The sequence below is a fragment of the Lichenostomus cassidix genome, chromosome 2 (genome assembly GCF_008360975.1).
Source record: "Lichenostomus cassidix isolate B80296 chromosome 2, HeHo_3.0, whole genome shotgun sequence".
Taxonomy (NCBI): domain Eukaryota; kingdom Metazoa; phylum Chordata; class Aves; order Passeriformes; family Meliphagidae; genus Lichenostomus; species Lichenostomus cassidix.
In genome coordinates, this window is record NC_139482.1 from 110,800,526 (window position 1) to 111,377,241 (window position 576,716).

Here is a 576,716-nt window from a genome sequence, read left to right on the forward strand (position 1 = left end):
CAGAAGAGACAAGTAGCAAAAATAGAGATTATTGAGAAGGCTGAAGTGTCTGGCAAACTCTTGTCTATTAGAGATATTCCAGAGCTTTAAAATTCAAAAGTCTCAGTCTTTTGAGAGAGTGTGAGACAAACTGAAAATGGTACAGGACAGATTTGTACTCATGACAACAGTGTAATGGAAATGGAAAAGGAAATTAACCCATTATTCTCATGAAGTGAAGATTGAATCAGAGGAATAACTTCTAAATGCTGAAGCTTTTAAGCAAACCAAATTTAACTGGAAAGGGAAGCAAGGTGATTATGCATTTGTTTATAAGTTTCATGCATTCTTTTTGAGACCAGCATGACATTTATGGTATGTTTTTTTGCAACAGTTAATGGCATGCTATTTTTAATATGCTGTTCTTTTCATCATAATTATAGCAATTGGACAAACCTCTAATGAATGTTTTTTCCATTTCCATAAGTAGTTCACCAAAATGGCTTTCTTAGGGTTATACTCCTACCCAGTTGTGTTATTCCTTACACTACAGGTGTCCCCACTATTTGCCCTCTAACAGATAGAATCTGCCCTGTAACTATTTTGTACTGATGAAGTGAGATACTAAAATTTGATTTCCATCCTTCTTGCATAATCGGTTCTCCAGGTCCCATTTTATAGCACCAATATTTTTTCTACCACTCATTTCTACTAGATATCAAAGCTTCTTTTTAATTTACTGATCCTAGCTTAAATTTCTCTTTTTTCTTGTTTTTGTTGTTGTTTCTAATGAGCTTGATGCCACTAAGATTAAAAGGGGCTTAAAAAAAAGAGCTGTAAAGAGCTTTGATCTCCTAAGGTGAAGCATATTTTTGTGCAAGACTTTTTCCTCTGAGGCATGTTAACAGTTGAACTGATCTGGAGGGAAAAGAAAAAAGAAAAACAGGTGGGTGAGAAAATGAAGAGGAAGAAAATGCATGAACCTTTAATGAAAATTAGATCTGCTTACTTTTGGCTTGTGTTACCAGCTCTTTCTTACATTTTATTTAAAACTTATAAAGAATTCAGGACTCCATTGTTCTAAATTCATTGAAGAAAAGAAGCTAATTTCTTGAGAAATGGAATAAGAGTTTGGCATGCCAAAGCTTTTTTTTTTCCTCACTAATATATGAAAATGTTCCTTTAATTGGGCTATTCTCAAGATTGCATATTAATTAAAAACTAAAAGAAAGGAAAGAAATCTACATTGGATACAATCCAATACATTGGATAGAGATTCAAATAATTTCCTGGTTTGTTAGAGACTAGTTAAAAACTTTAAATTGTTAAAAAAGTCTTAACACCACATAGCAAGATTAAATCTAAGAATGGAACAAGCCATTCTAGAGATTGTGTACAAAAGGACTAAGATTAGTTTCTATCCTAAAGAGTTTGCTACCAAAATTTAGCTGAGAACCAGAAGGCAACGTCAAACAAAAACTCCTGAGTGATAAACTGGCAAGGTCAGTGAACTACAAGGTTTGGTATAAGGAGTAGCATGAGTCACAACATGCCAGTTTCCAAGTCATTGTCAGTTGCTATGTTTTTGATTTTGGGAAAAACAAGATTTGAGAAACAGGTTTTAAAAAGTCAGTTTGCTTTTCCTAAGGACTCTGGGGATGAGGGATTTTTGGGTTCTTTGCTTACTTGTTTGCTTTGCATTCTCAGAAATTCTTCTCCTGTATGAATGACAACAACATTTATATGCTTAAAAGCACAGAAATTCATGGGATTATGTTCATCATTTATCACAGTTTTACTTTCATTGTTGATAGCAATTATTTATATAGACATAAATAGAATTAGGCATCTGACTGTTCTTTATGCCATTGAAAATCTCACCCTCAGTATATAATTTTGTGCATACCAATTAATATTTCTCTGTCTGGTTTGGACTTTATACTTGGTTATATCTTTTGGTTTAGACACAAAATTGCTTTAGGAGGAAAGGATTGTTAATTTTCTGATGATTTTCCTTTTTTGTCAGAGATTAAAATAATATATTTAATTTCTTAGGATAAATATAGATTTTTATTTTAGTTCTGTGGCAAATAGTGCTGTGTTAGTATAACAGCATCGCATTTCCCCCCTTGAGGTGAATCTAGGTGTTCCTTGCAAAACTTGGACCTGGCAAGTTAACAAAATATCAGTGTATCTCAGAATGAAAGGGGAATCCACTCAAAGACTCTACTTAGAGCAGGTAACTAATAGGGTTTGGGTTTCTCTCATTGTCACTTGGAGGGCAGAGTTTTCCTGCTTTATTCACATGGCACAGTCCTTGTCAAGTTTCAACATCCTCTAAACTTAGACTGGGAAATTGTGCAAGCTTGACCAACTCTGATGATTCATAATATTGCTCATATTGTAATAAAATAAGTTCTGATACATTTACAGAAAGAAAAAATCAATGACAGAGACTTAAATCAATGTACAATTATGTTATCGGCCTTTGTGGTTGTAGAGCCTAAAAACAAACCTGAAAACCAAGAAAAGTTCTCCTCTGAAATGTAGCAGTCGCTCTTGCAGAGCTATCTGCTCGAGGCACAGCACCAGGGGCTGAGGCACCAGAAGAGACTTGGGAGCTGGATGAGCTCTAAGTTGTGGTGACTCTGTGAGTCGCTCCCAAGTTCCCCTCGGACGGTGCTCATGAACATGCACCAGAGTTGTACCTGGTTGGCTCCCTACAACACCTCCCCTTCCTCCCCTATATGGTTGGCTTCTAGAGTGTTCTTCTTTGTTCTGCCATTAAGTTGCTCCTTATTGGTTCAGTTTAATATCCCTCCCTCCTAAGTTAAGTTTATTGGTTGTGAGTTCTGTTCATCTGACTGTACGGTGTTCCTATTGGCACGCCCCCTATAACCCCCTGCACAGCCTTGCTCGAGGCTCTCCTGCGGATGCTTCCAGCTTGCTACCTCCCTCCTGTCACCTTCCTTCCTTCCCTCTAATAAATCCACTGGAATCCTCACTCGAGGGTCTGCATCTCTGTTAGTAGCACACACGCCTATCTCTGCCACGCTTCTCCGAGAAGCTCCGCACTGCCTGTTACAGGCACACTGCCTGATAGGCAAAGGCAAGGTCTGCGAACTCAGGGATTGCTCGCCACACTGAAAGTCATCCCTTCTTAAAATTCCAGGTCTCAGGAGCCTAACTCATGACACTCAAATGCCCAGAACTGATGTTGATGAATTGCTCATTGACCTCAGGGACCTCTCAATGCCCTCAGATGAGGCAAGGGAAGAGGAGGCAGATGAATGACAAGGACCATCATCTATTACTGCACATGCATGGAGGAAATCTCACCATTTGTCAGGAAGATCTGTAACTGAAAAAGTTGGATCCCTGTGTGTACTACTCACGGCAAGGGCAATAAAGACCCTTGCTTTTCCTTTCCTATGGAGAACTACAGAGGTCTCAGAAAATTTCTTTGTTTGGAGAAGCTGCTGACCAGAACCATTTGTCAGTGTAGTGTTCAGCTTGACTCATGCCATCTCTGTTTCCCTAATTAAAAGAAGCTTGTTATGAACAGACAATTTAAAAATGTGAAAGCCAAGTTGAAGAAAGAATCAGACAACTTATTAGAGATGACAATACAGATCCAGGTTATGTCAGAGGCTGAGGGATCTTCACATGTAAAATTCTGCAAATGTGATGCTTTGCTGAGATTGCCTTATCTGAGAAATGCTCATTTATCAGAGAGGTATGCAGAGATGTTTTAGCTCTATAGCTGAATAAGCATTTGTTTATCTCTCCCAATTCAAACAAAAGCATAACTTAAAGATGAATCAAGCAAGTACATAGAGGAGCTTTTATGCAACTGCCAAACAGCAATTTAATTTTATAACAACCAGCAGAGAGCAGTGCTACTTTGCAGTCCAAATGTGATCATATTACAATCTTGAAAGCTTTTTCAGCAGAAACCCAGCAACATTCTATCTAGTCTTTTTTAATTGTCTGTCTTTGTACAAGTTATGATCTTATGTCAGTTATGAATTTCTAGTAGTTTTCCTCTGAAATTAATCAGGAGTAACTGGAAACATTCTCACAAATAGGGAAAAGAAATTTAATTTCTGTTCCTATAATTCTTTTTGCGTAATCAATACATTCACATTTTCTCCTTATTCATTTCAATGTTGTATTAAATTGCGGTAGGAAGCTTAAAAAAAGCCAGAATTCTCAACTGTCAATTTAAATTAAGCAGTAAATAAGTACAACTGCTCTCATACCTGCTTTGCAGCACTCCTAGTGCTGGAAATTTCTAAATGCCCCCACTGTTTGGATGCAGTGAGAATGTCTGAAGCTACATCAGGAAATGGGGAGATTTATAACAGGTGGGAGACAAAAAAATGGCTTTCTTAAAAAAAGAGAGATAATTCATGGCAAACTTTTTTCCTTCATTCTTACATCTCCTTGTGGTGAAGGCAGATATGATTGATAAGACATCCATGTAACAGCATAGCTTTTCTGAGATATGTTTGTCCAGAAAGTTATGGATTATCTGGACAAAATTGTAAAAGGTGAAGACCAGCAGGTGTGGTCTTCACAGAATCCTGCATACAAAATCTAAATTTAAAGTAGTACCCTAATTCTAACCTATACAAATGGGCATGAATAATAGGTTGCCAAATTAATCTGCCTGAACAGTTTTAAAACACTGTGTACTTAACCAAATAGCAAGTAGTAGTATTAATCACGTCTACTTCTTGGGAGGTAAAACTCCCAACTGAACACTGGAAACTTATTATTTCTTCTTCTTTTTTTTTTTTTTTTGTTTTATTTCTCTTCTGAAAAACTTGAAGCAGATTATATTTTTTGAAGAGTGGATTGGAATTTTTTTCATTTTTCTAAGAATACTTTTGAAGCATTTGTATGATCATTGACTTGCCATCACATGTTATGATTCCTAGGAATGTTTAACTGTTGTGCTCTCTTACTTTCTTCTTGGGCCATCCTGAGATATTTAGGAGACTTTTCATCCTAAAACAGTATCTAAGAATGCCATGAATATTTTTATACATTCTTAGTGACAATGTAATTGATAAAGAAAAAATGAAATATCAAGCTCGTGTTACAGCTCTTAATCTGACTCCTGACTGTGAATGAGCAATGGAAAATCCTTTAGTCACAAAGGGAGGTACTCTAAGTAGGCTGAAATCATCTTTACCACTTTTCACATTCAAATCTGTGTGACTTCAGCACTCACGTCAGTGCTGTGAGCATACCGGGAATCCGATGATTTATCACTCTTTAGCTTGTCCTTAAAATAATATAGTGTATTTGGTAATTCGTGGCATCCAGGGCACCAAAAGGGAATATGCAGATGACTACATAGACATAGTCCCAAAGGATTATGACACTAGAAATAAACTAGGTGGCATCCTCACTGTAAAAGGAATGCTAACTGAAGGGTAAACTATAACTCATGCCTCTTATTGGCTTAGCTAATAGAGACTTGAAGATCTTTAAATTCAGGTCAGAAGTCTTTTTATGTACCTGGCTGTAAGTTAACTCTTCAGCAAAGGCATGATTTCACAGCTGAATCTTGCAGGCTATAAATGCATGGTTACAGCATATTTGCCATTACTAATGGATGCAGAGCTAGGTTCTTTGGGGCTACTTACATACACAAAGGACCTTTGTATGAATTATTATCAAGCCTGTAACATTTTGCTTTTATATTATTGTGTGGTTGCCAGTAAATCTTAATATCTTATTAAGCATAAAGCTTCCTTAAGAATTGAAAAGTGCTTCAGGGATGTGCATGTTTCCATGTAATAGTAGCAGCTTTTTTGTCCTCTTGATTTGGTACAGAGAACTGAATAATGAAGACTGGCAAACTGAAAAAAAGAATTGCATTTGTAAGCACATAACGAGTATGTATTTTATATAAAATGTGCTAATACGCTTTAAATGGTCAATGGGCAAACATGGTATTTCTGTAGTATAGATGATTCTTTAAAACTATCAATGGTAGAGATTTGGCAACAGTTAAAAAAACATGATAGTGAGCTACTTAAAAGAGAAAACATGCATCATTTGGGTTAGATGTCTATTGCCTGTATGTGATGTGCAGCTAGAGACATCAAAGCTCTGAATAGAGGAACTGTTAAATCATCTGCCATGTGATCTGTCCTGTGAATGGACTGGCTGATACAAAGTTGTGTAATTCTCCTTTTCTATTTTAAATTATCTCTGATACATTGATGCCTTTTTTATTTTTGTGAATATATATATATATATATAATGCAATTCTGAATTACACTATGAAATGAAAAATAAATAATGATAGCAGCAGGAACACAATGGTGCAGAGACAGGGTAAGCCAAGGTCAGTTGCTGTCACTGCCCTGCAGCTGCAAACCTTTTCAGAAAGGGAATGGATCAAGCAAGATGATGAGTCATAAAGCTGTAAGGAAAGAGAGGAAAAAAGAAAGGAAAAAAAACCATCCTCGGGTATATAGCTTGCTGCTACAAGCTTATCAGTGAAACTTAAACTGCATTCTGAGCCTGACCTGGGTGTTAGATTGGATTCCACTCTTTGCCAACAAAGTGGGCATGAAGGCCTTACAGATGCCTTTTTCAGCTGTTCAAAATGTTCTGCAGACATAAAACAAATATTTGTCCTCATGACACAGCTGCTGTAACCATGAGTCTATAGTTCTGATGATCCTTCTTTCGTTGTAAAAAAAAAAAAAAATCACAGCAAGATTATTAACTTAATCATGTCTGAGAACCTGAAATGTGACAATTTCTATTTAAGCTGATCAGAGAAACGTGTTCCACTTTTCTGTAATATCTGTGATGCTGCTATACTGCAGAAGGGCAGCTGCACAGCAGAAGGTGTTTGGTTTCCCAGAAGTTGTTTGGCCTTGTGGTCATTTAATTAAGATTCAAAATTTAAGTTATTTTAACACTCCTGACACTTTGTTATGACCATATCTGTAATCTCAGTGTAAAGAACTGTATTTTTAAGATTTCTCTGGTGTAGTAAGGCAAGAAAGGTCTGTAGTAAGTCAGAAATGGCTTTGTGTGAGTGTGTCCTACATCGTAGAATCCATTTTTGTGTTTAACTGCTTTGTATCTCTGGGGAAATCTTTTTATTTGGATGTAAAGGACTTCTGGAAAATTCTACCATAAGCATCCTTTTAATGGCTACTGTTGCTCAGTCATAACTCAATCAGCTCCTCAGTGAAAGTGAATGATCACATTCCCTAGGAACCATTGGAGAAGGTAAATGAAATCAGAAGTTGGCTGAAAAAAATAAACTGGAAGATGATTTCCTCAGATTCATTGACAGACAATCTGAGGGCACCTTATCCCTCTGATTCAGTTATTCTGCGATACCATGTGTTGACAAATAAATAGCAAGGCAGAAAATAATTTGATAGTGATGGTGGTGAAGAAGCAAAGTTTTTCTAATTTTAAATTTTTGAATCAAATTTTAAGACTTGGCTTCTCCAGAATTGTTCTATGAGATGGGAATTGATTTTCTGAAGAACTTTGACCCTGCAAGTATTAAACTTCACAGAAAGTCTCTTACATGTCCGCAGCAATTTCAGTCCACGCATTCCAGGGTGACAAAAGGATATGTAGCTTTGCTACACCTTTTTCTTGCTATTCACATTAAAATTACCCAAATCCTTGCAACTTTGCAATTTTTTTCTCTCTAGCCTTCTCTTTTCCAGAATTCTGTGCTCTTCTTTAAATTATCTGCTGGGCCTGGAAATTCTCATACCTAAATCTGAATGTTTTTGAAAACAGAAGAATTGATTAGGTCAAATGCAATGGGAAAAAATGTTTTCTTCAGAATAAACCAAGCCTTCTGAAAAGGATTAAGATGCTAATGGAAGTGGCTCTCATGGAGTGCTGGAAGTGAAAAGGGTTTAAGTGTTTTGAGCCAAATCGAAACAATCTGAATCAGTTCTTCACAGCAACCAGCTGCATTTTTTGTTTTTCTCTACTGTGGAATGATAGTTTTCCAGCAAAAGAAAATTGCATCAGGAATTATATGACAACTGTCTGGACTCACCCCCCTCTCAAATTTAGCTGTCTAAACTGGATGTATCTAGACTGAGCCTAGTTAGTTGCCTTAGTTACTTATTTAGTCAAATGAAATATGTATACTCTTTCAGAGGGCAGTTCCTCTGGTGTGTGTGAGGAAATCAGGTGAATGGTTTAGACTGGATTTCTACTGTTTAGATATCTCAAGTTTGGCTAAGTAAATTCAGCCATTATTTTATACAATGATGAACAGAGATGGAGAGCAGGAGGCCTAATCCTTTAGCTCAAGGCATTCAGAGTTTGATGGGGAGTGAGGTGCATAAGTTAGGCTGAAAATCCAAAACCATCAAACCACTGATTATGATATAGGTCCCTGAGGAGTGATTATTCCTTTATTGTGGTTTTTTCCTTTTTCTTATACACAAAAACAACTCTTGCAGAGGCGCAGTAAAAGGTACATTTATGCACAGTCAATGTTTTATAAATAAATAAAAAAAATTACAGGGCTGAGTTCTGCACACCCAAGTGGCTTAACTGTTTTTATAGCTTTCTCACATAGAAAGTTTTGGGGTTGGCTTTAATGCCTTATAGTGGCCAGGCAGACTAATCATCTTGAACATACACAGGTGTGGTACAGGGCACAGGTATACTCATAATCAGACTTTCTAGCTACCCAGAAGAGTATTAATATGCACGAAAGTGTTCTATTGGATCCTTTCTCATGAATCTGTTATGAATGTCACTTACACAACTCCAGATGCAAACACCATGTACCTATACATTCCGAATGCTGGAGGCCCAAACTTAAGGTTCTTCAACCCCTTCCTGCCATCCTGAATGCAGAGACACTTACTCCATATGAAAATTCTTGCAAAAAGCTAATAGTGAAAAAAAAAAAACAACCAAACAACACAGAAGTTAAAGAGCAGGAAGTGACCCATAGCCTAAATAGTAGAAAAGCAGAATTCCTACAATAGCTGAGCTTTTCTCCAAGTAACAAATAGTTACTTCTTTCTCAATATAATTTTGATTATGGCAATGTGAACATAAAATTCTGCCTTGAAATACGAAGCTGTAACTGAACCCAAAAAACCACTCATATCACTCCTTCCTCTCTTATTCTGAACAGCATTTGAACACACAACTTGAACAGTAAATTTTTACAAGTGATACTTGCTTACAAAGCAGTTTTCCTTAAGGCTTGGGCTGACTTCTTAAAACAGTATTTAACTCATAGTTAAAATGGTTTAAAGCTAAACATTTCTTATTAAAATGATAAAAATAAAACATTTCTAATTAATTATATTTGAAAGTTCCTATGGGATGCAATTTTAGTTGTTAACTTTTGATCTAATTCAAGTCAGAGTAGGTGTAAATATTTTTTCTATACTGTATAACTCTCCTATCTAGTTCTATCCATATCTTTATATTAATGGGTGAAGTTCTTTTATCAATTAAACTGTCATCATTGTGTAGTGCAGTAGGTAAAGCGTATTAGGTATTGTACGTAGGTAGTGAAAATGAAATGCTTTAAGTGATTTTGTAGGTTCATTCCATTAGTAAATTGAATACTAAAAAAAATGCCAATATTTAAACCACATATCACTGCCTAGAGCTGTCCACTGATTGTGTCCTTTGAACACAGTATGAATTCAGAACAGCTTGTTACATTGAGAACGAATATTTTGTATTTTGCATAAACTCAATCTGCTTGGAACCAAGTAACTTTTAGTATAAATGCCTGTATCTAATTATGTGGACATGTATTGCAATTCAACCTTTTTAAAATTGGTTTCTCTCTTGCTTACATATTTTTCTTACTTGAATTGTCTATAATTAATTTCCCAATTCATCTAAAGGTTCAGCTATTCTGTGATACAATGGTAATTGAAATTACTCCCTACCATATTGCTTGCGTGGACTGCTGGTGCTCATTTTATATTTATGAAAGGGCTCCTGACACCCCCCCCCCACATTCTTGTGTATATCTTATTTGTTGATGGCTTAATAATGATACATTATTGTAAGAGGCAAACTGACTATCTGTGGATCTGGCTCAATATGTGCTCATGCTGTGGAAGAAGCACTTGGTTTGGGGAGATTTGGTCTGTTCTTTTCAGAGTCACCGAAAAATTAAAGTTAAAAGAGGAGAGGTACACAGATGACGTTTACTTATTAAGATACTTCAGAGTTGGTGTCCATGTGAGGGTGCAGGAGAGAATCCAGGAGACCTGTGCTAGTACCAGTGACTTGGGGAAGTGTATGAGGGATGCTCTGGGTGGCTGTTTGAGCTGCCTAATAGAAGTTCAAAGTTAGAATTTTTATGATGGCCTTCTCTAAAATGCTACCAGCTCCAGGGCATGAGGCACGGCAGGCAGGCAAGGATCCAGACTTGTGGTACATGGATAAGACCACAGTGTAGCAATGACTGGAATTTCAGTACTTGAGGAACTGAGAGACTTCTTGAGACAGAAGGAACCCATACAGGAAGGACAGAATTTATTTTGATCAAGGTGGAGACAGATTGCTGAATCTGAAAGTTAAGAAGGTCATGCAAGATTATGTAAACTAGGAACTGGAAAAATGTTGACAAGCATGGAGAAGCACCTCATTCAGATTGATTCAATTTGGCAGTATAACCTGACTGATATGCATCATACCTCTAAAAAGGCCAGAAGGGAAATAAACAGAAATAGAGAAGGCAAGTCAGTTTCCCTAAAATGTCTGCTAACTAGTTTGGGAAAGCTAAACCAAGGGCAAAACTAACAAAAGCTGTCTTCTACAACAGTTCTAGAAGCCTTTAATACATTTTTTTGCCAATAAAAAACAACCCTGACAAAATAGACATCACAGAGACCTGGTAAAAGGATAATTAACAGGATACAGTGTTGCCAGGCTACAAGCTTGGAAGGAAGACAGAATGAAATGTACAGGTGAAGGCAATTTATGTGAAGAAAACTACGAAGTTTAACAGTACAAAAATATTGTGGGAAAAGAGAAACACTAAGGAATTCTGTGTGGAAATCTGATACTCTAATACTAATAGTAATAAAAGCAGTAGTACTAGAATCATAGTTTGGGCTTTTTGATCTGGAGGATAATAGTGCTTAGGTAATACTGCAAATTTAAAATGGGTTGCAATGGGATGAGATTTTCACTATACGTATACAGATTGTATCACTGCTGCCTCAGGACAAGAGGTACAGATGAGACTGTTGTATGCAGTAAATGTCCACTTCCTAGAAAAACTAATCTTAGCACTCTTATGAAAAGCTGCCATTTGGGCTTTGGTCCTGAGTAATGCACAGGACCTAATTCAAATGGTATTAGTTGAAGAGCACTCTATAACAGCAATCAGTATAAAATTAGGCTTAATATTGCAGTAGGAAAGAACAAGCCAAACAAATCCTGCGCACAGAAATTCAATTTCAGGAAAAGGAATTACATACAAATGAGGCTATTAGCAAAAATACCCCCAAAATGAATACTCCAAAAAGCCTGCAAGCAGCCCTGAAGCTGTTTGAAAATACTGTATTGGAAGCCTGGGCAAACTGCTCAGAAAAAGAAAACGTAATGGCTCAGTAAAAGCCCTGTATAGCTAAACAGAAAACTCAAAAGCTACTGTGTAGAAATGATTGACTTAAAAACCAGAGAGTTGTCCAAAAGAGGAGAGCAGCAAAATCATGGCGTATAATATGTACACAGGAATTTACAGAAAACATAAATGAGTTTGCAAAGATACTCAGATGGATAATAAAAAGTTGTCTAAATACCTCAGAAGCTGAAAGCCAGCTCATGAAACAGCAGACCATATAATGACACAGTATGTTAAAGTGGCATCTGAAGATAAGGTCACAGCAGAAAATATAAGATTTATTTTTTGTATAATTTTTTTTTGCTGGTAAAGATGTTTGGAAGTCTCCAACATATACTGCATTTTTTTTAGCAGATTGGTTAGGGTAGCTTTATCAATTTGAGCTACGTATACAGGAAGTATCTGGCCACATAGAATAATAGATTACACCAAGTCACCACAATCAGCAACCATTCACCCAAGAGCTATGAAGGAACTCAAATGTAAAATTGCAGAGCTGCCAGCCAAAATGTATAACCTTTCATTACAAGCAGTCACTGAGTCAGGGGCCTGGAATAACGCCATTGTGAGCCCCATCTACACAGAGGACTCCAGATAGGCTGACTGAGTCTGTCTTTCATCTGTGGAAATGGAAAGGCCAATATTAAGGTATGAGATTACTGAGCACTTTGATAAATACAGACAGTAAAGAGAGAATCAGCATGGCCTCTGCGAAGGGAAATCCTGCCTTGCTAGCTCGTTCTCAGAACCTGATACATGGAGGCAGCTGTCAGGAAGGGAGTCAGTGCTGCCCTGACCTGAAAAAATCCAGGTCCAGGTTATGGGAAAAAGGCAGAGGCTGTTAAAGAAACAGCAGAAAAAATGTGCAGGACTGACAGGATCACAATGAGTTCATCTTGCCTGATGTCAAGGATGCACAGCAGACCTGCCCACCTTCACCCCTGCTCTGACACCCTTGCCTTGCACCTTGTGTAGGGTTTGTTTGCAGAGGTGTTGATGCCCAGGTAGAGCTGCGTGCCTGTGCCCTGCTAGATGGTGAGTATGAGAATGAGCTCACTTGTCCTGAGCCACCAGGTCAGACTTCTTGACCTGCTTGCTCAGTGAAAGAGACCATCAAGTTGATGACTTAACAGGCTTTTACATCCATTGCTCCATGGGTTTTCATGCAGCTTTGTAAAAACAGATCTTCTCCCACTAGAGAAGAAAAAGATAACAGGTCAAGAGGCAGCCTTGAAACTCTCACTAATGGAAGTCAACAGTCTTGTTCCAAGATCCTGAAGAACTTTACCAAGATTTCTGCTGTAGTTCATAGTGCATCAACTGACTCCCACATAGCAGGGATTAATATCAATGTACAGGAATCCCTATAGTACAGCTATGATGTCCATGTCAAGTGCTTTCTTCTTATTGAGTTTTTGACCACATAGGGTTATCAAAGGTGCTCTGTCCCAGGATCACATAGGCCCCATGAGATTGAATCACGTCCTCCAGCATGGATACCAATTGCAGAAGGTGAACTTCACTAGCCTTGTGCTGTGGAGAGAACCTGGAAATTTGTGCCTCAGTTCTCCCACAACAGGACAACTGTGACCCTCCTACACAATAAAGGGAGCACCCTACACATTGAGAATTCATGCCAGAGGTTGGCATAGTCCAGGCCAAAATTTTCTCAGAACACATCCAGGTCAAACTTGTCCCAGAGCACACAACAAAATCCTGCAGACAAAATTCTGCAACAAAATTCTCTCTGTGCATAGAGAAAAGCAACAAAGAGCTTCTGAGAACATGACCAGAGTGCATGTAAGCTCCCACTGGTCCTGGTTATTCTCACTGGCCTTTGGGAGCCCATTCTACAGGTTGTGATAACCAACACAAACAATGGCATCTGTAGAGGAGAAGCCCGGACTAAAGGTCAACCCTCTCCCATTCATCCTCTCCAAATCCATAAAAGTGCAGTGTCCTCTGCCAAGAAGCAACAATGTGTTCTTTGGCATGTCTCTTCTTCTCTGAAGTTTAAAAGGGCCTGCCAAGATCTTTGTCTGAGAAGAAATGGATAACGGAGCACATGACAGTATTCTACATCCAGACGTATTTCAGGGTCCAGAATTTGTTCCACTTCTCCTGGTGTTCACTGAGGGGATATGGATTGTTGCAAAGTGAAGCCAGTCACCTCTCCAGTTCTCTAAATCCTTGTTTAAACAACTCAGCTGTTTAATCACCATGCCCTTCTGCTGAGGGAATCTTCTGGTTACCCATCTATAGCTGCAGCACAAGAGATTGGCATTTTCCTCCCCTTTCTGCATCTCTAGGTTCAAGTGACTTGGGAGACATCCCCACATTCCCAAGGAGTTCTCCACTCCCCGAAAAATGTGAGTTTTTTTCTTTTGATTTTGTGATATCAGTTCTCTGTCATCTTTTTAGGTAGGCTGTTGCCAAACAGTGGACATACTATTTGTCTATTTTGAACAATGTGATGCAGTGAGACAGATTCCCCAGTAATCCAGTCCTTTTGTTAACTGTGCCATTGGATGAAAAGAGCTTTGATATTACACAGTTATCTTGAAATCCATATTAATTTCAGTCAGATAAAGTAAATTCAAATGAGAGTATTTATTTATATCGTCCACAAGTGGCAGTATCATGAAAAGCAATTATGAAATACAAGAATAAATATATTTAAAAACCCAAACACATTAATCTATTACATTAAATAAATTTAAAATATCTCTCACTCTCTCTCTCCTCCTCTTTTCCCCCCTTTTTTTCATTTTTTTCTCCCTTCAGGTGATTTGTCCTCATTTTCTGCTAAGACCACCCTATTAGTTCTTAACTTTCCTTAACCAAAGAGAAAACTTTTCCCACTTTTCCTAACAAGATGATGTTCAATAAGATGCATGAGCAACCTGAAAGCCTGCTGAGAAGAAAAAAGCAGACTTTTCCTCCTTGAATCCTTATCCAGTAGTGTGAGTGCACATTTTTGGCTCATGTCCAGCTTGTCCTCCATCAACATCCTCAAGTCCTTCTCAGCAGGACTGGTTTCAATTTGTCATCCCCCATCCTGTGTTGATACTGGGGATTGTCCCCACCCAGATGCACGACCTTGGAGGTGGCCTTAGCCTTGTTGAACTGTGTGAACTTCCCATGGACCCACTTCTTGAGCATGTCCAGGTCCCTCTGGATGGCAGCCTGTCCCTCAGGTGTGACAACCAATGCACTCAGCATGGTTCAGAGATCACTATGTTCCCATAAATTAGGCCTATTTCTGAAAGTCAGTGCCAGCAGACACACAACAGGCATAATAAAGCAATCACTCGTCTGTCCAAAAACTGATTTTGAAATTACTGGATTTTAAAAGAATAAGAATTAATTGGATATTGATGCCTTTCCAAGACATAGAGAACATAAGTGATGAAACAGTATTCAAAAGAATTAAATTTTCCTGGGTACCCATTTCGACTCTCACTGGCATCTGATGTCTTGACATGGTGAACACTGCCAGGGGCAGAGATTCTGGGATAAGCCACACAATTCTCATGAATCATCCAGAAAAGTAATTGTTAGGAGAAAGACCCTATAAAATGGGATTTCAGAACAATGAAATTAAATTAAATTAAAATTGGATAAATGTACTGTGCGAGAAACAACTTATCCTTGATACTATTAGAATTTAAGGGTCTCTCTTTTTATTATAAATATAACAACAGGACAGGAGGTGGTGACACTGTTCCCAGTAAAATGAAGCTTGAAAAATAAATACTATGTGCAGACAATCAAAAAGAATGAGTTGCCCAGCATCATTTTCCTGACTTTGTTTATAGGCTTGAGCTTATAAAATTCCATAACTGAGCATAAAATTCTGTAAGTTCTGTTTAAATGGGATCACTATTAAATTGGCAGTAAATCAGAAGCAATACAGAAGCAAGTGAAAATAAATATAATAGTTTTATGTATATAATATGCTGGGAATCCACATACTCCATGGAGGGGAGCTAGAGATGTGTCTGAAGAATAGTCAGCAACACAAATATAAAGGTACTAAGGAAGGAGATACAGAGATGTACAGGTGACTAAATCAGAGGTTAGACATGTGGGCAAATCTAAGTATTTCTTAACCACAACTGGAGGTAAACAAAAATGCAGGAAAGAATTCAAGAAGAAAAATCTCTTTAGATAACATCCCAGTTTGGCTGAGTGGACATCTTCGTTTCTTTAACTGATGAAATGGAAGCATTTTAAAACTGCTACCAAAATGGCTAACCAGTCTTCTGGGAGAGGAAAAAAAAAAAAGAGTTTATAAATGCAGATGAAGAAAGAACAGGAAATACATTCAAAAGCTGTCATTTACTTTGTTGCCTGGAGACACTGTGAATCATCAGAAAACTTGGAGATAGGCTTACGGGGGTAGTACACTGTAAAGCACTTATCCTTTATTCACGTTCAAAACTTATATAAGTGGGCGCCTTTAAATTCTTTTTCTAGTATAGTTATTTAAAGATTTAGCTGCAGCTGCAAATAAGATGCAACTGCCTTAATGAAGTTCCTTTTCAGCATGGATTTAGAATATGAATAGCTACAGAATTTACACATCTTTGCAGGGTTCTACTGTTAATTTCTATGTTGTTCAGGATTGTAAGCATTATGCGTTTTGTTTGTAGTGAATATGAACTATTCTCAAATGACTTACAGTTAGTTATTCCTCTAAAAAATTTGGTGGCTACCCTCTAGTAATGAGTGCATTAAACATCTTAGGCAATAAAACCCCTTAATGTAAACACATGATAAATATTTTAACCAGTTACATTGTTATAATACACAATTTTTAGCAACATTGCAAAACTTCCTTTCATTGGTAGTGGTAATGGACTCACACCATAATATCTGCCTTGCTGGCCTTCCCCCTGATTTTTATCCATGAACACTGACCCCTGTCTTCACCATCATCAAGCCCTAGACAACTGAAACCTTCACGAATATGCATGGCCACCCCACTGCCTTTCCTTCCTCTCCTATCCCTGCTGAAGGGTTTATAGCCAGTGATTTAGTCATTAGTTTATAGCTAGTTTATAGTCAGTAATTTCTAACTTGTGTGATAAAAACAATGATCTCATAAGCTGCATCTTCATCTTCAAGTGCACTATATCACATTGATAGGTAAGCAGAAAAAAGGGTGTATGTCCACAAAGTCTTGTTGGGATTTTTTAAAAAATCTCTGGAAATGACAAGAACTCATGAATGTTAAGTCTACGTACTTTTGTGAGAAAAGTGTAGCAGGTTTTTCAAATTGTTTTGAGGCTGCTTTAGTAACTCAGATAGACAATCAATAAAGGTTTATTCCTGAGTAGAAGGTCAGTTGGAGTAGGATATTTCAGGTCAGCCATCTGCCCACTATGACAAAGGAAAATGGTTTGAGCAGCACTCACATATCTTTTTCCCAGTGCCGAGGCTGTAGGACCAGATTTGTATTTACATCCAGGTCAAGTAATATGAAGAAGTGCAGAGTCAGATTTATGCCCTGAGGGCAATGATATTGTATTTTATCCACCCTGAAGAAAGGAAAAACAGAAGAGGATTGTATAAATCAAATGCCAAGTTTTAATGGCACAATGCTACAGGTGCCCAACTCACACACTTTGTAAGTTACTCTACACAATACAGGTGATCAACCTGCATTTACTGATGAATGAATTGTCATTAATGTCAGGACCAGGGGCTCACATTTTGCCGTGGGGATGCTTTCACAAGGTAGATCTTCCTGGCTAAGAAAAATAGTAAATCTACTATTCTTAGAATGGTTGTCAAAATATCAATTTACATTCACTTAACCGCAACTAAATTAATTTATATGTTAATTTTAACTGTCAGTTCAAGGAAGCATACCCTGGAATGAAAAGAACATGTGCCACAGAGTCAGTACCATTTTATGCTTTCTGAATGGTGTCATTCTTAGAACTAAAAATTGGAAACTAGAATGCAGTTTTGATTATCACTATCCTCCAAAAGGAGCAGGAAGGTGTTAGGGATGGAACCAAGGTATGGAGCCCTGAAACTCCTGATACTCCTATTCACCTATCATGTGATAGTATTGATAAATCATTAAATATCTCCTGCTTTTATTTGGCATTATGTCTTCATGGAGTGATATCCTGTAGCAGTGTGCTCTGGCCTGGCTGAATATATTTCATTTCCTTTGCACATGTCTTGCTGCCATGGAAGATAATAGAAAAATATAACTGCCAGAGTTCTACCTCCTGCCAGTTTTGATAGTATTTAGGAAAAAAAATAACAGAACTTAATCTTAAACATTTTCATTATGTTCTTTCAGCATGATGTAAAGTGAAGCAATTTATCCATCAAACAGTTCATTTTAATGCAATGCTAATTATGCTTCACCAAAAACCCCCTTAAATCTTACATTGGCATTAGAATGTAGTCAGTGTTTTAATATTGCTATGACCTTTGAAAACTTTGATCAGGAGAGCTAGAAGTATTTTGAGAAATAACAGTTGAATGCCAGGCTTAGATCAACAGGAGGTGTTCACAGGCAGGAAAGAAGGGTAGTAAGGAGGACAAAGCTGAGATAGGTGGAAAAAATTTTAATGAAATTTGGTAGATTTGGCTTCTGTTTTCCATTTAGAAAACCTCATAATTATAAGATTTTGCATTAGATGATCTCTCAAAGTTTTTGAGTTCTAATATCCAGGAGTTTTATTTGTAAGTATACAGGTGAAGTAAAATGAACTACAACAATATGTTCTTCTGTCATTAGCAGTGTGTGTACTGTGCTTTGGAAATACACAGTAGCTTTGTACATACCAAAGTACAAATATGTCAGATATTTTACAATGGAATTGAAAATAAAAAAAGGTGAAAGCAAATCTTCTAATTATGAATAATTATATAAATGTAAGCCCTGAAATATTTGACTTGCATTTTAACAGAGAGTCAAAAATTTGGTTTGACTTTTATTTTTGTTAACTGCCATTTTCTGCCAGTTACAATTTCTGATGATTTCAGTCTCTTGGCTTTTCCTCTTCCTTCTTTGCCAGCTCTTGGAACGAATGAGTAGGTTTGGGAAAGAGCCTTGTGGATTAGAGAAGGCTGAAAATAGTGCATTTCAATTTGCAGAAAAGTATCAATGTGAGAAACAGAACTGTAGAAACACAGATATTTTACACACACTTTTTTTGTACTTATCAGCAGTGACTGTTTCCCTGCCCCCTCCTCCTTTTTAAATTATTATTCATTGGCATCCATTGCTGGAAAAAAAGTCTTTTCCTAAACTTGTCATCTCTTTGCTATTTTTCTGTTAGAGACAGACCTCATAGAGTTCTGCAATGACAAGCAGCTCACAGAAATATATCCACTTTTGCTTTAAATATACAGAAAAGATGAAGTCTGACAACTTGGAATCTGCAGTCCACCAGGTAAATGACATCAATTACTTAAATAACTATGAGGGGAGTTAGTGTGTAGTCTGGTTCATAAAATCATAGAGCATCAGGCTATGCCCTCTCTTTTCAATTGCCTAGCAAACCTGACAGATTTCACAGAATGTGACAGAATAATTATTAATCCATATTAATCCACTTTTATAATTCTTACTGGATGAAAGTTTTGAAGATAAAATGTAAGGATGAAAAAGGTCTACATATCCCACCTAGTAGGTATGATTAATCCTTAAACTGTATAGATTCTTGGCATTTACAGAGAAAAATTCATTATTTTTTTTGTTCCAGTCTTTCTAATATATGTAAATCTTGGATCTAAGCTCAAGGATTTTAATGGCTTGTTTGACTTTCCTCTTAAGTAAGGATAAGAGACAATATTTTTTTCCCCTCATGCTTATGCAAGTTTCTGGGGATTTCCATTACCTGTATCATCATACAGTGTGGAACTCAAGAATATAAACTTCCTTAAAAATAATAATAATAACCAAACCTTAAATATATTTTCCACATGTACCAATCATGGAACTTCTCTCAATATAAGAAGAAGATTCTCATGCCTCTAGAATCTTAAATCTTTGACAGCTTTCCTAACTTACCTCTCTACCTTCATTATCCTTTCACTATCCTTTCACAGTAACCACACCCACAGAGAAGGAAACTCTGTCATGCTGCTGTTCACTCAGCATCTGCTGGTTTAGCTTTCCAACTCTCAGTCAGAGTCTGTGTACTCTTCCTATTTTGTAAACTGGCTGTCACAGGAGACTCCCTTCTGCATTGGCTCTTTGGCTTTATTGCAGTTTTGAATACCATTAATAACTGACTAATGACATGTCTGCCATAGACCATTAAAATCCATTGATGTGTACATGAAAAATCTTGAGTGCAGCCAGTCACAAGTCACATGACTTTATTATTTCATCACTCTCAAAGGTGAAAATCTTCCTTTTGTGTATAACCATAACTGATAAAATTCTTAGTATATCACTGACTCCATGAAACACTGATATTAATATAAAAAACTTGAATTGGCAATGATTTCATCTTCACCATAGGAATAGAACCAATAATTCAATAGCTTTAATTATTACTGAAAATGGTGCAACAATTTCTCTCTGCACAATTCAGCCTGGGCCAGCCATCATTTTCAGATCTCTTCTTGTATTTACACAGTTATACACTCACATCTGTGTTTAACAGGCAAAGGCAAACCAACAAAGAACTATGCAAATGCCAAATGCTATTCCTGTGTGCACTCAGTTTCCTAAGCATAGATCTAGCCCTAAGTGGAGCAGTAAAATCAGCCTTTTGCTGAGGCTGAGGTGCCCAACACTTGGGTGATGTCAAGCAGAAAGTTGCTGAGGGATCAATATTGGGGTAGTGCTGTGCTCTCCTTGGCATTCCTTTTGTAGTTGCAGTGTCCCTGGAGCTCTAGGCTTTTTGGTTTTCTCAAACTTAACCCTAAGCAGAGCAGTAAGATCAGACTTTTGGGGATGCTGAGGTCCCCTGCATGTGGGTGGTGCCAAGGAGACCACCAACCCACACCCAACAACCCAACACAAAACAACACACCCCCCAAAAAGGAGGGAAGGGAGCAATGTTGGGGCAGTGCTGTGCTCTCCTTGGCATTCCTTTTGTAGTTGCAGTGTCCCTGGAGTTCTAGGCTTTGTGTTCTTCTCAAGCCTAACCCTAAGGGGAGCAGCATAAGCAGCATTTTGGTTGGCTGGGGATTCCCAGCACCTGGGCTGTGCCAAGGAGCAAGATGCTGAGAGAGGAATGCTAGGCCGGTGCCATGCTCCCCTCAGCATTCTTTTTGTAGTTGCAATGTCCTTGGTGCCCCAGGCTTTGTGGTTTTTTCAAGCCTTATCCCAAACTGACCAGTAAAACAAGCAACTAGAAAAAACTCCCCAACCTCAGCAAAAGCCTGAATCACAGATAAGTACATTACTGTGAAAACCACAAAGAAGTATGCCTTTGTTCCAAAGAGATATACCCACATTCATGGTTCTCCTCCACAGAATGTAAGACACTTGAACATAGAATACTTGAACATAAAAATGTATTAAAACACAAGCCCCTATAAAATGACAGGAGATGATTGACAGAGTAAAGCAAAGGACATTCTGGCACAATATATTAAAAGACTGTCATTGGGCTCTTTCCAGGTCAGTCTGTATCACTTTCTGTTGTACAGAATAGCAATATTTTGCCAAAAATTAAAGATGCTCATGTAGTAACCTGCAGCAGATCTGATTGCCAACCAGAAGGAAAGCAAAATTCAGTCCCTATATTGAAGATTTGCAGCATGAAGGCTCAGAGAAAGAATACATCAAAGACTCAAAAAATGTGCAGCTAAGAAACTATATGGTCCTCCATCAGGAAGTTATCAGACTATTTTGATGTGTTGTATTAGATTTGGAATAATTCCCCACTCTAGCACAGAAAGATGGATAATCTAGAACCAACTCAGTATATGAGAAGGAGAGGAATGATGTAAACACAAAGCCAGTTTCTGTTTAGCAAGGACAAGCAAAAAACTTAGGAAAAAGAAAGGCTTCGGTTGATGATATTTCTAATTCTATATTTCCTATTCGGATACATTAGAGTGGTGGTTCATTTTTTGCTGATTAGGTGCAGTAATATTAGCAGGAGTTAAAGCTCCTGCATAATACAGAAGACTTAGACAGTGACCTACAATGCTACTTCATCACCTGGGTTGAATCATCTCAGCCAATATTAGCCACCTAAAAATTTTCTGCCTTATCTATGCTAGTGATGTGGATTCCTTCAATGGAGATAAATGAACCTCTTCAGTGCTACTATTCTCATCCCTAGGTAGGGATTCACAGTGCATAAGATGAATTGTCCTTTGGAGATGCCTTACTCTTTGTGAATTTATCTACATGATTATGATAGATCAGGTACCTACATGTTAGGTGGGTAAAGCTGGATATGATAAAATTCATGCTTATGCATTTGATAGTAATGGCATTTCTTCCTTTGATAGCACAAATCCATGAGGGCATATCTTACTATCTTACTAAAAGATACCTTGGGAACCAAGGCAGAGAAATTTGTGAGGAATAATTTTGCCTAAGAAGACTGATTTGCTCCAGAGGAGAAGCTAAGCAGCCAGTGATACAAAAATCTCTCCATACTTGCTGCAAGTCACAGCAGTTATAAAAGAATGAGAGCAATACTACCATCGGGGAGGTTTAACATCATCAAAAGATCATCTATGCAAAAGTTATAATATAAAAGCATAATGTAGAAGACTGGCAATATCTAGGGAAGCTCATCTTATTATTACTGTTCTTTTATCTCCACTCTTGAAAAAATAGGGACTCAAAATTCTTAGAGCAATATCTTATTCCTGTGTGGCATGAACTGTCATTTTTCATTTGATTAACAATCCTAACTTAACTTTTGCAATAATAATTTACAGACAGTAAATTAAATACAGTATAAAAGTATACCCTTTGCACAAACATGAAATGCCAGTTTTGCCCAGTTGCACGTGGAATTAAAAATTGTTTCTTTTCCCCCTTCCAACAATTCAGAATTGTTTTTTCAAAAGTGGTGGTGTTTACTCTGTGCACTTACATGCACATTGAATCTAGGGGACTTTATCCCTCTCACTTAAAACATAAAGCAGTAGATTAGTTTTTAAGAAAGCTGTTTAAGTCAATACTGATATTAGATAATAAGAATGTCACGGTAATGTAGGAATGGAATACATTGCACGAAGCTAATAGAAAAAGAAAGCTGTGGATATTGTTTTTTCTGCAGCATAAGAGAAAGAAGAAACATTTGTTAAAATCATGCATGAAGTTTCTCTTAAGCTTTTAAGAAAAATTGATATAAGGAATGATATGTAACAAAATGTAGGACACAGAGAGTAATTTTAAAATGAGTGACCGTTACAAGCATTTGGAAGATATACAACTTTGATTAAATTATATGTCAGTGTGACATGAGCAAAAATTCCTTTAAAGCATTTTTTTAGTGTTGCTGTTTAAAGAACTTTTGAAAAATCTCTTGTGATTGAAAGTTCATTTGAAAGGTTATTTTCCTCTCTATTATCTGCTCTGTGGTGTTTTGGCAGATCTTGCATGCTTAGGTGTACAACAGACTAAAACAAAGCTGTAATTTTGTAAAGTAATAAGATAAGCAAATACTATTCAGATTAAAAGGAAAATAAAATTTAAGCAGTGCTAAGGGTGAGGAGAGATCAGTTTATTTCAAAGAACATGTTTTATAATGCACAATTTCAAACAGAAATGCAGCATTATTATGGAATTTAGTCCACTTTTTCACATATTTTCAGAGAATTACATGTGATTGGCATTAGGATCTTTTGGGTTTTGCTTTCTTTTATAATGTGATTCCATTTATTCCTGTTTCTAGAAAGGAAAAGGTGCATTTTTAGAAATGAAAAAGGTGATTTGGACAACAATGTGATTTTTAAAGTACTCTTACAATTTAACTTTGAATTCTGTGGTAGTCCTGAAGTTACTTTGAATAACCTGATACATTCTGAGGTCATGCATCATTCAGGAAGCATCTATTTCAGGGAATTAATTTAAAAGTTGGCCTTGGAAGAACTATGATTAGTGTTTTTACTTTGTCAGTATACTTTTGATGAACATTAGTGAATAATAGGCACAGTTTTAAAAACGTTTCTATATAGACAAGCTGTTATAGGACAGAAGACAATAGAGTAACAACATTGCAATAGAGTCATAGAATCACGTAGGTTAGAAAAGACCTTTGAGCTCATTAAGTGCAGCCATTAACCCAGCACTGCCAAGTCCACCCCTAAACCATGTCCCCAGGTGCCACACCTGCACATCTTTTAAACACCTCCTGGGATGGTGACTCAATTGCTTCCCTGGCTAGGATGTTCCAATTCTTGTTCCTAATGACTGGGCAAAAGAATACTCACTGTATGACATTTGTTCCTCATCTGGCATGACCCTGAAGCATTTTCAGAACTAAGACTCATTAGTCATTAATCTCATCTGCAGGTTACTAAGTGTCACAGTTGCCAGAACTCATGATGATCAAAACATTTTCAAATGAGGAGAGGAGGGAGCAAGAGAGGGTTTTTGAACTGCTATGCTTGGCAATGACTTAAAGGTCTTTAAAAATGGATTTAATTCTTGGAACAAACTCTTTTGGTAAACTTGGAAAATGCGTTTCCTGTCTGTCCTAAAAGGAACACAAGAAATAGTAGCAGGTATGCCTAGAAAATTAGGCAGCTGCTGTGGCTGTCCTTAAAGGCATGAACACCTTACCCCAAAGGGAACAGTTTTTATGTCAGTCATGGCTCAGGGGTAGGCTGTGATGAATTTTAAGTTTTGAACCCCTGGTTCAAGAGAACACTCTAATTTATGACAGGGCTTGAATTTATGCACTTGTGTGACAATTTGTTCTGAGCTGGACTGAAGGAAATTAAGTGATAGACTGTTATACACAGAAGAGATACTCACTTTAACAGATGTTTAAACTACAATTACTTGATATTTAATTCCTCATTGTGCCATCCAAACCCTGATGCTTCTGAAGAATTTGTGATGTTAATAGATTTTTACAGTGGAAATTCCAAATGTATCTCCAAGATTTTAATAAACATTTACAAGTGGTATGTTTGCAACTTGGTGCAGAACATGCAGCATTCAGCACTCTAATGAACTTTAATGCTTGGCTGAAAATCTGGGAATAATTCAAAATTTAAATGTCTAAAATAAATATCCTCTGAGGGGACTTTTACACCAAAGCTTTTTGACAGAGTAGCAGAAGTGTAGCTCTTTATTTGTTACTTTGTATACACCCACACTGTTCTCAAATTGAAATTTAATTCCCTTACAAAAATGCAGTGTTTTTTATGAGGTAATGTACTGGATGTAATTACCATCACAGGAGCTTTGTTCAAAGTATTGCAATTTTTTTAATGCCATCCTCTTCATCATTTAAGCAGACAGATAAAATACATATTTATATAATCATCAATATTTAGTTAAGCAAAAGATTCTTCTTTCTCTATTGGAGCTTGAAAATAAGGAAGCTCTAAGAAGATGCTTTGCTTTCCTTCTTGATATCCTGAAGTCCACAAATGGCTGCTTTCTTATTTTGCAGGATGTCACAGCTCTTCCTTTTTCCCATGAAAGTAATTTTTTTCAGTAGTAAAATGTGACTATGACATCCAGACATATATCATGGCATTCTGACTTCAAGTCCCCAAATACTTGATTTCTCACAGGATTATATCTGTAGGACAAAGGAAGGTTGAGGAGAGTAAGATTAACAACCATATTCAATTTCAGCAATTTACTTTCATGGACTTATTCCTGTAACAGAATTAGAAATCAGGTCCCATAGACACAGAATATGGCAGGCATTATGTGGAAATTTCCTGTTCTTGACCATTTAATTAATTCAATGGAGCTGATAATTCTAATTAATTTCTTCTCAGGTTTTCTGAATATTCTGCTTTACCCTTGGAAAGAAGAGATGATCTCTTTTTGCATCAATCCTGGGAATACTATTTGTTACTTTTAACTGTGGATTTATTGCTAGATAGCGACACAAATTTGGAAGCCTTTCTCATTTTGAAATTTCACCTCTGTTCTTCATTTCAGCCTGTCACCCAGTAAATTTATCAGTGTCATTTATGTCTTGTAGTTGTGAATTTTTATCAAAGCCTCAGGCATTGCCATAAAGAGTCCAATTAAAATATGTTCAACAGACTTTGAAAAGTTGAGTTTGCTGCAGTTAAAAGCATGACTTACACTGACTCACCTGAAGCATTTAATAATTCATGCTTTAAAAGGGGTTGTTGATGCACTCTATTGAGTTTGACGCTAATGAATTTGATAAAAAATCATTTTGAGAATAGGGCTTAAGTTTTAAAATAAATTTAGTGGAAGGTATATAAATTAAGTGGAAGTGGCTGGATAGGTTAGTCAAGAACTCACATCTCTGAGCTGCAGCTATTCCATTCCTGTGATAATCAGGACAAACCATCCAAAGGCATCCCCATATAATCTGAGACTAACAATTGAACAAAACAAAAGCAAAACGAAAACAGCCATATATATTTCAAAACATGGGATGCAACTCAAACTTGGAAATATTGCTTAGAATATAGTGGGTTTTAGGAGTTATACTGCATTATTGGGCATTAAGGTGAATCATGCATAGTGAGATAAAACGACAGGATGCTTGAGGGTCTCATTTAAGCCTCCCTTCCAATGAAAGGTTGAATCAGATGGTCTTTTGAGGTCCCTTCCAACCTGGACTGTCCAATTATTCCATGAGTAGCAGACTCAAAGAGGTAGCTGCAGACTTCAGGAAACTCCAGTGACAGTCATGATGGACTCTACACCTCTGCCAGATAATAGGATAGAATTGGGGTCTAAAATCATGATATTACAAATAGTGTGTGTATGGTCACCTTGGGGGATCAAATACTAGGAGCAATTTATGTTATTAAAATTTCATAATATTTGCATTAATACAGAGTTTGAACAGGAATAAAAATATATTCGACAGCCGCATAGAGACACTTTAATAAAACCAAAATTTTTGAGGAAAATTATTCAATGGCCTGGATCCTGAAGATACATTATTCCAGTCATAGTGAAATCTGTGGAACAGGAAAGTCTATATAAAAAGTAAAACACTCTTTGAAAAGAACACTTAAGTCTACTTGGGGTTCTTCAGCCTAGTATGTATATCCTGCTCAGAAATAAAGGGAAGGAAAACCAATATATTCTTTATTAGTGGCAATAGTACTAGTATTATTAGTAGTACTACTACTGATATAATAAGTACTATAATGATATAATTATTATACACAATATATTATTACCACTTTTATTAGTTAAAAGCATGAATTATACTGACTCACCTGAAGCATTTAATAATTTCTGTTTTAAATCATCATCCTTATCATCATCATCATCATTGTCATTATCATTATCATTTAACATAATATCTTTAAGAGACAGAGCTGTAAAATACATTGGTTTGTGGTCTAAATAATGAGTTACAGAGCTACTGATAATACTTTTACCATGGCCACTGGGGCATACTGTGAATTATCTTTTGAAGTCACATCCTAAAGAGAATGCATACCCAGATGTCTTCCTCAGGAACAGATCCTCAGTCAGCTATGTGGACTGCGAGTTGACTTGAACTACGAAAAGCTTGGCAAAGGGTCCTCTGGGAACTTCAAGAGCTGCCACTGCCATCCTAAGACACACTTTTCTTTATTTGTGTTGGCTATTTTTTTTTGAATCTGAAATATGCCAAACAATGTAAGGTCTGTGCTACCTTCTAAAACAGAGAGGTGCTCATGCTGTGAACCAGGAGCAGGGAGGACTGCAGGGATGCAAAGACCACTGGCACCATGTGGGAGGACAGAGTAGAGCCACAGCATTTGAACTTCAGTCATTTGTTTTCTACACCCCCAAGAGGAAAGTACTTTCTCAAAAAAACATGCCTGGTCTTTGTTTTGGTAGGAACTCTTGCTTCATACGCAAACAGAGCTTGGGAGTCAGCTAATGCTCATGTATCAGGACTGGGACCTAAAAACAAGTGCTGGAGAGATAAGCAAATTACAGTGTGCAAATACCTTAGGCTGCTGGAAGCAGTCGAGATGATACAGAATGTGTCTTTTCTCACTTGTATACTGATATAAATTTCTGCTTAAAAATACCAAGAGGGAACTATTGCAGAACTCTATTTTGTAACAATACAAAGAACCTTGGAAGAAGACCACATCTCAGTTATTAGTCCCTCCAGAGTTCTTAGGCTCTGATATTCTGGCAAATTAATGGTGTCCTGGTTTTGGCTAGGATAGAGTTAATTTTCTTCTCAGTAGCTGCCACAGTGCTGTGTTTCGGATTTAATATGAGAATAATTCTGATAAGACAATGAAGTTTTAGTTGTTGCTAAGTGCTGCTTGAATCAAGGACTTTTCAGTCTCTTACTCTGCCAGTGAAATGGTGCACAATGAGCTGGGAGGGAACATGGCCAGGACAGCTGATCTTAATTGGACAAAGGGATTTTCCATACCATAGACTGTCATGCTCAGTATATAAACTGAGGGAAGCTTGCTGGGGGATGATTGGTGTTGGGGACAGGCTGGGCATGGGGCAGCAGACAGCAAGAGATTTCATTGTGAAACACTTGTCCCTTTTGGCTCTTTTTCTTCTTTCTCTCTCCTTTTCATTGTTGTTGTTATTATGGTTGCTATTATTATTGTTCTTCTTATTATTATTACGTTATTTGGTTTGTTTATTATTATTGTTATTAGGTTTATTATTTTCTCCAAGGAGAAAAAATAAGCAGGAAAATATAAATAGGTGATAAGTAAATAAACAAATAAGAAACATAGGCATAAAATGAGGTATGTGATGTCTTATTAGTGCTCATGTTTGATTTTTGCTTATCTGGACTATTCCTAAGTACTGACTTATCATTATTTCAGATTTTCATTCTATGGTATTTTCAGCTACACATTACCTTACTTCATCTTCTCATCCAGATTGGCTCTCATTCTTGATATATATACACATCTTGCCTACCACAGCATATTCATATTACAATTCTTCAGAAAGTACTTTAATTCTGCCATTTCCTCCATCCTTTCTACACACAAAAGCTCTTCTTGCCTTTCCTGGATAATCTGACTTTGTGCTAAAATTAAGACCAATGAGTCAAACTCTTTCCTGTTTGCTTGCTTGTAGAAGTCAAACTTTCTAATCAATCTGTTTGCTTAAGACTATTTCTGGGACACCTATTACCTTCATATCGACACTCTTTTATCTGAGCATCTACACACAGCAATAGATCAGATCCATCCTCGTAAATAGGATTTCAAAATCCTCATATGATGGGAATGCAAAAAAGATATGTGACAAGCATGCATAAATGTTTCTGGAAAAAAGCACTGTTTTCCAAAATTTGAGTTTTTGTTTAATTGCTTGGAAGGCCACGGTAAATAGGAGCTATTTGCATTGTTAGCAGACAGTAACATGGAATGTTACACAGATGATCACAATGAAATTGAATTTTCCAACAGTTAGCACATAAAATGTAACTGAGAATGCTACAAAAATAGAAGGAAAAATCCAAGGAAGAGATATTTTTATGGTGTAACAGAGGCTGGCAAGCATTCATGTTCTAAAGCCTTTGGTACAAGGACAATCACCATAATGTTACCAGAAAAAGATACGTAAGTTACCACAAGTATTTGCTTGTTGTACCTATAGGGGTTTCCTATGAAGGACCCTGTGGTATTTCACACCGTTTCATTCAATGCTTTCATTCTGGAAAACAATGATATTCTGTGTGCAACCCAGATGCTTTAGCTAGATACAATACCCCACACCAGGATAACACATCTTGCACAGGGACTCATTACCTTGACAGTTTAAAACTGCCTGTAAAATTACTGAGTGACGCAGAGAATGGGCCATAACCTACACTATGCTCAGATGCTGCCTTCTACACCTCAGTGCTGCCAGGACCATTTCATCTTTCTTTGTGAAAGCCAGTACCAGCTTGAGATATATTCATCCTAACCTCCTTGGTGACTGTGTGGGCTCCTGGGCACAGAGGGGATCGTGGGCAGAAGCGAGATGAGAGCACCTGCATCCTGCAGACTGCCTTCCACCCTGGCAGCCACATGCCACACTGAGCACCCATTATCACCAGAATAGCTGGATTGCTGGAGTAGGACAGGTGTAGCACAACACTGTTATGCCTTTTGTAGTCCTAATTGCTAGTTTCTGGAAGGAAGAAAAAAGATTCTTATAGCTAAATAAATATGTATGGAAATCCCTTTACAGCTTTAGATGAGAAACTGAATACAATTCTTTTCCACAGATCAGTAATATCCATAGATACAAGCTAGAATTTTATTTTTCAGCATAATTGTCATGGGACTGAGTCTGTTGTTTCTAACATCTCGATGAACTGGTTTCTTATACCTGAATGAAAGTAACTGTGCATTCACAACCCTCTCTTTTCATCGTTGTCAAGGGAAAAATGAAGATGACTTGGTTTTGAATTTGCTAAGTGCTTTATTTTTACAAAGTGTCAGTTCATCAGATCACCTCATATTACATTCCCATCATGTCCAAAATTTTCCAGATTTGAGCTCACATTTCAGTTCTGAGAAAGCCCCTCAGTATATTCAGCCATTTCTCAATGATGGTTACCCTTTGCAATGCAGGACATCATATATTATGTCTTGTACTAAGGTTTTTCACATCATTAGGCAATTTGAAAAACAAAATTTTTTCTCATGCTTTCAATTTTGGAAACTCAGAACAAGTTTTTCTGCTTAACTTTATTTGCTTGTCCTTCCAAGGGGGATATTCAAGGACTTTGTTTAAAAATCACTGGTTATGTTTAATAGCATAATTTATTTTTGTTCCCTTCTTAATATGAGCCCAGAGCAAAGAAATGGGAGGTGGACTTCTATGATCTAAGGAGTAGTAATGTCATTTCTATTTGTGAAAACAGATATTCAAATCTTGCATGGATAATAGATACATTGTTAACAGAGTCTACTGCTGAGATATTTTGCTTTCAAGATTTGATTTGCAAAATGCAGCTGCAGTTGAAAATAATCTGGCTTTTACTGTCAAGTAATTATTGCTCACCTAACCCTCTCACCATTTTTGAGAAATAATATTATCTCCTAAATTTTTAATGGAATATTTTTTTCCAACCTAATAAAGTTCTTACTGGTCTTGGTATCAACCTCTGATATGATCTGCTAGCTATATATATAGTGCAAAATTTAAAAAGTGGTTGGCAAGATTGTTGCTGTAATGAATGTTTTTTCCCATTGTAGGCACCTGCGAATACTTAATACAATTTTTTGCATGTATTTTTGGGTTTACTACATACCAGAAATTCCAGGGAGTAAATGTGAAATAATTATATTCTATTTTGAAATTGAATCATTTGGTATCTTAAATGAGACTCTTTCTGCTGTCAATTTGCCTTTTTTACTAGAAGTAAAACAGCCCTTGTAGCTCCAAATCTACAAATTCTGGTTGTTTTTCTTACCTTAATGATGTAAGCAACCATGGTTCAGAAGTGCTGTCACATGTATCTAAAATTGTCTGTTGAGATGGACTTGTAGGATTGTATCTTTAAGGTCTTGGTAAGTCTTCATAATAATCTACAGGAGGAGAATACTATGCGAAGGCATATCTTTTCATTCCAAAGACAATTATAGTTTCCCATCCACCTCACTCCACTTGGTAGCTGGCATCCAATTATTTCTTCCACCCTTGTTGCAAAGAAGCTTATAGATATTTCTGACTAACAACATCTGCTTCTCTTTGGGCTTGTTGGCTGCTCAGCATCTGCAGAGAAACTTAGCTCCCTGTCTTGAAGTTGAATTCTTAATGACTCATTTATCTGACAGTTCTGGTGTTGGCTGTAATACAACTATTGACAAAGCCCCAAGGAAGAAACATACCATTCGTGTTCTTACTTCCACCATCATTTTCCCAGAGGCAATGGATTCAAATCAAATCTTCTTTTTTCTTCCTTTACCTTTAATACAAAACACTCTCAAGGTGAGGATGACTGTACAGGGATCAGAATCATGATACAGCAGTCATTTGCTGGGTTCTAATTATTAACAATTTTCACAGCTGTCCTACAGTATCTCAGTTTTAATTGGTTGTACTAATAAAAGGAGCATTTCTGTGCACTGAGACACAGACTATCCTCATACAATTTAGACAGCCTGCCATAAGCAGCCTTATGGGTAAGTATTTAGAGACTGCTACTTACTACAAAAGGCTTCCCCAAAATTAAAATAGTGCATTTGAAATTAAAATAGTGAATATGTTACATTAATAAAGTCATAAGCCATGCTCAGCCAAGCTGCTCTGTGTCACTGGAGGAGTTTTAATCAATCAGATTGTGCTCTCTTTTTAACAGTGTTCCATTTGAAATTGTTCAGAGACCTGTCCTGAAACAGAAGATCATAATTTATTTTCTTAATTCTTGAGCATGAGTTGTCACAGCAGTTGAAGATTTTGCATAACAATAAAGTAATAAAAAGATCTTGTCTGCATTTAACATTTACTCCTATTTGATTATTTGATTACCTAACAAAGATGGAAGGAGGTAGTAGCATGGTAGCTTGAGATCCCAGTGTGTCAGTTACCAAATCAGGTCAAAAAAGATATTAATTATAACAAGTACTGTTTATAATGATGTGGCCTAAATCTAGAAAAAATGTTGCATTGGTTGGGAGTTATCTTAACTTTCAAGTATTAATTATCTATCTAGACAGAAGCATGTAAGTTCTGACGAAAGCATATATATTACTGGGATTTGGAAACCCTGAAAATAAATTATTTTTGGCAATTTCTAACAGATTAAGCAACATTACAGACTATTCTGAACACCAGTGGGATTTGAAACTAGATCAATTACTAATTGTCATTCAGCAATGAGCCTATCAACCCCTCTGTTTGCTGTATGAAAATTAACATTGTGTTAGTAAGAACAACATTTTAATGGAACAGATGTCCATTTGAAATTTGTACTCTGATGAAACTGAAATGCATTTTGTCCATATGACTTATATATTCCAAATTTCTGCCTGGATTTTTTCCAAGTCCAAGCTTGAGCTTGTTGTAAATGATCAAAATCAAAAGAGCTACTGAAATAATATAAAATGTAATATATATGGTATAAAAAAATACAGATCTTGGTCTTAAGCTACTCTGATGATTCTCAGAGCATAAGGAAATTTACGTTGCTTTTGGTTTAGTCTAAGTATTCTTTTTTTCAGTTAAACATTTTCATTTTATGTCTTCTAGTCTGACTCCTACTGTCATATGGAGAACCCGAGATAGGTATTTGCTTGAAAAATTCCCAGTGACTCCAGTGGGTATAAGGGGATTCTCCAAGAATATATTTGCTCAGTAGGAGCCCAGATGAAATCAGAGACAGACTTGGAAGTGCACCATTACCTTCTCTCACTCCCCTATGTCCTCATCTCCAGGGGTAAGAAGGAGAGGGTGGGGGATCAGGCCAGGGGGAGCAGCATCACATCTGTGATCAGTGTTGGAGGGTTGGGACTCCAGGCATGCAAGGATGCTCATCTGCTGTGCTGTCCAGACATAGCCTAAGTGCACTTGCTACAGCACTCTGAGAGCACTACTGGAGAGACATTTTTCTTTCTTTAAAAAAATAGAGCCAGTAAAACCTTGTAAATGCAACATCCCTTTTACGAGGTTAAACAAAAAGGCAATAAAAGAAAGAGTCAAAGGGTTTGGTTCATCTCATTTTCTCTCAGTGTAACTTCAGGATAATTCAGACATCTTCTAGGAATAATGGTATGTTGAATATCTTTTTTCAAGGACCAGAAAGGTTTTTATATACATTAACATGGAATTCATAGATTTTTTTTCCACCTATGTGCATGAAAATTATGTGTAGAGCTTCACTCATGTATGTCTGTGTGTGACTTGAATGGCTTTTATAATGATAGACATCAATATTATTCATTAGAAAAAGAATGTGTCCTGATAGGACACATATTGCTTAAAGCTGTGGGCAAAATGCATAATGAAAAAAAAGCACATTTTTCTCCTGGTGATATTATTTATTTATTGTTCCTATTGCATCTTCTAAAGATACGGAATAATTTGTTTCATTATCTCTTTGTGCTTTCCAAAACACAAAATCCTTATCTACAGAGAGACTTCAATCGTATTCAAATTCTTTCTAAAAAGACTTGGAACATATTGGTTTTCCTCTCATTTGTTGGACAACAGATATCACTGCTGACATCTGAATTAAATCTACCCTTTTAGGCAAAACAGCAGGACAACATTAATTTTGTTAATATTTTGAAGAAAGGAGATAAAAAATTGGAAACATTTAATAATGTATTAAACAGAACATGAAAATATTATTTTAGAGTATTCTGCATGTACAATTCCTTTATTTAAGGGATGACCATTGCCACTATCACTCTTACAGGTTTTGAAATGGAATAACAAAGCAGTTGTGACTGTTACTACCTCAATGCTAGTAGCCATTCTTCAATTTCCTGCTATAGATATTTGCATTCCTTCCTCTGTGCCTGTCAAATATCAAATTAATAAAAGCACAGTGATCATCATTAATAAGAAACTGGTACTTACTGTATTTCCAGTACTCACAAAGTGAGCACCTTATCTTCTAAGCATAAGGAATTGCTGCAGTTATTAGCTTATGTGCCAAAAACTAGCAGGTAGTCTACCAGTAGCATTCACCACTGCAGGTGACGCAGTTTATGTATGTGTGCATTGCTAAGACATACAAATATCTTTCAGTCCCTGAGGAATGAAGAGAGTTACAGATTGTTACACATCTGTCTGTAACCCCAAGATACCTATCAGTGTTCCTCACACAGAAGTCAGTGAACCAGGCCTTTAAATTACAGGAATGGTTATAGCAGCTACCAGCCTGGCTGGAGGATCACCAGTGTTGACCCCTTCTGAAAGAAGAAAGTTACTCATGCCTTTCAGAAGCAGTTCCAAAGCAGAGCTGGATAATATTTTGCTTTGCTTTACAGTGTTTTCAGTAGAATTTTTAGGAAATAACATTGGGAACTAGGAGGCTTCCAGGTCTTCATGCTTTGCCACTGGACAGAGATAAAATCTTATTTATATATTTAGTACATTTTCCTAGAAGAAAAAATATTCAGTCCCCACCCAACACCTGTTTTTGTTTTGTATTATCTTTCCCCATTATCTCAGCACTTGTTGGCAGGAGAACTTGGACAGTGATGTTTTACTGCTCTAGCTAGTAACTCAGTAGTCTGATCTAGGTCACTGATGCACAGGGCTCTCCATTTTCATTTTTGTCCTCTGCTCATGGGAAACACATAAAGAGATTAAAGGGATAATGAGTCTGATCCAAAGCCCTCTGTGGGTAACAGCATAACTGACAACAATTCTGTTTCACAGCAACTTCTGAGGTTTGGGGATTTGTTTTCATCCACTTCATAACAAGTGGATATTTCTGCTAATTGAAATTCTTTTTGAAATGTTCATTTTGACTATAAAATGGGACCTTCTTGAAACAGGAGGAAGCCTGTTGCTTGGTAGTCAGAGAAATGGCGAGGGTTTCATATTAAGCCCCTCTTATATATAATGTGGGATAATGTGCAACCAGGTCTTTCACCCTCAAACTAAATAGATAATAAAACTAATACTTTCTTCATCCAGACCTCCAGGCAATTATGTATAAGCAGACAATAGTTTCCATTGACTCTAGTAGTCTTTAAATCAAAATCATAGAAACAAATATGAGTTTCTCTCTTAATTTTTAGCATGTGAAGAAAATATGAATCCAGCAATTTCTCAATATTCATAGAGCAAAGTTTCTTTTCTGTACTCAGTCTTAAATATTGTTATGCTAAAACCACATTGTGTATTGTTTCTTATAATACTGTTTTTACTACAGGCAACTCTAATTGACTTTTTTGTAAAATTTCCAATTGATAAAAGTCTTTTCATAGAACTGACTCAGAGAAACAGCAGCAATTTTAATTTCTCAGGTTTTTTTCTTTGATGGACTTAGTGGGATTAATTTATGAACTCACAGTAATTATGTTGAGTTGTAATCCCAAACAAATATCCAGTTTGTAATTACAAAGAATTAAATGTCATCTAAGACACATCTATATGGAACTACATCAGTGTCACACATGATGACCAGATATTGCTTTTAAAAGTAATTTTATAAATATAAACCATATGTTAGAAGCACTAAAAAAGTTATAATTTGAAGTTTTAAAAGAATAAGTGGTCTTGTCACCTTTTCTTTTCTTTTTTTTTTTTTTTAGATTTTGCTAATACTTTGACAAGTTTCAGTCCTAAGATTATGCAATAAATTTTATTATTATATTTATATATCTATCACAATCATCATCATTGGCAAAGACTGTGCCCATAAGAGTCATCAGCCTAATATCTTTTATTTTTTACTATTTTTAGACAACATTTTAATCACAATTCCATGTATTCTCAACATTTCCAACTTGATTCCAAACTTGCCGCTACACAGCATTTTCATATTTTGGAAGATATTTGTGCATAGATTTACAATACATAGATTATATAATTTGATGGTTGTGCTGTCAGCATTGAAACACTTACTAAATCCTTTATTCAGATATCATTGTATATTTACGCTTCATGTTGTGTTAATTCTTTTAAGAAGTAATGGTTTTATTTATTATTTACATGTGAATTGAAGACACCAGTGAGAACAATGCTAACAGTTTAGCAATCAGCACTTCAGAGACCTTTTACAACTACAGTATTCTGCTGTCTTCAGAATAGTAGATGCATGATTGCTGATTTTCAGGGACCTGTACTGTATATGTGCATGCATGCACACAGCTCCCCATGACCCTCTCCATCTGCCATTAAAAAATTACCATCATTATTCCCAGTTCTGAGAAGAGCTCTCTATTGGACTATTGCTCTTTCCTTCTTGGCGTCTTAGACACAGCTGGATAGAATGTGTAAATAAATGTTCATGTTTTCACACTCTGAATGAGCAACAGTGGACAGGAGAGATTCACTGACTACAATATCAAAAGAAATTAGCCTAAAGGCAGCATCTGAGCTGTTACTATTTGAGCAGCATGCAGCTTAGTGAAGCCTCTAACATGGCAATAGCTCAGGGTTAAAACACCTTGAGTTTTAAGCCCCATTATCTAAGAACTAGTGATATTGAGGAGGCTTGGGGGGGATGCAGTTTCAGGAAAGATCTTGGATTATTGCCCAGGCCAGAGCATCAAGTTCAGGAGGGTCGATGTGAATAAATCTGAGTTTTCCAGGCAGATGTAAGAGGTTTTCTAAGATTCTTTTTAACTCCAAATGTCAGCCTTCAGAGTCTCTCCATGGAATCTTCATGTCTGGGTTGTAGTTTTAATAGAGTACTTAATCACAAGAGACTGTGGAGTATCTCCTAAGTGATTCTCCTCTGTGATCCAGAAGCATTAAACCATTTCGTGACCAGAGGAAGCCATAAGCAAAACCCATAATTTAGACAAGAGAAACATAAAAGCCAGACAGAGCTTTTTGCCTGATGCATCAGGAAAAAAATTATGAAAAGGCTACATATATGTCAGTTCCTTGAACCCCTCTCTTTTTATCAGAAATAAGCTTTATAATGACAATCGCCACATTTCAGCTTTGACTCCTTTTTTTCCCTCAGTATTTCAATTTGTCAAAAAGTGTCTCTCTATGAAATGGCTTCAGGTGAATAATCTTTTCTCAGAGCAGAGAGGGAGTCAGTATGCAAATGTAAAGCCTCTAAAACTAATCAGCACAGGTGTTGAAAGCAAATTATTTGGCTGTTGGCAACTGTACATCAAGTCCTGTATGGGAGCTGCTGCATGAGATTGTTCCAGCCTTCAGTTTGATACAAGAGCACAGAGAGGCTTTGATACAGAACAACACCCATCAATACTATCTTGGTTTCAGATGTCAGTCAATCAAAACACCTTGCATGAGCAGTACATAAACTGGTACATCGTTTTTTCTATGAACAGAATTAGTCCATTTTTTCCTTTGGGGTGGGGGGTTTGGGTAGTTTGTTTGTCTGTTTTGACAGAATGCTTCTGTTGCAGAAAAGCCAATTTATCAAATTTATCATTTATCCCATTTATAAATTTATCATTTGTCATTTTGGTGGGGAGCCACAGTGACACCAAGTCAGACTGACAGAATTGTGTTTTGAGGTAAGCATCAGAGCAAAAGGTTATTATCAGACCAGAAATTTTTTTTTCATCTGGTTAGGAATTGCTTCTATACTTCCCTATAGCGAATTAAAGAAGAAAACATTATAAACTTTCTCATTGATGTTAAGGGAGATGTTAAGGCAGATTTTCTGAAATTTTTATTTCTCTGGAAAGTTTTGAGATATTTTATCAACACCACAGCATTTCCTATCAAATAAAAATGAACTTTCTCCCCATTTCTTGCCCTATATAACTCAAATTCCACAAATATTCAGTTTCTTAAATCCATGCATTGTATATATTTAAAACTCTGCTACCTTTTTATCAAACTTCATGCAAATTCTGTGGTTTTGTTTCTTTTATAAGCTATTAATCAAAAATGGGAAACAAATGCTAAACCCAAATGTTAACTCAGTAATTTCTTTCAAAATTACGTGAAAGACAGAGTTACCATTTCTTTAAATCATTCATAATAGTGTTGGCACAGAAATCCAACTTATTGACTACTGCCACTTTGAAAAAAGGGAGAGGAATTCGTATTTATTTCATAACCATGCAAACCTACCCAGGATGGGTTTTCCTAAGGATTTATTAGCTTTGTGATAGATCTGTGACCCATTTATACTTAGTCTCTAAGCAAAATGTGCAGTGAAAAATAAGATGCTTTGAGATGCATGCCTACGCCTTTCTTTTTTTTCAAAGTTGAGACCCATATTGAAGGCTAATTAACCTATAAAAACTACAGTGCTCAGCTATTACAAGTGGTTTGTTTTCATCCTGAACAAGCTGCAATTAATATTTGAGTACATATTAAATTATGGCTATTTTCATCACATCTGCAGATAATACCAGATCATTTTTGAGAGGTATTACCAAGGGAGAAACAAATTCAGAATATATTTAAGCAGAAATTTACTCCTCTGAAACAAATAAATAATTTAATTCAGTTTATTTAAGTAACACTTAGATTTTTTTTCTCAGTCAAACTTTCATTATGATAACACAGTCTAATAAAATAATTAAATATGTACAGAAGAGAATAAATTAATTGTTTTTACACACATATTTGTAGCAAAAGAAAGGTGTCTTTATGAGCTAATGAATAGCTTGTGGGCGCAAAATAGGAAAATTTGCAAAAGTCAGCAATTGAGATACAGAGAGAAGTTGATCATCTGAAAAAGTTCCATGTCACCAAGGACAGAAAATAGGATATATGTGGTTTCTAGAGAAAATGGATTAGTAAATGCAGTATCAAGATTTTAAGGCTATAATTCTGCAATATTTTTTGCAATTATTTTTTATTTTTCCATTTATTTTTCTTCCTTTTATTAAGGAATTGATAAGTGATTGATTAAATATATATATATATACTAATTTTGTTTCTTTCCTGCCTGCAAGTGTGACTAAAGCTTTCCCACAATTGCCTGGATCAGGGAGGTTTCCTCCAGGAAAGGGGAGGATAACACAGGCAGCAAGACCAGAGCACTGATATGGGACTCAGAGGATGCAGATGCCATTCTTAGTTTTAGCAGATCTCATCTATAACTTGACAAAACCCACCACATTTATTCCATCCCTTATTCTATTTCTGTGAAAAAAATGATTAAAAATATATAATACTTACAGAGCGGTTTTACTTGGAAGACAGATTATTACTGTGAAATACAAGTAGATGTGGATAATCCAAATTCATTCCTAGGTTTCAGTGCTGCTGAATGCCTCTCAGTAGGACACTTCAAAGGTACCATGACAAAATGTTCTTCCCTGTATAAAAATTAGAAAAATGTTGTGCGTTTCTTATACTAATTAAAAAAAACCCTGTTCATGACTTCTGAATGAGAGGCTGTGGGTAGTTTATCTGTGAGCAAAACAGTGCTGGAATTGCATGAGGGCTTGCTTTGCCTTGAAATCAACAGCTCTTGGGAAATGATGTATCAGAGCTGAAGCTTCAGCCTGGCACCTTCATGTTTTTGTAATGAGAGATAATCTGGCACACACATCTACAGAACAGAAAACCTTTGCGATAGGGATGTCTGGGAGTAGGTTTACTTCAGAATTAAAGAGGTGCAGTACATGTGAGCTGTATTTTCTATTTAAATCATCCACATGGGCCTTGAGGGCACTGGACCCTGATCTGTGAGTCTTTTTTCCCAGCTTGACCTTGAACCAGACTTTGTCACTAGCCCAGTCCCTCAGGACCATTGACCTTGACACCCTGCAGGAAGGTGTATGTCCTATAAATCCCTCAGTGAAAATTCTGGGGCAGTGCATTGAGGCAGAGGAGTCCCCAAGTGTGCTTCTTCCAAGGAATGGACAAGGGACCTATAGAAAGCTCTGCTAGTTACATAATTTGTGTCAGACTGAAGCAGGGAAGTTGCAGACAACATTAGGTGTTGTCAGACATCACCAAAGGTCTAGATAAGTTTATTGTGACTAAAAGTAAAATGCTTAAAAAGAAAAACAACCTGTATTAGTTTGAAAACAAACCAGTGGGAGATGGCAAGTCAGGATTAAAATTTAACAGGAAAATTTTAAAATAAGTGTAATAATACAAGGAAAAGCACCGACAAAGTCAGATACAATCTGACACCCTCTTAGTGTGGTGGTAACAGGCCAAATGAAGTAGATCAGTTGAAGCAGTGATCCTGTGGAAGGTCTGGTCTCTAGCTGAAGGTCCAGTGGTAGCTCTTGTCCTCTGGGAACCCAGTAGACAGGGTTAGCTCAGGCAGTTCCAAGGCCAGGTTAAATCCAGGTGGGAATGCTTGGCTCCTCCCTCCTGGGTGGAGCATCTCACAATGGGATGAGATAAGTCCATGAGTCACGAGGTGGTTTCTTGATGGCCCATTGTCTATTATCAGGGGTGAGTCATAGCAGGAGATGACAGCTAATGGACCACAGCTGGTGGAAATAGAATACTAAATACATCTATATTGTAACCTAGGACACAACCAAACCAAAAGTATGTTTTTAATTGCATTTCTACTATTGTCCTTTATCTCCATTTTGGTCCCCGGAAACCATGGAAAAACAGCCAGGTGGCAAACATCTTTTCTGACAGGCAGCTAACCAAGACAGCCTAAAGGCAGGGACAGGCTGTGCTGAGAAGAAAGGGCTGTGCCACATGAGATGGGGGCTGAGCAAAGACCAGAGTCACAGCACTCTACAAAACTGAACTACTGGGAGCTGTGTGAGTAAGAACCATGTCCATGTTCAGCAGATGGCATCAAGAGTGGTGGGAGAAACACACAGTGATGTTGGGAACTATTTCACAGCTGTTGAGCTGTTAATCCGTGAATAGGAGAGGTGGGAAAGCCCTCAAAACTTCAAGACTGATGGAAAAGCAATTCCTATTTATTCAGCTGCATAGGATCTGGAGTATTTGACTCATTCATGCAGTGAGTCACATAGTTCTGAGGTGGAGTTAGTTTCTGCAAGAAACAACAGAATATGGTGCAGCTACTACTGCCCAGATGGTTTCCCTAGGGTTAGGTGCAGGTCATGCATGCAACCCTCATGCATTGTGACAGAAAGCCACTTAGCTTTTACAGGACAGTCCAAGTAGGCCAGGTTCTTACTTTTCATACACACCGAGTATCGGCACACAGTGTTCAGCAAACATACACTAGCATGTTCCCCACACCAAGAGACACCTACATCCCTGTCTCTGCAGTACAGCTACCATTTCTTGCATTGACAGCTAACACTGAATTCATTCACAGAGCAGCACTCTGCTACTGTCGAACTGAGGAGAAAAATCTGAGCTGAAGCAGCTGTCCTTTCAACTGAAGGTTTGGAGGGATGCTGTGGTGGCTCCAGGGGGGAAGGCTTGTCTCATTCATCCATAGGCGGAACCACCCCTCCATTTCTTTGGCAGCCGTGGAAGCAGCTTCTTTTTATCACTTCTCCCTGGGAGCTACAAATGTGAAAAAACCTGAGCCATCTGAAAGCATTTACTGATTAAATAGTCGCTGCTCTCTTCATCCTCCCACAGGCACACTGTTGGGCAAGGCTGGAGATGCTGGGCAGACCATGTCCTAATACCCCTCTTCAAGGGATCATCTGTAACAGGTGAAATTGTGTACCTAAACAACATTTTGCAAAGTGGCTTCAGCTCTGGGGCAGAGACTTCCATCCACAAAAATTGCCTCAGATATATACAAATGATGTTTAATGCCATGAACATAACAATCATTTTAATAAACTACAGCTGTACCCACATATATGCCAAAATGTTTTTAACAATTAAATTATCTGAAGATCACATCCCACATTTGAAATATACTGTCTCATCTTTTAACTACCACTTCAAAAATTGTGAAGGTAACAGAAACAAATTCTTTTCCATCCTTAGTAATCTTTTATATTTTAGTTTTCTTATGCAGATTTATAAGCCCTAAAGAATGTAGGTTAGTTATTTTCAAATGATATTTTTATGAGTTATTTTTGTTCCAAATGGAAGAAACCCCCAGTTTCAAGCTTTGCAATGTGTACAACTGATTTTTAAATGCACACAGGAAAATTTTATCTTCTAATGGTGAAGAAATAGGATAATTGTGATAATGCAAAGACAATTTTTTTTGGTTGAGAATAATACAAAAAAAAATCAATAATTTTCTTAGATGCTACCATCTACAGCCTATGATTTGTTACTTTTCCCTTCTAATTTGTGATATTTGATTTTAATAAATTAATTGCTAAGGCAGATAATGCTGATAATTTCCTTGAAAGTAGTTACAATCCTTTGTTACAATTTTATCCAAACTCTCTTCTAAGTTAAAAATACCCATTAAAGAGATGCAAGCCAGTTATAGACTACCATAAATAATAACAGCAATGAATATGATATACAGGCTGAATGTAAAATTTGGGATTAAGGAATGATATCAAGACTATGAATTTCCCAGTTTCACTTGAGATTCTCTGCTGTTAGGTTTCAATCTATATGGGTTTAAATTCTCCAAGCCTTGAGCTGATTTGAAAAGCCCAGAATTTCAAAGTAAAAATTCATGTAGAATTTATGGAATTGCTAATATCCTGTTTACATGTGAAAAGAGGGATTTTGATGTGTAAGTACATTTGGCTACAGTTTGAACAAACCCCCATGTCTCTCTTTGGGCCTATGTGAGTGAGAGTTTTAAGAGGATTGACAAGAGCTCTTGACAAACAAATCACGGCAGCAAGGAATATTATGGAATATAACTGCAGAATTTTTTGGCCACCTACAGACTGTAAAAGGCTATTTTGGTCTCCATCATTTCCCCAGTCATATTTTCAGATTACGAGCCATGGTGACAAATGACACATTATTTTATATAAGAATGCCAGATACTGGTAAATGGAGTATTTTTGTGAAGCTTAGTTTAGACTAATTGTTGGGAAGCAAGAGGGAATATGTGCATAGACTTTTTTGGACATAGTTGTGTGGATTATTACCACTCTGTGAATGGAAATCGAAAAACGAAAATCGAAAAACGAAAGGATATCATCAGAAATTGGGAATGTGCTCCTCATTTGTACCTCAATATAGGAAGTACCAAGGTGCTTATAGATGATCTTGTGATCTACTTTCTAGAAAGTGTGACACCTGTCATTGATGGTGGTACATTTGCTACTCTGACTGCTATCTTTTACAAAAGTGGATACTGAAAAGAGATTAATTCTATTCTCACAGAATCAATTAATAACCCATCAGTCATGATGTGTTCCCAGAGGTGATAGAAGCTGCTACATGAATGGAAAATCTAATGTGGCAGTGATGTTGGACAAAAAACACTCACTATTTCCCAAAGCATCTTAACATCTTTCTTATATATTCATCTTACTGGTCCACTACTACTGGTAGTTTCTTTTCCCACGCACTTTTTCAAAGCCTGAGTTCTCAGCTCTTTATCTCCCAGCACTTTCATACTGCAGTTTATGTGTAACAGACCTATGCACCAGTGTTTGGCTGCCAGGTGTCAGAATCCCTGCCCACAAAGTCAGCTATACTTTCGGTAGTAAATAAAAAGATATTGGACATTGTAGTAATTTTGCTAAGAGAAGATAAATGATCTCTTGTGGATAGGTAGTCGATACAGTTTTACAAAGGATGTCACTTGCTTGGTGGGTGACATTCTTCCTTTCATTCTCATATTTTTTAAACAATGCCATTTTATCTTCATGCTTAGCCTCTATTTCTTCCATGTTTAATGCTGTTCCTTCCTTGTCAGTCCATCCTTATTGGTGACTTGAGTGGTGCCAGGCTGCTGAAGCTGCAGAATCTAAAACAAGCCAATCTACCATCAGCCCATTATGTAAAATATCTTAATTAACATTCTCCATACTATACAAAAACAATTCTTGCTCACACACTCTGACTATGAATGCTGGTTCATGCTGTTGACTACATCTTACCTGATCTCTGATTTCTGTATAAGTAAAAATCTTACGTTGTGTTCGTGCTGCCTGCAGCAAAAATATAACACAAATGTAGCTTTCTAATTGTGTGTAAAAGTGAAAGTCACACTTATTTCATACAATCATGTGTTTGATAATTATAAAAAATAATGCATAGTTTTTTCACCTGTTTTGGTAGACTTTATCTTCAGCATAGTATTAGTGATAATGAAACTTGCAACACACATGTATTTTAATAAATATAGGAATAGTTTGAAAGATACGGCACCAAAATATAACAGCTCCCTCTTGTAAAATCAAACTTTCTTTCTTGATTGAGCTATCCTACTCTTCATCATCACACAAAGAAAAAAGCAAGAGGTCTCCATGAAAGATGACATCTCTTCAACAGATGGGGGAACAGGCTATGTACTGATTCATCTATACCAGGTTTAAGAGCAGTACGTGAAGGTGACTTCGACACTGAAAACTGAGGAGGTTGTCCCTGTTGGAATCTGAGGCTCTAGACAAAGTAATTAAAAGATCATAAAATATTATTTGTTTCCACTTTGTTTAAACCGCTCTCTAGGGTGGAGTGTTGACATTCTCAGCAGGGCATGAGCAAAGAAGGTTATAGTTCCAGTTCAGTTCTGTGTTTGATTAGTTTATGGTTCATTACATTTCACTTATTTCAATTCTCAGACATGTATTTCAATCATCCCAGCCCTAATATAAGTATAGTTTAAATAATTTATTTTTTCAGTCTTGCCAGGAGAACTGTCAGTTCAAACCATTCAATCTTTCAGCAGAACCACAACAGCACAGATAGCTCGGTTCGTTTGTAGCTATCAAGAGCTCTGTTGACATCAATTCAATATTAAGAAACAAGGAAAGATAAAGACCTGTATCTCAAGATGAGAACTGAAGTACAAATCTGTTCAATTAGGCATGAAACCCATCACTGCATTTTCTAATGCATTTATCAACTCACAGTTGATAACAAGTTACCTTTATTCTTCACCAAAGCTCTATTACCTTTGCATTTAGCCTGCAATGAAGCTGTCTTTTTAAATCCTTTCCCCCCCTCAACAGCTCACTGCCCATTACTGAAGGTAATATTTATAAAAGGAGGGCATAAGGAACAGAAGCATTTTTGTTTGTACCAGTTTTATTGAAGAAAAACCACTTAACTGTAAGACACCCGTGAAATCCACTTTCAATTACCACAAGCCTAAACAAGTTGAAGGGAAAAGGATTGCCGGAGAAGCTACTTTTAACTGTGACCACCCTCCCTACATGCTCAGCTTAACAGCAGAGAAACATTCCCAAGAGCTGGAAGGGGCCCCAGAGGATGCGGGTGAGGCCACGGCTGCTCCCGCCACCTCCAGTTTAGCCAAAGCCCCACGACGGCCGGGCTCTCCCGCACGCCAAGGAGGCTCAGAGGCTCGGCGGGATTCCCTGCCCGCAGCTCCCCGCATTGCCGGCTGGCGGCGAGCCCGGCTGCCTGCACCCTCCGCAGGGAGCCCGCGGCCAGCCCGGGGGAGCGCTGTGCCGAGCGGTGCCGCCGGCGGCTCCCCTCGGGCTCTCTCCCGCTGCTTTTCCCTGCCGCGTTAATTCTCCTCCTGCCCTCTGCCTTCGCTGACGCAGGTGGATTTCTGGCGGCCCCGTCCCGCGGGGAGATGCGGCTTCCCCGCGGCGGCCGCCTGTGCGTGTGGGGGTGTGTTCATACATGTACATACATATATATGTGTTGTATAGATGGGTGTGCCTGTGTAAGTGACTGATAGCTGCGTTATAGCGTGTCACTGCAGCGCTGTCCGACGGGGAGGGCGATGCCTGCGGGGGAGCCCCGGCAGGGCGCCATGTGCGCTGCCGGAAGCCACGAGCGTGCGGAGCAGGACGGCCACGACCACGCAGGGCTCTTGGGAGGCACAGGGGAGCTTGTCCTCACCCCTTTTGCTCCCTTTGGATCCCCTCCTTGTCCGAGGCAGCACGGCAGAGCAGCGCTGGCTGTGTGCCGGTGGGCACCGCAGAGCCGTGCTCCGGCTTAGAGACTGGGAGACGGGCCGGGGAGAAGGCAGCACCGCTGCCGCGCCAAGCCAGCCTGGCAAAGTGGTAGAACGGGCACCAAATTTCTTCCCAACACGAGGGTGACGATATACGTTCCTTCTGGCGAGCGGCCAGCCGAGACCCAGTCCCACAGCCGGCAGCTGAACAGAAGCGGAGGCTCAGTGAGGCGGGAGCGTTGCGGATAACTTTCCTGCCGGGGCACGCGGTGAGCGGGCAGCCTAAGCTCCCCAGGACCGGGGAGAGCCCTGCGGGCTCCCGGCGAGCGAGTTATCCCGCTGCCCGGGGGAACACCGCCTCCCCCCGGCGGCCCGGCAGCTCCGGCGCTGCGCTGTCCCTGCGCACCGGGGGTCGCGCCCACCCGGTGGTCCCAGCTCACCCTCCCGCTGCCCGTGGGAAACGGCGCCCGCCTCGCCGCCCGCTCGCCCCTCTCCGGCACGGGGGCGGCCCGGGGGAGGGCCGCGCGTCACCGGATCTGGTGGCGCCGGCAGCGGGGCGGCGTTACGGAGCGCCCCGGGAGCGGCGGGGGGGCGGGCGGGGGTCCCGGGCGGGGCCGGCATCGCCGCGCCTGGCTGCGGCCGCGGTGGCGGCGCCGCGCCGCCTCGCCTCCCCTCGCCTCGCCGCGCCGCGCCTCGCCTGGCCGCTCGCCGCCGCGGAGGGGCGGCGCTGCTCCCCGCACGCCCCCGCCCGGCGCCCCCGCTCCGTCTCCGGGAAGGGCGCGGGGAGCCCCACGCTCCCCCTGAGCGCGGCGCGGAGTTCGAGCCGGCGGCGGCGGCCGGGGTGCGATGCCGTGTTAGCCGGCGGCCCGCCCCGAGGTAGCGCCGGCGGGAAGGAGCGCGACTTGCCGGGGCTGTGGCTGACACCATGGGCACCGGGCGGGGGGGCGAGGCGGCCGGGCTCCCTGCGCTCCTCGGCTGAGCCCGGGGATGTGCCGGCGCCCGGAGGAATTATTTTGGAACTAGCACGGAGCGGTGGGAGGAGGACGCGCGGCACAGCGTTTCACCAGCTGCGAGGAGGTCGTCCGGCGGTGCTGTATAGGCAAGTAAGCCCCTTGCTTCCTTTTCGCTGCGTTCCCTTCGTCTCGAATGACTTTTTTTTTTTTTTGGGAGCTGCTGGTCGCTCGCTCCCGGTTCGGAGGCAGGATGGTCGGCGGCGCCAGCGGCAGTTCTCGGGGGTTGAGGAGCGGGAGGTTGGTGGCCGGGATTGCAGGGGAGCCCTGCTCCAACTCCGCCGGAGTCCGCCGCGGGCATCCCGCTGCTGCGGTGCTCCGGCACATAGCTGGGAAGGAAGCTCCGTGTCCCAGCGCTTCCCACTTCTGCAACTGTAAGAGATGATGCCTTCTTACAGGATTTCATAATATAAAATGCCTTCTCTTTGCTGAGCTGTAACTAAATTGTAGGAGTCTCTTAATTGCTTTCCATCAGTGCTTCTTATGGGAGAGAAGCACGATGTGTGTTAGCCTTTCATACTCACGGATGCAGATAGTGAACCTAGAGTTTTGATTTTTATGCCTTTAACTTTCTTGTGCCCTGCCTGGTGATTTTCTTTGAGATGCTCTTGCTGTAAGGTTAAGATTTGTCCAGCCTCGTTTGTTTGCTTACTTTTAGCCTGTGGATATTTATTGCTATACTTGACATGGCAATGAAACGAAAAGTTGACTGTAATTTATTTCCGTGTATGGAGGACAGGTTGGAGGCAAGGGACTAATTCTGCTCTCAGAGAAACTCCACTTCAAAGGAAGAGGCCCATGGGGCTGTAATCTCTAGCTAAAAACTCAGAGAGCTCAGAGCAGACCTGTCACACTGCAAAAAATGAATTCTGTTCACCTTTCAGCAGTGATAGTGTTTAAGCTAAGCTGCCTGCCTTCCACTACCTATGAAAAGACCTGACTGAAATGCAGGGAATGGAGATGTGAATTCTGGGCAGGTTTGGGAGAAGGCAGAACTTTAGACGCTGTTTAATTAAGTTTGCTCTTATTGATTTCCTCAGTGTCTCCTCTATGAGCTTGAAAACTGCAATCTGTTACAGTGACCTTGATGTATGTTATATTCTAACATGAAAGTAGCACAGAATAAAAGTATTTACACAGATTTATAGCTGAGCTCTGATGTTTCACTAGGAGCTCAGTCAGTTTCAGTGGATGTAGTAGTTTCAGCAGGGGCACTGGCCATGGTATGGGTGTAGGAGATAACTTGGGAAAATAACTTGCTAATAGTGGTGAAAGTAAAAGTTGCAGTGTTGGAAACATATGTTTCTGCAGAAATACCACTGTGTGTGAAATGTCTGTGGACTTTTGGATATTTCCTTTTCTAATCAGTGAGATCTCCACTGAAAGGAGTGTGTGAGTATGTGTGGCAATCTCAAGGCTTCCCAGGTTAATGCACTTTGAGTTGTCAGCAGCAAGAGATCTTTTTATGCACTGAAATACACATTTTTACGTAGATGCAAGATTGACATGATAAGATTAAAAAATGTTGCGATGTCAGTATGGCGAACATGTAACTCATTCAAGTTTATAGCTGAAAGATAAACTAATCCTTTCCTGTAATGGTGGATGGAGATTACTGAGGGTAAACTGGCTGAGGGGAGTGTAATTTGTTTCAGTGCAGTTTATGGAGAGTGTTCCTGTGGTTTGTTCAGATTTCTGATTCTCTGAAGATGCTGTGAAACACAATTAGAATAACTGCTGCCAGACAGTGGGATGCAAACCTATCCGTTACTTAAAACACTCAGCTTATTCTGTCTCATATCAAAAAAAGTATAGTTTTTGGCAAAGTCTGCCTATGGTTCTGTTGTAGTAATTCCTTCCTCTGTTGCAGAGTGGCAGGCTTTCACTAGGCATGTGCAAGGGAGATCATCAAACACTGAAGCATGCACTGATCTGGAATTCATTTGGGCTATGTATTACATTCGAGGTTTCCACAATTAACTTAAGTGAGTGCTTATGCCTGATTATATAAATAAATGGGGTTTAAAAATTGTATTAGCTTTGTCACTTCTGATGCATATTGCAGAGCCCTGTTCTTCCTTTTTAGTCCTTCAAACTAATCTAATGCTATATTCACTCTTTGCCTGGAGAGGAAGAAAACATAATTTAATGATTTTTCATTTGGCTTTTGTGGTGTCTTGTCCCATAGCTATGAGATAATCTAATAAAGGTCCCCATCACTGAATTAAAGAACATAGTGCTCTAGACTTTCACTTACAGTCAGATTTTCCCTCTTTTATGTGGCTAAAGAACCAAGTTTTCAAAAGGTCTAAGAGAAAAAAATAAACTTTGCTTTTTCTGTTAAAAACTTGAAGAGAAATGGGACAGCAAGACGAGGTCTTTAAAGACATCATTAAAAACATCCACTTCTAAGATATTAATCAACCCCCTTTATATTTACACATTATCTTTTACTTGGTACTTGTCAGAAAGCCTTCCTGCATGTTTATACTTTATTTTACAATGTATCTAGTTCTTAATTTTAAAAATTCAGGAGTGGCCAATACACAGTTCACTGTAAGGCTATTCTAGAATCTTGTTTAATGTTCTGTATCCCACTTGGCTTTTATCTTTTGAATTGGAGATTTCCAAAGTACACTGTATTCAACTTCATAGCATGCATTTCTGTTTTAATTCTGTGCAATTTTCTTTAATAAAGAAGATTGTTGACCTTGATTTAGAAATTTCAGGGCAAGATCAGAAATTATTTTTCTTTCCTAATTTTGTTTTGTGTTTGCTCAGACATGCTTTTTGGCTTGTTTGGCAGAGCTTTCATGAACTGAAAGACCTGTAATCAAAATTAAAACCACCAACAGTTAAACATGAATTTTCTAGTCAGTCCAACCCAGTTGAATGTGTCATTTCTATTTATTCATCTTAGATTGAATATTAACACAAAAATCCAAGCTGCTCTCAGTTCTTCCCTCTGAAGTGCTCAAATAAGTACTGTTTCTTCATGCTTGTAATTTAGCAGTGGTCCTTGTGCCCAAGCTGTCAGTGTTTTTTTCTGGTAGTCATCACCAGGTCTGCTTGCATGTATTGTTAAAAAGCTAAAGAGGTGTGGTGAATGATGAGAAATGTCAAATGTATTTAATGTGTCATGTTTCTTGGTGCTTCTCATGGCTGTGCTTTCGGTTTGGGTTTCCAGAGAGAGGCCTGAATGTGGTTGGGTTGAATCCCAATCTGAGTCTGCTACATCAACGTGTACCTCTGGCAGTGTGCTGTGACACTGGCTCAGCATGATTACACAGATGAACTTCTTTATTTGCCCAGAGTTTTATCTGCCATAAGTGGAAGAATCAGAAAGCCTTACTGCCGTTGTGGCCAACCGAGATTTTCTGCGTTCCTGTTGCAAATCAGAGGAAAGAGAGAAAGAATACATTAAAAAACCAGAAAAACCCCAAACTCGAAACAGGTCGTGTCTCAAAGATACAGCTAAAATCAACACCAGGGAATGCAGTGGAGACACAGCCAGGGAAATTCACACATATATTTAATTATCCAAGGAGGAAATTATTATTCATCTTGGGAGATTCATTTAGTCTTGAGAGATTGATTTAGTACGTGATGCGTCTACCCCTTATGAAGAAGAGGAGCTATATGTTACGGAAACAAAGCTTTTTTCCACTGCACTCTTCAGTTATGGCTGTCACTGTCATTTGGGACTCTAAGCCTTATCTTCAGTAATTACTTCGAATTGGCCAAAAGAGGTGGAACTCTCAGTTGTGTGATGAATCTGGTGGTACAGCAGCCAAGGTCTGGGTTGTTTCCTGGGGACTTGCTCTCTTCAATTTATTAAAGTAATGAGTAGAGAAAAACTAATCAAGAAGAGTGTTTGGGATGAGATTAATTTTATGATTTGTTCTCCAGTTTATTTTGGGCAACGTTGGACAAAACCGTAAAAGTTCTTCACTGTGATACTTACATGAGAGTAGCAATAGTTTCGACTTATATCTATAAATATATGTTATTGTTTTATTTATTTATTTAACATAAATAAATGTTCTGAAAAATTGAATTAAAGTTTTGCATGTGAGATCAGAACATAGATAAATGATACAGCTGGACACAGTTTGCTGTGCCATTCAGGCATTTCAGAGATAAGGAATGGATGGTTCATGAAAGGCTGTGTTGCTTGTTCCACTGTGAAAAGCAGGAGGTTCCCCATGCCAGGAGCTGAGCACAGCTGGAACAGTCATGCCCTGAGGGTGGAAGTAGATGTTCCTGGTGTGGAATAAAACTTGGAGTGGATGTCCCACTCTGGTTCTCACAGGGTACTTTTCAACAGCCACTGAAATTTCTGTGTGAGATGTGGTTGAGGTGAAAGCACTGATGTTTAACTGCTTTAGTACTGGCATAGATGCTGAGTTGGTGGGGGAACTCATGGCTTAGACATGCTGGTGGTGCACTTGATCATTTGCTCAATTCTACAGGTGGTTATCATGTGGAACAGTGATGAATTGTTAATTTTTTTCCATGAAGTTTTTTTTATTGCTCTTAGATTTGGGTGTTCCTTCCTTGGTTGGATGAGATTTTAATTCAAAGGTGTGCTTTTAAACATCAAGCACTTCTGAAGTGCTCATTTCTGGGGTCTTCTGAGATGACATAGAGGAGGAATAGTTTGTTCATAGTATTATTTTAAAGTTTGGCTTTGTTTTATTTTTTGTTCATTCTCAATGTGGTTTTTTTTCAAATAGGGAACAGTGTACTTGGTTTGATGTTGAAGATGTTAGAAATGATATTTTAAGTAAATTTTATATTGCCTTTGGTCAAGTGATTCAAATAGGCTCAGATTTAAGTGTGAGTAATGGCTGTTTGAGTAAAACAAAACACATGCCTTTTTGCCCTCCACTTTTGGTATTAAATTTATTTTAAAATATAGCTCACCATAAAGAAGTGAGAATGGGAGTGCTGTTTATGACATTCATATTTCTTCCACTTTCTGTCAAAAACTAAAGGGAATTTCATCGTCTTGTACAAATGACAGAGTATCATAAGTGATAGTAATACTACTCTCTGATTCTTTCTTGGTGTAAAGACTATTTTGCTATTTTTATTGAATTTAATGTAAAAATGTCACTGATTTCAACAGGTACAATACTAAGAACTTGGAAATATTTCAAAATATTTTAAAAGTTTGATATTAATACATAATGCAGCTGTTAATACTTGCCTTAATATAAAGCACTGATTCTTAATTACAGAATTGTTTCTAAAATGCTTTGCTATTTTACATTTGCTACGCTAAATATATCTTTATTCATAATTATGTGAGATAGCTTTTTCGAGTTTCTCTATATGGCAAAGTGTTTTGATTTACTCTTTTAACAGTTGTGAATAATGAACTGTCTGCTTCAGCTTCAACAACACAAATGGACATTGATTTTCTCTGACTTGCTTTTGACCCCTAAAGAAGTAAAGTCATTAGAATTATGCTTGAAAGAGAACACTTTGCTCTCTCTCCTGTCATTTCATATATATTATAAACAGCCTTTGAGAACTAATCTATGCTAATCAGATTTTTTTTCAAGTGAAAAAGGAGGGGGAAATCATCAGCTCTACAGTTGTGTTGCAGCTCTAGGTTTCATCATGTGCAGCTGTTTGCCTGAATCCATTACCAGTTGGTATCGCAGCTGTATGTCCCTGAATACAGCAGAATTCACAAACAGCTCTTCTCACAACTGTTTTAATTGGTTATTAAATGCAAACATTTATGTGACAGCATAAGGGTTTGGTCAGTGCAATGCAGTTGTTTTCAAATTACAAAACACACACTCATGCATGTGTAGAGTTCCTCGCTGAAGATAGCTTTTGAGTAAAAGTCAGCATCAGATCTGTGTCTCTACAGGTTTTAATGTCTGGAGTGCATTCATTCTCACTCTATGAGTTATGTGTTTTACTTTTTTTATGAAACAGCTTTATGGACACAGAATGCAAAGGTAAAATGTAAAAGGTAAAAAGGGAAAATGTAAAAGTAGTCTTTTCAAAATCAGCTGGAGAAATGGATGCAAGAGCAAATTGGGGTTACACTGCTGAGGAGCTGGTGTGGTTGACATGTTATGAATGGGGCAAGAGAGGGACCTGCCAGGAGGGCAGTTCCTGGCAGGGCTCCCTGTGCCCAAACTAAGCAACTCCATTAACCTAAATGCAAAAACAGCCACTCTGCTGCTTTTTCAGCTGGAGCAACTTCTCTGTCAAATACAGTGACACTTCTGAAGGAGTTTTTTTGGAGGAAACACATTGCAGCTGTGCTAGAGACATTTCCAAGCAAAGTGTATAGAAATTATGACAGCATCTGATGATGATCACCTCTCATTTTATTTTAGCTCACTGAGATAAGAAGGGACCTTCCTGGATAATTGAATGCACAAGTAGATAATTTCTTTTACACCGTGTCATTAGTCTTTCAGCTAGTTAATACTTAGGCATTTGTAGTAATAGTTCATCATATGCTTCTTTTCACCACTTACTGTCTTATGTAGTTGTGACATTTTCTGGGCTGTTTCATTGGGATATCTTAATTAAAATTGCTTAGATTCAGTTTGTTAATCTGTTTTATTCATCAGCTTACATTTTCACTACGTTAAATAACCTATTTAACCTCCAAAGGGAGAGCTGATCTTACTGATCAGTGATTGTATATTCTAAATCTTGTATTTTTCTCCATATTCTCAATGCTATTTATGTTTGCAGAGTTTTCTTGTTAATTTAGAAAAGCCCTAAACCTTCTGATTTTGGTAGGTGGAGCAAAGAGTATTCATTGCATGCTTTGATCAGTGGAGAAATCCAGTTGTTAACAGCAATTTGATATTGCCATTTGTCACTACAATCCTGCATGATGTGCCCTTTTCATGTACCTCTTACTGCCCTTTTTTAACCTCTTCATGGTGCTACAATACTTCTTTCTGAAACGAAAATCTCAAGGTTAATCTCAAGCATTATTACCTCATGTAATGCATCTTATATCCAATTGATTGTGTTCTCAGGTCTGAGATTCCATAGTTTTTTGTGCTGTGCTTCCACATGTCTGTGTACAACTCTTTATTGAGATTAATATATAATTCTTCATAAACCCTCTGTTTACAGGACTGAGTCCACAACTTTTTCTCCTTGAAATGAGACTTGATTTTTGCTTTTATAGCTAACTCTTTGCTATTATATTTTAGCTGTATTTGCTTAACTGCAGCAAAGGCATTTTTTGTGTGGAAAAAAACAAATTTTGGAAATAAAAAGTAAAATATTTGGGGATCAGTTCCCTTTTGGAAAATTCCAAGGACATTATCCAGCATCTTTTTTTTTTTAATCTCAGGGGCATAAAAAGACATAACACTTCCCTGCCAGGTACTGCATGATAGTACTGACCACTCTGTATACAGCTGTATGCCTTCTATACTGGTTTTTGATGGCTGCAGAGCTGTGAGCCTGAGATCACAGGTGGCTGGAGTCATAAAGATCTGGCCAGACTGCTTAAAAGGAGGCAGTAAAATATAGTGGGTTTGCTGTTTCATTCTCTATGCTGTGGTAGAAAGAGAATATATATGACCCCTGAAAAGAAGAAAAGGTGAATAGTTGCATTTCTAGACAAAGCAGAGAGAGAACTGCAAGAAGGACAGAAGCAAGATATTAGATGAGAGAGCTTCTGTCCATGTTTTTGAGGGGAAAAGTGGTGCTTTCCAAGGCTGCGGTTGTTCGTTAATCTTCAGGATTGCATCCTTGAAATACAGACCTGCTGCTTATGAAGAGTTCTGCCAGAAACATGTTCCCTTTTCATATGACAAATGTCTGGGTAAGGCTGTATTCGTGTAATTGTTGTCCAAAAGTTCCATGAATTCTCCATATTTAAAGCAGGAACTCACGTACAAGAGTGCAGTTGCATCCGTAGATGGACTGCTCCCTTCTGCAGGTACATCTGTGGATGTAGTTGAGATGCTCTGGTTTTCTGGGCTGAGGTTGGCCTCAAAGTGCACAAGAAGCAATAAGGAAATTGTTGAGGTTCTTGAGTTATTTCATGTAAGGAGAGACGCAAAAGTGGCATCATCAAGATTTCTCATTCTTTTTGCCCTGCAACACATAAGCATACATGTATCTGTCTTTAGAAGAATTCTGTGATAAATTTGCCTTCCTACACATGCCTGTTTTTGTAACAGACTCTACAGTGTTCAGAACTCTGTGGAGACTATGTGAAGATACGAACCTAATTTCAAAATTCTAATTTCTCTGGGAGAGTTGTCAGGGCACCTTTCTTTCCAGCGAGTAGATCTGGAAAAAAACAGCTGGAACCACCTCTAGAAGCAACTTTAAAAATGTGAAGATTGTGAGCTTTTTGAATAGTAATTCTGCTTCAGAGTAAGTTGATGAGAAGGAGGCTGCTTTCATACCTCAAGTGTCAATATTACTTCAGTTACAAAGCAATACACAAGCTTAACTTACATTCCTCATTTATGGCAGCAGAACTGTCTTTTCTGGATGGCAAGAAGTATCTTAGATATTCCTACATATAATATCTCTCTGGAGGCATTTAAAGTGCTGAAAAAACCTCTGCACAAAAGCTCACAAAAACTGTGAAGTACTTTGAAGTTCTGCAATTACAGCTAAATGTCACTTTCTGCAGGTTTATGGCATATAAATAGCTGGAGATGCTACGGTGGGAAAAGCTAGTCCTTCATCTTTAAAAAAATACACATCACAGCAGTAACCTGTATTTATGAGTGTATAAACTGTCCTGCTATGTGTTCAAAACCTGCGGTCAAGACCCATCTGTTTTTCAAAGCTTTTTGTTAGCTTAAAAAGGTCTAATTACATAAATACCATCTTTTATTTGAAAGACTTTCTTACATCTGAAATACGCTCTTGTATTTAGAAATCATGGTAAACTACCTGAAAACATTCTTTTAAATACTGCAGTGTAATGCTAGACATCAAAATTGTGGTCTCTAATACAAGCCAGTTGTTTTCACAGTACTGGGGCCCATTTGGGGTGAAGATTAGGGGCAGTGTTTGACTTTTTAGTTTCAGAGTATGCAAATTTATCCACCATAGTGAGTGCTCTAGGTTGGGAAAAACTGTATGTATCAATGGCATCTATTTAGGCAGGATGAGGGTTCCTCTGAGGGTTCCTCCATCCATCAATTTAGGACGAGGGTTCTGCTGACATCTGCAAATCAAATCTTCAGAATGATGTTTAAAACTCTAAAATAATGGAAAATAAAAATCCATGAAGCAGTATTTTATAAAAATAACTTAATGTATTACATGCAGCAGACATCTAAAGTGAAGGGTTCTTCATAATCAGAAGGCTTCTCAGTCGTGTAGCTGCTGGAAAGGAAACACTGTGTTGTATTCTGTGCAGAGAAGTTGTTCTTGGGATAATCCTCATGGCAGTTGTATTGCTGATTTCCATAGCAGCCTCCCTACAAGTTACTTGGAAGAAGAGAGCAGGTGTTTTGCAAGAGCAGGACAGGCATGATGTGTGACTGAATCAGCTCCTTCCTCAGCCATGGGGAAGATGTTCTACCACATGCTCAGTTTTCATCAGTTTGGGAAGCCTTTGATTTACTGAAATATTCAAGGCAGCTTCTGAAGTGTGAAATTACTTATATGATGGCACCTTCTGTATGAGTAGCTACCCAGTGTGTGGGGCCTTGCTGAAGAGCTCCTACTTAAAGCCTGGACGTGATATTTCTGCTGCAGGTGAGTGAATGTGCTACAGGTGATTGCTTGTGGCAAACCCCACATTTAGGGTGGATGTTTTGCCCCAAAAAGCTTGGGCTTTGTTTCTCCTCACAGCCATTAGCGATGTTTGTTCCTGTCTCCCATGCTCCACGTTGTGGCCCATAATGCCAGTAGCTCCTGTGTTTGCAATGTGCCAGCATCAGGAAGGCTCTGCATTAGGGTTTTCCTGGCCATCTTCTTGGTTGGTATCTTGGAGGACAGCATGTGATTAGTCCTGGTTATTTATGATATTCATAGTTCTGAGGTTTACTTTCTGGAAGCCTGTAAGATCTTCAGCATAATAATCCTATAATGGTGTGATACAGTGATATAAAATACATCATTCAGGGAAGAAGTGGTAGGTAGGGAATATTTGTATGTACAGAAGTGAGCACAGATGGCACCTCTTTGAGATAAAGGTGGCATCATGATAGAAGTGACTTAGGTTACAAAGAGCTATCAACTCATCTGTAAAACTTTAAGAATAACATTTGTTTCTATTTCTGGTTAGTGATACGTACATACAGAGAATATATTTCTTTTAAATTGCCATGAGGCATGATTTTTGCTTTTCAGCCAGTTTTTCCCTGAAGGGAAGACAAAATTGTTAATTTGAGAACAGCTCGTTCTGATACTTCTGAGGATGGTCCTTAGTTAGAGCTTCACACTTAGGATTTCCCCCACATGGTATTTCTGTTGTATCCTTTACTGGCTTACAGCTCGACAAGTATATGTTTTACACATATTTGTGTGTATACGTGTGCTCATAGTAGATAAATGTCTGTAGCCGATAAATATCATATGTGTATCAAATATGATATACTGTGTGCTTTTCAGCCTTGATAGCTCTGGAATTTGGAAATTTGTAATAAAACCATGTTTGATCATGAGAGCAGCCATGTTACATGGCTGGATGTTCTTGTGTCTTCTGTTACACCTATGTAAAGTACAGAGTAACCTGTGCTTGTACAGGGATTGACCCTCTTTCAGATAATCTTGCCCAGTATGCATCCTCTTCTCAAATCTATTCATTAGTAGAAGGGAGGATCATCTTCCTGGCCTGTTAAATCTCCTCTTTACATGCCTCTGCTAGTTCTTCCTCACTCACAGCAAGCTGAACCTCTCGTTTGTTTTCAAGGGCTTTGTTTAGTAAAGCCAAGCATTAGGCACTGTGTTTAGCAGCTTACTGAGGTTTTTGTTCTTACCACCGGCCCATCACTGTCTGAATTGCCTGAAATATCCACAATGCATGTTTTTTGAAAGTAAAAATGCTCTACTTGAAAATCTGCCTTTTTAACTTTCTGTTGTCATCTTAACTTCTACTAGGAAGCTTGCAGATGGTTTCCATCTGGAACTGATTGCAAGCCTAAATGAGAAGTTTTTTTCAGTGGTTCATTTTCAATAGTTTTGTGGGAATAGAATTATATAATCAGTGAGATCTTAATGCCTGTTTTTTTAATAATGCAAATTTTTCCTTTTTTCACATTTTTTTCCTGTTAATCCAATAATAGTATCTACTGATTGTATACTGCTGTGTACAGCATACATCCTGACTCAGGGCATGAAAAAAGTGTTTCTTGTTTCAATAACTACACTTGACTACTTAATTTTAAACTATTTAATATACATTTCTTTGGTGAAATTGCAGATGCTTGATGTGAATGTTTTTAGACATCTGCCTTTAGGCAATACATAACAGACAAGGGCAGAATACCTGGAAATTTACTTTCAGCTTGATATAATATCCCTGTTTTCTTCATGGAGGAATCTTCAGCATTTGATGGCAATTAGTGCAGTGGTAGGTGTTAGGTTCCTTGGACTTAGATCAGTTTCCATTTGTTCAGCAACAGAAAATTCAAAGTGTCAAGAATTTAATTTAAAAATAGAGGAAAAAGACTTAAGAATGAAAGGCTTGATCAAGAGACATTACATGTGTCGGTTTGAATGTATCGTGAATTAAAAAATGCAGTGAATTAGTGAAGAGATGTCTTGCTCTTGAACCCAGACTGTGAAGATGTGAAGTGTAGGGAGACCCAAAAAGAAGTCATGGATTCTGGAGTTCACTGGCTCCTCTCTGAGTCACCATCACACTCACTTTGGAGTGAAAAATGAGCATTCCAACGAGTGGGCAGTGCTGGATGACTGCATAGCTGACTTACCTTCTCCCTTGCAAAACAGATCCTGGTCTATTGTTATGCCACATACTCTCTTCCTCAGAGTTTGTAGTCCAAAAATAACATAGCAAACAACTGTAGTGCTGAAAGAAAGGAGTCTGAACTAAAGAGAGGTGAGTGGGTGCAGTTTTTAGGGTGGTCAGAAGCTGTGTGAACAACTGGTTGTTAAACTGGTCTGTTGGGATTTTTTTTCAAATTGCCTTATCTATAATGTAGAATTTTACCTCAAGCTTTTTTCTGTGTAATATCTTTGTAACTGACGTTGAGGAAAATTTCAAAACTGCTAGTTTGAATTTAACCCTACTTATTTCAGTTTGGCAATGTCAAATGTACAGAAGAGAGCAGGGTCTCAACTGTGAACTGGAGCTCTGAATTGGATTTACTCTGTGACCATCACGTAGACTTGTGCAAGTCATTTTGCAAGTTTTTGTTCATTTATCTCATTTAGCCTAAATTCATACTTTGTGGACACATGGGTTAGTACTTTGAGACTTCATTAATGAATGGTTACATAAAGGTTTATTTCTAGTAAACCTATATGCAGTGGATGCATATAGTGTGTTATATATTGATTTACATGCGGTTTCTCCAAATACTTTTCATGATCTCATAGCAAATTTCTGAATACTTGGTCACTATTTTCTCTGATGTATTAGTTTTTGGAAGAGCATTACACAAACCTGGAAAATAATTTGATTTGTTGTAGGAGCTTTTAAAATGGATTTGCTTAAATGTATTCTTGACATCAGTTAAATTTATTATAAAGTCATATTTGCTCATTTTCCAGTCTCTGTCTTAACTGATATGTTGTAAGGAAGCACACTTGGAAATCTTAGAATTCATATAGTGTAATAAACACTTGAAGGCATCTCTCTGCAACCATTCTCTGTGAACAGAGCCACAACTGCTAAATAAATGTTTTATTTTTCTACTATAACACTGTAAAAGGAAATACAGGACTATTATTTAGAGAGCTATAAATTCGCAAAATAAATTGCATTTTTTCTTGTTTTAAAAAAAACCAGATTAACAGATGGGAAAGTAGCCTATGCCGCTTCTCAAATTCTGACTTAAAAAAAATCCTTTTCCTACATTAGTATTTAATTTGAAAACTGCTATGTGGGCAAATGGGCAGATCTGGATATGGATTTGATATGACATTACATTTTTCCTGTTATCAAAATAATTAAAATAAAACTGAAATATAGGAATAATTTGAATGAAAATGGAAAGATAACCTAGTAGGAAGACAGCTAGAAAACACTGTCAAACCAGTTATTAACATTTGCTTTAGCTTTTCTCTAGGCAAGCTTGTGGTAGCACAGGTCTCTGGCTTCAGCATTAGCCAGAACAGAGACTTTAGACTCACACACACTTGCGCAACATAAACTCTTGAATTCCTGCTTTGCTATTTGCATCTGTACTTTGGTTTTTGGGTTTTTTTTTTTTTTTTGTTGAGGTATGAGGTTTTGAGGGAATGATACTGGATTGCAGAAATGAAATGGTTGTTCGTGAGAGTCAGATGCTTTGGTAAGAAACCAGAAGAGGGTTGATGACTTCACCATCTTACTAAATACTCATGTTATGGTAAGGCCGCTAATGTATGAGGCGTGTGCATGTAGGATTAATGGAAAGTACTGTGTAAATAGCAGAGTAGTGACAGTCTGAGAGAGTTATCCCTTTAAAACAGAGAGAGGAGAACTGCCCGTAGTGATTCTGTCTGTCCCACAGCACCTTGTCAGCAACTCATTCTGTAAATGAATCAGCAAGCAAGTGTATTAATTGCTGATATGAGACATCGAACCACTTACAATTTATGATTTGCTATCCTTGCATAAAACAGATGCCCATTAGGAAGGATTTGTCTTTGCTTTACTTTGAGGTGGTAGGTTATCTATCTAGAATAAAAGCTCACATCCCTGGTGGATGTGTTAATTGCCAGTTGGATTAATAATGGAGGCTGTCTTATCCAGCTACGTGTTTGCACAAAACCTTTAGGAAGTTTTATTGTCAGTACAGCTCCTTGTGTGACACATTTATCTGCAATTGAGTGTGGGGAAGAGACTGCAGACATGTAAAGACTACAGACATGCAAGTGTTCCCTGCCCTTCACCTTTCATATATGTGCAGCATAACAGAAACTTCATTTTCCTAGGCAATCAAATTAAACAATAATCACCTCTATGCCAACATGTGCTCTGGTTTTCCGTTACTCTCTGGATGTTTGGCCTACTGTGTTGTATTTCAGAATACAATTGTGTGTTTATAGAAAATGTATTGTGAGTCCTAGTTAAAGCTTATTGTGGCCAAATTGGTAATTATGATACAACTGGGAAAGGCAGTTCATTAGCATGGATGGGGATGTGAGACATAGGCTTCCATTAATTTGTCTGAGTACTTTTTAAATTATGGCTGGGGGACTGTGAAATTTACTTTAGTGTCCAACAAATGGGCTAAGAGAAACAGTGATCAGTGGCAGAAGGCATTTTGCAAAGAAAGTGGATGGATGAAAGGCTTCTGCTGCATAGTTCCAGGCTCTGCAGTTCATCATTATTCAATCACAAAGATTAAAGTGAATTAGAGCTTAGAAGCTATGAACCAAGAGCTGCCCAACAAAATGTCCAAAGGCACAGGGGAACCCTGCAAACTGATTCAAATGCTCAGGGATAAATTCCAGAACCCTATTTGTGTTTAAATATTTATTACTATTTTAAATTTTTATTTTCCTGTGACACATGTGTCTTTCCCATGCCAGATGTCCCGTCTTTGAAAGAATAGTAAACGTTTCTCTCTGTTGCAAAAAGAAGAGTCGCTTTGTACTCACTTAATCCTGTGGCAGTAACAGGGGATTGTACAATGAAGTATTTTACTTACTGATTAGAACTGAGTATTTTTTTTCACTGATGAGTTTTTATTGTTTGGGTTTGTTTCTTTTTCCCCTTTTTTTTGACACATAATGCTACAAGGAACTTTATTACAAAGTTTATTTATTCCTCCTGTATCTTTGAGGAGCAGCAGTTCCTAGAGTTACTCAGGTCCTCCCATATCCGTGTAGTGCTTTTGAAAATTGAATGTATCATTCAGACCTGCATTTTTCAACTGTGTTAAACAAATTACCCTTAGAAGTGAGGGGAAAAAAATCTCATTGCTAGCAAAATTGGCACAATTTGTTAGCTGACTTTATGCTTCTGTTGGTTTCTGTTTGAATGAAAAGGTGTAAAATGTTTTGTCTGAGTGTATTTTCTATAAAAAGACTAAAATTTCACAGTGATAAATTCTACTAAAATTTTGCACCTGGCAAAATATTAGTGCACGCATGCTATGGATCCCCAGGAAACTGAACTTTATGCTGAATCAGACTTGGGAATATTGAAAAACATTTATTCACAGGCATTTTTGGAAGTGCCAAACCATCTGTGTCAGTATTGTATGTGCTTCAGAGGCTTTTCATATCCTACAAAGAAGGGAAATACCTTCATATATGTTACAGGTTGGGGTAAAGAGCGAAAAAGAAATCTGACAGATATGTAATTCACTCTGGCTGTTTAAGTGCTGTGTAAGAACTGAATGCAAATCTGTAGCAGAATGAGATGAGGAATGTGGTCACATGCCCTCTTTTCATACATTCTAAGACTGCTAATCTGAAAGGCTAGCTCTGAACAAATCAGTATGCAGAAAATCTTGTAAGCACATCCATGTAATTTAAAAAATAATTTCTTTTTCTAGCAAGAATTTTTTTTTATTCATGTGCAGTACTAAAACACAGTGGTGGATTTACATCTCTTTTATGTCTTCACATGAGTAACTTGGTTTGCTGATCATATTGTTTATCTTTCTTACATTTTTTGTCCTCTTCTAGTGGATGTGTGGTTTGTATTCAGTATACTCAGTGTGCTTTATATTCAACTAGACAAAAAAAAAAAAAATGTTTATCTGGTGGCATCAACCAAGTAGAGAGCTGTTGTGCTAAAGCTACTTTCATTTACCAGAGGTTTACAAGTCACTACTCTAGAGCTGGGAGACAAGTCAAACAAGTGTATATCACAAATGAAAATAGTGAGGTATGTCTAATACATTTGAAACTCAATGAAAAAAGATAAACTGAGTTCATTGGTTCTGAAGCCAAGAGCATTGCTACAGGGAGTGTATAATGCGCTGTGATATAATTTCCAGTGGTAGCTTTATGAATAAGAGGATAGAACATATTAACACTTATGCCGATGGCGAAGACTAAATTGAATTATAACTGCATTAACTTTAGTAACAGTTTCACCCTCTTCCTTGCAATTATTACTAAATTATTTTCTTTGAAAAGAAAACAAAGCACATTTTTACAAAGCAAGCGCATTGTTCAATCTTTGACTATAATGAGCATTCATTGGTTGATGTGGGTAATAACCTTTTTGAAAAATACAGATTTATTCAGTGAAATCTGGCTTAGGGTGTAACACAGCTGAAATGGAAATACAAAGCTGAGCAACAATAATCTTGGTAATTTAAAAAAAAATCCACACTAAAAGAGATTAAGGTTGATCAAAACCTTATTGTTTGATTTTTTGTCTTCAGCTGGAGGAATTTACTAGGATTCCTCTTATGACTTCCTGACCATTAATTATTACAGAAGACTATGCCTTTAATAAGACTATGCCTAAGACATCACACAGAAATTGTGCTGCTCAGTTTGTGCCCATAATGTCAGATGTGCTGCTCTGCACTATGGACCATTAGGATCTGAGCACAATCAGAATTGTATACAAGAGCAGAGCATCACAGAATCATGGAAGGTTGGGAGCAACCTTAAAGGACAATCTGGTCCAGCTTTTCAGGAAGTCACAATCAATTCTATCCCTGCCGTCAGTTTCCATATAGGGACTAATAAAATATATTCTTGATAGATCTCATGATTGATGAGGTTGAGTAAGCTTCTGTAATTGAAGAATGAAGCTTTAAGTATGGAAATATCAGCTAAAATACTGGAACAAGTTGTATGGTTGAGCTGAAGTTGCTTCCTACAGTGAAAACAGAACTTTCACTCTTAATGCTAAACTCTGAAAGGGTTTTTCCACCTGACCAGTACTTTCTGAACTGGAATCTTACCAGCATGTGAAATAATTCCTGATTAGTTTCTGATGTCCTTGAGTACTTACATTTTAATTGACCATATTTTTTAAAGAAAAAGATTATTTTTTAAATTCTAGTAATGCTTAAATTGTCACAATTTTGAGTCACTAATTTTTCCTCTTGTGGTGGTAATTTTATTCAACAATACCTAATTGATCTATACTTAACTATCTTTGCAAACACATTGCTTACATACACTTTAAAGACTATCTTCAACTTTATGTTTTTCTCACCTCTCCCCATCTTCCATAGGTATCTTACTATTTTTTTGCCAAAATTCTCTTTGCTGTTACCGGTGTAGCTGGTTTTATTTGCTTGTATTTCTTCCTTATAATAATTTCTTGCAACTTAACATTGTTTCTCTCTCTTATTTCAATTTGTTTTTCTTCTCAGATGTTTGCAGCCTCAGAAATGGCCGTGGCTGAAAAAAGATTCTTTGGTATGTTGTGGTATGGCAATGTTTCAGATGTGTTTTCACAGATGTAACTGTGAAATAGTGAGCAGCCAAGCTCTTTGAAGAGCTTCATCTCATCAAAGATTGTTAAATGGCTGCTTTCAGCCTGACCAGACAGGAAAACAGGACTACTCAGCCAGTAAAAGTTTATGTGTAGTGGGCACTATTGTTATGGGTGAAAGAAAAAGACAGTGAATAGTAGAAGCTCATGTGTGATGGATGGGCTTCCACTGTTCAGAGATCCCCTTGATCATAGTTCCTGTTTCTTTTCCTTTTTGGTGAATGTCTGGTGGTCTTTTGGAAGCTGGCAAAGATTTTTCTGGCACACTGAGTGAATACTGCCATCCAGGAAATTCTTCTTTTATTGCCTGCAGCCTTAGTAAGCTTTTCTTCATTTTTTTTTTTTTTTAATCACAGAGATGTACTTCACTTGCTTAATGAAAACTGAAACTTGAAGGGAAGGGCCTTAGAACACTTTGGACAGCACTGTGGAAGAAATTCTCCTTGCCACAGCTAATGACCAGATGGTCTTCTCCTACAGATCTTCTGCTTTGATAAACATTACATCTCGGCGTATAAGGTGCCTGTGAGCCTTAAAAACTGGGGTTTTTTTTGTTTTTATTTTACATTCTCATGCAATATGTCCCCAAGAAGGGCTTCTGCCCTATTTAATCAGTTCCCTTAATTACAGTATTTTTTAACTGATTTGATGTTGTTGACTTACGTAGTCACAAAGGGTCAGAGCAAGTGTTAGCTGCGGCAAGGGAAGCGGGATGTGAAGCTGACACCAGGAAGGCAGTACTTTAGGAAGGGGCTGGTATGTGGAGGAGGTGTTGGTGGTGGCTGTGTTGCTCTGAGTTTGCAGGTGGCAGGAGCAGTGACACCAGGAGAGCAGCACTGCCGTGCTGCCTCCCAGCCACACCATGGGAATGAGAGGGAAGCCATCTGGGGGGAGCTGTGCTGGGACACCAGGCCTGTTGGTGGCTCTGCTGTGGCTCTGCTGGCTGTGGCACCCTCCACATCCAGCCAGCTTGGGCACAGCTGGGAAGTGACAGGGCACATCGCTGGTCCCAGCTCCACTGCTGCCTGCCTGGCTTTCTTCCTCACCAAGGTGGCTGAACGTAAGGATTTAATCCTGCATACATCTGTGTGCACCAGTAATTGTTAAGGGGAAGTGTTTGGGTATAAATCAGTGGCAGTCGTGAGATCTCTTTGCACGTTAAGCTAACATTGTCCTTAACTCACAATTAACAGTTCCTTTCTTGTGCTCTTATCTTATTCTTTATATTTCCTGGTTATTACTGTAAGTGGTCCTTTCGAAACTGCTTGTCAACCCAACTAAAACACAGATGATAAGTTGTCTAATGTCTTTTTGTGTACTAGTTGACATTCTGTTCTTGTAAATAATTTATTAGCAGAGAAATTGCAATGAAAGTGTGACTCTGGCTTCTTTCAGATGTTCATCTTGACAATTTATGATCTTTCAGAAAATATTTATCTTATGTCCAAGAACAAAAATGAACCGAGAGACAGATTTGACATTGCATCTGTGGGTTCATTCCACTTTTACATGTTTTTCAGTAAAAGAGATTTGAATCCCAGCTAATCAAAGTTGAATCAACTCAGATGAAATGTTAGGAAGCCTTAAGCTGTGAGGGCAGCATGAAAGAGCTGGAGTGCAGAGTCAGTGAAGGAGGTTACCATTGAAGCTGCCTGGAAACTCAGTTTGTTACAAACACTATGCAGTGTAACCTGTTTCATGTTTGTCCCTGATACTTCATTGTCACAATCAGAACTCCCTACAGCCCATTTTGAAGGAAGTGTTAAGTCTTTATCAGATGCTTTGAACATTTTCACGGTTATTTTGGTTTCTACAAAGCAATGTGAAAAGAGTAAGTTGTGATTTATCTGAGAGATATTTTGGGATAGTTTATTTCCATGTTGCAAATAGGAATTCAGATTCTGCAGGGTGACAAAGAGGCAAATTATCCTCCCAACCACCTTTACATTACTTTGGCTTTACATATAATACACATCAATAACAATTCTTGTCTTTTTTTCTTTTTTTTTTTTTTTTAATCCAACTCTTAAACTGAATTTTCAGTCTGTGGTTTGACTTCATCAAGATCAGGAGCTTGCTTTTGGAATTGCTGCGTTTCCTGGTTTCAGACCTAAAAGGAAAAACCAGAAGTTGATTCTGCACGTAACTCACACCCGCTGAAATAGGTGGTTCAACACTGCATTCCTTAAGCTGAATCAAAGTTGTCTCTTGTGTTATATAGCAGTGTAGTGGTGATGAGCACACTGAATGACTCTTAAGCTGCCTTGTCTGCAGAAGGCTGTCAGCGCAGGAATAAGTGTTATTCTTAAGAGAGGTTTTAGACTAGTGCAGCCTTGGTGTCAGGTTGGCCTTTATTCTCAGGTACTTTGCTTTTGAAGTAGTAGTAGTTTATCCCTCTGCTAAGCAGAGCATCATTTGCTGCCTCTCAGAGTGCTGTCACGCTGCACTGGTGGCAGTGACACATCACTTCAGCCAACAGAGGTTAAAATAGATTCTCTTCCCTATATTAGCCAGTGAGTGAATGTGTAAGTTAAGGTAACACCTCATAGCTTTAGCCTGGAAATTCCTCTGAAACTCCAACACTGACTGGAATGATAACCTTGCCTGGATGTAGCATAAGATCATGGATGATCCGATTGATACTGATAAGCTCAGCAGCAAGTTGTTGAATCAGTACACCCAGCTCTGCTGCCTTAGTAATACCACTGCTGTTTTACTTGCTGTACTGGGCATATGCAGAGTGGCAATTTGACCCAGGGAGTTTTCATTGCTCTGCTGTTCCAGATCTCCTTAGTGTGCTGTCTTTAGACTCCCTCTCCCCAGCTCTTGCTCTGCTCACACAGTGCAAGAACAGGCTGAATTTTGAATGCATTGCTCAGCCAGAGAAAATGTGCCCAAGACCTATTCAAGGAGTGTTCCTGCTTGTCCTTTATGACAGAGCGTTTTGTGATGTGTCAGTTTGTGTAGCATAGAAGATAAGGTAAAGCACCTTTGAAAAATGGAGACTTTTAAAAAATGGAAACTCTGTTAGCTTCGACAACGACCAAGCAGAATATAAGGAAATGTTTGCAGTTTCTGGAAACTCAGATAACTTCAGGAATGAAATGAAATGTTGAAATTATTTTTCCTGCACATATGTTTTGGCATATCAAGTGGTTTCTTTCTCAACATAAAACCTGTACCTGGACACACTCTTAGGCATTTTGTATTTCCAGTTTTCCGCCTTTTAAGTTTGTACCTATATCTTGGCAACCATACTCTATTTTTAAACAAAATGTGCTTTATTGTCATTTTCCCAAAAGTTTTACTGAACTTAGCCATCTGTAGTTCTCCTGTCCATGCCTTGTCACAGGATGCCATTCCTGTCCCTGCAGAGAAATCACACTCTGAGTTTTGTGTTAAAGATAAACTTTATTCTTCCATGAGCAGTCTTTCCCTGGTTGCTCCCTGAAGCTGATTGCCATGCCTGTTCCCTTCGAAGACTTTTCCTTCAACATTCAGTGGTGACATTGCAAAGAAAGAAATGCTAGGAGTAACACTGAAGGAGATGCAACAGCTGCCAGTGCAGGAAATCTTGCCAATATTAATAAACCAAGCTCTTTATAAATGTCCACTCTTTTGAGCAATTAATGCCAGCACAAGATATATATCAAGGCAAAAAAACAAACCAAAAAAACCAAAATAGTACACCCCTCCACTTCCCCCAAGCCCTTTATAGGTCCACAATTTTCCTCTGTTTCTATGCCAGGTGGCTTAATTTGACTATCTTCAGATCCTGGAGTTTTTCTTCCGGAAGAATTAGTTTATTAGTCCAGTTTACAGGTAGGATTTTTGAAGTTCTTCATTCTGTTTCTATTCGTAGCCAAGAATAAGTTCCCAGGTTTTTTGTTCAGTTATCCACGTTTACACAGCATTGCTCTACACAGTTTGTGGTGTGGCTCAAACTCAGTTCGTCTCCAGGCAAGAAGTCCATGGAGCAAAGCAGTGTGTCTCTGGCATCTTGTGGGACCACATTCCAGTAATCACAAGAGACAGGTTCTCTGTGCACATAAATCATGTGTGTTCAACAAGAAAATTACTATTACATTTCAGTTTCCAGGTAAGTCTTCCCAATAATATTATAATGTACTTGTATTTTCCACAGCATAGTGAGTTTGTGGCTTTTTAAGCTTTGAAGCTCAGCATTAAGAATAAACCTTGAAATTATATACATTCCTATTTGTTTTCAGTAATGTTTCCATAGGGAAAGGGTAGAGTGTGTTCTGTATAAGCATTTATTGCTTTGATTTTTGATCCTTTGCTTGTAAATAATGAGTATTCATCTGAGTACAGTAAAAGAAAGGAGACAAATATTGAAAAAAAGACTTTTAGCTTTTTTTCACTGTAAGACTTTGAAGAGAAATAAAAATAATCTTTCATGCTAATATGAAAACCTCAAGACATTTTTTGTGTTTGTTGAAAATTTCTTCAAATGTACTGCATGGTCATACTTATGAATTTACTTTTCTTTAGTTTTTGAAAGATTAAAATTTTTGAAACCTTGTATCTATCTTTTGGGTGAGACTTAGCTCTACTGATGACAGCAGCATTTTTCAGCTCATCTTTTTTCCTGTTTATGTAGGCATTTTTATGTTTATCCAACCATGAAATGTATATTAGCAGTGCTTCAGACACCTAGGAAGTTAGATTATGCTTTCTGACTGGTAGGAAAAAGCAAATAAAAATTATGGTTCTTGTTCACAACCCTCTCCCAGAAAGTGCAATGCCCATTCCATTTTCTTTTGTCTACGTACCAGGAATAAGGTTTGCTGAAGGAAAAGTTTTGGTTACCTTTCTTGTATTACCATTTGCCAGAAATAAGGATGTGTGTGATTTCCTTTGTGGATGGACTTTGACAATACATCTGGGTTCATGTACCCTCTACATTAGTTGTTGAAGGATTTGGATAGGGCAAGAAATGGTTTATCTGCTTTACTTTTGGTTGGTGAGGTTTTTTTCTCATTCTCCCTCTTTTTTTTTTTTAAGATGAAATTGGTAAGATTGCAACTTCAAGTGTTAAAACCAGTTAATGTACATGTTCTTCAGCTTGTCCTTACGTGTCACAAGACAGTACAATAACATGACAGTACACCTGTGTTCCACTGGGTGTTGCAGCATTCTATGAATAGGATGAAAGGTAATGACAAATGAGTTGGGATTCTCATATATTTACAATATGATGAGTTGCAGTATTGCTTGTGACTACTCTAATAAGGCACAGAGCCACAGGGTTAATGGAACAGTGAAAAGAAATGGTGAACCTGCACAAATACTGATCTGAATGTCTTGTGGTGAAAAAGTAACATTTGACTTTTGAATTCTAAAATAGATTTGAGTTACCTTTACTTGTGTGACATTTGCATACAAAATGTGGTTGTATCTTAGGGACCTGTTTTAGAAACACATGTTTTCATTTGGTTTGATATGGGACATAAAGTTGACTTCTTAATAAGTGGCTGACATTGGTATGCTTCTTGTACACTTTTTAAAGGGAATGGAGCAGTTCAGATAAATGCCTCTTATTAAAGAAAATGAGTTTGACCTGATTCATGCCAAAACTTTATTTTGATAGTTTTACCATCTAGAAACTATAAGTACAACTTATGATATCTGAAATGAGTTCTACATTCTGAACTGCTGTTTTAATCCTTTATTTAACAGGTGGACAGTTTTGCTGGTCTGTCCTCATTTTACTAGGTTATGGACAAATTTTCAGTGTGAGAGCGAAATGTCTTTTCTTGCTTTTTCAGGTATTTTTAGAAAACACCTGATAGTATCTGGTACTGGGAAGCAGACAATTTAGGATTAAAGAGTCATGAACTCTGTATGCACTATTGCCTTATAACCAAACGATAGGACATGTGCTGTAGAATTTCTGGTATGTAAAGATGCATACTGCAGTAAGCACTATCTTCCTTAAAGTATTGGAGCAAGCTGAAAATGCCAGACTGAAAGAAAAATACACTAGAACACCTAATGGAATCTAAGGTAATAAATACCTGGGAAGAGACAAACGTGAACTGGAATCTGAAAGCAGGTTATGGTGAGGTGGGTGTTGGTCTTTTCACCAGTGTAATAAGAGGACAAAAGGAAACAGCCTCAGATGCACCAGGGGAGGTTTAGATTGAATATTAGGAAAAAATTTCTTTACTGAAAGGTTTGCAAGTACTGGAACAGGCTGCCCAGGGAAGCTGGTGAGTCACCATCTCTGGAGGTATTTATATGATGTGTAGATGTTGTGCTCAGGGACATGATTTAGTGGTGGACTTGACAGTGTTAGGTTTATGGTTGGACTTGATGACCTTTAAGGTCTTTTCCAACATAAATGATCCTAAGATTCTGTATTTCTATGGTTTAATATACTACAAATCTGAAGTATAACTTGAGTACTCTGGGAACTTTCATTGTCTGAACAGGATGAGCTAAGTCTGTGTCAGATTGTCTGACTAAGACAAATAGGAGAGCTAAAACATGTCTGAGTAATCCTTTATTACTACATGAACAGTTTCTAATTTTCCTTTTTAATTACTATTTTTTGTGGATGAATCAACTTTGTTCAGGAGGCCTTTTCTACCTTTGCTATTTTCTTCTGAATATTGGAGCTAAACATTGTATTTGTCAATGCTAGGTTAACTTCAGATATTCTCTTCTTCCCTCAGCTTCCCCATCTTCTGTTTACACAGAAAACACCCTGAAAGAGCATAAAGCCCAGGTTTGGTTGCTGAAACTTGGCAAAAATAGGCAGACAAGCTAGAAACAAAAGTGGAAAATCTGGGCAGAGCGGGTCAGTATCTGGAGAATAAAGGGCTAAGAGATAGACACCATGAGGAAGGATCCTGCAGAGGGGCTGAGCTGGGGAGAGCCAGGACAGGTCTGGCAGAGCTCAGCAGGCAGGAGGACTAAACTGGGATCTAGCATCCACATGTGTGTTCCCAGTTGTGAGGGAAGGGAACCAGGTTTTTGCAATTAACAGAGGGATTTAATAGTTAATCTGCCTCAGCTCCTTCTTCTCTAAGATACTGACAGGTACTTTTAATTATCTCACACAAGTAGTAATTAGTCTGTATTTCAGTGTTAGTTCCTGAGGTATTTACTGCATGTGATATATTGTAGTCAGGTGAATTAAAAATGTGGATGCTCTGTTTTGCTGTGGAATAGATGAGTTTGTATCTATATTTAGTTCAGTGTATGCTTTCTATTTGAAACATTTCTATACTTAAATTCTCCTAATTAGTCTCTATTTCAATGTTGGTTCCTGAGGTATTTACTGCATGTGATATATTGTAGTCAGGTAAATTAAATACGTGGATGCTCTGTTTTGCTGTGGCATAGATGGGTTTGTATCTATATTTAGTTCAGTGTATACTATTTCAAACATATTTCTATACTTAAATTCTCATAATAAAAGCTGAAAACTAGGGTTTTTTGAAAGTTAACGGAACCACACACTTACAGTAGCTTTTTCCCTGTTATCATTCTGAAATCAAAGCTTTGAAAAAACTAAAATCATTCTGGAATTGAGCTTTATAGGGAACAATGGCCTAATGTCCATTTAGAAGAGCTTTGACTTACAGTAAATGACTAAAGCTGGAGCTTGACTCATTTCAGGTTGGTAGATGGAGACTAGCAAGCTTGCACAGAGATTCCCTTGGAAGTAATATGCCAATTCAGGAAATAGAAATTAAATACATCTATTCACCATCGGAGTTCTTCATAGTCATGAATTGATTTTAATGTCAGTTCCAATTTGTTGTGAAATTTTTGAGGCATTTCCCAACAGATGGGGCTTCAGTGATTTAGTTTTTATTGTGAATTGAAGTGCTCAGTTTTTCCTGGGTAGCACTTATTCACTGCTCTTGAGATTTGTTTCCTGCTGTTATGAAGCATGTCATGTCTTTTGCTTTGGCTGGGAAGGTTGCTCAGTTGAGTGGTGATTTTCAGTGGGAAAAATGTAAGGAGGGAGTAGTGTAGGATGGACTTCCTGAAGTCTTACAAACCTGTGGCACAGACATCTGCATGAAGGCTCTTAGTGACCAGAGGAAGCTTTCTCTGCATGAAATATTGTTGTGTACAAGTAGGTTTTACAGCGGACTTTACTAATTAGTCTGCAGAAATTTCCTTCTTGAGTCACAGTTGTTCTTTTGCTTCCAGTAAAACTTAACCTGCCCAGAAATAATTGTACTTCTTGACATATTTGTAATACTTGATTAACTAAATATTCAGAAGCTATAACAAATACTTACATTTCTATGCCTTCATAGGTTATTTGTTTGATATTTTTAAAATGTAGCTTAACCTTCTCTGTTGAAAATTGAATATGTAGGTCTTTGCTTCTGCAATTTAGTCTGTAGCCCTTAGCTTTTGCATCAGAGTATTATTTTCTTCCATCTCCTTCATTAAATAATGGTTGGGAACCATCAGTTTATAGAGATTCAATTAAGTAATTTGTTTCTCATAATTAAATAATGAACCATACCAGCCAACCAAGTAAACACCCTCAGAAATTATGTCTGAAATATATTTCCATAAATCTGACACCAATCCCATGGCTGTATCTCAGGTAATAAAACTGATTTATTGTATTAGATAATTTGATCAGTCCTACCCAGTCAAGGATGGCTATGATTGCTGCTAAAAGGGCTTAATTATGATGGCATATGTTGTCATTAAGGCTTTGTTGGTCAACCATGGTTACTAAAAACACTATTTTTCTTTACGCTATTGATTTCTTTATTGCAATGGTATTCTGCAGAATGGCAGTACAATAAATTGGCCTTCTACTTCCATGCAATGAAATAGAAACTTAATATTTATTTCAGGAAGGAGAGAAGAAAGAACGACCTCAGTTGCCATCTGAATGACTTCGTGTTGCCTGCCGCCCATGCTTAGTTAATCCTGAATATGTTTCCAGTGAAGTAGCTAACTGATTTCAGCTTTGTGTGAACACACAAACATGCTCATGCCCATCACTAAATGGAATAAATTGAATATCTAAGTTTTCTCTGTGAGAATTAGCAGGAGAAAGGCCACGTAGTTCAGACTGAAAATTTTTACTCATCATTGGAGTGCTTCGCGCATTCCTGTAATACAAAAGGCTGTTTTTGCCTCTCCTCCCAGATCTCAGTTGTTCTGCTCCAGCATAGTGGAGCAGGTGATCTTCCCTGTTACAAGCAAGTGCTCTTGTTGCTTCACCACTGAATGGCATTTCACTTGCATTTTTTTATTTCATGAGGATTTTGGAAAGAGGAGAGGTGGAGCCATGACCTTCATTCTGCAAAGCTTCTCTGGTTAGGAAAGGAAATGGGACCTGTGATGCATGAAAATGGGTGTTAATTTGCTGCCTTACAGACTGGCCCATATCCATATTGCTTTGCTTAGTCCCTGAAACAAGGATAGGGAGAAGCTCAGTCTGGCCTTTTGCTATATTCATTTCTTTCACGTGCTTTGCAATAGCTCTGTACATCACCGTGTTTATTTGAAGGGCTTACATCTTCAAACCATTTCCTTTTCTTCTTGACTTTGCAAATGAGCTTCCAAAGATGTAGAAACTGTCTGCAGCTTGTACACAGTAACTGCTTCCTATCCCATTCTACCCTCCACAACAGCAGAATTACTGAAAGATGAGCATTATGTTCAAGCATAGCTTTACTGGTTTGGCACACAGCTGTTTCAAAAGTGCATTATACGTCAAAGGAGCATAATATTACTTGAAATGTGTGTTGCAAAATAGAGATGAAGCAAAACCTAACGTTTTCTGCATATTAAAGGAATATGATGCCTCTAACTACCAAAAAATGTTGAGGCTGGATTGTAATGCAGAAAGTCTGAGAGTCTTTAGGGAGATGTTTTGATGTTGCAGAATGTGAGGAATATCCATCAAGGACAAGTTTATACAGAAGCATTTACATCAATCAGTGTGTACTTCTCTAGGAAAAAACCACAGTGATTCAAGGGTGATGAAACACCCGTGAGACCATTGATGAGATTATGCTATGAATGGAGATTTTGGCAATGTTTCAGTTTGTAACTGGGTTATGTTGCACGATTCCATGATATATCAATAAAATCTTTAAGGAAAGCTGCAACATTCATACCTTCTCCAAAAGGACATACATAAGGATGATAAAATGCCATTAGAGTAGGTGAATGTGCTTTTTCTTTTATTTACTATCATCTATGCAATGATGCCACAAAGAGATAAATAAGATTTTTAAGTCATATGTGAAAGATTTACCTGCAGTGTTTTGTGACAAAATTTGGAGTGTGAACTCTCACAAAGAGAGGACACTTTGCTCCATGTTTCTGCAGATAGTACTCTATGAATGGTGAATGAATTTATTAAGGTTAATTTAGATACAGGGTGGAGTTGTATGATTATTGATTTTTGACTGTTATTAACACAGTATGGTTCTAAAATTCTCTGTTTCTGCAGATGAAAGATTATTTTGGGTTTTGATTAGATCTGAAAACCTTTCTGAAATTTTTGCTGACTCATCCACTCTATATGAAAACCTGTTGTATACCTCAAATGTTTAGTGAAATATTATTTTCTTCCAAAAAGAAAAATATTTTGAAATAAATAATACATACAAAAGTGGTTTACAGACTGTCTTAAAAAGCCTTAAATCTGATTTTAAAATAATCCTGGTGGAATAGTATTTTTCTTGTCATGTTTGTTGAGAGTAAGATGATAACTGATATTTATTATTCAGTAGGACTGACAAATAACAATCAATCTGTGATTTCCTTTGATAGATTTTTATTATGTTCAGAACAAGAATCTTGCTCAGTGGCTGTAGCTACAATTTAATCAGTGGAGAATATAAATTTGCTGCTTTGACAGCCTAATGATGTAGAAAACTCTGAGGAAGAAGTAGTCAATAAAGAGGTAGATGCTTACTGATCATACCCTTCTTCAAAGGAAAATGTTACCTGTACTGTGCTAGTTAGGTTTTGATTTTAATAGTGCAACAGATACCTTAAATGCTAAGTAATACAACTTGTCTATTAAAATAATAAACCACAGTTTAATCATGTAAGCAAATTTTTACTTTCTATTATATATGTAATGGAAGGGATTGTCCATGCCCTTGAACTATCAGTGATGTAGTTGAAATGCTGTATTAATCATTAGTGCAATTTATGTTGTGAACAATAGAGGTTTACAGTAAAGATACTACTATATTTTTCATTCTTTTTTTCTTAAATATGTATGTAAAACTTCTTTTCCCTGGCCTTTTCCTAAAAGGGCTAATATTCTTCCAGCTAACTTTGGCTGCATTCAACTGCATCAGAGGCCTGTAGTTTTGTTTTTTTTTTTAATAAAACTGCCTTACTGATTTTACTGAATCTGTTCAATATTTTGGGGGTCTTGGTATTAGATTTTCTTGGATTTAAAAGTGGGCTTTGTGTTGGGCTTTTTTTTCCCCCCTTTTTCATGCACAGTAGAAATCCTTTCAGGCTTTAATTACATTCCAGTACTGATGAATAGTTAATTTGCCCACTCAAACTGTAAGAGGAGCATGGTGAATACTTCATCTCATGTGGTGGTTTTTTAGAAAGTATTCAGTTCTGCCCCAAACAGAACTGGAAAGACTTTGGCTTCCAGTTTGTCAGAGTCCTTTTTTCATCCTCTTTCCATTTGGAGACAATGGAGTGTCATTTTGAGAATTACAATGTTATTGCTAGCATGAGGTCAAGCAGAAATAAATAAAAAGCTTGTGAGAGGTCACTACCTCCTGTCAGTGTAATAATAGGAACTTGGAAATTTGCAGATGCTGTAAGTAACTGGTAAGCTCTGAATCCCGTAAGTCTTAGCAGAGACTAGCTAGGAATACAGTTGCAAACAGCAGTCACTTGGCTGAAAGGTTAAATCGATGAACAATATTATCAGTGCCCTTTTTGTTGGCTTATCAAGAAACATGCACTCTACAAGCTGTTACTGTGTCAAATACAAAACCCAAAACATATTTGTAGGCATTTTGTTAGGCACCATCTAGACTATATGCGATTTTAGGATTCCATTTGCACAGTACTTGGGGTTTTACAACTTCAGGGTGATGAAAATCTAATCCACAATTTAAGGTAAGGCAGGAAAGAGGCCTTTTCTGTTTCAGAAGCAGCATAATTTATTGGTTATCCCTTAGATAAATTTGATCTTACTTCAGGAATTGTACAGTTCCTACCACAAGTACTTTTGTTTATAGTATTAAATGTATAAACTTGAAAACATGCTTTTTATAACATGACTTATTGTGACTTTGGGGGTTATTTAGATGTCTAGATCAAGACCTCCTCTTGGACTCAGTGTTATGGTAACTGTAGATTTCTGCAGCAATTCAGAGCACCTAAATTAGACTCATCCTTAATAAGCTCTGAAGAAATCTCTCTGTATCTGTTGCTTTTGTAAAGAAGCTTACAGTCTGTAATGATCCTACTTAAGCATTTAGTATGCTTAATGTTTGGTGATGTGAATACTCTTGTATTTTTTCTTGCAATGCTGCTTAGCTGATCCAACATATCAGATTAGGGTTTGATACCTGAAAATAAATTTGGATCGTGAGTAGGCTAGAAAGATACCTGTTCACCTCATTTGGAAAGGTTGTCCCATAATAAGCACTTCTTTAAAGCACATTGCGATTTCATGTCCCAACAATTTGGCAATTTTATATGAGGATAAAGTAAGTGTCATTACAACTGTGATTTGACAGATTGTCTGTAAAATCAATAAATGCTGTATTAGAAAGGGTATAATAATTTAAAAAAGGTGAAAAACACAGAACAAAAAGTGAGAAAACCGTATTTTCTTCCCTGTTTGAAAATCAATGTATTCATACTTACAGCAAGTTTAAAATGTTTTATAAACAAGTCAGTTTTTAATACAACTGAAGAAGAATGGCACCAGGAGCAAATGGACATTTGAGCCAGAATAGAAGAAAGAATGGAAACCTGCAAGTGTGGAGGACACACTGATGGGGTTGGTTAAGTAACCAGTTGCTGGGTATCATCATGTCAAGTAAAACCCACTAGGCAGTGTTCTAATCTAATCTGTCAGCCTACAAACAGGTTCCTTGCAGGAATTGTACAGTATAATTAAAGTTTAGGAAAGATGTTTCAATCTGTGTCTCTTTAAATAGGGATAATTCTAATTTGGGAAGATACTTAACCCTCAAATTTGAATGCATGCATTTTTTCAAGACAACAGTAAGTTCAATTAAAAACCATAAAACTAAAAAAAACCAAGTCGCAAACAATGCTTTTTTTTAAGTTTGCATGAACACCCATATATATGCATGACAGGTTCAATTTGATTGTGCCAAATTGTCGCTGTTGAGCAGCTAGCAGAGTAATGAAAGCACTAGTTCTCAGTGGCAAGAAGGAATGACCTTTATTGTTTTGATTTCATCACATATATAGAGTTCTCAAAAGTCACCCAGATTGGTCAGTCAGAAGCCTTCCCCCAGGCCTGACTGGCCAGGCCTGCACTGTCCAAGTTCTGGGACACTGTTCCAATAACATCCAAACTTTATCTTTATTTATAAAACACAGGAAGAATTCTCATGGGAAAAACCTGTGCTAGCCACACCAAATGATGATAGCATGGCTACTACCACTGGGGAAAAGTAGAACTCTGTTCTGTCTACCTGTCTTGTAAATTGCTCACTCCCTAGTAATGCCAGGGACATTTCTGGTGCTACTATAGGAAGAAATTAAATTTCCTGAAATATTTTCATGACAGAAGACCTAACTTCTCTGAACTTCATTACCTCTGAAAATCTGCTGCCTGTGTTTTGCACACAGTACCTCAGGAAGAAACCCTTGCTGTGTGCATGATCATGTTGATTGCTGGAAGAATATTGTCATAAACACGGTGCTGAAGGACTTCCCATGCTTCCTCTGCGGCATTTCTCCTATAGTGGGCATGGTAAGGGATATGACAATTTAAAATCAAATATGGATTGCTTCCTGATAATGCATAACAGAAGACTGTTCACACTGGTATTTTTTAGCTCCTTGAACATGTGATTGGCTCAGCAGAATCAGGCTAGGCTATCTAAGCAAATTGAGTCTGCTAGTCTCCTTCCTGCTGGATTCAGTTACTTTGGCAAAGTCCATGTGTGTCATGTCCTTTCATGTATTTGCCAGGAGTAATTCATCAGTTTTATGTGCTCCAGTCTATGGGAATAAGTTATGTAGTGTATCCTCTCATACCTGCCAACTGCCATTCAATTTTGTGGGCACAAGTGTTCCCAAATGTTTATATGGTTGATCATTGCTCCGCCCAGACTGCTGTTTGGGCCACCTGTCCCTTCTTGGCAAATATATTCCAGGGAAATTGGAGCAACTGACTCCTGGGGGATGTCTTTAGTCTGTGGAGTTTTTACTAAAGGTTAGCAGCTGGAAATAAGGAAGCAAAACCCAGCAGGATAATTTTACCTATCAGTGAAGTATGAAGAAATTTATAGATCACATGGTCTTGGCTCACCATGCAAGGAAACCTCTTACCGTTTCCCAGCAGTGTAATTTCTTTTAATGTTCTATTCTACATACCCAGGTGAAAAAAGGAAACCAGAGATCCTGTGCTCATGCCATCCAGAGATTTTGTAATGAGTAGAAAAAGTTCTTGCCTTCAGAGATATTCAGGGCCAAGACTGGAGTAGCCAAGTTGGTGAGGTGCTGCTGTGAGACAGGCAAGGCTGTGAGATGTATCCAGGGTCGCTCAGCCTGCCCTGTTCCCACCACAACATGTGCTAGCAGTAGCCTCTCTGGGGTTGAGGTGCCAGCTGACCAGAGTTTTGTCACCTAGCTGAAACTGCTATTGGAGCCAGACCTGGTTTTGGACTGGGAATCTGTTCTGGGAGGTGGTGGACTGTTTTCAACATGAAACTTTGCTAAATGTTAGGAACTAAGATCTTTCTTACCAAGTGGGCCTACAGGATGCTTTTAAGAAATTGTTCTGATTAATTAATTACCTGGCTTTTGGTGAGGTTTTCCAAAGAAAGTCCTTTGAAGTTCAGTTGAAGATTGAGATATGTACTCAGCCTTAAATGTGAAAAAACTCCTACTGATTTATTGATTGATAACTTCAATCATTATTGATCGGTTGCTGAGATCTTAACAAAAGATAGGTTTATGAAAAGGCTGTGCTCACACTCAGAAGAAGCCTGTATTTGTAAAATATTATTAAATATTAATTAAACTAATAAAATAATTATTGAATTCTAACATCAGTCAATATTAAATAATAGATGCATAAATAATACGTCTTCTGTTGTTACTTCTTTTTTTCATTTAATACATGGGGATTGTGTATGTAGCTAAGTGTGTTTGCAGTGACCTGAAATGGTATCTTCTAAAGATGCTCACTTGAGTTTGTGGGTTCATTGTGTTGGTGGTTTAAGTTAGACTGTTATGTTCATCAGGGTGGTAGGAGGACATGGAGAAAAAAAGATTGTTTTGTAAAAACTTGTAAAATAAGTTCTGAGTGACAAAACTGATTTGGAGTGGGAGGACTCAAGGAAATGAGACTGGAAGAGAAGAGCATTTCTTCTTTTCAATTAAGGCTCCAAGGGCAATTTTCCTAGAACCCAGCCAACCAAGAAACAAAAAATGTCATACTAACTCCCACATTTCCATAAGGGAAGCCTTACAAGCCCATGTAGATTTATTTATATTTGTATACTGATTTTCTGGAGTTTGATAAGTAGATTTAAATATACTCTAGAAATTATGATCAGTCCGTTATGATGTAGAGATTACTGCATTTATAGTTTCTTTTATTTATCTAGATTTATTTTTTATTACGTTGACTAGTTGTCAGTGTAATTTTGTACAAGTGATTTGATATCCATGTTCCTCACTTTCTTAACTGATTTCAGTTTAGAAAAATTTTATTTTCCTGTTTTACAAGCCATTCAGTGTTAAATACTTCAAGGAATGCAACAGATTTAATTCTTGAGGTTATAGTGTTCATACACATAACTTGTTATAGCTATGCTCCGCAGGAAAATAAGAGAATATTTTGGTATTTCCTCTATTCTGAATTGGAAAATAATGCAGGTTCTGCATTATTATGGTAATGGAAATTGACATAATACTTAGTTTTATGTGTTAGGCATCTCTACTTAATGCCATTGCTTGACTGTCTCAGAAAAGCAGAATTTGCAGCAGAAGCCATAGAGAAGTTTCTGCAGTGTTGACAGTAGGTCTAGTATTTTTGTTCAACCCTGTGTTTGCTTAATAAAGATATATTTGTGCATGCACTTCTCTGTATATAGATGCATCTATAAATACAATTAAAAAATGTATCAAAATATGTATTTGCAAGTAAAATTCTATCACAATAAAAATATTTAAAGATAATTAACCTGCATTCCTATAAATGAAAATATGCTAAATTTTACAGCAAGTACCGAGTAGTAATAATTTACAAATTTCTGTGCTCTTTGCATTTTAAGAAACATTTTTCCTATAAAGTTCCTTTTTAGGTTTTTTCATGGTCTAGAATTGTAGATCAGTTCTATGTTACATTTAGGTTTCCTTGTTCTTGGATCTCACTTTTATGTAAGAAAGCAACTGTGTCAACTTAGGTTCACTGAGCCTTAGTCTTTATTAAATATTGCCATTACTGAGGAATAGCTTGCTTTCCCATCAGTGTTTGAAATACAGGTTCAAACTTTTGCATTGTAATCCAAGATTAGATTCAGCAAAATAGGCTATAAGTACCTTTCATATTTTTGATTTAATTTGCTTTTCTACGAACAGATTTAATTTTGGGGTTTTTTGGGGGTTGTTTGGTTATTTTTTTTCCCCCAGCATATTCTAGGTCTTTGGCACACAGCCGAAGCCTGTAGCTTGTGGGCTTGGAGGTTTTTCACTGAAGCCCATCATAGCTAACTTGTGGTAGCCTCATCACTTCAGGTTTGAAGTTTCCTGCCCTCTGAGAGTACTTCTTTAGTTTGCAATCTACTGGAGAAAACTGGTTTTGTTCTCTGGAATTCGACTCTACATTTTTAACAGAAAACCCATGTTAAGGGATTAGTCTTTGGACTGATCTCAAGTGACCCATTCAAGCAGAGTAGTTTATTCCATGTTTGTTTTTAAGTGTAGAGGAAACCTCGAGTGAAACCTTGGTTGGTGGTTGTAATTTCTTTGTAGCTCAAATTAAAATGGTAGGTCAGAAGGTCTCACTTACTGTTACTAGGTTTGACTTGTTGTCATCTCTCTTGGTTCCAACCAGTCTCATTCATCTTGGAAATTGTAGAGTCCTTAAAGGAAATCAGTGGCTGAATAAAGATATATGTTAAAAGAGAAAGTGTCTTTCAAAAAAACAGTGATTTAATCTGGGGGTAAAAGTACTAAAATCCTGTTAAAAATAAGGCTGTTACTGATGGATGAAGCACAAGGTAACATTAAAGTTTTTCACATGCCTGTTGCACCCTTTAGAAGCACTCTGAGTAGCTATTTGCAATCATTTGGTGAATCATTATCATTACCTATTCACAATACTTGCAAGGTTCTCAGTCATAACCATGGTGGATATCATGAGACCGTGATGAAGCTGTTAGAGTTAAAATGATAGATCTACACATTTTGTTAACCTTCGGTCTCAGATTTAAATCTGCTCAGTTAGTATTCGCTAGGCATGCTCAGAGCTGTAACAGAGACATCAGTATATGTTCTCTCCTATACTAATATTAAATAAATATTTGCAAAGTCACTCCTACATTGGTAAACTTCTTCTATGAGCTCCCTTCTGGTCTTTTGGCAGTGGTACAGCAGCTATTCATCACTCTGTTTAGGATTTCCATTTTTATTCTACCGACATGTATTAACATTGTGTTATGATATCCAGCAATTTTAGGTGTTGGCAGTGTTTCTAAATTTATATGTTCCTGTTTTCTTTGCGATATCTGGACTTGTAGAAACATCATGTACAGTGATTGCCTAGCAAGTAGTCAGGGTGAATATTTAATTTAGAGATTTAGCCATTAAATTTGCATAATTTAATAATTTAAGTATTTGGTTTATTGCTAAAAAACTGTGAATTCATAAATTACTTTTCATAGATGCCATTTATAATCCAGTAATAATTCAAATATTTGTATTAAATAATGCCTCTATTTAGGTATATTATTACTTTTCAGTAATAACTTATTCAGTAGCTTCAGTGCTTGTGGTGTATGTGGTGTCTGGACTGAGTTTAGATCACAGCCAGCTATGCTTTGGTGACCAAATTTGCTTAAATATTTTCAGGTAAAAATGCTTTCGCTGAAAATGTAATTTTCAAAATTTTTAAAATTGAAATATTTTTGGAAGAATTCAGCAAAACTGTTTTTGCAATCCCCAGAAACTGTGAGAACATTATATTCTGTAAGAGAAAAAATCACTAAAGGTTTTCAATATAAATTGAGTATGATAATGTATGTAAGATACATAGTCTATAAATCTGTAGATTTTTTAAAACAGAAATCCCATGGTCTGTAAATATAAACAGCTTCAAAATCATTTTTCTGGGTTTTTTTTCTGCTTTGTCTTTGAAATATTTTGTTTGTTCTTAATACTAGCTATTCATCAACTCTTTTAGCCCTTGATCTAACCTCACCGCTGTGTGTATTTGCAAGGTGTGCAGAAGTCAGTGACATCCACACAAATGACACATGTACATTGTTAAATTATTTGGAGACAAGCTGTACATATCTTGTATTTTGTAAAGTCTCTTTAACATGGCTGTAATGCATGCATATGCTCATAAATTCTACTGCAATGTAAATAAATAAAAATGGATAAGAATTATGGGTTTGTTTTCACTCTGATTCTTTTTTTCTTAATTATTAGTAACATGAATAAATCTCCTCATAATCAGTTCTTTGAAAGTTTGGAGATGTGTTTTTTGCAAGTAATCTCAGAAAAAGTATCAGAATTTACTCAGAAAAAGTATCAGAAATAGAAACCAAAGATATACTTCTTTTTCTTGAAAGATAAATGCAGCAAATCATGGGTTAGGTTCTAAAAAGACAGAAGGGGCCTCAGAACCCCAGTTTTTTAGGGTACATCAGTATTTCAGAAATTGCAGGAGTTTTAAACTGTCGTGGAAAAAATGATCTAACTGGTGTAACAGACCTCTGATACCAACTTTTGAGTTTTTGTTGAAGCTTCGTGAATCTGCAACACAAAAGCTATCGCACATTGCTGCCTAGGTATTATCAGCACATCAGCCATCAATTACAGTCATCCACTGAGGGCAAAAGCACATGAGCACTTTGTAGCTTTCAGAAGAATGTTTCCTGAGGATGAGTTGGTTTCATGAGTAATGATACTGCTAATGGGATGGAACAGCATTATCGCAGAATGAATCCTTTTAGGTATTAATCATTAGCCTCTTGCACATATTGTGCTACTAAATTCTGTAGTAAAAAGAGTCTTCGTTTGTGATTACGCACTGGATTGAAATATTGCCATATTATTTTGGTTGAACTGAGTGTTTAAATGCCTGTTTTTAACCTCAGAATTAACTCTCTTTTTTTTTTTTGTGCAAAACACATAAACAAGATCTCACTGTGAGTAGGTTTCAATCCTGTTGTGTTCTGCAGCATTTCAGAGGAAACTTGTGCTATTTCCAACCCAGTAGTAGAAAGGGTAGTAGTCTTTTCAATAGTAGATTTCAAAAGTACAAAGTAATATATAACTTTAAAGGCCATTTAGTTTAAAATAAGCAAGGGACATCTTTACTATTTTTTATGCAGATTAATCCGTCTGAAAACTAGATGCAAAGCTATATGAGAATTTTGATCTTTTGAAAAACAGCTCTGGGAAGTATTGAAAACAACTACAATCTAAAAGAATAATGAAGAAAACCCATTTTATATAATTACTGTAATATGCAATTTATATTAAGAAATAATTCCAAAGATTTGTGAAGATTCAGCAAATTAAACCTATAATAGGCAATATTGTAGGGTATTTCCAGACATAAATACCCTGTATGATTTGCAAATTCATGAGTTAGGAGCGCACATGGCACATCATTTTATAAAGTGTTAAAAAGAAGTTCTGTATGGAATTAGATCTGCTATGTAAATAGTTTTCATTATGTATTAGGTGGAGCATCTGGTCAAAGAGCTTTGAGAGCAACATAACAGGGTGAAGAGAGGTCTGTGATGAAGACAAATATCATCCAAAGTCACCTGCCTGAAGCTAGCTTTTAATCAGCTCTCAGGTTTTTTATAGATCATGTAGCCTTTTAGTACTGTGAACTTCTTTGAGAAAAAAACAACCAAACATACATGTCTTTGTTATGGAGAAAAAATTTCTTCAAGATAGTTAGGTTCTGGAACTGAGTAAAACCAAATATTGATGCACACTTCTCAGAGAAAAACAATATTAAAGAACATAAGCACACATCTTGAAAACTACAATAAAAGCTTATAGAGACTATTTGATAAATACAGAAAGGATTATTCAAACACAGTTACTAACAAGTGATTAATTAGTGGAGTGTGTACAGCCGATGCGGATGTACACTTCAGATAATCACCTTTATAGACAGATGTTGACATTCTAATCAGTTAATGCTGGTAAGAGTAACTGATAATTACAAAATTTAGAAGGTGACTTTGCCACCAGAATTTGTCTGTCAACTGTGAAGGGCCAGGTCCTGCTCTTGGGTCACAACAACCCCATGCAGCCCTATAGGATTGGGGCAGAGTGGCTGGAAAGCTGCCCAGCAGAAAGGGACCTGGGGATGCTGTTCATCAGCAGCTGAACATGAGCCAGCTGTGCCCAGGTGGCCAAGAAGGGCAATGGCATCCTAGTTTGCCTCAGAAATAGTGTGGCCAGCAGGATCAGGCCAGTGACTGTCCACCTGTACTCAGCACTGGTGAGGCCACACCTTGAATCCTGTGTGCAGTTCTGGGCCACTCGCTACAAGAGAGACATTGAGGTGCTGGAGCGTGTCTAGGTAAGGGCAACAGGGCTGGGGAAGGGTCTGGAGCACAGATCTGATGAGCAGCAGCTGAAGGAGCTGGGGATGTTTAGCCTGGAGATGAGAAGGATTGGGGTGACCTTATCACTCTTTTCAACTTCCTGAAAGGAGTCTGTAGCCAGGTGAGGGTCAGTGTTCTAAGTAACGAGTGATAGGATGAGATGAAATGTCCTCAAGTTGCATGAATGGGGTTTAGATACTAGGAAAACTTTCTTCACCAAAAAGTTTGTGAAGCATTGGAGCAGGCTGCCCAGGGAAGTGGAATCTGTGGATGTAGTCAGAAGGCACATGGACATTACACTTGGAGATACAGTTTAGTGGTGAACACAGTGCTGTTAGGTTTATGGTTGGACTCCATGATCTTCAAGATCTTTTCCAGCCTTAACAATCCTAGGGTTCTAACTGTTGCTGGGTTTCTCAGGGCTAAGTGTTGATTCTGTCATGGGAGATGTAATAAGTAGGACAGTCACACTTCGCAGGAACTCATGCGAACATCTTTTACTTAAGATGGGAAAATATTGTCTCTACTGTGTTATGATTTCTCTAACTGTACGATGAGTTTTATTGACACGTAATAGGAAAAAGCTTTGTTAGAAGTATACTAGAATATATCAAAGAACAATTTAAAAGTGCTATTGAGCAGGAAAAAGAGAATGAAGAACTTGATGGAGATTTGTTCTTTTTTATCCATTACTGAGATAATGTCTTAAAAAGAAAAAAGACAAATATATTTGAAGTGTTGTTAATTTGCATTCAATGTACAAATATATAAAAGTAGCTACTATACATCTAACAAGATATTGCATCAATATTTGCTAAAAATATGTGGTTCTTCTTGTCTGTAAATTTAACTGATTATCTGTGATCAAATAAAAATCACTTTTAAGACATGCATTCAACACAATACCCATCCAAGTGTGAGAGGCTATTTTAGATACACTTGTACACTTTGGAAGGGTTTATATTTTCTTGTAGCAAAGCTTGATAATATTTAATAAATTTTTCTTTTAAAATGTAAATGACCCTCATTTCTGGGTGGCACACTTTGTATTCAATTCTATTTGATCTTTTAAAATAGTCTTGATTTTTCTGTGTATTTTCCCTTGTGCTAATTAACAGCTAATTCATTTGCTCAATTGTGAATTTCTCTCATGATTTGTTTTCAACAAGGTCTGCCTTGCACATCACACTAATACATGCATTTAAAAAAAAATACTCTGAGTTCCAAGTGTAAACTGCACATAAAAGCCTTTTCAATTACTTTGCAAACAGATTCTGTTTCTGTAAATATGTTTACCAAGCTGTACTGAAGTATGTTGGGAGCTGCCTATTCTTAGTTGTAATAACCGGAATACTGTTTGCAGTGGAAAATTTGTGGTTTATGTCTTGTGTGTATGTGTGGGAAAAAGAAGGGCTTGCTTTTCCCTTTGCACTCTTAAAAAGTCATGCATGTTTCTGTGTCAAGAAAGAAGGATTAGTTTAGGATTTTTTTTCTGAAATTGACAGATTGCAGCAAGTCATTGCTTTATCAGATCCAATATTGTGTTTATGAAAGTTGTCAGTGCCACAGGGTTGAGGTATGGTTGCAAAACATTAAAGTCACATAAACATAGTTCAGCTTCCATAATCAAGTGTTGTCCTTAAAATATTTGTTTGGTTTTTAATCTTTTTTTTTAAGTTAGCTAATAACATTTTTATTTAGAATTACAGAAATGTGTCACTATATTTGCACTTAAAACAACCCAGTTTGTACAGAGATGATTATATGTTTTAAACCAGTTTTAAACTGGTTGATGCCTCAAAAAAGGTTGTTTTTGTGGCTCCTTTGTAATACCATAGTACATTTCTGAGAATAATTGCTTCTCTCTGCTTTTGTCTTGCCTATTTCCAAGTGGAAAATTTTTACTTTTTTTAGAATTATACAAATCCTGTAATAACTTTTACTCTGGATCACGGTGTTGAAAGGTTTAATACGAAGTTCCCATACTAGGTAGAACAGTTAAGATGCTATTTAGTGGCTGTTATGCTGGGGATGATTTCAGATTCTGTGATATATGTCTGTCCAATAACAGGGCAGGAGCTGGATGAGGATCTCGTTGTGGTTCCTCAAGCGTGCCTGGAGTCCTCATATTGCCCTTGATGAGCACTGACAGATGGGGATGGCTGGCTCTGAACTCCATCATATCCCTTAGGCTACATCTCCCCCTTCTTTTCTCCCGTGTTGCTGATCCTCCCCTCTCCTCTTGTGCCTACTGGAAGCTATTCACTATTCAAGGTCTGAGAGGAGATACTGAAACTTCCATTGCTGGTCCTGCGCTTGGTGGGGCTTCTCCTTCCAGGTCTGTCCCCAGCACAAATGAAACAGAGCATGCAGGGGACAGCTGCTACAACTGATCAAAGCAATGTGGTGAAACATGTTGGTGCCAACTGAGGGAGGCATGATGAGTTGTTCAGGAAACTTGGACACAGTGGGAAGTCCCTTAGAGAAAATGTGTTTTCCTGTAGCGGCAAATTTAGAGTGTCTGTAAGTGTCTATGTATATAACTTACATGCATTACTATTTTGCATAGTCTAATTAATTTGTGATTTCTAACTATTTAAAGGAGTGGCAAACAGACTTTCGTGGAATGTAGGTAGAATTAAAAGGGGCTAAGGAGTATGACAGCTTTCTTGGAGTCAGTTTTTAAAAGAAGAATAGCACATCATATAACTTTCTATTTTAGCTGTATGGAATAATGAGAAAAGTCTAGGTGGGAAGACAGCTCTGAAGATCATATGGTCCAACTTTCTGTTGAAAGCAGGGCTTCAGATTAGTCTATCAACAGCCCTGTCAAGCTGAGTCTTAAATATTTCCAGTGAGGCAGATTGCACTGCTTGTCTGGCAACCTGTTTCCAGTGTTCAGTTGTTGAGGGATACATTCCATACTGGTGTCTCTGTGAGCAGCTGAAGTGGGAGCTGCAGGTTGAGCTCTGCATGTTGAGAGCCCCTCATGGTGAGAGACCATGAAGTGACAGCCTTTTGCGTAACAGAGGGCACAGGGATCTGTGGCCCAGCCAGGGGTTCAAGTACTCAGGGAACATGGCAGGAGCTGATGGCTCCAGACTGTAATGCACATAGACTGTGAGGTTCTAAAAGCCTGGGGTTTCCTTTGTTCAGGATCCCTGCTCAGAGGCATCCAACTCGAGCTGTTACTTTATTTTTGCACCATGATTAAATTTGTTTAAGCATGTAGACAACTGAAACTCTGCTATGGAAATCCTTGTCCAACTGTGTGAGTGTGGGGTGTATAGGGAGCCAAGCAGGGCACCCATCGGGTCAGTGGGGCCAGTGGTTGGACAGGAAGGTTTCCTTAACACAGTGATCCTCCCAGTGAGGGGTTCATTTTTTATTATTATTATATGAGGTTGGTATTTCCACTGTTTTTGTTTCTGCCTGTTGCTTCTGGTTCTGTCATTTTTGATTCTTATATAGAGTGTACCTCCATCTATCTGCTCTATCCACTGCTTTTTAAATATTAGAAACCATCTATTCGGTAGGCTCAATAAGCCAAACTACTTTAACCATGTTTACTATATCGTGTTCTTCAATGCTTTACTCATTTTGGAGACCTTCCACTTTTGTGGAGAACACTTGGTAACCTCTTTTTTTTTCATTGTCACTCTTGAACTGGGATTACCAAAGTAATGCCAGTGGAACATATTGAAAATGAGGACTACTAAATGCTGAAGAAAATCAGGGGAATCAAATGAAATAGAATGAGGGGAAAGGTGAATTAATTTACAATGTGGTATTAACAATACCTCAAAATATGTACTTCTCTCTTGTGTCTGTGTTTTGGACACAGTGCCTGCCCCCTTCCCCTCTCAGCTGATGTGTAAATTATTGTGGGTTTTTTGTATGCTTTTTAAGGAATCTTGTTAGGAGGAGGTTTTCTCAGCATGTCGTGAACCCCGTGTTAGCAGATCGTTCCTACAGAGGATGGTGACCTTTCTGTTCTTAAAACTGTGTGATAGTCATGGTGTTTTATTAAACTATCAGTGACTGTAACTCAAACAAGCATGGCCCCATGTCACGAGAACCTGTTACTCTCATACAGATACTGCCTGAGCAACCTTGAAGGGCAGTGCATTGGACGTCTAGCCCTTCCTGTTTTTCTTGGAGAACTCTGCCCTTGGAGCTCTTGATAACATGTGAATTCGTGCTCCTTCAGAGAAACTAAATGCAATGTCTTTTGATCAGGACAGAAGGCAGTATTTAGAAACACATTTGCCTAATGTGATGTGGGAGAAGGTATTTCCAGCTCATAGTCTTTAGTAATGGTTTGCTTGTCAGAGGGAAAGAAATAAAACAAAATAGTCAAAATGTTCTTTTTAGCACCCAGCTAATAAAAGTAATTGTGGTGGCTTGTATCCTATAGAAATATAAGTCTCTGAATGCTGTTATATCTTTTTTGCTTGAAGTGTTCTCAATGTCTTTGTCAGCTCCACTGCCCATTTATTATCTGTGAGTAGTTCTTAAGAAAAAACCCAGCACTTTGTGTGTCAAACACTGTCCTTGGTCTGTGTAATATTTGTTGTTCAGGGGACATGACAGATAATAGGTGAACATCTCCTGGTTAAAAACAAAGTAAAAAGCACAATCTCCTTATACAAGCAGGGAAACCAACAGAAGAACTGAAATAATGAAGGAACAGTCAGAGCTTCAAACTTTCAGTCTTCTCTATATTAGCATGCTATTGTGTTCTAATTGAAAACCACTATAGAAATAACACATTACCTCTTTTCTGTCCCTTAACACACCCCCCCCCCCCCCAATATCTAGAGAATACTTGGTTTCTTAATTGGTTTTTCTTTGTTTATAATGATAAATCAAAAAAGGTGGGATACATCTGCAGTATGAGACTTCAGGTCTGGGTGACCAACCTTTCTGGAACAGAAGGCCTGTGTGTCCCTCATCAGTGCTGGGAACTTTGCAAAGCTGTCTTCCAGAAACAGAAATCCTTACAGTGAGCTAATTCAGCAGTATTTTCTTACTGTATTTTCATATGAATAAGAAAAATGCAGAGTATTTTCAGGGCTACCTCTGAATCCATCATAATAGAGCATTCAATCCTTATTTATCTTCCCTATTCAAAATGCTTATTTATTTATTTGTTTGTTTGTTTGTTTAGATAAGTTTGCCTACCATCAGGACACAATACTATATGGGGGAAAAAACCCCAACAAACAAGTCTCATGACACCTTAATATAATGGGAAATTTTCAAAATGCTAAGAGATATGCTGAACACTACCTTAGTTCTTGAAAAGGATCAGACATTAAAGTAGAGAGTAAGAATAATTCCTGGTCCTTCTGGCTAGAGGAGAAGCAGTTGGCAATTTATTTCTGCTATGACTCCTAGTCCAAAAGAATACTTTCCCAGGAAGCTACTTGTGAAGGTAGATGTACTCATAAACCCACCAGGATTTCATTTTGCCCATGTCTAAACTGCTGTACCTAGAAGTGTGCACCCCTGTGTGTTATCATCTAGCTGTGTGTTGGGACAACTTCCAGGTATGTGCTGTGTTTTTCTGGTGTGTTACTATTCCCTTTGAAGACTTCTATGCATAAAGCAGGGAAGGAGCTAAAAGATGTAGTTCAGGTACCAGGGTTACTTAATACACTGTAGAGTGCTTCTGCACCACAGTTTACATGAGCATAGTATTTATAATCCATCTTTTAATAAGATTGTTGTGGAACACACAGCGAATATGTGGAATCTCAAGGAACTAGGGACATTTGAAAATCATTTGTGCTCTTGGCAAGATCACAACAGTAATGGACTACACGGATTCAGAAAGGAAAGGTGTTTATTGTGGGCAGGAAGGAAATAATCTGACAACATTTAGGATTAGAAGCAGTCCCACTGTGAAAAAACTAGACTGTTTAAGATAAATGTCTGGAGCATTTTCATCCCCTACTGTTGTCAGGCAAGTCATTGGAGCTAAGATGAACGAGGTGTTCATGTAGTGAGCACTGAGCTCTTGTTGGTCCCACTGTTCTGGATACACATGCAGATAAATTTTCTGCAGTCTGAATGGGATGCAGCAGTACCTTTTATCTGTACCTTTTGATGGCCATTTGGGTCTGTGTTTCTTTCTTGTTTTGACTTTCACTGAAGGCTGGATCCCACAGTGCAGCATCCTGTGCCTCTAAAACAAGGACTGGCACTTTGGTTGCCCAGAGGTAGAGATGTGCCCTTACCAAAAACTCCATCTTTGAAAGAGATGGAGAGTTGAAAATAAAGTTATTTCTGTTCAGTTAAATCAGTTTAATATTTTTCCTCTGTTGCATCTATTATTTATTATTACCATAAGTGTTACAAAACAGCAATATTTGAGGTCACCATTCTGCAGGAAGTTAAAGCAAGGACCTTGTTTATTGTATAGCAAGGAAAAGTGCCAGAAATTGACTGAAATATTTAGGTTTACATACTATAAATACTGAGTAATGATGATTTTAATCCCTTCCTAGTTAGTTGTTAATTCTAGAGAATGGAAAAAAATGGCAGTCAAAACAGGTACAGCTGCCTTATCTGCGACTGTCTCCAATTACTTCTGACCTGTTTCTACAGCTGTCTAAGTCTGTATGATCTGTATGGATTTCAGTGATGGATGTAGATTTCTGGTTTAGACACAAGAAAGGCCGTTATTGCATTGCTTTCATACTCAGTGATGATAACTTCACCCCATGTTGCTTTTCCAATTATTTTTCTGCGATAGTTGGGTTGCACAGTGAGTCTATTTTATGGAGTTTGGGAAATCAACCCACAGCATTTTCAGAATTTATCTGTTTTGCTTTTTGACAGTCCACAGTAATCTTGTGGATAGCTATGATTGCTGTCTGTGGTGTGCAGCAAGGTCTTGCTGAGTATAATTCACAGGGGCTTTTTTTCTTTTTACCTGAGTTTTGTAAGTATGTAGGAGAAAAGAAAGGGGAATGGCTATCAATTATATATATTAAAAAGCAAAACAAAACAAAAGCCCAAACCAGAGATTGCTTTATAACGTCAGTGTATTTTAAAATGTTCTTCAGGTCATATCTTGAATAAAGATACATAATTTTGAGAGACCACCTGTCTTACTGGTACAGATGCATTCACCTTTTTCGGTGTATTTAGGGGAAGAAAATAGTACTATTCCAGAAACACTGTTTCTAAATCAAATCAAATCAAATCAAATCAAACTTTCTGGAAGTAATAGGTAATAATTCACTCTTACACAGACATAATCAGGCATTGAAATGCATGCACTGGGTAAAATAATTCAAAGTCACAGGCTCTGTCTCAAACCCATTGGGTAAACTAATAAAGCTACACATCTCTCTCTTTCCTAGACCATCCTCTTTACCTGATCTCAAACAGAGCAAGAGTTATTCACTTCATATTTATATTATTAATACAAGATAATTGATAGTTATGTGCTTCCTTGTATTTGAATTGGGAATTATTGCAATGTTTAAAACAAACCCAGTCTGTATTTTTTCCATATTCAAAAGACATGCAGAGTGATTTTGTAGACAGTATCTTCATTCTGTTGAATTGACAGTTTTTCAATTACAGTTTTTTTGAAAAAAAATTCAAAACAAAAAAACCCAACCAAAAACCAAACCACCCTCAAGCCCAGGGAAAAAGTTTGCACATGGTTTCAAAACTTATTAAAAGAGATATTTAAATCCAATTTATACACTTAAAAACTGAAAGAATAAGCAACCACAGTTCTTAGTAGCTATATACACCATAGGCCTATGTGGTACATGCCTTTACATGGTCCCATTCCTAATTAATTTCTCCCTGAATATAATCTCTTATTTGATCATTTCTTGTTGCAAGAATATTAGTGCTAAGGTTGCATTTAGAAAAATGTCCTATGCCTGACTGGAGCTAATCATAGATTAAAATGGAAAATGCAGCAAAATTGCTAATAGACTTCTGTGGCATGAAAAATCCAAAGATAAAAATAGCAAATAAAAAACCTTAACTTCGTAAGTTATTGACTTAAACCCTTAGGCTTAAAGGATTTTTCGAGGGTTATGAGGAACTAGAGATCTCTGTGATTATGTCTTCATGTTATCTAATGTGGCTTTAATTCATGGTTTGGGAGTTTAATTATTAATTAAATTTAATCTTGGGAGTTAACACAAATGTATCTTTAATTCCATTTTGTTGCCTTTTTTTACATTCCTTCCAATGTAACAATACTCCTTTGGTGATGGAATACCTGTTATTTGCTGATATAATTTAATACTGATTCTGTTATACAGTAGCTATAGCCATGGATCTCTAATTGATACCTCATTGTACTAAAAGGCCTGACAAATTGAATAAACTATTTTGCTTTCCATATAGTAGGGCTGTTCATGAGTAGTCTAATGGTGGTTTTGTTTACATTTTTCCAGGCAAGAAGCTATGTCATTTTTCTTCTTTTACTTTCTCTTTTTAAGGATATTGACATTTACAAGTGACCAGTGCTAAAGATATGGTGGATTTATCCTAGCAGAAAGACAATTTACACGAGTGAGAAAAAATAATTAAGAGTGTGTATACAATCCCATCACATAGGGATTATCTAGACCTTAGAACAATATTGGTTAAAATTGGTCCATTACCTTCTCTGAGAAAGAACGGATAAAAACACCCTTGTGTCTCATTGTCTCTGCTTATGGTCATGCTTGCTTTGATGCTTTAATATTTCATGAGTTGCTTTGTTTTGGTAGTATGTTGTTTTTAACTATAAGGCATAACAATTTTTCAGCCCCCTGAACACCTTGTGGGAAAGGAGGGCACAAATTCAGTTGTTTTCTGTTATCATGATGCACTCAAAGTGAGTTAAAGCACGTTGTGGCATAGAAATTACACAGCAGAAATACATATGTAAGGAGTACAAGACATTTATATCTGTGCTTTGGCTACCTTGTTATTCCTTTAGGCATCTTGTTACTAAATCTAGCTGCCCTCAAGTTTTATAACCCAATTAATTTGGTAACCAGCTTCAAGTTATATGAACAGACACACTGCATGTCACTGAGCATGAATATTTTCAGTGGCCTTTGCATAACTCCTCCTTAAGCAAATCAGATTGTCCTGCTGGAATCTGAGATATTTATCTGTTGTTTCTGGAGTTTCATCTCAAATATGTACTCCACAAGTTCGTTGTCATAGTTCCCATACAGGCATTTCAGGAGGAAAGGAGTTGATCCTTTGCATCTTGGTTGGAATTTCTTTGCTGTCAGGGACAGCCCTCTGTTGTGACTGACACTCTCACTTTGTGCTTAACATAACTTCTTTGAGTGTAGTTGATTTCTGTTCTAGGAAAAATAGGCTAAAATATCTGTTGTTCCATGCTGTCCAATATTCATTCATTTCAAGGACTACAGAAAAAACTTCACCCCAAACCCGTTTCTAGCAATGACCAAGTGACCTTGCCCCATGATTTTTGCTGGTAGTGGCAGCTGGTGCCTGTGTCTACCATCTGCCCTTTCCTGTGATCACCTGCTTATAATCCACTCAAGCATCATTTCTTCTTAAAAACAAGAGCTGTTACTAGGCAGTACCTGTTGGAACCATCTAGATCATTCCAGGCCAGAAACCAGGGCTGAGGGAAGGATAGAGCTTCCATGTTGAGGATGGCCAGGGCAGTGCAGTTGAGGCATAGAAACAGGCTTAGACAGCACTTGTCCTTAATGTTAGAGAAGAGGAAGGTTCCGGTATTTTCCTGCCAGGCCAATAAGAGGCTTGGTGACGGGAGGAGGAGGCATTTTATCAAAATGTCCCTGTTTCTTTTCTCTACTTTAATGGCTTGGAGAAGGTTTTGGTTTTTTATTTTGTTTGTTTGTTTGTTTGTTTGTTTCTGCTTAGGTGTTTCTTGTTTCTTTTATCCTGAATCCTTTGTGTTTTCTTGACTGTATCTGCCTGTAGAAAATGAAGACTGTTCACTTTATTGATAGGGTCTGAGTGAGGCTGCAGAATCTCCCTAAAATGTGGCAAAACATTATCTAATTACAGATCAATATGACCTCAGTAACTAATGAAATTTTATGGAACAAAATTGTACTAAAACCTCATTATCCTTGGACCTGACGTAAGTAATTGAATATCCTGATTTGTTTTTGTGAGGGTCATACACTGCAGGTAGGAGAAACTGTCAGTCTGCTCTAGAAAGGCATACTTGTGATCTCAAATGTGCATAATGTGGTTTATCTAGACTTACATCATCTGCACGTAAATTTCTCGTTCTGTGAACTGAAAAAGAATTAGGCTGCTCTTTTTAAATACAGTGTTTAAGAATAATCCTAAAAAGATACAGGCTTTCAATGAAGCTTTTTAAAGTTATTTTTCAAATTGTTAGCTTTTATTTGTTATGATCTGGCTTCAAGCAATTATTGTTCTGCCTTACCAAGTTTCTTGTCTGCCTTTGTAAACGTCTTAAAATTATAAGGTATTTTAGTCCATCTTTAGAGTGGACCTACGTATGGCATGTCACTCAGGACTACAGGATTATTGTCAAAGGGAATCACACATTTCTTGGTAAGGGAGATCTAGCTGCCTAGGAGATACATAAAATGCCTGTTAGTTTCCATTTTCTCATCAAGCAAGTTTTATAAAAGAACTGTTCCCACTTGAGGTAATTCAAAAAGTTTAAAAACGTTTGGAGAATGGCTCAAGAAAAGTTGTAGTCTTCAGGTTTTGACAGCTGCATTTGCTTCTTAGACCTCAGGTTCTTAATCCATCAGATTTTTAACCCCGGGAAGTGTTCCTGGCCACTCAGGGTTTTATTTCAACTGTTTCCCTATGTCCCTGGCATTGCTCACAGCCCTACCCCAAAGAGGATTGCACAACTCTGTTATATTAATTCTCTTTCTCATTCTCTACTGTCAGTGATGGTAATGCAAGATAAAAATAGGCTGTAAAATCCATGCCAAAACTGAAAATGCCCCAAGATTAATGTCTTGGCAGAAAGATCTATCTTTTAGTTGGTCTACAGAAATGAAGAGAAAAATAGGACAAGGAAGGCAAGAGACCAGCACAACTGAGTAGGAAACTGCTGGTCAGACTAAAGAGATAAAAACAAATGCATAGTCAGCGTAAACTAGGACAGGTAAACTGGGAAGAGGTTAGAGATGAAGTTCAATTGTGTAGGGATCAGATGAGAAAGGCCAAAGCAAAGCTGGAACTTCACCTGGCAAGGGATGCAAAAACTAACAAGGGCTTCTACAGCTATGTCAACCAGAAAAGGAAGGTCAAAGGTGTACCCCCAATAAACAATTCTGTAAAACTGGTAACAACAAATTAGAAGCCTAAGGCACCCAACTACTTTTTTGCCTCAGTCTTCAGTGGCAACCTCTCTTTCCAGACTTCTTGAGTGGATGGGACAGCAGGATGGGGACTTGGGGAGCAAAGTCCCTTTCACTCTGAGTAAAGATCAGGTTCATAACTACCTAAGGAACATGAACATACATAAGTCTAAGGGACCCAATGAGATGTATCCCAGAACCCTGGAGAAATTGGCTGACGTAGTTGCCAAGCCACTCTCCATGATATTTGAGAAATCATGACATTCAGGTGAAGTCCTAGGTGACTGGAGAAAGGGTGACATTGTAGCCATCTTTAAGAAGGGCAGAAGGGAAGATCTTGGGAACTACTGACCTGGATTGTTGCATCCAGCTCTGGGATCCCCAACACAGGAAGGACTTGGACCTGTTGGAGCAGAAGAGTCCACCAATATGGTCAGAGGGATGGAGCACCTCTCCTGTGAAGACAGGCTGAGGGAGCTGAGATTGTTCAGCTTGGAAAAGACTTTCAGGTGAACTAATTGCAGCCTTCCAGCACCTGAAGGAAGCTTACAAGAAAGATGGAGAGAGACTGTTTACAAGGACATGTGACAGGATGAGGGGGAATGGCTTCAAACTGAAAGAGAGGGTTTAGATTAGATAAAAGGAAAAAAATTCTTCCCTGTGAGGGTGATTAAGCACTGGAACAGGTTGTCCAGAGAAGTTGTGGAACACTTCCCATCTGTGGAAGTGTTCAAGGCCAGGCTGGATGAGGCTCTGAGCAATGTGGTCAAGTGGGAGATGCCCTTCCCCATTGTGGGGAGGTTGGAAGTAGATTATCATTAAGGTCTCTTCCAACCCAAGCCATTCTATGGTTCTGTGATTCTTGTGTCTACCTCACTTTTGTCTCATATTCACTGTGTGCCTGAAGTTTTTTAGACAGTTGGTGCTGTCCAAATTTCTTTTTCATTCTAAAATACTTTACCACTTGCATGTCACAGTTTTCAGCTCTGCTTTTCATTCTTTTTCTCTGTTTCATTTACCATATTAAGTCAAAAGGTCATTCTTCATAAGTGCTAAACAAACACTGGAGAATGATTATACTGTGGCTGTCGCTTGGAAGCAATGTGGTAAATCCTGTTCATAGCAGCTATGTTTGTGTTCCAAGCCACCAATTAGTATAAAAATTGCCAAAACTAATTTTTGCTTTAGAAATATTAATCCTATTCCTGGGATTTTGCCTCTGTCTCTGGCTTTATATAAAGGTGACACAGAGCTAGTAAAATGCCTGCTGCTCACTGCCTGTTGGCTTATCCTTACCTCTAAGTAATGATGAGCCTCTCAGAATATAGGACCATGAAGACATATCTTGAAGGGTCTCATTTCTCATTGCAAAGTGAGAGATACTTTTCAGTACCTCACTCCAATTTTCTCTTGGCTTCATTTTCAGCTTTTGCAGGCTTTCTTTAATGCACTTGTGCTGCCAGTTCCATAGCTGTTTAATATTTCAATTTATATCACTATGAAATAGTGGAATTTATCCTTTCATTATTCAGCACTGCTTGATATGATTATGTGCTTTGTTTCCATAAGGAGGGAAAAACGCTGAACCTGTCCTTTTGGTGGTAACAGAAATGTACAGGTCTTACTGCATCCGTGAAAAACCATTCTGTGCACACTTTTTGTATATACAGAATCACTTAAAATGTGCATATGAGTTAATGAAATTTTGTTTGTGCGTGTGCAAACTGTATTATTTCACAGTGTAGTTTGTTTCCATTTCAAATCAATAATATTTTGTTTGCTGATAACACTGTTGTATGCTACAGATCATTCCATTCTGATGATAGATTCCAAGGCTAAAATGCTCTGTGATTTCTGAGCTGAAAATAGTAAACATTTATGTCCTGTCCCAAGATTGTCCACACAATGGAAGTTCTGCTGATATCAAACTTTTGCTTCATCACCTTTTATTGTCCGTGTTTTTCAGAACTGTGTTCCAAAGTACAACTTCAGGAATATTTCTCTGTCCAAGGGCTCTCGTTTACCTTCATAGGGATTGTGTGCATTCAGTTTTCTTCGGGCAGTGGTGGATTTTCAGTATTCAGATCCTTTGTAATAAATGAGTGTTGCTGAATGAACATCTCTGCTGTTAATAGATTTAACAGTAAATTAAACATTTTATCTGTTTTGCAGATTATATTAGGTGGAACAAATTTGTTGATTCCTTAAGTATATGTTTAAAGAAGAGAATAATTTACAAAAATATTTTTAGAGTGGGTATTATATAAGAAATCCTGGTCCAGCTATTAATAGGAGGGTGGTTTTTAATAAATTTCAAGGGTGAAATGTGTCTTGCTAAATATTTGTGCAGTTTATGAAACAAGTATTTTCTCAGTTTTATAGTTTCTGGCAACCAGCACAATAAATTATGGATGAAGAGAAAATATATTTTTATCCATTTGGTTAAACAGAAGTTCTGCTTGGTTGGTTTACTGAAGGCATCCATTGTGGTAGTAGACCAACTTCCGTGACGTAGACAGTGTATGTAAAATCTGTCTCATAAATTATGCTCTATGGGGAGAAAAAGGAAGAGAGAGAAGAAATGCAGATATTAAGGGCACATGCTGAGATCCCATGCACAATCTGACAGGCATTATATAATGATAAAATATAAGCACCTTTTGTATTAGTGTTTTTTTCATTACTGTTTTGAAGTTCCTAATATACATGTAATGTTATCTTTGCATCATTGCACCAGTTTTCTTAGTCAGATTAATAGTGTTTTTGCATCATAATTGTTCCTGTCTGGAAAACATTTTCACAACATTTGCCAGTGTGTAAACAACTGCCATAGAAATCTACTTATTTAAGAAAAGTTTCATTTCAATGAATATATCCTGTTTCCATGGTTTTTTTTTTGTTTGTTTGTTTTTTTTAAATAAGATCAGATTGTGTCTTTGTGCACCTGAAGCCTCCTCATGGTGGGGCAGTGAAAGAAGCAGAGAAGACCTGGAGGCTGTTCCAGGGTTTCTCAGCAGTAACAAAAACTTTGCTGCGCTAGCAACACAATTTTCAGCACAAATCCAAAGCACAGCCCCATAGAAGTTACTGTGTGGAAAATCAACTCTATCCGAACCAAAACCATTATAGATTGGGAGTCCCAAGACCTGTAACATTCCAGATAAGCTAAGTCTATGATCAGAATGTGATCCAGGATCTGTGGAAGAGTAGATTTTACTGAACACCCTTCATTTTTGCTGGCTTTAGTGAAAATTTTGGGCATACTACACTTGCTGGTCTGAAACTGGAATAGATGTCAGATATGAAACAAAAGCAATTATATAATCTTTAAAGGATTGATTGATAATATGTGATATGTACTTAAGGGAGGAATGTTGGCTGTTACTTAAGTGTCCATAGATCAGTGTGACATAGGGTCCCTGCATTTGAAAAATAAAAATTATTGTTAGGAATTTCCCGATTAAATATATATATTTTTTTTAAATACCATCATATCCATATGACCTATTTAGTGACACTTTTTTCAGACATCTTAAAAACTGCAAGGATCACCACTGGGTACTTGTTTTACTTCAGCCTGACAGTTTTTAGCCAATAATTCCTGTGTCAAATAAGTAATGGCAGATCAGTAAGAAGTGCTCCTTTTGGAAGGACACCAAATCTTGCTTCCAAGACTTAGAATGAAGACTGTATTGCATTCTTGATAAAGTGATTGTTTCAGAGTTCAACATATATAGCCTCATTTTTAATTTGAATATGTTTGGCTTCAGTGTACAGACACTGGATGTTAAAACTTTATTGTTTATCAGATAATGATTATTTTACATTAAGGAAGTGAATTAATCTCAATTACACAGTTACTGGATGCACCTTATCTGCCTTCAGTTGGCTCTGTACTGCATTAAGAAAGGGAGATAAAGATTGCTATCCACACATCACAGTTCTATAGTTTGCACATTGTGACCTTAAAATGTGCAATCACATTGTGTGGGTGCTGTTTAGAAACAGCTGTTTGCGACCAATTCAATTTCTTTAAGTGAGATAGATTACAGAAACAGCTGGCTATCACATTATTAGAGATTAAGTCTTAAAGACACTGCAATTAAAATAATTATGTTATTGTTTCTTTCTGGCTGCAGAAATGCTTCTGGGGCTATGGAGATTAGTCTTGTTCACAATGACTCTATATTTAGAAATGACTGACTCTTTTAAGTGGTAAAAGAAAAATATGTGACTCCAGTATAACTTTTATAATAGAGTCGTTACTTGAAATAATTTTTTCTTCTTTTTTTTCTATTCCACTGAAGAAGCTTGCCACCCTTGGAGCACCTTTAAAAGTCTATGCTCTGGGCACATGTAGAGCCATTGAGAACTGCAGTTGAGGAAGCTTTGGCTCTTCTCTGCTTCCATTAAAATGAATGAAATGCTGTACAGAATTTGGATTATATCATGAGGTTATCAGTGCTATCTTCACCATCACATTGATTTTAATTGATGTCAGACCCCAGGTACTTTCACTAACAGTCATGAGGAAACTTATCTTCAGGCTTACATAATCACTGAGCCACTATTCTCTTCTGTGCTACTCATGGGGATTGAGTCATCCCCCCAAAATAACCCTGAAGAGATCGTGTCTCTTGCATCCTCAGTATTCTTTGGGACAGCTGTGTTGTTTGATTTTTGAGTTTAACTGAAAATATTACACACACCTCTCAATATGGATAGAGGCGGTTTTCTTCACAGGGCCAGGCAATTTTCATTTCCCTTAGGAGTTTTGTCTTCAGTGTTGTTTTATTTTTGGTACAGCCCAAGACCGTCTGCAGTGTGCTTCGGAGGGAGAAGGTGCAGGAAGAGTGCTTTCATTCTGGTTCCAGATAGTGAATAAATTATTTGATTGTTCCCTGGAGAGCAAAGCGGCATGGCCTGCCAGTGAGCTTCGAGTTGCCCGCAGGACCTTGGGAGTGAGAGCAGATGGGCTGGGAACCTGCCCAAGCCCTGGCCCCGTGTGCTGGCTGCTCCTGCCAGCCTGCCTGCTGCGCCCTGAGCTCCCGTCACAGGCGCGTGAGGATGCTGCTCCAAGGCCAGCCCCAAAGGCAAGCCAGCGTTTGAGCCCATTTCTAACAGGCTAACTAGGCCCTTGGGTCTTCTGGCCATTCTTAGTGCTTTCTGGAACAGTGAGGGAGGGATAAATCATTCATACAGGTGAAAGCTGCTGCTTCTCTGGACTGATAGGAGAAGCTGGTTCTAAAGCCTTTGTCAATTGCAAGTGATGCTGAAAAGTGTTACAATGTCAGGATTTCCTGTTCTGAATTCTGATGTCTTATTAGGTAGTCTGGAGGTGAAAAAGAAAGTAACAAGGACAAAAAAAAATAATATTACCAGTAAAAAAGTTGGCAAAGGTTTTTTGAATAACCATCATGATTTTTCAGATGCAAAATGTCAGCTTTCATTGTGTCTGTGTTACCAGGCACACTTTAGCTTGACTGTTTAGATAAGAGAGTGTTTGTAGCTCTGAGCTGGGGCAGAAATATGGGATCAATGTTTAGGTAGTGCAACTGTGATTCCTCATCTGATGAAAGTAAAATGACAAGGAATGAAAGATATTTTACCAACTGGAACTATTTTTCCTTGCCATGCTAAAAGTCAGTCTTCTACCAAGGCCTCTCTCACAGAACTCCCTCATATGACCTCTGGTTGACCTCTGAGTTATCAAACGGCTTTTGTTAAGTTGGTGATGTTGTGTACAACGATGAATGTGCAGAGAGAGTGAGAAGCAAAACATTCCCCAGAACAGAGACATGAGCACTGAAGGTGGGCTGAAGATGTGTATCCACATAGTCTGGCTACTCCTGTCTGGCTGCCCGGGTTATTTCCTTCCCACAGCAAACAAAATTTTGAAGATGGTTGTATTGGGTCTGGCTGAGGTGTTCATTTTCCCACAGCAGCCCTCACAGTGCTGTGCTTTGCATTGGTACCCAGAAAGGTGTTGATAACACCCAGTGTTTTGGCTGCTGCTGAGCAGCACAGACACGGCATCAGTGATGTCTCTCAACATTTCACCCCATCACCCCCCCTCAAGGGGCTGAGGGTGGGCAAGATCCTGGGAGGGTACCCAACCAGGCCAGATGACCCAAACTAACCAAAGGGATATTTTTGCTTCTGCTTTAGTAAACTGGTTTATCTCAGCCTGTGTTTTCCATCTCATTTTCCCTCCCCTGTCTAGCTGGGGAGTTGTAGACTGGCTTGGAGAGCACCTGGTGTCCAGCCAAGGTCAACCCACCAGAATGGTGTATGCAAAATAGATAAAGCAACAGCTTAAATAACTGTGACACCAGGTCAAATGATTGAACACCAACATTTCAGAAAGTACAGTCAAAAAGAGTAGTGGAAGTATTTAATGATGGAGTCAAAGCACATGGGAAATAAATGGTGGTTCCATGAGTCACAACAAAATTGCATGGGAATGCAGTAGTAGAGCTATTCTTAAAATTCTGCTGCTATTTCTAAAGATAGGGAACAGTTTTGCTTCAATTAGGCTAAAATGAAGAAGATGCCTAAGACAGTATGGTGAAAACTGTGGATATGTTCTGTAATTATCCAAGGATAGTCATATTTAATAATTATTGAAGTAAACAGTGGAAAATATTTGAAGTGCTCCTGTGCAAGAAGCCATATAACATATGGCAGTCATCACCAAAGCACAGTTGAATGACTGTAGGAGGACTGTGAACGACACATTTTGTGTCCTTCTAGGATAACATATTTTCTTTATATATATTCAGTCCTTTGGGTTTTTATGGGACTTGGAGTCTGAATATCAAGTCTGGAGCAAGCAGTGAAAAGTCTTAGAGGCAGAAGGGTGCAGGTGCATCATTTGCCATGAGGCGTTCAAAGGCTTGTTAGCACCGACATGGGTAAGCTGGAGTGTAGCTCATCTGTGCTGTACAATGGGTTTGTAGGGAGAAACCTTAGTGTTACTGCAGGCCCCAGCTGATACAAGTGTTGTTAAAACACAGAAATAGGCTGAACATGACATTGCCCTGCTATGATCAAGGACCCCATAAGTTTGTTGTGTGTCTTTTCCATTGTACTATGCTAGCATGTGGAAGCCTGTGGGCTGTAAGAAATTTAGAACTGTCAACATCCTCGAAGGAGCTTGGGTATCCATCTGATAAAGTGTGTAAACTAGGCATTCATTGCTTCAGTATTACTACATTTATTGCACTGAGATTTCTCCTTGCTAATTTTCTTTTTAAGATAGTAAGTGTATGAAATTTACAGATATTTGCAGAATGGCTTCAAATATAAACAGATAAGCTACAATATTTGTACCAAGACTGGTGTTGAATATAACAGGGCTTTGTGTAGTCTCTCTTTCCACCAGTCGATATCCAGCTCAGATGCAAACCTAGGCCAAAAATTCCTTCAACAAAAGTTTTCATTTTGTCTTATATGTAGATAGCTTTTAAGAAGAGATCTTTACAGTGCTGTTAGACATAGCCTGTTTCCTCAGAGAGCATAGATGCAGGGATCTGAAAAAAATATCTTTTTGATTATTTGGTAGTCTTTTGTGACACATGGAAGACTGAGTTTAAAAATGGGAATCATATAGTCTCCTCAAAAGAAAAGACAACATGAATGAAAACACGAGGGAGCAGCACTGCACCTAACTTAAAAATGTGAATAGTCCTCTCTTGTTGGGTTCACCTCATTACAGTCTGAGTTTATAGTCTTTTTGATTTATGTTGGTTACTTTGGAAATAGACTTTTATGTATTAACTTCCTTTTATACAGAAGTCTTTCCTCCACCAGATAAAACTTGAATTCTACTTTTCTGCAAATAGTGGCAAGATAGGAGGTTGTTCATACTCAGGTGAGCCATTTTGCTCTTTATCCAGGATGTCATGGTGTTCTTGCAAAACTGAAATACTATTCTAGAGCATGCTTGTAATAATGGAAGTAGTGCTCAGAACTCTTCCTGCAGTGACCTGTTGCCTTTGGCAAATCTAATTAAAAAAGGCTGTGAATGCCTTTTGTTGAGAGGTTCTCTCTTCTTTCAAAAGAACAGGTTAATCAAGATGTGATGCTATTCATTTTTTGGCAGAACTCTCATTAGATGTTCCTGGGGTTGAAAGGGTTTTCCTACTTTAATAATTTTCAGGATTTGAAGGTTTTTCTCATCTCAGTTAGATAGAATTTCAGACATATTTTTTTTTTAACCAACTGGTTGGTTAGAATAAAAAATACTGTATTTTCAACCTTAAAATTTTAACTGTTGTAAAAACTGAAAAAGCTAAATCCAACTGTTTTCAAGTTAAAATATTCCTGTTTTGTTTTAACTCTTCAAACAGAAAATTTTAACAAAACTGTTCCCCTTCCCTTGAAATCTAAAGGTTAATTGTAGCAGTCAGAGCAAAGGATTCTCAAGCAGAGTTTTAGTTTAGACTGTGATTTAAGTTAGGGTAGTTTATGCTGAAAATTTCTGGTGGTGGGGTACCAAGCAAGGCATAAGTAATTCTAGGTCACTGGGTTTGGCATTATGTGTGACAGTGATTTCAGAGAAGCCTTTACAAGATGTGCCTCTGAAACAACAGCCATGTAATTAGTTATTCCTTGCTTAGGAATAATGCTTAGGATACAGGGCAAGGAATAAACAATAATTGAACTCTTGGGTGTCGTACAGGTGGAAAATTCATTTCAGTTCCGTGTTGTAGGTCTACTTTTTATAAATTTCTGGAGATTAGGGCCAAGCAAAAATAAAAAAAGGAAACCTAAAAGACTTTTAGAAATGACTTCTGGTAATTACCACTAAGCAGTCTCTGCACCACTACAGAGGATTTAACAATATGAACACAAAAGTAAATTCTATTAAAATGTTTCTGTTGTAGCATTTAGTAACCATAGTAATGATCAGAGTATGAATTCCCTCATCATCATAGTACACTACACTGGCAGCTCCTTGATAGTAGATGTTGGCAGCTGCTGTTCAAACACACAGAAGGTAAGCAGGGAGCTGGTGAAGGTCAGTTATTCTATAGCTGATAACAGTGCCAAGTCATCCAGCTCTGTGCCGTGACTATGAGGTATGGCAGTGATTTCAGAGAAGTCTTTTCAGTCTCCTCAGCATGTCTCTGGAACCACAGCAGAAGCCACATAGATACAGAAGCAGCATATGTCCAAGAGGGAGGCAGCGGGTTGCCATAGTGATTGTAAATGTTGAACTGATGTTTATCCACAAGTAAGCTGCTTTAGTGTTTTTACTCACTATGGAAGTTCCAAATGTCTTTCCATAAGCAATTGCAACATGGTTGTTCTTTGTCTTCATATTAAATCAGATTTTAAAGACTCTATATTCTGTGTTACTTTACCGTTCTTGTGTATCAGGATGAATTATTGGTGTATATATTTTTCCACTGACTGAGCTGTGTGATTTCCAGCACAGTTAATGATGCAGATCTTTAGCCCTGATAGAAGAGAACATGGAACAGCTGTCAGCACATAGCTGGATCTGTGCTCCCTGGTTCCTGGCAAGACCAGAAGAACAAAACTGCTGAGCTTATGCCTGTTACCCGTGACCCTGATGAGGTTAAAAGTGCTGCCAGTTATTGTGCTAGTAACAGGGAGCTGAGGTTTCAAAGGAGTTGTCATAGAAACTCCAAGGGATGGAAATTTTGTTTTTCATACTCAAATTTAAATTTCTGAATAGGCTTCCTGATTTGATTTGACCTTTGAAACAACCTCTTTCTGTCCTTTTTACTGTACAGGGGAGCTATAGCTGTAGGTTTTTTCATATCTCCTGTAACCATGTTTCACCTTTGAATTGTGGGTAACCTGCTGCTGTCAAGGTTCCCTGAAAGCTTCACAACAAAAGAAAGAAAAAGACCTTGGCTAATGACTGGTGCTAGCACATCCTGCTTTCTTACCTTTTCATCGTCCTTGTGTCTCAGTGTCTGTTGTGTTTTACATACAAATGTTTCTGAAAATGCTAAGTACGGGACTAGGTTAAGAGTAAGACGCCACATTTTTTCCATAGTTTTCTAAATTTATCATGTCTTTTGTTTTTCTAATGTGAAGGATTGGGGCTTAGAGGAAAGAGAGTATTACAACAAGAGAAACAAATGCCACTTCCATTCTGAAATACTTGGTGTGGCTCAGCTTCAGTTATTGTCATAGCCTCATATCCATCTGCATGGAAACTGATAAGCATTCAAATTAAACACAAATACAGATTCTATTCTTTAATATCCTTCATTGAGTCTCTCATCTGTTTTCAGTGGTTCTGTGTCAAGGGGTGTATTTGTTTATTCTTGGTTTCTTGTTGGTTTTTGATTTTTTAATAAAATATTTAGCCTTCTTTGTTCTTTATTTTAAAAGCAAATCTAAATAATTTCATCTTGAGGCACTTGTCTGACGAGGCATTTATGTCCCACTTTTTACTGGGCTGCTTTAAAATCTTACCCCCAAAGAATCCAAGTATTTACTACAGTTACACTTCCTTTGTTTTGTTCTGCTGTGGTCCTGAAGGCTTTCTGGCTTTGAGGGGTTTGTCAGGTTAAATAAAGGAAGAGTGATGTTCAGACGTTATGTTGCACTACTTCTGAAGACGCTGCATGGATGTTTTTATTTGTCAGCTTTGTAACTGCTTTTGAAATCTCTCTTCACATTCATTCTGAGCAGCTACATTGAAAGGATGGGCTGAGATAAACCACATTACAATGAGATATTGGCAAGATGGAAAATTGGAAGCAAGAATAACTTAAAAGAAAAATCTCAATGTGTGTTGGGATAATGTTCACCTTTTAAAATTTTGCTTCTCTTTTGTCGCTTTAAACTGATTGAATGTGCTCGTTACAAAAGCTCCCTTAAACTTCCAGGCCTGGTGAAATAATTTGAGATTGCTAGCTTAAAGGATTTAGTTATGAAAATGAATGGTTATCTGCAGATGGACAAAAAGATTTTGTGATGCAGATGTTCTTCTTTCAGTACCTTTCACTGTTGCCTTTGCTGTATTTCAAGGGTACAGATGATAAAGAAATTTTGCTCTTTACTGAGTATGACTAGGCTGTCTTCAGTCTTTGGGGGAAATGGAAATACCTGCTTTTAGTAGAAGGATGTTTGATGCTGTGAATGCAAGTGGGAGTCTAAAATTACTAATGGGAAACTTTTGTGAATTACCCATATTTATGCAGATAACATAGACATGAGCTAAATCACATATCCTTAAATCTGTGACTTGACATAGATTCTCAGATGAATTGTGCACATAACTGCATAAAATGTGTGGAAAAGAAAGACTTTACTAGGATGAAGAAAGAAGACTACAGTGAAAGTAGAGGTGGTAGAATGAATTAACTCACCTCAGCACTTTACATCCTGCAGGCTCTTCATAGAAACACTTGCAAAATAGAAGTATTGAAACTTAATGTTATAGATGATACTGTAGAGTTGAAACCTGGAAATCATTTAGTGTCAAATAAATTTTGAAGTCTTCTGTATTAATCCAAAGCAACAAAATATTCTGAGTTAGCCAATCTCAGTTGAATATAGCAAGCTGCCTCACAAGCCTTTTGTTTTCTCTTGATCCCACTAAAGCTGAAAATGGAATGAAACCAGCTGTTATTTTGTACTTAAGCTTTTAATTTGTAGTCCCAAGGTGCAAAGGAAGATAAGAATTAAGAAGAAAGGAGGAGACTGGGACTGCCCAGGAGATTTGCTTGAGTTCTGGGATTTACTGATTCATGGATACAAACATAGTTGTAATTGTCAGCTGTGTCAACTGATGTTTTTAATATCTATTTTGAGGACTCTAAATTAGCAATTCACATTTTTCATATGAGCAGTTTTGTAAATAAACATATTTGTCCATATTTACTTGAGCTACATGAAAACTTTGAAAGGCTGTTTGAGCCTCACAGTCCAGATTAAAAATATTTGGGATTTTTTCTCCTCTGTGTAATCATTATTTTGCCAACATTTTGCAGTTAGGTGATTCCATTGCCTTTTTCCTCAAAAGAAACTCATCTGAAGAACGTCTGTTTTATTCATGGATTTTATCCTTAGCTCTTAATCAAAATGTTTTCTCTGTCTCACCAAACCCAGTTCCTTTTGAAACAGAGACCACAGTCTCTTTGACTACAGATCAAGGTTCTTTCCATTTTTCAAACCTGATTTTGGTCGGAGTATAAGTAAAACTGGTATCAAGGTCATCATAAGTACAATTTTTGCATTTCTTCTAACCTTTATGGATTTCTTCTTGGAATAGCTTTCCCATGATGATATATTCAGTTTTGATAGCAGATTGGCAGTTTGTGAAAGTTTCCTTTTCTAGGCCATCATGAAACCAGCTCTGCTCTATCTTTTCAGTGTTTATAGAAAGGTAAAATGGGCCAAAAGTCAGTTTGTAGAACATTTCAATCTTGTCAAAAGGTTGAAAATTTAAAATATAATTTCATTTGCTTTTGAGCAACCATTTAATATCATGAATTTCTGGCACGCCTAGAATTCTTTCTTGAATTTTTTCATTGCAATTTGCTTGCATTTCTGGCTATCCTTGGAAAAATAAATGAGTCAGATAAGTGTGCTTGTGGTGATGAGTCAAGATTACTGTCTGAAATGCAGGCTCAAGACAACAGGAGGATGATTTCAAAATGGTTATTAATGTGTTAGTGAGTGAAACTCACAACTCATCTCATCTAAATCAAGAAAGACCTGTCAGATAGTAATGTATTTTTGTTTTTATGCCACTTGGGCAGAATTGGACATATTTGTACCAGTGTGCTCTTTATGCCTCCCATATTCTTTTATGATATTTCATTCTTTATAGACAACTGAAAATTGAGGCAAAACACATTACATGCCGCTATAAATGATGGATTCCTCAGTCTTGGCAACCCAGAAGTAAGTGATCATTTGTCAATTTCTGTGACTCAAAGTGCAAAAGTAGCTGAATTTGCAACTTACATTCTAATATAGCTGCCATTTTGTAGGGTTCTCAGGTCCCTTTAAATAATACCTTTCCTTTTGGTACTAAATGTAAGATTCCCATAAATTCTGTATTTTCAAGGTTATCCTAATGAAAAATTAATTCATTAATATATAAATGGGAACATGTAAGTGGATGCAGTTTTGAACTTCATTTGCCCACATTAAAGATCCAATGTAACATGCATAACAGTGTATTCTTTAATGTACAAATAAGAATGCAGATGATATTTTTAAAATTTTTTTCTCAATACTATGAAGACAATTTTGAAATTTAAGATTGCATGAATACATAGCTCATCTCCTGTATTTATACAAGGTCTACAAGTAATCCATGCACACTGAGTTTCACTTTGCAGTAATTTTTTTCACTGAAGAAGGATGCATGTAAATGTAAGGATTATTTTTCACTTCTGAGTGTGGTGTCAAGAAAGCAAATTCTCTTTTTTTATAAACATAGCTTATAGAGACACATGTATTTTCTATATTGATAAAACTCAATATGAAAATATTTTCTGACATCTGATATCTGGGTATGTTTTGATAATATAAGTAGAAGTGGTTTTGCTTTTACTTACTTGGATGGATGTCTGGAATCTCCATGCTTAGAGGTATTCAAAACTTGACTCCAGAAGGCTTTGAGCAAATTAGCTTTTATGTTGAAGTTAATTTAACTGAAGTTAACAGTTCACCCATTTTTGAGTTTTAGTAATCCTTCAGACCCTCCCTTGCAACCTTTGTATGAATGTTGAAAAAAAAAGGCAGAAAAAAAGCAAAAGGCTTTTAAAAAGCTTGAAAGGTTGTGCTATGTTTACATACAAGAGATTTTAGCTTCTTTCATGCCTTTTTTTTTGCAAATATACAAATCCTTGGGTTTAAAGTGTACTGCAATGGAAAGTGAGTATTACATTTCTCAGGCAGTTATTTTGTGATAGTTTTCTAAAAAAATAAGTCTTGCCTTTGGTGACACTGGGTAAGCATAATCTCTTTGTAACAAATATAATTCTTGAAATTAATCACTCTTGATTTCAATCCATGTAGCCATCCAGGATACCATGTAGAAACCTGTGTTGCACTGTCTCAGTGATTTATTCCTATTTCTGTGATACTAGAAATAAAACTGAAAGAAGATGATTTGTCCAGGTAATATAGGAAGGCTCTGAAAAACAACTATAAATTTTATGTTAATAAAATATTCTTTGTGGTGAATTAGTAACCAAACATGCTACATAGGAACACATAATGCATTAAAAATGTGTTCTGATATTTTTGTCTTTAGAACATACATATAATACAATGTCAACATTTAGCTGAGACTGTATAAGACATGTTTGGAGTTCAGCGTTGCAAAGACTTCAAAAGATCTGGCCTCAGGTGTCTGTGGGCAGGTAGAGGGAGACATACATCAAGATTTTATTCTTTAAAAGCTGAAGGGGTGCAGAAAAGTACTTTGATAGAAACCGCTTAACAAAAAGAGGGGGGCAATAAAGCCAAAACTCCTGTATTGAAATAAGATGTGAAGGAAGCACAGTCTGTGGGAAAATGTCATCTGAGTGCTTATTCGAATCGCCAGCCTGTGTGTATTTTGAATCTGGGTCCTGGAGAATTAAACAGGTCTAAGTTTCTCTTCTGTGTCATTTGAAGTAGATTAGTGAGTCTCTGATGTGAGGAAGTAAGTGCCCCCGAGAGATGGGAGACACGGAGGCAGGGATCCTGCAGAGGGTGATCTTCAAATAACCCTGCTGGAAGATGCTGTGATGACAAAGGAAGACAGCAGATATATTTGAGGTATTCTGTTGAAGTGGAAAACCATGTTAGCAGATGCAGGAACTCATTTTTCTGCAGGTTGAGATAGAGACATGAACTTATGTATAATGTTGCAGATTCAAGCTTACGTGAACTGTCAGCAAAGGTCAACATGTACGCAACTGCGATGCTGGTAGCAATGTGTCTGTAAAACTGACTCCAGCTGATGGGAAAAGGTGGACTGATGAGCTAGGAGTGTTCTTATAAGGTGTGTGTCTCAGTGCCATGAGTTTCTCAGATCCTTCATACCAGTACTATCTGGATAGCATAAGGTAGGAAGAAATGCAGTTTGAGTAATAAGGACAAAATAATGGTATTGACAAGTCCCAGTTAAACAGGCTGTGTAGGAAGACACATATCTCAAACCAAGTGTAATGTGCTGACATATGACCTTTGGTCAGGGGAAATCATGAGGAGAAATCTCAGACCTTTTACTTTTTCATATGATGAAAGGAAGGAAGTTGGATGCTGCATTTAGGTGAAATGGACAGTTGGCACAAAATGCTCCTATTTAAGGCTGTGATACAAGGTAGCTGTCTGTGTACATTGTTGTTAAAAATCTCTCTTACAAGCTTCTGATTCAGCATTTCACTTTCCCCTTAGAAATTTAGTTATATTACTGTATTAATGATAGAAAAGAATGATTAGTGGAAATGCCTTTGTGAACACTTTAAAGAACTAGAAAGTCCATTAGTTACTGTATATATACTTCTTGATAAAGAGATATATGGTCAAGTTATTACTTTTATAAGACAAAAAATTCCTAAAATTCAAGAAAAGCAACAATGCAACAGAGATAAAGTGCATAAAGGTAATGGAATTGCCAAAACTATATTCAGGAAATGTTGTCCTTAATATAAAACTTTATTAATTCAGTAAATGACTAGAGGGTTGTACCCACTTCATTGAGCAAGAGTCAAAATTACAGAAAAAAGTCTTTGTGAAACTGGGTCAGTGGAGCCTTATGAAGATTAAAAATGAACAGTAGAGCTGAATTAAAAACAGCCTTCGTACTTAGTTTCAGATTCTGATATTTACATCTTAATTTTTACTTCATTTCTGACTACTTGACAACAGGGATTTAAGAAATGCAAAGGTGTCTTGGAGACAGGATTTCTAAAATAACTTAGAGGTCCATGAAAACTGGGGAGGACATGATAAAAAAAAACCAAAAAACCCTATCTTGAGACAACTGAAACTTTACTGGTGGTTTTTTCTAACTTTAGAAGCTGTTAATCATAGTGGACTAAATCACAGAGTCAAAATCATGCAGATTGGAAAAGACCTTTAAGATCATTGAGTCCAACTACAAATGTAACACTGCCAAGTCTACCACTTAACCATGTCCCTAACTGCCACATCTGCACATCTCTAAAATGCCTTTAGGGATGGTGACTCAAACACTTCCCTGGGCAGCCTCTTCCAATGCTTGGTAATCCTTTCAGTGAAGAAATTTTTCTTAAAATCAAATATAAACCTCCCCTGATGCAACTAAAACCTCCCCTGTTGAAAATGAATGCTGGAATGGGAGAAGTAACTGGAAGGTATTTAAGCAGGGAAGGTAGCTAGGAGGGGAATTACAGAAACAACAAAGCCAGTGAGTTACCTGCTGCTTTCTATGCAGTCACATTTGATATCCGAGCACGGCTGGCTGCATGTTAGTCCAGCACATCAGTCACATCTTCCCAATTCTGCTATTCACTAGTAGGGTTTAGAAACCCAAATACAGGCAGATAAAAGCATAGCAAGAGAAAACTCCCAGGATACTGGAAGGAGGTGTTTCATTAAAGGAGATCCAAGAGGCTGTTCTGCCACCAGAGTGCCCTGCGGGAGCCCCAGCCTGAGGGTGTCTGTCTGGAGCCACTCAGGGTTGGGCAGCTCTGCCCTCTGGCAGCCATCCCCACTGGCTGTACTGTGTTGGGTCAGCTCTGAGCCACAGGCACTGAGCTTTTTTGGGGGTCCCTGTGTCAAGTACAGCTCTGAGGGTGCCTGCTCAGGTCTGTGTGTGTCAGTGAGTCAGGGGCTGCTTACTGAGTTTGCTATTCAGCACTTGAGTAGAAGTTCTGTTTAAAAATATATCAAATAACCCCAGAGGAGCAGGATTTAAACAAACCAGTTTTGGCACAAGAAAAGATTTATTGAAAACTTAATAAGAAAAGAGAAGTGAGAGAGTGCTGTTCTGAAACATTTTTTTTTTTAATGAGGAAAGAAACAAAAGACAGAGCTCAAGATGTGGTTGTACAATAGTCTTGGGCACATGGTCTGACTCTTAGGGATGGTCAGGGCCAGAAGTTTGACTCAGTGCTCCTTGGGTGTCCCTTCAAACTCAGAATATTCTGTGATTCTTTGAAAAGTTCAAGTTTTGAGGTGGTGCTTGGGATAATAAAAAGCTGAACTTGATCTTACAGTGGCTCACTTCCATCCCTGTGACCTTTACAACCTATGTGTGAAGACACGCTGTGCAGAATGAATACTGGAGCAACCAAGCTGTTAAAGTAAATCATTAGTATTTCACTGCCTCTGTGGTGGCTGGGGAGAGTTTGTTCCAGAGGAGAGCCCAGCTGTGGGAGTGGATCTGTTCTCCTGCCCAGTTGTGGACCTGGAAGCACCTAAAAGTGGTATAAGAAAGGACAGGTAGCTTTTACTTAGGAATTTTTCTGTGCAGAACTGATCTCAGAAGTGAGAGGCTTTTTAAAAGTCATCTTAATTTCAATACCTTCTGATTGAAATGAAAGATTAGGATTTCGTAAGCAATCATATTTTGTTTGCCTAAATGCTAATTATTTTACCTGTTTGCTGTCTCTGCAACCTAGCTGCCAGACAAGATGCTCGACAGGTGGTGGGTTTCATTGTTCCTTCTCTTCCAAGAGGTGATAAAGTGCTGGTTTATATGGAGGTAGATGCTGTGGCCATTTGAACTGCTATCTTAAGAGTTTGTGGGAGCAGTGCTAAAGCAGAGAAAGTGTGAAATAAAGATCCTTTTCTAGGTTATTTTTCTGCCTTCAGAGAAGAAGATTGTAGGGAGTGCCTGGTTTGTTTTCTATTAACAGAGCTTTACTTTAGCTTCTCATATTTTTCTGTGACTATTGTCCTGGACAACAATACCCATTTTTCAGTTTAATGAGCACTAAAACTCCTGCCAGTTCTGTTTAAAAGACAGAAAATCTTGAAAATATATTTCATGTAAGGAGTGCAGATTCCATTTAAGTCATTTTATATTGACAAACTTTTGTCTACGAGTGTGGATAGGTAAATGTTTTATGCACGTAGCTCTTCATTATTTTAATATAAGTTTCTACTGCAGTTTCTGAAGTTCTTTTTTGTTTTTCCCCATGCTAGATGGAAGATATATACAGTAACTTTGGAATATAATCATTTGGAATTACAGTTCCACTGTACTTCCAGATACACATAGTCATAAATGCATATTGGACATAATAGTTTTCATATGAAAAAAGTGAATTTTGAGGATGTTATTGTATTCCTTTTAGACAAAGGCAGTAGCTGTCCTCAGCCTGTTTCCATAGTGGTGTTATGGTAATCTGATCATCAGATTGCCAAGGGAAAAGAATCTTACAGAACCATGTTATGTGGCAACTAATGAGTGAGAAACTTCAGGGGATTAAGTTGCTTTTACAATTACAGGTAATTACAATGAATGAATTAATTACAATTAATTAGCTACATAATTGGGATTCATGGACATGATAGTAATATGGTTATTTGTAAAACAAGCACACAAAGCAATCTTCTCTCCAAATCCATTACAAAATCTGGAAATGATTTAGTTGGTATTATGAAGATTACATCCAGGCTTAATTTTACCTTTAATCTCCAGTGTCCTCAAAGTATTAGAGGCTTTTTGATACACTGTGATCTCCCACACTATAAGATTAGAAAAAAGCCATCATGCTCATTTTGTGTTTATGTAAAGCCACAGATGCTCATAGTTAGCTGAATATTACCTCGTTTCTAGAAATTCTTTGGTGCAGTTAGATAATAAACTGAAAAAAGCTCAGTTACAAAGGAGTTGAATGTGGTTTATCATACTAAATTCACCAGAAGATTTCATAGGAGGGTATTCATACCTTAATTCATTAAGATTTTATGAAGCCTTTCAGAATAGCAGGAAATTAAAATAACAGAATAGTAGGGGTAGCTTTGTGTGGACTGATTTGGACAATTAGAGGTGAGACGTCTCAAGAAAACTTTATGTTCTGTATATGATTTATACATAGTTTATCTTCTTAAATATAATTAGAAAGTAGCAAGTGTTCTCGTAATGTGCTCTCTTTGACTGTGCTATTTACAGTTCACAACATAGGTATCTGTGAGGAACTGTTGATTGTATTGTGGTATAGTACAGAATTCTATAGTGGCTTTACAATGCTAAACCTGATTCTTACCTGACTAATTCTGCAGTTTCCAATTATAATATCAGTATCTTTTAAGGCCTGTTGCTACTGCTGAGTAGTTAACTAAAACTAATAACTAAGTGAGTTTCAGCATACTGAATTTACCTATTGATCCTATTAAAAGGATATCAAAATTTACTAAAAAACAAAATAGAGTGTTGGCTAGGTAACTTTTGGAAAAAATTCCTACCTTGGGCTGCTAAAGAATATCCATTTGTCTTTTTATAGTAGGTTACTGGATTATTAATGAGAATTATTTTTGCTCTTGATTTTCTTTGTCATTGAATCATAGAATGGTTTGGGTTGGAAGTGATCTTTGAAGACCATCTAAAGGCAGTCTTTCTGCCATGGGCAGGGGCAATTTTCACTAGACCAGGTTGCTCAAAGCCCTAATCAAACTGGCCCTCAGACTCCCCCAGGGACCTTGCAAGCCTCACACTCCTCACGACATGTGGCAACTGCTGCTGCTGTTGGCATTGGCTTCCTGCTGTTTCTCAAACTAGTGCTTTTCTCTGTTAGCTGTATTGAGCAGCTGGAAGTTTATAGTAGGATCCAGCTAAAAGAATGTAACTTCTGAAGTCAGCAATAATATGACATTGTTATTAATAACAACTCATTCCCAAAGGGGTTCTGGTGCCTTTTCCAGCAAAGAAAGAAAACTTTCAAAAAATATATTTATTTCCAGATTTATCAAGAAAATCATAACTGTATCTTACTCTCGTTTGTTTGCAAGAAAAATAAAAATTATGAATCTTTGTGGGAAAGAGCAAGTGACTGTATATAATAGTGTCTTTCTTAATGAAGGACACCAGGTATTTTGTGCTTTTACATTTGCTGGTGCTCATCCTCAGACATAATGAGTAATTTCTAGGGGGAAATAATTGTGTTTAGGGTATTTTATCATGATGATTTTCAAAGAATTTATTTCTCTCTTTTATTGTAAAAATTCAGTAAGAAGAATGTTAAAAAACGACCACTTTCTCATGAGTCTGTAATCTGAAGCTCTCAATATATGTTGCCAAATGTTGGCTGAGGGTCTTTAATCTTTTATACATCAGAGTGGCTTTTTTCCTTCCGTTGAAACAAACTCCCTAGAGTGAGATGAAATGTGTTAAATGCTGCAAGCAGAGATTATGCATCTGTACAACACATACAGCACCCCAAAAAAGTGAAATTTCTCTGTTTGCATCTACACTGAGTACCCTATCATATGCCACAAGAAACTCATTTCAATACTCATTTTATCTTGCCTCTGGGAGCTTGGATTGTGGTCTGTTGTGCTCATTAATTTCTGATGCTTTTGTGGCTCCTTCAGCCCAGTGGAGCTTAGTGGTTGAGCAGTGTTTTATGGTATACTATTGTTGTTGTTTAAAAGCCAAACTTCTGATGTGTATTAAAAAAATAATAAGCAGAGCAGTAAAAGCAGAATATGAAAATAATGCTGTTTCTTGAGCTATGATACTATTATTTGGATTAAAATATTTTTAGCATTTATATTTAATACTCTGAGAAAAAAAGAAAAACAAAACTTGGGAGCTAGGCAAGTGTAGGCAAATGTAGGCAAGTGTCTCACAACTGAAGTCATAGCATCTGTTCAACACAGTTTTAGATTTTTAAATTATGGATTTCTCCTTTTTTTCTTTCTTAGATTTGCCCCTGTAGAGAAAATTGCTGCAAGTTCCTCCAGCTGTTATTCCAGAAATGGATAAATAAAGTCCTTCTCATTTGTTGAGCAAATGTCAAATTTACAGTTCTGGGCTTGTTTCAGAGTGTATGGAAATCTGCAAAGAACTATTTTGACTTCTACTACCAAATAAATATTTTTTATTAATATAAATGAAAAATATTTTGTTCATACAACAATACTTTGGCAATTCTGTTGGTTGTATACTTATCCTAAGTTATAGTTCACAGGTGTTGTTGTACTGGAAAGAGATAGAAAGGGTTTCAGATCATGTGGGAAGTTTGTGTAGCATTTGGAAATGGAAAGCAGATCTCTGGAATGAAACTCCTTGTGCTTTTTCACTGTGTAAGAACAAAGGATGCCAGAAGGGATCTGATACCTACAGGCAAAGCAGCTGATTTGGTGTGTTAAAGACAACATCGGTTCCAGAAAAGAAGACATGGTATTTCTCTCTTCAAAGATTATCTCAGGTATTTTTCTTCCCCATTGTTAGGCTCTCGGTTTACCTTCTGGCATCCAGTAATATCTACTGAAGATTTTATTCCAAGATCTCAGTAGTACTTGCCTCATGTTTTAAAGATTAACCAACTCAAATCCTTGAATATATTGGGTATGTTAATTTTTTTGAGCCATGTAAAATTGTTAAATTTTGTTCCAAGTATTTTTTCAAATAATTTTGTCAAAATGTAGGAAGACATGAATTCTTCTTTTATTCCTTCAAAGAGCATTTTCTTATCTTGTAAATCTAAGCTGATGTTTGAATAGGATTATTTAAAAGGAAAATTAGACTGATACAGTCTTTTAGATGTTAATCCTACGAAAGCTCCTGCCTTTGAAGTTTTTTCTGAGTGAAATCTCACCTCTTCCTAACACACTATTTTTTTTAAGAGAGAAGCAATTTCATATCAAGCATGCTAAATGTGAACTTCTTTGTTATTTTTAACTGCCAAGTTTGTCTAGGTCCTTTTATACTAGAGGAGTTTCTAACCTTGAGGCAAGATAGGGACAGATGCCTTTGAATGAGTAAGTAGGAACAGGGACTTAAATGTTCCTGTATGATCCTGCCAAGTGTATAACCTCATGCAGTTAGATAAGTGTGGGGGCCTTGAGGAAACATTCGTTTATGGTGAATGTTAAGTTGATGTTGTGGCCCCCAAATGTCTTTCTAGGTGAGGTGCCTGAAGGAGGGAGAGCTGAGGAGGGCTGGAGGGCTTTGCAGAGGGAGCCTGTGCTCACTTCGGTGTGGGTTTTAGCAGGGCGAAGCAGATGATTTGGTCGGAAAGCTTCACAGCTGAAAAACTTCTCACTTACAAGGTAATGCTGAAACACAGTCTGACAAGATCTTCTTGCTTCTGTGAGTGAAGGGGTGCTTGATCCTCTGAGGCTCAGGCTCAGCAGGAGAGGCTCTGCTCAAGGCTGCAGCAGAGAGTGAGGCACTTAGCTTGTTCAATGACAGGTGTGTTTCTCCTGTGTAAGCGGCAGCAGTTGGGAGATCCTAGCGAGCTGGGAGGTCGGCGAGAGATTGTGTGAATCAAGAGCTCTTGTTTGTCGCAGTGGCAGATGTTGCTTCTGCGAGCAGCAGACATGATTACTGTCTGGATGGCCTTAAGACGTGACAAATGTTATCTGCCTGGAAATTTGTCATGCTTGACCCCAAGCAAAGGCAGACTAAAGCTTGTCAACGTAGGGATAGCCTACAGATGCATTGGCTGCTTATCATCCAAAATCACTGAGAATTTTTTTTAATTTAAAATAGAGAAGAATGAGAAGCAGTTCAGTCATTTTGAATCTGAAATGCTCAGTCAGGCTTAATTGCCTTTAGTTGCAATAAACCTGTGGAAGAAACAGGATTTTTAGGAATATAATTGCATGTTTATTTGCAAGAAAAGGATTTTAGTTGATGTTGCAAAAGGAAAAAAGTTACAAATTCCTTAAAGTTCACCTGGCTGTTTAGTTGAGTTTTGCCTTGTCCTTTTTTAGAGTCTATTGAGAACTCTATATTTCAACATACTATTTCTTCCTTGGAAAAAAAACCCCACATACATAATTCTAGCTGCTGTTAGTTTAATAAGGGAAACTTCATATATTCCAAGTGGTGTTGAAGATTTTGGCCACACATTTGAAAAGGCTGGTTGAGATATGGTGCACCTGTTTTTTCTGGTTGCATACCCATACCTGGAAGAAGAAAAGTAATGTAAGAGATAAGTACATCAATGACAATATGGAGTTCCTGTTATTCCTTCTAACTCACACAAGTAACTTTAGCCTAGAAGTGATGCACTAGGAGTGATACACTGTTTTTTAAACTACTATGACACCTGACAAGCTTTTATGGGCAAAGGGATACTTAGTTCTGGTCAATTTTTCATGTGGTGCCTGTGGTCCTGAACTCCTAGTAGTCACGTGGAAGACACAAAGTCAAGTAAGCTCTGTTTCTTTTAAGCAAAAAACCTAAACAAAACAAACAAGCAAACAAACAAAAAACCAAAACAAAAGGACAGAAGGATGGGTAAGAGAGACACATTAATCAAAAAGGTTGAGGAGTCTGCACAATGATCGGAGAAGTGATGTATTTTGAATCTGGTAAAATGGTAGTGCTCCTTCATTTCTTCTCTTTAGCTTGCAATAGCCAAACTGAGATGAAGAGTCTGTGTTTTCAGGCCAGGAGGAGATGCTATATTTTCAAGACAGACTGATCTGCTTCCTCAAGCCGTGTCACAATATTGTATTTTCTGTGTTAACTCAAAATTTTCTTTTAAAGTTTCCAGAAGTTCTAATGAAGGAAAGAGGTTCCATGATAAGAGTAAGTTAGGATTAATGTTATTCCCAGTGCTTCTGATTTTGGTCTCCTGTTGTTTTTAATTTTACCATAGATCATCTGTAGAAATATCAGAACTTTTACTTGGCTACTTCAGTTTGCCCTCTAGATAGAATTTTTCGTGTTCTGTTTTATCTTTGTACAGCATACATTATTTATACAGGACATGTTTACTACTACTGATTTGAGGAGGGACAGTGACAGTCTCTTGTAATTAGAATAGCAAATCACAACATTGTTCCTGAAGTATTTATATGTGCCTGTCATGAAATGGATATAGGAAAGTATTATCCACCTGTATTTACTTCCATTGTAAGTATTTATTGGTAGAGGGAGACTGACTTTCTATTGGAAAATTGAAGCTTGAGAAAATATATAACTGGAAGCTAGATAATAATAGAAATGCTTGAGGTCTCCTAGCTGTCCAACATATTAAACCATACTTAGTGATGTCTGTCACTTTAAAGTAACATATATGTTGAAGAAGTTTGGCTTGCACTGAATAGAGCAACATAATATAAGCTCATGTTAGACAGAGATCTGAATGCCTTCCAAATTGATGTCAAAATATGAAGAATCCTTGTTTTGTGGTTGTACAGACAATTCCATATACTTTTACATATTTGTCTGGATACATACATACATACATATGTGTGTATCATGCTGGTAAACATCAAGATGATGAAAGATGATGATAGAATATCAGCGACTTACGTTGCTGTCCACTGCCCACATTAGCAGTAAGTCCTGAGTGATAGTTTCAAAATCTCCTGAAATTAATCTAGATACCTATTTAAAGACAGATTTTTAAAAATTTACAAGCTGCTGGAAAATACATGAAAGACATGAGTCATTAGAGATAGTAGTGTACTACATATTGAAGCTGACATCTTATGTTGCTACTGCCTTTATATGTGAAGGAAAGTAAATATGTTTTTCTTCATGTGCCACTGTGGGAATAACTAAAGCAGCTGTCCGGTGATCACACTGCTAGAGGAAACAAGATAATTATTTCATGATGATTGTCATAACTAACAGCAAGTAGACTGCAATGCACAAAAACTAAAAATAACTTCTTCAGGTGTAATAATAAGTAAAGAAATGTCAGGCTCTCCAGTTTAGTGATGGTTGAATCTCAGAAGACTCACAGTACTCGGTTTACTTTCTTGTTTGGGGTTGGTTTTAAATATTGGTAATTTATTGTTGAGCTTCCCTGAACTTACCTGAATATCTCAAACTAATTTGTATTTCACACACAAATATATGTATTGGATTGATCAAAATAGTACAATTGATGAAACAGAGAATGAAAAAAAGGGACTTGTCATAGATGGTGTGGGAAGAAAGATCTGGGAACGGAAGAAGATAGCACTCATGGAATAAGTTGACCTATAATTTTGTCAGCCACAGATACAGTAACAATGCATTGGTGTATCATAAAATGAAAGGGTAGGTAACGAGTCTATGTGGAAAAGAATCACCCAGGAGAAATTTTCTTTATTTCTGGTTTGAGAACTCTAGGAAGTACAGTGGGGTGTTGGAATTGCCTGTGAAGTTTATTACAACATCTTGTTTTATGTAACAAAAAGGTAATTTTTCCTCATCTATTTGTTTAATATATCATAACAATCTCTGAGAGACAGAGACGTGGAAGACTCCCAGAGTGCATTCAGCCTTATATAGAACCATGAAGTTAAATCATTATGCTATATTAAATGCCACAGTCTTGAGTAATTTCTCAATAGATTTTTAAGTTATGAGGCTGGAGTGTGTAATTAAACAACTGTCTAGGAGACTGAAAAGTTATAAGATATGTTGTAAAGGCTTCATGTAATGAAGCTTCTATAATACTATTCTCTAATACTAACTCTTTACATAAGAGACAACAACAAAAAAATAATACCTGGCTGAGCTTAGAAAAAATAAGATTGTCTCTCCAAGAACAGAACAGCAAAAGACTCATTATGTATAGTAAGATTAATACAATGAGTCAAGACCAGACTATAGTCTAATGCTTTCTAATGTCTCTTGGGTGCTGTCCCTGGATTTCAGTGTGGCACATACACTTAACCACTGTGATTTCCTTCTGCAAGCCTCACTTGAGATGCTATAATTGTTTAAAGAACATTGCTGACCATAAAGACGAGAGTCTCAGGGACTGATGTCTTAGAAGAACAGTGTTTTAGAGCAAATTGAAACTTCTTGACAAGAGCCCTAGGCTTTCTATTTCTGAGATACACAAAGTCTGTAAACAACTTACATATGCCACTTGCTTGGTGCCAGATGCTTGCAGCCAGGTTAGTTGAGTCTTAAGAAGCTGTAGGGAAGAAAATGTATCCTGATTTTAAAAAAAATTTTGTTTGTCTGGTTTTTCTTTTTCATGGATTGTTATTTTTCACAATGCCATTGAAGGCTGGAAAAACGATTGGTTCATGTGAAGGTTATTAAAAAACACCAGTATGATCCATTAGAACTTGTTTCCTTTTGCTGTTTTTCATATGGAGAAGCAAATTCTGAAAAAAGTGCTAGTCTGCTTTATAAATCAGGGAAGGAGTCTATTATGATGAGTGTGGTAGGCTTTAAAAAATAAGCGTATACATTTGTATTTTGTTGTGATTTTTTTCACAGCCTAGTGATAGGGCACAACCTGATGGTGGTTTCTTGTAGCAATGTGGGGTTTTGGGATTCCATGTGCTCCTTTTTCCCACTGCTTTGTATACCATTGGTTCATTTTGAAATATGCATTCTGCTGTACCCGAAATCTATTGGTGGGTTCCCTATGCCTGTCCTCCCTTCAGACTCCCCGGGACTGGCTCTAGGGGAGACAGTCCCTCCCCTTCCTTTCCCTTTGTAAAGCGATGTCCAGATCTGCTCGAGGTCTGCATCTCTGGGCTGGCAGCCCGTATCCTGTCCCCACCTGTCCTCCCCCCTTCTCCTCCCCTGCAACCCCCTTTTCCCCGTTACCCCAAATAAACCTCCCTGCCAGAACAGAGATGGAGTCCAGTTCTTCCTTCGCCTTACTTAATTTCCTGCTTGAATTGACGTGGTTTGGAGACTGACGCCATGCCGCGGGACCTTGGGGACCGCCTGCCCCAGATCTGGTGGGATTACACGGACCAGGGATCCCGGTCCAGGGGGGAGCCGGCCCGTGCAGCCCCCCCAGCCTGTGATATATCAGTTTCTCAGAGTTTGGTCTACAACATTAATCCATAGTTACCTTATGAAAAACCTTTCATTTTTTTCCTGAAATGGTATAGCCAGTGTATCCCATGAGTTCTGAATGTTGCTTTCCTGTGTTCACTTGTACTAACCAACTAGCCTCTGTTACAGCCTGCACAGAAAAGTGCATGAATGTTGCACTTGTAGAGCACATATTCTAAGTTTTGCATGGCAATACTTGACGTCAAATCAACGTGAAATATACTTATTCCCTTGCAGCCTATTAACTTTCAGTTTTAGGAATTCACATTGATGTAAGAAATATTAGTTAGCAGGAGTAAGGTTTAGAAGAGTTATTGGTAAATAAACAGCTTTTAGACTTAAATCCAGATTGTGCGTCCTATTTGCATCTCTGTAAAGAAATAAGGAACTTTCTTCCTTCTGTGCCTGGTGACAGCCTTGTGAGCCATCTGTGAAATCTGCTGGAAGATAGCTTAGACATCTTTCTTTGCATCAGTCCTGAAGACAGTTGCTTCTAAAAAGTTGTCTTGAAAGAGCGTCTGTATAATGCAACTCAGATTACTAAAATGTGTTTGAAATATGAACCAGTCTCACGCAACATAGAGTTGTAATAAAGCTCATATCAGAATTAAGCCACTCATGAGCTAATTAGACGTTTTTAATGTAGTGAGCATATATGTTTGACAACTTCAAAAGTTATGAGTAAATGCTACTCTTGCAAAGTGAAGAATATAAACAAAACTTGTAATTTGGGAGGGTGGGGGTCTTGGGGTATGTGCAATAGGTCTTCCTTAAGTAAAATATTACAATGGCATCATAATGTTTTAAAGTTTAGATTCTTACATATCTTTTTCCTTCTAAGATGTGGTTGGTCTGCCAGCTCTGTAGAGGACTGTGACTGATAAGAGATCTGCTTTGGATCTGGTGTGTGGTATTGCATCAGTTCTGGGTTATGATAAGGTGCATTTATGGGAGAAAGGGCACAACTCTGATTCTCATACTTTTGAACCCTATCATATTCAGAACATTTATAGCCTGTTTGCTTTATCTGAAAATAATTGTTTTAGTGCAAAAATAAAATACTATCCTTATTTTACTTTCAGGGTGGTAGTACCACCTGTGCTGATATGAGTATAAACCGGTGAATCCACCTGTTGAATCAACTCTGCTTTTTCTTGACCAAGTACTCATGTCCTTTGCTCACACAATGATAGAAATTATTTCTGAAACAGTTAAAAATTGTAGCTTGAAAGGCAAAAATTTGAAGTCATAACATTTTTTCCTGGTTAAAATTCTGTTTCAGCATTCATGGGCTCAGTACATTATTCCAGTAAATATGAAAGTAAAAAAACCCACAACATGTTTAGTGTCTTCTGAATCAGTAAGGAGTAGGACATTTTGTGAAGAAATCTATAATGCTGTTTGGAGAGGAGCTGGTGATCCCACACCCAATGGCCCTCTGAACTGCCTGGGTAGACCTGATATGATCTGCTTTCAGGATTCATCCTAACTCTTCAGCCAGAAGATAAGCTTAGTAATGAAGAGGATCATTTATGTTACTAGGATCCTTTATTTAGGTCTTAGTGGATCTCAGTGGGTTTTGGGAAGTGTTTTGTGGCATATAGTGTGCCAGTGGTGATGGAGTATTTCAACTAGGGCTTAGGGGTACCCCTCTGTGTGCATGTACTGAAATCTTTCAATTTTTGACATTCACATAGCCTTGTTGTGGGGAAACCAAACAGTTTTATTACATAAAATTTAAAGTTATAAATAACTTCAATTTTTTTTAACTTAGCAGCTATTCCTATTTTCTGGTTTTTTTTTTTAATTGAGTGGAATGTCTTCTCCCAGGCTGTCCTCCTAGGTTTGGCATGCTAAGGGCATACAGGAGGCATGGTCAGTCAGTGAAAACAGCATGACATTTTTGCAGATATTTTCACAGTATCACCTGCGAAGATAAAAACATTCTTACAGGGTAGGAATTATAAAAAAATCTGATGGAAGCACCCAATCTTAAAGAAAAAGCCTTTGAGGTGATTAACTGTATTCATTATTTTCAAAAGTATTGTTACCCATTCCAAAGTATGAATATTCATGATTCATTTATTTTTCTCATAGGTTATTTTCCATGCATTTTAATATTAGAGAAAGTCATGATATGAATTAATTTCTTGCCATTGTCACTGTTTCTTCTCATTGTTTTTGCAAATTGCAGATTGTGATGTTTCAAAAAAGTCGTGGCAATAGAAGCAATGAAGACAAGGAGTTTGATTACTCATACAATGAAGCTTGATACATTTACAGAGAAAATTGTGTGCTGAGGCTGCTTGCAGTTGCTGGAATTTATTCTCAGTAGCTGAGGCACAATCTTTCAGCCTTATATCCTATAATCTGATCTGGCCAGTGCTCAATCCTGGCCACCACACTGCTTAAAAAACAGACTGCTTTTTTCTGTGATAAATAATAACATTTGTTTGGGGCAATGATTCTTTTCCTTTTTAATTCTTCCTGAACAGGCTAAGTACATAGTAGGCTACAGTAAAATTTTAGTGGTGATAAACTTGGTCAAATACATGACTTCTTTGCCTCTCTCATTGCTAAGGGCCATTCTGGGGTTCAGAAGGGATCCTCCCCTAAATTCCATTGTTGGCCATAGGCGTAATTTTCTTTTCATTTCATCTATTGTTTGTGCCACAGTCTGCTGTCAGGAATCCTGTTTCAAAACACAAACAAAAACAACAAAACAAAAATACCAACCAAAATCCCTGAGATCACAAAAAAAAAAATCCCCAAATCCCCAGGATTTTGGATTATAGTGGACTGTGGGGTTTGGAAAAGTACTGTGGGTCACGTGTTGTGTGAGGATATAAAGCATATATGCATGCTTGACTCCCTTGGGCCAAACAGATTTTCCAAAGTTGGTTGACAATGAGAGATGCTTGAGTTAGTTGATCAAGACTTCCAGTGTCAATCTTCTATTCCTAAATTTAAGATTTAAATTTAAGATTTCAGCTTGGGTGGAATGTCTAGTTGGCCATATGGAACAGGATGTTATTTTCAATATATTGCCCTCAGGAAGTGTTTTAACCAGCCTACATTTGCGGTGTTGTCACTTAAATAAGAAAGTAGGAACATGAATCAAAAAGTTTCTTAGATTTCTGGGTACTGGATACAAGTGATCTTGGATATGTCATATTCCTACCCATGGAAACCTGAAGAAGAGCCTAATTTAAGGTTGTCCCTGTATTATAAAGTACTGTGTTTTATAAAAAGCCCTCTGCTGCTTGAAACTATTGCTTTTGGAAAGGAGGAGAAAATGCCATCCATTAGACTCCATCAGACACTTAGAATATCAAGGTATGAACTAAGGTGAACAAAGCTTTTGTGACATTTTTGTAAGACTGGCTTTAATTCATAGTTTCTGAACATTCCTGAAATAATAATAGTAATAATACTTCAAGATTTGTAGTCCTTCTAATAATTCTCTGACTACATGGAGTACATGAAAAAATTAAATTTTGCACTTCATTTCTTTCAACAGTAGTAAATCAACATGTGAAAGTAGGTTGACAACATACACAAATTATTAGGCTTGTTAAAATTACTGCATTCGATAAAAGAACTATGAAAAAAAACCCAACTAACACTCAGGATGGTTGTCAGGTTTACATTTTTTTAATATTCTTAACATTCAGATGCAGTCTCAGCTTGCTTTGCTTTCAGTCACCTGGAGGTAGAACCTACATAATCGTGGATTCAAGTACTTACCAGATAAATTTCAAGTGCTGGATTTCACTTGTTGTTACAATCCAAGGAGAAGGGTTTTCCTGACATAAGAGCAAGAGTTGAAAAACCCTTCCTTGATACATTCCTTACTTCTCTTTATGCCATTATTATCAAGGTTTGCCATGTTTCTAGTACACATCTATAGAGGTGTATTCTGGTAGCTGATAGGAAGAGTAACTCTTTATTCTTTGTACTTCGTTGCCATACACCACATTTGGTTGTAAAAGCTTGATTTCCAGTTAAAAAAAAAAAGAAAAAACTGCAGCTATAATGTCTATGTTTGCATCCAAATTAGGCAATCCTGCATGAACAAATCTTTCTTATTATGCTAACCAAGGAAGTATAAGTATTTAAAACTTCTTTGTTTTGGTGTGCTGTACATCACCATTAATAATATGTAAAATGCAAGCATCTTTCCCTCTTTTTGAAAGATTTTGGCCTGCTTTTTGCTGGCAAGATAGCTTTCTTCACTGCCAATGAAGGCAGCCTCTAGGAATTTTTTCACATTCCTAGAGACTCTGGGAACGATGTCTACCACATATTTCCCAACTGCTTGTCTTTGGTCTCTCTACCTATAATAGTCTACACTGTTGTATTAGTTTGAAAACAAACCAGTGGGAGATGGCAAGTTAGGATTAAAATTTAATAGGAAAATTAAATATAAGTGCAATAATACAAGGAAAAGCACTGACAAAGTCAGATACAACCTGACACCCTGTTAGGGTGGTGGTAACAGCCCAAATGAAGTAGGTGAGTTGAAGCAGTGATCCTGTGAAAGGTCTGGTCACCAGCTGAAGATCCAGCGATAGCTCTTGTCCTCTGCGAACACAGTAGACAGGGTTAGCTCAGGTAGTTCCAAGGCCAGGTTATATCCAGGTGGGAATGCTTGGCTGCTCCCTCCTGGGTGGAGCATCTCACAATAGGATGAGATAAGTCCATGAGTCATGTGGTGGGTCCTTGATGGCCAATTGTCTGTTATCAGGGGTGAGTCACTAGCAGGAGATAACAGCTGATGGCTCACAGCTGGTGGTAATAGAATACTGAATACATCTGTATTGTAACCTAGGACAACGGTGTATTTTGGTCACTCACCTAAGGGACCAAATTGGTCCTTGCTGTGGGGCTGTTGGCAGTGCCAGAGTTCACAGAGGTGTACAAAATAGCTTTCAGTGGACTCCTCTGGATCCATCAGCTCTTTTCCTCTTGTCAAAATCTGCCTCCACTGACCCCTGTGGTCTCTTTGACACCTCTATTTTTTTTAATTAGAATTGTCTTTCTTCTTCACACATAGGCTTTAGGGCGGACTCTTCTTTATTGTATATTTTAACGACTCATGACTGTGAAATCCAGCTGAGCCATATTTAAAAGGCATTTTAATATGATAGAAGAGAGAGCAATGGAGAGGTGAACCTGTGTGATAAGCTTCAGTCTAGAATTTTCTTGCATTAACATATCTGGTAACAGAAAAATGGAATATCATGAAGGGACAGACTTTTAAATTCTATATGTAATGTGACTTTTGTTACATGCATGTAATGTGACTTTTGTTACATGTATGTAATGTGACTGCTGCAAATAAGACTTCTTGCTGAAATTCTGCCATATATCTAAATGAAAATGTAAATTTAAACCTATGTTTCAAGAATGGACCTTAAAAAGCAGTGTGGTTGCAATCTCCTACAACATTTTTATGGAATTGTTCTTATTTGAAAAATTACATGTTATTTGCCTAAATTGCTACATATTTTGTGTCACTTCAGGGCATATCTTGTTTTCCAGATTTTAAAGTTTACTTTCAGTATGTTTACTAACTGCTGGAAAGACATTGTCACTTGGAATCCAGGTGTCATGCAAAGGTAGGATAAAAAGGCTCAGTTCTCTAAGGAAATGGACAAAAGAACAATTTACGACCTACAATATATATTTGACAGAAATCAACTTGTGATGCCACTTACAATTCTCGAATGAGGCTTCAAATGTGAGCTTGTGATAGGAAGCTGAATGAAGCATTGGTTTCCATTGTGAAGACGCTAACACATGCCAAGTACTACATACAGAAATAAGGAAGTGATTTAGCTTGATCAAGCTCATAATGACAGGGGAAAATTCGTGAGCTAAATATTCTGTGAAATATTGTATATTTCACATTTAAGCAGCCTGATCAGTTTATTTCATATATTAATGCAAATGAGTATTTTTGTTAGACCAGTAAGTACTGTTGCAAGAAATAGCATGCTTTGAGACGCTTGGTATTTCTCTTTAAATACAGCACATTTCTAGCAAAAACATGTTAAAAGCAATGGTTGTTGTTTTATTCTATGTTAGTGGTTGGATAGCTTAAGGGAAATGGCTCCTGTGATCTAGAGATGTGTTAGTTGGAGATGGAGGTAACTGCCTTTGACTCCCTGGGACAGAAATAGAAATAGTACTCAGTAGGGTCAGCAGGGAGATACGACATGAAAGTCCATTTTGCTGTAGAATCACTGTCAAGACTTATGTCAATAGCAAAAATAGCACCCTGAAAACTCTAGCAGAAACCAAAACAAGACCACCATAGCCTTCCATCCTATGGTAGAATATGGGGAGGAAAATCATAAACATAGTTACATAAACATAGCCTGTTGAATATTTTTCTTTACAAAAGGGGACTTACTAGTTGTGAATTATTTTTGAAAGCTGTTTTATTTATCTGCCATGTAACTTGCTCCATGGAAAACTGGATCAGACATTCAGAGGATGTAGATTAATACAGACTACTGAACTGGCTGATGATGAACTGCATGTAAGCATAACGAATCCTTCCCTATCTCCATTCATTCTTCTTTGTATTATGTCACATGTATATACTTCTGGAATAGATGGTACCTGAAATGCTTAATAAAGCAATCCAATTTTCTAGTTTTCTTGCAGAATTTGGTAGCAGCTAGAAATGATTTGATCATCTATTATATTTGACTTTATGGTGCCAGAATTACTATTCTCCTGTCTCTGTTGTTAAAAAGATAGATTCTTAGCCAACTTAGTATGTTCATCTGTTAATACAATAGTAAGTGATGTCAAATATAAACAACATATGCCTTCAGGATATAATTTTCTGTAGGCTATTGTTTGTTTTCCAAATGATGCCTTTTGCTTTATTAATAGCATATTAAAATTATTTTGTTCCTTTGATTTGAGTAAATAATGTTCAGTATGAAAGCATGTGAGCAACATATGTGAGCAACAATTAGAAAATAATCCAGGTTGAAATTAAGTTCACAGAAGTACTGGTATAAAATGCAACTTTCAGGTTTTTAAATGTTTTATATTGGCTTAATCGTTTCAATATCAAAATATTTATATTAATTGCTATATATATTGCCATGCAGCAGTTACTTTAAAATAGAATAATTATAAAATTTTTAAATGCAAGCATGATGTTATTGAAAAGTCATTGCAACACTTGCAATTCCCAAGCACAGAAGAGTTAAATTTCCATCTTACCTTTTGGATTTGTTGACTAGTGATTTTTAGATGAGAGCAACGTATTATATCCAGATTGTTTAAGGGCTATTACTTTGTACTTTGGAAGATGCTGGGCTTACAAGCTATGTATAGTAGCAAACAGGGCTAGAGTTTAGGTGTTAGCATGTTTCCTAGGATGCTTTGGCTTATACAGTTAACATTTTCTCAAACAGTATTTAGGGACAGCTTAGGAACTATCATAGGTCAGTGGCAATTTCTGATAACTGATATAGATAAGGCTCCTCTTTTCTGAAATAGAAGGGATTTTTGCATGCACACCACAGCACTTGCTCTCAGAAGCACAGAACAGGCTTTGGTACATTTAATTTCCCAGAGTTCACATAACTGCAGAATTCTCAACTGAAATGCTTCCAGAATCACTGGTGTGATTTAGATGTGGCTGAAAATTGCAATGAATATAGAATTTCGCTGTATCATGTTAAAGAAAAAATTGAAACTATAGTTACTTCAATTATTTCTCTTTTATGTCATTATCATAAAACAGAAAATTTCAAAGAACTTCACCTGGTTTCAAAAATCTATGTTTAATTGGTGGTATTTAGCAGGTGGAGAGACATTAGGGGATTTTATTTTCTATTTTTAAGAACTGTCATTGTTTTATAAGTCCGAACACTGAAAGACTGCTCACATTTATAGAGAATGGTTTATTCCACGTCAAATGAATCTGAAAGTTGGAAGGAAGAATATGGAACTGTCGCTGTTGAGCTGCTAGCAGAGAAAAAAGACCCGGATTCTCAGTGTAGCATAAAAAAGAGCTTTTATTATTTGATTCCAACTTATATAGATTTTTCAGAGGTCACTCAGATTGGTCAGTCAGAAACCTCCCCCTAGGCCTGATTGGCCAGGCCTGAACTGTCCAAATCTAGAGACACTGTTTAAAAAACATCCGAACTTTATCTTTGTTAATAAAACACAGGAAGAATTCTCATGGGAAAGACCTGTGCTAGCCACACGGAACAGTACATTAAAGCCATGGAAGGAAGAAATAAAAAAGAAACAGGATTGCCTGAGGACTTTGCTTTGTTGCTTTTCTTTTTCTGTGCCCAGAAAAGTTTTAATCATTATAAATTAAGTGTTGTTTTTCATCCTGATCATTACTGTGAAAAAAGAGCTAGTTGAGGTGAAGCTTTCAAGGTAAGGACACTGGAGACTTCCTAGCATTTGATGTATCTTAGCCAGCTGCCTCTTTTCATGCCACGTTTGGATTTGGACCACTGGTTAGATTTTTATACCCTTTAATATTTGACTGACTGAAATGTCTTTTAAATCACAGTAGATTGTTGCAATAAAGGAATAATACCTAAGCTTTGCAACTTTTAATAATTTCTTTCAACAATGTCTTCAGGGAGGTGAGAGTTGGAAACTGTTGATATTTCATAATTCCATTAATTTTCTGGAATATACTAATATTCAAATAAAAACAAGCAGTAAAGTTGCAAGAGGATCATATAAACCCTGTGAATATAAATAAAAACCCCATTATTTTTGCACTTCTTTGCTGTTCCCTGGCAGGACTGCAGAGTTAAAACCATCATCAATTACAGTTCACAATTCACAGAGTAGGATTCAGTGGAGTTAGGATTTAACCCAGTGACAAAATTCCCATTGACCTTAAACACAGGGATAGCTAACACCATGAGCTAAGCAGAGAGATGAGCTGCTCTCCCCTGAAGAACACCATGAGATTTTGTCTCCTTTGTAAGGTTCACACCTGAGCCTGTGCTTGGAGAGATTCCCAATGGGCATGGGAACGGGCTGAAAGGGGAGAGGGAGCTCAGGTTTCTGTTTTTGCATGGTCTCATCTCTCAGGGTTTAAGTAGATTTGTGCATGTTCACCCACAGTCCACATACAGTGGTCCTAGAAAATAGCTATCTCAGCCACACCAATTAGCAATAGGAACAGAAAACTCAAGACTTTTGAAATTACTTTTGTTTAATGCACTTATATTCCTGCAACATAATACAGGATTTAGCTTGATTTCAGTCATAAAACCCATTCAGTAAAGAATTTTTAAGAAGAAATGCACTTGGTTTTGGGTTTTTTTGGGTTGTTCTCTCCCTTCCCCCATCCTTGAAAGCCTGATTGAACAGTCTATATTTATCACAAACTAGCTGCTTAAGTGTGGAGACAGAGGTGCTTAAAATAAAGAACATCTCGAACTGCTAAATATTTGTTTGTGCTGAATTGGATTGAATGTAAGCTTCAAACAGTAATTAAAGTTGTTTAGTGAATTAATGATTTCTTGTGAAAGGGAGTAAGTTAATTATTTAGGAATTCAGCTCTATTCTATTCCAGAGTGCCAAAATGAAAAAAAAAATCTTTCAGAACAATTACTAGCAGAATTTTTTTGTAGTGAAATGTTTGGAAGCCATCCATGAACTGCTTTAAATTTCTCACTTCTGTGAACTCCTTTTAACTCTATAAAAAAAGAGAAAACATCTTTAATAAAAATTGGAAAACAATGTCTGCATAAAGATTGGAAACTTGATTGTCAAGATCTAGACAGTATAATTACTGTCTCTAAATGGAGACTAAGGTATGCACACCAAAAGTACTTATATTCTGTTTATGAGGCCTGATTGATTTAACAAAAAAATCCTAACAGCATGTTCTAGAAGTCAGAGAAATAATCTGCAATAAAAATCTTGAAAGTTATATATCTCCTTTTCTTCCTCTCTATGCATTGAAAAATCTTATTTCTTTGTCCTTCTCTGTTCACGAAAATCAAGCACAAACCAGTGCATAGATGTGAGTGGAGATATTATGGAGAAACATTTCAACTTTTTTATCTTTAACTCTAGATGTGCAAGATCTGAATTCTATTCAGTTTATTTCAGAGATAAAAGGAAAAAAAAAAGTGCTTCAAAGTGTTTTAGCAGAGGAGATGAACAGCTTGGGTTTTTTCTTCAACTTCTTAACTTTAAGCTACCTTAAAAATAATCTTTTAATAGTAAAACACTGGAAAATCAAGTTAGGAGTACTGCAAGAAATAGAAGAATAAAGAAATAAGCCAGTACTGTAAAGAAAGGAAACACTATTTGCTGACTTTATTTGTTATGATTGATTTAGTTGCCTAAGCATTTTTAACTGTTCATACCTCTTAAGGTATATAACTTAAATGCCTTTCTCTTGTGTTGCCAGGATTGTAACATGATTAGTGCCTTGTGCACAGTGGAAATCTCAGGTTCTGAGGCAGCAAATAAAGAGTTGAGCTACTGAAGGCATTTGCTACCACAGCAGAAGCACTCCTGGTGCACTCTAAATGAATTCCCTGCTGAACAATTCACAGTATGAAGATTGAGATGCAAAGGCTCACTGCTTCAGGACTTCACCATTATTAGAATGTTTCATCATATGCCATGCATTGCATGGTGTGTGAGAAGACAAGGCTAAAACACTCATCTCCAAACATGTGTGTACTTAAAATCAAGAATTTGAGTAATTCAGTTGAGCTTCAGGAAACTCAATATTCTTAAAGCCAAGCAGGAAAACACTGGAAGAAGAAAACAGACTGATAATGTGAAAGAATTAATAAATATGATACACTAGCTATTAGCTATTAGATTGGAATTATATAATTGTTTCATATGTGTGTTTCACTGCATGAAGCTTGAGCAACTGGTGCAGTTTTCTGAAAGTTTCTTGATTATGCTGAAATTCCGTAAGCAAAATAATGTGATGCCATAAATCAAGATGCAATAAATTGTTTGGCCTTTTTGTTTGCCATTTATAAATGTCTGGTTTGCATTTGCCATGAGAATCACAAATTATAACTCAGGACACATGAGGAATTAATGGAATTAAAACTTGCTTGTGTTGTGGAATCTTGCTATCATATTTCTTGTTTCAGTTCTGCTTACTGTTGGGTGATGTGTGATTTTCCTCATCAGGTGGAAAAGAGTCTTGCCCTACAAGTGACACTGTTAATAAGCAGATGATATTTTAGGTAGAATGGTGGTGTAGGGAAGATTTAGAAACTCAAATGATCAGCCATGCCAGCTCTGAAATTGTCACAATGAAAGGTAGCTGCATTATTTTTTAAAACGAGACGAATTAGAATTTAGATATAATTTTCCTGCTGTTGAGAAAGTTAGGCAAGTAGAAGAAACACTGAAGTCAATACAATTAATGTCTGATCTAAAATGCACAGCTGTCCTTTATAGACAAGAGGAGCCTAGTTGTTCAGTTGTTCAGATAGTTGGTGCATCTGGTTCTTGTGGATTTTCAGATTTTATTTATCTGGGCAAAATCTCAGTTTACAAAGCCCAGAATTAGATCTTGGTTACTATGATAAAAGGCACAATATAAAGATCTAAATGAATCATGAACGTTGTATTTCTGTAGAACAGAGAAAAAGGAAAATAATTAGATTTATGACTGCTTTGTTCCATGTAGGAGGGAATGACTTTAAAGCTGAAGTCCTGGGCTAGAGGTGCCCTTATGGTTTATAAAAAAGTCATCAGAAACTCTTCAGGAAAAGACAGCACAAGCAAAAATTGTGTAAAATGTTTTGACCCAGAAGTGAGCCCAGAATCTCCTGGTGTTTTCATCCTGTAGTTGCTGTTTATTATCTTCTTGTGGTGCCTGCCCAGCTTCTGCAAGTGAGAATATGTGGTTTGTCTTACTTCCACGTAAAGTGGAGCATTTGGATTCCAGCACTCTGATTCCCATATTTAACTCCTGTCAGCTCTGTGTTCTGCTTGGGATTGTGGGAAGTGCTGTGGCTTCAGCACATGGACTTTGATCATGTATTTGACAATGCACCTCTTGGTCACTCATCAGCTGTCATCAGAGTCTGTGTATGCAACTCACTGTACTGCAGTCAGAGTTTCTTCTGCTAAGCTTTCTGCTATTTTGGAATTGTAATCCCTCTGCACATCTTATGAAGCATAAATCTAATTCATCTGCTGGAGAGTTGTCTCTTGATTTTACAATTCCTAGTGGACAGCTGCATTTTTGAAGTTGAGTGAAAACACACATGTCACATTGGCTCATCTTAATTTCAGTTTGAGATTCATTTGGCTTGAGGTCATGTGTCTTTAAGGAGGAAAAGAAACATCTTCAGTGTCTACAGTATGGAAGCTGGGAATGTGGAATTCCTTGTAAAGTGGCTTTTTAATGCCTACGATGATTTCAGAGTTAATCTTAGCTTTACGGTGAAATAGCATCCTGTTGGAATTTTGAACCTAAACCTTAGGACTGAAGGAAAATAATATATTTCCAGTCTAGATGATGAGAATGATCAGTGATCTCAAAAATTTGAAGGTTGCTTGTCAAATACTGGAGAAAAAATTGAACTTCTTAAGTTCAAAGAATTTTAAGACTCCACAGTTACATGAAATTTCTGATTGCAGAAATAAAAAAAAAAATACTGTTTTCTGAAATATCAGCATCTTTGTGATCTTGACTTTGCTACTTGTAGAAATTTATAAGATAAATATGTCAAGTAATGACAGGATTGGTTCTGCTGACTTGATTAAGTTTAAGACAGTCTTGTCACTTAAATGTTTCCAGGTCTAACAATGAAGTTGGTGAGAGTATCTGAACTATATCTGGAAACTTTTTTGGATCTACATAATTCAATGGCATTTCTTAAATCAATCTAACAAGAGTTCAGAATTTCATTTTAGAGTTAGAATTAAATAAATGTACAAAAATCCCTCAATCAGATTGTGCTTTATTCACTTCATGTGGATTTAAAATGTTGTCAATTATGTTTTCATTTCTGACTAACTTGTATGGCATATCAGATGTATATCTACAAGTACCTCCTACAGGTATTTTTTGTTTCTTTGACTCATGTCCCTTTGTTTATTGTCCCATTTTCCTTTCACCAGGGATATCCATTGGCATATTTTCCTCCTCCCTGTCCGTGTAAATTTATAATAATATGCACCCTAAGGTTTTACACAAAATAATTTTCTCCTTTAAAATGTTCTTGGACATTAGTTGTAATGAGAATGTGAAGCATTGCCTCCTGTAAGATGTGTCAAATGCAAAATCCATACTGGCAACTCTGGTCTTTTAAGAGGCCACTCATACTTAATGGAGAAAGAAATACTAATGACATGAAGGAAAAAGAGAATGACACAAATTAAAACAAGAACAAATGTTGCTTTGTGACAGATGGAGGTGAAAAATAATGTGTACAATTCAAAGCCAAAATAAATAAATAAGAGAAAGCAACATGTGAACAAATGTTTAATCAGTCTGTGCTACTGAAAGCTCTTCTACAGGTCTAAATTTTTTTTTTCTTTTGTGTACTTTTTTATATCATTTCTGTCTGTTTAAAACTTTATCTTTTGTGATAAGAAACATCTTTTGTTAGGTTTAAAAATTGCATCTTATATGTTAGATGCTGTTATAATCTTGATGATACATCTTAGTTGCATCTCTTTTCCTTTAAGTGCAGTTTAAAATTGACAAATTGAGTTAGAACCTCTACACTGTTTTAAAGTAAATAATTTTAATAATCTGGAAAATATTTTTGTGTATCAAAGTGTGGGATAATGCTGTAAAATTTCAAAAATGGCATAAATTTCAGCCTAGGTCAATACACAGTGAAATGCGGTAGACATTATTAAAACTCTTAATTATTTTTAAAAAATCCCAAATCCTCACACTTTTACTGAGATGTTGAGAGGACCTTAATTATACTATAATTCTGTGCAGGAATGTTCTCCAAATGCTTCTTTTTGCAATATGTTACTATTTCATATTTTTAATTTGATTTTGGATTGCTCCTTTGTATGGTGTCCTCATTTGCCTTGATGCTTTATTCTTTTTGTTCTGTGTTTGCTTTTCATTCTTCTCTGTAAAGCAAACAGCATGGGATATAGTAAACAAACTAGTGGAAAATGAATGCTCTGAACATTTGTCTTGAATTATTGGAAAGCATGAAATTATATTGTTATTTATTTGCTTATTAAGAACTGAACAGAGAAGAATCCCATGCTCTCGTATTTCTGATCAGCCCCAGGTTGTGTACCAGCTCTACCAATTATATACAGCAGGAAATAATTCACAACTTTTGTGGCCAGTCTCTTCTTCTTTCACCCTATTTCAGTACCTTAATCTTTTATGTCTCTTTAGGTTCGTGTTATGGCAACAGTTTCTCCCAGCGACTTGAATATACATGTGGCAGATAAGGTTGTGTTAAACTATGTGATCCTTACTTGTGGCTCTTTGGATCAGACAGAAGGTCTGTCTGTCATTAAGGTACTGAACCTGTCAGCTTTCTGGGGTCCTTGGGGTCACTTGAAAATGATGAAGCCAAAATTTATGTTGTCAGGGTAGGTAATGTTATGTCATAAATTCCACTGCTTAATATGAAATATTTTTGAAATATTGTTCAAACCGTTCGAAAGCTCTACTGTCATAAAATTATAGAAAAGGAAAGGAAAGAAAGAAAAAAACAAAACAGAGCAAAAAAAAAAAACAAAAGAAACAAAACAAAACAAAAAAAGCAGGCTCTTCAAGTACTTAAGGGTTATGAGATATGACTGCCATGACTAAACTGTGCCATTAGGTTAAGTCTAGTATGTTTTTCCAGAATACTTTACTAATTAGCATAATAATAGCCCACAAGCCAAACTGAAAAAATAGGGTTGATTTCTGTCTTGCTCCAAATATATTTCACTTATGCAAATCTTTCCTTATATATATTCAAAATGCATATGAATAGCTGCATATATATATATACACACAGACCTATTTATATATATACACACACAGAGCAATTGCTGTACAGCTATTTGGTAATTAACACTCATTTGCATATGAAGATTATATGGTAATTTGGTTGCATGGTGTACAATGGCACAACAGTGCTCACTTTCTAATGCATCTTAACTGGCACTGGTCTCAGTCATACCCAGAAGTTGTTGGCAAAGAGAATCCAATTCCTTCTAAAGGATGGATCTAAGCTAGGTTGAATGAATCACTCTTGGAGATGCTGATGCTTTTCTCTGAACTAGGGGAACTTTCTCTGAAAGGGAAGCTAAGGCTAGATGTCTGCCTGTTAGGTGTTGAATCACGCATGATAAATTCCACCATACAAGCCCTGCATCAGTTCTCTTGCCATCGTTCTGCTGACTACCTTCTGATTAAAGACTGATTGTACATTTGTCTGTTTTGATCACTGTAGTATAAAAATATCACTCCATCTTCCAAGGAGGAAGCGTGACTTGTTTGTTAAGTGGGAGAGACAGCAGTGTCACAGGAATGACTGAAATCTTCAGAAGGGAACCTGCTGGTGAGGAGTAAAACAGCTGAGATGGCAGTTGGGTATTTTGTTTGTCTGACTGAAAGAAAAGAGTGGAAGCTCAGGGGAATGACAGACCACTGTCAGTAGCGAATTGCTCTGAAAGAGGAGAAGAGACAGTTTCTAACTTATTTGTCATGATTTCCTTGAGTAGAAAGAACATGTCATCAAAGAAATTGTTTAAAACTTTGAACATTTCTCTGTTAGCGTTTTAGTCAAGTACGATATTCTGTGGTAGAGAGATTTTGTGGTAGAAAGGGATCATTTTCCTCCTTCAACCTGTCAATGGAAAACATTTCCCTATAGCTATGAGTGATGGGGAAAATTTGACACAATCTTAAATATTTTTAAGTATTTCTTCATGAGTAAAGACATTATTTCTTTTTAGAAATTATTTGCTAGTTATTTTCATTGCTTGATGTGGATAAAAGGTGTGTTTAATACAACAGAATTCTTCAATGATGTAGCAGATCAGATTCAGCAGTTTTTCCTTGAAAAGAATCTTTAAGTTTCACAGTATAGCAGTTTGCTTAACTTGTTTGGGAAGAAAACCACCTCTTTAGGTATTATCTGAGCATATCTTTTAACATTTCCATTTACTGCAATTATTCTAAAAATCTGAAATTGCTTAGTGTACTTTATTTATCTTGCACTGTTTATTAATCTGCAGTAAGTCAAGTGTTCTTCTGACTCTGATGTAGAAGATGATGAAAATCTACCCTCCTTGCTGTAAATACAGTAACAAAACTGCTGTTGATTATATTGTGTTTGTGTTTATTCCTTCTGGGAGCCACCCATACTGTACTACCTATCAAGTAATGCCTGTGGTTGTATTTTCATCTGAGTTAATAATTCATTCCAAACAACTTGTTTTTTCTTTCAGCTTTAATGGGCTAGTTATCTGTGTTTTACAGCTGTGGTCGAGATAATTACTTTGAGTCCGTGCCACAAGGAGAAAATATCCAGTGCACTGAGGTGACCATGCTTGTGCTCATGTATAAAGGGAGAGCCCGGGCTTTTTTCATTTATTAGCGGAGAGTTTGATGTTCAACAGTGTTTCAATGTATCACTGTTACAAGGAAAGGTTTCCTCCGCCTCTTTCTTATTAGGATGTGCCCATTCAGAGAAGAAACAATTCAGCATTCATTTTCTTTCACCTTTAAGCACTGTGTAGAAAATTACAGAACCTTTTCTTGGGCAGATCTATCCATTGTGGTAAACCCATTAACTGTGATACAATAGAACAAGAATTCTATTCCAGAGAGAATGAAAGAGGATAGCAAAACACTGAGGCCTTGATTAGTCCTCTCTAACACTAAATGTTTGAGTGTGATGTGTCTGCTGACTGAAAAACTCTGGTCTTTCCTGCATTGGAAGGAGTGAGTGCATCCTCTGAGCTATCAAGATTTGGATGGACTTGACTGTGCTGCAGAAGTTCCTGTCTCCCCACCAACTGTAAAGGGAGCAGAAAGCAACATTCCTGTTATCTTATAAGGCTGTGTGCCCACTAGGTTTTTACTTGTTTAACCCTTACAGTGAGAATTCACGTTAAAAGATAATTTTAGTGACCTTCAATCCAGTCTGTTTCCAAAATATATCTGCTATTCCTTTTCCATAACTAACACATTTGTGGCTCTGGGCTCCTAGGTCAAGATAGCATTAATCATCAATTGCTTTATCAAATAGGAGGTATTAGTGCCACCACGTCAGTGGTGAAAGAGATAATGTGATGCCAATCTATCTTATGGCAGCCTAGCTAATTATGAAGACAAGCAGTACTGTGTTCCCGTGGATCAGTATTCCACTGGACTAGTCTGTGTTCCTAACAACAAAGTATTCTTTAAAATCCAGTGTTCCATTCAAAACCCCCAAAAGAAAAAAAGTAACAACTTGAATAACCTGCTTGTACGTCCATATTACACTTAGCATAATGAATCAGTCATTATCATCCTATTTTGGTAATGAAATCTGAAATACCACAAAAAATAGTGATTGCACTCAACTGGTTAGTCATGCTCAGAGTTCTTATCCTTGTTAACATGTCTTTACCATATAGATGTGTATTAACCCGATTTTACTGTTTGTTTTAATTGCTTCAAAGACATTGATGCTGGCCTTGTAAAATCATTAAGAAATAGTGTAAAATAAACCTTTCAAATAATGAAAAAAAATATTTTCTCTTTCTCTTAGCAAGTATGTTACTGAATGAGGGAATTCCTGTTCACAAGAGTAAATCAGGTACTTTCTGTCTCTGTAGATCCAGAAGAATTCAATAGTTGTGCAACGAGTGTATGACAGAAGCATGTTAACCTTGGGCACTAGACCAGTGCTATCTTGAAGGAAAAGGCAACATACGGGAAGACAGAAGAAAGTGTGTCCTGTGGGAGGTTCTTTTTATGAAATATGGAGTCTCTGTGAAAGCTGCCCAGAAAATTAGTAAACTGGATTTGATCCAAACACAAATAGATTAATAGACACACTTCAACTAGCAACAGAGTTGACAGACAAATTAGTATGTAGCTGCTACAATGAAAGATTCAGCACCCAATTTGCATCTTGTATATTGTAACTGGCATATAGTTGTTTGAAAAATTGTTTCAAAAAAATTAAATTTGACTGTACAGATCTTGTATCAACTTGTATCAAGTTTAAATTAATTTAGATGGCCATGTGGATCCAAGTGGAAGGTCAATGCATGCTACATTTTCTGATTAACCCTGAAAAGTGACACGTCTTGTATGCTGTTTTCCTTTATTTGTACATCTGTTCCCTAGGCATTTTTCTGATATCCCACATATTCTATAGCTAGCAACCTGTTAAGTTTTGTTTAAAATAGGTTTAAATTAGCAACAGGATTTAAAACTCTGTAACAATTATCTAGCGACTTCTTCTGAAATGTCAAAGGGAAAATATTGTTTCCCTTGAGATGTTAGTAGACTGCTGGTAAGCTGAAGGGACATTTGTAGATAAAGTTGCTGTGTGTTTACATGGCTCTGGGTATGGGATAGTAGGAAACCATTACTCTTTTGAGGTCTCTGACCAAAATGAATGCTTAAATGTTGTTTTTGGAAGTTAAGGAACATGAGGAGAATTTTTCAGGTGGAGTATCTTCACTGTAAGGAAGCCTTCATTCTGAAGGAGTGTTTGAGTTGGTGTGCATGAAGTTCTTTTGCCATAGAACATTTAGATAAAAGTATTTTTGTCAAATCAAACTAGATTTCAGACCTAAAACTGAAGGACTAATAAGGTATTAAGCCAAGTCTGAATTATGAAACCAGTATAATTTATAACAGTCAAACTGAGAGATACAAAGTGGTACTTGTTAGCAAAAATGTTAATGTATCAGGTATTTCTTCTGTTGTGAAGTCCAATGCAGTGATGAATGCAAAGATACAAGACAGCATTTTCTCAATTTACCTCTGGCTATGTTTTCTCAGAAATCTCTTGTATGCCAGTCCTGGCTGGGATAGAGTTAGTTTCCTTTGCAGCAGTTGGTATGGTGCTGTGTTTTATATTTGTGACCAAAATGGTACTGACAGCACACTGATGTTTTGGCTATTACTGAACAGCATCAAGGCCTTCTCTCTTTCTCACTCTGTTGCCACGGTGAATAGATTGGGGGTGGGCAAGAACTGGGAGGGCACACTGCTGGTCAGATTACCCAACCTAACCAGGGAGATATTTCATACCATACAGTGTCATGCTCAGCAAGGGAAGGAGAAAAAGGGGTTTAGTCTGTCTTAGGAGCTGACAGGCCATCAGTCTGCCCCTGAGGAGTGGTGAATGATTGGCTTTGTGTCACTTGTTTTGTTTCATTTCTCTCTTCTTAAACTTCTGTTTCACTTGCTAAACAGTTTTTCTATCTCAATCCCCAAGTTTTCTTGTTTTTACTCTTCCTTTCCTCTTCCTTCATCCCACAGTGAGTGGGAGTGAGGCTGTGTGGTCGTTTAGCTGCTCTCCGGGGTTAACACTCAACAGCTTGCTAATCTAATAATTCATTTGCCTCTCTCCTATCCCACATGCTATTAAGACCTAGGAACTGTAGGGTTCAAAAGTACTAAATGATCTGTATGATATTCACTACAAGATGGGAAAATGTATGTCTTACTCCTTACTCAGATTGTGTGTTATGTATCACTCAGTTTTATTGTTTATCCAAAAGAAGTCTCAGATTTAAGAAAGCATTACGGTTTTCTTTTCAAAGTAACATTAGAAAATAGGCCATTATAGAAGATTTTATGCCTAAAATCTGTTAGAATTGGAAGGGTTTGTTTTCTGGAGCTTACAGTGGCTGGAGCTTGGGATGTTCAGAGCATGGAAAACAGGTTACTGGCAAAATGGGGGAGGAGGGTCTCCAAATGGTAGAAGACCTATCTGTACATTTACTGCATCAGCTGAAAGTCTCCGTGCAGCCATTCCTTTCTGGGAGACGGTTGGGGGACATCACTGCATCAATGAGTGTTGTTTTTGTTGATTGCTCTGTAAGAGAAACCCATTTTGCTAAGCACAGACTGTGTGCACTGTGTTCATAAGTAGATTATCTGCATGTTGAAGGCTCTGTTTCCATGCATGTACCACCAGCAGTTACCTGCTGCAAGACCTGGCAGAGGCCAAATTGCTTAGATCAATTCATAGTCCTTGGAGTAAAACCCAGAAGACTGAATTAAGTCCAGGATCTTATTAAAAAAAAGGATATGCAAAAGCCTGGGAGGAGGTCTGAGGAGGTCATAAGAGGAACTTGGAAGACGTTACTTGAGAATGGCTACTGACAGTATACGTGACATCTGGAACAACTATTGTCTCATGTTCCAGAGGAAGTTAGTAACTTGGTGAGAGCTTGTAACGTGTCTTTTTACTGAAACTTCAGGTAGTAGATCGAGACAACACAAAGGTTTGAGTCATTTTCCCATGGCAACTGACATTTATATTCAAAATTAATTTTGTGTTCCTGCTTTCAGGGAATATCCATAGAAGAAGTGGTGGTACAGTGTGTAACATAAAGAAATACTATTTTTTGGGTGTCATTTTATATCTTATAAGAAAATAAAAACCCCTGAATACTTATACCCTCAGATTTTGCAAACAACTGTTTTCCATCACTAACAAGTTCACAAATTTCACATAAATATTTGCAAACTTACCTCACTTTCAACTATGCACTTCACAGTTTGTGAGTGGGGAACAAACTGGTGTAGAAGCTCTGTGGGTGAAATTTCAGTATTTAATGCTTCTGCTTGTTGTGTTCCCAACAGTAGTGCTGTTGGGAAGGTGTTTGGCCCTTCTTGGGTCCATCTGCCACCAAATCCATGAATAGGTATATGGCTGATTCTGCAATCTTTATGCTATTTAATTCAAAGCTTTTCCTGAAAACTTTGTATTTACTGTAAATATTATGATGTGGAGTTCCATATTCTCAAAAAAGTCTAAATGTCACTCTCCTTACCTTACTGTACCTTCTCTCAGTGGTGACTTTTAAGCATGCTGTTATTTTGCTTATTTCTAAAACATGCAGTGGGTAATAAGAGAGGCTTGTGCGTGCACAAAATCAATTTCCTGTTTGCTGTTTCAGAAACATGAAAGCAGTATAATATTTAATAAATATTAGGTTAAAATTATATTAAAGAGAAAATTTTTCTATATCTTTAACTACATCCAGTTAATTGTTTACTAAGTATTCTCATTATCCGCAGAAATTTTATGGGGCAGAAATTAAGTTTTATCAGCTGTACCTTTTTACAGTTTGTGACACCTCAACCTAGGTTTTCCTTTAAATGCAAGGAAGGAACATTTTTAATGTTTCATCAGCAGATTATTTACTTTAGTGGACTCCCGGTTAATTGAAGGTTTTTGTATAATAGTTTTGTTAATAGTTGTATTAATGCAAGATGGCAGATGTAGGTTAATCCCTGAATACAATTTTGGTTTATGTACTGCTAGAAGTAATGTTAATTTCCTAAATGTATTTTTTCTCTTCTGTATTTCCTTTCATAACCCAAAAAACACACTTTGTGTTTTCACAATGCTGTGTTTCTTTGTCTACTTAACTGCCTTGGCCATCCAGGCATTTCTAAAGTGAAAAAAAAAAACCCACCAAAAACCAACCTGAAATAGCCCTTGCTTTTCCTGGGATTTTCTTGTTTTTCACATTTGTGTATGCTGGAACTCACAGCATTTAGTGTTTAAGAAACAGAATAGGAAAATCAAAGATATTAAAACTAGATACTTGTTTTTCTCCTCCTTGCCCTTTTCTTATGCAAATGTTAAATGCCTGAAAAAGTGACTGGCTCGTATGTGTATTTAAAAATCTTAGAGGGCCAGAAGGAGTACATTGGGAGGAACATAATTTTATATTTATATATGTTAGAAAGCTTCAGGATTGTCTTTTCTTTTAAGAATCTTTGGGTCCCAAGAACCCGAGGGTAGTTCAGATTTTGGACATCTTCTCTGCCTCTCAGAACCACTGTTTAGCATGAGTAGTTTCGGACTTTATCTGAGGATGCTGTCTTTGAAGCAATTTTACAGGTCAAAGCATTTGTTAATTATTTGCTTAATGGTACTGTAAATTGCGTCTAAGACTACTCTGGATGAAAACAGGTTGTGAGTTAGCATTATGTCTTCCCCAAGGTCTTCAAGTTGATCATGCTTTCCCTTTCCTTATACGATAACTGTGGCAACACAGCCTCGTGTTTCACGGATGGCCACCCCACGCCGCAAAGCGGGGAGCCGTCCGGGGCCGAGACATGCCGGGGGTGCACGTGGCACTGTGGCAGCCAGTGGAACTCGGGGGACGCGAGTCTTCGTGGAGGCGCAGCGAAGAAAGAAGTGTAGGTTTGCAGTCTGTGGTTCCAAGGGATTTATTAGGGATCCACAGGCACAGGGCAAAGGGAGAGGAAGAAGGGCGGAAAGCAGGGGATGGTAAGGTATGAGGAACCAGAGGCTACGAACGAAGAACAAAAGACTGCAGAGGGTTAAAAGGAGAGGGAAGAGGGGAGTGGTTAGCTCCGAAGAGCCAACCAGGGAAAGCCAGAGGAGATAAGCAGGGGAAAAGGAGTTACAACCAGTAGGTTTACAGAAGAGGAGGGTACAGACTCAGGAAACCAATAGTACATTCAGCTAGGGAGAGATTTCTAGAACATAAACCATATACAGCTTGTGTTAATATGCATACCCTAAATCCTACTAGCACACTGCAACGGATAATGATCCTGAAGTTTACATCATTGACAGGTTTCTAGCTGGTAAGGCATGAGCAGCACATACCACACATTCATTCCTTTATGCTATGCCTTGATTTGTGGTGCATGCCATTGCATTTATTATCTTTTCTGTGAAATAGGTATTTATTCTCAGAATTGAGAGAAAGACCCAGTCCAAACTGGTAGGTAGATATAGATGTAAGTGTCACAGGAGAAGAAAAAAAAAGCTTTGGAGATAAAATTTGAAAAATCTTTAGGTTTGTGACAGACGTGGGATGTACACCCATCCTTCTCTGCTAGTTTCCTATTGTACACAAAGAGGAATGTTTAGCTATCTCAAAAGTCCTTAGAAACAGGAAGCAGGGTACTTCTAATAAGTAAAACTGGATTTCATGTAAATATTTGTAACACAAAAGACATTCAGTGTAGTTTATTAGTCCAGAAGCTTAACCAAAGAGGTGGATTCTGAGTTTATACTAAAAGGGTAGAAGTATATAAAACTCAAGTGATTTATTAAGAAAAGCATTAATACACTAGACCTCAAAATTCACCACATCAGGAGCTCTGTCAAGGTGTCATTACTTTCTTTTATTAGAAATGAAGAGTTTAAACCATTGTAGCTTACTTTCACCCTTTATTTATTTGTAATAAACAAATCATGTTAAACCATGAGACCATTAGACCCCTGAATTGTAGAGCATCACATTGGAGAAATAATTTTTAGTATTCTAGAAAGATTTGGGGTAATTTATTTTAATGAGAAACATAAAGCTTCTGAAGTGTGCTAAGGACAAAAAATTTTCTTTGTCTAAATCTGATTTATAAATGTGAAGATTTTATTCTGAGTGCTTTTTTCTTCTTCCTTCCTTCCTTCCTTCCTTAAAAAAATCCTGCTTCTATATCAGTAACATTTTCTGAATGCTTATTTTCAAGACTGTGGCAACTATACTGAGATTCACACATGTGAAATTAGTTTCATGTCTTGTGGTTAAAAGAGTTATAAAGACCCATGGACCTTGAAATGCTGTCATACTTTTAACTGAGTATTACTGCCCAGTTCAGAATATGTTGTTATGACAGAGGGACAAGAAAAAGTTCTCTTTGGTTTTTGGTTGTCTTGTAATTGCTTTGTGGGAACGTGAAGAGCATTTTGCCCTACTTTTTAAATTCTGCTACTCTAAATAATTTCACATGGTAAATATATCCACCATTACACTGTTGGAACTGAACAGAACTATTTTAAAAAGATGGATGAACACATTAATTGGATACTATATTTGTTCTTGCTGAACTGTCAGTGGTAATTAGGAAAGTAGTAGCATTTCACTTCTTTATAAAGAAATGTGTTTTGGCTGCTGTGGAGGGCTTATTTAGCCACTTGTTTTGTTGGGTTTTTTTGCCCAAAAGATAGCCTGAATGTCCACAACGGAGTATTTAGAATAGGGAGTCCCATGAATAAGATTTAACAACTGTTAAGTGAATTAGGTTCACTACCAGGTCAAAAGAAAGTTTTGACAATTTTGTGCCAAAATTTCTTGCCTCTGCAAATTGATGAAACTCCCACATAAATAAGGAAAAATTTCACTGATTTTTGAAAATTTGCTACCTGTTTTTCTACAATTTTAAGCAAAGTTCTACATTTGAAAACTGTCATAATTCCTACTATATAGGTACAGGTGTTTTTTGTCCTGTGTGCACCCTTCTATCATTTTGATTTATTTTATTGCATGGTTTTGTGCTGTATTATGCTTTATTAGTGTTTTTCCAGCACTACTTTTACTATGAGTACACCAGTTAAAGTAATTATAATTTTTCTTTTGATAGAAAACTGCAGCACTTTGCATTGTTGCTGTTGCTGTGACAGTGGGAAGAACACTGTTTTCTGTCATGCAAACAAGGTCTTCAGACACTTTTCATTTTCATCCTCAGTCTTTATGCCTATTCCTATTAGTAGAAGAGGCTCATTTATTCTATTGCTGTGTTAACATAATAGTATATTCATCTTAGAGAGGGAGCTAAGTGCATGTTTTGATTCATCATTGCTTTTATCCAACTGGCATCTGAATGTATTTGAAATCACTGAGAGTCCATAGGCTTTAAAAGGTTCATTAATATTACCAATATTACCATTTTTTAAAAGTATCTGTTGTGTGTAGATACTTTTAGGTCAATCATTTATTCAGGAGAAGAATTCAGAAACCAACAGACCACTGTCTGTAGAGGATATTCTAGTATGTGTATAGCAGAGGTTACAGGTGGGCATTGCCATTGTGCTTAGCTTGTACAATTCACATTTTTCAAACATATATTATACTGCACCAGAGTTTTCAATTATTTTCCTTTGTGCATCAGAGGAAAGATGCAGCACTTCCTTTTACTGTTTTTTTTAAAGTGTATTCTGCTGTTACATCTTTACCCTTCCATTAAATTAATATTTGGCTGTAATGCAACAGCACACCCATTTACTGATGGATCAGGTTTGTTAGTGGTGTATAAGAGCTTAGGGGTAGAATCATAGAATCAAAAAATGGTTTGGGTTGGAAGGAACCTGTAAAGATGAACTAGTTCCAACCCTCCTCCCATGGGCAGAGACACCTTCTACTAGACCAGGTTCCTCAAAGCCCTGTCCATCTGTGTGGTTCCGTCACATAAATGTGGTGAACAATCTTTTAACATTTTGCAGTTTAAATTTGATACCCAGAAAGATTCTTTCCTCCTCCTCTGCTTATTACCTCCCATAGCCTTTACTTTAATTTCTTTGCTGTTACCCATACTTTTTGTCTTCAAAATCTCTTAATTTATACTTTTTTTCTCACTTCTTTTTTTTGCTCTTTCCTTCCTTCACTATGCAATTTTTGTCCTTTTGATATTTATTAGGGATTTATATTTCAAATATTCTTTCATTTTTTCTTTTATTTCTAATAAGCATATTATGCATGGCCTTCATCTAATAAAAAAAAAACAACTGTTTTTTTCTCCTTCTCTTAGCATAGTAAGTTCATCCTTTCTCTTTGCCTTAGTGGTTTTTTTTTTTGGTGGCTTTTTTTTTTGTTTTGTTTTGTTTTGTTTTTGTTTTGCTTTTTTTGGTTTTTTTTATGTTTTTGTTTGTTTGTTTGTTCGTGTAAATGAAGAATTCCTCCTTCAGCCACTCTCTAAGATATCTGTAATCAGGTCTCCCTGTATTTTGCGCTTCAACATGCATTTTTACTGTTAAAAATTGACTTCTCTGTTATTTATTTATACCTTTTCTGCTGTCTCAGGTATCTTTGTCATAGTTCATCACTCTCATTCCTCATCCAGTTTCTCCCTTCCTGAATTTATCAATTTTACTCTTGTTTCTTAGTTGTATTCCTTTTTTTTTTTTCCCTTTTCTTAAATGATTTTTCAGTTAGTCTCTTCGTATCTATCCTTCCCCTCTTTCTTCTCTGCTCATCTACCCATTCTGAGTTTCACTGTATCAGTCTAACCAAAATACTGTCATTGAAAGTCACGTTCTTCTAACCACATCAGTTCTCTCTTTAAATACTTCTGTGTTCTGTCTTTTGCCCTCAGGGTCAAGTTTCTTCTCTATCCATTCCAAACCTTACTGTAGTTTCTGATCTGTGACCCTCAGCATCATGCTCCAAGTATCTCCTAATGATATGTTGCTTCACTCTTCTTTTGGCTCCCTCTGTTAGCCTAAGGTTTGGTCTCCATCAGTTCTGTCTTTCGTAACAGTGCCTCTCAACTATGGGCTTTCCTGTTTCCTGAGCACCTAACTTCAACCTCAGAAAAACGTGTCTCCTTAAATCCCACTGAATCACAGAATACCTTCTAATTTGTTTGTTTTCCAAGTAATAACTGTGTGCGTTCTTTACTGAAGCTTATGCCATCCTGTGAAAGGTGCTCTGAGAGCTGGTTGTAAAGTGCCATGTAAAAATGCAGTGTTGTATAAAGGGTGATTAATATTGCAATGAATTAATATTATTTTAGACAAATTTAGAAATCCTTCTAAGATACTTATGCTTTGTGCTTTTCATCTCACCGTTTTTGGCTCTCACCTTGTAATGTACTTTCCGCTTCGCTAAAGGTATGATAATGAGGCGTGCATAATTGAAATGAAAATCTCTTCAGCACCCCTTCTGACTGAATCTGTTGAGAATCATAATCAGACACTCCTGAAGTTACAGAAAACTAGCGTATTGATGTGCAGCAAAATTCTGGGCTCTGCATGAGTTGCTTACCCAGCTGACATGCTGTCCTTTGAATTATTCTAGTTTCAAGAAAAGTGTCAGGAATACACTAATGGGCTGTAAAAGAAACCAATAATCCTGTGTATGCATGATGAAAGAGCTTTATAGATAAAATAATTAAATGACAGTGGTAGTTATTGGATGCATTTGTATACAGAAATGTTTTTCAAAGAAGCAGAAAATCCAAGAGAACAAGGAATCCTTACATTTGATACACCCACAACTTTAACTAAAGATACATTTTCGCCTGTTGTCAATTCTTATGCACTTAGCTTGCATCTGGAAGCAATTAATTCCTGACTTCTGGACAGTGTTTCATGACCTCAGAGTTTTAAATTCTGATCACAAATCTTTTTTATGACAAGTTTTGTTTAGGAGGATTCTTTTGAACAGATGATTTTCTTCTCTGAATTACAGATATTAGCGAGTGCTATACTATATGCCTTTTTTGACTGAATAATTAGACATGTAGATTACATGATCTGACATAAGATGTAGAGATGCAACATGTCCTTTTCACATAGTGTCAGTGTGTCATATTTGTTTTGAGCAGGCAAACTCAGAGTACTTGGCCTTATTGCTCTCTACAGCTATGTGAAAGGAGGCTGTAGCCAGGTGGGGGTCAGTCTCTTCTCCCAGGTAACAAGTGACAGGACAAGAGAAAATGGCCTCAAGTTGTGCCAGGGGAGGTTTAGATTGAATATTAGGAAGAATTTATTCACATAAAGGGTTGTCAAGCATTGAAACAGGCTGCTCAGGGAACTGGTGAATCTGGAGGAATTTGAAATCCATGCAGATGTGGTGCTTGGGGACTTGGTTTAGTGGTGGATTTGGCAGAGCTGGGTTTATGCTTGGACTCGATGACTTAGAGGTCTTTTCCAACCTAAACAAGTATATGTTTATATCATTCCAAGTCTTACAAGTCTGTGTCCCATGTATTTCTGCTGAAATGAAGGCATGTCCATTTTCTATGGAAATGCTTAAAGAAGTAGTTCTGATGTAAAAGCCAATTCACTCCTTGGTTCCCTGTGTTCCTGGATGTTCTAATATATTATCTCAATTTCTAAGAAAGTGTTTTTAGCATGAGGGAAATAATTTTCTCAATTTCACTCTTAGAAAGAATGACATTTTTTATAGCTGAAATTTTCCAATGGAAAAAACCAAGGGATATGCAAAAAGACCCACTACATTTTCTGTCTGCAGTATTCTCTGTGTTAAAATGAGTGCAAATGCTCTGCATTATAATTGTATTCTGGGTTAACTTGGATTTAATACAGATCCTTCTGTTATAGGCAGACTTTTAGGCTAAGGACTGCAGCTCTGGACATCATCCAACTTTTGCAGTTAATTAGGGCTGTAGACAGTGTTCTAAATTTTGAATCTCAGTTGTATCTGTAGTGCTGCTTCTCCTGTATCTGAAAGAGGTTTGGCTATTAACAGAAGTCTGTTGACTGAGATTCTATCCAGGAAGCCTGAAATTAAATCCGTGAGCTGAAGGATTCATTGAAAAGGATGGAGGTCTCTTGAGTCTGTCTCTCCAGCATAGCATTGCACACTGTAATTTTTTCCAGGAAAGTATTTTTCTTTTATTTCCCATTATTATAGACAGGTGCCTTGGTATCTTTTCCACCTAAGCCCAGTCTTGAGACTCAGCTTTCCAGAAGTTACAGTTTTTCTGCTGTTCATTTGCTCTTTTGTTATGTTTATGATTGTTTTCTGGAGATTTAATTTTAAAGGTTGTACTGTTTATAACCTGAGGTAATTATAAAAATTAGTACAAAATACATACCATAGATCTTTTGGCTTCTTTTCAGTTCTGTTAGTAGTTCTTAAGACTAATGTTTGTACCACCACCCCTTGTAGGAGCTGTCTTCCCCTTCTGACTACTCACACACTGTATTAATTTCCAAGTCAAACCATGGCTTGTTCTTAGCTGTCACTCTGTCTATAAGCTTCCTTCAGTTTTCATGAACATCACAGTTTGAAAAATCATGCCCCAATCATACATAGTTCAATTAGGTTTTCAAATTCACATTAATCTGGTTCTTTTTTTTGTCCAAGCATTGTTATATAAATTGTATAATACTGTGTAATATCTAGTGGATTATTAAGGCTTTTTCTAACCTTTGTAATTAATTTTTATATAAAGGAATATTATTTTTGGACAAAAAAAAAGATTGTAAATTCAGATGTGGAAAAATCATAAATGGCCATATGAGGAAACATACAATACTGCCAGTGTGCCTTCTTAAGAGCATCTGATACAGAAAATTGAGAGTTTAGGTTCAAAAGCATATCTTTTAAAATAACTGTGAGAATCATGTAAAATATTTGACTATTCCACCATCAGTACGATGTTCTACTTGCAAAATCTTAAACATTGTAGAATTTTGGTATTCTCAATGCTCAATACTCAGTATACTTCATTAGTGGTTCCCAATTACCTATACCAGCAAATTGCTGTTTTTTCCAGTGGAGGCAAGAGTTTATTTAACTGACTTCCAGCCTGGGAAATTTTCACCCACAGTGACTGCAGGATTGCTCTTAATTTCTATTGGTTTTTATTGTGTATTGAGTAGTTATTTTATTTTAGTTTTGATTATCTAAGATTATGATAAAGACATATTTTTAAGGAGAAATACTATAAGCCATGGTTTTGTTTAAAAAACAACCTAAAAGGTCAGCAGATGACTATGGAGCAAATCAAGGCTTCCCATTTTCCTCTCAAGAATTGTACAATGCTGAGTGTACTCTTTTTTCAATTCCAGATTCTGATTAATTAATTAAAGTTAATGGTTAGAAGGTAGAAGGAGAATGAGAGCCATAACCACAGCAGAGAAGCAAAACTTAGGAAGATTAGTTGCAAGGCAAATGTGTCAAATTAATGCAGTACATTTTGAGTGAAAGGAAAAGCTGTGGGAAATGAAGAGACATATCTGATGGAGAATATTGCAAAAGCCAAAGGCTGAAAAATGAGCATTCAAATAATGAATGATTTTATTGAGGATTCAAGTGTATGGATAAAGGCTAAAATAAGCATACTATTATTATTATCGATAACAAAGAAAGATGACATTTCTTTTATACTGTTGGGAGGTTTCTAGATCTCACTTCAGGAAACCTTATGTTAGCAGAGTAAAATGAGGAAGAATTTTGGTAACTCTTGCCTTGAAAAAAAGAAAAGGTGCTTTGTAGGAAGTGAAAACATAAAGTTCTCTATGTCCATGATGTTTCTGCCCGGCTGTAATGCATCTCATAAACTAAGGGCTTCCAATCTGTGTCTGTCTCCCTTATCAAGGCAAGAAAAAAATGTGTGAGAAATGGATATATATAAAACTGTTAGGACATAGTGGCCAAGACAGAGGAATAAATATCATGCCTATAATTTTGGTTGCACAAATCTTTCAGGGATTTTTCTGTACTAGAAAGACCAGAGTCATACATTTTGTGACAAATCCATAGGTTTTACTGCACGTTTAGTTGTAATGATTTTTTTCAACATTTAATTGAGCTGCTGGTTCCCAAGAGTAGACTATAGGAAACTACAGTCCTCAGTGCTGAAGGACCTTGTCTTTATGCCAACGTGAGCCTTTGCCATATTGGTAGGGAAGATGTGTGTGATCAGATAACAAGGCCATTCCTGCCCTCTAGGGCTTAGCGTGGGAAGACCTGATGGTTAGGCTTACTTCCATGCCATCCATCTTTAGTCTTAGGAAGGATGAATAAATTAAATCAAAACAATATACTGGAAACCTGCATGTGATAATGGAGCTCAGATGGATAAAAGGGCTAGTCTAGTAAGTGACTGCTTGTCAGCTATGGAATCCTAATGTTGTACCTATGTAGTGTTCTGTTTATGGGGGTTTTGTTTCCTTGTTTTGTTGAGTTTTGCTCTGTGGGTCTCTTGTTTGGTTGATTGGTTCAGTCCAATCAATTGTTTTGCTTTGCTTTGTTTTTGTTGTTTGTTTTTGGTTTTTTGGATTTTTTTTTTTTTGAAGCTTAATGGGTTAGAAAGGACTTACCCAAGTACTTGGACTTTGCATTTCTTTTGTGTCTGGAAAGAACTGCATTTGTCAGAAGTAGCTGATGTTGTGTAGGCATGTGGGATTTAGAGAACAATGAAAAAAAAGTTGACTTTTTGGGGTACAGGAACAGAGAAGAAAAGTGTAAAATGTTGGGTTTTTTTATCAGTTGATTATGCCAATCAAGTAAATGACAGCTATCCTGAGGTAAAAAATAATTTTTACTCTTAGAAAAGACTACTGCCAATGCCTAGTAACTGATTCTTTCCACATACTCTGATAGAGAAAAACTGCAAACTAAATATCATATTACAAGATAATATGGTTTCCTTTGAATCAATGGAATAACTGAAACCATTGGGTTAAAGTTTTCTGAAGCAAAGCTTATAGAATCCTTTCTGAGCTATTTAAGCAGAAAATCATTCTATTGACATCTTGGTCCTTCCCTGTTCCTCTGGGGTCTCATGCTTTGTTCCACTTTATATACTTAATGCTGCTGTCTTTGTCTGCGTTTCCCACTTAGTTCATTCCTTTTGATGTGCCTCTTATGTCTTTAGGAGAAGTCTCTTCTTATGTGCTAAATTTTCACCTAAAATCTCCTTGAAAACTCACAGCTTTTGGGCTTATGCTAAGCTCCTGAGGTGACTGGACTGAGCAAAAGAACCTTGAGTGTGTAAGAAGTACTTGGATGACAATGGCTGCTGTTCTCCAGCAGCTGCCCAACTGAAAAGAATACACAAACCTAGAAATTTTCAAAAAGCAGCAGCCTTGGAAGAAAATCAGATTGCAAGGAAAGAGCCAAGTAAAGATATGGCACTGTAAAAAGATGGTGAGTTGGAGGAAAATGAATCCCAGGATTAACAAGCTGCAAAATTTATGCTTAGTGAACTGTTAAAAACCAGTGAAGGAGGAAAATGAGAGCTATCAGCAGCTGCAGAGTATGAGAAGCATAAGAAAATGAGAGGTGCAGGCAAATAGGATGGCTTAAACAACTACATTTTGGAGTGTAAAAGGTTGGAAACATTCTTTTTCAGTTTTTAATTACACAGACTCTGATTTGAAAATTGAAATAAAGCAATCAAGAAAAGCTGTGAGAGTCTGGAGTCTTGTGAAAAGTCAATTAAAGATTCCTGTGGCTAATGGGCAAATTTGAGATATTCCTTCCTGAAATGGTAAAGACACTGAAAATGTTACCTAGATAACTAGATTTATCATGATCCATACGTCTACACCATTACACCAAGTGTGGCAAGGGAAGAAGTGCTCATGTGTGAAAAGGGGCAGTTACATTACAGTCCACCCCAAACTCATTTTCAGTAAAAGTAAAGTTGTAGAAAATGAAATCCTTTTCAGACAGTGAAGTGAAAATGAGCTGCATTAGCAAATTGTGACCTAGTGAGCACTTCAGTGGGTTTTACAATCTCATCCAGCAGTACTTTCATACATGTATTATAAGCAATTATAAATATGCAATCTGTGATACTCTCTTGCCATACATTAATGGTTGGAGCAAGCAATTGTGAACATGCTGGTGAATACCTTGTATTTGTGTTCTATTTTTTTGTATTGAGGTAGTTTAATTAGCAAAAAGAGGTATGTCTTCTGGGAAAATTTAGTATGAGTGTGCCATATTGAAGAAAGCATGTTGAACTCACTAGATATCTTAATTAGTTTGTGTCTTTATCTGTTTATTCAATCACATTGCCTTTTAAAAATTGAAAGTTGTTACAACAGTGCACTAGTTACCACTCTCTAAATAAGTTACTTTTAGTGCTGAAAAATAAATGGACTCTGGAAGTGGTATTGCCAATACTTACTTGTTTTTTCTACTGTTGGTTTACCTCAATATAAACCAAGGTTTTTGGAGAGAAAGGTGTTCATATGTGCTGGACAATGAATATCATAAAATCATAAAATAAGCTGAGTTGGAAGGGACTCATCAGGATCATTAAGACCTACTCTTGGCAGTGCTCAGGATGTCTCAAGCATGACACCATGTGCAAGAGTGTTGTCCAAATGCTTCCTGAACTCTGTCAGGCTTGGTGCTGTGACAACTTCTCTGGGCAGCCAGTTTCAGTGCCCAGCCACCCTCTGGGTGAAAAGCATTTTCCTGATATCCAGCCTAAACCTCCCCTGACACAACTTCCAGCCATTTCTTTGAGTTCTGTCAGTGGTTACAGGAGAGAAAAGATTGATAACAGCCACTACTCCTCTCCTCACAAGGAAGTTGTAACTGCACTGAGGTCTCCTCTCAGTCTCCTCCAGGCTGAACAAAGTGACCTCATCTGCTCCTCATAAGGCTTCCCCTCCAGACCTTTCACCTATTCTCATGGCCCTTCCTTGGATGCTGTCTAATAACTTAATATCTTTCTGGTATTGTGGTGCCCACAACTGCACACAGAATACGAGGCAAGGCCACCCCAGTGCAGAGTAGAGGGGGAAAATCTCCTCCCATGCCGGGCTGGCAATGATGTGCCTGATGCCCCCAGGACAGGGTTGGCCCTCCTGGCTGCCAGGGCACTGCTGACTCACATTCAACTTGCCATCCACCAGGGTTCCCATGTCCCTTTCTGCAGCTCTGCTCTCCAGCATCTCATTCCCCAGTCTGTGTGTACATCCAGGGTTGCCCCATCCCAGGTGCAGAACCCTGCACTTGCCCTTAATTTGTTGAGATCTCTTTGCCCTCGAGGGAGATGACAGCTCCTCCCAGTTTAGGATCATCAGCAAACTTCCTTTGTATTCCTTCAAGTCATGCATCCAAGTGGTTAATGAAGATGTTGAAGAGAGCTGGGCCAAGGATGGAGCCCAGCAGAACCCCAGAAGTGACATGTCACCAGTCTGATGCTATCCTATTCACTATAATCCTTTAATTTTGAATATTTTTTTTTCCATACACTCAGACTGTACAGAAAACCCTGAGACTCTGAATGCAGTGTATTATACAGTTGTTAGGACCTTGCAAGCCTTTGAGAGTGAGCAGCTTTTGCTGCTATTTGAACTAGATGTGCAAAAATCCTAGAAAGCTGACCTGAATATTCCAGCTTCCAGGAAGAAAAAAGAATATACAAAACAGTTTTAAGTGGTTTACTTAAAACAGAAATTGCTGCAAAGAATTAGTGACTACAAGAGGATAAGCAACAATCTGTGCTTCTCAAAAGCTTCATAAAACTTTGCAAGTTAATAGAGAAAAGATAGAAATGGTGATGAGAGTGAGTGAATGAGTGTCATCTGTGAGGCAAGGCATAATAAATGTGTCTGGCAGCATATACTGTTAGGGCAGGCATTTTGAATTAGATTCAGGTAATTATTTGTAGTTGCTGATGAAATGAACATATTAGTGGAAGAACCATAGCTAAAATGTAGAATGCAATCTGTAAAAGGACTTATTATAAATCTACTGGTTTCAGATCTATAAAATTAGTGTTAGGGAAGTTTTTGCTGCAAATATTGTACTTACTCATTACTATGTAGGTGGACAATTAAATTGCACTATGTAGCACTCATTTATACAGTTATTGGTACAACTTGTACAGTAGTCTGTTGAAATCTTTCATGGTGAAGAAGTGTTGAGATAGCATCTGAGACCAAATTCAAGTATCCGCTTTGAGCCTCAGATTCTTAAATTCTGCCAGATTTTACAAGAGTCAAGAGTACCATAACAAAGCAAATTGTAGTAATGAAGTCAGAAAGTTACTTGAAGCATTAATAAAATTTCAGATGTAAGAAATATAAAAATGAAACCAAACTAGTCAGGGCTGGATAAAGGAGTAGTTAGAGGAGTATAAATACAAACTTGATTTAAGTAGAATGATTGCAATTTATACTGAAAAAACTTTTGTAACACTTTCTGCTTGCTACAGTATTTGCAAAACTAATTGCAGCATCTAAATTAAAGTAATTAATCAAAGATTAATCATCTACTACCAGATAGTCTGCTGCTAAAAGTGTATGAATTTATTGTTCAGCATGGGCTCTTGCCAACAACTTTCCTTTCTTGTATTAAAACAGGTGAAAAGATGGGATTTGCTGATGGAGAATTCCTGCAATTTAACTGTGTTTTTTTTTTACCTCCTAGATGAGTTGATTTCTAATTGTTTAACTGTCAATACATATGTAAGTTTGCGAATCTGAATGTGTTCTAGAATTTAGCAATTTGCTTGGCTTTGATTTCTTTTGGCAGAGGGTGGGGGGAAATTGGTTGAAGAAAGGACACTACCAGTAGTTGAAGGTTTGGATGGGGTTTTTAAGGTATATCTCATTCACTGTAATTTAAGTTTTATTTCTGTTTGCCCAATCAGTATTTTTGCGTTCTTGCAGGTAAGTAGAAAAAAATAATGCATTAAGTTTCACCAGTAGGCTTTACTAGTTATGTATTCTGCTAAATTTAATACTCTTTTATTTATGAGCAAGGCTAGCAAGATCACTGGTTCTATGGAAGATTGCCTACATTAGACTTTGTCTTCTATGCCTCAGAAACTCTTCTGGCAAAGACTAAGTAGGTAGCTTTATAACTAAAAGCTGTATCAAAGCACTGGCAAAAGACTGCATTGTGCTAAAGCAAGCAGTCTCAGCTCCGACAGTTTTGCATTTTTGAGGAATGGTCCTGAAACCATAACAGCATTCTTCTAGTTGTGTTAAGCTGTTAAAAAAAAAAAAAACATACATTGGCCATGAGTATTGATTAAGCGTAAATGCTGCGTGTTGGCATCCTGTCCTTTATTTACAAGAAATAACACTGGATCCCTTGCTGAGAGAAGAATGACTGTTCTTCTCCATATGTACACTTGAACTCATACAAACTCATAAATTCATAAAATAAAAAAATCCCATATAGAGATTCATATGCATGTCTGCATGCACTCCTTTTCTTTTTTTCTACTCTTTCTTAAATGTTAAGATTGCTTCTGTTTTCTTGCCCAGTTTTCATTATTTTTAATAAAGCCATTGGGCTGTTTGTACCAAATACTCTCTAATGTAACATTTACAATTTTAGTGACAAATATCTGTGCAGATCTGTTAGAGGACTATAAGAAAAATGCTTCATATTTTTGATATTGTCTCCCATCTGCATATTCTAATCATGTGGCAGACATGATTTTATATACCTTTGAGTGTATTTTCTGTGTAGTATTAAGTAGTGTTCAGGTTCTGTTTAGTAGAGTAGTTAGTGGGTTTTTTTGGAATTAGTGCATCAGCACTATTAATGAGCTTCTATTGAATATCACTACAATGCATTATTATATCTATTATAATTTTCACTTAGAGACTCAGTAACATATGTCTATTAGTACTTCAGTCTTCACCTAGAGTCTCAGTCACATATGTGAAATAATTGGCATTGAATTTCCTCATGTTTAGCCTCTACTGTAGAAAGAATTTTCGATATACATTTAAGATAGATTGATCAGTGGGAACTACATTATTTTCATTGACTTACTGGATTTTGTTTTAGGATCTAAACATTATTCCTTAAAGGTGTACAGGACTGAAGTAAAATGCATTTATCCCCTGGGAAGTGCATTGCTAATGATGATGATGATGATGATAATAATAAAAAATAAATAATAACATTCCTATAAACTCCCTAAGTCTTCTCAAGCCGGTTCAAGTCAAAGTAATTGAGAAAGATCTATTTATGCAGTGTTTGAAATAGAATAGCTCAGCTCTAAACAGCATAAACAAACTAGCAGTCATGAAAAAGTATGTATCAGAGTTTTCCATCTTGAAAGTTTTTACAAGCCTATCAGCAAGCGCCTCCTGAAAAGCCTGTAGAATATTTTTAGGCACTGTATCAGGACTGGCTGCCCTGGGCTGCAGCCAGCTCGAACTTCCCAGCTCTCAGTTTTGGAAAATTTGATGAAATTGTTGATGTCCGTCCATTAGCATTAGGAAGTTCTACACCTTGAAGATGCTTAAAACTTTGAAGATATAATGTTAGTAACTCAAAAGGCAGGAGGGCAAAATGAAGTGGTTTAGGTCTCACCATTGAAAGTGAAGTGGATTCAGTGGTTAGGATCTAAATTCGGCATTTATTCTATAATTTTCCTGTGTGGCAAAAGACAAGTCACAGTGCCTATCTATTTGTTCTTTATGTGTCTTTATTTTTATATTTTATAGTGTACTTATATTTTTTATTTTAAATTCAAGCATCTGTCTGTGCTAAATCCCAATCTACATTTAGCCACTCAGTAGATGTTGTGGAAGCCCTGGGCAGATACAAAAAGATCAAGTTTAAAGGTGGAGTCCACATTATTCCTTAGTGCAGTCTGAAGTATAGAATCATAGAACTACAGAATGGTCTGGGTTAAAGGGATCTTTAAAGGGATCTTTAAAGTTTATGTAGCTCCAACCCCCTGCCATGGACAGTGACATCAATTTGCTCAAAGCCCCATCCAGCCTGGCATTGAACACTTATAGGGATGGGGCATCCACAGCCTCTCTGGGAAACTTGTTCCAGTGTCTCACCACACTCACAGTAAATAATTTCTTCCTTATATGTAGTTTAAATCTACACTTGTTTTAAAATCATTACCCCTTGTCCAGTCACTGCAGGCCCTTGTAAAGTCTGCATCTCAGCAGCACTGACTCCACTGTGGAGGAGCTAAGCCTAAGGCCTTTTATCCCATACTCTCTTGGAGACACATCCTGTGGCTGACACGAGGACAGTTTACTGGGCTATTTCCTAGAGTGACCAAACACCACATACACAAGAAGAGATTAAATGTGCCCAGGCTTCAGGCATCCTCTAGGTTGTCCTGTCATTCTGTGGATTCGGTTTTCTCTTTTAGACATGCTTAAGGCTGAATCTTCATTAAACAGTAGCAGAGAGAAGCTAATGTCCTTCTGTGTTGCTCTTCAGCAGTCTTTTTCAATACTCCCTTGTTTCAGAGTGCACTGTAAATTGCAAAATATTTACCTTTGTTGGAGAACATCAGTAAGTAATGTGCATGTACATCAAGACTGAACCTTCTTGTTCCCACCTACTGTAGGTTGCAAATTTGTTTTGTTTTCATTTGTTCTGAAATGTCTTGTGACCATCATTTTTAGGAACATTACAGTGATTTAACCCAGCAACTTCCTATGTATCCCATGATCGAGAGCTGTGGAAAGGAAGATTACTTAGGAAGAAAGAACCTTAAAAAAAGACTCCTGAAACCTCTGGTGTGATCTTCATGCATTCTAAATAGCTGATTTCTTGAGTCATCTCATGATGAGAATGCTTCTGACTACGTTGTTGGGTTAAGGGAATGCGTCAGACAGCTTTCTCTCGCAATGTATAAAATGCCAACATCCAAACAAAAATTCTTTCTGACAAAAGCTGTGACTTGTGTCAGAAGTGAAAATTAAATGCCAGATGGATAATTCAATCCAAAATGACACTTTAGCCTTGAGGACACACTGTTTTTTGGGTTTTTTTATTGTGCAGTCTGTAATTAAAAGCCAGACAATATCTCAATATCTGAATGTAGGGCAGTAGAGAAAGAAAGATGCACTACTATCTGTGAAGCAAAAATATGCTAAGAGTAGCTACTGATGAGTTCAAATTGTCATTAATTTTGATGTATTTACAATGGGTGTTGTAAAGTTAAGAGAAAAAAGTCTATCTGGATAAAACTCTTAAATGAGCATTTCTTAAAAAATGCATATAAAATATATATTTTAAATATTTTCTGAATACACAATAACAAATTAGGTGGAAGGTAAGTGGAAGATATATTTTCTGTTTATTTTTGTTGCTCACCTTTTGTTCTTCTATAGGATTGATTTTCATGGTTGTTCCAGTATAACTGGATTCAATTTGAAAGAAAAAAAAAAATCAAACAGTAGTAGTTAGTTAGTCTCAGAGATTTCCAAATAATGGTTGTTGAACTTTGTGTTAAAAACTAAGAAGTACCATACTCTTTTTCAGAGAGGGATTAGCAAAAGAAGGGGAGAAGGCATGCAGCTTAAATAAGCAGGAAAAAAACCTTCTAAAAATCACCAAGTAAACTCAAACAGTTCTTGTATCTATGCATTATTTGTATATCAGGTCATTTACTTAAAATGTTCACAAATAAAAACATTGGTCAGAACAGTGCACTAACTGTTTTGGAAGATTGTTTTTTTTGTTTTTAAAGTTACAAGGCCTAAATACTTTTGATTCTCAGCTTTGTGTGAAAACCTAAATGCTGGGCTTTTAATCATACAGTTTGAAGCTCTAATGCAGCTGTAAGCCATCCACAAAGTCAGCTGCTGTAGCAATTCTAGACTGAAGCAATAACAGAGATTCACAGCATTCTTTTCCCATGAGCAGGTTTGTTCTATATTCACCATTTAATGGAAACTCCAAGTGCATTCATTAAGAAATTGTAATTCCAAGTCTTGTGCTAGATTACAAGTGTTTCATTTTTGAAAACATCAATTGTGCGCTAAGTTACTATAATTAATGGTACAGCAAAACTATATGTGCTAACCTATTTGTACAATAAATATTAAGTACATTACATTTCTAGTTCTCCATGCAACAGTTCTCAGTATCACACAGAACAAAGAAAGTAAAGTATTGTTCGCAAGGATAATGTTAAAGTGGGTTAGGAAGGGAGGAAATTACAAAATGGGGCCCATTTCTTTACCTTTCTCTATGTATGGTATTTAAATAGTGTTTATTTTTGGCATCTGTGGGAAGTCTTAGTCACTAAAAACAGACTAACACATTTTCATTTTTGATTGTAGTGGTGTGGACACAAACATAATGAAAAGGCTGACTGGTGTCTTAAGGGTAATGGGGACACATTGAACACATGTTTTCCAGGTTTTTAATAAGTCTGGATTTGCAAAGCTGTTAATTCTGCCCCACTATGGTCAATAGTAACAGTGTTTCCTGGGGATATCAGATGTTTAAAAATTTCAGAGCAAAATTGTTTAATTGCATTATGTCCTATTGCTAATAAAATAGCTGAGAGAGCAGTGCTTATGCTGGTTTGAGTTTCCCAGAACTTTCCTAGCATAGTATTTTTTTTCAGTCTTCTATCCTTTCTCAAAAATGTCTTGTATTCCAGACATGGACATAGTCTGTATGAACACTGATTATAGAATAGTTTTGATTAGAATGTCCCTTCCCTCTTAATTATTTTTATTATTAATAGCTGTACCTGTGAAAAGTACAAATAACTATGTCATATCCAGGTAGTACATGTTTTTGTCTATTGTCTTTTTGGCTATTCTGAAAACCTCAGTTTTCATTTTATGTGCCCAAGTCTGTCAAGTAACACGTAGTTTAATTTAATACTAAATTAATAAATGCTGTATTGTAAAAGCCATGCAAGTTTTGTTTGCAGATGTTGATAGTGGGCCAAATCTAAAGCTGTAACAGAAGACCGGCTTCAGGCCAAATTCTCTGCCATAGCTTAATGAACACTGAACTGAGGAATTCCTGATACTTGTTTGGAGCTTCATTGCAGATGGCTAAACTTATCCTACATGATTAACTTCAACAGCCTCCTATCAAGTAGAATGGAATCCAGTAAAAAATGTATTTAGGACATAAAGAAGTAAGAATCAGTACAGCTTAATTAGCCCTGCACCTACTTTATTCTATTAGTCTTATTGGTGCAGCATTTGCCAGCAAGTTTTTCAGTGATTAAAATGCTGAATGCTAGAATATTTGGCTCAAGCTTTGGTAGTGCTGGCAATTCTTGTGGCAACCAGTGGTCACACAAAGTTCTTCAGTCCATTGTCTAGGTGATATACACACCTGAAAAGAACACAGCTTCAATATGCTGTTATAAAAAAAAAAAAGATAGAGCTCCCTCATCCCCCAAGTGAACTCTGGATTTTGTTGTTATGACTGTCAGTGATTGTACCACTGAAAAGAGCCTCTGAGCCCATGAGTAATAAAATGGAGCAAAACTCTCCATTTCATGAGGCAGAAATTTGCAGAGTCTGGGACTGGTCATAGAGGAATGTCAAGGATTCTCTAAAGCATTGTCTTCTAGCACCATCTGAAAGACCCACATGGCAAACAAAGTCCTGATGACTTAATTTTTTTTTTCCTCTAAGTGATCATGTTCTTTAAAACTTACTTAGATTTTAGACCTATCTTGTGCATCAAAAGGAAATTGGGAGTAGTAGAAATTCTCACTTTGGTTTTACTTCCGTTTTTATCTTCCTCATAAAACTGTGTTGGTAGATACTGAAAAAAGAAGTCGAAGATAGAATAGTCTAGCCTCTCTGCAATTGCATCTCAAACTTTCATGTAACTTTAACTGCTTTATGAAGCAAGAATTTGCTTCATAGAGATTTTTAGTATCTCTCAACTCTATCTTTCCCCACCTGCATTTCACAAACATGATGCAAAAGTTTTATTAGAGTTTTGACACATGTTTAAGTGGCCATCAAACAGAGTGAGCTTCAAGATGCTTAAGGCATCCAAAGGGGATCTAGCTAGAGATAGTCATGCATGCAAAAGATAATTTAGAGTGTAAGCCTCTTTTATGATAACTTGAATGCTTAAGTAGTTAGGAAGGAATTTGGTGCCTGAAAAAAATCTTTCTAAGCATTTAAAAATATAAGCATCTAGGTCAGGCCTGCAATGGCTTGGGGTTCTGTGTTTCATATTCCATTTTCCAGTAAGAAACAAATGCCCTGCTTCCTTTTGTTTCTCCTATTTAAACAAAGGACCTTAAAATCCTTATCTAGGAATAGTGTTTGTACCCTTCATCTGTAGAACTATTCATCCAGAAATGTACTAGTGAATGAAGAAATATCTCTTGTACTGGATGATTTGCCTTAGGAAAGACAGTAGAAATAAGCCAAATGGAAGCAGCAATATTACATTCAAAACAAAGTATCTGAGCAAATTCAGGCAGCTTCTATGTGTAGGTGTAAAGCTACAACATTCACAAATCAGATCTGCATGTTTCAATATTTTTGTCTAATGTGTTGTGAGGAAAATGTTTGCACTGCCTTTACTAGTATAGTTTTTGACTATTTAAACAAAAGAGATTCCAAAAATCCAATTTTCTTCTCACTGTTTTGTAGTTTGACTTTTACATTTGTTTTAATAAATAAAAGGCCCTGTAGTTGGTTCACCATCAGACTGAGATTATTAAATGACATTGTGCAGTGGAATGAGAGTACAGGACCTAAGCTTCTCCTATAAGAAAATTTTAATGAGTTCAATAATACATGTGAATGTTTGAATTTCCAGTGCTGCAGGAAGATGCTTGTTTATTTGAAAACAGTTTTAATTAGATATTAAAAATTCTACAGTTACACTGTTATTTATTTAAAAATTAAAGAAAAAAATCCATATTTTGGGCCAATACAAAATACAGAGTTCCTTCAGTTTAATCACTTCTGTTTTGACAAAATTAAGTTATCATTATTTTGAATACTTAATGGTCTTGGTTATCTCAACTACATTTCAAACATAGCCCAGACAGTATTGAAGTCCCAAAAGATTTATGTCATTCAGCTTATAGAAAAATATCTAATGAACTGTTTTGCTCTTTACTCAGGACTGCCAGTCATTCTTTGCAATTACTTCTCAGTGTTACAATGGTCTGGTTGCTCTGCAATTGTATCTCAGACTTTCACAAAACTTTACGTTATAAAGCCAAAAAAGAAAAAAAAATTTTTTTAGCTTTCCCATCTAAAGACCTGATGCAAAAGTTGTATAAAAGTGTTTTGATGCATAATGGTTATGTGGCCATTAGCAGAGTGAGCTTCAAGATGCTTAAAGCATCCAAAAGGGAGGTAGCCTGAGATACTCCTGCATGAGAAATCTGCTTTAGTGTGTAAGTCCCTCTTATGAATACTTGTGGCCAGGAGGGCCAATGGTATCCTGGGATGCACTGGGAAGAGTGTGGCCAGCAGGTTAAGGGAAGTGATCCTCACCCTCTACTCAGCCCTGTTACGTCCAGTTCTTGGCTCCTCAGTACAAGAAAGACAAGGAGCTGCTGGAGAGGCTCCAATGGGGTGTGACAAGGATGATTTGCTGTCTAGAGCATCTCTCTGATGTGGTGAGACTGTGTGAGCTGGGCCTGTTCAGTCTGGAAAAGTGTGAGAGGGGATCTCATTAACACATGTAAATATCTCAAAGGCAGGTGCCAAGGGGAGGTGACAGACTGTTTTTGGCAGTGCCCAGCGACAGGATGATGAATAATGGCTATAAACTAAAACAAGAAGTTTCACCTCAATATGAGGAAGAACTTCTTTACGTTGAGGGTGGCAGAGCACTGGAACAGGCTGTCCAGGGCAGTTGTGGAATCTCCCTCTGTGGAGACATTCCAATCCCAGCTGAACAGTTCCTGTGTTACCTGCTCTGGGTGACCCTGCCTTGGCAAGAGGTTGGACCAGATGATCACCAGAGGTCACCTCCAGCCATAAAAATGCTTTATTTTGTCCTTCCTTTATTATTGCCTGATAAATGGTCTGAGATGTCTCAGAAGTGTGGACACGTCTTACAAGTGTTGGAATTCCACTGTGAATGAATGCCAAAAAATGCTCAGCTTTTTTGGAAGTAGATGTAAGTAAAGCTACATTGTGAAAAGCCTTTCTGTACAAGTGTTGCAACAGGAGACAGAAAGTTCATTTCATGTGCTAAAAGGAAAGCTTGGGGAAGAAAATACTAACATGTGGCCAAAAATCTATCTAAGGAACACTGTATCAGTTTGAAAACAAACCAGTGGGAAATCACAAATCAGGATTAAAATTTAATGGAAAATTAAAAAAATAAGTGCAATAATACAAGGAAAAAAAACACTGACAAAGTCAGATACAATCTGACACCCTGTTAGGGTGGTGGTAGCAGTCCAAATGAAGTAGTTCAGTTGAAGCAGTGATCTGGTCTGGTGGAAGGTGGTGGTGGTGGTCTGGTCTCCAGCTGAAGGTCCAGTGGTACCTCTTATCCTCTGGGAACACAGTAGACAGGGCTAGCTCAGGCAGTTCCAAGGCCAGGTTATATGCAGGTGGGAATGCTTGGCTTCTCCCTCCTGGGTGAGCATCTCACAGTAGGATGAGATAAGTCCACGAGTCATGTGGTGGTTTCTTGATGGCTAATTGCCTGTTATCAGGGGTGAGTCACAACAGGAGATAACAGCTAATGGCCCACAGCTGGTGGTAATAGAATACTGAATACATCTGTATTGTAACCTAGGTCATAACACACATGTAAAATGACAGATATTGCAGTTTTATTGTGCATTGAAGAAGTCCTAAATGTACTGTAGGTGGAAGAAAGCTCAGTGTTACGTTTGCATTGTACAAGCTGAGTGGCCACAGGCTGTTGAGTTAATGCTGGATGCTGTTTTGACAGTCTCTAATTCCTTGAACTGTTTACCTTTAATAGTTCAGAGGTTAAATCTGCATTTGCCCATTGGGATTGCTATGTCTGGAGAGCAAGCCTACAAGTAAATATGACTTTTGATATACCTTCTGTAACCTGCTCAGTTCTCTACTGTACTTGCACTCGTACAGGGCCAAATATCACTAAAAAGCAAACATTATAAGGTGTGCTTTAATAGCTAAGTTTCTTGTTTGCTGTTAATTATTGTGTTACAAGGAAACCATAATTGTTAAATATTAGGATAACAGAAAGTTGTTTTTATATTAAAATATGACTGTAATAAAATTGAAATGTAATTTTCTAATATTTGTGCTGGACAATAGAGACATGGCTCACGTGTAAAGAGGCAGTCAAAGACTTTCTTGAATGGGTTGCCTTTCCTTTGGGTGTTTAGCTCTGAATTCTGCCCAGATTCCTGGGGCTATTTGCCATTGCTATCCTCTGCCTGTCATATTCTTCTATATCTCTGGATAAATATCTCAAAAGCAGTATTCACCATTTCTTCTTGCATGTGCAACATTCTTCTGGTCTTTCTTTAAATCCCTAAGGAATTTTTTTCTTCAGTTCTCATGTTTGTCGTTTCTCATGACCACAGCTAAACTCACCCCAGGACCTGGGCCAGGGCACTTGGTGTTCACGTGGGTTCCAGCAGCTCTCTCTGATGCCATTCTCTCTGGAAAACTCAGGGCACAAAAGAATATTAAAATGAGATCTGATTTGGAAAGAAATATTGAGCTTGAAGTCAGAGCCTAACAAAATTTAAATTAAGCAGTCACACATGGAGCTGTACATGTTGTGGCAAGTGCAAGCCAGGATAATGTGTTTGAAAGCCAAGGCATTTGGAAGAAGCAGCAGGAACTTAAGTGGCATGTGTGACTTCTTGAGAACTTGTGACTGATATCAGAATGTGCACAGCATGGGCAAGCAGGAGCACTAGTTCAGGAGAATTCATCTCAGAAGGAATGAACGACTTCACAGGAGATGATAAGAGCTTATAAGCAACTTGGGAGGTTTGTTAGTTGTGCTTCTGAAACACGTACGTAAAACAATGTGATGCCAGCAACAGAGGTATTAGTGCCAAAAGAATCAGTAACACCAGCAATTAGGTAAAGGCAGGACTTACAGGTACAATCCCATTCATGCTGACTCTTCAGATAAACAATATATTTGTCTGTTGGTGCCCTGTGAGCTGGCTAGCTATCCATCCTTGCTGGGCAACAGATCCTCCAGGATCCAAGACAGCCATCAGGAACTCACAGCTCATGCCACAGCAGTTGGTGGGACCTGGGCAGGGCCAGAAGCAACGTTGGCCAAGTCCTCCAGATGTATAAAAGAAGCCCTAAAGATACAGCAACACCCAGGGCTGCAAACAGGGCACGGCTGTGGCATGGCAGTTTTAATGCAAGGGGACAGGAAAGATAGTGAAGCTCTGCCAGCTTGACCAGGAAGCAATGGTACCCACCTGGAAGAAAGCCATGGCCTCTTAAGCTCTGCACCTGCCATAACTGATGGAGCTGCCCAGGCCAAGCTCCTGGTGGGACCATGCTGCCACCTCAGTGCCAGCTGCAGGCTGTGCCCTGCTCTGTCAGACACCAGGACCAGCCAGCAGCAGGGAGCACCCCTGTGGGAGGTGTGCCCAGCTGGTGGAACCTTGGTATTTCAGAGCACTGACTTTGGCCTTCTTAGGAGACTAGTTGTTTGACAGCCGGTGAACATGAGCCAGTGAACATGAGCCCAGGTGGCCAAGAAGGCCAATGGCATCCTGGCCTTTATAAGAAATAATGTGGCCAGCAGGACGACGACAGTGATCATTCTCTGTACTTGGTACTGGTGAGGCCACACCTTGTATCCTGTGTCCAGCTTTGGGCTTCTCAATTCAGGAAAGACATTGGGATGCTGGAGTGTGTCTCGCAGGGTGATGGAGCTGGTGAAGGGTCTGGAGCAAAAGTCTGATCAGGAGTGGCTGCGGGAGCTGGCGTTGTTTAGTCTGGAGAAAAGGAGGCTCAGAGGAGACCTTACCACTCTCTACAACCACGTGAAAGGAGATTGTAGTGAGGTGGTGATTCGTCTCTTCTCCCAGCTGTGACAGGACAAGTGACAGGACAAAAGAAAATGTTCTCAAGTTGTTCCAGTGAAAGTTAAGATTAGATATTATGAAAAATTTCTTCACTGAAAGGGTTGTCAAGCATCAGAACAGGCTTCCCAAGGGAAACAGTGACTCAGCCCAGGGTCATTGAGTCATAGTCCTTGGAGGCATTTCAAAGGCACTCAGGCATATGGTTTAGTAGTGGACTTAGCAGTGTTAGGTTGTGGTTGGACATCATGAATTCCTAAATCATACTATGATTATATGATATTAGGGTTCTTGTGGGAGTGATGACTGGGGTATTATTTTCATCCTAGATATTTCCCTGAAAAAATGCATCAATGTTGTAATGTCTCTGGAGGTAGGACAGTTCTTCTAGATGGTATTTCAGTCTGGGTGAGAAATACAAGAAGAATAGGACTGGTGACCCTAATTGACTTTAGAAAGAACCAGAACCGGCAAGGAACATGCTGCTGAAGACTCTTAAGTTTCTAAAAAAACCAGAATAAAAGCAGCTTAATAATGGTGTCTGTTTTTGTCATTCATTTCAAAATGCAGTCAGAAGAGGCGGAAGTGAAAATAAAGATGATTTAAATGGCATTGATCTGTCTGTGACTGGCCTTTCCATGTGATATAGGTCTGAATAATTGTGCCAATCAAAGATGCTTATGAAATGAAAATTCGTTCTGTATTCACCCCTTCAAACCAAATCCAGCTCTCATAGATCAGGACCTTCTGCACTGCATTCAAATAGGCAATCAAACCATACATGGATCAGGACAGTGTGGCCTAAACTCTTAATCTTTTTCTCCTTGATGCCTAGGATGTAATTCCTCACCATCTGATTTTGAACTCCTTGTTTACTTCTTTGTAACTTCTATGACCAGATCTTCTGCAAGGTCTTTCTATTTCTGTGCCTGAAGGAGAGGCAAAGAAAGACTGTGTGAACTCTTAGTCCTTGAAGTCCTTTCCTTTGATGTCTGTGATGTTTTAAATATAGAGACATTAAGAACTGAAGAGTGTAGAGTCACGTGCAAATAGCCCTATATAATGACTGGGTGTATATATCTTTTCCTGTTACTGTAGCCCTTCTGTGATGGGTTGGTGTACATGATAGCAGTGGAGATTTTCTGTGTCAGCAAGATATCCAAGTGCAGAATGCAGCAAATCATCCTTCATTGTTCATCATCTTGTGCTTCATCTGTACAGTAACTGACAGCTGTGGTGTTCTTACTGCAGCTTAGCCTTACAAATCCCCCCAAACTAGATAGACCTTGTCTCCACAGAAGTTATTTAGGCAAAGAAGATCATCCTCTTTTATAACTTTTGTTTGTTTATGCTTTACTGCATACCTGCCTTTCATGTTATTAGCCTGGTAATGACCTTTTCTTCTATTTGCATCTGCTGTTCCCTTGACCTTTGTTCCAGCTCAGGGATTGTTTTTCAACATAGGCAGAAGTGCTCTTTTGTTTGCTAATATATGATCATAGACTAGTGGTGGTGGTTTTTCTAAGCAATACTCAAATAAAGCAGACTGGTTGGAAACAGTGGAATTTCTTTGCATGGGATGGCAGTGAAGTCTTCGTATTATGTTTGTTTACATTGAGTCTTGTATCTGCTATTTTTCTGGTTGGATTTCATAAAACTTTTATAAACATCTTTTACTACAGAAAGCCCCAAACCCTAATTGCAATAATTTTGTTTTTGACGTTTATACGTTACAAAAATTATGCATAATTTCTTAGCCTGCCTTCTAATTATTGAAAACATATAAATTCCCAGTTAACCTTTTGTTTTCTTCAACTTTCAGTAAAATCACAGATGTTGGTTTACTCACTTTCTTGCCTTTCCATCTTTTGTGTTGTAGTAAGCACGACATCATTGCAGCTTTCGTCGAGGACCTAAGGACATAGTCAGGATAAAGGTGGTAAGCAATATCCATAGTTAGAGTAGCTAGGTGAATTCCTAGGTATAAAAACACCCTTTACATTTCTAGTTGAAAAGTAGAAATGCAGCTGAAAGCAGATTGGAGTGAGGGGGGAACCAAAGAAACAAACCCAGAAAACCTGATTATTTTCAACCTTTCTAATTTTCTTTTTTCCTTTTTTGTGTCATGGTAAGTTGCATACCTTTATGTTCTGCGTCAAATCATATTTTGTTTAGTCTCCTGTATTTTCTCTAGCAGGAGACGTGCATGCAGTGGAGAAGGAGTTTTCTGCTTGAATCTTTTTCTTTATAATATATAAATGTTACGTTTCTTTATGTCTGCAAAAGACTACACTCCATGTTCCTTAATTCCCCAATGTTCTAGGGCATGTTGATGCTCTCAGAAACTTTATTTGGCATTGTATGCAAAGACTGCAGTTCACCAAAGAGAATTATTTTTTCTTAGAAGGTGAAGTAATTTTTTTCAGTCCTTATCTGGTGCTTTAGGAAACTTCATGTGTTCTGAATCTCACTATGGAGGTCCCAACATAAAGATGACAGGAAAGAACTTGAGTTTGTTACTATACACTATAGAAATTACCTTTAATAAGGTACCTTGGTCAAGCTTCACATTTAATTATTTTGTAGCTTTACATATTTATTAGAGACTTACCTAAGAAATCAAATACTCCCAATATCTCCAGGTTTACTGCAATTCTTTACTGTAGCATGGAGAGATAATGAGGTGAATAACAGATAAGATTTTTATAAATGGGAAAAATCTACTAGTTGAGAGGATGTGCAAATCACTTTAAAAGTAATATATTAATACTAAGCTCTAGCAAAAAACTCAGTAGTACAATTGAACTAAGGCCTCAGTACCATTTGTCACTCTGATCTTTTAATTCAAGGAAATTTTCCTATGGGATGGCTTGGTTTTTGCTGGGGGAGAGGAGGAGGATTAATTTTTGTTTTAAATTTTGGATGCTTAATCTTCACCAGTGACCAGATTTTCTTCAAAGCACCTAGGTCAGTTTGGTGGCATCATAGAAGTTGTATAGAATAGGTGGGAAAGTATCACTTGCCTGCTAGTAGTACTTAAGACTGTGCTGTAACAGTACTTCTGCAAGCAGCCTTTAATTTTGAAAAGGATGAAAAAATAGTTGCATACAAGGGAGATCACAAATAAGAGGTTTTTAAGCAGTTTCCCAGGAACCTGGCTGCCCTTGTCATGAAGTACAACCTTACCTTATGGTCAACTTCACTGAAGCCTGCAGAGAGAAATGGAACAAGAGGACGGCCATTTGCCCTTTATTGACTAAAAGGAGAATGTCCCTGAAGAATCTGAAATTTGCTTTTAGCTACCTCTGACCTAATGTACTATCTTTATCACATAAAATTTTTTGCCCGCCCCAGGTATGTTCATGTCTCCAAATGAATCTTCATCAGCTATGCGTACATGCTGAACTTTTCCACCTCACAGCCTTTCTAAAAACTTTTGAAATCTTACAGTCTGAGTGAATGTAAAAATATATCTTGCCATTAACAGTTAAGATTTCAAACTGTGCCTGCCACAAGCACTTTTGTTTGATTTCTGAAGACTATAATTTGAAAGTCTCAATGAAACTTTTCCTATTTACAGAAACTCTAAAACAAGTTGCACTTTTCCATTTAAAGCCTCAAGAAAACAACAGAGAATTTATAACATAAATTGCTAGCTTCCAAAGGTTCCATTTAATACTAATAATGTCATTCTGAAGCCTGAGCAACTCAGCTAAAGAGAAGCTATTTGCAGCATACTGCTGTGATCGTGGTGACAAAATCCCACTGAGAGCTGTGTTTGCACATTTTCCAAAGTCACAGTTCTGTTCTGTTTCGACAGTGCATGTTTTTTTCCACTCCTCCATTCTTTCTAACGAAAAAGAATGATGATTTAATGTAAGAGTAATCAATTACACAGTAGAAAATAATGGTCTGCAGTAAGGTTAAAGAGAGGGTCTGGCCATGTACACTACTCTGTACCACGAATTGGACTCTTTATTGAATGGAATGATGTGATCTGGAAAGATAAGAGAGGATTTATGTTTGCTGGAGATACATCAGAGTCTGTGTTTAAATTGGTTTAGTTTATAATTATATAAAAACTTTGTTGGGTTACAGAGCTTCAGAGTGTTTTTATACTATCTTCAGCTTTCCCAGAGTTTCTTGACACTGTTAAGTTAATGTATCTACCAAGAACTTCTACCCCTGCCTCAAGTACTGGGTACTCGAGTACTGGGTCTTTCTTCAATTTGAGGCATGGGCTAAAAGTACTCAGTGGTGTGTTGTAATAAAATTTGTGGAGATCATCCCATAGGAAAGATACCCACTACCTTTCACAAGCTGCAGAAAAGCCTGCTAAATCATCAGATTTAATGGTCACATGGCTCAAAAATACAAAGGTGGTTTTGGTAGTCAGTGATTTCTTGATTGCTTGAGGTGCTTTACACTGCTGTGTTTGAGAAATGTGTCAGCAATCTGACATCCTCACTGTGTTTGTAAAGCGTGAGTAGTAATCCTCCATAAAAATACTTGAATTTTGAATGAAATGAAAAGGAATTTTATGTGTTTTTTTTTTTGTTTGTTTTTTTTTTTTTGTTTTGTTTGGTTTTACTTCGGGTTTTTTCTGATCATGGCATGTAATTTCGCATCTGTCTTGAAAAAATCCAAAATAATAAAATATATTATATTTCATATATTATCTCCAATAATAAAGGGGAAAGGTTTTACCTTGAGGTAAGAAAAAAGTAATGTGGACTACCAGTTCCCAGATAAATGTATGTATAGACATGTGATACATCTTTAAGATGGAACCTATTTTTTTTCTGTTGGTAGTAAAGTGGCTTAAAAAAAAGTCAGCCCCTGCCACTTCATTTTGGAAGGCCTAATATTGCTGAGAGGTCCTTGTCCATAGATTTAATTGATCCCTCTTCTTTATTTTAATGAATAGGTATAAGTTAATAAGAAAAAATAAGTCTCAAATTACAAATTTGTCAAGTATTTAACATGTTTGATTGTACACTCATCTTTATTTTCAGCGTGGTCATTCTTTGACATTGTGTAAATTGTAAATATTTTTTAAAACATAAATAGGAAAATGCTTATCATTTTGAGAAACTGTATTTTATCACATGGGTAAAAGAATGACTATATGACTAGGCATAATATTCCAGAATAAATAGTTGCCTGTTCTGTTTTATATACTGCTGTATATGTTTATGTTGCTGTTTAATTGCTTAGATGGGAAGATAATAAGTCCTTGTGCATAAACAATGTTTCTGTTGCAATCATTTGTAATTTGCATTAGAATAAACTGGTAGAGAGGCACTTATGAAGCCCTGAAAATATTTGCACATCCTGCATTTTTAAAGGTTTAAATCAAGCAGAGTATTTGCAGTTAATTAACAGCCTTAATAACAGGAGTAGTCAAAAACTTCAAAATTCTAGCATTAATGTGTTCTTGAATCCAGTGTGATCATCTGGCTTTCATTTTCTGACTAGTTCATCCTCTGTAAACTAAATCATGTTTTAAGAAAAATAGTTTATGAACACTAAATAACAGATATCATCCCTTACTAAAAATAATTCACATATATAACTGCATTATCTGAACTGCTCAAAAGAGTTTATTTCTGTCCTCTGATAGCAAATGTACCTTAAAGAACAGAGACTGTCCAAGACTGTCTGGAACAAAGGTAATCTTGTGTAGATTTCAGCTTTGTAATGAATGAAATATATCACATGCACAAGAAAAATTCTAAGGATGAGATGATGAATAGGATTTCTGTAAGCAACTGCTAGGATAGTGTGGAGGAGTTTTCAGTTAATGTTCCCCATCTTGTGCTGTAAAATATTTTGTATTTTCAAATTGGATTCTGAATGGACTAGGAACTGTTTTGTAGTTTATCTAGACTAAAGCCAAGGTGATTGTGGAAAAAAAGCATATCACCTACTATTATCTGGGACCTGGAAGAGACAAACACTGTTTATTTCCTTGTTTTATAGTTTTTAGCAAAACTGATAGTCGTTAAAAAAATTATCCTTCTGACCAAATACAGCTTTTCTCAGACAGTCTTCATGTTGTATCAAGACTGTGCTTGTTTGGGGTTTTTTTTAGCTTGGATATTTTCTTAATATAGATGTGTGTATGCTCATCTGGCTTTGCTATGAGAATGTGACTATGTTAAAAAGTCTTTTAAACTGAGTTCAAGATAGGGCAGTGCCCAGCTTGTTAAACATTTGTTGGCTGTGCTTTTGGGGTGACTCTGTAGCTTGGTATAAGCCATGATTTGGACAGGTGAGCAAGGGTGTGAGTGTGTAGATGTGCATGTGTAGCTGTAGATAGAGATGCAGATACTTTTGTCTGTGTCTGTGTATGTAAAACTTAGTGTAGGCATACAGCTTGATTTATTGTTTTGTGAATTATCATCACAAGTGCAAGGCTGCTGAAAGATAGAAGTAAGGCATCTCTTTAGGTGAACACTGTACTTAAAGGCTAGTGGTGCTATGTGGAAAATGAGAATCAGTTTTTACTCAATGACATACCTGTCAAATAAAAGAATAAATGGAGTATCTCTTTCACCATCTATAGGTATAAATTCAAAATTCAAATAATACCTGTAAGAAAATGGAATTTATTTACATTTAGTCTAGACATTGAATAGTTCCTAAAAGAAGGATGAGAAATGTCAGTACTTACTTGCAATGTTCATTATTACCCATTTGGGTTAATATTTTCTGATTAAACATCTCATTTTCCTGCTATATTGTGTGCTTTCTGTGACTCCTGATTATTTTCTTATTTTTGTGCAGGAGAAAAACAGTGTTCTAAAGGGTTATCTAACTTAGTCTATGCTTGTTAGTTGAAAACTTCAGTGAAAATCTCCTAATAAAACACCTGAAGATAAACCTGGAACAATGCTGATACTTTTGTTCTGATTTGCTCTACATATATATTAGCCTTCTAGATATTCTTGTGGACTGTGCATGAGTGAAGTGCAGGGCTGACTTTTTTGGTAGCATATGTTTATCAGCGAGGTGACAGGGGAGTTTTCTGTGATTGGTAATAAAACAGAGAATACCCTTCCAGAGAAGCTTATCTTAATTGGAAAACATTGTAGTAATTCCAAAGCATGGGACTAGGGACTTTTTCTGCTGGGGGGACTGGGGGCCAAAAATGTTATGCAGATGAAATATTAAAAAAAAATTAATAAAACATTTTACTTGTTCTGTAATTCTGGATTGCATCTGTGCTTGATAATCTGATATTTGAATTAACTTGTTATAAACAGGGCATAAGGGCTGCACTGGCAAGGTTTATTTGATGATCTTTCCAGATTTCCCATTCAGAGTGGTTTGACATCCTCAGCTGAATTAACAGGTAGAAATAAAGAAATAGCAGGCCAGTGTGAAAACCATTTCATTTCTGATGAATCTCATTTATTCAAAATAGTCACTGGACCAATACTGAAGAGTAGACATAGCTTCCACCTCGTAGCTGCCTCCATGATGTGGGCACCCTGTAGAAGTGGGTACTTAGGAAATGGAGAGGACCAACCAGGCAGAAGTGGTTAGACCTACCCTATTTGCAGACTAATTGCATTCTTTGTGGGGTGCTTTGGATTCTTTCCAGATTATTAAACCCACAGCTGGATATTTTTGGAATTGTGCCTGTACTTGCCGGACAAAAATAAGAATTTGTTTGAGGGTTTTTTCCCCTGAAACTTGTCTTTGCATCACTGCTGTTACGGATATTCTTCATATGCAGCACCGCCAGTGCTATAGTCTAACTATATGGACTCTGTAATTCAGAATTTTTGTAGCAGATAGGCCATATTCAGTATGTAAAGGCGAAGGTCTTGGCTTTGTGTGTCATAGGTTTGGGTGTGTTCTAGTGATGGGCTCCTACTGTAAGTTTTTTTTTTTTTTTACTCTCTCAATATACCATAAAAAGGCAGCAGTTAAAAATCCTGTTTAAAGTCTACGTACAAGATTTTAAACACAGGAAACCAGCTGCATTCCACTGTCAGTTCTGTTGGTATCTGAGACTCCTTTTCAAATTGCCTTCTGTTGTGTACTGTATTGACATGGACTTTGTCCCTCCAGTCCCTGCATAGCAGCAGCTCTCTAGAGTACCATACAGCCAAATGTTCTTTGCATGGAAATATAGGTTCAAAGTACAAGGGGAAAGAGGGAAGGGAAGGAAAGGAGCTTTACTGAGGAATTGAAAGCTGGTCAGGATGTGTGTCTGGGATCACCCATCACCTCAAGCATCACTCACTGGCTGTGAAGTCTCACTCAGGAGAACTTGTTGCCAGCCTATGGCTTTGTAAACAAGGGGAAGAAGAGGCCAACTGATCAGGATCCAAATTTGGTACAATATTAGGTTGATGATTGTGGCTAGCACAGACCTTTCCCATGGGAACTTTTTCTCTCTTCTTTCTGTGTTTTATAAACAAAGATAAAGTTTGGGTGTTATTAAAAACAGTTTCTCAGATGTGGACAGTTCAGGCCTGGCCAGTCAGGCCCAGGGGGAGGCTTCAAACTGACCAATCTGGGTGACCTTTGAAAAGTCTATATAAGATGAAATTAAATAATAAAATCTTCTTCTGGATGCCATCTTTTGAACCTGGGTTTTCTTACTCTGCTAGTGGCTTAACAGCGACAGATGATCATCACTGATACTAAAGAGATTGGTATGTACATCATATATCTTTAGTGTCAAGCATTTTAAAATGCATGTCTGCAACCAGTTGGGCCATAGTAATATTCCATTATAAAGGAATTTTTAGTGGTGGAATCCAAAAGTCTTTCTTGGTCTGGTTAACTTAAACGAACATTTGTCTTCCCTGAATAAAAGTGTGCAAAATTTTACACCAGATAAGTGACACTAAAGAATTATTCTGCTTAAATTTAAGTTCTTACGGTTTTCAATTTTAATTCTGTTGCCAGAGTACTGTGACAATAATTTTGTAAAAGGTATTTGTAAATAATTTAGTCTATCTTTGTACGTTGATGCAGGAATATTTTTAAGTATTTATTACTTGGGACAAGTAGATTTGGAATATATCAAAGGAGTATAATTTCTAAGGTGTATGTTTACTTGAGTCAAGTAAATTTTCTAACATTAGGTCTCCTCTACCTCCTCTCATGTTACAGGCTAATAGAATCCTGTCTCCATTTTATTATGCTTCCATGTTTCAGTCTGGACTTCCAAATACCTAAGCTTCTGTTCATTACAAATCAGACATTTCTGTAGCTTCTGTCTGTTCTTAATTGTTTTCATGTTAGTAGAGATCTCTTCGGCTAGAAACAACAATATTTTCTGTAACGATTGTCAGGACCTAAGGTCTGTAACGTTCCTTCACCATGCTAATGACCTTCTTTTGTACCACTTCCTACCTTTATTAACCTTTATGAAATATGAAGATAATGTGTGGTGTTTCAAAGCAACCTGGATAATCCTCTTTAAAGTATGAGTGTTATTATCTCTGGCACAGAATATAGTCAGTATTTCATCAGAGTTTTACTTTTATTGTAGGTCCACTTTGTAGTGTATTTCATTCATAACCAGTTCCAGATTTTTTACTATCTGTATTTACTCCTTTTGCAATATATAACCATTTATTACATTTTAAAGATAATTATATTTACAGAATTTGCATGGGATACATATCTGCACATTATACCCATGCATTTCTTGGAAATTCATTTCTAGTGATGTTTACTATTAAGTAATTTCATTATTTACTTGATATTTCTGTTATTAATTTGCAAAGGGACTACTTAATTTCTATTAACTTGCTACTGACTTCTAAGGGGAGAGATAAATTTTCAAAGCAAGGAAAACATTTGCTCATCTTAGACATACTTACACATTCATAGGATCCCCCACATCTTCAGAGATGTACAGATTCCCTTCAGTGTCTCACACATATTATTTTCTGACTGAAAATGGTTCTAAACGCTGTGGTACCTCAAGTTCTCCAAGAGACACATATCAAAATTACTTGTATGTCATTAGTGTGTTTTTATTTCCTCTGCTGTTCCAAATGAAACTAAGTAGATGTAGATTGATCTATCTTGTTTTGACTATTCAGCCATTTTATTTCCCTTATTTTATTTACCCAATATGTCCTTCCATTAATTAAAAGCTGTGTGCCTGATGGTGGAAGGAACATCTCTAGAAGATTTTTCAGAAGGTTTGAGGGAACTGCCTGCTGCTGTCTTTTTTGTTGACCATAGGAGTTGAGCCTCTCAGGTACATAATCATGGTAGAAAGACAGAAATACTGAAGCCAACCATTTTTGCCAAGAATTTACATTGAAATTACACTCACAAATTAATTCATACATTTCTGTTTCCAAATCTATTGGGCTGTTGTTTAGCACTTCTTGTTTCCTAAAGTTATTTTACTTTCTTCAAATGGCTTTATATGTCCAAGTAGGTCATGATGGTTGATTTTACAGCTCTTCATTTCAGATCCCAGTCCCAGGCTTTTTCACTGAAGAGTTACTCAAGGGGGTTCTCTTGTGGGTTTTTTTTTGGTCTTTTTCTTAATATGTTACATTACTCAGACTTTCTTGTGCCACATTTATTAGTTATGTGTCCTGATATTATTCTCTGGTTTATATTTAATATATATAAATACATTCTAATTTGAAATTAGTTTTTCATAACCTGTATTATGTTATTATATATTATTTATGTTATATATATATTTATTATTTATGTTATAGATATATTATTTACTAATTATTTGCATCTTACGTAATAGTTTCCTGTTATCTTTTTTCTTGATTATCAAGGTATTATAATTCTCCATTATTTGTGTTTCTTTCACATTCTCTATCAAAATTACTTTTTCTCTTTTTCAAGATAGTAGTAAAGCAGATTTTTCATGCTTTGTTCTTTTTCATTTTTCTAAATTTCCTGTGCCCCACAGTATTCAGATCTTATTTAATCTCGTTACCATGAAACTGTCGTGGTGCTTTAAAACTGCCTTTACTTTCGTATAGTGATGGGCTTTATTTTAAAAAACTATTACTCTTCTCATGAATGTCCATTGTCCTTCAGCTGGTTTCATCAGACCTAGCCTAGCCTACGTGGGGTTTTTATATCTTTTATCAACTTTTTTACTGACACTAATGTGTCTTTCTTTTGTGGTTTTTAAATGTTGACAGCTTTTAATTTTAAGCTTTTCCACAAGCTCCTTTAGCACAGACAAAACTAAGACTATTAAGGCTTAGCTGCAATCCATTGTATCTGTTCCAAAACTTCATTCTGTCCAAATAAACCAAGTTTAAGGGTGTCTTGGAATCTCAGCCTGAAATCTCCAGAATTTGCAATAAACAATCATTTTTTTCTGCCACAGAAATATGTTACATTTTGAAAGTGACAGTAGATTTCTGTAATGAGGTCTTCTCTTTGTGAGTAAAAGAAAAAGACCTTCACACAATAAATGTGGATTTTTCAGCTGCATCATAAAACCTGTCTCTGTGGGTAATATTACCTGAATTACAGAGTCTGCACATGTTGCTGTTCTTTGAGAACTTCTGTGGGACTGGGTCTTGCAAGCAACTCTACTTGTTGGATCCAAAAAGGTCATGGATATGAGCTCAGGGGCTGTTTGCTCATCCTGATTAAAATAGGGTTATTTGAACACAGAACTTGGGCAAACACTTAGGCACTGATAGAACTGCCCGGACAGGAGGTTGGGTGTCTTCTACCTGCTTCTGCTAGCAGAGTTTGGAATTAGCTGAAGATGTATTTTGTATCTCTCATTATAAAGTTATATCAAAATGATTTAATTTAAAACAGAATATAAATTTGTATTGAAGAGGAAACTGAATTCAATTCTAAACCCATGGCTTATGTTTTATTTTTCTTATTATTGGAATAAAAATAATCAGACAATGTAAGTGTAATACATGGACAAGAGCATGTCTGTATGTTCTTTATCAAAAAGACTCAGTTTAACACTGTAAAATTGACTGGCATGAGCCATCTTAAGACAGAGAACTCTGCAGCTCTGCTCAAGCCCTCATGTCTGTGGCTGGGCCATGTTTGACTGCCTTAGATTATAGAGTCTCTTCTGTTCTGTATTGGCAAATTGCTGACACAAATCCATAAACAGACATAGCCTAAGACAAAATTTCCTTTCCAGAGGCACTTAGGGACATGGTTTATTAGTGGACTTGGTAGTGCTGGGTTAAGTGATGACCTTAGATTCTAAGTCTTTTCCAACCCAAATGCATTTATGATTCTATGGCTTTAATTTTTGCTCATCAGAAAATAATGGTGTTTGTCTTCACATGTTTCTATAAAAACACACATGCTTTTCCTCTTGCTTTCCTGAGAGTAAATATCAGGAAAGAACCTGCTTGAGTGTATCAATACAAAGAAACATTTGTACCACTATCGAAAACTGTGGTCCACACATATACACTAAAACTGATGTGACTGTAAATCTTAGAGCTGCCTCACCAATGTCTAGACTATACTGAGAGCTTTGAAGAGAGAGAAATCAGAGGGAAAAGCACCTGTTGGACCAGATAAGCAATTCAGGGTTATTTGTTCCACTATGGGACAAAGTTTATCCATAATTACACTTAGACATGGTTCTTTAGAGATTAATGGAGCTTCACTGTCAGCACCTCAGTTTCTCTTTAACACTATTTCTCTCTCCATTTCCACTTTAGAAATAATAGATGGGCTGTTCATTTTATCCAGATTACACTAACAAGATACAATAAACAGCTTCTTTTTCATATCCCTTAGAAATGCTGCTATCCCACTCTTCTCCCTTTTTGTATACTTTTGAATGCCTACGTATGAGATTCTTAAGCAAATCTGTAAAGGCTCCTTGCCTCTAACTGCTACAATGAAAAAGGAAAATGTTTGGCTTCTAAGTCAGAATTGACTTCTATACATGTAATAATTAATACTAATACTACTACTAATAGTAATTATTGTTATTAAATTATTCAGCTACATATCTAAAATATCTGTACTACGCAGCCTAACAAAGAGAAAGAGTTCCTCTTTATTTTCTTACACATGTTTTCTTTCTCTCTTTTTAAATGTATGGAAATTCCTAGTTATAAAGGATGAACCAAAGCTTTCCATTGCATGGAGGCAACAGGAAGAAAAAACAGATAACCCTGAGAATGTACAGAAGATCATCTAGTCCACTTTATTTGGACTGACTGTTCCAGAATTAAGGCATATTAACTATCTGCAAAGTGAAGACTGGTAGGATTTACGTATATTGTGTTGTGTCTCTGAGGTTTTTATGGTCAGACAGGTAGTGGGATTCAGACCTATCAGTATTAAGTGCTCTGTCATTTTTCTTGAGGGTCAATGGCAGAATTGCTTTGCGTCAACTAAGAGCCACTTGAATAGGGGAGCTATACTGAGTAAAGCAGATTAATATTAAAATACTTGTAATTCAATTTGCTTTCAAACTAATGTTTTCCCTGAGGATATTTTCAGCTCCAAGGGCAATAAAATCATAACCTTAAACATGACAGCTTGAAAATTACATAGAAGATAAGATTTCTTGTAGACAAGACTGTGTTTTCAACTGACAAATCACACCAGTTTGCCTCTAGGTTGCTATTAGATTTAGAAACTCAGGATTTACCATTTCTCTTACCTGCAGCATTTTGTTCTTTACCTCATTGGTATGAATTTGCCTTGTGTACTGGTAGTGTGCTCACCATTTAGTCTGCCTTGCCTGCAAAAATCCTGTTCACCCTTCAACATGGAATCTCAGATCTGGGCAGCTGCCCAAAAGGGTGATCCTGAAGCAGTGCCAGATTCCTTTTCTTCTTTATTTCCTTTTCCCAATCCTGCTTTTGAGTGTCTGAGCTGTATTTATGAAAGGGAGATAGTATGGACAGTTGGTTGAGTTAAAAGAATGAAATCTGTGTATGAGTGGTAGAGTAGTAAAATAAGTTGGCATTCTTCACAGTGGGAGACACTCAGATATTGCTTCCAAGGTCTTAGAGTGCTACTTGACAGCAAAATGACTCATTAATGATAAGCAAAATACAGCTTTAAATGTCACTGATTATTTTTGTATTGTAAGGGTATTCATATATGTGAACAGCCAGAACTTGTCCCAGAAGGTCTGATGATACTGGATATTAATATAGAGTATATGTAGGGCACATATGTCCTTGTTTGCTTGAAAGAGGTTAGGGAGACTTGGTCAGAGTCCTAGTACAAGTCCAATGAAGCCTACATATCTAAATCACTTTGTTTGCTGTATTATGTAAACTCTTAGTCAATAATATATACCTTTATTTCCTTCTCTGTCAAGAAAATTTCCGTGCAATTTCTTTTATTTTTGGGAGACCTCATTGTGGTCTTCAACATCCTCATGAGGGGAGGTGGAGGGGCAAATACCAATCTCTTTACTCTTGGCAACAGCCTGAAGCTGCTTCAGAGAAGGTTTAGTTTGGATATCAGGAAAAGGTTTTCACCCAGCGAGCAACTGGGCACCCCAGTAACAGGCTCCCCAGAGAAGTGGTCACAGCACCAAGCCTGTCTGAGTTAAAAAAGTGTTTGGACAACACTCTCAGGCACACGATGTGACTCATGGGGCTGTCCTGTGAAGGGCCAGGACTTGATCCTTATGGATCCCTTCCAACTCAGCTTATTATGTGATTCTATTTGTGTATGAGTTCTTATATGTGCTGGTATATTAGCTTGAAAACAAGCCAGTGGGAGATCGCAAGTCAGGATTAAAATTAACAGAAAAAATTAAATATAAGTGAAATAATACAAGGAAAAGCACTGACAAAGTCAGATACAACCTGAGACCCTGTTAGGGTGGTGGTAGCAGTCCAAATGAAGTAGTTCAGTTGAAGCAGTGATCCTATGGAAGGTCTGGTCTCTAGCTGAAGATCCAGTGGTAGCTCTTGCCCTCTGGGAACACAGTAGACAGGGCAGACCTAGGCAGTTCCAAGGCCAGGTTATATGCAGGTGGGAATGTTTGTCTCCTCCCTCCTGGGTGGAGCATCTCACAATAGGATGAGATAAGTCCATGAGTCATGCAGTGGTTTCTTGATGGCCCATGGTCTGTTATCAGGGCTGGGTCATTAGCAGGAGATAACAGCTAATGGCCCACAGCTGGTGGTAATAGAATACTGAATACATCTGTATTGTAACCTAGGACAGCTGGCTAGAGACATACTAGTGATTTTTATATACACTATGTTGAAAATAGTCCTAAATTTCCCGTTTCCTTGAGTCTGTGAAATATGCCCACTTCACAGTACTTTCCTACTTCATATTTCTTCCTTGTTTTACATCTGTCTCTGCCCACCAGTACAGGCTCAGATCAGACAGCTTACTTCCGACTTTATTGATTGAGCTACAATTAGGACTAAAGAAACTACCCAAAACTTTTTACTCTTACAGAGTGGAGAAAAACAGCTTTCTGCTTCAGCAAATGCTTATACATATTTATTGAATAGCTTCTTTGTGGATGTTATGATGAGCTTGCTTATCAGGGAAAATGACTTGAAGTAGTCTCAGATCTCAATATCTGTGATTCCAATTAGGAATTTAATAAATGCTGAAGCCTTTTGAATCTTTCAGTTATTCATAATGTAGCGTGACAATAAACAGCTGGTGACACTGGAAAAATTCAACAGGAATCCACTGTCTAGATTAATTTTTTTATTAGATTGCAGAGCCTGCATCTGTGACCATGACATGTCTAACTTCAGAGAACTCATTATGACTTCGATTGTGCTCTAGCATTTTTCGTCCTTCACAGTCGGAGGTGGGCAACTGCTTTTGACGAATTCCCATGTTTAATGGAAACATTCTTTTATAGTTTCAAGCCCCAATAAGACAGATCTTCTTAACCAGAGGAGTAAAAGTGCGATGACGTTAGAGAGACCATGTTTCATTTTACCTTCCAACAGAAAGATAAACTAAGTATTTTCATACTTTAAAGACTAATTACATTCTGGCTAAAATCCTCGGGAGATTTCTCAGCCTTCTTGCAACACCTGAGGAGCTTCTCTGAGTTTTGCAGATGTGTCACAACTCCTGAGGTCTACTGTGTAGTACTAGTTGAAGGACTGCTGAGTGTGAGGAAACGGCAGTGATTCCTGCACTGCATGTTTCCTAGGCTGGCACTCCCCGGTTGGAGTATTCAAGGTAGCATGATGGACGTTTCAAGGAGGCACAGAACTGCAGAACAAGCAGATATCAGAAGTGTCTGCACAAGTGCTGCTGAGCTTCAGGCTTCCAGATCATCCAGTTGCTGGATGTATTAAATGTATCACAGAGACACTGAGTTTACCATACAAGAAAAAAATGCAGAAAATACCCAATTTATGCAATCCAGCTGTTAATCAGCGTATTTGCATATGATTATGTGTGAGAAGAGATGGCAATTTTTGACATTCCAATCAACTAAAACTTCGTAGATAACTATATACTATCTCCAGTAATTGTTTCCTCAATATAACAATTTATTTGTTTTTTGGTGTATTTTGCTGTAGGAAACCAACAGTGATCACAAGTAGTGATTACTTTTTTATTATTTTCCCTAATAGGTGGGAACTTACAGCAAACTAGGTCATTATCAGGATTATAGATATTTTTAGCTTTTTAGCTGGGTATTTACTGTAGTGCTTTCTTATGTGAGTAGGAGCATAAGTAGAAATTACTTTGATCTGAAGTGTCCAAAAAAACAACATGAAATTTTGGTCCTGGTTGCAAAAAATTTACATTTTTTTCAATGACAGAAGAAGTCTACTTTGGACATGGCCTATGAGGACTAGGACTAGTTTATAAATGAATGTACAGATGGACCCACGCATCATGCTGCATTATTCTTTCAACTTCTGCACAATGGGTTCTGTCTTTTTAGTCCTTTTAAATGTCAGCCGTACGTTTTTCTTTCTTATCTCGAGAGTTGATTCATTATAATATCAGATCACAGAGGCTTCTAGACTTTTGCATCTTTGAAGCACTTCATCCATCATATGGGCAAAAGATATTATAATGCTTGATGCATATAAAATACCCTCTTATGATGCTTATGATGCATCAATGGATTTCTACTTTCCAGTTTTCTCAATTAAAACATTGTCTTCAGTGTAGAAGATTCTACACTGAATCACTGGCCGATGATTTTAGACTTTTCCATACTGAATTTCTGCCATTCATTTAGGAAAAAAAAAAGGTTTGCTTTTTAATGGAGCAAATATGTTATTTGTCATTATCTTTTTCTATAGATGCAATTTCCTATGATCATGAGTGGAAATAATCCAGGCATGCTGGTTTTGAAAGTTAAATGTTTTCAGGGGAGATCATAATTAGAGATACCAGTTTCATAATTTTATGGGTTTGATTTATTTTCCCTTTGAGCACTTCAGTCTGTTCCAGGCTATGGGAACTTTCTGTCTAAATCAGTAAATTAGAGCAATTTATGATGGTGAATGTGAATTGAGATTCTTGTATATCTTAACAAAAAATATGTGTCATCACCATCACTAATGAAACACTGGTCATAAAACAAATAATTTGTACAGTGGGAATGTCAGATGAAGCAGGCATTTTTCTGACATAATACACATTTTCCCTTCAGTGGTTTTTTTTTTTTTTTTTTTTTTTTACCAGTGCATGATTGCCAGCTCCTCAGCAAAACTTCTGCAGCTCCAGTAATGGAATTTTTTCTGAATCACAGTAAGAATTATCTCTGCTGGAGTTCAGCCCTGATAAATTCTGTCAGCACAATGTCTATGCTCCGTGAAAGTCCTGTTTCAAGGGTGAATTTTAGTCTTCTGGATAACATTTACGTCTTGCAGCTAGCAAACTACTTGTACTTGAGTACCCTTGTGCATCCAAATCACAGCACTGGTGGAAGCCTGCCAATTTTATGTAGAGTAAGGTTTTTGCTAAATGTACATTTTATAATACCACTTAAGCAAAAGATAAGAGGCAGAGGTTTAATAAAAGAGTTTATCACTGCAAAAAATAATTAAAAAAAAAAATCCTACAAAGTGAGCAGTACCTTACAAATGTGTTTAAGATCTGCTATTTTTAGCTATCTCCCCTTATTTACAGAAATGAAACAGCAGAAATGTAGCCATCACCATTTAGTAATTACACATAACAATCATTCATCACTGCTTTGCACTTTCCTGTTCTTTGTCGCAATGGACACAAAATGGACACAAATGGAACCAAAAATCAATGAAACCATCTTATCACTGCCAAGAAGAACTACAAAACATTTACTGAAGGTCTAATGTTTCATACAAGCAATCTTATGTTTTCTTGAAAGAGATGGTCACTGGCAACTTTAAATATTGTATATAACACCTGTAGTAACAAATAACCTAAATGAGTCCAAATGACCTGAACAGAAATTAAAGCTTGAATTTGTCCTTTTCACACATCCGTGTGTTTGCTTATAGTAAATGAAACTGTTTTGAAGCTGGTATTTGGGCTGCACCCAGTTTCAGTATCTTTAATGGCCCAGGTACTTGTGTTTTTTAATTGCTTTCCAAAATGTTCTGTACCTCTTTTTTTTTTTGCATTTTCTGTATAAAAGCAATGCTTTGGAGCACATGATTTTTTGATTTGTTTTTTCTTGCAAAGTTCTCGTTTAGATGTTACATCTGCATGCACAACCTGTATACAGAGTGCATTAATATTTTACATGTAATTAATGTATCCATAGTCATATTTTTGTGAATATAATGCTGGATGTGGTTTTTGTTGCTGCAGATAAAAAGCATATAAGGTGACGTTTAATTTACATGAAAATTAGCTTTTAAAAATGGTAATTTAGAAAAATGTATCAGAATGAACTTTGAGAGATCATTCAGTACAATCCTTCCCTAGAATGTGAGATTAGCTGTATTTGAACCAATCCTAGAATATTTTTACCTTATGGGTTCTTAGAACAGAAGTTCAGAGCTTCCTTAGTTGATTTCTGTGAACTGCTTGATGGTTTCTACTCCTGGAAAATTCTTCCTCATGTGTAACTTAAATCATCCTCGATATGAATTAATTCCATACATTTGTGTGTGTATATGTATTTATATGTGTATATTTAAAAGTAAATGTCTGCATGTGCTGCCTTTATTCTGGGCTAGATGGACTTAAATTCTCACAGTGTACAGGTCATATTTTTGGATGTTAGATCATTCTTATTGCCCTCCCCTGAACTGTCTCCACCTGCTCCATGTTTGTTTCCTTGATGTATTGTACCCAAAACTATAAACAGTAGACCACAGGAGGCTTCTGTAGTGCTTGAACAGATTGGATGGAACAAATGCTCCTTTATTGTAGTTATCTCAAGCCATCCTCCATTGGCAACGTAACCTAGATAAGCCTTACTTCAGCTGCTCAAAGAGCTTTGTTTCTGAAATTAAAGTGAAAACTTTATTAGAAACTTGTGGTGGGGAACAGAATCACACTTCAGTCTCTGAAGTAAAGATAATCTGTACATAGTAACTAATATTATTATCAATTATATTTCAGACATTGCAGCACTCTGAAGGTCACAACATCAGCATCCCCTACCTCACCCCAAACCTCCAACCCACAACAGTGCAGGGACAGCTGTGTTTGTACAATACACTCAGTGTTTGTGTGTGTGTGTGCATTCACAAAACCACTGTACTAATCTGTCCAAGCTTGTTCTTCATACATTCTCACAAATTAGTGAGTGAAAAATACAGCGAGATTCTTTTGAAGGTAAGACACAAAGTGATGCAGCTCTTGACCTTTTTTACTCTCTTAGGTTCAGTACACCATTGTGGGTGATACTGTCCATTTATTGAGATATTGATACATAGAAGAATAAGCAATATTTATTCTCCTTTCAGTGAATGGATGGCTTAATCACGGATATGATTGTGTGACTTGGAGTGCACCCTCAGTAACTTTTAATACAGAAAATGCATCTCCCTTTACCTTACATTTTAATATTTTTCTTGTGCTTTCTGCTATGGATAAATATACTAAGCTGTAAGGCCAATCTTCTTTTTAGTATATTCTTTTAATATGTCTCAAAGAAAAATTATATAATTGAAAAATAAACAAACTTGATGTGATTTTCAGTAAAGTTGAATTTAAGTCCAGCATTAGAGTTTTGAGTCTGTGTTGCTCTAATGTTTTTGAATTTAGGAACACAGATCACTGTGCTAAGCTGCAAAGATCTACTCTGTTTGACATTTCAAGTTTATTGAAAAATTTAGGGTTTTTTATATATATTTATATTTATAAATGTGTTCCAAACTAGGCACGCATAATTGTGGTAATGCAGATATTTTTTTCCAGTGCATCACTAAAACCTTTAAAAACTTACTCCTGGAAAAAATTGTGAGCTATATTCTCTTTCACTTTCTGCAGAATATCTCATCTTCCATGTCTGTCTTTTAGGCACTTATTTAGTAGTTTCTTACATGTTGCCAGATTGCTGTTCCTGTTTGATATCACACTGATTTTGGTGGGACACCATTCAGACACAGCGGCATTTCAAATATGTGATTAGTGCTGAGGGTGTTCTACCTCCCCATGGCAAGAACTACCTTGATAATACATTAGAGTCAGTAGTGAGATATTACTGAAATTGATTCTGTTGCATAGTGTTTTCTCTACTTTTTTAAAGACTAATCCTGACTTGAAATTTACTTGTTTATTCTCATTTTTTTGCTGTGTAATTTTTTTATTAGAGTGGATAACCTGGTATATGATATGTTCTGTTCTATAGCTCAGAATTACCATCCTCTGCTTAGTAATGATGGCATTAATATGTATTGTGTGCAGTGGAAGACAGCTGTGTTCAAGGACTGAAACACTTATGGGTGCAGATAAACCAAAACCCTTTAATTTAATTCTTGGTTCAGAGCTTTAAAAATTCCAGGGAATTGTATGAAAGTAAAAATTAATACTAGATTAATGCTAGTATTTCCTAAGACCTATCAAAAGCTGCTGGTTTTATGTCATGTGAATCAGGTTTGAAGCACTTTCCAAAAACAAAAGGCTGACAGGAAATTAAATTCTGAATCAGAAATAAATATCAAGGCTATTATGTTGGAGGTTTTATTCATTGAGGAAAACCCCAATGAATTCTGCTGATAATAGAATGCAGTGAATGGGATTGCATATCTCGCATTTGACTATTTTTATATCTGCTAAAATATTATTATAAGAAAGTTGATAAACTTTTCATGTTTACAGTATTTTAGAGCTTTGCCATGGTCAAAAGCTTTCTCCATCAAAAGTGGTTGCAAAACGGTAGTGTGAAGGAGTGCCAGGCATTGCTCACATACTAAGAATTTCAGAAAATACTCTAGGGATTCCGTTATAAACTTTTCCTTATACTGGAGAAAGTGGTTCCCACTGGGGAGATCAGAAGGAAGTTAATAACCACCTTACTTGTAAGTGGTAGCTATGGTTGATTGTGCCTTCATTAATAATTTATTGAGAAGAAAAAAAAAAACCAACCAACAACCCACACCTGAAGTGCAATCTGTTCCTTACTGAAAAATAAAATAAGAGAAAAAACCTTAAAGAGCATTCAAAAAGGATACTTCACAGAAAAAAAATGGAGGAACTTTCCTGTAAATTTAGAAAGAATGTGGTTTTAGCTAAGAAGAACCTTTCTGTAAACAAGAGATTGTTTAGGGGGTAGGACCAGAACAATACACTTATATAGGAAATCAGTAAGCAGCTGGTGTCATCAAAGTGCCAATACTGACTTATAGAAAGGCTTTGAAAACATGGTGAACAGGAGAGGCCCTCATACAATCAGATAAAGCAGATTATAGTTCAAAAATTAAAGAAAAAGTACTGCTTTGGTGCTTTTGGATGGTGATGATCATAAGGTGATTGTAATTTGGGATAATTATCATATGACTGATGGAATTTGAGAAAATTACTTTTTTCTTTTTAAGGCTTTTAGCATTTTCCCTATCAACTGCCACAGCTTTCTTTTTTGTCTGCTGTGATTGAGGCCTTCTGATTACTTCTATACCATTTGTCCCCTAAGGATTTTTTTGCTTACTTATTACTGAAGTAAATATTGTGACAATGATGAAAATACCAAAAGTTTAAGAGAGTTAATTCCAAAGCATTGTTTGCTGATCCAAAATTTGCTTGAACTAACATAACTATTTGGCCTCCAAAACTGAAATGAAAAGGCAGGTAGAAATAATTTCTTCTTTTCCTTGACATTAACCTATAAATATAGTTCAGCCATGTCTGATAGATTTCCCTTGTTTTGGTCCCAAAATGAGTGTTGTATACAGATGATAAAATACAGTTTGTAAGGGTCACTTGAACATTTCTTCACATTTTTTAAAAATGGGGATGATCTCCTTTTTATGAGTTCAGTTTGGTATTAAATTTGGGACTGAAGTAGACTCTAAGAATTTCAAAAACAAATAGAAATCATTCAGTCTCCAAGGAGAAGCATATATGAGCCAATAAATTAAAATAACCCCCTATAAACAACATTATAATGAAGTTGAATCATTGTTAGTGGCCATAAAAATGCAAAATACTGGGTCTTTTTCTTCATATGAGGTAATTTGTTTTCTGACATTTCTTTATTTCATAATTTGTATTTTTATTATATTTTTTAAGCATTTTGTTTTAATATTGTTAAGTTTCATCATTGCATGAATCATAATGAATAATGAAGAACAAATGCAGAAGATTGTTTTCCCAACAGTGGTCCCTCTAATGTGTTCTTGCAATGTTGCTGTAAGGGAAACTGTGGGGCTTCAGTATCATGACTATATCCTTGTATAAAACACTTATCTGTCTTTACAGAACCAGGACTTCAGGGGTGATTGCTTAGTGCTGTCAGTTACTATGGCTTTAGAGGTTCCAATGTGTGAAATTATAGTTAGACTCAATACCTTCTCGTTCATCAAGGATAATCTGAGGAGAAACCTGTAGTCCTTTGTGTCCTTGAAAACAGTGGCAAAAATTTCCGCTGAAGTAATCAGAGGCAAAATCTCATCTGCAAAACTCTGAACAAATAAGGCATAGTTAGTGATAGTAAAAGATTATTGGAATTGGGTAGAATTCACAAAAAGACAAAAGTGAGAAGAAATAAAAAACAGGACAAGTTAGTTAACAGTTTTGACTTGTAAATTATGTGGGCTTTCTCATATATATGATGTTTGGTTATAGAATTTGTCTTCATTGTTTAACTTCATTTGATTTCATAAAATGGACAAAAAATTATGAAATGTAGTCATTACCAAAATAATATTATTTCAAAGCACTGAACAGCCTATAATACTTAAGATATATCTAATCCTTTCCGTATTGAGTAAATCTTATTGCTTGTGAAGATTTGAACATACAAAAATAAGTATCTGCCCACTCCGCTGAAAATTAGTGTTAGACATTGCATTATAAAACTTTAAAACAGGCCATGCTGTCATCTACATTGCTATAAAGACAGAGTGACTTTATTTTTCATATTTAATGAAGTATTTGATACAAAACTTTAATATATAGCATATATTTACAAAACAATATTCTACTGAGGTTTGGTTTTACTATGCTCAGTCATTATTTTCCCTTACCCAGTGAAATTGGTCAGCATATTGTAGTTGCCTCACATGTAAGTTTTCATTTGTGAAACCATTTTTCTTCGTGCTGCTGATGCAAAGTTTTTGTAACAGTGGTCATAAAGTCAACTTTTTCGTAGAAACAACTTGTCATCCAGTCACTTGTGCAACAGTTGTCAGTACAATCATTGCATTTCAATAAGAAAGTTGCACAAAACTGAGTGTAAAAACCAATTGTCTATCACTCTGGGGTGACTGTGAGTCCGTGGCATGTGAGGAAAAGGGCAATGTGCTTGTGTAAATTAATCTGAGTGAACATTTGGAGGGGAAATGGAATTATTATGCAGCATTTACATTATGCTATTGCTGAAGACATTGAGCCTTCCTCCATAATTGTAGCCATAATTCCTGCTGCAGCAATATTTTAAATTTTATGGCATATATGATACCTGTAGTGAATACGAGAACTATTAAAATTATGGTTTTGGAACAAGTTGTATGATGCATGGCATAGTAAAAAAAAAAAAGTAAACAAAGGTTGTAATTACTAAGTACAATTTAAATACTATTTATTTGTTTTATTGAGTAAGGAAAGAGTAGATAGCTGTTTACGGTTTCTTACAGGCAGCATAAAGAAAAATTCATTCCATAAGAAATATACATTGTTGTGTGTTGTGGCTGGGTCCTACTCTTTGAAATTAACTGGATCTGTCTGTTGAGTCTTTCAGCTCAGCCGTGCTCCTTGTGCACCAGCTCAGGCAGGGTTAATGTGTCCTTCAGCACCAAGAAGAAAGGGACAGCTTTGGTGGCACAGGAGAGCTGTGCCTCAGTGTGGCCCCCTCTATCCCTCTGTAAACACCTTCTTCCACCCCCATGACTTTGAACATCCTCTGCATGAATTTGAGAGTTTCGAAACGTGGTGGTTGCTGGGGGGTGAACAGCTTTGTTTTAAGCTCTGGATCACTTTCCTGGAGCAGTTTTCCTGCATTGTCCATGTGCTGAGAAGTTAGAGGACAGTAGGAGCCAAAGGAGAGCCACCACTTCTGTGTCTGTGACAATGATCTCACCCCAAGGTTTTTATTAAAACCCAGCTGAATTAATGGCTTTTCATGACTGAAAAGGTGGGCTGAACCTGAACGAAATCCCACTGTGTTTAATTTTCTTTACTGATTCTCTTTTATCTACAACAGATGAAAGCAAATAGATTATTGCTAATCTTAAATGAGCTATTTGTCTGACAGTGGCAGAGCTGGTGGCCTTTTGCTTTTGGTTAGATGACTGTGACTTAACATTATGACACTGAAAGCAGCAGCAAATTATCTACATTATCTGTTTCTGATATGCATCAAAGTGCATTGTTCATTCTAATGTTACTCAGTGCAAATATATCCTGAGATGCTTTTGCACCAGCTGTTCACGCCTTTTGGAATTGGGATTTTGAAGCTAAATGTTACATGCAGGTAGGTGTTTCTATTTAATGATTTGGAATTTATTTAGTGAAGGAATACTGAGCAGAAAAAGGAAGATATTCTTCACTGCATATTAACTGGCATTAGAGCTCATCACTGACTGAACTCCACAGTAGCCACTGCAAAAATGTTTTAAATGAGAGAATAATTTCTCTGTTAAACTGTATGTATTGACCTTTCTCTAATTTTTTCCATAATTGGCTGTATTATCAAGAGAATTCTGAAGAAAACTCCATGATATCTCTTACCAACTTTTTTAAAAGGCTTTTAATATTCAAGAGCTGTATATATTTTGTTCATTTTTTCTACTATACCTACCTTTGCAGTTTCAGAGGCTATGAATGGTCTTGCAGCACTTAATTTCTGTCTGGATTGGCTGGGTAAGATACAGTAAGTAGGTACCTGCTGAATGTGACTGGCATCAATTGTTCTTTTCACCCGAGGACCGAGAAGAGACAGTTAGACCTTGTACTACTTATTGCTGTAGAGCAGAAGTGTGGATCTCTCACACACTGGCATGTTTAACATTTCCACAGTTCAGATCTTCTCCCAGGAATTCTAATTCTGCTTCAGCAGGCTAGTCCTGACATGGTTTCATGAAATGGGAAAGGAGAGACAGTAGAGAGAAAAGGAAGGAGTATTAGTGAATGCTTTAAATTAATGGTCCTCTGAATTTTATTCTCAAAGTAGGACACGTTTCTAAGATCCTTTGTTCTATATTTTAGAACAGTGTCTGTGAATGGAACTACCTGGGGGATTGCAGAGCACAGAGTATGGTGGGGTTGAAGCCTCACTGTATTCTTGACTTAAAAAGCATGAGAGAATTTCTCAAATGTGTTGCATTGTTTAAATCACAGTCAGCTTTCTGCAGGATTTGTCAGTGTAAGAGCTGAAGGACAGTTATAGCTGCTAAGAATTACCAGCATTCTTTTCAAAAAAAGATTGTAGAAAATGAAGTAGTTGGAGAATTGCCTAAATTCAAATAGAGCTAATATATTTCAAGTGTGCATTTGTTTAAGAAATTATTTTAAGAAGAAAATCTATGAGCAATAGTTTTCTTCCTGGACGCAGCTTATCTGTCCAATGAGCTGCATATTGAGTAACACATTCTTTTCCACAATATAAAGCAGACTAAAATGTATCACTTTATACTGGAATAATGTAGCAGTCTCTTTTCTAAATACAAAAGAAAGAAAGAAAAAATGAAATATATTTAATTTATGTACTTACAGAATGATTCAACCTAACTTGGACCAAATACAAGTGGGAAGAACTTTGAGAACTTCCCTTTAAAAGGCTGAAAAGTTCTTCTACAGAAAGAGAGGAAAACCCACAAAAGTTTATTTTGTTTTCTGGTTTTGAACTACCTTCTGATTTCAGAAAATTGTTATATTATCTGGAATATTAAAAGGAAGAAGAAAAAGAAAATGTTCAGGCTGGTCTTTGGATATACTAGATTAAGTGACCTAAAATTTTCCAAAAGCTGATAAATGTCACACCTCACCTTTAGGATTTATGAAGGAGAAAGCTATGGGACTTGAAGCTAGAGTCTTATAGCGAATTCTTTTAGCCCAAGTTTTTGAATATTTGTGTACACTAGGATATTTCTAATACTGTAATCTAAGAATGGATGCAGTTAAACCTTACCAAGTATGCCACATTCAGTTTTCTCACATAATTTTCAGATATAAATAGAAGGAAATTGAGTTTGGAAGGAACTCTAGCAGAAATTAAAACCAAAGCCTAATATAATTTGTAAAAAGGAGTGAGACATAAAAATTTAAAAACACTAATAAGGATAATAATGGGGTTGTGGAGATGGTAAGATGTCACAAGCAAAAGATTAGAATTTTTAGTGCAATTATGATTGCTTCCCCCAAGAAACTTAAAAGTCAAACTTAATATGGAAAATGCAGTCCATTTTCATGTAACATACAGATTAGTTGCAGCTTCAGCGTGGCCCACATATCTTGGATGAAAAAATAATTCAAGTAGTATGTTTGATTTTTGTTGTCCTTGTGCAATTTATTTTGTAAATGGACTCTGCTGAAAATGGAAGCTAAGCAAAGCAGATCATAAAGGAGATGCTACATGATAAACTTCCCCAAAGGGATTACAGTTTTGAAGCATGTGGTTTTTTACAAAAGACTGAAAATTCCTGCAGTCAATGCAAATAATCTTACCCCAACAGCAGAGGCTAGTAAGGTACCTCTGACCTGGTATTCACCTTTTTATTTTTTGCTGCCATCCATATTCTTTAAAATAAAGAGTAAAACAGGATTACAAAACAGCAACAGAAGAAAGGAAAGTATAAGATGTAGTCTCTAGATAACCAATTTTATAGCTGTTACATTTTAGATTTTTAAATATATGTATTTTTTTTAATCATGTGGTTCAGGACCGAGTGATTTATACTATGCAGACTTTTAAATATGAGAGTTTCCTCCCTGAGAATTCTCAGTAATTGTTATAATAGTGTGTGTCAGGGTTTTTATTTCATCTTGCTCATGTGGACTATTTCAGATTACTTAAATGTCAATGATTTCTTCTTATTCTTCAAAGATGTCATCTTATGTCTTTAAAGTATGCATTGGTAACTTTTTTTTTAATTATATGATAAAAAATGCAGTTCAACTATTACCATAAATTTAAGAAGCCTTATTGAATCTGTTTCTTCTGGAAGTTAGATAGTCCCAAAATAATTTTAGCATCATGATTTTTTTACATGTAGGGAGAAGAAAATTCAGCTTCCGTCTTAGTAGATGTGAAGCCTTAGTTTAGCAAGAGATTTAAATTGTTCCTAACTTTAACAATGAGAATTCCTGAATGGTAGTTTCACAAAGCTGTTTGGAAGGGTGAGAGGGAGGGAGGGAGGGAAGGAGGGAGGAAGGGAGGAAGGGAGGAAGGGAGGAAGGGAGGAAGGGAGGAAGGGAGGAAGGGAGGAAGGGAGGAAGGAAGGAAGGAAGGAAGGAAGGAAGGAAGGAAGGAAGGAAGGAAGGAAGGAAGGAAGGAAGGAAGGAAGGAAGGAAGGAAGGAGGAAGGAAGGAAGGAAGGAAGGAAGGAAGGAAGGAAGGAAGGAAGGAAGGAAGGAAGGAAGGAAGGAAGGAAGGAAGGAAGGAAGGAAGGAAGGAAGGAAGGAAGAAGAATTTTACATTAAAAAAGCTGTCAGAATAGAAGTTGCTTCTTTTCCTCCTGTGTTTTTGTTCAACCACAACCTACCTGATTTCTTTTTGTGCAAAAGGGTTGTTGGGTGAGCACATCTGGGGAGCACCACAGCTACTTCCCAGGAAATGCGCAGAGGTGCTCTGAAGCCATGTCATAGCAGGCTTCTAGATGGAGTGGTGGGAGATATGCACAGGCAGTGAAGGTGATCTGATAAGATGAGCAGCATAACATGTTTTTGCAAGGCTGGTGTCCTGAAGTTTTACAGACAGCTAGTCCAGTGACAGAGGAATTCCTCAGGCAGCTGAGTGTTGTTAAATATACTGAAAGAGACTGAAAAAATCCCACAATGCTGGAATTCTGTCTGGAAATTTTAGCCTGTTATTTAGACTTCCTAATGATGGTATAGTTCTTTGGCCAAACATGGCACTCTACTGCATACACTGATACTATTTTTAAAAAATTATTATTATTGTTAGACTAATATTTTTACATTATTATTCATGCCCATGTAGAAAGATCCCACAAAACCAGGGCACAGGCGTTGTCTTCATCCCATGTAGCAACGTGGGTTTTAGGATTCCATGTGCTCCTTTGTTCCTCTGCTTTGTATACTATTGGTTCATTTTGAAATATGCTCTGCTGTACCTCAAAACCTATTGGTGTGTACCCTCCTGCCAATCTTCCCTTTGTCCTCCTGGGACTGGCTCAGAGAGAGCCAGCCCCTGCCCCCTCTCCTTCCCCTTAAAAGGCAGAGCCTGGACCAGCTCGAGGTCTTCCATCTCTGGGCTGCTAGGATATGTTACCTGCCCTGCCTGTCCTCCCCTCTTTCTCCTTCTCTGCACCCCTTTTCCCATTACCCCAAAATAAATCTCTCTAGCAGAAAAGAGATGGAGTCCAGTTCCTTCCTTCGTATCACTATTTTCCTGCTTGAATTGACGTGGTTAGAAGACTGCCGCCATGCCACAGAACCTCGGGGGCCGCTCACCCCGGATCCGGTGGGATTTACATGAACCAGAGACCCGGTCCGGGGGGGAGCCGGCCTGTGCCACCCTCCCGGACTGTGATACAACAATCCCATTTGAATAGAAGGAGAATGGTCTAGCTAAATGTAATTTGGGAACACAAGAGAGCTCTTAAACTCCACTATTCTGTTGAGACAGGTCTGAAAATAGAAGTTTTATCTTCTTGCCCTGTTCTCATGAATGAGAACCAAAATGTTCATGGGATTGGCAAATCTTAAACCATTTTTGAAGGATTCACTGCAGTGCTAAGGTCCTCTTTAAAAATCTTATACATAACACTATTCTCAAGCCTTGAGCAGGACTAGTCTGTTCACAAGTGGTTAAGAACTCCCATTTATGTATATAATAAATAATTTGTTGAAGAAAAGTTGCTAGATGTTGTGTTTATTATTAGATGGGTTTAGTAGTAGGATGTAATAATAATTGTCAAATAGTATTCTAAATCCTTTGATACACCCTGCTTCAAGTAAGGAGGTGTTCATGTGACCTTACTTCCCCATTACCAGTTAGGTGCATCACGAATGGAGGGAGAATCAATGGGTGGGCAAGTTAGAGGTATATGCTTTAGACTATAGTATAGTCTATAAATGCATAGTATATAAAGCATGTACTATGCATTTAGTATATGCTTCAGGTTATATAAACTGGGATTGCAGGGTTTATTCTTTAAAAAGAAATCCAGATAGGCAGTTATTTATAGCCTATTCAGGGGGTTTTACTAGAGAATACTGAGCAGAACTGAACTTTGCTCAAAACTGCAAAGACATTTCCCTTTCTCTAATTCTTTTAAGCTGAACTTAAAATAATGGTCTATAAAAGCAAGCTTGGTTACTTGACTGTTTCATGCTTTGTGAAGACAATTATCCCAATCCCTGCAAGGAGTGGCATGATCAGTTTCATGACCCCAACAGATTATGAGGGCTTTGTTTTTGAAAGTGGAGGAAACACTGTTTTTCAGTAGGTCTATGCACATTAAGATCAGGAAAGTATCACGTACTGTTTTCCCAAACATTATGCCGCAATTATGGCAGCAGATTTTTTATCAGTTGGTTTTCCCCTGAGACAATCTCTTTTAAAATTCAGAGGAGCATGCAGAAGACTGTGAGACTGCATACGTTAGGAACTTTTTTTCTTTTGAACTGCTAAAAACTAATCATTAAAGTTTTTCCCCCATTTTTTAATAGATGTGCCCTCTTTCTTCAGTTTTTCCCACCACATTGTAAGAATCCAAAATAACTCTGAACCTTGGTGGATATTTACTACTTGTCAGTCCTTATCATCTTTCCCAAATCATGCTCATGTTCAAGTGGTGGGTTACAAATTCTCACAGCAGTACTTCCAGACTCTCATATTTTATAGGTTGACTTTTAATGATTGTTAAAGCTGCTGTTTGCAAACTACTACCATTTTTACAGGAGACATGCAATATTCAGAAAAAAAACCAAAATAAAAAGGAACTTGACTAGTTTAAACAGCAGGAAGCTTTAATATTTCTCATTGAGCGAACCATTATTTTAAGCAGAAGTTGATGGCTGTTAAAGCATGAAAACATGCATGAGCCTGGAAGTTGTGCTGTAGCTACGAAAGGTAATAACAGCAGCCCACAAAAAATAAAAATCTTAATTTTCAAAGGAGAAACATTTCCTAAAGAGTGAGAAGGTATCTTCTTTAGCATTCTAGTTTTCACTTACTTTTAAGTCAGGCTCAGTCAGCTATGCTTTATGAAGAACTATTTTAAAATAAGACCAAGTATCACAAGCAAGCATTAGAAAACACTTCTGAAGCTAGAACCATCAGAAGATATTCCCTCTCAATGTCAGTATATTATACTTCACAATTTTTTTCCTGATATAGTTTCAAGCTCAGATAAAGCTGCTTGATACTAGGATTTCTTAAAATAATTTTTACTCGGGCATCTTAAGTGAGTGGCTAAAGAGCATATATTTTGGGTTCTCTGAGTAGCAGAATCCTTGAAATTAGGTTTACAGAACTTCTGCTAAGCCATCATTTCTCATTGTCCTGTATATGTCTCAGATTTAACTTGTCTGCCATTTACTCTCAGTATGTCCTTGTAGTTTACCCTGATGGCATTGCTGTCACTTACCCTGGAAGCAAGAGGCCAGTCTTTTCCCTGGGCTATGTGGTCGTCAACAGATTCTAAAAATAGTAATGTATTTTGTTCTACTGCATGATCTTAGTTTAGCTGAGCTTCCTGCCTTAATCATTCCTTTGTGACAGGTTTGCCAAATCTCAGATCCTCAGACATGCTGTACAGCCCCTCAACACCAATATTCATTTCCTGCATCAGTGTCTTGTGCTAACATTGACTTAATTTGCCCTAATTCACGGTGCCACTGGACTTCTGTACAGAGCTTGTTCTCTTTACATATCTCTCTTTCACTTTAATATTTCTAAAATGATAAGGAATTCTTTTAAGCAGTTGTGATTTAGATGGTACCCAAAACTGCATTGAAGTAATTTGTTTTCAGTAGGCATGTCACAGGCAATGAACTTTCATATTTCTGGTAATCTTGTGTAAAGATTTTTAAAATACAGCCCAGTAACCATAGCCATGTGATTGAAAATGCAGGGGAATTATTTCTTAATGCATCTCTGACCCTCTTTCCTCAGTATTATTGCTTATAGTCAGCTTATCCCTAAGATTTACATATACTTCTCTTTTTCCAATTTCTATCTTTTCTTATCCAAGTCTGCTGGGAGGAAGGAGAGAGTGGGAAAGAAAATAATATGTAAAGAATTTAGGTTCTTCCATATACCTTAAATACTTTCCGTCGGCTTACCAGTTATAATTAGCACATGGAATACTATTGATGAACAAAAGTAACAAAATTTATTTAGCACATAATGATGTGTAATGGGGAAATGAAATGAGTTAAAATATGTTTCCATTTTCCCCTGCTTCACATTTTTTCTTTCCTTGCTCTTCCTATTAACTATCTCCTTCCCTGTTCTATCATGTTTTTCTCTTCCTGTTTAATGCTTTTTCCTCTTTCATCAGTCTTGTTGGACTGGCATTGTGTTACTGTGTTACTTTTATTAACCAATTCTCACTCTCTCTTACTAAAATTTTGTTCCTACTTCTATTACCTTGGAGGAAAATGTATGCTGAAAAAGAACCCTGTACCTTGCTCTTGTTCCCCACAGGATGAGGAGAAGGGGGTCTTCAAACTATAACCTTTTCATTCTCTGAAATAGATTTTAAAGTGAATAATGAAATTGTGACCTGAGTTCTGTCCTCTCCTCTACTCCCTTGCCTGAAAGACTTGGAAAGTAAAAAGGAAGAGCAAAACTCCTGCTTTGCTTCAGTGACTGTGTCTGAAGTGGAGAAGTCCTTTGGTACTGTTTAGTGCACCAATATAGATATTCATCTACTATACTGGTGAATTTTGGAAATGTGAATAGAATTTTTGAAACTTGAGTCACATTTGATTTCAAGAGTTATGTTTAAAGTCTTTCAGATAAGTTAAACATTGAAAAATACTTGAATTAAGTGGTGTGCAACTTTAATTCATCATTGTGTATGCAGTATGATTCAGTTTCAGTTACGCATTCACAATCTAAATTTTCCACTGGAACCCACTTTAGAAAAACAGTTAATGTGACAAGTAACCCATAATAATGTATCTTCTGGTACTCTCAGGGATAGACACCTCAGAGCTGTCATTTGAGCTAGTATACTGGCTGCATGTAACATTCTGCCACTTTTTGTGAGTTTCCAAAATATGAAGTTCCTAGGTCATGTTTATCATTATCAATGAAACTGACTGCTGGCATTGAGTAATTACATAAACAGCCTACACCCATGTTTTTTACCTGTCTTTTCCTATGGATTAGGGTGGCTGTGAGAAAACTGGCTGTTAGAAATCACCCTTTTACTATTCCCTGAGTCATACAGCCTGTTGTTTTGGAGAGTAATACTTGTCATTTACTAAGTCCATGTGAGAGTCCATACAAGGAGCATAACAAGAGAGTCAATGAATTTGCTGACATGGCTTTATTTTTGTATTATGTATGGAAGAACAGGTGTAACACTACCATGCCTGTGGAATTTGGGTTTGGTTTTGGGTGCATTTCCCTGGAATCAAGTTTTCTATGGTGACTACAAACCTTGACATTCACTGTCCTGAAGGTTGCCTTCTTCTTCCTCATCCCTCCGTTTGCTCATGGTGCAAAATCTTCTTCAGTTTGACATACCCTAACTCCTTTCTGCTGACCTACCACATTTTAGATATTCTTTCACATTTTTTCAGTCTACTCCTGGCAACACCTTTTCATCTTATCTTCAGCATCTTCCAGTCTGCTTGACTGTACAGTTCACATTCTCTTTATCTTTTGTCATCTACATTTAGTGGTGTGTGAAAAACAATCATAGAAGGAATAAGTGATATTAGTCCCACTTTTATTACAATTACCTTGCATCATGAATGTGTCCAAGATTTTACAAAGAAAAATCCTTATGACTTTCAATATTTGGCCTCTTGGTTTTCGGTGAGCTGAAGAATGCCCTAAGTGAAATCTAATCTAAGCAGTAGTTAATTACATAGAAAATGTGATATCCAAAGTAAGTAATTCCCACAATGTGACTGATTAAATAGGGATGCTACTTACAGCTATCCACCCATGCCTGCCTTGCACACGTTTCATTGTGTGGCAGCTCATTGTTCCTGGATCAGCACAGTTTACCACTAGCCAGTGTTTGTCTGAATTAACCTCAGTTTCTAAAAGTAGAGCCCAGTGTAGTTGGTGGTTTTTTCTGACTTGCTGTGACAGCCTATAGCAGGATTAACACCCTGCAGGACAGGGATGTGTGGACAGCTGGGATGACCATTTCACAATCCCATTCCAATCCACTTCTACAGAAAAGGATTTTCAGTGAGGGGTGCTGCTCTCACAGGGATATTTTCTAATTAGCTGTGACGTGTTTCTCACTGGCTACTTAACTTTGTTTGTTTTAATTTTGCAGTGCTTTAAGTGCTGTGTTTTCCTATGTGGCATATTTTGCATATCTCAAGTTCCCTTTTTATACATTTTGACAATGTACTACTGCAGGAACAGTTTGATGGTAAATAAACTTGACTTGATGATATTACAACAGCATTGCTACAAACTCCTGCTTTCTGAATTCCAGAGTAGTTAAAGAGGCTTTTGCTGCAATCACATAAAAACTCAAGTGGAAGATCTAATTATGTTGATTAATTTTGAGCCAAGTTGTTGGTGTTTGTTTTCTATAAGTACTGAATTCTTCTATATAGAAGCATATGCTCAGAAAAGAAAGGGAAATGTGGTAAAGACTGTGCAAAAAATAATTATGATATCTCAGCTAGAATTTCCTGGCTCATGCATGGTATTGTTCCTCCTTCCTTTGCTGGCAACTGAAATAGGTTACTCGTAGGGGTTTTTTTGGTGTGGGGTTTTTTTTTGTTTGTTTGTTTGTTTGTTTGTTTCTTTTGTTTTTTTGGTTTTTGTCTTGATTTTCTACCTTACCCTGAGGAAGTATTTTGTTTACTCGTAGACTTTTGCAGATAAGGCAATACTGTAGCAGCAACTGCAATAAACCTTGGTCTCTCTCTCTGCTGTAGCTATGCTGTCCCAGAGATGACAAAACAAATGCATAGTTTTTAATGGTGACCACTGGAATTATGTGCATGCTTGTTTTAATAGGAATTCTTAGACAGGATTATTGCTTTTGTTTACAGGACCTGGTACTAGAAACGAAGTTGCAGTTCAGACTTTATTCTAAATCTGTCAAATGATCAGTTAATCACACTGATTTTAATATTTCTATTAATCGATTTTTTTGTGGTTGACTTGATTATTTATGGGAAACCTGTAAGTTCATATTTTATACAAGAAAGGAAGGAAGAAAAAAAGCAGTTTAGAAAATCAGTGGAATTCAAGGGTCAATGACCTGACACAGTAAACAACAGTTTGTCTAAGCAGCAGTGCAACACAGAGATGCCTTCGTACACTTTAAATAAGAAATCTGTGGTCTTGCTCCTGTAATGCCCAATTTTTTTCTCTCTCTTGTGTTTTACTTAGGTGATTCTGATGCAAGAGTGTAGTCTTTTGAGCTCAATGTCTCTGCAAAGAGACGTTGTTGTTTACCAAAGATAAGTACCTGGTTTCTTCTGTTTTTCCAGCTTGCACTGACTCAGTGTTCTGTCATCGCTTCTCAAACTGCCTCTCTGCTCATTTTCTTTGGTAGCTTCCAGTCATATTCCTAAACCTTTTTACCTCTAATAGCCCAATTCCATATCAGCAAAGAAACTGATTGCAGTTGCAAAACTGGTGATGGTGGCAATTTCTGAGTAGAAAGCAAAGTCCTGATAGCAATATGAAAACTTACACAGAGAGATAAATGATGCCAGGTTTTTCAGTGGTCTGCTGTGATTTCTGTTGCCATCTCAGTGGAAAGGACTGATACGGCCTAGTGCCATTACAAATGTGCTATGCTGTGATACATAAGTTGGTAATATAAAAGAGACATATTTTTGATTTAGTGAATATGCAATAGGAATATTCTTTTTAATTGTATGAATAATTTCATAAAACCTAATGATAAAACAGACTGAAAATGTTTTGGCCTTAGTAAACTTATTTCAATCCCATCAAATTAAGGAAAGGTCATAATAAAATATTGGTTTGTTTATGAAATTTCAAATTAAATTTGAATTTTTTTTTTCCTGGGGCAATTAAAAATGACTTATTAATATTGTTTTCATTGAAGTTAATGAAACTTGTGAATTTCTCTGAGAATAGATTTTGTCATTTCTTTCAGTTACTCTTACCTTGTTAGTTCAAGCTCTATCAAGACATAGTGGAGTTCATGATTCAAACTGTATCAAAAAAGCAGAAATGATGTTATATCTGTTGAAAAATCCTGGTTTGTATTTCCATGGTACATGGGAAAAATTTTAGTCAATTGACAAAACGGAAATACATGCTTATTTATACTCTTGTAAACTGGGTAAAAAATATATTCGTATTACTTTGATTCAATGAACATTATCTCTACTAAGTCAGATAACATGTTCTTTCTTTATTTAATCTGGTTTCAATTTTAATTATTCATTGCACATTATTATTTTGATTTTTCTCAAGCAGGATATGCAGAATTTTAGAATTTCACTGTGAATGATTATTTTTTCATTAGGAACTTCTGCAATTAACTCTGGACCTGACACATGTTTATACAGACAGCTATAAATATGTTTATCAGGTGTTTATAAAGGATCTAAAAATCTCAATATTTCTGGAGGGTTTGCAACCATTAGTTTATTTTCTAATCTCCTTTGGGACACTGGTGCAATGTTTTTGGCTTGTTTCTTTTAACTTAACTGAAATCAAAAGATGTAGTATAATGTGGAAAGTCTCACTGAATTATTAGCATTAGGCATAATGCCAGGGGCATGAAATTTACATTTGAGTGTGAAACAATTGCCTTGGCAGAGGAATGCCAGGAATTTTCTATACAAAAATTTTGTGTTGAGAGATAATGGAGAGAAAATCCAGACTGCAGTGCTGAATAGTCAGAGAAGAACTTCTGTTTATCTCTGACAAAAGGCACTGTTATTTAGGCAAAAGTGAGAAATTATCTAAATCATGTCACAGTTCATGCAGCCTCCAGAGCAGTGAAGAATAAGGAGAGATTTAGTACAAGCTTGGGCTCTGACATGTGCTTCCTCTTTGAAATCAAGTACATAATTATATTTAGACACATCTACTGAATCACCAAAGGGTAACATTGGGAAAGTGAGAGACCAGAGAAAAGATTCAGTTTTTTTCTAACAGCATTCCAGACTTTGACCCAGAGCCAAACTTTCATGCTCCAGTTTGCCACAGTGCATTTCACATAAAGACATGCAGCGGCAGCCCATTGCCATTTAATATCACTGTTTTCAGATTATTCTCTCCAATACTGCTTTTTCCTTCTGAAATATTGTGTGTTGTGTTGTTCTGTTTTCTGGTTTTTGTTTCGTTTTGTTTTATTTTGCCATTTGAAGTAGTTTTTTTTCCAAGCCAGAACAGATTGGGTGACTCGTTAGATCATTTTGTGGGTGTTTGTTCTGGGGGACACTAGATAATTGTTAATGCAAACAGCACTGAATAAACAAACAGGAGCCCAAGATGCATTCATTCAGTTAATACTGCCTTGTGGATCACTGACTGTTGAAAAATTGTTGTTTATAGAGTGAATCATTAATTTGGCTTGCGTATTAAATATGCTTGCCACTAAAATAATAAATTATGACTGGCAGATAAATACCATTCTTGTTTTAAACAAGATAAAATGAATGAAACATTAAAAACCATGTTAGTTACTAATTGCCAACTTCAATTGTTTTGAAGCATGAGCTTTGCTAAGAGCTGGACATTTTGTTAAAAGGCTTTGTCAGGTAATTATTTTCCTCCCTGCCAAAGAAGTGCACAGGTTTGCTGATTCCAAAGTTCATTTCAGTCCTTGCACTATCAGGTAGATTGAGGTACATACAGCTTAGGGTCCTACATCTTTGTGAGCTTCCTTGTACTGAATTTATTGAAACTGTAATTCTGTGCAATGGATATACAGATCCCCCTTTGTGTATTGAGCTTTGTCAGGAGGTATGAGGAAGTGTTGGAATCTAGAGACTGTTCCCAACTCACTGAGAAATTTTTCAGCAAATGAGTCCAATATGTAAATTATTAAAAATCATTATGTTAACTGAACATAAGTAACTCAGTGTTCAAACAAAATATAATTCAAGTGTGCTGGAAAGCAATAACTGAATGAGGGTTTATTAATCTGCAGTTACTCAACTTCTCCTTTGATTTTCTGTGGTGTCTGCATGCCTCTGACCACTCTTCCAGTACCAAACACCTTGTGGCAAACTGGATGGAATGAATATGCCATCATGGAATTTGCATTTGAAATAATGTTTCTCTTTTTCCAGAAATATTTTGTTTCCTATTAATCACAAAGGACTAGCAATGCTATATGTAAGGATAATTTCTAAATCTACTTTCCAAATCTACTTTCCCTATTTATAATAAAGTTTGGGGTTTAGTTTTAATTATTGATAAATCAAAAGGCCCCACAGAGTTACAAATGTATGTGTGTTTAATTTCCTAACACACGCAAAAAGGACAGATATTATTTTTTCAGACAGAATGTAGAGCCCAAAATATGTTGGCAGGAATGGAGGCAGAAGGACTTGAAAAGGCAAACATTAGTGCTGCATTATTATCATAAGTAGTTGTTGATCTGGTATTTATGCCTTTGAAACATGGTTTTAGTCTCTTTCCCCATTAGCAGTTCAGACATTCCTCAGACAGGAAGAATTTCTTGTGAATTACCTTCATCAAGTTAGACATATACAACCTGCAGTGCTATCGCATGCTACATGAAACTGAGTTTGATATTGCATAACTCCTCCATAAACTTGTTATTTGTGCATACAATAGTGTATTCTTATTTTGCACCAGAACCTTGAGAATGAAGTGTTTCCTACTTTTACTTCAATAGTATTTTATTTGGCTTGTGGTATTTCCTACACTTCACAAAGTGCCTCTTCTTACTGTTGTGTGCACAAGAAATTTAGTTTGCTATCTAATTTCATTAAGTATACTGGAGTATTCAGTCATGGAAGTACTTTGTGAAATTACATCTATTATAGCACTAGAATATGAACTGATTTATTATAAGAAGATCAGAGCATAGCTCAAGTGCTCAGTGCATTATCCTAAATGAAGCTTTGTCTCTGAGGGCTGCCACAGCCTTCATCTTTGCCGTTAAGTTTTAGCCATTGATTTCCCTTTAGAACACAAATGCCATAATAATACTGCTCGGTAAATGTTTCTTCAGTATTGAATAATTGCTTTTTCTGCCAAGGGGGTGTCAAAGTCTCTTCCCAACCTGTCTGTCACGGAATGTTCCTTTCACATCTGTCAGCACAGGTCAGCTAAATAGGTCTGATAACTCAGTTTTGTAGCAGATGCAGGTTGCAAGTCAAGTTGAAAGGATGGCAAGTAACTTTTCAAAGCTTGCTTGTTTACATATTTTTGATTGCAGTGATTCCCAGCCCCTTTAGAGCAAACCACACTGCTTTTGGAGCCCTCCTTTCTTTGAGTGATACATGCTGTTCATGCCTCCCTCTGTTCCTGCACACCAGGCTCTGTCCTGGAGCCTTTTCCTCTGCACCTTCTCTATTCAAAGCCACATGCAGCTCCTTTCTCACATTCTGAAGCACAGCTTGTCCCAGAGCAACCTAATGGTGGGGCGGGGAAAAAAAAGAAAAAAAATCAAATATTCAGGCTGAAGGAAGCTCTGAGGAGAGCTGGAAAGGTACTCAGGTGAAAGTGGCTGTGATTTGGAGATGGGTTTGCAGAGATTAGCCAGAAGCTTATCACAGATATCTGTAAGCAGTGGGTTTCACAGTTTATCATTTTACAAATGTTTTATTTTTGAAATTACTTTGGTTATATTTTCTGCCTTTTTTCTGTGTATTGCAACTAGTAATCATTGGGGCTTTTACCAGCATAAGATATAACTTTTCTGCATGATGCATGATATGTATTCCTGTAATTTAATTATCTAGAGTGTTTATTTGGGGGTATAAATGCTGGAAACAATGACATTTCTGAGATGATTTATGAGGTAGTGCACTTTGTAATCAAACCTTCTGTGTGCTGTTTGTAAAATATCAAGTGTTATAAAATTGCTGATAGTCAGAAAAAGAACATTGATAACGAGCTTACATTCTCTGTGCAGCTGCAGATGAGAATCAGTAGGAAATAGAGGGGAGCAGAAGCAGTGGCAGCTATATTGCAAAGATTAGTAACTGAGATGTTGCCTGCCTGAGAAACACATAAACTCTCTGCAATGAATTTATGTTGAGAATTATGTAGCTCCAGCTTTAAATTTTAGACAATATTTTATTAGTAAAAGTTATTTTGTTCTATGTGATAATACAAATATTTCTGAAATAAGTAAATAAATGCATTATTCATAAAAACCAGCAAGAAGGAAAAAAAGGAGTAATACTGAGTTGTCTATATGACCAGGTTTAGACAAGGTTTAGATCAAAGAGAATCTAAAAGAGAATGAAAGTGGAATTGTCACTGACTGTGGAACCAAAGTTCCCCAAAGACAAACATTGCAGAACTTTTATTGATAAGGCAGAACATAACACAAGCCAATAACTTTTTGATTGCAGTAGGAATTAGTGACCTGCCATAATCAGGGCCCAAGAAAGGAGAGCACTGCGCATTACTTCAGTTTATATTTCAAAGATATATGCTCTTATAGTTCCCGAAGACTAAGAAGTTCTCAGAATATTTGGCTGAGTAAAATCTCTTTTCCACTTCAGCTTAACTCAGCTGAGAAAAGGGTTCATAAAGATTACAAGGAAACATACTTTGTAACACAATGACTGTCCCACCAGAGAGAAAATCTTTGAAACAGTAATAGTGACCTTGATTTTATGAGCATTTTGAGAGCAGAATTACAGATACAGTTCGTTATTGGATCTTGGTGCTCTTGTAAAGCTGATAAGGAAGGAATAATGATGGGTCCTTTTAAAATTTCTGAATTGTAACCTAGCCAGCCTAGGCTATCTTTGCTAGAAATTAGAGCACAGGCTGTGAACCAGGCAGAGCTCAAGAAATAAAGAACATTAACCTCATATGTGTGCTGTTTAATAAAACTGCATCCAGGGCAGCAAAATAAATCAAGAGACTTTATGAAGAGATTTTTTTTATTATTAAGAGGTTTTATCATAAGTATTAGGACTTAAATTTTTCTACTATGTGAGAATTCTAAATTTTAGTTTAAACGTGGGCTAATGGTGCAAGTTTTGTGTTGGAACTTTGAGTTCTATACACATACAAAGAATTGCAAGTGCATAATTTATACAAAATAGCGTTAAAATACTTGATGGTGAGAATTTTGTTACAGGATTGTTTTTTTCCAGTCATTGAATGAATCTGCTGTTTTGCCCAGGACTGTTTTGTGTTTCCTGAAAATGTTACTGACTCATACGTGAGTGTTTCTATTGCAGACCCACCAGCAGGACACTGGTATTAGCATCTGCTAACATCCTGTTCCAGTGGCTTTATCACATAAATAAATGAATGCATAAGTGTGCATTGGGATGAATACGCTTTAGGTAAAGGCCAGGCAAAGTAATAATCGCAGGATTTGGTGTGACATTTTGCCAGCACTCACACATATTCCTGACTTTTCTAACATTTGTTTTTCAACTCATAAATATTTCTGCAAAGTAAGCATGCTGTTAAATGACACAGGCTTCTGTGGAGAGATTAGGTACGTTAATAAAAAGTGAGACAAAATGTACTGGTGTGTGATGGTTTCTAATTAGGGTAGAAAAAAAGGTTTTTTAAAAGAGGAGTGCTCTGAAGAGCAACACTTAATTGTCTCTATTTTTGTTACTTTTGAGTATACTTTTACTTTTGAAACGAAAATTGGAAAACACAAAAAAAAAGAAAATGACATTTGCAGTAAGAAAAGTGTGTGTGAATGTCCTATGAAAGGGAGGAGGTGGTGGCAACATAAGCATTCCTTTGATTATATTCAATGAGACCAGCTTGTGTACTTTATAAGAACCAGGAACAACTTCTAACATCTTCCTAATCCTGTTGCAACTTTGATCATTTCTCCTTTTAAGCAATGGCTTATAACTGGACCTAGCAAAGAGGAGTGCAGTTGCTCATCTCAGACAGATAACTTTTATGTTTTGATATATCTTTTTCATTCTAATGAAATCTTTCTCTCCATTTTAGACAAATATCACTTGCTGTGTCATAGCACATGGATTTCAGGACCGCCTGTGAAGAGGTAGGATCAGATTTCTTTTTTTCAAACAATAGTAGAATGAAAATAAATGAACTTTTAATCCTTTTTATATGCAAGATGCTTGCTTTTTTTTTTTTTACCCTTTTCTTTTTCTTTCCCTGAAATTTTAGGAATTCTATAATCAAATATGATTTTTTCAGCTGATCACTTCATGGTGGCAGATGGACTTTGTAGTAGAAGATGAAAGAATTTGCACAAGTGTATTCATCACTAGACCTCACCTCTGTTCACATTTCCCTCTTTAGGCACAATGTAGGTGCAGGTGGCTATATTTTGTGTGAGCTTTGCTCTTCTTGAAGTGTTTATGTCTGAAAGCCTGTACATGAAGGAAAACATCAATGGAGTCAGAAATCTGTCTGGTTCTGCTCTGCAGAATCAAGGGGGAAATGTAGAACTATGGGGAAAAGGTGGGTGAAGAAAAGGGAAGTTATGAGGATGACCAAAATCAAAAGCAATTTCATTCAGATTTAATGAGGTGAGAGGGTGATTTTTGCCTAAAATGAGTTTCATAATGTCAATGCAAAATACTTCAGTCCCCGTCCACTAGAATGAGGGAAGTGCTTTCTGTGTTCATACTAATTTGCCTTAAAGAAAGCAAATAAAATATATTTGTAGACATTGTCAAAGGCATCTTATTTACTCAGTGATTGTGTATGAACAATTATTTTAATGTGATTTTAACAACTTTAGCAATTGAGACACAGTGAGAACCATTTACAGCAAATTATGTAATGATGTTAATGCATTATTATAATTAAAAATCGTGACAATTACCTGGTCACTGAAAACCACAAACAGCATTTAGGAAGTTAAGACTAGAAACAAGAAAACTGGTTAGAACTTTAAATGTGACAATGATTCCATGAGAAAACAGAATTGAAATGATGGGAACAGCAGTAAAATCAAGAACTAACTGCAGCTAAAGCCAATTGTGACTTGATAATCAGTTAGAATAAATTAGGGAAGAAGAGAAAATAAACAGACTAAAGAAAATTGAATCATGACAGCATTCTGCAAGGAGAAGTAGGTTCAAAAACTACTATTAAAATGAAATTTGTCTTTGGGAAAGAATACCGCCATGTTTTTCCAGGGTGGTATGTGTCAGGCTCTTAACACCTCAGAAGATCCATGCACGGTGTAAATTTTATAGCAGTAGATACCATATTATTTGCATGGAAGAAAGAAATCTTATTAATTTTGAGGTTTTGCTTTTCAAATAGGATATATTCAGTTGGAAGGAACCTGCAATGATCATGTAGTCCAACTTCCTAACTGTTTCATGGCTGACCAAGAGTTAAAACATGTTTTTAGGGCATTTTGATTTTGGGTTTATTATTATTATTACTTCTTTTTGAACATACTTACTCAGGAAAAGAGGAAGATACATATTATTTTCATGTTTTTTTTTCTGTTGTTATTCTTTAAATTCTATGGTAGTATAGACTATTTAGTGGCAATTAGCTTCACTCCGTGTCCAGCAGAAGTAGTGAAAAGAGCAGCCACAGAAAGATGACTTGGCATATGTATCCTGTCTTAGCCTTTACAGTGCAAGTACACTGACAGATCTGTATCTGGTTTCTAACAGGGGCATTGGTTTCAAACTCAACTCTTTAAAAATCAGCTGATATGTTGGAGCTTCCATGGTAGGCAAGGGAAGGAGAGGGTGATGCCACTCATCCTAAAAAAGCTCCATAATCTGGAGACCCTAAAGGAGCTCCTTTAACTAGCATTTAAATAAAATTAAATGAGTTGGACTTAACCCCAGTTTACATGCTTTGTGTAAAATGGGGTTTGTTCCACAGAAACAGTGGTATCACTTCCATGACTATGGCTCCTCTCTTTCCTCCCAAAACAAATCTAATAAAATACAGATTTTCAACCTACTTCCATCAAATGCTTATTGTCTAAATAAGTCATCAGCAGTCTTAAACTTGCATATAGGGTAATTTTTAAGTAAAACCTTAGCATCTACTTTGGTTTTTGTTTGGGGGAAAATACAGTGAGCTGGATCTAAAAGCCCAAGAGAGGAGAGGCTGCTGCAGCTCCATAAGCCCAGGTCCAGACAGTCATGAAGGTGAAGACATATCCCCAGTAGGCATATGCTGGCAGAGCACACATATACACTACTGTATCCAAATATATGTTTATGTTCATGATGAGCCACACAAATCCCATACAAACTCACAGACAGCACTTTCTTAATACCTTAAAATTTGCCAGATTTGTCACCAAAACTTCATCCTGTACTTGAGCTTCTTAGGAAGTTGATGATAGCAGCTCAGGAAAAGCCCATTGTGGCACTACATTCTTAACTAGTTTGTGGTTCTATTCCATCTTGACACATCTTTGGCACTAGTTTAGTCACTTCAAGCCACAAACATTTTGCTGATATTTATTTCACCTATTGACATGAAAGATAAAGTAGCTGTAGACTTTGCTCCAGGTATTTTTGTTTAATTGGAACTCTATTCAGTGCATTTAAAAATTGCAGGCTTCTATCCCCTCCATCCCCTATTGTATCAAATTCTCAATCATACTACATATCTGGGAATATATCTCTAGTATTCTATGCCAGAATAGTTACTAAGACGTTTTTGAAAGTGGCAATGAAAGCTTTGGGAAGCATTTTGACTATTTGATCTTCCTCTTCCCCTTTTTGTTTTCTTTCATCTGCATATGTTATCCAGCGCTGTAGCCACTACTTTGCAGAAGAACTGAGATTGCTCTCCCAAACTGGTGAATGCAGCTCAGATTCTTGTTGGTACTTCCATCCTTACCAATGGCAGTAAATGGTTTGAACTGAGTTTCAATTAGCATAAAACCAAAATTTTCCACGCAGATGCACTAAGGCTGAAGCATGTTTTTCATGGTGTCCACAACATACTCATTTTTTTTCCGTAAATGACTTTTCATTCTGAGTAACTGATGCTCTAGTGCACTGGAGGTCTCTGAAGGAACCTTAGTTCTTTCATGGTACTGATGCTTTCATGCATCCCTAATTTCTTCTACTGTCTACTAGTGGGATTTGGTTTGAGATTTGGACACTTAAATGATCTTGTCTCCTTGTAGGTACCTGCATGTGTACTTTGTGCCTCAGTTCCCAGTGCGGATCTGATTGGAGCAGTCAGGGTTGTTGTAATGAGAGGTTAAACACATATGTAGACAGGTAGAGTTTGTTTTCAATCTCAAAGTGATTTCTATAATCCTAAAGATTATTTTCTCCCCCAAGCATCTTATCTTTAGGCTGTGCTGCATTTCAAGGCATCTTGGAGTAGTTTTATTCTGCAAGAAAATACCTTCTATGCTAGACAATTCAAATGGCACTACAAAAAGAGGAGGTCTTACATACACACATTTTTAAGGGAAATTTCTTGGTTTCTGAAGAAGGGATTGTTTTTTTCTTTTTTCTTTTGTGGGGGTGTATGGCTTCTCTGCTCACTACTTGTGGGAAGTTTTTCACTGTTTCATATTTCATTATTCAGTATTCCATGCTCTTTTCCTTCACTGATCAGCAAATGTATCCATCTTGTTGGTTCTTCTATTTAACAATTTCTAAACCATAAGACTATCCAGCTCCCCTTTTACCTTTATCCTGAGCTTTCTGAACTTTGCAAGAGCATAAATCATAGAGTCACTGGGTTCTTAAAACACTCTCCTGTACTCACTTGACCTTATTCTATATTCTGAAAACTATTTCTTGGAAGATAACCTCAGTCTCTGACATAATACTGTCCTCTGCAGTGAAAGTATCCTTCTGTTGAAATTGAAGACTTGGGATGATTGTAATGCATTAGAACATTTTCCCCTGCAATTTTTTTTTAAAGTTCATATTTTCTTTGTACTTTGTGAACCAGCTGCATGAGCAGCTTTCTAACTTTTCTAACTTTTGAAATCTCATTCTTTACTTCTAATAGCTTGGTTTTCCACCTCCCCCCCAATATAACATCAAACTTATCTTAGTTAATAGATACCCCATTCATTTCCGTGCTTATATTCTATTAATTTGTTTTCACAGTACTGTCCATTGTTTCTTTGAAGGATTAATTTGAATTGGTAAATGGTTTGTCCTCTGCTTTATGGATCCTATAAATATTCTTGTAGACTTCAAAAACTTTATAATTTGATGTGTTCTGTTATTCAAAGGTGTAGTGACCTCTATTTCAACATCCATCTAGTTGGGGGGGCTTTTTGCCTGCAAAAAAACGTGTTTTAAATTTTAAGTAATGTTTAACTTCCTCATTAATTTCTTCCCTAAATCTTGTTGTATGCTTTTATGGTCTGTTTCTAGTCACCTTTATGCCATTTTTTGATTTACAAATTTCAGACTAAGCTGCTGTTTTCCTTTGTTTAGAAATCCTGTTAAATAGCAATAGTGTGATTTCTAATACCATGGGTTTCTGGAATTTTTCTTAAATGAAGCTTCAACTCATGATTTAATCTCAAAATCGCATGATGGAAAATGACTGGTAATTTACAATGTCTGTTAGAATGTCATATAAAAGGTGCAGCAATTTAAAGAAGCATATATGTCCTCACAGCAGCCTTCAATTTTGCGTTATCTCTGTAGTCCCAGTTAGGTCATTGGCAATTCTGACATCAAAGTGGCATCCTTATAGTGTCAGAAAAAGAAAATCTTTGCTCTAAAAAGTACCTTAGCTTAGTAAGAAACTCATATATATATATATATACATATTTTTATAAATACTTTTTAATACCCAAATTTCCAATTTACACGTTATGTTACAGACTGTATGAAACAAGGACTTTCTCTGTAAGACTTCATTCATTCAATAAAATCACTTTGAAAGAATACCACTACAAATACTTACCTGGCAAATACCTGACAAATCAAATTTTAAAAAGTTCAAGTTTGAATTCAGAACTTTCTGCAGTTCTTGCAGTCTGGAGTGTACAATTCGTATGCAGGAATGGACTTGGCTGTCCTTTGGATTGGAAAGTGTTGGTATCTGATTGAAGAGGCTCTGAATGACAAGCTGAACACATCCCTGTGTGTCTGGGCTGCATTCCAGTTTTTGACAATATAAGTGCTTTTCACTTAAGCTAGCAATACTTCCACAGAATGTGTAGCTGGACTGTTTAAAAAACATCCTTTATATGGCTCTGACACATATTCCTACCTCTTCAATCCATTGCTATTACCTCCTTAAATTCATTGCCATTACCTCCTTAAACCTCTGATTCAATTTCCTTTTTTATTATTGTACTTACGATTATAAAGCAGTGACAGACATATCTCCAAATGCTCGAAGGTCAGCCTCAGTTCAAATAAGCATCCAAAAGGGTAGATATTAATCTGAAGGAGCTAGGTACACATTTAAGGCAGTTTTGTAACCCATTCTCCTTACTGCTATCATGTTCTTGATAGTAGGAATAAATTTCAGGGCTTAAAACCAAATTGCAGAGGCTTGCTTTATTTTAGGACATAACAGTTGAAGTAGAAACCAAAAATCCAGGTCACCTTGCATAGAAAATATGCTGAGATTTTTTTTTCCTCATCCTTTCTTCCCCGTGCTTGTGGACTAAACTATTCTGGGATATCTGTTGAAGTATTCCTGCTGATAGGAAACTAGAAGAAGCAAAGCTAAACAAATTGTTTTATTATTGTAAGGCCAGAGACATAGATAAACTAGCATAAAGGAGAAGATATAGCCATGTCTTCAAAACTAATTACGAGTATTTAAAATTGCCTGAAATACTGAGAAAGTCTCTTACAGAATAAAACATAGGAAATGTTTTAGTTTGTTTTTTGTCATAAATGCCAAAAAAAAAAAAAGGACATTTAAAAAAAAAAAATTCTTCAACAGAAAATCTGCCAGCAGACTTGTTTAGGCCAGATAAATTTAAAAAATATTTATGCAGGAAATTGTCTTCTAAATGAACAGGTAACTTTAATGATGTTTCTCCTGCAGTATTTATTTTGATACGTGTTTGGTAGATACTCTGCTGCTGTCATAGATGTATAAACTGTAGTTTTCATGTATATTTCCTCTGAAATTAATTCTTAACTATTTGTGAAGACCATTTAACAAACATGAAATGTTGGGTTTGGTATATAAGCATTTCTAAATTCCTTTTAGGAAAGGAACCTCTAGATCTTATACATAGCCTGTAGGGACAATGTGCTGTAAGTCAGGGGTTTTTAAGTGGCCTTTTTTCACTGCCTTGTTGCTAATAATGATCAGAGTGTGCCCATATTCTTTGGAGAAGCAGTCTGCCTTAAGGGCTCTGCCAACCTATGTTGTTCTTTGATAGTGACCTAAAGCAGAATGTTCACCACAGGCTGGTGTGGCAAAGCAAAGGGAGATCAGTTTTATAGGCCTCTTGTAGTTATATTAGTTCAGGAGCTGTAAGCAGTTCCAAGGACATCAGCTCTTGCCACATCAGTGTTCTTATCTAACTCAGCTTTAAACGGTGAGTTGCCGTTGTTGTCTGAGATGACAGAGGCAGCCTTGTGCAAGTGCAACATTCACTGCATCTGTTACTTAGGTACCACTATCTTCCTTCATCACTGCTTTTGCTTGAAGCCACAGGCTCTTCTCCCCCAAGGAAACTAATTTTTTTTTTCCACTGTTTTACAATGCTTCCATATGCATTCTTTAACACACCTCCTCCACTTAATAAAAAATGTGTGACTTCAAACACCCAGTTTTCTCCCCATCTTCTCAACAGGAGCCCGACTCTATCAATAGGGTGATTTTCTTGGTGATTTGGGCTCAATCAAGGTGTATTGGCTTTATAAACTGTTAGCAGCTGAACTCTGCTTCTCTCTGCATGTCTGCTGTGAGGTGATGCAGTGTTTCACACGTTTGAGCATGAGGGGATGCCTTGCATGGCCCTGCTCTGACAGCAGCTCAGGCGATGTGCTGCATGTGTCTTGCTGCTGTAAGACAGGAGTAGGGCTCAGCCCTCTGCCAGTGACATGGAAAAGGCTCCAAGGGAAAAATTTTAGCACAGCCTCACATGGAATCCCTTGAAAATTAGTACCAGGAACAAAAGCTAACAGCAGCCATAGCTCTGCACTCCCACAATCACACATGCATACCATCTAAGCTCTTCAAGTGTAGGGGAGGGCAGGGGTATAGGCTAGACAGCTGACCTCCCTTCCTCCAACCAGAATAATTGTACTGGGGCCACATGAATAAAAATTGCTGATGTGCACAGCAATTTACATGAAAGTATGTATAGAGGTTGCCTTCCCTAATTTCCAGCTATGGAATAGGAGCTCATATCTTTATTTGATTCAGTTTATGGAATACTTTGAATGGGGTGGGTGAGAGCAGCAAAAAGGAAGTTTCACCAGGCAAAATTGAACATAATTAAATTCCAGTCTTTGTTCTCAAGGTCTTCTTTTGAAGTTACCTGATGACACTCAACTACATTCTTCTCCTTTACATGGTTGTTAATGCTGCTCTCAGGTAGGAGAGGGAAGGAGGTACTATAATTGAAGATTTAATTTTGAACTGTATTGTAAATTAGCTTTCATAAAACCCAACAACAGTAAAGAGGTTCATTACATTTTAGAATGTCTGATGTAAATAAGGTCTCTGAGTGTGTGTGATCAATCTTTCCAAGGGCCAAAATATTTTGCTGTTCCCAAGCTTGATTTGTTTGTTCAGGCTGAATAAGCTCAGCTCACATGCATTTAGAAACTGGCTTGAATTTTAATTTTATTCTAATATCTAATTGTTCCTGCTGTGGTTGCCTCTAATTCCTACAAAGTAGCCCCTCAGCTTTTGCAGAAAGACTCTGGAGATTTTATAAGGTTATTGATCAAATCAGAAATGTGCAATCAAGTAAGGCAGAGTTACTATACCCAGTGTATGAGAAGCAGAATTTATGCTACTGACAGTTGTTCAGGGAGGAGGAAAGTCATGTTGCAAACTTTGCTGCAGAAGAAAGGCATTTAATAAGTGTTAGTCCCTTTATTTAACCACAGTTATTTACAGTCCACATTGTTAAACTTCCATTGTCACTTACTGCTTACTTTACAACTCCAAGGAGAGAGGAAGCATTTTAATGTGTAAAGCAGAAGTTCCAAGGACGTAACCAGTCTTTATTTTAATATCGTAACATTTTATGTATGATATGAGAGAGAATTTTTAAGTGCTACTAAAATCCTAGCTCCTTCTGTGATCCATTTATTTTGTCTGTGCACGTCAATAATTTTCTCTCTCATCCTGTTAAAATAAAACAAAAAAAAAAGATAGTAATATTAGAAAAATGCTGTAGGATGACTGTTGACCAGAGGTTCGACTGACCTGAGTGTGAGTTCAATGCATGGAAGTCTTCTTTTTTATTTTCTTACCTTGTTTAAAAATAACAAAAGCAGTGTCAGAGCCACTTTCAATGTCAGGGCTGAGTTATACACATTTGCTCCTGGCATCCAAGAAAAAACAATTTCCAAAGTTTGAGCGTTGAGTATGGAGAAGAAGTGACAGAACAGTTTGTCAGTGGAGGGCATTATGTAGAGCTATTTAAAGATTGTCCTCGACCTTTCCACCTCTTTTAAAGCCTCATGAGAGAGATATAAACTTCTCTTTTGCCAGTGGCCTACTGTCAGTTCCATATTTGTGTTTGTTCTCTCCATGCTCTGGACGTAAGAGCACATTATGGGGAGATCTTCCAAATCCTCTTTTAAACTCTTGTCTGAGAAAGAGCCCTCAGATTCAGCCAGGTCAGCCTTGGCACTTAAAGTTCACAGAAATACTTTTCTTTCCTTGATCTCCTCTTAAGCCAGCTTTTTACAGATGGTGGATTGAAATCTGACCTCTATGAAGACAGTGAAAGTTTTATTATTGGCACTGATGAGTCCAAGGTTTTAAATACTTTCTGTAACATGTGAATTTTTTTTGAGATACATATGTATCTATCTATCTGTATCTATATCTATATCTATATCTATATCTATATCTATATCTATCTATATCTATATCTATCTATATCTATATCTATATCTATATCTATATCTATCTATATCTATCTTCTATATATCTATATCTATATATCTGTCTATATAATCTATCTATATCATCTATATCTGTATAATCTATATCTATACATATCTATCTATTCCAGATCTAGATTTATATACGTATCTATGCAAATACTTATACTGGTAAATTACTTGTAAGGCTAAGTTTTTAGATTGTTTTTAAGCAGATTTCTCATATTGGAAAAAAGGTTCTACCAGTAGGAATCTTACCCATTGGTGAAGTGTTACAAAGAGTGCTATTTTCAACATAACCTTCAGGGAAAATTAAATACTGATGGTACTTTCATGTGCCATCTTTTTCAGTGCTCAACCCTCTCATGTTTAATGCCCCAAAAGATAGCACAGGTAAGTACTACCACAAAGGCACTGTTAATTGCTGCAAAATCATTTATTCTGTATTGAAGAATCTTACAGAATTCCTGATCTTTAGTCATAAATGTAAAATACAGAAATGGAACAAGAACTAAGTTACTACAGGGAGTTGTAGTCTTTTGTTTATTTTCTCTTATTCTTAACTCAGCATCCTCATTTGAATAGGAACATTAAAAAGTTAAATCAATGTTGCATTCACAGACAAGGAATAAATAGCCCACAACTGGGTTCATTTAGCTGTCAGTACTCACATCTGGCTAGTTTGGAGGTGTCGTATGTGCTTCTCTGTCAAAAGTAGTGTCATATGTGGAGGATCGGCTTTTATTTCACATCCAAGTGGGGTGTCATCATTTAATGAAAAGATGGAAAGTAAGAGCACAGATGATTTGAATCAATTTGAAAGGAGTTTCACAAAATCATCATGGGTTAAATAGCACCTTATTATTGCAAAATCTGCCTTTACTATTTACCACTGTTGCATTCTTTCTCTTGTAGTCTAAACAGTAAATACAGTGATCACTGAAAACAGTTTTGGGTATTTGTTAACATATTTATGGTGACTGTACCTATATATTAAGTACTCTGATTCAAAATACCACTTTTAACAATGCTAAGTGCTAACTGAAAAAAACCTTTTTTTCTTTATTCCTTCCTTTGAAGACAAAGACAGGGGTTTGTTTGCTGCAGGATGGTAACCAGGAGCCTTTCAAAGTGCGACTGCACTTAGCCAAAGATATTTTGATGATCCAGGAGCAGGATGTGATCTGTGTGTCTGGTGAGCCTTTCTATTCTGGTGTAAGTAGTTTTTATTTCTTCTCTAAGATGTTCTTTACAAAGAAAAAGTACAGTGTGTGTGTGTGTGTGGGTACATTCACACATGTATGCCTTTACTCCCATGGATTGGTATTTCATTTTGTGCTGTTAAGACTAAGAGTATTTTAATATGTTTGAGTAAATATTAGCAATACTCACTGAAAAAGCGGCAATAAGATATTAAGTTATATGCATGACTGCACTACTGTTTCTCTTCATTCACCCTTGGGTATTGGAGCCATTGAATGTGGGAGGAATGACACCAGCAGTGGTTTTTGCAGGAGCAGAGATAACTCAATGTACTTATATATCTGAGTATTGTCTGTGGAGCTGATAAGATACTTATGGCAGGGCTTTGCTGGTAGAGGAGTTCTCTTTTATCCTCTGATGCTCTGGTTCCTTCTTATGGTAGAACAGCACTAAACTTCAGGGATGCTGTGAGGGTCACTAGTTTTAGAAGCATATCATGTTAACAGAGATGGAGCAGTGTAATAGTATGGTTTATGTATTACTGTTTTTACATGATGTGTCAGATTCCTTGTTTAAGCATCATGTTGAATTTTGTGCATGAAAAACTACAATTATTTGGATGATACGTAAAATTTTATATAAAATCATATTGTAGGGTTTAGAACTATTCTAACGCAAAGTTTTTGTTTAATATTAGGAGATAGCTACAAAAATAATAGGAAACATTTAGTATTCATTTCTACAGACATTTTTATAGATACTGTAATTATATTTTGTAGAGATATTTTTAAGATTTATGTGAAACTATCATAAGCATTCTGGTCTCCCTTTGAGCTAAATAAAATTATCATAGAATTTCATGTTAAATATTGTGAGACATAGTTGTGTGATATCTGTTTATGCAAATGTTATGTGGGTGCTATTATGTCTGTCTGTTTTATTATTTAACTACTGCTGTTTAATACCTGCATCCCTAAATACAAAGTACAATAAAAAGATACAAAGCAGAAACCAAAATTAAATTGGTAGAATGTTAGCAGTGCAAAAAGTGTGAAAGATTAAGGAAAAAATGTATCAAATTATCCACCTCATGATTATGAATATCTAAGGGTGAATTCTTCGGAGCTTTTCTCTGAAACAAGACACAAGAGTCTGGGTTTATTTGCATGACAGATCTGACATTAGCCTCTGACTGTTTCATGCTGAACAAATGCAATTTACTAATACAGGTCTGTGTCCTTTATATGGGATATAGATGCTCCTTTTGCCAGTCAGACTCCACTGATCCTCAACAGACAGGACAACCAGCAGCCAGGATAGAAAGAAATTATGAGTTCAAGCTCAAGCTGCAGTTGTTCAATTAGCAACATACACTGTGGCATCATTATTCCACCAACACCATTCTGGCATTATTTATTAAAAGATTTTATCACTCAGAAATATGACTTTCATTATTCTGCTCTAATATCTGTAATATCCTGCTGAACTTGTTATTTAAATGTCTTCATGAAATGCGTATTAATTTATTTTTCCCCTTTTCACAGCACGGCTTTCTGTTACAGTTTTTCTCTCCTTAGTTTTGCAAAAGATCTGTAGAAAATAATGGATTATTTGTTTCCCCAACTAAACTCTCCGATATTATTTGCATATTCAATGCATAACTCATTAACTGATTGATATTAGTGTGTTGATGTGGAGTTTCTTTTTCCTGGAAGTGTTATTGTTAGACTAGTGACTTTTGAGCACTTTACACTGATTTCCTTTGGGATTAGGACTAGGTTTTGTAGCAGTAGGTTCATTCCAGCTAAGGATGATTGGCATATCACAGACAGTTAGCTGTCCTTTTGTCACAGGTAATTTAAATAATCTGGAATCATGTGCTTTGATTATATACTATAATCACGCAAGTCCCACAAGCTTTCTTATTTTTTCTTTTTTTTTTCTTCTATTTTTCCTCATTTTTATTCCTGATTTATTAGGTTTAATTTTTTGTTTGTTTATTTTTCTTATGTTTTACTTTGTTTGGTTGATTTCATTTTGTTCTTTCTGTCATTCTAGTTAACTGACTACATTTATCTTTCTTTTACCTGGATTCTACAAAGCAAGGGTTTTCATTAGCAACTGACACTGAATGTCTCAGAGAATTAACTCTTAAAGCATAAAAATAAAATTTGTAACTGAGGAACAAAAGTATTGTTAAATTTTACAGACAAGTAGCTACAGTAAAAGTAATTTTTAATCTGTTTAAATAAATAATCTTCAAATAACTTGATTTATCGTTTTGCTTTATCACTGCTGCACTGGTATGGAACGGAAGGCTTTTACTGTGTTTCTAGTTCAGAACAGTATCTCTTCTGTTTGTTGAGTCTGAATCAATTTGCATGCTCCTCTGTGTAGGACAGAGTTTAAACAGGCACTTAATGTTCCAGCAGCATCCAGATCTGCATCCTGTGGAATAATCTAAATAAAGTCAATGGCTCCTTAGGAATGAAGTGCTGTTTAATGTGAGTGTATAAGGGATAAGGACCTAGTTCTTAATTTAGAACATTTCCTTTTGGTGTAAAACAGTTCTAGTTTCCAAAACTAAAGAGGTGAAAAGAAACCTTGTTTCTTCTTTCGTTGTGTACAGTTTGAAGTAAGAAAATCAAATGCATGAAAGATTAAAATCAAAATTAACAGTGTTAAACTCTAAAAAAAAAAAGCATCTGTTTCTTCAGTGAGTTGAAAAAAAATGATAGTGTTAGAGAGGGTCCTGTAGTTGTACCTATAGCAATTCCATACCGCTTCAACCATCATTCAAATGATCACAAAGAACATCTAAATTTGAGCATTGATTGCATCAGTAAGTATTAAAGAGATTTCTTTCTGTGTGCAAAAAGAAAGTCTTGCTTTCCAAGAGTAAGAAACATAGTGGGTTCAGGATTATGCTGCTAGCAGATATCCAAGGTAGATTTGAGCTTCAGTGCGAATGACCAAAAGTGGTATGAGATCATTTTGTGAAACTCAGAGTGTAGAAGGCAGTGTTTTCACTAATCCAGATTAAATCCTTGCCTGTAGAGAGGTTTTATATTGTGGGAATTGTATGCCTAAATTGGAGTATCTTGTGTTGGAAGATAAGACCACTTTCTGTTAGGTCAGGCACACCTTTTTCTCCCAAGGGAGGTAGGAAATGCCATGAAAAGAGCTGAATTAAACCACGTGGGAACTTCATCACCATTGATGGCAGAATTATAGAATTTCTTTCTATATGCTTTAAAGCATATTTCTTCAATTACTTGAAATTATGCTCACAACAGTTTGCTGTATGGTGTTCCAGATAACAATGTGCAGTGAGGAAACTCCCAATCCTTTTAGACATATTTTTCAGTAGCCTGGACTAACCAGGATAGCCTAATGCTGAACTTGATGAAAATTATGATGGGAGATGAGATAGCCTAAGATATGGCATGTCTCATCTGAAGTAGATTTATTCCTAGGAAAGGTTTTAGTATTTGCCGTTCCAGAATCAATATTTTTTAGAGTTAATCCTCTCAATTTCTATTACCTTTCATGAACACCTGAAATTCAAGGAGAAAGATTATTGTGCTTTATGAAGATAAGTAGTTTATCTATCTAGGAAGCTGTGGTTTTTTTTCTTCTTTTCTTTCATAAATTTTGTTTACTAATTGTAGTCAGGAATTTTTCTACATATAGAGTCTATGTGAATGTGAAATCCATAAATTAGGGGTATGAGAATGGACTATCTGACAGGATGGATGATTTGAATCAGCTACTATTTTTTCTAAAAGAATTAAAATAAATTGTGAGCAGCTGGCAAATGTTAGCGACCAGGATAGTTTGCATTTTTAAAAAATTGTCTTAAAGGTTCAGTTAAAGAGTCATGTACTTTACAAAATACTGCTAACTCACCTGATAACATACAAGTGAGTCACATTTCTTTCAAGTAATTTATTCCTATGCTGCTGTGTAGTAATGCATTAATTAATTAAACATTAATAATTTATTTTAGTGGTTTGATTTTTAAATTAAGTATCTTTGGGGGAAACTTGTGTGAAGGTCAGTCATAATTCAATACTAATTAAAAATGAATGCACATTTTCTGTGAATTGATAGAGCAACAGCTCTCAAGAGTAGCATGGCATTTGTCTAAGCATTTAACTGAGGTTGATACAATTGTATCTAATGTAGCTTATGGACTATAATTGGTTTTTTGATAGAGAAAAAACTATGAATAAACACCTTTTCCAAGGCCAGAAAGTGACACTGCCTTAAATTGTTGCACTGTAGCCAGATCTGTTTTCTGATATTGTTAATCAGTCTTTTTTTTTTTTTTTTACTGTAAGCAAAAGAACATATGATATCTCACTTGAAAGTTGTCCTTTTGCTATTATGAAATTAACTGTTGAAAGATTCATAAATGTATACAAAGCACATAAAGTATTAAAAGAATTAGAAATTTTCTATTTTTTTAGCTTTTTATAAAAAAGTTTTTTAACTTAAAAACTTTACACAATAGAATGTTTTTCCTGATTTTTAAAATTTCAGTAGACGAGTTATTATTAATTTTTAAGAATAAATTTAAATTCAGAACACATCACTTAATGATGACATGCCTGGAAAGTAAGGTAAAATTATTACATTTTCCTTGCTTGAATATTTAATTTTTTGAGACTTCCTGAGAGTTAATTTTATATCTGTTACATTGGATAATTCTCTTTTGAAAATTATGAATTTTCTTGACATATATTTTAGTGTTGGTAAAACAAGTTCAATTAACATTAGCAATTTAATGAATAGAAATAGAAAAAGAAAATCAAAAGCTTAAAATGGTAATTAATGGCTTTGACTTATTTTCTTTATAGTCTTTATTTACAATTTTGATTCTGTTGTATAGTTGAGTATTATAAATTATGCCAAAATGAAACGCCCTGTCTGGGAGAGAATTGCAAATATGTGCACAGATAGGTCACCTTTCAAGCACATTCCATTCTTGTTACCTTCACAAAGCTACCAGTAAGGATCTTTGGGTTTTTTTTATCTTGTTGGTATCTGTCAGCTATTCAGTGGAGTGAATCCATTTTTTCACAGAAGTCGTCAAATATCTATCAGATGGGGGTAACTTTTTTCCCTGCCGATCTGGACAGCTTTAAAGTGACAACCTGACAGATGTAAATATGATTATTTAGGGAATGCCTAAGGCAGCTTATTTTTCTGCAGCTACTTATAAGTAAAAAGCGTAGCAATCAGCTGAGGTTAAAATTTGCACTTATAGCACCAGATTTGAAAGAAAATAAGAACTTTTCCTCATTGGAAGAAGGCTTTTTGTCCACAAGAAAGAAAAATATTGCAAATCAGAATAAACTCAGAGAACCCAAAACATTGATCTGTGGCAGTGTATGATGTGAGGCAGTAGCTGGAAACTACAGGGAATGTTTGTTACTAGACTTAGTGAGAGTTCAGATCCTGACCATGGGTTTATGAGTTTATTTCACTTTAATTTCAATATTAAGAAATGCAGTACTTCTGAAATGAATCAATTGTATGAGTAGAAATTGTCTAAGTAGATATTTAGGTCAAAATGACCAGGAACATTTTGAAGTAAGAGCAAATGAAGGGTTGAGTGTTTTTTTCTATTCTAGTTTGTGTTTACCATCCTCAGTGTCCAGCACAGCTGCAGAGGAGGGGGAATTTCCAGTCGACCAGGCATGTTGCAGTCCTCCCTCCCTTACTGCCAACCATCTCCAGTTGCAAGAGAAGCTGAAATAATGAGACAAGCTTCAAATGCCACATGATGGAAGTTGTTAGCAGATGAGCAAGTCTGCTGGCAAACCTTGTTAACACTGTTAATTCAGATTGGAAATGTGACTGACCTGTGTCCTGTGTCCTTTACACTCAGAATGAGTATAAAACTTGCTCATGTAAATCAATCTGAAGAAATGTCAGTAAGAAAGAGCAAACCATTACCAAAAAGAGTATATAAAACCTGGAAAGTGTATGCAATAATTAAATAAAATTAAAAAAAAATCTCATTATATTTTCTTATTTCAAAATGTAGCAGGATTAAAAATAGGTGATAAACTATATGACAGTATGACTTTGAATATATGGCATTAAATGTTTACAGGTTGATCTATGAAGTTTCTGCCAATGTATCGATCTTTATAACGGTACATTTCAAAATTTATGTTTTAACATTTCCCTCCTTTATTTCCCCCTACATTTTTCCATGTCACTGTGCTATTGTAGATTCCTCTCCATGTCTATTCCTTTTTCCCCACCGTTTTGTGCTTCACCCTTTCAGCTTTTTATCATGTTCTTCCATATGTATAATAGCTTCTATCCTCTGAAAAGAGAGGTCTTGTTTTCTGTCTGTATCTAGACAAACTAATTCTTCATACATTTACTCTTGTAAGATGAATATCCAGACTCACCAGATGAATGACCACACACTGGGAAAAAGGTTGAGAAATGGTAGATTTAAGTTTCACGTGCTGGTAATTCAGTTTTGTGAAATTTTTTGAAGTTTCTTCATCCTTTTATTCAACATTTACTTGACTTCTTTCATAGAGACACATTATTGGATTATTAGATCACATTAGATGACTGCTTTATATTCTACAGGATAAATAATTTTAACAGGTTGCTAACTAATCATTATTTTTAAGAGTCAAACAATTATAAATTTTCTTTTACATCACATCATACCGGTCAGTATGAAATACCTGAATTTTCACTGTGCTCCAAGGTATAACTAAATAATAACATTAACTCTTGACTAAATATGAATAGCTAATGATTACATAGGATTCTGTGTTTTCCTTTCCTCACTATTTACTGTTGCTCTGTGCTCACCTGGTCATTGTTCACTTGTGATCTCACTTATGGTGACATTTGTGTTCCCTCCATCATATGGATTTTAAGGCGAAATTTTAATAGCTCTTTAAAGGAAGCCTCAAAAACATTGTTTCTGTTTCACTGCATAGCTCTGAGGAAGATTTTTTTTTTTTTTTTGGCAAAACTCTTAGCTGTCCTTTCCAGTCAATGGACATATGTGTGAACAAGGAGTTTTTTGGAGTTAGAGGCATGGAAAATGCTGACAGCATTGGCAGCAGCTTTGTGTTTTTCAATAAAATGATAACTGCTTTTGTTCTGTTCCAGGAAACAGCCAGAACACTACTCTGAATCTTGCTTTTAAGGGTCCTAGGAGCCCTAACCTTCCCTCTGTTTGGTATAATGTAGATAACAAATGTGAAAATGGAATTTTGAGCTCACAGAACATTTTGTGTAGTCTTGATAGTAAACTAAGTATCTTTTAATCTGAACCAAGTTTTATTTTGTAAATGTGGAGATGAAGCTGCTTTTGGAATTTACAAAACCACTGCAATTTCAATCCTAGAATATCATGGGATGCAAAAAGAGGGTAAAGCAAAACTGGGTAAAATATTAATAGAGAATCAATAGAACATCAGTATTTTTAACCTGAACAACACAAATGGTCAGTCAGGTTACTTAGAGCACTTCTTCACTTGTACAAAATACATTGCCTTCCAGAGCTCTTGCCATGTTTTATTAATGAATAGTTGTAAATAATTTTAAGAATTTAAAGCTATTAGACCAGAGAAAAGCATTTTATTATTGTTACTGTTCATTTGATATGCTAATTAAAGGCATCAGAACAAAATAATTTGCTTCAGTTTGCTGGTTAAACTTCTTTCATGCATTAATCATTATAATAAAAATGTTTTACATTACAATATAGTGCTTTGCAGACAAGTTATATTCTGTTCACCTGGGTTGCAAATGACACTGAAAATTTTGCTTGCTTTGGGGTTTTTCAGGGTTACATAAAATAAGTCATGAGCAAATCACAAGGTAAAACTTACTTGGACAAGGGAGTTTTCTGGCAAAACATTTCAAAGTGGATATCTACCATCAAAATGCTTATTCAATTTAATTTGCAAGTCACATGGGAGGGATTCACCTTTCCCAGGTTACATTTGACATCCTGCCTCTATGCTCAATGAAGTTGATTAACACCTAATTTGGACACCTGCTTTGACCCACAAGGATTGAATGTGTTTATTTTTCTTTATTGATTACAAAAGTAAGCTTGCCTTGACCAATGGCTGATTAGAGGTGGGGTTTGATCCTAATCCAAAATTCAGGTGTATGAAACGTCTGATGCTTCTGAGAGTTCTGGAAAAACTGTTTCACTGTAAGGTTTAGATGGGATTTGAAATTGAAGACTAGGGGTTTACTGATGGTTTGCTAATGAAATATGCATCTTGTATGTAATTCTGGTTTGTATTTTTGACAGTCATTTGCATGTTTGTTATTGTTAGCTAGCATGATGTAAAGAATATGTAACTCTTTGCAATTAAGATATATCAAAGTGTTATTTCGTTATTGTAAGACAGAGAGGTCAGTTGAATTAGCCAAGGTTAAATACAATGCAATGCCTTCATTGCACAGAACACAACACTCAAGGGAATCTAACTTGCAGTAAGTTTTTGGATAAATTACGTTGTGCAGAAAAACTGTATTGAAAATTTCTGCTTTCCTTACTTCTAACACAGTCTAACCTGTTTAGTAATCTGCTACGTTAGCATGCATTTCTTTCACTTAAAAAAATAATGCTGAACTCCAGTGTAAAATGTTTCTAGTTTCCTGTCAGACTGCACTGGCAAACTAACAAAAGAGCCCGGATCAGGTGCTTTCAGGACCAGCTTGAGTCTGCCTTTGCTTGAGTGAAAACAAAAAAGTGTCTTTTATTTACTCTTTTTTATGGGTACTTGTGTCTGTGTTGGGCTAAGAAAGACAAGGACAGAAATTTTCTGCAGGATAGCTTTCTATTAGGTTTTTTAAAAGTGTAGCTTCAGCTTCAAATATGATCAGATGCCACTATTTAGAGTGACTACTGACATACCATGAACTGTAAATTTTAATGAATTTACATGTTTTTATCTGATAATATTACTTTGTTTGAAATTTAATCCTTAACTGTGCTGTTCTTTATTCCATTCATGGTTGATGTAGCACTATCAAGCCAGTTTAGTGAAAGGTTGTTATTTTTCAATGTCAACTTAGATATCACAAGTGTGTTCCATTTGATTTGAGCACATATAACAAAAAAATAACAAAATCTATTGACTTGAGTGTACAAGCTGAGTTTCTGTTCTTAACTCCATGTTCAACACCAGCTGGATGTGGAAACAAGATGAAGTTAACAGGAAAAATGCAGCTCCCAGTGGAGCCACAGCTGAGTGTTTTCTGTTCATTTATGTAAACTCAGCTTAGACCACACATCAGACTGTGGCCTGTATTGGTTTATCCTGAATATATTGTCAGCAGCATTACCTGCATCTGAAACTGTGGCAGACAAAAGCTTTTCTATGTATGGTTTGTGGCCTCAACCCAGTCTGTGGGAACTGCATTATAAAAGTTCCTGTTTAGAAGTCTATGTTAAAAAAAAAAATTGAAATGTTTGGCTATTTAACAGTAAAATATATACCTTTTTCTTAGAATAAACATTTACAAGCATTTTATGTTTTGCAAGCATTAGCCTAAATAAATAAATAGTAAGTCTGATTTTAGGCAACCCATTTTGTTTTTCAGTCCAAAACATTGGATGAATTTATGCTTGCTCTTTCCACAGCTACACAGTTTGTATTTGTCACAAACATGAAAAAAGAAACAAGGTGACTTGATTTTCGCCAAAATTCAGCAATCACCTTTACAAAACTTTCATGTGGTAGCTACTCTCTTTTCCTTTCCATAAATGAAGTAAGGAAGAACAAAATACATCCATATATATCTCACCTCTGTCACTGTTACGTTCCTGATTTATTGAGATCTGACTGACACTGGCAATCTATGCTGATTGTGCTGAAATGAATTTAGTTAAATATAAAATATGTAGTTAAAACATACCTGCAGACTTATGCCATGCAATAGATATATGTAATTAAATTACTATAAAATCTAGATCACATGTAGAGGACATTCAGAAATCTATGAAATCAATATATTTGAATCTGGGTATATAGTATATCTGCTAACAAGTTATTTTACCACTACTTAAGTGAACTAATTCTACATGATCTTTGGGTATAAAGTCAACAGACAGACTAGGGAAAAAAAAAAAGAAAATATTTTTTGTAAATGTTTGTATCTGAGACAGATAGTATCCTACAGTTTTTGCAGCACAAATTTTAGGACAAGCAATAAAAGGAAAAAGATGGGCTTCTTTTAATAATGGTAGGTTATGGTTACGATTTTTAAACCATAGCTCTGAGATCAACAGTAGCTGTCTTTGTGTTAGTTTTTGGTAGTTTGGACTTCCTTTTTTTTTCTAATTTGGATCATTACTGTGCTTTGAAATAAATTTATGCAACATGTGCACTTGTTATGCTTTGGTTCACATGGATGAGTGGTCTTGGTGTGCACAAGTAGTATTCTTTTCAGATGAAACTAAATTGGAAAATGCACTATGGGAGTGCAGTGTATGTACTTCAGCATATACTGATCAACCTGCATATGGGGCCAATTTAGGACTAGTCAAGGCCTTAACATCTGAAATATGTGTGATGTTCCATAACTGTCCAACTCTACAGTTCTGTTCTTCCTGTATTGCTTTACTTGCTAGGACGATGTGAATTGAAAAAATGATTTTTTTTTTTTTGGTGTTTGAGACAGATCTCTGCTTTTCTTCCAGACTTTGTCTCTTTCCTCTGCCGCATAAGTTTCATGGGATTTTCAGTTCAGGAACTCAGAACTTTATTAAAGCAAGAAAATCAATGTAGGATGGAAGCAGAGAAAAAAACTTACTGAAGTATGAATATAGTTGTTCTGGCAGAAGACATTAAATCTAACAAAACTTGATTTATTTTTTTCCAGGAAAGAACAGTAACAATTAGAAGACAGACTGTAGGAGGATTTGGATTAAGTATAAAGGTAAGATCAAATTTTTTGGTATATTATTCCACGTTACACAAAGCATGTCTTTGTATTTAGTCAATGTTACTGTTAATGAGTGCAAACTCTATTTTAGAGGAGTAGAAACAGGAGAGGAAACATATTCTTGAGTGTTAGATACTATGGCAGCAGGCGGCCACAACTATGCTGCCCTATGGAAAGGAAGGCAATCATTCCCTTAAGAATCAAGCTGACCAACCCTGTAATAAGGTTTGATATAAGAGTTGAGAGGTGCTTCCAACTGAATAGACTATACTTGTGTTCAACTGCTCTCTAATTTAAATAGTTATTAATGAATGCTAAATTACAGTGGCAGGCACATGGAACAGCCAATAAGTTCATCATCAATTCTCCTACAAAGAATATCACATTAATTCACTGCAATTCATTAGTGAGACAGGAAGTGTTATTACTTGCTCGTATTGTTTATTCTTCTGTAGATCAAGCACAGACAGCAATTTATCATGTTACCATGTTTTTGCTTTCTTCAGTAAGATTTAAGAACATATACAAGTGCAGGAGATCCTTTTTGGGAGAGGGAGGAGGGGTTAATGGTTTTTGTCATAGTAATCTATAATTTTGAAAACCTTACCTTAGCTTTGAATCTGAGTGTAGACAACACAAGATTAATTTTATCTTCTAAACACATCAGTTCTCAGTCTCAAGATAGCAATGGAAAAGATGAAGCGTATTTCACAGGAATGCAAAGAGGCCTAAATTATGCATATATAGTGAAAGTATGGATTTTCCTGTGAACCTCTGCTGGTACTGACCTTATAAATGACTCATAAGAAGGATTAATGTGCAATTGTGTTGTCATTGATAAGAATATTGCTGAATAGACATATTAATTTTTAAATATGTCTTGGTGTGCTTGCTGTTATCTTGTTGACCCATGAAGACCTCTATTCAAGTAAAACTAATTGCTATTTTGTCACCAAAGTTTCTCATCAGTTTGGTCAACAACACTCAAGTTTTTTCCCTCTGGTACCATTTTAGGTTAGAGTTCACTGAATAATGGTGAAGTAATGCATGCCAGTGAAAATTCAAGTATATCGGTAAATGAGGTTTTATTTAAAATGTGCTAAGAAACAACTGGTTGCATTAAGGATTTTAGATGATTGGAGAGCAACTCTTGGGTCAGTAAACTTGATTTTTGCATATACTTTAAAATGGGTTATCATTTAGAATTAACATTGCTGACAATCTCAAGATCTCATTATTAAAGTATCACGTACATTGCATAAAATAGAGTATCACTGAGAAATATAAATTAAATAGTGAATGTGCAGTGATCTTTCTTAAATTAGTAGAGCAATATATTCCTAAATTTTTAGAGTAAGATATCAGTTTTCTAGGATTATTTTATATTGTAGATACTTTGATCAAAATTAACCTAGAGTAATGGAAAAGTGAAGATACATAAAGTCAGGTGTGAAAAGACAATTTTTAACTTTGAAAAAACTAGCAATCAGGTGATGAAATCCCTTCAAAAATGTTGTTAAAGAGAAAAGAGATATCTTTAAAAATAGGAAACTCAAACTTGCTTGGATGGCATAGATTAGATAATGGAAATGACAAGCCGAATTCTATGGTCCAGGATGTTCTGTTGCCATGTATCAGGTAGTATGATTTAATACTTTAAAATTAGTATTTTTTAGCAAAATCAAGGTATGTGGGACCTTTTTTTGCTAGATCCCTTTATTAGTAATTCTACATTCTCGCAAAGAAAGATGGACAAGCAATTGGATAGCCAACACAATCTAAAAAAGTAATCATTATAATTTACTATTATAATTTTGTGCTAGTTGTAAGAAACAACTTAGAAATGGAACTTATAATTCTTTTCCTTTTTTAGTTTAGTAGGCAAACTTTATGAAGATTCACTGAAATGGACTTTTTATTTATGGCATGAACTGACATGTCATTTCCAAGTACTCTGAAAAGTGCCAGTTTTCTGTTTAAAATGTGTCATTCAATCATAGTATGCTTCTTCTTGCAGATGAATAAAAATTTGCTGCTTTGGTGTTTTGTTTTGTAAGATTCCGGAACCTTAATAAACAACTTATATTTGTTATTAATATTAAATAGGAATGTATTTTTTTTGAAATTGTGCCAAAACATATAAGTCTACAAATCACCCTGAAGGAGTGAGAAGTTCTGAGGCTTCTCCTCCTTGTGTCAGTAACTTCCACAGCTCCACAAACTACAGTAGTTTCTGTTGTCTTACAACTTTCAGACTAATTAAAGATAGGGGTTATTTGAGGACTTGCTTTCTGTCTGTGGTGTATGTCAGAGGATGCAGTTTATCTGAGGCGTTCATTAGGGTAGTACAGTGATTAATGACTCTCACTTTAGAATACTTGCTTTTGCTTTGTTTTGAATTTGACTACTTTTGGCAATCAGGTCTGGGGCATTATCATGTCTTTTTTTTCTGCTGACCTAAAACATCCATTTACTGTCAGCAATCTCACATGATAGCCTCACCTTTTAACTTTCTCTTGAGTAAATTTTGAAAGTGTCTTATCCCACTGCAAGTGTTTTGGACCCCTGGAATTGTTTTTTTCTGAAGAGCAGAAGACATTATTAATAATTCCAAAATTAAACTTTTTTTTTTTTAACTTCCTATGAGGGAAAGTGTCTTCTTTTTTCTTATCACCTGCATGTTCCAACTATATTTTTAAAAATCAGGGATTCAATTAACTGCTTAAAAAAACTTGCTTGTAAGATTGTCTTTTGTCCAAGACCTAAACTTCAGCCCTTTAAAAAAATAGATTATAGTCTATTTTTTTAAGTTTTGAAAATCTTGTGTTTTGCTGTACGTCTTTACTCAAATTAGTGGTGAAACTGTGATTAAATTTAAAGCAAACCTGCTCTTGTTTACACTTTTCTGAAGGAATTATTTCCTCTTTTCTGAAGCCTCCTGTTAAAAATTTGTATGCGAAAGAGTAGCCACAGACATAGGTAGAATTTGGTAAGTATAGTGTAGTATTTCAGTCATTTATCGCATCTCTGACAAGTTTGAGATGCAGTTTTGACAAAAGGTGCTGCAAAGTGTATGATTTCTGAAAGAACAACCTATTTTTCAGTAATTGGAGTGTGGTGTTCCTGATGAAATAGGCAACAAAATTGATCATTAAACAAATTGAGGTTTGTGGTTACAGTCTGACTCCTGGCTACCAGGACTCAGTACACTGCCATTTTCCCACCTCTGTTTTGATCATTCTATTAAAAGGGTGAACAGCATCACAGATCTTCTGAGATTCAGTTTGACTTTTCTGTTTGACTAAATCAAAAATTCAGTTGCCTTAAAGCTATTTTCCCTAGTGAAAATGCTCCCTTTTAGTATGAAGTCAGAAAATCCCCTATACTGTCTAACTCTGATAATGGTAAAGCCCAATCATCGGTCTGAGCTTTTATAAACTCTTTTTTTTTAAGAAAATAAAAAAGTAATGTCCTTGTTATATTTAGAGCCAAAACCCCCCAGACTTTGTCAATAAAAGTTACTACTTTCAATTGCCCTATATTTCGCGTGTCAAAAACTTCTGAAAAAAACCTCACACATAAAAACTGGGATAAGAAAAAATCTTTAGGAGTGTATCATGTGACACCTTGAAAGGAGGTGTGGGTGACCTCTCACCAGTAGTGGCCAACATCGAGGACAGTGACCTTCAAACAGCTGCTGGTGATTAGAGCTTCCTCTGCCTATTCTAGCAGGACCACCTCTGCAGGTGGGCAGCTGCCATTATTCCGGGCCTGTCCTTCCCTGCTTAAGGAAAAATGACAAAGAAACTTTTCTTGAGAAGGATCAGTGTTAGACTCTGGTAGAGGTCTGAGCCATTGGGTCTTCAACACCACTACTTGATGTATTTTTGTCCCTCATCTGGTCTGAGGTTATAACTATGTATCCATAATAGAGGGAGACAAAGTTTAAAGCAGTGGAAAAAGTTACCTCTGTTCCCAAAAGTTTCTTCAGAAGACTATCCACTGAGACTATAAAACCAGATTTTAGACATGCATATACTTTTTCTTCTGCAGGACAGAGAATCAAGTATAGAGAATGCAGGATGGAAGGCTGCAGTGTCAGCCTGAAGTAGTATTCAACAAGATGTTGGCAGAATATATTCAGTTGGCAGAATATATTCAGTTTGCTACATTTCTAACAAGGACTGGGTTCAGATAGGTGGCCAAATATTTTCTGTTTCCCATTTTGATTTTTTGGTTCTTAGAATAGCAGGCACTACGTCCTATTACTAATTTAAAAAGAAGACTTTGTACAGGTCACACTTGGATGCAATGAAAAGAGATAATTCTCTTCTGTAGGACATTACAGAAGGCTCCTTCAAATCTGCAGTGTAAATGGATTTAGGTAGATTCAATACAATGAGAGAGGAATAATCATGTTGTGTGCATTTCAGGATGGCTTATTAATAAAAGTAATTTCCTGCTTTAATGGAGCCCCGAGTCTAAGGAGGCAGGGATGACATTTTACACCTTACATTTCTTTGCTGGGCTGTAAATATCCTGTATGGTGCAACATTTGTCATATTGGGAGCTTAGGAAGAAAACAACACAGTTGTTTGTTCTGTTTGTTTGAAAAATTTGGAAGAAATTAAATTTGCATGTGACTGGAAAATTTGAAGGGTATAGGTTAAAACTTACAAATTTAGCGAGCTTGAACTCATCTGCAGTAATGCCAACTTTTACTGTTGCTATTCCTCTGGTAAGAACTACTGAAAGTTATTCAACAAGCTATAATGCTACAATTTAATTAGTCTGAATGCATCTCTCATCCTAACTGAAATGGTAGCCTCTGGTCTTTGTAGAGTCAATACTCAGTCTGTGCTACAAATACTGATATGTTCCGTGCTTGTCAACGTCCATCTCATGCAATGCCAGCAGAACTTTTCCTGTAGACAAATAATTGTTGTAACCTTACTGAGTTCCCAATTAACTCAGTGTTTTTAGGGCCATTTGCATTGATAGCCACTAGCAGAAGGAACATTCATCCCATTTAACAATCTATGGTTTCGCTGGAAATGAATCTTTATTCATTTCCAGAGAGAGGTGTTGAGTACCCGGGTCTGTTCAGTTTCAAACTCTTGGTTATTGCATGGAGAAGGGATGTGTGTTGTTCCTTAGACCATCAAAATACCTGTGTTGGTCCTTTTCACACCTTGACACTGGATGCCTGGACCTAAAAAAGCCATAGTTTCCAAAGTAAAATCTGTCTGCTGAAAAGAAGAGTGAGCAAACCCTTAACCAGGATTCCCAGGCGAAACAACAGTGTGGCAGACAGTGGTTTCTGGTGACCTGAATTTGTACAGGTTGCATTTGAGCTTACGCTTTCATTCTCTCTGCAGAGGAAAAAATATTTCTGTGTTTCTGTGTATTTTTCTTTACCTTCCTTTGAATTTCCTTTTCATTTAAGATTTATTTTTATTACTTTATTCTTAAGCACCATAAATGTTTCCAGTCCCAACAGGATAAATTGAATGAAGCAACAGCACTGAATTGTTGTTGAACTGTTGAAACTATAATCCGGTTTTCCTTTATTTCTCCCCATTTATTGAACACCTACTGTTCTATTTCTTAATGTTTCTTTTTCTGTTCCTTGTTACTTATGCCACTGCTTTCCTCACTCTTTGTGCTTGTGTGACAGACAGAAGCAAATAAAGGCTGCTTTTGAGATGAAAAGTCCAAACCTTCTTTCTTGTGCTTTTGTTTACCTCCTCCTTGCCAGCATGAAAACTAAGTGGTCACAGTGTGGTTGCCATTGTAGTTGGATGGCTATTCTGCTTCTACAGGACACATTTCATACATTAAGCTCTCCAGAATTCACAGAAACCAATGCTCTTTTTCTTCAAGCCTGGTAGAGTTCTGAATTCACTTCCTGAGCTAATGATGGCAACTGAGAACTTCTTTATGAGAGACAATAAGGAATTAGTCACATCAAATATTCTTCAAAATAAGAGGAAATGCAGAATTAGATTTATTTTTTTCAGTCTCTAAACCCTGCATTTAGAGAAAGTGTAAAATATAGTTTTAATCAAAAAGATATTTTTAGTGACTGACAAGATTGTAATTTATTCTTTTTTCAGGGTGGAGCAGAACATAATATTCCAGTGGTCATTTCTAAGATTTCCAAAGAACAAAGAGGTGGGTATCAGGTATCAGCTTATTACACTGTGCTGTGGTGTTTCCTTTAAAGAAAGATGTTGAGGTTCTTCAGTCAGTGTTAAGCCAACATCGTTAAGCCAACTGTAAGATCTCCCCCTTCCTCAGAAATTTCCTCTGAAGAAGTAAAGAATTGATATTTGGAAGAGTTTGTAAAGTCTCCCACTTTTTTTTTTTTTTTTTTAAGTTTCTTTTAAAGCATTATTTTTAAGCAGAGAACAAGGAAGGTATTTATAGAATGAAAATGTTTAACAACTTTAACAAAAGGCAATGATTTAGTGGCTTTCACTTCCTGGTAGTTATTTTCTGGAAGCTGTGGCAGATCAAATGTTTGGCTCTTAAATCACAGTAAAACAGCAGGAGAATGCATGACTTTTTAACCTGGTTAGTCAGGTAGTATTGACAGGGGTGGCAAATGGCAGAACCTTGATAATACCTCTATGTTTTTTTAGCACTAGGTGCAGAGCTGTGTAAGCCTTTGCAGCAACTCATATGTAGCAAAAAAATCAGTACTGCATCAAGTCTTGACCATGCTTATTTTTAATAAAAACAGAGCTGAGGCTATATCTCAATATTGTTTTTAACTGGCAATGTTTTGAAATTATTGGAATGGTACATGGATAATAGTTAAACAGATCAAGATGTGCACAATTATGAGAGAGGAAGGTTGTGAATCAGTACTAAAATGGTGTACTTAATATCCTTGTTAAGTTAGTGTGTATTTATGTACATTTATGCAAGGCCAGAAATGTAAACTTGGAAACATTTCCCTCCATCTGTAATTCAATAATTCTAGAACTCAGCTTCTCCACAACTAAATGTTGTTTATCCAACATAATCAGCATAAAGAAAATCTCATATTCACCCACACAGATAAAGAGAGGTATATAAGGATCCTCATATAGAGAGCTGAAAGCCAACCCCTGAAAGATTGAATGTGAAAATTGGATGTAGGGAGGCTAAGGAGTAGCATGGAATAAGCCCCTAAGCAAGGCAGTAAGGTTAACCTCAAGAAATTATACTTGTGCCTACATTCTTTTCAGTGTACATATAACAAAGTAATACGTAAAAATGTGGCAAATATTAAATACAGTAGCTATTAAAATGCTATTAAGCACTGCAGGAAAAATAAAATGATACACTTAGGTTTAACTGAGCACACTGAAGTACAATTTTATTTTTGTCATTATTTTTTTACTGTAGTAATTGTTGCATTGTTTCTAGCACCAATATCTAGCTGTGATATAGTTTTCATTACTGCTTTCAATAAAAATAATGCTGATTTTTAGAGAGCTAGTATTGAGGGACATCTCTTACGTAGGAGACTGCTGTCTTGAGATGTAGAAAGTGTCATGCCATGTGCCTGGACTAAGGAACTTTGATACAGAAAATGCTGTTTGATGCAAAGGCTATGCCTCAAAATAAATCAGAATGTCTGTTCTGCAGTAATTTAAGCACCAATTGTTAAATATATGTAATAGGACCATTCCTTCAAACATGAACTTGAGTGTCATTATTTATTTCAATACTGATTCCAGTTTTACAGCTCACGTGAATAAGTAAAGTTTTTGTATCAAGTGCAGTACTAATCTTTTCCAGACAGTATCTGCTGTGATTATACAGAATAATGTAGGTAAATAATTGCATGTAATCAGTTAACATTCCTTAGTTCTCATGTTGGGGATTATTAACTTCTTTATAGACACTTAAGTAATCTTTGTTATATTTCTGGTGTACTTATAAGGTGTAAGTGCATCAGATAGCTCTGAAACAGAACATAATATTTAAAAATTGAAATCGAAGAATTAGATTTGATTTTGTAAATATCTTTGTGATTCAGCTTTGTTTTAAAATCAAATCAGTTTGGCTGGTGATTTTTTTACAATACATTGATTTTGAAGCTCTTCAGCATATATAAGTGTTATCCAGCATTAGTAGTTCCTGTTATTTATCAGAGTTTAGCAACGACGTGAGATCTAAAGGGTCTTTTATCTTCAGTAAAAGTTTGAAAGTTAAATTTGTCATTCATAAGTAGCTCTGAAGTCTCCATGTTACTTTTTTCTCTTTGTAAGAAATGATTTCTCACAGACAAATATGACCAAGTCCTGCAGTCATTTTCTATTCAGAAAAATATGCCTCACCTCACCGCAATGGCCTGAAAGGTACTGGTGACTGATGGATGAAGTTTCATAGTCTTGTACTTTATTGTAACACTGATACACCAGTATTTTGGGCTTAAAAAAGAAAATACTAATAGTTTATATGAAGTTTTATGCTGAGGTTTTTATCAAGTTTTTATTTTAAATTTTAAAAGGTTATGTAAAATCATTAAACAAAATAAGAATTCATGTACACAAAATGTTGGATGTTTTATACAAAGTGAGTGAAAAATATGCTTTCTGTTTTCAGCGGAACTTTCAGGTTTGCTCTTTATAGGAGATGCAATTCTACAGGTGAGTAAAATTGCAAATTATTTTGTCTGTATTTTTCTAGAAAACTGAAATGAAATTTATGCTTATGAAATGTAGAGTAAGTCTTCTCTTTATCTTTTTAATAACAGATTAATGGAATTAATGTGAGAAAATGCAGGCATGAAGAAGTGGTGAGCTTTTCTGTTTTTTAGTCTACTTTTTGTCTTTTGTAGTTGCTGACATGATAGTGTACGCTGATAGCAATGCAGTGGCATCAGCTGTTTTATTGTTATTCCTAAACAAATATGACTGTACCTTCTAACATGACAAGCAACAAAGTGCAATCCCTTCTTCCTACGTTTGTGTAATTGCTCTTCTCAGATAGGCTTTTCTATATTAAAGGTGATTGTTTTATTATGAAGATTTGAGCTGTACGTATTCTAGCATTTCTTCTTCCATCTCATATCTGTCAAATTTCAGCAATGCTACACCTTTCTGGCTGTGTGAGGTCATTTTAATTTCAAAAGCTGTAATTTGCACTATGTTGGAGATTTGTTGTTTGGTTGCTTTTAATCCTTTTTAAGAAATGAGACAAAAATATTAGTTTGCCTCTCTTCCTCTGGCTGTTCCTTATGAGGGTGCTCTCCTCCTTTAGTTAAGCTGTTATCAATGTGGGTTTAAAATAACTGTGTATTAAGGAGATTTCTTCTAAAGAAGAAATTTTTGAGAGATCTGTTGTAGGCTGGTTCCATTGGTGAGTCAGCTTTGCTAAACGCAAGGTGTACTTTCCTCATATTTGACTTTTTGACTCTTCTTCTGTACTTTCAGAAGCAGGACATATATTTCAGAAAATAATGCTAGAAATTAGAAGATTTCCAAAGAAATTACCTTTAAATCCCCTCCATAGAATTTGTACTTGTAGCTCCATAGAATTTGTACTTGTATTTATTAACTAGGAGTTAATAAAGGTGAAGTTCTGATGAACAAATTCAGCGCAGGCTGAAGTTTTAGCTCACTGCACTATTCTTGCACACTTTTTTCCTTTTGGAAATCTGTACTGCAAATCCTGCTTCATCCTTCAGAGCCTTCATCATTACCCCTTCTGTATATACTGGCTAATAGTTGTATTTATATTGCTTTTAAGTTTTCTCTGTACAACAGTCATCAGATGGTAAATATTTTATAAGTTTACTGCAGTTGATTTGTTTAATATGCATTATTATGCCAGATCTCTCAGTGGGATTTAAATGGGCTGTTGGAATTACAAAACATGAGAAAGACATTACTAAAAACGTTGTACACTTGAATGCATATTGAAAACTGGTCGGGACATCAGGATTTTATTTTCTGTTTTCTGAGACACTCTCTTAACCCTCAAAATGATACATAAATCTGTTGGGTATTTGTGATAAGGTTCAACATTCATGTTCATCAAAAGAAAAGAGATTTTTGAAAAGCTGAAAGGGGGAATTGACATAGAGTAGCAAGTGTTATCATGTTAAATTTTGATTATATCTTGTTTATCCAACATAATCCGCTTCTCAAACTCCTTGTAGATAATTCTCTATGAATAAAAAAAAATGGTATCTTATAAGTTTTGAATATTCATTTATGAATTTGCAAATGGTTTAGAAGTTTAAGAAGCAAATAAATTTTAAATTAAATCCATATTTTAATTAAGAATAATTCTTAATATTTAATGGTAAATATTGACTAATATTTAATAGGATCAAATGTCCATATGACATTTTATAAACTAAAATATGCATAAGAGTAATAAATATATAAATTAATAAAAAACCCAAAGCAAATGAACTCTGATTATCCATTTGTTTTGGAAACATTCACTGTCATATGCTTTGTATTTTTGGAATAAATTTGTTGTAAAGCTGCTATAGTTGTAATATGTATGTTTCTGCCTGGTGCAGTAACCTGTGGGTTTAGGCTTAGTTCTCAGTAATGGATAAGTACATCAGCTGGTGTGCCAGCAGGAGTTACAGGTGTGGTTTTGTCTGGAGCATGTCCTTTGCAGCTTGAGTTGTTCTAGCACTTCTGTCTTGTAGGGTCTTTATCAAATACAGGATCTGGAGCTCTTATCTCAAGGTAATATAGAGAAAATGGGAAGTGTGTGAAGCCTAGCTGCTCGCAGCAGGGAGTTGAACAGGAGTTGAAACTTAATTTTCAATCCTTATTGCATCCAGGTACTTTTGAAATAGCTCTGCAAGACACCTGAGCTCGTAGCTTTGTTTCTTTCTGATTTTTTCTGTAACTAATTAAGGCTTGGCAGGTACAATTTTCTGTAAGGATGTGTTACTATTTGGGTTGTCTTAATGTCTTAGAAAACAGTCACTGTAAACCAGTGTGGAATTTTTTTCAGTGGGTAATATTGAAGATATCTGTAGAAAATTCAGACTTTTATCTGCAGTGTGACTCTTATGAGTGTTCATTCTTTTCCTCGATGCAAAACTTGTTGCTGCTTGTGGAAACTTTTTAAGTATATATCATATCTTCATAGCTCTGCAATGAAAATATCTGTGTCATAATCACTGCAGTCTATTGTATTACACTGATGATTAGTCAGCACTAGTATTTCACCTTGCTTTACTGATAACCATACTATGTCTATAAAATTACTTGAATTTCAAAATTAGGTAGTTTTATCAAACTCATGGCATCTTTCATAGCAAGGAGAATCTTTCCCCAGTGTACAGTGTTCTTAATTATCTTAATGTTGTGGGCACTCTGTTGTCTTTATTGTCTTTCATTACTTTTGATACAGGTGATAGATAGATGATAGATAGATAGATAGATAGATAGATGATAGATAGATAGATAGATGATAGATAGATAGATAGACTGATAGGCTCCTATAAGCCTAGATAGGTAAGTTTAGTCAGTTTTTAGTGTACATTACTGGAATTCTTTACATGGTTCCTTTGTGATTATTTTTTAGCTTTAGATGAATCACTTAATCTTGACCTTAGTTTTCTTCTTGCAGAAGGTGAAAATATTTTTCATACCATGAAAGCACATGGTGGGTTTCTGTCATAGACTGACTGTCAACTTGTTGTTTCTCTTGGGTTATAATGACCCCCATCTGAGTACAGCATAATATTGCTTCAGTCTTAGTGCTCTCACATGGTAAGGTAAATATTTGCTCAATCTGGTGAAGTGTCAACACGGGAGGAGGTTGCAGAAAAAAATAATCTAGCAATTCTCTTAAAAAATATCTCTCGGCATCACTCTGGCAGTTTGAGCCCAAAAACTGCAATATGAATTATTTTTTTTTATGTAGAAGGAGTGTCCAGTATATCTATTAAATTACATGACTTTGTGCTCTTTCTGCTCAGGATTTATTAATTATTCCTTTTCCAGTAGACTCTCCTTTACATTTTACAAGGATTTTAAAAGGCTGAAATTAGGATTATTCACAGAAAGACCTATGAGTTTAGGCTTTTGTTTAATTAATAAGGTCCAACAATGCATAGCTTGTCAATCCACACACCTAGTGGATGTGGTTATCCACAGTAATAGATGTGATTATTCTTGTGGCTGGAAACGAATGTATTTTTAGCTTTTGCCTCCATTTATTATCCAAACATGAAGGTAGATAGACAAGCACCAACATGATACTATTATATGGATGTTTTTGGTGGTTCTGTGTCTAGCCACTAACAATGGACATGATTTTGGGAGAGCGTGAGAGGCCCTTGAACTACTACTGAGTGTCTACGAGTAGGAGAGTATGTAAATTCAATTGCATACTACCAAAAACCTTGTCTTGGATCTACTGTTCAGAGTTGTAGTGCACCAGAGCATCTAGAGCCAAGGTAGAATTTCAGCCAAATGAAGGCTGATATGTTTGTCTCTGTTCTTAATGTTGTGAATAAAACATCTCAGGCAGTATCAATAGGTATGGTTACATATCTCTTTGATCTTAGCATCTGTTTTTTTTCTCTTAGGAAATAAAATAAATTAAATTACTATGGATATGAAGTAATTTCTTATTTCTTGTATTTGGGGAACATTCAGGGAATGTTTCAAATGAAAAATGATAGCTTCCATGTGTCAGTTAATGTGGCATTCTGACATTCCTTGGAAAGTAACAGGGAAAGCTTATGCAGTGGCAGGTAGGTATAAAGACAGAACAGATATTCAGGCTTTGGTGGATTTTATCTAGAGGTAGCTACAATATGTATTACCATGGTTCAATTCAGCAACTGCTTGCATTTTGCACACCTTTTTTTTTTTCATCAGAATGACCTGACGTGAGATGTCCTGCATTGAATTTTTTTGCTTCCCCTTTTTCTCAGCAGTCACAGCAGGGCTGTAACTGTGCTGATTCTCCATGAGTCACATGTTATACGAAACTGACAGTATAAAGGTTGTTGCTTAAATATAATCATCTGCAGCTAATCAGACTCTTGGTAGAGCAAGAGCCTTTCTCTTTTAAAATTATGGTTTCATTCAAACTGCATTTTAAATGTCATTATGAATAGTTTTGGCAATGTTTTTTGTAAATGTTTTTAAGTAGAAGAATGAGCATATTGTATTTTTAAGACAGGACTGGAAACCAAATGATCTGGAATCTCATTCCATCTTGACTTTGTAGATGTGTCTTGGTAAATTATGTTTTTATGTTACCTTTGTTTCCTTAACTGTGAAACAGAGAACTAGACTATTATCAGATTTGACTCTCTGAATTCAATGAAGTACTTCTGAATCTGTTATAGAAAAGTATCTCTGAATTAATATTTTGCAGTTTCATGAAGTGATAACAGCAACCTGCAAACACTGATTACCACCCTCTCATATTGCAGAGTTCCTGTACTTTATAACTCACTGCACAGCCATTTAATCCTTTCCCCTCTAGACAGAACGGCGACTTTAAATGTGGAAGCTGCACAGTTGGTGCTTCTAAGACTATAATCAATCTTCAGTTTTTAACTTCTGAATTTAAAAGTGAAATGTAAACTTTCTGGAGATTCAATACTTTTTCTCTAGAGCTGCTCTTTTCTATCTGAGAATTGAGTAATAATAATAGTAATAACAATAACAATAATAATAATAAACTGATGTCACCTTAGCTACCCTCACATAATTAATGAAAATACCTGTTATTGAATATCCTTACTGCTCATGAAATTTGAGCTAATAATAATCTGTCATATATTTCAGCACTAATTTGAAATAAGTGTCCATCAAGTGGAAAAGAACCTAGCAGCTGTAAATAGTCTACTTTTTTCAGCTGTGTGGTGGAAATTCCTGCAATCTGGATATATCCTGGAGCAATATTCTTAATATGTGTTCATCTGCTTTTCTAACCTGGTTTTAGCTCTGGTTTTTTAGTGTTTAAATTGGCACAATATGTTTTATTGTGCCAAACTCAGTAAAAACTTGAATTTATTTAAGTACTATGATGTTAGATTTCTAAAATATGTTAATGTTTCTAGTCTTCCTAATTTATGCTTTCATTTCTTTTTCTCAAGTTACCTGTAAACCTATTTGTCGTTTTATTAAGATTTCATCTTTTAAAACTGCTCATCATTACTGCTGAGTTTTAATAGAAGGGAGTAGAACATGCCGTCATGACTAATACCAAGCATACATGATTAATATTGTTATTTCCTTATTACATAGCTACAGTCCTCAAAGTGAAAATCCATTAGGGTTTAGTGGGATAGAGTGAAAGATTGAATCACCAGTTATGGCACAACATCCTTCAAATAACTGCCCTTGGTTCCTCCTTTGTCATGCAGGTCTATTAATTCTGAATGCCTGAGCTGCAAAGAAAAGAAACAGTTGAGGAGTGGATTTGAAGTGTGTGCTGTCAAATATGCTTTGTTTGTGGCCTTGTTTACATTGATATTTTCACTGCAAAGATTCAGCTTTCCCTGCTTCCTTAAGAGGCAAATAGAAGTATTTTCATGTTTATTTGTACTTGTGTGTACTTTACCCTCCAAAAGACTTTTTGAAATATTTCATTCTGCACAGCATCTCCCAGTTGTGGAGCTACACCTCAATTAGACTTTTGTTCAGAGACAAAATGTTTTCCTTTCTGGACATAGACTCCAAAAGGCAGAAGAAATAAATATACATAAAGCAGTCCAACTAACTGTAGGAAAAATGAAAACTCCTATGGGCATGGAAATTATCTCCTCTGGTCACTATTAAAAATATTTCATTTACCCATAATGACTAGAAAATACTGTCTAACTGGCATCAGTTATGTTTTCTTAAAACAGGTAACAACCATGTGGTGTAGACTGGAAGCAAAAATTCACCTCTAAAAGGCAACTTCTGTATTTCTAATGGCTTGATGTGGACCTGAGAGAGCACACTGGACAGAATAGAGCAGGTGCACTCATTTAACTAGCCAGGAGGAGTCACAAGTAGGAGGTTTGCTCAAAGTGCGAATGCACCCATGCATAGTCTTCTGACAACTTTCCAGCAATCAAAATACCTGATTTCACTCTTCAGAAATGTCATTATTCTGGCTTTAATAAAATCAAATAGGTGCCAGAGAAAACTTTTAATCCAGGGGTTATCTAACACCTGTACATATTTTTAGGTTTTTTTTCTCTACATTGGGTCTTTGTCTTTTGGCAGTTTGTTCGGTGGAGGAGGAAGAGGAAAGGAGAATGGACTCTATATAATTTTTCAATAGTATCCAGTGTTGGCCTGTTCCAGCCAGACACAAGGAGGTTTCCAGATGGCCCACCCCATACTTCTCAACCACTAGTATGGTACAGTATGGTACTGGTGTTTTGGTATCTGTTTGTCAGCACTGGGCCTATTTCTAGATGTATTTTTTTTCCTTTTGCCCTGATAGTACTGATGTCTTTGTACAAGTTCAGTTTTGTGCTACTTTTCTAGTTAGCTGTTTTGCAAGACTGTGGCCAGTAAAACAGCTTGCAGTAGTAAAAGTCTCACAGGTCACAAGAAGAACTTCTGTGCAGGTGTGGTTACTGAGGGAAAAAACTCCTCAGTAAAAATTACAGCTGTTACATGTTCTCTAGATTTTTGTGCAGAGACCTGCAAGAGTTGTCACCTCGCTGTGCTGTTAATACTTTTCTGAGGAATAGTCACTGCTCAGGCTGAATTGGCATTACTAGGATAATGACATATATCTTTAAATGTGATCTAGAAAATATTCATAGCTCTATTCCACTTCACATGCCCTTGTCAAGCCAGTAGTGATTCAGAGCATTTAAAAGATTCTAATTGTGCCGACCTGTTAAAAACAAAGTTCAAGGGACTGTTCTGCAGCAAACAACTCCCATATTTATGCATTGCCTTGCAGTAGAAAGTACTGAGGATATTTCTAGATTTTCTGAAACAACTTCTCTTCTTATACTATTCTGTGTATGATGTACTTACATAGTAAATGCATAGACAGAAACATGTAAAAATTCATGTTTCACAAAATCTCCACCATTTCTCAGTTGTCTTGAGGTTATTTTTGGCATCTTTTGTCCAGTCATGTTTACATGGGAAATCAAATACAAAATCGTATTCAAAATCCCCTGTGCACTTCAGGTTATATATGATTTCTGAATCAGTGATTGCAGAGAAATGTTGGTGAGAGCCAGAGTTTGACATAATGAATGCTAACAGATAAAATATTTTGTTTAAATATTCATCACTTTGAAAGTTTACAAGGTTTCATAGACTGTATGCATCTTTCCATCAATGAATATGTGAGGTTTTAGAGTAAAATAAATCATCTGCACAAAACTGGCAACAACAAATCAGTGAAACAAAGTATTATTTTTTTTTCCAATTAAAACACTGGGAACCTTGGAAATTTGAAACCACTAAGACATTTAAATTTTTAATTTTACTTATATAACTGCAGCTTTTAGTATTCTGAGATCTTTATATCTCTGCTGGAAAATGCTAACTAAATGGGGGCATGCTTTGTTGAATCAAAGCACCTCTGTATAAAGTTCATTAGATGTCATGGAGTTATGTAACATCAGCAGCATTTCTCTTATTTTCTGAATTTTAATCAAAAAGGAGAGCACAGAGAAAATTTAAAAAGTAGAATTATTAAGGTTTGAGAAGCCTGGACTTTTACAAAGTGAAACCTGTAGTTTGTGCATTCATTTGTGATATTCTGGCATAATCACCTAGCAGCAGTGTAACAGAATTATACAAATCATTCTGGTATTCTTTTATTGTTGATGTTGGAAATTTTGTTTCAGAAAACATATTCACTCTATATAATAATCTATAAATTATTGTTTTTATAAGATTTTATAGTCTCAAATGGTAATTAACTGCTGGCAAGAATGGATTTCTGTGGTGTTATTGCTTAATTATGAAAATAAGAAAAGGTAAAATAAGGGTTGCAATTGCATAAGTAGCCTAATCAGTTTTGGTTAATATATCAGATTTATGCTTAATTTTGAAAGTTACGAAGACCTCATGCTATAAACCGATTAAAACTGTAATTCAGCACTTTTTTATCATTGTGCTGAAATACAAATTATCTTTTTTACTTCTTTGGAATTATACGCTAATCTCTTTTGTTTCCAAAATATCTGTGAGTGTTCTCCAGTTAATTAAAATCCAGCATGAGTACCTCCAACTCCAGCTTTGCCAAGACCTTTAAAATTTAGACACTGATGAAAATGACCTTAAAAATGTTGAGGCAATATGATTTCTGAAGTTTTCAAATTACAATATAATTATATTGGATCCCAGTTCAGCAGAATACTTATGTATTTGCCTAAAATTATGAATTTATGTATTTCATTAAATTTGGGACTTTCTTTTTTACAAATATTTTTGAAGAGCAAAGTAATTTTCTCAACTTCAACTAGATGCAGTACAATTAATCTGGAGCAGAAAGACTGCCCTTGCATTAAATGGCATGAAAGTATGTTCTTATGCATTTTCTCAGCTGAGAACTTTTACCACTGGGCACTTTCCCTGAAGTACTAAAATATCTTTCTCAGAGATTAGATCCTGAGCAGCCAAGAAGCTTAGCAGAATTAACTGCATATATTGATCTAAAACATTACTTCAAATATAAATTTTTTCAAGAATTATTTTTTTTGTCATATTGAAGTTGATAACATTTAGAACTGAACAAATAGGAATAGGTTTGTACAGTAATATTTATTCAAATATAAAATTAGAATTTGATTTCAAACTCTTTAAGACCACTTTTTATTCATTTTTCATGAGCATTTATATTCTGGTGCTTGATTAGTGTGACTATTCATGAAAACTAAGTGTTAAGGTCATATTTGCCAACAGCAAATTTTATATTGAATATGTAAATGTGAAATTTGCTACTAGCTGCATGTTTGACCCCAGCCTTGCAATGGGATTAGTGTGAGCAAACTCTTGTTCTGGGAATGATCTTTCTTTTCTCCCCCAGAGCTGGTGTTCTGCGTAGTCAGACAAAATGTTTAAGACATACAACACTTGCATTGTTTTCAACAGTCATAGACTATGTCTGTTCATAAAATATCCTAAAATTTAAAAATTTGCTTCAAAATGCTGTGTCAAGTGGATGCTTTTCACTCTTCAAGCATTGGGAACAGGAACGATAGCTGGCATGTTATAGAGTCTGGTGATGTGTGTGCATTTTGAATACTCCTAACGAACCTTCCAAAATTTACAAACATGAAAAATTGTACTTGTTTAGTAACTGTCTTAGAAATCTTGTATAGAATTCAATGAGGAGAGCACTTTTTTCTGGTAAATTTGAATTGTGGGAATAATTTGACTAAAAGAGCAGGAGATTCTTATATATTTAATAGATTAACAAGCAGCTTCATTGTTTTGTTAATGATCAGTGTTAGAAACCTGTAACCATTCTAGTTCATTACTATAATAAGAAAAAAGTGCATTATGATCAACAACAAAAAGAAAGAACTCCGAATCCTTCAAATGAACAATTTTATTAAGAATATTTCCTCCTGTTGAGGGAAATGCATTAGCTGCAAAATTTGTAGACCTTAATTCCAAGTTATTACCTAGTTTCTATTACAGCTTACTAGAAAAAAAAATTCCGCTTTTTACTTTGTTTTGATTTGTACCCTTAATTAAAAAAAATTGTTGAAAAATCAAAACTTCTGTATGAAGATTTTTTCAGTATAACATCTTCCAACAAAAGAAAAATACATATCCATTCGTAAGAGAGTTTCTAGTGATCTTTATTCATAGTGATTTTTATTCCAGTTGTAATGGGATAAGTCTAGGAATCATGCAGATAAATGGAAAATTGTGCTTTATTCTTTGAATATCACTGACTGTTTTTATTTATGTAACATGGCTAATGTCTTTACTCTTTTGCTATTTTGTATTTTATGTGACTTTTGTACAGGATGTGGAGAGTCATAAATGGATAGGTCATTCTTCTAAGTTTTTCCTGGCTAATTGCTGAAACATGGCTTTTGGTTTTGAGAGAAAATATACAATGTTTTTCTTCAATTCAGCTCATGATTATGTACTGGATTCTGTTGTGTTCTGTTCCACTGTTGGATAGATCATCAACTACACATACCATTTTTTTCTAGAATAGTCATTTTGTTATCATGCACTATATTTCATCAACCTGCAGACCACAAGCAACATCTAAATACTCTACATAACAGATATTGATATTGTTACCTGTTCTATTGGTTTTCACATTTCATTTATTATTAATTTCATGACTGAAGCTCTGGCCTATATACAGCACAGAGTTTGTTTGTTTGTGGCAGCTCTTATTGCCAGAAAGTGTCATTCCCCTATAGTCTGTCTTTTTTTGCAGGTTGATGGATGGTAATCAGAAGCTGAATTAAATATCTGTTGGGGAAATCTGTGATGGAATATTTAATTACTGTATGTTATAAATACCTTAAATAATTTTTTTCTTTGTCCAAGACAATGTGGCTTATTAAATTTCTTTGCTTTCATTTAAATATGGTTTTATTGATCTCTTGCTATCTGAAACTCTTATTAGAGAATAGCAATGCCAAGTATGCCTTGGTAGCCTACAAAGAATTAGTAGATTATGGTTCTGGCTTATTCTCAGCACTTTATATGAAATAGGACTAAAACCCACTAAAATGATTCTATTCCTATGAGTAATTAGAATTGATTCTAAAAGGGTTTTGTGCAGTTATGATGAGTAGGAATAATTTCTAGCTATTATCTTTGTATTAAAATATGGCCTGCTTAAAAGAAAAGAAAAAACCTTTGAACTTTCATGTTGTGCATCCTTGAAGGTAAATGTGCAAAGCCTCTGGAGCCTGCTTAAAACATGTTACAGGTGCAACAGATGTTGACAGCTTTTTCTGAATATTCTCCATAACTACTTGAAAGGAAAAAACAAACCCCAAAAACTTTCATGGTTGCTTTCTGATTATTACGAAATCCCAAATCCTTGTGTCTTAAGTTAGAAATCCTCTGTAGATTGATAGGAAAGCCTATCATTCATCTGGCTTCACACACCAGTGCACACACAGGCTTTGCAAGGCTGTGGAAAAGCTGTGTAGAAATTGGTAGATCCTGTTACAATGCCGGTGTAAAGACTTCTCCCATTTTTGTAGGAGTTTTGTTGTTTAAGAGGTTCATATATTTCTCTCAAAGCAGCTTTGGTCAACATCTGTTTTTGACAATGTCAGTTAAATTTATCCCAAAGAAAATCTGGCTCCTATGTAAATTTCTGGGCTATACTGATGAGAATTTTACTGACATATATACAATTGTAATGAAAGTGTGCTTTATGTGAAGATGAAACACAGGTGTAAATCAAATGAGTTGAAATTGGAATTAGGCTTATGAATTTATATTTGACTAATGGTGGGGTTAAGTAAGTTGCCTAAATACAAGTGGGGATTTTAAGTCTCATAGACTTGTAATATACAGTTGGAAAACTATCTGAAAGTTTTGTATTGTCCAAAAGTATTCAAGTTTCCTATTTCATATTAAAAAAAATTAAATTATATGCTGTTTAATTTCAACCACACTGGGAAAAATGCTGTTGGTATTTCTGTCATTTTGAGTGTTAAGAGATTTGTCTTGTTCCTCTTAGCCATTTGTTGTTTTTTTTTTTAAGCCATTACATATATAACTCAAAAATAGGCATTAATGAATTAGCTTCAACAGGGAGTAGGTGCCCAGCAGCCCACTACATAATCAAATTTAAAAAGTGGAACATCTGTGAGCATTTAGAGTGGAGTACTTTGTAAAACTGTAGAACTACAAAGTTCATTTAATGTAGCTGAATAATCCTGGAGAAATAGAGCCATTCATGGAGTAGATTATGTGAAAACAAAGATAGGCAGTTCTGAACTGGCATGTACCCACTACAAATAGATACACTGAAAAAGCTCATAAAGCTTGGAAAGAGTTTGGCTTGGAGTCTTCTAGTTCTTTGATTTTTTTTTGTGTGTTTTCATAGGTATTTTCTTGTCATGAATAGCTGCCTGTCATGTAGAGCTGAATGGCTATTAAATGCACTTTTGTATTTTTTCTATGAACCACAGTTCCACACCAATAGTAGTCCACAGGTTGAGAATCATTAACAGAACCCATTTTTTGGAATTAAAATGAAAATTTGCATTAGAATCAACAATCTGAAACTCAGCTGGGATGAGTCAAAGAATATACTGGTGGATCATGTAATACTGTATTATAGTTGGAATCTATTTAAGGAATTGATATTTTTCATATTTCAGAATATGATATGAAATGTTTCAGTTCAAGGACCCATGGGATTTCATATGGTCTCATGAGTCACAGTCTCCAGGGTGTGTTCTCAGTTTTGGAAGACACAGCATTTAAAAAAATTCTAATTCCTCGCTTTTCCTAATTTCTGTATTGGAGTAATGGCCTTCTAATTATTTAATATGAACTGTGATGACCAGTATGTGCAGTCTTCAGTGAAAAAGAATTCAAAATTAGGGCACATGACTTAAATTTTTATGTGTGATATTATTCATGCTAAGATTAATGAACAAAAACCAGGAAAATGCTGCAGAGTTTTTGTTGGTTTTTTTTTTTCCTTTACTTGATGTCTTTTGCTGAGGCACTCCTATATTACTTTTCAAAATATAAACATGAAACTAAGCAATAATTAGTTGCAGCTTACTACTATTCTGATTGAAATAATAATAGACTTTTTAGTGTTGATTGTGGAGTATAAGAAAGGTTGAAGATTTCCAGAAAGCTGCTGTCAGATCTTTCAGACAAACTTGGAAGTACTCTATTCCACCAGTGTTAAACTTAGAACCATATTCTTTTTCCCAACTTGATTTTGAATAGAACACTGAAGAAACAGTAGTATCTTTTTCTCTTGGAAGTGCATTGAAGAAAGAACTGATAAGAGTCTATATCCTCTGTGTGGTAGATGTTTTTTATTTTGTAGGTTAATTATATTTTCAACACATTTTTTATTAGATTAATCTCTTTCTCCTACCTCTTCATTACACTTATTCATATTGCTTGCATCTGATTATTTTAGTCATTCCTGTGACAGAAATTGTGTACATGTCTTTCAGCCTTAGCTAATATAAGTGGCCTACTTGGCATGTAGGCTTGAAACATGGTGAAATCTATTTTTAAAGGAGGATCACTTAGTTTTCTACTAATGCTTTATACAGCAGTCTTGAGGCTGCATGTTCTGGTGCCTCTGTGACTGAAGGCCATGAGTCTGTGAGAACAGACAAAGCAAGGATCAATGAAGGAAGCCTGAATATAGCTGTAAGATGACTGGAATGATGCTGTACATCTGAGAAGCCACCTAATGGTCTAGCTCGAGCAAGTGCTGTCACTTGGGATCAAGAGTAATTTTCTTTCTAAGTGGCCAGTCTGATGGGACTTGTCAAAAAGCATCAAACCCTGAATCTCTGTGTGTGTTTCTCTGAAATGATCTTTTGTATAGTGCTTTAGTAGCTGGAGCATTCACTGAGCAAGCATCGCTTCAATTCCATTGCTGTGTCACCTTTCAGATCCATAAAACTCTATCTGCACTTTTCACAATAATTTTTTAGTGGTGGGCACTGGAGGGTGTCTCTGCTGTAAGTCTTTATGTTACTGCATCCCCCTGCAGTTTTTGAAAACAGTGCTAGTGGAAGGATACAAGCAGAAGAGAGCTCAGAATGGAAGGACATGCCCTCCTGTGTCCTTGGGAAGTGCACCATTCTGCCTTGCTGTTCCTGTCCCCTTGTTTGACATAGCCCCAGTTCTAGTGTGCAGCCCTTTGGGTTTGTGTCTAAATATCTAACACAGATTTTGGAACCAGACAGCAAAAAAATAAAGCATACAATTGTGGTAGTGTCAAACCATAGTCTGAAGTATACTTTTAGTTGTGTGGCCTGAGTAGGAACTTCTGTTGTTAAAATGATGTTCTAGTTTGCTCTGTATATTGGGAAATTTCATGAAGGAAAAAAAGCTTTGATAGCTCTTGATATTACATTTCTTGGTGAATTTGAATTGTTGGCAAATACTTTGATAAATATTAAATCATAGGGTTAAGAACACTGATGTGTTCTTATTGCTAATATTCTGTATTTACTATGGGGCTTTTACTAAATAAGGCAGTTTTTAAAAATAAACATAATTCTAGACAGCTTTGTGCACGAAGCCTTGTAGCTTTTGACCTCTGTGTTGTTGTTGTGTCAAAATGTGTGCTGTGTTATCTGCTGATGGACTTGATACTTGTGTGTTGTGTAATTTTACAGTGGCTAGAAAGGTGTCTTCTACCTTTTCTTTTTTTTCTGTTTTCCCAATGTTTATAATTCAAGGTATTCACCAATGAATTGAATTATTTTTTTAAAAATTAAGAGTGAAATTTGCTGCAGTTCAAGAGAACATAGATCCTAGTATCTAAATAAGTCTTCTGATTTAAATCCTTACAACTTTATTGGTCGGTAAATTTCACTAGTAATTTGAGAGGGGATTTACAGTCTTATTCAAGAAAGAATACATGCTGAAGTCAGAGGGACTTCATGCTTCATTGCTTTCCTGAATATATTGAGAGAGAGACTTCAGCATATGCTCAAATGTTTTCTTGAACTGGGAGTTTAAAATGGTTTATAAAATTAAAAGGCAATATCATTGTAGACATTATTAAAAATTCAGACTAGTGTTGTTATTATAAGAAGATTTTATTCAGCAATATCACACATCACCATAAAATTTACTTCTTCAAATAGCCCCCTTACAATCATTACAGTAATTGCATAGAAATAGTCACTGTCGCTCCAGAAACACTGACTCTTTTAATTTCACTATTTCACACTGCTACTGGCTCAGACATGCACAACTGGGTTTTTTGCCTGTCTCACTTCATTCATGAATATCCTGACTTTATACAGGGCTTTGTGGCAGAGGTAAATGAATTCTTTGTCCCACTAGTAGTAAGGTTATGCTTTGCATAAGAACGTTTATTGACAATATTTAATATTTCTGTTTGTGTAGTACTTTCCACATGAAGTCATTCTGAATTAAATATATATATATATATATATATATGTATATATATGTGATTTTTAAAGTAGCAACAGGAATTTAATATATATAGCCATAATGTTGATGAAGACATGTTAAGATTTTTCAATATCATGCCTTCTTCCTATTACAGGGGTGACTTCATTAGACACTGTGCACCAACAAATCAATAGCTGGTATTACTCACTGGCTGAAATTAAAAAATAAAGCTAAATCAAGTAGTAACAGCAGTACTAAATAGCTTTTCATTATTTAATCCATACAGCTTCTATGTCAACATATTAAGTGTTACTATTATTCATTTTTCACTAGTAAAATTAAAACTTTATATAGTTAGGTGAATTCCTATGCCTAAAATCTAAAGCTTCATAGAATATCTCAAAAATATTAAAAATCAAGATGTCCAACCTAAACCTCCCCTGACTCAGTTTCATGCTGTTTCCTCAAGTCCTGTCACTGGTCCTCAGAATGAAGAGATTGGTCCCTTCCCCTCCTCTTCCTGTCCCGAGGAAGTTGCAGACTGTGATGAGGTCTCTCCTCAGTCTCATCTTCTCCAGGCTGTGAACAGACCAAGCAACCTCAGCCACTCCTCGTAAGGTTTCCCCTCCACCCTTCACCATCCTCATGGCTCTTGTTTGGACAGTCTCTACGAGCTTGATGTCTTTTTCATGTTGCATAGTCCAACACTGCACACAGCAGTTGAAGTGAGGCCATCCCAGTGACAAGCAGAGCAGGACAATCCCCTCCCTTGCCCGACTGGTGATGCTGTGCCTGGGACATGGTTGACCCTCCTGGCTGCCAGGGCACTGCTGACTTATATTCAACTTGCCATCAGTGAGGATCCTAAAATGTTTCAAAATTTTTATTTTATGCATATTTAGAGATGCCTTCTCTATTAACGGTAATGAACTGAAAAAGCTCTTATTATGTAGCTACATTTCAGTAATATTGAATTTTGTTAACCATTTATACCCAGTGGGAATGAGGCTCTAATTTAAATTCAGTACTGATAAAGACTGTTTGTGGCTATGATTATCTTTAGTAATTTGATTGTATAAATATTATGGAAGCACTGTTTTTCTAAAATAATCACTTTGTATTTTAAAAGAAAGCAATCAATTATGAAATAATCACTCGTGTAAATAGCTACTTTTAAAAAAACTAAAAATGTAAGTTGTATTCTATCCTACATTGGAATATTTTACAAGTGATGAGATAATTATGGAAATCAGTGATCAATCAGCACTTGTATGTAATAACCCTATTTTTAGAAGGTCCAGACACTCCATCCAGGTGGGATGGAGTAAAATCAATACATTTTTCATTGATCTGTTTTTTTAATCTATTGAGAAAAATGTGGTACTGCTTTGATGCCACTGTTCAACATTCAATGAATCAAGTTCTTTCCAGTTCTCTCTTTTTGCCATTTTAAATACACCTTACCCCTGAGTAGGGAGGGGTGGGGGAGAAAGAAAAAAACCCAATCAAACAAAACGAAACAACTTGCACCTTTTTGTCATTTGTAGACAAACATATCAGTAATTTAAGCAATTTAGTAAACCAAATATCAAAATATGGAAGAAGAAACTGCAAAATGAGAAGATTTCCGAAAGTTTTTCAGAAGACTGCAAATTCTTAAGAGAGCTTTGTTGTTTGCAAGGACTAGTAAGTAGTCCCTAGCTTTTTAGTCTTGAGTCATTTTTACCATGCATAAAATACATGATGATCCTGGGAAAAAAAATTGAAGTTAGTTCCTCTGATCAACCTAGCTCTAATTTTCCTTCTGAATCAGAAACTGTGCTGTAACTGAAAAAATATATGAAGTATTTAGATAGTATATTTCCTGCTTGTGTTTTAAAGTAACCTTGAAATATTTCTATAATTATCTCTGTCAGAAATAGCCAAAAGCTTTTTTGTCAATGATAGTGCTTGATTGACAAGTTATTGGCAATATATATATAAAATAAATGTGAGGGGGCTTTCTTCCAAGTAAGCAAGCAGGATTACTGATCACATATCTATCAATTTCTTTTATCTAAAAATTATATCATTAACGCAGAAGGGGAGGAGGGGTGGAACAGGCCTCTGCGTTTACCGAAAGTGTCTCCAAGGCTATTGAGAGATCACTCCAGCCAGCACTGCTCTGGTGCTCTACAGAAAGGCCCTTCTCACACCCGTGCCGGTGTAGGGCACAGATTCTCACTCACCCAGAGAGCCGGATAGCTCATGCGTTACCAGAGACAAAGAACTCAGAGCACTCAGTCAGCTGGATGTTCCAGAGGTTTATTCTGAAGAGTTCCAAGGTGAAAGAGGAAGAGGAGACCCTAGGTGTCTATATTTATAGGGATAGCTGGAGGGCCAGGGGAGAGGAGGCAGGGGGAACACCACAACCAATGGGGAGAAGGAAGGGATGGAATCAGGGGTTAGGTTACAGCGGGGGGGTTTTACATAATTTGGGGGAGGGACCATTGTGCTCTCCAGGGGGGAGACTAGGATGTCTCCCACCAGTGAAGCCCTGCTGTACTGGAACCACTCGGCTCCCCAGCAGTTCCTGAGGTGGTATTATCCACCACAACATATCATGATTGAAAACTGATTTGTTCAATGTGTTCATGTATTGTACGTGAAATAAGCAATACATTTTCATTCACACTGTCCTTGTATTAGCTCTGTAAAGTTTTGAGCTAACCTGATGTTTGGCAATGAGGAAGAGGGAAGAAATAATTAATATGCCACTATCTCTGGCTGTTGGTAGAATTTCACTCACATTTGTAGAACTGTAGAAATTCTAACTGTATTTAGAAATTCTAACTGTACTGTCTCTTACAGACAAACTCTTTAACTCCATTTTTCAAGTGCTGAGTTTTATTTCATAAAAATAGCTCCCCGTAACAATTAGTAATATAACCTTTGGCTGTTCCTTTTTTTTTGGTAAAATTTATCAATTTTCCATTCATGTATATGAGCTGTTCTTGTGTACTAGTAAAAGCATTTGTCACTAGGTGCAGATTTCCCATTGTACCTCATCTTTCTGCATGGAAGAATGGCAGTATGACATGCTGTACATGGTCAATGAGGACACAAAGTAAATGAATGTTCTAAGGCATGCTCCCTTTAAAACAGTTCAATAATTGTTCATTTCTTATGTAAAGTAAGGACAAAGAATGTAAAATACCAGTAAAGCTTTCAACTGAAAGCTAGAAAAATACAATGAAGTAATTAAAATTTCCATTCTCTTCACCTCACCTTATTTCCCAGAATGGCTTTGTTAATGACTAGAAAGTAAGCAAAATGGGATCGATAACTCATCTCCTCTTTGTTATAATCATTGCCTAGAAGTCTTCTCTTTTAATCTTTTATCTCTCTTTTGTCTTTATTCTGCATGTCAAAATCTAGTCACTTTCTGGATTATATGCTTCATACACTCCAAAATACCCTTCACTAATATAAGTATTGCTGATTTCAACTGAAATGTGTTCCAGCTTAAAGTTTTCATCCTATGAGATAAAGAGGTTTGAGGGAGAGAGAGGTTAGAGAAAAAGGTCACAGTAGACTACTTACGGCATCTTACAGGCTTTGCAGAGCAATATATTATCAAGTGAAATCATGTAGACTCTTGGAAGAACAACTGAGGGCAGTTTACTGTCTCAGCTTCTTTCACAGATAATATCCACTTATTCTTATCTTAAAAGGTGACTTTAAAATTGGTCATGTTGTAACTTCTCCCCTTATTTATTCCCCATTCCTAAGTAAAAAGAAATATTTTATTTTAAAGGCAGAGAGTAGCTGTATTTTTCTGCAATTTCTCTATCCACATCTGTCGAAACAATAGAGAATATATACCTGTAAATTTCTGCTTTGGCTCTGACTATTCTGAGCTGTGTGACTGCTATGTAAGAGAGGAAAAGGATGGATTTTCTATGGAGGCTGAGGATACATGATGGTTTCTCTGGTTGAATTCAGGACTTCAGAATCTTGATCTACTTTTCTGCAGATTGCAAGTCATCTTTCTGTGAAATAATTGCTGCTTGCAAATTTTAAGGTAGAAAATGTTTCAGAACTGGGAACTGCTCATAAAAGAGACTCATGTTTCAACCTAAATGATTGTTACAGGTGAAGTTTTTGGCATGTAGTATAAGATAATTAAATTTGTTGTGATGTTCCTGTGTTTATTTGCACACATGCATACAAATACATACTATACTGCAAAATGTGCACTGACAACCACTGTGCTATTTTAAACAATAAAGAGCCTAAAATTTCAGATACTGAATCAAATATTCTGTCATCATATTGTTAGTCCTCTGTGGCAACCAGCATGAAGTAGGAACTATTGTGTTTCAAGGCAAAGTTGACATTTTTCCCTGAAGAATTTCTTTAAGTTAATGGCATAATACAGTGATTCCATGTGAAAGCATCCCAATGTATAGTTGTACACATACATGTAACTATATCTATTGAGTAGGTTATTGACAGGCATAATTAAAGAATAGCAATGCTTCATAAATTATTTACAAGGCTTTCTCACGAGCAGCAGCATGACAGAAGGTTTACCTGTGTGTTATCCAGCTGCACAGCAGAAAGGGAGCAGATCTGTGCCAGTTTAAAATGTTTGCCTGATGTCTCACTGTGTGGCAGCTCTCTGAATGTTGTTCCTTGTGAGCTGGCTCTCTGCACAGTACAAACACAGTCACTCAGAGAGAGAGGCATGGTGCAATCTTCTGTCACTGTAAGCCTAAATTAAATCAGCCTTTGAAGAGTTTTGAAGATACAGAGCCAGAACAGGAAATGGTTATTCTCTGAAACAGACCTGACTCTTCTTGACTCTCATGTTATAAGTCGATGCAAACGTTCCTCCTCCTCTGTTAAGTACAGCATTTAGCTCAGTTGCTTTTTGTGCCTCATTTCTGCCACTCTGGGGAGGTGCCTGGAGTTCCCTCACTCTGCTGTATGTTTGGGGTGTCTACAGCAGTACCACACAAAAGGTAAAGGTGAAAAAAAGCCGCAGGGGTAACTGTGGGAAAGTACAGGAAGGCTAAAAGTATTCACAGCTGGATAGGTGCTTTGCACATTCTATATCCAAAATGTAAGCTGCCCTTTGGCAAAACCTAAGTGTGTTTATCTAAGATTTAAGGCTTAAAATAGGTACTTTTCTTCTGTGTCTGTGGTGAAGATTAGGTCTCTCATCCATGCTGGAGCGCTTCAGCTAAATTTAACTCTGACTGTTGGAAAGACTTGCTCATAGGATTATGGCACAGCTGTGGAAACTACTGCTGTTGTTTTGGTTGAGGATTTAGAAGATGGCTTTGCCTAGAGAAAATATATATTTATTTTTTTTTAAATACATACCTGCTAGGGTAGATTATGCCAGACCTGAAACAAGGAGTTACATAGCTGAATAGTTTCAAGGAGTAAGTTGTCCAATAGCCTAGGTCAAAGCCAGTACTAATATAGGAGGCCAATGACCCTCACCCCATTAACTGTATGTGTGGCTGGAAATACAACAGACAAGGACATCCCAGGCTATATTTCTTGCTTTCTTCTCAAACAAATGTAATAGCAATAAATTGTTAAGCAGTTAAATTCTGGTATGTGAAAGCTGTGTGGTGTTGCTTACATTTGCTAACCCGTTTTGGTCATACGTTTATTTCAAGGTGTCTGTCTATATTTCTTTTCCAGGTACAGGTCCTTCGCAATGCAGGGGAAGAAGTGACCCTAACTGTGTCCTTTCTGAAAAGAGCACCTGCTTTTCTCAAACTGCCACTGAATGAAGATTGTGCATGTAAGCCTTTATTACTTGGCCAGCAAAACCCTGAACTCAATACTCGTGAACACTCACAGCTTCTGAAACTACTGTGCATTGAGGATGATTGACAGCAACTTTTGCAATCAGCATTACTGCCTGAATATGAGTTGTTCCTATTGCCAGGGCTTATGTAAACATTGACCTCGGGAGAAAAATTGCTATCTTTGCTTGAAAAACAGATAACCAGGCATTTGGCTGGTGCGAATCAGTGCCTCAGGTACTGAATTCTACTGTTTTACCTGCAAAATCAATTTGCAGGTAAAACAGTAGAATTACATTAGTTTGCAATAGCTCACATCCTGATGCAGAGTATTTAAAATCAGTTTTCTGGGCAGAATCAGATATTATTTTAGTCTCAGGGATTTTTTTCTTGTAAATGTGAAAATGAGACGGTGTGTGCATAATTGGAGGACTTAACTTTGCTGTTTAAAATTCAGATGCTTTCATGGAGGTGTCTGTCTACCTAAGAATAAATTACGTTGGGATGATAAGTATTTTGTTTAAGTCCAAACTGTGTTTTAGTCAACTAGCCCCATGAGAGTCACAGGGAGACAGCTGTCTTCCTTTAATTATATTAAATTGTGAGTGTGGATGCATAATTATAGACAATTGCAGCATATATAAGCATATTTATGTATCAGCCTGTGCCTTTTGCCACCTCTGCTTTCCTTCTGCTTTTTGCTCCCTAAGAGAGTGAAATAAATTGCTCAAATTTTAAGCAACAGAACAATAAATCTTTGATTTCAATTCTTCTAGCCTTCAATTTTAAGCTAGTAGGAATTTAATAAATTAAATTATGAAATAGCATTTTTTACGAAACTTTGCTAGAATACTGTCATTTTCTTTTGTCTATGTATTAAATTTAAGTGAAACAAGAAAAAATTGGGAGTGCTACATTCTTAAATAAAAATGTATCCAGCTACCTTTGTCCCTTTTATGAAAGACTGTGGTACCACAGAGTAGCCTGAGTGATGCACGGGAACATGCATTTGCATGGATCCTATCATGTCACTTTTGAGGTGTAGCACTGTAATTTCCTAAACCATTACAAGAATATTTAGAACTGTAAACACTGAGATAACAAGAGGGTTATCTCACAAGTTACTTCAAGGAAAAACCAAGAGAGAAGGTACACACTTCCCTTTTATTTTCAAATTTGAAAGAAACATTGCAAAGTTTTTTTCTTACCAAGCAGATGTTAACTTTTTTAAGCAAAGCACGAGGGGAGGTTTTCTTGAGCCTCTATGTGGCTTACAGAGGCATTCCCCTCAAGCCAGAAGACAGATACTGGCTGAATGGAGAAAGTAAATGAATGTTATATATGATAGAATTTATTTGGGGGAGGGGAGAATGCATACATACATATACAAATTTGAATTGCGGCATCCCAGATTAACGAAGAATTTTTTGTCAATTCGTATTTGTATTAGGTGCCCCCAGTGACCAAAGCAGTGGCACATCCTCTCCCCTGTGTGACAGTGGTTTGCATCTCAACTACCACCCCAACAACACGGTAAGAGCTTGAATCTCCTTGATGGAATTACACAGGAGAATAATTATAGTATAATAGCTAAGTGGAAGCACTAAGAGACAGCAACAGGGGAGGAACTCTAGCTAACTCTGGAGACAGAAAGTTCCATAGAGGAAAAAAAGAGTAGCCGGAGATATTATGGCTGGGAATTAAACTATGACAAATTATTACAGCTGAGATTGTGCCTTGATACATGTGATTGCTGTTTACTTGGGCAGTAGGGATTTTGTAAAAGTTTTTTCTTCTACCTTGTCTTCTCTGCATATGAATTAAAATTCTTAAAATGAAAATATATCTATTTATGAAAATGGCAGAAAGATTTTGGAGAATATTTTTCCATTACTTATATTGCATTCATTATCCAAAACTTTTGGGAGAAGATGATTAGGTGCATGTTTTTTGCCTATTTTTAAGGTGAGAGTGTTTTGCTTCTGGTAATATGCACTTAAAATCTTACCTGAAGTGTGATAGCATTATAGAGCAGAGTTTCTCCGGGATAAATGCTACAGATGTCTGATCAGATATTTAGGAAAAGATGCCTTTGAAGTGCCACAAGGGACTTAAAAACTTTTTCTTAGTGAGAAAATGCAAAATTTACTTTATTTTATATAGTTCTAAAGGTTTCTTTACTGAGGATTTTGTCTTGTGACAGATGAAAATATAAAAAGCACAGAATAAATAAACCAGTATGGATCATAAATATTTAAAAAATATTTAAAAACCTGAGAGGTAAGCCTTGTTTAGCAGCCATTTCTGAGTTCCATCTTGTTTTATTGTACTTCCATATTTTAGTATTAAAGGTTTTTAATAGCAGTCTACAGATTTAAATATCAGTTCAACAGATTTAAACAGATTTTCAACAGACCTGATTATAATCTGGAAAACTTTTAGGAGGAATACAAAATTTAGCGTCTGGAATTTATAAATAGATAACACCAATAAAATTGAGATAAAATAATAATAAAAATATATGTAACTAGTGTAGCAACAACAAAAGCAGACTTGTCTCAGCAGTCTGTATAGGTATGTATGTATGTATGTAAAAAGGCTGTGGCAGTAGATCCTAAACTGATTTATTCTGTTAGCCCCTACAATTCTAACTTTGCTTTTATGATAAAAAACATGCTTTCACTTGTGAATTCTTTTTCTGAAGGTGTCAAAACAGATCTAGATTAGCTATAATTTCTATTTGAAATGATAAAAATTTACTGAAACTAAATGTTTTTCTTTCAGTTTAAATAATATAATCTGATATCATAAGTCTACAATTCACCCTAAATTAAATTCTTCTAGTGAAGACCAAGATATGGTTCTTATCTCAGATGTCCCTTTTCAGGGGAGCAGAGTTCTTTGTAACACCAAAGGAGACCTCTGTATGAATTCCTAAGTTATGTACAACTCTTATTCCCCAGTTCTTCCTTTCTCTTAGAATATTTTCTGGAAGGATTTATGACAGCTGGATAAATACATATGGTGGGTGAGCAGCTGGCTCATGGGTTGGACACAGTTATAGTGAACAGAGTGACATTAGGCTGGTGACAGGACACTAGTGGGGTTCTTCAGAGCTACATCTTAGGCCCAGTACTCATCAACATTTTGATCAAAGACTTGAGTTCAGGACTCAAAGGGATATTAACTAAGTTTGCAAATGATACAAAATTTCGAGGAACTATTGACTCCCTTGAAAGCAGAGAGGCCTTGCAGAGCGACCTAGACAAATCTAACAGCTGGGCAGCCACCAACCATATGAAGTTTAACAAGGGAAGTGTTGGATTCTGCACCTGGGAGAGGCAAATGCTGGATGTACAGATAGACTGGAGAACCAGAGGCTGGAATGCAGTGTCGCAGAAAGGGACCTGGGGGTTCTGGTGGATGGCAAGTTGAACATAAATCAGCAGGGTCCTGGCAGCCAGGAGGGTAACCCTGCCCTGAGGTGCATCAGGCACATCATTGCCAGCCAGGCAAGGGAGGGGATTGTCCTGCTCTGCTCACCTTCAGTGCTGGAGGCAGTTTTGGGTACCTCAGTATAAGAAAGATCTAAAGCTATTAGAGAGTGACTAAAGCGGGTGGAGAATGGTATGGAAGGGAAGCCGTGTGTGGAGTGGCTGAGGTCACTTGGTCTGTTCAGCGTGAAGGTGAGGAGACTCAGGGGAGACCTCATCACAGTCTGCAGCTTCCTTGTGAGGGGAAGAGGAGGGGCAGGCACTGATCTGTTCGCTGTGGTGCCCAGTCACTGGACCCAAGGGAATGGCCTGAAGTTGTGTCAAGGGAGGTTTAAGTTGGATATTAGGAAAAGGTTCTTCACTCAGAGGGTAGTTGAACACTGGAACAGGCTCCCCCAGGGAAGTGGTCACAGCATTAAGCCTGACAGGGTGCACAAATACCCTGAGGCACACTGTGGGATTGTTCAGGATGCAGTCCAGGGCCAGGAGTTGAATTTGATGATCTTTGTGAGTCCCTTCCAACTCAGAAATTCTATGACTCTGTGGCTTACAGCCATACTCTTATTTCTTAATTTATAGTCTTTTTAATTCACTTGAAGGAGACTTTTAGCCAGCTTTTTACCCAGTGCACCGAGTGCACACACTGAAGCCATGAGCAGACACTTTCTCCAGGAGAATTCTGTGCCAAAGACTTCACTAAAATCCAGGTTGACAACATCCACAGCCTTTCCCTCGTCCACTAGATTGGTCACCTAGTCATAAAAGGAGATCAGGCTAGTCAAGCAGAGCCTGCCTTACATAAGCCTGTGCTGGTTGGGCTTGATTCCCTGGTTGTCCTGTATGTGATGTGAGATGTCATTCAAGTTGATCTGCTCCCTGACCTTCCCCAGGTCAGGCTGACAGGCCTGTAGTTCTCCAGATCCTCCTGGCCCTTCTTGTGAGTGGGCTTCATATTTGCAAACTTCCAGTCAACTGAAACCTCTCTGGTAGCCAGGTCTGCTGGTAAATGACGGAAAGTGACTCACTGTGCCAGCTCCCTCACTATCCTTCAGTGGATCTCATCTGGCCACATAGAATTTTGTGTGTATAAGTACTGCAGCAGATCACTGACCTTTTCGTCTTGGATTATGGTGGCTTCACTCTGCTCCCCATCCCTCTCTCCCAGCTCAGAGGTTGCTACCAGGTGAATAACTGGTCTTACTATTAAAGACTATGGTAAAGAAGGCATTAAATACCTCAGCCTTTTCCTCATCCTTTTTCACTATGAGAAGGCACTTTAAAAATCATGCTCTCTCATAAAAATACCACTAGCCCTATTTTATAAAGAAAGAAAGAGGTGTTGTATTTTCAAAAACAGATGTTGATAATTTCCCTTTTTATAAGCATTTCTCATGCAAATCTATATTATTTAAAAATACTGGGCAAATTAGGCTGTGGATTTTTAAATAGTCATTCTTTGTAGATACGATCATAAACATGATGAAGTTAAGTTTTCATATATGCAATGTCTTGTCTAAATAGGTAAAATTAAAATATGCATCACAAGTATGTAGTTTTGACAATTTTGACAATTTTCATCACATGTTAAATCCCATTCCCAATTACTGGGGTTTGAGCTGGTATCATTGGAATAGATATGTATGTAAAAATGTACAGGGTCACAGGAAACAACTGAATTATGGTTGTATGGTGAATAACTTAGAGATCCTCTTCAGAATCTTTCCAATGCTCACTAAAACTGATGACAACTGATTTGGGAACACTGATAAATTAAATATAAAGTCTTTGAAGTCTCTCTCTTTCTCTCCATATCTGTTGAGTACTTACAATGAAATTCAAAACTGAGAAGGACCTTTTAATGTTTTTCAGGATACATTATCATGTTCCTCATGGCCAGCATCCCCAGGACTTAGGTGGGAAAAAAGGTGGTGTGATCTTCGATTAATTCCACTTCTTCATTCACGATTTTCCCAGTACCTTCCAGGATCAGATTTGTGCAGGTAAAGAAGTTCAGAAAGTTGAAACTTGACTTCTTGGTTGACAGATGAATGCCCTAGGGAGTTGCATGGTGAGAGAAATTGCATTTTTAGTTCAACTGCAGCTGCCAGAGACATGAAACTGGAGCTTTCATAAAGGTCTGTCTAGATCCACCTTGGCTCATATTCTCTGACATCAGCTGGGCTCAGGTATGTGGGGAGATGATGGATGATCTTCCTACTTACATCTAGTGCTCAGCACCTTTCACATTTTGAGATGCCACAGAGGTCATCATATTTAATAACTGCTAATGCTCCTGTCCTCAAAAACTTCTAAGTTGCTTTTTTTTATGTCTTTGATTTTTGCAATGCATTATAGCATTGAGCTCTGCAATATAATTATATCTTTTAAATGTTGTTCCTTTTTTTTTGTGTTATATAGTTCATCTGATAACTACACTGGGTGAAATAATCTTGTTTGGGAGCAGCAAGGGCAGGCTGCCCCATGGGGAAGATGAACCTAGAGAGGGTGGCAGTGAGGCTGGATGAGGCATTGTCCATGCAGACAAAGATCTTATACCAGTGCTCCCCATGGAGGAGCAGAGAAGGCTTAGGGACAGTCTTTGGAGGAGTCCATCATGGTCAGGTGGGACTCAGTTTAGCTGGGAACTCAGTCTGCAGGTCAAAATCAGTGGGATACATGTCCAGGCACAGGAGTAGCTGCACCCATACTCAGGTGAGGACCATGAGCAAGAGCCTGAGCTGATAATCAACTCCCAGTTCTTGTACTTCTTTGCTTCATGTTTATAGCTACACTAGGGATTTTTTTGTTTGTTTCTGTATAGCTAAGGTTATTTTTTCCCACATTTTGCTTTGCGTGTGTCAACATATAATTTCATTGCCAATTTTTCGCAATCCTGGGGATAGCTGTCCAAAGCTCATAGTCAGGTTTAACCTTAAGGCATCATTGTGGTGGGTTGACCATGGCTGGAGGCCAAGTGTCAACCAAGCTTCTCTATCACTCACCTCCTCAACAGGATGAAGGGGAAGAAAATAAGATGGAAATAATCTGGTGAGTCAAGATAAAGGCAGTTTAATAAAGCAAAAGCAAAGGCCACCCATAGAAGCAAAAAACCCAAAATATTTATTCTGTACTTCCCAGCAGCAGATGATGTTCAGCCACAAGTGAGGACGTAGGGCTTTGGAGTATGTAGTAGTTGCTCTGGAAGACAAGTGTCATAATTAATTAATTAATGCCTCCATCCTCTTCCTTCTCCTAGCTTTCATTGCTGAGCACATGTCAGTCATATGGAATATCCCTTTGGTCACTTTGAGTCAGCTGTCCTGGCTATTTCCCCCTCCCAAGATTTTGTTCCCTTAGCCTATTGGTGAGGAGGCAATGTTGGAGACACAGCTCTGATGCTGTGCCAACACTGCTCAGTGGTAGCCAAAACACTATTGTGTAATCAATATCTTTCTAGCTATCAATACAAAGCACAGCACTATGAGAGCTGCTGTGGGGAAAATGAAATTCATCTCGGAAAGACCCAATACAGACCTAGAACTTGTCATTGTGCAATTTAATATTATCCTAATAAATCAGAAGAAATTAGGAAGGAAGACAAAAATATTCTGTAATGATTACTGTTTGTAAAGCAGTGAAATAGAATGAAAGTAGCTACAAAGTCGAGCAAGACAAGTATATAAGATCATACTTGTTAAAAATTTTAGCTATCTAGGTATTGTATGCTCTTTATTTATCCTCTGTGTATCTAAGAATGAAGTTCTCATACTGAAATGCTTCTGGGAGCTCCAGAATGTAAAGGCATTAACTGGAGGAAAGCTGTGTAAAGGTACAGAGCGTGTTCCTCCATAATTCCTTCTTCTAATCAATCACCTAGGAGGGGATTTATGAAACCCCCCAGAAGCTAGGGGGAAGAGAAGTCTTCTTGAACCTGTTCGGCCTCTTTGTGGAGTTAATTTTATTGTTTCTTATTGCAGCCTGCTTCCTTCTCATTGGTCCTCAGTAAACATTTGATAGTTGCACAAAAGCCATCCACTGCCTCAGGTGGTTCTTAGGGCTGTTTCTTAGAATTACACTGCCAGGGCCTGCCATCCATTTCTCCTATTCACAGAGCTGAAAGTAATGCAGGATAGGCAGTAGTTGTTGTAGATCACTGTGGAGCTAAAGCCAGCCTGCAGCTTTTGACCAGCAATAGCAGGATCATTATTTATTTGGCTGCATGAACCTTGGTCTGGTGAGGAGCAATAGCTGGCCCAGGGAGGCAAGGTGTAAACCAAAGGCTGCTAAGGCTTCCTGGCTGAACTGAACTGAAACAGGATAAAGTCACCATGGAGGCAGGAGGTGTTCTACTAAATTCTGTGAAAGCCTTCAGCTCCATATTTAACAATGAAGTAGAAAGGGCCCAAAATTATAACAGTCAAATCTGAGATCTATTCTACCGTATACTTCAGATGAGGTATTGAATTGAATAGAGCTACTCACATGGAAAATTAGCACATATTCAGCTGTTCATAGATCTAGGGTTTTAAAATTCAGTCTTCTGCATCAATAAAAAAAAGCTTAAAGTGCAAATTATAGAACTTGTACATAACAAAGAAAGTTTCTTAGGTAGTAATGATGTTCCTGAGATTTGAATTGCTAGAAAATAAATGTAAAAACTCATACTCAAACTTGAATAACTACTCTCATAGTTTTCTCCTTATGTCCTTCTATTATGTCTAACATAATGAAGTAAGAGTACTTAAAAAAACCCCAAAAATGCAGGATGCATATGAGAGCAGAAGTGGGATTTTCTTAAAGCATAGAACCAACATTTTATGTTGCTAGCAAGACAGTTTATAAAACTGTTTTAAATAACTGTAAACATTTTTAAATGTTACTCCCCCTCAGAATTTGTTATGAAAGGTAGATACTTTTTAAAAAGACTGCTATAAACAGCAACATAAAAGAAAGGCTATTAAAAATAAGGAAGCAACATGAAATGAAAGCTAATTCATTACATTTTCTGTAGTTAGTATTTGCAAGGTTGTTTTCACTATGTAAAACCTAGTAACTTTTTACATTTCAGAGTTTGATATGGAAATATATCATTCTCACATACAATAGTAAACTTCATAGTTTTGTTCTAGCTTTTCTAGTGGGGTGCTTGAGACATATAAATACTGGAGGGTATTCATACAGAATTCTACAAGACAGGTTGATCTTGGAAAGCTTATTAATTTCAAATACAGCTTTTGAGTTCCAGAAGGCAGAGAACCTGAAATGTGTAGTTGAATAAGAGTTAATCCAATCTCATATTTTTTTGGTTATTATAAAGTGATTAATCTGCTGTTTGTTCCATTTAGTACAAAACATGTGTTTAATACATTATGTTCTCAGGTTTGCATGTTATTATGGACTTGGGCTGGTAGACTCATTCAAGAAAATGCTAGTACAATAATCTAAGGATAGATTACTGCCAAGACACATTCACAAGTAATTTATTAGGCAACCATGTATCATACTCTCTGTGTTTATTGATACTTGGGTAATAACATTATGGATGAATGGTTTTGTACTTTCACAGACCAAATTCCTAGGAACAGTAGGAACAATCTGGTGCCCCAAGTGCTCCAGATTTACTGTGTTTGTAGTGTAAGGGAAATTTGGGCATCAGGATTCAATCTGGAACATATTGAAGTTTTTGTGCTTCAGTTAGTGTCACATATTAATAGAGTTCTTAGACTCCTGCTTTGGTTTACAATAGGCTATGTAGAAACAAGGTGAGTCCTGAAATTAGTGCTATTTTTCTCAAAAGACATAGTCAACAATTTTGAGCCCATGCTATGGCCTTCATGTAAGTACTTAGAAATTTGTTCAAGAATATTTAAATAAATCTTCCTCAAAACTTTACTGGAATTATTGTGTAAATGAGTCTCTGAAAAAAGTCTGTCTTGGTTCCTATTTTTTGTCATTTAAAAGAAAATCACTACCCATGTAAAAGGCAACTTAACTGATGGATTTAAATAAATCACAGATCCCAGCAAGATGGTATTAATGTAAGCCTCATTATCCTACAAAAGCTGGTTCTCATGCTAGAACTCTCAAAGCAAAGGCATGTCTCTAGTTCATTTTTATTGTTTCTCCTGACTGAAGGAACAGCCTGTTCTCTACATGGATGTAGTGAAGATAGATATTAGCCTTGCATTTTATACAGCTAGAAAAAAAATTTGAGAGGTAAAAAAGCCCTGACAAACAGCTTTTCAAAATTGGTATCTGTCTTCAGATGTCAGGAACTGTCATTAGTGACACTCAGTTTTACCCTGAAGATACCACGTACTTTGTTTGAGCCATTCTCAAAGAATCTGAATGATGTACTTAGTCCTAAACCATGAATTGATCATTAACAGTTTGGTTTGTAGCAGAATGTCAGCAGTGGAACTTGGTGTTCTCTGTATGTTTAGTAATGTCCTACTCTGGGATATGGGTTAGTATTGAGGTTTTTTGTTTTTGAAGCCAGAGACCTGTGAGTCTTACAAGAGCTTTTAGCAAGTTAGGCTGATTACTGAAGAAATTAGGTCTTTTACTGCTTTAGGATCTGAAAATTTTCTCTTCTTCTGTAAGTGCCCAGTGCTTGGAAGTGGAAAATCAGTCTATAATGCACAACAGCTTTTTGTATATGTTCCTAGACTGGTGCTGGGATAGAGACAGAGGTAGGAATGTATTTTGGTCATGATCCTATATTCAGAAATATAATAGGAAAAATCATTAATGCTACCTGATAAATTTTGAGTTTTCCAACTTTTCAAACAATAGCTTAGAGGAGCAACAAAATTCCATAATCAGGAGCAGCCAACAAGGGGCTTCCAGACAGCAATCTAACTGTCTTTAGACAGTATATTGTAAAAATGAAACAAAGTTGTTGTTAAGAAAAAGATGCTGGTATTCACTGAATTTCCCAGATTATTGTCTATGGTTTCCAATGCATTTTCCTTCTCTGTAGCCTGCTGTATTAAAGTCTTATATATGCATCTGCTCTTTCACTTGCTCAGCTTCTGAAGTTGTACAGCCTGATGGTCAACATTCTGTGGACCTGGTCTGTGGAATTTTCTTATAGCCCTATGGAAGCTTAATATTGTCTGAGTTGACCTTTTAGCACAATCATTTTAATATGTCAGATATTATAAAACAGGAAAAGCAGCATTTTGTCTGTGTTCAGTGGCTGACCTTCATTGTAGTTGAAAGAAAAGCGTTTCTATAAGTATTGTTAAGGTGATATGTTAGAACAGATAAAATTTTATTCTGACCTGATCTGTTATGATATGTCTATAGGCAAAATGCGTTCCAAGTAATTGCTGTGGATGGGGTTTGCAGTGGAATAATTCAGTGTCTCTCTGCTGAAGACTGTGTTGACTGGCTACAAGCAATAGCAAGTAACATTTCCAACCTCACAAAGCACAATGTAAGTATGGATCCCAGTAAGCCAGAAGGTTTCCCAATCACATTTGATTATAACTGTCGTAAAAGCCTAATGGGTTCACACAGAGAATTATCTGCATATAAACAATGCTTGAGGCTGTCTGAAAGAAGTCAACTCAAGTTTGTCGTCAAATCAGACTCTGTGAGAAATCATTGAATGGGAAAATATTCTTCCCTACAGTCATATAGTTTACTTCATTGCTATCAGAGTTATTCACTTCTTAGCAATACCAATTAGGATTAGAAGCAAAGACCAGACACACAGGAAGAAGCCAGGTGTGATGCATGAACATATATAAAATACAAAAATTCTGTACTTTCTTTACAGTTTGAGAAAGCACATCTCTATGAAAACTGGTATAACTAATCTGAGTTAGATTTTAGGTCTGTTTAGGTATCATTTAACATGATGAGGAGGGCAGGGTGCTTCTGTGGTATGTTATAGATACAGATGTTTGTCATCAGCAATGGTTAAATGCATTTATGCTTCATGCACTCCTGTGATCTGAGCTTGTGGGATGGATACCTATTTTTATTGTAACAGGAATAAATGTTATGTAAACATTTTTCCAAACTAAGTTTGATTGAGGGGTCTCTGGACCTGCCTGGGATGCATTTACATTTAAAAATGTAAATGTGGCTCACCCTCTAGAAATCCGTATGATACCTTTCCAGTTTTCCTCAAAAATAGAAAACACATGGGGAAGTCCATTATTTTGAATTGAGTTATAACAAGGAAGCCCTTAAGGGTTTAATTTATATTCTTTCAGATTTCCTTAAATCTGCTTTAGCTTCCCAAATCTGTCTGTGAATTTGCTTTTGTTTCAAATATAGGGAACACATTGAAGGAAGTTGTATTTCTTGGAGATTTATAATGAAGATGCAAAACTATGTTCCATCTGGCAGCAATATGTAAAAGTCATTGTATTATAAAAACATGACAGACATGAATTCATCTGCCATCTGCAAGCTTCCATGCAGTACCAGCGAACTTCATGGCTATTTATTCATCCTTAAAGTGCTGTTGCTATGTAGAACCTTTCTTGTCTTACTGGGCATCCTGACAATTAAGGCTTCTGTTTGTTTGGTTTTTTTCTCTTGCCATCTTTACTTCAGTCTATTAATGGTTCTTGCTACTTAAATCAGTGTATTTGTTTGCTTGTAACAATAGACAGAGGCACCTACATTTTACAGGTGTTTTTAAACACTTTAGCTCGGATGAAACTATAATTATGGTTACTTACCATAACTTGAATTTTGTCAATGCAATGTTATTACATGATTTTTTTTTCTGAGTACAGTTTATAATGCTATGATAGTTTCCATAAAATAGAGAAAGAATTGATCTAATTTTTTCTGAGGTAAATATGCTAAATTATGCTATTATTATGCCAATCTTTGTCCTTACCTTATCCCAAAGACATCCTGTAAAGTAGCCGTGAGATTTAGGGTTAATGATAATTATCCATGAGTTTATTTTTAGAAGTGTCCTGCTTGTTCATGGCTCTTATGAATTTATGGAAAACAATGACACTCTCTTTCCTATAATATACTTTTCTTTTAAATTGTCAGTTGCCAGAAAGAATTAGTTATTTGACAGCACAAGTGGTAAGTGAGTACAAGAAACATTAGGAACACAGAGAGGGGAAAAAACCCAAACTGTTGCACAGAATGATTAGATGTGATTAGAAGTCCCTGTATTTTCTTTCTTTACAAGATTGTTATTGACATGCACATACTGTTGATAGCATTTTTTCCTCTGAGAGGGACATTTACTCACAGTCGTTCTCCTTTACTGTGTCATCTAGTGTCAAAGAAACAAGGAGAGTGAAGGAATTTATTTAATGCTTTGGCCAAATTGGCTAATTTTTAGTTTCAGTTACCTTCTCATTTCTATGCAGGGGTTGCAGAAAATACTTTGTTTCATTTAAATACTATGAAGCTCATAGAAATGTTAACTTACATGCTGTTTCTCAGATCTGTCTAGCTTTTGAAAAAGAAGGAAGCAGAAAGAAAGCAGAAAAAAAGGACTGTAACAGCTAGATTGTTTCTGAAAGCATTTCCTTTACCAGTGTATCAAGTTTGGGCTCTGTAGATTTTGGTGGAATTTCTCTTACCTAACTTTAGATGTCTTGAAGCAGAATATCTAAAAAGTGAATCTTATTATTTACTGTTGACATCTATTTTATAATGAAATCAATTCCCTCAGGACATATCTGTCTTTCCTTTGACTGGTAAGGGACTCTAGGGTTGTGAGTTCATACTTGATACCTAAGGAGATATATATATATATCCTGTCACTGGTGTCTTTGAGGGGCCAAAGTAAGTTTCTCTGAATAAATCTCCCGAAGAAATGCCTGGGTATTTTTGACAAAAATGGAACAAAAAAACCGAACAAACAAACCAAAAAACCTCAAATCCAACAAAAACAAAACCAACCAACCAACAACAACAGCAAAACAAAAAACAAAAAACAAACAAAAAAAACCCCATAAAAACCTCACAAAAAAACCCCAAAACCCAACCAACCAAAACAAACAAAGAAAAAAAACTCAAAAAAACAAAGCATACTAGTCTCAATCAGAAAATCTGAATTACTTTACTTTTTCACACACAAACTGGCTGAAAAAAAATTATCTAGTTGTTCAAACCCCAGAAATGTGAATAACAAGTATAATGTTCCCCCATGTATCTAATAGTTGTGAAATTTGGATCCCTGGCTACAAAATACCTTGTTGAAGCTATATTCAATTAAAATTTTGTAAAAATAATGTCAAAAACTCTTCTCTCATGATCTGCTATATCCACATCTGACACAAAGGTGATGTGACTCAATTGCAGGATTGTAGTATAGGCAATATCTACCAGAGAGCAAGAAGATAACAGAAATGCAGGAATAGAAGCAAACCCAAAATGCCTTGACATGCTAACAATTTTTGAAAGGCAGTGTTGCTAACTGAATGGAGTCTGGAAGATGGTGTCTGCAAGCAATCACATTTTTCCTGTGGTGGTTAGACTACCAATCATTGGACAATATGAGATAGAACTCATATTATTTTGCAACAAGATAGTTAAAATTTTAATGCAGAGATATATAAAAAAATCCATATGCAGACTGATATAGTTTACTTCATTTCAGATTTTTATCAAAAAGGTATGCACTCTTTTTCTTCATCTTCAGGAGGTAGCACAAGTGTCCTCCAGTGTTTTAAGAATACTGAGAGTGATAACTTCTAATTTTAATTTCTTTAGCTCCCAAGAAGCACTCTCTCATATGAGAGGAAATAGATTAAAATTACACAACATGAATGGACTTGTATATTGGTATGCGACCAAAACCAAAATGCACACTATATAAATGGACTGTTGGAAGTGACTTAATATAACAGTTGATATTAATTGATGAGGTGATGAATCTGTAAAGATCATTCATTTCTGAAGATGGATTTCTCTCCAACTTGAGTCACTTGAATTGCATCTGCGTTAAAAATTCACCAGATTTATCAATAGCCTCAAAAACCAGAAGGATTATATTAAACCTGAAGTTTAGTCTGAGCAGTCCTGATACTGAAGTTCATGTGCTGAAATCTGAATATGTTATATTGAACCTGGGCTTGGGAACTCTGATTCTTGCTAATGCTCCAAGTTGGAATTTTCAGTTCAGTTGTTCCAATTCAGCTATGAACTATTTGCCTTTCCACAAACTTTTAAACTGTATTAATTTTGGTGATAATTGATACTGATTTCTAGTCTTTAGCATCTATTTTGTTAGCATGACGGTATCCAATAGGTCATGTAGCTTTTAAAGGAATTACACTCCGGAAGAGTCTTAAGAAAATAATCCAAAATCATGTGCTCTATAAAGAACTACCTGTTGCCAATACATCCCTAACTCATGTGCTGCAATTGTCAAGAAACTTAAAAGCAAATTTTTTAATGGTTTTAGTACAGTAAAAGTCAGACATTTTAGGTCTTTGTAACAAAAGAATAATTAAAAAAATTACATTTGATTTAGCAACTTCTAATAGATTCATAGAATCTTTGGAGATTTATCCTCCCAACTCAATATTTGTCACTGGCCCATTGCTTTCTCTGTGGCAATTTTTTTTATAGTGAGGGCAATATTATTTCTTTTCCCTTTCCTCTTCCATTATTTCTGTGAGAGACACTGCAACAGTTACACATTTATGCTTCTTACCTTGAAGTCAGCACTTGACAGCAAAGAAACAACATGAACTTCATCAGACAGGAATGACAGGCAGCTGAGGTAAAGTTGCTAAGAGGGAGTCAGCAAAAAGTTTTAAGATTATCTTGAGAATGCCCACAAGATCTTACAAGATTTAGTTCACAGTAACTTCACTTCATCCCATTATGTTACATTTTTCTGGGTAAAATAATGTGAAAATTATGAAATTAATGAGACACACATAGTTGATGGTCGATGCACAGCAATAGCATGAAAGCAGTAGAATTAAGAGGTCTACAAACTGAATTTTGGCACAATGTATGTGTTTCCCAGAGCCTAAGCCTTTGTTTTGAGCAAAGTTTAAAAGTTCAATTGAACTATGATTGTATGCTTAAAAAGTAGTGCCTAGTGAAAGAAACAGCTGCTAAGAGAACAAATATATTTATTTCACTTTCACTGGAAAAAAGAAAATTGTAATACTTTAACTTTACAATGCTGAAGTTTGGGTGCAGGGATTCTTTAAATCACTAGGTAAAAGAGGAGACAAAGAGTACAAAACAGGAGAAAAATATAATTAGGCTAATACAGTCTGTTCCACTCAGGAAAAATAAAATATCACAGGACTTCATTCAGTGTTTGTAAGTTATTGAAATAAATATGTAGAATGCTTCATTTTTTCTGGGGGATGCTACCACCAGTAAGAACATACTGTGGAATGTTATATTACATGAATAAATCAATGTCACTCACATGAAATGAACAGATTCCACATTTTAATTTTTTAGTTAAAATACAATGGCAAAACATCAGAATGCTGTAATGTTAGTAATTTTGGAGTTTTCAGGGATTATATGATTTTAGATGCCCTATGATCTGTGTATTAGAATAATATTTAACTTTTTTTGATTACTCAGCTATACATGTTTGAAGGAAATCCAAAAATACCATTAGTTTCAACCTCTTACAATGTTATATTCTGTAGCAGTCCAAAAGCTGAATACTCTCAGTAATTTAGAAGTCAAAAGCCTTATAAAATGAAGGCCATAAAAAGAGAGAATTATAGGAAGTCTACTAATAGAATATTTTTACATTCACTACTAATACAATATTTTTACATTTCTCACCACACAAATACTCAAATGAATTTGGCTTCATTAAGTAAATATACATGCAGCCCTTTTTTAAGCAGTATTAGCCATTCAGGTGACTACAGAGTTGTGACACTTTGTTTTTATTCTGCGTTCTGTTTTCAGCCTTGTAAAGGGAAGAATAGACAGACAGATAGACAGATATTGAGGTCTCTCTAGGAAAATTAAAAAAAAAAAACAACTTGATGCACTTGTAAAATGCTGTTGCCATTTTTTTTTCATGTATGAGTGTCATAAGGCATGTAGATCTATAAGAATAACTTAATCAGTGCAGCATCAGATTACATAACCTAAATTACTCCTATTTATTCTCACTTTTTTTTAAAATGCAGGCTGTTGTCAGCTGCACAATTAAAACCACATTTGTTTCTAAGTCACTTTCATCAAGTGTAACATATGGCCTTATCTAATATTTTCTTATGTTTTTGGCAATTTGTGGTGTGTCTTATTTTGCAAACTTTTTATTTTTACCTTGTTTAAGGCATTGTGGATAATTTGATATCCTCTTAGATGTACTGATTTATCTGCAAAGAAACTTAAGTCTTGCCAAACTGTGCTGGTGTTTCTCCAGTGTGTTTCATCTGTATTTCTGTAATGTACCTGAGTCTAAAGGACAATGTGACAGGTAGGAAAACAGTGCAAGAAAAGAATATTTCTTTGAGAAATATTTATTCAAGAATATTTATTCCAGAATAGTCGCCTTATCTGGGAGATTTGTAGCAAGAAACTTCTGTCTTCGTAGTTGGAGCATTTGTTATGACACATTCTGATTATGGTGACAGCACTCATAAAGACATGCAGTCTTGCAGTTTTGCTTTAGATAGTCATGATAGGTTTTCAAAATAAATTAAATTTTCTTTCTATTCTTCTCCCAAACATTTCAACTATTCAGGCTACTTTTAATATTATATTTTCTGTTTTGCTGTGTGCAGGTACACAACCTTTGCAGTGGTCAATAATATCTGATAAAAATATTAAAATCTGTATTAGTATTATATAGAACTCTAAAATACAGTTTAAGAGAAACAATGTTCCTAAAGACAATAAAATCAAAAGCTCTTCTTTTAAAATTTAACTCTTTACTGTAAGTCTTCAAAAAAGGCAACATTCTTGAAGAGAGAATATTTTTGCAGTTTAATCTATGATACTCTGACTCAGTAAAGAATCCCTGCACTTTGATTCATCCACTTTTGTATGGAGTCAAATTAAATTTTAGCCTCGTGCTAATATTTAAATAAAAGCAAAACATCAATATTCAATATGTTCTTTAGTCTCTGCAGGATTTACAAGAAGCTCTGAGACTCACTCTCTTCCCTCACTCCGTTATTGAAGGCTTAAGTTAACACATTATAATAAAAAATATGATCTGTTTAGTTACAAGACACTTTGGAGGAATGTCACACTTGCTCTCAACATTCCACTTTGGTGAAAGATAGCAAAGAGCTTGTCATTTAGGGCAAAAACCCCGAAACCAAATGACATCTCTTGATTGAGGAAATAGGAGCAGTCTAACTGGGAATACAGCTAAGCCATTTGGGGGTTGCAGAGAGGTAACACAGGGAAGAAGAAAGGACTCATTATAAGTTGCCCTTTCATGCCAAAATGCCAAGCTGCCCTTTCAGTAGCAGCTGGAGACTTCCAGCTACTGTAACCTAGTTTTTATTGTGGAGTAAAATGTTCAATATTCCACAATTGGTTTATTTTCAGTGAGAATGTGTTAAAAAAGGATGTTGAATCACAAACTGCTGTTGATAAAACAGCAACTGGGAAGTGGGAGGCTAGGCAATAATAACCTTTTCTTCTGTATTCCTTCCCTTTGCTATCTTAAAAAACCCCAAGCAAACACAAATATAATTATGTGCATTTAAAGCAATGTTATCTTGTTTTGACATCCCTTTCCTCTTACTCACTTTTAAAATATATTTTTTAAAAGATGGCTACATCAAAAATTTTGCCTTTCTTCCACAACCACTGAAAAAAAAAGAATTAAAAGAAATTGAAATGCACTCAAAAAGCTATAAAACACCTCAGGGTATACATTATTAGTAGCCTAATGTGTTGAAAGCACTTTCTCCATTTGGTTGTCTTGCTTCATAAAGTGCCGTAGAGAGCAATTGCATTAGAGTAGTGCACAGCTTATATTTGCCTGAGGAACAGAGTGGAATAAGAGGAAGAGGCAGAGGTGTGGGAAAAGGGAGGAATTCCAGCTATTCCAGGGTGGGCTTAAGAGGTTAGAGCAAATAAGCCCCAATAGGCAAAACAACAAATGATCACTAAGCTGCAGAGGAAATAAGCCCCAAATACTTTGGACTTGCCATTTCTCTGCTAACAAAAGGTGTTATGAAACTCTGTGACAAGTTTTTTATCTCCTAAAAATACCTGGCATAGTTAAGTGGCAAACACGTGCGGGGAAAATCTGAAATGCCTGAAATTATAGCTGTGCTGATCATCTGTGTGGGCACCAACATGATTGCAGGGTTGTTTCGTTGGCTTTTCTAACCACTTTGTTTATTTCAGCGAATAAGGTAATTACCTCCAGAATTTGTTTCAGAATATCATTGAGGTCATGAAGTCAGGCTTGAAAAACTGAGAATGAAGCATCTTGTTTCGTTCTCATTTCCCAGTGCATGGTACTCTCTGACTTACTGCACTGAAAAACTATTCATTTTCTTTGAGAATTATTACCTTTTTGAACTATTTGTAATGAGACTATGAGAGGTTTCGGCTTTTCTTCTTTGTTTTCTAATTGTTTACAATTTTTTAAACAATTTTGCAGGCTGAAAAAAAAAAGGCATTTGCCTAATTGTCCCAATCAGGAACTTTAGTACAGTGAATCAAAGTAAATTTTTCTTTACTGCATTTATGAAATCACTTGATACAGCTTTTGGCCTAAGTCTATAAAAATTTTATAAAATAACTTTTTTTGCTTCATCTCTTTCTAAAATAAAACTGCTGTCCTTTACTATATGAAATAATCTCTCAGAAGGTATTAATCACATATATTTGATCAGTATTAAAATGAATATACATTTTTTAATTTGATGCAAGTTATGCTTGGGTAGTTTTTCAAGAGAGTACTTTATGTGCTGAAGAGTACATAACAGGATCCTAAATTCTATTTTTTATGAGACCTCCTGTGATTGGAAAGGTAGTCACTAATTTTTAGACACACAGAATGAAGAAATCATAAAATACTACTGGAAAGGAGGCAAGCAGGTAATTAAAGAATGCCTGTCCATCTCACCTGTGACTACTTAATGGTTCAGTGTCATAAAATACAACATAAATTGCAACTGGGGAAGAATTTAATTTTTGTTAATCCTTACTTTTAGCTGTATTAGCAGAAAGGTGAAGTAAGGTCAATGCAGATACATGATTTAGTTATTTACATGATAATTCCAATTTTATTCATAAGGCTACTTTTTAATAGTCAGAAGGCAAACCTTATTTATATTTCTTATTACTGATAGATATTCTACTTCTCTTCCAGTGTGATGCATTGAAACCACACAGATCAGTAAAAAGTGTTCTTTGTACCTCATTGTGCCCATTAGACACTGACCATTCAAATAGTAGATCATATTGTTCAGAGGTAGATTTGAATATGTACAACAAATCTATGTAGATGTGATACATTTGCATTTTTCATAAGTTTCCTGTTTGTACAGATGAAGAATCTTAATAAAAAATCCAGATTAAAATAGTATATGTCCAAATTCCAAAAATGTTTATAAGTCTATTGGTGAACAAACACACAAGTTTATGGCTGTTTACTCCAGGGAAAAATCTGTTACCTGCCTAGCAGAAAATGTTGTTTTCACTGTGTTTATTTCCTAAAGCAATTTTGCAAGGTAACAAAAAGGATGAAAAACTTCCTGTGGTGTGTCAACATGCTGGGGCTTCTCACATAATTCAGTTGGTTTAACATTGTCAAAAGAGTTTCAGCAGTTCTCTGGTGTCTGATTGCCAATGAACTAGACTGCTCTTCTTATAACTACTTCCTAATTTAGCTAATCTCACAGAAATGGTAGCTGTTTGTCCCTGAAAAGATCATCTCTACCTAAACTCCCTGTGTAATAAGAGGATATTAAAACATATCTTTAAGACTTGAAGGAAGCGAACCCATCGTCCTAACACAGGCAGTTACTTCTACCCTGTTAAATATATAAAGAATGCAGCTATCTCCAGAGGGTAATTCCATCTCCTTGAATTAAGTACTTACCTCTCCTACTTCTAATAGGAAATGGCAAGATGGTACTTTAGCATAATACAGGTTGGTAGAGTCACCATGACATGAGAGACAGGAGCTCTCTGTGCTCCTCTGGCTGCAGCCTGATGCCTCTACCTCCTTGCTGGCCAAAGGATCTCCAGGGACAGTGCAGGGCTGAGCTCTGCTCTTCCTTCCAGAGGCTGTTCTCTGTGCTATCCACAGAGCCACATGTAATATTCTTGCCAATGCTGTTGACAGGAGACAGGGGGCTCATCCAGGCTGTCTGGTAGGATGCATCCAGCGGGAGCATTGCTTAAGTGTAGCACATAAATACTTATCTCCTGCAGCCTGAGTGCTGTATCTCCCATATCTTGGGTGGGAGCTCTGGTATTACCTACCATGACCAAACTGGACATAGAGACTTCACTCCCTATACTACAGTGTAGCTTTTATTTTGCAGATTTTTTTAACCCAGCTTGGTTCCCTGATTTTATAAACAGTGCAGTCCCACAAGCGGTTGTTTTAGCACAACTGAGAGGCTGGGAAAATCGGGTGGATATACAAGCAGGATGAGAAAAGTCCACATAAATTTGTGCAGCCAAGTTTTACATGAAAGGGAAAGATCAGCAAAAATAAACCACATGTAGATGTCTTTAACTTAGCTGCTGGAGATTTTCTGCATTTGTGAATGTTGTAGTCAGATAAGCCTTCTTTACCCTTTTCACTTCTGTCTTCCTTTGCAATTCCCGTAAGTTTTAAAAGTTATTGAGAATGTCTCTCAGATTTTGAGAAGAAATTAAAATCCATGCTTGTTGAGATGCTCTCACCTCATAGGAGGTGTTCTGCACCATTTTGGAGTACTGTGATTTCTTAACTGCTGTCATAATTTGTGTGAAAAAAATTGCTTTGGGAAAGTCGCACTGATGCAAAATATTTTGGTCTGCATGAGCAATAGAATCAATCTTTGCTGAATAAAGGGTGTAAATAAAAATAATTGTTGCCTTTCTTTTCCTCCTTGCTTTCCCATTCATTGTGGCTGCTGTTTTCCTTTCCCAGACGCAGATGTACCTGGGTAAAATTATAGCCTTTATATAGCATTATTACTGTATAGGGAAAATGTAAGTTTTACTGGGTATTTGTAGATATATATATGTTTAATATTTCTTCATTGTAATACAAACCTACAGCAGCTCTGTCGATTTAGAAGAACTCCTAGCTTCCATTGCTTTACTATTTTGCTCAGAAAGAAAAAAAAATATTCTTCTTCTCGTATATGTAATAGGGAAAAGATAAACTGAGGGTTCCCATTCATGGAGGAGAAGGGCAGTAATCAAAACATTGTGGAAGCAAAATGATGGAATAACCTAAACTCTCTCTAGAAGGGAAAAAAGAATATGAAGCTTAATCCTCAAAACCTTTAGTAAGGTGGATTTTATTGGTAAATGTCCACAGAACTGTGAATGTAATTTTAATCAGGACCATTAATGAAGAAAGGTTCTATCTGAGAGACAGAAAGACCTGACATGCAGACACCTGTTCTGCTGTTTCTTATCCCATTTCCTGTATTACCATTATAAGTCACTTCCATGAAGTGTTCTGAGGTGTTGAAATGAGTTTTCCTGAGATACTTCAGATATCTGCAAAGAAAGTAATGAAGTTTTTTATTGCAAGAGGAGTCATGGAAAAACAAATGCAAATATGAAAATAATCTTGAAGGGCCTTTGCTTTATATTTACTAAATTAAGTACAAGTGACCAATGACTGCATCAATGTTTGGGCTTTCACCAGTACATATTTTTATATGATGCGGATGTTAGAGGGAGTGAATATATTATTTTTACCAATTATTTTGTTCTGTGCCAGGCAGAAAAACAGACGTGTTTCCTCAAACATATTTTAATAATATGTGCATTCCATTTAAATGTTTTTCTTATTTTGCTACAGTAGCAATATTAATTTTAAAGGGTTTCCTTTTTTTACATCGTAAATAGAGTGTTTCACAAGAACTATGTCCTTAGGCTGACATAACCCCTATAGAGTTGTGGAGCTAACATTCTTTTCCAGTTACTCTCTAAATAATTGATAAATCACAACGCGCGTGCATGTTTGGTATCAGAATTATTTCCTTTTGCACCAGATTAACATAAATGGATCTTTGTATTGCTGTGTAAACATAAACTAGATTTTAAAATATTGCAGCAAGCCAAATCCTGAGAGGCTGTTGACAAGCTGTTTTAAACAGATTATTTTTAAAGTTATGTGCTTAACGAGATAGTCAGTATACTGCTCCAGCCTATTTAGCAATGTATGTCTGCACCTTAATTAGGCTAGCTGCTCTTGCTGCAGCAGTGTGGATATTAGCTCATTCATTTGCCAAACAGTAACCATAAACAGCATTTTCATCTCAAAAATATAATAAGCAGCAGTCAGGAAAACAGAGTCTGCAATATGAATAAAAAGAAAGAGTAGTCCCTGTTTTTCAAATAGGAACTAGAACTCTCTAGAACATCTAGGCTTTCAGATGTAAATCTGTAAACAAATTTTCCATTTGCGTAGGTGGATAGATTGCATGCCAAATGTAGCTTAAAGCAATTATAGCTATCTGACCCCTATTTAGTGTTCTGGTCCACTTCCCTGTACCTTTGTGAGTTCATAGACCAAACCACAACAAATCGCATCTTATGTGTTTTTTATGCTTACATAAAAAACACAGAAGTTTTTTTTTAAACCCTAGAAACAGACTCAAAGAAACTTCTACTTGCTTCTGGTTATACCACTCGGTCTTTACAGTGGGATGACTTAGGAGGCAGTTTTTGTCTCTACCAGGTCATCAGCAAATAATAAATAAACCAACTTGCCTCATTGCTGGTCTCTGTAGCTTCACAGCCCATGTTGGTTATTTTGTCAAAATACAGCTCTGAGCATGCTTTTTTACCTTTAGATTTGAATAGATAACCATTTAGCTTCTGCAATGTTACCCTTTCCGCTTAAAAAAAGTTTTGCTTCCCCCCCACCCCCTGCTATGTTGGCATCTTTCTATCCCAAACATTAGAAGATTAGAAAAGTTCATATTAATAAAGGGGTTATTTTCAACAGTGCCAATCTTTTTATTAGTCTGTAATCAGCTTCTTAGCAGCTCTTTATATTCTTTGTCTCTGTCACAGTGTTTACTCCTGCTATTTAAGTAGAATTTCCTGTAGAACACAAGGGAGTACCAATAGAGTGTTACCAGTGCTAAGTAACTTCTTTTACATTTTCATATATGAATGCTTTTATAGTAAAAGAAATCAATAGATAGCCATATTTTTGCAAGATGCATACTCCAATGAGTCCACTGGAAAGAAAAGTGCAAGAAGGGGAATGGCTGAATGATGAATCCTTCAGTACCCCAAAACAGAGGAAATAAATAGCACAGTAGAATTTGTAACTAGGAGTGGAGTAGCGAAGTATCCCTTGTCTATATAGAACTAGACACGTGATAGGACAAGATGAGATCTCCTCAGCTGGCAAGCAGTAAGAGTTCAAATAGTTTTGACACATACAAGTGATAACAGAGAGGACAAGAAAAGGATTGGTTGACTCCATGTTGAAAAGAAAATTACTGGCAGAAAATGACAAGAAAGTGAAGGTACTGAATGCTCTTTTTGATCCGAATTTACTCACAAGGTCAGTTGTAAACAGATGATTGTCACCATTCATAAGTGTGACATGATTTTGAATAAAGTCAGAACATCTCAGAAACCAGAGAAGGTATTAGGTATACATTAGTGAAAAGCATTTTAGACATATGCATTCCAAATACATCCTCATTACATTACTTAAAGCCTAAAGAAGATTGAGCTTCTCTTGTAAATCCATTTGCTAAGTAAATGAAGTTTCTAGATGAAATAAATAGCAGTAAAGTAGAAGTTATAAATTTTGTGTGGCACAGAGCCAGCAGTGCATATGGTTTCAGGGTAAAAACTGTCTTCATATAGCTTTATTTCATTAGTGGGTTTTTTTTTCAGTTGTGACCAGCTTGAAATGAAATCTTTTGCAAATTGTAATGCATGTGTTAACATCCACCTAATTACTGCTGAGAAAAGTTAGTACTTGTACTGAAAGAGTAATTCTGTACTTGATGAAATTGCTGCCTTCATTCATCTTCAAATTTTTCTTCTTCTTGGGTTTTGAGCTTATGCTTTCACAGCAGTCTATGGTTTATGAATAAAAATGATATTATTCAGATATTTAGTTGCTTTGTTGAGTTCTAATTTCTTAAAATAACACACTGTTTATATATATATATTACTATCTCAAGTGTTTTTACAATAATGTCAAGTTTATACCGTTCTCTCATTGTGACAATATATAATAATGTAATGTAAAAAAATCTTTATTATGCAGCATCTATTTTTTTTACAGCTTGACATATGCATTTCACTTGTAAATTATAGCTTCTGTGTTCTACTTAAGCCATTGTCTTCATCATTATACCTTTGTTGAATAATTTGTTTCCTGATTTTCCTTGTAGCTATAGTGCTGGAGTAATTTTCTCAGCAAGTGTGTGCATATGCTTTTTCTTAGAGAAATTTACAAATGTTGATATCTTGAAAATGTGGGATACTATTATTTGTATTTATTAGCTTATGACATCATAGAATCTTAGAGTACCAGGTTGGAAGGAGGATCGTCTGATCCAGTCTTTCTTGGCAAAGGCACAGTCTAGACAAGATGCCCAGAACCCCATTTAGGTGAATCTTAAAAGTGTCCAAAGTTGGGGAATCCACTCCTTCCCTGGGGAGGTTATTCCAATGAGTGATTGTTCTCATTGTCTAAAATTTTCCTCTTGTGTTTAATCAAAATCTTCACAGGAGTATTTTGTACTCATTACCCCGTCTTTTCCCTGTGATTCCTTGTGAAATGGGAATCTCCATCTTCTTTGTGGTCACCTTTAAATACTGGAACATGGTAATAAGGTCTACCCTAATCCTTCTTTTTTCAAGGCTGAACAATCCCAATTCTTTTAGCCTTTTCTAGTGTGGCAGGCTTCCCAGTCCTTTAATTGTCTTTGTGACCCTTCTATGGACCCTTTCTAAATTGTGTTTGAGCTACAAGAAATACTGATATAGCAAAAATCTATACTTTTGACTAAACAATCTCCTTTACTGCTGAAATGCAATTAGGCAGGGGCTTGCTGATCTGAAATCTGTCCAAAATGCACACTAAAGAAAGTCATCTCTAAATTTGCGTGTAATATCCTCAGTGCCTGTATTAGCCATTCTTAATGCCAATAAATTGGCAGTTTATGAGAGGTTGGAGAAAATCCTGTTGATCTTAGCTATTATACATCTTCCTATTTAAGGATTACAAGATCATATCCAAAGTAAGAAAAATATACCATCTATTACTACTGTGTCACTTTAACAATATTGTTAAAATTAAATGATCCTTTAACACAATTCTCAAACAAGAAGAAAAAAAAAAGTGTGAACTTGAAAATTGGTTTGTGCAAAAAATTTTGCCCTGCTCTTTTTTCTCCCTTGAAGTCTTCTACCCCTTGGCTTGCCTTTCATCAATGGTCCCACTGATACACAGCCCTGTACACTTGTATTTGATCATATTGATCAGTATTTGAGCATACATTTTCAGAAATACCAGAAGATACTGGAGAAAACCTGTATTTACAGAGATTTCTGCATGCTATTTTATAATTAATTCTTAGTCATGAGGTGAAATTGGAGATCAATAGAGAGAACTGTATTCCTTAGGAGGGAATGAAATTTAAGACTTTTTAAGCTAATGGCTCAGCAACTTATTAAGAGAAAGAAGGTCAAGGAGAGTCTAGTCTTTCCTCTTTATGGCAATGGGGAAGCTTTATTGCAAAAGAGTTTCTCATTAAAAGTCAACTCAGAGTATAACTGAATACAGTGCTAGAGTGAGTCCATGATTAATCTGAATACATAGTGAGGCTTGTTCTGTATAACGAGGAGGGGCTGGGTGTATTTTATAAAATATGAGGACATGACTTTTAAATATGCAAGCACTACAAAGTAATTATTTATAGTGTTTCAAGTGAAATTAAAAATGATCAATTATACAAATGAATGGGGAGCTTCCAGCAGAAACAAGTACTGAAAAACTCAGGGGGTTATACCTATCTTACAATGACACATGAAATTTCTTTTTTCTTTTGTAATATAAAATATAGCAACTGTGTTAATACCAAGTTCATTATCATGTAAACCTAATTCTCAACAGCTATTTCATATTATGTCAAACAAATTATTTAAGTAATGTAATAACAGGTGATTTTTTTAGCTTACAAGCAGTTTGTTATCTGGGTCTGTCAGCCAAATTGTCTCATAAATATTGCTGTTATTACTGAGAGCTTCAAGAGAATAGAAGTGTGTAATTCTTTTAGACAGAAGTGAAATGTGACACAATACAACAAAGACAAGGCATTTCTATAATTTTATTTTTAATCCACTCAAACTAAAGTAAATGAATGGGTTGATTGTGGAGTGGTGGAAGATATAATACCTGTAAAGACTACAGAAAGCCTCTTTAGCTTTGTTGCCTCAAGTAAAGCTATTTGTCTATGCCACTGGCAACTGGCCAATTCAATGAATTTTGCCAGCAGGTATTCATTTAGTCCTATATGCTATGTTGGAAATTTTAAATGTATTTTAGACATCACTGGCTACATTTCTGTTAAGTTCTGTCAAGAGGGTTGATTGTATTTTATGTTATGCGTAATCATATGTGATCTAATTGTATAAAATTCCTCATTTCTTCTGCCATTTTACTCTCCCTTTTGTCATATTAAGTGCTAGAGTGTGAATTGCAAATATTATTGTCTGTAACAAAGTGAGGAGTCCTGAAACAATGCAAACTTGGTGAACTGAACTCTTCACAGGTGATGTCAGAAGCCTGCTGATAGACTGTGAGCAGAGGAACAAAATAGGTTTGGTTGCAGTCTTCAACAAACTGCTTCATTCTATTTCAGCCCAATCAGAGTGAAGAGACCAGGTTGGAAAGAGGCCCCTAAAAGGCAAGGAGCCATTTTACTGAGTAAAGAAGCAGCTCAAAAGCTGTGGATAGGCCTTTTAGGGGGAAGGAATGCAAGGAGAGTAATGAGCTTAAGCAAACATATCATATACAGAGCAAACCTATGGTGGAAATGTAAGTTGTGTTATAAGATATTTTTGTTCCAATTACTGCTAACAGTTCAAGTGGAAACTTTAGATAGGAATCAAAACCATATGTGTCTAAATCCAGATCTTAAAATGAATTTGTTGGTATGGTATGGTATGCATGTATGCAAGTATTTATGTATGGTTTACAGTTCCCTTCCCAGAGAAGGCTGAGGAGGGACGAAGATGCCTCAGCTGTAACTTATGTGCTAATGAAATCTCTTAAGAAGTAGGTAGAGAAATTATGTGAGAAAGCTGTCAGAGAGAGTGAAATCTGGAATCAGTGAGTGTGGAGAAGGTGACTGGCTACAGCCAGGAAGATCTACAGTAGCACCTAGTGTGAATGAGGAAACCCTAGACAACAAGACATTTCAACTCACAGGTCTTCTTTGTAGGGAGGTGATCCCTTCTTAGGCAGTGATGTGTTAAAATGCTGCCCACAGGACCTGAAGTTTCAAGCCTAATGACAGGCTGGCTTAAAAATAAAAAGAAAGCATGGCAGGCTGTAAAAGCTGTGAGATTGATGATGATTCTTCCCATGAGGAAGGGATGTATTGGTTGGTCATGAGTGACTCACTCTTGTGTGTGATGAAAACTTTAGTGTCTGGACCTAATGTGGGAAGTCTTCTGTCTCTCAGGAGCTTAAATGTAAGGGATATTGCCAAAGCCATCTAGTCAAATGACAATTAGCTGGGACTGCTCATTCATGCAGGCATGACTGATTTCAGTGTTACTCTAAGCAGATCAAAAGTGACCACGAAACTCTTGAAGGAAGGCTGAGGGGGTCAGAGCTGTTGTAATGTGGTAGTCAGTCCCCCTGGTCATTCAGGAAAAATGTGTGTCCTACAGTGCTCATATGCAGGAGTAGTGTCACCAAAATAGGCTCTCTAGTGTCCTTGACAACAGCACAAACTTGCAAGTAAATCCAGGGTTAAATTGAACTGGCTTAGCCTGAAGAAAAGAATAATGTTTCAACTTAAGAAAAACTACACCAAGGGCAAGCAGTTTCTTCTTTGGTTCTGTGATGGATTACATGAGAAGCAATGGGATTAAACTGCAACTGGAAAGAGTCTGGTTCAATAAAAGGAGAACTTCCAATGCTAAGTAGAGCTGTATTTGCTCATAGATTGATTTCTGAGGCATTAAGAGACTCATCATGGCAGGACTGTACATATGGGTTCAACAAACAGCTTTGATCTATTGAGCTGCTTTTCAGCCATATGTTTCTGTTCTTTTGTATTATTGTAGAATGAACAAATTCATATCAGTGCTTGCAACTTGCATTCAGGAATACTAGGATAAGACAAACCATAGCTACCATTGGATTAAAGTTTTTGCCTTGTTTCTTTTTCATTCTGTGAAAAAGTCTGAAAGTAAATACTGTATAGTAGATATTGTATTGTCTAAATGTTATGTTGTAATGAAATTGTAAATGAAAGTAAAATTGGAATTGGACTTATCTATATTATTTAATATCCTTGAAAAATCTACAGGTAATGAAATCTGGTATTTTAAACCAGGAGTGACATATAGATCAATTTTTAACAGTTTAATAGTCTGGTTTATGCTGGAAAAATGACATGGGTTCCTTACTCTGCAGTGATAAGTAACAAACACTACCTTTTTTTACTCTTCGAGTAATTAATACTGCAGTAATCATACTCCAGTGAGCAACTACTATTATGATATAAGCCACAATTACACAGTTGCCTTTCATTATCTGAAGCAATGATTCTGGTGTCTCCTTCTGGGTCTGTTTGTTTTTTAATATCTTTTCAATTCTTGTTGTTCACAGTCCTTCTAATACATCTTCAGTACAGAGGCATATGTTCTTACTTTCAGATGGGACCATAATAGCTTCTTCAGGCACTGGATTTAATTTGTTTTCAGTATCTCTAATAATATGCATGTTGCTGTTGGTGTTTTATTTATGGAGGTTCACTGTTATAAAACTGTGTTTGTAACTCATGTATCTTCTTTAAAGAGGCACAGTAGCAATATTGTCATTAAGGTAACATCCAATTTTAGGAATGAGTGTTAAATATTGCAGGATTAAATGAAGCCATTCATCTGTTAAGTTAAAAAAACCAACACAACACTATTAAAAAAATAATTTGAATAAAATTAATTACAGTCCTATTACTGGAACATCACAGATGTGTGAAGAGTAAGTTTTGTGCTTTTGTCCTTAGGGCTTCCACTATACTTTTGTGTAATAGGCGCAAATCTGGTATTTTTTTCTCATATCCATTCATTAGTGCTGTGCTCAGAGTGTTCAATGTATCACTGAATCCCTTTGAGTGAGAAAGGAAATGAAAGGTTTGATAATATGCAGGTTTGTGATCACAGTTCAGTTGACCATTTTTGCTTTGATAGTCCTTTTACATGTCCTTAACTAATAGTATCTCTCAATATGCAAAAATTTTCTTTCAAAAGTTCAACACCTCTCTTAGGAATGATTTGTATTCATATGCTTCTGTTTTTGGGGGTGCATTCCTGAGTTTTACTAACCATATTTTGTTGTCACTGAAAGTACTTATCAAATACCTGCATGTATTGGAACTCACCAAAACATGGAGACTCTCTTCATATTTTGTACAACTGGCTAATGCTAAGGCAGTCAGTAGAAGTTTGTAGAATTCTGCTTTCCAGATAAAACCTCAAGACTATCTCAGGTCTCTCTTCCTCTACTTATATGTAGGATGCAAATGAAACATTTTCGTTTCCATATGGATTAAGATGATCCATGAGAACTGTTATATGGTACCAGAATAAAGATCCATCTAGTCCTGTGTCTGGTGATAGCAAAAGAACATTTCCTTTTGTCTTTCCAGCCATCTGCTGCATTAGGACTTCTTCAGACAGCTAGTTAGGGACTTCCTGAATTATGTATACTGTGTTCTCATTGTCTGTAAACTTTAAAAATATTTGATCTCTCTTTGTAATTTTTTTGCTCCCTAGAGAGATTTTATAACATTGATTATATAAGATGAAACATATCATCTTGGTTCTCACTTTTGTTCTCATCTAGGAGCCATAGTGAGGATGACTCAGCCTGCAGGTATCTATAGAACAGACTCGAAAGCAGAGGTCACGCTTGTGCTTATGCATTATTCAGTGTCAAATCAAACCTCTCCTCTGTGCAACTGTTCATATATTCTGGGTTTTTTCCCTTCCTTCCTTCAAGGAAGTTGACACTGAGTTTCTTCAGGCTGAGTGTATTTGCAATCCAGTGTGTCTTGTCTTGAGAAAAATCCAACTAGGACATGAAAACACTAGAAATTATGGAAGTAATCCCAATCTTCTATCCTTTGAACCATTTATCTGGTAAAATGTGATCAACACACAACAGAGAATGGTGCCGTTGCTGGTGGGTCAAGAAGCAGATGTGAATGTTGCATTAAATACTTGCTATGCTCCCATATTTTCCAGAACATGTTGATTTATCATTTTGCATAATTTACCTTATATGGATTTTTAGTCTGAACTCTAAAATCTACTGCAGCTTGTAAAGCCAGCATCAAGAATTGCTGTATTTAGTCTATAGGCAATTATACATGTATTTGAATGCATTCACCAATATATGATGTATTTTGTGTGGGCTGTTGCATGCTTCTTTCAAATTTCTTCTGATCCTTTTAAGGTGCATATACTCTTGGGTAACAAAATATCAAAATATCACATCCTTACAGCAATTTACCTATCCCATTGAGCAAACAAAAGCCTGGCAAGGACAGAAAATAAGACTAGCCAACTAACAGTTTCAAGTGTTATGAACACTTTCTTACTCATTCGTTAACCTAAGATTATTATAGCACGGACTCATGTTTTCTTCCAAATTGTAATGCTCTTGCTTCCTGTTTGGAATCACTTAACATCCCAATGGCACAATCTGTATTATTGCTTGTCTTCATCTCAATGCATGAGATGAAGAACTATCTAATAATTTACATTCTTCTCAAGCTATTATATTTTAATTACCTGTTAATGAATGTAAATCAGCAGTTGTGTGATGCAAACAATTGATGGAGAAGGTAACAGAGTCTAAATTGTTTGGGGAAATCCATATATATACATCTGGCATAAATTGAAATAATAAAGGGTTCTTTTTTAACTGGAAAATTACTGTGACCTACACAGTGACATGGTACCTACAGACTTCAAGAAAATGAGAGATCAAATCATATGTGGAAGTGTGGAAGAATCTTATTTACCATCTAATAAAATACCGATCAGGAGCTGGTGCCCACTTGTTTCGTGGATTGCCCTTCATTCTTGGCTGTTCCCGTAGGTACTCCAAGGGAATGGTCTCTGTCAGCATCTCTGTCCTAACAACACCTACTATGTTATTGTTTCTTGCAGAGGGCCAGATGTGATTAATCATCTTTCCCATTATGCCTTTAGAACTTTGAGTCTCATTTACAATACGGTTTATCGTGAAATAGGATTGAAGCAAGTGTGGTACACATAGAGTTTTCAGACCTCTGATTGCTTCTATATAATTTTTTAAGAATTGGAGAAACCTGGGATCTCTTGATCTTACTACTTTTAAGAGTCCTTAGTGCTCATGGAAAGATACATTTCCTCATCATCTCATGGGGATCCTGTGATTAAATTGGAATAGCAAATTTAATTAATATAAATAGGTAAGAAAAGTCAAACAAACTCCTAATAACTAGTAGTTTTCAAATTACACTTTAAAATCCTCACATGGAAACTGAAAATAGTTATTGCTGTGCTATTTGCTCAAAGAAGGTCTGAAATAGTGTCTCTCAGAGGAGTGAACAATTCAGTTCAGCTTTAACTGAATGTGAAAGTTTAAAACTCAGCTTTTATGAGCTTAATCAGCTGTATTTCAGTAGAGGCCAGCTATAATAGTCTACAGTTCATGCACAGAGATAATAGTATGGAACAGTGTTCTTCTGTGTAACTACTTCTCTGGCATGAGACTTGTAAATGATAAAATTTAAAAAGCTCCAAACATTTGCAATCATTTGCACACCTGAAGCCAAAGTCTGCTCATTTGTGTACCTGCTGAGAAGTGCTGTGTTCCCTGTTCTTGTTTGCTTCCTCTGCAGAGCAGGCACAGCCATCACTGTGAAAACATTAATCTGTGGTTGCAACATCTAGTGCACAAAAATAACTGAATATGGCCATGGGGCATTTTTCATTATGTTCCACTTCATATCATCCCCCTGCCCATTATTCTTCATGTCCGTGATGTCCAAACATACAGCCAGATGAATTTTTGCAACATACCTAGTCAAATGTATTTGTACCATTAACAACCAGTTATGCTTCGAACTAGTCTTCCTTGTTAGCTTTCATTAAAATATATTCTTCCCATCCCTGAAAGTGTTCAAAGCCAGAGCTCTGGACAGAGCTCTGAACAACCTGGTCTAGTGAAAAGTGTCCACGACCATGGTAGGGGAGTTGGAACTAGGTGATTTTTGATGTTCCTTCCAACCCAAACCATTCTGTATTTCCAATATTCCACTGTTGGTCTCCTATCATCACCACTTGTCTATTTGCTTGTCAGATGCAAGATACTGCAGAGACCTTCTTTTTAACTCCTTCCTCCTTCCACCTTGAACTGATGACCAGATCCCAAATTACTTTTTCTATGGTGTTCTTAGATTTTCTTTTTTCCTAATTTGCATTCATGGAAATTGAACCAGAATGGAATATCATCCCTCAGTACTTGTTTCTTGTGCATGAAGCAGAAGCAGGTAGTTCTTGCTAGCTTCAGATCAGCCTACATAATTCTTCCTCTGTCTTTACCTTCAGAACAGAGTTTGTTTTCTAGCTTCTTCCCCCCTTTTGTGCCATTCCTGATTTTAATTGCTCTGTATAAACACATCTTTCTAAAGAATATTCTCACAAAGCTTTTCTTTTTTTTAGTGTAGTATCCACTAGTGTGTTTAATTATAAATACTGTACTAATGTGTATTTTCTGTGTATTCCACTGGTGTCCTCTGATAACAAATTTTATTTAATTGCATTAGTTACATAGTGTTGTGAGCTGTGTGCTTAAAAACTCATAGTGTTACAGTAAGTTCAGTAAAGTTATGGGAGACTGAAGCAACATTTCTGTTTTATATAACCTATAAAGTAACAGAAGATTATTTTTCTCTTTTAATTTATGGAAAATGTTTATTTTTAGGTTTTAATTACCAAATATTATAGATCTGGAAATTAAAATTTACTCAATGTCCATTGTAACATGCTGGGAAGAACATAGGTATACTGCCTAATTGCAGAACTTTTTTCATCTCTAATGTCCAATATTTATGCATGTGAATGGTAAACATTTAGGTGTTCCTAAAACTACTCTTACTCATACAATTTTTAGTTTCAGGTAGACTTTAAGAACTATAATGCAGTTTGCAGACTGCATATTTCACCATATTACCATATTACCTGAAAGATAAACGTACTTGTTTTAATTAATCAAAATATCAGCAGTTAAAACAACCATGTAATGTAGGTGCTTAGATTGTACTTTAGAAAATGAGCTGGACATTTTTGAATGAGAAAAAGGTGTTTCAAGTATGTATTTACATTTCACAGGAACACTCAAAATACTCAATGCACTAAATGTACTTTGTTAAAAAAAAATGTAATCTCTATGTTTGAAGTAACCAAACACCCCTAAATTATTTAATATGTAACTGTAACTTGCCACTAAATAGATATTTTCATTATTTTGTTTAGAAAAGTAAAATCTCTTTTTCTTGGCAGTGTTCCTTCATAACTAAAATTTTTCAGAGTATTGGTTGTAGTCTTTGTTTAAATTAGTTGAAAATACGTGGTTTTGAGAAGGACTTTAATAGTTTCTACTAACACAAACAGGGATTTATCATGCTGGGGTAATTAATGTTTAATGTAAGAATAAATCCCAAAAGTCTTCAAATATTTTTTTCTGTCAAAAAATGTGGGTTTTATCTGCGTTTTCTTTTAGAAAAATCATTAAACATTGTTGGTGTCTTGCATGGATTAATTTTATACTATTTCTCTGACCCTTGAATGTCCTATCACCTCTAATGCTTCTCCTTAACTAACATTGAAGAAAAGAGGAGGCTGAGGCTGAGGCATATGGGACAAGGAAGGGTAGAAATGTTGTTCTGACACTTTTGATGCAGGATACATTTGAAAACCAATTGAAACTGCTTGCCAGCATGTTCTTGACAGTGAGAATTATCCTTTGATGGCAAAACTGTGGGATCTCAGTGACAGACTTGCTCAGTATTTGCATGAGGAAAGCAAAGAGCTTTCAACTGCGGCCTGGTTTTGAAATCAGCAACACACAGTTCCTCTCACATCTCTGCATATAGTTGTTTAGGGACGATATTCTAAACACTGGAGGAAATGCAGTGGTGATTCTTCTTCTTAAATAATGTTGCAGGTTGGTTGAAGCAGTTTAATATTATACTGTGGTTTCAGGGCTTTCCAGATCATTCAGATACATTCTATATAAATACTTGGTTGACAATGTCTTTAATTTAAATAGGTATTCTAGGTATTAAGAATGTGTCATGAACGCACATTTTAGATTTACTAGGTTGATTTACTTCAGGATTTATGCTTCAAAATAACATTTTTGTTCTAGTAATGGTAGGAATGAGTATGTTCCACACATAATTCTCTTTATAATGGACATTTCTGTGTCAGAAAGCTGTCAGTGTTTGTTTAGACAGAGTCCATGAACTGCAGGGCTAGACATGAACTCCTCAAGAATCAGGTGTCTCAGACTGGTTTTCACTTTATTTTTCACCTAGGGATATTGTTGAATTTTTTCAAGAAAAAATTGCTTGAAAAATTATCACAACTGATTTTGCGGTACTTGATTTTGCAGCTAGGATAAAAGGGTAGAATAAGGGATGTTTTCAAAGCTGTTCCAGACCAAATTTTCATTGTTCCTTAAGAAAAGGAACTTACTTAATGTTTGATGACTTTGGTGGTTGGCAGTAAGTTGCTCTGAATTAATTTTATTTAAAGTTAAATATTCTAGTTTATTTTATATCATCAAATAAGAAAAAAAGAGAAAAATACATAGTGTTTTAGAATTTAGAAATAATTTTGCATGTATACACCTCTCCTGTATTCTAAACAGCAGAATGAACCACAAAATGACCACAGAAATATTGCATTATTCAAATGCGCTTGTCAAAGGTTTCAGTCCCTTTACTGTAGGATATTTTATTTTCTTTTTTGCTAGCGTAATTTGAAAGGGAGAATCTTATATATGTGTCTAAAATCCAGTTAGTTTTCTTGGGTTTTTTTCTTCTAGTGACTGAGTATTAATCAATTTCTTTATTCATTTTTATAGATTAAAAAAATCAACAGGAATTTTCCCGTAAACCAGCAGGTAAGAAAAAGAACATTTGGGGTTTTTTTCATTTATAATTCTACTTCTCATTTGAACTGTCTAATTGTGTGGTAGTTGTTCATTATTCTAACTGAAGAATTCCAAGTAGATTTTCTTTAGAGAGTACCTTGGTGTTTTCACTTTCTGAGCTCAAAGGGAATTGGAATGCTTCATCAAAGTAAGAACACACCTAATTTTTTTCAAATTAACCTATTTGATACGGGTATATATACTTTTCTTCAGATTGTGTCTCACCAATTTTACTATAAAAGGAGAATGTTATTGTTATCCTTTACAGAATTAGCCAGAATACATCAATATTCCAAAATTCTAAAAAATGTATGGTCTTTTGGTGGGGTTTATTTTTTTGCCTGTTGACAAATGAAGGCAAAAAAAAATAATATTTGTACAAAGTTATGGAGCAAGCCAGTAGCAGAATTTGGAATAAACAGAGTCTGACAGTCCCCAAGTTCATGCATTGGCAGTCTCACATTATTGGAAGAACTCGGGTGTCTTTCAAAAAGAAGGTAGAATTCCTTGAATAGGGATGCTTTTTTGTAAAATGTATCATGAGGACAATTGCTGCTATCCTTGACAGCTCTTTATCAGGTGATAGGATCCATGTGATGAAGGGATAGTTTTTTTTTTCCTTGATAAATCTCTTCTTCCCACAATTTTTTTAAGGAAGCAAACCTACAGGCAGTTTCTAGTTGCTAGAGACCATAGTAAGAATGGACAACAGCCACACCTCCTCAAAAGGATCAGAATATCCTTTAGAAAACTATCTAAACAAAGTATAAATAAAAACTATGCGGGTAAAGCTCAGTACACTGTAAAGTTAATTAAGTATGTGTATGTTGTGTATGATGATGATTTCCCTTTAAGAATCATGTGATAAGGGGAAACAGAAGAACATGATTCATAAGAAAGAAAAAACTACTTCCTTGTAGGAGAGAAACGTGTAGGACTGAGTTGTAAACTCGCCTTCAAGAGGATAGATTTGAGGAAGAAAAGTTCTTTCACCTCCCTTACACCACATCTTCAGCTAGTCAACATATTTCTCAGTTCCCTATCTCTAGTCCAACTTATTTTTATGGAATTGTGCCGAGTGTAACTCACAAAGGAGGGACATATTACTGTTTTGTTTTCTCTTTTCTTCATAAGGTCCACAAATCATAACAAATTAATGACAATAACAATACTAATACTACTAATATTACCAATAATAGCTACATGGGTAAGTATAAATGAAGCTACAGTAAGTGAAGTCAACAATTGCATTTGGACATTTTCATAATAGTTTCTATAATATCAGATGCAGACAGTGGCAAAGAAATGCTCCTATCTCAAAAGAAGGAAGAAAACAATGCCTCCTAAAGAAAATGCAACTAACTAGCTCCATTTCACTCTTAGGATTTACCCTAAACTTATCTCTTTGCTTTTATTACGGAAAAAATAAAACAAGACAACGAAAATATAAACAACAGCTATAATGTCCCACCAGTCTAACATATAACACAGGGATCTCTGTTGTTTTGGAACCCTTGGCATGTGGGGTCAATAAGGCATTTTCTTCTTCATTAGAATTATAGTGGAAAGCAAAAATAACTTTCTTGGCTTCAATTGCTTTTTGGCCATGTTACAGGTTAGGACAGCCTGCAATTATAGTGCATTCATCTCTCATCAGCACCAATCATTATATTTCAAAGGAATAACTATGGAGCACTTCAAGAAACTCAGCCAAAAGGTCAAACTGAAGAGAGGCTGATTTGATAGGCAGTGACAATGGGAAGGTCTTGCTGCCCATCAAATACTGAAGCAGAAAAAGGTTACGGATCTGTGGATGTCTGAAATTTTGGGGAATGTTAAATTCAAAGCCAGATTTCCTTTTGGGCTTTCCTTCTATAAAGAGGGTTGCAGCTTTTCATCATAGAACAAGTTAGGAAATATCAGCTAATTTAAGTTTAATAGTTAAATTATATTTTTGAGTAGACTCAGAAAAGGTTACACAGATGTTAGGTTAATTTCTGTCTTCATGTGCAGCAAATATTGAAATGGTATGCAGGGAAGGAACAGGACTTTTTACTTGTTAAATCAACACATCATTTATCTAAAAATTAAATTACCATTGTGAATACTCTTGCCATCTTGATGTTTTTTAAATAAAATACATTTTTGTGTAAGAAGTTAAGCAACAAGTTTTAACTTCTTTCTGCAAGCACATCATGGACTTGAAAGCTGTCTTCATCCTACTATGCTTTAAAAAAATTTGTTCATAATTAATTTCATTTAATAAATACCCAGGGGTGTTTTAATGAGCACTAGCAGGGTAATAGAAGGTTATTCTCACTTACAATTTTTTTACATACGTATGTGGATTTTAATTAGTTAGGTAAAGAGGGAAGGCAACTGTCAAACTAGAGTCAAGAAACTAACACTTATGATTCCTTCATGAAAATACTCTTAATATGGAGAAGGGGCACAGACAGAGCCAGTAGCATTAAAATGAGGAAATAAATGTACTTCTATAGGTGTGGAAGATGCTGTAACTCCAGTAGAGTTATCCAAACGTCCCAATGTTGCAGCAAGTGAAAAAAAGTAATTAGAAAAGACTTGTTGACTGCACATAATGTAGCAGCTTTCCTTTAATGCAGAAATTGTGAAAGTAGGATTGTCTGGAAAATTATTAGAAAGATAAGATACATTAATTAAAATTAAAGATCAAAGATGATGGGTATTGATAAGAAAGTGGTAATTATTTGGACAGCATGAAGCAGTAAGTTATTCTGAGAATGGTGTAAGTACATTTAATAGTGGTGGAAAGATGATGCAAAAAATGCTGGAAGAGGACCACACAGACAAAAAAACTATTTTTGAAGAAGACTGTGGGACAAGAGGGAAATAAAGCTCCCCCTCTCTGACTTGACAGTGGTGAAAAGAACACTTGAAAATGGTATTATTAGAAAATTGGTTGTGTTTTCTATATTGGTACTATATGGGTGGGCTGTGTATAGTAACATTTAAGAGTATAATAGAAAGTAGTTGAGGGGAAAAAATAAATAATTTTGTACTCAAAATATACTGCATATTTCAAATATGCACTAAAAATATGATGCCATAGACAAAATTTCCATACATTCAGAGAAAAAAATTATACAGTCCTCATAGCAGAGAGGCACAAAGAATTGAATATTTCAAGGCTTCAGCCAAAGGCTTCTCTATTTGATCAGCCAAGACAGGAGTGGAAACATGGGCATGTTTCCTTTTCTTGGAACTCCTCTCCTCTGCTCAGCTACTACACTGATTACAGCAAATGTCAGCTCCTGCAAGAGCAATCATTAGTCAGGTGAGTTCCAAAAGGTGGCATCGACTCCCTGCTAATGCTTTCCAAATGAGAGGAAAATGCACCCTATATCAGTAAAGTGTGGTGGTGTAATGAGGACAAGCACTGCATTTTCCTTTTCAATTCCCAATCTCTACGTTATCCACCATGGGTTTTTTGGATTTGCTGATCTCGGCTGAAAATCTACTTGAGAGCATCTAGAGAAATCAGCATTAGCTAGTCCTTCTTATAAAGCCTTCTGATCTTTTCAGGGTGAGAAACCAAATGTAGCCTCCAGCTACTAGAGATTTCACTACACATTATAACTCTCATTGCTATTTGGGATTTATTGGGATTTGGCTTTTATTGGTTTTCATGCCAGGAGGATGAATTGGCTACATCTGGCTTAGGTACACAGTGGGATTCAGGGTTTAGATCTAAATCTTAGTCTGGCCTGCAGTTCACCTCTTCCTGTCCCTACAAGTACAAGTAAGTAAAACATTCATAAAGTGCAGCTGGAAAAATCATAACTTTCTGATTCCCATTTCGACTTATTTCACTCAACAAGCCACTGGTACAAAGCAGTTTCAGCACTTGGCAAATTCGGGGAGTTAATTTTTCATTTCATTGATTATGGCTGTATTCACATACATGTTCACAAATGTAATAATTAGACACTTGCATTTGAAGTACATGGGCAACAGTCAAATCTCAAGGTTTCACATGAAACAGACATTAAAATATCGTGGTAGAACTGTGTATTTAAACCTTTTTTCCCTATGTTGTGTGTCTCATCTTTATTAGGATGAATTCAAAGGCTATGAAACTCCATTTTTCACCAATGTTGAATTCACAGAAAAGTATAATGGAGAAGATTACTATAATCCTTTTAGTTGAACATTATTTCTCTTCTATCCACAGGCAGCATGAGAATTTTTGAAATATTTGTATCTACAGAAGATAAGAAATTTTCATTAAATAATTTTAATTTTAAAGGGTAATGAGTCCCTCTAGAATTTTCCTGCTTTTATGGGAAAATAATTGGTAGCTGTTTTATTCAAAGTTAGCAGTTTATAACAAGAAACCTGTGAGAATGAGGGAGTTTGACTGTTTAACTCAGTTTTAAAACAAGATCATGACATAATGAACTGATGCCACACTAAAGCCAGAAACTGGGGTATCATTGTGCATGTCAAATTCCTCAGTCATGAACCCTGTTGTTTTGCAGACATTTTACATTCTTGATGGCCAAGAATGGGGTGATAGGATACATCTGATGGCATTAAAAAATATACATTACTATGCCCATTTTCTCTTACTTCTTATATAATTTAATAAAAACAACTATACACCACTGTACCAGATCAGCTATGTAATATCACCTCATATTCTACTTTAATAGACTGTTGTTCAGTTTTATTAAAGTTCTACAGTTAGAACAACCTCATTTAAAATCAATTCCAAAAGTTTGACTCAGTGAGTTTATTTAGTAAAGCCTAACTTATATGTGCTATATAAAGGTGAGTACACACAAATGTCATGGTGACTGTCTTGCCTGTCAATCAAGCCAGTGTCCTTTGCTGCAGATGTGTTGCATCTTTATTCCATCTGAAAAGGTGAATTCCATTGGTCAGGTGAACTGATAGGAGAACATCTGTTCCACTGATAAACACCGGTATGAAATGCAGCACATAACTTTCTTTTTTTATTGCTAATTGCAGAGTAATTGCCTCCATTGCTGTTGTATTGGTATTTTTAAAATGCCTTGATTATACGGAGGGTTATTCTGAAAGATGATGACCTCAAAAGAAATCAAGTCTGTTCTAGAAGTACATTAAGAGCAGTGTTTTTGTTCCCTCTCCTCAGTGTATTTTGTTTTCTTTCTTATTTTGTTTCTTCCTAATTTTTTCATGACTATTGAATTAATAATGTTCCAATATGCTGTTCCTGTGGTACCGCAGGGTAGCCATCCTGCAGCTCTTGACTGACAGTTACTGAACTTTCAGGTCCAGCAATACATCTGCTCTGTCACCATCTGTTGTCACAGTAAGGATTTGATCAGGTTTATTTTGACGGAAAATATCTGGAATGAAGCTTCTATTGTTAAATGATTATAGAAACACACAGGGGAAGCTGGGTTCTTGCTGTTAAATTAAGCAGAAGTGCACAATAGGGTGTAAATTGTGTTGGGCTAATTCCCTGCATTATATTGTCAGCCATCTATGGCACTCAGCGTGGATTATTGCTGCATAACATATACCCTTGAAAGGCTTTTGTTGCTTATTGATACTTTATTGAGCTTTCTCTTAAATAAACTGAATATAACTATATCTATATCATCTATCTATATCTAGATCTATATCTATATCTATCTATCTATATCTATATAATCTATATCTATATATATATCTATATCATCTATATCTATCTATATCTATATCTATATCTATATCTATATCTATATCATCTATATCATCTATATCTATATCTAATCTATATCTGTATCATCTATATCTATATCTAATCTATATCTATATATATCTATCAACATCAAAAAGTTTCCCTGGTTGACATGAAATGCTTTTCCCTGAGCAGTTCCTGTTATGGTTTTAGATGCTTCTAAGGCAGTCTCTGTTATAACACTTATGCTTCCTGTGGCCAATAAAAGATTTTTCTTCCCTTCACGTTGTAGTCTATGATAGCTTTTGAGCTTCAGGGCATTAAAAATTTTAGAAGGGCAATGCACACCATAGATTGTTAAAGATTTTAAGCTGGGGAAACCATGTTGACTTTTGAGAGGAAGGTCAGACAGCTTCCTGAAGCTAGTCGATTGCCTGATGAGTTAGATAGCATTCATGTCGTGAGTCACTTGATGCAGTTATTGGGTAGCAATGCTTCTGTCCTAGGGCTGCATACCTTATAGCTCATGAGAGGATGGAAGTAATTTGGACACCTGCTGGAAATTTAGATGATACAGAAGAGTGATTAGATCAAGTTCTTATTTAAATCTCAAACTATAAGTCTCAAGCTGTGTATCAAATCATTTCTGCATGTCCAGCAAATTCAATTTTGCCTCAAGTAGAATTTCATCCTCATTTACATATTTTTCTCATTTATTTTCTTGTATTTTTTCCTAGTACTAACTCATTAGTATTACAAGTATTAGCTTTTTTTTTTCCCCTCTGCATTATTAATATCTTTCCCTGAAAATTCCTTTCACTAAGGGTAGTTTTTCCTGACCAAATTTAGTTGCCACATCTGTGTTGGCTCTCTGTTCATATTTTAGTCAATACAGGGGTGAATGTACTGTATCTCCACTAAAGATTTAAATATGACGGAATGAGGGGATTGTAAATCCCTTGCTCCATTGTAGACCTTTCAGAATGAAATAAACAGACATGTCCCACAGCTAGATGCTAAATTGATAAGTAGATAAAAAACTGTTACTTACTTTTGGGTTTGGGAAGAAGAGTTACTAGTTATTGTACATTAGTGCTCTAAATGAATAATCAAATAGATAAACAAATAAATGCATCTATATTGAAAAATTATATGTTTGTGCCTATTTTTGGGTGGCAGCTATAGCTTAAGTGTGTTCAGCTGGTAAGTGAACAGCCTGATGTACTGCTTTTGAGATTAAGGTACTCTTACCAGATCCTTCATCTTGTTTGTACACATTCTTCTCCTCTTGGGTGTGAAATCAGGCTCTTTCTGATCCCACAGGTCCTGTGTGTCTTTCTGTATAGTGCCTTAGCTTCAACAGGAGTCATACACCTCAACTTTTGGCTTGGTGGTAAGGTTAGATGAAAGATACAGGTTTGACACTCTGAATTTGTAAGTGGTGTAATTACTAGGTTCCGATAATAAGGGCTGTCCCTTCAGCTGCTACTTTTTGCAACAGTGTGATCCAAACATCTTCATTAACTTCATCCTGCCTGTGTGTATCCCGAGTTGCTCTGAATCAGAACCCCCCCGCAGATTTAATCAGACAAAAAATTGCTTATTGTTTTGTCACCACAGTATCATGTGAACAAATACTTTTTCTCCTCAGAAGCATAATTCTGTATCTATGACGAGGTCAGACAGTGAGAAACCACTGAGTTTAAATAACAATCAAAGGCATTGCTTTTATTGTGTCATTTTAACCCTGCATTCTATTTATATGCACAACATGATTTAATCCCACTATAAGACTCTAAACATATTTGCATCTAATATTTTGCCATTTTCCCAAGAAATGGGATATGTAACAGAAATAAAACAGTGAAAGGGATGCCTGCAATTTAAAAGACAGTTTTTCTGCAGGAGTTGGATATTTATGATGTCTGAGATTGGAAACAAGTAGCAAACATTAAACCAGGAAGGGACATTTTATTCTAGTAGAATTAATGTTTCCATCTTTTTCATTTATCTTTTTGTTGGATGGGATTTTTAGCTACTATCCCAACAGGCCAACAAAGCAGGAGGACAGGAAGCCACTTTCAGCATTCTTGACTGGAAATATATGCCTTAAGGTTGTACATATGTCCTGTACAAGTTCCTGAAAAGTGGTTACAAAGAGAGAAAATAAGAAAAGGCAAGAAAAAGAGTGACCATCTTGAGCCTGTCTCAGTTTAAGAAGCATTTGGACAATGCTCTTAGGCACATGATGCTATTTTTGGGTGTGTCCTGTATAGGGCCAGGAATTGGACTAGATGATCCTGGTGGGTCCCTTCCAACTCAGCATATTCTATGATATCCACAAAATAAATAGGTCTTTTTTTTTTTTTTTTTTCTTTTTCAGTGATACTTAAATTAAGTATGCGGAAAACTATTTTTTCTCTAGCCTCACTTAAAATAAGGAATTGTTAATATCTGTAGCTTCCCAGATATGAATTTGTTCTGTCTGGTCATATTGCAATTTTCATTGGAGGCTGAGGCTAGAAATAAAAATGTTGCAAAGCTTTATTGTAATGTCTCTTTTATTGCATCAAGTGACTGTAAAATTCCCAAGAATGACATTAATTTTAGTATACTAGAAGGAAGGTGTTCAGTTAGCCTATACACACATTATTCCTTGGGGAATTGTATCATCTGACAAAATTAATTGGAATCAATGAAGCATATATTTTAACTATAGATTTTCTATTGGAAGAGCACAAGGGACTCAAAAGGCATAAATAAAGTATTTTTAATTACAGTTAACTTCAAGGGGAGGAGTGAATAACATTTCATTTTCCTCATTACTTATTTTACATCTGTGAAGATGGTTGGTGCTTCAAATCATAGTTTATGATAGGAAAGATATTTACTCTCTTGGACTTCTAAGAGCCGTGGTTAAACAGAATTCTGTGGACTGCAGATGGTCATTTATCTTCTCTCATCACAATAATAATCCATGAGACCAGTGACAGAGTTGCTACCTGAATTTTAGACAATAGTTGACATATATCGTAGTACAAAGCAATTGACAATTTATGGGTTACCTAAGAATGAAGGAGAAAAAAAACCCAAAAAACGCCAAGAATATTAATCACTGCAAATATATGAAGGAAAGATGTAAAAAAAATATAAACAATTGTAGCTAATCGCAAATTCAGAAACATCTCCTGGAAACACATGATATTACAACACTTGTTTGTCTTTTCAGAGAGTTTTATTTCTTGGTGAGGGTACACTGTTCAGTGAGCAATATCTGTTATATGTTTAGCGTACTAGAAAATTTTTGTTTTCAACCTTACTATTTTTGGAAGCAAAACTTAGTAAATCTGTCATATTTTATGACACTACAAATAGAGATTTATCAGTGTCAAGTCAAAAAACTATCCTTAGGAGCAGACAACTGACAAAATTATTTATTTATGTGGTAAGAAATACTTCCCTTGTTGGAATATCTCTCTGCAATGCTGGATTTGAAAAACCAAACAAACAAGTCTACATTTACTTATGCAGAATAAGTCTGGGAAATGTTGCAGGTCTGAAGAGGTGTAAGTAGAGAGGAAATTCTGTGTCTGGGCTTCTTGCTCTAAAACAGGTCTGCACCTGATGGCTCTGGTGCTGTGTGAGTGCTGAGTGACCAGAGTCACCCGAGCCAACTGGTGCCCTCAGAGTGCCACAAAGTCCAGCAGGATCAAGATACAATAGTGTAAAGTTTCTAGCTGCTTTTTTCAAATATACATCCAGAAGTCCTGCTGCTTCCCATTATTTGTTTGACAGCCTACTGTTTGTGGTACTTGCTTAGTAGAAGCAATAGTCACTCATCACTCCAACCGATTGCTCCCACGCGTCTGCCCTGATGGCAGTGGGTGGAATAATGCAGCAGCCTCTTCTTCCCCTCCTGCTGAAGTAAGCTTCTGTTCAAAACCAAACCCAGAAAGAAGGGGATCTGATCCTATTATGCAAATAGCATCCAGACCTCTGAGACTGCAAAAAAAAGCTTTAAAGAAAAGATGCTCTCTGTGAGAGGAGTGACTTCTGGCTAAGTATTAATTATGAGTTTACATCCACCAATTGTTAAATAATGTTCCTGTAGGTCACTGTTTGCTCTATACAGGGCTTTGAATCATTTCATCAGGATCTCCTTCAATCAGACAGATGGCACCCTTGGAGGATTTTATGTCATCTTTCCTGTGGGTGAGGAGCCTGCCTGTCCCTGTGTAGAATGCTTTGGATGCAGAGCCTCAACATCTTAGACTGAAATTTGAGCTTCATTCAGGATGCAATCTTAATTTTATGGGTTGTATCCCTCCATGTCTCCTGATAGCAGGACACTTGGTGCTAAAAAAAAAAAAAAAAAGCTGGAGTGGAAGAAAGTGCTGATGCTGCAAAATGAGTGTTACCTGGTACTTTTAAAAGTCTGAACTTTTCCAATGAAACTGCAAAATTCATGGAAATGCTGAGATGCTAGAGACAAATCAACTACTGACAGGTATCACCACTGTCAAAAAATAAGTGCAACGTGAGTTCAGTAAATGTTATGAACACTGCTATTAACTCCCTGCCACAGGCTATGGGCATATGACCAGCTATAGTGCTTTCAGGGTAGCCTAGGTTCAATCTAAACACCAGGAAAATTAAAAAATGGTTTTATTAGAACAAAGCAAAAAAAAATATTGTTAAAAAATAAGTTCTGAAGGGAAACGTGAAAATAATATTATGTAGAACATACCAAATATCATGTTCTTCATCTAATCATCCCCTAATGGTTTTTTTAGCTTCTGACTGAGGTATTTTAGCAGTAGTTCTCCTCTACCTTGCCTTGCTCTTTCAGAATGGGACTGCATTCTGATTCTCAACACAATTGTATTTGACTGCCACTGTTTGCAAACTGACCTTTTAAGTGGTTCTTGGATTAGCTTCACTTTTCTTCTTTCTTAGTAATCCAAGATGATTTTTTTTTACTTTAAGAATGTGTAATAATGCAATTTATATGACATTACTTTAGTCCATTACTAGCCACTTTGTTCTTGTCTCATCTGACTACTCACCTCCTCTTCCCCTTCTTCTTCAATCTCTGTAGGATATCAGGGTCCTTCACAAATCATAATCCTTTCTCCCCCTGTTCACATTTGAGAAGAGGTGATAGGATACAGCTTTCATTGCTGCTTGTGAGCAATGTCTTCAATCTCAAGGGTACTTTACCTGCAAGCAATCTGTACTAAAAATTCCTTCACAGAGTGTATTTTAAGGATGAAATCTCCAGTGGGAAACTTGATACACTGCCCCTCTGAAAATTCGGGTAGATAAAAAATGGGGATGTTTAAAAAATCCTGGGCAGCTACAAATGGGTTATGAAATGTGAACTACCACATATGGTATTTAATACTATGTGTGCTACCAAAGAATAATGTGGAACTGTAATAAAAACAATGCTGAAGCTGTTTTGCTAAGAGCAGTAAGTCAGGACTACTTTAAAACAGGTTCCAAGACAGATATGCCTACTTTGAGATCGAAGACTCACAGAATGTTTTATGTTGGATGAGTTTTTGTAGGTCATCTGGTCAGAGTCCTGCTCAGAGAATGGCCTACATAAATCAGATTGCTCTGGACTTTACCCCATCAAATTCTGACTATCTTTAAGAATGGGGATTTCATAACATCTCTCGCCAGGAGAAATAATTGAATATTTTAAAAATACTAAAAGACATTAGTAGTGCTTTGTTACATGATTTCTTTGCCATAATGCCACAAAACAGACATAGTGAGTAAATCTCTCTAGATCTAGCAAAATATCTACTCTACATTTCAGTTGAAGAGTATTTATTTGTTTTTATAAAAATAGCCTATTTTTCAGGCTTTTGTGATTGAAAATTCAAATTCTGAAGGCAGGTGAAAGAGAAAAGCAGTGAGCCATGACAATATTTCTGTTCAGCTGTAGTGGAAGATATTTGGGACGAGTTTTTTTAACTACAGGTTTTATCTACTCAACTGTTATTTTTTAAAAGTAGGCTTCATTTCTTTTTTACATATATTTGAAATACATTTTGACTTAAAGGAATAAAGTGGATAAGTGTTGTCTGATTTTTCTGATTAAAAAAATAATTCCTACTGTTATATATATATGTTAAATTTATAATTTACTTTTTTTATTACATTTTATGATCTGAATTGAAGTATAAACCGAAGTTTTACTTCATTTTTCATTTTTTATAAATCAAGAAGAATTGTTATCATTTTCTGTTTAGAAATTAAGCTTAATTAGACCTATTGCTTAATGATCTTGAAAACTGTGAAATCATTAGCCAAAAGTTTATTTGCTAGAGCTAATAAAAATAAAATTACCTTAGAGAGTATTCTTTATTGATTTGATTAAAATTTTATACCACCTATTGGTTTTTCTTTCCTCTGTTAGTAACTGGCAATGGTAACATTGATTCTCCAAAGACATTGTTCAGATGCAGCAGAATTTCTCATCTGTAGGTTTCTGTGTTCTGCAGGAGAGCTGTGTGGCCTTCAGTTTTTTCTGCCTAATCCTCCGCTAGAAAAACTTCTTTTTTATTTCCCTTCTCTCAGTGAACTTTGCTTCTATACACTGATTGCTGGAGATACAATGACCAGGAAGTTAAGTAAGAAAATTCAACAACTATCTTTGTTTTATAGAGACATCTGTCCCCATTAACCGTTGTAAATACTGACTACACCATACCCAACAGCACCATGTATCTCTTGCCATCATGTTTCTGATTGCAGCAGCCATTAATCATTTAAGTATTCTATGATATTGTTAGTTTTTAATTGACTCTAATAACCACTTCATTATGTGTATTTTTGTTAACGTGAAACTTGGGTTTAGGTGATGGTATAGTTTGTTTTAATAGTGGAGTCCTTCTGTTGGTGCTCTGAGTTCTCAGAAATTAGCAGCTTTCCTTAAACCTGCATAAATCGTTTCATTACAAAAAAAAAAATGTACCTAACCACCAGTTGACCTTTCCTAGACTTTCTTTCTCGCAGCAAAATCATGTTGCTGATAAGGAAGGGAAAAAAACATCCCATGTCTACTTCTTCAGTCACTCTTTATTTAAAATATGTCATTAAATGAACATGAATTCTGAAACCTGAAAAACAGTGGATTTATGCAGACAACCAATTGTACTTTTGAAAATAAAATTTCACCTCTTGATGACTTTTTCTTCTTTCAGTTACATGCATTTAGTGCTTAAAAATTACTGTATTGCTGAAAGGCAGTGAAAAAGGCAAAAATGTTCAAAATATTTTTTGGAGATTTTGTTTATTTTTATTATTCTGGGAGTTTATAAGCGGTAGTTGTGTTCTCTGAGAGCCATGGGAAAATCTTAAGGGCAGTTTCAGCTTGCAGAAGTCTTTTTGTTTTGATAATCAGATAGGACTGAAAATAATTGTTCCTCAGTAGAAATAGTCAAAGAAATGTTGCAGGCATTAATAGCTGTTTTTATCAGTTGCCATTTAAATTGCTGAGAATGAAAATTAAAACAAATAGTGATGAATAGCATTATTTTTTGAATATTAATGTTGGTTTCATACAGTATTAAAATATAATATTTCAAGTCAAAAGAGGCTTTTGTGTACTTACATATATATATATGAACTACTAATTTTCAAGCTTTGTCTCACAAAGGCATAAAAATATTTCTAAGTCAGACCTTGTGAAGTCATTAATACAAAAAGGGGATTTCTCTCAGGTATGTTTATTTTGCTGTGCAAACAGCAGCACCAGAGACTTTAAAGACAATTTTAAGTATACATTGATTATTTGCAGGTTTATTCCGGCTTTGTGAGCACTTTGAAGTGTAAACATCTAATTCTATAGAAATTTAATTCTGATGTTATGCAAATTCAAAGCATTTATTACTAAAATTCATTTCAAACAACCTATTATCCATCACCTGTATTTTTTGTATACTCAGCCATGTGGGGTTCTTCCGTGGGTATTGTTATCTCCTCTGGACTGAGTTCAGCAAGCTCAGGGTGTGAGCAAGGCAGCTACATGAGCAGTATGATCTCACATAAGAGAGAGAACAACCAGGTAGCCTAAACTGCACTGGTTCTGTCTTAGTTCTGCTTACCAGTCATTTTCACAGAAACAGACAAAGAAAATAAAAAACAAAACCACCTGGAACCAGTCATTGAAATCTGATTGAAAAGTACTCCTGGGAGAAGTTAAAAATGTTATTTAGTGTTTCCATAGATATTCATACACCCTGGTACTTAAGAAAGATAAACATGTCAGTTGTTTGCTCGGTGGCACCATCAAATGTCTGAAAGACACTGTCTAGTGGCTTGTAATATTCTGATCTTTTTCTTCATTCAACATCCTTTAGTAGTCTACCCTGAGGTGAAAAAGATGAATGTGATATGTTGTTCATCAAAAGGGAGAGGTCATGCCCTCCAGCGTTATCTGATTTTTTTTTTTTTGACCCATTTATATTTTAGGGCATGAAAAATATATGCTGTGTACATTTAGAAGAGGAAAGAAAAAAAGCCATTAATCAAAAGATAAGTCCTAAACCCAGTCAAGCTACTAGGCTTTAAAATAAATGATGTTTACTTTCTTGTCACCTGAGTGCTGAGCTTGCTGCATTGCACTGTTATGTATTTTTAACCCTCAAAACCCCCCAGAAATTTCATCCTAAATTAAAATTTGCAGCCTTCTTGTGCCTGTTCCTAAATTGAGTAGGTGAAAAATGAACGGGTAGGAATTCAAATATGATCATATATCAAAGATTTTTTTTTTCCAGAAAAAGAAAGCAGAACCCTACTGGTTGCAGTTACACAAGAGTAAAAGGAGGAAGGAATGATGACAGTGTGATCTATAGTAATTTTTTTTAGTCAGGAAATGTGTGAGACTTGCTCATTTTCAAAGTGTTTGCTGAGAGCTGCTCTGTTGAGAGTGTCAGGGATGATCTGAAGCTTCTCAGGTCAGCTGTAAAAGGCTTCTGATATCAGCAGGACTGAGTCTCCTCAGTGTTAAACCTGGCAATCAAATGAACCTGCTCAGGGATATGCTAAATTGCTCCAAAAATGAGTTATGTGGTGGGTAAATAAGAGAAGTCTACAAGAAGAAGAAGAAGGCTCAGTCAAGTGAGGAAGGTGGATTGCTTCAGATAACACAAGACATCTTTTTCATCATCTAGCTACCATAGCTATTTATCAGGGAAATGCTTAATGCTGTGTAAAATGCACACATCCCTTGTGCATTTCAGGGAGTTGGCCACATGCTCTGTAGCTACTCTAGTTAATTTTTAATTTTTTTTTTAATTACCCAGTCAATATCCTGGAAGACAGGACTAGCGTGAGCTTTATTTGTACTGATTCCTACTCATAATTTCATACGCACTCCCAAAATTAATATAGATTGGTATCTAATACTGCAGTTTGCATCCAAATCCATCTTTGTAATAACAGCTGCATAAGGTCTTTCTTGGAAGAAGTCTGTGCTTTCTAAATGCTAATCACCTCTATTAAAATGAACAAATTCAAATTTTAATGAATTTTAAATACACATAATTGTGCATTCACTTGAATAATTTAAGAGATGCAAAAAATCCCAACTTCTAATGTTGACATTTTGACAAAGGCACACAGTTGCCCAATTAAGGTTCAAATTGACTTTGTCGTTAGAAGAATTTATTTCAATAAACAGCTACTTAGCAGCCTTAAATAAGTAAAATGAGTGCTTTGAAATAAGCTGTGACTATTAACATATGACACTGGATGAAAATCTGAATGGGTGAGACAAAATTTTTATCTGGATTAGTAGATTATAAAAAGAAGAACCCTAGAAAAGCAACACATAGTTCTTTACCTGTTTGGAAAATTATCCTCTATCTATATGTAGCCATCATTTTTCAAATCTATGGAGGGAGTGAAGGTCTGAAGCAGTCAATATAGTCCTGATTTCTAGCAAGATCTGACAGATCTCATTGGGAATGTGCTAAGTTTTCTCATGGGTTGCTGTTGGATGTAACATAAACTGTCATGTAGATTTTTAAAACAGCACTGTTAATGTTGGACAGATATCTACAGAGGTCTAGGCAAGTTTTATTACTATAAACTTGTGTTTTTACTCTGATTGTGATGTTGCTTGCTAAGAAAGCAAATATACTCTAAGAAAGTAAATGTACTCTGTTTTCAGTCTTTGGTACCAGTTTTCAGTTACCTGGATTGTAAGTGAAAAGTCATCTTCCATAATTAAGAAGTATTTTCTGCTTTCTCTGACACTATTTACTTTGAGACCTCATATTCCCTCAATTTTTGTGTGGTCATTTCAAAAATAGAGCAAGACAAAGCCAAATGGAAAACCTCTATTCAGCCTTGGTCTGGTAGCAAGATGACAATGTCACTTCTTATGCAGAAGGAAATTAAGCTGTGAGATACAATAAATGTGCAATCTTAGACTGATTATTAGTAGTTAGGTGGTTCAAACATGAAGATGATCTTTGTTGCCTATAGCTCTAAGGTTTTAGTGGACTTATTTTTTTCTTTTTTTTCTTTTCTTTTTTTTTTTGTGAAGAAGATAGAAAGTAATTCACAATAATTTTTTAAACAAAGTTATGGAAAGATTATGAGGCTTTTCACAAACCTGAAAAATAGGGTAGGAGACATTGTGACTGCATTTACATTATGGCAATTTTTTTCTAGCATTCATTCAAAATTTTAAGTGATTAATTCTTCTGCTCTCTTTGAAAAAAAGGTCTTAGCATAAAAATCCTAAACCTTTTATAAGCAGAATTGATTTTTCCAACAATTGCATTATGACCACCCTTTTTTCCCCATTTTTTCAGACATTTCCATTGTGGTTTTTATTGTCTTTCTGTTAACAATATACTATATTGAATTTTTAGAATATACAGAAAATGAATTTTAAAATCAGAGAAAATTGTATTAAAACCAGGGTAGAGAGAATTATCTGAGTTTCTCATCCTTCATTACTTTCCCTCTGTGTTGTCTGACATACTTATTTGTCTTCTGACTCCATGTTCATCCTTTTGCCTTACAGGACAGTTTTTCATTATGTGAGTATGAGTATCAGACTTGTGAGATAAAAAGCTGTCACTGCATCTTCTCTGATCTGTGAATTGCCTCACTTTTATAATGTCACATGCATCTTACATTTCATTTTGGGGAAATTTTCTTGTATTTTTATGTTACTATTCTTCCTAAAATAAAATAAAATCTGTGTAAAAACTCAGAAAATGTTTCTCTGATAATCAAGGCTATTTAAGTCATTTTTAGCAATATATTGGACTGATATAAAATATGGCAATTTATCTTACTTGGTTGGGATGGCCGTGTGATTTAAGAACATATTAAGTTACAGGATTATGGATTTTTGATTGAAGAAATTGTCCTTTTACATTTATCATTTCAATACAGTTTTTTTTAAACTGTCCATGATATAACTCATAAACCTTAATGACTTATTGAATCTTTGTTACTGAACCAGCAGCCACTAAGTTAACTAATTTGTGTCACCATCTGATTTTGAAGAATGAGCTGCATGAGGTAAGTTAGAAATCAGGATTGCAAAAATTATCTTTTAGGTGGAATGTGAACCATAAATAAAATGCATTTTCACAACTCCTGCCACCTTTGTTGATAACGATCACCAGTGTTGTAGGGACTCAAAAAAACTTGATAAGATTAATAAACTAAGAGATTTTTAAATTTATAAAGGATCATGCTATGCACTGTGTGTTTGTGATTAACATTTATTTCCATTAATCATGTGTCTGTGCTTTTAAGCATTTATTTTCCAAAATGGAATTTCATAATCTCAGGAAATGCCATACGTGCCAAGTCCACATATGCAGCCAAACTGAGATATAGTCCTAAACTCTCAAGTCAGGTACCATATTCATCTACTATTTCAGTTTGTATGTAAGCATGAGCTATTAATTTTTACAGTTATAATTCCTTTCCAAAAAATAATTTTCTTTAAGTTTTTAAAAGTCAATTTTTTTTAGAAGTCAGAATGTTTCCCAGTAACATAAATGTTTCAAAAATGTCATCTATTTTACCTCAGAAGTGAAAATTGTCAACAGTTTCTCACCTTCATTGTATAAAAAATTGCAATATTTTGTTTAATTTCACATGTTTAGTATGTTGAGATAAGCAGACCACTTTAGGAACCTAAAAGTTATGATAGTTCTCAGAGTTATCTATTAAAGTAATTAGCAAGTGTTTGTTCAGTTTTGCCTTGTTTTTGAGAATATAGGCTATGCTATTTTAATCCACACGTGGATATGCTCATGCACTCAAACAACTTCAAAAGTGTTCCTAATTATAATCATACAGCCTTTGTTTAACAGTTCCTCTCTATGTTGAATAGTAGGGATTGAGTCTGAATGAGAAATGCTTTTTTGTACTAAAAGTTTGGGTGGAGCAGGTTGTCTGGAAAATCAATCTAATTTTTCCTCATGATCTACAGAGGCAAGGGAGAAATATCTAAAGGTGCAATTCCCTTAAATTTCATGGCTACTTTGGTTTTGAGTCAATTGCATGTGAAACTATCAATACATCTGCACAGCATGAGTGACTGTATCCTGTTATTGTGAGGAATAGTAGACGGAGAAATATGAAAGAGAAAAACCCTAAGAAGGGATTACATACAGTGTTACAGTGATATTAAATATCATCAGTCAAGATGATATCTTACTGTGTCCAATTTTAATGATACAAATCAAGATGAAACCAAGTGAATTCAATTTAATTAATTTTGAAGCATGGATGTCTCTAAATTCCTAGAAATTAGACATCATGCCTTCTCTTTCAGTTGCAGACCGAAAAATGTGCCAAAGTTCTGCACACAGCTGTACAACTTTTTATTCTAATTTAACTCTTCTGTGTAACCTGCCTCAGTCACTAGGTCTAGAGATTCCAATCATGTCAGAGGGATGGAGATCTTATTTATGGATAACATATGAACCAGCAGAAGTGAGAGAAATTTGAATAAACATTGAATTGAAATAATTAAAAACTTCTCTTACTGTACCTGTCAGCTGTTTGTTTTGTTGGATTTTCTTTTTTCCCTTCTGAGTAGTTCTTCATTCAGGAATGAATGAGATTTCAGAGAACATGGCTTTTTAGTTATTGTATAACAATACTGTGTTTAGCACTCTTTTTGGTGCTAGAATATTGTGGTAAAGATCTGTCTTCTTTCTGACTTTTATAAACTTATTTGATCATGAAACGAGCAGATACTTCAACACATGTTCTTCATTGAACCTGAAGTTTTAGTGTTTGCTATTGACAAAGGAATTAAGTATTGAAGTGTCACTGTAGTGTGAAAGAAATGGACCTTCTCCCTGTCTCTGGTTATAGACCATAAAATATCCAATAAATTGTGACAGAGTAGTAGTGTTGATTTCATACAAGGGGATTTTGAAAAAGCCAATAATTTCCAGTGTGTTACATTAAAAAAATCCAACACAAAAGAAGAAAAAAAACCCAATAGACCCACCATTTATTGTACACATACACATACAACATCTGAAAGGATTAAACATGCAGTAAAAACATTCATTTTAGGGACTTTCATACCTTGGTACGCTTTCTAACTTGTTGGCTCTTTATATAGTTGTTGTTCTTTTACCTAAACTGTTTTCCTCACATGATTTTTGCTGACATTTAAGACAGAGAATGTCCCATACTTTGTTGGTGTAGAAATCAGTTTCGCAGAGATACTTAAAAATAGATTTATCCCATTAGCATCACTGTATGAAATATGAGTTGAACTATTTTCAACAGCAGTAGTGTACCAGAGCACACTGGAAACTGTATTTTATTTCTAATGGCATGGTTATAAATCAAACTTTCCATGATGTGTCTACTCCCTGCTCAGTGGTTCTCCAGAAGTTGGCATAGTGGTGACTCAGGCTTTTCTACTCTTTAAGGATTATATATTATATAACTCAAACTTAGTAGGATAGGTAGGAAATTACATCCTAAAGTGAGCTGGAATAAGTTCTAGTTCAAACATCTGTGTCAGAAGATCTGCAGGTAGTGGTAAGGGTCTACAGCTTTGTGGTTACTTATTAGCTGTAAATGAAGTCTGTTCAAAATAGTGACTGAAAACACTCTGCTAATCTGCTGTTTCTAAGCAAAAAGGTTTGAAACTCCTACACAGATATTTTTCAGAGGGTAAAAGAAAAAATAACATTTAAATTAATTGGAAATAAAATTTATAAGGTCATATTTTTTAATGCATAACTGTGTACTTGCATGTGGAGGCTGTATCTATATTGCTGTGTAATAGCACTTGCTTGACTTAGTATTCCTGACTAGTCGTTCCTTGCACTTCACTTGCATTAGATTTCACTGACATGATCTGTCAGCAAATATGTGGAATACGCCTTTAACATCCCTAGAGTATGTGGTTAAGGGTTTTTGTTGTTGCTAGTAAAAGAAGCAATTGTTCTCACGTTTTCAGATTGTCCTAACAGGCATCCTTTATAAAAACTGCCAATGTCCCATATTGTGTCAGGGGTTCCAGGTTTGCAGCTATGTTAAATTTGACAGTCATCAGCTTATGCACATGAAATATTTGCAACACAAGAAAATGTCTGAGAAATTGTCAACACTGTTGATTTTTTTGTCAGATAGTCTACATGGGCTGGACGGAAGAACGGGAACAAGACTCCCTTCAGGACCGAATGTACACACCAAAGTTTCTCGCACTGAGGGGATCTTCCCTGTATAAATTTATAGCACCTCCAGTAAGTATATTTCTCATGCTTAGTGGGGATAAATGTTATTAGATAAAATAATGTCGTGTGATGTGTACAAGACTTTCACAATGAGACATCACTCATTGGGTTAACAGGATTGCACCAAGCAGCATTGAAAAGTTCCAGGATATATGGTATAGAAGTGATAGAAAACAGCTGTTGATCAGATGATTGGGCATCTAACAAGAATTTCTTTTCCCCCACTTAACTGAACACTTAGAAAAATAAAAGAGAAATCTCCTCATGTTAAAAGGGAGCTTTAATTTTCCTTTGGCAGACAGAACAGGCCCGAAGCAAGATGGTTAGATTTAAACTGAACAATCATTCTAGTGAAACTGCTGAGATATGAGGAAATATCAAAGATTTTTACATGCTGTGGAGTTGGCAATATGTCTGTATTTAGATTTCATCCTGAGTGTAAGTTTTTGCTGCTTGAGAGCACCAAAAGGAAGGTAGGGAATCAAATGAAATTAAGTTAAATATATTAATTGGAATCTCACTGGGAACACTGTGCAAAATTTTACCTCTCATCTTATACTCAGCAATTTACTTTCTCAGTCTTATGGTACATCTAAGCTACAGTAAGGATCCTCTAACTAACTTTTAAGCCAGTTGCTAAGGAGACAGTAGCAGTCCCATGCCTGCAGCAGGGAGAGTCATGTGGATTAATTTTTCCTGTTTGTTGGGTGACCTTTCTGACTGCTGCTAAGCCCTGTGTTCGTCAGATCCGGGCTATAGCTCCTTCCTGCCTGAAACAGAACCATAGAATAGTTTGAGTTGAAAGGAAGCTTTAAAGGTCATCAAGTCCAACCCCTCTAGAGTAAGCAGTGACACCTTCAACTGGAACAGGTTGCTCAGAGCCCGTCTGACCTGGTCTTGAATATTTTCAGAGATGGGACTTCTACCACCTCTTGGAGTCGTTCAAAGCCATCTTGAAAATCTTTTCATTGTTCATCAGTAACTATGGGTGTTAGTTTAGCAAAAGGTTTAAAAACATGTGAAAGACGTGAGGAATGGAAGTAATGAACTGAAAGCTTCATGTGTTCAATGTTTGCACACTAGTTTGCTGGTGTGGGAGCCTGGCTATCTCATGTCTATTAATGGGAGTTGGGCTTTTTTTGCAGGATATTTTTTTAGGATCAGATTAAAATGTCAGATTATGCTAACAAGCACCTTAATTCAAAACCAGCTTTCCTGTCTTTGCCAGACCTACTTGAGCATTTGCTGCCTGTCAAGTAAAACCAACTCCATTCTAGGTACTAGATAGAAGCAGAATCAATGATGAGAGATTCTGTTCCATACAAAGGAGGAAGATTATTCATTTGTAAGAACTATGGAAGAGACCACAAGATTCTTTACTGAAGAATCATACATTTCTAGGAATAATATACTTGTAGGAGGCAAATGTCTGATGGGGGTTGATTATTGGGTGTGGAAGGAACATGTTCATATGAAGGATCTGAACCTTGGTGATGTAAGTAAGGAAAATTTTGGCAAGCTGCTATTGTATAAGATAAGAAATCCATCCTTGAGTTTTTACAGGTCTTGTTTCAGTTCAGCTGCAAGCACAACATGATTTTGTATTGCCAGATTCTGGTTCCTAGTCTAAAATAGAAAACCTGTTCAAATGCAGAGAAAAATATTTTCTCTTCATGGAGTAGGAGGGATGCAAAATGATAAGCATGCTTTTTTTAGGATAGAGGAAGAGTTCCTAAAGAGCTGCCTTAAAGATACAGAATTGTAGAATTTTTGGGTTAAAAGAGACCTTAAAGATCATCCAGCTCCAACTCCAACATGTAATGTATATAGTAATTGCACACTTCTAAAATCCTATTTTCTTTATGCAAACTTTTACACATACAGCTATGTTTGCTATTCTGCAGGTTTGTTTCTTCCAGGGATTACAAAATATTATGAACAAAGTTTCAGTGACACTCTTTCAGAGCTTCTTTTTAAGAGATGCATAAAGTGTAGTTAAAATAAAAACTGTTTTAATTATATGTGCAGTGTAAGCTACTTGGACAAAGTTGTTTTCTGAAAAGAGATGTCCCACAAACTTTTTTAACCAGAAAATCAAGTGAAAGTATTTCCCCTGTTCTCTGCCAAAGTCTAACACATTAGGGGAGCATGTGTTTAAACACTGTCTATCAACAGCCTCCCCCATCTCTTTTTTTATCTTCTTGATCAATAGTAATACTACTTCCCATGCCCACATAAAGGAGCAGTCCTAATGTTTCTTATTTGCATTTTGAAAGCTTTAAACAAAATTGCTTCTTTACTATTATTTTTTCTCTTATTTCCTGGTACATTTCCTCCTTTAGAATTATGATTTGTGTCAGGTCTGGTGGGGTTCAATTTCTTCCAGTTTATAATTGGAAATTTACTGAGAAAGAGCCATTACACCCTTTCTTTTTTGTAATTAAAATATGAAAAGTGAGCAGGTGCAGCAGTTTCTATGGGTGTCTTAACTCTATGGTTGCTTTTGCTTTGCACGTATCTCTACAGAAAGAGTTTTGGTTTGACCTGAAAGGAAGTCCCTTTACAGGTACAAACAAAAGCAGAAAACTAGGGGAGAAGGGGGAGCTCTTATACTTTCCTCCAAAGTATGAAGCCTACAGTAAAATTTTAAAATAGCTCCAAATGACTTTGTGCTTCAGCAGCAATGGAACTGCTTTTCCTCATGGGGCAATATGGGTTCAGTTGGAGTGACTGGTGTTTTGGGCTCAGTGGGGCAGTAGCAAGACTCCTTTCCCCATTTTTCTGTTCATGGTGAGAAGTTTTATCTTTTTTTCTATAGGAGGAAGAGTAGCTTTGTGATTTAATACCCACAGTTCAATAAGATAGTGAAGACTGCATTTGAGGATGACGGCAAATAAAGAAAAATTCTATTAGAAGAGGAAGTAAAACACTGTATTTTTGAACTTTTCATTCCTGCCTGTGACTTCCTTAAAGGACTTTCCATTACAGTAATGTTTATGACTAAAAATTAGTTAGGGATAGAATTTTCTCATACAACAGCAAAATAATTTAGATCTATTAATGGTTATTTTCTCTTTAGATAAGAGATAAATTGGTCTCATATAATATTTTCTTGCTTTACCTGTGGACACTCTTTTATTATACATTTTTCAAAGAGCTTTATCTTGAATTTTGTAGAGCCAGTAACTTACGTTTTCATCAACTTCTTTGTGCCTAACAAATTTAATGATACAGCTATCTTCCTCTGGATATGGGCCACTGTCCAAAGTGTCTTACTATTAAGATGATAATTTCTTTCATTTATAACCTCTATTTTGTGTTTTCTTTTGTATTTTGAGACTGTGAATATTCTCCTATTTTCTTCTTGCAGTTTCCTAGGAAAATATACACTGTTGTGAGATTACCTTAACTCTTCCCTCACTGAATATATTCATCTATCTCTTTCTGTCTTATTTAAGTCTTAACACCTGCCCTTTCATGATTTAATTTAGTTCTTTTATCTATGCACTTTTTTGTGCAAAACAGTTGTATAACATGAATACAGTTAAAAACAATTGTGAAATCCCAAAAACAAAGAGGAAAAAAAAGACTATTCTTCAAATCTTAGTTTGCTAGAATTTAGCAGTAGATTAATCTTGGTAAGAAAAAAAAGAAAATGTCAATCTGCCTCTTTTGTTTCATGGCTTGTTTTCTTCCCCTTGGGTTTCCAGGCATGTGGGGTAAGTGCCTGGGACATTGCAAGGTTGGTGTCTAGTTTTATGGATTTGCCAACGCTGTAGGTGACTGGGAGCAAATAGTGGCCTGCAGTTACAAGGAGGAAAGTGGTGAGAAACATCCTTTCTAAAAGTCAGGGCTCCGGCTCTGTGAGGTTAATTCAAGGGCTGTATCCTCTCAGGATCTCACTGCAACCCCTGCCAGTTCCCAGGGGAAGCAGCAGCATTTTGCATAGAGCAGGCTGCATGCAAAGGAGCTGCATTGTAAGGACAGGGAGGATGTCTGGTAAGCATTGCCTGGATGGAACAGTCTGTTCCCTGCTAGTTGTTGCTTTGAGGTGGTGCTTGGTCTTTCTGAATATGTTTTACTCAATGTAAATACTTTAGTTTTTTATTTTTAATAATGAACTTAATTCTTGAAATAAACAAAAATAACTTAATTTCTTTTTCTGTTTATTTTGTGTTTTGTTTGTTTTTCAAAGGTCACAACCTGGGATTGGACAAGAGCTGAGAAAACATTTTCAGTTTATGAGATAATGTGCAAAATTCTCAAGGTATGATGCTATGATGTGAAAGTATAAAATAAATTGCCACTTTGACATACAGGAGCATAACACTTTTTTTCCCTTTAAAGTCAAACATCAGAAGTCCTGGTGTCAGGAGATACAAAATGAAATTAGAAGGAATGGCAAAATTGGAAATAAACTGATTTTGACTAGAAAACTACCTTTTTTCTCCATTATGTTGTATGGGATTTAAAACTTCACTTTAATGTCACATTGAACCAGTGTAATATTTATTTTTCTAACTGAGGACCGAAAGAAACAGTGATCAGTTTGGTTGTTTTTAAATATGTTAATGCAACTAATAGCAGCTGCACTGTAAGATTTCACTAGAACTGAGAGCAGAGTCTTTAAAATATGCAATGCCATTCTTAAAACTTTTGCCTTACTTTTTCCAGTTTCTTCAGTTTGCCTGAAGTTTAATAAATGGGAAGAGATAATGAAATATGTTTAGAAAGTTAAAATTATGAGTAACAAATTGAATAAGGCCATTATTGTACATTGTTTTTAATTTATAATTCTGAATTCAATCAGAATTATTTTAATTGGTCTTCTCTCTGTTTTAAAAACAGTGAAAAACAGATGCTCAAAATTTCTCAAATGAGAAAGAAAAGAGGTGAAATCAAATTGCCTTTCTATTCATATCAAATGTTTTTCAGTTTGTGTTGGTTGCGGGTTTTTTGGGGTCAAAATTACATAAAAGGTAATTTGGACATTCCTGAAGTTTTATCTAGGCAGAGGCAGACTAGTATTGACAAGAAGTATGAAAAGACCATATTTTTTTAAAGTGTTTCCCATTGGGAAGACCTTTCACTGACATAAATGGTACATTTCCTAGGTTTTGTAGGTCACATAGATACACTTCATTTTCCTTCGGGAGGCAGATTACAGATAGAATGGCTCAATAAAATTCAGAAACTTTTTACATCTGAGACTTATAAAAAGAAAAAGAAATCAAGTTTATAGTCTGAAAAAATCCTTTTTGCTAGCAATCTGAAAAGTGAAGTTTTCTTTTACTGCTGTATTGGCTGTGAGGTCTGGAGTCTTCATCAAGGGGTAGAACATCCCAGATGCAGAATGTCCCTTCAACTTCACTGTGGTGTGTCCTTCAACTACCAAGTGTGTGCAAATATTGCCTCCTTAGGAGGGGTCATGTAGGGAGAGAAGCAACAAGACAAGTTTTTCACCCTGTGAAGACATTGCATTGAGGCTACATGTGAACAACACTCTTAGGGCACAGTCAGGCTTGGAGAGAGTTGAAAAATCCCATTTTTTTCCCACCCTTTCAGTAACCTATGATTGCTTCGGGCCTTGGGTTTAGTGCAGTAAACATCAAAGTAGCTCTTCTTTGTCAGAGAACTAAGAGTGCTGGATCCAGGATGACTCCTCCTTATGACTTATCCTAAGATTTTATTATACTGTTTTAACAGAAATTTACGGAATGGGCGTCATACAGTTTTCTGTAATTTAAAGGTCCTTCTTATTTTCATTTCTTCTAGCCATTTGCCTTTGTTGATGCTCTTCTTAATTCACTTGGACTTTTAGCCATTTTTCTTTTATCCCCCTTGTTCTCTGTCTCCTATTCTTGTATACCAATAAATTGATTATTTTTTCATCTCTCAGCCATGTAGCAGAAGTTATTAAAGCCAGTCCACAAAGCAGTAAAACCTAAACCAGTGCCTTCTTGGCAGTGTTGTGTGGAAGCACAGAAAAGAGTACAAAGATGCTAGGGTTTTTCTTATCATACAGCCCTCCAAACTGTCTGGGAAGAGGTGTAGATCTTCCAGCCTCAGTCTGTATTAACAGAGAGGCAATTCCAGTGCAAGTAATAAAAGAATATAATTTATGTGTTTCCTCATCTCTTTGTTAATATTCAGTTTTTCATTTATTGTCTGTAAATGTGGTCAGGCTTATAAAATGCTGAAATGTTTCAAACAGGTCCTTTAGCTGATGAAAACCTGTAAATACTAAAAACTGGAAGTGGAAAAATCATTGCAGTGAAATTGCAGCTTCTGACATAGGAACATTAATCTTCACCATATTCTAGTTTTCCACAGCAGGTGCTATAGGACTTAACTATGGTTTCAATAAATATAAAAGCAAATATAACCAAGAAAAACAGCTTCCCATTACACTACTACATTGAACATCTGTAGAAGCTCAAGGTTTTGTTCAGCTTTTATGCCAGCATCGTAAAAGTCTCCATTTAAGCAATGAGTGTTTTTTAAACACATTTGAACAAGACTCATGGATATCACTGAACCAAAGGCCACGTAAAAAAAAGTTACTCTGGTGTTTTGTGATCACCTTCAAACTTCTTCCCTTCTATATTACATCACATGCTACTTTTGTTATAAATCTGTTTGTCTTGGAGAATGACACAGCTTTTCTGGCTAATATTCACTTTAAGTAGCAGGACTTGCAAGTGGGCTGTGCTGACCTGTGTATGAATTAGCTCAGAAATGAGTAGTGCTTTAGAGTTAGATGTTATTACATCATTTACTAAGCAAAGTGTATCTTCATTATATGGCTTGCTTACAATTGAATGAGATGTTTCAAAAAAGTTGTCCATATTTAGACTTAACATTCATTAGGATGCTACTGTCACCCAAGGTAGCTGGTATTTTCTCCTTATGTACACTGGCAGTTTCAATAACTGTCCCTTGTGCCACAAGGACAGGACTTTACTTACTGTAAGTATTTTTTCTCCATTTTCAACTCCTTAATTGTGGCTAAAATTCTGATGAAGTTCACAAGAACAGTCTTGATTAGAGAGACTTACTACCATAAGTTTGTCTTCTTAAACAGAATTGTAATTTCCCTCCATTTGAGAAATTTCTTTGTTTCGCTTCATGACAGAAGCACTACAGTAGGGAGTGTGAGCTGCCACATCCTACTGAATACACATTAATATTTTAGTATTTCAGTATGAGAGAATAATTCCACTTCTGGTAACAGTAAAAATATTAAAACACTAAATAAATATTAATGTATACATACAGCAAAGGACTTCACAGATTTAATCTGCAGGAAGAGTATACAAAGATGTTAAATAAAACCCAAAACTTGGCTGCCACCATGATCAATGTATTCTTCATAGTTGCCTGCATGTGTTCAGTGTTCTTTTTCCTCTGCTATCATTCCAAAGACTCTGACTCCTCTCACAAACAATATAAAAAGCTCTGATGCCAGTTTCAATTTTTACAGCTCCCTCAGTCTCCAGCAAAGGGCAGGATGTTCTGCACCTTAATCAGAGATGTCAGAGATTATTATGTGATTTATAGCTAGTGTATTCATATTTATAATACTCATCAAATAAATCACTATTTTGTTGTAGCAGTATATCTTTTTCTTTTATTTTCCCCATCAGACTACAAGGAAAAAAAGAGTAAGCAAGGCAATAAGTCACATTCTTAATTCGATAGGGACCTTCTAAATAACCAGGAAGATCCTTAAAATTTGAAGCTTAAAAGTACATTTTAAAAAGCTATCTTTTGACTGTGTGAAAAACAGTTTTATTGGCAGAAATTCATTAAAAGAGTATTGATTCCCTAATTCAGTTTTTACAATTTCATGTAGTAAAAAAATGTAAAAGAAAAAAACATCAAATTCTCACAATCACTTTCATACACTACCAAAACAGTAGGGTATTATAAAACAAGGTTCTGTATAAAGTTTACAAAATACCAGATAAAAATACAAATGTCATAAATATAAAGCTCTTCATTGTCAAGATTTTGGGGATGAAATAATAATTTTTGACATGAAACCTAGGTAAAGCAGGCTGAATACAAAAATCACATTTTAATTAAATTGGTTTAAATTATTCATTGTGAAATAATGGCAAACAGCAGTGGGCTATGTTTAATGTAAAAGGAACATTTATGGAGATGCAAATAACTTAAGACCTAGGGGGGTAAATGCATAAATTGATAAGCATATGAAGTAATTTATTAAAAATTCAATAGATCTCTTGATTAAGAGGTGGAAGTACCTTAGCAGAGTGAAAACAAGGCATTGAAGAACTCTTTAACCCTGAAAATAAACAGGTAAAAAGTAAATTAGTAGAAATCAAAGTCAGGCAAGTTAAAATGGGAAAAAAAGTTAGAAACAGTAAAAGTTGTGAAGATTAGTCAGTGAAAGGCACCAGTAAGAGAAATTGATAGCGTTTAGACCACTCTTTTTTTACTACAAGTTTATTCAGACCGATACTAATGGGACAGTGACACTGGCTTGTGGATGAAAAGCTGTGATCCATGTTAAGCAATTTGTGAGGCAAGATAATCTAATGATACCACTTTTGACATTAAGATGTATCTATGAGTCATTTTCAACAGAACTTCTGGTGGAATTTGCTGTCGATAAATATTTCTAATTTATTCTGCAAGAAGCTTGTTTCACTTTATCCTCTACTTTGAGGAGTAAAGTCCCATTAACAGCCAACCAATTTTATTGTTCCAATTGAGAAAATATTCAATATACCAGAAAAGCAGGTACTTCTGTCATTAACTTCAGAAGGGCAGGTGGCCTTATCCTGTTCAGTATGTCAAAGCTGATTTAACTGTATATGTCTTTTTGGTCCCTCTTATATTTTTGATACACACCTTTAATGTGTGTTTTGAGAGTGTGTGCATGTGTAAATGTGTATAATGTAACAAGATTAAGTACTTTACATTAATCTAGAAATAGGTTAAACATTTAAACAATTTTTCCATACAGGGGGTAGAAAAATGTTTGTTGCATTTTTCTGCTGAATTATGAAGAATAACAAAAAAGATTGCACTTCTCTATCCTGTTTGCCTGAATTACTTATGTTCTTCAGCTCATCCAAGCATCTCCTTTTAATTGTGAGGAAATGCTTTCTATAGTTCTGTCACCTACCTCCTATCTTCAGTGTCATGCAAAAGTATTTGGAGATTCACAGTTAGAGCATGCTTTATTCAGCATAAAACAGGAAACATGTTCAAGTGTCAGATCAGCTCTGAAGTGAAATGTGAGGATAACTGTGGAAGGCAGTCTATTCTGGCAACATGTCAGGGTAGTGAATCATTGGTGTTTATAGTTAGTATCATTCACATCAGTGCAGCTATAATTTCCTTGCTATATTAATCAGGACCAACTTGGTGTCTCAGAAGACTTGTGATTCCTTCCTTATTTAGGTGTTAGTATGTGTAAAACCCTCAAACGTAGTTATGTTAATTTTTCCCTCTTAAATTGCCTGTAATTATGCTGTCCATTTCCAGTAAGACAAGTATGGGAAAAGGATGATATAAAAAGGATGGGAAACTACTGGGAATGTTAATGTATTCAGATAAATTGTAGAAATAGTGCCAATAGACACATAAACATATAAAGTGCAGGTACAGAACATATTTTGAAGTCTATCATTCATATGGTTTGCTCAATGGTGAGACTTGCATCCTGATGTGATTCCACTAACATACTTCACACATACTCAAAACTGCTCAAGGGGCAGAAGTAATGAATCCCTTTTATGAATAGGTTAATGCTGCATTCAAGAATTATTAGATTTTCAGCTGGGATTTAGCCAGGTGCCAGTTCTTGGGAAAAATGCTAAACTGTTGAATCTTTTGGTAGTAAAGAATTGAAGTAATTTGCAGTCTTTGGCTTGCCTTCTGTCCTACATTTAAGAGTATCTACTGTTTCCACAGAAAAGAGAATCTGTTTCCCCTCTAAATAGAATTACAGTTTTCTTCTAAGATAAGAAAAATGGTAATAGTCATAAATCTCTCCATGTCCTCTGGCATCAAGACCATCATTAAGCTGGCTTCAGTTAGGCCATAAAGAAAAGCTTCTATACTGAAATAGAGCTCCTGACAAGGCCACTGAATTTTCTCTACTGGATCCTTTTAAGTGCAAGCTGGTGTTTAGCTGCTCCTACCATGCATGGAGATGGGCGATAGATGGCTGCACCTCTTGCCAGATCATACATGTTTTCTGTGATTCTGCATGCGATTTCAGTTAATTTCTCCTCAACATGGACTTAGTTTCACAAGCCCTAATCTGTGTTAATCTGGATAAATTTAATGGGCCCTGTATGTTAAAGGTGTTGATGTTGCTGTAACTCTACAGTGCCAGGTGCACTCTACAGTGCTTTTTTGAAAGCAAAGAGGCAGTGATATTATGTGCATGATAACTACTATTCTGTGAAGGCTTGCTAATTTTTTGTTTGGTTCAGAAAGGAAGGACAAACAATATTTGAAATATAAACTTATGAAATAAGGCTTTTGATGTTTAACTTTGGAGAGGTTTCTCATTTTTTGTTAACTCCCATCCCCCCACCTTGTTCTGACATTTTTTATGCAATATTAATATAAACTGTCCCCTTCTGGGTGAAAAATAAATCAGTTGCATTGGGCTAGGACTGCCAATCTCAGAGTCTGATCCTTCTTCCTTGAAGAAATAACAAGATAAATACACAGAGGAAAAGAGTAAGAATAACAGATACAGAAAATAAATGTTTAAATTACTTCTGCAACCTCTCTGTTTCAGAAATTGCTTTTTGCTGCCTGTCTAGTTATGAGACTGACAGTGCTGTTGCAACATCCTTGAAACGCAAAGCCAAATTAACTTTTAACATAAGGTAAAAGGAATGTTGAAAAGGAGCAGAAATATGGTATGAAATATAAATACTGTGTAAGGATACTTGGGAAAGACAAGTGTGCGTCTTAAATCCAAGATGCTTGAGATTTATCTGAAACTTGAGATTTTTCCTTTCATTGTCTTAGTCTAATTCAGGGCATTTCTAAAGACTGGAGTGATTCAGTAGTTCAATATTTTACTCACTAATAAATTCAGATGCATCAGTTTTAGTAGATTTCTTGGTGCAGCATTTTTCTCTAATTTATTAATTTTCTCTTATTTTATGATCATGGACTTTATTATTTTAGTTTTTCCTATCTTTATATCTGGAAATTGCAATAATTAAATTTAGCTTGAGATGTTGCAGTTTTATTGCACAAAGAATTTGTGACTATGGGCATTATCAGCAGTGATAATTCTGTATTTTTTCACCGGAACTGTGTCCCATTCCTCATATGAAATAAATTGTTCCTGTCTTGGGGCAACTTCAGAAAACTTCATTTGGTGCATTCTTTTCACAGAGGAGATCTACATGTTGATTACCCTCAACAGCCAGAGCCAGCAGTGAAAGCAGAAATATTAATTTTCATAACAAATTTTTATCTTGTTGCTTTATGATAGTACCTTTTTTTGCTATAGTCCCTTTTCATTTTTTTTTTCTGGGCACTATTATAAAGTACATGTAAAATATAATTTTTTGCACATTTGCTTATACAAACTTTCTGACAGATTGATATTCAACAAAAATGCTTTTCCCTATGCTGCTCTAATGTACTCTCACCCTGACATAATGTATTGACAAGCTATTTGAGTAAGTAAGGAATTCTGTCCAAAAAATAAAGGAAGATAAATAAAAAAGAGTGTGCAGTCAAGTAGGTAATTCTTTTGATATAATGAATAATCGATTTGATGGGTAATTTCCAAACTTTTATTTAATCAGATTTAATTTTCATTTTAACGTTTGTGTCCTTTGTGAGGAAGACCTTTAAAAGATCTTTTCCTGCCTTTAAAACAAATACATCTAAAGTTGGGGAACAAAACCCAAACAAAAAACGTGACAAAAAAAAGAATTATAAGGACTTTTCTCCACATCATTTCTCTGTCCAATTCTGGTTTTGAGTCAGATGATTTTTCTCTCCTTGAAGAAGTTCATAGTCATTTAAAGTAAAAGCAGAGTATCTTGTTCTCACTTACCATGGTCAGTAGTATAACAACTCCTAACAGCTGTGAAAACAGGGAAGGTTCTCTTCCTATACACTGTGGGTATGCAGCACTTTCAGGATGAAATCTTCAAAATGGTAACGGTGAAATTTTGCCCAGAACAACTACGTTTTTTGGTAGATCTTAACTTTTCTTCCCAAGGGCAGCAAAAGTGTCCCTGTCCCTGAATGAGCCATTGCTATTCCAAAGAATGGAGGTCTCAGAGCAGCCCAAAAAACAGATTCAGGGGCTGATGCTTCTCTGTTTCTTTCTTTTTAACTTGGACAATCCAATTTCATTCCTTTTTCTAATTTATTTTACAGAACTGATTCAGCTGTTGAAACTATAATATAAAATACAAAAATGTCCTCAGGTAGACAACTAACATGGGAAAAAAGCCCTTAGCTGCAATTATTTAAATTTGAGAAACTACTAAAAAAAGGGGTCAGAATGAAAAGATGGGATCACTCTTTAGCACTGCTATCCATGATAATTATGTTTACTCTTACAGGATCTGTTCTTAAACTTCATTTCCAGCAAATAATGTCTCAAAGTTTGGAGAGGTACAAAACCTTAAAAACTCTCCAAAGAGATGATCAGGGCATTTTTTAATATCTGTTTGTATTTATACCAGTCTCTGATTTCTCTGTAGCAGAAAATAACCACTAATGATTCTCAGGAAAGTATTAGAATAATTAATTTCCTCAAAAGATTAGTTAGTTTTATAAACATGTTGAAAATTTTCATTTTATAGCATAAAAATAAACAAGTTTCTCAGAAGAGTTCATTAAGAAATAGACACAATTATGGCACTGGCTCAGAGGAACCTATGTTCAGACTCCTGCTCTGATTCAGGTGAGGATCTTCAAGACTGCAGCCTCTTTTAATCAGGCAGAATAGGAAATTAATTTTCCTATTCAGGCAGAATAGGAAAGTGATTCAAGCTTACTGCTGAACCTAATAGATTACAGGGGATGAACCTTTCTATTTCTCTCCACCCATCAGACAAGTCTTTCTAATGGAAATTTAATTGAAAGTAAAAATTATCCTGCAATTATAAACAGTTTTCCTCTTGAGAAACCTTCTATTTTTTGTGTGAAATCTGAACATCAGAATATCTATATATCTATATATCTGTAGATCTGTATATCTATATATCTATATATTTATATATCTATATATCTATATATGCAATTTCAACTTTTTTTTTACATTTCTTAACATTAAAATCTAGGAGGGTCCAAATAAGATGAGCTATGTACAAACACATGCCTGCATGGATATTTTTTCTTTATTACTTGAGTAATGAGGATATGTTGGAGAAGCTGTATCTTTTTTTCACACTGGAGTGAATCTGTTCCCTGCTGCCTGTAAATGCTATTAGAACCATCACCATAGCAACTAATGGTGATGCTCAAGCAAAGTGTTCCCTAAATTCCAGCTAAAAAAGTAGATCATTAGATGCCCTTGGAAAGAAAGATGTATGTTTATATAGCTAGAACTGGTAAGTGGAAGGAGACACAAACAGTAAAACAATCAGGGCACTCATGCCAGCAAGTGTAAAGGCATGATGTGATTCATTTTTACAGTTGCTTTGGAGTTATTGCCCTCTTGAACTGATGAGAGAATGCTTTTTATCTTCAGAGAATTTAGCTACTAGGTTTGAATCTTGATTATGATAGGACAGATTTACTTTTTCAGAACTGTCTAAACTAGTCAACAAGAAAACAGGTTTTGTTTGATTTCTCATTTATATATTCTGAAGAATTATTAGAATTAATATGAGAGACATGAACATTTACCTTATTTTAACAGCTGAAATAAAGTTTCCTTGAAGGTCAAGGTCAAATTTGTCTATGTTGGTACACAACTATGATTAGATGGTTTTGAATATCTTACATGAATTGCTGTTCATGTCAAAAACTGCTCACCAGTGTCACTAACATTTACTGTTCCATGGTCAAATATATAGGGCACTCTGTATATTTCATGTAACTTCATAGGTAAATCAGACTTCCAGACAGTTCTTGAGCACCTCCTGTGTAAAAATCATGCCATGAGCATGAAAGTTAGCTTTTTTTCTATTGCACAGAGCTTTGAAATAGAACAACTCAACTTCCACCATAACAAGAGGTGAGGGCCTCAGGCACCTTAGCCAATTTAAATAGCCAAAATATGAGTGTATAATGCACTCATCATACTTAAAATGAAAAGACACAAGTAATTGAAAAGAAGCAGTGCTGCTTCTGGAGAGAGCAGTCTTTCAAAAAAGAAAAGATTACTTCTGCAGAAGAGAAGGCGATGTCACTGCTTAGTGATAAAGAAGCATTCTGCCTTAATTTGAAAGGACCTGCCTAATGAGCCATGCTTAGTTCTCATGGAAAAAATTATTACTCTCACTTAGCATGGATATCATTATTAATTAGGCAAGCAGGAGTCATACTGTCCTGTCAGCAGAGATGCTGGATTACCCTGAAGCTGGGTGTAAGCCAATGTCTTTCCTCACAGCCCATCCTTCAGCGGGACTGCATTCCCTCCGGTAGGGAATTAACATACTACTAAAAGTTTTGTGTGTGTTTCTCTCCAGAGAGTTTTATTAATTCACGAGAATATCAGAGGCAAGTGGTACAACTAATCGTTAAGACTATGAAAGGGTTCTTAAAAAATCAACATGAAATATTGGCTCATGTCCATCATTGACTAGTAAGTGAATATAAAAGTCCAGGGTCATAGAAGATTCTTAAAGGGGTAGAATGACATTTTATATTTTAGTTGAAAGAGTGGTTTGGTAATAGTTAATTAATGAGGATTTCTGCTTAATCCAGACTTATTTTTGAGACTTCTGACAAGTTTATCTTAAATTTGCAGACTTTTGGACAATTCTCAGTTTCATTCCTTAAAAAAAAAGAAAAAAATTCATGCCTTTATAAGGACATTTGGATAGCTATGTTTTAGCATTGCCGACATATTGTTTTGTCCAGTTATCCATTGCAAAAATTATTAGATTCTACAGAATACAGATTTTTAAATCTTGGTGAAATGCAAAACTAAAGAAAGATCCTGCAGAAAAAGTCGCAGAAGCAGTACCAAAGGAAACCCTGCACATAACTAGTTTTACAAGTAGGTTGGAATACCACTTTAAAAGAAAAGAATACTTCATAAGTGTATTAGCAATTTTAGAAAAACTAAAGTACATAATTTAGATGTATTTGACTTGCACATCTCTTACCATGGACTTAAAAATAGATGTTGATACCAAAATCACAGGTATATATATTAGAGCTAATCACAAATTGAAATTATTATTCTGTTAAGTTATATTTCTGTGGAAATGTTGAATTTTGCTTTCATTCTGAATAAGGAATTCATAGAATATAAATTCCAGTAAGAAATGAAGGCCCATTATTTGTGCTGTTTGTCATAATATAATCTTAGAGTTGGCATATTCTAAACTTTTTATATGCAAAATACTGAGGTGAAATGCTACCTAGTACTGATTAGGTCTTTCGTAAATCAAAGCATGCTTTGCTCTCATATTCATATATAAGTAGCAAAAATCTGGATAATTACTGTAGGTCCCATTTAGCTCTTCTTTTTTCATCATCTAGGTTTGATGTAATGTTTAGAAAAATCTAGTACAATTACTAATAGCAATGTTGATAATAAAATACACAGGCTTTTATTTAATCACTTCAAAGCCTCCAGAGATTTTTGCATTTTTAAAATCCTTTTTAACAGAGATCAATCTCAGTAAAACTTCTAACATTTTGTTTTTCACAGTCTGCACAATAACTCTTCCCTTTTTTCTAGACAGCATATTCTTCTCAATAGGAGACAGAAAAAGCCTGTAAGACTGGAAGGGTCTAAGAGTGTCATTTAAAAGCATCAAACCTTACCTGTGCCCAGCTAAATAGAGATATTCATTCTGGAACTGAGCCGTTCACTAAGCTCCCTCCCATTTGAAAACAGGGGTTATTACTTAAGTTATTTTAATGTCAGTGATTCCTGTGATCCCACATAGTGCCATAGTCATGTTTCAGAAAAGCTTTAAGAGTCTGCATTAGTAATAATTACTTATTCTCTACTAACTGTTGTCAAAAATAGGTAAAGTTGAGTTCAAACTATTTTTAGTTTCTTCTGAGGTTCAATCTATGAAGAACTAAAACCTTCCCCAGGAAATACATGCACCTTACACATGAGTCTAGCCACACTCCTTGCTGAATAGGTCTTTTGGGTTATGGACCAACAGGCACATTCCATCAGGTTATGCTCTGGAAGCACAGGGAGTCCAAGACTCCATTTAAGAACTGTTAGGCAAGAAGCTCTGTTATTCTAAAAGAAGTAGCTTTCTTTCCCTGGAGGAGTGAGGTTTTTCCAGTGCTTTTACTCATCCAGAACTGGGATTGTTCAGCCTGGAAAAGAGAAGGCTTCAGGGTGAACTTACTGCAGCCTTTCAATACCTAAGGGGATCCTATAAGAAAGATGGAGAGAGACTTTTTCAAGAGCATGTAGTGACAAGAAAAGGTGGAATGGCTTCAAACTGAAAGAGAGTAGGTTTTTATTAGATGTTAGGAGCAAATTCTTTATTGTGGGGGTAGGGAAGCATTGGAAGAGGTTGCCCAGAAAAGTTGTGGATGTCCCATCCCTGGAAGTGTTCAAGGGCCAGACAGGATGGATCTCTGAGTAACCTGGTCTAGTGGAAGGTTTCATTGCCCATGGCCAAAAGGGGTTGGATCTGGGTGATCTTTAAGGTCTCCTCCAACCCAAGCCATTCTGTGAATCTATGTTTTATGTTGCCACAACATATCCACAAGGTTAAACATTTGTCACAGTGCTGCTGCTCTGTGTGCTTTGAGGCTGTGTGTGCAATGGAGCATAGATGTCATTAAAACCACCTGGATATTATAGCCTCTGTTTTGAATGCTAGTCAGGGCATATTGTGAATAGAATTGACACTTCAGTTTTAGAAGAAGAGCCTGAATGAAAAGGGGAAAAAAAGGAGAAAAAAGAGACAACCAAAAAAAGAGACAAAAATTATTTCTAAATGGACATAGACTATTATTCAGCTACACATAACTGGTTCAACTACACAGCCCTGTGAATATTTGGAAAAAAAATCTGAGACAATATGAATTTTTTTTTTTAATTTCTGTATTTTAAAATCAAACTTATTCATGCTGATTTTTTTCATTTGGGACTTAACACTGTAGAGCTACTAAGCTTAGGACTTGATGGAAATAAGGAAGGAGATTTTTCCACAGTGGCTGGTCATTTTAAAATCCTGGTAACTTATGTTTGTCATGGTGATTGCAAAGAGAAGGTATGTTGCCTCCTTTTCTGATTCTTCTAGAAATTGGAAGTTCCAAAGTAGGCTTGAACCAGAAGCATTCATCAATGCATGCTGTACTGACTTTACTAGGCTTTCACTAGATCTGTCACATTTCTACTGGGTGAATGGAAAGGGGAAAGTAGTGCTTGCTCTACCCTTGCCTACTTGTACACCTGACAGTGATAGTTTCAGACAGGTTCCTGTTTTATATATTTTGTTCTCAATCAGCTTTAAGTTCCTGGTTCCCTGCCCCAGGGAGAGCTGACTTGAGCAATGTAAGCTGCTCTTCCAGCTTGTATCAGCTGGTTATGCTCCCCTTGGTCTATTCAAGTTGTGTATAACCAGAAGGCAATGCTGTCCTGTGAGTCTCCTTTTCTGAACTTAACTCTGCCCTTTGCAATGGAATAGCTTTGTACAAATTCCATGCAGGCTACTTGTACCCAAATTTCCAGATGTACTGGCAAGGACAGCTGGTGAGCTTGTGACTTGTGGCAGCTTCTTTGATGTAGCAGGGACTAAATTAATTAAACCTGTTTCTGCAAGCCTATTTTTCACAAGAATGAGTTACATACCAGAATTTTAGCATAAAGCATCCTGTATTAAATAATTTTTTAAATTGAAAACATTTTAATGAATTGATTTCCTGATTAACCTGTTTATTCTTTGATTTAATACCAATTACAAATGCTAGCAATCATTAATTATTAAATATTTATAACCTGATTTCCATTGTGTGGTGTTATGTTGAAAGTAAAGCCAAAAGCAATTTTCTCCTCCAAGACAAAAGCCAGTGACCTAGCCATGGGCAGCCACTGTAGTTTCTTCTGGCAGTATCTATTTAAAGACAAATACTGTGATGGATTTTGTAAGCCACCAGAAATATGAATTTGTTTTCTCTAGCATCTATAAAGAAAATAGGGCATATGGTCTTTTCATACTTCTTAAAATAAATATCTTTCTTTGACCAGCCTTCCAGAGTAGGGTGTGTGAGTCAAATAGGTCAGAGAAGCTAATATTTGTGTTCCTCATGTGAACAGAAAGTGGAAAACTTTCGTAGAATTTATCTAATAATAAAGTGCATAGCTGATAATATTTTTGAGTAGTGATTTGTTAAAATATTTAAAGTTTATGCCAGAGATATGTTATTCTGCATCATTCTAAATATAAGCATCCTTCTAAAAATTCATTGACATGTCAATATTTAGACCAAACCCCTAATTTTCCGTTCCTCAGCTCTTGGTAGTTACTACTGTCATTTAAAATGCCATTTAAAAATGCTGGGTTTGAGGCATATATGTTTGCAATTAAAAATATTAATTGATGTATGCCAGATTATATAACTTCAGGTTTTCATCAGGACAGTGATCTACTGGACCGTCGGAAACATTGCTTCAGTGTCCAGTCTGAATCTGGAGAAGATCTTTACTTTTCTGTGGAACTAGAGTCTGACCTAACACTATGGGAAAAAGCCTTCCAAACAGCAACTTTTTTAGAAGTTGAACGGATACAGGTGAGAACAACTGCCTTGGTGATCACCTTTTGGTACATTTGTCAGATTAGGCCCACATGAAATAATGATGCAATTCAAGAAATTTTCTGACCTTCTGCAGCTCTCAAGTTATTTTTGTTTTATGTAAGTAATTGTTTTTGGTGTTCCCAAACAGTTTGCAATCTAAAGTTCAGAAGAGACCACCTGAAATACAGTCTTTGAGTTGTTATGACTACATGACACATGTTTGTTAACTGAAGTTCATGGACAGAGAAGGGAAAACAATCTATGGATCAGGGACAAAATCCAGCTGTTAAGATATTCTTACTGGCTTACATGCTACCTTATTTGTTATTGAGTATCACAAGAGAACCTTGCAAGAATTAAGTTGTCCTTGCAATACCACGAGTGAGCATACACTGAGTGAAGTACTTACTGGATACAAGCAAGAACAAAATTGTACCTCAGGTGCATTATTCTTTCTTCACACATTTCTTGTTCTTTATGTGTTTACTCAATTGTCAGATGACAGAGCAGAGATGGTAACGTTCAGATACAGGTTATTAGTGCCTTTTTACAGTAAAATTGCATGTCAGGGTGTTAAAGATAGCTTTGGTTTTCTCACGTGACTAAAAAATCATGGCTTTTTGACTTAAAAAAGGAGAAAAAAGCCTCCCACTGCAATTATAATTCACCTAATCCCAATTGTTATATTGATTTTCTAATCATGAAATATTCATGTGGTTAGAGCAGTTTTAGTTGATGTTGCCCAGGGTTATACTCACCTACCCTAGCCCCATGAGCATATTAGCCTGTGCAGGTATTGGCTCACACATTTTCTGTGTCCTCCTGGGAATGCAAGCACTGACAGGTTTTAATTCAGACCAATTGTTAGTTAGTTATACATTAGCCCTTTTCTGACCTGTGAACAACCACATGCAGATGGACTGAATTGGTATATACTAATGATGATCTAATTAGCAAAATTCACTGCTGTCAGTTTTAATGTGTAGTACCTTTGTTGCAGGAGGAGTCAGAGCAGGTTCAACTGTTCTCTTTTAAGTTCACGTACACTTTTACCTTTCATAGAAATATTCTTACCTTTAAGCTCTAATTACATGCTGAATAATCTAAGACTAGTTTTTCTGTGTAAAGATTGCTACAACATGTGTCCTCTGCCATGAAATATTTGAGAGGTTTTGTCTTTCTTATATAACTGACTGCAGGATACTTTATAGAAGCACTGCTGTGCCCTCAGTAAAAGAATATATGGCATTTTCCTCGAGTAACTTTTTTCCCAGGAGCCACCTCATATTCGTTCTACTTTAATATTGATTCGTACTGTAGGAGTCTTAGTTTAGATTTTTCTTTTGGGTTTTAGGATTACATTTATTCAAAATTGCTCTCATGCTTCTCCAAAATAATTTCCCTAATAATCTTAACCTCAGGTTATTCTTAATAATTTCAACTTTCTTTTCTCTATCCTGATGTTCAAAGTAATGATTAAAAACTCAAAGTAATGATTTCCTGATTGATTGACTGATTGATTATTGCAGATCTGTTAAAGTGGAAAAACAGGTTTCTCCTGATAGATTATTATCATGGAACTAACACTTATTATGTCACTTTCTTTTCTTTATTTTCTATATCTCAATTTGGAAAAAAATATATGATATTTTTAATATAACTGGGTTTGCCCTCCTCATTTTTCTTTCAGCAATCCATTACTGCTTTCATCTACCAACTTGCAGATGCAGATAAAATCTGGTGGTATAATGTTTATCCAACAAGTTCTTTCTTTGCTCTGTGAGAAAAAAAAAAAGAGACAGGTTCAAAATTAAGGTATAAACTGTAAATTTTTACTAAAATTGTTGTTAATGCAATCATATTGTTGTTAATGCAATCATATTGATATGAATACTCATATTTAAAGTGAATGCTCATCCAGCTGTATGCAGGTTTGTCTAACAATTAAATAATATAAATTTGAGTTATATTTGAAAATATAACTGCAGCTTAAAACTGCCGTTTAAAACTATTCAACTGTGTTGTGTACTATTCCATAATCATGCAAATAGTAACTCTTACTCAATGATTATAACCTCCACAAGAGATTAATCAGGGCCATATTCTGATCTAATTCCAAAGAATGTATAATAAATTAATATCTATTTTATGTGCTTCATTATAAATATATAATGAATTCTTTTCAGCCTAGTTCATAGCTTCTGCCAGGTGTGTATCTAAAACAAAAATTAAAATTAAGTTTTTCTTAAAAATGTATTAGAGGAGGCATAGTCAAGCTGATAATAATTTAGCAATAACATGGTACAATAATATGGTGGTGTCATTTTGGTGTAACAGTCATTAGTTTAGTTTAGTAGGTGATGTAGTAGTTTAGTAGTTTAGTGTAGTAGGTGATGATAATCCATTTTAATAACTACCTATTTTAAAAAATTAGGTGAAATGAAAATCCTTTTTCCTTAGTGTCTCCCAGCATTGTTGCATGAAGAATCTGAGACTTCTATAGCTTGCATGATGTGCAATTATCTATATGACTGTCATATTTCCTTTGTGTTCCTGCTACTTTAAGCTAAAGTTTTCATCACTTCCATCATGAATTTTTTTCATGCTGTCCTTGCTTTTATTGCAGTTGTTCGTTCTCTAATGTAAGGATTATTATGTAAGCTGGTTTTTGTTGCAGTACTTTAACAAATATTTCCATTGAACTTGAATCTGAGTTTGAAAGTGTGAATTAAGTCTTAGACTTACAGCATGTTTTGTTTCAGGTTCAGAGATGCCTTACATGAAGTTCACAATATATTGTTCTTTCCATAATTTAAACTGTGCTTGTGGAGGGAATAGTATCTAAGGAACAAATCTGAGTTTTCTCCTTCAGCCTCTGCCTGACCCACTGAATTATTAATAAACCAAAGTTAAGACTCTGTATTCTGTGGGAGAACAGAAAATGAGAGCTGAAGTATGTTCTGCTTCTTTTGGGAAGGGAATGCTTCACTTCTGATAAGGTTTTCATGAGCTCTGTGTAAGAAAGCAGCAAACAAAACCAAATATCCACAATATGTATTATTCATAGTCACTTTTAAAGTTTTAAAATGTTTAATGTATAAGAAATTTTAAATGATCATGTATCCTGATAAAAAATTTTGCATTTCTGTTTTCTCCAAATGTTTGAATTGAAAGGCAACTTAAAAAAAATAAAGATGAGTAAAGTCTTGAGGTAGTTAACTAGTGCCTGAAAGTTCACATCTCTACTAGGACCTGTCACCAGAATCATGTGCAAGTGTGTACGACACCTGCAAAAACAAGGGACATTCTTCCCAAAGAAATTAAATTCTTGCTGTCCAGAGATCCTTTTGTTATTCTCTTTTTTTTCTTCTCTAAATTGTTTTGAACATATTAGTCTGAGGGCATAGAATGGTCCCACACATAAGTAAAGAATAAGTAATGAACCAGCTGCTACTTGTGGTCTGCAGTTTCTTCCCACAAATAACTACACTGAGCTGAAATAGATGTTATTTCTCCACAAACTGTGGAGCCCTGCCTTTATGGAAAGAACTTTCAGTCTGGGAAGCAGGTTGCTTTTTCAGTGCAGCTTCGTACCAGAACTGGTATGTCCTGTTTCTCATAAATCCTAAGTTCCCAGAGAGGCTAATTAGCCAGGCACAGTGCTGGGCTTAAGCAGAGGGAGCAGTACAGCTCAGCCTGGTGCTGCAGTGCACAGTGCAGGTTGGCCTCGTCTGTTGGGGTGGGAGGTTAAATAATTTCAGATGACAATACGTATTTTGAATCTGATATACCATTTCCTTGCCAAATTTAATTTCCAGTGAGGGCTATAAGTCTGTTCCAGATCTTGAACATTTACAAATAAAAATGTAATTTGCATCTTGTAAGATGTTTGCAAGATAATTCCACAAAACTGTACACTTTGCTTTGCATGCAAAACCTGAAATTTTTTGCATATGTGACTTAATTAACTATAAGTAACTGTGAAATGTATTACTTTACATTTTTTCTTCTACTGAAGAAAACGAGATAGCACTAAAGGCAATATCCTCTTTCAACACTGATCTACAATCAAATTTTACATATTCATAGCAGTTTTATGGTGTAGATGATCCAAGAAAAGAAAAGGAAAAGCCACTTATATTTCTTAATATAAACACTAAGTATGAAATTTTCAATTTTCCTTCATTGCATTTTCTGTTTAGAAGCTGTTAATGCACCTTCCAGCTTCTTGTGTTCTGGGGAAGACTACCTAGAATCCCAAGTGCCTGCCCAAAGAATATATAAGTAAAAGCATGTGATTTACCCTTGATAAAATGCCAGAAATAATCATAGGTTCTTTTGTAATACTGACAATTTAGTAACCCATGTTGTTCCCATGTTTACAATTTATATTTTGATTTTCTGACAGATTATAGATAATGGAAATCTTTGTTCTCATTTCATATTTTTAGTGGCTACAGCAATATTTGAAGAATATAGCTGTATTTCATGTAGCCTGGAGGGTAAAATGTGTAAAAAAAGAATAGTTTCTCTAAAGAACTTGCATTTGATTTGGAAATATTTTAAATTTTTTTTACATATTTTGTGATGAAAAAGACAAGTCTGTAATTTTTTACCTGAAATCAGCCTTCAAGCACAGCAATAGTTTTGATCCTGAAAATGACACTAATATATGTCTCACAGTGTATATTAAAATGTGATATTATGGAAATAAATAGATGCATATATTTAAAAATTGTAGAATGAAAATTCTTTCAGGATTCCAAGGTTTCTTATAGAAACCTTTGAGACATATTGGTCCACTTGCTGAAGCAAAAAAATGATATTTCAGATAATTGCATCAGTTGCCAAATAATATGTAATACTAGCTTTTTCACTGAGATTTTGGACAACAGAAAACCACAAGGAACAGTGTACTAAAGAGGTACTTTACATATGCAATTTTTTTTTTTTAAAGAAAAAAGGGATATATTAATCTTAGAATTTGTTACTGGCTATGAAAAACAAACAAGGGGGTTTGAAAAGAATAAAACTTCTCTGTTAGAAAATGTTATTAGTAAGCCACTGTGGCAAGTCTGAGTCTGCTACATTTTTCCCTAATGGAAGCAAAGCCTGTTTTCAAATTACTTAAGCAACTTCATCACTGATAAATATCCTTTGATTTGAAGTACACTGGCAATAAATTGATGTATTTATACAGAAATTACTTAATTCTGATAATAATTTTGAGATACATAAATATTAGAATAAAGACTCAGAAACAGTGGACCTAGAAAGAATTTTAAGAAATGCTTTCTGTGGTAATTACCTTCTCTAATTTTTCTTTTACAGTGCAAGACGTATGCCTGTGTTTTGGAGAGTCATCTTATGGGACTTACCATTGACTTCAGCATGGGCTTTGTTTGTTTTGATGCTGCCACAAAGGTAAAGTTCTAAAACTTTTATCCATCACATGATTATTATTCCTCGTTATTTCTAATATCTTGAGATGAGTCGTACATCCTTAAAATGTCCTTGGCTTTGTTATAGGAACATATCATCTCTTGTCAAATCTCTCATGCTTTAGTTTAAATTCAGGACTGATTTCTAATTATGTGAGAAGTTGTATTCTGTTATGTGCTTGTTACTGAAAAGCTAGTACTGCTATCAATCTGAAGCAAGCATTGGATCTTTATTCTTTAATTTCACATGAAAGCCCACACTGATTCAGTTTGATGGTTTTTTTGCTGATGCTTCCTAGGTTTTGAGAAGAAATAACATCTCATCTGTGAGCTTTGAAAGTAATCTTCCATTCTTTCCTCTTCTTTCATGGGAGGGAGTGTGTGCTATTACTGCAATTCCACAAGTCCCAGTTTATATTTTAGCTATTTTTGTTCAGATGTCTGTAAAAAGATAAATCAACCATGGTCTATATGTCTAACCCATCAGCTTTTCCCATCAGTACAACTGATCAAAGAGTTTGCTTTGTCAAATGAAATAAATTTTGAGATTATATTATTGCAAGTCCAAAGCTCAGTTAAGTCATTGAGACCCTGAGTATGTTATATGTTGACATTTGCACTAATTGCTGGCAATTACTAAAATTGTGAGCAGGCTTTACTTTACGACTGTTAGTACTGTTGCTACTCAACACTGCTGTTAATGGTAGAATCTTTGTTCTGAGTGAGATGGTAAAATCTTTCTTCTGAGTTCCACTCCTTTTCGATATGTATTTTTGTTTGAGATGCTGCAACATTGCCACCACCAATTGCTGAAAATGCCCTTTTGACTCCAGAATTTGCTCCTATGCTTTATCTTAAGTCAACCTTTCCCACCTCATTACTAGACTAATCCTAATCCTTTTGTTCTTCCCACTTAATTCCACTGTTTGTTTGCATAAAGTGATGATTTATGTAACCATGTTTCTTCTCATCAAGCAAATAATCTTGTATGATTCATCAAAGAAATACAACTATCAGTTTACAAGATATTACACAAAAAATCAGCACAACAGAATTAAAATGCAGTAGCTCAGTAAAACACATGTTGTTTACCCCCACCCTCCAATATCTTATATATATATATATAATACATATTTATAGAATTATAGAATGGGTTGGGTTGGAAGAGACCTTACACATCATCTATTCCAAACCCCCTGTCATGATCAGGGACACCTCCCACTAGACCAGGTTGCTGAAAGCCCCATCCAACCTGGCCTTGGACACTGCCAAGGTTGGGGCATCCACAACTTCTCTGGTAAACTTCTTCCAGTGCCTCACCACCATCACAGTAAAGAATTTCTTTTATATATCTAACCTAAATGTACTGTTTCAGTTTGAACCCATTGCCTCTTGTATTGTATGTATTGTATTGTATGTTAGAATAAAGAATTACACCTTGAATAAAAAAAGGGACATTTTTTTGTTAGGTGATCAGGCATTAGGCAGTGTGAGATAACGATGGCAATTGCATTAGAAAAGAAAAAAAACAATACAATAGCAACATAATTGGGTGCCAAGTGACTACTACAGTTAAAATTGTCAAACGAGCCATAGGGTTAAATATCTCAAATCTTAGTGTCAACTACATTTTAGTGGATGTCTAAATAGGAAAAACATTACCTGCTCTCCATCACTTTATGGAAAAATGAAGATTGCAACTCTCTTAGCCAAAAATTTATTCAGATATTTTCATTATGATAATGATAAGTGTAAGTTGTGTATATGCTGGCAATGTTCTTCAACAATATGGCTAATCTCACATACACTGAAACGTAAACTAGACCTGTACAGTCACATCAACTAGACCTGTATAGTCACATCAACTAAAACTGCTATTTCTCTACCTAATAAAGTTCATATGAAGGAGGAAATCAAAATCTGTTTTCAAAAAAATTTTGAGAAAACAATGAAAAATGGAAACCATTCTTCAGGACAATGAAAACATGAACAAAATTTAAATTAAATAATCCATAACTTATTAATATTTATATATGCATTTGTGAATTAAGATTATACAAAATTCTTAGCAAGTGTCCCATGAATTAACATACTCTGTATTAAAGACAAAAAAATTATTTAAAATGTCATACCATTCATGAAAAAGATACTTACATATAATTCTTTATAAGTTCTAGGATTTTTTACAATCTGTATTTGAAAAATCAGTGCAAATTTTTATCTCTTCACTTCCAGTGATGGTGTATCCACAGCCTTGTGGGACAACCTGTTCCATTTTCTCACCACCCTCATCCTAAAAGATTTTTCTTCCTTATGTCCAACTCTACCTTCTTTTAGTTTGAAAACCTTGCCCCTTTTCCTGTCACATTAGGCCTTGGTAAAAACTCTTTCTTCATTTTGGTATAAGCCTCCTTTAAGTATTGAAAAGCAGCAATAAGATCTCCCTGGAGCCTTCTCTTCTCCAGGCTGGACAGCCCCAGCTTCCTCAGCCTGCCTTCAGAGAAGAGATGCTCCAACCCTCTGGCCGTCTTAGTGGTCCTCCTCTTGTACACATTCTCTTCTGTAATTTCACCACTGCTCATACCAAATTCAACCCCTCTTTTTTGGGTAAAGCTTGACTCAAAGCCATGATTCCGTGGTCTTCAGAGCTCAGTGTCAAATTGAACTGTTCATTCAGTGTTTCTCTCACTTCTCAGAGAATAACCCTGCAGATGTTTTAATGTTTGAAAATGTTTTAATGAATTCACAGAAGGTCTTGGACAAGTACTTGGAGGACAGATCTAATGAATATCATCATTTTTTAAATTATTATTTATTTATGGCATTTTCATGTTTCCCATAACACAAAGATCTTCAGAGATAAATGCTTTTAGAAACAAAGCAGTTTCTGGGAACATCTGAGAAGTCCTATTTATATTTCGTTGCAGTGGTGTCCTCAGTAAATTTTCAGGCAATGTCAATCTTATACTTAATGCTGTGCTCATGATATTTTAAGTTTTATTTCTTAATTACTAAGGAATTGGCTGTGAACTGTCTTTACTAGTACATAGTTACTAATAAACTGAAGTGAAGGAAACCAAGTTTTTTAGCTTATGATTTTACAGTTATTCAGTTATTCAAATGTTCCAGTTATTTAAGCAATGCAATAATATTTAATTAGTTTCTTCCTCTTACATTTAAAATGAGTTAACAGATTTTGCCCGACATGCCTGACAAATTGCAGTCAAAGTTTTGCAAATGTTCTAAACCTCAAACTCACCCCCAATGTTTATGAACAAGTAATGGCTCTCATTATGCTTATGATTTCCAGCCAAAAGCCCTACAACCCTCTGTAGACTTGTTTCCTTGTTTTCTGTTATTTAATCCCTAAATAATACTTAACTATGTAAATTGAAATTAGTGGTTAAAAACTGTCATCTGTGCTAAATGTATTTCAAGTCAAAAACATCATAATTCAATAAAAACATTGTTTCTGTGTCTGCACAGACCTATGATGAATATGAGTACCCAAAGTATTAAACTGCGTTATTTGAAAAAATCTGTACTGTGATGTGATTATAACAACACTGGCATAAATCAGAGCTGTTTCCGCTGCATATTCCCTGCTTTTTGTTATCCATTTTCTGACTGATATCTCATAAAGTCAACAGTAGTTTGTCATTTAGAGCATTTTGGTAGGATGCTTTACAACAAGCCATTGTAATTTCCTGAAAGGAGAATCAATAGTTTTTAAGACTGCATAGTTAAATTGGGTTGTTCCAACGTTTCAGAAAATTATTTCTTAATTCAGCTCAGTAGTTTGTAAACTACCAAATAGAATTTTGGATGCAAAATAATTTTTCTTCTTGCACCTTAAAAAGTAGTAACAGGTATATTTGTGCCATTGTTCTTCTGTAGCACTTTTCAGAGCCAAAGCTCCAGTGCAAGATGTCATTTTTTTTTTATTAGCAATGTATGGTTTGAAAGCAAACTGTGGCACATAGCCCAAGCCAACACTGGCAAATGTTTGATTATGATTTTTTCTGTGATGCAGTCCTTCATTTGCAGTAGTTATAAACCTGTATTCAAAAGGCCACCTGCCTCCTGTGTTGGCATATACAAAAATGTCCACCAGCTTTAACACAATTTTACTTGCTTAATTTGAAATACTGGATGTCAAATTGCATCCTCTTACTGAACTTCCTTCTTTCTTCCTTACTGTTATTCCACAAAAAGTGAATTCAACAGATCTTTGTGAACATCATTTAGATATTTTCTTTTCTTTACTGCCATTTTCTAGATTCTGCTTAGTTACTTCCTGTACTACAAGGTGTCTTAGTATACATCATCTACTCCAGACATAATTTTTCACTTGAGATGTTCCATATGCTAAATGTTTTGTTTACTTGGTTTTAAAATATGGAAATTCTCAAAAGATGCAAGAAGTTCTGTGGCAGTTCTTAGAAGTTCTAAACCAAATTTTATCCTAAATCATTTTTGCAGCATTGTGTTTATTAGGAAAAACATTTTTCTCAAGACCTGTGCAACTACAGCCCAGCATTCAGTTCCTAAATTAGTCTAAGATTGGCTATCTAGCCACTATAGCCACCTTAAGAATTAAGTATGGAGACTGATACATTAAACAAAATAACAAGACATGTACAGAAGTTAATCTAACTACTATTCTGAAAGTGATCCAGTGCATAAAACTACTTACTCAAGTGCCATTCAATAACTGATTTTTAATGTGCTTCTACAAAAATAATTAGTCTGACTACACTTCAAGTGTATGGGTGAATATACATGAACATATGTATGGTATATATTTCTGTTTTACTGACATATTCATTAAAATTTTGTTATATAATGTGCATATTTTCATCATAACTTCTATGAATAGTATATGTATATGTGTGTGTGAATATACATTGCCATATACCTACCTGTGCAAACTGCTGTGTCTGTACTCCATCACATTTACTGCTCATTAAAGCAGCAGTCAAAAATATATATTTGTCAGAAGAGAAAAAAATCATCCCTTGTAGGACTGAAAATAAATTAAGGTGCTGCTGCATTTTATGGTGGTGCTAGAACAAAGTAAGAAAAGGCTCCATAATGTCTCACAAGGTGCCTATCAACAAAGCTCAGTGTACCTGTCCTTGTTCTCTTGCAGAAACCTTGAGCATTTCATCAAAAAAGAGAATACACCACGAACAATAAATAGCATTACAAATATCTTTAATTTGGTTTTCATACAGAGAGACTACTAAATCACACACAGCAGTATTTCTCTTAATTTCTTTATGAATAGACACTCATGTTTTCTAGGGATACTTAGCTTGTCTGTCTCTTCATACGAGTAATACAGATACTGCATATTGAAATAAAACATTATTTAAAAACCTTTTTGCTGTTGGAGTTTCAGTGGTAGAGAAGGCAGAAGGACACTGGACTCACTGCAAGATGGAGATTTAATGATGCAACTCTTGTGAAAAAAAATGTTTATTCCATGTTTAGAACTTGAAATGCTGAACAAATAGCTACTAAAACTTTAATATAAGCCATCAAGCATGGTTCATACAGTTTTATGTTCTGTGGCTAGAAACAAATGTTGTTAGGTCATCCATCAGTACCAAGCAAATACACTGTAGTCTTTTAACATTCTATGTAATATCAGTAATGGACAGGAACATTTTATAAGGGCTGACTTTCATGCTTTTTTCCTTTGTCTCATTTTTGTTCTTCATCCTCTGTGTCCTCCCCTGTCTTTCCCTTTACAGTTATAAAGTTGCAGCAGTTGACAAAGGAAATTGCCTTGGACCATAATTCTTTTGTAGTAAGACACTCTCCAGAGATCAGTAACATAGTAGAACTGAGCATGAACAAGATCTTAATCCTACTCAGTTCCCTACTGCTGCTATAACTCTGGACAAAATGTCATTTGGCAGAAATGAAATCTTTCTCAATTAGCTATGAGGCAAATAGAAAAATTAAGGTGTATCCCAGGTGCCTGAAGGCTCAATTACTTTTATTCTTGAAAACAAGGACCTACAGGGCTTCTGCTCTTGATTTAGTTTGACTTGTAGGAGTATCGTGTGTTTTTGTCAGATGACAAACAGCATTAGCTTGAAAGGTGCCCACTGAAGCTTGGCATAATTCTGTAATATATATCATGTATTGCCTTAAGAATCTAAAAGGAGGAATAATCCAATCAGTCAGAGTATCAAGAAAAAAGGAGGCAGTGTTGGAAAAGTAAAACTATCGATTTTTGAAGACACAACAAAAGGATTTTCTGAAACTAGAACTTAAAAAGTGACCTCTGACATAGTTTCCTTAATAAACATGGTTTCTTTGTTTACTCCATCATTTACAGGTGGTTTGGGATGTAGCTGTCTAATCATTATAAAACATTGACAGACTCTTCCAGGTTTTTTCCAAGCATCCTACTGAAAACCAAATTTCTTTTGCTATTACATAGTAAAACCTGTATGATTCATGTCAATGGAATGACATTATGTTTATGATTTCCAGAGACCATGTATGTAGAGAAATCATGTTTTTCATAAAATCATAGAATATTCTGAGTTGGAAGAATCATCAAAAAGTCCAACTCCTGGTCCTGCACAGTACAGCCCCAAGAATCACACCATGTGCCTGAGAGCATTGTCCAAACACTTTTTGGACTCTTTCCAGCTGGTGCTGTGACCACTTCCCTAGGAAGCTTGTTGTAATGCCCAACCACCCTCTGGGTGAAGAGCATTTTTCTAATATCCAGCCTAAACCTCCCCTGACACAACTTCAGGCCATTCCCTCAGTCACTGGGCACCACAGAGAAGAGATCAGTGGCTATACCTCCTCTTTCCCTCACAAGGAAGTTGTAGACTGCAGTGAGGTCTCCCCTCAGTCTCCTCCAGGCTGAACAGACCAGGTGACCTCAGCTGCTCCTCATGTGGCTTCACTGACAGGTGAAATGATGCCTGTAGCATGTGGTGCAAACACTATTGCTCAAGTTTGTTAAGTGTAAATTGTCCTTCTGCAAGAAGAGAGTTGGTCCACAGCAGATAATCCAACATAGAAGAGGCAAAACTCTTAAAAAATAGTTTGAAGGTAGTTGATCACTGAAGTCATAGGACACAAATTAAATCTGTTCTAGTTGGAGATTCTTATGTTGACAAAATACAGCTTTTTTTTCCTAGTGCTAATTCATAATGCCCTCTATATCCTAAATTATATATCTATCCCAGAGCTATGAATTAGTCAGCTACTCACATTTCTATGAATATTACTTAGAGCATGGTAAGTAAAAATAAAGTCACTTGTTTATTCTGTATTTGTTTGGTAATCCAATCTCTATTTAGGATTGAAAAATCTCCTTGACCCCAAAACAAAACAAAAACCCTAACTTTCCTAGTCATAGCCCAAACAATAACAGCTATGATGCATTTCTGAGTTTCTGATGCCATTAACTAGATGGAAAGTGATTTTGTTTGATGTCTTCTCATCAAAATTGTATGTGGCTTAGTCCAAGATTCTGGGAAGGAGTAGCAAACTGACATATAATATGAATGTGAAAGTGTTTTCTAAGGTGCCATGCAGAATATGTGTTATAGATTTAGCACTGTTGCTAAGCATAGAAACAATATAATATTCTTCATTTGTGTGACTGTGTTATAGGGATAGATGTAAATAGCTTTTTTTCCATGTGTCATTTATGTATTGCATTTATGTCTCAACTATAAAATAAAAATATGCAGGCAGAGAGCATCCTTTTTTAATTATAGCAGAATAACACTAGCAGAAGATAATAGGCAGTAATTTGTTTGCAAAGACTAGAACAAAGGAGTCCTAGATGATTACTTATAAATAAAATATTTCTCATTAAAAAGTATTGGTGGAGAATCTTGGTCCCAGATACGTCACAGGAAAAAAAATCCTATTAATTTTAGTGAATACAGGATTTTGCTTTTTGATGATTTGTTATTACAATAATTTAGTAGCATCTCAAGAGAAGTCTTAAATCTAATTTGTCAGCTTGTCTGCACTGTTTATTTGTTTGCATTGCATTCTGGTATTCTTTGAAGTTAATTTTATTAAATAGTGTAAAATGCAAAAAGCAGCCTAAGCAATATAGGAATAATACTTGGGGAAAGGATTTATATCTTATTGGTTGTTTTCAATTTTATGCATGATACATACTCTGTTTGTTCAAAGAGATTGTCTTCTTACAGTGCATTTTTCAAGACATGGATTAATTAGTTCAGATTTTCTGTGACCACTCTGGGAGCATGCAAATTGTGGCGCTGGTGGTATTTTCAGTATATGCCTTGGTCCCCTCTTCCTGAATTGGACTGCTTGCTGTTTTTCCCAAATTTTATCTTTAATCATTAAATGAGAATTTGCTTTTCAAGGCAATAAATAGCTCATACTGAGTTTTCTTCTTATCTTCCATCAAGGCATCATAATGTGTGCCCTTGACACTGAAAGGTGTGTCAGGGTCCTCACGAGTACTGATGCCCTTGTCTACAACAGAACCTTTTTTAATTCAGTTGAAATTTGTTCTTTAAAAGGAAATGGCACCTGGTCCTTCAATCAAATATATTTTAGGGGAAAAAAAATTGCATTCTAGAAATTCTGTATGTAGACCTGTAAAATATTTTCAGTGATGCAGGTTATGCAGTTACTAAGGGAAGTACTTGAAGAGAACACACTGTTTTTATCAGCTAAAAGTAGCCCTATGAATGTTGAGCTCAGTAACACTGCATCTTCAAAGCAGTAAGTACTTCTGCTTATGTTTCATAATTCCTGAAAACTGATTTAGAAATAATTTATGTGACACACATTTAGGTGTTTGAAAATTTTTGAAAAAGACACCATGTTTTACAAGTGTACTTATTGGTTAAAAGTTAATATGAATACATATGTATGTATTTGTACAAAATTATAACAGCCTGTGTTAACTTTCTGAAGCAAGCATTCAACAAATGGTTCTGGGGAGCTTTGATATTTAAAAACATGAAAAAATAATGTCTGTGACAGTGGTGTAGATCAGTATTCCCAAGGATACCTATGCCTACTTCAGGAGAACTAGCCTTTAAAATTAGAATTCAGAAGAGTCACCACAGTGAGCTGGTGACACTGAAGTCAGCCCATAGGAACATGAAAGATAACAACACATGAAACTCTGTCTCATGTATTAATGTCACTGCTGTAGTTGCACATCTCTGTGAAACTGGTGCTTAGGTGAGTGGGTCTGGTCTCTTGCTTTGGCACTATGAAGTAGTAATTTAGAAAGAATAGGTCTGGTCCCTGTTCACTACCTATGCATTTTGCAGTAAGAAAAATGAAAAGAAGAAAAGAACCACCTTCAGAACGTATGAAACCAGACGCATTAGTCCAGTGATCCCCAAGATGCTTTATTTTAAGTGCAACGTGGCTGTGGTCACAGCATTCTGCATCCACTTATACATGTGCTATACATGCAAAATGTGCAGTTCTGGCTACAGAGGGCCTCTCTCTTTGGAAGAAGAAAGGATTTAAATGGGTCTTACTGGGCATATGGTTAACTAATTTACCGAATTTTTGCTGTCTAGAATTCGAACATCCAGTTAAAGTGGTTTAAGCTAGCTGTTACACTTTTAGTGTAGTTTAGTATATTGAAGTAGACACACATCCAGAGTCTATCATAATGAACAAGTTCTTCCCAGTTTAAACCAGGATCTAGGAATTATTATTCAGAGATTCTCTACAAAAAGAAGTAGCCAAGGTGACTAGCTTGAAATACTTTGTATTCCTGACTTAGTGACTTAAAACTCACAACATTTCCCTGTTCTTTTTCTCGAAAAAGACCAGCCCCCTATGTGGACATCTTTGAGAGAAAGTGTGTACAATTCATTGAAGATCACTCAAAAGGAGCAGAAAATTTTTTCAAGTGGGAATCATTTCATGCATTGTCAACAACATTTTTACTCTGTACACTTTAGATGAAGAATATTTAATTGTCTGTGCACAGACTGTCAGTTCTAGGAGCTTGTTTTAATATCTTGAGAGTTGAAGTGCATCTTTGTTGGGATTAGTTCTCTCCACACTATAGACCTGATTTTGCAGTGTTCTTAAGTAAGAGCCCTTGCTAAGTGGGAGTCTCCAAAACCAATGTTGTGCATAAATTGAAGTATGTTCCTGAGCTGTACCTGTGGTTTGGCGTGGCTGTCGTTCCCTTTCCTCTGAATGGGAATGAAGTGCCTGGCAAAACTGAATGAAAATGTCAAAGTATCCCTGTTCTATACATCCCTCATCTTCATTCAACTTAATCTGACTGGGAATAAGGCCAGGTACCCTGGGATTTTGCCTGCACATCTAAGGGTCCTTGTTAATGCTGCATGTCTCTCCTGGCCTCTCTATACATCATCAGGTGAGAGAAAGATGATAGCTCATTGCTTTGATTGTTTTCTCCTGAGATAAAGAGACAGTCAGTGCCCCTTACATTTCTCATCTAGGAAATGACATACTTAAGTAGATTTGCTGTCTCTGCAGAAAGGCAATGGTCTTGATCTTCTGACAAGATTTGTTGAGATCTGTAAAAAAAAGGGAGTTTACAAAGTAGGTAGGAATATGGTCACCTGAATGATATTATATACTGGATTGTTTTGTTTTGTTTTTACTATTTGTACAATATTAACAAACATCACTGATAAACAAGGTCAAAGGAATTGCACATACACAGACATGAAAGAAGCTATTCTATTTTCTGTAGCACAGATTGGTGGGCTCAGGAGGACAGCATTTCAAACAAATACAATATATTTTCACATAAACTGCCGAATTCCTCTAGTTTATCTGAAACAGAATGTCCTTAACTCTCTTTATGGCGGATGGGAGCTCACCTGTCACGTACACACAGAGAATGAAAGTGGTGCTGAGACTATGGTTCTTTTTTTTTTAATCTGGAAGGGGCAACTATATAGGGAGAATTTTTGAGAAAAACTCTAGCATTTGCTTTGTGTATCGTGCACAGTTAAGAAGCAGTCCTTGTGGTTTCTTTTCTCATCAGGTTACTAAGACAAACACAGCAAACTTTATTCAGCTTGGTGCAGGGTACAGATTTTTGCTAGTCATCGACATAAAGAGATCAACACATCCTGAAGCAAAGGGGTGTGCACTGATTTAGGGCAGTTAAAAATTTGAGCTCCCCCATATTCTGTTTAATTCCCAGTGGGCAGTAAATCATTCATAGATAATGAGAAAGAACACAGATGGAAGTGTCAGCCTACACCGCTGAGAGGAGATAATTTACAAACTCTTGGACGAAAGGGCTGCCTAAAGTTTCTGTGTTGTCTGATGCTTGTGAAATAAATGTTCCTCAAAGTAGCAGCACAATGTGAGTGATGATGACCTCGTAATTATGGGAAATACTGTTGGAATCCCAATGAAAAATTGTAACTGTCCAAAATATCTGGAGGGTGGGGGGATATCTTTATTGAAAAGCCTTACAACAAAAATACCTCTTTTCCATTTTTGAGCAAAGTAGTGTAAAATTGTTTTTTCTGCATGAATCGACACTAGATGGATAAAAACATTGTTTTTCCAGGCAGCTGTAAATATTATTAATTGTATATTTATTTTGTAAAGCAATCTGTCTTTTTCAAGAAGACACAATGCAATTCATAATATGATTAATTAAAAGGCCACTGATATGATTAGAATTAATGATTTGCTCAAATTCCTCACTAGAGCTCTCATAAATAAACTCAAAATATGTTCTCAATACAGAGCTTTCTTTTGTTATTTTATCATTTTAAAATATATATTTGTTTTTAATAATGCAACTTATGTTAATAATAGATTTTTTTAATATGGAAAGAGGGGATTTGTATGTCAGATCAACACTTTGGATAGAGTAGGGAATCCACAGATCATCAGTGGAAAAAATCCTTTATTTTTTGTTAAATCAGTATTAAATATAGATAAAGGAATTTCAGGGTAAATTTCACAAATGTAATCCAACAGATCTTATTCAAGCACTGCCAAAGTATAATATATCCATATGATTAAAGGGACATCTGACCACAGAACACTACATTTATTTAATTTTCTACCACAGATATGTTAAAAGTTCCCTTGGAAGAAAAACAACTATTTCTAATACAATTTTCAATGATAACTACATTGATTTACTTGTGTATGATTTTTTTAATTTTATTTTTTTTCCCTTTAGGCTGTGCTTTGGAGGTACAAGTTTTCCCAGCTTAAAGGTTCTTCAGATGATGGGAAGAGCAAAATCAAATTTTTGTTCCAAAACCAAGATACTAAACAAATCGAAGCAAAGGTAAAAACAATATGTTGTCTATCTAAAGGCAATATACAATTTTCAAAGCAGCTAGGGGAGTGGAGGAGTATAATAAACCAAGTTACTTGGAAATATTAGGTTAATGCACAAAGAATGCAGAGAAAACCAATGAAATTGAAGAAAGCTGAACAAATTTCTTTTATCTAGTTAAAAGTGTTTTGAAAGGTGAAATTAGATTTAAAAATAATAAAATACAGGACGTGCTGTATTGTCATAAAATACAGGACATGCCTATGATTTTAGGCACGTTTTCCAACTTTTCTCTTTGTTGTGATAAAGCTATCTGGGATCTTGAATACAGTGTTTTTCCTCCTATAATTGTATAATGAACAAATGGTGGAAAATATATCGTCAAGTCAACCCAGGGACAAAATTCAACAAAGATTTAAAAAACTGTTTTTAGTTCTCAGAGGAAAAAAAAAATGTGTGGATGAAATACATATTTCCTCACAAGCCTGAAGTTTTGTGTCTGTCAGAAAATCAGAAAGGTTGTATTTTCAGTTGTGCTTTTGATTCAAGAGTTGGTTGATGAAAACAGTAGCCATGAGAGATTTATGCTTACCTCTTATTTGAGAATAAGAGCATTTGCTGTCCCAATGTGTGTGAGAAATTATCTCCCCAAGTCTTTGTTAAATGGAATTGCCTTAGAGTCTGGATCAAAGTTCTTCTCTGGCTAGAATCCAAATTTTAGTGTAAATCTGAAGACTATTTTCTTGTCCATGTCTAAGCCTTGCTTTTAAAGCATTTACTAAACCATTTTTCCTGACCATGTCAGAGAGAAAATTGCTGAATTAATGTGATAACAATACAGTTCCATGCACAAAAAGGAAATGGTTAAATATATGGTCTGTGAATGCTAAATATGTACTGTATAATAAAATATATATAGAAAAAAATGCATTGCTTTGGGAACAGTTAGGAGTTTAAATGCCAATAGCTACATTAAGCATCTATTTTTCCTTCCTCCATGTCTCTTTATGTGTGGTGCTTATTATTTTCTACTCAGCAGCAATTTACTTGATTTTGAATGTTTTACTCAATAAAATAAAGTTATGCAAGAGTTCCCATTAAATCAATGCAATAAAATGAGGGGACCATAGTTTTGATACCTTCATATTCTGCTGCATCTCAAAGATAAATATAAATAAATAATTTTCTTATTTCTGTTTTCCTTCAGAAATTTTTTTAATAGTGCAGAACTTTTTTTCAGCTCTAACAAGAAAATACAGCTTAACCTAATGTCATGAGGATGATTTTCTCTTAAGAAAGTACTTGTAAACTTTTTTCCTGCTCGTATGTACTGATGAAGGATGAAAGTCATCATTATTTTTCCAATATCTGTCTGATATTGCTGTCATATTAACACATGATTTTAGCACTAATGAAAATTCATGGGAGTCCAAGAGTGGCACACTCTTTGGATGTTTGGGGATTTTGGGTTTCTTTTGGTTGTTTTTTTATTTTTTGGTTGGTTTGTTCTTTTTGGGTTTTTTTATTTTGGTTTTTTTTCAATTGATAAAACTAGAATATATTTTTAATACCAAATTACATTTTTTAAAAAGTAGAAACAAAGAATGAAATCTAGATTTTGAAAAAAAAATAGTTTTACTTTTCTTTTTTCATGTGTTAAATTATATCTGTCATATAAATCATTTCAAGATACATAGGTATGTTGGACATGCATAACCCTTAGAGGTAACCTGGTGCCTTTATTGTACCTATTGTTATTCCCACTCGAGTTCTAGAAAATTCTGCCAAACTTTTATTAAGGTAGAAATTCTACTCTCCACTTATGAAGGCAGAGTATTAATACAAACCTGCTAGCATTCTTATTAATATGCTGTCATGTTCCCTGGTTGCTATAAATTTAAACTTTCACATTACTCAATTTGGAAATAAAAATTTGCTACTTTTAATTAATTTTCTAGATGATCAAAGCATATCAACTATATGCGAAAATGTCAGATTATATTCTCTTTGGAAGGTGCTGTGGCATTTATAATGAGCACTTCTATCCATTCCAATTTGTTTACATATTAAGTATGTTGCTTAGTCTAGGAAATGTAGATAAATGTGTCTGTAAAATGAATGTGAACGTTCTTGGGTCATATATTTTCAACAGTGGTTAGCTTAAAATTTTGTGGATAACCCAATTATGTGTCCTTTAAACCTTTCATAGCTTTAAAGCACTGTTCAGCATAAGGAGAGGTGGAACAGTCTAGCCTCTATTTTTTTTGCTTTACATTCCTGAGTTAAAGGTATAGCTATTTGTGGAACTGTTGAGTCATTAGGAAATGTTAATCAGATTTTCAGAAATACTTGTAATGCCAGATTTCGTGAATACTGCATGCAGACTTCATTTGAAATCAGAGGATGGAAATTTTGTAAAACATCTGTTAAAGGTTGTGATGAATATTCATGGCCATAGCTACCATCACCTGTTAAATGCAGCTCTGTTTTGCAGCTGGCCTGGAGACCCACTGCTGTAATGGGAAATAGAGTGTAACATATTCTTTATGGTTCTATTTTATTTTTCCCAGCTATAATACACAGGGAATAATCAGAGTGCAGTGAAATGAGAGCCCAGCAGAGAATAAAACCAAAAATTTGAGGAGCCATTGCACTGATGTATTAGGGCTCTTCACTTATTCATTCCCTGCCAGTAATATGGAAGCAGGGCATGGCAGGTAACTTTCCAGACACCTCAAGTCCTGTGTTCAGTTTTGGGCCCCCTCACTAAAAGAAAGACATTGAAGTGCTGGAGCAAGTCCAGAGAAGGGTGACAGAGCTGGTGAAGGGTCTGGAGCACAAATCAGATGAGGAGCAGGTGATGGAGCTGGGGTTGTTTAGCCCAGAGAAAAGAAGGCTTGGGCAGAATCTCATTGCTCTCTATAACTACCTGAAAGGAGATTGTAGCCAGGTGGGGTCAGTCTGTTCTCATAATTAACAAGCAATAGGACAAGATGAAATGGCCTCAAGTTGCACCAGGGGACGTTTAGATTGGATATTAGGAAAAATATCTTCACCAGGAGGGCTGTCAATGATTGGAAGAGGCTCCCCTGGGAAGTGGTGGAATCTGGGAACATGGTTTAGTGGTGGACTTGGCAGTTCTGGATTAACCATTGGACTCGATAATCTTAAGTGTCCTTTCCAACCTAAATGGTTCTATGATTTTATATAATTTTTTCACAGAAAAATATGAGTTATCAAAATCCAAATGTTTGCTGTCTTCCTTCATTTGTAATGCAGAACATCTTGTGTATCTCATGCTTTCCCAGAAGTGTGTGATTATGGCATGTTGAACCTGTGAGATAATACCCTTTAGCTTTAGAATACTTATTCATTATCTATAGAATCAGGATTGTCAGAATGCTCACCTATTGAATTTTGATCCAAACTTAGATAAATATGTTATTATTCTAGAAATGCATTCCAACTTGTAAATATACATTGCTTGGGAAAAAAATAGGCATGCAATAACATAAATTTTAGCCATGCTATCTTCATAATTGTCCAGCATCTCCTCTGTATTCTGGTGGAATATACAGAGATATCACTGTTAATGTTAGAAAAACCTAAGAAAAATACATTTTGTGAAGAAGTCCAGCACCACTTGCATCATCAGTTAGCTTTTCTTTTTGTTGAGAAAAAGACTTGCCACCAGAGTTTATATGCATAAGTGAAAGTCCTTCAATGATACTGAATAGCTAATATTTTTGTAGTACTATCAAAACTTTTCATAGAATGCTTCATGCCTGACTTAAAAAAATTCAAAATTGTGTGCTTTGAGACGTGCAACATGGACCATGGATTTAGTTCCATAAGTAACTTATGGATAAGTTATTAATTTATTTCCCAATATAGTTCTTTTCAGCTTTAAAATAATTTTAGGTATTTCAACATTACAAATACTGCCTTTTTTTTCTGTAGAGACATTGTACTCATACTTTTGTTTGGCTTCTCTCTAAGTCAAATCATGTTACTGTAAAGACATATAATGTAGAATAAATGAAGTGTTTCCTCATCGATTTAAGGAGTTCCAGTCTAAAAATCTGAACAATAATTACCATAGGTCACGCCAGTGGGTCCATGGCAGGGTGCCTGAAAGCAAACATCTAACTTTAAAGGTATCAAAGGCAAGGTCTAAGTGGTTTCTGACAAGAAAACCACTTAAGGGCAACATTAATCACTGATTCCCCTTAGACAGTCCAATCTGTAGGTTATTTCCCAGCTGTCACTCAGCAGGAGATATTGCACAAGTTTGCTCAGTCAGACAAAATTTTTATGAGTGAGAGCTACAAAATAGAGCTGTCAGCTTGACAGAATGTGGAGCCAATGTGTCCCTGTATTTGTTCATACTGAGCTGTTTGGCTTGGGTTAAAAAAAACTAAGCACAGAAGGGCAAAGCTTTCTATGCATCTGTAAGGTACAAAGGGATTCACTTAGACCTATCTAGTCCTATCTAGTTACTTATCTGTTTACCTGTTTGTTTAGTTATTGATTAATGATCCATTAGTGTCTCAATAGTATCACAGTAGCTTCCAGAGAATAGTATCACCTCTGATCTCAGGACTATAATAAACTCAGTGCTGTGATCTTCAATTTTACTTAAATATTAGACTTTTCTGAGAAAAAAAAAGGAGTACTTTAAGTCTTTGAAAGTTCCTGTTTTGAGATATGAACATATGCCTCTGAACATGGGAGTAAGTAATGTGTATAAAAATCAGCATCTTATTACATTTTTGAATTTTCACCAAACTGTGAACTGCGAGTCTGTGTGCTTTGTAAAACGTGCATAACTCAAAAGCTTCACTTCAGTCTGTGCTTTCACTGCCCCCACTTTGCAGCACAACAGTTCTGTCAGAAAAACTCAGGTAGGGTCCCACTGCTGTGCTGCATCAGGTGAGCTTTTGTTCATAGATTGGCTGGACTCCTAAGCTGAGCAGTACATAACTGAAGTGGGTACAAAAATAAGTTTATCAAGATGAAGGTCCAGTCAATTATCTTTGTCTATCTGAATATGGAAAACCAGAGAAGGCACAGATCAGCAAAGGATGAAGTGTAACTTTAAGGATTTCACGTTAGTCTCATTATTAATTAATACTACCTTAGTATGAATTAACGCCAGTGAATTTGCACTTGAAATTTTCTTGTGTGGAAATCTAATCGCAATAACCTGAATGAATACTGATCACATTACTGTGAAAATACCCACTTTCTACTGTTGCAAAGTGCCTTGATGGGTGCTTGCATGGTTTTCCAGACTGACATTTCTGCTCGTTTCAAGTCTTTTCTCCAAAATGCAATTTTAAATTAATCCTTGTTCTTAGCCTTGAGGGTTTTTCTGTGAGCATCACAGTGCTCTTCACATTTAGAGTATCATCTTTAAATGGGTTATAAGTATGCATCCTTAGGATTTTACAGAGTGATTTCTCAGCTGCAGTTACTGAATTTTTGAGTTCAGATTTCTGACCTGTGTTGGTTTGTGTGGTTCAGTTTTTAGTTTCCACATGTCTTGCAATTTAATTATTTGTGTAATAAATGTCTTAGATCAGATTCAATGCTAATATAAAGAGAACATATAACACCACTTTTGATGCAAGAACAATTATAATCTCATATTAGCAGTTTATATATGGATGAAAGAGAACATTTTTTTCACTCATACCACAGATACTTAGAAACATATAATTACTTGATTTTGTAAATGTATCATTTATGTAGTTGTATTATTAATACAATGCAACAAGAATTTGCTGGTATCAGCTTCAATGGCTTAACTGTGTATTTCTTCAGGTTTCTTAGGATTTGTCTGTTCATTTGAAACCTCATCTGAACTGTGCGTGCAATACACACTAACCTGCCTAGATAAAAGTGTAGATGAAAGTGTATTCAGACAAGAATATGTCTGAGGACAAAGTATGTACAAAAATAACTAGAGTGTCTGGGGGTGCACAAAAGCCTGTGGGTTCCCCTCTGCCTGCTGGCAGTAGTGCTAACCTGCGTGCACCTAAAAGTGCAAGTTCCCTGCAGAAGTGAGGGCATGTTTTGTCTGTCAGCAGCTCTACAAGGAGTCTGAGCTGTTTGTTAAGGTTTCTGGTGATTAGGCTAATCTACTTGAAAAGTGTTGCTCCTGGTAGATCCTGTTCCCATCAATCAGGCTCCTGAGAATTGAGTTGCAGACATTAATCAGACCCATCTGTATTTGCCACATACCTGTCAGCCTACTGTGCTTCTCATTGCTTTAATTTCCGGTTAAAAATGCATGTCTTCGTTGAAATAGGAATAATGTTTCATGGCAAATAATAATCAAGCATTTGCTGACTTCGTAGTGCTTTTCTTTGCAGTCAAGGTAATTTCCACATTGTGTCATTACTATCAATAGTAGTTATCAAGTGGGACCTTCAAGCTGCCTCACCCATTTCCCATGATGGTCCATTGAGCAGTGGATACTCCTGATGTGTTAATATTGCAGAAACACCTGTGATAACTCTTGGTAATAATTCTACTCATGCACTGTGAAAATTCAGTGTCCATAGCTGTAATTATGATAGTAACAAGGTTCAGCTTGTAGCGTTACCTAATTGACTTGAACAATTCTCAAACTGTAACGTTTGTTTCAATATGGTTATCTTATTGAGACATAGGGGGAAATGTAGTCTTTCTACAGATAACACATGCAATTGATATTAAAAATTCATAAAGGTTCCACTAAATATTTATTCCATTATCTTAAGCTTCAGTTTTACTTTTGCAGTGCCTAAAGGGTAAATAAATATATTAATAAAATGAAGTTAACTGAAAAGTAATTTAATTTCAATGACTCATAATTGTTATTCTGAAATAGGTTCCATAATACCTTATTTTCTCATCTCTGAATGCCCATTGTTTTCTTATCTATGATAAATTTTATTTTGAAATTTGAGGGAGAAAAAAATCCACTTTGACATAGTGACAAAATTGCCCTTTTGTCCAGGTTTAAAATTGAGAATGCCTCTAAAAGGATTTTTTTATATATAGACACAGCTGGCAGGTTTGTGAAACTTGACATAAACTTTATCTTCTTTATTGAGAATTGGTCGTCAGGGGAGTTTAAAGAACCTCATGGGATGTTATCAATTTATTTCTGAGCATGTCTGAAGGACATCTGCTGAGACTGTAGGAGACCTGAACGAGGCTTCACCCGATCAGAACATCACTGGACACTCTGCACATCCAGCTGTCTGCTTTCATGCTGTTGTTGTCCCTCACACACAAGGGATTTGTGAATGTCTCTGTGTATTCCGTGAAGCAATGTCTTCCAGGAAATCTCAGGAGGCAGAAAATTGCAGGTTGATGTCATTTTGAGAGATTTAGCAATTTTTGTTGAATTTACAACATTTTTAATATTCTTCTGAACAAAAGAGCAGAACCCTGGCACTACATAGCCTAGAAATACCAGTGCTAGACAGAAAGACAAATAGAATACACTACAGATATCTATTATTGGCTTCATGTTGCAGTGAAAAAATCTGTATGGCTAGTGAATCAGAGCAGAAGGATGTAAACTGCTACTTTCCCTGCACTTATATGTATTGAAGTACCTCAGTAATTGCTTTCAAATACAACAGATATTTATTGATTGAACACCAGCTTCAAAAACACATGCTGAAGATACTTTCAAAAAATTGATCAGATAAAGTAAATTAGACACAAAGGGGCAAATTTATATATGTAAAAAAATGTAGGTTTTATTTATTTCCTCTCAAGTGGTGTCTAAAAGAGTCCCAGATAGTCTAATCACATGCTAAGGGGGCTACAAAGAAATGTAAATTAAAGCAGAAAAATAGGGAGTTTGTATAAATTCCTAATAAATCTAAAACATGGAGTATTTTCCTTTTTTGGTTCAATAACAGATCCAAATTGACACTGTGATAGTAGCACATTTTAAAAATATGTCTTTTTTTAATGTATTAAAGAATCAGATCAGAAAGTGGCTAATAGTGTGAGGAGATATGATGAACAAATGTAATATATGTGGAGCTCAACATTATTAATTTTTTTTAGTAATTAGTTAAACAGTAGTAGTCCAGAGATGTGCAGGGTGTTACAGTGCAGCCATTAAGTTTCTATCTAAATTACCCTGCAAAAGGGCCAGATTTCCATTAACCTGAGGCAAAATAAAAATTATATGGTATCACTTTCTTTCCCCTTTAGCTACTAGAATCTCATATTTCTATGGAGGCACTTAATCCAACAATTTGTCCATCTTAGCCTCTGAGCAATTATTTACTGAATGTTCTGTATTCAGTGTCTAAGTCCCCATAATGCAGAATTGTAAGGCACATTAACAGAATTGCATCAAGCTGCTAAAATTATGGCTGTTGGAATAATGGATCATTCCTGGTTATAGGTCTGTGGGGTGTTCTTCTGTTTCATGTTTAATCTTTTTTGTTTTCACTTCCAGGAGCTGGAGTTTTCTAACCTGTTTGCAGTCCTTCACTGTATCCACTCATTCTTTGCAGCCAAAGTGGCTTGTTTGGACCCTTTGTTTGTAGGCAGCCAAGCCACAGCTTCTGCTGCTCCCACAACTTCTGGTACTGGCAAATTAAAGTATACCACTTGACATCCCCCATGACAGCACTGCCACTTAACAACAAGACATAAAAATGTATAAATATTCATAAGATTTAGAACTTTGGTGAACCATGTATGTGGAAACCAATCCTGGAGGCAAGACATCTTGCAGCATCAGCAGATAAAAGTTCACATGGGATCATAATTTCATCTTGGTTCTGCAAGACATCAGTAAATAATCCTAGTCAAAACCCCAGAATAGGATGGATATGCTTTTAGTATTATCTATTTGTACTTAGTGCTTTAAGCAACACTGGAAGCAAAGGAATAAATGGCGAAATGAAGCACTTGAGTATTTAATAAAATTTTCAAATTGCTGTAATAATACACAAATAGAATTGTCATTTTCCTGTTTTCAGATGTTTTTTATGACAATATGCTAAACTCTGAGTATGAACATAATGCCCTATCATTATATTCTAAATGAGAGCAAGTGGCAAGCATATAGTACGTGCTGACAAGGAGATAAGCATGAAAAGGCATTTGTGTAAGTATTTCCTCAAATAAGAAAGCACTTTAAGCACTGTTGTAAATCCAAACTTGTGTTCATACATGGAATCATGCTACCTTTTCCATTTTGTTCTCTTCATCTAACAGTAACAACAGCAAAGATATAGCCATACTGGGCTGATACATTAAAAACAAAACAAAAACAAACAAGACCCAAAGAGAAAAAACACTTTTTCATGGGTAAGTCTCTCTTCTTCAAGTAAAAAGAAAGGCATATGAGTTTAATTATAAATTAAGTGCAAGTACAAAAAAATATTGTGTCATCTATTTACTTCCTCCCTTTTTTTGTCAAGAATTAAATACTGTAAATCTAACAGTCTTTGTTCACAAGATTTTGAAATTGTTTCAGCGACAACCCACCTAATACATTGTTTCCATAGTTAACCTTGATTTCACATCATAAGTTGAACTTCTATTCCACTCAAACTCTCAACAAATAGACATTTTACATCATGCTTGCAAAATTAGTTCACCATTTGAATTCTTAATAAGTTATTTTATATATATATAGATAGTAAAAGACAGGAATAAGTTGAATAAGCTGTAAAGAATAAATCACAAAATGCATAATTTCTGTGTTAAGGTGATTACATCACTCTGGATCAAATACTAGTTCCAGAGTATCATTTAATGATGAAATATGAAGGACTTGTAAATTAAATTTGGCAACTTTGTTTAATTGCAATTTTGCATTATAAGTTAATTTTGTGCTACAACACACACCAGTGAAGATGATGGGAAAAAGGTGTACATTTTCAATAGTAGTTTTTGGGGTTTCTGTTTATTGTATTGAAATAAAAACTACCTTTTATTTCCACCCACTTAGACTTGCTCATAGCACTTATGAGATAGGGCCACCATTCCCTTGTTTAGCAGAAAGACTAATTCTGTCACATCCCTTTTTTTGTGCTAAGATGATTAATACTTCAAAAGTGAAGCCAGAGGAAAGCTTATCCAAACAGGAACAATACAAAATGCAAGTCAGGGACAAAGATGAATGAAATGTAGGAGCAAATCATGTCTTGGATTTTTTGCTTTGCATTAGAAATGTTTGGATTTACATGTGTGAGAGTAATGTTGCTTTGAAGTATAGCTGATCTAACTTGATACTAGTTCCAAATAATCAGAAAATATTTGGGGGAGGGGAACTCTTTGATCACTTTCAAATGTCTTTTGGTATACATGTACTTCCTATTAGTACACCTCCAAGGGCTACACATTTATTTCCCATCCTAAATTCATTGGAAAAATGCAACAATTCAACTATTAAATACTCTAAGTATTCCAGCATTTTTATAGACATCATGAGCTTGTTTATCAGAATTGTTCCTAAATAAGGGGGTCATGTCCTGGTTTCTGAAGGACAGATAAAACTAGCATGGCTATACATAGGATATTGAGCTTGCTCCTGAGAGAGTACAAACCCCAGATATTTTGAATCTAAATCTACAACACTTTAAGAGGTTTAGCAATGGTAACTCAGGCACTGACCTTGTCTAGAATGCATGTACTGGAAACACAAATTTTGGCAGTGTTGACAGTGCTGAAAACAGAAGCCTGATATCATTTAATGACAGTTCTCCTCAGTGCTCCCAAATCATCTCCTCCCTTTCAGTGGGTTGCTGTGGCATTCAGTGGTCACAGTGTGGCCATGTGCTAACACTTCTGTTAGTAAAAGCTCTGCTGGCAATAGCTGAATCCAAAACTGATCAGCTGCTGCTTGAATGTTTTTCCTTCAGCTGTTCACGTTAAGTGCAGTTGCATCACTGAATCTGAGAGGTGATGCTTGAATGAGTGTAATATTTACCCAAACCAGCAGAAAGTATGTAATTGCAAATTTCTGCAGATGAAGGGATTCCATTGTATGAAAGCCCCCTGCAGAAATTTAGGCAGAAATGGTTATTGTGCAGAATGGAGCTAATGACATGAACTTTTGGGGCTCTACCAGGGTATCCTGAAGATGTCTACCAAGAATTCTGTTTGTAGAACACCTGCATTCATCACTGAGACATTTGCAACTGGGCATTAAATACAAAGCATTTAAGAAACACATTAGCCTGTAAATTGATTTTTTGTTGTTGTTTTTCTAAAGAGGTAAACTGGTGGGGCTTCATCAATACTTTTATTTTCAAGAAGAAAAGTGTTATTGAGGGAATATAAGATGTGATAGCTTTGACTGCAGGTCAGTGTTGATTTTTAAAGGCAGCAGGGGTTTCTGCAGTGACCTCACAGAATATTCAGAGGTGACTCTACATCCAACCTTGCCCTTGTAGAGCAACTTGGTCAGAAATTCAGTCTTGAACCAAAGAGGCAAAATTTTAAACTCTGTGTTATAACTAATCCTGCATTACCAAAATAAAATTTACGAACATATTAAATGGCTACATTTTTCATTTAAATACCTGCAAGAGTTTCGGACTTAAAGAATACCAAACTTCATACATGTATGTCAAAACTCAGGCTTTATGTTGCAGCCTGTCCTTTCACACATATAATGAATACAAGTATTTTTTAAGTCAACACAGCCCACTGACAATTGAAAAACAGAACTATTATGAGCCATTAGCTTTTGCTAAAAATCTGTATGCAAGCGAAAACAAATATTTTAACAAGTAAACAAGTAAACCAACCAACCGGTAGCATAATATGTAATTTATTCTCTTTATGTCATGTTATTTTCAAGTAAGTTTAATAAAGAAAATTCTTTATAGTACTGTGCCTATTGAAGTGATGTTATATAGTATACCAAAAATATGTACTCTTAAGTATAACTAAATATATTTGGGTTTATTTGCTTTGCTTTATGATGGGAATTTTAGATTGTCTGATCTTCACAGAACTAATCATATGCTAGGTTATCATGCTAGCATAATTTTATTATGGAAGTGTTACCAATTTGAATACACTTTATTCTTGATTTCATCAATAAATGAATATGTTTCATTTTCTACATATTTTTAAAAATAACATTCACAAGATTTTCAAAAGAACTTTGCATTCCAGTAGCACAAAGGCACCTTTGAAATAAAAATCAGCATATTTTTTAGCTGTTGGCCATTTTATGAAGTTAATTAAGTGCAACAAGAACTTTGTGGAGAAGAGCTAGTTGTAAGTGGGTTAATTTTTAAAACCAGTCATTTAAAGTTTTGTCTGTTCTAAACTAGAATACTTAAGAATGCAAACCAATAATATACAGTATCAATATGCTTTGAGAAAAGAATCATGAAAAATCTTATTTTCTAAATTAGTTTTTGATTCCACAAAATTATATTTATTTATTTTAAACATGGAGTCTTATCAGAACACCTCAAAGTTTACAGTTAAAGATGTGTAGTTGTCAACACTGCAGCGTGTTACTTTAAATGTAATTTGGTTTATTCAATGCCTTAAGATGTTTCTTGTATCAGACAAAATGTTAACAAGTCTGGAAGTCTTGAGAGTGTACAACTGTTGCCCTTAGAAATTCAGATCAGGTTTCACTCTTTCTTGGCAATTCCAAGAAAGCCTTTGGAAATTTTATTAACATTGAAAACACTCATCCCTGCATTTCATTTTCTGTTTCTTTGCATGGTCGTTTGGTCTTTGAAAAAGTGTTGTGTCTGAAAAAGAAGTTAAAGCTGATCTTAAAAAAGTTCTGTCTCAGGCAGTTATAAGTTTGAGCTTAAGACTCACACCTCTGACCAGTTCAGTATGATGGGAAATGTGGAAGACTCACTCAAGTTCCCAAAATTTAAGTATCTGTCTTAGATGCCTGAGGTTGCACTCAAGTCACTTCAGAAGGTAAACACAAGGTTGGAACGTAGCTTAAGATCTCTGGAAGTGTGTCTCTCTGTTTCTCTAAGGAGCTTGAGATGCTTCTGCTTTAGTGTTTTCATTTTATCAGGAATGTGCTTTTTAAGCCAGGCTCCTGCCTATAGCCATTCATGCAATCCTTCTTTTCACAGAGAAGTCTTTAAGCACATGAGCTGTTTCTTTCAGGATGACATTAAAGCATCACATGAGCTCCAGATCCTGATGGGCCTTCAGATCATACAGCCCAACTGGAATGAGTCCAGAGGAAAAAATCCTCTGAGATGCTAACAGCAAGACTGCCAGGTCCTGGTGCCAGCCATTTCTGTGGCTGTGGTGGCTGCTGCTCATGCACCATGGAAAAAAAGCTAAAAAGCTGAGCTTCGCAGTGGAGCCCGCTGGAGCTTAGTGCCTGCAGGGGGATGCTGTGCTGTGGCAAGGGGCAGAATGAAGCTGAAAAAGGCTGATGCTGCCCAGGGCAGGTTTTTCTGCATCACTTTTTCCTTCATCTGGCCAGGACAGTATTGACGCCATGCTGGTCAGCCCTCTCCCTGCCGCATCTGTCTCCCCAGCTGCCACAAACACACACGTGGATATTGGCTCTGGGGTCCCCAAGCACACTTCCTCACTCCCACATGTTCCTTCACTCCCATTGCTCAGACAGAATGCACAACTGTACTTAGATACATAACAGAGACTCTAAACCTTGCACACGGCCAGGGGACAGTGTTAAGGATTATGGCAAGGGCATAAGGGTGCTTGAGTGTGTGATTGGTTGTAGCACTCAGGTTTTAGCAAATGAAGTTATATCTGTGCTTAAGTGCTTTCCTGACTTGGAGGGTTCTTAAGTGAAATTTTTTTATTTCCCTGGAATAAGTTCTACAACGTCAACAAATTTCTACTTGCTTGGCTCCATTTTCAGGAAGTTTAGCAGGGACAGTGGTCCACATCCTGTTGGAATCATAGAGAAAAAACCATAGGAATACTGTAATAAAAAGGAATTTCTGGTCAGATTCTGTATATTATTACAGTATGTTGCATAATCTGTTGAAATATCTTGAACAATGTAAAAACAAATGCTTTCATTTGCATTTCCTAGTCAGTTTTTACCGTGCTATATATGCCTTCCACTTTCAACAACTTTCTCCACAGGAATCCCAGCTATCTGTTATAGAAATTCTTTTACTATTCAGTATATACTAATATATAATGCAGTGTGTATGCATGTATGAATGTATGTATGTGTGTGTGTGTGTGCGTGTGTGTCTATATATTAGTATATACTAATGGAATATATTCAGTATATACTAATGAAAATTACATATTAGGCACAAATGTAAAAGAGAAGCATACATCCATGAAGCTTTACATTTAAAAACTTATAATACTATAAAGAAACATATGTATATTAGTTGAAGAAATGGCTATTTTTGCAGGATATGCACAATCTGGATATATGATAATAAATTGGTAAACACTGACGGATTTATTGTTTCATACCTCCAGGAACTTAGGGTTTTTTTTAATTATTCTTATCCCTTTAGCATATTTGCAATATATGTCATAAATTTTAATTTGTTATGGATAAAAATGACTGAAAAAATGTAATAGAAAGTGCTATATATTTTATAAATATTAAAAAATTAAGAAAATATATTCAAATTATTTATTTCATTTTTAGTTAAAGTTTTGTGATTGTTTGTAATATGTATTTGTGACAAGCATAAGTCACCTAGTTGTTTAAGCTCATTAATGTACCACTAATAAAATGCTATCTTCTGTTTTGTTTTTGTTATGCTTCTTTTTGTAATGGAACATAACAGAAAAAATAGAAAATAAATACTTTTTTAACTAATCTTTTGCATTCAGTCATACAGTGTATGAGTTTTATATCATTTAAAACTAAGTCTGGGAAATCAAGAAAATGTTTTAAAAACCTGGGGTGGTGAAGTTATTTCCCAACAACTGTTTATTTAATAGAAATAATGACAATTCCTTACTTGTGTGATCATTTCTACAAGGCCCACCACCCACTTAATGCCTGCCTAGGATTTTGAAAATATCCACCTCTCCCCTGACTATGATGCTCAAACTACACTTATCACACAGCCACTGGATTATTTTACCATTGACATTTAAGTGCTTAGTTTTGGTTAAAATAAACCTAGGCCAAATATTGCAGTGCCTGAAAGTATTTTTGGTATAACTTTGAAACCAAACAGTTTTCAAATGGTGCTGCAACTACTAGAGCAAAAACAGCTTTTGTATTTTTTCTCTGACTGAGGGAAGAGATGTTGGAAGATGGGGAGTACCTGTTGTATTTAGGCACTTTTGTACTTTTTTGACAGTTTTGGGTGAGAGTCTGCAGTGCACATCTCAAAGGCACATTTTTGATGCCTATTTTTGTTCCCAGTGTGGGGAAGCTAGATAAGCTCCCTTACAACAGTGCTGCTGTCACCTTTGTCTCTCAGCCCTTCCAAAAGCACTCCCTGAGGCTTTCTTGGACCTGAGGCTGGGCTTGCCTTCCTCAGCTCTTCACCCAAGGAAATCGTCTTTGGTGACTCCAGCCCTTTCAGCATCTTGAAGAGAAGGAAAAAATATGAACTAATTATAAGTGTGATGAATACTTTGTATTGAACAAATTCTCAGTCCTCATTCCCTGAAGTGATTAGGTTGTTGTGGGTTAGCAAACATACATAACTCTGCCACATCAGTTAGGTTCCTGCATCTCAAGTCTGTTTTTATACCACATTTAAGTGAAAAGGCAGAAGAAATGAGAGGAGGAAGGTCTTCTAAAAAAGAGGTGAAGAGAAACATACAATATTACAGCTAGGAATAACTTGGAAGTAGGTAGATTCCAAATTTTACAATGCAGGAATCCTATTATAGCCACCATTTTTGTTTGCCCATTACTTACAAACTATATTTTGTATTAAGAGCATGGACTCACATGGGACTGAAAGGTTTGTTTATTCTGGAAATACTTATCTTCTGAGTTATCATTTTAAATCTTGCATCTTTTACATCTGCCCCACAGATTTTGGCCTCAAATGAAAATTCTTATAATCAAAATATCTTGGGATACAGTCCTTGAATAAGATTCTTTAAATTCATGGTTCTTTTGTTCCACAGCTAGCATACTTTTACTCCAAGCCCTACAACAATTTATTAATGCAACATTTGAAATTAATTGTGATCTATTTATCTGGACATCTGACCAATAACAGTTAACAAAGTATAATATTTGTGTCTTCAATGATAATTTTTTACAGTTGTCTAGTGTTTGTATTTCAGTATTTTGACAGTAGTTATTCTTACATTAACCTATCAAGTGGTAATATTTTTTAAAGTATTCTTAAAACACAATTCCCTTTAGAAATAGAAAGCTATATCCTCTTAATTTTCTAACCAGAAGCAAAATAATTTATTCTCTATAGTGCTATGGTTGATATTGCTGTGCATTTGTTCAGAAAAGTGAAGAAAAAATTTCACCCTACAGCAAGTATTGGCATTTTTTGGCTATATGCTTTGTGTACTTTACATGCACACTCCTTGCCACTTTGAGCAGAATTTTTTCCCAACCCTTTCTTCTATGTCATATACAGCCCAGATTGCAACCAGACCTGGCTCAAGGCTCCTTAACACTGTGAGAGCAAAATTTTACTAGTCTAAAAAAGCTTCCTCACCAGTCTGAGGATGATTTAAAACTTGAGGCCATAAGCAGAGATTTATTCTTTTCCCTAAAGTACACAGCATAAAAGCAGCACCAGCTGGCAGGTGTGTGGGAGCACTGCCACTCTGTACTCCTTGGTTTGGCCTTGCAGAATTGTGAGCACAGAAGATAGTGGTGTTTTGGTTTTCTGGATTGCATAAGATAAAACCTGAAACTTTTTAAGATTTTTTTTTTGCCGCAGGGTGGAGGATTAGGAAGATTTTTACTAGATGCTGAGATTGTCATGTGAAGCTATCTCTAGAAACTGAGGCTTTAAAAAAAGTTTAAAAAAAAATCTGCATCAGGTACCATAAGCTTCAGTGAAGAGAAGAGGGAAAAATCTTATGCAGACAGATCCAAACTAACCTTTCTCTTTTGAACAGATATAAAATCCTTTTAGCTAGATGTCTTTTTCTTTATTTTTTTTCTTATTTTGCTTCAAGAGTCCAGTGAGGGAAGACAGAAGGTCTCAGAAAGGTCAAACCCCTTAACTGAGGCAAGGAAGTGAGATAGTAGTCTTTGCACTGCAGTTCCACCAAGTGCAGCAAAGTCTCTGATCAGGCCAGGATCACAAACAACTTAGGTTCCCTCATGCCAGAAGATAAATATTTGAAGGGAGTGTGAAGTTGAGGCTGTGGCAGGACGCTCCCCCCTCCGCCTTCTCTCCCTCCCTGATCGGTCCCCATAAATGGATGGCTCAGATTAGGTTGATAGCCTAATCAACAGCTACCTGGTGCTGGCGACTGAAAGTCTGAAAAGACACTCCCCTGTGGAATGTTGAGAGAATGTGAAAAATTTTTAGTGACCACTAAAATTTTTTTTCTATAAATGCACACTTTTTTCCTATAAAAAGATTACGAATCTCAGAAAAGGTAGAAGCTATCCACATGGACATTGGAGCGTGAAGGAAAGTCTTCTCCCCTGCGCTTGGACACAGCCCTGTGGTTACTTCTCGCAGGATTGGGTAAGGAAGTCTAATGTATTCCAGCTCCAAAATCGGATTTGGTAAGATCATTGGTTTCCTAAATTGTATTATTCCGGCTAACTTATAGGTACCTTTCTTAATTTGCATTATAGTTCAAGCAAGCATTTCTTAACTTACATTTTTTGAACTATTTTTATAGTTCAAGCAAGCTTTTACCCTATAATTGCATTTTAGCTATTATAGTGTTGCAATTCTGCATTCATTGTGTGTCTATGTATGTCAGTCTGTTCTATGCTTGTATGTTTGTTATGTTCTGTGTCTAATAAATGGTATTTTTAGACTAATTGGCCAAATATCAAAGAATCTTGTGAACTGGACTAAGTCTTGGGGAACTAGCTATCTTAAAGCCTGGCAAACTGCAAAAACTCATAAAGCTCCTGTCTCCCATGCAAGACAGAGGCCTTTCATCATTTCACAGGAATGAGGAGCTCAGGCTGTAGTTTACATGGGAACTCAAAATAAAAAGGAGAACTCATGTCTGGGTGGTTCACGTGGCTGCAGGCAGTTCCACACGGGCAGGCACAGCTTTCTCCCTGACAGGGAGCCAGAGAGCTCCAGTGCTGGTGCAGTATAAGAGGGATCTGAGCTGGGTGAGGAGATTAGGGCAGCCTTGTGACCTACTGTGAAGGACCAAGGGGCTCATGAGATGTCAGGAAAGTGTTCAGAGGAATATGAATTTCGGAAGAACTGCCTGAGCTACTGTATCTTATTCAGTTTCCTCAGGCAGCAATGTCATACAACCCCTTTGACAAATGTTTAAACTTCATCTTAAAAGTAATTAGGCTTTTTGGCCCTCTTCCTCTCTTTGGAAAGCCTTCTGGAATCTTACTGCTCTAATGGTTTGAAACTGACTTCCAATTTCCAGCCTAAACCTATTTGTAACTAGTTAATATCTATTTGTCTTTGTGCCAGTATTATCCCCTAATTTAAATATTTTTTTCCAGCTGTGGTGTCAGTCCCCCATGTCCCCTCCTCTCCTTGATATATTTATAGCAAGCAATCATATGCCCTGACAGCTTTCTTTGTGCCTGAATGCACAAACCAAGCTCATACAGAAGATGTCAATGCAGTGCAGAGAAATTTGGTGCAGAGAATCCTGAGCTATTGCTGACTCCAGCTGATCTGTCTACCTGTTGTGCTGCAGCAAGACCAGCTCAGGGCCAGAAGCAGTTCATCCACTTTAATGCACTTTGAGATAATAAATACAGCCCATCAGCACCACAGTGTGATGTACAGCTTCTAGAGCAGATAAAGTCCATGGCAGCTCAGGGCTTTCAGCACTGCTCTCCTTCATTGCTCAGCGCAGACATTCGCTAATCAGGCTCCCTGGCTTGTTTCCATACCATCCTAATGGGATGCAGTCCTACTCTAAATCTCTTCCCATTTTACCTTTTTCCCAGACTGTGACTACTTGTGCACCTTATGCCATGGTCCAGATATGATGTCCCTTATGTCCTGCCCTGTGGCCATGATATTTGTCACTGTCTGCAAAGACTGTGGCTGGTAGCATGAGTTATTTCTGTGACTGCATCACACTGGTGAGTCACAGGCATCCTGTGCAAAGCTACTATATCATGGAGCTACTTGCTCTTCCAGTCTTGTGATCAGATCTCAGCACATCAGTAATGAGGATGGGCTATAGGAACAGGTCCATTCATCACCCAGAACATAAACTAGGACTTTTTCTTTTTTCCCCCCTACATTATGGGGTAGGGGAGGCAGAGAGAAATGGGCCATCATTTTAAGAGTTAGTTTTCTGTGAGACAGCTCCAAAGGGTGCCATAGTAAAGATGCAGATTTGGATGTTAATTCTTTTTCTTGGAGGCAAGTTAGGGGATTTATATGCTGATTCTACCCTTTCCTCATCTTTTGACTTCCAGCCATGACTAAATAGAAGAAACGAAAAAGCCCTGAAAAGGGCAAAGGAGAAAGAATGAAAGGCTCATAGGAAACCTTTTCTTTATGGTCTTCCAGAGGTAAAATATTTCTAGCATTTATCAAGTCTTGTTCCATCTTTGCAATCAGAGAGTTTATTTCTGAGTTAGTTTTTTTTTAACCCCTGCAGCTGAATTATATTTCAGCAGCCTTGGTTGGGACAGAACTCCAATGACAAAATCAGCAGTATATTCTGTATACTTCTTTCTGTTTGAGCCTGAGAAATAACATTTCTCAAAGCTGATTCTCATTTTAGGTGAGCAGAGCTTTTGGAACACAAATAGCACTGTAAAAAATTTTAAATCTTCATTGGGTGGAGTAGTATTATTTTGGTTTTTTGTTCTGTTTTCTTTTTAAATAGGAGCAGGTGAAGCTCAATGAATCAGTCATTTCCTTTTTCTTTTCCTGTGTATAAATGAACTACTGTGAGTCCATTTATTTTGATTGCTGTGTGATTATTATTATTGGCAAAGATTAACTTCAGGCAGGGGTCAGGGAGTTATCTAAGTTATTAATAGCTTGTTCAAAACAACATTTCTTTCAATGAACTGGAACATTAGATTTTAAGTTTATATATATATATTCAGTGTTAGCTTTAAACTATGAGTTATGAGCTGCTTCTGTGGAAAAAAAAAACTCCTGATGCACAAAATGTCAGACTGCCTCATAGCAAATACATAAATTTGGCTAAATTTAAATCAAATGCAGTGGGGTGGCTATATTGCAAACAAGATAGATGACTGTTTAAAGTGGTCTTTCACCCCTTGCCAGTTGGCAGCTGAGAGGATTTGCAGCTGAGCCCATGAGCAGCCTCATGAGAAGTCTTGTCCATGGGTACAAGCTGCTCAGAGGAAGGCAGGTCTTTTACTCTGTCCTTCACAAAAAGACCTGTGTTAATCTGATCCTTTATAATCTCAGTGAGGGAGGCTTTGGGTCTTCCATTATTTTATGGGGAAAAAAACACTGGCCTCACAAAACTGAGTAAAGATGAAAGAAAATCTTAGTATCAGGCTAGTTCTGGAGGACATATCTTCCAAACTCCCATGCCCCAGATGAGACGATTTAGAGTCTAACATCCATTGTTTTTCTAATTGTAAAATTATTTTTATGACTCTATGACAGATGGTGCTTAACCCTGGGCTTTAAGAATATTGTCAGTCTTCATTCAACTGATGCATGAGAGGGGGAGAAGTGGGTCTTTTTATAAAATCTTTGCTGTTAAATGCTTAGCTTTAATAACGTGATTCCTGTCTCTGTGACTTGAATAAAGTATTCTGTGTTTTATTATGGCAATGTTTTAATTAGAATTTTTTTTTTTATTATTATATAGCAATCATGATTCTTCTGCATTTTTCCCTCATATATCTGTCAACTCTCAATTCTGTTCTCCCACAAGTTTTACGAGATGGCTTCAGTAGTTTCAGTATTTTCATTCACTTTTTTTGAAAATATGCTACATTCACCTTACATTGGTTTAGTTACACATTGTTATATTCTGAATAGTGCTTGAAAAAGCCAGTGGGAAGGGAAGGGGAAAGATAGAGTGTGTTTCAGGAGACACAGATAAAATGATTTATGCTCTCTGTAAAATTATAAATCATAATTATTGATTTTTAAAATTTATACAATATTTAAAAGTATTGTCAATGGGATCGTATTTTCTTTTATGAGTTCTGATACTTTTTGTATATGTCAAGTAATATTTTTTTCCCCTCAGGTTACAGATGTATTTATCTATGAATTTATGTTGAATCAACCCTGCAAAATATTGACTTGTATGTGAAGTTTTCTGAGGGTAAAGTATTATTCTGAGGCCATATGTGACAAACAGAGACCAAATGAAGCCACAAAATTATTGTTATTCACCTTATTTCTAATTCTTGCTTAGTTTCAGTTATTAAATATTGTGAGAACATGTAATCAGAAAAATATATCTGGGATGTTAAAGAAAATTTGAGATGCTCTAATCCAAAAGCTGTGTGCTTTCTTATGTTTTGCTGAATTCCAATAACAAATGGCCAGATGAAGGTCTTAAGTTCCATAAGAAAAGAAGTTGCAAATCTCATGCTTTTGGAATCTCTTCAGGCAATCTCTCTGGTTTGTGTTTGCTCTCTCAAATACTCCCTGGGCCCTAGCAGTTAAGGTATGATATTTTCATGAAAATATTTTCCTACAGCTGTTTAAACTGATGACACCATTTGCTAATTTTTTTCAGCAATAATTTTATTTGGAGCATGAACCTCTTTTAACACTGTGTTGTTTGTTTTGTTGTCATTGTTTTTTCTTAATGCCTTGCTCTTTTCAACACTCTCATACCCAAGGATCCCAGAACAGATAACCACCTCCACTGGAAAGAGACTACTTTTCAACCAAAAAAGTATGTTGGTGATGTGCCAAAGCTTATAGTCTAAAGTCCTCTATGTAAACCTATTCACATGTTTGGGAACTGATTGTCATGTACCTTCAAACAAGAGAATCAGTTTCCAGACCTTTTTCAGATAAAGACCTCCACTTTTTTCGTGAAGAGAATTACGCAAGAAGGAAGAAACTAAAGCATACATTTTCTTCTAGACTCTTTTATACCTGGCAACAGAAGCCATTGTGTAGAAAACAAAGTTCACTTCAAAGCATTAAAAAAACCTTTTCCTTTTAATTTTAAACTAATTCTGTGATAGTCACAATTAAAAATAAACATTTTGTTAGCAGATTTCCCTATATATTAATAACATTATTTTGTGACATTATTATGATGTTACCAAGATGCCTTATAAAAAGTAGAGGCTGTAAGGTAAAAAAAGAATTTATATGCCAGTTTTCTAATTTTATACTTTCCCAAATTACAATGATTGAAGTTGTCCCTGCTCAGTGCATGGCACTGTAGGTCATGAGAAGCCAGAAATTAATCCACTCACACTAATAAGTTTCTGTGTGTATCTGGACAGATCCTTTCCAGTCTGGATATCAAGTCAGAGCCCCACACAATGTTCTTTTGAATAAGACAAAGTTGTCTTCATCGTTTTGTTTTTGTTGGCAGGCTTTTGTACCCCCTCAGGCTAAACCAATTCCATGAGTTGGCAGAGGCCAAAGGCATCAGGTCTAATAGTTTTGGCATTATCTCTTAATGACCCTTTTGTGGACTATCATGAGTCATCTCCTATTTTCTGCTTGACACACTGCAGACAATTTCAAGTAAGAGCCACTTAAATAAAAATATTTTAATAGAAACCACTAGATCAGTCTACAGAATTATCAATTATCTATCAGAATTATTTTAGAGGAGCTCTAGGTGAGTCACAGTAGCAACAAGGCATTGATGAGTCCAGCAGAAATCAATATCTCTCTGCATCTGCTCAGCAATCTGTATGAATTGTCATTGTAGACCCCAGAACTGGGGCCAAAATTCATAATTATATGTAAATATTTACTTTAGTCCTACATTTGATCTTGAAAATGTAATAGTTCATCAATATTTTAGAGGTCAGTGAGAGTCAAACAAGGATAGCAGCTATACAACAAGATCCTAAAAGATTGTTTAGCATACAGCAGTATCTCCCTGAGAAGCCAGGATGGGTTGCTGTCTGATGTAAGTGACCACGTGAGGAGAGGTTGAAAGACGACTTTGGATGCTTTCTTTCTCCTCATAAAATTTAATTATAGATCTTGAAACCACCCAAACTTCAGTAATATATTGAAACTTCTTGGCCAAAGAGAAAGAAAGATTCCCTGAGTAGAGGTTGAAGGGCTATTATTATGTAAAATCCAGTTATTTACTTCTGCCTCCAGTGCTTTATGGTGTGCATGTTGCCATAACTTCTGATGTTATAAGTGAGCACTTGCTGTAGTATACTGATAAATCTTATTGTAGTACAGCCTCTTATTGTACCATGATTTTCACGATGTATGGAACAGCATATATATTAGCAACATGGTATGAAAACAAATGTCGTATTTTACTGTTGTCTTTGGAAAACGATGTAAGTGAGCAAGAAAATTTCTGTAGTCTTTCACCAAGGCTACAAAAGTTGATCCCAAAAAACAGGTTCCCAAACTAAGGATCTCAGCTCCAACTTGAAAAAAGTACGTGGGATAATAAACCACAAATCGATTGGATTTTATTTTGGGAGAAAATCAATTTAATTAGCTAAGTATGGGATCACATCTTGGTAACATAGAAATAAAATTTCTGTCTAAGTGGATTATTACCAGAAAATGCTGTGGGATCACTTCTAAAACAATAAAAATAAGTTTGCAGATTTATTAAGACAGTCCTGCAAAATTACTTGTTTCTCTTTCTTTTTTCTTCCTTTCTTTTTTAAATTGTTTTCTTAAGATAAATGTCAATATATCTAGGCAATAAAAATTCATTATAATACATTTGATATACCTGTTATATCAAAATGTTCATGTATGCTATATAAAATTGTTAAATCAGGATGCAAGCACACCTGATATTTCATGTGACTTTATATGTTGTCACATCTCCCTTGTAGAAGGAGGATGTCAATTCTTATGACTTCAAGGGAATTCTGTTCTCTTCAAGTTTTCAGTATTTAGAATGAATGCTTCTGGTTTTCTAGACATTTATTATGAAGTGATAGAAAACAGGTATCTATTATAGTGGCAGGGTATTCAGCCAACAAAGTTTCTCAGTAAAAAGTGATGCTGGTGATGCAAGCAAAGTGATGCTAGGGAATATTCCTGGGCACTGGCACTGAACTACTTTCTCTGCTCAGTTGTTTTGTCCTACTTACATTGTTAAATGATTGATTAAAATGATCCCTGGCACATACTTGGCCCAGGCTGTCTCCAAAGCAGTTCCAGGTGGGATTACAGAGTATGCACTGATCAGGGCCATTCACCGCAAAGAGATAGAATGTCATCATCCTGTTCTGGAGGGTGAAAGAGTATAGTGATATGTGTGAGGGCTACTCAATGCCAGCTTGTCTTAATTCCAGAAGACAATATTGGGTATGTTTAATTTAGTAGGATAGATGTAGCCTTGGAGACCTTTTCCTGTGTATTAACAGAAATCCACTTCAGAAATCAAAGGCTTAATTAGAACCAAGGCATTAGTTTAATTTATCCCTGTCTGCTGGTATTTTAATGTGTTTGCAATAAACCAGTGCCTGCCTTGTCAGTTTTGCATTTCAAATGTGACTGTTACTGTCAAGGCTCACAATGTCTTCTCTTATGAAGATATCGTTTCAGACCTTACTTATGGGGAATTATATAAGTTTGAGTTTTGTCTCTCCTGCTGCCCACAGGGCATGAAACATTAAATACATTTGGATATATCAAATCAGAAGGGTATCTTTCACTCTTCTGGAAGATGGAGCAGCCTATGTTATCTGTTTGAGAGCAGTTTCAGGAAAGTCTATCCCATTGGGACAGAAGATAAATAACACTATATGAGGCTCTGATAAATATGCTATCTTACCCAATTTGGGATATGATATCACAATAATGCAGTCATGGTAGACTTTATAAACAATTTTTTCCCTGGTCCCATTGATCATTATCAAAGTATTTTAATTACTCGTCTAGGGAGATAAGTAACTTCACTGGAAATATGAAGCAAAATTCAATCACATTAGTTTTCTTCAGAGTACAAAATGACTATATGACACTTGCAATTACATTAAAACATTATTACCAACTATACTGTAAATCCTTTCTTGCTTAAGCTGTTAAAAACTTGCAATAATTTAACAGTTTACTCAATAACTGCACAAGATTATCTCTTGGGGTGAGTCCAGAGGAGGGCCACCAAGATGATTAGAGGGATGGAGCATGTCTCCTATGAAGAGAGACTGAGAGAGCTGGAGCCTGGAGAAGGCCCTGGGGAGAATTTAAAGCATTCTTCCAGTACCTGAACAGGATCATTGTGCCTTTTGGAAGCTTAATATGGAAAGAGAGCTAGTACCTAAATCTCCTAGTCATGCCACTGTCTTATGATGTATTACAGATATTTTCATTTGAGAGTAGCTAAGAACAGCTCTAATATCACAGCAGGCTTCTGGCTAAATTAATATCTCAGGTGTCTTGAAATCTGAGGAACAGGTTACAAGCTTCAAGCTATCATTTTGTCTTAACCTGACTATGTTTTGTGTGTTGGGACCAAACCTGAATGGGAACAATTATCCAAGTGATTTTCAAAGTTGTCATAATTGAAATTTTAAATGAGCACAACCAAGAAATAAACCAACATGTGTTATGTGTGAAGAGTGTACTAGTAATTCTGACATAACTTTAAGTGTTTGGTTCAGGGGCTATGAACTCAGCTACTTTCAAGCAGCATTTTGTTTTAACTTCTACTTACTTTCTGGAAGAGAAGTACACAGTGGTTTGTGGAAGAAATGTAGACATAAAAAATAAAAATAAAACCAATGGGCTAGGGAAACTAGGCTTTTACACAGTAGATGGTTTTTAAATGTTTATGGTGCTCACAATAAACTCGAGCTCTCATCAACTCTTAGAGGATGCTGCTGTTTCCAGTCCCCAGCGGCAGCAGGAGTGGAAACACTGAAAGGGAATGCCTTTTGGCAGTGGCAGCCCATGGAGACTTTCCCTTTCCATGACAGAGCCATGGTGCCACAAATGCCAACAAGCTGAAGCAGACAAAATAATCTGCCATGCTGCAATTCAAAGCCTCTGTTGATGTTACCTGTGACCAACAGATAAATACTGAGTAATGGGAACACAATATATCCAGTCACTATCTATTTTCCCCACCTCTCCATGGCAGTTTGAAAAGCAGTAAGTGATGGTTAGTATAGATTCCAAGCTCATGTGGAGTGACTGACAGTTGGAAAGTCAGATTCTGTCTGCTTTTACTGTAGGGAAGCTTTTATTCATTAGTATACTTCATTAATTAATAAGTTTTATTGCTTCTTTCTCCTATCTGTTCCTAACCCTCTTTGCTTGGCAACTGAACCACATCTTTTTAATTTATGGCACCTGCAATCAAAGCAGCTGAGACAAATCACAAATGTTCAAGCTGTGGAGGGTGGACACAAGTCTGTACATTTATTTGATTTCCCATTTTATGCAATGTGCTGTAATTTATGCTCTGAATTAAAGAATAGATGCACTTTGCTGTTGTCAAGCTTATATCTGCCTTAAGGATACAGTGACATTTACCAGCTTTTCTCCTGCATACCTGAGCTGCAGCCCATATGTGAAAAGTACTGTGACAGCTCCATTTAGTGAGGATTCTAACTGATACTTTTAAGATATTTAATGGTATTCATGGTGAGACTAATAATGGAAAACATGAAATTCTTAATAGGTTCGAAGATGTGTCTACTGTAAGAGCTCAATTTTGTAAAACTTTTGTGACTACTTTATTCATTTACAACAACTGAACATTATTTGTGTCAATTTGAATGCTCATGTAAAGATCACCTTTCATAAATGATGAGCTTTTAAGCTCAGAATAAATATAAAGGAATAAGTTTCATATGAATCTGAAAAATAGCAACATAAGTCACAGAATCAAGAGAAGTCTGGTACTCCAAATGATGTTCCAAATAAAACATTTATTTTTATTAAAGGATGTTCAGTTCTAAGGTTTTAACTGAGTTAAATAACCACTTGTAAAAAATCATCACAGAACTTTCCTCTACCCTGTCAGTATGAAAGACATAATAGAGCAAGAAAGAAGATAGAAAATGTATTTCACAAATATTTGAAGATAAAGGTAATTTATTGCAATATAAATTAAAAATTTAATCAGGTAACAATGGAATTGTCGCAAAAAGTTCACATTGTATCTGCTGATGGCCATGGCTTCCAAAGGGAGGCACAAAAATTTTGACATCTTTGTTATTGCAGTTTTATGAAACAACTACCAGACAAGTATACTTTTAATCTCCTTTTGAGATAGGATCTAACACTTAAACATGAAATTTTATATATTACTGAATCTACATCAATGTTCAATTTACCTTTGAAACTTGATATATCCTTGGTCTCAATGTCAACATGTTCCAGCTCATCCTGTTGTGCAATTATTCATTGTTCAGATTTTAAAAGAAGACATGATTTGGTGCATTTAAATCTTGTTGATCAGTCCTATCTCTTTAAAGCGTAAGGCAGAGTAAAACCTCCCAATTTATTTTCTCTAATACATATTACTTACATGTATTTTCAGCTTTTTTCCTTCTTCTTCTTTACATTCATAGGTGGTACTCACAAGTTTCCATACCTTAAAACTAAAGAAAATAAAACATAACCCCCAAAAAACTTTTTCGAAAGAGCAGTATTGATATTGTAGTACTAATCACACTTAAATGTCACTCTCTTTCATTATATTAGCACTTACTGCTTTGTTACAGAGCTCTCCTGTCTTATTCAAAGCACAAAATGAAAGTGCTTAATGAACAACTATTCAATATTTTCTTTTTTACTCTTCATTCAAAGTCTAGCTCATATCTTATTTACTGCATGCTTTTAAAATCCACTCTGAAGAGAGAACTATTGAATCTCCTCAGGTTTCCACTGTTACCCATTACTATAATATCTGAATACTGCTGAAATACTAACACATTTGTTTCCCTAAGATACTGAAAGACTGCTAGGAATTTAATGTTTGAAGACAGCAGATTGAAGACAGAATGATTAGAAGTAAAAATTATACACTCATTTAGTGTCAGTCTTTCAGGACAGTTTAATACTTTCCACAACTGCAAGTGCTCAGGGCAGAACTCTCTCACATCAGTCACAAGTACACACACTTGGAAATTTGGAAACAATCCACTCTGACCTAATTTTAGAAACCCAAGATAAAAGTTGCTCTTAATATAAAAAAGGGATTGAATAGGTTTCAGTGGCCTCGAAGGAAAGGTATCAAAGACAGAAAAGAAACAGTTCTTCACTCAGAATTCATTTACGTCAAAGATAAGACCATCCTTTCTTTACCAGCAAGGTTATCTCATTTATACCATTTCATTCCAGGGCTACAGCAGAGGATCACCTCTGCAAACAGCTTCATTTCCTAAACAGCACTGTTTTACTGCCATGGGGTGAAGCCTAGCAGCAAGTACTGCTCAGTAAGTGACATCTTGACTGCATATTCCCAGCTATAACTTATTAGAGGATTCTGGTAAGTGCTGGGGGAAAAAAAGTGACAGAGATAATTGTCATGGGAGAGGCTTCCCCCAAAAAGCTGAATCATGTCTTCTCTGCTTTAATGGTTTAGATTTTCACCAAAAAGAAACAAAACCACAGAGATAAATTCTCAGTGACTTTACATCCATCTAAAATGCTTAGGGCAGGACATCAGAAGGTTGTGGTGAGCCAGGTAACAGCAGTCCATTGGCTTTAGGTACAGGAAAATCAAAAAGATTGGCCTGGGGTGACAAGATGAACAAATATTTTAATGAGATGCACTTTTTTCCCTGATATTAATTTTTCTGCCTACATTTCTGAAAAATATGTTCTCCTCTGAATCTAGTCTCATGTAGCAGAACTGTATGAAAAGCTACAAGTATATATGAGGTCTTACCATATGTTCCAGTAGCTCTATTAAAATTTTGTCTGTACAATTCTCTGACCTATTCATTTTGCTATTTTTTTTTAACTGCATTTTGCATTTTTCACTTAGCTGTCTACTATGATATCCAACGTTAGTCTTTAAGAATTGTTTATGGAACAACCTTCCAAACAGAATATTCTCATTTTTGAAATTCCTTACTAGCAATTTTGCTGCCCAGAAGGTATTTCTTTCTTCTTTGCTAATATATACAAGGTTCTGACCACAAATCCCCAGACACCCTCGATTTCCCTTATTGCTGCATATCATTAGAATATCCATTCCCAAACCTTGATCATTCTCCTGCCTTTTCCCAAGGACTTAATTTTTTACTGACTGACAAAAATTTTGAATCAGTGTCAATTTACCTGAAAATAACTAAAATAATTCCCATCATGAGCAAAGTATTACTAAGTCTCATTTATTGCTGGGTTTTTTCTTTTTAATTGTTTTTTTTTATAATTTTCTAGGGATGGTGTTAGCATTTTTTGAATTCCTGAAAATTATGTGCTGCTTTCTAAATAAATTCTAACATTATTATTTTAACTTTCAAACTGTCAGTAAGCACTTCATGAGCAGCTGGTGTAGAAATGGAAAACTCTGAGAGGGCACTGAGGAGAACAGCTGAAGCAGGAGTTGCAATTAGTACTATCCATTGTTACCATTAGAATGTACAATAGGAACACACAGATTTGAATATCTTTATGAAATGCAGGTTGAATCCTGATATTCCTGCACTTTGGAATAATGAAAATGGCAGAGCACCCTGACTTCCAGGGTATGAATATCAGTGTCACAAAATTGTTGAATTCAGACTTACTAGGAAACATTTTGGTTTGAGCATTTGGAGGGTAATCACATCCCCATTACCCACAAAACCTCAGAATCATGGACATTTTAGTATATATTCAAGCTGTAAAACTCACCAGGGCTACACAGCTTTCAGGAAAACATACCAGGCTTCAAGTGTAGCTTAATTATATCCAGACTGCATAATGGGACTGGTCAAGATGTATCACCTTTCCCCATCTGTTCCCACCTTTTCCTTACCTGATGTCCTAGTTTCCACTGGAAGTAAATCAAGATATGTCACGGAGAGAAAGATGGTCTAGCAGGTCTGTGCTCAAAGTAATGAGAAAGCAAGAATTAAACACCCCATTTAAACAACAGTGTTAAGTACATTTGGGTAGAGAAATTAAGTTGGTACCTTCACACCTGGAAGCTCTGTCATCAGAGCACTTTTACCTAACAGATCTTCGAGAGTTGCAGCAATGAGCAATCTGGTACTCAAATCTTAGTTGCCTCAGCACCTGGCTGAAGTTCCCTGGGCTCTTTTGTATGTAGTAGGAGCATGTGAATAAGGTTGAAGTATAAGGACTTTCATATTATTCTTTATTCAGATGAAAGTATAGTATATCATTGCCTAATTAACTAGTGACTCTTTAAGTTGCTGGGTTAATTTCCCTATGAATAGAAAGACACAAAAAGGAGACTTCCCAGTACTTTGTGGGGAAAATATGTGTCTTAGTATATAGCAATCTGGGAATTCTTAAACAAAACTAGAATGTCTCAAGATGTCTGTTCTTGAAGAATGACTTTGTTATGGCCTGCATTTCTTTCTGTCTCCTTAAAAATCATCTGTTTCCATGGAAACAAAAAAAAAGCAGAAAGATCAGGTAATTTGATAGAGGAGAAGAAAGTTGTTTGTGTGGCAGTTATATAAGTGCAGTAAAGACTCGAGCAAGCAAGTAAAGAAATCAATTTTATAATGGTAGGCAAATCATAATTATAAACCCAGAATAATATTCATAAGATAATCCTGACTAGGGAGAGCAAGAAAAAGTCATTGTGACAATAGGACTATAAACCAAATGTGATTGAGAGTGTTCACCCCATCCGGACCTAGACAAACTACTCTTAATTGCATGGTTTGAAAAATAAAGTATCTCCTCCTATTCTGCAGTTGTGTTTACTGTCATGTAAACTACTTGCACAGTCACAACTCAGGAGATTAATTACTTGTTTTGAGATACTCTTGTAACATGCCACAGAGTTGCTTCCATCGCATTCTTAATCCATCGAGCAGATATCTTTATACAGAAGCTCTGGACTTTAATAATTGACTAGTGACTTGCTGAACAGGACTCAGTTCCTACTAGTTTTTTGTGTTTTGTGTCAAAGTAAAACCTTTTTATTTTAGTTTCTTGTCACCATGAACTGCCCTATGCACACCCCCACCCTTATACATTCCTTTGCTGTTCATCGAGCAGCCATTGTGTTCCCCAGATGTCCATGGTCTCCCATTATCATCTGAGGAGCTGGAGTGGATGAAACCAAAATTCTCAGAATGACTAACACAGTCAGGCAGGTGAAAGTTAGTGAAGGAATATGTGGAAAGAATAACACACAATAATATATCCCACAGTTCAAGTGTCTGATTCAGCACTGTTGGCTTTTCCTGACATCTTTCTGCAGCACACAGTATCCCTGTACATGTTTTGAAGATCAGAAAGAACAGTATTTAATTTGGTAGACCCCCTTGAAATACCTGTTAACTAAGTTTTTCAGTGAGCACCATTAGGACCAAAGTGGGACTCTGAACAAATTTGATCCTTAAAAAGCTCTTGACAATTTTTCCTGGAGGCAGATTTTTTATTCCTAGAATTAGTGTAAAATTATGATCTTGGTAAAACCTAGCTGCTCTGTCGAGTTGCTTTCCTAGTGTAGACTGCTGTACAGTGCTACTATGTGTTAAACGGCTTTCACACTTGGACAAGCAGAATTTAATTTCCGTCTTGTATAGGTCTGATAATTTTCAATTTGACATGTGGAAAATTCCATACACGTAGCATACATGGGTTAGGCTTGTAAAATCAATTAAGCTTTTTTCCTAGCAGAAACTTAACAAAAAGTTGCAGGCAAGCTGTTGTAGTGTTAAACAAGGATTAGAACCCTTCAGATGCTTCTCAAAAACTCTAGCAAGTAAGCGATCATCTATCTTTCATTAATTTATTTTATTAATGAGTAGAAGCATGCACTTAATTGAGAATACACCATAAAGCCCTTTCTACACTTTTTTGTAAGAATTACAGGTTTTCCTAGTAGAAGAAATAGTATCTTTTTTTCATCTTTTCTCAGCCATAAGAAATTATATTGTGTCATAAAATTGATATGTTTTATATATTTACTGCTGTCCAGGTGGCAACCTCATTTTAGTCCATATATAAAAACATGTTCTTGCATGCTCTCTGGGTATTAAAATTAGATTTTCATCCTGGATATTGCAACTGACAGTTTTCAAGGGTAAAAATTGTATAATGTGTAAGAAATCGCCCATTCTTTGAAAATGAAATGCAATTCTCAGTCAGTGAAGCTGAGACAGAAGAGTAAAATCCCTGGAAAATTGTATTTTACAACAGTTTATCTCATTGTTGTGTGCTTCAACAACAAAAGTGAAGTTATCAGAGAAATGTCTTATATCAATACAATTTGTTCTCTTTGACAAGTACTTTCCACACCCCTGAAATGCATTTAGCAGTAATTACATTACTTATTCAGGAAGCATTTTTCATTGTCAAATATACTAAAAAAAGGTAAACAATGGTTTTCAGCATTAGCCCTTCTATCTCAACATTACAACAGAATTAGCTGATGAACATGACATTTCATATATCTAACGGGCAAAAATCCTTCTGACCTACAGCAGAGTTGAGAAGACTGGTGAAAGATTACGTACCCTGCGAAAAATTACCTCCCCTGTCTGCTCTACCTCCCAACTCAGACAAAGGAATAATTGAATCAGAAATATCTGCATTCAACAGCTACATGTAATAACTGTCAAGGTACCTATCTTAGACCAGGCTTGTAGCTGTTCTGGACATATGTGCCCTTTCGAGTTTCCTGGTTCCTGAAGCATAGTCACATGTAGGAAGAGTCATGGGGCTGGAGGAAGGTAAGCAAAAGTGACTGCATGATGGGAGAAAGCAAAACCAGGTTCTTTTGGCTGGATCCTGAGTCAGACAAGCAGCAAACAACCAACCAAGAAGTCCTGGAAGGTCTGAAAGTTGTGCATCTCATTTTGAGTAAGAACTCTGAGAGAGAATCTGTAACAATGTTCTTCCTTGTTTTATTATTACTCCCTGGTTACATAATTCTCCTTGCTTAGCACAAGGTCAGCCTTGAAAAAAAATGTTCACTTTTCTCATCTAAGAGTAAATTTGAAGGTATTTAGTAAAGAAATTAGAAATATAAGTTCCAATCTCCCTGGGCAGACACAGGACCCTGATTTACTGAGCAAGGTAAATGTTCTAGGCTAGCAGAAACTCATTCAAACAACGCATTGCTTTGTTCAATTCTGATTTTGGCTCAACAAGTCCACAATTAGAGATCTGACCTGTCATTGGGTTATGAGGTGAAGTCATTTAATCCATGCAACCCTCTTTGGGTTGTATGTGGGGCCAAGAAATTGTAAGCTTACTACTTATAGTAGCCAAAACTAAAATACTTACCAATACACCAAGAATCTTTTATGCAAATAAGATGCAGACACCTAAATGGCATTTACCTGATTAGTGTTCCTGGTGAAAGACAAACAAATGCCAGATGAGAAACACTTCAAATAGCTAATTATTCTTTGGAATCACAAGTGCATGTAATATAACATTCCTGGAATGTCAGAGAATGTCATTGTTTTCTATCACACTGATGAAGTGTCTGAAAATGAATTGCTGGAAAGAGTTATTTATCTCCAATGAGTTCAAGATGTCAATTGTTTGAATTCATGTCTGTGCATTCTCCTGTGGAATTACTAAAGCCGTGTATAATGTCTGGTTTTCTGTATGCTGAATGGGAGAATTTTACACTGCTAAATAGAAATCTCCATATATTTAACAAAATGCCACAGCAAATCAGAAAAGATGGAAGACAGAACATCTGACATCCCATTTCTATTCTGAACTTATGTGACTATAGAGAACCAGTAACTTTTTTCTGCAACTTGTATTTATAGTTCATAAACCTTTCTGGACTTCTGTACTAAGAAGTCATCCCTGTAAGATATACCACAAAGATGGTTATATTTTACTCCATGGAAGTTTAGAGCTTTTTTAAATACTGAGTATTGGAATTCTAGCTATCAGGCCCCTGTATTTCTAATGAAAAGATTATAAGAGTTCTAAATTATTAAATGTCATGATTCTCCATGTATGTTGAACTGGGTAATTAACTGCAATAATATCTTACTGATCTTAGAATAGGTGCTGTCAGTAAAGGAATAAGAGAATGAAGGGAACTGAAATATTTTTCTTTTCATAATATAACTACTAATACTAGTAATTTCTTTCTTCATGTGCAGGGACAGATTCCTGTTGAGAGCACAGTTCAGTCATTCATGATGGAAACACGGTCCTTTCCTTCTTTTTCACTGCGGCTTTGCACGTTTTACTGTCTAGATTTACCCTCTAAATAGATGTCAGAGGGAATTCTTGCATTGTGAATACCTGACTCTGTACCTGGTTCCATCAGAAACTTTGCCAGGCTTATGAGTGATCTGCCTATGTTGCAAACCAATAGCTCAAGAGTTCATTTTTTCCTCTCTTCTGGATATTGCAGTCTCCAAGAGCGTAGATTGGATTGGCATGTCACTTTTCACAAGTGAATAAGCTCACACAGACATTGCCAGATAGCTAGAGACTTTGGGATTTGCTTTGTTTTTCTGGTCTGGAAGTGTACATTCTTTTGGGAGAAGCTGTCGATAGTTTAGCTGCGCTTGCTATCTGTTAATGAGTCAGTGACCATACGTGGCCGGTTTTCAATGCAACAAATAAATAAAATGTGATAAAGCCTCCCATTAAGTTTTTTGGATAATGGCATAGAATTGCTGCTTTGGAGAGGCTATATGGATGATTCTCTACAGATAATAACTCTTGATTGATTTTTACAACTGTTGTTAATTTTAGATAATTTATTTTCTAGGTAAGGAGACTACTGTAGGCTCTACTTCAGGATCTTACACAACATTATGCTGAGGTCAGAGGCAGAAATACAAGTGAAACTTTGGTGAGGCACTAACAACAAATATGACTCAAATGTGACAATTATCTAGGTCAGGAACTAGTTGCATAAACCATTTGACAATGCTGTTAATGCAAATTTCTTCAAGAATTAGTCATGTTATGACAACATTGTAGCTTGACTCATTTTAAACTGACGATTATCTCTCTGTGCTTGCACACACACACATAAACATATAATTTCAGTACCTAGTTAATGACAAGTGAAATACTCAGGGCATGTTCTAACTAGCAACAAAGAACCAGACAAGAAACTTGAGTAAAAGTGATTGTGAAATAGCAGATATTGTATTCTTTAAGAAAGGAAGAAATAATAACAGAAAAATGAAAACCAATAGATTTCAGGAAGATGAACTCCAATAAACTTTGAATGCTGGCAGCCTCTCAGTTGAAAATCTATTCAATGGGGAAAAGAGAACTGTCAGGTTCTTAAAGAAATGATACTAAGGTCACAAGTGCACACCCTCCTAATGTAGAAGAAAATTAGGCAGTGGGTAGGAGATGAACTGGGCTAAACCATGACTACTTCTTTGACTTCAGAGAAAGAACATATTCAAGAAGATACTCAGAGCAGAAAATAGGTCACATGTGAATGTATGACATGGAAATACAGAGAAAAAATAAAGTGCTTGGATGTTCACGTTTATAAGTTAGTGGAAATTGTATAGTCTCTACGGGCGTTATGAAGGAAGTTTAATGACCTTTTTACATTAATCCTTAATAAAATGGTCCATTTTTATCAATTGTCTTATAGAATTAATTCCCCCATTAAACGTTTAAGAGCTCAGCCTTCAGTAAAGAAGATTATACAAGCACGGTGAGTACTTGGATAAGATGCTTTAAAATGAAGCAGTCTGGAAGAATACCATCCCAGGATATGCATAAAATAGCTTCTGAGTTCTCATAAGCCTTATGGGTTATCTTTGAGATCTCACATAAGTCAGGTCCCAGGAGGATGGAACAACATTTCTTTCTTTATTTGAAGAGGAAAAGGAGGAAATATCAGTCCACCAACACTCAGTACTACTACAAATGATAAAAACCCTAATTGTGTGTCACTGGAAAGGAAGAAGAAAATGAGTAGCAGACAAGATGGATTTGTCAAAAACAAGATATGTCAAAGCAATTTAATTTCTTTCTGTGACAGGGCAGCAGACCCCATGAACAGGGAATAACCAGTGGATGTCATCTATCTTGAATTTAGGAGAGATCTTGACACAGTTCCATGACATCATTACAAGAAAGCCATTTGGTCTCTAAAGCAAAATATTGGAAAACTGTTTTAGAGAACAACAGAATAACAAAATAACATTGAGGTTGGAAAGTACTTCTTGAGATCATCTAGCCCTGTGCATGAATCTCCCCTGCTACCTCCCTCTCCATGCTCAGGCAGACTCAGCTAGAACAGATTGCCCAGGACAATGTGTAGTGAAATATTTAATATCTCCAGAGGCAGAGACTGTATGTCCTCCCTGGGAAACCTTCAGCAGTGTCTAGTTTCTCTTACACGTCTTTTCTTCAGATGGGTTTTTGTGTCCTTTAGTTTATATCCATTGCCTCTTGTCTTGTCAATGAGTGCTACTGAGAAGTCTGGTTCCCTCTTCTTCATGGTCTCAAATCAGATCAATAAACACAATAAGCTCCCTCTGAATTTTCTGTCATCCAGGCTGTAAACAGAATGTGAAAGGAGGTCTAGTCCTTTCACCACCTTTGTGACCCTTTGCCAGACTACTCACATCACAGATGTGTTCAAGTTGCTACAGAGATTTAAGTTTCCCTAACTTTTGTCTCTGCATAGAGTCATACACAACCAAGTTCTGAGATCCTGTGTCAGTCACATTGCAGAGTAAATTTTTTTTACAAATTAATATGCTGGAAAATAACATTATTCCATGACCTTTGTCCTAGTCCAGAAGCAGCCCTAAATCTACTCCAACTCATATATAAGTTTATTAGAAAAATATTTATAATAAGTGCAGTATGATTTCTTGGGGCCAAATTAATTTTCCCTGTTAGAAGATGTAATTTTATTGTAAAGAATTAGTACACATTTGCTTAGAGATTAGGAGAATTTAGGATTAAGATATGCAGGTCAAGTTTCTAAAAACCTTCATTGGCAAAGTGTTTCTTAGAACCATTTTCAGACATTACTTGAGCACTTGGTTATATTTATCTCATTGAAAATTAATGAAAAATAAGAGGTAGAGGACAAAAATTAACAGAAAATACTATTTGCACCACTTTCAGATGTTTTATCTTGCTTCTTTATCTGTCTTTTAAAAATGTAGTTTAGAGATTAAAGAAACTCTTTGTGTTTATCAAAGATAGGGATATATTATATTTTGAAGTAAATTTTAAAAAGAATAATTTTCCCTCTGCTTAAGTACTGTAGTATACTCTGTACTTAACAGGGTCTAAGAAAAAATAGCTTGTAGTTCCATGAGCACCACATCACAACTCAGTATCAGCTGTCTGATTTCTAAATAATGGTATTACATATAATAAATGCAAAATTCAAACAAGGAAGCATAGGGCATATGGAAAAAGGGACAGTCAGGGGGTATGAAGGTCAACAAGAATGAGTATACCAGGGAAAGCCAATGCCACTGCAATTTTTAAAAAGGGCATGAAAGAGGATGCAGGAAAACACAGGCCAATCAGCCTCACCTTCGTTCCTGAAAAGGTGATGGGACAGACTATTCTGGATGCCACCGTTAAGTGTGTGGTGTAAAAGAAGGTTATCAGGAGTAGTCAGCATGGATTCACCAAGGAGAAATCATGCTGGACCATTCTGCTAGCCCTCTGTGATGGCACAACTGGCTGGGTGCATGAGGGGAGAGCAGTATATGCTTGACTCCAGCAAGGCTTTTGACACTGTCTCCCATAATATCCTCATGGGCAAACTCAGGGAGTTTGGGTTAGATGAGAGGACAGTGAGGTGGATTGAGGGGTCCTGGTGGACAAAGAGTTACTATGAGGCAGTAGTGTGCCCTTGTGGCCAAGACAAGGAGTTATTGGAGAGGCTTCAGAGGAGAGCTATGAAGATAATGAGGGGGCAGAAACATCTCACTTTTGAGGAGGGGTAGAGAGAGCTGGGCCTGTCTAGCCTTGAGAAGACTGGGAGGGGATCATATCAATGTCAACATTGCTTAAGGGCAGCTGTCAACAGGATGGGAGAACTGGGCCTGGAGAAGACAAGACTAGGAGGGGATCATATCAATGCATGCAAATATCTTAAGAGCAGCTGTCAACAGGATGGGAACAGAATCTTTTAAGTGGTGCCCAGTAAGAGGAAAATTAACAGCAGGTACAAAATGAAATGCAGGAGGTTCCGTCTAAACATGAGGACAAACTTATTTACTTTGAAGGTGACAGAGCACTACAACAGGCTATTCAAAACTCAGCTAGACAAGATCCTGTGCAACCTGCTTTAGCAGTGGGGTTAGGCTGGACAATCTCCAGAAATCCCTTTTAACCCCAGCCATTCTGTGATTCTAAAGTGGTGATAAATTTTCAAAATCTTTCATTTGTGACTTATGTATCTGTATTTGAAAGTCTTTGACAGAGTACTGTGACGTAAGTGTTACCTAAATTTTCAAGAAAATTTTGTCTTTTATAGCATATTGCTATCGTTACAGCTGAGTTCAGTTACCAGTATTGACACCACGAAAGGCCTTCTAAGATCTACTAGTTATTTTTAGAAAACTCTTTTTCAAACAAGAAAGGAAATAAGTGATAACACTAATGGATTCTTATTAAAAAGTGGCAGATCTGTGAACATGCACTAAGTCAGACTGTAAGTTGTGTAATAGTTGTAACTAAATGCATAACTACAATTGAACTTTACCTGTTGTGTTTTCACCAATTTGTTACTGACTAGTTGAATGTCTGTAGTGGTCAGACTGAATAAATTTATAGAGATGTTTGGGTCTTGTTTTGTGAAGGGTCTAAATCAACATGATTTTGTAGGATTAATTTTTTTTTAAAATAAATATAGGGTATTTTCAGCCTTCAGAGTTCATGTGGCATGTATATTAAACTGGGGATGTAACAAGTTATAAGGAAAATGGGTGCATATGAAAAAAAACCCTTTATGCTAATTAGTTTAGTCTTTGATGATTGATGCCTGCTGCTATTTTTTTACTAGTCATTTTTCTAGGCTTCAATTTCTCCCTTCTGTATGCATATCTCAAAAATTATTTTCATATCCTCCCCTTCTATTATAATTTACTGATTAACATTTCCCTTATACATGGTTCTTCACAAAATTAATATTTCTTAAATAAAGAGATGCAATAATGAGAAAAATACAAGTAACATTTTGCATTTATTGCTAGGCTAACCCAAGTAGTGTATCTGTTTTTTTCATAGAGAACAGAAGCCAATTTGCTTGCTGAATTAAATGAGAAAGAAGATCAGTCTGCTGGAAAAAGCCATAAAATGCTAGTTTTTCTCTAAAATAAGCAGTAATGGTTGCTGCTGTGTTTTCCCTATGCATTGGGGAAACACGAACTTAGAGGCCAGATTATCATTATTTTAGATCAAATGAAATAACAAAGAAAGAATAAATTTGTAAGGAAAATGTCTCCAAGTGCACTTGGGCAGAGTGTCATTGCTGCATTGTGTGAGAAATAACAGTGAACATAAATCTGCTGGGTTTTGGGGAATTTTTAACATGGAAATTGTTATATTTTCTGATTTTTTTTCTTCAACTATAGCTTCAACGGCAACATTCCTCTGCTTTTTATCAGCTTGACTCAGAAAGGGGAAAATAAGGAAACAGGGAATGTGGATAATTATCTTTTAAAGAAAAAATCCCTTGAAATACTCCTTCAGTCTTCAATGTGAGAAATGATATACCTAAAAGAATGCCTCAATTTGATCAAAAAATTTGAAAGTATACACATGAAACTTTTTTTAATAGTGTGTCTCCTGTAAAAGAATAAATATTGCATTTCTAAATGTATCCTTAATACCTGATGAAATGGTTGTTGATATATTAGTACTATAGTTAGAAAGCCTGTTCATAGCTTTATATTAGTGTGAAAGTTACTGTGGGAGCTGAAATAAAAATGTTATTTAATTTATCTGAAAATACAGTGTTTCTCCAAGAGAGCTAAACAAAGACAAAAATCTTACAGTGTTGGTAGTGAGGAACAAATTAGTGCTCTTAGGTAATTAATCTAAAAAGGAGATAAATACCTCAGTTCAAATATTAAATAAAAATATAGACCAATAGATCTCATAAAAGAAAATCTTCCTTTTGACTATTTGTTTTGCTTTTTCAGCTAATGTCAAGCAGACACCCTCTTTAACACAAAGCCCTCTAAGTTATTTAATTCAACAGCACAGGCATTGGCATTCTCCTGGCTGCCTGGGTGACAGCAGGCTATGAAGCAAAACACATCTAAACATGGACTACTTTCATATATAAAAAGTTTTTAAAAAACTTTATTAAACACCTGATTTTTTAAAATAGTATCTCTCTGTTTTTGTAGTTGTGTAGTAGAAAAAATAATATGAACATAAAGGTGAATTATTTAATATTCCTGAAATTTGCTACTACAAATCTATTTGCGTAAGCCTGAATTTTAAGTGTCTGAGGATGACTCTGGAGTACACAGCTTTTCATCTTTATCAGTTTAGGTCTAGGCAACATCAAAATGACTGGAAATTTCCTGATGTACATCGTGAGTTTCTGATTCGTATGCCAGGCTATGTCTAGTTATTCACGTGTCCACTTCCAAGTCTGTCTTTCATCTACCTGATCACTTCAAGGGGGAAAAATGGAAGAAAATTTTTGCATTAGCATTGGACCAGCAACAATTTCAGTCTTTACATTAGTAACACACAGCAATATCAGTAAACATTTATTTCTTAGCACTGGCACTTTTTAAAGAACCCACTGCTAATTAGAGGAGGTATGTTAAAAAATCCTGGTCAAGGTAGCCTTACAACATTAAATGTGGCAGCTGGTCTAGTTTTGCTCTGTAGGTTCAAAAGATAAGACTTATGTTTCTATAAAGCTGTATCTAAGTGCTGAACAAGATGATTAGGTATTCATCAGACTAATGTATCATCAGACTAAGGTATTCATCAGTCTATTTATTCTAATAGCAACGTAAATTAGCATGTTGTAAAGGAAAATAATCCTCTACCACTAATAAATTCAGTCTTCCATACCAAAGAAAAAATCTTAGACAGAAAGAAGACTATTAATTGAATTCAGGCAGTTAAAAGTTATTTTATTACATTGTTTAGGTTTAAATAACAATGACATCACATCACACAAAGAATCTGGGCATCCCAACACTTTATTGAGTTTTCTAAACAAGGACACTCTCAGTAAAGTTAGCAGAGATGAAAATAGTTTCCACCAAAAAAAACCCTCAAACCCGAAAACCTCAATAAACCAAACCAAACCCAGCCAAACCCAACCCAAACACAAAACCCCACAAGCACCCCCCCAAGTAATTAAAAAAACCCGACAAAACAAAGTAACCCACACCCAAAAAAGCTAACAAAATTGTTTAAAGGTAAGTTTAAGGGAGAAGTGGTTGGCAGAGAGCACATGACACTTTGTCAAAAGCCAAAGCTAACATGAATAAAGAAGAGCAAAGCAATAAGGTGGGAAGATTGTAGAGACCATTGGGACTGTGACAGTCACAAAAGGAAATGGAAATGGAAATATAAACCAGGATAAGACTATGTGAAAATTTTAAAGATTGAAATGTCCTGGAAAACAAAATGCATTACACTGAGACAACAGCCATCCATAATGAGATTTCTGGAATGAATAAACCCATTTAAAGAAAGGAAGAGAGATTATGCAGCATTTTGAGTACAGAAGCCTACAGTCTTGGAAGTTGAATGGAAAATTATGTTAATCAAACTCTTTGAGGAGATAAGAGACTCAATCCTAACATGTATTTTAATCCATTCTATAACTGGCATTGAGATTTAAGCTTTAAACTGCATTCAGCTGATGCTTGTTAGAAGCAACTTGATGTTAACATACACACTTATGTACTCTGTGGAAGAATATTTATATGGAAGTAATGAGCAAACTGTCGCCTGTTTCCCTTGGCTATTTTACTTAGAGGGTTCATCTATTTCAAAATACTCTGAACAATCCATGGGTAAAACTACATATTACTGAACACTTGCTTTTAATGTTCTGATTTCCTATTTTGTTCTGCACTGTGGAGAATTGAAATTACTTATGACCTCAAGTGCACCCGCAGAATTTATCAGCATTAAAGAACTGAGCTGTGGCCTTTGGAATGGGTCTTGGGTCCTCAGCATAGGGCTGAGCTATGTTATATGATGCAAGATGAGCACCATGATCGCTTTTATGATATTTCATCTGTATCATGAGACTCCTCCATACAGTAATCCACAGGCTTTCTTTCACCATCTGAATTACCCTGCCACATAATCTCTGTGCAGTTTTGGTCATCACAGTTGTTCTAATTATATTTTTCTTTTAATGTGACTGCACAGTAACTATGATGTTAGAAGGTGTACAGTTAATAGATTACCCTATTTAAGTGCATTTGCTATTGCAAGTGCTTGCAATTGCAAGTATATTTTGTAAGCATCCTTGACTGAGGACATAACGTGTTTTGGATTTGAAGATGTCAATGACTATTCAGGCAGCTAAATTTACATAAGATCATAAAAATTTACATAAGATCATCAAATTTGCATAAGATCATCATCAAATGCAGACCATCTCTGCCTATAGTCTCAAAGCTCCCATGAGTCACAAAGTTTGTAATAAAGTTTTGATTCTGCTCATGGCATCTTGTCCTAGATTTGCTATTCAACAAAATTTGTATCACTTGTACTGTACCAAGAAGAGAAGGCTGATTGATTTTCTGTTCAGGTCTCTGCAACTTCATCAGTCAAATAGACCGGAATAACTTTGTCTTGTACCTTTCCAAGCAGTTGTCAGTTAAGGAATGCCTTGATGATCATCGTATGATGACTGATTTCATTTCCTTGCTCACAGATGAAAACTGGTAACATCTTTGAAACCTTTCTCCTAAGCTCCTCAAATAGAGAACACCAAGCTTTCTTAGCAGCTTGTGCAAATCTTATACTTTGACATTTGCTATTTATTTGTTAGCTTTCACAGCTGCAGAGACACTCAGTGATCTTGAAAACTGATCAATTATTTGAAACTGTTTGTAATTATCTTGCACTCACTGTATACCAAATGATCATTACGCTTATTATGTTAATGACTAACCCATTTTTTCCAGAAGCATTGTGTGAAACTTAATATAAGCCATTTATTGACATTGCAGCAGAAATTTAATTTTCTGACTACAGACCATACACAGCTTTGAATTTATCAGAAGCAAGTTGAAAGCTTTTTTGTCATCTGAAAACCAGAGTAATTCACGTGGCTTTTTTAAACAATTTTCTTTCACAAAATTTGATTGCCCATTATTTGGAACATGGAGGTTTTTCTTCCCCTGCAGAAATGTTGTACTTTATTTCCTTGGATTATTTAGCATTCTGGAATGCTGGGCAGATAATCTGAAGACTGGGTGGTAACTATGAATATTCTGTACAGAAATGAGAGAGACCTGGCAAAAATATGAGAAACAAGCAAGAAATACCATACTGAATCCCCTGGAGTTTTGGTTTCTTTTTTCTGCTTGTTTTGGAAGCTGTTGCAAAAACTGTTGCAAAAAAACCCAACAAACCCAAATTCACAAACCCACACCATATTTGACTTGCTTTTACAAGGTTATGTAAAAACACAGAGCTTTTACAGAGCTGTTTAAAATCCTAATTAGCAATTCCCTTTTAAACACTATATTTAGCGGATATATTAAAGCACTGAGTTTTGCTACTCCAAGACAATGGTTGTTTTTTTAAGTAATAGCAGTAAATTATGAAAGTAAACTATGGAAATTATTCAAACCTTTTGGACCTCTCTTTAGTCATTATTTTATAAGATAACTATATAGCATATTGACAGTAACATAAAGAGAAACGACGAGAGGGAACTCACGGCAGTCTCAATATGAGATATAAAGTAAGCTCCATTTTATTTCACCAAACGAGAAACTTATATACTGTTACAGATGTTTCTAATTATAGATACACACACCTGCAGTCTGCTCTCACACATTCAGGGATCCTCCTGTTAACTCCTTATTCTTTTCTCATAACACTCTGACTCCTAATCTTTCTCATGACATTCTTCCCACAGAACATTCTCAGGCAAACAAACCACTGTAGCTTGTTGGAATTTTACTGAGGCCTGACCATGCTGAAGCCTTGCTCAGGCTTGCTCAGTTAGCATGAGTTTTGCTGGAAAACTGCGTTTTCCAACAGTAACATACTATTAAGAAGCATAAAAGGACTTTTGAAACTTTCAGACAATGTAAAAGGAATCAGAATGAGCAAGAAATATAGGAACATGTTGTTTAGCAGCATAATTTTTACACCTTTGGTTCTGATTTAATTTTTAATAGTTTCCAGTTTCTAAGTGATAACAAAAAGAGATGTAAACTGTAGGTCAAACAGGAAGCAATGCAATTACAATATTGGTCCTGTTTCTGCAAAGAGTCACATACAGATTAAATTTTAAACAATTTGAGCAGTCCCATGGGGAATATCACTACTGTTTAGGTATTTATGAATTTGAAGTAATTTTTAATAGCTATTTCCACTATTGATGGGGGTGAAAGGAGAAGGCAGGAGCAGGAGATCACTAGAGTTTCCCAATAGCTATACAACTATAGCTATATATATATATATATAACCTCCACAGATTTTTTTTAATCTCATATCACTGCACTAACATTTTCATTTTCATTTTATTTTTTGCATTCATCCTTCAATAATTGCAATCATATTTAGTGGAAAGGAACATACATTTAAGTTCCTTTTTTACAGCTCCAACCTAGCACTATGTATTTGCAGTAGTGTGGCAGAAAACATAAAGGAAGGTTACATCGTTTGGAGAGTATTTTCAGGGAGGCTGTATTTATTCCCTAACATTCTCTTACTTTTATGAAATAACCTTCTGCTGTGCATCTTAATTGTAAAAGGAAAATCTGGGCCTGAGGCAGAATCTCAAACAAAAAGTGATATATGACACATTTTAACTAAAATGTAGCTCAGGGAGACTCTGGCTGGTGGGCACATCTTTGAATCCCTTAATACCTTACTTAGATACTCCCTTTCACCAGGAGGGAACACTTGGGTATCAGTAACATCATGCCACCTGTCCAAATATCAGTAATGAAATGGACAAGAGGAAACCAAGCAAGCAGTGAATGACTTTAGTCATATGGGCCTTATCATGACCAGATGCCATGCTCTGCTCAGGCTGCGCAGAAGTCTCAGTGTCCTTCCATCTGTCCTCACCCTCACAAAAACCCCAACTCTGAATCCAATGGTGCAACTTCTAAAGAACTTTACATCAATCTAGACAAGGCATGAATAACATTTTGATGGAACCATTTAAATCAGTGCCATCTATTTGACTGCATTTTATATTTCCATCTTTGTGTAAAAAATCTCTATTTTAGGGCTGTTTCTAATTCAGAACTAAAATACAAAGGTTCAGTGTATGTAGGAGCTAGTGAAAAAGCAACTGTAAGTTAATCAAATATTACTTTAAGATAGTACTGTTTTAATTTAATAGCTAGTGTAGATTTACTTCAGACAATAGAAAAAATGTTATTTCTAATGTAGCTTGTATTGTTTCTTCATTTCAAATCTTCTGCAGTCACCTTTTAAAGACACACATGATTTGTTTCTGTGTAGTTCTGAGCTCTCTAAACTTCCTTTTAAGTTGCTGAGAATTAAAAATATTCAACACCTTAAAAGACAGGGTTGGTAACATCTCTATACATTTGTCTTAATTCTGTTCTTTTGAGTTAGGGTGATTTCACCACTCGTATGCTAAATGGTTATTTTCGTGGAATTATGAATTTGAGTTTTCTTGGCTGAGTTCATGATAAGAAAATGAACTCAAAATTTTAGAAATCTTGAAAATTACATGGGGACATGAAGCATTTAGACCAGTGTCCACATGAAGGTCAGTTTCTACATTCTCAAAATAAATTATGCTTCATCATGCACTTCCCTAAATAACGATTGCATGGATAGGTTTTCTTACCTGTTCTGCCTTCTTTATATTTTAAGTTTTTTTAAATTATTTTAATTTTTTTTTTAATATTCATAGGTATTACTTTATGAACAGCAAACTGAACCTTACCACTTTTTTCCCCCTCTCTCTTTCTTCTTTTTTTTCCTACCCCAGGCAAGGTTTATATGGTTAAAAGTTTGTTTGATATTTGTACTCCATTTAAACATATATCATACTTAAGGTATAGGTGTTTGCTATTAGGACTACCAGTTTGAACTTTTTTTAAGGTTTTAATTTCAAATGTCTAGGTTTTGGTACTTTTTATTCTGTTATTGAAAAACAAGCAAACAAATGGCAAATCAAGCATTTAATAATAATGCAGTTAGAAAGATCATGGCGGTAAGAAATATATTTCTAAAGAACCAGCTGACACAATTGTAAAAGTGAGCAATTTTCAGGCTCACCTACTTTCAACAGGTCTGGACAGAGAGATCAAATAAGCAGCTATGTATAAGTTGAGAACAATAACATTAACTTTGGGGAAAAAAAGCATCAAACCTCTCCAGAACAATGACAGAGACAGGGGTTGGCATCTCCTTGACAACCAAGAGTGAGAAGTCAAAGATGGAGATATATTTTTTAATAAAATTGTTTTTACTATTAACTGTATGTTTGACTTCTACAGGTTGTAAAAAAATATTGTGTTACACAGCAATTTCACTGGTTCAGTGGCTGTGTTTTAATTCACATTTCTGAAAGAAAATAATATGCATATGTAGGATCCATGAAAACTAGTAGAGGTATCATGCCACTTGCAAATTCTCCCAGCAATCAACTTCTTAAGGACAGAAGCACAAAAAGAACAAATAAAGACTGGTTTTCATACAGCAGTTATGCTTTCTACCTCAACCTTCAAAATTTGAATCTTTAAGGGAGAGCTGCAGAGCAATCTCATTAGATAAAAAGGAGAGCAGAATTCTGTTAAATGTTAAAAACATCTATGTAAAATGTTAAAACGTAAGTAAAAGATGCTGAAACTGGAGACATCACAAGACCTGTTTCTCACATGCTAATAAAAGTTCATTTTCTCACAAATGCAAAGTTCTTTTCCACATCCCTGCTGAAACTGTCATGTTTTTGCTTGTGTGTATCCCATTATGCCATAATAAGTAATTTTCTACCTCAAAGTGTATCATGGGTTAACATAATACAGAGGTTAATGTTCCCAACCCAGTCTTTGATTTGCTTGATTATTTCTCTGCCTGTCAGAACCAGTGTGTGGCTCATCATAATAATTTGTCCATTTTTCCAAATAGATCAATTGCTCAACTAAAGAAACTATTTCTTAATGCAAACCTTACCTGGATTATATTTTCAGATATGTCCAAGCATATATTCAGTTTACTTAAACATTTCCAACTAAAATGCTACTATGGTCCTGTAGTCCAGTGGATCATCTGAACGACAGAGAGTGAAAGGTAAATTTTCAAAGAAATATACATAGAGTAGGCAAGAAATTGTACATAGTAGATACACATGCTGAAAATAATGAGCTATAAACACACTAGTGTTCTTTTAAGAACATCTTGCAAGTCTTGTGACTAGTTTGATGAAAATCATTGGATACGAATAATCAGCTTCAGTCAAAAGAGCGTGAATGGTAGGAATTACTTCATACTTGAATAAAAAGGAAAATGTCACTACATTGTTATATACACAGATTATATCCAGTTCTGAATATTTGTGTGCTCTACTTCAAATGGTGAAAAGATATATAAAGGGTTATAAATGATGATTGAGGGACTGAGGTGACATCTGTAATAGGAGACATCGAACAGAGTGTGACACTTTATCTAAAAAAAGAAATCACCAGAAGAAAGCATTATGGAGGTTTTATGTCGTGGGATGGAAACAAATAGAGAATGGTCATTTTTCTTCTAACCATACAAGAACACAGAAAATAAAAGGGTCAGACAGCATGTTGGAAACATATAAAAGATAGTTTTTCAAGCAGCAAGCAGTCAGCAGCTGAAGTCCTTGCCAAGATGTTTACAGTCCAAAAGCATAAATAGGTTCATAAAATATTAGATAAATGCATGGGAAAAATACACCAGAAAGTGCTATTAAATACAGATCTCTTGGCTGAGGCAGTCCCTAAGCTGCAAATTGCCAGGATTTTTCATTTCTCTGCTGTTAAAAGAAGGTTTTCCTTAAGCAGTGCTGACCCCATTCAGAGGCAGGATTCTGGGAAAGATGGATTTTTAATCTGACCTAAGGCATCTATACATATGTACTTACAGTGTCCTGAAAATCTCCAGCTCAATTTGAAACCGTAATTTCAGCAAGTACTTTGATGTTCTGCCAAGCTCTAAACATTTTGCTAAAGTATTACCTTCTACAGTAGCATTTCACCTTTTGTGCTGCAGAGTATATTCCCTTTTTCCATCTCTATTTTTGACTAAGACACAGTTTACACTAAAGCAGAGGTTATGGCTCCATTAACACATAGGTCAGTTTTATTTAAATGGCAACATTGAGCCATGACAGGTGAACAGTGTGTTGTAACTGGGTCCTTCTACTCAGTAGGATATACATTTCAGTTGAAACCTATCAGTAAGTGTCATAATATCAAATATGAAAGAATGACATCTAGCAGCCATCCTCATTAAATGCAAAAAAAAAGACATCAAAAATAAATGGACAGTTTCTCCACTGCAGGATTTAATAAAGTGAGTGGCACACTATTGAATGGGGGAGGGGAGGAGTGAAAACTGTCAGTAAATGTCATTTCATATATATACAAAAAGAACATTTCATATTTTGCAGAGGGAGACTATTTGAGTTATGAATTAAATATTCTCACTTGGGAGAAAGTATTCCACCAACTCCTAACACAAAATGGCTGATATGGATGTCCCAAAATTCAGCTGGGTCTTTCTACATAATGAAAGAAGAGATCTGCCCTATCTACCCCAGTGCTATGTTGCCTTGGGGTCACGATTACATTTGCTTACCAATTAGACCTCCCTGTCCTGAGCCGAGTCAGCATGCAGCTTCGTTTTCCCCCATTCATATTCTTTTGTCCCACAGTTTTTGCCCTCATTCGCAACAAAACAAATTCAACATTTTTCTTGCTTGTGTCCAAGTAATATTTTTTTGATAGTCAAGATTTTTTGCATACAGGGCAAGTGGTACAAAAAAATTGGGGTTTTTTGCTGGGCCAAAAGCTCACTGTAGAAGATGGAAAGGGGAGGGGAGGGGAGGGAGGGAGGGAGGGGGAGGGGGAGGGAAAAAGGAGGAGGAGGGAGAAGGGAGGGAGAGGAGGAGGAGGGAGGAAGGAAGGGAAAGGAGGAGGAGGAGGAGGAGACGGAGAGGAGGAGGAGAGGAGAGGAGAGGAGAGGAGAGGAGAGGAGAGGAGGGAGAGGAGGGAGAGGAGAGGAGAGGAGAGGAGGAGGGAGGGAAGGAAGGGAAGGAAGGGAAGGAAGGGAAGGAAGGAAGGAAGGAAGGAAGGAAGGAAGGAAGGAAGGAAGGAAGGAAGGAAGGAAGGAAGGAAGGAAGGAAGGAAGGAAGGAAGGAAGGAAGGAAGGAAGGAAGGAAGGAAGGAAGGAAGGAAGGAAGGAAGGAAGGAAGGAAGGAAGGAAGGAAGGAAGGAAGGAAGGATTTATACAAAATGTGTTGCACAGTGGTAGAGAATGTAGGAAGCTTTTGTTGTTTCAGTGTACAATATACTAAATTCCAGCTGAAGCAAAACAGAATGTGCCATTAGTCAGGTATTGCCCCTTTTTGGGAAGGAATGCATTTAGTTTGATGTCTTTCTCAGTTTCCCATCTTACAGAGACTTGTAGTGCTCAGGACAATTGGTTGTGCTCAAGTCAACCACCACAGGCTGTGTCATGCAAATAAAAGTAAATAATCAAAGAGTCAAAGGGAGCTGAGTGCTGAGGACTTGAATACAAGTTCCTGCTGAGTGTGTTACTTCTGAAATGGCTCACATTCTCTTTGGCAGTGTGGGTACTTTTCACGGTTTATCCAGTCTACGAATTATTTGAGCAGTTTAGATTAAGATTTCAGCGAATGCATTACAAATACAGTTATAATATTTAGGATACATAAATATTTTTGTCTGGAGGAAGAGAAGTTATCCCAAGAAATCACAATACCTAAGGATCACACTGTTAAAGAGAAAAGAGGAAAAAAAGATCTTTCTCTTCACTGCCAATGACAGTTGTCTTTTAAACATTAGGCAATATTTCTACCAGAGCCTATGTAAAGAAATAAGAAAGAAAATTAAAGTATTTAAATACATCCAACAGGAAAAAAAAAGTGGTTTCATCAGTGCAACTCAAATAATTTAAATTAGCATACTAAAACATAACAGTATCTCTCCAGATTACCTTTACTTTTAGATAAATAAACTTACTTCTCTAGACTATAGAAAATGCATCTTGTAGTTTTAACTAACAGTTGCTTTTCTCAAGGCCCATTTTGCAAGGTTGGTGAAAGCCATGTAGCCACTTAACAGGCAAGTCATTAAAACAGAAGTACTCAATAGCTAGTGGCTGTTTGTCCACTGCCTTTGAAGAAACACAACTCAGGTAATTTTGAAGGGTCTTCACAGAGCTAGTGTATAAAACTGAAGAGATCAACAGTGATGCTTGATTTCTATAAAGAAATTTGGCAACACCAGGACAGTGAATTTATTAAAAGTGAGCACTGGGAAAACACACAGAGAACTAGGACTGATTGGAAGTGTGAAGACCTTCCTTAAGCACCTTCGTTCATAATTCCTTACACCTTTTTAAGTATTGACAACAAAGTTGAGGCTTGGATGGTTCTTTTTGCTCTGACACAAATCCTGCCTTATTAATGACAAAAGTTCACCATGCCTGTATAAGAAAAAATAAGGTAAAAAAAAAAAAAATAGGATACTCAGTGGTCTCTCATGTGATCAAATTATGGGGGAAAATGACATGGAATTAATTCTGGATATTTTAAGGTTTTTTTTTTTTTGCTGATGAAAAAACAATCTCCAAATTCAGCATAAGATATTAAGGATCCTTCTGTCTCAGAGAAGAAGGATAAATACAGTAAAACAATCATCTCAAGGGGCTGGTGCTTCTTGAAAAAGCAATCTCACATTACATATTTTCCAATAAAAGCACAAGGATTTTCTTCTGCTGTAAGCAGGATCATGCAGCAACAGTCCCAGGCAAAGAGCTACAAGGAACTGACGTTTTATTGGTGTGTAAAGACGAACAAGAGCATGTCCCTAACAAAGTACTTCTCTCTGAAGTGCTGGGAGCTGCCAATCGTGCTGCCATCTGCTGGCTCCCATTTCACGCAGCTGCCTTGGTTTAAACTCTATTAAAAAAGGAGCATCTCGCAGTGGGCACCTGTTTACAAACTGCTTCAACTAAGGTATCTGAGCATTTGTTTCCACAAAATGATGCTTTTACAAGTAAGAGTGGACTGATTTCTTGACAGTCATTTTGGAGTCTGTGTAGAGGGCATGCTGTGATAACATTTCTCTAATTTTTTAAATGAGTTACTGGCAAAGGCTAAAGAAAAATGCTGAAGAAGAAATTTAATTCTTTATTTAGACAGCTGTGTTGTTAACACTAATAATCTACTGAACTAATGAAAAAAGTAAGGATAACAAGGATTAAGCAAATAGAGAATAAAATAATATGTAAATTACAATATAAAAGCACAAAAAATAATAGGGACATAAACTACAAAAAGAGTATGTCACCAGAGATTTACCATAATCAAGGTTAGTCTGAGGCTGTAAGGTCACAAAGTACAACTTATTCTGTGGGGTTTTACCAATCCAGTCTGCAATCAGTCTTCTGTAAAAGGGTTTTGTAACCACTCTGCAGCAGGTGGACATCTAAACACGAACAATATGACGCACTAAAAGGAATCTTTTACTGAGGCTGTACTTATTTATTACTCCAGTGATATTCTCACAAAGTCATCCAAACAGTTTTTGTAGCTAAAAGACCCATGCACATTTGTTGTATTACAGTCCGGGAGGGTGGCACAGGCTGGCTCCCCCCTGGACCGGGTCCCTGGTTCTTATAAATCCCACCAGATCCGGGGCAGGAGGCCCCCGAGGTTCCACGGCATGGCGGCAGTCTTCAAACCACGTCAATTCAGCAGGAATATCGTGATACGAAGGAAGGAACTGGACTCCATCTCTGTTCTACTAGGGATGTTTATTTGGGGTAACGGGAAAAGGGGGTTACAGGGGAGGAGGAGGGGGAAGGGACACAAGGCAGAGAGGGGATGCTAGCAGCCCAGAGATGGAAAGACCTCGAGCAATCTGAACATTACCTTATAAAGGGAAAGGAAGGGGAGGGACTGTCTCCTCTAGAGCCAGTCCCGGGGAGTCTGAAGGGAAGACAGGCATAGGGAACCCACCAATAGATTTCCGGGTACAGCAGAGCATATTTCAAAATGAACCAATGGTATACAAAGCAGAGGAACAAAGGAGCACATGGAATCTTAAAACCCACGTTGCTACACACATTAAAAATATTTACCTCTGTATTTGCAATTTAAATAGAAAATTAATAGCTTTTATACTATTTTAGTCTGATTTTAGTAAGACTTCTTCTCAAAAAGTACATTCCATAAATGAATTTATTTCTGATTTATCCTGGAAAAGTAAAGGTGTGAAAGAAACTACGAGGTTAATGTGAAACCTGGGTTAGAAAACTGGTGAAGATTAATTTTATATTCACATTTTGTAAGTGCATACCGCCCAAGCAGTTTGATCACAAAAGGCAAAGCTCTAATATTTTGAAAGTCACTGTGAAACCAACAACAGCTGCTCATTTTTCTGGAATAGGTGAAAAACAACTCTCTTCAAGGGTATTGGGGTAGTTTAAATTGAAACAGCCTAACTCTACTACTGCACATTTATGAAAGCAAACTTTAGCAAAGTAGCCTATAGTTATCATGTGCTGTTCAAGCCCAATAATTTGAAAAAGTATAAGGTGGCAACCTCATTTTCAACTTCCTGTGAGCATCAGTATGCATCTATCTAATAACCACATTCACTGAGTAAATGCAGCAGAAGATAATTTTCTGTGTTAAACAGAAAATTAAAGCACAAGCCTTTCTTCTGCCTTGTCACTGTTTCAGTTGATTGGTTACAAAATGATTGTCCATAGATTAAATCGATATCTCCTGGGATCATAAACCTCCAAAAGCATACAAAATAACCTATTTCTCCTGGGTTTTTTAAGACTTAAACATTTTTATCCATGAATATATACAAACAAGTTGTGTGGGTTTTTTTTGTTTCTCCCCTAAATATCATAAAATGGTAATCAAATGCTGTTTATGCAGGAGACATAGCCACCTTGAAAAATATTACCTTTTTCACTTAGAGAAAAAATGCTGTTTGGGAACAAGACTGAGCGCAACACTAATGAAGAGGTAACTCTGTCAGCAGCAATTTCTCTACAGGTATCTGAGAACCTGAGATTAAATTTACAGAGATGCCTCTATAAATGGTATAGCATGAATTAAAGGGTTTGAAAAAAATTATTTCAGTCAAAGTAGATAATATCACAGATTAAATCTGTACTTTTAATTTACTTTGAATTTGGTCCTATATTCTAAATGAGAATATATTCTGACATGTCATCACTTATCATGAAGTTTTGTTATCGATTTCTGCTTGCTTTTAAGACCTTTATTTGTCCTCTGCTTTCATTACGCTCACAATTTTTCTCCTTGCTTTTCCTGAATCTCTTATTCTCCTAAATTCAGTGACGTGATTATGAGTATAAAAATTGTCACCATTTCTGCAGGAGGTGAAGTGAGTTAAATAGAGTGATACCCCCCAGAAAGTAGGAGTTATTTTGCTATTAGCTATAGTTAAGAGTCCTAGTATAAAATAATGAAATTGGTAAAAGCTATTCCTTTATCTTCTAGTATAATGTCCTAGGTTACAATATAGATGTGTTTAGTATTCTATTACCACCAGCTGTGGGCCATTAGCTGTTATCTCCTGCTATGACTCACCCCTGATAACACTCAATGAGCCATCAGGGACCCACCACATGACTCATGGACTTATCCCATTGTGAGATGCTCCACCCAGGAGGGAGGAGCCAAGCATTCCCACCTGGATATAACCTGGCCTTAGAACTGCACAAGTCTGCCCTGTCTACTGGGTTCCCAGAGGATAAGAGCTACCACTGGACCTTCAGGTGGAGATCAGACCTTCCACAGGATCACTGGTTCAACTGAACTACTTCATTTGGACTGTTACCACCACCCTAACAGGGTGTCAGGTTGTATCTGACTTTGTCAGTGCTTTTCCCTGAATTATTGCACTTATTTTATTTAATTTTCCTATTAAATTTTAATCCTGACTTTCTATCTCCCACTGGTTTGTTTTCAAACTAATACATGTAAGGACACAGCAGTGGGTTTTGCATGAGGTATAGGGTAAAAAGAGAAGGGAGGAGAGAAAGGAGGAAAGGAAGAAAGACAAAAAGGAGATAAAGGAAGAAGGATAGTCATTCCTGGCTCCAGCGTCAATCAAGCTCCTGGGGAGTCAATGGTCCTGAAGGTGCCTCCTGGGTTTCATGGATGTGCCTTTTTACAGACAAGTTCCCCCTGCCCTGGAGCTACATTTCTGGCTTTCTACACAAATTAGTTATCATTCACACTTCATTCTTACAGATCTTCCTGGAAAAGGGTCAGAGTGCTTTTAGGGGCTTTGGTGGTCTTGACACCCCATAATGAGTTTGCCTTTTTTCAATAGTCCATACCCACTTCTTGACTTCATTCCTGCACTTGTGCTGTACAGTGTTCTGCTTGTCTCCAAGAGACAGAACAAGGATAGTTGTGCCAGAAAATTGCTGCCCTACCTCTGTATGGTCCCCTTCTCCTTCTTTCTCATGGTGTATTCTTACCGACAATCCCTGGTTGGTTATCCTTGGCTATCCAACTATTGGTATTTGAGACATACACAATAGCCCTTGAATTCTGAGCTTCTATACTGTTTGGCTGCTTTTCTCAGCTTAACTATAAGTCTTGCTCTAATTCCCTTTTGAGTAGGACTTTCCTTAATATAATTTGTATAAGACACTGCCTTGATTTTTCCAAGACATCAAACCTTGTGGAAAATTCCACCCACCTCAGTACCAAACATCTCCACTGCCAGCGGCTCACCAGTGCTTGTGCAATGTGTTGGCTGCAGATAGCATAATAAACTGTCAAGGACTAGGAACACTGAAAACCAGTCACCACAGTCCATGTCCCATATTCTCTGGCATAGGAGGAATCAGTGTAATTATAAGAAAAGGGTGATTTAAGAGTCTGTGTCATGAGTCCAGCTCTAGGCTGGGAACAAAGCATTAACAGAAGCTTTTTCCCATGAATGCTTCATTTTTGCAGGTACTGAGGCAGCTTGCCTGAGAGATGTATAGTAAATATTGGGCAAAACAGTTGGGTAGTTCATGAGGATTGAAGAAATTATTATCATAGCTCAGTGGCTGAAAAATTGAGACATGGCCCAGCAAGAGAGCTGTTCATTATGTGACTGGCTATTGGCTTCCTCCAGTCTGGGTCCATTTGTTCTTTCTCCATCCTCTTGTGAGCCCTGCAGCTCCCACTGTCTTCAATGGCAGTTGACTTCGGGCTACTTGACAGCAGTGCAGCTTTAAAAAGACTGTAACACTGATGCTGTAATCTGGGATCCAGTAAAACCATGCTGCAGTGGTGGTATTTCTCTAAAAGACATAAGAAATGAGATGGTCTCTTTCTTTGTAAGGTCTGCATGACTTCCTGTTATACACAGACACACTGTGTGTTTTTATTTATTGTATCACCACTGAAAAACAGAAGATCTATAACTCAGAGAGTCAGCCTCTAGTATTCAGCTGCTGATGATTTCAGCTAGATCATGACATTTTCTGTATCTGGAAATGAAATGTTAGGAAAAAAATCAACACCCTTCTTGCTGTTTTTTCATTAAATAAAGCAAAAGGTTACACTTATGGTGAAAGACTCTATTTCTCAGGACTGAAATATGGTACAAAGTCTATTTTTTTACACCCTATGCAGACTGAGGAAGGGCAAAATCACTGAGAAAATAAAAAACCCTGAAGCACTCAGTTAATGTTTCTTGTCAATTTTTTTGCAGATAAAATTACATTACTGTTCTTCCAGTTCTTATTACTAGGAAATGTGAATGCAAATAGAAAATGGAAGACAAGTGCCTTCCAACAAGTCTCATCAGATTTTTAAATGTATGCCTGTTTATTATTTTTTATGCTTAAAGATTTCTGTGCATCATTTATTTCACAAACATGCATTTAGGGACAGAATTTGTTTCACATCAGTTCTTCATTATTAAAAGATATTACTCTAAAATCTTGAATCGTCAGTAATCTATGGATATTTTCTCCATATGATCTTCTTAACCTTTCTTACTGGCCTTTATAAAGAAGTGCTAAACTATAATGGAGTTGATTTTCAGGCTGTACTGAAAATAAGAGTGAGTGTTAGGCACAAGATACTTGTGATTTGGGTCATTGCTATAATTATTTTAGCAACATAATTAAGTCTCAATCAACTGCAGTCACTAAGCACTGTAGTAAACAGTGCAGTACAAATAACTGCTGAAAGTAATTTAGATAATGCTTCTTGCTAAATTCTACTTTCACTGTCAACCTCTCTAATAAAAAGATATTTTCCTGTGAGGCCTTGCTTTGAAAACTATTTTATTCTTTCTACTCTTCAAATGCAATAAAAGTACACCTTATCTATATCTAGTCAAGCTTCTAGAGAGCTTGCAATACAGTAATTATTTGCGCTTACAATAAAAGTCAATTAAAAGGGTAAGAACACATAAAGCACAAAAATGAAAATTAACTTCTGCAGCCCACGTTTTTTCAAGTGTTTTTTTCAGAGACTGCCCCTCAAACACCTCTCTTTTCAGTCTTTCTCTCATATGCCTGCATGAAGCTGATCAGAAGCTTGAAATTCAGCCTTCAAGAATGCCTCACAGCGGGAAGAATTTAGCATTTGATCTTTTCCTCTGTTCCATGCTGTTTGGAAAGTATTCCTTTTTGTAAAGTAAAAGGGTGTTTAAATAGTGAAAAATCTATACATAATCTCAGAGAAAAAGCAAAAAAACAACCAAACCAACCAGCCAAACAAACAAGTTTGAATTCTAGTCAAGAAAAAATAATTACTTCCTTTATTTTTTAACTATTCTTTGCTCTGCTCTCTGTTTTTATAAGACTATTTTCACTAAATGAATAATCATATAATAGCACATATGACAAATGGAGGTCCTTTATGTATCTTTATTGAAAGAGCACGTCTTCACCTTTAAGGTTACATTTTCAAAACTTTGTATGTGTGCATGTGAAAGTGTAGGCTATACATATCTAAATAAAGCTGAAAGATCATTGATAAATATCATTACAATGGTCACCATCTTTGTATTTTTAATTGTATTTTATGTTCCTTCTATTGAGCACAAAACAAAGGTGTTCTGTTTTGCTTTTCAGGGAAATTAGTTCATTCTACAACTTCATCCAATGCTAACCTAACAGAGGAGGAGGGGAGTCTGTTCTGCTCTACTGATAACTTCATGCCTTACAGAGCAAGTGTTTTTCCTTCCAAAGTTGTGTGTTGTTTAACTGGAAAAAACAGATGTTTTAAATGGTGCTATTACCAGTTTTCTTTGCACTGTGACTCACAACCTGAAAGAAAATGTATTGGCTTGCATGTTATTTGGCCAATGTTCACACATACACCATATTTAAATGAATGAATTTAATATGGTGCAGGTGGACAGAAACCAATAAATGTGGCAGGACATCATTTCTAACGCTACAGTCAGTGTTCACAGCTTGTAGTGAAGTATATGTCTGGGTTCGAGGGTCTTGATTTCTTTCTGCACCTTTAGCTTTTGTCTTCAGATGAGTTTTTTATTTCATAGCCAAAGATGTCTGTTGAAGAAAGTGAAAGGTGTATTTTGTGACTGAAAACAAAAACTGTTTTGTTTTAGAAGAGTATTAACCTATGCTGTCCTAGCCAATAACAGATTTTTTTTTTGCTACTTGCAGGGCATTTTATTGACTAGAACTCTTCAGAATGGAACATGAGCAGCAATGTGTGTGAAAAGAGCCTTTCCACTGTGGAGACCAAGGCAGAAATTAACAAAAAACTAATCTTCTTTATAATTATGTTTTGCTGTATTTGATTAATTAGAAGAACCCTCCTCCCTTTCTTCTCTCAAATTGTTATGTCAAGGGAATATGATATTAATTGAAAATTCTTCTTTCCCCTCAGGTATCCAAATGTTCATATGGTAGGATTAATCCTTCCTGTTAATTTGATTACTAATAAAAAATTACAGTTTTTTATTTATTGCTCAGTTTAATAATTAATTTCCCCCATCTGCTGTTTGACAACACTGGACTACACTGAGATGGGAATCACAAATGTTAAAGGCTGATGGATTTCTGCCAATTTATGCCAATGTAAAATTTGCACTGTGCACAAGCACTATCCTATTTTTGCTGGAAATGCTATTACCCAATGTAAACAGTGGAAAGTAGGTCACGTTTTCTGTGTTCATAAAAAAAATATTGAAATCAATGCTGCAAATCAACCCAAATAGAGTTCAGTACAGAAATAATGTACCCTACCAATTTTTCCTTGAACTCAAAGAACAAGTTAGATGCCTATTTTATCTCTGAAAAACCTTTTCCTCCATGCTAATTACAAAGAGGCTCATCTCTGCTGAAGGAAAATTAGGTCAGTTGAACTGAGAACAATATTATCTGCTCCAGGGAAAATGTAAGCTTATGGCTTTATGGATAGATACAGGCTATACCTATAGATACATATTCCCCTCCATATCTATAGAGATATGCAGACACAGAGGCTTACATATGTACATATGCACACAACCAAGGTTAAATGCACTTCCAAAATGACACAGGGTCCTTATTTTTCACTTTGTACATCTGGTGCAGCTTGTAAATGATGGGAAAACATTATTTCAGTTAATAATAGATGTTGCTTTTGAATTTGATGCTACTTTCAAATTCAAAACTACATTTGACTTTGCCGAAAGGCAAATAAACTAATACAGTAGGCCAGTTGTTTTACTAGTAACACAGTGCAAACACATGTAAATGATGTTGGTATAACCAACACTAAAAAAATATCTGAAAATGAAGACCAAATTTATATTCTTTCTCATTTACTCAAAAGTAGAAACTGCATTATACTTGGAATTTTCATTTTGAATGACTAATTTAAATAGGAATCAAAATCAGAGACCAAAAGAAAATAATTTACCACTTACTGTAGTCTGGATCATCTCAAAAGGCAGCAATATCACAGATGGAATATTATTTTTGGTTATGCATTGAATTTCAGAAAACTGAGAGCTTTTATATTCAAAGCTCATGCCCTTTTTTCCAAATAGCTACTTAACTTTTTCTCACACACTCTCACCCCCCAAAAAAAAGAAAAAAAAGCCCCAAGAAAATGGTAAAGGAGTGAGAAAGAATTTCCTTAACTTTCTACATAGGAGACAATGTAGGTCTGAGCAGGAACTCTACTGGATATTCTGAATATATAATTAACATACTAATCATAAATAATATCATCTTAACTTACATTTTGGTTGAATTAATTATATAATTCATAATTATTTCAGGGGGAAATCAGTTTTACTCTGTAAAGGTTAACTTCCCATTCTTAAAATTACTGTGCAGTTATCTACTGTTTGTGACAAAGCAAGTGTCAAACCAGTTGTGTTGTGTGATGGATCTAAGCCAAAGTAATCATTCAGGAATCATCAGCTTTCATATGGAGTGGTATTACTGAACTAGCCTTTGGAGTTCCTTCAATTTCTTCAGAGCCAACATCAATTCTGTAGAGAAATATGTGTGTTGCTGTAATGGGGTAAACTGATTCTCCATCCTGACACTGGAGAAAGCAAAAATAACCCTTTGAATTTTCTATGAAAGGAAATGAAATTTTAAAGAAATAAAATGCCTAAAATTAGTCTTCCATCTCTCTATAAATCCATGCATTTTGAGCTTTTGATAGATGATATAACAAAAGCCCCTTACTTATTACTTCTATTTGCGATGAATTTAACTGCTATTAATATACAAAACCTTAAGTGAATAATATATAGGTCCTTTTTACCCTTTTAAATCTTCAATTTACAGAGAAAATTATTTTCTTTCAGTTGCATGGTGGGTGACTTTATAATTCCCTATTATTCTCTTATTAGAATTTATCTGAACCCTTTCATTAAGGGTTTATGTCTATATCTTATAAAAAAAAATTAAAATTACCTTTTGTAGATTCTTCAGGCTTCATTTAGTTCAGAAATTATCTCCTAAATGCTGAAGTAAGTCTGAATATACAAAATATTTCACAGGAAGAGTTAAAAAAAGGCTTTCCTTTCAATTGTATGTGCTCAGTGGAAGAGAACAGGTTTCCTATCTGTTTATTCTAGCTCAATAACTGACAAGAAGCAGAGCATCTTTCCAAGGCAGTGTATCTCATCATAGTCATCTGCAACTCAGAGGCTGAGTCTGTGAATTTCACTGCAAAATTGTCTGTGTATATTTTTATAAAATACATACATTGTACCAAGAATTAGAAATGAAGCCTCATTGGCTCAAATGCAGTATCAAAGGCAGGTAGAAGAACATGACATGGCATGTCAGATGTTAATCTTTGATATTAAGCTGACAGGAAAATATCAAAACATTCTGCTATCACACATGAAGGAACAGAGATTTGTTTAATAAGAAAATACTTCTGAGGATCTGATAATATCATTACTTACATTCCACCGTTTGAAGACACAAACAATCTCAGCATCCACCACTCTTCCTGGCACCTCAGGGAATATTTGTTTTCTGCATGCTATAAAAGCATGAGATAAGAAACTATGCAATTGTACACAAAAAATCATTCCAGTATTCAGGGGCAAATGAACTGGGATGTTGGGAAATATTTTAAAACTCATCCTTATTTAACTGTGGATATGTGAGAGATATTTGTGTTGGTAAGCGGTAACAAGTGTTTTAAGGGAGCCGTATTGATAACTCAGACTGAAGCTGACATAATTTTGTACCTCACATAACACTCAAATTGCACAGCAAATGAACAAAAGAAACTCTGGGTAGCAAGTAATACTGATGAAGAACAAACCAGTTAATGAGTGAGGTAATAACAGGTGTCACAGAATTACAGAATAAGCTGAGTTGGAAGGGACCCACAAGGATCACTGTGTCCAGCTCCTGGCCCTGCACATCATCTGCAAGAATCACACCAGGTACTCAAGGGAATTTTCCAAGTGCTTCTTGAACTCTGTCAGGCTTGGTGCTGTGACCTCTTCCCTGGGGAGCCTGTTCCAGTGCCCAACAACCCACTGGGTGAAAAATAATTTTGTAATATCTAGCTTGAACCTCCCCTGACACAATTTCAGGTCATTCCTTGGGGTCTTGTCACTGGACACGACAGAGCAGAGATCAGTGTCTGCCCCTCCTCTTCCCCTCATGAGGAAGTTTCAGACTGCAGTGCAGTTTCGCCTCAGTCTCGTTCAGGCTGAACAGACCAAGGCTCCTCAGCTGCTCCTCATATCGTTTCTCTTCAAAGCCCTTCATCATCTGTGTTGCCCTCCTTTGGACTCTAACAGTTTAATATCATTCTTATATTGTGGCACCCAAAACTGCCCCCAGCACTCAAGGTGAGTCCTCTGCCCCAGTGCAGAGCAGAGCAGAGCAGAGCAGGACAATCCCCTCCCTTGCCTGGCTGGCAATGCTGTGCCTGATGCACCTCAGGACAGGGTTGGCCCTCCTGGCTGCCAGGGCACTGCTGACTCACATTCAACTTGACATTGGCTAGGATCCCCAGGTCCCTTTCCATGGCTCAGCTTTCCAGCGTATCATTCCCCAGTCTGTCCGAACTTCCAGGGTTGCCCCATCCCAGGCGTAGAATCTAACACCTCCCCTGCTAAACTTCATAAAGTTGGTGATTGTCCAGGCCTCTAAATTGTTGAGGTCTCTCAGCAAGGCCTCCCTGCCCTCGAGGGAATCAACAGCTCCTCTCAGTTTTGTATTGTCTATGAACTTGCTCAGTATCCCTTCCAGTCCTGTGTCCAAATGATTAATGAAGATGCTGAAGAGCACAGGGCTGAGGATGGAGCTCTGTGGAACCTCACTAGTGACAGTCACCAGTCTGATGTCACCCCTCACTGTAACCTTTTGTGCCCAACCCATGAACCAGCTGCTCACCCATCATATGCAGCATTTATCCAGCCTTTTGCTGGATATTTCATTCAGAAGAGCCCTGCGAATGACAGTATGTAAAGCTTTACTGAAATACAAAAAGACTACATCAATTGACTTCCCTTGATCAGCTAGGAGGGTTACTGTGTGATAAAAGGAAATCAGTTTTGCTAAAACAAGACTTTCACAAAGCCATGCTGGCTGTGACCAATGACTATATGGTCTTTCAGGTGTTTCTTAATTCCTCCCAGAAAAACCTTCTCCAAGGAAAGAGAGGTAAACTTCAGTAATTTCACTGTTTTGTACACTCACACTGCCTGTAGAATATAAGAAATGCATTCATAAGAAGGCAAAAATAAAATACTCCATATGGCTGTATATATTTAATGATAATATCTCGACTTAGAAGATTATATACCATTTTTCTTCTGCATCATTTCAGAAATTAAAGTTAGCACATGAAAACAAAACAATTTACTGGACACTGGAAGCTGAATACAAGCTTCTCTGTTTTTCCCTCCAGGAAAAGATTTGCATGTCCCTAATGTATTGCTGCAGAACTGAGCTGCATGTGTCCTATACTCCAGAGAGAAGGAGAACAATATCAGTGTTCCTTTACTTCTTTCTTAATTAAAATGTAATGCTTTCCATGAAAATCAAATAGATTCAAAGAAAAACATTCCCTGCCTACAATATTCTAGCTCCCACAAGTCTAGAAACCCTTTTAGCTTATCTTGGTAATTGATATATTTAACCTAAAAACTGAATGTGATAAATAAGAGCAGTCCATATGTACTAGTTACATATGCAATGCTTAAAGAGGAGTTTTCTGTCCAATATTAGAAACTAATCAGTTCCAAGTTAAAGAGAAACAAATATTTATATGACTACAAATATATAATATAAAATATATACTTATATTACATATTTATGTATGTGTATGTATAATACTCATTTATGCAATTTAAACTAATTTCTGTCAAATATTTAACACTTTCTGGCTATATAAAATCTTAAATTTTAGAATATTTTAAATTCATTTTTACATTTAAAGATGGAGATATCCATTATAAGACCAAAAGGAAGTCTGGTCTGTGCTGTCAGATTTGGAAGAGGAGAGGAGAGGAGAGGAGAGGAGAGGAGAGGAGAGGAGAGGAGAGGAGAGGACAGGAAAACATATATAAATTTAATAGAACTTGCAATGACCATCTTGTCCAACTGTTTGACCTTTAGGGCTGACAAAATTTTTAAGCACATTATTAGGGACATTATCCAACTGTCTCTTAAACACTGACATGCTTGGTGCATTAATCACCCTCCTAAGAACTCTGTTCTACTGTATAACCAACCTCTCAGTAAAGAAAGGCTCTCTACTATCCATTAAGAGGATTTCTATGATGGGTAATGCAAACAATAACAATATTACAGGCTGTTGTGGTCTGTGTCTACACCATCTATCTCCTACAGCAAAAGTCTCTGAATTTCTCACAGAGGAAAAGAAGAATATGTTAGGAACATATTGGTAATTAAAAAAAAACCCCAACACCTAAAAGTCTGGCTTTATGTAAATGAGAAATTAAGATTTTTATTTTTACCCCACTTGCTAAGGAAGTTTATAACAAAATAAATTAAATTAATTCATATGTTTGATTTGGTCACAATAATTAAAATACCTATATGCAATTTATTTGAATTTTTTTTAAATTGGGAAAAGGATAATGCTAGACTCAGAGTATTTAGTTTTCCTAACTAGAAAAATCTGTCCACTTGACTAGATGTGACCTAGTAGTTCCGAAGATGGTAAAACATTGATCTTTTCCCATCAATGTCCTCATAAGTACCATTGACTAAATTTCTTTTAAAAATTTGTTATTATATGGCTGCTGTATAATACACTTAGTTGACACCAGATTGTGACTTAAAAGCATTATTCTCTGAGTTTTCAATTTTATTATGATTAGAAAACCTGAATGAAAGCTAGCAAAAAATAGGCAACTGCTTGTTATACTAAAAAACTTTTACAAACAAGGTTATGAAATAACATGCAAAGGAATTCAACCGGATTTCCATGAATCTACATAGATCATTGGGATTTCATTAGGAATTTATATAAATGCATGCATTTATATGAACATCTATAAGGTTTCAGTAAAAATTCGTAAGCATTTTTAGTTGATTTCAGTGCTGCTGGGAAAGAAGTTTCCATGGACCAAGCCGTATCTCATGTGTAATCTTTTTCCTACACAACTCTCAACACAGCTGGTTATATGACATTTCATAATGTCACAGAAGTCAATTGTTCTTTTTTAAAAATGATAATCAGGATGACTTTTAATCTCAGCTCCTTTCATACATTCACCCATTTACATTATTTCCATCTGCTGTTATGGTCCATTTTCCATTCTAAGGCAATATGGTGATATTTCTCAGTGATGTTGCCAGAGTGTTACTAAAGAGCTTGCCCTGTAGTTTAATTTGGGTTTCCTGCTGCTCGTCTTGCATTCTTTATACATGCAAAGGTCCTGCTAGTCAGAAGTTTGAATGCCTGATGAATGGAAATTAGACTTTTTGTCTGTGTGCAAGGAGTGGAATTTGAGCACTGAGTAATAGCTCCAGCATGCTGGCTCTGGTTTCCTCATTACTAATTTTGTGGTTGCAGTTTTACATTTACAGATATTTTGTGGGGCTTTCTCTTTTCCTGATTGCACTGCATACTCTGGAACACATTGGACAGTTCAGGAATGAACAAAAAGGGAATCAATAATTTCTTATGCTTCATGTTTTCCATAATGACTGTTCTGGGGATTATGCAGAGATTACTTCTAAGAAAAGTCTCATAAAAATAATTGAAGCAAGGCAATGATGTTGTGCATTAAGCTGCTGGGCTGCTTATGGAATCAGGTCTTTGAAGCAAAAAAAAAAAAAAAAAAAAAAAAAGACTTTCAAAAATTCATCCTACTCATATTAATATCTAGCAGCAATAAAAAAAGAGTTTTCAAGTCCAGGTTGGATGGGGCTCTGAGCAACACAGTCTAGTGGAAGGTGTCCTTGTCCATGGTAGGGGGATTGGAACTAGATGATCTTTAAGGTCCCTTCAAACTGAAATCACCCTATGATTCTATGAAATACCCCTGTTGTGCAGACAGGTTCCTGTGAGTGTGAGGAGCAAGTGTCAGAACACAGAAAAGAAAGCTGTACGGTAAATACAGCCAACATATGAATAGAGTAGAAAGCTGTACATGGATTGTGCAAAAATAACCTAATGATTGTAAAGTATCAAGAAGTAAATAAAGCTCAAGTTTCAAGAAAATTTCAAGCAGAACAGAGCACACTATTGCTGCCCACAAATATAGCTAGAGGGAAAGGATCCAGTTTTTCAAGTGGGAAGAACAACTTATGAAGAACTTATGTGAGAAGGAAACCAATGGTTATAAAATAGCCACAGTAGCGATTTTCTGGAGATCAGGACAATGCTAAATATTTTTAATTATGACATGAAATTATTATTTGTAATAGCAAAAGTAGCTTGGTTCACAATTTCCCTCTAAAGTCACATTCCTCCACAGTTTTTTGACTAACAAAACCAGGATGAAACAGCAGAAACTAGCATAGTGCACTCAGGTTATACTTTTCCATTTTCTTAAGGAAGGGTTTGTTATAAAAGCAGTTAGGACTTGTTTCAGACATCACTGAAATGTCACAATGTGTTGTTAAAAAGGAACAGCGGAGAGAGAGTCTTGTGACACACTCAATATGAGTTATAAAGCAAGCTCCATTTATTTTACCATGTGAGTGGCTTATATACTGTTATAATGTTTATATTTATTGATTATTAATCTACTGGTTAATTACACAGCTTACAGTTTACATTTTATTGCATTCTATTCTCACACACTGGGGGCTCCTCCTCAGTTCCTCCTCAATCTTCCCATGAGATTCTCTCACAGCCCAGAGGCACAGCTGTGCTTCTTAGAGATTTTTCTCATGGACCTTCCCAGGGCTGTACTGCGGCCTGTTAGCTAACATGGGCCTTGTTCTTCAACAACAATGCAGTTGAGAAGAGGCCTAAAGCATTAAAATGGTGAATTTTTAGGGTAGTGGAGTCCCTGGAGAGGCAGAAAACAGATTTTGGGAAGGAAGAGGTTTGTGAAGGCACTGTTGAGCTATTTCAGGTACAAAAATCTAAGATGTTAAGCATATCTGCCATGCAGCTATGATCTTAATAAATAGCTAAATGTCTAATGTCTAAATATTGCAGGAGCTCAGCATTTTGTCTTACAATCCAGGATGCAAACTTGGATTTTTTACCATCTAAACAGACCTCACACTGCTATCAGTTAATTGAACTACTGCACAAGCAGAGACAGGAAATTAAATGTTCATTGCTCTAATACAAGTTGATAAGACTTGATGTTTAAGGGAAAGTTAAATAAAGAGTATGAAAAGAATGGGTGGTAACATTTATATTTTGGATATACCAAAAGCTGGATTGGAATCATGTTATTTTTCCTTGTCAAGATACATGGATTATTTTTTTAAAGGAAATTGATTCAATTTCCTGCCCTAAACAAAAAATCTAGAAAAATAAAGTAGTTATCAAAATAGTGTTGAAACCTGAGGAAAAAATTTAAGAACATCAATGTCTAACTGTGTTGCTAATATTCTTTTGTGTCTAGTGGAAATTTCATGTATAATATATTACTATGAGAGCAGAAAGAATTAGAATAATGGTTTCTATAGACTTATATATTGATTATTGAAAATTATTTAGGCCTGACTGTTTTTAAGACTTTAGATTTTCTTGTTTGTTATTATGTTGGTGTACATTTTGAGTTAGTCATGTTGTGTGTTAAGTCAGTCATTTTATCCATGAAGCAAAATCTACATTCTAAATCTTCAGATTATATACTGCAGCGTGCTTACATCTTAAATCAAACATTGCACATAGCTGTACTGGTAAAACATATAATTTTATAGAATTACCAGTGGTATAGCTTCTGCTGTAGAGTGCACTGAAGGAGTCTCATTTGCAGAGGCAGTTATTAATGCATATTTCACTTTTTTTTTAAATTTCACTTAGTTGTAACCTCAAGGTCTGTGAAGGCCAGTGTCATATCAAATTCCTTTTAGATTTGAGTCCAGGCTTTCTGAACATGTATTGTTCAAATGCTTTTAAATTAGAATCCTGTTGTACTTCAGTACATAGGTATGTTGAGATAAATACCTTCTCAGCAGGAAATATGAATTGGAAATTATTCCACAAGAGATTGCCAACTACAGTCTGCAGGGTAGATGCCAAAATAGTGGTGTTTGAGTGGTTAAAAAAGAAAGAAAAAAAAAAAAAGGTGATGTGACCAACTATCCAGAAAACAGTTGACCTCATTAAAAAGATGAATTCTTCATCTCCTTTCCTATATGATGCTTTTCCCTGTATCCTATCAAGGAAAAAAACAATTGATAGAGTTTGTAAATGTTTGGTAAAAAGATAAAATTGCATCATTCTTCATGAAAAAGAGGTTTGCACAGGAATGTTGTCAATACCTAATGAATCTGCCCATTGCTTCATCCATCAGGAGTGAATAAACTTTTTTCACATTGCATTTGGAAGTTATGGCAAAAAAATCTTCTGTTTAATTTCTTTTATCCTCCTTGAGTCTCAGTTGCATGGATTTAAAGAATTTCTTTAATTTAAAAATTGTCTACGAAGAATCATCATAGAGTGCAAACATGCTCATCATTTTCAAGAACAAAGAGAATGAAAAGGAGATGCTTCAATTCCTTCATGGAATGAAGACTGATGGTAAAATTACACCCTTATTTATGAATGTAAATTCTATTTTCAGGGTGTCACATTCTCAGTAACACATGTATTGTCACTGTTTGTGAGGAGCTTTTAAGGTGGCAATTATAGGATAAGGTTCTGTGTGATTTTTATTGCAGAAAATTAAATCAAATAATCATAGTACTTTAGGAGTTTCAGACCCTCAGATCTTCAGATGTGTTAGACTGCGTCAAGATCTCATTAGGTAATCCCATAAAATTTAAAATCTCTTAGAAAAAGATGAATATTATGTGACAAACTATTAGACATATGATGTGATTTGATATTATATGATTATGATATTATATCAATCATATAATATCATATGATGTGTTGGTTTGAGGGGAGGTGGTTCTAAAGTATTTATCAGTAAATGTATCTTCATTCATCCTAAAAGTACTTTCAAAATCCTCCTTAAACAAAAGCCCCCTAATAGCCCCCAATGAAGAAGAGGAATTAATTTGGGGTTGTTTTCATTTTTTCCTAACAATAGTTAAGAGACAGAGAAAGAGGCCTTGCACAGTTCCCATTTACAGAAAAAAAAGGAATGAAGGAATCAGGATATAATGTGGTTTGAACCCCAGGCATTGGTCTTTAACTGCAATCTCTTACCCCATATTAAACTTTATGGTTGATGTTTTGAATTCTTCATCCTCAAATCTCCCTTCTGCTTTATTGAAACGATTTCAAACGCTTATTTCTAAACCATTCTTCAAATTGATCACATTATTGAATGCGAAAGCATCTTGAAACAGAGAGATTTAAAGTTTGTTGAATAAAAAGAAGCCAAGAGAGAAATTAAGAAATTAAGAGATTCTTGAGTGAATCATATAGCAGATATTTTGATCGTGTGTACAAAGTAAATAGTGAATATTGCTGGCCGAGGGGTTGGGGGACTTCCTGTTCTGGGTCACTGCTAATCAAGGAAGTGATCTCTGGGATTAAATATCAAAAAAGAAATTACGGAGTTTGAGAGGAAATGAAGTATCTTCAGTGCATATTTTGAATTTTACATAGTAACTGTTGACTGCAAAGCCAATATGCTGAACTAATAGTTTCCTGGAGACATTTTGTTTTGTCTCACTCCATTACTCAGTTCCCTGCTCAATGTTCAGCTTCTCCTACTGAGTCACCGATTGCCCAAGGTGTAGACAATCTTATACAGAAATAAATTAGTTTGACTTATTTTCCACCTGATTTTATTTTCCACCTGATTTTATTTTTCTTCTTTACTGCTGAATGGTAGCAAATGAAATGATATTTTTAAAACCTCCAATGTTTATCTTTAACGTTGAGTTCTTAGCCACATTTCATACTTGCCCTTTATAGCAAATGAAATAATTTAATTTCAAGAGACTGTATTACTGGATAAGACAGAGATCAAAGATCTGCTTGTGAACAATTTATAAGCAATAACATTACAAAAAAGTATTTAGGAACAATTTATAAAGTTGTGCTAATTGAACAATAATTTGGGAACTCATTTCCTCATCTAAAAATAGATTAAATAAGCAGTCAGTTAGATAAAAAGGACATCTGCCCCTTCCTGCTTGCCACTGACCTTCCCACAAGCAAGAAAAGAGTGATATATTGTCTTATGTATAAAAATAAACATTTTGAGTATTCTCACCTCTTCCTTTGGATTCCTTTCATTCTGTGTTTAAATAGTATTTAATTCCCAGAGAGACATAGAAAAAGAAAAACATTCATACAAATACCTGTTTGCATAAATATCATGCACTGGAAGAAAGGTCACAGGGTTTCAAGTTCTAATGTCTACAGCAAAGTTGAATGACAAAATAGGTCAATTCAAGCATTACTCAAGCAGAAAGTTCTCACTTGTGTGCAAGAAATATTATATTTTTTAACAAGTATAAAATACTTCCAGTTGAAGTCAATGCCTCCAGAAAATACTCTAAATAAGGATGAAGAAATGTTTAAGGTCCTCTTTAATGGTGTAAATTTATGGACCAGTAGCTAGTTACTGGTTTTAGTCTTAGTTAAAATAAACAAAAATGATGTTTCACCAAATACTACTTCTTTAGTAAATTGGACCCAAATTTATGTAAAAAGTAAATTTTACAGGAATGATACCTCAACACCTGAATCTGATACTGTCTGTTAAATGCCATGAGAAAAGGAAAACACTGGTTTAATTATTATAGAATTTAGAGATGACACCCAGGTGAAGAGATGCTGATCTCTTCTCTTTTTATGATCATGATCATGAGCTGCATTGTACCCTTTTGTTTTCCATTTAATTTCTCACAGCAAATAGTATTTCCCATATTCAGTACTCATACCAAGAACATATTTTTCCTGGTCATCTGTTTACTTGGGAGTGAATTTACACTGTTGCAGATTAATGGCAAAGCAAACTCTGAAACACTGGGCTGGTGTCTGTTCAAGTGTGTTTATCTCCACAAGGGTTTAATATTGAAAATGTAGCGCTCAGGTGGCTTTGCACAGAGATAAAACATTATTCTGGCAAGGTGTGCTACAAGTGCATTAGCAATGTGCCACAACTAAACTGACTTCAAGTGAAAACACATACCAGGACATACTTAAGAGATTCTACCAGCAAGCATTCATTTTTTGCAACCAAGTTCTTCTTTATCCAGGATAAGAGAGCTTCGTTGTGCTTTGCAATATATGCAGTATAGCATTATCTTTTTTTCCTTTGGTCTTTACACAGTTTGTTTCCTGCAATATTATAGCCATCTGACAAGCATCACTCAAAACTGACATAACATATTGTCAGACTGAACCCTAGGGAGCTGTTAATTATTGCTATAAAAAAAGCTGTCTTCCAGCTCTCTTCTCCATTATTTAATCTACAGATTTTAAGACCTCTGTCTCCATTCTACAGAGAAGACTCATTGGGACTGAACTGTCAGTTTGAAAGTGTTTAGGGATCTGTGAAATAGTTTTCGCTGAAAAGCTCCTTTTGAAAATAGTGTTTCTTTTGTGGTGACCTTAATCAAGCTAAGCCATAATACAGAATCCTATTGTTTCTACACCAGGAGTAAAACTAGCAGCAGGATATCACTTAGAAGATGTTCTTCCTGGTAAGCTTACCTGAGTCGCATGTAACACGTTCATTACACTAGGGGAAGAGAAAAAAATTTTCAGAGCTCTGTGTTTGAGAAGTCAAACATTTGTGACACATTCATCTTCACCCATAGTCCAAAAGTTCCTAGACTATCTCTTGATAACATAGAATTAATAGTAAACTTAGTCCCCTGAATTTCACAGACAATATATAAGAAGAAAAATGCTCATTAATCTGATAGTTTTGAAAAAGCTACTCCATGTATCTATTTCTCTCAGAGTGTTAAAACCCATTTAAGATTTTTAGGGGAAAGGTGCATTTTTTTCACCTCTTTGTCCTGTGTCAACTCTCTCCCATTTGTTCTCAATCTCCCACGGTCCAAGTCATCGAGTTCTGTGTTTCACTCCCACCAGAAATTGCACCACACTTAAAAATGACCCTAAAAATTGATAATTAATGTCTTCCACAAATCAACACATTTTCTTTTAGAGTCTTAACTCTGTTGAATTGTACAATATGTGTATATACATATGCAACTACAAATAAATTGCTGTTTGTTTTACAGCTTCCATTAAGTTTCATTTTTAAGACAATAATATAGCTAATAGAAAAATGACTCATTTTTCCTCCAGATCCATAAGTCATCGCAAGTAGATTTTCAGAAATAGTGTCTCAGTCATCCTAAGCTAAAATTCTGCTTTAATGTTGTTGCTCTGTGTTTTATAGTAGGTCAGATTACAGGTTTGTAGTCTCTTAGAACCTTCTAAAAAAGAAAGGGATCTCTCTGTGCTTTAGTCTATGTCTCTGCTACGATTCTTTCATAGCAAAACTGTGAAGTGGTTTCCATGAATAGAGACAAAGTTTGGAGCAGCTCATCTGTGCCTGTGCTTTATGCTGCTGGGTATGAGTTCTGTGTCAGAAGTATAAACCAGAGCTGATCAAAATGGGGCCCAAAACTGTCCCTCTGCATTATTACTTCCCCCAAGTACTGAAGTATAATCTCCTTTCCCATTATACTTTAATCCCCTCTGCAAGACTGCACAAGTTAAACTCATTTCAGAGCGACTGGTTAGAATCACTGGATATTTCTAAAGGGTTTTTTAATAATAGTTTATAAATTAATTGTATAATAATAATGGAGTACAAGACACTGCAAGAATTCCAATTTTTCCCTCAGTAATTAAAAAGTTCATATTTTTTATGATATTCACTAATTGTTTGAACATGAACAAAATTAATCAATGATGCTTGTTAACTAATTTGTATCGTTAATTATCATAGAACTTACTGATTATATAATTCTTTTTTGACTAGCAGGTGTTTCAGGAAGGGAAGGGAAGGGAGGGTAAGGGAAAGGAAAGGATATTACTTTTTTATGTTATCATTACCTTTTCTTATACATGTGAAAGAAAAAATGTTTTTAGGTTGAATATTTAATTTCCATTTATGCTTCCTAAAGTCTTCCCCTATGTTAAATGCATTTTACTGAATTAAAAGTATTGATAGGTTTTGTTCATTCTTTTCTCCAATATATGAAAAAATGTTATTTTAAAAATTAGAACAATTGCACCTCCTTCCTCTTCTTCTTTTTTCTTTTTTCAGAGGGGTGGAAATATCCTCCAATTTGGTAGGATGCAGGGTCTTTGCCTTTGCATTTTACTAGTTTGTAAACTGTTCTTGTCACAGGTTTTGAAAGAGATTATCTTATTTGCTTGTGTCCAAGCGTAACATTGAATAAGTGTTAGAAGCTGCTTCCATCTCCAAATCCCAAGCAAAGCTGGAGAAAATTATTAAATTTGGCATGCACTCTCTGAAGGACAGGATCAATGTGATCTAGGCCAGACAAAAAGAAACTAATCCTACAGACTAAGACTCAGTTCCAAAAGGGCAGGAAGGAGAAGGAGAATTTCATCATCACTGTAAAAACCAGTGATCCTTAAAATCACTTCTTTGCTGTTGCATTATCTTGGAAAGAAGGAAAACTGCGCATGCTAGGAGTTTGAATGCTTGTTTTCCGGACATGGAAAGGGTGAAAGTCTGGGTATATCCAGCTCAATTTGTCAAATCTGGGGATAGTCACAATAAAGCTCAGCTAACACCTCTAGTTAGGTTCCTACTTGTAAGTCCAACAAGTCCTAGAAAGGGTAAATGTTCTCATGTCTAACTTACAGTGTGTTGGCAGGGCCACATGCAAAGCAGGGGCTGATTCTGTTGCTTTTCAGAGACAATTTATCTTGTGACTTTGTGGAGACTGAATCCAGAGCATGAAGTGCTTTATTTCAGATCCCTCCTTTGTCTCAGTAGGTTCAAAGTCATATTTATTGCTTTGGAGGGTGTCTTAGCCTGGTGAGTTTCCTGTAGGGAAGGTGCTACAAGGATGGCCTCTGTGAGAATAGACCAAGGATACACACACCAGGCAAAACCACTTTCAACTGGCTCCAAAACAGACTCACCACTGTCTAAAGACAACCTATCAGTGATGCTGGTTGTGCCTCTCATAAAATATTAAAGAAAGGATATGTGATAACATAATTAGAAAGATAACATATTCAAGAAAAAATAGGATGCTAATGTTTTTGTTGTGACTGAGGTTAATGTTCTTTAAGCAAACAAAAAAGAAGTTTGGTATTGTTAAACTACTAACATTGTCGAAAAGCACTGTGCAGCTTTTAGAGTTAGTCTCTGTGTGTGCAGCACATTAGAGAGAGTGGGGGAGAAAAATGTGAGAGAAATTACTTGGCAGACACCAAGATCAGCGAAGAAGGAAGGGGAGGAGGTGGCTCCAGGTGCCACTGCAGCTTATGGAGATGATCAAGGTGAAGCAGGTTGAAGCAGCCCGTGAATGACCATGGTGGAAGACATCCACGCCTCAGCCTGCAGAGGATCCAGAGGAGGTTCATGTGCCCTGAGGGAGGCTGCAGTCTGTAGAAATCCCATGCAGGAGCCAACTCCTGATAAGAGCTGTGGACTAAGCAGAGAAGCCCATGCAGGAACAGGTTTTCTGGAAGGACCCACAGGTGACCCACACTGGAAAACTGCAGCATGGACATTTCCTGCAGGACTGTACTCCATGGAAAGTACCCATGCCAGAGAAGTTTGTGGGACTGTATCCTATGGGAGGAACCGATGACTTTTCCCTTTGGTCTGTGTGAAAATACTTCACAGTTATTAGTCTGATAATCTATTTTTATTCTTAAAATGAAAAAATGGTATACTAAGGATTTTTATGTGATGAGGTTAGTTTTCTTCAAGAAAATAAAAATACATTTATTATTTTTAAGCTACTAATATTATCAAAGAACTCAAAGTCCATTTTCTGGCTGAAACCACACCAAAATTAGAAAATTATATGACAGCTGGATATGTACAATTCCACAATACAATCTTCATATAAATGAACACTTTTAGACATGCTATGCCTAGAATAATAAAAAGTATTATAATATTATGATGGCTTAGTTTTATAGACCTTTCTTTATCTACAGACCTGTCATTTCCCCTTTTTGAATTCAGGTCTACTTGACAGATTCTTGAAAATCTGGAAGATTTTCATTCTTCCTATGGCATGTATTAGCTACAAATTTTAATGTCTGCTGGTTTTCACAGAAGTTATCAGTATTTAATAAACTTGAAAAAGATAATGTAGATAAATGCCATTGAGACTAAATACCAAAAGTGTACAAAAATATAAATGAAAGCATATGAAAATCTGTACAAATAATAATGTAAATCTGTTCTCCATGTTTGAAAATGTATATATTGTAACAAGAAGTATTTAAAGTCCAAGGTTTTTCATATACAATATAAGGAATACTCAACAACTCATAAGTATTGGGGTTTTTCATAGTTTTCTTTCCCCAGCATTACTCAGAAGCTCTTCAAATGTTTGATTTTGCTTTTTCTGCAGTAGTGATTCTGACATCATGTCAGCTGTTATAGAAAGACTGTAACATAAACAAAAGATTATGACTTAAAGAGGAGACAGAGCAAAATAAGCTCCTTATCTGTTTTGTGATTGCACAAATGTCCTTGAGCAAACTTTTGAAAGTTTTCTTTAGAAAAACCCTATTGGAGTGTTCATGGGGCTTTCTTTTATCTAAGGGATTTAATTGTATGTCAGAAGAGTTATTTGAAAGCATTTTGGTGCCAGTATAAAGATTTTATCTAACCACTTTTAGTGACTTTTTAGAAGATTAAAATTACACAGCTCTGGAGAAAGAGTGTAGCATCAGGTTGAAAATGTTAGCTTTGCTTCTACCCTTGATGTAACCCAACAAAACTGTAACAATAAATAAATTTTAAACATATTTCCTCAGCAGAGGTATATTCTTCCTATTGCAGTCACACAGTGTAAGTCTATATGTGAAGCTGTGTGAGAAGATGTGCTCAAATTAGGAGCAGTGAGTTTCATGACAACATTATCATAAGAACATTGTCAGCACTTACTTTACTTTAAAAGCATCAGCTGGCAACTTTAATTAATTTGGTTTGGACAGCAAGGATTGACTAAACATGATATACATGTCATTTTAAGAGCATTACTTTCTGAATTTTGATATTTTGCATCAAAATTGGCTACTGTTTTACATTGGGACTATAAAGAAGAGTTTAATGGCTAAATTACTGCCTTCTGCTTTTTGGAAGCACCTGGTTGTATGGACTGCCTTCAGCAAGAGGCATAAATCTGAACACTTCATCTTATTTTAAAAATGCAAAACATCAACAGGAAAAGCATAGTAATGGATCCATGGAGAAACTGCTGAATGACAATTTTATATAATAAATGTGTATTCATGAGTCTTTCCAGACCTGAATTTTTGTTCTGCTCAAACATTTGTTTCATCTTCTTTTGTAATATCTGTGGGTTTTGCCATCCCAAGAACTTGCCTTGGGCAAGGCCTTGTTCCCGGTGGCATTTTTGTAACTCAATTTGGGCCAAAATCAATTCACTTTCTCTTTGAATTTTTTCATATTCTGAGCAAAGCTTTTTTGAACTAAACAGGAAAAAAAACCCAACATTTGAGTGAATATAATGAATAGGAAAGATTAGGAACACAATTTGTTATCCAAGAACAGTACAAATTGTTGGACAATTTTCTGTACACAGAGAAGTGGTTAATATTCTGAGCCTAAGGGCTGCTACAGAATTTGACAATGAACATTCCTTAACAATTTAACAATTGCCAGAACAGTATTCCCAAAGTTACAGTTTTATTATTGGTTGTTCTTATTTCCTTCAACAGTTATATCCTAAAAATGCAGTCAGGGTTGAATAAGAGCTTGTCAGAGGAGAAGGTTTCTATCTTACAGTATTGCAATTTTTATTGGGACACACCAAGTAAGCTGTTCTGATAGAGTCTCTCAGCACCAAGAACAGGAAAAGGAAAAGAATATTAATATACAAATTTCAGATTATGATGTTGGAGGAGTGACAAGAGGAAGATACATAGTACTATGTTCTTGTCACCCACTACTGTTAGAATATAGGTCTAGAAGGGAAAATATCAAATAGAACAATGTATATTAGAGTTATAGTGCAGCATCTGTCTTGTTTCTCCATCCCTTGTGTCTACGTTTTAATAGATTGAATTAGTATTGGCTGGTAGAAGACTGTATGGTTTGATATTTGATATCAAATATTGAATTTTATTTACATGTGAATTGCATCCAGCTATTAACGTGTCTGAGTATTTTGCATCAGTTTTAACATTTCTCATTCATTTTACCTTCTGCAGGTTAGGAAGAGTTTTTGGGAATTTCTGCACACTTTACTTAGCTAGTATTAGCATCAACTGGTGAAAATGTGAGCACCAGATTCTGCATACTTCTATTTTAACATGAAGCCAAAGAAAATACAGAGAGACCATACAGTTTATCTAAAGACAATAAAAGAAGGATTGCCTTTGTTTGAAAAGTTTTAAAAGGACATTAGCATTTTTTCTCTCATTCTTTCCCTTTCATAATATGCCCAGCATACACAGGCACCATAGAAAAGTATATTACAGTATTTAACAGTATTGGGAGGAGTTTATATATACACAGTGGAATTATGTATATATGCATATATCATTCACACAGCCTATATTTGTCCTGTTTGCAAGGAACATACCTCTTTAACAGATTTTTGTAGTAAAACAACCACTGTTAAATAAATAGATATAGGTTTCAAAAATAGAACCATTTTAATTTACTTTTCAAAGAAAACGCTTTTGCTGAAGGGAGAGCATAGCTCTGCCAAAAGGACAGGTTTCTCTTTGGAAGTAGATCATCTGACACTGAGCTCATGGGAATGCTCCAAGTTGAAAACCTCGATCTCTGATAACTGGAAAAAACCTGTAACTGTGAAACAGAGTCATCCTACACACTGATGCACACTTGAATCCTTAGAAATCCTGAGACTGTAGTTCTGAGTTAGGGTTTCTCAGAAGCATGAACAAATGACTGGTTTGTGTAGTTATTATCTCCAAGTTCATCATGTCCTTATCTATTTCGTTCTGTCTCCTTCAGGGGCAAGTCCAGGACTGCCCTAAACATAGGCATGTAAAAAAGTAATTTTTTTGCCTGATTATAACCTATCCTCATTTTTATCATTGTCAAAGGCCTTCTAAGTACTTGGGTAACTATCACTACATGCACTATGCATATATTCAAGCTGCTATTTGCAGACATGTACATATATAGTCATCCAAAGCAAGGCTGCAAAGTCTGCACATGACCTAAGGAATGTCTGCTGCACTTCAAAATTAACTGAACCTCAGCCAAACTCAAACTGAAATTCCACAAAAAGGAAAGCTATTCAAGAAAGGCAACAAAATATACTTTATCAAAGTTTTACATTTTATGAAATTTTCTGTAAATAGAGTAATTTTGGTTCTTAGTTGTGGGGGGTTGGCTGAGTTAAGACCTCGTCAAGTTTCATGTTCCCTCCCTCTTATAGTTCACCTCAGATGGTTATGCTTCATATAAAGTTGTGCTCTTCATGAAATTAAGACAAACTCAAGAAATTATTGTGTTTTCAGACTTTGGCTCTAAAATGACTGCAAAATCAAATCTTAGCTGAGAAATGGTTCTAAAAGAGAGAAAGGCTTATATATTTTCCACAAGGGTTTGAGGAGGTTTGAGCAAAATCTTATATTTTTGGGAAAAGTATTTATAAAATCATTGTAATCCTTAAGTCATATTGACTCTGTTCTGTTGTTTTCTGTGTATCATCTTTTTTTTTTTTTTTGGTTTGTTTATCTATATGTTTAATAGCAGATTGTCTATTTTGAAAAATAAAGGCAAAATTAAAGACTAATAATTTCTTCCCAACATGTCTGTTTTGTTCACTTGTAATAAAATGACTTCTTTTCACTCAGGCCTCAAGATACTTGATGAAAGTACTTCTGGTAATACTCTTTCTATGTCCATCTAATATGAGTGGCAGGAAGACTGTCACCCAAACACTTGGATATAAGTGACAGCTGTGCATCACTGTGAGCTGATGCATCCCACCAGTCTATCAGAATATGGCATTTGGCAACCAGTGTTTCCAGGTATATTCACAGCAGAAGCTTCTGCTCTCTGTTATTCCAAACAGATACAAGGACATACCTGAAGGCACAGAAAATTCCTCAGTTATCAAGAAACTTGACATAGCAAGGACATAAAAGCTGAGACAGTGAAGATTCTTTTTCTCTCTCAATCACAAGCTGAGCAACCAGCTTATGCCCTGGTCCCCCTGACAAACTGCCTCTGACTATGGTGATATTTCTGTTACATCTTCTCAAGGCTCTCTCTGACACTGCTATGTAATAACCACGGCAAATAGATATTAACCTTCCCCATATCTTTAAAACTGGTAGACCAAAACATTCTATCTGTGACTCCTACTGATTCTAATAAAAGTTAGGGTTTTCTTAGAGTTTTGCTCTTAAACAGTGACTGAAATTTGGAACATGCTGTTTTCATGAGGTAAAATGTTAAGACATTCTAACCAGTAAAGGTCAATTTAAAATTATTATTTTTATTTAAGACTATGTAACTAACAGCAAAAATAAGTAACTTTTTCTTCTACTTATACTTGTCTGATCAAAATTATACATACATAGATGTGTACTTTGTCACACAAATTATCAAGAGAAATACAATGATGTTAAATCTAGGCACATGCATATTTAACTAATAAAAATTATTAATTTTCATTTTGAGTTCTGAGTATATTGTGAATAGGATCAGTATTACAGGTGGACAGGCACCTCATATTTCAATATGATTTAATTACTGAAGAACACTAAGTATCTTCCTAATTCGGTACACTTGTGAGTAAAAATGCTCGTCTATGACATATAATTTAATTGACTTGTCAGCAGTAATATGTCAAATCATCAATATATATGTGACACCTCCACATTTAGGTAATTTTGCTGATTGGTCCAACATTTCATGCTAATGAATACACAGGTAAATCAAACTGCAGAAAGACATGAATGTGCATATGCCTTCTGCTACCTCTCCAGGTACACTTTAGGCTTCATTTGATTATTTTTTGTGCCTCAAAAATAATTTCATTTTTGTAGGAAAACACACAAATCAAAACAATTTGTAAATTCATTGAGGAAGCTTCAGAATTTTGCACATACTGATGATTATTAAAAAAAAAAATCATGTAACTATACAACTGACCCTGGTGTTCTAGGATCAGATTCTCACTACTGGATAAACAGAAAACTCCTCACAGAAAGAGGTAGATAATGAATAAAAGCTGTAGTTTTTCTGAAATTAAACAGCCTTTCAGATCTCTGAAAGTATTTGCAATGGTTTATTGTAAAGTAACTGCTGTGAACTCTGATTATACAATTTATATCACATATTTCATCCTTAACAAGATCTGCTGATGAGTAACGTTCAATATGCAAAAATTATTTTTAGTTCCACCATTTATATGATTGAACACTGTATGAAAAAGTAGTTACATTCCTGTTCATATTATACAAGCAAAAATACACAACTCTATATTAAAAGTAACAAAATATAGAATTTCTTGTTGTGTTAAATCTCAACAAGAAAAAGGTGATAATTTATAAATAAGCTCTGAAACAATGAAAGTTGACAGATATTTTTCAACCCAAATTTCTAGAAATGACAAGAGTTTACCAGTCTGCATTAGTTAGTGAGAGGTGGAATATGGTTTAGAGTTTTGTGTACAGGGTCCTTAGCTATACACTTACAATTTAAAGAATTGTCGGGGCTTGGCACTAGACAAGAAAGAACAGTATGTCTCCAATTCACTGTACACAAGATTAGGTGCATAAATGGATTTTTTTAAAATTGCTTTGTAACATAGCTAAAACATGTTTTTTTGGATTTTTCTTTGAATTTGGACAGGACTGAGGTTGATAAAGACAATAATTGCTCATTACTGTACTCAGGGTTTAAGGTTGTCACACTGAAAACAACATTTTGAAATTTTTGATCTGTGCAGGTAATAGTCCAAATACTTCTGATATTATGACTGGTGAAAAAGCAGCAGATAGTCCTTATCTCCAGCAACTTAGCAGCAATATGTGACTCATTCAGATTTAAGAGAGGTTTCTCTAAGGTACTTGGCTGACGTGGCAGACACAACTGCAGCAGTCTGTCAGGATAATAATTGTGTTCTCCATTATAATCCAGAGTAGAAACCTGGAGACAGAGATTATTTTCTTATTACTATGATGTTTGTAATGCCAGGTTGGTTCTCTCTCTATTTTGGTTTTTCACATTTTAGATTTCTCATGGTGGGCCATTAGCAAAATATAACAGTATAGATAGGACATCTATCATAGTGACCATGAGAAACATATTTACCAGGAAAACCCTCAGGTTAGACAACTGGCTTGCATTAATATCTTTGGATCTTGATTATAGTGAAAGAACTTACATTAGTCTTTATAATTTCCATTAAATTCAATTTATCCATGTGAAATTAATTATCAGTTAATAGTGTTTACAAAATAAATTGATGTAGAATTTGTTTTATTTTATCACTGCCTTTTCACCATGTCCTGTTGTGACTGTAGGAGGAAAAGGCAAAGTCTTCTTCCCCAAAGTAATTTCTGGCACAATACCCTTTCACTTTAAAAGCAAAAATTAGGCTTTGTACTTGATGTAAAAACTTAGTCTAACATGATGTCTGGACATACCCATTACTGGGAGAATTATACCTATTTTTGCCACACTGAGTGTGAGAAAATGGGAAACATAGTCTTCATCATTTTGAATTTGTTTTATTAAATAAAGAAGAAATCAATATTGATATTTCTTTTTAGAATGAACAATAACAAAGAGCTTTAATGCTGTTTCCAGACTTGTGGAGAGGGTCTGGGAGGACACCTTATGAGTACAGTTTTCATACAGCAAATTCAAGAGCCAGAATATGGTTTGGCAGCAGGATTTCTCCATGATCAGCAGGAAGTGAATGTACCAACCTTGCAGCTGCTTGGCACAGGTCAGTTGGCCATTTTTCCTCCTTTGTAGGATATTTGCAGCCTTCCAAATTCCTTTCTAGCTGTGCTAGCACCTCCTCCAGTGTCTGAACCCTTCCACTCACGACAGCTGTGCCCTGGAGGAAGTGCAGCAATGTTTGCTGGGGCAGATGCCCGAGCTCATCGCCCACCTGGCAGGGAGCAGGCAGGTTCCTGGATGTGGACATGGAGTGGCTTGTGCAGAACAGATCTGGTTGTCCCTGTATTCTCACAGATCTCTCTGTTTCTTGTTGATGTCTCCTCAAATTTAAAGGCACTGGCTTCAGAGAGAATTGTTAGTAGGGAATGGGGTAAGAGCACCTACTGATTTATATGTATAGAGGCTTGGACTACAGACAGCCTAGATTCTTGCAAACTTGTAAACAACTGAATTAAGATGTCAATAGAGGTAAAAGGAATGAGGGCACACCACTCATTCCTGCAGGTCTCTGCCATGAGGAAACTCACTATTCAAAATTATTTTATTCCCAATCCCAGAGACATAGGATGGACAATGCAGTATTCCAAGACAAATTAGGCTTTCCCAGAATAGGAATACTGTCATTTGTGAACAAAATAAAAAATTGTGTCATCACTTGAAGTCAACTGCAGGTGTCTGGCACTAAAATACCTGTGTAGCTTAAGCCATTGGCTGTCTCAGCTAACAAATCAGATAAAAAGTGGGGGTCATGGCCTTGGAGTGAGGCAGCAGAGCTGCACTGACTAAGCCAATTTAGACCATCTGAGGCTAGCATTCTGTGAAGCTGAAATTGTTCCCTTGATTAATGGACCAACTGTCTAGCTCTTATCTAACCTGGACTCCAACCAGAGTCTCTTTTGTTGTCAAATGCCAGCATGAAGTCTGCAATCATGAGCATCAGTAATTTAACACGTAATGAGCTGAGAAACGGTACCACAATTTTTGCTACCTTGATATATGACCTACTGTGCAATTCAATGAAAGACTTGTTTTCTGAGTTTTAAATAATAAAGAAACACTAGCCTGAGGAGGAGGAAGTGTAAAAGCTGTGTAATCTGTTAGCAGCATCTGTGTTTGGACCACTGACAGAAAATGGAGAGGCAAAACACTGTTGATATTTCAATATCAAGTGCAACATTCTGATTGAATGGGGAAGTCAGGGAGAAAAAAGGTTATTATTCAGTGGTGTACTCTTATAAATTAATGTAACTAAAATTTCTATTGTAATGCATAAACAAATTTACTTTCACTCAGATAAGTTTTTATAATAATGTATTTCTGGATTGCTAGATTTTATCTGATAGTATAAATTTTTGCCCCCATATTTCCTCCTGGTACACACCAGTGATAGTAGATTAAATAGATTACAGCTGTTTTCGCTTTCCATTCAGGTAACTATTAACTATTTAAATGTATGTCTGATGATTTCCACCTATGAATAGAAACATCATAAAAGGGATCTATTACTAAGCAACATCATCTTACCCATGCACAGGGAGACATCATTTGTTTGACTTCTTAATTATTTTGTAGACACCCATGGAATTTATCGTGAACTTCAGACAATATCACTGTACAGTAATTTGAATCAAATTGTCACCAGGACTGCAAGCGAGCATTGTATTGTATTTTAACATCTTTGTTATTTGAGAACTCAGAATTTTTTCCAGCTCCCAGGTTCTATAAAGGACTTGCTTCTATCCTGGAATCATTCTGTCTCATTAATAGCAAAAGTATATTCTAAAAGATGGTTTTAACTGGCAAAATTGCTTTGACAGATGTGTATTACTTGCATTCGCAGAGTCTGAAAGATCCAACACCTCCGGAAGGACAGGTAGCCTCAGGAACAATTCAGTTCTGTGTAGGGGCAGATCAGTCTGGTTTAATCAGCTTAATGGATGTCTCACTCTCCATCTGAGGAAGATTTTGAGTCTATTATTAAAATGGCTTTAATGTAAAGTGCCTCATTTGAGCCTCTTTATTAGAATATTTTGATTTAATTTCAGGGTAGTCACACAGAACAAAAACACAAAAAAATCTAATCAGATGATTACGGAACTCAACTTGTAAAAGTGAATGAGATGTCAACTACATCCTACTACCATCTTCTGTCTCTTCCTTTACAATTTTCCTAAAGTTGGAAATATTATCATATATTACTTTTGCTTTCATATAGAGAAAACCTTCCTTGACTTAATATTGGCAGTTTGTCTGGAGCCAGTTACAAGTGTGCACAATCACAGATAACCAGCTTGAACATTTCAGAAGCCTTTGTAAAAATGAGATGCTACCAGTGGCCAAAATTTTTGCAAAGTTGGAATTGTTTGTACCTTTTAAATTCTGTTTATTTCTGTGATTAAAATGTGATCAAATCAAACAGAACAATGGGGTGATTTTTCAAAGGCAAAAAGTGAGCTGGATACTTTTAGGAGCTGTCAGTCTGGTGGTACTTCTAGCAGGCCAGCATATAGCTTCACCATTTTAAACAATGACCTAAAATTCACTGAGAATTCAGAAATTTAAGTACACTTTATAGAATTGCTTGCATTTTCTAACCCACAGTCTAGCGCAAAGTGCAAAAAATTGTGTCTCCAGATAAGCAATCCATATTGAGTTCATTGGTATCTTAAAACAGTTGTAATGGTTTAGGGATGGTATTTCCCAATTTAGTACCCCTGCTAAAAAGACCATGAAAACCTCTTTAATTTATGGTGCTTTTTCTTCTACATTAGTCAAATCATAGCTCATTTAGAAAAAATGCATTCAGTTTTACTCAATTTTAAATTTGCAACATTGTTTCTCTCCTTGTTCTCCCTCTGATAAACATTTACATAATATTAATAAATTCATTTTCACACAGTGGGTATTTAGTTATGGGTTTGAGATATAGGGAATAAGTAGCTTAGATTATCTTTGTTTTCTTTAGAGCCTGAGTATTTAGCTTTAGTCAAGCTATTCCCAAATCAAGCAGTCATCCAACAGCTATTTTTTGAAAAAGAAAACTTACCTTCTCAGATAATAATCCAATTTCAGCAGCTGAGGCAGATATAAACTGGAAAAGTATAAGTCTCTGCAAAATCAAATACTCAATAAAATCATAAGAGTTGAAAACACTTCTAACTCGATATTCAAAATCTGACTCATGGGAATTTCCTAAAATAAAATTTTCCATGTTAGTTTCACTGAAGAAAGACATTTCATTTTTGCTTTCACCACCACTATTGTATTCTACCTTCACAAAGCAAGAAACTGCATCCCATTTTCAAAGAACTCCAGTGATATTTAAGGTGTTCAGAGTCCAATTTACTGGCATCTGCTCAGAGAACTAGGGTGATGACAGACCTGAAAGATGACTCTCTTTCCTCCTCCACATCTGCTGGGAATCTCTGATGGAAGAAAGGATGACTTTTATGACATCAAAATAATGAAAAAAGATGAACTCTGACAAGTTGTCTAATACTATTTTTGTAACCAGGTAAAATTACATTCCTTACACAGTATTCTTATTGGATTCACAGATAACAACATGGTACTCTACAGCCCTGCAAAGCCTCAGCCCCAAAGGAGATGCTCTTACCTCTCAAACTATGTACCTACCCAGCTGTTCTACTTGTTTGGACCTGCAGCAGAGGAAAAGCTCCCAAAACTAGTGAACAAAAATCTGAACCCAGGAATTCACTTTAGATAGAAATGCAGTTACCAGTTTGGAAAATTATGTAAATCCTGTGTTACTTAGTTTTCTTGAGAATTTCACTCATACATTTCATTAAATATTAACTGCTCAACAGATTTTTAAAATTAGAACACTTAACCAGAAGTGTCAGGCTGTTACTTGGAAATAAGAATATAAACATGCATTACAATCTTATTGTTTAATTTGCCAGCTACACGAAAAGGAGGTGGTTTTTTTCCTGTTTCTCAAGCATTTAATATAGAGATCTGAAGAGACACCTCAGATCACTCAAACCTCTTTATTTTACAAATTAGCCATATTTTTTTTAGTCTTTCATGAAAGTGTTTTTCTGCTATACAGTGTGATCATTAGTGATTAAAAATGGGGAAAAATCTTCTTTGTTTGGTATAGTATTCTTTCATCTTTATCTGTTGATCTCAATCAATATGAATGACTGAATTCTAATTGCAAATACAGGGAAATTAATTCTTTTAAGATGGCAAACATGCTCAGAGCCTTGTAGTTTCATTAGTAAAGAAAGAGATCATTCTGATTAAAATGGTAAAGCAAATTTTTCTTTTAACTTTAAAGAAGGGAAACCCAAACAATCAGGGCTTTTGCATCTAAGGTTACTACCAAAAATTTATTCTTGAAAATTTACAGAAATCTTTTCTCATCCAAACACCCATCGTACACTTTCATGCAAACACACAAAACCTAAAAGTTTTTCATCCAAACACTCCCAAGCCCAAAATGAAAAACCAACACTCAATAAGTAGACACTAGCGATGAGGTATTTGAGAGGAATCCATAACTCTTATTGAACAAAGGGATGGCTCATGAATTTCAAAACCTGTAAATGTGAAATGATGCTGACAAAGAAAAGAGGGTTCTGACTTTCCATACATATACTGGGCTCTGATCAGACCACTTGTAATACAGACTGAGAGCTTGGATTGTTTTAGTGGACTCACCAGACTGGTAGTGTTCCCAAAAAGTTTGTACAGACAGGAATAGATAACAGAACAGAAAGTTTTATTTTAGGCACACAGAAAAGTTGAACAAAGCAGACAATATTAAGCTACCTCCATAACAGCAATTGCCAAAAGCAACTAAATGTAAATATTGATTTAAAAAGTAAAAGACTATTCCTGTTTAAAATGTGGCACAAATGAGAACAAGAGCAGACCCAGGATTTCCTGTGCATTTCAACACAGTGTTGCCAGTTTTCAAATGGATGATCTTGGTCACCTTACCACAATCCTAACACGTGCAATCACACTTTAAATTGCCAAGGCTAAACAACCCTGCCATTTTGTACAACATTATTTTTCAGTGTGCACCATCTGTTCAGCTGAAATGCAGCTTACAAAATTTACTTCAGGAAAATAAGAAATAAATCTGTTTTTCAAACTTTATTATCCAGTTGAAAATCATTACAATGATGTCTCTGTACAGTTAACCACATTTTATGAATGAGATTAGATTTACGCATCATGTAGCACTAGAAACTTTTCATCATACTTGTGGCACTTCAAAAGATAGAGGGGTGAGCCCGATTAATATATATCTAGTTAAAACTTCTATAACTCTCTTTGGCTGGAGGTCAGAGGCAAGTTTCATTACACAAAAGACAGCTTCTTTTATCTCCAAAGTTTTCTCCATGAAGCAAATAAATAAAAATTTGGTAAATTCCTCAGTCATTTACATTTCAATATGATACAGTACAAAGACATTGCTTTACAATAATTGATCCTTATGTATTTTCCATTCTTTTCTATTTTATAACTGAATAACCCTTTAATGTGCAGCATAGAATTGAATTATTGAGTCTGTGTGTACATGAACAATGCATAATAATGTGCAATTTTTTCTCTCCTTTTGAGTTTTGTTTGATAAAAAAGCAGCTTTCCATATCTCTTTTCAGGCTTGCTAACATTTGGCTTTGTGTACTTTGATTGAATCATGCAATTATCAAAAAAGACAAAACTGCAGGTTCACTTTCACTGAATAGTTTTGGATACTGTGTTTAAGGTACCCCGTCCAGATGTGTACAGCTCACTCCAACACTTCCAAGTAAACATCCTCAGTGCTTCCTACTCTGTCTCCCTGGCAACATCTCCTCTACTTTGCCCTTGCTAAAGCTGTTGCTGCTTTCTTTCTTTTTCTCCATTGGATTCCACTTAAGAAAAAGATGTAGAAACAGTGATGAGATTTAGGTCATTAAGCAAGACATAGTTAATAATGCTTTTAATAAATTAGATTTTCATATAGGAGATTTCTAGGAGCTTAAAAAACAGTGTTTAACTATTTTTTCAGCATGAACTTCTGATAAAACTAATATCTTCCCCTTTAGGGGGAAACAGCAGTTTTCCAGCTCCCATAAGAACCATTGAAAACACATTGAAGTCTCAAGTAGAAGTGTCCAGGTATGTAGTCTGAAGATGTTAATCTAGTAATTTGATAGTTTACTGTAATTCAATTTTGTAATTAAAAAATATAGTCTTTAGATTTTTTAAAATTAAATTTTGATCAAAGATCAGTTGGACACAGAAAATACTCCATTCATTGTAGCCAAAATAAGAAATCCATCATGAAGGAGAATAAAACCTCTTATAGGATGTCAGCAGGCCTGTCTTCCAGAACAAACTTGTTTGCAATTTTCATGTAATAAAAAAATCTCCAAGTAAATACACATGTTGCATAAATACCCCATTTGTTCAATGAAAAATGGATTACAGAGGCATTTTATGCGCTGTTTTCAAGAGAGCTTGACAAGACACTACCATCTCCTGACAAAGATTAAATTGAAATGCACAACTGATAGACACAAAATATATTAAGACAAGAATTTATGTCCACTTGTGTTACCAGTGAATTCACTTAATGATCAACTCAGAAAATATTACTGATGGTTCAGTGATGAAAGCATGGGACCAGATAAGACTACTATGCACAACGGAATGTGAGGATAACTCACAGAAAGCATCTAATCCCAAAGACCATGATCAATTATCTTCATTAGATTAGGCACATTTTAAATGTTTCCCTTAAAAATTTGGTTGTCAATAAATTGTTTTAGAGGCATTTTTTTTTTTTTTTGATTGGTTGGTTGGTTTGGTTTGGGGTTTTTTTTTTCTTTTGTTGTTGTTTTGGTAGTTTTTGTTTGCTTTGGTTGGTTTGCTTTAAATTGTTTGTTGTTTTGGGGAGGTTTAAGCTTTTTTCTTTTAGCTGAGTTTTGAGAAAAATGAAGCTATCAAAACTGTTTACCCCTAATAAGTAAGGCGGATAAATATCCTTTATGGTGTGAAAATTAGGGTACTTATCTGGATTAGTGATCATTTAGGTGTTTGCAGTGAGTTTATGGGAAAATATGGAATAGGTGTCTTTTCTTCTGCCAAAGAAGATTGAAAAATATCTTGAGTTGATATTCCTACTAGTCCTACTGCTCCAAAATGTTTTATGAAAAGTTTTCTGTTTAAAAAACAGTATTTTTCTGAGAGTATACTGAAAATTACATCACTGAAATAATTTCTTCCCCTGTCAACTTGCAAATTTTAATATATTCTTCTCAAGGATAAAGACAGTGTTAGCCCAGAGAAAGGTGCTCTGAAATAGCAGACATACCTTGTACTTTTTATTTTCCCCAAGCTTATTTTTTAAATTACAGTAGCACTTTAAATTGCTGGTCTACAATATTGGTAGCAAATTGCATATGATTGGTATCTACTGCAGTGATTTATAAGTAAGATTTCCCATGAGCTTAGCAACTATGACAGTTAGTTTAAAATACAAATTGTTTACACTGCCCTGGCTGAATATACAGTGCTGCTCTGTCAGACTGTAGAGTATTATTTGACAAAAATGCCTTAATTTACTGTTGAGAGGAGGATCACAGTGTCATAAGGAAGAGATGACTGAGGCCTGCTCACAGGTGAGCAAACAATTGAATACCTTTATTGTAGAATTCACAGAACTCCTCAGAGTAGGAGCAAAGATCTTTTTTTTTCAGGCATGGTCTTCTGGCATACTTTCACTTTGCAACTTCATGCTCTCAGAAGGAATTTGTGCTTTATTCCAATCTAGGCTTCATTGCCACAGAAGAGCTGCTTCTGAATAAAACCCCCCAGCAGCTGACTCTTAAGTTGTATTTAAAGCAAGTATGCCTTCAAGGTGTTCTTTGAACACTTAAACAATGGCATTTATTCTTTCCCAATCCTCTGATATATTTGTCACTAGTGTACTGTTCAACCAAAATTCAAGCCCCATTTTTGTGGCTGAGCCTTTATGGATGTGATGCTACAGGATTTGTTATTGGTTATCTGGCATCCCATCTAACTCAGAGTAGATTTAGTTGTGGTCTTTGCTGAAATACTTCCAGCTGATAAATACAACATCCAGAGTTTTCATATTTGTGCAGTAACATAATAAGCATAAAGCGATTTTTTTTTTATTTGATGGAATGCTTGATACCATCTTGACTTTATATTTTTTCATAATCCATGCAAAGGGAATATTAGTCTTCTAGAAGTTATGTCACCAAGCTTGCTGATGGAATTATTCAAAAATTTAAAGGTAACTTATTGTCTGGACAAACAGAACTCAAGTTCTGCGAACAGATTTGGATTAGTCCCTTAAGGGACTAATTAATAACTGCTCTCTTTGTTTGTCCAAAGTTGATTGCAAACTAGCAAACCAGTCTACTAACCATAGACCTCTCTTAGCTCATAGACCTCTCTTGCTTTGAGTAGGCTCAATATTTAATATTTGAAATCAAAAATCTTGATGGGTCAATCAGGTGACTATAGAGATTTAAAAAAACCCCAAACCAAAACCAAAACCCTCCAAAAAATAAAATCAAAACCCCCTAATGGAATATACTTCCTACTAGAAAGACATCACGAAAATCAGAAGTATGCAGAATTTTTTTAAGATGCTTTAAGGTTGCTGTGTGTGATTTTTCCAGTTATTTTTCTGAATAATGGGAGTCAAGTATGCAAAGAAACTGAGTTAAATGGGTACAAAGATATCTGTGAATACACTTTTTTGGATATAACACTGCTGCTTATACTACATTTTATGCAATTTCAAACCTCTAAAGGGAAACAGAAGAGATTTATGTGATACAACAGCCAGGTATTTTAGTCCCATTGTTCTTTACATCCTGGTTCTCTCACAAAGAGTATGATAAAGTTTAAATTTTACTATTGATTGAAATTTCATTTTGCCAGGCGCAAGAAGCAAAGGTGGTAGACACCTTCAGCAGCTACAGTGCCTTTTGGCTCTGAGATGAGATGAGCTGTTTCTTGACTTAAGGTGATTCCTATGCCCCCAGTTTGGAAATATTCAGGAGGCACGGGACACAATTGTGAACACATTTGAAAGACTCTTTCACTGAGAATTTCTGTGGTCATAAAACAGAGTGAACACAAGGTCATTTTTGATGTAAGAATCGAGGGAAGCAGATGTGACCTTAATGAGGATTTTAGTAGAAAGCAAGACATGCTGAGCTCATGCTGACAAACTGGCTGGCTCCAAAAACAGGTTTAATCAAAATAGTAATCATTCTACACAGTTTTAATTAAATGTTACACTGTTCTCTTAAACTCTAGATAACGATGTAATTATGTGAGTGTACAAAAATAAGTATTAAGAACTACAAGAGAGTTATTCAACAGGCTGATTTAAATTATTACCTGCTAGTGAAGGAAAAAATGTTGGCAAAGCTTATGGCATAACAACCAAAATTAAAAATTAAACTTACCACGAAGTAAAAGGTGTCCATGTTTTTATAGCTGCAACACAATCTGTTCTGAGTTCAAAATTCACAACAGATATTTCCAATCATAATGAATTTATTTTACGGTGAAGTGTCTGCAAGTATATCATATGCATAGGGAGAACTAAGCAGCAGCTCAACTTTACGTATTGCACTGTCTAGAAGTGTTTACCCTCTGCTTAATAATCAACAAGAAAAAATAATTAGGATGTTTTCTTCTTGAGGGGATAATAAATAATCCTACTAAATCTGGTCAGGCACAGAAACAAATTATATTTCAAACCTCTAGAAATTCCTAGAACAACATATAAGCAAACAATTATGCAGTGAAGGCTTCTAATAGGTCTTAGAATGCTTAAATCAGTCATTCAGTCACTACCAAAGGGACTAGGCTTGCTAGTGAGGCTTCAGTACATAACAAATTTCAGCTCTATGCTCTGCTTGAAATTTCTAATAGGAAACATAGAGCTTCTGTAGGAGAGGGAAAGTAGCAGTTTTTCAGTAAGGGTAAAAAAGATGAGAATCAGCACCAATGAGGTCTGGTGAACTTTCAGGGTTTTCAAATGAGATTCAGCTTTAAAAAGCATGGGATCCACTGAACTATGCAACCTGCAATTAAACCCCCAACATTTTTAGCAATACGAATGAAGAAACTGATCTGGACTTTTGGGTACTAACTCAGACCATAACAATGATCAACAAATAATTTAAAATAAGAATCTAGCTCCCAGTCAAGCAGAAAAAATAATACATTAGTGTTATGGAAGTGTCATTGGATGACACTAGAATCTACTATTTTGTTCCAAATTCTTTCAACATAAAAGAAGGCAAATCTAGGAAGACATGGAAACACATACATAAGATTGCTGATGAAAGTGAGGTTCTTTTCAGATAAACTTGGTACACAATAGAGGATTTCGATCTCTCCTTGACCTCCAGTAAAAGTCAGGTTTTGAAGCAAAGAACCTCCCTGAAAGATAGAATGAAATTCCTAAGAAAAGTCTCGTTACACCAGTGTAATTGTTTCCACGTACAAGGCAAAAAAGCATTAAGTCAAAAGGGTGCATGAGGGAACTGCCAGCTGATAGTCTCAGAGCCTCACTTTAGCTGGTCTGGATGTAATGGCACAAGTTCTCTTTCATCCTTTCATACCATTGCACTGAGGTAGTTCTGGTTTGCAGAGCACGGGTTGCTAAAGTGGAAAGGGCAGAGGAGTCACAGCACTTAACAGTGTAAGAATGACTTAAAATTACAGAGAAAAGTACAAGATGGTATCCTCTAGGGTAATGACACAGAGCTGAGGAAACTAATAACACAAAATGAAGTAGATTTGCTGCTAATCTGTGTTATTGATAATTTTATTTTGTTCCCACACAAAGCAAAATCTATAGTCTCATGTATGTCTCCTGACTGCTATCATGGGAATATGGATTTGTTTCCTTAGGTCTATTTTTCCTTTTTTTATTTTTAACAATGGCCGTGTGGCCCTAAGGTAGAAAGATGCCTAAATATATGTCTACTTTTCTTTGTATCCTTTCTAAACCTGAAGTTAGACTCTAATTCCAGTCAATAAAGGATTGATTTTTATTTCTTTAATTAAAACATTAGAATTTACACTCTCAGAGTGAAAAAGGTTGGTTCTCATTGCCTTTACTTATGACCACAGAGTTTCAGTCCTTCACATTTTAGAGCTTTCTCAGCTTTGACCTTCACTCATTCAAAACTTTTGAAATGCTTTTCTGAAAAACACAGGTTTGAAATGTTGAATCTGTCATATAGTAGTCTTTCTCTGGATGAGGTGCAGTGGCAGAGCATGCCTTTGTTTTGAAGTAAAACATCCTTCTCCATATTTTAGCTCTCCTTTGCCAGAACAGTATGTTCCTTTATCAATCAAGAGTGACTACATAAAATTCCAAATCCAATATTGTTTTTAGTATTCTATACTCTTGGCAGTGACCAAAATTTGGTGGGACAGTGAGAGCTTCCAGTAGATCCGAAGTAGGACTGAATAACATTATTTCTGTTTTGTACCTTGACAGAATGACAGGGCAGTTGTCTACCACCTGAAATCTCTGCATATTTCTCCAGAGGTAGAAAGGTGTTGGCAGATGATAGCAGGTAAAGATTACTATCAGATGAATTTTTTTTTTTTTTTAATTTTACAAGCAGATGAAAAACATCACAGAATGCACATAAAAAGATGTGCTAGAAAGTATTGGGAGCTTTGCAATTTTCCTGTTTCATGAAGTATTTCTTTCTCTAAAGAATAATTGAGAAACCATATATCCAATAGCATAATACATTTCCCAAATGAGGAATATCTGTTGAACCTCAAGATCTGTGTCCTCAGTTTTGGACTTGGATTGCATCTGTTTTTTGATCCCAGTCTTGCAGGTCAGAAGACATGCTCTGTAGATAGTTTGTTTTTACTGCCTCAAATATATATATATGTGTAGATGTATGTGATACACTGTATATACTGTATGTATTTATACACCTGGAATTTTACAGATTTGTATGTCATATTAAACCAGTCACAAATTCCTTATGTACTAAGACACTGAGAAGTGTGTTGGTTGAGGTGCTCAACGTAGTAGCCTGAAAGATAGCTTTGCAAAAGTCCATCACCTAACCTACATTTATTGACTTAAAACAGCATTAGAAAAATAATTAAACCTGCAGACATATCTTAAAGTACTAACAGCTGTTACTTGCTGATCTCAGTCTGTTCAAAGAGCCTTTTACATTAACTTGTTTGTAATTCTTGCATTGAAACAGTGTGTAAGCACTCGCTTGCATCACAGCATCACAAAATGAGAGCCCATTTAAAATATGACTGAAAAAGAAACAGTCATTCTATAACAGTCATAACTATAGAATGTTACATAAAAGCTGAATTAAAAAGATTGCATATATCATGATGCATATATAGCATGTGATAATTGGGTAATAAATAGCCATAAAACTACCTGAGAAATGAGAGAATTATTTAATAACAGAAAATGTGACATCTCAAGTTTCCTTCAGTCAGTATCCCTGATTCTTCTATCAGTCACTATTTACCAGGAGACAAAGCATGCAAACAAGTTTAAGAATATATGGTGTATTGTTGGCCCTTTGTACAGGTTATGGAAGTATTGCAGGGAAGATACATAATGACAGGTCAGTCACTGATCCAGAAATATTGGACAGCAGTGAGCTATTTGTGTTTGTTCTGGTTGCAGAGGGAAATACTGATTAGTAGCACCCTGATGTTTGCATATGATCCTGTGGTGGAATAATTATTAACTATTATTAACACATTAACAACTGTTTATGTATGAGTAATTGTGTTAATTTTAGTTACATAAGCTAATGGAAAGAGAAAATGGCATGAAAGAAGAGATGCCCTCTATTTGCACTGCTGATTATTCTTAGAATAATTTTCCTTTAGGACTTTCGTGTGTGCAACCAATTTCCAGTGGGAGGTTCCCGATCTTTTTTTTTGACATCAGCTGAAGTTTGTGCTTCACTATGTCAGCTTTGCCTCCTCAGAAAAGCTCAGCTCTAAGACTTTTAAATAGAAGGAAGAAATATAATTAGTTCTACAAGTTTTGATATCAGTTTTATGTTTTATTATCTTATTTCACAATGAGATCATAATAAGAGCCCTGAGGTATTTATTTGTTGAAGTGAACTATGATCCTGTTATAGAAACTGTTTTACTAAGTGGCAGTGGAAAATCTGAAAGCTCAGTAAATATACAGATTCAAGTAATGTTAAGGAGAAAAAGGATCATCAAGTTAGCCTGTGTAGCACTGGCCAGCACAGTCCATCAAGTTAACATTCTGGTTCCTAATTATATTTTATCACACATTTCTTGCAACAAATGCCTAAATCACAGCAATATGGAAATCTGCAAATTGCATTTAAATTATCACTGTGATGGTGCTAGAACTGAGACCTCAGGGCAGCAAGTGTCAAGCTTGTTTTGGCTCTGCTGGATAGTCCAAATAAGAAGTCACCACCAGGCTGTCAGCAGCTATTTTTCTCTTTTTAAGCATTAACAGGGTATTGGGGGCTATACTCTTAAAATACACAACTTTTGTCTTTGTGGACTTTCAGCCTAGAGTAGAAAAAGGAACCAGATTCGGACAACTGGGGTGCTGCATGATAGACTCAATATATTTGTGTTTTAATTAATTTTCTGTTTTGTTAAGTACAACTTAAATAAAATCACTTCATGTTCATGAAGACATTTTTTATCCACTGGCATAGAAATTTCCATTTCAGTAAAAAGAGAAATTCACAGTTGCATTCACTTAGGTGGATACAAGAAGGCAGTAATTAGTGTGTATCAATGTTTGAGCAAATTTAAAATTGCACCAAGTTTTAATGAGGGCTTTGCCAACAACACCATGTGGAAAATCTACTGACTAGGTCATCCTGTGAAAACAGCAGTACAAAATGCAAGTCCAGCTCCAAGACTCCAATCCCAGGATTTATGTACATCATCATTTGCTACCTTTTTATTTCTTACCATTTACTCAACATGTAAGAGATTAGTTAGCCTTAATTATAGAAAAATATCCTGCAGTGACTTTGATGCTTTTTTAAGGATGATTACTGAATGAACTTATATTCTTCAAACACTTTTCAAAAGGAAAGTTTAGTCTCAACTTTTACCCCTAAAATGCATCCTCACTGCAGTCCTTTAAAGTCCATCTGAGTGTGTGTAACAGACTTTTCTCTCTTTAGAAGCAGTAAATACCATAACTTAATGTCAAATAATTTAGAGATTAAGACAGCATCCTGAAAGAAATAATCTGCTTCTCTTTTTGTACGATACAATAATGAAAACTCTCATTCCACTCAAGTGCCTGAAAGACAACACTCAGGAAAATGAAATTTTAAAATTCAGGTTAATTTGCCTCCCATAAATCAAATAACATTCTGATTCAGTGCAAGTGCACAAGGTCACTTCTAATAATTTGTCAAAAAGAAGGTTTTAGCCCTTACAAAAATATAAGAAACATTTCTATATTTGAATGTTCCTGAAATAAGTGAGTCATCTATGGGAAGATAATAATTTCCATATGAATCAAGTAAACCTCTCAAAAAAATATCCTTGCTGGATACAAGATTAGTCCACCAAATCTGTGCTGAAAAAGTGCTAGTAAATGTCAGGTTTTTGTCTTTAATATGACATACTCAGTCTTTCTACTTAGAAAAGCAAAATATTGAGAAAACTGATCTATCTCATAATTTACTATGAGCTCAAATTCAGTCTGTATGCACCAAGGAGTAATTCTATATACTCATTAACAATATATTCAAATACCCCACAAGTTGTACTGTAAAAAAAGTCCCTCAGAAATTCCTGCTACTAGAGGGCCTCTGGCCTATGATTCAGGTCTAAGAGTCTTCTGGGAAGACTCATCTAGGACAAATTTGGGTAAAGTTTAAATTGTTCTAGTGCTCACTGGATACATGCATTAATAAAAGTTCTTCAAGTGTTGTTTACTTCCTGTAAATGAAGCACTAGCAGTTTCTGTGGAAAGAATCTTTATTGAATTTTATAAAATTAAACTAGAATAAGCAAATAAAATTGTTTGTAAGATCCACAATCAAGTATCATGAAAAAGATAATTCATATAAATTTTCACTTCAGTTATAAAATATTTCACATGTCCTCTCATGTTCTGTATTTTTCAAAAGAGAAGAGATTTTTAATAGATGTGTGTTTGCATTTAATAGTGTTTGAGGGGGAGAGTCTACTAAAAAAAACAGTGGTCAGCAGTTATCCTTTTTACCTTACAATTAATAAAAAAATATTTCAGGCAAGAAGAGTTTAGATTGGAACGCATTATTACTTGGTACATTTAGTATTTTGCTTCTTTTTCTATTAAGTTTGGTTCCACAGAATATTACCCAAGCAGACCCACTACCATTTTGTTCTTTAATTGCGTGCTTTACTTTATTTGCTTATGTGGTTAGTTAAATAGTTAGCAAACATTCTTAAAATCAAATATACTTGTGCTTCCACAAATCCTGTGCCATCAATCCTGCCTCCAAGAAACAGGAAAGGACAACCTCAACAATGATACCTAAATGCGAGGGGCAAAATGATGAACTAAGAAATTCTACATACTGCTTGTTGCAGTTATATCTCACAGAAAGAGGAGAACTCACTGACTGCACAAAATATTTCTTTTTATATGTGTAGGGATTTTGGTGAGGATACCAAAGTTGTTTTGTTGAACTGTGAATTAGAACTAATAAGAGGGTCTTAGCATGTTCACCTTCACAAAAAAACCACACGAACATTTATTACCTGGGGCAACGTTAGTAGTACAGGAATGCATCAAATTGGAAAATTAAATCCACTATTTTTGAACTGACATTAGGACCTTGTCAAGCCAGATCATTATAGCAGAATACAGAGGTCAGTGTATTACACATATTATTAATTGTTATGCATATTATTGGGTATACACATAACCAATGTGAATGAATTCACATTGCAATAGTCCAAAATATCAACCACCCTATACAGAAAAAGAGAAATTCTGCCATACACTCTCTAGTTGCAAATATGCGAATGAAAATAGGAAAAGCTCCTCCTAGCCCCTGTTTTGGAAAAGAGCAGACACTTGTTCACCACCAGGTTGCTTTAACAGATGTCTTTACTCAATTTTATGATAGCTCTTATGTTGCCAGTATTAATTGTCATTCAGAGAATATGTCAATCTGAAACGAATTTACCTCTCACATTCTTGAAATGCTCACATATAATTTTGAGCAATTTATGGCTAATTTTGTGTAATAGATGCAAATCTGCCAATCCCAGTTTTTGGCGCTCATACTTAGGGGTAATTCACCTTTTATCATTTTTGCTTCCAGAAGGAAAGCATAGTTTAAAAGGCTGGAATCTAAGTTCTCATATCCTTTATGAAGTTCATTGTGTTCCTCAGGTACGAACACATATTTTATCTTAACTTCATTATTCATTTCAAGAGGCAAGACAAATTCTATGGTCTTAATTCAATCTGCTGCTGATAGCGAAGCTGTATTACATAACCACACATTTGGAGCAATCTACTGAGACTTCTGTTTTAGTCTGGAAGAATGACAGTCAATCCCAAAGATATGCATATGGTACTTTTTGGTTCTTTCCTTCCATGACCTCTGCTATATTTCACATAGCTCAAAATCCCACAAAGTGGATTCTGTAAGAAGGCAAGAATGGAAGAACCTGCTCAATTTAAGACCTCTGAGCTTGTTCCAGGTTTATACTTAAGTGTTCAAAATCATCATTTAAAATAAAACCTTTTAATATTTTTGCTTCAAATTTATTTTAAATCAAATAAACCAGCCAAACTCCAGTCCTTTCTTTCTCCAAACATGCTTACACATTCCGGAGTTTCATGTCCCATCTGTTGTCCTGAACTACTGTCACTCTATCTTTATTCCTTTCATAACAAAGGAAATTTGTTAAGAAGGTGATAATATGGTTTCCAAGAGAAGCAGAACAAAAGCAGCTTTGTTTGGAGAAGGCTGGTGCAGAGCATTCCTGAGCTACAAAGAAAAATTTGAGCAACAGTAAGATAATTATCTCTATTTCTCCCTGGTAGAATACTGTGGAAAACAACTTTAAAAATTATTATTGTTGTTGTTATTGTTGTTTTTATTGTGTTATTATTATTATTATTGATGCATACTCACAGAAGAAATTTATGATGGAAATAAAAAGGAATTACACAAGAAGCTTAGTGTAAATCAGAGCTGCATCACTAACATTTCCATATCCCAGAGTCTTCCTCTAAAGTCAAGAATAATCCTCCCTCACTATACCAAATCTTCTAAACAACAAAACAGAGTTCCCTTAGTGCTTAGCTCCAGATGAACAAGCAGGAATTCTTCTGTGGCCTTCAGCTGGAGTGGAGCCAGTGGTGTGCCAGGTCACCTGGTGTGTCATGGAACTTGCCAAGATATTGGAACTTACTTGGACATTTTAAGAAAACGTCTGCAGAATCTGTGCCCTCTTTATCTATCTAAGTTGTAAGCTTATTTTAGATCAAGGAGTACAGAACTTGTTTTCATCTGTGGTCTCTATTTTGGTGTCTATATGATTTATGGAATGATTTATAATAGAGTAATTTTTGGCATAAGTGGATTAAGATGGTCTCTTTCGTTCTGATCTGAGGCTCATCATAATTCTCCTAGTCATTTACTAGGTTTCTGATGCAAGGTTGCCTTTCTAGAAATATTCATTTATCACTTTCAATGATTTGCAATGATTTGCTCTCCAGTAAGCCAAGCTGGTCAAAATCCTCAGGATTTTCTTTAATATATTTGGTTAAAAGCATTTCCTTCCCTAGAAACTTAAACAGATTTTTTTCTATACATGTTGCCAGTTTCAAAGAAGATGACTTTTTTTAGGTATTAAACCCCCTCACCTGTTATCTACTAAACAATCTCTCAAATTCAGTAGGGAAAAATGTAACACTTCCCCACTGTTAATACACAGCCAGAAATCAAATAGATTGCTTTGTGAGAACTGAGCAAGGTCTCTACTGTATCTATTTCTATAAACCCTGATTAAAAACTGTACATTAAAAAATCATATTACATAACTCATCAGTGTAATGAAGACAAAGGATTGTATCTTTAGTTTCCGTACCTTCAATATCTTTTTTTCCCTTTTTCCAGTTTCCCTTGTGCTGTTTCATTTTTAGTCAAACGAAACAACACAGAAATGATCACAAATTATCACTTTCCTTGGAAGTAAATTTGTTTACATTTTTTCTCTCAATTATCTGCAAAAAATCTTGATTAAATTTATCAATGTGATTTTGTTAAATAATTAAAAAGAACAAGAATAAAGTATAAAAGGACAAGTAAACTTCTTAATTTTTTGAAATGTAAATCTCCTCAAATGAGAAAGAAAACATGAAAGCAGAGCAAAATTTGTGATAGATTCTTCTGCTGTAAATATTTATCCATATTTTCTATTTCTTTTCAAAATCAAGCATGCAAATTTGGTTGGCTCAGTGCTGACATGCAGGAAACATTTTTTTTTTTAATATCTTAGTAATATTGTACATAAAAAATCCTATGTTTTGGTGCTGGTATTAATGGTGATTAATATAATCATAACAATACAATAACAAAACAACAAACTGGGAATTTGATATTGCAATTAAAATGTTTATTTCCAAAAGTTGATTTGTTGCTAAGAATGTATATAATATCCATTCCCTCTGTTCCTAAATAGACTTCCACCAGGTTTGATTACTTGTTCTTGTTCAACACAGGCCAGTTTGACTTCTTTTAATTCAGGATAGAATGTATTTATCTTCATATACTTCAGAATCAGCTAAATGAATGTTGGCTGTATTATTTTGTTTTTAACACTTCCACATTCAGTAGTTCCACTTTAAAGTATAGAACTTTATTCTAAGATATATGGTGCTTTAAAATATCAAGAGAATGCTGTAAGGGCTCACAGTCTGTTCTCACCTTCTTGGCAGGTGATATAATCTCCTTTTAAATTTTAAATATGAGATTTCCATAGAAAGAGACAGAGAACTGCTCTTTTAAAGCTCCAGCTTTTGAGACTTTTGTAATAATGCTATAAATTCATCTCATTATTGCCATTTCTGTTCCATCCCTACTGCTATATGTGGAAGGGTTGTGATACAAACAAGGTGTTTGTTAAACGAATCTTGATATATATCTTTTCTATTTTACTGATTCCTCAAGTACCTCTTCTGAAATGTCTCAGCTAATCACAAATTCTAATTATGACTTTAAGATATGCAGTCTATGAGACTCAGACATTTCAAATGAATGTCTTTTCAATAGAACACTTACTTTCTCATTAGCAGAGATAAATATGCATGATTGTAAGTGTTTTGTATGCAGGTTATGTACTCAAAACTTGTCCCTAAAGGCTGCCCTTAACTGGAGTTCTTTTTCACCAGCAGTGTTAGAAATTGAAGCAAAATATTAAGTTGATTTTTATCCTTTTTTTTATCTTCTCAGTCTGCACCATATTTGAAGAAAAAGTTCTTGTTTCTTTTTCTTTTTTTTTTTTTTTTCAGATTTCAGCAAGACTGTTCAGCAACAGGTGGAAGTCTGTTAAGTAAAAAGGGAATAAAATCCAGCCCTTTGAATTGATCTTTTCAGTTTTCCAATATGGCTTTCTATAATGTTCACTACCACAGCAGATCATATGGATTTCTCATAATTGAGATATTATATTATGAGAAAAGAAATTCAATGTCCATATTTAAGGTCTTGCAGTTTCTATCTCTGATATGATTCTGCTCATCATCTGTTCTGTATGGAAATGGTAGTTATTAGCTATCCTGTATAATAAAGATAAGGCAAGGTATCTTAGCAAAGTAAACTTAAGTCCCACATAGCAGATTGGAAAAAAAGTACATAGAAAGACAGTTTTTCCATCTAATCCCTTAATGCTTTCCCCAGTATTGAAATGAAGCGTGACTGGGAGAAGCCAGCTCTTCAGGTGGCTCGTGCCCCTGTCAACCAGGGCATTTGGCCCAGCCACAGATTTATGAAAGGTAGGTCCTCTTTGACCAACCTTATCTCCTTTCATCACCAGGTAATTTGATTTCTAGTCAGGAATACATAAGACAGGTCAGTAAGAAAGTTGACACAACTGCAAAGTTACTGTAAGAATAAAGCTAACTTTGTAGCTCTCATGCTGAATGCACCCTTAGTGCTTGCCATTCAGTCAAACCTAATGTACATTAAAGAAATCTAAGTAGGAGTTTGGGGAGTTTTTTTAATGGTATGGTTTGATAATACATCCCAGTTCTTCCATCTGTCTCATCCATGGGTTTTTGGGTTTTTTTATCATTGTACTCAAAACTGACTGCTCCAAGTACACTTGGAAAATGCTTAAGATATTTGTTTATAACATCTTAAAATGCACTTCCTATGGTAACAGAAGAATTGTTTTTAAATTGCCATCCAGTAATTGGGATATTGTTCTTTCTCCCTTTCTCAATGATTCAAAAATTTTTCTTGAGAAATCAGAGCATCAGAGAGGTGCCACTCCATGTAAAGTAGCAACCATCAAAGTTCAATTTACAGTGTTCAGCCTACTAAACAAGAGTAAATATGTTTATATGCTAAAAGCCACCAGTTCATCATTTTGGGCAGGGAAAAAAAAAAACCAGAACAATGAATGCAGACTTTATTACAGTCAGTAATATTAATTACACTTTTTAAAAGACTGAGATCTACTTTTAACAAACTATAAAATACTGAGCCTGTCAGTTCTCTCTCCAGCATCAGCTTCTGCCCTGGCACACTTCATACCCTTTCTTCCTTCCCTAATGTGGTAGTCAAAACCAAATTGACACACCACTAAGAAGGACGCTATTTAAGGAAAACAAAATCAGCAAAAACCAAAACCAAACAAATCAACAAAACAAAGCAAAATTTAAAAAGTAGAAAGAAAAAAAATAGGAAACGCCAAAAAAGTCTGTCAGTATTACAGCCAATTATAATGGATTGGATAATTTGGAAATAAGGTCCAAAATCCATTTTCACCAATGTTAACCACAGGGCAATTTCCACTGACCTCGATCTCACCACTGTAGATAAGTTCAGCCTTCATTATCCTTACAGGTCCACTCTGATAATCTCACAGCCAATGCAAAATCCATTGCCTTCGTTTGAACTGTTCACAATGGCCCTCCTGTACTTTAAGAATGATTCACAAGCACAAGAACAGAAGAAGGAATTAAAAAAAAAGACAATAAAGGGGACTTCCTGTCATTGAGAATAGATCTGCATTCAGGGAAGTTACAAAGAGTGGCACTGACTGGGAGAGTGCAATGTGGGTTGAAAAGGACTTTGTATATTGAAAGGGTTCTTACCATCATATCAGTTCTTCTGAGGAAGAAAGGCAAATTTTTTACAGGTCCTGGCACCTGCACATTTCTGATGCTTACAAAGCTGCTTACAACTTTCCATCTGTTGGAATTAATTTTTTTTTATTCCCAGTTAACTATGGATGCACAAATAGTGCCATTAGATGTTATCACTGTCACACTAAAGTCATACATACTGACCACACATCTGAAAATGCTGTTTCAATATTCAAAATTAAAGTGTTCATGCAAAAATTAATATGTACTGCATGTTATTAAGCCATACTCTTGGGGCATGGACATCATGTTGGGTACATGTAGCACAGCTCCCAGTAAAGTAACTGGGAAATGTGCAGACAGAGAAGGCAGGAATAATAGGTCTTCATGATTTTTCTTTGCATGACAATTTCAGCTTTCTGTTAAAGTTTCTGAGAAATAGATTTCATTGCAACTTGTTTGAAGAGATTTAAAAAATCATGTACATGTGTATATATATATATATGTAATTTTATTGATATTTTAGATGTTGCATATATGTGTATGTATGTGTACTCTGACATTTTTATGTGTAAATCCTTGATGTAGGATGACAAAAAATAGAATTCTATTCCTGATTCTTATTCAGCTTTAATTTTCAGGTCCTTTATAAAGTATAAATAATTTTTACGCTGGGAAATGTTATCATCAGTGCTTTATTAATTTATTTTTCTCTCTTCCATGTGTTTTATTTCTGTGACTTATTTGTTTTGTTCTGATTTGCTGCTGTGAGCACCTGGGAAAACTGCCCCCACCATATTTTGAAAAAAAATAAATCACAGGGATGAATGTTTAATTACAGAATATTAAAGTTTAACAAGTATTGGTTCTTAATTTCAATACCATTAGTGATGAGAGACAGGGAATAGAAAATAAAATTGAAATATCCTTTGAGTTATTGCATCATGAAATTTCACATTATTTTCACCTCTTGTACTATTAAGAGTCTTGAAAATTTTAAAACCCTTATGAAATAGGTATTTAGAAAGATTGCTCTACCTGTCTTTGGCAGAAAATCAAGATTTGCTTCTACTTTAGTACTTCACCTTCTGCTAAATATAGATTTTATTCTAGAATTATTTTTTCTTTTGGAAAAAGGAAGTTTGATCCAAAATAATTTTAAAATGCTCCATCTCAAATTAAGTACCTTTTCCTTGAGAATCACCCTACATTATTTTCAAAATTCTTTATTTATTGTGGATTAGAAAGAAGTGAAAGTGAATACTTGACTTTCCAAGGATGATGGCTTACTGAAGGAAATGTGTTTGGCCAGAAAATGGTGTATTACACATAGGTCAGAGTGTAACAGGTAGCAAAATGATCTTCTGTTGCACAAAGAAAAGAAAAGCAAACTTGAACTGACTCATGGTGAATCTCACACATCATCCACACACACATATGCATTTATGAAAGGAGCATATATCTTGATATAAGTGGACAAATCTTGTAAGGCATGAAATCATAGAAATCAGAATTTTGCATCAAAGGCCTTATTTGTTTTGCATAGTGACACTGTTCATTGTTCTCATGCAAATGAAGCACATTAAAGTCTTCTTTTGTGAGGCTGTTAACAACTGTTAATTCCAGTTAACTGTTAATGTTGATTAACTGTTAATGTTAATTCCAGTTTAACCGTTAATGTTACCAGGTATAATTCCACTAGTTCTGGCAACAACAGAAGTTTAGGATAAACTAACATACCTTAGCCTTGCCAAGAAATTTGTGATGAAGCAGAGTTAGTGGGATTAGTTATTTTTACCAATTTGTATGTGGAAATGCTAACATCAGAAGAAGACACATTTATAATGTCTGATGAAATATCCTCAGACGCTGCAAGATTTGAAATCTAAGGTTCTGTCTTTTTTATCTTTTAGAACTGTAATTTAAAGTAAGTACATAATAAATGGCTGATAGCATTAATAATTATGTTTAGATGCAGGTTTGTCAAGAGAAGGAGAAAGAAAGGAGGAGTATGAGAAAGGATTTTAGCATTCCTCTTCGATAATTTGAAGCAACACATGTCTCCATTTTAATAACTCTGTATTCTTATTGAGTCAACCAATTGTAAAATTCAGCAAGCAGCTTGATACTTGTCAGACTCTTGGGACTTAACCTAGATTCACGAAGCTTTTGGTACATTAAAGACACAATCAGATATTTTTACAAAAGTAGGCACAGGTGAAAAAGAAGCACAGCTGCTTCTTCCTCAAGGCTGTATTTATTGAGCCCAATCTTAAATTGCGTGACATCTCTGAACAAAATAAGATAAGTAGAAGTGATTTTAGATAAAGATCCCAGTGGCTAACTTGCTTTAATTAAAGATGTTTCAAAAGATAGAAGAATTGGGAACGAAGAAGAGAAAAGATTGTGCTATGTGAATTATCAGGTAATTGCTTCAAAGGTAAACTTGTAAATTTCTCAAGTGGCCTGACCAAAGTCAAATAAAAAAATATTCAATGGATCTCATTCGATTTCAATTTTATTACTTCTGTAACTATGGTTTGGCAAAATATGAAGGTTTTTGCTACGCTATTGTTTGTAGTTATTTCAATCTGAATTAAAGACATTCAAAAGTTTCCAAAAACCCTCTTTAATGTTATTCAGATGAAACCACAACTTTACTTCCGATAACATCAACATAGATCATCTAAAACTAGTATGTTTGTGCTTGTTTTCCTCTGGTTGTAAAATGTTAAACAAACAGATCACAAAAGCTAGCAAAAGCAAGAATAAGTATAATAAATAAACTGGTGTTTAGAATGTGGTTCTAAAATATGGTTTTAGAGTACACAAACTTAAAAAAGTGTTTAGGCTCAATGATATGAAAATCTGAGACTCAGCATGAAGCACAACATATGAATCCGAGAAAAGTAAAAATATTATTCATAAACAGCTTAAAAGAAGAGCCAAGAAAAGTTTTCTGTTTACTAGCAGGGACAGAAAACTGACAGTTAGAGCCAATGTCTGTAAGATTTTTTGACTCAAGTCATCTTTCTGTGTCGGAATATCAGGCAATAACACTATCAACACTTGTATAGGAATTAATTATTAGATTAAAATTTTTCAAAGCAGTCTAGCTCAAGAAAATTTCCCAAGGTCTCTCTGAGAATTAGCTTAACCTTTCAAACCTTCAGGAGTTCCCTTGGAGGTCCTGTCGGAAATCTGAAGTGCCAGAAGGCTGAAGCCTGAGCAAGCCTAGTAACATTCATTAGAAAGATTTCTGAAATCATAGACTAGTTAAATTAACTTCTGTTCCTAAAAAATAACAGAACTTATGTTGCGTATCTGCCATGAAAGATCAGCCAAAATGTATTCATTAGTCCCACCAAGTTCAAAAAGAAAGACATTTTATATACTCTGCACTTCAGTATATTTGAACTACATGTTTATTTTAATCTTTACAGTTGCGTGGCATCACTACAAAGTAATTTATCCAGGTGATAGGAAAGGCCAAATTCAGGGAATAACTAGCAATGCTCGGTTATCAAAGTGAAATATATATCAGATCCATTGTGCCTTTTACAGGAGTAAACAACCTCACACCCTCCTTTTCCCTTCATGATATACGAAAATTAGCAAATTAAACAACAGGTCAAAGGTCCTTGCTGTATTTTAGATTGCCTGGTCCTGGTGTTACTTGGTGTTGTATTTATCAGCAATTTTCAGGATAAAAGCAAGAAATTAGAAGTTGTAAGCCCATTGAGGATCAGAATAAGAATGCAAATAAATTTTTCTATTCACATGATTCCAGAGGGACACAATGCTCAGTGGATATCTAATTTATGGATTGTGTCTGGGCATAACATTGGATTAGTAGAAGTATATTTTCTTGCATCCTGCTGCTAAAGATTCATTTAGAACACTTCAATGTTTCATGTTGAAAAACACTGTCTGCTGTTTCAGGACTGCGTATCTTAAAACGTTTTCTTTGAATTTTAATTTAATTTAAAATACCTCAGAGAAGCATCAATTCAGAAAACTTATTTAGAAAATTTCCAGTAACTTACAGTTTCAAAAGTCAGTTCAAGAGCTTTGCAGATTGTGTCTATTAATTTTAAGATTGCTGCATTCACATATACATTTGCAATATATTCTTATTAAATATTTGCAAAATGCTTTGAATCTGAGTTCTGAAAAATGTTTTATCTGTTAACGTTAAAGTTGCTATACATTAGAAATGGAGACCAGATGCCCAAGAGGCACTTTCAAGCTAAATAAGAGTCAGTGCAGGACACTAGGTTTCAGTCTTGACTTTAAAGTAAATGTTTTAAATTCTTACATATGTACATTAAACAATACTTAAAGGCAGCAATTATTGCAATTATCCACCTCAATTTGTTTTTTTTTTTTAATGATAGCAGGTAAAATAGTATCCCATCAGTCAACAATAAATTCTCACTCTTGTTTGTCTGAACAACACTTTTGGACCAAATGTCTAATTGCACGTTAGTACATACTGGTCAGTACCTTATTCTTTTTGAACTTATGTGCATACTTACCAACAATTTCAAAAGGAGTTTTATTGTTTGATCTGTTCTCAGCTTTTCTATGGCAGTGAGTTACAGCTATCTCATGTCTGATATAACAGTCTTTCCCATTTATTTATGTGATTTTTCCATCCATGTAAAGAAGAGACCTTTCTCTTTCAGATAACAGAATTAGTTAGGATTTTGACAAATGCAAGATAGCTATCTGTCAGTTTCAGAGACTTTATCTCCAGATCCTTTCTACATCTCTTGGAGTAAAAACAAAGCCTTTACTCTTCTTCAAGTGTCTTGTCATAGAGGTCAAGATAACTGTCAGGAGTATATTCCTACCTCTTATCTTGCATGAATTCTGCGGATTTTCTTCCTTTACTTAGCAGACTATTTTCATCCCGTAGCACTTTTTCATCATAGCTTAAAATCTCAACAGCTTTTTCTGAGATTACTCCTCACATAGTCTGTTGCAGCAGTTTCTAATTGTCTTTGTCATATCAAGGATTGATAATTAGAGTTTCAATTAACCTTTTCTAGGCTGCTGCCAGGTGGGTCATATGTGTCGCCAGTGTGCTTTCTGGGACTGTTTTTCTCTTCCCTAGTAGTCACTTTGAAAAACGACAGCTGGATCAGTTATGCCAAAAATTGTGTGGAGTAAAAAGGTATCACCAAAAAGAAAGATAGGAAAGATTTTCAATCAAGTTCAATCAAGAATACAAGGCACTAAACTTCAGAGAAGTCCTTTCCTGTTTCCTCTTTACTTTGAAAAGGAAGTAGGAATTCACCCCTTACCCACAATTAGAAGTCATTACAGAATTTTCCTACTGAAATTGGCCACATCATAGGCTGTGATATTAGGGTTATTGAAGATAAATAATATTATGTCTCATTCCCAGTATTTTTACCTGGTCATAGAGCAGTGGTAATTATAGTACATCAATTTACTTTTCCATGTCAGATTCAGAAGCCTGACTTGACTGAATAAAGGCATAAAAGAGGTATAGTATGAACAATATGGATTTAAACATATATATATATATTTATATTTAGAGTTATATTTAACTATATATATATAATTTTTAATTTTTTTAATTTTTTTTTTGTCCTGTTTTATAGCTAGGGGACATCTTAGCCCTGGCTGAGAAAGAAGCAATGGAGTGAACATAAGTGAATCTGCTACCCCTACTCCCACACCTCACAGATATTCCCCATCCAACTGAATTCCAAGTTGGATTCCATGACTGAAACACAGTTTTTCACTTCTAGTTGTTCAGTAAGCTCAGATATGGTTTGATCTCTAAAAGTCTAATGTTACACAGAAAGGGAAGGAATCATTGATGCAATGTGAAAGATCATAGCCTCTGACAGGGACAGTTACACTTTAGCCCAAAATTTTCAAAGCCGATCTGAAGCTCAGGGCCTACTGTATCTACTGCCACAAAGAGAATGGCTTTTCAGAAACAGAAGTGATTTCCAAAATCACTGAACTCAGTGGGAAACTGAGCATCTGTTTCTCTAATGATAATGTCACTGCTTGTGTGCCTTAAGAATAGTGCTGGCTCTAGGGTATAACTATTTTCCTTTCTAGAATGGAAATGATTAGATTTAGTGACTACAAAAACAGAGGAGAAAACCTTCTTTCAGGGAAAGCAAGAAATTATCCTCGAGAAAACTTCAAACTTCCACAGCATCTTTAACAAGTGGATAATAGTCTCTAACAATTTTCTTATTGTCTAATAGGTCTTCCTAACAACCTCATTTGTCTGTTACAAGCTGACAATAATTCTAGTTTTTGCATAATTGACATTAGCAGTATAGCAAATATAACTGTGTTATTGTACATATTTATGAATATAATTTTCATTCTGTCTGTTTTATTTGAAAAATTGTTCATCAGAGATTCAGGGTTTCAACAAAGCTGAATGAAAGCACTACAGCAATTTATGCTAGCTGAGTTTGTGATTTTCTGGTGTCATTAAATCATGAAATGATTTTTATAAGTCTCTATGGTTTTCTTTATTAAGAATGACAGAATCATTTGGAATAATGTTAATTAGATTGTGTAGCTTTCCCTCACTAGGTTCAGCTCCATTCTGTACTGTATCATATAATGGACTATGACTTATGATCCTGCTTTGAGAAAATGATGTTTACTGCTTTAAACTTGATGTCTCCATGTAATCCATTCTAAGACCTATCTATCATGACAACATAATAGTTCAGAACAGTGGATGAAAAACAAGTGGGTAAATGTTTCTGCTGCTAGCTTCTCAGTATAAGATACATTGCATATAATTTTTTAAAAAATTAAAAACTTGATCAATACTGTCATTTGAAATATATGCAGATTGTGAATACCACATTTACACACCACTGAACTTGAGCAGATTTCATTATTCAACACTCTTTGAATGGAAACCATCTTGCAGCCAGCTCTTTTTGATACCCTGTAACAAGTCATACATGCCAGCTTCTAAAGTGACCTTCGGTATCCTAAAGTTTTACCTGATTGTAACCTGTTTATCATTTCAACTGCCATTTTTGTTTAATCTCGTTGCTTCATTACCATGACCTAGCAGAATTTAACAGTTTTATATTTTATTTTATTTTATTTTATTTTATTTCTAATTTCGTCCGAATCAGAGAAAATGCTGTGTTGGAAGGAACCCCCAAGGATCACTGAGAATTACTGCCTTGTAGGGTTAGCTGAGTACTTTCTAAGACTTTCAGTAATGTGAAACAAAGTGTTGGTCATTGGCAATATTTTTAACTTCCTACTAACACCTCCGACTACATTAATATGTATATACATAGGTTGATATGAAGAGGACGAAAACTGAAAAATAAAGTTACATGCAATTTGAAAAAAACCCAAAACCAAAACAAATCAGCACTGGTAATCCAAACAGTTTCTTAGTCTGAACTCTTTCAGTAAGTTCATACATCCATTGAATACCACTACAGCTTAATGACCTCTCACTTCTTTTGGGTTTTGCTTCTGGTTTAGGAGCAGCAATTAGCTAGCTCAGTGTTCCATGTGTAGTCTTCAAAAAATTGCTTTTTGATGTAAGACAGAGAAGAAATTTTAGGTAAGGGAAACCTAATTTCCCTGTCTTGGCCAGTTTGGTGGGTTAGCCTTGACTAAAGCCAAACTCCCAACCAGCTGCTTGCTCGCTGCCACTCCTCAGTGGGACAAGGGAAGAGAACAGAAAAGAGATTGCTTATTCATTACTGTCATGGACAAAACATTCTCGATTTGGGGAAATTTGATTTGTTGCCAATTAAAATAGATTCAGGCAAAGACAAATGAAAAGAACATTGAAGCAATATCTGACCTCCCCACTCTCCCAAGCTCAGCTTCCCTCCAGACTCCTGTCCCTCTCCCCCAGTTTAGCATGGGGACAGGTGGGTCATAGCCAGTACAGAGCAGTTGAAAAAAGTGGTTTTGGAATCAGTTTGTGCACAGATAGTAGTGTTTCTGTTCAGTATCTCCTCTGAATAAAGGTTATGCCTTCTAAGCTATATTTTATATCCCATAAAAAATAAAGTACAGGCAGATAAAACAATCAATAAATCCTTTTCTGTTTATTGTTGTAAGCTATCATGCTGTTACTTCTCATTATATATCAAGAGCATCCTGATATTATTGTTTTGAAATAAACATGTATAATTTAACCACCTTTCCTGTCTGCAACAAAAATCTAATTATGTTTTATATCACAGTAATATCTTTTCATGAAGAATAGTATTCTTTAGGCCTGGTAATGCCCTTAATCTACATTTTTCATAATAGCAAATGCTGAAAGCTTTCTGACAAGTAGGTGATGTAATTAAGGTTACATTTCTTCACTACTGCCTGTGGTTTTGTTCATAGTAGACATGCACATTTTATGTCTCTGAAGATTAAGTATTATAGTCTTTTCCAATGACATTTGTAGCTAAGCACATTAATATTAAAGGTCAATGGGCCTTTAAGTGGATCAATAAAAACTTGACAGTATAATATATAATCATACCTTCTTATCATATGTGGTTGTGTAAGGTTTGATTATGTTGTTTTCCTCTTTCCAATTCTTCTCCTATACAGTAGAGAGAGCAGAAAGCAAAAAGAAGACTATTCTCAAAATAACGATTCAGAATTGTGGTCATTGAGCTCTATGGAATGAATACACTGGATTTCCCTATGATCTATAAGTATGTAGGTATCTGGAACTGTAGAGACAAAATAAATGCAACTCCTTTACTCAGGTATTAAAAAATAGCATTATTAGTAATGAAGGAGAAGGAAATGAGGGGAGTTATCATTAAACATTAAAATTTTTTCTATAAATTATAATTTTTTTCTCTAACCATGATGACACTCAAAGTGATTGAGGAACGTCCATCTTTAGAGGCACTCAAAACAGGATTCAAAAAGACATTGAGGAACCTGATGTAAATTTAAAGTTATGTCTGACTTTGTAGTTGACCTTGGTTTGACAAGGGGGTTGCTCCAGAGATTTCTGCTTATCTGAAATAATCTGCAAGACTATGATTCTAACATCTTCTATCCTGAAAAATGTGGTGTTAATAAATGTTATTAGCATGAACAGACCTCAGCCTCATTTCCACTGTCTGGTTTTTTTTCCTCCCCTGTAATGCCTAGGAAAATATTGCCACTACTAAATCTCACTCTATTTTGAGAATAGAGAATGAGCCAACTATCCTAAATATTCTTCTGCTTTTTGTTTTCAGTTCTGGTTTTGATCTTTTTTTTTTTTTTGGGGGGGGAGGGTTGCACTATTCAGGTCACCGATTAATTTTTTTTGCCTTAAAAGCTCATAAAAAACTATTATCTACAGTATATTCTAATCAGTGTAAAGGGTATTTTTAGTATTTTAAAGAGGGAAGTTTGTCTGACTGTCAGTCTCATCCAAAAAACAGCAATTTAAACAAAGGTTTGTGTTGATTTTCAGTAGATAAATGCTTTTGATGCTTATTAAAGGTGCTCTTCTGCTGACCACAGAGAGTCCTCAGAAACAATTGCAGAACTGAGATCACAGAAAAACATTTTTTACTGAGAGAACAAGCACCCTTCTATTTGTGATTAAGACAATTTTCAAACATATTGTACCACTGAAAGTGTCTTTGAAGGGAAGGCATGTACTTGGCAGCTACCAGCTGCTGTTGTAATTCTTTTATCAAGACTCCCAGCTGATTCTTTGAAACTGCTTAAACAAGAATAATAAGCCTTGAACCAATACATGGACTCAAAAAATACATAATGGTGGTCTTGGGATGATATGGACAGCCCATAATATGATGGTGATACATGTTATCCATCAATTATGTCAAGACGTAGAGCAACAGGAATATGCCATAAATCCATTTTAAATTAAGGTGAAATTCAAAAACATAACTCCTTGCTAGTGTGTTTCTTGTCATCTGTAATTCCCTGACATGAAACTGAACGAAGTATTTGTCAGGAGAAAAAATAATTTGACATCAAAAAGAATAACTTCTAAGTGAACATAATAACTCTGCAGAAACAAAAGGTGACTGATTTTATGCTATTTATAATCCAATCTTCATTTACCTGGATTTTTTTTGTTTATTTTTTAACATTACTCTCATGCTTGCATCCAGCAATAATTTTCTGCTTTCAAAAGTTAGATTTGGTCATTCAAATATTGCAGCATTTAATTTTACCACCTTTAAGAAATTTCTTCTTGCTATTCTCAAGTTCCACTGACATATTCAAGAACCTCATATTCTTTCTTAAAAGCGTGCAGTACTAATGGGCTGTTAGTATTATCCACAAGTAGTGTCCCTGCTCTTACTAATATCCATCATGTGCTATCATTTCTTTCAAAGCCCTACTGCTGACACCTGGTCTGTCTTTGATTTGAGGCTGCTTGTAAAAGAATTTACAACAGTTTGTAGTGGAAATTATGAAATACAAAACAACCTGAGCCTGACATTAAAAATATGCTTGTTAGGTTATGGTGTTCTTTTAGAGCTGCAAGGTTTGCTTGGCTGCTCCTTCTCCTTGTCTGTAATAGTAAGCAAAACCAACTAAAAGTGTTTACAGGAATTTTCTGCCACATCATATTTCATGAGTCATACTCTTCTGTTGTCTCACGTGTAGAGCCATCAACTAAAGATTTGAAGTAAAACATAAGCAAAAAAATCCTCACTTTGCAAGGACTGTATTTTAGAAATCTGTGCAGACAAATTATCAACTTCACACTTTTGCTCTGCCAAACAAAATAACCTTGAAAATGAGCTACTGCTAACCACTTTTCCTTTGCAATTTCCCTTCTTTTCTGACTTTCACTCCTACTTCAGTATGATTTAATTTTTAAATAAGATTGGAAGATTAAATGCACTAACCATTCCTTTGGTTTACTTTTTTCTTTTCTGAAATACTGAATAGTCACAAAATTATTTTAATCTCCTGGGCAACAGATAAAGACATTTCTTTTTATCTTTAATTTAAAAGTAATTTCTGCCTTTCTGGAGGGTCCCTCTTCTGTACTTTAGAAGAAATATGTCTTCCCAGTATTTATTAAGATTTAAATGGATTAACAAATCCAAAGTTCCCAAGAATTTAATTGTGCAAAGATCTATAGCTACCCTAAATCCTTTCAGTTTAGATCTTCTCATCTGTAAAAATGAAACAGCAGGAATGCATTATAACTTCAATATTCCCTGACAGTTCTATAGTGTTTAGAGCTATGCATACTAGTATTACCGCTGCTATTTAACTTGTATTAATCTCCTGAAGTTCTCATTTAAAGGAAGGAAAATAATTCACGTCAGAATCAAATGGGAGAGGGAGAGGGAGAGGGAGAGGGAGAGGGCAGGGCAGGGCAGGGCAGGGCAGGGCAGGGCAGGGAAGGGAAGGGGAAGGGGAAGGGGAAGGGGAAGGGGAAGGGGAAGGGGAAGGGGATAGAGAGAATTGGAGGGAGCATGTATTGTAAGTAACTTTGAATTCTGTGCAAACAAAGGTCTCAGCTGGAGAGTGATTACAAAAATCTAGCCTGAAATGATGGTGAACTATCCATCCTTTTGAAAGAAGAAAAACAAGGGTGAGAAAGATTCAGAGCTGTTGTTTAAGGATTGTGGGGATTTCAGTCCTGATACTTAGCCCAGTAAGCCATGCTTCTATAAGTAAGCATTTAATCCATTTACAAAAATTTTTTCTGGATCCAAATTTATCTAGTGCATTAAATAGATAATCCTTCCTTAGTCTGTCAAATACTTTACTGGCACTAAAGAGAACAGAAAGTGCTGCTAGACATTTTTAAGTTAATATTTATCAAGATTTCAGAAAGGTTAGCTATTTTTTAAAACACTTTCCATCACTGAGTTACACTTTATTTGGATATATAAAATCAGAAACAGTACTTATAATTTTTACTATAACTGTTAAATGAGCAGTTAGGAACTCTTTCTAGTCTTTTATTGCCTTATTAATTACCTATTTTACTTAAGCAAGGACACTTACAGGAGCAGGTAATAAAAATTATATGATTTTCATGTGAAAGACTGATTTGAAAAGGACGACTATTTCTATGTTATAGAAAAAGGTCCTGCTTTTTAAAAATTTTTCTTCTTAGTTTTAAAACATATATAAATTATGAGGTATAGAATGCAACAATGAAGCATAAGAACATCAGGAAGGTGATTTTAGGCTTGGCAGTAAAAAAGACTCCTATATGTTAGGAAATTGCAAAAAAGGAAAAAGCAAAAGTAAAACAAAGGGAGAAGGAGTTAGCACAAATAAAAATCAGTTTGTTACAAGAGAGACTTTGTCTTGCCTTTTGAAAATATGAGTTAATAAAATGCATCTGTTTAAATAAATTTCAATTTCCACCCTGAGTTCACACCCTGGACCTGAGATTACAGCACAGAAGTTAAAATGCATATGTAAGATTTCTATGTACATATACTTTTTTTATTTGTAACCTTCATCTTTTGCACACATATCTATGTGTATTCCAAGTCTTCTGGTTGTGTTCAACTCCAAATGCAAAGTGTTGCTCCAAAGTTAATGTGCTAAATTCTATAACCTGACTTCTGAAAAAAACCCTAAAATGTATCAGGACATGTTTAGCTGAAGCACTGCTCAATACCTTTTTTCCAAGCTTTAGTATCTGTTGTGGAACATTTGCTTTTTATAGAAATCTCCCTATTTGTTAATGTGTTGTATTTAATTAAGTCATTATAAAATAAGTATTTATTTTAATGCATAATTTACAAAGTTCTAGCATTATGTCTTTGGAAGATTTCTGTAGGACAAACCAGGCCATCAAGAAGAAGAAAGAATCATTAATTTTAAAAAGTTACGGGAGTGAGGGAGGAAGCAATGCCCTACTTATTTATATTACCCTTTGTTATTCTTGTCACCTAGAACATGCCATATAGTTAAGTACATAATTAGTCATCTCACCTTGGCTGAGGAGAGGCAACCTGTACAGAGGTTTCATCTAAACTTGCCTACTATGTTTTGGAGGTGGGACAGGCACTGTAAGAAGGAGAGAGGAACTAAGTAACTTGACAGGGAATTCTAAGGTAGGGAAACTAAAATCTAGGGTTCTAAGTTGGTTGCTATCATTTCTGGAAGAAGGAAGGAAGGAAGGAAGGAAGGAAGGAAGGAAGGAAGGAAGGAAGGAAGGAAAAGAAAGAAAGAAATTAATTAATTACATGTGCTCCAGTGTAAGGTGTTTTCTAAATTATTTTAATCCCCAAACTGAGAGAATGCAGGACAGGATTTCTTCTTTCTATTTACTCGGTGGGGAATCTGAAATATTTGACTTATTACCCAATAGATGTGGGAGTTCCTCCTAACAGAAAGGGAAATAATTTACAGAGCTAGGGGAGACTGGCTGTAGGAAAAATAACTGAAGTTGCCAAAAGAGGGAGAAGGTTCTTGGCAAGAAACAAGACCAGGAACAAAGGAGATTCAAGAATCATTGAGGGATAACCAAGTATCATGAGCACAGCACTACACAAACAAGATGAAGCAGCTTTTGAGGACTTGAGTGGTTGGAAATACCTTTATCTCAGCTGTAAACTGTTTCACTCCCCATTCTCCATCTTTTATGCTGTTAAAGTACAATTCACTTTATTTATTAGTAAAGGTTTGGGACATTGTGTTTTTTGGGTTTGTGGGGGTTTTAAAATTTATATAATTTTTGTACATACTGCTTAATACAGTTGCCATTTTGAAATGCCTCAAAAAAGGCACTGTCAGTTTCAAGGGACAGAAAAACTAATGGGAAGATTAATAGCTTAATGGAAAAATCTACAGGTTGTCTGAAATAGTGTGGGAAAAAATGCCACATTCTAAAATGAGGTTTAGCCTAGAAATCAATGTAACAGGCACAAAGACAGAATAAAATGACACAAAAAATTCAAAGTGGGGAAAAAAGGCAACAGACATAACTTAGCTAGAGGAGGATCCTAAAATACAAGTGTAATTACAAGATGGGATCTGTGTTCACTCTGTGTAGCAAAGGTAGTAAGATAATCTAAGAATGAATGCTGATCCATTTAGTAGTTGTCCAGACTGTTGATCTGACCTTAAAAACTTATGACTAAACATTTATTCCCATGATATCTTAGGCTCTGGGGAAGAGTCCAAATAAGAACAATGTAGTCCCATTCAAATCCAAACCAGAAAAGTATGTAGTTATGTGAGTGTTTTTATTTTCTCTGGTAAGGCAAATGGAACTTACGAAGTTCCATGATCTTATTAAATAGTTTTTTAAACATTCTGCCCAAAGGATTTGATACAAGCAACTATCACTATTCTGAATGTGATCTAAGGGATGAATGACTATCGTATAACTGAAGCTTGACGCAGTGCACTTTGAAAACAATAAAGAGACAAATACATTATATTAATTTGCACGAGGGAAGTCAAAGCAGAATGAGTTTTGTTCTTGACAAAAATGAAGCCTGAAGTTTTATTTTAGGTTCTCTGAACCCTAAAATATACTGAAAAGAAGAGAGGGATAAAATAGATTTTTCTATGCTGAACAGTGCTTAGCAAAGCAAATTTCTAATCCTAAGAGTTCTTTTGACTACTACGGTCAAGACACTCTGATTAAATGAGTCTTTTTTATTCTTAGGCAAATGAATTACTGGTCTCATTACCATTGTAAAAACCCTCGAGGAAAAACAATATTAACTCTCTTGATGCAGGTTTTCTTTCCAGAACTAATTACTTTTCACAGAGTCTGGGACTTGCTTTGTGAACAATAGTTCAAAAAACACTTACCACTTAAAGCAGTTAAACATCGTAAGAATTCATTTTAACCAGAACTTTAATTCTTAAAGGTTTTTTTGGAATGGATATTGAGAGGTGTCTAATTTCAGGTAAAATGGAGAGGCTGGCAGCCCTTTTAAATATTTTTGTGATTATTGTGCTATGCCCTCTATTTTTGACTAGCCAATGTAAGGTGGAGATTGCCGATTTGGCAAAAAAAAAAAAAAGTGTTAAATGTTGCATGAGGCAATTCTCCCTGTATTGACTGTACCATTAAAATTAACATTGACTTTTTTGGTAGGAGAAAGGACTCTGCTGATGAATTACGCTGTAAGCAATCCCATTTGCCATCTTCTGGTCCTTTTTATAACAGTTTAACTTTCATAAGGTAGTGAATCACTGTATCAACAACCTCCTAGAGAATTTATCCTAGCAGGGACAGCTTTCATTCGAACCTCTCTGTTCTCCACAGGAGATAATTTATTTTTGTAATGGAAACTAAGCATCTTCTATACTCTTTGTATGTTAAAGCAGAGCAGATTATGGGATTCCAGACTTTCTCCTCACCTAAATTAGATTTGAGATGGTCACAGGAGGTGGCAGAAAAATTTTGACAACCCAAAAAGAAGATACCAAGCTTGGGTGAAAACTAATAATTTTAACAGGAAGAGATGACAGCTGGCACAAATTGGTTGTCCTTGAAGATCAATATACTGTTGAGCAAAAAAAAGAATCCATTTTCACATAATGTGGTCTCTCTCATGACTGTGTAGCACTCTCTCATGACTGTGTAGCAGTTTGCACTTTAATGTCAGACCATATGAAAAGAGTGGCAATTTTTACAGTGGAGTAAATGGACAAAAGTATAGCTACCCTAATCATCAACCTCTCTAAAAATATAAGGAATATTAAACCTTCTCCAGAGTTATAAAGTGAGAAAAAGAATGAGAGACAGAGGGAAAATATAGACAGAAAATCTGGGAGGCCTACCATATGGAAGAATGTGAGTAAATGGGCTTTTGTTACATCCCCTTTGAGTTATCATCAGACAGGTTGCAGGTGCTAATCCAATTTCTCATACCAGGATCTCTTCAAATACATGAATAATTTTTGAAATTTGAAGTGGACAACAATGTCTAAGAATTTCAATAGCTCACTCAGGCACAAAACTATAACAAAAGCCAAGTAGATATTTTAATAGTCAGAATATAGACATTAAGAAACAGAAAAAGTAAGAATGAAAGAAAAAAGCACAAAAAGAGAAAATAGTATAAATTAAATATGTAAAAATTAAAGGTAACTGAAAAAAAATCTGTTTTAACAATATTACATTTTCCCCCAAAGAAAATAAAACTATTAGTTTTCTACTGAAATAAGCTTGGTTCACTCAAACCAGGTATATTTACACTTTAGGAGGGTAAAAAAAGTGAGTATGAAGAAACAAATATCTCCAATTAACTCTTGTCATCAGAAAGAGTAGGCAGACGGGAAAAGTTAGTGGTGATATCTGATAAAAGATCAACTTTTCATCAGCCTTACATCTGAAAAGTGTCTGTGAGCCTATTTATGCCTATGGTTTATCTAAACGAAAATAAGGATTTTTTACTAAATTCAGAGTATTTCTCTAAACCTTCACAAGAAAATTGATAAATGAGACCATTTCCTTTTACTCTTTTAGGTCACAGCTGTGAACATGGGTAGTATTGTATGAAGACCTAAACAATGAACTATTCTATCATACATTTCTATGCATACATTTTGTTTTAGGGAGAAAATAATTTTGGAAATAAATTATCTCCATTTGATGCCTAAAACAGGCTACCTGAAACAGAGGTTAAGACAAAGTCATGAGAATAAAAGCAGACAAGTTTATTCAAGGCCTGAAGGTATATTTAGGGCAAGCAAAGCCCCCTCGTGGGACTAGACCCAAAATGGACACCGGCTCACCAGCCCTTCACCTTTTATAACTTCTGTCCTGTCGCTGTTGAGCCGCTAGCAGAGAAAAGAACCCAGTTCTCAGTGGCAAGAAGGAAAAGACCTTTATTGTTTTGATTTCATCATATATATAGAGTTTTCAAAGGTCACCCAGGTTGGTCAGTCAGAAACCTCCCCCTAGGCCAGATTGGCCAGGCCTGCACCGTCCAAATCTTGGGACACTGTTTTTAATAACATCCAAACTTTATCTTTATTTATAAAACACAAAAGGAATTCTCATGGGAAAGACCTGTGCTAGCCACACTGTCCTATTAGCATATTGGTCCCTAATTCTCCAATCACACCCTCAGGCAATGATGTTAATCACCCCAGTCCTGCTCCTCCCCTCTTCCAGCTCACTGTAGTTTACATGTTTTCAGCCTCTAGGGCAACAAATGTTCTTTGATTTCTATTCAGAGGCAATTGTTTTGGCTAACGAAGCTGGGAACAGAGGTTTTTAGCCTTTTGTAGGAAGCACAGAGCTACACCAAGTCACAGATACATGAAGAATAAAAACCAGAAATTATTAAGTCATCATCTTTAACAGTCAGAATTTCCTCTTGTTTGGTTGTGAAAAAATAAAATGTTCCTGGGTTGTTTCACAATATTATCTGTGTATTCTGATCCTGCTGTAAATTTCCTGAGGAAAAAAAAAGGGGATTTAATGAAGCAGCCACTATTTACAACATGTGAAAATAACAGCAAAAGAATATAATGTACCCATATCTTTAAATGTGCAACAAACAATAAAATTCAAGAATACAGCACACAGTTTAATTGTGTTTTGCTCTGTGAAAGTTGGAAGGAAAGAATTTGTAGAAGAGAAAGTTTATTGACTCCTAATTGTCTTTATTTGTGGTGGTCCTACCTGGCCAACAGCCAACATCCATACACCTGTTTACTTCCCAGCCATAGGACACGGGGAAGATAGAAGAAAGGCAAAAAGACCCATGGATCAAGGCATTGAGATTTTAACAGGGAAAGAAAAAGTTGCTTATGGAAGCAACTTATCAGCAGGCAGATGTTTAGCCCTTCCTGAAAGGGAGGCTTTCTGCAGTGGTCATGGTTGCTTGGGAAGAAAATTCCTTAACTACAAAACTCCTCTCTTTGTCCTCCTTTCCCTGAGATTTTAATGCTGTGTGGTATGAAATATTCCTTTGGTCAGTTGTCCTGATTGTGTTCCCTCCCAGACTCTTATCCACCCCTAGCCTTTTTGCTGTGGGGAAGGGTGGTGGTGTAGCTTAACCCCAGAAGGCAGCTCAGCCCCCACATCTGCCCACTGACCCCCCTCAAGTGGGATGGAGGAGCAAATCAGAAGGGTAAAAGTGAGAAACTCCTGTGTTGTGATAGAGATTGATAGGTAAAGCAAAACCTGTTCATGCAAGCAAAGCAAAACAAGGAATTCATTCACCACTTGCCATGGGCAGACAGGTGTTTAGCCTCTTTAGGAAAGTTGAGCTTCATGATGCATAATGGTTACTTGGGAAGAAAAACCCCATGACTTCAAACATTCTCCTCCCCACCCCCAATTACTCCTTTCCCCAGCTTTTTTTTTCTGACCATGACATTACATGGAACAGAATATCTCTATCCTCAGTTCAGATCAACTGTCATGAGGACACAGTTGTCCTCATCCCAACTTCTTGCTCATCCCCAAGTCCACTCGCTTGTGGGGCAGTGAGAGAAGCAGAAAATGCCTTGATGTTTTATAAACACTGCCCAGCAATAAGTAAGACATCAAAGTATTGTCAGCATGGTTTTAGTTGCAAATCCAAACACAGCATGATACCTGTTTCTCTGAAAAAAATTCACATCATTTCAGACAAAACCCAACAAAGGGGAAGTGCAGAGTGAAAAGAGAAAATTCCTCGATCTTTTGCAAGCACTATTCAGAAATAATGAAAACAGATGCATTACCAACACTGCTTTAGTTACAAATAGAAAACACAACATGATATAGGCTAATGTGAAGAAAGTAAACTCCATTGCAGCCAGGTGTAGTAATTTTTTTCATGTGAACTTCTGAGATGTCACTTTATGGTGATATGTTATTCAGCCATCAGCCCCTTTTGAGGAGAACATACCATAATCATCCTTGTCACTCTTAATGAGACAATGTTTTATATTTTTAATGGTGATATGAAACAGGAGTTCCACACTTCACAGTTTAAAGTACTCATAAAACTTTAAATGATCAGGTAGCACTTTTTCTTAAGTATCCCACTGATAGACTTCCAGTTGTGCTTCATCTTTGTCCCACAGCCAGGGTTGTAAAACTCAGAAAGGAAATTATACTTTTAAATACATAATTCACTCACAATGGATAAAAAGACCAACTTTCTAATTATTTTAATATCTCAGGTATTGTCAGATACTTTTGATTCCATTTCTTTATCAGGATAAAAAATTATTCTGAAGCAATACTGAAGTTTTATGTGAAGGGAAACTAAACCATATCAATAATGAAAGAAGTGTTTAAGGTTAGCATGATCCAGTATTAAAGAAGAGATCATGAAAGACCATCAAAGAATTTGAACAACATAAGATCAACAAGGTTAAAGAACAAATTATCAGCAGGGAAGAAACATGAAACAGATGGAAAGACAAAAAGACAAGCAGTCCAGTAAAACAAAATAAAAAAAAGATGATAGAAGAGAAAAATGTTGAAGAAACAGAATACATGTAAGGATTTATAGAAAAAACTCGGAACTTTAAATAAGCTTATTTTCAAATATTAGCAAATTCAGATTAGCAAATCTGAATTTCTTATTAAAAAATTCAACTCATTTAAGGCTGTCGCATGAGAGATCAATAATTAAAAAAAAAAACCCACCAAAAATCCCCTCTGCAGCAGATCTGAGCCACTTTGAAGATCCTGACCTACATACTTATTTAGTCCTTCCTCAGCCAGTTATGCTATGCTCTTAAAGACCATACCACAAATCCAACTATTGCATTAAACAGCAATCACCAAGTGAAATTTGGGTGATTCTTTTGTTTATTTTCTTGAACTGAGAATGAAGAGATTCCTTTTAAGCTGTTCTAATGAAAGGGGTAGACTCTACAAAAATCTTGAATAAGTTACTCAAATAATTTTGGAAAGCAGAACAAGCAAATAAAACCAATATAGAATTGTAGTTGTCCCTTAGTTATGTTTTAGTTCAACTTCAGTATTCAGGCTGTGGATTCTGAGAGGTTCATCTGTAGCTTTTCACGGAGAAAATAATCTACTTGTCCTTTTTAACCTTAGATCTTGAAAGCTAATGTTTAATTATTGGGGTATGTTTGTGTGTTTGTGGGTATGTGTGTGTGTTGTGTTTGTTTGTTTGCTTGTTGTGAGTGGTTTTTTCATAAATAACAAGAAAACACTCTCCCCCAGTTCCCTCTTCCATATTTAGTATCACTGTGTTAGTAGCATTGTGTCTTTCATTTTAACCAGGCTGATCTTTCTTTGTCAGCCAAAGTCAATAGCCAGTCTCTACTCATTAGCACAGCAAGAGGTTATCAGTCTAAACACAGGACAAGAGGTCTGTGTCACTATCAAGAGGAAATATTTCCTTCTATACCTAGCATGAAGTTATACTTTTCAGTCTCTCTTAATAAAATTTGTTTTGCTGAAACACAGGGTTAGGGTATCTGATAAATAATTGACAGCTTCTTAGAAAATCCTCTGCATATCCAAGAAATTATACTAGAAAATGTAAAAGTAACGAGCATTTTTAATGATTATATTTCTAAAAATAAAACACATTCTAAAGAACAGTCTGATTCTTGGGAAAAAAAAACAAACTAAAATAAAACTCCTGTTTTGAAGATATGGGTTAAAGGTTGAATTAATTTTATTACAAGGATAAATATAAATTGAGAAGTAAACATTTAGAAAAAATATTGATTGAAACCAACACGTCTGTACAGCCAGAAATAGCTAATAATCTTTTAAAATTCCATCTTAATTCCTCAGGTATTTTTACTCAATTACAACAGAAGTGGAGGTTCCCATTGTAGGGTCTAGAGCTACATTTTCTATCTTGTCCATCCATTGTGTATTCCAGCTGGAGTATAAAATGACCAATTTTCATTCATTATAAGTATGTTTGACCTATTTCAAGGTAAGCTGCTTCTGTGATTCTTTCAAGACAAACAGGTAATTCCTGAAAGAATAGAGACATCTAATAATCATATTAAAATGATTTTTAATTCCTCCCCTTCTGTAAATCACCTTAATTCACTAAAAGAAAGCCAGGAATTTATGTTCATGATGATGAATATTTATAGGATAGCTATTCTAGTTGATTAAATTAGAGAGTAACAGTGATCACTATACAATTTAAGGAATAATAAAACTAGCCTCCTACTCAGGTTTAGTTTATTACTCATGTCAAGAATTACAGATATTAAATTCAACCTAAAGTTATGTCTCTTCTGTATTGAGATATAAATGTCAAAACTTCAGCAACAGACTATAAAACTGCCTAACCAAAACTGGCAGTAACAGCTTTCTCCTATAAAATATAGTGTGGTTAATCAAGTTAATAAAGGTCGTGCTTAAAGAAATAGAGTAAGCAGCATTAGTGAGAACTAACACTTTAGTAAATAGAAGAATTTAGTAGACACAGAACACTCAACATATTTCTTTCCAATTACTTTCATTAAGAGCAGCATTCAATTACTTGTTTTGTTATTTATTTTTTAAAAAATTAATTGTGGCGTTATAGGGATAGAATTTTTAGATTTACAGATATTGAAAATGAGCAATATTAGCTTAATATGTTTTTCCTCTAATGTGTCTTCTTGTTACAACATTTGCATAATCATGAAAAGTAGCAGAAATTTCAAAATTCTCATTCTTCTCTTTTAAATAACTTGAAGTCATAGGATTATGATGGCAATTGCGATAATATACTATACTCCCTTCATATAGTAGTGGATGTAGTGTGATGACTATTTTGAAATTTTCAAGTGCAACATGTTGATGGTGAAAATTTGTTGTGACAAAATATACGAAATGGGGCAGATAGTCAAATGAGGGATTCTAACCATGACCGTGATATTCTGACTCATGTTATAAAATTTAGTCAGTCACACTTGAGTTCAGTGCTCTTGGAGTAAGATGTGATTTCACAGAGGTGAAGCATCACAAAATAGCTAATTCTGTGGTGACAAATTGTCAGGTTTCACACTGTACCTCTGGCATTAATTATTGCCACTATCCCAACCAGAAAATTACTTTATCGTCTCAGCTGGGACTGGGAAAGGATTAGATGTGTCACATTCTGAGGTCGCAGTTAGTGTGGTTATTAGCAGGGTAACATGTCCAGCAGCTGAGGTGGGTAATTCAGCATTATGGAGAGAAGAACAAGATTTCCTGTTGTGGAATCACAGTGCCTTGGACAAAACTAACCAACATTTTTTAATAAGGTTGTATAATGACAATTTACACTTCAAAGTAATATCCAAAGTTCCCTAGCCCAAAGCCACTGTTTCTTTATAAATCTATCTCCCTTCAATAGTTAATACTGTGATTGCCATTTGCAGTGGCATGGCCATGTCATACAGAGTGAGGAGCTCATGATTAGATGTTACAGAAAATCATAATTAAAAAGAAATTTTAATAAAATAAAACATATTAAAATGAAATTTTAATATTGCCAAATATGTTTTTAATTATATATTCCTGGGTGCATAATTTGTTTATTCTTTAATAGGCATTCTTCAGGGTCCAAAACTCTTCAATATTTTTGAAGGTTAAACTCAATCTTCATTCACCATTCTCAAAGTCTAAACAAACTCTTTAACTTCCAAATATTTTGTAAATGGCTTATAAATTGAAGAAAATTAAAGTAAGTATGATTCAACAGGGTGTTTTCAAAACTGTGGTGCATCTTATCTAGTTCACAGAACTACAGAATCATTAAGGGCAGAAAAGACCATCAAGATCACCAAGTCCAACCATCAACCTTGCACCGCTACCATACTCACCTTTAAACTATGTCCTTAATTGCCATATCCACAGATTCTCTGAACACTTCCAGGGATGGTAACTTCCCCACTACCCTGGGCTGTCTGTTCAATGCTTTCCATGAGTTTTTTCCCTAATATGCAACCTAACCCTTCCCTGGCGCAACTTGAGGCCATTTCCTCTCATCCTCTCACTTCCTACCTGGGACAATTCCCAGACTGATTCCCACCTGTCTACAACCCCCATCTAGGTACTTATGGAGAGTGATGAGGTCCCTCCTGAGCTTCCTTTTCTCCAGGATAAACAACTCCAGCTCCCTCAGGCACTCTTCAGAGCACTTGTGCTCCAGACCCTTCCCCTCCCACTGCTCTTCTGCAATCACCACCCTGACCAACAGGGTGGCAGGTTATATTTTGACTCTGTCAGTTTAAGCTGACATTTCTGTATTATTGCTTTTACTTTAAGTAAAAAATAGCAGGCTCGTTAAATGGTGGCTGCAGTCCTGTTGGAGTGATGGATGTGGTCTGGTTGAAGTGGTGATCCTGAAGAAAGAACTGGTCTGTCTCTGGAAGTCCAGTGGTGACTCTCAAGCCCTTGTCCTCTGGGAATCCTATGGAGTTGTCATCCAGTGTTCCAAAGACTCAGGTTATATGCAGGTGGGAATGTTCAGTTCCTCCCCTCTGGGCAGGGCATCTCACAATGGGATGATGTAACCTTGTGAGTTAGAATACATAGAATACATTCTTTTTGGTTACACCTTCCATGAAACCCAAGACAGACATATTAAGCCTAAAATTTGAATTCCATTTCATACACACAAGGGGAACAAATCAAGAAAGGAATGTTACACTAGCAAAGGCAGGACATCAGAACAGAAAAGGACTCTCTGAACGCAACTTCAAACCCTGAAAATAATTTAGGGCTTGAATTTCAGTTGGGAGGCCGGGACATGCAACAGAATTATGTAGCAACACACAAGTTTGCAAACAATATAAATAGAGGCCTGCTCCCAAAAAAGAGTATAATATGACTAAGAAATAATAGAAAATTTTAATTTCTGAAGAAGAAAGACGGACTGAAATAAACTTTCTTTCTATGTGATTTCTGGGTCAGGAAAATGTAGGAGGTCTCCTTGATTTTTTATATTGTCATTATTGAAGCTCTCTTCCTCTCCCTAAGAGAAAAATATCTTTATCAGTTCTTCCCTGCAGCAGAATATTACTAATTCCAACATTAGATAACAAGAATCATTATTATTCAGGAGTTATCAAGCTCTTCACAGAAGCCAGAATAGTTTTTCTGATGGTATATCAGTATATACTAATCTCATGTAAAATTGCTTAGTCAACTGCACTTCCTGATCATTGGATCACAGGCACAGACTTGAAGAAGTCAAGCCTTTTGTTTGCACTCTGTGCTCAGATCTAGTTCTCAAATCTTTAAAGATCTTTAGGTGCAGTTTTCTCCTCCTTTCAATGTTCTATGAGCTATTATTTTATTTTCTGAGCAGCAGGGAAGGTCTAGCAAGGTATTGTGAAGAATTTTAGAAGACAAACTTTTTTATTTTTGGTCAATATATTGCTCCAGTTAATTGCCTTTGTTAATTTGAAATTAAATTTGGAATGTGTATAGCTCTGTTACTTTAGTCCTTTCTGAAACTGAAATTTATATGTTTGAAAATGCATACAGAAAATGCTTGAGGTCAAGGTAATGGTGAGTTTGGGTATAGCATAAATAGATTTTTAGGGGATCTGTATTTTTGCAGAGCCACTTCCTAATTTCTGAACATATCAGTGTTACTGTGCAGCTATAAATAGAGCTGGCCATAGGCTGTCAGAGAATTGCAGAAAAGATTCAGGGACTGTGGGAAGCCCATCCACTTTGCCCCTCAGCCTATCAGTAAAGGCTTCCAGCTGAGGAGCATTAATTGACTGGCTGAGAAGTTCTAGTCTGAAAATAAACTTGAATGTGTTAGCCTCAGCTACCAAAAATGAGGGACCTAGCAATGCCAATGTGGTCATTCCAAGCAGATGGTTTTTACTTTCCAAGTAGGCGCTGTGTGCCTACCAAAAGGGGCTCTACTTCATTGACATACACAGATTTGGGGAGAGAAATATCAGCTATAAACCAAAATATCAATATTAGACAACCTGAAAATGGTACAGAGCTACAGTTTCCAAACTATTTTGAAGGCTTAGTAATTATAAAAGTAATTGTGTTTTCTTCAATTATTTTCTGGTGCTCTTTGAATTTGTTTAAATCAGCTTACTGGAGAAAGCAGCTAGGTAAATCAGCCAATAGTTGAGGGGTGGGATAAGACATGCATTTTCAAAGAAAAGTAACACAGAGTTCCAGGGTGGAAGCAATACTCATTTCTATTAGGATGTCAGCCACTAATCCTGGTTTACATGTGGTAAAATTGATTAGTTGTTTCTCAAAATGAAGGAGGAAGTATTCCTTTTAAACAATTACCTTTTTATAAAGGTGTTTATATGGCAAGACACTTTTTATTGCAGACAACTATATAGAAAATACTCATGTAGGTAATTTCAGTTAATCCAGATGAAATTCTGTGCTGAGAGAAGTACTTATTGAGGTAGAGCACTTACTGAGGTAGAAAGAGGGAGTGTGTACATATCTTAAAGGATCCCCAAAAAGCCTTAGTGTGCATTAGAAGAGGTAACACTTCCTTCTCGCTCATCCCTCTCATGTCAGTACTTTTTCCAATATTTTTGTGATGCTTTATGCACAGCAAGTTTTGAAATGTTAGATGGGATGGCGCCACACAGAGTTAGCAGCCTTTCAGTCTTCATTATTTTTAACAAAGATTTAGTGTTTTTATCTGAAAAGCATGTTGTTTTCTGCTTTATTTTTTTTCTAAAGGAAGATAAAAATGTATTCTAATATAATGATTGTATGAAAACTAAAATCTGATAGCTAGCTTTCAGGCTAAGTGGAGGAAGACTTGAGGGAGAAAAAAAAATCATTCAGACCTGCATTGATTTCCAGCACCTTTGCCCTCAGTTCTAATACTTGACTACTTAGATTCTTAAAGTACTTTAAGCCTTTGTATAAAATCCCCAACAGGTTTCTGAAATTCAAAAAAACAAAACAAAAAAAAAAATCAAAAAATTTTACACACCATATTCCCTAAGTCTTTCTACTTAAACACTTTGTTGAAAGAACTCTGAATAACCTCAGAAAAGCCCCTAAAGGTTTTCTATTTAAATTCTACTCAAATTCTACTCATTATGGCTAAAAAAAATAAATAAAATACATTTTCTTTGTGTTTGTTAATCATCCCTTAGGTTCCTAATAATGTCCTAGAAAAGATAAACTCACTTTCATTTGTTGCTGATACAAATAAAGGAAGGAGAGGAGCAAGATAAACAAAAGAATAAAAAATAAAAGACTTATCTGAAAACATAAATAAAAAGTAAGTTGGTCGAACTAAACCAGCAATAGTTCCCTACTGCAGGGGCTTGGGGGTTTTATCTGTTTGGTTTTTAAGGTTTTGTGGGATTTTTTCAAGTATTAACATTTGAAGCCAATGCAGAATTTAATTTAAGCCTCTCAATTACTCTTTGAGAACAATAATTGAACATGACATCAATGAGAGAACTAACTTATTTATACTCCTTTGGGATAATTTTAAACCAGAAAGTGCTGCATAATGTTCTGGCTCGTAGTTTGCAGAAAATGGTAATGACTGCATTTTCCTGTCAGGCACATGGTGTTCTGCAAGGGGGCACAGGGAAAGGAGAGCGGGATGTAGTGCAGGGCTATTTTGAATCTCAGTAGGAGAGACCTGGGAACAAATGGCATAAAGACAGAATGAAAAGGGGAATACAGACAGGTAGGAAATCATGCCTCTGTGGGTGATATGAACCCAGCTTTTTTGCAGCATTGAACGGATCTGATGGATTTTCCTGTGGCATGCTGCACAGATCCCATCCATGCAGAGGTCCAGCCTCCTTCCCATACCTTCCCATATCACCTTGAATAAACCCAAAACTATCTATCATTCAGCAGTATGCAGTGCAGGATGAAACAAGGCACTTCAAGTCATTTCCTTAGAGCAACGGCTCATGCCAACCCATGAGGTTTTTAGCACCAATAGAGCAGAAATGTCTGGCCCAGAGTCACCAACTCCTTGAATACAGTGTCTTCTCAAAGGCTTCCTGCACATAGGATTGAAGAACTGCTTATTTTAAAAACTGTTGCAAACCCAGAGGTTCGGGCAATCTGTGCTGTCCATAGAGCAACTGTACACTAATTTAAAGTATACAATTGTCTGATCAGCAGTAGTAGGTAGGAAAAAAATAAGTGAGCTAAATTGTAATTTGAAAGTACAAATGTAATTCTCCTTTAGAGGAAAAGAACCTTCAAGATAAACAGGAACAGAATATTTAGTAGGTATATAAATACAAAAGAGAGCCTATAACGGCTCTGAAAAAATGAGTGCTGGGTTAAAATGCATAAAAATCCAAAGCATTTATTCATAAAGAATTTGAATTCAAACACTACTGCCTGATGAAAGCTTCAGCAATGTCTGAAAAAACTTCAGATAAAATTTCAATCATTAAGGCAACAGCTTGAATTCATGCTGCAAGTTTTAGGAGATTAAAAGTATTTCTATTTTCTTTTTTTTTTCTCTCCTTCCCCATACACTTATTGAAGTGATGTCTGTACAAAGACAAGTGCATTTGACTTTATACCCACATAGTTTGTATAAGTGGTCATTTTCCTGTTCCCTAAATGTGCTGCAATGACATAAACAGGACTGAACAAAAAAAAAAGTCTTTCAAGGTTTTTGAGAAAAACTTTCTGTCTTTGTGAATTGCACCATTAAACCTAAAAACTGCTTTTCTGAAAAATGCTTCAGAAGAATTTCTGAAGGTTTGTGGAAGAATCAGAGCTATTTCTCTGGAACTCGTATATCCTACCAATTTCTTTTTTTCTGTTCTTGATTCTATAGTAGGTTAAAAAGCCATTTTTTTTCACTTTGAATTTTGAAAGATTTGTACTCTGCCTCTATTTGGAATATCTTGATCTTTTATTCTATCAGTGATAGCATTTACATAAGAAAAACATTTAGAACAGTTATATTTTTCAATTTTAGTTGCACACGGCATTCCAGTACAGACAGAACTACATACACTAAAAAGCAAACCAAAGATAAGCAAACCAAAAAGTTTACTCATACTCTACTTTGTTTCGGGGTTTTGACAAATGAAAACACTCTTTGATTCATAATGCTAGAACATTTTTAAATTTACCATACCTTCACTAAATCACAAATAATCAAATGTTCAGACACTCTTCAGAAAATATTTTTTAACATTTATCAGGTTGTTAAAACTTATATTTATTCCTCAAAGTTCATGAATTAAAAGTTCATAAAGGTTTCATTACGGGATTCATGATTACTGATGTACTTTAAGCGTCTCATTCTATTTTCATCTTCTTATAGTTAATATATCTGAATAGATTACATGGGGAGTAGTGCCATTTAGAAGACATTAAGATATTTAGTAACAGTGGTCACATGACTAATAGTACTTTACAGAGTTAAAACATAATTATCTTCAACATACAAATGTTGTTGCTACATCTTTTGGTTCTGACCTTCAGTGAGTGATTGCATAATTTAAGATTAAAATCCTCTCTCTGATATTTAACGGCTCTCAAAAGCCATTTTCTGATGAATACGGATTGAGCTTGTTTTTTGTTTTTAGCAAAACGGATACACAAAGACACTTCACAAAGCAGCAGTGTTCATAAATTAATTCCATAAAGCATTAAATCATAAAAAAACCCCCAGATTTGTAATTTTCCTGGATTTTCCCAGCAACTTAACAATTTCCAGCAGTGGTCAAAATTATATATATATATTTATATATATGTATTACTTCTATGATATTTTAGAGGTTTTATTTTCTCATTTCTGAATATCTCCTTATCCATCTACCTGCAACTAAGGTAAACACTTAGACAGCTGGCAGCAGTTTTAATACAGCTGCCCAGACTTTTAGGAATCACACTCAAGTGCTTTGAGTATTAATTAATTTCTCTATGCTTCCATGTGCTTAATGAGTAAATATTTTGATCAATAAATTCTACATGAGGAATGTATCAATGTATCATAGACATTTCTGAAAACAGTTGGGAAGTTTTCTTAGTTTCAAAATTCAGAATTAGAATTTGGATATTTTTGAGTAGGAACTGTGGTGTAGTATTCAGTCAAATGTGAGAAATTTCCAGAACAAATACTTCAGGTAAAAGCAATATAAAATTAATTTTAAAAGTAAAAAATAATTAAAATATACTGAAAACTATTTGTAAATGTTTTTCTTTTAGTTCATGCAGTAACCTTTCTACTGTATTTTGGGTTAGAGTTATATATTTCTGTAGAACAAATAGTATTCAGCTGGTGATATTTTTCAGCATACAGCACCCCAATTATTCAGACAGGGGTGTCCAAACAGGGAGACACTAATGAAAAAGTAATACTTGAATGCAATATTGAAGTATATTAATGTAATATAATGACAATCATTCAAATGTAATAAAATTAACACTTTTTTCTAGTAATCTTCATGCAAACATTATGGTAGCATGGTGTTGTCTGAGTTTATTTATTATAATTAAATTCTAGAAGAGGTATGCTTGAATCCTAAGAAGAAATAAAACTTTTCTCTAATGAAGTGCAATATTTTTTCCAGGTTTCCTTAGAAAGCATGACATATTTTTTTGAGAATTAGGAAAGCTAGGTACTGCCCTTGAGAAAAGAAGCTCAATGAAACTCACTCACTTTGTCACAGCCAGAGTATTCAGATGAATCAGCTGCAGCTCTGATGCTGAATCTTGCCTTTTGCTCTTTGAAGTCAGTGACAGAAGGAACAGAACTCCAGAGCAAAGCACAGGATCTTGCCTGAGATGGTCTGAAATACAATTAGATTTGGAATAAGGCAACCTGAAAAATTAAACTCTGAAAATGATGAAGTGTGGGAGCCTCTTCCAACAGACATTGGAAACTGAATGAGAGGTAAGGGGAGCTGTCCAGAACAAGGTCTGGGATGGCAGTGGGAGATCCTCTTCAATATCTTTGTCAGTCTCCAAGCGCACGGCAGTGCTCAGTGATACTAACCAAAGTTATTATTAAGTTCTAAGGATTTGTAGATCTTCAGTTTCAAGGAAAAGCTTTCAAGTGGATAAATGAATAAAAGGATAAAAGAATAAAACACAAATTATTACTTCCTTTCCCCCACCATGTCCCACATGGTTCAAACATGGTCAAATCCATTGCTGCACCTTGGACAGCCTGATATTGACACTCATGGTCCCTGTAAAATATCCTGCCCCCGTAAAATATCTGGTCCCCTGTAAAATCCTTCCTCCCTACTGTTCAGTCCTTTGTGGCATTTCTCTAAGTGCAAGTTCTTTAAATGAAAGTGCACTATTTTTAGTATTAAATGCAATGCTGTATGTGCTACAAATTTATATAGAGATATAAATATAGAGATATATGTGTATATATATATATGTAGATATAGATGTATAGATATACAGCATACAGGTGTACTCAAGTGGGTGGACTATTGATAAAATTTCTCAAGACCATTCTTTATAAATAACATCAGATTATCAAATAAGCAGTGATACTTGCTTACCTTAAAATAAGAAATGAAAATACTAGCAAATATTAATAAGTACCAAAAGTGTACTGTCACAAGCAATCAAAAATCAAAGAAGAAACCACAAGTAGTTATTTAAATTACTTACTGAAAGATCTGTCTTTCCTCCACTGAGCTGATTTAGTATCATTATTCTGAAATTGCAGTAGTTGGAATTCTGGATCTTGTGTATGTCTCATGCTCTTGGGGAAATATTTTTCTTTAAAAGCCTAGGATTTAGATCAGATTCATATTTCACTCTAAATCCTTCTATTTCCTCCTAAATAGGAAACCACCCTCTTCATCAGAATGTAAGTTGCTTCCCTTCTTGTGGGATTCTTTGCAGGAACCACCTCCTGCATCTAAATGATTCTTAAATGACTGGTGACATCAGTGGAATCTGAATCTCTTCTTTCTCTGTTTGGTGTCTAGTTGACATCATTTAATGAAAAATGTATGTTTGAAGTGAATGCTGCCCAATCTCTTGCATACCCATACTGCTAAAATGCATCCTATGGACTCTCTTGACTGGATAGTGCTCCAGCTAATCAAAGAACAAGATAAAAACAAATTTTATTAATTTTCTCAGTCTCAATTTACATATTTAAAGATGTCAGCTCCCCAGGTCATGGACAAATGTTGACAGAATGTGCACAGTGTGCCTGGTTCAGGACTTTTTCATTTTTGCAGATCAGTATTTTTAAAAGCAATGAGCCCATATTGATACCAAGCTTATCAGAGTCCAATGAAGTTCTTTCCCACCATTAAAATCTTTTAATGTTGTCAGTGCAGTTTCAGTGGTGCAGTGCTTAGAAAAGTGAGCAAAACTCCACGTAACTGTAATAAATGTGTTAAGACAAGACAGAAGACCCTCACATGTTTCAAAATGTATTTTCTTAAAGTGGGGAACAATTCTTTCACTCTGTTTTCTTTTTAAACAATTCCTCTCCTAATTACTTCTACTAATTATATTACTGATTTCATTTTCTGAATGGGTCTGGGAATTTGCTTTTTTTTGTTCCATTATATTGACAATAATACTTGAATATACCTTATCTTCCCAGAGCAGAGTGTCTTCATGTGTACATGTTCAAAATTAATATTTCAGGGCAAATGTCTGTTTTCAAATCAACTCACTTATTCCTACAGAGTATTCATTCCTATGTACTACTGCATACTCCTTTAAAGGGATAATATCATATTAGATTCCCAGTTGTAAACTGTGATAATCCAAATTGAGATCCTTTAGTGTGCGTGAAATGTGAACTCTGTAAAAATCATTTCAAATGTTAAATGGATCATCTGGAAGAGACTAAAGTTAACCTATGGATGCAATGCTGGGACCAATATAACAATAAAGGATGTGTAGCTTAGAACAAAATAATGTGTTTGAAACAAATATATTTTTTCCATTTCAGAGCTAAAATCCTTTTCAAATTCATTTCAGAAGGTTAAGAGGTTGTTCTGAGCTTTGTCTCTGTTTTTATAATTGATGAAATTAAATTTTGTGAAATCATTATTCATCATGTGAGAACAAAACAGTGCCATTTTAAAGAGGTGGTCTGGACATAAGCTGAGCCTACTTGCACCTCTGAGTTCTTTGTGCAACAAAAGCAGTGTGCTAAAAACTGGTTCTGTTTCAGTACTTGTGCTTTTGATTTCATCTCCACACAATGAATATGAAGAGAAGTAGAGATGAGATAAAGATCATTCCAATTAGAGTAGTATTATGACTAGAGGGAGAAATTATTAATATTTTTAACAAGTCAGAGGAGAAAATCTACTTCTTATTTGTACCCCACTATAAGAATATTTTCAAGAAGGATTGTTTTGCTCATTCAAATGTTCATACATTAATATCAACAGCAGAGACACAAATTTTTTAGTAATTAAATTATGTAAATAGTATCCTATTGTGCATTTGGGGCTTTTGTTTTTTGATGTTTGTTTTGGGAAGGGTGGTTGATGTTTTTTATGGGTTATTTTCTCCTTTTTCCAGTCATATATATAAAATTATTGCAGCTTCACTGTTGCAGATTTCCAGGACATATTACGGAGGATGTGCCAAAAGCTGTGATCAGCTGCCAGTATTAATTTGCTTTTTGCCAGTTTGGGAAGATTTTCTTACTAGCTACTTCATATATTGTGTACTGATTACCAGGTGCAGTCAATTAAAAAAAAAAAAAACCAAACAAAAAACAAAATAGAGAATTCTCTGAAGCACTATTGGAAAAAGAGAGCAAATCAAGAAGTCAGCTTTTCTAAGCCAGAATTGAAAAATTGTTGTTACATTGCATTCCTGGCCATACTTTATGGGTGACAGCATGTACAAACAAGTACACAGGAACTTAGTGAGTACACTATGTAGATCATAAATGTGAGCCTACAACCTGAAATATTCCACTTCTATTTAAACACAAAAACCAGACAGACATAAAATTCACAGATCTAGGTTATGACTTTGGTACATCTACTTCTATTTCCACTAGAAGTCTGCAAGTGTTGCTGAAAGGGTAAGCAATTCTTTTGCTGTTAAATGATGCGTTTTGTAAATTTCTCTTTGTAAATCTTACTGTGAACAAGGTTAAAAATTATTATTTTTCATGTTTTTAAGGAAAACCTTGATTCATGTAAAAGAGAATACAAGTATTCTGACAATCAGTAGAAATTAACTGTGACTTACTTTCTGCTGAATCTTAAAACATACCTTAATAATCTCTTGTACTGCATGCCTTCAGTTTAAAACTCGAGTTTTTGCCTTGAGTGAGCTACATTTCAAACTTTTCTTTACTCTTTATGAGAAATAGGTCAAGTGCGGAAATTTGCTAATATGGGAACTGAATCTGCTTGCTTTGTTTTCATATTCCATCTGGATTCACTTACCCAGAATATATTACCAAGTCTTACTGGTATAAATGATACCAGCAAGAAATGATATCAAAGGAAATAAATGTAATCTTAAATTCTTGTCTTCCTTAATGATGGCCTTTGTGATGGCCTTAATGGTCTCATCATCTTCTAGTTCTTTTCTTGACACTGTTTCTATTTTTGAAAATTTTCCTTCAAACCATTATCTTACCTCAACAACATTTGGATTTTTTTTTTTTTTGTAATTAAGACTTATAAAGAGTCTACATAAAATTCAGTCAAGTGATATTGAAGAGCAATGAACAAGTAGCCAAGCTTCAGCTAAAGTGATTTGTCTAATGCTTATAACGGAGTGTAGCGCTGGGGAATGTGCCAGAACACATTGGGAAAGAATATAGCTTATGGGATCCTGCGTCCAGGCCAATAAACTCTGCACAACAGAATTTCATTGCATTTTTCTGAATTTTCACTTCTGAATATAGCCATCATGGAGCCAATTGCTCTGCTGGTACAGACATGAACTAAATTATCTCCTAATAAATCAAATGGCAGATTAGTTTGAAAGAACTCCAATTTTTTTTTTTTTTTTTGTAATTTGCAGAGAGACTACACTTCTTGAAAAAGCTAACCATCATAAAACATATGGTCAGATTCTATTATGGAGGTCCAGAGTCCAATAATATTATGCTAACTATGCTTCACTTTTCTAAGCATCTGATGGATTTCAGTATTAACAAAGGGATATAAAGGTGGCCTATTTTTTCACAAGTTTAAAGTGGCACCAATCAATAATCCTTCTCATGCATTTTTAATACACCAGGCATATCTTTTGAACCCCAGGTATGCAGTTGTACAGTAATTATTTCTAACATGAATGACAACTACATCCAGAAAGAGAAATTACACCAGAGACAAGCTCCACTCTTAACCACCAAAATTTTCATTATTAACCAAAATTCACACTGTTGACAATAAAGCTGAACTAGACTAGCAATTATTTTAAATGGTAGTAAAGGAAGTCTTGCTGGCTAGTCAGTTATTTTCATTTTCCTAGCTGCAGATACTGTGAGGTTTATAAAGCAATGTGTTTATGCCCAGTTCTGTAAGTATAGATTCGTTTCTGCCCAGACTGTTTTCGTACAGTAGCTGATATCACAGATAAGCTTTTACTCAAGATTTTTCAGTTGATGCAACTTAGATGAATTTACAGGAAAAGCTTGTATATTAAAAGTATTTTGCTCCTATCACATATAATTTCACAGAAGGCATTAAAATACAGAACTGATAATAGTGAATGTATTTTTTATTTAAGTGTTGGTGAAGGCAGTGATAAAAAAATAATAATTTCCAATTTTTCTGGCAATACAGTATTGAAATAAACATATTTTAGTTTGGACCTGAGAGAATTAGAGAATAACAACTGAATGTCAACAGGGTAGACATGCTTGAGAAAGAATACTGAGGTAGAAAGGCAACAGATGGATACCATCAAAAACATTTCATACTGAAAGATCTGTAACTAGAGATTTCTTATTCAAATAATCAGCAAAAATACCTGAATTTCTAACTAGTTAAAAAGTCATACTATTTCTATGGCTTATCTCCTTACTCAAGGTAAAGGATATTAATTTTAAGAGTAACTTAGAAGTTTGGTTAGATGGAAATATATGAAGAAATTTGACTTCTCAATGAAGTGGTGATGGAAAGGGGCTACTAGAATAAACTTCCAAAATTTTTATGTTAACTTTAGGTAAATTTGGGGGTTTTTTGATTTTGAAAGTGAATTTTGAGAAGTACTATTATTTGTCTTATAAAGTTTCTCTTAAGGAGCATAACATAGTGATTTCTTACATGATTTCATATAAGTGGCCTACATGAGAACTTTGTGACCAGTGGCCAGTAAATGTCCAGATTATGGACCAGCTGTTTTTTCTTTATAGAAACCTAGACATGTTAGGAGTGGCAGCAAGCATCCTGGAATATATTTGGACAAATTCCTCAAGATGGAGCTGGGATGAGTCTGAGGCATTCCCTGAACATCTGAACTCAGAAACCCTTGCTGATCTCCCATGGCCACTGAGAGCAGGCAATACAATTCTCAACTCACCTGTCAAAACTTAATAGAGTTGATAATTAAAAATACCACAAAGTGAGCTTTAATGCCTGTATGAATGACACAGCCTGACACACCACATTGCAAAGGACACAATATCTGGGGACTTAATAAGAATGTTAAATACCTAAGATTTTAGTAGATACAGGCTACACACAGGACTCGATATTAACTGGAAAATGAAATCGAACAAAAATTGCTGAAAATTGAAATCTTACTTATACAGTTGATTTGGTGTCATGTGATTTCTGTTGCTTTGAATATTAACTATGTGAGAAAATACAATATCTGTTTTGGTAACCTCTTAAAAGAGGAGTTGTCCTTACTGCTGGATGTCTATTCTAGCTTTTAAAAAATTCATTGTATTTTCTGCAAGTGAAAAATTTCAGAATGACTTTGTTATTTTCCTTATGAAGCATTGCAAGTCTTTTTAATTTTTCCAGTTTTATTAAAATTATTCTCAAAATTGATACCAATACCTTGTTTACTGGAACACACTCTTGGTGAAAAACAGCTAAACCTCAGTACTTTCAACACTATTTAGAAGAAGTTTCTAAATTAATTTTAATAGAAGATGTCCTTTTCCACAGCAGAAGAATTTGTCACCAAAAATTATTTTCTAATTTATTTTTCCTTATTATTTTTTAATTCATTATTATTTGCAGGAACAATTTTGTGCTTCATCCTTAAAGTTCCTAGCTGTCTGGGGAGATTGTTGCTTCCTGATTCTGTCTCCTGATTCACTTGTCTTAGCAACAGCTTAGTACATGAACATCTAAAGGGTGGAGAGATACCAGGGACAGGTGTCTCTTGATGATCAGATTGCCCAATTGACTATGGCACAGACAACTGAACAGCTCTTTGCCCAGGTTGTGGAAGCAGCCAAATCTTGCCAATGTAAAGCCAAGCCCAGGCTTTTCATCCCTGCTTCTTTGTGGAACCACTAGTTGGGTGATAAGGCTGATACAACTCTGTGGTTTGCACTTCATGCATTTCTCCTTCTCGGGCTGAGACTTATTGTATAAATGCACCTTGCATACTCCTTCCCACTGGAGATGAGAACTGAGCTCTTAGGGACCATTTCCAATCTTTTCCAGGTATATTCTCTAGCCATTTGAATATTTATTTACATATTTAAAAACATAAAAGACGCTTTGTCTTTTTCTTAATATTTTTTGAAGACCCGTTTTTGTGGGAGTAATCTGTTGATTTCAACATATTCTTAACAAGGTTGAGTAAAATTCACAGTGGTGTTTATCACATGGCATCAATCACTTCTTGTTTACAGAAGTTTTGGACACAAAATCTATAGTTTCTGAAATATATTTAAGGAAGGTACAACATAATGGCAGAACAGTGATTTGCTGGGTTTTTAGTTTGATTTTGTTTTAGGTTACTATTCAAGCTGCTCTGAGCAAAGTCTGATCAACAGTGAAAAAATAATAGCTTTGTAAGAAGCTTTTGGATACCACTAGGGCACAAATTTCACAGGAATGAAGCATTGCACGTAAGAGAATATTATTAGTCCTGAATCACTTTAGAATTTGTCTTAGCTAAATTTCTTCTTCAGGCTACAATATCTCATTTTTGTGGATAGAAGACTAATACTGAGAAACAAAAAGAGATAAATTACAAAAAACTATTCATAAAATAACATTCTTTATGGTCTCACAGCAGAAACTGTTTTACCAACACAAATTTGACCTTGTGTCTTTAATCTAATTCACAGTATTTCATCTGGTTTTCTTTCATTACAAACCCTTTATGCTAGTAAACAATTCCAGTTAGGAAGTGACACCTTTAGCTAAAATAAGCAGCTTCCTCCTTCCCATGATGATCTTACTCTCCTATATCAAGACCTTCAGTAAACTGAGGGGTATTTTCTGACACCTTACTCCCACTAGAAGGAGTAGTCTGCTTTGGGTATTTCCTTGGGAGATGGGCGATCTAGGATGTATTGACTAGAAGATATTATAATACCTATAATTACTTATAATTAATATAGTTATATACTATGTACTGTAAAATGCTTCCAATATTATGGTTTGGCTCAATGTGTTTGCCATATTCTGTTCAGAACAAGTTGTTTTTAAAGACCCTGTCTTTTCCCAAAACATAATAAATAAAAAATGAGACTTCAACAAGAGTAGAAGTTCACAAAATTCTACTAATCCTTCTATTTTTGATGGTGACATAAAATTTTAAAGTAACCGTCATTATTCAAAATATGGTTACGTGATTGCAGAATAAAAATCCCATTTATAAATTGATTCAAGAATACAAGTGTTTGGACAAAAATATGAGCCACCCGAGGTGACAGTTTTACACTCACACTTGGGTATGATCTTTAGTCCCATGATAAATGTAAGCAAGTTCAGCAGCTTTGAAATGGAAGATGAATTATCCAGAGTTACATCACTAACAACCCTGGGTAGCAATCCACAAAATTTGAAGGCAAGCAAATGGCATAATTTGTGTTCTAGGCTATCTTAGGGTAACTAATAAAATCAGTTTGACCATTTAATTCATTTCAGTCTCACAAACAAGGCAGAAAATAACACTGACATGTTTTAAAGCAAGCAAAGAAAAAAATGGAGGGCTGAAAATGATTAAAACCATTGCTTACTGTTCTTAGCAAGTATTACATGAACTCCTTCTCTGGTAGGCAGTTTTTAGATCAAACTTGTTTGGGTTTTGGTGGTTGTTGTTTAATTTTGGTGTTGGGTTTTTTTTCCTATTTGTGCACACATAAACACCTCCAGTGTCAGTTTGTTAGTTAGTCACTTGTCAACACTAGTCAAAGGCACACTAAGAGAGCATGAGGTATGAAAATATGCTTAACTGAAAAATGACAAGGACTAAATTTGCTGAATGTCTTTGTCAGGTTCATTATGATAAAAAAAGATATCTTGCTAGTTAGCCTATCATATTTAAAATGCAATCAAGGAATGCTCTCCCGTGTTATTAACATACGTTTAGAGTTAGTCCTGGTTGCTTTCTTTTTCTTTTTAATATCAGGGAAATAACTCTCTAATATAAAAAACACAAAACCAGCTTGTATTGTTATGTCATTGTGTCAAATCCTTCTAATATTGTTGGTTTTCTTTCCTGTATTCTCTTTCAATGTTTCACAGTATTTACCAACAATTTTTAAATGATTATTCAAGCCAAATGTAAACTGTCCAAAATTAAAAACATTCTCCAGCTGGCAGTAATATAAACTAATATCACTACTGAAAACACTTTCATCCAGTTTATGCAATCCAGAATGGATTCATAAAGAATCTTCCACTGAAATATTTCTTACATCTGCTTTTTTGCTTTCATTGAAAATCTTGCTCAACAAAACTTACTACAGTTCTTAGTTCAGTCTAGTCGTACTTTGTGAATGTCTGAGTTTTTCAGTGCTTGGTTGACGTCAGTGATAGTTAGGCACAGTGTGGATCCAATAGTCTTGTTTCTTTGAAGATTTTTTTTGTACCACCTCTTCAGGATTCCACAGATTTGAAACTGTTTGTTGATTGAATATTATATCTGTGATCCCTTTTTTCCCCTCTAAGTCATTTGAGGGATGCCAGTTGTCCCACAATCACCACATCAAAGAAGTAAATTGAAAATAATGAATCAAGTAAGAAATAAACTAAATTTTTAAATGGAAAGAATTTATTCAGATTTTAATAGTTATCACAGTAGCAGACTGCCTTTACTCTAAAAAAAATTATGTATCACAGAGAAAATAAATAACCAGTTGTTGCTAGTTCTCCTCAAAATACAGTGATACAAAGAAGAAATATTCCCTATAGTGTGAATTAATATTTCACTGGTCTATTAAAGGACTTCTCCACTTTAAAACCTTACTAATTCAAAGACTATAAAAAATTTTTGAAATTTGTATGCAAGGCATTTATGATATACTTCAAAGCCCATGAAAAAAAGTTATTAATAGCTTTGTATCAAGGTTTGTTTCTCCTGAAAGAAAAAAAAGACTGGCTCGCACCAGAAGCTGAAATTGCAGTTAGTCATAGATGCTGTTGTGGTCAATAGAACTATGTTTAACACCAAAGCTGAATATCAGTCAAATAATTTGAGAAGCTCCTGAAAATCATATCATGACACCAGCAATCTGACATGAAGAAAGAAGTAAAATTTTAGAAAAATGTGTGCTGTAGCAAAGGCCAATATCTGCCAGTTTCACTGTATGAAAAAGTATGTCAGTCATTATATTTCCTGTGAAAAATACCTACTAGTTCTTATCTCTTTTGAAATAGACTAATATCATCACAATGGTATCCTCTCAGGCTTGATTTTAACAGTAATGAAGCCTTTTAGATCAGATAAAAATATTAAACCCAATACCTCTTCAGAATTTGGACTATGAGGAACGTGATGTCAGAGCAGAAATACAGTGTATAATGTTGACATGATCAGCAGCATTGCACTGCTTGCACACAGAAGAGATGAGAGTTCTGGGTTAGTCTTGCATTCAAAATTGGAAACGCACACACTTTAATTAGTAACAGTGTCTGTCCATCTTGTAAAGATCTGACAAGAAAGTCATTGCTGAATTGACAAGAACTCTGTGCAAGGCTTGTAATTTTGTTCTGCTTCCTGTCCCCAAAGGGAGTCTCTTCTTGAATACCCCTTCCCAAATTTTTCAATATATTTGTCTCATTATATGTGAATTCAGAAAACAGCAACTGTATATTTGGTCTCATTAATCAAACCTGCCTTCATAAGCAATTCTCACATCTCCTCTTATGCAATTCTCCCCTCTGAAGACCCCACCTGGAGTGCTGCATTCAGCTCTGGGGTCCCCAGCACAGGAAAGCCATGGACCTGTTGAAGTGAGTCCAGAGTAGGGTCAAAAAGATGATCAGGTGGCTGGAGCACCTCTCCTATGAAGAAAGACTGAGATAGTAGTGTTCAGCCTGAGAAGGCTCCAGGGAGACCTTAGTGAAGCCTTTCAATATTTAAAGGAGGTTTATAAAACACACGGAGACATACTGTTTAGTAGGGCCTGTAGCAATTGTCAAGGGGAAGTGGTTTTTATAAAAAGGTAGGTTTAGACTGAACATAAGGAATATATATTTTTACTATGAGAATGGCTCCCCAGAAATGTTGTGGGTGCCCCATCCCTAAAAGGATTCAAGGCGGGGTTGGATAGATCTTTGAATGTTGTCTGTGCCCATCATAGGGGGATTGCTGTAGAAGATGTCCCTTCCAACTCAATCCATTTTATGATTATGTGATTACTATGCTCAGTCTTGTGTGAGAGACTTATTCTGTTGAACACACTTCCTTTTCATTTTGCCCCCATGCTCTTCCATATAAACAATCCCATAGGAGAACATGTGAGAATTGCAAATGACAACAGCTCTTGTCATAGCTCTACCTAGTTTCATCTATTTTCTTCTCTTCAACTTACTGAAAAAATGGCATGGAGATTCAGTTTTAAATCTTTCAAGCAGGACTTATTGCCTGTTTACAATCTGTCAAATAGGTGGACTTGGCAATGCAAGTTCAGTCCTGACAGCTGCTTCTTGTGACAGGGTGAATGCACTGTCATGCACATCACCACTCAGCAGACGAGAGTATCTTCCAGCAGAAAGCAAGGCACTTTGAGGGAAGCTGTGCTCCCAGGTTTGATTTTGGCATGCATTAGAAGTCATGTCCAGAGCACACAAGAATGTTAAAATGCCCTCTGATCTTTCAGTAAAACTGTATTCATACCAAATCACTGGCATTTATTAGCTGAATGAGTTTTGAAGAAAAGGGAACACATCTGATGGAAAATCATTTTTGTTATATCCAAAACACAAAAAAAAAAAAAATTGAAAAATAACTGCAAGTGTACCCCATCCTCAATGAGGGAAAAATGACTTCAGAATTAATTTTAGTATTTCCCAAAGCCTACTACTTAATCGGGAAGAGAAAGAACTGATAAATAAAGCAGAAATTTTCATTGGAGTAATTTCCTGGAGAGTAGTGAAGCAGCTCAAAACAAGCTCTTCTCTCTCCCTCAAACTATTATTGGCTTGTGTGAGGTAGGAAGTTGTTATCTTGTTTGGCACGTTCTCCCACATGTCATGTGACTTCATTGCTGCTCGCACTGAGACGAGTAACAGTGAAAGCCTCCTATCATCATGTACCAAGTGAAGAAAAACTGGAATTTTGGCCGCCTCCACTTCCAATTTTGTGCATTGATGGTATTGCATCCTGACATTTCCTTGAAGTTTGTAAATGTGCATATGCAGACTTTATGGAACTGTTAAATACGGTTCAGCACTGCCACCTGGATGGAAGCGAGAGATCTCAAGCCAAGAACCCATCGCTGTTCTCTAAAAAAGGATGAAGTGAAGATAAAATATGATGTTTCTCTATCATCTGTACGGAAGGTCAATGAAGATCTTCACAGTCCCACAAGAGGTATTTTGTTTGTGCGTTTTGACATAAATAAAAATACATAATAATAAAAATGTGCATACAAACTGTCCTATAAACACAATATATGCTATTTATCTGTCATTTACTTGAAGTTTCAGAACATGTACAGAAGGAAAATGTACCATGATCATCAATGCCAATATCCAGAGTGAACATCTGCATCTTCCTGCTGCCAAGAGTAAAAGGCTGCCAGCCCAAATAGGTATAATAGCCAATTTCAGAACACAAAAACCCTCTTGCCTGGTGAACACACAGAAATTCCTTCTAACCTCTGGGCTTCTTCACTACCAAACAGTAGGAAATCAGCTTGAACAAGTGATGCCTTGCTGCTGCCCCAGATATCCCAAACTCCTGTGCCCTGAAATTGTTCCAGCTTGGCAAAAAACTAAAGTTAAACTTACCCTCTTCCGTCTGTCCCCCTAGAAAGTAGGCCATCCCTCTCTTTTCTTACTATTGGAGGTCTGAAAAATTACTGGTCATCCCAACAACATTCTTTAAGTAGAGAAACAAAATTGGAAGACTGACTGTTTACACAGTACTGGAATTAAAACCTCACCTTTCAAAGGAAAAAAGCCCTTTTCAAAAGTAAAAAGAGACAAAAATATTATTTTGTGTGGAAGACCAAAAAAAAAGAAGATATCAATGACCTTTTCAAATAAACTGCAAGTCCAGCTTTTTCCACATTTCCAAAAAGAGACAAACCAAGAGTCCATGGATAAACACACAAAGTTTTCAAGGGGAAAAAACACAGTAAATCAAGAAAATATACTCTTAGTCACCTATACTCCTGCCATTGTAGTTCTTGCCTTTTGTTTTACACTAAGTTCCTGGTGGGCCTGTTTTTCATGTCTTAATTAGAAATGTTTTCTCTTCAGGAGCTCCACTCTCCATGTAAAAAAAGATTTCAATGAACTGACATATTAAATAAATAAGAAAAAAAATTTTGCTACCAGTTCTTTCTCTTGCAAATAAAAGTGGATTCCAACAAGCATTCAAATTTTGACTGATTATTTTTCACAGATGCTGTTTTTACCCCCAGATTGGACTCTGTCCCTTTCACGTTTCATGACATTTCAGTCTCTCTTGTTCTTTTTCTCACTCACAGCTCATTAGTGCACTTCACATCTGTCTACCATTACAAAAAGTTTAGTGGATATGGAAGAGTTGAAAAATAAAAGAGAAGCCACTAGGGAAAAGAAAATTTTTCTAATGGCTGTATTGCATGTATGTGGCTCTTTTAGTTACCTAGGAAATGGCTGTAAAGTGTAATATGATTGTCAGATTAATTCCCAGGACTCCAGATACAATTGACTGCAACTGATGTAGACATATAATACACTAAAAATAAATTATTATCAGTTTTCCATTTTTTAAAGACAAAGAAAACCAGTAAAATAATTGTTGTGATGCATTTTTCAAAGGTTTGTTGTGAAATAAATTCTCAATTATCAGACTTACTTTTCTAGAATGACAGAAATCAATTTAGTTGCTGTAAAGGCAAATCTATGAAGTGGTTCAGATGGCAATCTGCAAAGTGTTGAAAACCATAGCATAAAAATATAATGAAAAACAACAGAAGAGTTGAAGGGATTTGCTAAGTCATCAGCTCCAAACTCTTGATATAAAAGGAAACTCTCATATGATCCTTCCCAAAAATGCATCAAGCTTCAGTTTTAAAACAAGTTGTATTTCTGTCTCCACTGCTTTTAGAAAACCGTTCCAGAGGCTTGTTCTTGTTTAGGATAGATGTCATAGAATCATAGTCATAGAATTGTAGAATCACAGAATCACAGAATTATAGAATGGTTTGGGTCGGAAGGGACCTTAAAGACCACCTAGTTCCAACTTTCCACCTAAGGGAAGACACACTTTCCACTAGACCAGGTTGCTCAGAGCTCCATCCAGCCTGATGTTGAACACTTCCTCTGCTGAATTACTCTCTGCTCAGCTCACCTTCGTAATTTCTGGCCCCAGCATTACCTTTGTTTAACTATTAATTCTCCAGCATTTACTTCCTATAATGTTCACAGACAATAGTTGTATCTCTTCCAAAATATTTCAATTGTCTTTTGCCAACTAGATTGTCTATCATGCTCATTATCTAATAGGCCAGTTCTTCACCTGTTCCCATTTTAATACCATGCCCCGTGGTAGTAAGAAAAAAGTGTACTGATTTAAAAGCAGAAGGTAGTAAGATATAGAAGATGGCTTTTCTGGTTGTTGTTGCCTTTGCTATCCTGTTGTGGACTTTCACATGTAAAACTGAACAATTAATATGCTTTGGCCATAGTTACTTATAAGTAGACTTCAGTTCTGAATGCCTCTATTCATATATGCATACATTTTGCTTATAGACATATTTTCCAGATCATTGGATTCATTTTATAATAGACCAGATGGCAAAGCTTCTAAAAATCTATTGGCTTTTTGTCTCCTGTCTTGTTTTCCAACTTATTTCTGTTATAAATTGTAAGAAAACAATTTTCTATATTTATGTGTGACTGTATATATACACGTGACTGTTGAGGGAAATTAACTGCTGTTAGAACACCAGATACAATCTTTAGTAATAAAAACTGGTTTGCTCTAGAGAAATCTCAGGAAGTACATTGCCTTATACTTGTAAAAGAAGGAAGGACGTTATAAATATGTGTTTGGGAGACTGTACTTAAATACTTTGTAAATGCAGAGTTTTCACCTAGAGGATGGGTCCTCTGAGGTCAGTAATTCATGTACAGTGAAAAAAAACCAAACACAGTAACAGAAGCTCTTGGCATATATAATCTGTTCTCCCTTTTTGTTGGTGTGTACAGGCATTCATTCAATCTCAGAATGCAGATGACATTTAGACACAGCAAACTGCAATTGTAAACCATGCATGTTGAAAGGCTGTTGATGGCTGATGTACACCAGGCATGGAGCTTTTGGACTGCTCTCTCTTGAATCAAGATAGACAGCACCGCTCTGAGTTGAGTGCTGAAGAGGAACTGAGTGTCAAAGTGCTATGGAATCACAGGTGTTATATTTAATGCTCATTCATTAAGGAAGGAAGACATGTTAAATCAATGCAGCCTGGAGGTAAAGAGAGATTGGATGACTCATTAAACATCTCCATATTTAGCTGAAATAATAATACAATAAATATTGTACTTATTTTCTTATCCTTGAGAATACTATTAGTTCACGTTTCAGGTAAAAAAACCCCAAACCTTAATGATATGTTTTGGGTTTTTTCAAGAAAAGCTATATGAATTCATTTGTCACCTTATGTCTCCAGGTGCTATTTTAATGCCCAGTGAATAGGCAAATCCCAATGAAAAAAGGAAATACAAACTGTCTGACAGCACAAAGGTGTTTTGCCTTATATATCAGTTCAATAGTTTAAAAAAAAAAGGTGGAAATATCAGTAAACTGGAACCAGTCAGTGACAGTCAAATCAGTTCAACTGCTGGAATAAAACTGCTTTCCCTAAATGCAAGTGCCCGAAATTACCTGGAGTTCTGAGCTCTCATACATAGCCAACCACAAATCACAGAAACATTAGAATAGCTCCATGCTATCTTTTGCTTTGCCAGGATTTGCTCTTCTCACCTCTGTTGTGGAAACCCCAGGTTCTCCCCACAGTGAATGGTGAGTGCTTGATGTACAGTCGGTGGTACAACAGCTACAGATTTGCACCTGTGTTTATGCCCATAAAGAAAGAGGAAATCTGTGATGCTGGGGAAAAAACCCTCAAGCAACAAGTGGGAAAAAGCCCTCCAAGCTCCAGAAGATAGTGACCATGGTGTCTGATGCAGAGAATGTCCAGTCAGCAGTTGTGAAGAGGTAAAGCACTTGGAGTTAGTATGTGGATTGGAAATCTTTCCTGTATTTAATTTAATTTGAGCTAAATTCACTTTTGACCCTTGAAATATCAAGCTTAATTGAATGTAAAACTTGTTTCAGTTTTAATCCTAAGCACCTCAGGCTGGACTTTTATTTTTTAAATTAACTAAGAAAAATCATCAAGATTGCTATTCTTCTGAGATAGAAATTCTTAGGTAAATAACGTCTCCATACCAAAATTTGTCTTCACGAGGAAATAGATGCTCTAAAATCTGAAAGATTATAAAAAAAAAATTTTATTAGTGTCATGGGTTTGAGAGAGGACTTTGCTAGGAGGACGCACGAAAAAGGGCAAACAGGCTTCAAGCTTAAAGTTGCAAAAGGTGATTTAATTACCTAACAGAATTGGAGGATAAATGCAAGGCAAAAATAAACTTTTCATACATTATTTTGTTCACTCCCCCTCCCTCTTATGAATTTATAGTATTCACTCCCTTTCTTCCTTTACAATCCACAAGCCAGGTGGGGGGGGCAGGGTGTGGGGTCTCTTTTCAGTCCACAGAGCAGATTTTCAAATTTATTCATCACTACAATTCTTCTACTACAAATACTCTTTATCTCTACCTGTTTCTCTCTCTCCAGACAGTTTTCTGCTCTCACCCCCACCCTCTTAAGAAGCAGTCTCTGCACTCACCCCCCCTTCCCTCTCTCCAAACCAGCAACACAGACAGGGGGCAGGTTGAGGGGTCCTCTGGTCAGTCTAATCAGGAAAAGAGGTTCTCTACTTAGCCAGGGGTCCTTCCCACGAGAGACAGTCCTCTGGGAACTTCTTTGGTGTGGGTCCAATCTCATGAGCAACATCCCGCCTGAATTCTGCTGCAACATGAGTTCTTTTGTCCATAGGGTGCTGTGCAGACTCTCCCGAGCTGAGGCCAGGCTGCTTCCATCCCAGGAGCAAGGCCTTTCTCTCCCAGCCAAGGTCTTTTGCAGTTTTAACTCTTAGATGAGACTCCCACTGGTTCACAGTCTTTTCCAGGCATCCACCTCCTCCTCTGGAGAGAGAGCTGTGGGTGTATTTCTGCATCCTTATGGACTCCATGGGCTGCAGGAGGAATTTCTGACTCCCCCATAGCTTCCACCACAGCTAGCAGAAAGTTTCAGCTCCAGTGCCGGAAGCACTGGAGCACCTCTTTCTCCCTCCTTTTTCACTGACCTTGGCAATCTCCATGCTGTTCTCCCTCACATATTTTCACCTGCACCTCCTCCTCCTCCAACTACAAAGTGAAAGAAGTGCACGCCTGCTTTGTTTTGAATTTTTCTTAAATATGTTTTCACAGAGGCGTAACCAGCACCTCCAATTGGCCCAAACTTGGCCGGCAGCATGTCCATCACCTTCAGAGCCATCAGAGATTGGCTCTGCTGGACTTGATGTAAAAACTTCCAGAACTTGCACTCAGGACACACAGGAGCTATTTTTGTGCTACACCCCACCCCTCAGACACCTCCCTAGGCTTACTAGAACAGCTTCTGAGGGATCCAAATTTCTCTTCGATGTTAAAAACACTTCACTGATGTTTTGGGCCAATCAAAACCACCACAATTAGATATTTATGGGGTTTTCACAGCTATATTTGACAATACTGCTCTGATGTCCTGTTCTGAGTAGTATTTAAACTTCTAGATTACTTTGCTGCCTTACTGTCATTTCTTTGTCAAGTAGACCAGGAGTAAAGAATATGACATACCACAAGATGAGGACTCAAGTTACTTTTTTAAAAGTGGTTGTCAAAGCATACTGGTAATATTCATCTTTTGTCTAAACTGTATGTCAATTTTTTTCTTTTTTTTTTTTTTTTTTTAAGAGAAGAAAAAGCTTTTGCTATTATCAAACTAATTTCACTTTAATTTCCTGTCATCATGTTATTTTTTATTTCACTACACAAAAAAGTGCCAATCTGATGGACAGTTTTCCATTTAACTGAATGAATCAGCATTTAAGTGCCTATTTTTGTCAAAAATGACTTCCATGAGCTCTTACATATTCAAATGTTTTGAGCTAGGATTAATTATCTCAGTCCACCCATTCTTCCTTCCTCTTTTGTTCTTTGAAAAAATAGCTGAGTGCTTTCCTAAACTCTAAAAAAGAGCAAGACAAAGCTTAATATTAAAAAAGTCTGTGCTATTAGAACAGTTCTTTGTCTTGAAGGCATAATGACTTGTAGCACGCAGAGTCTTTCTGGTAAGAAAGAAATAACAATAAAAAAAGAGCAGACTTTCAGATGCTAAATTAACTGCTCAAGAGAGCTCATGTTGTTTCAGAAAAAAAACCCGAAATGCACACAAGTATTGCAATCTTCAACAGATTGGAAATTGCCACATTGCAAAGCTGTTCTTTGAGACAAATAAAAATGGTAGACAACTTCAGAAAGTGGCTTATACCATCTTAAGCAGGTGGAAATTAGGATCCTAACAGGACAGTGGGAAAATTTATCTAAGGAATCTATTGGTAGAAATTAAAGATGAGACTTTATTTTCTTTGAATACTGGGACTTGTTCAATCAGCCTGACATATATCCTGTCTCATGTCACTGCAGTCTGTTACATGGCTGGAGTACACACTTGGATAAGGCAAAAAAGAGTTTATCCAGCTTTCTTCATAATTCAGGGGAAGTATTTTTCTACAAGCTCTAATCCTGCCCTTGTTACCATTTGCAGGGATGAAGCTTTTGTGTTCTGTGCTGGCTTTATTTCGGGTAGAGTTAATTTTCTTCACAGTGGCTGGTATGGGGTTGTATTTTGGATTTGTGCTGATCACAGGGTTGATAATATAGAGATGTTTTTGTTACTGCTGAGCAGGGCTTGCACAGAGCAAGAAGAAGCCTTTTCTGCTTCTCATTCTGCCATTTTGGCATGGAAGGTTGGAGTTCATGGGAGACTGGGAAAAGACACAGCTGGGACAGGTGACCCCAACTGATCACAGGGATATTCCAGACCATATGACTCCATGCTCTGTATATAAAATGGGAGGAAGAAAGAGGAAGAAGGGAATATTTGGAGTGATGGTGTTTGTTTTCACAAGTCACTGTTACATGTGATGAGGCCCTGTTGTCCTGGAGATGGCTGACCACCTGCCTGCCCATGTGTTATGATCTAAATATTAAAGTTCTTTAGAAATACCTCTACCCGAATTAAGGTACAAACGAGACCATATGCCAATCAATAGTATGGGTTTTATTTGATAGAAAATATGAGAGAGAGAGGGAAGAAAAGAGAGAAAAAGAGAAGTAGGAAAAGAGGTGGGGGGGACAGAAAGAGAGAAAGAGAAAATGTCACCATCCGTGGATCCCAACGATATTGCGTTGATCCTCTCCAGCCGGTCTTCTCGGTGGTGGTGGTCCCCCCGAAAAGCACAGAATGCTATGGGTTAATATACACTCAGGCCAGGGGCAATGTCCAGGCATGTCCCCCCGGGGGAGGGGGCAGCCTCTAGCCGCAGACTTTGCTCGCATCATCTGCACTCTTGTGGTGCCAGGCCTAGCACTCTGGGGGGTCTGTGATGGATTGTGACTCCCCGTCAGCTCCTCTCACGTGAAAGTCCCGTGGATGTAGCCAGTGAGGCTGGGGGTTCCACAGCTGGCACAACCCCAGCTGTGCTCTGCCCCCACCCCAAACTCAGCCAGGGATGATTCTCAGCACAGCTGGTGGCTTTGGCCTTTGTGTATGCATACCTTTCTCTCAGCTTGAGATGATTGAACAATAGGTTTCCCTTTATCTAATCTCAGCAGTTTGACTCAGTCCAAAGTCCCAGTCAGGTATCTTCAGGGAGGTTTCTTTGATTGTGGCTTCTTTATACACTTTTTGTTATAATGAGCAAAACTTTATATCAATGTTTGAGGCATGAACTATTTCAGTCTCTGACACCATGGGAAGCAGTGAATTAATTCCTTGTTTTGCTTTGCTTCTGTACATGGCTTTTGCTTTCCCTATTAATCTGTCTTTATCTCAGCCCACGAGTTCTCTATCTTTTATTCCTCCAGTTCTCTCTCCAATCCTGCTGGTGGAGGAGTGAATGAGTGGCTGCATGGGGTTAAGCCACCACACGTTCCTACATCAGACCCCAGCTCTCATTTACACACATCCATCAAAACCAGGATGGAGTAGATCAGTGTATCATCCCAGAACTTTTCCAGTAACTTTCTTTAATTTATATAGACACAGAATCATTCCCACTTGACCCACATCTGTCCCAAGACCAAGGACTTCTCAGAAATTACTAAAATTTTAAAATAGTTTAAAATAATCTAGCAGAAAATGGGTGTTACTGTAAAGAGTCACAGTCAAAAGTGCTGTAGAAATTTATACCACCTAGATACCCGGGATTTTGTTTGCGTGAAATTGAAAACACTGTTTATTCCTTATAAATATGACACTAAAAGAGGAAGCAAACAAAAAGTAGACTGCTCTATTTTTCTATAGATGGTAAATAATTTGATTTATATACTCCCATTTTAGCCAAGATGTTGGATTCTTTCAGTCCACCTTATTTAGGTTTGCCATATTGGTGTTGAAGCTGTGCTTGTGCTATACAGTCAGTTTCTTAAAAAATCTTTCTACATTTCACAGTAATGTAGATTAAGGCAGAATCTGAAATATATTAGCTACCCTTATGTAAGGTCAGGCGTGGCTTCAAAAGAGTGACCTACACAGGAAAAGAAATAGAAATAATTCTCCATATTTCAATTGTATTCTGCTTCTGAGTGACTATGAATGAATGGTAGCAAAGGTGAATCACTTAGCAGGAAATCAGAAGTAAAATGATAATGTTTGTTCCCTATTGAGAAAACTCAACTGAATATCATTTTCTTAGGCTGAAATATTATGTTTATAGTTTTGATGAAGACAAAAAGTGTGATTTTACTTTGCTAGGGCAAAGGAGAATATATTTTAGAAAGACTAAGAAGAATCAGCAGCAAGACACAGGTGGTAGCCAGTCCCAAGGGAGTTCCAAGTATCATTGTTGTGCAATGCAAGTAAAAATAGACATAGAGAGGATGCTTGGAAACTAAGAATACAGTTTTTTTTTAATCAGGAAAAGTCAGTTTTGCTGTGTATCTCCCCCCACACAGACTATTCATTAAAAATAAAATGAAACTCCCTTTACATGCACTGTATTTTCCTGTCCCATCTTACACAGTGTTATACATTTTTTCATTGTATTTTACTGACAAATATTAATATTCCTCTTTTATATTCCAAAAATTATGTAAATTTAGACCCGTTCAACATAAAGGCTCTTCTTTCCGAAGAATGAATCATTTTGTCTTTAAGACACTGTACAAAAAGTATTTCATATTAGACATTCCTGCTTGCTGGTCACATTAAGTAAAAAAAGTTTATTCCAAATCTGGTTAGGTCTTTTTCTTAATTTTTTTTCCTAACACTTAGAAAAAGAGCTTATCAGTAAAATATCCACCTATTTGCAGTCAAAATTATGATTGTGCCTTTCCATTCCCATGCCATAAACCAAATATTTGAGCTGAGCACGTAGTAGTTTACCTTATAACCCACAGTCTCCCATGAAAGCAAAAGATGAACTCCCTGAGGTAATAATAATAAAAAAATCTCCAGTAACTTAATAATATCTTCCTTACTTTGTGACAAAAGTGTTTGAATTATTTTTTTTCACATTGTCTGAATTATCAGTCATTTAAATGGCATATACCATGCTGTATCTTGAATTTCTTAATTGGCAATTTTGCTACATAAATTCTGTCAACATTTTTGGTAGAAATATGCTACACAAATCAGGCATTTATGCAAATAAATTCTTAGTGTCCATAATTTTATGTTTATGGAGAAATTTAAAATATATTTAAAAAATAAATATTTCAATATTTTCTTCTTTAAAAAGAAGACACTTTCAAAGACAAGCTACTTTCTTTTGATATCAGGTTGAGTTTTATTTTAATCTTTATGAAGATTTAAATATTTAAGAGAAAAAAGTATTACAAGAGTTCTTTGGATTCTAGACAATGGAAAAATTAAGTGCTTGGTTCAGGCTCCCTTACATCTCTTCAAATGACAGTTGCTCCAGTTACAAACATGAAATCCCAAAACTTCAGTTTTATCTTTTGTAACTTACTAAGTTGTTTGAGTTTTATTGTGCTTGTAAATGCTTCAGCTGAGGTTCTGTACTTGTCCTGAATAATACTAAGCAATGCTGATGCTGCCAGGATAGAAGGAAGACACATTTTGGCAAACTAAAATACATTGCAACTATAGCTGATTATATGAATAATCTGGAATGGTTTCACACTGATACTAGAATTTTTGCATGAACAAATAAACATGGCTTTAGCACAATGATTACTGTGCATATATACAAAATATGTACATAAGATTTGTAGCCAGCTAGCAAATGTGCTGTATAATGTGTGAATGAATATTGAATACAAAGGAGGTTGTGGCCAACAATCTGAATTCAAGCTGCTAACTGGATGGATGTGCTATTTTTTAGCCAGCTGTTTACCAGCTGTATGTGTTGCTGCCACTCAGAATATGTTAATAAATCCCCACAAATGGCACTTCTGATCCCGAGATGGGTGCAGATAGGAAGTTCAGCAAACCTTAATTCTTAGGAGGGGTGAACCTGCCAGGAAAAGCCAAGATTTCACTGGAATGATTTGGAGTGGGGTTCTTGGGATGGTTTCTATTGTAGATTTATTTCTCCATTAATTCATGATGGACTTGGAGTGAGCATTCCTTTAAAGGACTGAATTGTCTCAGGACCAGTGGGTCCCTAGAGGAATGTTAACCAAAGGATCTCCTAGGGCTCAATTCAAGACTCACAAAGTGGAAAAGAGAAATTATAAGCAGCAGGTTTCAGTAAAAATTAAGAAAAGGAAAAGAAATAAATTCCATGTGGCAGATGCTGATATTAGGAAGAAAAACCAAGATGGAGTAAGGACAATAAAGAAATTAAGTAAAATGAATTGCATTTTTAAATGAATGCATGTTAAAAACAAGGGGAAGGACCTGAAAACATACAGAGAGAAGACCAAGACCATTGACATATAGCCACATTATTTTGTTGTTTTTTTTTAAATCCCAAAACCAAAAGAGAAACAAAAGTTACAGTATCAGTGTGCCTTGAAGAGACAACAAAATTTGAAGGACATAGAAGATAAAGACATACTCAATTCCTGTTCCTATTCAGTCACAATTAGCTGTGTAACCAAACTGGTAAACCATCACAAGATTTGTGGACAGAGTATAACATCTTAAATACAGATGAGGCAGTTAAACAAAACAGGGAGCATCATGTGAACACAGGTCAGCAGCAGACTCTCTAAATCTAGGGTAATGCAAAAATCACAGAAGTGACCAAGATTTATTTGATCATTCTTCAGTGAAGAGAAAGACCAAAAGAAGCACTGAAAAAAACTTTGTAGAGTTTTGAGATAATCATTAAATGAAAACTGTAGTCTTATGAGAGCAATTAAAAGTTCAACAATATGATGTTAAAGGCATAGGTAGGATTGCATAATATAACCATAAAATTTTGATTACCATGGGCAAAAGAGTTTTCTCCTTTGCTGCTTCGAGGCGAAAAAAGAGAAAGACCAGAAACTCAGCAGAATTTACTGAAGTTGAAAGCTGTTCCTTTGTCACTAAAAGTCTTTAAGGCTTTTTTAATGGAAATCAACCTTTTCAAAAAAATAGGCATTTATGCTGGATGCTTTGGGCTTAATGACAATGGAATTTCAAATGTTAGAGTCTAAGGAAAAGTTGATGAAAATTGCAAAGGCAGGAAATAAAAAAGTCAGCATACACAGGATTGCTCCCCAGGAACAGGTTAGATGCAAATACAACTATGTTTTCTTAAATAATTGGTTACTTAAAAAGTTACATTGAGGAAATGGCTTGAGGTAGCTAGCCCTGGAAAAAAAAACCTAACCTGATGTGAAATATGCAAAAAAGTGCCCATGTTGCAGGAGTAAAAGAGTGGAGCTATATTTTTCTATTACTCACAGACCACATTTGAATTAACTAAATCATTCATGAAATTGCACCCTAAAGGAGGAAAATGGAACGAAAATTTTAGAAGGAACATATACTGCTGATTTGTTTTAAATAACAGATTTGTTCTAAAGTGTACATAGGTGATTTTTCTCCAACACCCCTTCTCGCTTTTGTTAAGAAATTTTCTATGGAGGGTGTCAGGTAAATAATTAAGCCCCCTTCACTTTGCCACTGTGTTGAAGAAATAAAAAATAAAAAAAGCCAAATGAAACTCAAGTTAGATAATCTCTGTGCAGCAGCTTTTAAACTGAAACAGAATGAAATGCTTGTTACCTCCAAGGAGCAATAAAATGGCTGCTTCAGAAGATAAAAAAGTCCCAGTAATGTACAAAAGGTTTAGGGACTGTATATTTAGTATACCTATTAGTCTAAGCCCTCAACCTGAGACCAGAGTACATGCAAAACACATTTGCCATGAAAAGGATACAGAGCACAGAGCACAAATCTAAAAGCTGAACCTATGCCAAATTTATCTTTGTTTTTATGTGTCTACATATACACTATATTTTTTTATATATATATATCTCTATATATATATACACCTATAATATATACCTATAATATATATTTTGTGGACAGTGGAGTGTACACCCACAAGAGCTTCACAAGACCTTTGTCTGGTCTTAACAATGTCATACAGCAATGACATAGCTCAGAGGAGTTTGAAAAGGATAATGTCATAGAAAGCAAGAATGGTATTTGCCATTCCCTAGCAAATCAATAGGAGCAAAAAAAAAGTAGTTACATGTTGAATAATAGTAAAAATGGTGATCTTCTTTTAAAGGATCCTGTAATTTCCCCATTTTTTAGGCCACATGCTGCTTTCTGTGCTCAGCCTAAACTGACATGTGCCTACCTCTGTAAACACAGGAATAGCTTCCAAAATACCCAGTGAGGACTACTGTACAGGAGCATTTCTGTCACTTGGGAAACAGATGGTTGTGGCTAGCACAGGTTTTTCCCATGAGAAATTTTCTTGTGTTTTATAAATAAAGATAAAGTTTGGATGTTATTGGAACAGTGTCCCAGAACTTGGACAGTGCAGGCCTGGCCAATCAGGCCTGGGGGAAGGCTTCTGACTGACCAATCTGGGTGACTTTTGAGAACTCCATGTATGTGATGAAATCAAAACAATAAAGATCATTCCTTCTTGCCACTGAGAACTGGTGCCTTCATTACTCTGCTAGCTGCTCAACAGCGACAGATGGTGTCTGTGTGAAGCAGGCAGCTGAGACCCTTCTCCCAAAATCAAGCAACATATATAAATTGAATACTTTAATAAACTCAATGGAGCATTTTGTTAAAATTTTAAAATATTAATAAAAATTGTGAGACCCATTATGAATTACTGTAAGACTAAGGTGCCTAACTACAGACTTATAAACTGCTGTAGTATTCAAAATACCTAGTTTCAGTAGCCATTTGCCACATATTGTATAGAATTAGTATGGCTAAACCACATGACAGGAGTTAGGATATTTGACTTCTCAATACTAAATGCAACAGAGCAAAAAAAAAGAGGAATTGAGCTTAAATTTTTCAGAAGTATTTTGCAGGAAAAAATGTGGACTGCTTCCTGTCCTTCTTGAAAATGTAAACCAAAAAAGCCAAAAAATGACATTCAGTTTAACAAAAAAACCCCAAAAAACCAAAACACCCCCCCTTCAAAAAAGAAGCAGGTACTTGAATTGAATAAAAGGCTTACAGAATCCAGTTGATGGTCAACTAAGCCCTACCGATTTGGTTCTCAGTATGATGATGTTTTTCTGTTTGTTATAATCCTGAACAAATGAAATCAAAATGTCAGTTCTGATATCTAGTCAAATTCCCCAATGGAAAGGATCTTGAGTAACAGAAAGGCAGACTTTTGAAGAAAACCCAACTAAATGATTGGACTTCCCTTAAAAAAATCCTGAAGCACAGGTTTTCCCTCTAGATTTTTGCTGAGAGCTTCAAACATCAGTAAAAATATATTTTTAGAGGAATAAGATGAACTTCCTTCAGAATTTTAGCTGTCACAAAAGATGACTGTATAAAACTTGTTGTTTCTATGTTGTTTAATGAGAATTCTTTTTTACAAGACCTGATCTTGGAGTCATTCTATTTTTAATCAGAAAATCATTCTCCTACTAACTGAATCCCATAATTTTGCATCTTGCATAGAATTCACCTCAGAAAACAAATAAAAAGTGTTTATATTAGCTGCCTAATATATATTAAAAAAAAAAAAGAAAGAAAAAATAAAAGGTTAGTTGTCAAATCCAGCACTCAGAATTTAGGAAACTCAAAATTCATGTGAAATTTATAAGCATGCCACACAGTTAATTTACCCAAGTGTGATGGTACTAATTAAATAAATATTATGTGTTTTGTAAGGGGCACAGAAAACAATATTGCACTAAAATTGTATGCGCTATAAAGACTCCTAACAAAGTTAAATTTTGTGCAATGCAGCAACCTGACCCCATTCCTTAGCAGCAGGAAAACTCTATGGGCACTTCTCGTACACAGCTAAGCCAGGTTAGGTGAGTAACACCTGCTCTCTGTCAGTAAGGGATATTTCTTTCTGAAGCAGAAGAAATTAGGTGGGTTCAGATGGCAAGACAAAAAAGAAGAAATCTTACCCCAGTCTTCTTGAATGTAGTTCCCTGTCCCCACTGTATCTCCACCTTCTTTCTCCAGAAAATCTCTGTTTCAATTATGTGATGCTTCAGTGTTTGGAATGAGTCAATACAGCCATAGTGTTGGACTCACAGTAAGGCCCATGGATGAAATTCATCCTTTGTTCTTTGTATAAAGAGGCAAAATCTCCTGATGCACTGGGCTATTTGTGGCTTGTGGAAAATCTTCCCTTCTTCTGTCATCCCTTAATTACTTCCCTGTATGTTGCACTGTTGACTGAACCCCTGCATTTGTCCTAAAATATTTATGATCATCAATTTTTTTTTTTTAGCTGCTGACACATTCTGACCACAAACAAACAAACAAAAGTAAATTTTTAGTGAGCTTTGTTTTGGTAAAGTTTGACTGGAACCTCTTCCAAGAAAATTAGGTACTCTGGCCTAAGGGGCCTCCTCAGCAGCCTTTCTGTGACCTGCTGCAAAACAGAGCTTGGGGAGCTGTGGAAACCACTAATAAATCTTTTATGAATGTCTTCAGTTTAAGAAAATATTCCTCTTTCAGAAAGAAAATATCCTATTTTTAATGCAGTATGTTGTGAAATATTTCTTTGTGTTTTGTATTTCTAGTTTAGGGAAAGACTTGAGGTAGACATTTTTGCACAGAGCATGATCAGTAACTTGAAGAAGTGCTTTATGCCATTAAAAATATGCTAACCCTTTTATAAAAAACTCCACTATTGAAGCCAGGCAATGTAAATGTAAGAGTCTGATGTAGATAAGTATTACAGAGATTAAACTGTAGATAAATGGTTTTAGAGGCAGAGAAAAGCAGCCTTTTGTGATTGCTATTTATTTGTCCAGTCTCAAAATGAAGGGTCAGATGTTAACTAGTTTTAAAGAATATTCTTACACACACACACCTGAGATTGTATAAATCCTATAAAAATATATCTGATATATATATAAAACTAAAGCATGTTCTGCCAACAAAAAGAGAAAAAAAAATCCCAAAGAAATAGTACCAGGTTCTTCTGATATTCTTCTGATGACCTGGTTATCAACAAACTGTAATTTGCCTTACTTATGCACAGTAGTTTCCTTTCACAATTTTCCTGGTGAGGAAAAAGGATTAGGTCAACAAAACAAATGCATTTTTGTCGTACCTGAATTTCATATTCTTTAAAGCAGTTATAAAATGAACTTCATTGAAAATGTTCCTTTCTAACATTTTTTTCATTAAATCAAGAGAAAATAATTGGAGTTGTCATTTGAATCTGATGGAAAAGATAGAAGAGATTAAATGACAACCTTCTGATGGCATAATGTGATTCACTTAATCATTATTCTTTAATAATTAATACCTCTATGAATTTTCTCCTTACAGAATACTCATAAGATTAGAAAATATTATTGCCCACCTGAAGGTTGGAATATTAAGACACAAAATTGGTTTACCCAGGACTCCGTAGTCTTAGATCAGTGCCCTAGCTGCTGAGCCATCCTTTCCATTCAGGCCCAATGCGCCCTCTGCAGAAATCTTGAAGCCAGAAATAGCTAAACAGAACTTAACTGTCAGACACAGCAGAGATGACATACAGAGATGATAAAGCTCACCCTTTGTCAATGAAAGCTTTATGAAAAAATATAAAGAACCATCATATATGTTCATTTTCAGTTCTAACATAGCAACAACATGCCATAAGCAACATTAATGCCTACTAAAGAAGTATAAGTATTCGGCAGTCATTGCCAGGAGGAAAAATAAAGTGTAATATGACAGCAAAATTCACTAAACATTCAATTCTCTGTTGTCCTTGTTCAGGTGACATTGCTATAAGAAATGAAACATATATTAACAGCAGAAGTCAGTGTTAAGAACAAAAGGAGTTACCATAAGGTACACATTTCCATGACATCAAAACTTCCTATCAGTTCTTTCTGTTGTCTGCATTGTTACTCACCACTAAGGTCAATAGTCTGTGTAGTGTTCATTGCTATTGCTGTTCATGTCAGGTGCTTGTGATGCTCCTGGGATGACATCCTGAGCACTGTGGCAACAATAAAGCTGCATGCAGAAGATGACTGGTGGTTTGTGGTCAGGCTCAACCACAAATTGTGGTCCTTGTTGCTGTTGTTGTTGCTAGGTTAGATGGTTGATTGGTTGGTTGATTAATTGTTTTATTCGAGTTTTTATTCTGGGTTGTGTTTGGTTTGGGGCTTTTTTTGTTGTTTTTTTTGGGGGGGGGCTGGCACATTGCATATATTCAGCCTGTCATATTTCATAAAAACACAAATTCAGTACATTTAATGTCTAGCACAATGTCATCAGTCTGAAGTTAATGTACTTGTACATGTGGCAATACAGCCAGCAGTATATAAAAAAAATCTATGAAACAGACTCTTTTTAAAAATTATTCTATTATCATGTGATCAGAACAATAAAATTTCTTTATGATATCTGTATCTTGATTTCTGAGTGTCATTTACCAAGGGTTATCATTCTGATATTATTCTACACTATCTACATCATTCCTTCCTGTCTAGCTTGAGAAGACTGCATATTGTTGAAATCACTAAGCAATATCTTCTGTAAAGTGGGCTTTAAACTTTGATGTGTCATATGCTGAAAAGAGAAGTTAATTTGAAGAAAAGTTTCAACACCAATTTTAGATTAAACACAATACTATTATCTCTGATACTACCTTATAAATTATTTAAAAGGTTAATTTCTGTTGAAAGCACTTTGGTAAACCATTGTTTATTAATTACCTCTGTTTATTCTCTCTTTAATAATAAAAGAAGCACCATTAATGAATGTCTGTTCTGCCCTAGGTATTGTATCTGCCTCTAGAGCATGCAAAAAGCTTCACACGACTAAGCCAGTAGTTTTAAGCAATGATCCTTTACAAAGCATTTTCATTAAGATTTGGTCTAGCGTGCATTTCCCTTGAATGTACATTCTTTCAGGAATTCGGAATAAAATTATTTTCTGTCAAAAAATCAAGTAAATATCTTTTTATGTTATATACATAATCTATTTTATGTGAAATGTACCAGAATTCTATCACACTACACTAAGAAGTATATCGTGTGCACCAGAGCTTCTTTGATTAACCTTATTATTTAAATCTGCCACTCCAGTATAAAGTACACGGCTTTGATTCACTGAAGTGCAATTATTGTATTGCTCTACTGGCAAATTTGTTGCTAGAACAGAGATTTTTGTTCTGATTGAATTCAAGTAATAGAAGATGATGAATCATACAGAACAGACATAAATCTCAAGTAATTTATAACCAGAATTACAGACTAGCTGATAGATAGTAATCTACTTACATAAAACAGTACACACTTGTTCTTTATATTCCATAGCTTTCTTTTTGACAGTTCACTAAATTAGGTACTTGAAATCGTAGAATTGTAGGACACCAGGCTGGAAGGGGACCTCAAGGATCATCTGGTCCAAATTTTTTCGGCAAAAACATAATCAACACAAGATGGCCCAGCACCCTGTCCAGATTTATCTTGAAAGCGACCAATATGGGGAATCCACCACTTCCCTGAGGAGATTATTCCAAAGGCTGATTGTTTCCATTGTGAAAAATTTGCACTTTGTGTTTACTTGGAGTCTCTATAGGAGTAACTTGGGCCCAGTATTCCTTGTCTTTATCATGGGAAACCTTGTGCAAAAGGAAGTCTTATAGCCACCATTTAAATACAAACACATGTTAATAAAGTAATGTTTTTTCTCAAGGTTGAATAAACACAGTTCTTTTACTCTTTCCTTGTATGTTAGACTTCCCAGTCCTTTCACCATCTTTGTGGCTGTTCTCTGGACCCTCTCCAGCCTGTCTGCATTCTTTTTGTATTGTCAGGACTAAAATTGAACACAGAATTCCAGGTGGAGCCTGTCAAGTGGTGGGTAGAGTGCATCTCTGCTGGTAACACTCTTGATGCAATGCAGCATCTTGGCTTTCAGAGCTTGAAGAGCACAGTGCTCACTCATCTCGAGCTTGTTGTCCACCAGGACCCCCAGGTCCCTTTCTAAAGACCAGGTAGATCCTTGACTGTGCTGCATTCCTGGGTTATATTTTCCCATAGGCAAGACCTTACACTTGTCCTTGTTGAATTTCATGAGGTTCTTGTTAACCCACTGGTCCTGCATTACTCCACTATTCATGTCTTCCTGCAGGGTGGCTCTCCCTTCTGAAGTGTCTGCTTCCCCACTCACTTTGATATAGTTGACAGACTTTATCAGGGCACAGTTAATCCCATTATCCAGATCAGTTATCAAGATATTAAACAGTGTTTGGCCCCACACAGATCCCTGGGGGACCCCACTTGTTTCAGGTTCCAGTTTGTAAAGGAGCTGTTCACCACCACCCTCTGGGGGCAGCCTGTCAGCCGATCCCCACCCACCACATGGAACACGTGTCTGGATCATAACACATCAATTGCGCCAGAAGGAGACCGTGAGAAACCAAGTCAAAAGCATTGGAGAAATCCGGGTAGACAACATCCACCTCACCCCACATCAAATGAGCAGGTTGCTTTGTCAAAGAAGTTGATCAGGTTTGTCAAATATATTTTCCCCTGCTGAATTCATGCTGGTTTTTCCCAATCATGTGATTCATCTGACTTGTGCCTGACCCAGGAGGATTCATTCCATAACATTCCTAGATACTGAAGTAAGACTGATAGGCCTATTATTTCCTGGATCCCGCTTTAAACCAAACAAAGACATTGATGTGCTTCTCAAATAATTAAAATCTGTCTCTCTAGTCAAGATTTAGAGGACATTATTGAGACTTAACCACTTCAGACTAAGTTGGATTACCTGCAGTGAGGAAGGCTCTAAAAACATTAAAACAAATAATTTTCTCTTGGTCAATTTTATTTTTGAATACTATGAAATATTGGTGTAGGACCTGCTATACTGAGATTTAGTATGGCTATAACATCCAAGAGTGTTTATTTTTATGGGGTATATCTGAGACTTAGAGACATCTTGCATTACACCAATTACTCAAAGATCTTTCTCATCACACAGTGTATGCCTTCAAAACTGATGATGGATTCTGTTAAAACAATTGCTGTTTTCATGACTAAATTTAAAAAGATGCCATAAGAAAAAGGACTTCAAGACAAAAGACTGGTTTTAGCTGCCTTAATATACCTTTGAGTAAATGAACAATTGTTCCAGGAAAAAGTTACCTTCAAATGAAACGGGAATTTATTTCAGGATTAAGAACAGATTTGCCTTGATTTAAAGGTTCTATTGTATGAACATATACATCTGCTGTCCCCACTTCCCTCTTAAAGATTTTAGTTATTCAGGAAAAATTATTTTTACATAACCATGGTATTTTTAAATTTTTCCCTTTACCTTAATCTGTTCAATAATTAAGGGTTGAAGAGCATTATAAGATACATGGGGAGATTATAGGCAATAATTTTGAAGGGAGAACGCTTTGGAAACTTCCATCTGGGAATTAATATACAAAATCAGTTATGCTTTTAATGTTCAATTCTTTCTCCAAAAGCCCCACTATCACAATATATCATAACAGAAAAAATAAAAGTAAAAAAGCAGGAACACAATTATACTATTCTCATAGAGTTTTTATGTTGAAACAGAATAAAATTCCTTAAAGATTCTAAATATATCCTTTTTAGTACAACTAATCCCATATCCTTTACTTTATGGCTATGGAAGACTAATGCAAAAAGCCAGTGGCAAAAAAATTTCTATATGCACAAAAAGTATAGGGTATTTGGCACTTTATGTGATATGTAAAAAGAACATCTGATGTCTCAAAATTAGACATTGAGCTGATCCATTCACCTTAGTAAACTTTCATGCCAGCATCACTGTGTTCTTTCAGGTGTTTTGTCATACTAAATTATGTATGGGCATGGTCAATACGTAATGTGTATGTGTGAATACAAATATAAACATAATTTCTTTTTCTATGTAAGAGATTTTCCTTTAACTCATTTCACAAGATTCTTTGTTTTTACCTAATAATGATTGGCGGAAGCAAGGACAGTTTAACTAATTTCAGTATACCTCAAAGATAAACCTTTAACCACCAAATACAGAGATAAATAGAGGGTTCTATACTTGGGAATATAACAATGTTTATTACGTTTGTGAAGGAAGAGAAGTTACTACTACTTCCTTTCACTGTGTAGCAAATTACTCTGGTAATGGAGGACTGAGAAAATGCATAAGAGGCTTTTAAGGTAAAATCTATTGTTAGTCTCAGAAGGTTTGTCTTGTGTGATTTGGAGTTTCTGCTAGTAAGCTACTTTGCCACCTACATTAACAATTGCATCATAAAAGGAAAGGTCATGTTTTAAATAGCACAATAAAAAGTTCAGACCCTTCTCCCTCCTATGCAAATGGCTTGACATTCACTTTATATTAGATGGAATATTCTTTCCCCTTGTTATTCAGACAAAGAGTTACTTTTTTTCAAGCAGCTCACTCTTTGTATATTGGAGTCTCCAGATATTGTTACCAACAGTAAATAGCCATGATTTTGCGCAATTATATGTTCATTATATATTGAAATTTTTCAAGGCTATTTTCTAAATAATTTCTTTTACTTGTTTTTACCTTTTTTTCTAACAGGACTTTTCTCTCTCTGTGGTTGAGATAATGCTAATATTTTAAAGAATCTGCTATACTTAAATCCCCAGTGGAATTTCCAAATATGCATCAAATATGTACAGCTGTAATAGTAAAGCATGAATCGTATTTTCAATGCAACGTGGGTTCTTAGCCCCAGAATCAAAACTGTCTAAAAACAACTGTACAACTAATCCCATAAAATATATAGATGCTTTGAAATCTCTAAGGAAACAATCTAGGTGACATAAAATTCAACTAAAATAATTGCTACAGGGCACAAAAGAGAGAGAAGGGAGAAGGGTGAATTGCTAATATTGTTCTCTAGTGACTGTAAAACAATTTCTCTATATAAGAACTAGGATTTATCATTATTCTTAGTGATTAATCTATTTCCATAAACAAATACTTCAAACATGCCAAATAAATTACATGTTTAAGCAATATATATATTGCAAACATTATATATCTATATCTATATAAATATATATTATATATATGATAAATATATATAATATATCTTTATATAGATGTTAAATACATATCTATAAATATATAAATATAATACATATATACAAGCATATATATAAATAAATGCTTGTATATATATATTATATTCTATATAATATATATATCTATAAGCAAACATTTGGTCACAGGGCAATGTAAATTCCTCCTTATTTCTCCCTGCTTACACAAGCCCTATTAACTGAGATATTAACTGGTAAAGATACTCGTTATTTTTTTCTTTGTGTTCTTATTTTTTTTCTCTTTTCCTTTTTCCTTTTTTCTTCTTTTTTTCTTTTTCTTCTTTTTCTTTTTCCTTCCCCCGAGTCTTTTTATGAATTTTGTTAAACACATTCACAATAGAAGACAAATCATGTTTATGAAATATTTGTTGCAACATCCTTCTCAACTCTTTGCCCTTTCCTCTCCTGTATTTATTTATTGCGTGACTGAAATATATGCATTTCCAGGGCATAAACTGAAACTGAGATATAACTGCAGAGCAGAAGATGTAAAGTAGGATGGCAAAGTGATTTTATCATTAAAAAACCCCACAAATGTTTTAATAGTGTGTAGACACTGTTCAAAATAATTTCATCCTTGAAAAGCAGTTACTACAAGAATTCTGCTGGTCTCTTTGAAATGTAGATTACTTCTGCAAACAAGCATTAGTTTCAGTAGAGTTCATCAATCATTTGACAGAACTCTTAATTTGTCTTTCACTTTCTGTAGATGCAGTCTCCCTGCAACAGAGTGACATACCACAATATGATCATGGTCTGGATTAGGGTTTAAAAAATCCCCAATTGATAAATATTTCTTTTGATGGCTCAGATCATAGGCTTGATCTATACCTTAGTCTTGCAGAGATGCAGTTTTTCACAGTTATAGCCTCCTAGGCCAAATAAACTGGAAGAAAGGTGTTCTAAAAGGTCTATTCTGTTACTGAGAAATTCTTTCACTAACCAAAATAAATTTCTTTTCAGCACCGTAGGACTTCTTGAAACTGAGTGGTCCTACAAGACAGTGGAGAATAAGCACAAGAATTGAAAAATAAACTAATCAAAACACTGCTCTGGAATTCACTTGAAAAAGTATATGATGACAACTGGATTTGGGTGTCCTTAGAAGGCTTACAAGTCAAGAAGATTTAACTAGAAATGCCTCCTTAGGAATCTGCAATTTAATAGGTAGACAATCAGCAATAAAACTTATTTCTCACAATTACAGGTTCTAAAACACTAGTTGTACAAACTCATAACAGTAATTTAATCAGTGAGGAAGCTGCATTATGCTCCAACTCTCCCTAGCTTCTATCTGTTGTCAGTTGTGGGTAATTGAGTCATAGGGTAATTGAGATTACATTATGGCTGAATTAACTTATCTGTGCTGAATATTTACTTCTGAAAAGTAAGAAATACTTCTGGTTCCTAACTCACAATCTTTTTTAAACACAGTTGGCTGGTAGAGCAGGTCATGACTGCTGTGTTTAATAGCTCTTAGTTATCTTTGGCAATAAGAATTATGTGGTATTAAAAAAGAAAAGATAAAGAATAGACAGTTTTATGTCTATATGGAGCAGATCAGGAGTATTTTTTTTACAAAGCTGTAGTCTAATTAATTCTGTGAAAATATGAGACTGGTAGAACAGAGGTAATAATCTCGCAACACACCTGCCTCCAGGATAACAGACCACCTAGGAGCCAAAAGTGGATCAATACAACCACCAAACCACTGCAAATTCAAAATTAGCCTTGAAAAAGATAAAGGATTTTTACAGTAGTGAGCTATGGGAGAACAGAAAGAGTTCTTGTCCTGTAAAAGAAATTGACAACCTTCAACAGAGTGCTTCAACAGAGGGTTCAGGGCAGACATTGAACTCCAAAATAAAGAATGCTATAGTCAGAGTACAGAATAACAAGAAGATTTTTGTCAAAATATATGAATATTTCTTATGAAGGAATATTGCTGCAAAGCTTTGTCTCAGAAGGCTGCTTTGGCATGAGAAACCTTGCCTTTGAGTTACACAGATCCAGAGAAGAAAACTCATCAGAATAGAGTATTCTGTTTTTCAGAAACTGTGGAAAGTGTCTGATTATATAATACCTAGGATTCAGAATGATAACTGAAGAGGATGTATACTTATTCAGATGCATATATTGAAAAATTTGAATAGGTGAAATTCATATAGAGTAATTGTAAGCTTCATTCTTGGCTAAATCTAAACCTAGGAAGATAAACTGAGAATAAATGAGCATGTGTGAAACTGAATAACATGAATCTGGAGAATAAAAGACTTTATATGTGGTTAACAGCTGAATTAACAGCTCTAGGTAATTCCTCCATTCTTTATTCTACCTATTCTGGCTGCTACAGGTGAGTTAGAAAGAATGCACAAAAAAGAATTGTGTATAAAATATTTGCAGGTCAAGTGCTGCTTTTTTAAAGTTAGCAATATTTCCTCAAAGTTTCCTCAAAGTGAAGACTCAATCATACTCAAAGATTCATATTCTAAGCTTGCTTTTTGTATGTATTGTGTTCCCTGGGATCAGTCTAAATCAGCAGACATGAAAAAATCTCTCACTGGTTGCTGTACTTTGGAGTAAAGATGTAGTAGAGAATCTCCTAGGAAGGAGTTGATTGTTTTACGTGTTTTTCTTTTATACTTACTTTTAGGTTTTAATGAAAGCAGCTTAATTCCACCACTAATTTAAGTTTCAGGATGCTGTAGAATATTTTCAGATGGTAAGTAAATATTACTTTTGGAAAATATGACAGTGACAGTTCCTTTTTTTTTTTCCTGGTGATGATTTCAGGAGCCTAAATCTCAAGAAGCAGAAGAAGCATGTTTATAAACTGTGGAAGCAGAGAAGGGGAAAATCCTCCTATCACCATGGCAGCAAGTGGTCTTTGTCAATGCTTGTGCTTATGCTTTGCATAAGAACAGAATATAGTCATTTAGACTGCAGGACTGTAATGTTGTTTTGAAAATGCATTGGGACCAGACAGAGCCCACTGTTCTATGAAGTCTGAAAATGAAATTAAAAACAGACCAATGATGACAGCAAGGTGTTAACTTGCTTACACTGAAGGCCGTGAACTTCAAATATTTCAGCCAAGGATGAAATAGCTTTTGCATTATTAACCAGTCTTAGGAGCTACAACAGGACAACTGCACCTGGAATCCCCAAGAAATTTTATAATGTCAGGTCTCCCATAAAAATCATCTTTTTTTAAGATCACAAAAATGCAGAGCACTTGAGGGAAGAATGTAGACATAGCAGTACCTTCCCATCACATTTCTGAAAGCTTTATCTCATCATTCTACAAAGATTTATCAGCCTGTAGTACCTGGTGCATACAGGAGCTCAGCCCAAAATCTACCGCCTGCATTTCAGAAAATATCGTCTCCTTAGGGGAAAATAACTACAAAATAAAATCAAGTAATCTTGAACAATAAAGACTATTTCTATGTCCAATTATGGCAAATCCATTAATGCAGTTTCTTACATGAATATAGAATCAGAAGAACCAGAATGTAGTAAAGGCAGAGGTTATCATGACAGTGAATGAATTTTATGCGAAGGTAAAATACCAGAATAAAGTCTTCTCTGCGGACCTCAGCTGCCAACAGAGATTTTAAAAGTGAAATCTGATTGTGAATGTGGTGGGTGGGCGCTTAAATTCCACATTTTTGTTAGAAAAAAACACAAGGAACCCTTTCCTCTCTTAGTCATCATCTCACTCAGCCATACAAGAGAAGCAGTATTTTTCTTGGATCTAAAAATAGGTCCTCCAGTTTCACTGATTAGATATCTTCCTCTGAATCTGTTTCAGCCTTCAACGTTTTTGAAGACTTGGCGATGACATGTGAATAAAATACTTTCTTTCAGATGGAATTGTGTGAGCCTTCCATAAACAGAATTTTTTTTTTCCATATCTTTTTTGCAGATATTAAAACAGACTTAAAACAATTGTCTTTTTCCCAGCCATGTGCTTTCACAGCCAAGAGTTTCTCCATAAGCACTTAATCAAGTCTAGTTCCAATTCATCTCCTTACATGCAGTGAGCTCCAAGTCTACATCTAAAAGTCTGGTTATTAAAAATCATCTTTTTTGCTTCACATTGATTACTGATCATTCTCATATTAATACTATATATTATAGTCCAAGGGCATAGGAAGAAGTGTATGAAACCCAACTCCTAGTTTTAAGGAGACCACAATTGTGTCATTAACATATTTCATTATGAAATTTGCATTTTTTCTACCATAGGCATTAAAGAAGATATATCCCCACAAATGTACAAATATTCTAATAGTTTTCTGCTATACTGTCAGCACAAACTATGCTTATGTCTATTTCTCATAGTTCTTATACCGAGTAAAAAGTGATTTCTCACAGGACAACTATGATAAATCTTATGCATTTTATCTGTATAAATAATAGATCTTTTAACCAAGAATAAAACCAGAGTGTGTCAAAGTCTAGCTTTAACAGGTGTGGTTGCTTTTGATCTTGTTAATTTTAATCTGTATTTGTTCCCCTTCCCAGTTCCTCAGGTCAGCATCAGGCCATCTCCCAGCTCTTCCTCACTCAGATAAAAATTTCTGTGTGGTTCTGAAAGTAAGTTAAGCTTCCAGACTGTAATAGAGACAGAACACATTCTTCAATTATTTCCAGTTTTTACCTATCCTAGGCCTCTGAGATTAACCATATTACAACTGTAATTGCTTTCTTATTCCCAGGAAACCAGGAAATTGTTGATTTATTGGCGAGAAATCTGAGATAAAAACATGGTATTTTTTGTGTGTACACCCCATGGATTCAGACTAAAACCTGGATTTTCAAGCTTAAGCAATTTTTTTTTTTAAGTGGGGAAGCGGTAGCTATAAGACAGCAATTATTTTCCAGTGGGACTTTTTGCCACCTGGACAATTTAAACTGAGTAACCTCAGTGGGAGGTACTTTCTTCTTCCATCTTTTGTTGGCAGACAAATCTACTAATTAAAAAACCTCCTGGTTTGTGCTTTATAACAAGAGCTGAGGAGGCAGATTTGGTGAAGATCATGTTCTGTAAGTCCACATATGCAGACTGTAATTAAGTAAATTCATCAGAATCGATTCATAATATCATGTAGAAAAAGTGAACGAAAGTGAATGAAAATATGAAAGCATTTAAAAAAAGATAAAAAATGTACTGAAACAAATATGAACATCTAAATTGCATACTTTTTCCTGCCAAATAAATGCTTTCATGAAAATCAAACTAAATTCTTTTTGATTGATGCCAAATTATTACTTCTTTCAAATTTTGTTTTGAGAACTCTTTATTTAAGTGGTTGTAGTTTAGAATATTTTCAACATCCTGGCATGAAAAACCTTATGTAAAAAATGGGGCTTTTTTCCATAATATTGTTTCAGAAAACTCCTCATGGAGTTTACTTTCAACTTCTTAGCAGATTTTCCAACCTGAGAATGAAAGGCAAATATAAAATACAAAATATTTCCCACAAGGAAAATACTTTCCCAATCATGAAAATTCCCAAGAGAAGAAGATCTTGAATGTATTTGAAAGCTCTGCTTTCTGAAGGGATTATTAGCCACAAAGATTTTTTTATTAAAACCCTCTCGTGGGAAAGCTGTTCATCAACCTCTTTCTACTAAGTCCCTTGGGCATTCCACACCATATTGAAAGCTACAAGGTAAAACCTGAAGCCAAAAAATGATAAAAAACACAAGACAAAAATACAGCAAATATTTGTGGTGATTATTCTCTTCCTTCTAATCCTCTCCTCTGCTTATTCTTCCCTTTTTTCTCTCTAACAAAAGCACTTTAAAATGGACTCCACCAAAATTATTTGTACTCTATGTTTCAAATCTCTTTTCACAAGTTTTGTTTTCATTTCCTTTCTATCTGAAAGAGATTATATCCATTTATAGATGTATCATTGGTTTTTATTTGTGACTTATACTTCAGTTTAATCTGTTTGTTCTAGCCCTGAGTTATTTATATTTCTCATTTAAATAGGTTTTTTTATTATGTAAAGACACTTTAAAAATATTTCTTTTTGATTGCAGAGTCATTCTGTCTTCTATTTTTTTATACTCTCGGATCACCTCATGTAAGCAAAAGTGTTTTTCTGTTTATTTCTTTGCCAGCATCACTTCTTTTAAATCTTTCCATCACTCTATGCCAATATTCAGCCTGTAAGTCTGAAACGCTACAAGCTGGTAAGTGACAGCCTAACATGCCAGACAAGATCCATCCAAATCAAATTCTCTGCTTAAAGTCTGGGCATTAAGAGATCCCAGCATGACTTGTCTTTTTGTCTCTAGGATTCATTAAATATGAGATTTTCAAGACCTGATGCATCCTATTACGGGAAACTTTACTGTTTTGAATTCTAAACCAGATCTATTTTTGATGTTGTTTTCATTTCTTTTTCCACATAAAACCACAAGAGGTGGAATTCCCGGACATTGTTCAGGCTAACTTCCCATTTTTCTGAGCACACTATCTCCTTGTGTTTTGAACATGAATCACAGATATCTTAGGTGAAACAACCTTGCTCTGCACCCATCAGATGAGCTTATTTATCCAAGCTTAATGAGGACAGAGAGGACTGAACTTCAGCACTGACTCCCCTCATGATCTGCCTGTTTAAACATTCAAGGTTGCCTCTAGCAGTCAGCCTCAAACTCTCTCAGGCTGTCTCAGGTGATGAGAGTTTGCCTCCCAGTGCAGTCAGTATCAGAGGACTAATTTGCAGGGTACCTTTTTCTTCCATAGGACTGAAAAGGCTTAGTGAGGCTTCCCTAATTTGAGACTTCAAACCTGTTTTAAGCTTGCAGAGCTCTGCCACATAATGGTCTTTTTATTTTTCCCGACAGTGGCTTTGCTCTTTCGACACAGAAACCACGAAGTGACCTTCTCACAAAAAGGATCTGCTATGCTAGGAGATCTGCCAGCTGTACGTGCACTGATGGAACTTGTCACTATGACTCAAAATTGATCGATGCCCATCTATCCAAGAAAAAGTTACAGCATCCAAGCCTTGCAAATACACACCTTATCTCAGCACAAACCATCTCTTTCTATTTACAGGTGTTGCTTCTTAAACCACCTATGCTCTCACTTTATGGATTACTTGTCTGAATGCTGTCCATCAACTATCTGCTCTTCTTACCACCTGACAAGAAAACACAGGAGCAAAATAGCCTTAAGTTATCTATCAGTCTTGTCAGTAATGAGCAATGAGCACAAGATTAAATAAATGGCTGTTGGCTGTGGCAGTTTTTGTAAGGGTTCACTTGTAAGGAAAATATAGCAATTCCTGAACTGTGCACTCTCCTTTAAAGTCTGTTTTACTGTGGGGAGAGTTCAAAAGAATTGTCAACTACAGAGAACTTTTGCTCTTCTCCTTCTTTTTGTTCTGCACTCTGGTCACCACTTTTGGACTCTGTTTTCAACTATTCCCAGTGCATCATAGCTTTGTGAAACTTTTATGGCTTTTACCCTGTCTGTCTCTTTCCCAAAACCATAAGGAGCCAGGAATTAGGAAAAGAGTACATGATTAGGATGAATGCTGATGTGTCTCTTCTAATCAGTGAAGATTATAGCAAGCTAAACATGACTAACAAGACTAATATATTGCCCCCAGTTATTGACTCTAAAACAGCTGATTTAGCTAAATTCTCTTTTTATTAAGAGATACAGTGGATCATTTTGGTTAGAGTCACCTAGACTCAGTCACTTTCAGCTAAACCAAAGCAGAGTAAGAACAAGTATAGATATAAACAGTGCTGCAGTTCAAATACTGAATAAACTTAGGCAAGGTAATGTGTAGTCCTGCCTGAAGAATTTTCTTTATTAACTTTTGTTTCAAAGAATCAATTTCAAAATATCAAATTTGAAATGCAGAAGTAAAAATCCTTACATCCTCTGCTGATCTTTTGATTAAAAGCAGACCATTAAGCCATAAATAGGAGATTTTTTAACGTGTATGTGAAAACAAGGCAGCCTCCGTCTTCATTGCTAAAAATGGTTTATCATCTAGAGCCTGGCAAACGGCTTAACATCACTTACAAGCCACATTCCCAGAAAGCTCACTAAAGTGTGGAATAAGGTCCGCATCCATGGTTTACAGATTTTGCATTTTGCTTTGAAGGCAGAGGAGAGGAGAGTAGAGGAGAGGAAAGGAAGGTGGAAAAATAACTGAAACAGTGCATGAAATAACCTGAAAAATTGAAAGGTAATTGCATCCAGAAGCCCTGTGTTACATTTCATATTCAGGTACACATATATGTAGGCACTAAAGGATCCTATTTTAATACAAAGCGTCATTTGATACCATTTACAGAAAATTTGTGAGAATGAGAGGTATATTCTAGCCAGAGGTGGATGGAGATCAGACTGGGATTTGAGGATATGAGGACAATGTTCAATTGTCAAATTCCATGATCACTGATAAGACCTTTCAACACAGCTCACTGGAGCTGGCAGATGTAGCAGCAGAGTTGAGAAAAGGAGTTTGCCTCTTTGCAAACCTTGGTCACAGCTCAAGTAGGAGAAGGGTGTCTGTCGCTGTTGAGCCGCTAACAGAGAAGAAATCCCCGGATTCTCAGCATGGCATAGAAAAAATAAAGCTTTATTATTTTGATTCCAACTTATATAGACTTTTCAGAGGTCACCCAGATTGGTCAGTCAGAAACCTCCCCCTAGGCCTGATTGGCCAGGCCTGCACTGTCCAAATCTCGAGACGCTGTAACAACAACATCCAAAATTTATCTTTGTTTATAAAACACAGGAGAAAGTTCTCATGGGAAAGACCTGTGCTAGCCACAGGTGTCCTAGGGTGGAATGCATGGCTGCAGTGCTGCTGTTCCCTCACAGGTGTAACCATGGTGAGGGAAAATGGAGCTCCACAAAAATAGACTTGGAAATATCAAGGATCAAGACCATTAAGGTTTTTTTTTGTTGGATTTTTTTTTCCTTGGCTCTAGTGCAAGTCATACATTTAAACTCTGTGAAAATTTAGATAGTTTTGTGAAGAGAAGACTAATCAGAAGGGACTAATCAAGATATTTTCTGTAATAATCTGTCTGCCATCAACTGAAAATGACTAAGCAAAAAAATCAAAAGATTTTCTTGATTCTGAACCAAGTATAAAATACACATGCAGTTATATATTTTATCAGACAAGTATTTCTCACAAAGGTAGAAAAGTTTAAAAAATCCCAGGTTGAAACTCCCTCACTGCAAAAAAAAAGACAACCCTGTGATCTCATGAGAATTTTTAGAATGTGGAAAAAAGGCAAATGAATTTATATAATAACTTGTGACCAAGGGAGCCTTTTTTATCAGAAGAAATTATGAGAGCTCAAAGGCATAAGGATTTAGCCCAGTAAAACAAAGACTGTGCAGGCTGATAAAATTGTTTTCTATAAATACTTTAATATGGGCAAACTGCAGAGAGGGAAAAAAAAACCTATTCAATACAAAGAGCAATGCTGTCCGAAGAGCAGATGCACATTCTGCAGTCATGAATACACTTTAGGTTGAGCTGTCAGAGAAGTAAGGGTCTGGAAAGCTTTCTTTTAGATTTGGGAGCCAAAAAAAAGCTCATTTTGTATGAAGCTGACAAAGTTTATGAAAAATATTATGATGTAAAAGTCTTCAAATGTGTATGGAACATTGGGCAAGATGATCCCTGAAATTCCTTTCAGTCTTTATTCCTATGTATATTAAACATAGTAATAGTTTGGGATTACAAAAACTAAAAATAATGTGACAGTTTGGTGGCCTACTGTACACACTGATTCTGAGCAAGAAAAATAAGCTAAAGAAAAGCATTTTTTCCCATCAAAGTGAATTATGCAAAATAAAAAGCCTGAACTGCATAAAGATTTTCTTCATCAAAGCAACATTCAAATGGTAATTTCTTAAATTGTGGTTTTTTGTAAAGTGTTTCCTATCTCTGTGGAAAATTTGTATCAAAAATTGGAATCTTCACTCACCTTGTGATTTTCAGATGTTAATTTTGTGGGACAATCATTCAAGTGTTGTATCGTGAAAATAAGCGACACTTTAACACAAAATAGAGATAACTGAGAAATGAAGGTGAACTTAAAAGACAAAGTTGCATATTCAAGTTCTGATTCTGTATTTCTGATTAAGGTATGATACATCTGAGTTGTGGGCAGGATGACTGATGGAGATTCCCTGGCAGCCTCAAGTCATATAATAAGAGTCCAGTTTAGAAACTATTATCTCCTCTGTCACACATAAACATTTCATAGCAAATTCCTCCACAGGCTACTAGAAAGCACACTGTTATGTTCCTACTACCCCACAAAAGCTGTGCTATACAAATTCTGAATCTTTCTTATAGAAGTAAGCCATGCAAAATAGATATGGACCCAACTCAGTGTTACCTGAAATGTCACATTACGCCAGATGAATCCCTGAAACTGTGTGTGTGCTCTTAGATGCTCTAGCAACAGTGAGATGATTTGAATCATATTTTAATCCCTGCATCACACGCTCACTTTTATCATGGGCTGGTATAGCATGTTAAAGAAGCACATATAGATATCAATTTATTTGACCTGGCAATCATGTCAGCTTTTCTAAGTTGAAGGGGTGAGGCACAGCCATTGGTGGAGAGGGAAGGTGCTGGACAAAATCAGTTTCTGGGGAGAGGAACACACGTGCCATAGCACCGAAAGAGAGACACTATACAGCTCACTTAGAGCTTCTTACTTGTTTAGGGTTCTGAATCCTATTAGATTTTTTTAAAATGTATGAATATGAGAAAAGAGGAAGGCTTTAGAAAACAATGTGTATAGCCCAGCATTTTCCCCAGGGCGGTAAAACTCTTCCACACTTCAGATGGAAGCTTTATTGTTGTCTTTGTAATAGCTGTATCTGACAGGAATCATGTAGAAAACCGGGACCAACCATTTCCTCTCCTGAGAGAACCATATCCTTACTTGAGACAAATCTTGTTCTGCATATGACACCAACCTGAACACAAGATAAGGAAGTGCACAACACACTTAAATACCTCTTTCATGTAAGGGCACAAAGAGAAACTCTTAAGGTAGTCAGGGTTTTAAATATCTCTTAAATAAATTCTCTGCTGTATCTTTAAATTAGAAGTATGAATTAAATGCATTTTAAGTAAAATGAGGTTAAAGCTTAGAGCAATTTCAATTTGTTTGAAGAGCTGAGGAATTACTCAAAATTTCTTTAGTATGTGCATATAAACATTGCTTGAATGGACTATCATAGCCAACAAAATAGTAACTGGTAGAAAAAAAAAAACAACTCAGGCAAAGCACAAACGTTTCTGATATGAGTTTATTTCGTATTATGCATGCTAAAAAAAAAAAAAAAAGAGAAAAACAGCAATTGAAATGCAGCATGACCAGTTTTGAAAGAAATCCAAAACTGAAAATATTATTAAAGAGCAGAGAAGAAAGATAAATATTCTGCAAGGTTATGAAGAAAGTCAAAGTTGTTTTTCTGCCTGCTATTTTCATTCATTCAGATAATGTTTAGAATGCTGCTATAAATGGTATTAAATCTCACTGAAATTTGCGGGGAACATAACACTATTTTAAGAGTGCCCCTTTCTCATTTGCTGCTACTGGTGAAATACCAGGAAAGAAAATGTGGAAGAATCATAGACTTGGAATTCTTTTAGGTTGGAAAAGAAATATAAGATCATTGACTCCAAACATTACACTAGCATCACCATATTCACCACTAAATTTTGTACCCAAGTGTCACATCTACACATTTCTTGAACACATCTAGGGACGGTGAGTCTAATTTTTTTTTATTTCATTTATGGACTGTCGCTGTTGAGCAGCTAGCAGAGTAATGAATGCATCGGTTCTCAGTGGCAAGAAGGAATGACCTTTATTGTTTTGATTTCATCACATTTATAGAGTTCTCAGTCACCAGATTGGTCAGTCAGAAGCCTTCCCCAGGCCTGATTGCCAGGCCTGCACTGCCCAAGTTCTGGGACACTGTTCCAAAACATCCAAACTTTATCTTTATTTACAAAACACAAGAAAACTTCTCATGGGAAAAACTGTGCTAGCCACAATGGACCTTGAGATACTTAAAGCATGATATCTAAATATTATATTAACATTGGTTTTGGCAGTTCATACAAAATCTTACTGCTCTTTCATTATTGTTTTCTGTTGTTATTCTGTTTTTCAGTTTTTTCCAGGAGAGGAGAAATGTAGAGTTTGAGATCTGACAAGCCAACTTTTCAAGTTATGTTAAAAATCAAAAGAAGTAAAGATTACTCGCCTCCAATGCCATGTGTGTGCAGTCTTGATAAAATTATTAACCCACCTTTTAATTTCCCTGCTGCTTTAGTCATAGCAAAAGTAACTTGACGAGGGAATGAACTCAGTGTAAACACCCCATTCAACTGAAAGATGCTTATTTGAATGTTAAAAAAATTACGGCAATATTGCTTTGAATATGTAACAGAGTAGAGCAAAATTACAATTTAGCCTTTTTGTGTATGTGTGACAACAATTTGAAGAAGTTTCTATATCTGTTGTGAAGGGATGTGCTAGCAGACGTGTGACAGAGTGGGATCATGCACAGGGCAGTTACCACAGAGCAGATGTCACCCAGAAAATTTACAATAATGCTTATACAGTGGCAATAATTCATACAACATTTGTGTGAACTTCTAACAGCTTTGTCAAGGATCACATTTCTTCTATATTTTTTCCCCACAGGAGTAGAAAATCTAGAAATAGCCCTCTACAAATAAGCTTTGACAGAGAAAATGATAAAAAATGTTAATATTTGTCTTCCTGTGCATGGATTTGTACCAAATTTTTATACTGACCTTAATTAAAAAAAAAATAAAACTAATATACATTCATCTTTACAGTACCTGGAGTTATGAAACAGAAAGCACACTTTAAAGTATTTAAATAAGTGATCTAGAAAAGCAATTGTGTAGTAAATTGGAAGTAGAGCCGTAATTAAATTCCAAAAGAAAACAAAAAATCTTCATCCCCTCTCAAAAATAAAACCAAAAAAATAAAGCTAATTGGAAATATAAATTAACATAGCAAAGATAAAAGTGTAATCAATTATTGATATAGAAGGTTTAAGAGTTTCTTACCATGACACCTTCTCAGACTGAGTCATAGAAATTTGCATTACAGGGAGGTTAGAGAGGGTTGATTATTAGTACAAGACACAATAAGCAGGTGTCTTCTGTATTTGGGTTCAATGTCCACATAGGATGTGACTGCATAGCTTATTGAAAGAAAAGAGTAATCCTTCTGACAGCAATCCTCAGCATGACTTTGGAAAGCTTATTTACTAATCCAAATTAGTTTAGTTTTCTGACTGACAGCTATTTCTAAAGATAAAACAGAATGTATCTGATCACAGCTTGTCATGGTAAAACATATGAATTGTAAGACATCACTCAATTATTTACTAGAATTAAGTACACAGGCATTGAGGAGATACAACCTCTGAGCTTCATGTTGCCGCTTCCTTAATCCCTTCACTGATTTTCCTTATCAATAGCTGACTCTTTCAAAGCTGGCTTCAAAGCTCAGCTCTCCTAGGTGCTTATTAAAACTACCTGACATGACTGCTGTCTTTACCACCTCCCTCCACCCTTGCCTACATGCATAGTTTCCCACAGCCTGTAGTGCACCCTTATCCTTTTGGGGAGGCAAAGTATGATGTAGCTTTACAAGAATTAATGCAGTAAAATGATAAAGCAATATTAAAAGGTCAACCAGTAACCAACTTTGGAGGCTTTTTGGGAAGACCTGTGTGGATAAGTGAAAATGGTAGATGCGCATCAGTTATGCACAGCATTCTGACTAGGCTGAAGCTCCAGTCCAGAAGATTCCCAGTGCAAACAGGAGGCAGCTGCACCAAGATGAGTGAAGAAATTCTTTGTTTATAGATGCTGAAACACCCAGGGTTGAGTTCCCTTGTTTTTTGTTGCACACTTCTAAGCTAATGATGTCTTGATATCAATGTCAAAGCTCACATCAGTTAGATTTGCACTTTATATCTTCCAGGTATGTTATGAAGCTCATACTTGTGAAGAGTGATAGAAATAAGCCATGCTTTTCAGTAAATATCTATAGGATTGTGAAGGGTCTATAAAACATGTTGTTCTAGGTTACAATACAGATGTATTCAGTATTCTATTACCACCAGCTGTGGACCATTAGCTGTTATCTCCTGCTGTGACCCATCCCTGATAACAGTCAACGAGCCTCAAGAAACCACCACATGACTCAGGGCTTTATCTTATCCTATTGTGAGCTGCTCCACCCAGGAGGGAGGAGCCAAGCATTCCCACCTGCATATAACCTGGCTTTAGAAGTGACCAAGGTAGCCTTGTCTAGTGGGTTCCCAGAGGACAAGAGTTACCACTGTATCTTCAGGTGGAGACCAGACCTTCACAGGATGACTGCTTCAACTGAATTACTTCATTTGGACTGCTACCACCACCCTAACAGGGTGTCAGGTTGTGTCTGACTTTATCAGTGTTTTTTCCTTGTATTATTGCACTTATTTTTAATTTTCCTATTAAATTATAATCCTGATTTTCTATCTCCCATTGGTTTGTTTTCAAACTAACACACATGTTTTATAAGGCATGGCTGAGGGAGTTGGGGTTGTTTAACCTGGAGAAAAGGAGACTTAAGGGGCACTTCACTGCTCTCTACAATTGCCTGAAAGGAGATCGTAGTGAGGTGGGGGCCAGTCTGTTCTCCTGTGCCTGCAGCAGGAGGACCAGAGGAAATGGCCTTAAGATGAGACAGAGGAGATTCAGACTAGATATTAGAAAAAAAATTTTCATTGTTAGAGGGTATAGGTGCTCAACAGGTGTCTGGGTCTGGTGCTGGCTGATGTGGTTTAGTATTTTAGGGGTTACAGTCACCTTGCTGGCAGGGTGGTTGGACTGGATGATCTTGTAGGTCTCTTCCAACCTTGATGATCCTATAGTTCTAAAATCAGTCATAACTAACTACAATAACACAAATGAGTACAATTATTCCTTTGTATACAAAGGATTCAATTTACAAAGTCAAATATTTGTCACATAGCTTCTGCTCTCAAAGCATTAAATAATACTCACATTATTAGCCTCAATTAACAGCAGCAACAAAAAAATAAAACCCTAATTGGAGTAATAGTTTGGCAATATGATCTATTTCAAAAGAACAGACCCTCTCTCCTTATTCTTGTTCTCATTGTGGTCTGCTTTTTCAGCCCACATCACTCTAAGATGTACCTCTGTGTCAGCACTAAAGATAGATTTCAGCAGCAGCAAGGCCAACCTTAGTGCTTTTAAAATTAAGAGAACATATATTATTTTCCCTGAAAACATAGAAAAAAAGATGCCCACTACCTGTGACCATATGAACCAGTTGTTCACATTGTCTGTTTCTGAAATTTGTCTAAACTTGTCTATTTCTGAAATTTTATAGCTGAGTTTTAAAACTTTACAGAGTTTGTAATGGAAAGGGTAGTAGGTTCTTAAACTTATTTATAATGAAAGGTGCTACATGACAGTGAACCTTGGTAACAGGAATACTTCGCAAGCTTGCTGAAATCTGAGAAAGATACTAGATTTAATTTATTGCTTAAAATTATTATATACCTGAGAGTATACGTTTCTTAATATGGATTTCCACGATCATTCTTAAATGCAAATATGATTCAGTATAATTTTAAAATTCAGTGATAAATACAGAAGAAAAAGTCATGGGACATAAGTAGGCATTCTCCTGAGGGCTAGTGTTAGAACTAGAGTAGCCAATTGATCATTCTATCCATGAAAAAGCCTCTCTTGATTTTTCATCCATATAGACATGGTAGAAAAACATTTGGAATACTTATATTGTAATTATAAGACAGGAGTCTGTAGCATGATAATGCTATAATTCGTAGGTGGTCTACTTACAGGACAGCGAGTAATGTTTCAACTGAAATAGGAAAACAGCAAAGCTTGGAGGGAACACAACTTCATTTGTTTATCTATATCACAGCTGAATTCAAATTCCTGTTCCCAGGACATAAAACATCTTCAGAATATGAGTCCTTTTAATTCAGACATAATGTTTTCCCACCAAATACAGAAGACACCATGCTGCAAGAAAGCTATAGAGTGTTTCTATCATCACTTGCTAATGAGTGAACATCCATGTTAATGTTCTCTCCAGGTTAAGGGAATCCTTTGCAGTTTCCCTTGACTGTCACAAGAGGCTACAGGAATCTGCAAACTTGCTCAAAAATGCAGAAGAAAGAATTAATTTAAGCTCTAGTGGTTTTCTTATTTCACCCTTCTAACATTTTCTACTTCTTCTATTTTAATAAAAAAATTATTTCAGTTTTCTAACTAAGTTGCTTTTGTTTTTTTTTTTCTGTATTTTATAGTTCATTATTTTGGTTGCAAATTCTTTTCCCAAAATACACCACAAGGTTGCAAACTCACATTTTATATATATTTATAACTTGGCCATTACAGTAGTAATGAGAACACAGCAGAGGCAGGACAGGACACTTTGAATTCCTGCATGGAAAATAGTCACAGCTTTGCCTCCACAGAGATACAAGTAGGCAGTAGATGGAACCTACAAATTATCCATATAGGGATAAAGTTAAAAAAAAAAAAAAAAACTTTAAGTCCTGCTTCTGAGCCCCTGCTGTTTCAGTGTAAGTGCTGAGATTCAGCAAGCAGGTCCCATGGGAGGGAGCCGTCAAGGTTTCTATCATGAATATTCAATGTTAACACCAGAATGGTGGTGGGGCTGGAGCTTAATTTGGAAGTCACAGACTTTCTTTCAGCTGCCCTACTTAGCAGACACATCTACAGCCTAATGTGTCCAGGTGAAGGCTGTTATTTGTTTATTGGAAAATATTTTCAAAACAGCACATTGGAGTACAGCACTTTGGGTCGAAGGCCATTATGCAAAATTTCCCAATACCTGTATGCTGTATCTGAGGTGAGGAGCCAGTGCACACCAGTGGCACTTTACAGCCTCAGGACATGCCACTATGACATACTGATGTTTCAGCACTACCACAGGGGTCAGACCAGCACTCTTACTGTAGATGACGCTCCTCAAAAGGATGCCAACAATGTATGAGTCTTTCAAGTCCAAGTAACTTCCCTCTGAGCTTCAGGGCAGAAGCAAATCACTGAACACTGCTTGCTTAGGGCTCCACAGGAAATTGTATGTTTGAAGAATAATACTTCTCTGTCAGAGTGAGTCCAAGCATATCAATACAGGTAAAAAAAGGAGGAGGGGGGAGGGTGTAGTGAGAAAAATCAAAGAAATTTTTCTTATTTTCAGGTGTCTTAAGATTTTTTTTTTCTATAGAAAACAAATCTCTAGCAAACCAAGAGGCACCTGATATAAATTATTCAAATTTGTGAGAACCATTCTAATGTAGGAAATAGTAATAATAGTAGAAATATATAACTATATTATATATGTATATAAATGTATGTATATCTATACATCTGTTTGTGTAAGTCAGCGGTGTATGCTGAAATTAATTGTTTCCTTACTGCTCTCCTGTTACTGTAATATTAGCAGTGCCTTTTTGAAAATCATGGTTTCCCTCAGGTGCAATAGCTTCCTGTTGTTGATTGAAACAGTCAAGTTTTTCAACCATCTGTGACATTACAATTTTGTGCAAAGTTGTATTGACTGTTTTGATAGAAAACACAGAATATGAAAACCCCCAGCTGTTGGTGAGCAGTAGAAGTAGGGAACTTGCTCCAGAGAATAAACTTCTCTTGTCAAAACCTTTTTTAATGTTTGGGTAAGAAAACATTTGATGCAAATCAAAACAATGGTGGCTGTCTTAACCCAATTTTCTTTAGCACATTAGATCAACAGCAGATCACGGTAAGCAGCAGATGAGCTGAATTAGTCATATATTCTTCTCTGAGCTGGAGCACACTTCTGCAGATAAACTGAGCTGATTATCAATCACCACAGCATTTTGGGTGCTTCAAAGTCTGCTAAAATACTTATTATGGTTTTCTTTTCTGTGAGACTAGAATATAAAAATATTGTGTTGTCTCTCAGGACATCTTTGTTTGTGAATTTCTTAGATAAAGAAATTTATACAGAGAGATTAATCTAAAGTGTTTTTTTCCTGACAACATTTACTTGAAGAGACAGATACATAACATAAGCAGGTATTTTGAAATAAAATATTTACACATAGAAGAAGTTATATTTTCATTAATCCCTTTCCGTTTCACTATTTCTTTTCCTTCCTTGTTTATTCACGACTGAGTTCTCAATTCAGAAGGAAGAAAGTGAAATTATGGACTCAGAAACCAGGAGGTGCTTGCAGAAAATGCAGGTGGGACCTTGTTTCAAGAGGAGCAGCAAGGAAAGGCACCTCACCTGCTGTGACTGGCTGAGCACCTGTGCACTTTGGGCAAGCACTTTCCTTGTATTGGAGCCTTTGAAAGATCTTTACTGAGGAAGCATAATCGTTAGTGGGAAATGCAAATGAGAATATTTCTGCAGAGGATAGTGGTACCTATTTCATAAGACCAAACGGTGCAAAAACCAGGACATTAGATTCATGACTTGGAGTCCTGACATCATTACCAGAGAAAAAAAAATTTTCACTTTACTTTTTTATTTTTTTAATGGATTCAGCCTTTTTAGAAGTGGAAGACAATATATACCAAATTGTGTACATTAAAAACCCATCTCTATTAAAAAAGCCAATGTGCCTTTGCCTTGGTGATGTTACCAGAGCTAGATATAACTGTATGTACTTGCTTCTTTTAGTTCCAGAATATGAAATGCTAATTGTTTTTAATGCTTTTGGTTTATCAGTATTACGTTAGACCCATGTTTGGCAATAATGTCCGTTTTTTTATTTTTTCCATAAATACTGAAAGATGCATTCCATGTACATCAAATGCCATATATAGTAATCTGGTTTTATGCACTCCAGTTGCTAGAGGACAATAAGAATTTTATATTCCTGCTGAGAAGAAAAAAGTGCCTCTGGTCTAATAAGAGCATATCTTAAAGTCAATGTTCCCAATTCTTTACAGCTCATGTGACAGCTTTATCTAGTTACTAATAGTATACCTACCTGGGAAATTATTCTCAAAGTGGAACATTCCACAGTGTATTTTCACCTTCAGGAAACTGGTTTCGAGCTGCAGACAGAGGTCACTAAAGCCTGAGGGAAAAATACTTAATGGCATTTTGCTGCAAAAAATATGTATTTGAATTTTAACCAAGACCTTAGAAAGATGATATTGCCACCCATTCACCCATTGCCTTTTAGTCCCCACCTCAATGACATAAACTTCTCAATTCAGACAATTGCAATATTGTGGTACTAATTACTATGGTTTTTGAGCTTAAGGAAATGAATTGCACAGCTCTAAACATCTAGATTTTAAATCTGTTCTTGCTTGAGACATGCAGCATGAGATCTGGGCTTGACTTAGCTCCTGTCTTACACTAATCCTGGGAGCTGCAGTGCAGTTCGTAATTTCTACTGAAAAACCCCAACCTAAACCAAATGAAAACCCCATCAGTGACTAAATGTCCACTACACACCAAACCCACAAAGATTTGGTCAAGGTGCTATGTAAAATGTGGTTCTAGAGGGACACTTGAATGCTTTGGGGTTTTTTTATTTTCTTTTATTTGTTTGTTTTTTATTTTTTCTCTTTTGTTATTTAATTTATTTTTACAAAAATATTTATTTTCCATTTCTGCTTGGGCGAGAATCAATCAGTTTATACTGTTAATCCAAAAATATAAAAAATTGCTGCCAGCCATTGAACCTTAAACAATTCAGAGCACAGAACAGGCCTTTTAATAGCAGATTGTGACATAAGTAGTATTCTGAAACACTGACATCTCGTGGCATGCTCCAGAAATAGCAAAATTCTCCAGAGAGGTAATGTCCTTTTCTAAATGAAGGTCAAGCAGAGGAAATGATGCATAAGGCTCAACATACATAAACATTTTTTCTCTCCTTTAAAAAGCTAAAGTGATAGATCTATTTTCTAGCTATATCATTATCAAAAAAAACAACACAGAATTAGTTTCACAAAATACTAGGGTAAATGCTACATTAAGTAGCACTAAGATAAATAGTTAAGAGCATTTTGCAATTACTTAGGAATCTTTTTTCCATTAACGCTATTAATATATTGGGCAGCCTTTTAGGTAACCACAATGGGACATGTAATGCCAATAAAACACTTCAGTAACAGGTCACATAATTAAATGGTAAATAATTCTCCTGGAAGCCACGATGATGATTTTGAAGTGGTTTCATTACTGGGGTACATCACAAGGTGATTGCCGTTAAGCTAAAACTATATTGTATTTTTGAACTAGAGGAAAATAATTGCCATCCTGCCTACTTCAATGGAGTTGGTGTTCCATTCTCACCTCTTCAGAACCAGCCCTAGAGAAAAGTCCACCATCTCTAGCTAGTCCAGAGAGACAAGCAGATGACCTTTTCTAATAGTAATAGCAAAATCTCTTAGTTTTTTTTGGTAATTGGTGCCACTGCAATACCTCTTAAAAATATCTCAATTCTCAAACTACAGCAGGTACTGCTCTCTGTTTCATCAATCTTATCTTTGCCAACAGCTGCCTAGGACAGCATGTCCTGTTTGTCTGTGTTCATACTAAATGTGGTGCCACCTTGTAATCTGCAAGAAATTAGCCAGGTATGGGCACCAGAAAGATAATGAATATGTCTTCTGCTAGAAATAAATGTTTAGCACATAACCTAAATTCACTGTTGGAAAGAACATAGAGGCAGACTGTAGGGCAGAAAAAACAGGTTCCATTCACATTATCCATTCTAGTCCAAATTCTAGACCTGGAATTGGTAGCATTAGTGTTGTCAATCAAAAACAACTTATTCTTCTCTCTTCTGGAATCTTCTCTTCCATTTGATGGAGAAATGAAATGAAAGACGATCAGTATGAGCAAGCAGCTAAAGGCAAAAAATTGAAGTAAAACCAGCTAGGATCCTCTAAATCTTTATGGCAAGCAGAGGATGCTTGAAGTGGAACTAATGCTATCAACACTGGAGAAACCTAATTTTCTCCAACACGCCACACTATAAGCCAGAAGACCCCCAGATTTGTCACTGTCACCATAAAATACAAAAACTGTGGTTGCCAACATCACTTTCTTTTATCTATCTATGATTGGCAGGAAGTTTGGGAATTCTGCTATAATGGAAGAAAGTCCTCTCTATGATTTTTACATTCAAGATATCTATGATGTACATCAGAATAACACAGAAGCTACAAATGTTGAAAACCAACACAATTATGAGAAAAAAAAGTATTCCTGTAAAGAATGTTTGGTTTTTTTTTAAGATATCACAATGTGGAAATATCATCTCTGGGCTGTTATTCCACACAAGTAACAGGTGCTGTTCAAATTTGTTGAAAAAGAGTAATAAGTAACATACTCTCCAAAATTAAAACTTTGAAGTTCCCACACAAGAGACAAAATGTTAGAGAACTGACTGAGTATGAAACAATAATGATAATATGTCTGAAAATTAAATAAAATATATGGAAATATGCTAGAAATCTGAAAACAAATACAAATACTTTAAAAAAAGAATCATAAATAAAATGAAAGAGACCAAAACTAGGAGATAATTGCAAACTGGACTACATGAAGAATGAAAAAGATTAGGGGAAAAAAACCAACTTTTCTTTAAGTATTTACACAGTACAAGTGTTGAAAGAGAGAATATATTTGTTGCTTTGTTGGAACTTTTTGATACCTGCAAATTTTCTCTTTGTGTCCTCCAAATTTTCCAGATGTCTTGACTGGTAAAGTACATGTTGCTTAGGGTACTTTTTCATTTGAATTTCTATAATGCAGAATATTCTTCTACTTCTGTCATTCATAGTAGATTGTCAGCTGTTCCAGCTGGGAAAAAGAGCAGTGGCATAATGAAAAACTGAAAATAATTTCACTTATCTCAGTTTTTTGCCTCTACTTCTTTTCTGTGTATCTGTACACAGGGAAAAAAATATGTAGGTACTGTTGAGGAAGAGACATACTGATCTGTCACAGGGAATGATATGCTGAGATCACTGCTGGAATAAACACACCAAGGGAAGAAAAATGCATTGGCACTTGAAACTAGCAAGTCCAGTATTACAATTTTCCTCTTTTCACAAAATGGTTTCCACTTTTAACCCTATCTTTTCCTCCCTGTGAATGCTGAAAATATGAGGTAAATGTGGCTGTTTGGATGACAAAATAATAATTAAAATAAGAAAATAAAAATTGATATCAAACAAAACACACAGGTATGAAAGGCCTAGCTTAACTCTGAGAAAAGGATGAGAAAAATGCCCATAAGTGAAGGTATTTAATTCTTTCTATAGATGTTCCTTCTGAACAATCCTAACCACTAAAACAAGTTAAGCAGCAATATACAAGGAAACTCCCCCACTCATTGTCAGGTAAACTCAGAATGTGTTACACTCAAGAGCTTTTTGTGTCAATTTTTACATGAGCTATGTTGGAAATGCCCAACTTCTCATCATAGGAGCCCAGCATGATTGGCTTAGTTAGACATATACATTCACACTGTAGCCTATTTAAAGTTAAGCTCCCAAATGCACTGATATCAGTGGAAACTTACATGCATAAATGTCACTGTGAGACAGCCCTCATAAGCTTCAAAGATTCAGAAGCAGAGTCTGATTGTACAAGTTGCTGACACTCAGGTCCTCAGGGTATCTAGGCACTTATCTCCTGCTGAAGGGAATTAAACAGAAGGCATCAGAGGGTGATGCTGAAACTCCTGCAGGCTTCATTTACATAAATGATGAGGTTCATTTCAAGCCAGTGGTAGCTTTTTTCTTCAGCAAACCCTTTTCTCAGAACTTTAACTTCTAAATGAATTTTAAAACTCATTCTTTCTCCATAGTTAAACACGAAATCTCTTCACAAATAATTTTCAACCTGATTTATCTTCTGGTAGAAGGCAATCACTTAGTACACACTTTTTATAACTTATGAAATACCTTGAGATTCTACTTTTTTGTTAAAGCAATTTACTACTAATTATGTCCTAAAAAAAAACCAAAACAACACACTTCCAATATCAAGCATTAAGAAATTATGGGGAAAGTACAATTAAAGATCACCATTAAAAATTTAAACAAGCATACATATATACACAGCTGCATGGTTTTTTGTACGATCTGAGCTACTTGTTTCTGCATTTACTTCCTCAACATCTTTATCCCTGGCAGTAGCAGGAGGGTGTATTGTGTGTGCTATATCCTCCCCAGTTTCATTTTGGTAGTACTTGGAAGTTAATTCCTAATCCTGTTCTCTCCCTTCTTTCTCCTCCTCACCACAAATTCCAGTCATAAGACACAGTGCTATTACAGCATGATAGAAAGCTCCCACCCTTCCAGCCCTGCACAGCTGTCTTTCACCTTGGCTTGTCTTTTCAAACAGGGCATCCCTGGAAGGAAGGAATCATCTCCTTAATGAATTTGGACTTTAGGCAGGGGCTGTGTGAAGAAGATTTCTCTTATTTTAGAGTCTTTGTGAGACCCTTCATTCAAAGTGTTTATACAGCCATGTATCTAAAAGACTATAATTATGGATTTGTTGAAAATATTCCTTACTAGAGGAGCTGTTGAATACCAGGAAGGTGCTTAATTATGAAGTTGTTTAAAATGCAGAGGATTGGGTAAGTACATAATTAAGGAGCTATCATTCCCAACACAGTAGGAAAAAAATGGCTCTGAATTCCATTAAGTAATCAAGGATTGATTAAATACGTCTAATATAATGCTGGGCCTATGAAGAGCATTGTTACAGAATTTTATGAGTCGTTCATATGTTTGGGACATATGAACTGTAAGAACTGTAAGGTTTGGCTGGGAAACACAAACATTTTGTAATTTAAAATCTTCAATATTATTCCCAACAGCTGTAATGAATGCAAGCTTGTGTCTGCTGCAGGTCCCAAAGATATCTGTAACACTTGATACTGAAAAGCAAATTTACAAGAAAATAATTAATATCCTTGGGTTTGAACAGGTAATTTCAAAGTAAAATTGGAAATGAGATAGGATATTTAACACTGGATAAACTCATTTGAATAATGCAACAGTTCAGAGATAACTCTAATTTCTTTTCAGAAAGAAATGGTAAACCAGAGAAAGTGCTCTCAATACACACTTGAAGGATGTCAAAACCAGGGAATTAAGCTTTTTCTCTCAAAAAAGAATTTGAAACACTAAAGGACAGTATTTTTCTCAGTACAAGTCCAATCCTTTGTACACCTGGCTGTATTTCCTGGCACAATAATGAATTTTTCAAACAAAATTTTATTGCTGATGTTTTAAAAAATGTGTACCATCTGACCTATTCTGAATACACACTGAAAAATTTGCAGTGTCATTGACTTTTATCTTACACAAGTTATCTGATTATAATTTAATATGTTAATAGCATAAATTAGCTAGTCAAAAATAAGCACAAACCTACTATCTCCGTAACTGTATAAAGAAAAGGAAAATTACCTGGGGATAATTCAATAAGTTTGAATGCTACCATATTTTTTTAATCTGAAGGAGAATGAAAACAAAATTGTCTTTTGTTGTTGTTGTTTTCTGAAGAAAAATACCATGAGCCTCAATTGGCAATAGATTATTTCACCTTAACCTCAAGTCCAGCAATAAGCTGACCCTGACCCTGGGAGTAAAACACACCAGCAAGGAATCCACAGGTGTCTAATGAGCAGAGGTTGTTTACCTGTGCCAGCTAACAAGGTTACTCTTGCTGTTGTCCCCTCTGCCCTCCACACATGGATGCCTGACCTGTTTGCTCATCAGTTTCAAACTGCCACATTTGCAAGCAAAGAATTTTGCAGCTTACCTAAACTTCAGGTGATTACCTTACAATTCTATGTTGCAATTGATGCTCCTGTACCTGTGCGTGGAGGACAGGACAGAATGGGTGTAGTATTCTCAGAAACAGATATTACCCCTTGTCTGCCAGATTATACAATGGACTTTTCATGTCATTTTCATATTCAGAGGAAGCAGGGTCTAAACTGAATAAAATAGATAGCCAGGCAGAGGAAAAAGCCCTTCCTGACTATTAGGGTATGACTAGCTGAAGTTCTAAACCGTGAGATTTTACGTTAATCATTATATTAACAGATTTACAAGCACTATAAAAATAAGAGCAATACCAAAGATCTTATTTTAAAGGAAGGAGATAGCTAGAGTAATCCACAGAAACTGATTTTAGGATGATTTTTTTTTCTTTTGTCAGCTTTTGATTTTTCTCCATCCTTTGAAGTCTCTAGAGCATTTATAGGGAATACATCAAATGGAAGTAGTTCAGTAGTGTAGGGCTGAGGCTATGGATCAACAGTGACAAAAAGAAGTTCCCCAGATAGTCTAGCCTCTGTAATGATAAGGGAAGACATAAAATTCCTCACAGAAGTCAAGTTTACCTTCAGTTCTCAGAAAATTCAGGTTGTTTTTAGAGGTGGTAATGGAGAGAAATCTCCCACAATAGCTTTCCAAACTGCTCTAATATTAATTACCTTCACTTATAGATACTTTGCCCTTGTTGCAGATTGTGGTTGACTAATTTCAGTTTATATGCCTTGTATTAAAAACTCACTTTCTCCTAGTCTGGGATACAATTCCCTTGTGTAAGTGACTACACATTAACACTCACTCTCTTTGTTAATGAGCAAAACCAACTGCATTGCATAAACCTTGATTATAATACTTATTTGCCAATGCTTCCTTCACTTTTGAATGTGCAACTTCCATGAAATGGGGCTAATAATGCTGCTCTGGTGGCAGTTTTAACAGTGCTGTACTCAGTGGGAAGATAATTTCTCAACTTCTGCTTGTATTAAGACACATGATATTTTATTACAGCCATTTAATCAGGCAATTAAATTCTTCCAAGTACTGCATTATTCAGAATGTCTGCTTCACCAGTATGTGCATCATCTACAGCCTCCGGAAACACAGAAACTCATTGTATAATCTATTGAGCTGGGATAGAAGAGGCACTCCTTAAGTGTTAGGACTAGCCCATTTTACAGCTCCATTAACAACTTTAATAAAACTGTCAGTAAGCTATTTTGTAATTCATCCAGACTCCTATCTTAGCATTATTAATTGTGATTTAATGGGACATCTTGTTCAATATCTCAGACAAATCCACTCATTTCACCCCCTGTTGGTTTTATGAAGAAAACTTGCAACTTTGGATTTATTTGACAATACTTTAATTTCTTTTACCTGCCTTTTCAAAACTACAGCTGAATTATGACAGAGAACAACCTTGTAAAATAGGTATATGTATTTTCAAATATCTGTGGTTTTAAATGTGTGTTTTGTTTAATTTCAGTTTGACAATTTTTTACATTGTATATTTGTGAATGGAAGAAAGATGATTTACTGAGAGAGAAAAGAGGAAGGAAATTTGTTGAAGGTAAAAACAAGTAAAAGACAGTCAGATCAAGGATCCTTTCAAGATCACCAAATGACGTTTCAATAGGAAAGAAGCAGTTTCACAGAGCAAGGAGAAAACATGTACAGATGGGTCACAGTATGAAAAACAACAGAGTAACTGCTAGATCTTAATGCTTTCTCTGCTGAAGTACTTCAAGGAGTTGGTTGCAGGCTTTGCAGGAAAGAAGTCTCCTTTTTACAATAGTAGTATTTAAACAGGTAACTGTTTATACAAAACAAAGGTCCTTTATCATTCTTATGCTGATAGTCCCCATGTGCAGACAACGAGTCACTTCTATAAAACTAATGACTTGACCAGATAGTACCCTCGAACAAAAAACAGCAAACAAATTCCACTAGTCTGCATTGCTTCAGCTTCTATCTGTCACCATCTTGTGTCACTGAATCATGTCTTTGTCTGCAACCAAGTGATAAAATGGCTTTCCCATTAACTCCATTGTTCTGTCCCATTTCCAGAGGAGCATTCTCTTACTTCACCTGCATTTCTAGGTTATCAGTTTATGGCCTCCCTTATTTCCTTTATAGGTTAATACTGGTCAGATTCTGTCTCTAATATCCGCTCTGGAGATGCTTCTTTTCTCCTCTGTCAACAGCTGAAAGGCCCAACAAGCCACCTTTGGAAGACCTTAGGTTTTTCTGCTTTCCCCCTTCTCAGCCAGGTGGGTCAGAAAACATGTCTCTGAAATGTCTAAAGAGATTGTGGCTGAGTTCTTGCAATTGCTCTTATTCTTCTGTACCACTCTTTTGAACCTTGGACAATATACACCACCAAGCTGTTCTTTCTATTTCTTGTAGCTTCTTTCCAATATAAACTGTCTTCCTGAGCATTGGCTCTCTTTCTCTAGTTCACCTTTGCCTCTCTGTTACTGTTCACCTTTTGTTGTTTCTCCAGTCCTGAGCAGACCAATTTTTTTTCTATTACGATGCATTAAGATAACCTTATAAAAATCCCACAACTATGAAATGAGGTCTCCAGTTTCAGTTGTTTCAACCTCCTCTCATCTAGAGCTCCTTTTATTGCTCAGATACATTAGCTACTAACATAGAAAAAAACCTAAACTTATATACTAGTCACGCTTACCACACTTTGTCGATCTGAATGCAGACATATCATTTCTGTTGTCCTTGTATAACAAATTCAAACTAATTTCCTTCACTTTCAGATCACCGTTAGTTCTATTCTCTCCATTAAAACTCTTGAATTATATGGTAGTACAAGGCTAGGAGCCTGATTTCCCACTTCAAAAATACCTATTCTATTATCCATCACAGCATCCACTGAGTATTGAATTAACGCCTTTCACAAACAATTTCCTGAGGCTCACTTTCTATTTTCTTTTAAAAATTATTTCAAGGATCATTTTTTGAAAGATTTCCAAACACACTGCCGTGTGTGTTTTTGCTGAACTGTACTAAATATGACTATAGGTATAACATATTTGGATATTTGTGTATGTGCATATGTATGTATAATGTTCACATATACATGCATACTTGAATAGGTGTTTAAGTATTTATATGGCTTATGCACATGGAACATGACATTCTTGTCTTGTTAGCATGTCTTCCCATACTTTTTCATACTGCTTCTTTCCATGGATCCAGGAGAAAAAAGAAGTTAATAAGATCACTACCCATGTTTAACATCAGTCTGAAATTTCCCCTGAGCCCTCTGTTCCTTGTCTTTTCTGTCCTCAGTACATCAGAATATGGATTGTGTAGCATGATACACCTTGACATGGCCCAGCAGTAGGGCAGTGACCTCTGGGTGTTACAACATAAATAAAAGCAATGCCCGTAGGAGCTGAGAGGAAATAATTTCAAAATTTCTGATCCAAGCAACAAGAAATGCTGTTGACAAAGAAAGGGTTGTGTTCTTTGAAGCTTTCAAAACAAATGCATTACTTTAGACCTACTGTGAAGATGATAATGATTTGATTTCCATCAACAGAAAGCACTTAAATCTATCATCAACCAAAATGAGACTTTGGAATCAAACTATAAATTTACTTTCACAGATATAGACATGAAAATATTTGAAGTGAATACTCTTCCTTAGAGACATATCTAATGCATTTGGCATTTTGCAGTACATACTAATTCAATGATAAAATACACCTACACACTTATTCTTAGTACAAAAATGAATTGTCTTAATTGTCTTTTTTGTGCTCCAAAACATAGCAAATATAGTGCTGACAGTTTCTTCTGATAAAGGTGGTTAAAGAAAACTAAAATCTTGATAGAAAATATCTTAGAAATACTTCTTTTCCAAAATATTTTAACATATAAATAAAAGACAAGCTATTAACACAAAAGATCTTATCAAACAAAAATATTGTTTGGACACACAAGAAAGGGGCTCAGCTGCCTGACCCTCAGCTGTCCTTTTCAGCAAATCCACCATGAGAGCACATCCAACGGTTAAGCGTGCCAAGATAATAGTCAGGAAAAACAGCTAAAATTATTAGGAACCAGATGGCAATATAGGAAAAAATACATAGGTATTTTGCATTGGGGTCACACTGTTGCCAAGCATTTCCATTGGCGTTAGCTCCCTACCAGAGTAAGAAGAGGTGCAGTGTAATGAGACAGTATTAAAGACCAAAAGTACAATATGGCTGTTTCACACTCTGTAGATGTCTTGAAAACAGATTGATATCTATGAAATTTACATACCAAAGTAAGGAATGAGCATATTTTCAGCTATAATTTGGATTCTAACTTAAACAAATAAAACAGTAATAATGTCAATTAAGTAATTAATTGCAAAAAATATTTTTGTGTAAACAATCTTTTTACATAATCTCTACTTAGCATTCAAGTTGGAAGAAAGATTATCTGCAATGAATGGATGATCCTCTAGTCAACCTGCTAAGAATTAAAAATTAAAATTTCAAGTTTATGGTAATTCAAACAGGCACCACAATATTTTTCTACTGTTAGAAGGAGAAATAATTGCAAAAAAAGTATATTTTCTTCCTACTGGAAAATTATTTTTGCCAGGACACACAGTCATGTGTAGTTGGTGGCACATCATTTGTTTCCTGCTTACGAAAAATGAAAATCTTTCTCACAAGGGTACTGCATCTTATTTCCATCCTAGTTCTTTGTGATTTTGTGAAATGGCAAAAATTCTTTTCTGTCTTATACAATCTCCTTCATGCTACCAGAGTGGCAGGCACCATCTGACACTAAATATGTATTGCCCCAAGCCATTGCTTATAACAGAGTTTGAAAATTAAATTGAACATATTAGTTTCAGATTTTTCAAAAGAAGAAGGGATGAGCAGTGATATCATTGCCAATGTATTTATTAAACAAAAATCATCTTTAAAGAGCTGCACACCCCACTGGTTCAAAGAAAATAGTAAAGAAGTCTTGCATACTACGGAGTTCAGTTGAAAATAACAGAATTTTAAAATTGAAAAAAATAGGGTTTTCATGCATATTTCATTACTTTCAAGAGGAAAATGTCATAGTAGGGTTCTGTTATTATGCCTGATTGCTTTCCTAGGAAGAAAGGTGTTGATTGTCCTACTATTCCCATTAAATAAAAAACATTTTGAGAAGAATAGTTTACAAATTAATCAAAGGTCAGTTTCTCTGGAAATGAGACCCCATATTTCATCATGACAAAATTATTTTAAAACAAAATTTATTCATTACTATATTCACTCCTTACTGTGCATCTCTCTGAAGATATGCATGAGTAGAATGGCAAGAAGTTTATACTTGTCTTTTTCAAAACTTGTGTTTTGTGTTAGGGAAAAAAAGAAAAATATCGGGTGTTTAAAAATGTACATAACACACTGAAAATAAAACTAATAAATGCCTCTTATCTACTATAGATGCTTTCTTTAAAAAAATATTGCAGAAATAGGTGGAACCATGTAAGGTTTTACTTTATTTGCCATAAGATTTTTCATTATGCATCTCCTGATTGTCTCTTGGTTAAATAATATGAAGTACAAGATACTGTAACAACCTATCACTGAGGTGTGCTAAGACTCTTATTTGTTACCTAAGTTATTTGAAAATATTTTTTTAGCCTTCAAAAATAGTGAAAAATAATTTTACCATACTCACTTGAAACATGCAATAAGAGCTAAATAACAGAGAATTAAATGATTTTTCTGAATCCTAAATTTTAAATGGAAACCTCGATTTCCAATTGACATGCAAAATGAGCAGCACATTAGTCAGAAAATATTGTTAGTTGTGTGCACCTGGTTGAAGGAAAGGTAGTATTTTAAATAGTTTTCACTAAGAAAGGGAAGAATTTCTTAATCAATCATCTGTTGAAGATGAATTTTGAGCTTATTGCCGTGAATAAACACTGATATTCTCTATAACTTTAACATCCATAGGTTTTTTTCTGTAAGCATATTTATACTATAGACTGCTAAATGTGAAAAAGTATAGTGATGTACATGTTGTTCAATGTTTCTACTAGTGTAATTGGTAAATTTTTAAAAAACATTCATAGGTTTTAACTAAAAATCCTGCAGAATTCATTCAAGCTTTTTCATAGATTTAAAAATGAACAAAAATATCACAAAACTTGGACAGATTTTGTTCAAGGATCTGAAAAATTGTCAGAAATCAACAGCAACACAGACAAACTAAATACAGCATTAGCCAAATCTTAAGCACAAAAACTGTTTGCAAGTTTAAGTTAATCAGTTCAAATCTGAGCAGAGCTGTTTGATGAGACACCAATAACACAAATGTATGTCTTTAGCGTGCATGGAGGAATTGTCTTGTTGTTTACATACAGGCAGAGAAATAGAAGAAAGGCAGAGGGAGATCTTCGTGTGTAAGTTTATAGCTTTAGATGCAAGTGAGAACACCGGTGTTTAAGAAGGGTAATCTCGCTGGTAGACCTCAAACCACAAAAGACATTTTTCTTTCAAGGAGAGGAACTAATCTGTCATAGTAGTTTGCTGTTATGTCTGGCAAATGTACCATTAAAACACACATGGTGTGCACCTACGTTTGGGGTGTAGGTCTGGAAACCCAATTAATTCGTCTGAATGAAAGATGGCTGAAAATCTTATTCTCACGTAAAAATGCAGTGAGGAAGATGCGTTGGTGCATTTTTCTACAATGACAAATCAGTGTCTTATTCACATATCATGTACAAAGTCTCGTTCAAAACTAAATAGATAAAATAAGAGGAAAAAGCTAGGAGCTATTTGGCATAAAAGGTGTTCTTGGATATGGCTTAACTGCACTATGAAAAGAACCCCAATTAGTCTGGTTTTTACAAAATGATACAAACTTACCATAAATCCATTGACTTAGGTCAGGAGATGTGAAGCCAGGAGTGAAAAATCTCAAGACATTGTGTCAAAAGTAAAGCTTCGTCAGGAATTTCTTAGAATTCTTTTTGAAAATTTAGTCTTGTGTGGCACCTAATTTCACAGTATTCTTACCTTATTCAATACCCTCAGTCCGTAAACACACCCTCACATTATTAGCCTGTCATGGCTATTTAAATAACACCTTTTTTTAAAATGTATGGCAGTAACAAGAGACATTTGATTTAAGATATTGTTGTTGAAAAGAAGATGAAAAAATGCTTCTCTGTGATGGAAGAAGCGGTGAACTGACAAGACCAGAATAGCTTTGAAATATATATATCAACGATGCTAGCAAAATATCTGTAGTGCTCTGCATCAGTTTTTGATTCCCCAAAGGAATGCTTTAGGAGATGTCCTCCTACTATGAGACTATTCAATAATAATTTGGCTCCACAGATTTGGTTTTCCAGCATTCTTTTTAGATTTTCTGAGTCTGATGGGAAAACAAAGAGCAGCTACTAACATCCAGCAGTTATTTTAGCTGCCTCTTTACATTTCTCCTAAGTGGGCACTGGAATATGACAGTAAAGATGAACATGAGCCTCTATGATTCCATAAGCAAAGGAATAAAACTAGAGTGGGTTTTATCAGTAATGGGAGTAAACTGCAGTGAAACATTTTGCTAAGATTACAGAGACTGTGTCAAGACTTTTAAACATCATATTCAAAGTGGGCTGAGACTTCTTCCCCTTTTTCCTCCACCTCTGAATCAAGCGCTACAAAAATTTGACTGACCAATACATCGCATAAATAATACAGCATTTAAAATTACTTCTTTTTTTTTTCATACAAGGTGGTTTTAACAAAACATTTTAGTCCAACTAAATAAAATGCAATTGTTCAGCTAAGATATCAGATAAGAAAAATTTAATTCTCTGCTTGATATTTCAGTAGCAGATAATGGTTTAAGGTTAAATACTTTTTGATATAATCACTATTTATTACTTAAATCAGAATGAGTTGGAAAAATACTGCAGGAATATCCCTATATTCAGATCCTCTTTCAGTGTAATTGCTTTTTCAAGGAAGATAAAAGATGTGTTAAATACTGAAAGGCTCTCTGGTCATTTTTGAAAACAAACAAAACAAAATCAAATAAATAAGGTACACAGTGAGAGGGATAAAAGTTTAACTAGGGCATTAAGATTCTAGTGATCACAGAAGTCAGGACACAGTAGAGCTTCAAATCAACAGTGAGTTATAGAGTGTTTTCGATAAAAATAAAAGACCACATGGGAAAAATATAAAAATACATAAACAAAACTGAAAAACATTTTAAAATAAAAGAAAATATAAAATTAATTGTATGTATCAATAGTTGCTTTACTGTAGGTTTTTCTATGCTTAGAACCTAAAACCCAGTCATTAAAATAGAACACTGATGTATGCCTACTTCTTAATCTACTACTCCTACAACTACTGAAGTTAATGCTAGAATTTATCAATCAAAAACAGTATTAAAAAACATCTTTCTTGACAGTTTTATAGTATGCTTTTCATTACTTGAGGAAACACTCTTCTTAGGAAAAAGTATGGGACATGTAGGATTTTCATTAATAAATGCAAGTGAACCAAATCTCATTATATTTATAGGTGTTGTGGCATCACAGATATTCCTGATAGCATTCCGTTGTCCTAATTGCAAGAGCTTTAATTCAAAAGACATATTTGTAGACAATATAAAACCATGTGGACAATGGTTCCTGACTATATTTTTTTCAGTGTAAAACATCTAGAAAGAATCATAAATGCACTCAAGAATAAAATAACTTGGATGATGAAGATACACAGATGTGGCATTCAGAACATGATTTAGTGGTGAACAGAGCAGAGCTAGGTTTAGAGTTTGACTAGATCTTAGTTGTCTTTTCCAATCCTAACAATTCTATGATTCAGTGATATTTTTCAGTCATGAATTTTTGGCTATTATTATCACCCTCTTAAAACCTCTTAAAAACAACATCTGGGCCAGCCATGGCTGTGGTATCAAATTTCAACTGCTGCTTCTTTTACAGATTCCTACATCTGCTGACATTTGTTTAAATACTTATGAATTTGCAACATACTGTTCTTTACTTATAAAAATGTTTCAAGGATTGATGTTGTAGATTTTCCTTTTTTTGTCAAGAGATCAATAATATTGCAGCATGTGAAGTTTCAAGTGCCCAAGCTATTACCTGTAAATGGGAAGACGAGTTACAAATCTAGCAGATTCCAGCGACACAGTATTGTTGGTAGCATCTGCTTGTTCTATGAAGAACTGCCTGGAGAAAGACGTTTTAGGCTGATATAGCTCCAGGAAGTATTCCAGGGTGTAATACTAGAAAAGAATGCTAATGAGCAATTATTATGTCATTAAACATTAAATTTTGAGTAGCCACTCTATTACTGCATGTCCTGTTCCTGGCTCTGGCTGTCAACGCATTGCAGGATGTATCCTGCAATGAGGGGAAGGTAAACAAGAAGTGGGAAACTGAAACTGGAGGCCTTCTCAGCTTTCCTCCTGGCTCTTTTATTCCATTTCTGTGTGGTGATAATAATGGTTTTAATTTACTGCTTTCTGTTTCCCCATGACAAAAATTAAGATAATAATTAGATACCTATTTCACAGAGATAGCCTAAAGATTAGTAAATGTTTGAAAAACTCTTTTAGAATATAAAGCCCTATATAAATGCTAATGATTCTTATTAAATTAACTTGGTCTTATGCTGGGACCCACGCACTGGGAAAAATAAAGCCTCTCAGTAGTCACATGAAGGGTAAAGGAAATAAAAAGGAAAGGAAGACCATCAGTAAAAACAGGAATACCTGTCGGTATATTCTCAGTGGTCAGTTTCTGTGGATTTTTATTCTTTGTTGATTATGCAGTTAAACACTATTTTTTCTTTAAATAATGATTGCCAGCACCTTTCAAAAAGAAAATTACCTTCTCCTGAGAAAGGAAGAGGCAATAGTGCATTGCTATTCACTGTGTTCTCGCTGTCTTCTCTAATGTTTCCCTAACTGTGGCTGTTGTCTCTGCTCTCTCACCCCCACTTCTGCCATCTGTGCACTTTCTTTTACTTTTGAACTCCATCAGGAGCCCTTGTTTCATCCTCCCTGACACTGCTGTGCTGGTTTGATTTCCTGTGCATTGGAATGGGGTACTCTTGTGCCTTGAGGAGGACATCCTTGAAAATCATGCAACTCCCCCAGACCCTTTGCCCTTCTGGGGCAGTCTCTGGTGAGAATCTGCCAAACAGAGCTCTGAACAAGCTGAAATAGTTTCTCCTAAAGTCCAGGGTTGTACATTTGTCTTTGTCTAGCTCATTTGTCTTTGTCTAGCTCATTTACATGTCTTTGTCTAGCAAATGATGACTGAACAGAAAGTTCAACAAATAAATTAGCCTAGAATATGGACACCATCAGAAATGAAAATGTCACAAAAAATTGTATGACATTTTTACCCTGGGTACTTGCTCTAATTACCACTGTTCTTTGTACTACCTTTTTAATTTCAGCTATTTTAGAATTTTTTTTTAGACTACTACACAGATAAGATACTAATGGTCCTGTTAAACTTTGCTATTTTCTCATCTGACTCCTGAATTTCTTCATCTTTCTTTTCTGATTCAAACCACTGTGAGATCCTGTAAATCATCTTTGCAGTATTTGCATCTCTGGCTTTCTCTGCAACGCTGTTGAATATTTTTGAAGTGCTGTGATCTACTTTGCATCTCTTTCTATCTGCCTATAAACTTCTACAGACACACGTTTTTTCAAGCAAACCCCAAGCCTTTTGTCTAAATCAAAGTCTGCATATCGCATCTACCCCTGAATTTTTTTATGTCTGTTTTAGCAATAGGAGAGTTTTATACAAGTGCTAGTGATAAAAATGTAAGCAGCACTACTAGACATGTTGCCCTTTGACTTTATTTGCTCATTGGAAGCTTCTTAATGTGATCTTTATATGCAGTATTAGGAATTGGGATGATCATACTTTAAGAATTACAGTGAAGTTCCTTGTATGCTATCAGGACATTGGCACTTTTTTAATATTCTTTTACGCGGGAATAAAGGAGAATTATTATGCTTCTCTAACAACAACCTTGTGCTATTACTAAAAAGCTAAAAGCAAAAATATTTAAAAGTTTGAATACAAGAAGCAGACTTCTCCACTGGTTTCTCCAACAATCACATACATTTTTAACTGGGCATGAAACACACGTCAGCCAATAAGCTATACATCATCACCATTTTCAGATAATGTTTTCAGTTCTGTTTACAGAAGTTCCTAAGAAGGATAAACGATATGTAAATATTCTGTAGTTGAATTTGGCTTGGTAGTGTCTTCCATCAACACAATATATTCACCGGAAGCATGTGAATTATTTGTGGTTACAAATGAAAAATTTACAGTGTAAGCATTGACACATTTTTATGTTCTTGAAATTGAATTTTATTAAATTATTTTCAAGTGATTCTGCCTTTTCCCCCCAAACTTGATTAAAACCTCACACTTCCTAGAAATGCAAAAGGATTCTAAATGAAATTATGGAGATGCTTACAAATAAATATCTGCAGAGTTAAATCTCATCATTAAAATTGAATTGGACAAGTCTTTGTTCCTAAGTCAATTAGAGATAGAACATCTGACAAATATCATGAACAAACACTACCATCAACTTCAGCAGTTTCCCAAAGGAAGAACAGTTATTTGCATTTCCAGATTTTCACTTCATTTACAATTTAAATGCAAATTAACAAAGACTTAACAAAGACTATAGTCACTTAAAAACCTTCTCTAACTTTGAAAAAAAGTCATAAATTGTCTTCATGATACTCAAAGACTTGTAAGTCTTCCATCAGTCATAAAATGTCAAGCCCTTGTTGAAACTTTCAAGGAAGTTTTACTTTGGTGGGCTTTAATATAAAAATAGACATGCCTTTCCCCAGAAATATGTGTGCTCTTTTAATCTGGCTGATACCAAGAACTATGAGACAAGGATTTTCATAAAGTTTATTTGTTTGTTTGTTGGTGGTTTTTTCTGGGGGGGAGAGGATAAAAAATCAGTTACTTTCCTGTTAAGAAACACAAGGTGAATATTTTAGGATTTGGGACCAAAATATCATTCTACTAAAAATCACATACAATTTTCATTCTGGCCCAGACAGAGACACACTCTAGAAAATTTGTAATTATGACTTCCAACCTTGTTCAAAACCCATAAAAGTTAATGGGAATTTGGCATCCATGCCATGGTCATTAGATTGAGTTTTGAATGTTCTGAAAAAGTTCCAAGTAACTTCATCAGAGTGGAATTGCATATTGTCCCTGATCATCTTACCCTTTTCTTAACCTGTTGAAATACTCTGCCTGACTGAAAAATTGATTGACATCTCTAATTCCTCATTCAGATCTTATGACCATGACAGAGAATAAAATTTATTGTGTGTTATCATATTTTCAGGATTGGTGCTTTTTTTGTTTGGTTTTGTTTTTAGGAGTATTTTTGATATGTGAAATGCTAGCAATAATTCTGGTATGGGAATTACCCTCTTTTACTTAAAACATAAGACAGCAATTTCAAGCTTTGATGATGGAGGACAGAGGGGTTTTTTTATCTTATAAAGTATTTGAGCCACTCTTTTTTTAACCAGCAATTCAGCTCTGGAATCAGAGCTGCAAATTCATTATGTATGAATTTACATAATGCTCATGTAAATTATGCATATGCTTCAATAGTTGGCACAATTAAAAATAAGAATAAAGAAGTCAAAAGCTGTTTTGGGAATGTCAAAATTTTAATATTCTATCCACTATACTCCTGAGTTAGTCCTAATACCTCCCTGGGTTAAGTTATTTCCTTCAATTTGTAATGCCTTGATTTAATTTCTAGTTATTAGAAGGTACCTTTTTTATTTAATATAAAAGCTGAAAAAGCACAAAGCATTACTACAGGGACTGAAGACACGACAGAATATGTGCTGGTCACCTTTGTCCAAAACAGAAACAAAAGCTACATTTAGGGAAACAAATAGTTAAAAATTAGTACAAACAGTTCATATTTTTTGCTTTCTCTAGTGTGCAAGGAAGCACCAGCCTGAAGTCTCTTGCCCTCCATGCACTATCCCAGGCAAGTATGCTGTATTCTGCTGTTTCACAGAGGTATTGACAACCTCTGTGCCTCTAATGCTTGCTTGAAGCTGGGCCAAGTAAGACAAACCAGTTTGCTGGTTTTGCTTGAATCCATGTCCAAATAAGAAAAATTTGAAAGAAAAGCATTTTTTCAAAGTCTTTGTCAGTGTTCTATATTGAAGATATACACACTTTTGAAAGGTCAGTGGTCATTCTAATAATTTCTTTTTATCATCTCAGTGGTTCATGGCTGAGTGTTAATGCATGTATGGATCTCTAGGGACAAAGCTTAAAAAATTCTTACAGGGATGACATAATTCTATACTGTAAGTTTTATAGTACCATTGAGATGCATGGTACAGCCCTGTGGACCCTGTCTGTGACTGAGCAGTGTTGGCAGCACCCCAGTGTTTGGGCTTTATTGAGCAGTGTTTGCCCAGCACATGTCTTTCTCTTGTTCTCATTGCTCCCATCCTCCCACAGCAAGCCTTAAACTGGGGTGGGACACAGCTGGGATAGCTGATGGGAATTGGTTTAGGGGGTATTCCATACCAGATGATTTTGTGCTTAGCTACAAAAATGGGAGAAAGGAGGAGAAAGCTTGTGTGCACTCCTTTTGCTTTCCCTACTAAATCCCCATTATTTCACTCCAGAAGTCTTATAGTCTTCCCTTTATTTTCTCCCTCTTCTGCAGGAGAAGGGATCAAGAGAGCATCTGTGTGGGTGCTTGGCTGTCAGCCACTGTCAACCCTCCACTGTAAAAATCTGGCTGGACTAAGGATGAATACTCAGTGAAGATCTTCCTAGCACTGTTTTGCTAAATTAAAGCCAATTTAGAATGCTGCTGAAGGCAGGGAAATATTTCCAGTCCTACTCAGTGAAGTCTCTATTTATCAAAAGGAAGATTCTTCTAAGCAATCAACTATGAATCCATGAGAAAATGTGGATACAAAACAGGAAGACAGAATATATCCTTGTGTATGTTTTAAACACTTGTTACAGGTATGTTCTCATGTTGATTCCATTTGACAGGTAGGAGAGCAGGTAAACAGAAAGAGAGGGTCACTAAGACTGGGGCCTGTATAGAGCAAGAATAGGATTTCTTCTAGCAGATGGGAAGCTAAATCCCAGAATCACAAGCAGAATCAGAGACTTCTTATCTCAGAAAACAGTCACCAAATACATATTTGTTTTTAAAAACCAGTGCCGAATAGAAGCTCAGAGACTTCAAAACTAAGTTGAAGAACTAAGGATGCCCAAGAGAAGATATGACGCAGCAATCCCTGGTTCTGATTGTTACAAAATGTCACCAAGTAATCAAGAGTTCTTGGGTTGTGCCTATTGGAAAGGAGAATGCACTCATGTGAACTGCCAAATAATCACAAAATGATGGAGAGCAATTCAGGTTAACTGAATGCAGTTAGTATCAAATTTAAGTGCAGCTCAAAAGCCCAACCATCTGACACAATGCTTTGACCTGAAAAAAAATCATATTAAATTGTGAATAGCTTTTAAAACAACAACAATAAACAACAAAAAAGCCAAATTGAGGTCAAGAACCTTTGACCCTATAATTCAATGTTTTCAGTATAGGTTTGGATCACAATTTAAATCTGTATTTTTCAGATTTAATCCATCTCAAGACCTTTTCTACTTTTTCGTTTTTACTTGCAGTGTAAAAGATAGATAATTCATTCTAACAAAAAGCCTAAAAGGCTTTGTTTATGAAGCCTTTCCCTCAGCCATGATGGATACTGTTTAAACCAGAGAGAATATGAAGTTTCTAGAATTGTCTTATCCAAATTCTGACATACAGTGATTTCTCTCTGACATTTTTTATTTTGTAGATGTTTCCATCTGAAGCTGCTTAGGATATGGGGAGGGATTTCCAAAGTAATATTTTCATATGAATTTGCAGATAAAACCTAAGACATACTTGACAGCTATTATATTTGAAAAAGAAATTACTGGGTAAATGTAAAATAGATTCTACTATTCTGTACTCTGGTATTTATTTCTGCTTTCTGAAAGTGTTGAAACTATGTACTGCACCTTTCTGGTAAGTACTGTGGTTTGCAGAAGAGTAATTATACTTGTCTCATAAAAGTACAACAGGAAGAATGGAGAGTTGCTAAGGGGTGTAGCTCCAGAATGAAGCTTTTCTCTCAAAGTTAATTAGGGTAAGAAGCAATTACAGGGATATGCATTTCTGTTAAAAGGACTGCCACTAAAATAATTTTTGAAAACCTTTCATAGCCAAGTAGACATAAAGAATTTGTTATTATGTTTCTTAACCTGTAGGTCAGTACATTTACTCTAGTTTATTGCATTGAATCCAGTGGATTATAATCAACACTTCTATAGTAACAAATTGCATAGTCAAAAAATATAAGCAGAACATTCTCCTGCTGCAGCAATATTCATCGAATTTCACTGAATTTATGAGAGCCATAAAGGAGCTAAAAGCTCCTTTCCAAGAGTTTTTACTTATGTATTTTCATTTTGTTATAAAAAACAGAAAATCAGAAAAGCCATTTCTCTCACCAGATGAAAGCTCCTGACACTTTAGAGGCTTTGCTTGGAGACCACAAGCCACAAAAATTCAAGCCTATAATTTCTTAAATGCCACTAGGGGAATACCTGAACAGGAAACACAGAACTAAGCCAAGCACATAGTGGAGAAATCTCTTATTATATCACAGAAACATTCAAGACCATGTATTGTAGGTATCAAACAGGGAGACAAGGAAGGAAATGTTCTGCAGGATATTACAGCAAAATGATCCCTTCTGAGAAACAGCATGCTCACAAATACATATTTTTTACTTAGTGAAGGAATTGAAAAGACAAAAGTAATCCCTAAGGCAAGTTAGAGCCACTTTTATCTTGCTTAAGGAGGATCAAAAGCAGATCAGATTCAAATGCTTAGGTCAGGCAAAAGCCATAATAAGAGCAAAGCTTTCCCTCTCCAGATTCTTCCCTATACTCCAGCAGAGTTAGAAGATATCTCAAGAACCCTTATGTTTTTGGAAACACAAACACTGCAGATGCACACAGTACATATCAAATCTCCTTGATGCAAAACAAATATCCTTGGGTTACAGGTGCCACACAATGGCACAAGATAGTAAAGTGCTTTGATCCCTGGGTTGTTAACTCTTTTAACACCTGGACTTTGAGAGGGCAACTCAGCCCATGGTGGGCTTCAGCAGAACAAAGCTCACTGCTTTTTTTTGTCTTTCCTGCTTGCCATTTCCAGAAGCCAAGTGTGGGGAACAGGGGTTCTACCTGTGATGTAGCAGGGTCCGAGAGGGCGGCAGGAGCTGGCTGCCCCCCCGGACTGGGTCTCTGGTCCATGTAATCCCCCCGGATCTGGAGCGGGCAGCCCCCGGGGTCCCGCGGCATGGCGCGAGTCTCCCAACCACAGAAATTCTAGCAGGAAACAAAGTAAGACGAAGGAATGAACTGGAACTCCATTTCTGTTCTGGCAGGGAGGTTTATTTGGGGTATCGGGGAGAGGGGTTGCAGGGGAGGAGAAGGGGGGAGAAAAGGCAGGGACAGGGTAAGGGCTACCAGCTCAGAGATGAGACCTCTCCCAGACCTAGGTGCTGGCTTTTAAGTGGAAAGGAAGGGGGCGGGGCTGGCTCTCTCTGAGCCAGTCCCAGGAGAAGGAAAGGAAGGTTGGCAAAAGGGTACACACCAATAGGTTTTCAGGTACAGCATGATGCCTATTTTAAAATGAACCAATAGCATAAAAGGCAGGGGAGCAAAGAGAGCACATTGAATCCTAAAACCCCACATTGCTACATACCTGCTCTGCTCAAACCCACTGTTTTTTCTCCTCTGTACTAGAAGGAAATCTGCCTGTCCAAAGAACTAGTGTTATAAATTTACCTGCTCTTTTGTCCATACTATTTGAGTATATGACCAAAAATACTTTGAATTATAATTTTTTAAAAAAATTCTAAGATTTTAACATCTATCCATTATTTAAATATCATTAAAAAACCTTATTTTTAAATGGAAAACAACAGGAAGAACATGGGGGGAACATAAACAAAAAAACCCTACAAAACCAAGAACATTATTAGGAAGCATAAGTTTTGCATAAATGCGTATGTGGGAAATTTGAAAGTGACAATTACAAGGCTTTAAAGGAAAAGATATGTTTCCTCATATGAAATGTACATTGAAATAGTTTAAGTAGTGCTGTGGCTTGCACTGTTTATATAAAGATTTTCACAGAATCACAGAATGGAGGAAAATAAAGAGCAGATGTATAACACCATAAAACAGAAGTCTTAAAAGGGTATATGCAGGGTGTTAAGTGAAGTAAGCAATCAAAGAAATCAGAAGGCCATCTACAACACTAATAGTATACTTGGTGATTTTGAATAATTAACTTTATTAACTCCCTAGAAATGCGAGGATTACATGCAGAGCTGACTCCAGTTACCATATGTCGGGCGACCACCTGATGCGACAGTAGTTCACAACTTTCAAACATTACAAAGAGTACTGCAGGGAAACACAGTTTTATGGAATAATTCTGTGACCAGCACTGGATTGTAACTAAGCACCTGAGGATGTCATTTCTTGGTCATAGAGGTTACATCTGCAATGAGTATGCAAGACACACAGAGGGTGAATGGAGCAGCTCATGTGCAGAAGGCAATGGGAGGGGGCAATGGAACCCCTCTGCATCAGTACTGCAAAACCCATGGTTCAACTGCACATAATGCATTGTGGGAACAGACAGAGAATCCCAGTCCTATCAAGAAATAGATCTATTGACTTCAATGTAGAATCGGTTGCAGGGGTCTTGAGAAGTACAGATGAAATTAAAGATTACATGCTCAGGAGAAATGTGAGGGTAATGGGGAAACCCAAGTCTGGATTGCATAAGTAATGTTCTTTGCCAAGGAACATGGGATAAAAACACTATACTGAAAGGTATGGAGGTTTAATTTTTAAAGAATTTTAATTTTTAGTTTTCCATTATGCAGAGCAGTGACAATAATCCTTAGTTTTCCATACTCTATGATATTTATTCCAAGCATATTTTTTCCAAGCATTTTCTAGCGTCTCTGCTTTTTCTGTAAGAGATCATTTCATCTACCATGCAATAAAAGGATGACAGAAATCTAAACTCTGAACTTCCTAGCACATAAGATATTATGATGCTGGTGATTAGGTAGGTCTGACTGATTAGATGTTTATAAAATGTTGAAATATAAATATGTATAAAGAAATTAACAGATGCTAGTGTTGACAAGTAGACCCATGGTGACTCTAGCTTATCAACATGAGATAAAAGAGTAAGTTCTACAAAATCCCTGCTGTCTTCTCAGAAATACCAAGAGTATACAGCAGTGAGAAAAAGATCCCTTAGTAGGGTCTTCAGGGAAGTAGGGGAATTCATGAGTATCTGCTGCTACACCAGCATCTTACCATATATCAATATCAAATCTTCTAACATGACTTCTTAGCACCCCTTAAGAACAAGTCTGTCCTGAATTAGAACAGGTAATAACACAAAATATCTCATCCCTCTGGAAAAACAAACATCTAAGTCTAACATCTGTTTCATTTGAAGCAGAATGTGGAAAGAATGGTGAGGGACTGAGAGGACAATGGAAATCATCAAGGAACTCTAACATTAGTTGTTCAGCAGGTCTATAGAGTATTTCCTCTAAATAATGCTGAATATACTTGCTTAGAAAACAGACACAGATGTTGCATTTATTTTTATATCTTAAAATATAATATGCTTTATAGCATATAATGAATTTTTAAATACTTACTAATTTAGAATTCTGAGCAGTATTGAAGTAGTCTTTAAATGAGGATTTTAAAAAAAGGAAGAATATCTACAGGTAGGTCTTTATTCTTCCTTCACTGGGAATCCTAATGAGAATACCCTGCTCAAGAATAAAATGACAAGAGAAAAGTTCAGTCCTTAAAGTGTATGGTAGTAGCATAGCACCATTGGTACTCAGGAAACAACCCCCTTCCCACTGATTCCACTGGCATGTATCTTTGCTGTGACTAGGACCAGATCCTGGAGATATTTTTTTTCTTACACTGACCACCTAAACAAATAAATGAAAGGACTTTTTATTTTTATCTGTGCATCTATTTGAACAGCTACTGGAGCTGAGAAATCTCAACGGAACAGAGGGAAAATAAAAGGGATTCCCAGCTCCAGACCATGGTGTCTCTGAAGAGACAGTCTTGCATTTCTTTGAGCCTTGTTTTGCTAACCTAAATGTTAGCATTTAGGTAATAGTAAACTCATATCAGTTGCCTCGGCTTATATGGTTGTATATATGTGGGGATTTGTTTTGTTGTTTTCTTTTTGTTTGGTTTTTTGGGGTTTTTTGGGAGTTGGTTATTTTTTGCCCATTTGTCTTCCTCCCTGGTCCTCTGCCTTTCCTGCAAGGCACCAGTCTTCTCCCTGTGTCTGAGCCACAACCAACTGGTCAAAACTTTTACACCCCAAGCATGCCCATCACTCCTAACCAATACTGAATTTTCTCCCTGTTCCAAGGTTTCAAGCAGTCAGGTGGAAGAGAAAGGTAACTTTAACTTTGTAATGACCATCTTCTGAGGAGCACAGCCCATGAAGAAACAACATAAATAAAGCAAAAGTTGTACTGCCCAATTAATTTTCCCTGGAAATTGTTTACCAGGAAACTGTTACCCCTGATCTTTAGTTCAGGTTAGCTTTCATGGGATATTTTCCCGCATCTCTATCTCCAGTCAGTGAACATGTCTCCTCCATGTAGTACTATACAACGACTGTAGAGTACACTGCAAAATTATCATGGTGACTCCACCTTACTGAAAGTGATATCTGAATAACTTGCAAAAAGTTTCTTGCCATCTTTTTGGAAGAAAAAGCAATTGTATTAACTTGCTATTATAGATTTTATAGATTTTTTTTTTAAACTAATTTGCAATAAGTTTAGCTAAAATGAAAAAATAATGCAAGTTGATGTCAGTGGGATTCCAATGGCAAAAACTATTCAGGCCATTACCTCAATCATTTTCTGCGGATTTTGTCTAAACTCAGTGGCTTTGTGTCTTCATAGATTTTGACGAACTATTGCATGATAAAGTATGTCCATTAAAAAAATTATCTCAACTCACTAAACTAAATAGGCCAACTAAAAATTCTAGATGAAAGAATAATTTGAGTGAAAAATATAATTTATTAAGCAAATACATAATATGTCTTTTTTGTTGCTGGTAAGAATCTGATTTCAAATGAGATCACTATTCTCACTAAACAAATGGACAATTACAGGCACAGAGCTATAAAGAGACATCTACTTCCAAATCTTACCTTTATCTTCAGCTAATGAATAGAGAAAGACCCAGTTTCTTGCCAGAATTAAACAGGAGACAGACAACCTATGCAAAGAGGCATAAATATTATAATTTAAGAAAATCAAACATAGTTACTGATTTTATTACCTCAGTCTTATGAGTGACCACCATACTAGCAAATACTAAATTAGTTCCTTTTGTTTACTATGTCTCTGGACAACTCTGAGTGAATTGTTAGAAACCATGATTCAAAACTGTTCCAATTTTGTGCACAGTTAAACAGAATATTTCCTATGGACTTTGAAATAGGTAACCACTTCTGACCTCTGGAGTCATTTGCATAATAAGCAAAATGTAATGCACTGTTACACTTGTTAATGGCCTGTGTTTCAAGCTATCATTACATATGGCTGAAACGCCTAATTAATGAATATGCAATAAAGATTAAAATAATGAGCATGGTTATTAGGAATGAATCTTTACCTACCTTGTTTGAGTTGAAGTGAGACTTCAACTGTTTGCAATGAATGTAATAGTATAACTACAATAGAATTAATCTATTATATTCCTTAATGGCCTTCCAGGGTCACTATATGAGTCAACATTCAGAAAAGTCATGCGACTCCAGAATGTCACCTTGGGAACTTATTGTAATTAGCAAAGAAAGTGAAAAATATGGCTCTAAAAATCTGCCCACCAGTAAGCAAAAAAAAAAAAAAAGTAATCAAGTATTTCTAAAATTAAAAATATACATACTGATAAATTAACCACTTTAGATAACATGCATGTGTTGTACAAAATAAACTTAGTCTAAGACCTTCAACCCTTATATTCTTGATCTTGCTTGATTCAGCATCACAAAATTTGCTTGGGAAGGTAATGAGGAGGTGAGGTCTCTTCTGATTTGAATTACCCTGTAATCCCATTTAAGATGATACACATATACATACAATTGCAGCAATAGAATATCACTAAGGAATCAAGATTTGCTAAAAGATTCAGAAAAAAAGGATATCAGTGGGTAATCTCTTCTAATTTTTAATAAATCTCTGCCTTACAGATGAGAATTAGAAAAGGAAAAAGAAAACCAGCACAATGGGCCACCGCACAAAGCTGGTAGATCAACACAAAAAAAAAGATATTAGCTTTCAAACATATGTGCACTTCTACAACTCTAGAACATACAGCATGGAATAAAATTCAGTCAAGAAAGTTTTTCTCTCTGATAAAATTGTACATTCAAAACTTTAACAAATCAAAAACATCAAGTATGCAGTGAGACAGGACTTTATGTTAGAGGAGCTGCAGTCCTATGACTTTTCTGGTTTTCTTAATCTCTACTCTCTTGGCCCACAGTACTTTCTTCCTCTAGCATTTAACTGCAAGATTTTTCATTGCTCTGTCCCACCCACACTTGCATTTTAAAACTATCTATGCTTTAATGTTTCCCATTTTCTGCCCTTTCTTGTATACTGAAGAAAAATAAAACTATAATAATACTTTTTTGCATATACCCATTACAGGATTTCCTGGGTTCATTAAACTTACTGTGTTTCCACAGCTGAATATAACGAGGATTAAGTAGTGCATTTCAAATTTTATTCCCATTTGGTTATGATGTTCCCAGACTCTGGAAAAGAAGCTCACACAATTTAAAGAGCAGTTAAGTGTCTCATGTCTGAAATTTTTAGTTTTCTTTTCTACAGAGCTGAGTATGTGATTTGATTTTAAAAGCCCTTTACAGTATTTTCAGAGTGCTGCAGAAATACTTTGCTGTGAATTTTAAGAAAAGACTTTAGAAAACTCCTCACTTACAGCCAGTCACCTCATGCTCATTTTTGCTGCTCATTCCAAGCAGGATTCTCTCTGTATGAGTGAGACCAGCTGAAAATTCAGAAATATCCCTGAAATTTGAAGACTTTTCTGTAAATCGACACCTGTGCAGCACTTGATTAGGTACTCTTTTTCTTTCACACCTTTTATATTTTTTTCACAAGTTCATCAGTCTAATTCTTTCTCACACTCATGAACAAAGCTGTATTATTTCCTGTTATCATTTCTATCACGACACTATCCAAATGATGACATTTTTCTCTGATTTTACAGGTATCATCTGCTCCTTCAGAGCATCAGACACTCCATCAGACACTTCTAGCCAAGTCTGAACCTTCTTGAGTGTACCATGGGGAGGCACTGGAAGCAAGGAGCATGGGTTTGTCCCTCTATAAAGCAATAAAGCAATGCACCATGCTTTCATATACACAATTGATACAAGCATTATTGTCTTAATACAGCAATACTTAAAAATTCTAGCAGTTCAATCCTTTATCCCATTTTCAAAGTTTTAATGTCAGAGTTGGAGGCTGACTTGTGCTGTGTTACAGAGTATCTATAAAACTGCAAATTATCCTGGCCTGTCCTCCCATGATAATTTCTACCACTGCTTTCAAGCATGATGCTGCTTGCTTCTTGTTAGCTACATCTTCCGGGGAAATTTGTGAAAAAAGAGGGTTTCAACATATTGTTTATAAACACATGATTGATTTTCATTTTTAGTCATACAGAGAAAACTGAACTGAAATGTACTTGCTTCTGAATGGAGAGATATTCCTGGCAATGGGACTTGCTCTTTCTTTTGGAATAGGTATTAAGACATCAAACTCAATATGTGTGTGTCAGGAGCCTGCTCACTTTAGCCAGAGATTTTTGGCAAGATGTTAAAAATTTCCCAATTTCTACATGAACAAAAACTTCTATTTACCCTCCCAGTGGGGCAATGTTGTGCTGTAGTGACACATCTTTGGATTGCTCTGAGCCCAAAAGACTGTGCATTAATTTTGGGGCTGATATAGTGTCTCTGAGGTTTATACATTTTCTGCAATATTGTCCCTCTTCAGTGAATATACAGAGACCTAATTCTTCTGAACTGTCATTCAAGCACCACTTGCAGGATTGTTTTCCATTAAAATTATGTGTTAGGGAGAAGATGAGCTCTGCAATCAGTAGTGCCTCTGTGTGATACTGACATATCAGGACTCTCTTCTTTTAGTTAGAGGAAGCTTCTACATACACAAAGCATGGCAGTTTCTTAAAAAAAACAAACAACAAAACACATACAAACAAAAAACCCCCCAAACAACAAAAAAAGAAAAAAAATAAAAGCAAAAAAAAAGGCAATTTAACAGAGTTTGACACCCCCTTTGACACCCCTTTCCCACAGGGACCTCTGTCTTTGCCCCAGGCCAGCTCTGAGGTGATGCAGGTGTGTAACCAGAGACCCTCTGAGAGCATTGCTGTGTGAGAGCAAACCATGGGCAGCCCGGTGGGCTGGACATGATCCTGATGACTGTCATGGGACTTGCTCTGCAAGTCTTGTTCAATACTGCAGAGTTGTTCCTCTGTCTTAAAAGCACACTGCCTCTGCCTGCCTTGCAAAGCAGCCTACTCTTTTGTCCCCATACACCAACTTTTTCCAGAGGTGCTGACTCAGAAACATTTATCATTTCAGGCCAGAAAACCTTTTAAGTAAGCAGAAGAGGAGGCATGCATTCTCAATTAGGCTCTAAATTTGCTTTTCTCAGGAAGAATATTGGTTTTCAAAAAAGACCTCTTCAAAGCCCTTTCATTTTACTTGATGATTCAGCTCAGGAGCACTGAGTAATGCACACGATATTGTGCATCTCGGGAGCTGTTTAGAAACAGATTGCATACAAGAAATATGTGGCTTTTATACCACCTGCATTGATATAATTGCCTCTGGGCCATTGATTTCATTTTAAAAATCCATTACAATCGATTTTATAGTTATATAAGCCATGAATACAGGAGAATATCTAGCTAAATTTGTTTGTCTATGAAAGTGATGTTATTGGTATGAAGATCTTTAAGCTATCAGTATTATGAAATATCAGAATCAGCACATTCACTTAAAAGATTAGAAAACAGTCTCTATGACTCCTTTTACAAGAAAATGACGTGTAGAGAGGAGTTAAAAATGTGTTATTTACTTCCCTTGCCTGGAGCAACACCTTTGTTTGTTTACCTTGCATGACCTATTTCCACATGTAATTGCATGATTTCCATAAAGTCAATTAGAATATTGGCACCAAAATACGTCACTGTGTGCTAAGCCAAAGGCATATGGAGCAGCACCTGAAATGCTGTTATTTTCTCTGATGTTACATATAACTGTGCAACAGGCAGAGAGAACCCACAGATCATCTACTTAATGAACCTCTATTTGCCACAGGATACTTTCAACAGTCTGTAACAAATTCCTGTAAAGGAAGACCATTATGGTCTGAGGGGGAGATGTGAGGGACATCCTCAGTATCAAGAAGAGACTTGCACAATGATTACGTAAATGCATTCCATTTCATTAATAATTGTTTGCTCACACTATCACTAGTGTCACAATATAAGCATAAATTGTCTCTGTTTTGCAGACATACTTCAGAGTTAGCTTAAAACAAATCAGCTTGAGGAACTGAAGTGAGAAGTGACTTGATGGTCTCTTGACAGGGGCTAATGATAAATTGTAATTCACTCCGTTATGAGAAGGTGAAATGGGGTATATTTCCAGTATTCATGTTAAATTTAGTTTTGACACATTCATTTACATTCTGCAAGGGGGAATAGAAAACACATTAATGAAACTGTCAGATAATCTGGGAAATGTTGCAATAAGGACAGAGAAACAGCACAAAGAGAAAAAAGGATTTGAAACACAAAATAAAATGCGTTCAGAAATTTGAAGACCAGAACAAACAGGAATTTAATATTCTCTCCAACGTGTTCAAGGAAAACTTCAGCAGAAGAAATCAAAAAAATCATCAAATGCCAAGAGAGTTTTAGATATTGACTTGTATTATAGCAAAGATGACTGACTTTTTCTTGCTGCTGGAAATAAAGAAATATCTATTCATGTGTGGCCCTTTATCACTGTGCTTTTGGATCACCTCATCTGTCTCCACAAAGCAGGAAAACAGTATTGTTGTCTTATTATTGTTAGAGCCATCATTAAGTGTAATCAGTTTCTCAACCATAGTTGTGTCCAAGAAAGACTTTGAAATAATAAATTGTGATGACTGGCTAATGAGGAGTACTAAAATAGTCAAAGGTGTGTGGTTTAGACAAGCAGCTTTTATAGGAGGCCATCAGAGAAGTCTGAAAATGTCCACTGAGGAATTTCAAGGAAGGAGGTTCAACTTTTTACAGGTTGGCAAACACATTAGGGAGTAAATAGCTTAAAATTATTAAAAAGAAAATTCAGAACCAGGACAGTACTTTCCAACAGTGAGGACTATTAAACTTTGGGGATTGTGTCTCAATGAGAAGTAATGAGATTTCTGTTATTCTGGCCAACTTGCATTAGTTGAGCCAGTCCAATTTTACAACAGGGAATAATTGCAATGGCAGGGAGATGGACTAGATGACTCTAAACACACTTTTTCCATCCCTAGTTTTTACAGCACAAAGGATATCATCTGGAAATACAAACTGCTATGGGGAATGTATTCTTCCTAATGGTTACAAATAAAGGCAATTTTCAGATAACATCATCTCCCTTTTACTTCTCTGCTCTGACTGCACATTATCACACTGGTTTTTAAGAAAAACTAATAACATACACTTTAAAGGGAAAAAATAGTACAGGAAACAGAACACTGGAAAGAATCCCACTGTGCCTAAGACTGTGCATTTGTAAAAACAATGTTTCTTTTCATTTATAACAGTTATAGACAGTGCAAGTGAAAATTATATATATCCTATGCAAATTCAAAATAATATAAAATTAAAGGAAGAAGGAAAAAAAGAAGGAAAAAAGAAAGAAAATTAATGCATTCAATCATAAATTTAATTTGGTTAGTGATATGCCTAAGATCTTTGTGGTTTAGAGTCTTTAATTCACCTTTTTTTTTTTTCACTAGGAAATATTACATCTCAATGGGAGGGCATTGAATACATTTTGAGTTGTGAGTGTATAGACATTTCTGTCACATTTGGAAGGCCATGTTTGTTTGTTTGTTTGCTTCTTTCTTTCTTTCTTTCTTTCTTTCTTTCTAATGCTCAGCAAACTCATTATATGACAAGGCAATGAGAAAGATACATTCCCTTTAAATCTGTGTGAACTCCACACCATCAGGAATTGCGTGAGGAAAGTCACATTTGGGGGAGATTACTAACATTACAGTCACGTACAGCAGTTTCCAGTGTCACTGGAGACATTAATGCTCAAAGTATTTGCTCTTGAAATATTTGTTCCGCTTCATTTTGTTTAGAGGAGTTTGCATTTTTTACAGGAAAATGCTTTTATAACACTTACTTCCACATGTCTCAAAGATATTGATAGACTGCAACTACTGTGCTAGAGGCTATCTCATTCTCATATATTACATATAGAAAATAAGCAAGATTCTCTATTCTAAGCTTGGTATGATCCTTTGATACTTTTCAGTGGGACTGGAAATAATGACTGTATTTTGTTATGCAGCACATTTACTAGAAGCCACGTTGAGGCCATATTAGATCACAAATAATCTACAGTGAAATCCAGCAGTTTTGTTCAGTCTAGTTTGATGCACTTTTTGCATCCATATGCGTGCATGTATATATATGTATATGTATATATGTGTGTGTATATATATATGTATATATATGTATGTATGTGTATATATACATGTGTGTTATATCTATATTTATATTGCACAGGTATGTATTATTAAGAATAATGCAATGATATGCAGAAAATATATTTAAATATATATAATAAATATGTATGTCATATGCCTGAAATATATTAGTAGTTCAATAAACATCTAACTAATTTAGTATCACTGTATATTAATGCAGAATCTCTGCATATATTATCACTGATTTCCATAATAAATTCCTATTTCTTCATTAGTTCATTTATCACAGAATTGGTTTGGAGGTACATTTTCACATACAGAACCAAAGGCATTCAGATAGAAGGCATTCCACATGATGGGTCTCAGCACATCAGACTCAGTCATGTTTCTGACTTTGAAAATGTTCTGATGTCTTACAAAAAAAAAATCTTGCTTTGTGAGCTTGTGGAGAAGGGGGGCTCACATGCAAGTCTAGATGCCACTGCTGATTATATATTTAAGTTGTGCAATAACGAAGTAAGGTCTGACATTATTCCTTGAAGCTCCAATAGTCGTCGCATAAACATATGGCAAGTTCCAAACCATATTCCTATTCAAAATACATTTATGAAGATTCACTTTGGCTATGATGAAAAATATAGAAAAAACATGCACAAACATTTAGAAACTACTCAGCTTGAAAAAGCTGACAATGAGCTTTGTACTCTCATTGGCTGTTTGCAGGTTATTCTTTCATCTGAAGAAATCAAAAGGATATCAGATCATTGGAAGAATGACAAATAAGGAACAATTAATCCAACTTAATGCAAAAGGTTTAACTTAGAGCCTTTTTAAGTTCCTTTATCTTTTAAACTTTTCTGAAGTTTTATCAGATCCTCCGTCCATATAAGGATATGATTCAGCTGACTATTCTTAGCATCAGTATCTTGATCCCTCTTGGGCTAATCTTTGGAAAATGCCTGCTGACATTGTCAAATAGTGTGAGACACTGAAGAGATAAAACAGGAAAGAGTAATAATGGCTGAACTAATTAAAAAATTGGAGGCACAAACCTGTAAAAACATGTTAAGAAAATTGATGAGGCAATGAGAAAACCACAGACCAACATGCATGGTGTCATTGTTATTTCTAGATGGCTTGAGTCATAAGTTATTAAAATGTCTGTAGCTATCCTTTACAATGTTAATGAAACAGAAATGTGCTACAG

The 576,716-nt window shown here is 36.0% G+C and overlaps 1 protein-coding gene across 3 annotated transcripts; it reads left to right on the forward strand.

Annotated features, from left to right (window-relative positions):
• The first annotated feature begins 46,892 nt into the window (after positions 1 to 46,892).
• Positions 46,893 to 371,494, forward strand: SNTG1 (syntrophin gamma 1). 3 transcript variants are annotated; one of them, XM_085052813.1, is made up of 18 exons: positions 46,893 to 47,336; positions 212,470 to 212,524; positions 222,588 to 222,722; positions 233,607 to 233,663; positions 239,786 to 239,843; positions 242,271 to 242,314; positions 242,422 to 242,463; positions 263,408 to 263,510; positions 264,965 to 265,047; positions 268,878 to 269,008; positions 274,320 to 274,449; positions 299,515 to 299,553; positions 319,930 to 320,046; positions 324,233 to 324,304; positions 338,803 to 338,955; positions 344,293 to 344,385; positions 356,593 to 356,703; positions 365,171 to 371,494. In XM_085052813.1, the coding sequence occupies exons 2-18, from the start codon at positions 212,498 to 212,500 to the stop codon at positions 365,327 to 365,329; spliced, it is 1,554 nt and encodes a 517-aa protein (XP_084908939.1). In that variant the 5' UTR covers positions 46,893 to 47,336; positions 212,470 to 212,497; the 3' UTR covers positions 365,330 to 371,494. The 3 variants fall into 3 exon arrangements, with proteins under 3 accessions (XP_084908939.1, XP_084908938.1, XP_084908940.1); XM_085052812.1 differs by having other exon boundaries at positions 46,893 to 47,332; XM_085052814.1 differs by lacking the exons at positions 46,893 to 47,336; positions 212,470 to 212,524; positions 222,588 to 222,722 and adding an exon at positions 230,773 to 230,997.
• The last annotated feature ends 205,222 nt before the right edge of the window (positions 371,495 to 576,716 follow it).

Bases quoted from the DNA above. Each gene is read 5' to 3' on its own strand.
- SNTG1 (XM_085052813.1), top strand. From the start codon at position 212,498: ATGGATTTCAGGACCGCCTGTGAAGAG. The intron at 263,511-264,964 runs GTAAGCCTTTAT...TATTTGTATTAG, and splicing joins ACTGAATGAAGATTGTGCAT to GTGCCCCCAGTGACCAAAGC. The intron at 356,704-365,170 runs GTAAAAACAATA...TTTCACTTCCAG, and splicing joins CTAAACAAATCGAAGCAAAG to GAGCTGGAGTTTTCTAACCT.